General features: G+C 40.4%; 13 protein-coding genes, 1 long non-coding RNA gene, 207 other non-coding genes and 1 pseudogene across 237 annotated transcripts in view; 211 read left to right on the top strand and 11 right to left on the bottom strand.

Moving 5' to 3' along the window:
• Window positions 1–30718: 30718 nt before the first annotated feature.
• On the bottom strand, window positions 30719–32747 carry LOC130433160 (uncharacterized). The gene is made up of 4 exons (XR_008908543.1): window positions 32534–32747; window positions 31486–32431; window positions 31124–31254; window positions 30719–30932 (listed from the first exon to the last, which is right to left on the bottom strand). It is a non-coding gene; the product is annotated as an uncharacterized LOC130433160 (long non-coding RNA).
• A 2559-nt stretch (window positions 32748–35306) lies between these two features.
• On the top strand, window positions 35307–137811 carry si:dkey-22o22.2 (neural-cadherin). Its single transcript, XM_056763533.1, has 33 exons — window positions 35307–36088; window positions 84571–84759; window positions 87894–88119; window positions 89607–89811; window positions 92226–92337; window positions 96617–96866; window positions 97720–97862; window positions 98868–99040; window positions 102654–102822; window positions 103036–103206; window positions 104221–104393; window positions 105986–106153; window positions 113086–113335; window positions 114451–114578; window positions 115354–115540; window positions 116577–116720; window positions 121325–121608; window positions 121841–123458; window positions 124662–124755; window positions 127081–127265; window positions 127870–128105; window positions 129328–129605; window positions 129712–129926; window positions 131295–131422; window positions 131778–131905; window positions 132116–132239; window positions 132721–132901; window positions 132986–133152; window positions 133231–133495; window positions 134300–134480; window positions 134580–134833; window positions 135326–135483; window positions 135760–137811. The coding sequence occupies exons 1-33, from the start codon at window positions 35407–35409 to the stop codon at window positions 136255–136257; spliced, it is 8364 nt and encodes a 2787-aa protein (XP_056619511.1). The 5' UTR covers window positions 35307–35406; the 3' UTR covers window positions 136258–137811.
• Window positions 137812–139634: 1823 nt separating this feature from the next.
• Window positions 139635–144853, bottom strand: ccne2 (cyclin E2). Its single transcript, XM_056762664.1, has 11 exons — window positions 144050–144853; window positions 143074–143115; window positions 142905–142983; window positions 142770–142817; window positions 142141–142286; window positions 141857–141992; window positions 141605–141751; window positions 141255–141485; window positions 141062–141173; window positions 140812–140969; window positions 139635–140724 (listed from the first exon to the last, which is right to left on the bottom strand). The coding sequence occupies exons 2-11, from the start codon at window positions 143085–143087 to the stop codon at window positions 140617–140619; spliced, it is 1179 nt and encodes a 392-aa protein (XP_056618642.1). The 5' UTR covers window positions 143088–143115; window positions 144050–144853; the 3' UTR covers window positions 139635–140616.
• A 569-nt stretch (window positions 144854–145422) lies between these two features.
• On the bottom strand, window positions 145423–152939 carry tp53inp1 (tumor protein p53 inducible nuclear protein 1). The gene is made up of 4 exons (XM_056762857.1): window positions 152708–152939; window positions 149707–150021; window positions 147826–148174; window positions 145423–147692 (listed from the first exon to the last, which is right to left on the bottom strand). Exons 2-4 carry the CDS (start codon window positions 149825–149827, stop codon window positions 147440–147442), a joined length of 723 nt encoding a protein of 240 aa, XP_056618835.1. The 5' UTR covers window positions 149828–150021; window positions 152708–152939; the 3' UTR covers window positions 145423–147439.
• A 3204-nt stretch (window positions 152940–156143) lies between these two features.
• On the bottom strand, window positions 156144–175776 carry nagpa (N-acetylglucosamine-1-phosphodiester alpha-N-acetylglucosaminidase). The gene is made up of 11 exons (XM_056762273.1): window positions 175607–175776; window positions 169808–170290; window positions 166641–166780; window positions 166344–166452; window positions 165314–165442; window positions 165012–165214; window positions 163706–163753; window positions 163359–163487; window positions 162932–163063; window positions 160281–160362; window positions 156144–159607 (listed from the first exon to the last, which is right to left on the bottom strand). Exons 1-11 carry the CDS (start codon window positions 175693–175695, stop codon window positions 159385–159387), a joined length of 1767 nt encoding a protein of 588 aa, XP_056618251.1. The 5' UTR covers window positions 175696–175776; the 3' UTR covers window positions 156144–159384.
• Window positions 175777–176133: 357 nt separating this feature from the next.
• Window positions 176134–181952, top strand: ndufaf6 (NADH:ubiquinone oxidoreductase complex assembly factor 6). Of its 2 annotated transcripts, none has more exons than XM_056762989.1 (9): window positions 176134–176339; window positions 176802–176901; window positions 177077–177199; window positions 177298–177354; window positions 177497–177599; window positions 178755–178888; window positions 180515–180616; window positions 180730–180786; window positions 181631–181952. In XM_056762989.1, the coding sequence occupies exons 1-9, from the start codon at window positions 176179–176181 to the stop codon at window positions 181757–181759; spliced, it is 966 nt and encodes a 321-aa protein (XP_056618967.1). In that variant the 5' UTR covers window positions 176134–176178; the 3' UTR covers window positions 181760–181952. The 2 variants fall into 2 exon arrangements, with proteins under 2 accessions (XP_056618967.1, XP_056618968.1); XM_056762990.1 differs by having other exon boundaries at window positions 176305–176339; window positions 176802–176905.
• Window positions 181953–189968: 8016 nt separating this feature from the next.
• On the bottom strand, window positions 189969–191027 carry LOC130432731 (beta-2 adrenergic receptor). The gene has a single exon (XM_056762224.1). It carries the CDS (start codon window positions 191025–191027, stop codon window positions 189969–189971), a length of 1059 nt encoding a protein of 352 aa, XP_056618202.1.
• Window positions 191028–192456: 1429 nt separating this feature from the next.
• On the top strand, window positions 192457–214303 carry plekhf2 (pleckstrin homology domain containing, family F (with FYVE domain) member 2). Its single transcript, XM_056762868.1, has 2 exons — window positions 192457–192729; window positions 211251–214303. The coding sequence occupies exon 2, from the start codon at window positions 211262–211264 to the stop codon at window positions 212003–212005; it is 744 nt and encodes a 247-aa protein (XP_056618846.1). The 5' UTR covers window positions 192457–192729; window positions 211251–211261; the 3' UTR covers window positions 212006–214303.
• Window positions 214304–226524: 12221 nt separating this feature from the next.
• Window positions 226525–238738, top strand: LOC130433419 (T-cell differentiation antigen CD6-like). 6 transcript variants are annotated; one of them, XM_056763279.1, is made up of 17 exons: window positions 226525–226658; window positions 229465–229524; window positions 231360–231644; window positions 231736–232047; window positions 232714–232776; window positions 232896–233030; window positions 234426–234494; window positions 234963–235097; window positions 236207–236293; window positions 236497–236583; window positions 236690–236776; window positions 237375–237443; window positions 237661–237741; window positions 237849–237950; window positions 238029–238091; window positions 238316–238426; window positions 238588–238738. In XM_056763279.1, the coding sequence occupies exons 1-17, from the start codon at window positions 226607–226609 to the stop codon at window positions 238731–238733; spliced, it is 1944 nt and encodes a 647-aa protein (XP_056619257.1). In that variant the 5' UTR covers window positions 226525–226606; the 3' UTR covers window positions 238734–238738. The 6 variants fall into 6 exon arrangements, with proteins under 6 accessions (XP_056619257.1, XP_056619253.1, XP_056619256.1 ...); XM_056763275.1 differs by having other exon boundaries at window positions 234426–234542; window positions 236693–236776; XM_056763278.1 differs by having other exon boundaries at window positions 234426–234542; window positions 237852–237950.
• A 617-nt stretch (window positions 238739–239355) lies between these two features.
• cfap418 (cilia and flagella associated protein 418) lies at window positions 239356–243631 on the bottom strand. Its single transcript, XM_056763281.1, has 6 exons — window positions 243341–243631; window positions 242947–243037; window positions 242721–242779; window positions 242501–242566; window positions 242204–242299; window positions 239356–239524 (listed from the first exon to the last, which is right to left on the bottom strand). The coding sequence occupies exons 1-6, from the start codon at window positions 243478–243480 to the stop codon at window positions 239365–239367; spliced, it is 612 nt and encodes a 203-aa protein (XP_056619259.1). The 5' UTR covers window positions 243481–243631; the 3' UTR covers window positions 239356–239364.
• Window positions 243632–243676: 45 nt separating this feature from the next.
• trnas-aga (transfer RNA serine (anticodon AGA)) lies at window positions 243677–243758 on the bottom strand. The gene has a single exon. It is a non-coding gene; the product is annotated as a tRNA-Ser (tRNA).
• A 2959-nt stretch (window positions 243759–246717) lies between these two features.
• trnae-cuc (transfer RNA glutamic acid (anticodon CUC)) lies at window positions 246718–246789 on the bottom strand. Its single transcript has one exon. It is a non-coding gene; the product is annotated as a tRNA-Glu (tRNA).
• Window positions 246790–246928: 139 nt separating this feature from the next.
• On the bottom strand, window positions 246929–248473 carry mettl6 (methyltransferase 6, methylcytidine). Its single transcript, XM_056762815.1, has 5 exons — window positions 247915–248473; window positions 247702–247836; window positions 247425–247595; window positions 247194–247335; window positions 246929–247103 (listed from the first exon to the last, which is right to left on the bottom strand). The coding sequence occupies exons 1-5, from the start codon at window positions 248179–248181 to the stop codon at window positions 246943–246945; spliced, it is 876 nt and encodes a 291-aa protein (XP_056618793.1). The 5' UTR covers window positions 248182–248473; the 3' UTR covers window positions 246929–246942.
• Window positions 248474–251094: 2621 nt separating this feature from the next.
• trnas-gcu (transfer RNA serine (anticodon GCU)) lies at window positions 251095–251176 on the top strand. Its single transcript has one exon. It is a non-coding gene; the product is annotated as a tRNA-Ser (tRNA).
• Window positions 251177–251974: 798 nt separating this feature from the next.
• Window positions 251975–252056, top strand: trnas-gcu (transfer RNA serine (anticodon GCU)). Its single transcript has one exon. It is a non-coding gene; the product is annotated as a tRNA-Ser (tRNA).
• A 122-nt stretch (window positions 252057–252178) lies between these two features.
• Window positions 252179–252260, top strand: trnas-gcu (transfer RNA serine (anticodon GCU)). The gene has a single exon. It is a non-coding gene; the product is annotated as a tRNA-Ser (tRNA).
• Window positions 252261–253058: 798 nt separating this feature from the next.
• trnas-gcu (transfer RNA serine (anticodon GCU)) lies at window positions 253059–253140 on the top strand. Its single transcript has one exon. It is a non-coding gene; the product is annotated as a tRNA-Ser (tRNA).
• Window positions 253141–253271: 131 nt separating this feature from the next.
• On the top strand, window positions 253272–253353 carry trnas-gcu (transfer RNA serine (anticodon GCU)). Its single transcript has one exon. It is a non-coding gene; the product is annotated as a tRNA-Ser (tRNA).
• Window positions 253354–254345: 992 nt separating this feature from the next.
• On the top strand, window positions 254346–254427 carry trnas-gcu (transfer RNA serine (anticodon GCU)). Its single transcript has one exon. It is a non-coding gene; the product is annotated as a tRNA-Ser (tRNA).
• A 789-nt stretch (window positions 254428–255216) lies between these two features.
• trnas-gcu (transfer RNA serine (anticodon GCU)) lies at window positions 255217–255298 on the top strand. The gene has a single exon. It is a non-coding gene; the product is annotated as a tRNA-Ser (tRNA).
• Window positions 255299–256096: 798 nt separating this feature from the next.
• trnas-gcu (transfer RNA serine (anticodon GCU)) lies at window positions 256097–256178 on the top strand. The gene has a single exon. It is a non-coding gene; the product is annotated as a tRNA-Ser (tRNA).
• Window positions 256179–256309: 131 nt separating this feature from the next.
• Window positions 256310–256391, top strand: trnas-gcu (transfer RNA serine (anticodon GCU)). The gene has a single exon. It is a non-coding gene; the product is annotated as a tRNA-Ser (tRNA).
• Window positions 256392–257180: 789 nt separating this feature from the next.
• On the top strand, window positions 257181–257262 carry trnas-gcu (transfer RNA serine (anticodon GCU)). Its single transcript has one exon. It is a non-coding gene; the product is annotated as a tRNA-Ser (tRNA).
• A 131-nt stretch (window positions 257263–257393) lies between these two features.
• trnas-gcu (transfer RNA serine (anticodon GCU)) lies at window positions 257394–257475 on the top strand. Its single transcript has one exon. It is a non-coding gene; the product is annotated as a tRNA-Ser (tRNA).
• Window positions 257476–258273: 798 nt separating this feature from the next.
• trnas-gcu (transfer RNA serine (anticodon GCU)) lies at window positions 258274–258355 on the top strand. The gene has a single exon. It is a non-coding gene; the product is annotated as a tRNA-Ser (tRNA).
• Window positions 258356–260436: 2081 nt separating this feature from the next.
• Window positions 260437–260518, top strand: trnas-gcu (transfer RNA serine (anticodon GCU)). Its single transcript has one exon. It is a non-coding gene; the product is annotated as a tRNA-Ser (tRNA).
• A 798-nt stretch (window positions 260519–261316) lies between these two features.
• Window positions 261317–261398, top strand: trnas-gcu (transfer RNA serine (anticodon GCU)). Its single transcript has one exon. It is a non-coding gene; the product is annotated as a tRNA-Ser (tRNA).
• Window positions 261399–261520: 122 nt separating this feature from the next.
• trnas-gcu (transfer RNA serine (anticodon GCU)) lies at window positions 261521–261602 on the top strand. Its single transcript has one exon. It is a non-coding gene; the product is annotated as a tRNA-Ser (tRNA).
• A 798-nt stretch (window positions 261603–262400) lies between these two features.
• On the top strand, window positions 262401–262482 carry trnas-gcu (transfer RNA serine (anticodon GCU)). Its single transcript has one exon. It is a non-coding gene; the product is annotated as a tRNA-Ser (tRNA).
• A 798-nt stretch (window positions 262483–263280) lies between these two features.
• Window positions 263281–263362, top strand: trnas-gcu (transfer RNA serine (anticodon GCU)). The gene has a single exon. It is a non-coding gene; the product is annotated as a tRNA-Ser (tRNA).
• A 131-nt stretch (window positions 263363–263493) lies between these two features.
• Window positions 263494–263575, top strand: trnas-gcu (transfer RNA serine (anticodon GCU)). Its single transcript has one exon. It is a non-coding gene; the product is annotated as a tRNA-Ser (tRNA).
• Window positions 263576–264373: 798 nt separating this feature from the next.
• On the top strand, window positions 264374–264455 carry trnas-gcu (transfer RNA serine (anticodon GCU)). The gene has a single exon. It is a non-coding gene; the product is annotated as a tRNA-Ser (tRNA).
• A 131-nt stretch (window positions 264456–264586) lies between these two features.
• On the top strand, window positions 264587–264668 carry trnas-gcu (transfer RNA serine (anticodon GCU)). The gene has a single exon. It is a non-coding gene; the product is annotated as a tRNA-Ser (tRNA).
• Window positions 264669–265466: 798 nt separating this feature from the next.
• Window positions 265467–265548, top strand: trnas-gcu (transfer RNA serine (anticodon GCU)). Its single transcript has one exon. It is a non-coding gene; the product is annotated as a tRNA-Ser (tRNA).
• Window positions 265549–266550: 1002 nt separating this feature from the next.
• trnas-gcu (transfer RNA serine (anticodon GCU)) lies at window positions 266551–266632 on the top strand. The gene has a single exon. It is a non-coding gene; the product is annotated as a tRNA-Ser (tRNA).
• Window positions 266633–267430: 798 nt separating this feature from the next.
• trnas-gcu (transfer RNA serine (anticodon GCU)) lies at window positions 267431–267512 on the top strand. The gene has a single exon. It is a non-coding gene; the product is annotated as a tRNA-Ser (tRNA).
• Window positions 267513–267634: 122 nt separating this feature from the next.
• trnas-gcu (transfer RNA serine (anticodon GCU)) lies at window positions 267635–267716 on the top strand. The gene has a single exon. It is a non-coding gene; the product is annotated as a tRNA-Ser (tRNA).
• A 798-nt stretch (window positions 267717–268514) lies between these two features.
• Window positions 268515–268596, top strand: trnas-gcu (transfer RNA serine (anticodon GCU)). The gene has a single exon. It is a non-coding gene; the product is annotated as a tRNA-Ser (tRNA).
• Window positions 268597–269394: 798 nt separating this feature from the next.
• On the top strand, window positions 269395–269476 carry trnas-gcu (transfer RNA serine (anticodon GCU)). Its single transcript has one exon. It is a non-coding gene; the product is annotated as a tRNA-Ser (tRNA).
• Window positions 269477–269607: 131 nt separating this feature from the next.
• On the top strand, window positions 269608–269689 carry trnas-gcu (transfer RNA serine (anticodon GCU)). Its single transcript has one exon. It is a non-coding gene; the product is annotated as a tRNA-Ser (tRNA).
• A 798-nt stretch (window positions 269690–270487) lies between these two features.
• On the top strand, window positions 270488–270569 carry trnas-gcu (transfer RNA serine (anticodon GCU)). Its single transcript has one exon. It is a non-coding gene; the product is annotated as a tRNA-Ser (tRNA).
• A 1882-nt stretch (window positions 270570–272451) lies between these two features.
• Window positions 272452–272533, top strand: trnas-gcu (transfer RNA serine (anticodon GCU)). The gene has a single exon. It is a non-coding gene; the product is annotated as a tRNA-Ser (tRNA).
• Window positions 272534–272664: 131 nt separating this feature from the next.
• On the top strand, window positions 272665–272746 carry trnas-gcu (transfer RNA serine (anticodon GCU)). The gene has a single exon. It is a non-coding gene; the product is annotated as a tRNA-Ser (tRNA).
• Window positions 272747–273544: 798 nt separating this feature from the next.
• On the top strand, window positions 273545–273626 carry trnas-gcu (transfer RNA serine (anticodon GCU)). The gene has a single exon. It is a non-coding gene; the product is annotated as a tRNA-Ser (tRNA).
• A 131-nt stretch (window positions 273627–273757) lies between these two features.
• On the top strand, window positions 273758–273839 carry trnas-gcu (transfer RNA serine (anticodon GCU)). Its single transcript has one exon. It is a non-coding gene; the product is annotated as a tRNA-Ser (tRNA).
• Window positions 273840–273970: 131 nt separating this feature from the next.
• trnas-gcu (transfer RNA serine (anticodon GCU)) lies at window positions 273971–274052 on the top strand. The gene has a single exon. It is a non-coding gene; the product is annotated as a tRNA-Ser (tRNA).
• A 798-nt stretch (window positions 274053–274850) lies between these two features.
• trnas-gcu (transfer RNA serine (anticodon GCU)) lies at window positions 274851–274932 on the top strand. Its single transcript has one exon. It is a non-coding gene; the product is annotated as a tRNA-Ser (tRNA).
• A 798-nt stretch (window positions 274933–275730) lies between these two features.
• trnas-gcu (transfer RNA serine (anticodon GCU)) lies at window positions 275731–275812 on the top strand. Its single transcript has one exon. It is a non-coding gene; the product is annotated as a tRNA-Ser (tRNA).
• Window positions 275813–276610: 798 nt separating this feature from the next.
• On the top strand, window positions 276611–276692 carry trnas-gcu (transfer RNA serine (anticodon GCU)). Its single transcript has one exon. It is a non-coding gene; the product is annotated as a tRNA-Ser (tRNA).
• Window positions 276693–277490: 798 nt separating this feature from the next.
• trnas-gcu (transfer RNA serine (anticodon GCU)) lies at window positions 277491–277572 on the top strand. The gene has a single exon. It is a non-coding gene; the product is annotated as a tRNA-Ser (tRNA).
• Window positions 277573–278370: 798 nt separating this feature from the next.
• On the top strand, window positions 278371–278452 carry trnas-gcu (transfer RNA serine (anticodon GCU)). Its single transcript has one exon. It is a non-coding gene; the product is annotated as a tRNA-Ser (tRNA).
• A 798-nt stretch (window positions 278453–279250) lies between these two features.
• trnas-gcu (transfer RNA serine (anticodon GCU)) lies at window positions 279251–279332 on the top strand. Its single transcript has one exon. It is a non-coding gene; the product is annotated as a tRNA-Ser (tRNA).
• Window positions 279333–280130: 798 nt separating this feature from the next.
• On the top strand, window positions 280131–280212 carry trnas-gcu (transfer RNA serine (anticodon GCU)). Its single transcript has one exon. It is a non-coding gene; the product is annotated as a tRNA-Ser (tRNA).
• Window positions 280213–280343: 131 nt separating this feature from the next.
• trnas-gcu (transfer RNA serine (anticodon GCU)) lies at window positions 280344–280425 on the top strand. The gene has a single exon. It is a non-coding gene; the product is annotated as a tRNA-Ser (tRNA).
• Window positions 280426–280556: 131 nt separating this feature from the next.
• Window positions 280557–280638, top strand: trnas-gcu (transfer RNA serine (anticodon GCU)). Its single transcript has one exon. It is a non-coding gene; the product is annotated as a tRNA-Ser (tRNA).
• A 789-nt stretch (window positions 280639–281427) lies between these two features.
• trnas-gcu (transfer RNA serine (anticodon GCU)) lies at window positions 281428–281509 on the top strand. The gene has a single exon. It is a non-coding gene; the product is annotated as a tRNA-Ser (tRNA).
• Window positions 281510–282307: 798 nt separating this feature from the next.
• Window positions 282308–282389, top strand: trnas-gcu (transfer RNA serine (anticodon GCU)). Its single transcript has one exon. It is a non-coding gene; the product is annotated as a tRNA-Ser (tRNA).
• Window positions 282390–283187: 798 nt separating this feature from the next.
• Window positions 283188–283269, top strand: trnas-gcu (transfer RNA serine (anticodon GCU)). The gene has a single exon. It is a non-coding gene; the product is annotated as a tRNA-Ser (tRNA).
• Window positions 283270–284067: 798 nt separating this feature from the next.
• Window positions 284068–284149, top strand: trnas-gcu (transfer RNA serine (anticodon GCU)). The gene has a single exon. It is a non-coding gene; the product is annotated as a tRNA-Ser (tRNA).
• Window positions 284150–284947: 798 nt separating this feature from the next.
• On the top strand, window positions 284948–285029 carry trnas-gcu (transfer RNA serine (anticodon GCU)). The gene has a single exon. It is a non-coding gene; the product is annotated as a tRNA-Ser (tRNA).
• A 798-nt stretch (window positions 285030–285827) lies between these two features.
• trnas-gcu (transfer RNA serine (anticodon GCU)) lies at window positions 285828–285909 on the top strand. The gene has a single exon. It is a non-coding gene; the product is annotated as a tRNA-Ser (tRNA).
• A 789-nt stretch (window positions 285910–286698) lies between these two features.
• On the top strand, window positions 286699–286780 carry trnas-gcu (transfer RNA serine (anticodon GCU)). The gene has a single exon. It is a non-coding gene; the product is annotated as a tRNA-Ser (tRNA).
• A 798-nt stretch (window positions 286781–287578) lies between these two features.
• Window positions 287579–287660, top strand: trnas-gcu (transfer RNA serine (anticodon GCU)). The gene has a single exon. It is a non-coding gene; the product is annotated as a tRNA-Ser (tRNA).
• Window positions 287661–288458: 798 nt separating this feature from the next.
• trnas-gcu (transfer RNA serine (anticodon GCU)) lies at window positions 288459–288540 on the top strand. The gene has a single exon. It is a non-coding gene; the product is annotated as a tRNA-Ser (tRNA).
• A 798-nt stretch (window positions 288541–289338) lies between these two features.
• trnas-gcu (transfer RNA serine (anticodon GCU)) lies at window positions 289339–289420 on the top strand. The gene has a single exon. It is a non-coding gene; the product is annotated as a tRNA-Ser (tRNA).
• Window positions 289421–290218: 798 nt separating this feature from the next.
• Window positions 290219–290300, top strand: trnas-gcu (transfer RNA serine (anticodon GCU)). Its single transcript has one exon. It is a non-coding gene; the product is annotated as a tRNA-Ser (tRNA).
• A 797-nt stretch (window positions 290301–291097) lies between these two features.
• Window positions 291098–291179, top strand: trnas-gcu (transfer RNA serine (anticodon GCU)). Its single transcript has one exon. It is a non-coding gene; the product is annotated as a tRNA-Ser (tRNA).
• Window positions 291180–291977: 798 nt separating this feature from the next.
• On the top strand, window positions 291978–292059 carry trnas-gcu (transfer RNA serine (anticodon GCU)). Its single transcript has one exon. It is a non-coding gene; the product is annotated as a tRNA-Ser (tRNA).
• Window positions 292060–292857: 798 nt separating this feature from the next.
• On the top strand, window positions 292858–292939 carry trnas-gcu (transfer RNA serine (anticodon GCU)). Its single transcript has one exon. It is a non-coding gene; the product is annotated as a tRNA-Ser (tRNA).
• A 798-nt stretch (window positions 292940–293737) lies between these two features.
• On the top strand, window positions 293738–293819 carry trnas-gcu (transfer RNA serine (anticodon GCU)). Its single transcript has one exon. It is a non-coding gene; the product is annotated as a tRNA-Ser (tRNA).
• A 798-nt stretch (window positions 293820–294617) lies between these two features.
• Window positions 294618–294699, top strand: trnas-gcu (transfer RNA serine (anticodon GCU)). The gene has a single exon. It is a non-coding gene; the product is annotated as a tRNA-Ser (tRNA).
• Window positions 294700–295497: 798 nt separating this feature from the next.
• trnas-gcu (transfer RNA serine (anticodon GCU)) lies at window positions 295498–295579 on the top strand. Its single transcript has one exon. It is a non-coding gene; the product is annotated as a tRNA-Ser (tRNA).
• Window positions 295580–297257: 1678 nt separating this feature from the next.
• On the top strand, window positions 297258–297339 carry trnas-gcu (transfer RNA serine (anticodon GCU)). Its single transcript has one exon. It is a non-coding gene; the product is annotated as a tRNA-Ser (tRNA).
• Window positions 297340–299017: 1678 nt separating this feature from the next.
• On the top strand, window positions 299018–299099 carry trnas-gcu (transfer RNA serine (anticodon GCU)). Its single transcript has one exon. It is a non-coding gene; the product is annotated as a tRNA-Ser (tRNA).
• Window positions 299100–299897: 798 nt separating this feature from the next.
• trnas-gcu (transfer RNA serine (anticodon GCU)) lies at window positions 299898–299979 on the top strand. The gene has a single exon. It is a non-coding gene; the product is annotated as a tRNA-Ser (tRNA).
• Window positions 299980–300768: 789 nt separating this feature from the next.
• On the top strand, window positions 300769–300850 carry trnas-gcu (transfer RNA serine (anticodon GCU)). The gene has a single exon. It is a non-coding gene; the product is annotated as a tRNA-Ser (tRNA).
• Window positions 300851–302528: 1678 nt separating this feature from the next.
• Window positions 302529–302610, top strand: trnas-gcu (transfer RNA serine (anticodon GCU)). The gene has a single exon. It is a non-coding gene; the product is annotated as a tRNA-Ser (tRNA).
• A 131-nt stretch (window positions 302611–302741) lies between these two features.
• trnas-gcu (transfer RNA serine (anticodon GCU)) lies at window positions 302742–302823 on the top strand. Its single transcript has one exon. It is a non-coding gene; the product is annotated as a tRNA-Ser (tRNA).
• A 798-nt stretch (window positions 302824–303621) lies between these two features.
• Window positions 303622–303703, top strand: trnas-gcu (transfer RNA serine (anticodon GCU)). Its single transcript has one exon. It is a non-coding gene; the product is annotated as a tRNA-Ser (tRNA).
• A 131-nt stretch (window positions 303704–303834) lies between these two features.
• Window positions 303835–303916, top strand: trnas-gcu (transfer RNA serine (anticodon GCU)). Its single transcript has one exon. It is a non-coding gene; the product is annotated as a tRNA-Ser (tRNA).
• Window positions 303917–304714: 798 nt separating this feature from the next.
• On the top strand, window positions 304715–304796 carry trnas-gcu (transfer RNA serine (anticodon GCU)). Its single transcript has one exon. It is a non-coding gene; the product is annotated as a tRNA-Ser (tRNA).
• Window positions 304797–304927: 131 nt separating this feature from the next.
• Window positions 304928–305009, top strand: trnas-gcu (transfer RNA serine (anticodon GCU)). Its single transcript has one exon. It is a non-coding gene; the product is annotated as a tRNA-Ser (tRNA).
• A 798-nt stretch (window positions 305010–305807) lies between these two features.
• Window positions 305808–305889, top strand: trnas-gcu (transfer RNA serine (anticodon GCU)). The gene has a single exon. It is a non-coding gene; the product is annotated as a tRNA-Ser (tRNA).
• A 798-nt stretch (window positions 305890–306687) lies between these two features.
• Window positions 306688–306769, top strand: trnas-gcu (transfer RNA serine (anticodon GCU)). The gene has a single exon. It is a non-coding gene; the product is annotated as a tRNA-Ser (tRNA).
• A 798-nt stretch (window positions 306770–307567) lies between these two features.
• On the top strand, window positions 307568–307649 carry trnas-gcu (transfer RNA serine (anticodon GCU)). Its single transcript has one exon. It is a non-coding gene; the product is annotated as a tRNA-Ser (tRNA).
• Window positions 307650–308660: 1011 nt separating this feature from the next.
• trnas-gcu (transfer RNA serine (anticodon GCU)) lies at window positions 308661–308742 on the top strand. The gene has a single exon. It is a non-coding gene; the product is annotated as a tRNA-Ser (tRNA).
• Window positions 308743–308873: 131 nt separating this feature from the next.
• On the top strand, window positions 308874–308955 carry trnas-gcu (transfer RNA serine (anticodon GCU)). Its single transcript has one exon. It is a non-coding gene; the product is annotated as a tRNA-Ser (tRNA).
• Window positions 308956–309752: 797 nt separating this feature from the next.
• trnas-gcu (transfer RNA serine (anticodon GCU)) lies at window positions 309753–309834 on the top strand. The gene has a single exon. It is a non-coding gene; the product is annotated as a tRNA-Ser (tRNA).
• Window positions 309835–310845: 1011 nt separating this feature from the next.
• trnas-gcu (transfer RNA serine (anticodon GCU)) lies at window positions 310846–310927 on the top strand. Its single transcript has one exon. It is a non-coding gene; the product is annotated as a tRNA-Ser (tRNA).
• A 1011-nt stretch (window positions 310928–311938) lies between these two features.
• Window positions 311939–312020, top strand: trnas-gcu (transfer RNA serine (anticodon GCU)). Its single transcript has one exon. It is a non-coding gene; the product is annotated as a tRNA-Ser (tRNA).
• Window positions 312021–312151: 131 nt separating this feature from the next.
• Window positions 312152–312233, top strand: trnas-gcu (transfer RNA serine (anticodon GCU)). The gene has a single exon. It is a non-coding gene; the product is annotated as a tRNA-Ser (tRNA).
• Window positions 312234–313031: 798 nt separating this feature from the next.
• Window positions 313032–313113, top strand: trnas-gcu (transfer RNA serine (anticodon GCU)). The gene has a single exon. It is a non-coding gene; the product is annotated as a tRNA-Ser (tRNA).
• Window positions 313114–314124: 1011 nt separating this feature from the next.
• Window positions 314125–314206, top strand: trnas-gcu (transfer RNA serine (anticodon GCU)). Its single transcript has one exon. It is a non-coding gene; the product is annotated as a tRNA-Ser (tRNA).
• Window positions 314207–314337: 131 nt separating this feature from the next.
• On the top strand, window positions 314338–314419 carry trnas-gcu (transfer RNA serine (anticodon GCU)). Its single transcript has one exon. It is a non-coding gene; the product is annotated as a tRNA-Ser (tRNA).
• A 798-nt stretch (window positions 314420–315217) lies between these two features.
• On the top strand, window positions 315218–315299 carry trnas-gcu (transfer RNA serine (anticodon GCU)). The gene has a single exon. It is a non-coding gene; the product is annotated as a tRNA-Ser (tRNA).
• A 797-nt stretch (window positions 315300–316096) lies between these two features.
• trnas-gcu (transfer RNA serine (anticodon GCU)) lies at window positions 316097–316178 on the top strand. The gene has a single exon. It is a non-coding gene; the product is annotated as a tRNA-Ser (tRNA).
• A 1011-nt stretch (window positions 316179–317189) lies between these two features.
• On the top strand, window positions 317190–317271 carry trnas-gcu (transfer RNA serine (anticodon GCU)). The gene has a single exon. It is a non-coding gene; the product is annotated as a tRNA-Ser (tRNA).
• Window positions 317272–318282: 1011 nt separating this feature from the next.
• trnas-gcu (transfer RNA serine (anticodon GCU)) lies at window positions 318283–318364 on the top strand. The gene has a single exon. It is a non-coding gene; the product is annotated as a tRNA-Ser (tRNA).
• Window positions 318365–318495: 131 nt separating this feature from the next.
• On the top strand, window positions 318496–318577 carry trnas-gcu (transfer RNA serine (anticodon GCU)). Its single transcript has one exon. It is a non-coding gene; the product is annotated as a tRNA-Ser (tRNA).
• Window positions 318578–319375: 798 nt separating this feature from the next.
• On the top strand, window positions 319376–319457 carry trnas-gcu (transfer RNA serine (anticodon GCU)). The gene has a single exon. It is a non-coding gene; the product is annotated as a tRNA-Ser (tRNA).
• A 798-nt stretch (window positions 319458–320255) lies between these two features.
• On the top strand, window positions 320256–320337 carry trnas-gcu (transfer RNA serine (anticodon GCU)). The gene has a single exon. It is a non-coding gene; the product is annotated as a tRNA-Ser (tRNA).
• A 797-nt stretch (window positions 320338–321134) lies between these two features.
• On the top strand, window positions 321135–321216 carry trnas-gcu (transfer RNA serine (anticodon GCU)). The gene has a single exon. It is a non-coding gene; the product is annotated as a tRNA-Ser (tRNA).
• Window positions 321217–322227: 1011 nt separating this feature from the next.
• Window positions 322228–322309, top strand: trnas-gcu (transfer RNA serine (anticodon GCU)). Its single transcript has one exon. It is a non-coding gene; the product is annotated as a tRNA-Ser (tRNA).
• Window positions 322310–323320: 1011 nt separating this feature from the next.
• trnas-gcu (transfer RNA serine (anticodon GCU)) lies at window positions 323321–323402 on the top strand. The gene has a single exon. It is a non-coding gene; the product is annotated as a tRNA-Ser (tRNA).
• A 131-nt stretch (window positions 323403–323533) lies between these two features.
• Window positions 323534–323615, top strand: trnas-gcu (transfer RNA serine (anticodon GCU)). The gene has a single exon. It is a non-coding gene; the product is annotated as a tRNA-Ser (tRNA).
• Window positions 323616–324413: 798 nt separating this feature from the next.
• On the top strand, window positions 324414–324495 carry trnas-gcu (transfer RNA serine (anticodon GCU)). The gene has a single exon. It is a non-coding gene; the product is annotated as a tRNA-Ser (tRNA).
• Window positions 324496–325292: 797 nt separating this feature from the next.
• trnas-gcu (transfer RNA serine (anticodon GCU)) lies at window positions 325293–325374 on the top strand. Its single transcript has one exon. It is a non-coding gene; the product is annotated as a tRNA-Ser (tRNA).
• A 131-nt stretch (window positions 325375–325505) lies between these two features.
• trnas-gcu (transfer RNA serine (anticodon GCU)) lies at window positions 325506–325587 on the top strand. Its single transcript has one exon. It is a non-coding gene; the product is annotated as a tRNA-Ser (tRNA).
• A 798-nt stretch (window positions 325588–326385) lies between these two features.
• On the top strand, window positions 326386–326467 carry trnas-gcu (transfer RNA serine (anticodon GCU)). Its single transcript has one exon. It is a non-coding gene; the product is annotated as a tRNA-Ser (tRNA).
• A 798-nt stretch (window positions 326468–327265) lies between these two features.
• On the top strand, window positions 327266–327347 carry trnas-gcu (transfer RNA serine (anticodon GCU)). The gene has a single exon. It is a non-coding gene; the product is annotated as a tRNA-Ser (tRNA).
• Window positions 327348–328145: 798 nt separating this feature from the next.
• Window positions 328146–328227, top strand: trnas-gcu (transfer RNA serine (anticodon GCU)). The gene has a single exon. It is a non-coding gene; the product is annotated as a tRNA-Ser (tRNA).
• Window positions 328228–329238: 1011 nt separating this feature from the next.
• On the top strand, window positions 329239–329320 carry trnas-gcu (transfer RNA serine (anticodon GCU)). Its single transcript has one exon. It is a non-coding gene; the product is annotated as a tRNA-Ser (tRNA).
• A 798-nt stretch (window positions 329321–330118) lies between these two features.
• Window positions 330119–330200, top strand: trnas-gcu (transfer RNA serine (anticodon GCU)). The gene has a single exon. It is a non-coding gene; the product is annotated as a tRNA-Ser (tRNA).
• A 798-nt stretch (window positions 330201–330998) lies between these two features.
• Window positions 330999–331080, top strand: trnas-gcu (transfer RNA serine (anticodon GCU)). Its single transcript has one exon. It is a non-coding gene; the product is annotated as a tRNA-Ser (tRNA).
• Window positions 331081–332091: 1011 nt separating this feature from the next.
• Window positions 332092–332173, top strand: trnas-gcu (transfer RNA serine (anticodon GCU)). Its single transcript has one exon. It is a non-coding gene; the product is annotated as a tRNA-Ser (tRNA).
• Window positions 332174–332304: 131 nt separating this feature from the next.
• On the top strand, window positions 332305–332386 carry trnas-gcu (transfer RNA serine (anticodon GCU)). Its single transcript has one exon. It is a non-coding gene; the product is annotated as a tRNA-Ser (tRNA).
• A 798-nt stretch (window positions 332387–333184) lies between these two features.
• trnas-gcu (transfer RNA serine (anticodon GCU)) lies at window positions 333185–333266 on the top strand. Its single transcript has one exon. It is a non-coding gene; the product is annotated as a tRNA-Ser (tRNA).
• A 798-nt stretch (window positions 333267–334064) lies between these two features.
• On the top strand, window positions 334065–334146 carry trnas-gcu (transfer RNA serine (anticodon GCU)). Its single transcript has one exon. It is a non-coding gene; the product is annotated as a tRNA-Ser (tRNA).
• Window positions 334147–334943: 797 nt separating this feature from the next.
• trnas-gcu (transfer RNA serine (anticodon GCU)) lies at window positions 334944–335025 on the top strand. The gene has a single exon. It is a non-coding gene; the product is annotated as a tRNA-Ser (tRNA).
• Window positions 335026–338131: 3106 nt separating this feature from the next.
• trnas-gcu (transfer RNA serine (anticodon GCU)) lies at window positions 338132–338213 on the top strand. Its single transcript has one exon. It is a non-coding gene; the product is annotated as a tRNA-Ser (tRNA).
• A 131-nt stretch (window positions 338214–338344) lies between these two features.
• trnas-gcu (transfer RNA serine (anticodon GCU)) lies at window positions 338345–338426 on the top strand. The gene has a single exon. It is a non-coding gene; the product is annotated as a tRNA-Ser (tRNA).
• Window positions 338427–339224: 798 nt separating this feature from the next.
• Window positions 339225–339306, top strand: trnas-gcu (transfer RNA serine (anticodon GCU)). Its single transcript has one exon. It is a non-coding gene; the product is annotated as a tRNA-Ser (tRNA).
• Window positions 339307–340104: 798 nt separating this feature from the next.
• Window positions 340105–340186, top strand: trnas-gcu (transfer RNA serine (anticodon GCU)). The gene has a single exon. It is a non-coding gene; the product is annotated as a tRNA-Ser (tRNA).
• Window positions 340187–340975: 789 nt separating this feature from the next.
• On the top strand, window positions 340976–341057 carry trnan-guu (transfer RNA asparagine (anticodon GUU)). Its single transcript has one exon. It is a non-coding gene; the product is annotated as a tRNA-Asn (tRNA).
• Window positions 341058–341855: 798 nt separating this feature from the next.
• On the top strand, window positions 341856–341937 carry trnas-gcu (transfer RNA serine (anticodon GCU)). The gene has a single exon. It is a non-coding gene; the product is annotated as a tRNA-Ser (tRNA).
• A 1011-nt stretch (window positions 341938–342948) lies between these two features.
• trnas-gcu (transfer RNA serine (anticodon GCU)) lies at window positions 342949–343030 on the top strand. The gene has a single exon. It is a non-coding gene; the product is annotated as a tRNA-Ser (tRNA).
• Window positions 343031–343161: 131 nt separating this feature from the next.
• trnas-gcu (transfer RNA serine (anticodon GCU)) lies at window positions 343162–343243 on the top strand. Its single transcript has one exon. It is a non-coding gene; the product is annotated as a tRNA-Ser (tRNA).
• A 798-nt stretch (window positions 343244–344041) lies between these two features.
• On the top strand, window positions 344042–344123 carry trnas-gcu (transfer RNA serine (anticodon GCU)). The gene has a single exon. It is a non-coding gene; the product is annotated as a tRNA-Ser (tRNA).
• Window positions 344124–345134: 1011 nt separating this feature from the next.
• trnas-gcu (transfer RNA serine (anticodon GCU)) lies at window positions 345135–345216 on the top strand. The gene has a single exon. It is a non-coding gene; the product is annotated as a tRNA-Ser (tRNA).
• Window positions 345217–346653: 1437 nt separating this feature from the next.
• On the top strand, window positions 346654–346735 carry trnas-gcu (transfer RNA serine (anticodon GCU)). Its single transcript has one exon. It is a non-coding gene; the product is annotated as a tRNA-Ser (tRNA).
• Window positions 346736–347533: 798 nt separating this feature from the next.
• Window positions 347534–347615, top strand: trnas-gcu (transfer RNA serine (anticodon GCU)). The gene has a single exon. It is a non-coding gene; the product is annotated as a tRNA-Ser (tRNA).
• Window positions 347616–348413: 798 nt separating this feature from the next.
• trnas-gcu (transfer RNA serine (anticodon GCU)) lies at window positions 348414–348495 on the top strand. The gene has a single exon. It is a non-coding gene; the product is annotated as a tRNA-Ser (tRNA).
• Window positions 348496–349505: 1010 nt separating this feature from the next.
• trnas-gcu (transfer RNA serine (anticodon GCU)) lies at window positions 349506–349587 on the top strand. Its single transcript has one exon. It is a non-coding gene; the product is annotated as a tRNA-Ser (tRNA).
• Window positions 349588–350385: 798 nt separating this feature from the next.
• On the top strand, window positions 350386–350467 carry trnas-gcu (transfer RNA serine (anticodon GCU)). Its single transcript has one exon. It is a non-coding gene; the product is annotated as a tRNA-Ser (tRNA).
• A 131-nt stretch (window positions 350468–350598) lies between these two features.
• On the top strand, window positions 350599–350680 carry trnas-gcu (transfer RNA serine (anticodon GCU)). Its single transcript has one exon. It is a non-coding gene; the product is annotated as a tRNA-Ser (tRNA).
• A 992-nt stretch (window positions 350681–351672) lies between these two features.
• Window positions 351673–351754, top strand: trnas-gcu (transfer RNA serine (anticodon GCU)). Its single transcript has one exon. It is a non-coding gene; the product is annotated as a tRNA-Ser (tRNA).
• A 121-nt stretch (window positions 351755–351875) lies between these two features.
• Window positions 351876–351957, top strand: trnas-gcu (transfer RNA serine (anticodon GCU)). The gene has a single exon. It is a non-coding gene; the product is annotated as a tRNA-Ser (tRNA).
• Window positions 351958–356848: 4891 nt separating this feature from the next.
• On the top strand, window positions 356849–356930 carry trnas-gcu (transfer RNA serine (anticodon GCU)). The gene has a single exon. It is a non-coding gene; the product is annotated as a tRNA-Ser (tRNA).
• A 786-nt stretch (window positions 356931–357716) lies between these two features.
• On the top strand, window positions 357717–357798 carry trnas-gcu (transfer RNA serine (anticodon GCU)). Its single transcript has one exon. It is a non-coding gene; the product is annotated as a tRNA-Ser (tRNA).
• Window positions 357799–359225: 1427 nt separating this feature from the next.
• Window positions 359226–359307, top strand: trnas-gcu (transfer RNA serine (anticodon GCU)). Its single transcript has one exon. It is a non-coding gene; the product is annotated as a tRNA-Ser (tRNA).
• A 3169-nt stretch (window positions 359308–362476) lies between these two features.
• On the top strand, window positions 362477–362558 carry trnas-gcu (transfer RNA serine (anticodon GCU)). The gene has a single exon. It is a non-coding gene; the product is annotated as a tRNA-Ser (tRNA).
• A 786-nt stretch (window positions 362559–363344) lies between these two features.
• Window positions 363345–363426, top strand: trnas-gcu (transfer RNA serine (anticodon GCU)). Its single transcript has one exon. It is a non-coding gene; the product is annotated as a tRNA-Ser (tRNA).
• Window positions 363427–363547: 121 nt separating this feature from the next.
• On the top strand, window positions 363548–363629 carry trnas-gcu (transfer RNA serine (anticodon GCU)). The gene has a single exon. It is a non-coding gene; the product is annotated as a tRNA-Ser (tRNA).
• A 121-nt stretch (window positions 363630–363750) lies between these two features.
• Window positions 363751–363832, top strand: trnas-gcu (transfer RNA serine (anticodon GCU)). The gene has a single exon. It is a non-coding gene; the product is annotated as a tRNA-Ser (tRNA).
• Window positions 363833–364843: 1011 nt separating this feature from the next.
• trnas-gcu (transfer RNA serine (anticodon GCU)) lies at window positions 364844–364925 on the top strand. Its single transcript has one exon. It is a non-coding gene; the product is annotated as a tRNA-Ser (tRNA).
• A 122-nt stretch (window positions 364926–365047) lies between these two features.
• Window positions 365048–365129, top strand: trnas-gcu (transfer RNA serine (anticodon GCU)). The gene has a single exon. It is a non-coding gene; the product is annotated as a tRNA-Ser (tRNA).
• Window positions 365130–365927: 798 nt separating this feature from the next.
• On the top strand, window positions 365928–366009 carry trnas-gcu (transfer RNA serine (anticodon GCU)). Its single transcript has one exon. It is a non-coding gene; the product is annotated as a tRNA-Ser (tRNA).
• Window positions 366010–367002: 993 nt separating this feature from the next.
• Window positions 367003–367084, top strand: trnas-gcu (transfer RNA serine (anticodon GCU)). The gene has a single exon. It is a non-coding gene; the product is annotated as a tRNA-Ser (tRNA).
• A 798-nt stretch (window positions 367085–367882) lies between these two features.
• On the top strand, window positions 367883–367964 carry trnas-gcu (transfer RNA serine (anticodon GCU)). The gene has a single exon. It is a non-coding gene; the product is annotated as a tRNA-Ser (tRNA).
• Window positions 367965–368095: 131 nt separating this feature from the next.
• trnas-gcu (transfer RNA serine (anticodon GCU)) lies at window positions 368096–368177 on the top strand. The gene has a single exon. It is a non-coding gene; the product is annotated as a tRNA-Ser (tRNA).
• A 122-nt stretch (window positions 368178–368299) lies between these two features.
• On the top strand, window positions 368300–368381 carry trnas-gcu (transfer RNA serine (anticodon GCU)). Its single transcript has one exon. It is a non-coding gene; the product is annotated as a tRNA-Ser (tRNA).
• Window positions 368382–369179: 798 nt separating this feature from the next.
• On the top strand, window positions 369180–369261 carry trnas-gcu (transfer RNA serine (anticodon GCU)). Its single transcript has one exon. It is a non-coding gene; the product is annotated as a tRNA-Ser (tRNA).
• Window positions 369262–370059: 798 nt separating this feature from the next.
• Window positions 370060–370141, top strand: trnas-gcu (transfer RNA serine (anticodon GCU)). The gene has a single exon. It is a non-coding gene; the product is annotated as a tRNA-Ser (tRNA).
• Window positions 370142–370939: 798 nt separating this feature from the next.
• Window positions 370940–371021, top strand: trnas-gcu (transfer RNA serine (anticodon GCU)). The gene has a single exon. It is a non-coding gene; the product is annotated as a tRNA-Ser (tRNA).
• Window positions 371022–372023: 1002 nt separating this feature from the next.
• On the top strand, window positions 372024–372105 carry trnas-gcu (transfer RNA serine (anticodon GCU)). Its single transcript has one exon. It is a non-coding gene; the product is annotated as a tRNA-Ser (tRNA).
• A 798-nt stretch (window positions 372106–372903) lies between these two features.
• On the top strand, window positions 372904–372985 carry trnas-gcu (transfer RNA serine (anticodon GCU)). Its single transcript has one exon. It is a non-coding gene; the product is annotated as a tRNA-Ser (tRNA).
• Window positions 372986–373116: 131 nt separating this feature from the next.
• trnas-gcu (transfer RNA serine (anticodon GCU)) lies at window positions 373117–373198 on the top strand. Its single transcript has one exon. It is a non-coding gene; the product is annotated as a tRNA-Ser (tRNA).
• Window positions 373199–373320: 122 nt separating this feature from the next.
• Window positions 373321–373402, top strand: trnas-gcu (transfer RNA serine (anticodon GCU)). Its single transcript has one exon. It is a non-coding gene; the product is annotated as a tRNA-Ser (tRNA).
• Window positions 373403–374200: 798 nt separating this feature from the next.
• Window positions 374201–374282, top strand: trnas-gcu (transfer RNA serine (anticodon GCU)). Its single transcript has one exon. It is a non-coding gene; the product is annotated as a tRNA-Ser (tRNA).
• A 798-nt stretch (window positions 374283–375080) lies between these two features.
• Window positions 375081–375162, top strand: trnas-gcu (transfer RNA serine (anticodon GCU)). The gene has a single exon. It is a non-coding gene; the product is annotated as a tRNA-Ser (tRNA).
• A 798-nt stretch (window positions 375163–375960) lies between these two features.
• trnas-gcu (transfer RNA serine (anticodon GCU)) lies at window positions 375961–376042 on the top strand. The gene has a single exon. It is a non-coding gene; the product is annotated as a tRNA-Ser (tRNA).
• A 130-nt stretch (window positions 376043–376172) lies between these two features.
• Window positions 376173–376254, top strand: trnas-gcu (transfer RNA serine (anticodon GCU)). The gene has a single exon. It is a non-coding gene; the product is annotated as a tRNA-Ser (tRNA).
• A 122-nt stretch (window positions 376255–376376) lies between these two features.
• Window positions 376377–376458, top strand: trnas-gcu (transfer RNA serine (anticodon GCU)). The gene has a single exon. It is a non-coding gene; the product is annotated as a tRNA-Ser (tRNA).
• Window positions 376459–377256: 798 nt separating this feature from the next.
• Window positions 377257–377338, top strand: trnas-gcu (transfer RNA serine (anticodon GCU)). Its single transcript has one exon. It is a non-coding gene; the product is annotated as a tRNA-Ser (tRNA).
• Window positions 377339–378136: 798 nt separating this feature from the next.
• Window positions 378137–378218, top strand: trnas-gcu (transfer RNA serine (anticodon GCU)). The gene has a single exon. It is a non-coding gene; the product is annotated as a tRNA-Ser (tRNA).
• A 335-nt stretch (window positions 378219–378553) lies between these two features.
• Window positions 378554–378635, top strand: trnas-gcu (transfer RNA serine (anticodon GCU)). Its single transcript has one exon. It is a non-coding gene; the product is annotated as a tRNA-Ser (tRNA).
• A 1678-nt stretch (window positions 378636–380313) lies between these two features.
• trnas-gcu (transfer RNA serine (anticodon GCU)) lies at window positions 380314–380395 on the top strand. Its single transcript has one exon. It is a non-coding gene; the product is annotated as a tRNA-Ser (tRNA).
• A 131-nt stretch (window positions 380396–380526) lies between these two features.
• trnas-gcu (transfer RNA serine (anticodon GCU)) lies at window positions 380527–380608 on the top strand. Its single transcript has one exon. It is a non-coding gene; the product is annotated as a tRNA-Ser (tRNA).
• A 122-nt stretch (window positions 380609–380730) lies between these two features.
• Window positions 380731–380812, top strand: trnas-gcu (transfer RNA serine (anticodon GCU)). Its single transcript has one exon. It is a non-coding gene; the product is annotated as a tRNA-Ser (tRNA).
• A 779-nt stretch (window positions 380813–381591) lies between these two features.
• trnas-gcu (transfer RNA serine (anticodon GCU)) lies at window positions 381592–381673 on the top strand. The gene has a single exon. It is a non-coding gene; the product is annotated as a tRNA-Ser (tRNA).
• A 131-nt stretch (window positions 381674–381804) lies between these two features.
• On the top strand, window positions 381805–381886 carry trnas-gcu (transfer RNA serine (anticodon GCU)). Its single transcript has one exon. It is a non-coding gene; the product is annotated as a tRNA-Ser (tRNA).
• Window positions 381887–382008: 122 nt separating this feature from the next.
• On the top strand, window positions 382009–382090 carry trnas-gcu (transfer RNA serine (anticodon GCU)). The gene has a single exon. It is a non-coding gene; the product is annotated as a tRNA-Ser (tRNA).
• Window positions 382091–382888: 798 nt separating this feature from the next.
• On the top strand, window positions 382889–382970 carry trnas-gcu (transfer RNA serine (anticodon GCU)). The gene has a single exon. It is a non-coding gene; the product is annotated as a tRNA-Ser (tRNA).
• Window positions 382971–383768: 798 nt separating this feature from the next.
• trnas-gcu (transfer RNA serine (anticodon GCU)) lies at window positions 383769–383850 on the top strand. The gene has a single exon. It is a non-coding gene; the product is annotated as a tRNA-Ser (tRNA).
• A 131-nt stretch (window positions 383851–383981) lies between these two features.
• On the top strand, window positions 383982–384063 carry trnas-gcu (transfer RNA serine (anticodon GCU)). The gene has a single exon. It is a non-coding gene; the product is annotated as a tRNA-Ser (tRNA).
• A 122-nt stretch (window positions 384064–384185) lies between these two features.
• Window positions 384186–384267, top strand: trnas-gcu (transfer RNA serine (anticodon GCU)). The gene has a single exon. It is a non-coding gene; the product is annotated as a tRNA-Ser (tRNA).
• Window positions 384268–385065: 798 nt separating this feature from the next.
• Window positions 385066–385147, top strand: trnas-gcu (transfer RNA serine (anticodon GCU)). The gene has a single exon. It is a non-coding gene; the product is annotated as a tRNA-Ser (tRNA).
• A 798-nt stretch (window positions 385148–385945) lies between these two features.
• Window positions 385946–386027, top strand: trnas-gcu (transfer RNA serine (anticodon GCU)). The gene has a single exon. It is a non-coding gene; the product is annotated as a tRNA-Ser (tRNA).
• A 1011-nt stretch (window positions 386028–387038) lies between these two features.
• Window positions 387039–387120, top strand: trnas-gcu (transfer RNA serine (anticodon GCU)). Its single transcript has one exon. It is a non-coding gene; the product is annotated as a tRNA-Ser (tRNA).
• A 131-nt stretch (window positions 387121–387251) lies between these two features.
• Window positions 387252–387333, top strand: trnas-gcu (transfer RNA serine (anticodon GCU)). The gene has a single exon. It is a non-coding gene; the product is annotated as a tRNA-Ser (tRNA).
• Window positions 387334–387464: 131 nt separating this feature from the next.
• Window positions 387465–387546, top strand: trnas-gcu (transfer RNA serine (anticodon GCU)). Its single transcript has one exon. It is a non-coding gene; the product is annotated as a tRNA-Ser (tRNA).
• A 131-nt stretch (window positions 387547–387677) lies between these two features.
• Window positions 387678–387759, top strand: trnas-gcu (transfer RNA serine (anticodon GCU)). The gene has a single exon. It is a non-coding gene; the product is annotated as a tRNA-Ser (tRNA).
• A 1011-nt stretch (window positions 387760–388770) lies between these two features.
• Window positions 388771–388852, top strand: trnas-gcu (transfer RNA serine (anticodon GCU)). The gene has a single exon. It is a non-coding gene; the product is annotated as a tRNA-Ser (tRNA).
• Window positions 388853–388983: 131 nt separating this feature from the next.
• On the top strand, window positions 388984–389065 carry trnas-gcu (transfer RNA serine (anticodon GCU)). The gene has a single exon. It is a non-coding gene; the product is annotated as a tRNA-Ser (tRNA).
• Window positions 389066–389196: 131 nt separating this feature from the next.
• On the top strand, window positions 389197–389278 carry trnas-gcu (transfer RNA serine (anticodon GCU)). Its single transcript has one exon. It is a non-coding gene; the product is annotated as a tRNA-Ser (tRNA).
• Window positions 389279–390076: 798 nt separating this feature from the next.
• On the top strand, window positions 390077–390158 carry trnas-gcu (transfer RNA serine (anticodon GCU)). The gene has a single exon. It is a non-coding gene; the product is annotated as a tRNA-Ser (tRNA).
• Window positions 390159–390947: 789 nt separating this feature from the next.
• On the top strand, window positions 390948–391029 carry trnas-gcu (transfer RNA serine (anticodon GCU)). The gene has a single exon. It is a non-coding gene; the product is annotated as a tRNA-Ser (tRNA).
• Window positions 391030–391818: 789 nt separating this feature from the next.
• Window positions 391819–391900, top strand: trnas-gcu (transfer RNA serine (anticodon GCU)). The gene has a single exon. It is a non-coding gene; the product is annotated as a tRNA-Ser (tRNA).
• A 122-nt stretch (window positions 391901–392022) lies between these two features.
• trnas-gcu (transfer RNA serine (anticodon GCU)) lies at window positions 392023–392104 on the top strand. Its single transcript has one exon. It is a non-coding gene; the product is annotated as a tRNA-Ser (tRNA).
• Window positions 392105–392899: 795 nt separating this feature from the next.
• On the top strand, window positions 392900–392981 carry trnas-gcu (transfer RNA serine (anticodon GCU)). Its single transcript has one exon. It is a non-coding gene; the product is annotated as a tRNA-Ser (tRNA).
• A 1024-nt stretch (window positions 392982–394005) lies between these two features.
• trnas-gcu (transfer RNA serine (anticodon GCU)) lies at window positions 394006–394087 on the top strand. Its single transcript has one exon. It is a non-coding gene; the product is annotated as a tRNA-Ser (tRNA).
• A 131-nt stretch (window positions 394088–394218) lies between these two features.
• trnas-gcu (transfer RNA serine (anticodon GCU)) lies at window positions 394219–394300 on the top strand. The gene has a single exon. It is a non-coding gene; the product is annotated as a tRNA-Ser (tRNA).
• A 1011-nt stretch (window positions 394301–395311) lies between these two features.
• On the top strand, window positions 395312–395393 carry trnas-gcu (transfer RNA serine (anticodon GCU)). The gene has a single exon. It is a non-coding gene; the product is annotated as a tRNA-Ser (tRNA).
• A 789-nt stretch (window positions 395394–396182) lies between these two features.
• trnas-gcu (transfer RNA serine (anticodon GCU)) lies at window positions 396183–396264 on the top strand. The gene has a single exon. It is a non-coding gene; the product is annotated as a tRNA-Ser (tRNA).
• A 122-nt stretch (window positions 396265–396386) lies between these two features.
• On the top strand, window positions 396387–396468 carry trnas-gcu (transfer RNA serine (anticodon GCU)). Its single transcript has one exon. It is a non-coding gene; the product is annotated as a tRNA-Ser (tRNA).
• A 795-nt stretch (window positions 396469–397263) lies between these two features.
• On the top strand, window positions 397264–397345 carry trnas-gcu (transfer RNA serine (anticodon GCU)). Its single transcript has one exon. It is a non-coding gene; the product is annotated as a tRNA-Ser (tRNA).
• Window positions 397346–397467: 122 nt separating this feature from the next.
• On the top strand, window positions 397468–397549 carry trnas-gcu (transfer RNA serine (anticodon GCU)). Its single transcript has one exon. It is a non-coding gene; the product is annotated as a tRNA-Ser (tRNA).
• Window positions 397550–398344: 795 nt separating this feature from the next.
• On the top strand, window positions 398345–398426 carry trnas-gcu (transfer RNA serine (anticodon GCU)). The gene has a single exon. It is a non-coding gene; the product is annotated as a tRNA-Ser (tRNA).
• Window positions 398427–398557: 131 nt separating this feature from the next.
• Window positions 398558–398639, top strand: trnas-gcu (transfer RNA serine (anticodon GCU)). Its single transcript has one exon. It is a non-coding gene; the product is annotated as a tRNA-Ser (tRNA).
• A 1011-nt stretch (window positions 398640–399650) lies between these two features.
• On the top strand, window positions 399651–399732 carry trnas-gcu (transfer RNA serine (anticodon GCU)). The gene has a single exon. It is a non-coding gene; the product is annotated as a tRNA-Ser (tRNA).
• Window positions 399733–399854: 122 nt separating this feature from the next.
• trnas-gcu (transfer RNA serine (anticodon GCU)) lies at window positions 399855–399936 on the top strand. Its single transcript has one exon. It is a non-coding gene; the product is annotated as a tRNA-Ser (tRNA).
• Window positions 399937–400731: 795 nt separating this feature from the next.
• On the top strand, window positions 400732–400813 carry trnas-gcu (transfer RNA serine (anticodon GCU)). The gene has a single exon. It is a non-coding gene; the product is annotated as a tRNA-Ser (tRNA).
• A 131-nt stretch (window positions 400814–400944) lies between these two features.
• Window positions 400945–401026, top strand: trnas-gcu (transfer RNA serine (anticodon GCU)). Its single transcript has one exon. It is a non-coding gene; the product is annotated as a tRNA-Ser (tRNA).
• Window positions 401027–402037: 1011 nt separating this feature from the next.
• trnas-gcu (transfer RNA serine (anticodon GCU)) lies at window positions 402038–402119 on the top strand. Its single transcript has one exon. It is a non-coding gene; the product is annotated as a tRNA-Ser (tRNA).
• A 131-nt stretch (window positions 402120–402250) lies between these two features.
• trnas-gcu (transfer RNA serine (anticodon GCU)) lies at window positions 402251–402332 on the top strand. The gene has a single exon. It is a non-coding gene; the product is annotated as a tRNA-Ser (tRNA).
• Window positions 402333–402463: 131 nt separating this feature from the next.
• On the top strand, window positions 402464–402545 carry trnas-gcu (transfer RNA serine (anticodon GCU)). Its single transcript has one exon. It is a non-coding gene; the product is annotated as a tRNA-Ser (tRNA).
• A 1678-nt stretch (window positions 402546–404223) lies between these two features.
• On the top strand, window positions 404224–404305 carry trnas-gcu (transfer RNA serine (anticodon GCU)). The gene has a single exon. It is a non-coding gene; the product is annotated as a tRNA-Ser (tRNA).
• A 131-nt stretch (window positions 404306–404436) lies between these two features.
• On the top strand, window positions 404437–404518 carry trnas-gcu (transfer RNA serine (anticodon GCU)). The gene has a single exon. It is a non-coding gene; the product is annotated as a tRNA-Ser (tRNA).
• A 131-nt stretch (window positions 404519–404649) lies between these two features.
• On the top strand, window positions 404650–404731 carry trnas-gcu (transfer RNA serine (anticodon GCU)). The gene has a single exon. It is a non-coding gene; the product is annotated as a tRNA-Ser (tRNA).
• A 1678-nt stretch (window positions 404732–406409) lies between these two features.
• On the top strand, window positions 406410–406491 carry trnas-gcu (transfer RNA serine (anticodon GCU)). Its single transcript has one exon. It is a non-coding gene; the product is annotated as a tRNA-Ser (tRNA).
• Window positions 406492–406613: 122 nt separating this feature from the next.
• Window positions 406614–406695, top strand: trnas-gcu (transfer RNA serine (anticodon GCU)). Its single transcript has one exon. It is a non-coding gene; the product is annotated as a tRNA-Ser (tRNA).
• Window positions 406696–406817: 122 nt separating this feature from the next.
• Window positions 406818–406899, top strand: trnas-gcu (transfer RNA serine (anticodon GCU)). The gene has a single exon. It is a non-coding gene; the product is annotated as a tRNA-Ser (tRNA).
• A 798-nt stretch (window positions 406900–407697) lies between these two features.
• On the top strand, window positions 407698–407779 carry trnas-gcu (transfer RNA serine (anticodon GCU)). Its single transcript has one exon. It is a non-coding gene; the product is annotated as a tRNA-Ser (tRNA).
• Window positions 407780–408555: 776 nt separating this feature from the next.
• trnas-gcu (transfer RNA serine (anticodon GCU)) lies at window positions 408556–408637 on the top strand. The gene has a single exon. It is a non-coding gene; the product is annotated as a tRNA-Ser (tRNA).
• Window positions 408638–408768: 131 nt separating this feature from the next.
• Window positions 408769–408850, top strand: trnas-gcu (transfer RNA serine (anticodon GCU)). Its single transcript has one exon. It is a non-coding gene; the product is annotated as a tRNA-Ser (tRNA).
• Window positions 408851–409648: 798 nt separating this feature from the next.
• trnas-gcu (transfer RNA serine (anticodon GCU)) lies at window positions 409649–409730 on the top strand. The gene has a single exon. It is a non-coding gene; the product is annotated as a tRNA-Ser (tRNA).
• Window positions 409731–410732: 1002 nt separating this feature from the next.
• On the top strand, window positions 410733–410814 carry trnas-gcu (transfer RNA serine (anticodon GCU)). The gene has a single exon. It is a non-coding gene; the product is annotated as a tRNA-Ser (tRNA).
• Window positions 410815–413753: 2939 nt separating this feature from the next.
• trnas-gcu (transfer RNA serine (anticodon GCU)) lies at window positions 413754–413835 on the top strand. The gene has a single exon. It is a non-coding gene; the product is annotated as a tRNA-Ser (tRNA).
• Window positions 413836–419984: 6149 nt separating this feature from the next.
• LOC130432294 (uncharacterized) lies at window positions 419985–448452 on the bottom strand. 8 transcript variants are annotated; one of them, XR_008908454.1, is made up of 14 exons: window positions 448252–448452; window positions 446602–446659; window positions 445992–446037; window positions 441278–441367; window positions 441093–441207; window positions 439475–439612; window positions 437652–437711; window positions 437494–437529; window positions 437347–437382; window positions 437220–437273; window positions 436874–436927; window positions 436309–436511; window positions 420605–420887; window positions 419985–420520 (listed from the first exon to the last, which is right to left on the bottom strand). XR_008908454.1 is itself a non-coding variant. In XM_056761595.1 (14 exons), the coding sequence occupies exons 5-14, from the start codon at window positions 441365–441367 to the stop codon at window positions 435205–435207; spliced, it is 999 nt and encodes a 332-aa protein (XP_056617573.1). In that variant the 5' UTR covers window positions 445992–446037; window positions 446602–446659; window positions 446806–446832; window positions 448252–448452; the 3' UTR covers window positions 434504–435204. The 8 variants fall into 8 exon arrangements, 7 of the variants coding, with proteins under 7 accessions (XP_056617573.1, XP_056617574.1, XP_056617572.1 ...); XM_056761595.1 differs by lacking the exons at window positions 419985–420520; window positions 420605–420887 and adding exons at window positions 434504–435417; window positions 446806–446832; XM_056761596.1 differs by lacking the exons at window positions 419985–420520; window positions 420605–420887 and adding exons at window positions 434504–435417; window positions 442162–444279.
• Window positions 448453–453800: 5348 nt separating this feature from the next.
• znf407 (zinc finger protein 407) lies at window positions 453801–494453 on the top strand. Its single transcript, XM_056762746.1, has 9 exons — window positions 453801–453879; window positions 457332–460253; window positions 462747–462861; window positions 473212–473286; window positions 481412–481578; window positions 485366–485449; window positions 485534–485654; window positions 492116–492294; window positions 492893–494453. The coding sequence occupies exons 2-9, from the start codon at window positions 457391–457393 to the stop codon at window positions 493732–493734; spliced, it is 4446 nt and encodes a 1481-aa protein (XP_056618724.1). The 5' UTR covers window positions 453801–453879; window positions 457332–457390; the 3' UTR covers window positions 493735–494453.
• Window positions 494454–512789: 18336 nt separating this feature from the next.
• On the top strand, window positions 512790–513609 carry LOC130432729 (ankyrin repeat and SAM domain-containing protein 4B-like; annotated as a pseudogene).
• A 1151-nt stretch (window positions 513610–514760) lies between these two features.
• LOC130433293 (5-hydroxytryptamine receptor 3A-like) overlaps window positions 514761–518226 on the bottom strand; it is an 8025-nt gene continuing 4559 nt past the window's right edge. For all 4 annotated transcript variants that reach the window (XM_056763088.1, XM_056763086.1, XM_056763085.1 and 1 more), the window contains 3 exons: window positions 517477–517687; window positions 517070–517204; window positions 514761–515139 (listed from right to left, as the gene is read on the bottom strand). In XM_056763088.1, coding sequence (XP_056619066.1) covers window positions 514976–515139; window positions 517070–517204; window positions 517477–517687 — 510 coding nt within the window. In that variant the 3' untranslated portion in view covers window positions 514761–514975. The remainder of the gene's footprint in view (window positions 515140–517069; window positions 517205–517476; window positions 517688–518226) is intronic.

Here is a 518226-nt window from a genome sequence, read left to right as displayed (position 1 = left end):
ACGCTGCTAATCATATTTACATAAAAAATGCTATTTTATACCGTTGCTTGGCTGATAGAGAGAGAACAAGAGAGAGGGCAGGTTTAACACAGGTCATCCTCGGCCTCAGCCAAGTGCTCGGCAATGTGTCCTCTTTCACTAAAGATTTGTCTTGTTTGGAAGTTGAAGCTACAAGGATGGATACTAAATTTGCTGTGATTTATGAGTTGTTTGATGTCTCGCTGGAAGTGACGAGTGTGTGTGATATTGCGAGGCCTTGTGTTTGACTGGTGGTGTTTACAGTGCTGTCCCTGGCGAGTGAATTCTGAGGCCTGCGTTGAGTACACATAAATAACCTTCCCCGTATCTGGCATCATCTCAAAACAAGCCTCAATCAGCACTATCAATAATCTTAACAGATAGGCTCAAGGTGTCTTGCATTCACTACAAAGCAGCAAGTCTTTTGCAAGGACCCTCGTTTAAGGCCAAGTGTTTTTATTTATGTGCTTGGACTTGCTGTCACAAGATGCATGGGTAACCAGCCATCGGCCAGCTAATAACCAACTTACAGGCTCCTAAAAAAAAGCCAGACCGAATCTTACATCTTACTTTTTCCTTTTAATCAACTATTTGGATGACATCATAGACATCATGAGTGCTTCTCTGTGAACCTGTATGTCTCAGATGCACAGCCGTGACCTAGAGGTGTCGCACAAATACGTCCCCAAAAGACCCTACTATTTTTAGGATGCACAGATGCTTCACACGATGGGAACCAGAACACTTATTAACCTCCACTAAATTACTTCACATGATAATTTTGTAGACCTCACAACAAATCTATACTAATAGCAAAAGCTAGCTTTCACAGTCAGATGTCACATCTCCCTTGGCATCTTTCAGGCCAACAAAAACTTAAAAAAGTTTGTTTATTATGTAAATGAATATATCCAAATTCTAATGGTTTTAATTATAATTAATTAAATTAAATTAAATCAATACAATTCCCATTACAACTACGAAATCTATATGATGGGATTGTCCTTTTTGGGAACCTGTTCCTCATATGTGTGCATGAATCATTACACTGCATGGCTCACACCAAACGCAAATTAAGCGTTTTGCGCTAGTAAATTACATACAAAGTCGATGCAAGACTCGTGGCAGGCGGTGCGAACGCGCAAAGGTCAAACATATTTGTCAGATCGCGTCACTCACGTGAAAATAACAAACTATTCCTATGTTAACAGATACTTTTAATGTTTTAATTCTACTAAATCACTGGTAACGTTAATGTTTCAATCTTAAATAATACTTTTCATGTTACTAAATCATACTTCACTTCCGCTGAAAAATCCAAGTTCCGAGGTACCTTGAATGCAGCACAATAACCAAATGCCAAATCTGTGGTACTGTTGCATCTCTCTTTCTTTTATAGTTTTCTGTTTGTGGCATAAGTTTAATGAAACGTACCTTCATTTCAAGTGTGACGTATATGTCTAGAAAGCCTACTTTACGTTGTTATGTTATGTTTACGAGGGTAACCCTTCCCCATACAAAAATCCAATGTTTTTACAACCGGTTTTCCTGTAATGTCAACAGAAGCTAAGCAAAGCTCTCTTCCACCTTAGAGATGTTGCCAAATTACGAAATATTTTATGTGTTGCTGACGCAGAAAAGCTTATTCATGCATTTGTGACCTCACGGCTTGACTATTGTAATGCTCTACTTAGTGGTTGTCCTAAATCTTCAATAAACAAACTAAAGTTAGATCAGAATGCAGCTGCCAGAGTTCTTACCAGGTCAAGAAAATTCGATCACATAACCCCAGTTTTATCATTGCTTCACTGGCTACCCATTAAGTATCGTATTGATTTTAAAATTATTTTAATTACTTACAAAGCCTTAAGCGGTTTAGCCCCTACATACTTAACAGAGCTTATCACATTTCAACCCATCACGCTCTCTAAGATCTCAAACCTCCAGACTTTTGATAACACCTAGTATAACTAAATCCACCAAACAGGGTCCAGCTTTCTCCTACGTAGCACCTAAACTATGGAATGGCCTTCCTGGTACTATTCGAGGGTCAGACACACTCTCCCAATTTAAATCTAGATTAAAGACAAATCTTTTCAGCCAAGCCTTCACATAATGCATAGTTAATGAACAGCAGCTACGCTAATTATTCTCTTTCTGCCTCCGCCTCGGGATGGCCATCGTTGGTTGTGGTTTGGGGGATTTTATTTGTTGGGGCTGTGTGGGTCTGGTTTGGTCTTTTGTGGTCGATGTCGGACAACAGAGGAATAAAGTTGGAACATACTATTTTCCCTGGTTGTTCCTCTGTTTTCTGGTGTCGATCGTGGAGTCGGACCTACACGGTTTCTGCGAGTGGGACTGTAATAAGGTTCAAATAAAGGAAGGACGAAGGCGGGAAACAATAAACATTTAAATAAAGTTTTAATCAAATGAAGTCAAAAGTAAAAAGACAGCCGGCAGGCCCTCACTACAAAACAAACTACAACAAAACCACTGAAGTAAAATGCTGGCAGCCAATTCACGGTCGACTGCCGGCCAAAAGAACATGCATACAAACGTAAAAGACATAAACATGTTCGGGCCCGGTCCTCTCTCGTCAACAGTCCCGTCACTCTTAGGCTCCCAATCTCCTCCGTGAGATGCGCCTCACGGCTCTCGTCCCGTCTTCCTGACCACAGGGACTTTCTTGGTCGCGGATGGTGGGCTCAACCTCAGCCTCGTGGATGTTTGCTCTGTGGTTTTTGGTTTGGGTCACTGAGTGCAGCTATGACACATCAGAGGGGATCTGGTCCTCCCGGCTGAGCGTGGTTTCTCCCGAGTTTTTTTTTCTCCATTAATCAATCATTGTAGTTTGGGTGCCTCGCCACAGCAGGGCAGTGTTGGCATGCTCACCGGGAGTCTGCATTTATTTATTCATTAGATATTATTTATTAGAATGATCTTGCTTGTTCTATAAACACCATGCACTGTGCTGTGTTTTACCTTTGTGTTTTCCTGTTTGCTCCTTTGTGAAAATCGCTATATAAATAAACTTGAATTGAATTTTGAATGTTATGTCTGTTTTGATATCTTGTCTTTACACAGTAAGATGCATTTTTATCTATGCATTTACTATAGTTATTTTCCCTTCTATCCATGACCCACAAACGACGTGTGACCTGTTTGGGTTGAGGTTCACTTGTTGAGAACTCTTGTTTTGTTTAGCAGATGCTTTTATTAGTTTAAATCAGTACTAGGCCTTAGATAAATTCGGATATTTAAGTAAATTAAATTGAAAAAAAATTCTTTAAAAAAAACATTTCTGGGCTCCACCTTGAGACAATAGAATCATACTGAGATATTTCAGTGCAAGTTGTTTTCGATCCTCTAACATTTAAGCTAGTCTAGGACTAGGCTTAAGCCCTGTCTGGGAAACCGCCAGTTAAAGTATATATTAGCAAGTGTGATCCATGGGATCAAACCCACGACCTTGCATGCCAACTCAATGCACTACCAAGAGAGCTACGTGAACGTTAATTTATCACAAATTATCAAATCATAAAAGTTCCCTTCCATCTCTATCCAACCTTCCAGAAGATATCAGTATGACAACATCTGGCCCTGATTTCCAGTGGCCCCTGACAGGCTTGTAACAAACATTCATGAGTTATGCTTGTATAAAAGAATGGGATGTAATCCATCCAGTAGAGGTCAGGATTCACAGTGCTTGCCAAGGCGAACTGCCGCTGCCTGCTGATTGCGCCATTCGAAGGTCAGGTGGGACAACGCTTGAACGTGGCTGAGATGAATGACTCGCGCATCTCCAACAATGACACAAACCATTCAAGGTACACGCTTGGATATTTTTAGCGACTTTAAACACAGTGCACAAATCACACTAATGGCAGGACAGATAGTTTGAAAAATGTGGTTTCTGAAGTTAAGTAGATAATTCTGCAGTACTGCAAAATTATGGTAGTATCCAGACCAGCCTTAACAGGGGCGAGAGGGTTTGGGGTGTCTGTTTGTCTGACCAATGAAGGATGGGGGAGTGGAGGTAATTATCTGTAAACCTGTTTAAAAAGGATTTCATGTTTAATAATACAGAAATACTTTTCTTTGCCACACGGGGGAGACAAAGGCACAGTCTGTTTGGGAGTCCTGCCACTAACCCTTCTTCATCCTCATTAAAGCCTTTTTATCTCTGAACCAGTGATTACAAACTTTTGTAGCACATTTGCCACCTCACTCGCCTTGATTAAGGCAGAAGAACAACAATAAAAATACACAAATTTGCCATGACTCATATTGGGTTTTAAAAGAGCAGTCCCCCCAATTAAATTTTATCACCATTTATTTACTGTTTATCACAATAAAAAAAATCAAAACATGTTATTTCAGTTTATCCAATAATGCCTTGAATAACGATGTACTTTAGCCGTTTTAAGTTCACTCACAGGATCTATTCCAGCGTTGAGTCTAAAAGGGATGAACCCAACGATGTACTGTTCTCTGTTTCTGCTTGGCTTTGGAGCAGATTTGGGTCAGTGCTGAGGTAAGAGGGAAACCCCTCACAACTGCTTTTTTCCCGTACGTCGGCTCAGCTTTACAGCAAACTCAGCACAGGCAACATCAGTAACATGCCTAGAGCTAACGTCTCGTATTATGATCTATAATCTGCTGAAGTGCAAAAACAAAGAAATTTGAAAATAACAACATAGTCTAGGTAGGAAGTTGCTGTGAGTTGTGTACTATGTAATCCCATGTAATGATAATTCATTTTTAATGTGATTGTACGAACATGGTGGCATGTTGATAGTAATTATAGTGAATAGTGAAGCCCCTTGCTTATGTCAGGCAAACCTTCCTGTGAACACGCATGGCTGTTACCTTTTGGTTTGTGTATTAACCATTTCAGTCCCTTTTCATCCAGAGCTACACTTATCTGCGCTTATTTTCCGCATTTTCATCTTTCTGTCAATCTGCATTTCGCCCCTCCTCAGAGACACGTCCACCTGTGTTGGCAGGAGGCCAGTAGTGCATGAAAATGTTTATTCTACCTCAGTCGGGTTTCGAGAACAATGATGTGGGAGTGCATAGAAAGCTAGATGGGCGAAATAAACTGGTCCTGCTCAGGCAGCAGAAAATCTGTCATTGCCTTCGTGGTGAAATGGGAAGCTTGAGCCGAATGCTGATCTGCTATACCTCTCCAACCTGAAATCCTTTGCTCTCTTACTTTTGCACTCATTTTGCTTTCTGTTCATGACGTTTAATGGCAGAGAGCCACTGTTGGGCACTAAAATGTGCTGGATGAAGAATGAGATCATGGATGGACACTACAAGAAGAGACAAAGCTTGGCATCATTCGATTTTTTACTTTAATGCTGTCGAGGAACTGAAGTGTGTGTTTTTCAGATGATTGTGAATCATAATTGCAGACATGTACATTTATATGAGATTAAAGCCAATCATATCTTATACATCTATAGCATCACTGGCTAATTTTATTGAGTTAAATTAATTCTCATTTACATTACATTTACATTTAGTCATTTAGCAGACGCTTTTATCCAAAGCGACTTACAAGTGGGGTAGATAATGGAAGCAATTAGGACAGCATAAGTACAACAAAAGCATAAGTGCAATCAAAAAGAAGACTAGTCTCATATAGCCTAACACAGTATACGGAACCATTCATTCATACATTTTTTTTTTTTTTTTTTTAGAGTAGAGAAGAAAAGAGTAGAGAAGAAAAGAGTCAGAACAGATCAGTCAGATGTTGGCGGAAGAGATGTGTTTTCAGGCGTTTCTTAAAGATGGCTACAGAATCTGCAGATCTTGTAGCAGTGGGCAGATCATTCCACATAGGTGGAACAGATCCGGAGAAGGTGCGCGAGAGAAATTTTTTACCTTTATGGGATGGCACCACAAGACGTCATTCGTTTGCAGAGCGTAGGGATCTGGCGGGTACATATGTCCGCATTAGCGATTTAAGATAAGGTGGTGCCGAACCAGTAGTGGTCTTGTAGGCCAGGAGCAGAGTCTTGAATTTGATGCGAGCGACTACGGGAAGCCAATGTAGCTTAATGAGTAGAGGAGTGACGTGTGCTCTCTTTGGTTCATTAAAGATAACTCTTGCCGCAGCATTCTGGATCATCTGTAGAGGTTTGGTTGTGCAAGCTGGAAGTCCTCCCAGTAGTGCATTGCAGTAGTCCAGTCTGGCCAGGACAAGAGCCTGGACAAGGATTTGTGTAGCATGCTCTGATAGGAAGGGTCTAATTTTCCTGATATTGTAGAGGATGAATCTACAGGACCGGGCGGTGCTGGCAACTTGATCCGTGAAGTTGAGCTGATCATCGATCACCACTCCCAGGTTTCTTGCTTTTCTGGAAGGTGTGATGGTTGATGAGCCCAGTTGAATGGAAATGTTGTGATGAGTCTTCGTGTCAGCCGGGATTACAAGCAGTTCTGTTTTTGGAAGGTTAAGCTGCAGGTGATGGGCGTTCATCCAGAGCGAGATGTCGGCTAGGCAAGCTGAGATGCGTGCAGAGACAGTCGGATCGTCAGGGCGAAAAGACATGTAGAGTTGAGTATCATCCGCATAGCAGTGATAGGAAAAGCCATGTTTCCTAATGACAGAGCCAAGGGATGTCATGTATACAGAGAATAGCAACGGACCAAGCACTGAGCCCTGAGGCACACCTGTGTCGAGATGATGGGACTCCGACACCTCACCTCTCCAAGATACTCTAAAGGACCTACCCGAGAGGTAAGACCTGAACCATTGTAGCACCATTCCAGAGTCCCCCATTGCCTTGAGGGTGGACAGGAGGACGTGATGGTTAACGGTGTCAAAGGCGGCAGATAGATCTAGTAGGATAAGAACAGATGAGTTAGAGGAGGCTCTTTCCAGTCTCAGGGCTTCAATAACAGAGAGCAGCGCAGTCTCAGTGGAATGACCACTCTTGAACCCAGACTGGTTGCTGTCCAGGAGGTTGTTCTGGGTGAGGAAAGATGAGAGCTGGTTAAAAACAACACGTTCTAGAGTTTTAGCAGCGAAGGGGAGTAGGGATACTGGTCTATAGTTTTCTAACAGTGCAGGATTAAGAGTAGGCTTCTTTAGTAGTGGGGTAATACGGGCCTCTTTGAAGAGTGTAGGAAATGTGCCAGTGGTGAGAGACAAGTTGATAATGTGAGTCAGAGAGGGAACAACCGATGGAGAGATGGCCTGGAGGAGATGGGTGGGGATGGGATCTAGAGGGCAGGTAGTCGGGTGTTTGGAAGAAATTACCTTGGAAACTGCCTCTTCCGATAGGAGAGAGAACGAGGGGAACAAGCATTTGTCAGGGGATTGACTGTGGTCAAGAGGCGGTCGCGCAGAGAATTGATTGCTGATGGTGCTCGTTTTCTTTACAAAGAACGATGCGAAATCGTCAGCTGTTAAGTCTGATGGAGGTGAGGGGGAAGGCGGGCAGAGGAGAGCAGAAAAGGTTTTAAAGAGAGTATGAGGGTCAGGAGAGTTGTTGATTTTAGTGTGGTAGTATTGGGTTTTCGCAGAGGAGACATCCGCAGAGAAGGAAGAGAGAATAGACTGGTAGAGAGAGAGGTCAGTGGGTTCTTTTGATTTGCGGCACTTTCTCTCAGCAGACCTGAGAGATGTGCGATGCTCACGGAGAACATCATATAACCAGGGGGCAGAAGGAGATGCACGAGATGGTCTAGATCTAAGAGGGCATAAGATGTCTAAGCAGGAGGTTAGTGTGGAGCAAAGGGTGTTGGTGGCAGTGTTAGCATCAAGGAGAGAGAACTGTTTAGCGGGTGGGAGAGTACCAGAGACTGCAGAGGATAAGCGGGAGGGAGAGAGTGATCGTAGGTTGCATCGGAATGTGACCAGTGGGGAGGCATGTGAAGTGTCTGGAGAAGTTAAGTCGAGATCAAGAGTGATGAGGAAATGATCCGACGTGTGCAGTGGGGTTACCTGAGAGTGATGGGTGAAGCAATAGCGTGTGTAGATGAGATCAAGTTGATTACCAGATTTATGGGTTGCTGAAGTGGGGACTCGCTTGAGGTCAAACGATGCAGTCAGGTTGTTGAAGTCAGCAGCCTGTGGTTTTTCCAGGTGGTTGTTGAAGTCACCAAATACCACCAGAGGAGTACCATCCTCGGGGAATGATGACAGAAGTGTGTCCAATTCCTCCAAGAAGAGTCCAAGGTGCCCTGGGGGACGATATATAACTACAACATGCGTTTTAACAGGGTAGATGACAGTGACAGCATGAAACTCAAAGGCGGTGTTGTTGCATGAGGGTGCAAGCTGTTTGAAATTCCAGTCATTAGGAATAAGTAGACCAGTTCCTCCGCCCCTCCCTGATATGCGTGGGCTGTGGGAGAAAGTGCAATTATTGGAGAGTGCAGCCGGTGTGGCAGTGTCCTCGGGTTTGATCCAGGTTTCAGTAAGTGCTAAAATAGAAAGACTCGAATGTTTGGCAATAGCTGTGATGAAATCTGCCTTGTTTACAGCAGATTGGCAGTTCCATAAACCAATAGGAAAGGTAATAGAGGAAGTGCTGGATGCTGAAAGAGTACGCAGGTTGCTAGCATTAGCCATGCGTGGCCTTCTGCGAGTAACCGTTTGTGTACGAGATGTAATGACAGTGTGGATTTGGAAACACATAGTAAAAAAAAAGGAAGGAATGTACAAGACAAATAAAGATAATAGATAAGTGCAATAGTCGAAGTGCAAACAGTAATACTCAAGTGCCTTGTCGGTGTCGTTGCTCGGTGGAGTCGCACAGGTAGAGTCGATGGTCTTTACTCTCTTCGGTCTTTAGTCGATCAGGTAGAGTCGATGGTCTTTACTCTCTTCGGTCTTCACGCGATGAGGGCTGCACGCGACCATAGTCTTACTTATATACCCGTTTTAGTCTAGCACTTGAATTCAGCAGGACACGCCTTCCAAAATCTCCCAATAATACGCCAATTAAACGCGACTGTTAACACGTGACTCAGCGTGACTCACCGGACGCACACAATGGAAACGAAACTCCGCTAGATTTGATAAGACACTCACAATAATCAATTAAACTTATGAGACTTTCAGATAATTCTCAAACTGCAACAAACTGCTTCTCCCTTCTCAGTCATTTCTCAGTCAGGAATGACTCTGGCATAACTCAGAGCACCCAAAATCGTGGCTGCATTATTAAAACCTTTTTCTATCTCTTTACTCCTCTGCCACCCTCTCATTCTTCTTTCTGCTCCGTTTCGCTGTGTTCTCCCCATTTCAAAACAACACATTGTCTTTGATCAGTCCTGCATAGTCAATGCGGCCTCCTCATTTCTGTGCCCGGATTCGTCAGACTGGTGGCAGATATGAGGGGCAGAGGAATTACAGTCGAATCATTACTGCTCCATTTCATCATTTCCAAGCTTTTTTCGCTATACAAGACTGTGAGTTTCGCAGCTTAAACAGCTTTCATACGCTCCTCGAGACAAAACCGCACATATCGCCACCCCTGATCTGGTCTTAACAGTGCAGAATGTTATTTTGCCAATCAGTTTTTTGGTCTTGTTTTAAAAAAAATCATTAAAAATCATAATTGAGATCTTTATAGAAGTTTTCAGAGAACAGGTTTAAGATTAAAGTTTACTAGGCAAGTAAGTGCAAACTTTAGTAACTCTTGTTAAATTTGGTAAATGTTTACAACAATAAAACTAATTTCAGAGATATTTTTAAGTGTTAATTTATCCAAAAATGAAAATTTGTTCCCCTCATGATTCTTTCTTTCTCCATGATATGAATCTAAATGTTGACTAAGGTTGTCAGTCCCTGACGTCTTGCCATCTTGGAATTATAAGGTTTTATCTAAATTCTGAGCAGTTTTTACATTCCATTTTACTTTACTTTTTGTTTTCTAAAAAAGTAGAACATTTAAAATGTACACAACATAAAGAAAAAACAAAATAATCAGAATATGTGAGTCATTTAATTTTCACCTTATGATTTCAAGGTGAAAAATTCTTTTGAATTTCACAGAATGAAGAAAATAAAACAGCTTTTGGACAGCATGAGGTCAAGTAAAAAATGAAAGAATGTTAATTTTTGGGTGAACTTCTGCATTACTTTCCAACATCGACACATCCTGTAAACTAGAAAAACAAAAAAACACTAACTCTCTCTCTTTCTCTCAACAGGTATTGGTCTGGCTTTTTCTGAAACTAGTAACTTTGTATTAGCACCTATTGTATTATTGCTCCTGTATGACAAATCGCTTATTACTCCCTGATCTCTGTAAGTTGCTCTGGATAAAAGCGTCTGCTAAGTGACTAAATGTAAACGTAAATGTAGATACATGTACTTGAGAACTTATTGTATATGTAATTATCTGTAAAACAAGTAAGAAAATGATTTTTTGCAATGATGTGAGATAAAGAAGCCATGATTAGAAGCAGGCAGATAGCATCCATCATGTGCCAACAAAAGCCTTGTCATCTTTCACCTCCTCAAACCAAACAAACTAGTGGCAGTAGCAAGCATAAGATGCAGGCAGACGGATAACTACCAAAACAGCAAACAATATTAAAGATGTAGCTCGTAAGAGACACGTAACCCCTCTGGTACCCGACATCCAAATGAGATCCACTGCTTTTTAAAATGTGGAGAGAATAACCAAACCCAGAGAGGTCACATGAATAATGAAATGGGTGGAAATTGTGTATGTGTGTGCGTGCGGTCGGCTTCCTTTGTCATTTTAGCAGGCAAGGTCACACTTTCAGATCTGGGCGCGCGCTGCCAGCCACGGCAATCTTAGACTGCGGCTCCTCCTTATTATGCACCTCAGCTGCGTTTCCCCTTACGTATAAAATGCATTTTTTTAAGCATTGCTAAAACATCTGCCTCTCTATCTGTCATGAGCTGTAGATGCCATTAGAGAATTACAGTCCCCACTCTCCTTATTATACAGACTTCTGCCATGTATCCATGCGCACACCAAGGTGAAACAGATAGCACAGCACAGAACGTTGCTTTATCTCCTGCATTAAAATTGCGGAATTTAGGGCTCCACATAATTCCTGCTGCTGTTAATGTCTTTAGAGTGAGACTAGTGAAGTGTCACTTCTCACACCAGGTGTTATATTTATTCGGACTGATTCAAACACTGTTCACACACGTGCTGGGACAGTAGTTCATAGCTGTACATGAGGAAAGAGTGCCCAAGTAAATAAGCAATCTGTCCATTTATTTCTGATTATCGCTGGTGTCATTCTGAAATCTTGTATCTCCATATTTTATTTTTATAAATTAAAATTATAAATCACTTGGTATTGATGACATCTAACCAATAAAAAGTATTAAAATGTGCTTGGTCAAGACAGTAATTAATAAAAGTACAGTGTTTTTTTCCATTTCCTGTAAACAGTGAATCTGTACATCCAAGGTTACTGAAGGACAGCGGCATTATTCTATTTGGGACAAGATGTAACTTGCACAAGGCCACCTTAACTCTACAGCTTTGTGAAGATGCTTTCAGTTAAATAAAGTTTGGTCATATTATACAAATAATAAATCATCAACAAGCAAAAAAATGGGTGGACATACTGTAAGTGACTATTTGTCACGGTTTTGCCCTATCTTGGTTGATTTATTCCTGGTCTTGAGGCAGAACCGAAACAGAATCCTTTGTTTCTTGTGGGGAGAGATGTTTTTTGACCTTTTGGGCTTCCATACTCTCCCCGAGTCGCGTCATCGTTCCTACCCTCCGGTTTCCTAGTTTGTGTTAATTAGCTTCCATTGAGTGTTTACCCCCTGCACCTGTTCACTCTTAGTTTACTCCCTATAAAGAGTCCTCTTGTTTCATTGTCCTGTGCGCGTTTATTGTAAACTGTACCTTGTCTGTTTGCTATACGTTTACCTTGCCCGTGTCTCACCTTGCCCTGTATGCATTTTGCTGTCTGGATGTTCCTTGTTCCTGGTTCGTGTTCCTCTTGTCTTGTCTTGTCTTGTAAGTTTAGTTTAGTGTTTGTTCCTAGTGTTTGCTTTTGTAGTTTAGTCAGTCTTTGTTCTTGTCTTTATTTATACATATATATTCCTGTCCTGTTTGCCCCCTCGTGGGTTTTTGTTTTGTCATTTTATAGTCTCGTTATTTGTTAATAAATCAGTGTTAACCCCTCAACCTTCTGTGTCTGCCATCTGCCTGCCTGCACTTGGGTTCTGCTCACACCGCCCGTGACACTATTGTTGTAGATTAGGTTCATTTTATATAGATTTTAGATTGCGAAAGTTAAGATATTTAACTAGGTAAAATTATCACACTTTCTGTTTATTCTTTTATTTTAAGAAATGTCTCTGCGGTTTCGTGTCCATACAATACAATTCAATGGGAACAATTAGGGTTTGGTTACCAACATTCTTTAAAAGATCTTTTCATACTGATTTGGAATTTACATGTATGCATATGTCAGACACTTTTATCCAAAGAGACTTGCATTGCTTTATGCTATACATTTGTATCAAGTATGTGCAAACCCTGGGATTGAACCCATGACCTTGGCGTTTCCATCCTCTAACCACTGAGCTACAGAAATGACAAGAGTTGAGTAAATGATCAAATTTTTAGGTAAACTATCTCTTCGTGCAACTAGTTCGGATGTTTCTTAAATCAGAAGTGTGGCTACTGACTGCATTAGCATCCCATTACTGTGCGAGAACTCTTGGAAATGGCCAACTATCCTAATGCCTTAAACTCATGTGTGTTGCCCTTAGCGTGTTTGTGTAAAATTTTAAGTCATACAGTAGGTGGTTTAAGGCGTGTGATCCCAAGGGAGCGTAAAGAAAGCTGATTTAGCATCTTTCCTTCAGATTATCCAAAGTGAGGAGACGCCACTTAACAGCTATAGAAGGAACTCAGCCTTTGCATGTATTGAAATCCTCTCTGACGCCAGTCCGGCACTGCCGGTTGAGGGTGTGATGGGGTGCCAGCAAGGCAGTCGGGGATTTTCTTCGAGCTTAGAGCAGAAACGAGCAGAGTTTAAAAACCAGCAAAGCTTGAGGATCATGGATGTAGTAATAATGGGATTAGAGTGTGCGTTGGAGATCCATCTCATGGAAAGCAGATCTCCACTAAGCGGCATTCCTTGACAGATGTTTTCAGTTCTTTTTCTCTCTAAGGAGAGATGAGGTTTGAGAAAGAGAGTGTGAGGAGCAGGTCTGATGTTCACAGGAAGCTCATGCAGGGCTGTCAGCGGAGATTTGTGTTGAGTGAAGTCCTTTTGTTTCAGAGGTTTGTGGTGAGTCCAGGCGTCCCTCTGATGATAACAAGCTATTGAGGAGGCAATTCCCAAACTGACTCTCTTCTTATATTACATATGTTCTTTTTATCTTTCTGTGGGATATCTGAGCAACATCGCACCACCTTCCCATGCCCTGGCAGGTCTGTGTGTGTGCTTACCTTTACAGGTCAATACAAAATAGACATTGATTGACATTCATTTTTTTATAAAAGTCCTTCTGAGTTTCAATTCAAAATAGTCTTTCTATCGCCTTCTAAGGGGCAATTCACTAAGGGCACTTTCTTGTGTTCTGCTGCACTGTATTTTCAAATTTGTTATTTTCTGTAAACAAGATATAGTATTTGTATCAGTGTTTCCCAATTTGTTTCCTGTAATCTACATTTTGAAGACTATTGTTGATCAGACTTTTTTTGTAGAATTTAGCCTATATACCAAGTAGACAGCTCAAAAGGTTTTGTGCCAGAGCTGATGTTTTCATGTGTCATTTTCTATTCATTTACAATTTATTTTTTATTGACTGATTTAAATCCATTTCAAGATGTAGGGAATTATGTTTTTTTAGCATTTTTTGCTCGTTTTCTTCAGAACTTCCAAATACATAAAAAACGAATTAATCATACAATATGAATGAAGGGAAAGTATAGATTAAACATAATTATTCATAAGAAGCTCCCAGCACTGCCCCAAACAGACTCGAAACAAACAATAACACATGCTGTCTCCTCGCAGACCCACATCACTTAATAAAAACATAAAAAGAGTGAAAGGAAAAATAAATCAAAGATCAAAATCTTCTTGTCAAAAAGAAGATGAAAGTAAATCAATAGGCATAATGTGGACTTTAGAGTTTAATTTTATCCAGCCTGAGACCTTCCTGTCTTGTTCGTTCTAAAGAACAGAGGTGTTTTCTATAAAATTGCACAGAAAAGATTTAATGGATAACCCCAAATGTTTCTCATAAACTGAGAGAACAACAAATGATTTTTGCTTAAGTCTCCTGCTTCTCATATTTTTAAAGACAAAGCCATAATCGCACATGTTTCTTTTAAGGAGTTATTTTAGGAGAGAGCTTGATGATGCTCTGCAATTATGCAACAGTCTACAACCGGAGGCAGACAACTCAATATGAAACACAATGTGGTACAATGGTATGTGGAAACCCCTTTCGAATGAACACATTTGGCAATTCCAGTCACTTTTTATCATATTATAAAGTAGAGAATTGTGTTTATGGAATTTGAAATCACAAATTGTATTGTATGGTTCAATAAGATTGGCTTTACAAAAACTTGAGTAATTCCCAAAGAGTGGACAGAAGCGAGCTAAGTTTGTGAGATTGTCTTTGCGATTTTGCTGCATCCACTCACAGAAATAAAGTTTTGATAAATTTACGGTAGGAAATTTACAAAATATACTAATGGAACATCAGTACTTGATATCAATTTTCTTTGCCATCAAAGAAAAATCAATAATTTTGACCAGTACAATATTTGTTGGCTACTGCTACAAATATACAGTTACTACTTCTGACTGGTTTTATGGTCCACGGTCACAAATGTTCTTCAATGTTTCTTTGGCTCTGGTTAGGATGTTTTCTGATGAGCTTGAGTCAAGTATGTTAAATTGGTCCAATGTTGCGTTCGAACACACGGGTCATTAAAAACAACCTCTCAGGCCACATGACAGCAGGCTCACACAAATTAAGCGGCTGTGAGATTAGAGCGAAAACACATGGGAATGTTTATAAGAAGATACAGGGTCCCATAAAGCATATGTTCATTAATGGTGCTTTTTCATCTCTTTTCCTCTAAAATTGAGTATCTCTCAGTAAGGCCCATTAAAAAACAAGCTAATGGTTATTATACTGCTCCCACATTATCAGCCCCTGTTAGTTTTTTTTGTTTATCTTGTTCCACTGTATTGAGTACATGTTTTATAGAAATGCACCCGATTAAATTGCCAATTCATTCCTCATAATTCTTCGGCGAGAATTAAATTGCTTTTAGAATAATTATGGGGCTGTGTGTTTGGAAGTGTCTTTGCAACAATTCATGTCTACGGAGTGGTTGTTCCTGCTTGCTTGCTTGCTGTAGAGCATCTTTAAGGGTCCACATACATTGCTGGGGTCTGCATAGGGTATTAACAAGAGAGTTTTCATCCATTATCCTTCTTTATATTCTGAACCAGTTTACAGAACCCCCACTTGCAACAACCATTTGGTCCGTAAGATCTGACGATATTTGTGTTTGAGTTTTGTTGTGGGTGGGAGATAAAGTGGTTTTGCATTCGGTCCAGTATGTTAGCAGAGAAGAAATCTTTGGGATATGACTGCTGTGTGATCTATATAAGAAGTTATAAGGGTTTTTGCCTTTTACTCACTCCAAGCTGATGAAATATTTTTTGGTGTATGACACTTCCACTGCCTCTTTCATTTTAAACTCTGTGTTGTTATCTACAAGCTGTGTCCCTGCTTTCCGTATAAAACTTAACTAACTCAAAGATCTGGGGAGCTAGATGTGTATCTCTCTCAAGCAGAGGTCTTGCCAGGTCTCTGCTCCTCTCCAGCTCTAACATGAGATGTCAATTGGAAGATAAATATGGCAGATTCACAGCAGCTTCACGCCAAGCTCTTGACTTTGGTGGCAAATGCATTTGTTTTTCCCTCCGCTTGCTTTCCTTCTCTCTCTCCCAGGGCACACCAGCTGAGCGAGTCTGCACATCAAATATTAAGCCAAGCTCATGTTGATATTCATCACTTCTTTCGTAGCTCATGCTTTCTTAACCTTTGCGGTGTTAAATGTGCTCATTTGTGACGGTTTGTGGAAATCGCTCAGAAATCTGGTATCGGTGTGATACGAGATAAGAAGCAGCGATAATCGCATCCCAGTGCCCGTGGCATCTCTCAAATCACGAGGGAGGTGGATTTGTGTCTGGTTGCTTGGAAACAGTCGTCTGAAACGGAGCTTGGAGAATGGGGTGGCATTGTAAAGCCGAGATGGAAGAGATTGGCAAGATGTTGAATGCTTTCAGCCATCAGCAAGATTGCTGCAGGGAGAATGACAATATTTTGCTTCCTCACACCTTTTGTGTTTTCGAGTTTGTTGCGTTGTGGCTGTATAGAACACACACAGAGGAAAGAGAGATGGCTTTCTGCTAGCATGTTGTTTAAAATTGAATTTCGTCTGCACCAGGAGCAATGTCCTTGTTGGTGCATGCGCATTGGATAGCATTCATAAGAATTGAAATTCTGTACCATAATGTTTTTTTAATTTTTAGGTTGTACCCCAAATTCCAACATTTTAAGTAGACATACAGTCGGTCTTTTAATTATTTTTCAAAACTTGCTCTACGTATTTACAGTATGTATTTCTTGGAATGCTTTTACACTAAAGCATCTTGTAATCAAGGTGTGTCCGAAGACTTAAACCCTTTGACTTTGGTATTGATTTATCCAGCTGATCTATAGGAACTATAGCATTATATCACAAAACAGAAAACGTGGTTTGGTTACTTAGTAAATTGCACAGCCATCACATGTTATTGCCTACTTGTAAATTTAAGTAAGTGAAAAACATGATGAGAGAGGTGCTGCGTGTGGGTGAACGTGTGTCTCACCCTGTGGCCTGGAAAAGCATTTTCACTCCATTGAATCCACTGTGACAACAGGTATTAGGCTATGATTTGCCACTGAGCTTAATGGAGCTTGAAGAAAGTGGCCCTGAGCTGCTCTCGTATATGTTCATCCCATCACATCACAGGAGAGATTGTGAGGGCTGGTGTCACCTTGATATCAATGACCTGCCACTTTGCATGGTGGATTTAGGTCTTTGGGAAACAGTAATGCCTCATATCCAGACATGAACGCAAGTCTGTATTGTCCCATAGCATGTAGGTTCTGTTTCTCTCTGTTAATTTCTTGTTCCTTTGGTTGTTTGTCCGTCCTTGATCGCATTATGTGTATTTTATGTTGCTTCACTGTGTAGAATGAATGAAAGAAAGAAAGAAAGTTAAACGAACAGTTCACCCAAGAATGAAAATTCTGCCTTCATTTACTCACCCCCAAGTTGTTCCAAATCTTTATGAATTTCTTGGTTCAAATAGACACAGACATAGACATTTATGTAGGGAGAATGTAGAGAAGTTCTGGGTCACTTTTGACAACCATTGTAAGTTTTTTGAAATTTAAAAGAAGTTTTGTTGTAATGGAGTGATCTAAAAGATAAGATTCTTTGATACAAAGCAAGGAGAGAAGTTTTAACATTTATTAACTCTTAAATTAACTTAATTTATTAACTTAAATTTATTAACATTTATTTATTAGTACTCAAAGAAAACTTCGATATCCTAACAGTATACAAATTACCAGTTACTTTGTAACCAGTGTACATTCATAAACCAAAAATGAACTACAAGTATTGAAATGGTAAACTATCAGTGTACTGAACCTATATTTTCACTTGTAGTATAGTTTCATTACACAAAAATGTAGGATAGTTTTTAACTAATTGTGTCCTTAAAGCTGTTATGTACTCTTCTATTGTTACACTTTAAGTATATTTACAATTAAACTTTTAGGAACTAAAACGTGGGCAAGTTTATTCTCAAGTAATATTGAAAAAGTACACTTACGTCTTAAGCATACTTATATCAATGTACAAGCACTACTAGTAGATTGATATTAGTACGCTTACTGCTAAATAAAGATGTTTTTAATAGAAAAACTTACACTTAACTTAAAGTATACTTATTTTTTTGTAAGGGTTTATCGCCATTTCAAGCTTCAGATGAAAGAAAATAGGTGTAGATGATGACAAAACTGTCCTATTTGAGCAGGTCAGTTGAAGAGTTGAAGAGGTCAAAGCTGTTGTTGTGTTATGATTGGGATGCAATCTGTGACACCATTGATCTCCCCAATGGTTAGAAAGCCTCCATATGCTGTGCAATTGTCAGAGAACCGTTGGTTGACTGTCAATACCTTCACAGGCTGGACTGTGAAGTCCCCCAGAGACTGTTCTGTAAGTCATTACCCATCAGCCCAGAGCACATATGCTTTCTGCTTCAACTGGTTAAAGGTTAACAGTGGTTTCTCATATCATTCTGTCTCCTGTGTGGGTTTGTAAAGGCGGAGGTGTTACCAGAGCCTTTTGTCTTTAACCGTCAAAGACACATTTTCCATTATACTCTACTGAGACGGTGACCGGTGCTGTCTACGCCCCACCCATTCCAGTCAAGCTCCATCCAAAGCTGTCATTTTAAAAATGATAGCCCATTTTTGTCCAATTTCAGCCCCATTTTTACTGAGTGGAAGCTTTTATGTGTTATGATGAGGAGATTTTACTGATAGACAGATCTGACAGCTCGGACTCTGGGTCCTTACACGCGCACAGTGGCATGTTTACCTTGGAAACAAACTGACCTCTGAAGACATATCATGTGTCTGGAAGTTATACAACCTGCATAAACACATCTCATGACGCTGTCAAACATGTCGTTTGAAACATTTAACATATATGTGTAATGGGAGTTTTCAAAAGGAGGATTCATAGAGACTCTGGCCTGGCAGTGATTGAGACGGTGAAGGAGATCGACTACTCACCAGATGTTATTCATTTTTGCTGTGTGGGACAGTGCACTCGAAAAATTTCGTAATTCCAGGTTTTGCATCCATACAATGGAAATCAATGAGGTCCAGTGTTGTTTGGTTATCCAATTTCAAAAAAATCTTCTTTTGTCTTCACAGAAAACTGAAAGTCATCTCATTAAGTGAACAAGTGATTAAGCATGTAAAAGAAGGCCCGGATGGTCTTTTTTATGAATTAATAATTCCGAAAATCCTTTTCTTCCACTCCGTTTGTCTAGGTGTCAGACTTAATGACTAGCTTAAAAAAGATATGCCTGCTGCGGACGTCTCCCCAGATGAACGATCATCGTCAGCGCTGTGACCTAAGTCTCATAAAATTGCTTTCACCCTCCCCACTGCGTTCGCCATCCGCACATGATGTTTTGAACTCGAACCATTTTGCTAGCTGTATTCAAGCATGAACTTCAATTTTCTTTTCATAAAGGGATTACACAGCCACTATTGTTGCTTTTCACCGCACGTACCTTTAGCTTATGAAGCGCAATTGCATTCAGATTTCCTGGCATGGTCCCCTGATGAGATTCTGGCCCCTGGTTCCATTCTGTTTAGATACTTGAATAGGTGAAAATTAATAAAAGGAGGAACTTCTGTGCAATTTGAATGGTATTAATGAGATGTATAGTGCCTGTAAGACTTTTTCTATGCAATTACTCTTAAAGTCTCAAGCATAAAAATTCTTTATCAAAATACTGTTTTAAAGTGGTCCATATGATGCATGTTTTGTGTAAGAAACTGAAATTTAATTTATTAGATAATGAGATAATGTCCCCCTCCTGGGCTGAATTACTCTGTTTTATGAATATATTATTCACTCTGCTAAAAGATTTGACGCAAAAAATTATTTGTAGTAATTGCATTGACACAAACATGGAAGTTTTCAGAATTGTATTCGGTGAGTGGGCAAGTGTATGGGTTGTGTGTCTGTGTTTCTGTGCGCAACTGTTTGTGTTTGCTGATTGTGTGCCTGTTTTTCGTTTAAGTGCGCTGTGTGAGTGTATGTTTGTGCATGCGAGCGCATGTCTTTCTGCCTCATGTGAGTTTGTGTACACTGTATATTTTGTGTGTCTTGTGTGACACACACTTTGCTCTTGATACCTTTTCTATTTTATAAATGAAATGTATTGCTTATAGTTACCATGTTTTCATGTACAGCTGTTTGTAACAAGGAAAATGGTAAAAGGGTTATATGAAATTTAAATAAAAGTTGGGTTGAGAATCAACCTCCTGTTCCACAGGAGAAAGTAAATCATTGAATCTTAGAATGCCATGCGGGTGAGTGAATGATGACAGAATTTTCATTTGTGGGTGAATGATCAATTTAATGGCTATGCTTCTTGCTTTTCACACGAGCATTTAATGCATGATTAAACATTCAGAGCTGTGTTTGGGTAAGTCTGAGTGTTCTCCATAAATTCCGATGGAGGACCTAATATCAGCCATAAGCTATTTTCACACCCGACACCTATATGTACATTTGTGATGTATTACCCCATCATCATGCTAAGTGCTGAAAGGACGGAGACTGAGTCAACCACTTGGACTCATCCGCATTTAAACACTGCCAGCTGTGCTTCTTGAGATGGGTGACCTGAGTCTTCTATCAGTGGCCTCTAAGTGGTGGGATATGCTCCACTGCACCAACTCACTGCCTCCAATTTTGGATTATCTAACTTCAAAACAATTTTCTCACTTATAAATCTTCAAAGGTCATGAAAGGGCCATTGAGTGCAGCAAATTGCTGCATAATTTTTATGGGGTTTAGTCTAGGCAATGGATCAAATGAATAGGCAGTGGCCACAGTTTATCTTTTACTTCAACATTTCTCTTTTTATTTCTTATCTTTTAATTTTTTACTGTCTCTTTTCTTCGCCCTGCTCTTTTTTTCTCGCCTCTTCATCTCTTCTCATCTCATTATCTTCTCATCTCTGCTCTAACTGCTCATCTCCTATCAGCTTTGTTCATCTCATTCTCTTCTCTTCTCATCTCTGCTCTGCTCTCATTTTTGTCCATCTTATTTACTTCTCATCTTATGTCTGCTCATCTCATCATTCTCTTCTCAAATCTGCTCAGCAAATCTCATCTCTGTTCACCTCATTCCCTTCTCATCTCTGCTTATCTAATTCTCTGCTCATCTCATTCTCTTCTCATCTCTGCTCATCTCATCTCTGTTCATCTCATTCTCTTCTCATCTCATCTCTGTTCCCCTCATTCCCTTCACATCTCTGTTTATCTGATTCTCTGCTCATCTGATTCTCTGCTCATTTCATCTCTGTTCATCTCATTCTCTTCTCATCTCATCTCTGTTCATCTCATTATCTTCTCATCTCATCTCTGTTCCCCTCATTCCCTTCTCATCTCTGTTTATCTCATTCTCTGCTCATCTCATTCTCTTCTCATCTCTGTTCATCTCATTCTCTGCTCATCTCATCTCTGTTCACCTCATTCCCTTCTCATCTCTGCTAATCTCATTCTCATCTCACCTCTACTCACTAGGCTTATCTCCTTTGCTCATCTCATTCTCTTCTTCTTCTCTCTCTAATGATTAGGCCAGAGGTGTCCGCTGGAGGCCAAAAGATCAACATGCATACCATTGCAACAACGTAACTTTGGAATAACAAGCTGAAGGCCTGTCATAGACATCTCCACTCGAAATGAACTTTTTGCGCCTGTGTGTGTGTATGCGTGGGGGCCCCTTCCTAAATGTCAACTGATGTTTCACATTAAGGCCCCCCCAGTCCTCTGTCCAAACTGTCACATGGCAATCTGAGTGCAATCAGGCCCAGTGAAGGCCACATGTTCTCCTTGAGCACCAGCACAGTACTTGTCTGTCTGTTTCAGGTACACGCTGACAGCCAAAAACACCGCCTGATTAGCCTTCCACCTCCAAAAGACTGTCTTTACCTTAGGGCCAAATAATGGTAGGCCTTGGGAATAATTACACCGAATGAGTGAGAGACGCCAGCACTGAGCTTTAATGTCTCTGTCCTTCATTACCATTTTTTTCCACTAACACTCTCCCGGTCCACAGCCATTCAATCTCATTGGCTTTAATGGAACTCAGCGGAACCGTCAGTCAAGTGGGTTGCCAGGTGCCAGGAGTCAGATGAAGTCGGCTTCTCGGTGCAGGGAAGCGAGGAGGAGGAGGAGGACAGTTATTGTTTGTTTACTTTCCGATGGCATGCATTTAGATGGATTTATTCCGTGAGCTGGCCACAGGCTAGAGGTGATTTACAGGACTATTCCCAGACTCCCTCATCTGGAGTCTGACTGACAAACAGGGAGCGACGTTAACTTTAATGCTACTTAAGCCTGGTGGTTTTATGAATATAAACCTTCTTCCCTCCTCTCGGGCTTAATAAAGCACTAGTGAGCACGCTGTGGTAGTGAGACTTACTGGACTCTGCTTAGGGTTGAATGAATGGATTTTTGGCATCTTTTTTATCGTTTGTCTGGGGATGACTGGTTTACAGATGTTGGTCTTTTTTATAGAAAGGTCACTGTCTACCAAGGCAATCAGCAACCTTTCTATTCAGTTATTCAGATCTGAATAGATCTTGGGGGTTCTGGTTGCAATGGTGGGCCAAGTTCATGATTAGCAGGCTGAGACCGGTTCCTGTGGATCTGGGCTGCTCCAGGATTTAAAGGAACAATTCACCCCAAAATGAAAATTTTGTCCTCATTTATTCACCCTGATGTCATTTCACACCTGTATGACTTTCTTTCCTCTGCAGAACACACACAAAATATATAAAACAAAAATATAAAACAAACAACATTGGGCCCCATTGACTTACATCGTAGGGACACAAAACCCCAGACATTTTTCAAAATATCTTGTTTTGTGTTCCACATGTTCAAATGCTCTAACCCAATGGTAGTCTTTGTGACTATTGACTCTAATCTTCTTCTGATCTAATATGCTTTGCAGCAAAGCCCACTTTGTACATCACCACTATAACAACATATTAAAACTCTGAGTAAATGTTTTGCATTTGTTCTTTTGTGCTTATCGGTGTTCCTGCATTAATGTGTTTTTATTCTTCTGATACGTTGTTGGCATTATATCCTCTTGAGAGGGGTTTTGTTTTTTTCCTCATAAACAATATCATAATCAAGGGAAGATAAGGACTCACAAGCCGAGCCGCATTAAAACAAAAAATACAGAACCCAATAGATAAAGGTGAAGCGTGTGCAGGTTTCCCTTTGATCATGTTTGAGAACAGTCAGGTGCTCTGTTTTTGTTGCAGATGTAAACAGGAGACAATAGCACCATGAAAAAAGGGTCAGAGAGCACGTGTCTGCGGGAGACATGCGATAGGAATGAGTCACACAAAAGCGTGTTTGTGGATGTCGCGGCAACAATGCGAACGAGTTGAGTGTATTCAGGGGGATGTTTGGATGCACAGAGATGGTTTGTTTGTGAAACGCAGACTACATGCACACTGCAGACACCAAACCTTTTACAACTGCACTTTCTGTTAGGATTTAAAACATATAGTAACAAGGATTTATGGAAACACTTTACAGTAAGGTTGTATTTGTTAACATTATTAAATGCATTTGCTAACATTAAGTAACAATGAATAATACTTCAAAAGCATTTATTTATCTTAGTACATATTAATTTTAGCATTTAGTAATACATTTTTTAATCTTTTTTTAAACATTTGTTAATGCACCTTGAACAACCCTGAAAAGTTGCATTGACAATAACTAATATAATCAAGTATAGCACCACGTTTTATCTGTGTTGTACATTTGAAATTTTACTTGCAAAGCAGTAAATGGTTTTCAATGTGAAATAAACGATTTATAATAAACCTTGTTGCACCCAAACACATTTTTTGGAAAATTTTGTTTTACAAAGTCCTGGTTCTGTAGATTGGAGAAAACTTTATGTTGTCCTTTAGTAGGATACATACAAGAACTTCCTCGTTTCAACTGAAGACACTTCGGTTTCATTTATTAGCCATGACATCATTTCTGCTTCAGATCGTAAAACCACCAGTAAATCTTTGTCGGCTCTTCACAAAGACTCGCAACAAGGTTTTCATCAATCTTTGCGTTTGTATAATAAGCTCTGTTCAAAAATGTATTGAGCTGCCTTCCTGGACGGCATCTTAAGAAATCTCAGGCATCCTTCAGCCATAAAAGCAGTTTCATAGTTATGCTGCCTACCAATATAACTAATCTGGCCAAAATTTGAGCAGTTATCCTTCAGTATAAGTATCCTTATTTTAACTATTTATTTTACATTTTTAATAGATTGGAATATTTCTGCTCATTTAAAACCCATACAAAAATAAGGCTAATATAAATTGAAAACCTTACGTGATTTTTATGTTTGTCTTTTGCGATTATTTTAGTATTACATAACAAGCTTATCAACATGTGGTGATGCCAGACTTAATTGGAATCAACAGAGTAAAACCTCTCAGTTATCATAACATATTTTAAACTGATAGTTCACCAATAAATGAAACTTTATTCATTACTCACCAAAGTTGCTCCACAGCCGTGAGACCATTGTTTACAAATTAAGTGTGATGAGGTCTGAGAGATTTCTGACCTCCCATAGACAGGTTCCAATGTACACTTAAAGCACAGAAAGTTCATAAGTTGCTTCCTGTATAAAGCGTTTCAATCAATCAATAGCCTACATTGAAGTTTTTATAATTTTTAGGGTGTTTCTTTAGATGCTACCTCTTTTTACAATAGAAAGCATGGAAGCTGTAGATTTAGGAACACTTTGTGTTTTTCTAAAAAACAGCTGAAAAAGTTTTCAAGTGAGAATAAATCAAGCTGGGAAAAACAGCTTGCGTGCCAAGCTACAGGTACAACAGATGATCATTTGTCTCAGATGATACACCCTGTCACAAACGCTTATGCATTAACTGGTTTCAAGGGGGCTTCTAAATGGAGCGGACAGAATTAGAATGCGCTCTCATTGATTGCAATCACAGGGGCTGGGGGGAGATCGCTGTCATTCTAAGTGGAGGAGACACCGGGGAGAATGGTTTGGAGGTGGGTGAGTGGTTCAGGGGAGAGCTGGATGTGTGTGGCACGGGGAGAAAAACAACACTGATTCTTCATAAGACGTGAGGCAGGGCGTTGATGGCAAAGCTGGCGGAGGGCTGATTGTGTGATTTACGTGGCTGGCGGCCAGTGTGATGGGGATGCATGCTGGGTACAGGTGGCACGTTCAGGCTGCACTCATGAAAGCGACCTCTGCTGGCCACTTGTGGAAAATGTTATTGCTCTTAGCTCAGAAGTCTTATTGAAGTTCTAAGTTAGGTTTAATATAGGTTTAATAAACTAAGACATAAATTATTTTTGTAGAAGTAAACCATTTTTAACGAAAAGAAAATGAGCTTAACTCTTTAAAAGGCTACAGAAGAACCCGTTTTGAGCTGAATTATTCCAAAAGGAACCTTTACTGTTCAGTGTCTCAAAAGATTCTTTGTTGTGCAAAGTGTTCTTTAGACACTAAACCATTGCAATGTTTTTTGCTACCAATTTTCCAGTAATATCAGTCATACTGTAGTAAGAGCCGGTTTAAGGTAATTGTTGATTTGGTTAAATGTAACCAAATCAGCAGTTCATTTAAGTAGTATTAGGTTTGCCAGATTTCATCTTTACAGAGAAGTGATAGTCTGAGAATGGTGTTGGGTCCCATTTGATGCTGATTGTGGTAAAAGGAATGCTGCTGTCACAGGCGGAGAGCTGCTGTGTAAATCTGATGAGAGATGCTGAGAGGTAAGGACACATGCTGTAGGACAGGACGAGAATAATGTTCAACCACACAAGATTGATGAGCTGTCTCTCTTCTAGCAATTGCATAGGTCACCCTAGAAAAACAGCGTCACTCTCTCTCGTGCCATTACCCTGCTTAGTTTTCTCTGCTAAACATCAGCTTTCTTACAAACATGTCTACACATTGCGCTACACAGAGGTCATATGTTTGATTTCCAGAGAATGCATATAATTGTAAAAACATGTACAGTGAGATTTGTGGTGTCACAGTATCCCATTGTTGACAATAACTGTGATATTAAAATCCATGATCATGAACACATAGCATTCATAAATAATTCAGCATCTGTTTAAAGTTTTGCCTTAAGTGCCTATCCTTACATTATGTGTGATTGTGATTTTGACACCCACATTTATACACCAGAATAGCTACTTATTTGCGCCATTAAAATGTTGCTTGGATATTTGGGTATCACAAAAGGATTCTAACTTACTACCTGCAAATAGTGAGCCACTTTTAACTTGCATGTTATAAATGCTTAATGAATGTATTTATTCCCAAAATAAGCTGTCAGACTGGATAATGTAGGGTGTTATGTTGTTTTTTCTTATTATTGTATATTTCATATCTTATGTCACTTTTCAAACCATGTTGCTTACTTGACTATATTCCGAAGAGATGTCCTCCAGAATGCCTTCAGATTATGATGCTTATCCAAAGCAGTTTTGTTTGCTTACCAAGATAAAATCATCAAACTTTTGATCACTATATAACACTCGAAAGCACACAGCACAACATTTTATTAATGGTTCAATTAATGATTCAAAAAAGATATAAGGAATAAAGAACAAACAAATGTTACGAATAGTGGCCTTTTATATGGCAACTTGACATGGGAGGAACGCCACCCGATCTACTGACAGACGTCACAGCACCTTGATGACTGAAATCAATGCCATTTTCTCATACATTGGATAAAAGTCAGGCATTAAAAAATAGTTGCGATTGTATGAGGTCGTTGGACACTGGTGTGTGCCGGTTTTGACACAGCACTGTTAAATAGTTAAATAAACAATGGCACAAACCAGCGTCTCATGTGCATTTCCGGTTAAAGAACATGTTTCTTAATGTGATAACTAAAACCAACAGACTGATGAAAATGTGGGACATTTTCTCAATATCAGACGTGCGGGACAAGGGGTGAAAATGCTGTATGATACAACCAGGGCCGGACTGCGACACACAGTCTCTCTAAATTAAATGTATTATATAGCATGACATAATATTTAAACAAAGTCCAAAGCAGCTATCTCCTTTACTTCTCACTCGTAACTGTACTCTGACTGCAAAACTCTTTCAACTTAAAAGGCCAGCAGATTATGCAAGGCATCGCTGCTTTCAGCAACTTTATCAATAATGTGTCAATTCCAACAAGTACTGTATATTCCTCTCAGTTGACAGGCTACTTGTGTCTCGGAAAATGTCAACATAAATTTGTAGCCCAGTCCAATGATATGGTAGCGTATCTGAGGAGGTTGTATTTAGACAGCAGGATATAGCTAGATATTGCACAATTTTTGCAAGTTGAACGCACGCTGCTTGCTCCAAGCCCTCACCATCGCCTGAAAGGTTTGCATCTTCTCCTGAGAGCTCCATCACTGTCTTTACACTATAGCTGTCCAAAGTTGACATCTTCAGCCTTTCCCAGTGTGTTGCAATGTTTCCACATCACAACAGTTTATAATTAAGATAGAAAATATGAAGATTCAAACTCAACAATGGTAAGAAAACCGAGAAGCTTCATGCTGCAATGCATACTGGGAGTCATGAATGACTTTTGTACTATGATGTTACCCAGCATGAAGTTTTCATTCTGCTGGTTGTCACCATTGTTGAGTTCAATACACTGATTCTTGATGTCTGCGTGTTTCTCAACACTCTCCTAAGACTTAATAGCAAATACTTGTTAAAGAAATCCGTCAAAAAATAGAAATAAGCCCAACACTTCTCTGCCTCATGCTTTAAATTATTTAAAACTGATAACCAGACAAAATTCAACATGAGATCAGTGGATCACTGGCAAGCCAATATTCTCAGAGTTGGTTCACTCCAGGTCTTGCCGTAACAATTGTGATTCATAGACCAACAATGACAGCAGGCATTGTAAAACTATAGTATCTAAAAGTTAAGAGTGAAGTGTCCAGCTAAAGCAAACACTCATCACTATAATGGTGACTAAATAAAATTGATTTACATTGAGCCCACATATTACTTACACTGTCACAGTATGATCCTCGCGTGACCTCATGTGTTGACTGGGTAAGCACTATGTTATTAAAAGTTTGTTTTAAATCTGTGGACCCAGGCCGGGCTACCGCTAATATTTTCTAGCTCTAGTTCATGCTTAAAAAACTACTGGCCTGCACTTGAAGCCCTGAACAAATCAGTCATTTTACAATAGTTTGTTGGTTCTTCTTGCAGTAATTTGCTTTAACGTGCCCTTTCCCTTTCTGCTCTACCTTGCCGATTTCTCTCCATGTTGTCTGCTTACCGCTTTGGCGGATGATGGGTGGAGATTACGTAAATCAAACCGTAGAGTAACTTTCCAGTCAAAACTAACAAAAAATGTTTGGTTTAATTCTAATTTTGTATCATTATCTATGTAATTCATTTCAATGTAAAATAAGTAATGACTTTTTAGTACATTGGCTGGGGAGTAATATAGAATAAATAATTATTAAAAAAGGCTGGCAGCAGGCCAAACCAGTCGCCAGGCCACCGGGATTCCTCCCGGTTCTCCCGACAGGCAGTCCGGGCCTGGGCACGATTTAAAGTGGGAGGGGTGGTCACCCTACAGCAGTGGTAAACTTTCTTGCGGAGTTTAGCCCCAACTCTGATATATAACACCTGAACAAGCTAATCAGCGTCTTTAGGAATAGATGCGTTTACGTTAATGCGGCGCTGCGCAAATCTATCAGTTTATGAGATTTAAGTACCGCGATAGTGATTCAAGTGCAGATTGCTCGGTACAGATTTGAATCACTCTCACGGTACTTTAATGGCAAACAATCTGCGCATCTTAACTTTAAATTGAACGCATCTGTTCCTGAAGTCACTGATTAGCCTCTTCAGGTGTTTTATCAGAGTTGGGGCTAAACTCAGCAGGAAAATGGAACTCGTGGGCCAGAGTAGAGAACCACTGCCCTACAGTCACCCGTCTGACAGCCTATTTCGCATACAACATCAAGCTAGCAATGAATCTGCTTTCAAATCATATAAATAAAAATATATACATTCATTAAGCATTTATAACAAGTGAGTTAAAAAAGGCTCACTATTTGGCAGGTATAATCCCCCTTTTTATTTATGCAGTTATAACTGATTTATAATGCACTCATAAATGACTTGTTAATCATTAATGAACACATTTATAAATGCTTTATGAAGGGAATCTAATGTGTTACCGATATGTGTTTACTTTCATATGGCTGTGAATGGAGAAAAGTGCTTTTAACCACAAAAGGTATGATACTGTTGTTACAAAATATCATTTACTAACTCTAGTGTTGTTCCAAACCTGTGTCACTTGATTCTTCCACATGTTGAAAACAAAGGGAGATGTGATGCAGAAAGCTACCACCAATAGCCTTTGCCCCCATTGACTTTCGTTCTATGATTAAAAAGCAGTGTACATTTTTCAACATTTGTCTTTTTGTTTTCCACCACAGAATGTAAGTAGGTTTCAAAAGACTTGATGCTGAGAATACAACTTTCACTGGGAAGTATTTTAAAACAGGGAATTTGAACAAAATGATCATGAAACTCAAAATGAGCCAACTTGAGGTTTAAAATATAACTGTGTAATGAGCTCACGACCGCAAAGCAGAGAGCAACACATATACAATAACGATGCACAAAGCCCTAGGAAGAAAAGCAGGAGATGCATCCAGAAATGACAGAGAAGTGCTGGTAGGAGGACAGCGTGACAGCGAGAAGAAGCTCTGCAGGCTCTGATTTAGGATGTTATCTCTGGAGTTGCGAGCACGGGCCCAGGGAGCGTCCCACACGCCTGCCTGTCTGTCAGTGAGCATATGAAGAGCCAGTCAGCCATCTGATACAGCCGACAGGAGAACAGAGAGCGATTCTCTGCACACACAGAGGAGATGGACGAGCGGGGCTCCTCCGACTGTTGAATAATTCTTTCTCTGTCTGTGATGCGAGGGGGGCGGAGGAAGAGAAATCCACCTGGCATTCATTTGACTGTCAGTTAGATTAAAGAGAGAAGCAGGTGAGAGCAAAGGAGGAAAAGCAAAGCAAAGAGAGAGAGTGTACAGTTAGAAATGAGAGGAAAATAAGGCAATGATGACGAGAGAGAGAATTCCTGTCAGTTCGGGTGACCTTTGACGGAGAAACTCAAGGTTTGCGAGATTGCGGTCTTTCTTTATTCCTGTCACTTTTTCCACAGAGAGGCATGCCAAAATATGATGAAAGACTGGCGCGAGTGACTGTGACACGACATTCGACACCGTCAACTCGAAACCCATTCTGCTGTCACACACACACGGCCTCTTGGGGTAAATTGCTGTAATTTGTGTTATGCTTCTCAAGAGAAGTGAAGAGGAGGAGGAGGTGGGCTGCTGCGGGGGCTTTCATGCTTAAACAAGTCTATTTGACTTTAGAGAAATGTGCAGGTGATTTCTTCAATCCATTTAAAGCATGCGCGTGTCTTTCAGCGAGGGTTACACTGTAAAAAAAATCCTGTAAAATTTACAGTAAACTACTGGCAGCAGGGTTGCCAGCCAGTTACTGTAAAATGTACAGCCACAGTACTGTAATTTAATTTACAGCCATTTACTGTAATTGCAGAATACAGGAAAAACTGTAATTTTGAATAGTAACAGTATAATGCTGTATTTTTTACAGCAAATTGCTTGATTTTAATTTACTTTATTTAGAAGAAATACATAAATCACTGTATATCCAGTATGTTTTGCATACTGGATATACAGTATTTTTTTTTTTTTAATTGATACAAAAATACATTACAGACAAATTGTGTACGTTGTTGTACATGAAATAATTTTATTCAGTAACAACTTCATAGTATCCAACATGGCTCTTTAAACATTCATGTTTAAACAACACGTTAACCAACATTACCATCATGAAACAACATTGCAAAACAAGGCCAAAGTGAGTCTGTAAAACGGTCCACATCTTGATCCATCAGAGCACAACAAGTAGCTGGAACTATGGAAACGAAACAAGAGAATAATGTTAGATATTCAATTTATAGTCAGAGAAAAACAGAGGACAACATATACAGTCAGAGAATAATAAAATGATGTAATTCAATGATGAGATCTGTGTGTGTGTGTGTGTGTGTGTGTGTGTGTGTGTGTGTGTGTGTGTGCCTGTGTGTGTGTGTGTGTGCTTCTTACTTTTCATCGATTACACTGAATATTCATCATTGTGTTTAGAAGAGCGGCGACATGTGGGTTCACTGCAACCTGTTTCTTCTGTATCCTGGCATTTTAGATGACGCTTCTTGTTCCACTCTCTGGATTAATATCTACAAAGAGTCAGGAAAAACTAAATGTTATATATTAAATGTGCAAAATATATTATATTAAAACACATGAATTAAATCATCAGCTTGCTAGTGTTAAATAGGGGAGACTTCTAAATAATTTGCCCCAAAAAAATGCATCTCTCGTTGAGAAATATTGTTTTAAAGGTCTTAACAGGTATATAACATAAACATATCTATAAAAAGCAGGTAAGGAAGTTGTTCAATTAATACCTTTCATTGGACTCAAAGATACACGCTTGCCCCATCCTGGTACTCAAGATTGAATATGTAACATGCTATGAACAGAGTGGGAAGGCCAGACATGAAGCTGTGCTGAGCACCGTCACACACAACCTAACCTTCAGTAGTCAGCATCCAGTGGCCTGCATGGCAAAGTGTGTCCTAAAACAAACAATTATACATGTGACAATAGTAATAGTTAATAGTGACTATACAATTATCTTTAAGCATTTTACATTTAAACTACATTTTAGTATAAGTGACTCTACAAACAAACTCTAAGCAAATTAAACAGAGTAACTTACACTTAAAACCGTACTTATACAGAAATGTAATCCAACTAACGTTAGGGATGTCACGGTCAAGAAATTGTCACACTAGTATTTTGTAACGGGTCTCACTCCCACCCTCCAACGGTCCTATTTGGGAGACAGGCCTGCTATACAATGAGGGTGTCGCTAACGTCTTTTGCTCAAGCTCTCAGCTGGCCTCCGATACATAAACTGTATATCTAGATGGTTACGTACATTAATCACTTTACCGGGCTATCCTCCGTGAACATCGACTTACCTCAAGCTATGGTGACTCATTTTAATTTGGGCGCTCGATTTAACGGATGACTGCATTTGCAAATTTGAATTACACCACAAAATAATCACGAGCGAGTGTGGTATCCCAACTGTCGAAGCATGTAACTTTTACCGAGTCTACGGCGGGCGCGATGTTCAACATTAAAAAAACAACCGTCAACTTACTAATACAATGAACTGTAGCTCGTCACATACGCCTTCACTCCTGGTGTGAACAAAAACTCTAAATAACATGAACAACTTCTGTCCTCAGGTGCTATAGCGACGGAGAATGTTTGAAATCTTACCGCGACGGCGCTGCTGAAACCCCGCAAGACTCCTTCGGTCCCCGCGGATGGAGGTTGAATCTGGGTTTACCAATATGAAACGCGAATTTAGATACCTCTATATAAAGTTACCAGCATGATAGTTACCAAATATGGAAAAAAAATACGTAATAAGTTACTTACCACAGGTGTGAATCATTCATTTTGAGCACTACCCCAATCTCGACTGTTGAAGATCATCCCGCCATTGTAGATTTGAAATTTACAGCAATATTCTGTACATTGAGTTAATCCGTCACGTGACTCCAGAATGCATTGCACTTTACAGCAATATTCTGTATTATTTAAAATACAGTCAGCTTCTGTAAAATAACGCTGTAGTTTTTACAGCAATTCGTTACAGTGTACGCTACTTATTTCTTTCGAAATGAAGCGAACAAATTTCAAAGAAGGAAGTGAGATTTACTGTAGGTTGTGGTGGCCATAACTTATAGTCATGCTCATAAGTTTAATTATGAAACGGTGCTTTGGACTTTATTCTGATTGGTTAATCGCACATGTATATATTTCTGTATAGTCACCATTGGCTGTAGCAGATCGTATCTTGTATATTTTGCAATGTTGGAATGATTACGGTCGAGTTTTGACATGGTGAAGCTCCGGATGGGAAAAGAGAAAAATATTCCCATGTGTGGATCTGTCCTCATCTTGGCAGTGTGTTCTTTCATCACGATAAAGGTTTGGTGCACATCTGAGCACAATATGAACACATGCATAACACCAAATAATTACTCAACGCCGTTCTGACAAGGGACATTGACACAACAGTGTTCCTTTCGGTAAACAAAAGACTCGATAAGTTCTTATCTCCCCAGAGCAGCGATTAACTACAAATGACCTCAGAATGAGAACAATTTTCTTTGTGCCCACTTACTGACTCTCAGACATGCCCAGATGCTCACCTACCCTAAAAGTGCACAGTATGGTTACAGATGCAAGCAGAGCCTCAGGGGAAAAAAAAAGTAATGAATCCCCACCACAGAGTCCATAATGGCACTCATATCTGTTAATTTCATTTCCATTTGAAAAGCGGTTGGATTTGAAAAACATTGTTACATGTCAAGAGAACAAGACTGGATTCAAGCCAATCCTATTCACATCCTCACCTAGAAAATACAGACAATGAGTAAGCAGTATGTACCCATCATGCATTTCTAAAATGGTAATTTCTGCTAATCCTAATTACAATATGAAAAGGCATGAAAACAATTATATGTGGATTAATAAGAAAACAATTATTTTTAGGGGTGTGCAATTGTGAATCGACCATGTGCATTAATTTACATACATGATAAAAAACTGCCTGGCTTTTCTCCAGCTCGGCACGGTAGCATCAACGGTCACGGGCTGTTTGATGTCACAGGCTGATTTGTTTTGATTTTACCTTTAAGTGCTTGTCCATTCCCAGAAGAACAATTTATAGCTCACAATGAAACATACTGTCCTGATCTTTACAGAGGGAAATTAACCCTCCTGAAAGTGATATGTTAAAGTCAGCATGAAATAAAAAAATGATCATTCTAATTGCGAATGATCATTCTAAACAAAGTGGTAAAGTACTTACTTTAAATTATCTATCCGTGCACATCATTTTTTTTAATTCATTTGTACTTGTAATCTTTAATAAAAACCGTTAACATCATCCCCCTATCGAAACGACCTCTCTTCACTTAATGTCATTAGGAATGGCGAATTAAAATTCTGTCATCATTTACCAACCTTCTTGTCATTTAAAATCTGTATGTTTTCTTCAACACAAAACAAAAAAGAAGCTCTTTTGATAAACCCGAAACAGTAGTGGCACCCATTCACTTCTATTGTATGAACACAAAAACAATGCAAGTGAATTGGTGCCAGTTAACAACATTCTTTAAATAGTGTTTTTTTGTATTGCGCCTCATACATCTTGAAATTAAAAGAGGGTGAGTAAATGAATGACAGATTTTTGAAGTGCAATCACTGACGTATGATCGTTAAGCATATAGATATGTAAAGATCCGAATAGAATGTTATTAGAAATGTTTTTTTCATATTATTATTATTTTACTTTTAATGGCAGACATTTCAGGGCATAGTTTGAGACAATGTCTTCTGAAAGTTAAATGGTAACTCATATGAGATATCTCACCTTTTGCATGCTTTCTATTTACATGATTGCGATAAAAAAGAAAAAAAGCAAGGTAATAAGGAGATCTTTGTGAGACGATACACAAACGCAGCTTTTTCTGTCTTTCAGTTACCCAGCATGCACTTTGGTTTTCAAATGTGGTGTTTAGCAGGAATTCATGTGATCATTCATGAATATTGAAATCTGGGAGGACGGGGGAGGTATGAGAAGGCTCTTGGTCGAATAAATGATAAGTGATTTGCATCAGTCTGGGGAATTTGAATGAAGCATCATTATGTCTCAAGCCTCAACTCAGTCACTTCTACTTAATTTCAAAACTGAAAGGTTCCTCTAAACAAAACCATGAGTTAGAAGAGTGCAATTTACGCACATCTAAAGTTTAACAAGTTTTTCAAAATAATATTGTACAGATTCACAAAAAAAATGATTTTGATACAAAAAACATATTTTAAATTCTGCTCACATGTGATCATGGATTTTACACAAAACAATATTGTGATAACTGATAGGAACTGTATCATTTTGAAGGTGGTAATCAAGGAACTCAACAAGTTGTCTTGTGTCTTCGCTGCTGAAAGAACTGGTATTTAGATTAGGTAGGCGGGCATTAACACCCAGCCAAACCTCTTCGTCGATGTTATTGGCTGAACCTTCATAGGCGGGGTCTAGGGTACCACATGGAGCCTAGAGATGCTGTGTATCAGTGGATGAGGGAATGAGAAAGAGTAAGGTTGAACGATGCCGATCACGAGGCCGTACTGAATTGAATCTAACATTGAAAACTTTCTTGCTTCTTCTCTTTAATATTGGTTCATAAGGGATCAAACTTTTTAAGGACAAGTAATACAGTGACAGAATAAATGGAATCATGAGGGCAGAGTTACGGGGTACGAGATTTGGCCGATCAAATTATTCATTTCTTTTAGTAACACTGTTTTTCATTTCTGCTAACATCGTGAATTCTACTATTTTATATGGACAAATCGAGGAAAACGCACCGGCCGGAACGTTGGTCACTGGATTACCATTTGGAGACAAATGCCAAGATTCCAAAATACCAGAACTAAAACCAACTTTAACAGGGAAGTTCTCCTCGGATTTTTCGATTGAATATCTGGAGAACACTGGATTCGTTTTAAAAACCACCAAAAGTTTTGACGGGGAATTCCAATCGCGCTATACAGTGAGCGCGCGCCTGTCGGGTTGCAAGAACGCGAATGAGAACGTGACGATTATAATTAATATAGTCCCTAAGAACGACAGCTCACTACAATTAAAATTAAAAAACGAAATGAAAGATGGCCATACCCAAGGGAGGAAGCCAAGAGCCGTCTCTGAACAATTGACATACACCGTTACGGTGTCTGAGAATGTGAAAGTCGGAGACTTGATCTTTACGGTACCGGAGCAGAGGTTCGAGAAAAAGTGGTTCGATGTGCTTTCGGAGGGAAACTCTCCGGTTCAGATGGAGAGAGAGTCGGGGCGCGTGTACCTAGCGCACCGTTTGGTAAAAACCGCCGAGGTCATGGTTAAGATCCACAACATGAGAGGTAACACATGCAGCCTTTTGCTTCACATCCCATTATAAATGTGTGTTGTATACAAATGAACTTTTTCACGCATTTGCATGAAAGGAAAGAATTACATTACTCATTTTGGAAGGATACCTTCAGATTCTAGCAAAACAATTTTAACACCTAATTCTTATCAGTGCGCTGATCATATTAACCAAAGCCACCAGATATCGTATTGAAGGGATTGTTTTTTAAAAGCACAAAATTAGACAGTATCAGCCCCTCAATCTTACAGAATAACGGGTAGGCTGTACCGATCCTCTCAGATCCTCAATCTCCTGGAATTGATCCTGCGCTTCATAGAACGCACACTACTTAGATAAAAAGAAAGAACATAACTTATGGATAGTAAATGAAAAATGTTTTATGTATCATCCGCAGTCTACTGTGAAAGAATAAACATTGATAATATTCAATACAACTCCTTATCAAAAGCCAAGATTTTTTTTGAGGGTAAAGGTGTTTATTGACGGTTTCATCTTAACAACATTAAATATAAATAGTTATTTTATTAGACACTAGTTAACCGGAAGTTAACTGAGGGTCAGGCACGCGCCCGTCTGATGAAACGTATTGATGTATTTTACGATTATTATACACAGGATTTTCATTCTTTGTATGTACATTTCAAAAGTATACAATTGTATATTTTTATATTCTGTAGCTCTAATCAGCTCTAATCTATTCTTGTTTTTTGTTTGTCAAGTGAGGCTAGAGTTCCAACTTTGTTTTAAAGTTTTATTTTTCTTAATTGTGAGATGTTTGCATTCAGCAGTTTGATAATTTTGTAACCAATATTGGCATATAGAAAACAACCGAGTTGGATAATGGATGGGTGGATGTTAACATATGTGACAGTTAAGTTTTGATTATTCCCAAATAAAGCCACATTGATATGTCTCTCTCTGTAATACAATAACCAGTGAGGTAATGTACAGTACTTTACCGGATAACCATGGTGAATTATTTGGAAATTAATATGTTACGACATGTTGGCTATACTGAAATGAGGTCACCTGGTATCATCAAGTAACTGGGTTTAAGTGAACGTAAATGTTATGGAGAAAGTCTTCTCAATATGGCTCAGAGTTTGGGTAAAGTGGTTTAGGTCATGCAGGGCTGATTTTGCTAATCAGAGCTCTCAAAGCAAATCTTCTTTCTGCTGTTTGTTTGGGGTAATTACTGATATTTTTTCACCTGGAAGTCACATGCGGTCTCAGATATCTGCACCGGGGCAGGATGTGGAGTTTACATTGGGGGAAGCAAATGTTTGTTTTTGCAAGTGAGGGTCCAGTCCATCACCCGAATGCAAGGAGGTTTCCGATTCTGATTGAGGTCATCTCAGTGATTGTTTAACAAAGTGAATTCAGAGATCAAATGAATATTCTTCTTGACATGTTTACTGAAATTGTCTGGCTTTTCCTCTTTTTCCTCTGAAAGAGTGTGCATTGGGATTCCCTTAGAAATCTATGAGGAATTTGTTGTCTGATCCAATGATCTTCCATCTCCTGATTGCAGAATTAGGATAATTGAACTTGGGATGAGAGCTTGTTACAATGCTTTAGTGAACTGGACAGATGTTGCCTTTTAAATGAAATGAAAACCTGTCTCACACTTACGAATCTGCAGCGTCTGCCTAACACAAGTCTGGTTAACAAAACCCAGAACACACCCTTCCATTCGATTATGCCTCTCTTTCATTTGTGACTCTTTAAAACACACTGGAGTGTCATCTTAACAATTCTGCGAGAATTCGGCACAATAGGAACGTTGTCCTGTCGGCAGCAGAAGAGCTTTGTTTAACTCATTATCAGAGGCAGTTTGAAGGACTGTCTAACTCCCAACATTTGTATGGTGAAGTCAAGCCAATGCAAGGTCTTCTGGGAGACAATTATTTTTGAATCCATTGTTTAGCCTCATGCTAACACAGTCAGTTTGAGTGTTGTTTGTTTTGTCTTGTGAGTTTTGGATAAGAACGTCCCATCTGTGTTAATAGTGCAGTCACATTACTAGCCCCTGTACTGTTTTGTATCTCTCAGGTAATAATTGCACAGTTGGGACACATGTAGACCCACTGATGTTTTTGTAAACACAGTCAACTTTTTTCTTTATGCAGGATTTGTTCATTTGCAGTTTTTCTTTGGTCTTTCGTAAAGGGTTAGTTCACATAAAGATAACTCTTACATCATTTAGTTATTTGCATGCCGTTCAAAACCTCTATATGATTTTATGAATGTAATATGTCTCAGTGAGTCTCAGTGTGTCCTTAAGTCAATGGGGTCCCAAACTGTTTGGTAACAAAAATAAACCTTCTTTTGTGTTTGGCATATGAAAGTGATATAGGTTATTTTTTGGAGGTTGAACTACCCCTATAAATGATCTTTAATTTAGCCTGTTTATTTCCACAAAGTGCTTTTTTATTTAACTTCCTTCTAGACATTCCCCGGGCATCAAACCCACAACTTTGCCATTGCTAGCACCTTGTGTATATGGACCTTTTTTGTGATATGCCAGCAGCATGTCTGTTATATTATTAGCTTGTCACATTTGTATTAACGCAGTGGATGAGAGACACCAGCACGCTTGACTCACTCCAGTGTCACTTGCCATTTAATCAGGAAGCCATTCATTGAGCAGAGAGGATTAACAGTTTGTCCTGCACAATTAGCATTAGCATTACTATGCAGTGCACATAGTCGCGACCATGGGGCAGCTTTCTAATCCTCATATAGACCATTCCCGTGGTGGCTTCTTTGGCTTGGTAAACACTGATAATTGCTTGCAGGCCGTACACATAGATCTTAAGGATCCTTTGCACCCAAATTTAGAAAAATCCTCACAAAGAATAAAACTTAGAAATCTTCTAGAGTCATCCTCAGGAACTTGTGTGGAGCAGCAATGGCCCAAGAAAGGAAGCAAGGTTTAATTGTTGGATGTTAAACAAAACAAGAGCAGCCATTAACCTTTTAAATGAGGGCAGATGTTATTCACTTGCAGTGCCCTTTGAATCCATATGATTTTTTGGTATGTTAATGAGAGAACTGTGTCATGTAGCTCCATACATCTTGTTTGTTTTACCCTATAATATATATTTTGCCTATATATTTATGACTCTCTTTTTTCAGTTACATGAGATGGTTGATTTAACACAGTTGTTTTACACAGTAGATTCAAAATGTTTAATTTTAAACCTTATAAACCCTAAAAATTAAACCTTGTTTTAATCCTACAACAAAAGGAATTAATAATATTAACTACAAAAGGTGTTATGTAAATACAATCCCCAAAAATTAACTACTATCTTTGCACTCAAGCTGCTGTGTGGGGCCACTAGCGGTGAGTTTGAGAATTGCAGCCAATCAAAATTATTTGCACGTGCCTCTCCCGAACTTTGTAAATAAAATATAAATCGTACCTAAAGCTATCAAACAACAGTTTTCATTTACATTGCTTAAGTTGGATTAGTTTACCGGTCCAGCAGAAAGCAGGCAACTTCAGCATCGCTTTGAAAGCATGTGTCTTTCATCAGCGCCTTCCATCTGGGAATAGCTACACCGATGTTTATCCTGGATTTCTGCCGTCGTCTGTTCCTACTTCGTATGGTAACATTATGATGTGCACTTCACACACTGATTTAGGGCTGCAACTAACGGTTATTTTGATAATCGAAACCGATCGATAGTTGGACGATTATTTCCCCGGATTAATTGGATAAAAATGTAATTATTATTTTATCATATTTATTTTAATTTATATTTATAATTTTATAATATAATATTATTATATTATTATTATTAAAAGTAAATAGATATGGGAAAAGTATACACAACTGAACTCAATAACCTTGTGAACGTCTCCATAATTAACACACCTGGTGATTTGATTCAGGTGTGTCATATTAGAAGCAATTGATAATAATCTCTCCCAAACGTGGCATGAAAAGTGAGATTATTAGTCATTCAAATGTAGTGAAGAACAGGAAATAGTAAACAGAAAAAGTAATAATAAATACAAATACTTAAAAAGTGTACATATTCCTCAAGTTTATGTACATCATTAATTCCCACCTCTGAACTAAATAAATCACCAACAGTTTTTATCTTATTTTGTACTTTGCAGAGTGCAAACGCCACAAATTGGGTTTTACAAATAAAAATCTTATTTTTTTCATATAAAACACCTCTTCCCTTTAAACTTTAAAACTGCGCAGTTTGAAGAGGTGCATGCGAAACACCTCGCGCTGAACGGAGAGACACGTGTGACTTTAACTGCGCAGTTTGTGCTGCATAGAGAGACCCATCCACGGAGAAACACGTATGACTTTTAAACAGCGCTCCTCGCGCTGCACGGAGTAAACGGTCATTTTAAAAGGGAAGAAGACGCGCTTGATTTATAACTGCGCAGCTCGCAAGTGCCGTCACAGACTAAGTAATAGATTTCATTATCGATTAGTTGTTGCAGTCCTACTCTGACGTCTCTTGTGCACAATACGCATGGTCCTCGATTTGACCAAAATTTACAAAGAGCGATCTTCGCTCCGAATACGCCAGACGACGACTAATAGTTACTAGTAAGCTACTCCGTGATACAAACATCACGGTTCATTACTTAATGTCTTTATAAATCTCTGAAGACATAGTTTTGTATATTATATTGTACAAATGTAAACACATCTTTTCCGTTTCCGGTATGAGTAATCTGTGCGCATTTGGCTGCCGCTTCATACCGGGCTGTTTGTTTGTTTTGTCTTTTTTAAACTGTTTGCAATAGGTCTTACTTCAACTGGACAATTTAATGTGCTGAGGTGGTGTGCCACGGTACAGTCTGTCGCTTGTTGTAGTGTTTCATCCGGTCTACCTTAACCCGCTGGCCTGCCTTCCTGGCGTTGGTTATTGTGTGGCGCGGATGGAGTGTCTGGGTCCCTGGCGGGAGTTCTTTCTCTTGTCGTTTGGGATCTGCGCTGCTCTGCGTGTTCCCGTAGGCCACTCGCTGGACTCTGTTATGTTCGACTTGATGTACAATTTGACGCAGGATGTTCAGTGTGTCGAACTATGAGGGACTACTTTGGTTGCTAAATTTTTGTTTTACTGTTCCTGCTTCAATGACTTATTTGTGTTTTAAATCAAGTACCATGTTTATTTGTGATGTTTGATATACATATAGTGTATGGTTTCTTCTATTATGTCATTTCAAACCTGTATGACTTTCTTTCTTTCTTCTGCAGAACACAAAATATGATATTTTGAGGAATTTTGGTAACCAAACAACATTGGACCTCATTGACTTACATTGTATGGATGCAAAACTGTACAGAGATTTCTCAAAATATCATCTTTTGTGTTCCACAGAAAACAAGTCATATACAGGTTTTGAACGACATGAGGATGAATAAATGATGATAAGTGAAGACTAGCCTGTGTATTTTCCGTCCATATTCCTACAGTTATTGGATATTGTCACCCTTGCTAACCTCACTGATGTCAATATTTAAACAAATCTTTAAAGAGGACATGGAGTTTAACAGCATACAGCAGGAGGTAGGAGTTGACGGTGCAGTTTAGTGGCTTCCCTTCAGCTACGGTTGCTCTTCTCCCTGCTGTCGTGTGATTTGTGGGTGTAATTAGGTGCTGCTTTCCCCACATGCACTTTATGTTCGGACGACTGCCTGTCCAACTACTCCTTAGCCCATCTTGGGCTGTGTGCATGCCCAGGTCAGGGAGATGTCAGCTCCTATTAGGATACTAGGGAGGGTACAGTATGCAGACCTTGTGCTCACTGACATCTAAGGACAGGTGGAGAGTATTGGGCCAATAATATAATTATTTAAATGTGTTTGTGTTTAGTCTGTATGTGTCAGATAGTTATCTACTTGTATTTATTGCTTAACTGTTATTTTAAATTTAATACAATTATTTAAAATAAAATTTTAATATAAATGTATATTGAGTATAAACAAATTATAGAAATTGTTATATTTCTAGCCATTCAGTCCTAAGCCTGGTGCGTGAGTCAGATGAAACCATCTATAGTAATAAAATTGCATTAAATTGACTTGCCTGTAAACATGTTGACAGCTTCAAGCTGCAATCCATAACAAAAATCAGTTATTAAGTCCATAAAAAAATTAATGTTCAAAACTCTTCCCTTCCTTAACCTGATTCACAACAGTAAGCTTATGATAATGATTTGTGCTGTCGGGTAAAATTTAGGGCTGAATTGCAATTAATCGCATCAAGAATAAAGGTTTAGTTTACAAAATATGCGTATTTTAATGTGCACATTAACCTTCTATTTATAAACACATACAAATACATGCATATATTTATAATTTCAACTATTTGTAAATAGAAATAAATCCATCTTAATAATAAAAATATATATATATATATACATTAGTGGTGGGCCGTTAACGGCGTTAACGCAGTGAGACTATTATCGCGCGTTAAAAAAAATTGTCGCCGTTAATCTATTCTCAAAGTTGGGTTGGGAGCTGGGTCTATACTACGCAAGCTATGATGACTTTCACCTTGATATTTTAGCGCGGATGTATACCAGCTTAACTGCACTGTACGGAGCGAGAACGAGATTTTTCAACTCGCGTGATTCGCGTCATTCGCGGAAGCGGAAGCAGAAGCCGCCTCATCATCTCATAACCAGGGCTTCATTCGCGCGATTCGCGCAGCAAGTAGGTCTATTTGCTCTTTGCATTAACATATAAATCACTCGCGCTTGACACGCCATTCGCGTTTGGTCTGAACACAATATAACGTTACTGTGAAATTACCGCATCAAACGTGACGTGCTAACATGGATGTAGCTATGAAGCCGCCGGGTTTGCTTCAGGGAATATTAATTTTAAAAAAGCTTCCCAATGGAAACATCGACAAGACTAAGGTTGTTTGCACCTTGTGCAATGCGGAATTGGTTTAAAAAAAACACTTTCTCTCAACAGGTAGTGGTCTAGCTTTAGTTAAAATCAGTAACTTTGTATTGAGATCTAATGTATTATGGCTCCTGTATGACATATCGCTTGTTGCTCCCTCACTCTTTGTAAGTCGCTTTGGATAAAAGCGTCTGCTAAATGACTAAATGTAAATGTACTGTAGGAGCTCTTCCAGTCTCAAGTACCACCTAAACGCAAATCATCCCTTAGCTAATGCGGAAGTAAACACAAGTTCATTTTCCATCCATCCATTTTCTACCGCTTATCCGAACTAACTCGGGTCACGGGGAGCCTGCGCCTATCTCAGGAGTCACAAGTTCATTTTATTGAACATAATTTAATTTTCATCACCAATTATCATAGTAGAACAGCTTTCTCAAGCAGTTTGTGATGCATTTTGGAAACAGGAGATGAGCCCCTGGTCTAATGCGCCACCTGGCTTTAGACACCCGTTCTCAAAGACTTACTTTTAGTCATTATTTGGGTAGCACACATTCTGAATTCCTTCGGCAGAATTCAAATGAGCCATTTTAATCTAGATTAATCTAGATTAATCTTGGAATTAATCTAGATTAATCTAGATTAAAAAAATTAATCTATGCCCACCACTAATATACATACACACATGTATGTGTTTATATATACAAAATGAATATGCACATTACAAAGATATATATATATTATGTGAAAGAAAACTACTTTTCTGAATGCGATAAATCACGATTGATTATTTGACAGCCCTAGACTACAATTCAAAGGAATTGTCATTTTCATGTCATTTGACTTAAAGGTACATTCTGTAGAAATTTCCGCTAGGGGGCGCACAATCAAAACAACAACAATCGCGTAGCTTGATGACGCTGTGTAGAAGCGTGGAATGATGGGATATGTTGTCTTCAACTCCACCGCTGATAGTACTGCGGATACATCAATCAGACGGGAACGTCTGATAAATGTTGCGTTTGATGAAATCATTTTGTTTCATTATAATGAATTAGACCTGAGTAATGTAAGGCTTAAAAATAAATTGTTAGTCATAGATGTTACAGTAATTCGATGTCCAATTCGATGGTGTGATAACACTGCGCAGATTTAAATGTACAAATCAATCATATTAAAAGTTATTTTGAACGTACCCACATAGTTTGCAATAATGCTAGACGGACCGATGGTACAAACTACTTCTGCATCTGTCTACGACAGTTTCACGCGGTTGCTACGTCAGTAAAGGCGGTAACAAAGGGTAACCCATGATGCCATTGAAAGGCGACCATACGGCCCCGTTCCACTCTTAAGAGTGGCCATTTTCTCCGAATTTAAAAGCATTTGGAAACATTTGAGATATTGTAAGTACTCAGCTGAAAAAAATATATAATATTGGCCTAGTGGTTTTTGGATATTTTACTGCAAAATTCTTACAAACTTTACCTTTAAGTCCACGAAAGAGTAATATGTAGTATACTGCAATTTAATGTTCCAACTGAGAGGCAATATAGAAGCAAAAGTTTTAAACATTTAACCAGAAGGTTGCTGCTTTGATTCCCACAAGAACCATCGCCATTGCCTTTAAACAGGCCTGTTAACCCCAAGTTTGTTTCCATAAAAGGCTCACAGTCCTATTCTGCTGTGATATCGTTTCACCAGCACTGCTTTTCTAAATTGGGTTAAATTTAACAAAAAATGATCATTTGTACCTTGCATAGCAAAGTGTATTTGAATGACAAATGATAGATAATGGAGTGTTATATGTTGAAGCCTTATAAAATGAAACAGGAATGTTCCAGACAGTTATGATGGCAGCCCTTGGCAGGTTATTAGACATGTCACTCATTAGTCATCTGAAGAGATGCTCACTTATGCATGCTGTCAGTTTGAGGAGGTTTGTTTACTGCTAGTGGCCCATCAATTACCTCTTCATTACGTCTGCACTGACAATAAATCCACAAGCAAACAATGGCTTGCACTTTCCTCCCCTGCCAGATGTCATTTTACGCAGAATTCAATATAAAATATAAAACAATGACCTGTCGTTAGATTATACTTTACTTCAAGTTACTTTAACAAATCTTCTTGGGTTCCTTGCCCTTAAATGTCATATTCAGACAGCAGAAGAAATGCAAAAGCTCGGGGGCATCGCAGACCACCCGTTTCTCACCCGTTCGTTCGGTTCGTACAATTAGTCCTTTCCCATCTGCGCTGGGTAGCCTAAGGACTTGACCATGATCCTTGCTCACGCACTTTAGAAAGGACCATTATAGCAATGTGCACAGGAGATTTCACCCTGCTCTGAGTTATTCTGAACACCACACAGTGTATGTGTGTGTCTCTGCATATGAGGTGTTGTTTGAGACAAAGCGGTTTTAATTGTGCGTTTCAACGCATGCTTTTGCAAGTGAGCGTGTGTGTTTGTGTGGGGGTTCGTAAAAGTTCAAAGACTGCTGCGGGATATAGTGTTGTGAGGAAGCCAAAGCTTTACAGAATTATCTTTTTTGGTTGTAAATGACGCCCTAAAGAACTGTCTGGGTCAGTTTGACTTAGTGTAACTGATGGCCGTGTTTGTGTTCTTGCCAAGCATACAGTATGTTTATTTGGATATTGGAATATGAGACCACAGGTGAAAAAGTCAAGACTGTCGGTTTTTGTCAAGTCTGCTCCTGGAAGACACTTTCAGTCTCACTTTTATTTTAAAGGAGTGCTGCAACGATGTGTCATGCGTTGTGACTTCTTTACAATTTAAAACATGCTGTCTTCTCATGCTTAAGATGGTCAACTTGTCAAAAAAAGAGTTGGGCGTATTACGTAGTATTTCTGTGCTCGATACACTCCCCCAGCAGTCTAACAAGTTTCGGAAAGTTTTTTTCGAACATATAAAACTGTTTCGTTACAATTTTTCAGTTTGCAGTACAGAACAATTCATATCTCTCCCTTTCCCAGCTTAGCTGTTTTGATCTCTCTCTGTCCAAATCCTGTCCTCTTGGTTAATTGAACTTCAGTCCGGCTGTTCTATAATAGTTTATTGACAGGAAATGCAGAGTGGCCCAGAGCCATGACATTTTTAATGATTCATTAGGACAAGGTCATCAGAACTGCACCAAGCTTCTGCCGCACAGGGGCTTTCATTTCAGCCCCTGTTTTTGATCTTAATTGTTAAATTGGTCACGCTGACTTAGATTTATTTTAATTCTTGCCGAAGAACACCGTCACCCCCCTTTTTGGAAATCACTCACTTTCACGGCAAAAGGAAATTGCTCTTGAAACGCATTCAATTTAAACCTTCCGCCACGGGAATTCAGTGGCAAATTTATTTATCAAAGCTGACGATCGCTGTTCCGGCCTGATTGAACTCATATCAGTCAGCCTGGAAACAAACAAAGAGATAAAAAATCCCATTCGACCAATGAGCGGTTTTGATTCGTCTTTCAATCTAGCTGAACACGTTTCCATTAAGAGATCAATGAGGACGAAGTGTTCCCTTTTGTGTGGAAAGTCCAGCCACTGGAAAGAATTGCACAATGCTCATCGTTGTGTAATAGCCCTCGGAAATTTAAGGTGAGAGCTTCTTCTGTGATTGTCTCTACCTGACACAGCTTGTCAAATTATTTTTTTCATGGAATTTAAAGTAGGATTTCCCAACCCTGGGGTTTGTAATTTAGGTCAAAGGATTCAGTCCACCCAAAAAGGTGGGGAATACCTCAATGTAGATGAAAGTTAAGAGGTGGGATCTCCGTTATTCCACATGCTAAAGTTGATTTGGTTTGAATGCATATAAACATTGTTTGACACTTGAAAATAGTTTCTAACCCATTTGTGCACCAAGCATTTCAATTGTGACATCAGCATCTTTTCTTCCTCTATTGTCTTCCTTTGTAATGAGGAAATGAGAGCTCACAAAAGCTCTGACACTTAATAATTATGTGAACTCTTTACGGCAAACATCTCTCTCTTCTTCCAGAGTTTGTCTCTGTCTGCTGAATATTGCCAACTGTCTTATGCCACTGCAAGTGTAAACAGGGATAAAAAGGCGCACTGGTGTGCATTGTTTGGCAGAAACACACCTAATTAGATCGTTGGATATGTGCAAGTGTGTATTTGTTCTTGAAAGCCGGTGGCACCATCACAATCTGTATTCCTGTCTTACTTACAGTGACCCAAATACACAGAATGTTGTGAATGAGCACCTGGGCCACAACTGGAGGCACACCTGTGCTCTGTCGAGCCCAACACGAGTTGTCCCTGGCCTGGTGAATAAAACTAGTGGGAGAAAGGGGTACGGCTGTCAGAGGAGAAAAGATGGTTTTGATGTACAGCGAGCCAGACAGGGGTGGGGAACATATCAACATGTGTTCCCAGCTTCAGAACTATGATGGAAAATCAATATTATGTAAGCGCTGAGTTTAAAACCTCTCCAGTGTTGCTATCGATTTCATATGGGGCCATGGCACCTTCCTAGATGATAATTTGCATATTGCTGTGCAGCTCCCCATTTTGAAATGCCAACTTCAAAGAGTGCTAATAAACCGAGAGAAAAGAGCGACTCGTTTAAAGATTAAAAGAGCTGTAGAAATCAATTAAGCAAACATGCAAGGTTTTTCATGTTTGTGTGCGGCAGGAAATCATCAAACAAATGTTTTGAATTTCACTTTGATTGGAGGTTGCCGGAGACCTCTGGCTAAAGTTGTCTCAAGAAAAAAACAAATACCTGGTAGTGCTGCCCCCTGGAAATGACTTGTCTAATTATAACTCTCAAAATACTTTTATTCAGTTTGGTGTGACAGTTTTGTGACATTGAGTTGCTGTACATGGGGGAAACATAAAGACATTTTAGTAGAAATGATTTTTTATGAGGAAATAAATGTTATTTAATGATAATATTTTAGTGGCTGGTGCTATTTTGGCAAATGAATGTCATTATAGGACTGTGAGAAGTAGATGTTTGATTTTCTTCACCCCTACATAAAACATGTACCTGGTTAAGAGAAAACAGAAATGGTCGTCAGGATACAGTCTTGTGAGAGTACAGTACTTTACTGTTTCTTTACACTTCATCCTCTGAGGTCCAGCAGGTCAGTGTTGATGGAAGCTGAAACAATCATCACTGCGTGAAATTAGTTTGGGTAATTTATCTCTGACATTCCCGTTATTTAACAACATAAGAGCAGTTAACCCCATAGTCCCCTTTTAAAAAACACCTCTTTTTCTAATGGCTTTGTTGGACTTAAGCTTGAACTGCAAAACAAGTGATATTCGGTGTAAAAGAGGTCATGTGACATTAGATTTTTAAGGATGCTCTGTGTTCTATAAAAATGGGCATTTATACAGTAAATGATTTTGTGACTTTGGTTTAAACAAATAGTTCATTGCTCTTCTCTCTTGTGTCGTCCAGTATGTCTTTCTTCTGTAAAACCCAAAAGGAGATGTTTTGAAAAACATACTCTGTATGACTTGCTCCATATTGTGATTTTTTTTGTAACCATGCAATTTACCTCAAATCTCTTCAGCACCTTTGCATATTTCAACTTGCCATCACATTGTAAGCAATGATATGGCAACAAAAGCACAGCTGTAATGTTTTTATTGCTTTATTGCTTTTTTAAAGCTTTTGATTACTTTGTTGTACAGCATTGAGTTCAGAGAATTTTTTGTAGAATATTGAATTCCATAGACGAAAGTGCGTTATATTGGTATGAAACAACATGATGCTGTGTGAATCGTTACAAATGTTTATTTTTTTGTGAACTATTTCTTTAAGTTTGACAGGCAAAAGCCCTTCTTTCTTTCCTTTATGTCCTTATTTTTTTTGTTTTCTACTTCAGTCTATTCTTAGATTTACTTATCTTTATACTTTACTTAGTCAGATCTGATTAAGCCGATCATATTTTCATTTCATGAGTGTAGTTTTGTGCTTTTATGCTCCCTTACTAAATCACACAGCGTAAAACTTGAAATGCCACTTTGGAAGAAAACAGATGTTTCTCCGATCATCTCTCTGAAAAAGAGTGCTAACAACAGCGTCCTGCTCCCGTCACCTCATGAAATCTGCCCAGATCTGACAGAAAGAGCAGCCCTAACAAGAACATTATGCCTGCCTGGTCAGCATGCTGACATTGTATGTGCACCCATTCTTCAGCACGTCCCGCGGAGCCAGATTGCTCAGTCGGATGTGATTGGAAACATGAAAGCTGTATTGTGTTGCCCTGAGCCATATCAGATTCAAAGCCGAGTCCAAACCACATTCTTCACTCGTACTGGTAAAAACACACACAAATGCTTCTCCGGAAACCAGGGCATCATGTCCATGAGGCATTTCCGGATCTATAGGCAAATGCTGTGCAACATAAGGCTGTTCATTATTCCATTGTGTCGTCCTGCTGGTTTTGGCCGCTTAATTTCTCTTTTTGATGCTCTAACATCATTTTATAGTCCGGCACCTTAGTGGATCTAATGAATTATTACAAGTTTTCCTCTCATGTACTATTTATGATCTTAAACAACCTTTTCCAGTTTTCAACTGTATAGCTTACCTTCTACCAAAAAACCCAAAGCCAATGTCCCTCAGTTTCGATTCGGTCTTTTTTTTATGCCAGAGGATCCCGTATGCACCGATTTTGCAGTGAGCAGATGTGATTTCAAAGATTAATGGCGGTAACTACAGGGGTCTGTTTTGTGTGAGTCTTGCAGGCTATTTAAGACGCCTGCTCACCACACAGGGTATTAATGCTTCAGCTGCGGCTTGTGGAGTTGTTGTTGATTTATGAACACGCAGAAGAAACTCAGTTAAACAGAAGGTTTCTTTAATGATCAGACTATGTGAAGTTTTAACCCTCTTTCTTCCACGCTCAGTACATCACAAAGGGGGCTGTCTTCACCTGAGATTTACAGAAGTTCACTTTGAACTGTGCATTCTTTGTTAGGGTTAGGCTATTGATTCCTTTAAGTGTTAGTTGTACAACAGGTTACATTAAGGGAAAGGAGAACAAAAGATCACATAAGATAAAGTCCTACCTCTGTGGCCAAAAGTGATGTCCAACGTTGGACATCTTCACTCTTTATTCAAATATTTTATTTAATAAATATTTAAAATGTTGTCTGCTTGTTGCATTGGTGTCTTTGGAGTGTAAACTGATGATCAGCTCTGACAAGAATTTAAGGAGGGTTGGCAAAACATTCACGTAACACTTGAGGACACTTGTGTGCTTGGAAGTTAAATCTAAGATACAAATTTCCCTGGTTTATCTTCTTTAATAAACTTTTCCATTGAGGGAAATGTCATTAGAAGAAAGGAAAGTGAGGGGCAGTAGTCTTAAATATTGTCAATTGCACATACACATTAACTGACATTGACATATTAAAGTCACCCATTATCTTGTGAGAAATACTACCATACTCTGTATATATCAGTCTACAAGCACTTTTAAGGAATAAGATGTTTTTTGAAAGCATTTGAAAGTGTTCAGTTTCTGTACCGCAATCTTATCAGTTTATCAGTGCTGGTGAAATCACTAAATCTGTTGCCTTTGGGTCTCTCTAGAATTTATGTCTTCCATCAAAGGCCTTTTTATCTTCAGCTGCACATTTCAGTTATTGAAAAACAGTTGTCATCGTTCGCTTGTGCTTTAGAATTAACGGAAGCATTTGTCATTAATAATACATGTGTTAGAATGAGACAGCATCTCAGGGATTCTTCACTTCAGTGATGCATCATGGGGGTCTTGTTGTTTGTTTGTTTTCAGTTCACCCGAGAGAGACCTGGCACACTTTCTTTTTTGTCATTATTTTTTATGCTTTACGGTTTATTAGTTAAGTAAGAGGAGCGTGTTGCAGGTTTTTTGTTCTGCCTGCTCAGTGACTTTCCCGATGTGGCTTCTTTTAGGTACTGTTTGGTTCTGGAGGGGAGTGTGCCACTGGGTATCAGAGATGCAATGGGTCATTCTTCCTGGAGGGGAAATCTGAAACATATCTGTAGCTCTTTTAAGTGATACAGTATTGGAAAATGAAAACATTAAGACACTTGAAATTAGATTGTACTTATCGATTTTAAAGGGACAGTTCACCAAAAAATGAGATTTCTGTCATTTTGATTGTTCCAAACCTGTATAAATAACTTTTTTTTCTGCTGAACACAAAGGAAGACATTTGGAAGGATGTCAGTAAGCAAACAGATCTCACCCCCCATTCACTCCAATAGTATGGAAAATAAATACAATTGGAGTCAATGGGGGTTGGGTTCTGTTTGGTTACTGGCATTCTTCCAAATATCTTCATTTGTCATTTTTTGGTAAACTATCCCTTTAATATTTGTGATGTCGGAATAAGGATTGAAATGGATACTGACTGAATCCATTATTTTTAGTGTATCCTCCACTGCATCATTGGGATTTTCTCTTTTTTTTAATTGCATATTTTTTGGTTATCTTGTAAATGAAACACAATCCCAAATAGCTATTTTACAAGGTGGCTAATTCATAAAAATTCGAACAATCTTAAACGTATGTTTTAATAAGATTTGCGTTCGCGCCAGTGATGTCAGGTTTTAGGTGCTGGGGCTCTCCTATTACTTTTTTCAAATAATTGTATGTTTTTGTATGATTCACATCGTACAAATTCATAGGAATTAGCCACCTCGTAAACTAGTTACAATTTCCAGTGAGATCAGGTTGATAAATTAAATATTGTGTATTGTATATTTTTTGTATTTTACTGTTTTATTATTGTCGATTCCTTTACCTCTGCCCCATCATTCTAGTCAGGAAAAATAAGATTTTAATTAAAGCACATGACAATATCTTTCTAAAGCAGACAATAAGAAAGTTTGGTGATGTCTCACCTATATTCTCTCAGGTTTAGCACATCAGCTGCTGTTCAGAGGTGTGGATAGTTTGAGAATGCAATGTTTGGAGTATTTTAGGAAGGTGAGGACGGAGTTAAAAATGTTGTGCGGTGTGTCCTCGGTGGAACGTTGTGTGATTAAAATGTGTGTTCTAGTAATTAGGTGGTAGACTGTAAAACCCAACACAGCTCTCAGCTTAAAGAACCCCTCCCCCAAATCCACACGCACAAACACATCCTGTATAAATGTAATGTTTGTATGTGACATGATGCGCATCTGTGTAATCTTGTGTGTGTACCCCAGACTCCTTCCACCCACTCCACAAAAACACACGAACACCCCGAGGGGTTATAAGCTTTGCCCTGTTTAAGCAGAGTGTGCCTGTGTTTGCCCCTGCTGTGTGCACTGATGTGGATGCGTAAATTGTGCTGCGCATCACACATTTGTGTTGTTTTTTCTGGAATCGGGGGGAAGAGCAAAAGAACAAAGAAGTGATGGCATGCTGAAGTCAGAAATATCTGCTACACTTTTCCACCCCGAAAACACATCATACCACAACGTGATGATGATAAAAGCCATCCCACTGGTCTGATGATGGCAGTGATGTTATTTTTATTTTAAGTATATTTTTTCCAAGAATGGTACAGAATTGTGTCTTTCTTGAATTGTTTACACTTGTTTTTTGTCATTATGTGATCTGATCTCAAGACAGGAGACACTTTATAGAAACAGTTCACCCCCAAAAATCTGTATTTATTTATACACCCTAAACACAAACACTTTTGTTGAACACAAAAGAAGATATTTTGGAGAATGAAACTGCTCAGGGACCATTTTGACTACTATTGTTATGTTTCCTACTATGGCAGTTTCCTAACTGTTTGGTTACAAGCATTCTTCCAAATACCTTTCTCTGTGTTCATTAGAACAAAGAAATGTACACAGATTTGGAACAACTCAAGTGTAAGCAAATGATGATTTCTATTTTTGGGTCAACTGTCCCTTTAATACCAAGTGCAAGCAATACACCTGGTATTCACATGGTCTGTCTGAACCCTATTCACACCTGTATTTAAAGCTATGCACCTGTGATTGGATTATCCGTGACAGATTTAAATACCAGGTGTAAAAGAGGCTTAAATCCGGCACACGTGTGCCACATTTAGATGCACAACTGCAAAAGCAGAAACTCAAAGTTTCTCAAGGTGCATTTCAATGCAGATGCAACTCAAAGGAGACCTTATATTTTAAACAACTCTCCCTGCATCCAAACACTTTCCTTTAATTACTCCACAGAAGTGAATTCTCAGGTTGCAATGGTGCCTTAATTGAGTATGAAATTGCCACCGTGTATTTGGGGCTGTTATCTTGGTCGAGCTTAAGCTGAACACACATATTTGCAAAGAGTAACAAGTCCAACCTTTGAAGTTTTGCTCCCAGCGAATGTGAGGGACTTCTTTGATGTTTTCGGCCGGGAGAGTCCTGACTAAGAAACAGAGAGAGAGAGATAGAGACTTATTTTTAGAGAATTCAAAGAAATTCATACCACCAATTTATTTGTCATAGCTTGTCCACGCTGTCCCTCATTCTCAACTTTGTCATAAATTTAAGTTCAATAAGTATTCAATTGCGGAGGTACTTGTGATCACAGTAGCATGAGATGGAGGTTCCCAGGCCTGATTTTTGCACAGGTGAACTCTTGAACTGGAAAATTTAACTCCCGCCGTGTTCAGCTTCTCACATCGGGTGAGAGGGCTTCACAGATCTCCCCACTCAAAACACGGTAATATTGTTTTTTCTCCTCTCAAGTTTTCCCATTAGATTCTCTTTATTCTCAGACTGTTTTGATAATAAATGGATATCCTCAGGGGCAGTGGGGTGCTGAGGTGTAGACATGTTTGAGAAAGCGAGAGATTTGTTCAGTTGAGCTTGAATGAACAGTTGCAATGTGCACACAGGGTTGGAAATTAACACTAGACAAATACAGTTAAAAATTGTCTTGGCCTATTTTGGGTGCTTGGTGTAAAATATAAAATCATATGTGCTCATTAAACTGACGTGCAGAATAAAAAGTTCCTCCAGTCTCTCAGTCCCTGATGGCTTAACAGAAAGTGGATGTGTGGGCAGGTGCGGGACATTGTTGTGCGGCATGTGTGCAGGGCCTTGCAGTGTGGTGTGGGCTCTACCCAACTCATAATTCTCCTTTTGTTCACTTCCCAAAGACTCAAAGTCCCCGTTTCCCACAGCACACTATGTCGTTTGTTTGTATCTGGAACAGCACCTGCATGAGTGTTTGTGTGTTAAACCAACATCAGAAATCCTACTGTTCAGCAGCGGTTTGGTTTAGGAAGGTTTATTTTTTGGAATGAGAAGGTTGTACGACCTCATGATATTCACTTTTTAGGTATTATAACTGTCTGTTTCTCGTTGCTTATGGTTAATCGTTCAGTTTCAGTACTGATTCCACAATGGCTCCCACTGTAATTACGGTTCTAACTTTTTTATTTTAATCTTTACATTTTTAAAGGAAAGTATAGAGCACAGGATATTACACCGGTCAGTTGAAACCTGGGTCTCTGTAACTCAATGCCTCTTGTGGAGCACTTTGGAAGACTTGAACAATGCTGGTCAAACGCTAATCGAGAAGAACTTCCTGTTTCAGTTTTTTTAAACTTTACAAACACTTAAACAAAGTACAACCAACAGAACATTTACAATCCAATCAAAATGTTAAACGAATATCTTTAACTTTTTTATTATATATCTTGGCTGTCCTTCCGAAACCCTGGAATGTCCCAATTTGATGTTTTTCAGAAAATGATTGAATCTGTGTTATCAACAAAGTTGATAAGCACTTTTTCAGACTACTTTATTTGTTATACATTTGCAAAACCCAGTGAAAAATATAAAGGGTGAGTAATAATAATGATTTATGGCAAAAATGTTAAATCACAAGCCCTGAAATTTTGAGATATGAAATAAACGAGGATGAAACATCTGTCCGTGTTTAATGTGCACATCCGTCAGTGAAATGGTACGCTATATCATATAAAACATTTAAATAAACATCAGGAAATACTGAAAACTTAAATAATATCAGAAAGTGAATTATTAAATAAAAAAGCTTTTGTTTCATTTGAATATTTTTTTAAACCAGGCCAATGAAATTGCGCCAATGAAATTGTTTGCGAATAATTACTGTATTAATGTATAATCTTTTAAATAAATCCATCCACAACTTAAGGCTATAAATATCAATCCTTATCACAACTGTCTTTAATATTTCACTTATATTTTTCACAGTGTTTGATGTGCACTATACTGCCGGTGGCAGTTCATCACCGCCATGGCACTTTACCATCGCGATGGTGCAGTTGTCACGGCCCACGGCCCACGGCCACCATCACAGGCCTAATATTAAATAAATAAAACTGAAACCGGAAGTGCTTCTGTACCAGTGCTTACATCTTGCGAAGTGGTCTATAAATCTAAGGCACTAGAAGTGATTACTATTTCTCACACCTTTGAAATTCAGAACATGCCATTCCCTTTTTCAAGAATGGGTGCTATTTTTTATGTGAAGCTTCATAGAAAATGTTTGTCCTCTGTGTCCTAGCGAGACTCAGTGAGGGTTTGGACATACTGTCGGGTTGGCCTTCCCATGGGGCACTGTTTACGACAGAGTTGCGTCCAAAACAGATGAAGGGCCGATTTCCCTCGCTGAAGTCCATCTGGTCTCTCCAGTCCTGTGATGGGGAGAAGATGAGGCTTTAGTGAGCCCTCCCTGGGTCTCAGCCCGGGAATCCAGCTGTCTTCATCTGGGCTGTATGGAGTCTGTCCAGAGTCTGGTAGACTAGGGAATCCTTCCCCAAAACTTTCACTAAGCTCACCTCACTTTTATACCCATAATTACCTTTGAAATTTAGCTGTGGCTATATCAATATTTACTACATTTTTATGGCAAATATACTAAAGAGTTAAAATTTCTGTTATTAACATTTCTATGAATAGTCCATCCCCTCCTGTCCAATTTCTCTCCCTCTAAATCCAACATTTTATCTTTCTTCATGCCCTGGTTGTACCTGGGATCATGGTTTGTGCAATGTATAGCGGCGTGTAGATGCTTTCCTCTTGTTGCGACAGAGCACACAACAACACAATCACACATCTGCATGTCTTAGAGCTTGTAGTGTCCAAAGAGCTGCCAGATCAAAAATCTTCCCCGCACCTCTAAAAGCGTTCCAAAATCCCCGTCACAACAGAGAGAACGGGAGCCCTGGAGCGCCCCCATCCCAAAACCTGCCGAACAACTCGCTGCCAGTGTCAACCTGTGACAGCTGCCATCTCTCATCTGCTTCTCACCGAACGTGTCTACTCAGACAGTTTTAGGTCTGGGAGGCTCCATCTTTTAACATCATCCCCTACTGATTCTGCAATCTCACTGCAAACTTTGTATCTCTTTACCAGTTTCTTATGGGTTTTGTGGTGAACTGTAAGTTATGTGGCTTCACCTAAATGATTATTTATTTTTTGGGGTCCCCGAAGGTATTCCTTACATTTGATCTTTCCCAGGTTTATTGAATAGCTTTAACCTGTTTGACTTCTTGGACTACAATGGTGACAAAATCACCATAAAAACACATGTCTAATACATGCATGGGCGACTTATAACACACCAAAGACACTGTAAAAACTTGTATTCGCGCCATTTGACCCCTTTAAACTTACGTTTTATTTTTAATTAATGTACCTTAAAAAAATCATCAAAATGTACTATTTGATGCTATTGAAGTAGGCAGCACACTAGGCAACAAAGGCTGATTTGAACTGATGTAAACCTGTGTTTTTATAACGAGGGGGCAAGAAGATTTTTTTTCTTTTGAGAAATCTGAGCAACTCCGAGAGAATGAGCAGCTGCACCGCTGTGTGTTTTTATGTGTATGTTGACTTTATGTGTGTCTTCGTGTGTAAGGTATATCCCCACTGGCCACAGTTGCCTGCCTGAGCATGTGTGCTGGGTGGTTGCACTTCCTTGATGACAAAGAGACACGCTTTGACCAAATACAGAGCCTCTCTTGCTGCTGGATACGCTGATCGCATTACAGTATATACTCAATGCCCACAGCATTTATATTCACACACACACAAGGCACACAATTGTACATATTGTTAGTGGGAAAAAAATGACTATTGACCCCGTGCAGTAAACTAACACGAAAAATATCTCTCTTTTAACCCACTGATTTCCATTTATTTACTTTCACATTAAATCACTCATGTCACTCGTGCCAAAACCTGTCAATTATCTTTATCTTGTTCTTCATTCCGCGAGATAATACAGTGGAACCCTTTTTCAATGCATATCAAAATAACCCCGAAGAAAATTAAATTCCTTATTCCAGGCAGTTTATTTCATCTGTAATTATAAAGAGTGAAAAGACATTCCGGCTGAGCGGGTAAACATTCTCTCCCGGCTTCATTAAATTACACCGTGTTGCCAGCCGATCTCATTCCTTCCTACTTTTCTCGCTTGTTGTTTTACATGCCGTACCGCACTTGACTGCTCCTGAAACAGGGAGGATAATGTAAAAGGAGAGACGCTTGTTCTTCAAAGAGGGTCTGTATCAGCACCCGAGCCAGGAGTCGACGGGGTCACCTGACTGTTTGTTAAGCAAAGCACTTTACAGGCAGCCTGAGAATGTGTGAATTAAATCCTCCATGTCGCTCAGAGGTACGAATCCACCGTTACTGCGTCCCGTCACAAACGGAACAGTTTTTTTTTATTTAAAGTCCTGAATTTCAGGAGTTGGCACAAGCTTCCTCCATCTCAGATTCCTCTCATACCGTTGTTGTCGTCAGCACTTTAAGGAACACGCATTTATCATGATCGTTCTCCTTTTAGTCTGCTCTTGTTTTCAGAGTTTGCCATTTCGACTTCTATTACGCGCCGAGCTGTGCTAATTGATGTCATATTTCACTCTGACATTTGTTTGCATCCTGTTCGTCCTGTGCGTTCTCTTTCTCTCAAAGATTTAAATTGTGTATTTTCCCTCTGTCAGCTGTTTCCCGCAGGTCTGTGCTTCACAAGCAAATTCACCTCCTGTTTTTCCGGGACACTTTATATGGTTTGCGCATAATGTGGATCTAGACAATTTCAATAGCTTATAAAAGTTATGATTCTGAAAGCCACCACCTATTCTGGTTAGGCATTGGCCTTTATCTGGTGGTATGTTATCTGGTGATGTTGTGGTCCACGCCTGGCCATGAACCCCACGGTGCGATGGTAGTCGAAATAACTGGGTCTGAGACGGCAAACGATAGGCCCAAATCTTTGCTGACAGGTAGACATAAAAACCCCCGAGGGTGAGACAGGGCAAGGTGGGTTGTGCTCCGCGTGAGTTCCGATCTGGGTTGTCAGGTGATCGGTAACCGGCGTCGCCCTCCTTTCGCATGACCTGCCGTCCCTCGAGGGGGCCATCGTGCTGAAACACTGTGTTGGGGTTAATGGATTTAGGTCTCGCTGATTCTAGAAGCGGAAATGTTATCACCTGGGTTGCGCTGAGGTGCTCCGACAGCCACGCTGCCCTGGATATAACCATTGAGCATGTCGTAAATATAGAAAGGAAAACTGTTGAGACAGGACGGAGATTGAAACGGATAAAGAAAGAAACTCTTGTCCCGGACAAGCGTTCCAACGGTACAAGGACACCCAAACGTTGGCTGTAAACAGACATCTAGTGCCAAGTGGCAATCAGCTTATTTAATAATGTTGGCGCATACCTCGTCTCTTAAAATATGGATGCAGGGGATAAAAATAGGAGCACAAAGAATGAAGAAATATAAAAATCAGTAAATTCTTTAACCTAGCCACGTTTCCATAGATTTGTGTAAAACTAGAAATAAAATAGAAACAAATTAGAAGATTGGTAATAAGAGTATGTAGCATTTATAAAAAAATAGGGCTATCAACGATTAATTGTGATTAATTGCATCCAGAATAAAAGTTTGTGTTTACATAATATATGTATGTGTACTGTGCATATTCATTTTCTATAAATAAACACAAAAATATACACGTACATGTTTATATATTTAGACGTTTTTTAGATGTATTTTAGTGGTGGGCCGTTAACGGCGTTAACGTGCTGCGTTAACGTGAGACTCTGATCGCGCGATAAAAAAAATGTTGCCGTTAATCTATTTTCAAAGTTGGGTTGGGAGCTGGGTCTATACTACGCAAGCTATGATGACTTTCACCTTGATATTTTAGCATGGATGCATACCTAGTTTAATTGCACTGTACCGGGCGAGAACGAGATTTTTCAACTCGCGTGATTCGCATAATTCGCGTCATTCGCGCCGCCTCATCATCTCATGACCAGGGCTTCATTCGCGCGATTCGCGCCGCAAGTAGGTGTATCGCGTCTTTGCATTGACTTAACATGTAAATCACTCACTTTTGACGCGCCATTCGCAATGTTACTGTGAAATTACCACATCAAACGTGACGTGTTAACATGGATGCAGCTTTGAAGCCGCTGGGTTGCTTCAGGGAAAATTTTATTTTTAAGAAGCTTCCCAATGGAAACATCGACAAGACTAAGGTTGTTTGCACCTTGTGCAATGCGGAATTGGTTTAAAAAAAAAAACTTTCTCTCAACAGGAAGTGGTCTAGCTTTAGTTGAAACCAGTAAATTTGTTTTGGCACCTAATGTATTATGGCTCCTGTATGACATATCGCTTGTTGCTCCCTAACTCTTTGTAAGTTGCTTTGGATAAAAGCGTCTGCTAAATGACTAAATGTAAATGTAAATGTACTGTAGGAGCTCTTCCAGTCTCAAGTGCCACCTAAACGCAAAGCATCCCTTAGCTAATGCGGAAGTAAACACAAGTACATCTTATTGAACATAATTTATTTTCATCACCAATTATCAAAGTAGAACAGCTTTCTCAAGCAGTTTGTGATGCATTTTGGAAACAGGAGATGAGCCCCTGGTCTAATGCGCCACCTGGCTTGAGACACCCATTCTCAAAGACTTACTTTTAGTCATTATTTGGGTAGCACACATATTCTGAATGCCATTGGCAGAATTCAAATGAGCCATTTTAATCTAGATTAATCTAGATTAATTCCAAAATTAGATTAAGTAGATTAACTAGATTAAAAATAAATAATCTATGCCCACCAGTAATGTATTTATTTATATTTACCAATGTTTATACATTTTTATATTTTTCTTAAATATGTACATGTATGTATATGCGTTTATAAATAGCACAGACATATATGATGTAAACACAAACTTTTATTCTGGATGCGATTAATCGTTTGACAGCCCTATAAAAAATACACTTGTATTTCTAATATAATCTGTTTTGGGATACATCTGATGAGAATTGATTGATTTTATATTGGAACACTTAATAATATTGCAAATTTGAGCACAGTTTGTGACGTTGCTCAGTTCCCCTTTAAAACATCGAGGACCATTTAACATTCAATCTATTCTGCGGTGACTTTTTTAAAATATCTTTTTTGTGTTCTGCGGAAGGAAGAAAGTCATAAATGTTAAAAAAGACAAGAGGATGAGTAAATTATGACAGAATTTTCATTTTTGGGTGAACTATCAATTAAATAAAAGTTTCCACATACCTATTATGTCCCATTGTTGTCTAGAAGGAACATTTCAAACACTTCAAGTATTCAACATTCTTTCTTATGATATGAAATGTCTCGGCCGAATTGTTCAGTAACCCTAGCAATCTGCTCCGGAACTCTAGTCACCAAGAACACAAATCATATTAGGAACGTGAGAGCGGTATTCAGAGAAGTCCATTTTCCAGGCTCGGTAAACTGAAGCACCATACACACTGCAGGTGCTGGCAGCCAGGATGAAACATACACAGGCTTTGTTCAAAGAGCTAAACAAACCGAGGTTTGAAGCTGTCATCAGAACAGTGTGGTTAAATTAAAGCTGTTTCTCCACAGAATTGATTCTGATGATGAATCTGCTGTAAAGCCATCGTAGCTGGGAGCCAAAGTATATGAGATGAGAAGTGAAGAGTAACCTAAATCCTGCTCTTTTTTTCAGTTTGAATGGGAAAGTGTCTTGATTTAAAGTGAATGTGAATATGTGAGTGATATACTTTTGTTAGTGATGCTTGCTAAGGCAAACTTACTTTTTAAAGAGATCAGTCTAACAATGTTTGTCTGGTACATCATCAAATCACCAAAAACTCCTCAAGACTTTCATTTTAAGAAGAACCCCAAGTTGTATAGGGACTATAATATTATAGAGACATGTGGGTGGGCTCTTTTCACTAATAAACATACTGGCATAGTTGTGGCCAATGTTGCACAGCTCTCACATTTCCTTCAGAAAACATTAAAAAGTGTTGTGTTGAAAGGCAGTATTTAATAGGTCAGTTCATGTTATGACAGTTGTGTATGGTTAATTCTGAGTGTTCTGGTGAGCTAATTTGGAGTGAGCCATTGAGTTTATTGGTGTCAATGTTTGTGAACTGTGGAAGGATGCTGACAGATCAAAGTCACTGTATGTTTGTTATTACATTACATTTAGTCATTTAGCAGACGCTTTAATCCAAAGCGACTCACAGAGAGTTATTAGCAGTAACCTTTTAATTCCATGTTTTTTTCCATAGAGAATAGACTTAGGTAAAGGTAAAGACAGCATACCATTGTATATCTCTGTTGAAGTTAGTGTCATTTCAGCATAAAGCGGCAATCTATAACTTTTTTTGTTAAAAACAAACAAACATCCTAAAAAAAACAGTGTTTATAGCTCTCCTTTCTCGCCCTGATTTATAATGGTAATCTTATAATAGTGATGTTTGAGTTCAGCTGTCAGGTATCATTTTGTTGGGAAATTATGTAATTTTACAACCCACGCCATTTGATGTCATATGACAGCCCACATAAAGATACTTTGGTTAAGTAATCTATAATTTACTTTTTATAAATATTGATGCATATAGACGTAAAGGTTATGGATTGTAATTTTAATTAAAAAACAAGAACGATGGTTTGGAAATGTGAACCACACAAATATGCCGAGCAGCGATGTTCAATGTGAAGATCCCATGAATCATTGCAATTGACGTAATCGAGTCAAACTCCCTCTCAAACAACTTAAAATACACAATCTTTTTAGCAGGTTTTCAAATACTTTTTTACTTCATATCAAAGTTTGCAATATTCATGCAATGTGATTCATCTTGGAGGTGGCTGGTTTGGGTTACGTCTTAGAACTTTTTTATTGAAGATTTTTTCTTTTCTTGTGAAATTGAATGTAAAAAATACTTTTGTAACCCACGCTGGTGTAAGAGTGGATGTTCTCTTAACCGCATGGAAATGTGTGGGGCAGATCTGATCTATGTGAGGGCACTTCTGTGTCGTCCGCCTAGCAAACTGTCTTTAGCATTAATCAGTGGAAACTGGAGGCTTTGATCAAGCAAAACGTTCTGTTCAGAGAGACAAGCTCACATTTATGACCATTCTTCTTACAGTGATTCATTTTTCACATAGGGCTCACATGGCTGTCCTTCCCTACTTTCAGACTCTTGCCCCAGTTTACAACTTGTGTATGTGTGTGTTTAGCTCAGTCGTTAAGGGCAAAAAAGCACAGTTCATGTTAGGCTGGTGTGTTTGGCACAGTTATTGTTTGAGGACATGAGTACACAATGCATTTTGGAAGGATGTGTTGGTGTGTGTGTTTTAAGGGGGTGATGGAGGGCCAGTTCTCTCTTTCCCTTGAACAGTGGCTTATCTCGCAGTATAGAGGCGTCTGGAGTCTTCCACGTGCTCTGAACTTGAAGCCAGCTGGCGTGGTCGCTGTGCTGCTTGGAGAGACTGCTGAGGCAGAACTTACAGAAAACCTCGGTCACACTTGCATCTCTCTTTTTTACACATACATTAAGGCCTAACAGTCCCTTCGGCTTCCATGCTGTTTATGCCACTTCCTATGATGCACAGCAGGGCATCTGCACACACTAGAGTGTTGGGAGAAAAAGAAACGGAGAGACAGAGTGTAAGAGGTCAGATGTCCTTTGGCTATGTCTTACCCAATCTGCTTCTCAGATTTAAAATATTTGTCACAAAACATAACCACAAGCATATTTAAACACAGACAGATGACACGGTTTTGTTATTTTTTCATGAGGACTTTTTTATCTCTGTTCATTTTATAATTTGATATCCTAACCATAAACCTAGAGCTTTATAAATGTAAAAAGATTATATTAACATTGTTTGAAAAAAACGTAGACTAAAATAATTAAATTAAATTTAAATAAATAATATATTTTATAATATTATATTATTAAAATAACTATATATATTAAGATTTTATATATTTATTAAAATTTTATATTTTATGTTAATATTAACGTTATTAAAATGTTATTGATGAAAAATGGGGAGAGTTTCGCACCACTTGTAGGGCTATGTCTGGTGAAAAAAAAACTCTGGCAAGAGGACAGTATTTTTTACAAAGGTTTACTTAAACTCAATATGAACACAGAAACCCTCCAGCATACCACCTCAAATAGACAAAGACAGTGCTTATGTTTTTAGATTCTTATTTTAAAGGAAGATCATCCATCTTTCTTCAACGGACAGATTTAGGACAGCAGTCAATCAGAAATCCCCCAAACTTGCTACAGACCCACGGTACAGAAGTGAAATAAAATCGAAACAGATGCGCCGGAAGGTGCACCGTTGGAAAGCATTAACCTCTCTCTTAAGCTCATGCGTACAGATATACAGCTGGGCTTCTGCTTTAAGATCACAGAGTCAAAGACAAGGCAAAGTCCAAGATGTGTGCCTGATCCAATCCTCATACACACACATCATTCGTAGACAGACAGTTGCCGCCTGTGTCCCACTGGGGGACTTTAACAACATGTGAACTTTATTAGAGAGCACCGTCCGAATTATCAAAGTCCATTTAAATCAGTGTTTGTTATCTGAGAGCGGTCAACGAACAAAGAGAGATCAGGACTAGGGCCGTGCCCTCGGGGTGAAGACAAAATGTGTGCGTGTGTCAGGAAGTTAAAGCCAGGTGTGCTGTAGTGTTGGATGTTTAGTTTAGAATTCTTGCACAGTAGTGAGTGTGGTCAGTCGACTGATCCAATGAGAAAACCAAAAGGGTTCATTTAAATGAAATCCGACCGCCACTACTGTCGCTACAGCGATTTGAATAAACAAACAAGCCTGACGAGCTCTTTCTGCTTCTGTTCCAAAACATAATGAGCTATCCAGATAGCATTGTTGGGCATCATTGGCACTTATCATCAATGATATGAGCAATTAAAGGGACACTTTACCCAAAAATGAAAATTCTGTCTTCATTTACTCACCCTTGAGTTGTTCCAAATCTGAATACATTTATTTGTTCTGATGAACACAGAGAGACACATTTGGAAGAATGCTTGTAACCAGACAGATGTTGCCCCCCATGGACTACCATAGTAGTAAACATTTCAAGAACTGTTTGGTGTCCTACATTCCTCAAAATGTCTTCTTTCGTGTTTATTTTTTCATACTATGGGATTAAATGGGGGGCAAAACCTGTATGGTTATAAACATTCTTCCAAATATCTTTCTCTGTGTTCATCAGAACATAGAAATATGTACGGGTTTTGAAAAACTCGAAGGTGAGTACATGACGACAGAATAATACTTTTTGGTTAAAGTATCCCGTTAATAGAGTTCAATGTTCTTACAAACCTATATTTTTGTGTGCTTTATTTTATATTTATAGTTTATGCCTTTGCCAAACATTTCTATCCAAAGCATCCTCTGGTGCATCAACGGCATACATTTTATCATGGAATAGAATCCATACAGTAATAATTCCTTAGTCTAATAAAACATCAAACTTTTTAGTTTTTAGCAATAAATTCTGGGTCTGAATTCATGTTCAAGTTGCATGAGTAGCAAGCAGTGTTTGGTTTGTTTGCCAAGCAGTATGTAGTGTCCCAAATCAGTTGTATTATTTAATGTCAAGTACTTGGTACATCATCTGTAAAATTGACTTCTATTCACTTTGAAAATAGAAGTGCTTCACAATGCCATAGAAGCACCATTTTGGCTAAATGTTTTCCTTTAATTTGTTTTTTAGTTTATATGAAAGTAAGAAAATGTTCCTATAGGAATAATTCCCAAATGGTTTAAGAATATGGCATGTGCAATCTACAAAATGTTGGGTTATAGATTATCCTATGCTGGGTTGTTTAAACCAGTATTGGGTCAATAATTAAATTTTCTGGGTTTAGTTAACTCAAAAGTTGGGTTTGTCAATTTTTTTTAGAGTGCATTGCTGTTAACCTTTCAAACCCCTTTTTTTAAGAGTGTACTGTTATTAAAAGCAGCAAAACAAACAAGTGTCTGTTGCCTCTAAAACATGCCTAGCAAAAGTCAGCAACCCCTGTTATCCACGGCAGCATGTGTCATTGAAACGCAGGGATTTATGATTGCATGTTTAATTGATTTAATACAGAAAATTAGTGAGGAAAGCAGCTTACGCTCTTCCGCTGTCTGCTCTGGGTTGGGGGGGATGGGGGGTTGGTTAAATAAACAAACGCTGTCCCAAATAATTACAGATGCTGTTTGGTAACACACCCCTACCCCAACCTTCTTCCAGTGCCAATTAAACACAGGCCTGAAATACCAGGCCTTGTAACAGGATTAACTTAGTATGTTTAAGAGATAGCGGAAATAATTAGTCTTATTGCTGATAACAGTAATCAGGTTAACAACCATGTCTCATTATGGGCAACCGTCCTAGTATTCTCTCTTTTTTGCCCTTCCCTTTAACCCTTGACTTTCTCTGATGGAGTTTGTGTAGTGTTGTAATGTTTTGGAGGATCTAGTGACAGAAATGCAATGTAATATACATACCTATGTCTTCGTTTTTATTCCTATAGAATGAGCTGTTTCTATCTACATACACCATGAGTCCCCTTACTTGGAATTCGCCATGGGGACAAACTGCTCTACAATTTTGTAAATACGTTATCTCCTTTGGCAAAGAAGCTAAAACGTGATGACATCTTACTCCTGTGTCAGCCACAGTAGTGCTACGAAAGGGAGGAGGGGTAAAGCGAGCCTTTGGTTGCAATTCACAACCTTACCACCAGATGCCGCTAAAATCTCCATCTTTCTCCTTTAAGGTCTGAAGCATTTTGTAACTTCAACAACAATTCCCTTAAAAATATACACGATTGACATGGAAACCGATCAATCATATTTTTGTTATTTTAATCATTTAGGGGTGGGACTTTCAGAGATATTATTTAATAATGTTTAATATCAAAATAATAAATATAAACATTTATATTTAAATAGGCTAAATAGTAAACTCTAACCAACTCATGGTCCTTTCCCCGACTCCATCGCCTCTCTCTCATCCACTTCGTTTGCTGTGGCAAAAAGAAAAAAAGGTAATATTAAATATTTTATAAAATATATATAAATACAAAAGTAACATGCACAAGCAAATTTTAGCCACACCTCTTACTTTATGCTTAGATCAATAAGCTTAGACAAGCATAAGCTTAGACAAGCATTCTGCCTTAAATTAGATAAAATATTTCTCCAAGTGACTGTTAAATTGATCTTTTCAGCAATGCTCATCTAAAGAAAAAAGCCGTCTGCGAGTGCCACTATTAAATGTAATCAGGACAGACGATTCTAATCTATTCTCGTCTGTTTCAGACATTGATGCGTGTGAAACCAAATAATATCGAGCAGCGGAACATCAGTAAACAAACTGTCAAAGCAGAAAAGGCACGTAGTGAGATAATCATTTTAATATATTCTAGCAGGAAAAATCGAACAAGCAGGAAGGCATAAGATGAAAACGTTGTCTAATTTGAGTTGAAATGAATTTAATCTGGGGTTCCTTCAAGGGGTGCGTTGATGGTGCTTCAACAGGATGAGAGCAAATTCAATCAAATCTCTATAATCCGGTTTGCCTGGGTGAGGTTGGCACCTCTGGGATCTGCTTTGAAAATCTCTTGCCCGTCAGTGTGCCACACAGCTGGTCTGCATGGAGCCACAGCAGATGGCAATGTAAGTGTTTGCCTTCACGGATTACACATGTGCCTGTAACATGTAAGGTCATTTAAAAACAGGGCTTTTCTGCACTTTTGATGAATTCATTAAAATAAGCAGATGAAGCTGATTTATTTCTGTTTTTGCACCTTGTTTCATCCGGTTTAATGATTGCCACACAGACTCCGACTTTTTACCGTTTCCATGGGCACTTCTGGCTCTATGGAGTTGTGTTTTTTTCTGGAAATCATTATGATTATTCTTTTACATAATATAATTTAAATAATATTATTTTATTAATTATATTACCCTTTGTTGGCTCAGTGGTTAGCACGTTCGCCTCACACCTCCAGGGTTGGGGGTTCGATTCCCGCTTCCGACTTGTGTGTGTGGAGTTTGCATGTTCTCCCCGTGCCTCGGGGGTTTCCTCAGGGTACTCCGGTTTCCTCCCCTGGTCCAAAGACATGCATGGTAGGTTGATTGGCATCTCTGGAAAAAAATGTCCGTAGGGTGTGAGTGCGTGAGTGAATGAGTGAGTGTGTGTGCCCTGCGATGGGTTGGCACTCCATCCAGGGTGTATCCTGCCTTGATGCCCGATGACTCCTGAGATAGGCGCAGGCTCCCCGTGACCCGAGGTAGTTCGGATAAGCGGTAGAAAATGGAATGGAATGGAATATTACCCTTTGTCAATTAGATTTTTCCCTGCTCGTATTCGTGACAGGTCATCCAAAAATGAAAATTCTGTCATCATTTACTCACCCTCGTGTCATTTTAAACCTGTATGACTTTCTTCAGCAGAACACAAAAGAAGATATTTTGAAAAGAGTTGGTAACCGAACAGCACAGGCATCCATTCACTATTATTGTATGGACACAGAACCCATGCAAGTAAAGGGGTGCCAGTTATCAAAGTTCTTTAAAATATCTAACAGGTTTGAAATGAGACGAGGGTGAATAAATGATGACAGAATTTTTTGTTTTGGGTGAAGTATAACTTTAAGTCTCCAACTGCTTAACTGAACATCATCGCCTTATCTTCCTATTTTCCCTCCTTTCTGCTGTCTTTATCTCAAGCATCATTGTTCTGAAGTTCTCAGAAGAGACCCAGACAGCCATTCTCCCCTAGACATCACTCAATCTTTAGTTGAGAAACAGGCGTGAAGCTGAGGGTTAACATCCATGACTGGGGGTTGAGACGTCCGCTGTGTCTGAGCTGGCTCCACAGACTGACAGGAGCAGCATAAAACCCTTCACCTTTCTTCTCCTGTCCTGCTCAGGGGCAAACCAGGAGGGCAACAGAATGACTCTAATAGACAGTGACAACCCTCTGTCTCTTTCTGCCCTGTGAACTAGCTGGTTATCAGCTGAACTGGAGAACAGCAGGTCACTTAAACTCCAAATCAGTTTTTTCTCTCACCATCTCTAGTAGGCCTACTAGTTTCTTCTTCATGGTCATTACCTGAAGCCTATGTAATCTCAGCATCAGTGTCAAAAAATGCTGATGGTGTTTCGAGTCAGCCTCACTTAGCTTTGCTTCAGCGGCGATGCTTTCCTCAATATCGATAACAGCAACACAAAAAAGGTTTTGCCCTCTGTTTAATTAAAAGAATTAAAGACCTTGTTTCTACTTTGTAGCTGTGCAGGCAAGATCAATCCTCACCTGAATTGTTTCTGGGCGCTGACTAATTGTTTCATGCGGTAATGGCCGGATCAAAGGGTCTCCGCCTTAATTGGTGGAACAGAGAATGAGACGGATAGCTGCATTAGAGGAAACACAAGCAATAGTAGTCATCAGGCTGGTAAGAAAATGATAAGACGTTAGCAGTCTAAACAAGGCAAAGGTTTATTCTATGTTTTATAGACCATGTTTCGTGGTTGAGTATTCTGTGAAATACTTCAGAGTACCATATAACTGTCATGATACAATATACTCCCATTACACTGTCAAGGGTCACCTACACTTTTTACATATTTTTATATTTTAAAGTAAAGGTGAATTTATTAAAACTATGGATTTACACAAATGTAATATGGGAATTATGTTACCTTCTTGAGGTCGAACCCTTATATTTAAACTGTATTGAATAACCTATTCTGGTATCGTATTTGCTTTTTTCATTACTTTGTCAAACTCATCAATTTTAAATACTTTCATCTGTTTGCATGGTTATAAATTTTGTCTACAAAACTGATTTTAGAGATTAAGCCATACACCTTCAGAACAAGATCTGGAGGGACAGGAAAAACATTTCACTCAAGTGATCCTTAACTATTGAACAGTAGTGTGTGAAGAATAAATGACAATAAATGCTGAATTATTAATACTTAAGACAAAATAATGTGATTTTATAGACTTATAAGCACTTACAGCCATGCAGTTATAGAGAAATATACCAATCTTTAGATGGTTTTTGAGCTATAAACCAGTGTCATGAGAAATTCAGCCCCATGTGAATTGTGTCCGTTAAGGACCCAATCTAGTTGGTAATTGTAATGCCTGATCACAAAGTTCTTATCTCGATATGTTGTTGTATGGCTAACCGACGCTGCGTTAGCTTCTACCGAGCTAAATATGCTGTGTAAAATAAAAGCATTAAAATGATATGTTAAAATTTAAGTTTACAAAAAACAAATGAGCATATAGGCTTGATGTAACAAAGACACCAGTATTTCTGGGTCAACGTCTGCTTAACAAAAAGCATCACTTTTGATATTTAAAAATGACCATGGTTTTATTATAGTAAATAACTAGAACAGTAAGAACGAGTTTGTTTTTATTTCACTACCCATAGCCTCATTTATGTATATGAAGCATTTAGTGAAAAAGACAATAATGATAATTTTAACAAAGTACTAGTGACATAAATCGTAATGTAATTATGTTAGAATTGCGATCAGGCGCTAAAATGAGTACCCAATAGAAGTTATTTTAGGCAACAGAATCACGCAGAGTCCTAAAGGGGACCGATTTTGAGAGGAGACTCGATTTGTCGAAACACTCCGTGTATAGTGTTTTAGTTTAGTGTTATCCTAAAAGTGTAAACAACCTTGTTAGAAATAATAAGTTTGCTAAGATGAATTGATCGATGTATATTTGAGACTATGAAACTAGAAAGATGTTTGCATTCTCGCTCTCTTTTCTCTGTCTCTGCTTTACATGTTTGAAGCGCTATTGATCCCTCCTGCAATCACGACAGAGAAACACTTGGCGTGTTCATTATTGAACCCACCAACCCCTGAAAAGCAGACTGAGTGTGTTTAATGAAAGGAAACAAAGGCAGACGGGTGCAGAGCACACTTGCCAATCACCATATTGTGTGATAAATAAGCAGCGAGAGGAAGAGAGAGCGTCGAGCAGAGTTAGCTCATCAGAGCCGGTCCGCGGGGCGAAAGTGGCTGATGCAAGCCCAGTGGTTGCTTTTGAAATGCTCCTCAGGCCAGACCTGGACCCCAGGCTGAAGTGGAAGTTTTGCCCTTAGTTAGTGAAGAAACATTCCGTCTACGACACACGGACTGTTGAATCACTCGCTCTCGCTGATGGTTTTCGCTATTATTCATAGCTTGTTGTGCTGCCAGTACTCCCAAAGGCAAACGCACATCAATCCTAACTAATCCAGCTCTCTGTAGAATGAAGATAAATAACACGCTGCTCTCTCGCTCCTCTTTAATACATGTTAAATGAAGTGTGCCATCTGGAAGTTTTTCTCACGCAAAAGTTGAAGGCCTTATGTTTTAATTTTGCAAATACATGTAGTTTAATTGACTTTGAGCTGTTTTATTTTGTTTAAGCAAAGAAATGTATATATATATATATATATATATCGGTCAATAATCGGTATCAGTCACAAACAGTTTTTCACATTATCTACCGATTTAAATTAAAAAAACGCCAGTATATCCTACCAATCGAAAGACGATAGGAAAAAGCAAGGAAATTTTTGGTCTGTCTAGAGAAAATGTTAAGAAACATCAGCAATTTGATGTTCAATATTAATAATAATTATTTAAAAAAAACAACACTCAGAAATTTGATAATTTATCAATATTAATTGAATCTTCGGAAACGGTATCGCCAGATATCACTTTAATAATAACTCTGTATCGATGGAGATTAGAAATGTATTATCAGTGCATTACTAACATTTTGCCATGAAGTAGAATCAGGTTTGTAAACTGATATGGCCTCTATGAGAATTTTTCATATTTTAAGGGATTTATTATGGTGATGAAGTTTTTGAAGAATTATTTAGAGTACAGACGGCAGTCTATTTAATCACTGTGTCAGTTTTTGTTAGGACTCATGTGTCCTTGATGGAGGTGGTCAATATTAATAGGACAAATTAAAGAACTTAAGAGAGCTTTTAATAGTCTCGTTGCAGGGACCTGGAGACCTCTTCAAGATCATAACACACACACGCTTAAACAGTTGTGTTAATAACTACATTTTGTTTGTGCAAAATGTGTGTTGTATTTTTTTAAAGCACGGCATTGAGGTGAATACATTAGCTTGCTTCATAGTGGAAACTATGGACTAGATGACACATTTAATGTGATGTGAATAAAAACAAAACTGTGAGATTATGAGTTGAGTGTGTGGAATATTTGGTAATAGATCAATCAGTTGATGGCTGGCTTCACGTTGTGCAGAAATGTAGGCAGAGTACGTATTTACAATTGGCCAGAACGTTGAATGAACAACCCACAATGTTTTAAAAATTCACTATGACTCAGAAGCTGTTGAATGCCCTGTTATTGCCATGTGCATTTCAACAACAAAAAAATTCTGAACACCCCAAGTTTATTGACAGTACATATCTGTCCTATTAAAAATTGAAACAAAATATAATTCCTCTTTGTATCTTTATTTCCCTATATTTGTTAAAGTGAAATCAGTGATTTTTGTACTCTTTGCTTACAGAGTTTGTAGGTTTTGTGTGCGTTTGTACGCGTGTGATCTTGCACTGAGTCATATTCATGAGCTGGATGAGATCGATCTCACGACATAGCAGCAGGTTCTGGTTAGATTACACACTGTAATGGGCTCCTCACCCACGTTTATGTTCCCGTCACGCTGAGACAATGACTCTAGGTGTTAAATCATTGATTCTAAAGGTTTAATTGCAAATTAGATGCTTGTTTACTGGGATATTTGTCATGCTTAGGTGTTTAAAGGTCCAGTGTATGAAATGTAAAGGCATCTAGATAGAGGTTGCGAATTGCGAAGCACTACGGTAGCTGACACAGAACAAAGATGTCGTCATATTTTAGATTCTTTGTAGACGGCCCTAATGTATTTATGAAATGCGTTATTCTAAGTTAATAAAAAAGGCTAAGAAAGACGTTTCATTATATAAGTTCTTTATACACATCTAAAGACATAGTTATGTATATTATTTTGCATAAACTGAAAAGGCATACAAAATCTTAAACGCATTCATTAAATAAATTAAATGTATTGTCATTGATTAAAAGAACACTGGCAACATATTTAACTTTTGTAATATAATGTAACTTTAAAGATTGACAGAGCGAAATAATATAAGGCAGTACTGGATTTTATCAATCACATCTTTTGATTGATGTGAAATGTGTTTCACTATGATTTTAGTGGTTAATGTTACTTTTTTCCACCTACATTCATTAAAAAGTTGTTAAAGATGTATAATTTTCTTTCCTGAAATCATTTAGTGCATCGTTCACAGGGAGACCTGAGCCATATAGACGGTTTCAGCGGCAGCAACATAAACAAATGTTATGTAGCCCAAACTTAACTTCCGGTAGACTACCGCAAAGAATCTTTAACTGTTGAGTAATTTTAATTTAATTTAATATAATTCATATACAATCAAATATTCATATAAATTAATATTCGTATAAATTGAATATAAAATGTATTGTTATACTATAACCAAACACAGACCCTAAGTTAACTTTGGACCAGGCGCCTGCGTCCGATGAAACTGGCTATATTTAAAAAATTAAGATTATGTTTTCATGTCGACTTTTTTAAGGAGACGGGCAGGTTTGAAATGGGCAGTGAAGGAGACAGCATCTGACAGAATAGTTAAACCCTTTTGTACTTCACTCAGCATCAAGTGATGGTGTGTGAATGTGAGATGTTTACTTGTTTTTCCTCTGAAATCACTGGTCTTTACCTCTCTCCTCCACTGAATTCCATATGACCTCTGTAACACATCCATTCTCTTCAGCGAGGTTTCAGCACCATCTTTATCATTTAAGACTATCCTGACAACTTTCTAAAGCCTTTGTTTTCAATCACAACCAGTTTCCCTGTAGTGCCTCCGAATTTCACAGGCTAGACAGCTTCAGTCGGAACGTGAGAGTAAAAGCGAGCAGAGGAGTAAGGTAAACAACTTTATCACTGGAAATCCGATTGGCGAGCTGGTGTGAGTGGTTGGTTCTTATCAAGCTGCCTTCCAGCAGCGAGATCCTTTAAACAAGCGAGGGAGACTCTGGCTTACGATTAGAGCCTCGCCACAACCTGAATTTCATAAAGCTTTGCCAGATATCAAAAAAGAAAAAAGAAGAGTGCTGTTGAAAAACAGCGGAGAGGAGGCATGGGGAGCAGAGAAGAGGTGGCGGGGTAGATAGACTATCGGTGGAGGCTTCCTTAATATCACGTTAGATCCCAGAGTAAGAACCCAACACCGGCATCTAATCCATTTCTGTCTCCACAGACTCCTACCTTGAAGTCTCACTGCTCGTACTCTTTGAGAGAGTATGTGACACGATGGTGTGGGAATAAGACGAACTATTGAAATTTAGCTTATTTTTTACCCACAGTTCTTTCTCCTGGCAGGACGCAAGCCAAGCAAGATTAGGGCAGATTTACAGATTCTCACAGTCATTGTTAGGTTTCCCATCATACATTTTTCCCATTCAGTCTTTTTGAAATCACTAGCCCTCCCTAAACCCACAAACAGCTTAGCGTTCTCTACTTAGACGATTTTGGTGGCCATTTATACAAACAAAGGAACAAATCTTCCACTTTGATCGGCGAGCCATATCTTTGCTCTGCGAGAGTGCGGATTCAACTGCGCACTGAGCCGTGTTGTGTGTTTTTGTGTGTGTGTTTTGTCAAGAGGTACTGTGGGTAGTCTCGCAGTCAGATGGCCTGAGAGGAAGGGGCAACCCTGAACCTAATTTGCGCCACAGCTGTAGGCGCCTCGTCTTTCATGTCGCCAAAACACAGGCGGTTCTGCTTTCTCTTCATCTCCTCATGTTTGAAAACATTGGCATTCATGTGTCTGTGTGTGTCTGTATTTTGTGGGCCAGCCCAGCGGGTCTGCCCGGGTCCCATCCTGCTCCTCTTCACAGAACTACTTGAGTGGAAAATTTGGCAGTGGAGGGGGGATTTCACCTGAATGGGACATGGGAATCTCGGCGGTGGAGCTCAGCGGTCCCCCGCGTAGACTCCAGGGCCCAAATGAATGGCTGCAAGCGTTTCAGGGTTCGGCTCAAGCATACCAGCGTTCCTCGACCTGTTCCAGCACCCCACATCTCCATTCATTCTCAAAAGAGGTTAACAATGAACACAAGCACATTTAGACTTGCGGAAATGAGCGTAGCTTAAAAGCTCTTATTTTGGTTTCTGGGAAGAATGAAGAAATTGAGGTAATTATCTGTCTTTATTGCTTGCTTCAAAATGAAATGATGTATTGATGCAAGTCATACGCCCTGCACGTTGTGCTTTTATTGTCGTTGTACGTTATGCATAAATGGCAGAGAGATCCAGTTTGTTTGTTATTATCCGTTTGGAGCATCATAAATCTAGCCTGACATATGATACACTAATGAATAATGAAGAGAAAATCTCTTTCTCTCACGCTCTCTCTCTTCTCTTGTTGTCTGTGGAGAGGCTGAGGTTTGAGATGCACATTTTGACAAAGAACAGCAATTATGCTCCTCATTTGCATGACTTAACATGCATTTGCATGTGTTTGCGCAGGACGCTTTGTGTAAGGCCTGTGTTAAACACGCCAGAACGTGGAGCCGTTAATGAGCTTTAGTCTGAGACTAACGGACGACGGCGCAGCTGGACGTTTAATGAAGCTCGGCCTGGATGAGACTCCAGCCAATGCAGTGAACGATGGACAGACAGACAGACAGACAGAGATGTTTGGATGATAAACAGAGACTAAGAAAGAGTCAATCTGCTCCTGACCAAACAACATTGGCGCCCATTGACTTCAAATGTTTGGCCACAAAACCATTTCTCAAAACATCTTAATTTATGTTCCACAGCAGAAAGAGTCATATGTTCAAACTCTCATGCAGACTGTATGTTAAGACAACCTTACCTGCAGATGGCCAATAATGTCTTACATAATTCACTATATATTTGGGAATTCCCACTGTCCAGTTGGTCCAAAACACAGCAGATAGATGTACAGTACATGTTATTTTAAGCAGTCCTGCTTTCTTTGTCCATCTAATATCTACATGTTGATACCACATATACACACTGCAATTTAGCACCTCTGATTGTGTCTTTTTAAAGAAATTTCCTGGCATAAATCATAAATATGATATGAGCCCCCACATCAATATTTCAGAGTTTTATTTTTTAATGCCGAACAAAAGTTCTTAGATATTCATAATTTAAATGACAGTTTCCATGTCTCAGATTGGTCTATTTCCACAGAGCTTATGAAATGTGGATCGAAGACGCTTGCTTGATGATGAAAACCACATCGAAAATAGTCTTCATACAGGGACCCGTTATTGTAAATGTGAGGACTGGTGAATTATTGAGACTATATCCTAAGGGCGTGATGTGAAAAATGGGGACTACTATACGATAACGTTCTCATCTCTTTCTCTGTCTCTGTTTTTCATATGTCTCTCTTTGAGGTAGTTTTATGGGGCTTAAAAAATGTAGCTGGATTATTACGAGCGGTTTGGAATATTAAGATCACTGTGATCTGTTTATTCTTGTCCTCTCTCTCACTTTATCTTTGACGTTTATTGCTTAAGTCGAGCAGTTACCTTCTCCACACCTGTCTCACATTACAACAAAAGAATGAAGCTCCCTGAACACATTGATTTATTTGTCTGAATAAGCTGTAGATGCTAAGCGCCGTGCCAACAGGAGTATTTAGGAGCATTTTACGGGACTATTTCACACAGCGCTTACTGAATCTGAGGTCTTAATGGCAGGTTTGTTGAATCCTCATACTTTCTCATAAACCATACTGTAGATAAATCCCAGGGGAATACTTTATTGCTCAAAGGTTGCTCATTCAAAGCTCCGAAAGTTTAATGCTTTACATGTTCTTGAGAAGAAATGAAAACACACAAACATAAGACAAATAAATAAAGAGTCACTTCAGATTTAAATTTAGTCTCAGTTTTGTCTTAAATGTTAGACAAAAGAAATAATCAACATAAGACAGACTATTGTAGGCATGTAGGAATGATCTTATTTTGACATTTCAGTTCCGTGAGAGTAAAAATATGATACTTTAAAACGGATAGTTTACCCAAAAATGACAATTATTTAATCTCCTTCTAAACCTAACTTTCTTTCTTCTGCTGAACACAAAAGAAGATATTTTGAAGAACGATAGTAACAAAACAACATTGGAGCCCATTGACTTTTATTTGAATGACACAGGAGACATTTCTCCAAATATCTTCTTCTGTGTTCAATAACGGTTTTGAAAGACATGAAGGTGAATAAATGATGACAGAAATTCCTTTAATATGACTTCAGTCATGTTCTAGGAGACCTTATTGTGGGATAGCCCTTTTTAGGAGTCATTTAGAGCTTATCTTGCATTGTCAAAAAGATAAAGACGTTTGGCTCGCTAAACCCCAGCAGTTACTGGGGTCGTAGCGAACAGATTGACTCATTTAGTGTGACTTTTCCCACATGGTCACAGCTAAACAGTACAGTCTATTCTAATGAAGTAACCGAAAGAGCGCATAGAACAGAAAAATGTGTATCTGTAAAGTCACAGTTAGTTGTATTGAGACAGAGAAGCGTGGGGATTTCAGAGGTGGTATGGATCCTGACGTACTTCTGACATCAATTTCGAAATGTTTCCCATGGTCCCCTCTTCAATAAAGCCTCTTAGTTTCCACCAAGGAAATTGAGTGTCTGAGTTTCAGTGGCGGCTTCGAAGGGAAAACTCTGCTTGGAGTTTGTCCACCTCACAACCCAACCGATCGATTTAATTCCTCACAGTTAGAGGCAGAGTGGAAAGATGGATCCTGGATCAGGGTTCTCTTGGATCCACTGAGCTCCTCAGCTTTCAATCTAAGCTGTAATGGCACTGTGTGGGAAAAGACACTTTGAGAGAAACCAAATTCAGAAAATGAGACATTTGAGGTAACATTTGGTCTCTACAAGCCAAATCTTCTCTTTCTCTGTGTCAACTATTGAATGAACTTGACATACACATGAAAATGCTTTTTGGATTTTACATACATTTACATTAAGTTTTCTGGTTTGCTCAGCAATAATAATTTGTACAGTGATTATTTTTATGTCACCAAATATGCGATGAACTTGCATCACAGCCTCATCTCAAGATTTTCCTTGCCAGTATATACCACGGTGGGGTGGAAGGTGACAAGAGAAAAGGAAACACAGAGCCATTCTGGTGCCCTTTAATGACTCCAGCTCTGAGTTGAAGCAGATCAGAGCTAATGAGACGCCCTGATATAACAGCTTCACTCCATCCAGGAGAGTGAAAGAGAGATTGTGTCATTGGCAGCCTTCCTTTGAGAGGGCTGAGCTGGCGCTTATCACGGCCATTATCTCGCCTTAGGACTCAGCCGCCGGACCCTCACACACACACAGAGTCTCTAATTGAGTTTCTGTGTTGTGCTGAGTAGTGGGTCTGATTCACACACCAGTGGTCAGAGAGACCTTGCTTTCTGTGACTGTTTCAAAGCCTTTTTCTGTCTTACAAATTGTATTTTTTTCTCGCTAAGGTCAGACAATCTCAATTCTAGAATTTCCTGGTTATGGACTCTAATCTTCTGCAGTTCAATACTGTGGTGGATAAACCAGGTCATATCGGATTTAACGATGTAACTGCATTCAGAAAATGTACATATGGTTCTCAATTTTGCATTTTTGCAGAGCAGCTTTACAGAAAATATGTTTTAGAATTGCATATTGGCCATACGTATGTGTTCATTTATGGCCATATATCAGATCTTAGGAAAAAGTAGTCATAGACATTACATATATGATAGATTTTGTGTGTGTATGTGCGTGTGCGTATGGTGCGCATGTGTTAATACATGAATAGATGAATTGAAATATTTTGATTTAAAAATAAATGTTTGTGTTTATATAGTATATGGATAGGTGTGGTTTATATAAATAGACAAACATACCTCTATGTATTTAATAAGTATGTGTAATGTATATTTATATTTATACACAATAAATAAATAAATATAAACACACGCACACACGTATATATATATACAATAGATTATTTTATTTTATAGCATTGTGGACAGTGGTACACGGGGTATTATTTACAATTTATATAAAATGTATCATCTGTTTGAACATGCTTCTCAGGTCTATTGGTCTGATATCATCAAGAAAAAGTTTGTTAGACAGAAGAAAACATTCAGTTTTTGTTAAGAAAGCGTGCACGGATTAATTGATGACCAGGGATGTGTAGAAGGAAATTGAAGTACATTTTAATTTGACATTGACATCATACTGGTTTTAGCTGGATTTGCTCCAGCCGGACCTAAAAACATTTGATGCAATTATAACTAAAAAGGGTTTTACAACCTAGTGTTCCACAGAAAGGACAATTGATTGTAGGCCAGTGTGTGTGTGTATGTGTTTGTGTTTGTGTTTCTGTGTGTTTGTGGCTTAGCGTAGTGTTGTGCCACTTCTGCTGTCCACAAACAGCCTCAGGGCTTTCAATCAGAGCTCTGCCGCTAAAATGAAAAGGAAATAAACAGCAAGAGGAGAAGAGAGAGAGAGAGAGAGAGAGAGAGAGAAGCAAAGCAAGAGAGAGAAAACACATCACTAAGATGGAGGATATATCTCTTAGCTGTGTTGTTGTATTTATCTGAGTGGTTTCTGTCCTCTGTGTAACAGCTCTACTCTCATTTTGAAAGTCTGTTTTTTCTTTTTTCCCCAGCGTAGTATTGCTTGTATTTTAGATGACAGTGTATGAAATAAACAACATGCCAAGCTTTGATATAGCATCGAAGAGAATAGAGCAGTTGCATTTGTTAGCAGGAGACAATGACTGTGTGTGTGCAAGAACATCCCACACAGATGTTGGTTTGAAATCAACAGAACAGAGGAAACATAATTATATGTGTTTAGTCCCTCATCTCTCTCTCCCTCTCTCCCTCTCTCCCTCTCTCTCTCTCTCTCTCTCTCTCCCTCTCTCCCTCTCTCTCTCTCTCTCTCTCTGCATGCTCTCATCAGCAGTGAAAAATGGGCTTAATTAACCTGCAGGGACCTTTGTGAATGTGCATGATGTGTGTAAGTAGGTGTGGGGACCTCAACCTTAATGCACACCAACTCATGGGGACTTGTGTCACCGTGGGGACCAAAATTGAGCGGTAAGGTTAGGGGATAAAATATACAGTTTGTACAGTATAAAAATCATTACGCCCATGGACTGTCCCCACGGAGAAAATAAACCACACACGTGTGTGTGTATTATATGTTTCCTTTTGAACAACTGTGTCTTAATGGGAGTGTAGGAGTGATCATTAAAAATGTAGCGTTTTCTGTGAATTTCTCATTTCAAAGGGCTTGAGTGTTGCTTTAGGCACTATAGGTCACATCTTTTAAATTGGCTTGAAAATTAAATTAGCATCTGTGTATTGAAGATGACAGCGAGATCTGTGTGTGTATAGATTTGCCTACATTTCTGTGGGTCAAATAAAAATATTTTAGTAATATAGTAAAACCTAGTGAGGACATTTTTGGAGTTTTTGTCATTAGGGTAATAAATTGAGTCTCATCAATTAAGTTATGTTAACAAGTGTGTGTGGGTCAGATTTAGGGATAGAATTGTGTGTGTAATGTGTGTCTTATGACTTTAAAAGTGGGCTACAATGTGAGATTATTAATTAGCATTCGTTGCGCTTTGACTCGGCTAATACACCCCCCACCGTCAACACGCACAGAGTACAATAATGCCCTGTCTGTCTTTCACACTGCCCTCTGTCACTGCCTACAGATTAGTATGCACACCTACAGTCTGTCTATCTTTGTATGTATGTTTGTGTATGTTAGGTTTAGTAAGCTAGTTTTTTCAGCCATGTCACTCACCTTCATCCTCACGTCTCTGTCACCAACATCTATAAGAGAGAATTGTCAGGAAGTGCATTTCTTTAGGTTTTAGTATTGTACCCTCCTATTGGGGAAGTTTCTTTTAAAAAGTAGTGTTTGCTCGTTACTTGTTACTTCTTAAAAAGTAATCCATTACTTTACTTAGTAGGTGAACACAAAACACATAAATACATAACTCCTTCATTAAACAGGCTACACGGTAATTGGCTATTGCTATAGTGCAAATTGTTTGCAATAGGCTAGGACAACATGTTGAAAGACTCAAAATGGCCCATATAAGTTACCGTTGGTTGCTCCGCCACGCTTGACATGATGACTGACTGCTCTCAGCATGCTATTGCTAGTACCAGCTTTAGTGTGGAATGAGAGCCTGCGACTATTGTGCAAGCGCGCAGCTGAGGCAGTGTCGCTGTCAAATCTGTCCCTGGGAAAATTAACGTTCTGCCCAAATGAAAAAAGGAGCTACGTTTCATTACCATATTTTCAGTAGTAACGCGTTACACTACTTTTTACCCGGAAAAGTAGTTACGTTACGCGCGTTACACACAACACTGTGCACTTTATACTAATGTGAACAAGAGATGCACAGATACTAAATATCTCCACCTATACCAATAGCAGATTATTCAGAGTGATATCTGCCAATACAGATTCTGAAGATTAAATTGATATTTCTTTATATATTGGCCCGGATCATCAGCTGTTTTTAAACTATCAACCGATACCGATTATTGGCCGATATATCGGTGCATCTCCACTGTAAACAGATTCTGAGAAATACATGAAATTTCTTATAAAATGAATGTAACTTGAACAGAAAAACCTTTTCTGATTTGCTATATCTAGGAGTTGTTTTAAAACACGTTGATAAATTTCAATGTGGAGTTCAAAAGAGAGGTTGATTGAGAAAGAGAGACAAAGGCCCTGATTTGAAAACTTAATTACACCCCTGGAAAATCATGTCATCAGAGCAACAATGAGATATACATCGCTGAGGGTTTAATTGAGCATGAAAATAGCTCTCTTTTTAGTCTACGACACCACAACTGCAGGACCAGCAAAGAGGTGGCAATTTCGTGCTGTTTAGATGTCACAGAGACTTGACCGTACCCTACCAAGCGAAGACTTGACTCAGGGAGACACCTGCACCATCCCAGTCACCATGACAACTCACCCAACACTATCATTCACTCAGACACCTGTCAGCTTTTCACAACACTCCTGCATGCTTGCGTGTAATTCCAGATCATCCGGTTAGGAGGTCCTGTAGAGATGTACCTTGCAGGGGGGAGCTTTGAGGAGATCCCACAGGAAGTGAAGGAAGATGTGTGGTTGGTCTCCTCTTAGGGTCAGATGTCCAGATGATGTAGTGGATCACTGGAAAGACATTTATTTTATGACATGTAAAAGGTTTTAATATTGTGTGTTTAGAATGTGTTCTTGTTTTTGTCATTGGTGTGCTGATGGTGATTTAGCATTGATTCTTCACTTTGAATCTTATTTTTCCCGTTTTCCAATGCCTCAGATGCAGACAAATACGTTAACAAAAGAAGGAGCTGCACATGTTCCATGCGGCTGACGGCCATTAAAGTCCCTTTGAAACGAATATATTTTCTTCATTCTGCAAGGCTGTTGTTGTATCCACTCGCCAAATTGCAACAAATTTGGGTGAAAACAACACAAACACTGCATGCACCAGTTTCGCCCTCTTTTCCTCTTCTTTCCTTTTGTTAAACTATATACATAAAAATCCATGAAATCTTTTGTATTTTTATTCAAATGAGTACAGAGCTTTGGCTGGACGTGGATGAAATTCACCAGTTATTTATACACAGAGATTTTTTTATCTGAAGCTTTGCTTTACCACCATTCTGGCTTAGCCTGGATAAGTGAGGTGTAAACAAACATTTGAAGGCCCAATTTTTTCAGCTTTATTCGCAAACTGCAAAGGCCAAATGGTTGATTAGTGAAAGTTTCATTGTGGGTTTTTTTGCACAGAAATAGAAAGAGGATCCAATATTGTTTGGAAGCCCAGTCATTGGAAAGTATAGCAAGGCCTCATTCATCCAATTCCAGAGGGCCTTGTTGTTTCCATCATTGTTGAAAGCTAGTTCTCTCTTATTCTTACCATCTGAGGAATATTTATCTTTCTTCAGGATGTGTCGATACTGTGACAGCTGTTTGAAGGACTGTGTAAGAGAAGCCTTTGTTGGAAGCCCCAGGATTCCTTAGGCGTTCCTTGAACTGCCCTCTCTCGGCTGGAGGTTTGTTGACTGAGTCTGTGGGCCATTAGCCTCTGAGGTGTGGGTATTAGCTGCTGGGGTTCGATCCACATCTGTTCGGTCTTCGGGGCACTCCGATGGTGGTCTGCATGTAGAGCTCCATGTGAGGTCACTTCTGAGGTCTGTGTGTCCGTGTGGAGTCTGTGGATGTATAGAGGCACAGAAATATGGGAAACCCGTATAGTTCACAAACAGTATTGAACAGGGCTGGAGTGTCTATCTGCCCTTGCACGCCACAGGAAGTCACCCACCTTTGACTTGTCTGTCAATCCTTATTTGGTTAAAAATCTTAACACAGCTTTATACTCACATGCAACAAAAATCCCTGTACATTTGTGCCCTGTACAATGGTCTAGAGTAAAACTACACTATTTTTACATATTACATAGTTTACATTTCCTGTAAATAAATTAAATTGACATTTCCTTGCAGCTTTATTGTTTAGATTTAAAGGGATTGTCCCCCCCTCCAAAAAAACCCTGTATATGACTGTGTATAAACAAAAGAAGATATTTATAGAAATGTCTTCGAGTTTTTGTATCCATTCATTGGAAGTCAGATCTGTTAAGTTACTGACATTCTTCCAAATATCTTCCTTTGTATTTAGTACCATTTTGGCACTTAAAGGAAAACTTTAAACAGTTACTATTTAACGTGTGTAAAATCCAAACGTTGTTGATAATCATGGTTTTTATTATTACGGTCATTTTCATTACCAGAATCCTATAACACACCTAATCCCTTACAACAGAATATTTTCTTGCTTAAGTAATTCAGAGAGACGTATCCATTATGTTTACTAAGCACCGCTACAGCCTTTCTCCTCTTATTTAAATACATTTATTCATGTGTTTAGCATACATCATGTTCGGTTCAGTCATGTATCCCACTGATCATTTATCCGAATTACCATCAAACTTCAGAGAATCACACAGCGGCCAGCGGACAACCGCAGAATTTGATTACACCAACACCAACTTTGACAGAATTTGCATTGATTTGCATAGAGTATGTCACTTTGAGTTTACTTTAACATGTGCCATCATCTGAGGAGTTTTTTGTTGGTCTGTTGGTTTATTTGCACTGGTGATGGTGTGGTCAGGGAGAAAAGCCTCACGGTTTTGTCTATTTGACTGTCTGCACGACTCATAAATGGAAACACAGCTCAACATGCTCTTTAATCGCTGCCAGAGATATAAAGACCTGGAAACAAAAATCCAAGGCTTTCACTGATACCCAAACCTCCAACCCCTGTATCTCTTTTGCTATCTCAATTCTTTTGTCTTTTCATTGCTTCTCTCTGGATCATTCTCTCTTGACATCCTCCAAAGCGTGGCTATGAAAAGACAGGAAGTTAGGGTAGCGGTACTCGGCTCCCTCTTGACAGGCTGCTTAGAAGTGAAGTTTCTTCTCATGCTCGGTCTTGTCTCACTGTTGCGTGAGATGTCAAAACAACACAATCCAAGTCTGGAGACAAAAAAACAGTGAATTAAAACGATCCGCAGCCCTCCACCCCAAAAAAAGATATTTCTGTTACGTTAAGACCCTTCTTTCTGCGTCTGATGTTCAGATGCCATCTGAGGGAGCTGATCGTCTCTCTGACAGCAGACTTCCTCAGGACCTACGGGGAGTTTCAGAGATGACGTGCTCAGCGGAAATGTCATTTCTCTCTTGTAGTTTAGCGTCCTCGGGCTGAATGACAGTCTGAAGACGAGGGGCGCCACTGAACTCAGAGTGGCTGAAGGCTTTCTGTAATGCTCCTGCTCTTTTGGCTGGTGTTGGCTGGATACTGTATTTGCAACACTTTGGTACACCTGGAAGATGTGTTTTTATTCATTTTCTGAGATTTAATAGCACTATAAATGTCATCCAAAAGTGTAGTTTATTATGAGAGAAAAACTCCTATTTGTTTTAACCTACTTTTCTTAGTTTTATGATTTTCATGTCTGTTTCAGAACACAAATGTCTATGAGAAGATGAACACAACATATTTGTCTTTTCTCTCTATGTAGGTGAAGAATGGTACCTGTGCAGACTGACTCTGATGCCTCCCAACCTCTCAAATCTACAGTGGGCTATGTTCCCCTACCCCTACCTCGCGGCCATCGGTCCAGACACCGGTCCCGGCTATGTGGTTTACAAGCTCGTGGCCCGAAGTGGCGATGGTTTGATGGGATCAGCTCACTTCCTGTTGGTTGATGGTGGGTATAATGGGCCTAGCCTTTAAGCATCTGTCATACTGCTACCTCCTGCCAATCGTGTCATTGGAAAACTGTCAATGCAATCAGGCCGCTGGTTAAAACTCTGCCCTAGTTTAGATGGTAGGGGAATTAGACTCGCCTCTCACACGCAAACATGCATTACATGATCAATAATGTTGACGTGTCACATTGTTAGTCTCGCATAGCCAGACCTCATCCGGAACTGAAGGTCTGGAACATTTCACCACTTTCTTTGGCCAATGCACCCCCAAGAGGTCATATGCTTGACAGGTAAAGCAACCAATCATCGTTTTATGCCGCATCATGTTTATGAAATGTCCCTGCAGTAACAAACCGGTGTACATTCATATGATATGACTCCCTACATATCAGCTCCTGATAGAAAGTGCCCACTATTAAATGATTTCTCAAGGTCTTCTTTTGATGATCATCTGAAATTAAACTTGCAAAAAGGAGGGAGTAATAACAAAGCAACTATAACATATTTTATAGTTAAACTTGAATATTTGATATTTTGTAGAAAGAACTTGAAAGATCATAATGGATGCCGTACACGCACCTTTATTTTGCCAAAGCAATAAAAAGATTAGCACTGATGTCTTTGCCACAGGCAATTGTTTAAAATTAAAATGGAAATCGCATACAACACTAAACTGCTAATATGATTCTTGCCGTTTTCATAGTTATCACTCACCATTGAAGCGATTTCATTTAGTGCACAGAGACTAACAAAGGTTAAAATCATTTTAAATATGGTTTACGCTCAAGAGGACTGTGGGAGTCACACATCAAATTAGTCAGAAGCAACAGACCAGAAGGACTTTAATCATTCGGCTTTGATCTGTTTTACTGTATGAGTGATCTGTGTAAATTTGTGTGTGCGGAGAGATGCTTAGAACAGGTGTATTGCTAAGCTTTTATTGTACCTCCAGGACATCTTCAGAAACATCATAACATCTCATAATGGCAAGTCATTCATCATTTGATATGTTGTGACATTACAAAATGACTTCACTGCTCCATAAGGATTTAGACTCTGCTATAAATATGCCATCTCCGGTGATATTACGGTGAGACGTTTATAAACTTCAGCAGTATGTGCCACTATCTGCAGTAGTGTTTATCAGTAAATGTTTTTTTGGTTTGTCCTTCATTTGAGTGTCATTTATTGTCAGCTAGACTAGATTTGCATTCAAGAAGCATAGCAGCATAATAATAAAGCACAAGTCAGAGTTTTTGGCCCTGGTGGATACAGTAAAAAGAAATAATACTAAAATATACTGTATTTACTGTTCCACAAATAACAAAATAAAGCAGACTAACTGCTGTTCAGTTTACAAATAGGACAGTATTAATATTCTTTCAATATCTGAGAGATTTTCTAAACAAATCTATCATGTACCATGTGTTTTTTAAGGACCCTAAGGACGATAACTTTAAATATAAAGGTTGACATATTGTTCTGATAAAATTATAGATAGAATTATATTTTTGCAGTTACTTTCAGAACTTTTTTTGATGTTCGATAAAAGATAAAAGTATGGGCTTGCACATTCAAAATGTGATACTGCAGTGCATGAGCTAAAAATATGCATAATATTGTCATTCGTTGATGTAGACGTTAATTTAGTCACCATTGTATAGTTTGCTTTATACATTTACATTTAGTCACTTAGCAGACGCTTTTATCCAAAGCGACTTACAGAGAGTTCAGGGAGCAATAAGGGATCTATCATATAGTAGCATAAGTGGTATTAATGGGCCTTAAAGTGGAGGTAACATGCTATTTCATGCATTCTTGGCTTCTCAAGCTTAACAGGTGTAACTTGTCAAAAAACGAGTTGAACATATGATGTATATTTCTGTTATTTATGCCATCGATTCCCGTTTCGTAACAAGGTTTCTTAGTCCCTTATTGGACAATTCTCCCGAAAAGCATGCCCACGTGTCATCCAGCGAGCGAAAAACCATGCCCACGGGCGAGCGTGAGAAAGAGCACGCCCTTCAAATCCGCTTAACTCGGCTGACGGAAGTTTACTGTGTTTGTTTGCTCACTGCATTTCGGTGATGAATGTTATATAAATCGTGAATATAACTCTGGATTTGGAGATCGTCTGAAACTAATAGATGGAGCGGTGAGTCAAACTAAGTCATATGTATTCTTGGCAATCGGAGTGTAAGTGCATTATGTTAACACAAATTTATAGTGAATCAATAGTTATGCAGGGATTATACGTTGATGTATTGTGTGCTGGTGCTGCTGTAGTTCCACCCACCTGCATGCATCCAGAATCTATCTTTGAAGATACGAAGTATGCAATACTACTGTACAGGTACTCAAGATTTATATGAGATTGGCAGAAACTGTGTGTGTTACCTCATCTTAAAAGGAATAGTTCACTCAAAAATCGATTGTATGAATACAAAACCACTGAGACATTTCTCAAAATATTGTTTGTGTTCTACAGACTAAAGAGTTACAAGAGAGTGAATAGATAATGACTGAATTTTTATTTTTAGGTGAACTTAAATTTTTATAACCCTGTGCCAGTTTGCGAGACTCATAGGAACAAATCCATGAAAGATTGTTACATTATTTTCGAGACTGGTTTAAAAGTTGAATCAAATAAAAGTACTATGATTGGTATTCCTGTCACCCTGTCCAAGGGGGTCGATCTTTGGCAGACAAAGACAGAATGGATCAGAAGCTCTGTCGAAAGCAGATGAGCGTTCCATCAGCTGCGAGATGTTGAGGCAGAGCGGGTACAGCTGGGACATCAGCTCCGCCTCAGCAGCTGTGATCTTCATCCACCTCTTCTTCCTCGGTTCCCAAATATCGACACGCTTAGGGGGACAGCGGTTAAAATGAGTTCTTGTCTCAATGTTGTCCTGAAGGAGCAACAGAGGGGAGCTTATTGCCCACGCGCACACAGATGGCAGAAGGGTTCCTCACCCCTAATATGTTTAAAAACACTTCGAGGCTTGTGTGACTTTGTAATGTTGTTGCACTTTTAGCCGAACTTTACAACAGTTGCTCTTTTAATCTGTGGTTATAACCAAGTGCCACGTCACTGGAGTTTCTCCAAAAGACACGGCAATTTTTTTTGTGACAGGTGGGGAGGATTCTTTTGAGGTTGACAGAATCACAGGAGAAGTGAGGACCACAGGCCGACCCTTAACCCCTAGTAAGGAGTACACGTTAACCATTCAGGCCGTGGACTTGCAGGGCAGGAAGGGACAGCACGCCTCTGTCTTCATACTGGCTGGCTTCCGGCCCCCTCAGTTCACCAACACCACCTACACGATCTACGTCCCAGAAGGCACTGGGGTGGGCCAAGCGTAAGTACCGAAAGTTACAGTACATGTCAGCAAGCACGTTACGAGACAAGATTCAGAATTTGCTGCTCATTAGATGCCATTGTGTAAACATGGCCAACGCTGAAGATGTATGTGTCATCTGTTGCATAAAACAATTTGCCCTGGAGGATCAGCGGAGGTTGGGGTGAGGGTGGTGAGGTGCAGTGGGAATGGAGGGGGTTGTGGCATAGAAGGGGAGCACAGATGCATCATTTTGTCCCCAGGCTCTGAATTTGAAAGCGTGTTCAAATTCAAATATTTATTAAAAGAAACTTCTGGATAAACATGAAGAGAAGAGTCTGAACCTACCCCCTCCGGCTTTGGCACAAAACAGAGTAGAATAATCTGAGTGAACAGAGGACCACTAATCATTATAAGACTGGAGAGAGACATACTGTTATAAAATGTAAGACACTGTGAGATGACATAGAAATGACATGGCGACATTAAGTTATATAACAGATATGATTTTCAAGTTGTAAATGTGCTTTGTTAGAACTGCTTGGCTGCCTTCTGAACTGAAATCTTAGAAGGTTTATAATTGTGATGCTCTACGTAGACAGCAACTCAAGTACGCAAATAATATTTCTTATGTGAGTGTTTCTTATGTGAGCACAGGAGACAATCTATTCTGTAGAGCTTGACATTAACAAAGTGATACTCAAATTCAAACAAAATCTATAGGTACGTTTATTTATGTAAATTATCTGTTTTTCATTCTTTTTCACAAAGGAGTTGTTAAATCTGTGGCATTTGATTCTGTTTTTTAGCATTTTGATTGTTTAGATCTGTTTTAAAAATATAGGAAATGTGTACAATAATTTCCTCAAAAGTAAAATCTAAGAATTGTCCCTTTGCGCTCTCCTTCACTGTTTTACTGGTCATAGTGGCTAATAATATCACTATTTATATCGTATTTAATTTATACTTAATATACTTTATATTAGTATTTTATTGCGTAATAAGTTTATTTAATGATTTATTGAATTTTTGTGTATGTTAATTTGTTTAAAAGGTTATGTAACCAAGTTTCCTCTACTGATAACTTAACCCCAAATAATACTGGCTGGACATGATTTTAACTTCCTAGCTAATGTAATTGACTTATTTTCCTTGCTTGTTATCAGAAATAAACTACAGGGATTCTATTCTTAGCCCATGTGTACAGGAAGTTAAGTTTGTGCCACAAAGCGTGTATGCACAGTAATGTTTGTTTATGTTTGAGCTGTGAAACATCTTTTGAAACCTTTGTCATCAAAGCATACATGTGACTGCTTTAAAATATGACCAGAACAAGGTGTCTTATAAGACATAATAATTAGCTGGATATGTTTTAGAAAAGTCTTTCTGTGATGGTCTGTGCTGCTTTCACACAGGATTTAATTTTTTCTAATGCAAAGTGCATTTATCAAATCTTGTCCAGTGTTTTGATTCTGTGTCCTTTGTGTGCATGTGTGTGATGTCTATAGGGTGGCATTGGTCCAGGCTATCTCATTCCAGAGAAAGACCCTGTCCTATATGCTGTTGGTGAATCCAGGCAACCTGTTCAGTATAAACCAGGAAAGTGGCGCCCTCAGCTTGACTCGTAGCGTGGACTATGAGAGCGGGCAACATCTTCACCACCTGCAAGTCAGAGCCTCTGAACCAGACACAGGCCTAAGCAACATGGCTGAGGTACACATACACACATGCAATGTTGGTTTATCGTGTTTTATGGGGACTTTCCATAGATGTAATGACTTTTTACTGTACAAACGGTATATTATATACCCTGACATGAAAAAAAAATTAATTAATAGCATAAGCTGTTTTTTTTTCTTAACCAAAAATGTCCCCACAATTGCTGATATTACTATCCTTGTGGGGACATTTGGTCAGAGACAGACAAACGTACACATATCAGCAGAAAATCTGAAATGAGAGTGCATGTGGTGCTGAGGTCATTGAACATGCCACAGTGTTTGTTTGCATGTACTGTATATTACGGTGATGAAACAAAGGTAAAAACAGCTGACTGAGTTGTGATATATTTTTATCCATCCTGTTGTTGCTATTAGTGGTGTAAATGCAGTCAGCTGGGTGTTAGTGTGTCGCTGACATTGTTGTTGTTCAGTGTTGATGTTCTTTGTTTGGCAGAAGATCCTCCACATTAATTGAGTCCCCTTGATGGACTTGGCTGGGAAACAATGATGTGTAGCTGTGCCTGTGCCAGCAGCCGTCACACACTCACTCTCACACACACACACACACACACACACACACACACACACACACACAAATTGGAGATGTTTGAGTCACTGGCCCCTGCCAAACAATTACACCATCTGTGGAGATGACTGCTTTAGTATAATCGAAAAAGGGACAAAAACAGATGAGAAGAGATGAAATGAGACAGGATTAGACAAGACTATTTAAGGCATGACAAATGAGACTAAAATGAGAAAAGACTAGAAGATAAAGAATGCAAATAAAGAGAGAAAAGATGAGACCAAGGAGGATGAGGCTAGAGGAGGGGATAGGGAAAAAAATTACGCAAGATTAAAAACAACTATTTAAGACTAGAAAAAATAAAACTAGTATAGATAAAACGAGGAGAGACGAGTTAAGACAAATTGAGATATATTGAGACTAGAAAAGAGAAAAGGAAGAAAAAAGGTGAGACTAGAAAATCATGCCTTAAATGGATTAAAAAGATCAGACAAAAAATACATAAGAGAAAAGGTGTGATGATAAAATAAGACTAAAAGAGAGAAAGAAGAGAATGACAAGAAATGAGACTAGATAAGATGACACTAGATAAGATAAGAGAACACTAGATAAGATAAGACAGAATTAGAATAGAGGAGAGAAAGAGAGGGGAACAACAAGAAGTGAGACTAGATCAAGTGAGACCGAAAAGAGATAAAAAGATGAGACAAGGGAGGATGGGAGAAAAATAAGAGAAAAAGCAAGGAGACTAGAAGAGAGACAAAGAAGAGATAAAAAAGATTAAAGGCTGTTTTGGAGTAGATGTAATGAAGCTCCTACAGTATAAATGAGAAAAAATAAATGAGAGATTGTACTGGAAAATGAGACTGGAAGAGAGGAAAGAAAATTTCAGACAAGAGCTGTGACTAAGAGAAAAAAGGTAAGACAAGATAAAAGGAGACCATAAGAGAGAATAGGAAGAGACATAATAAGCTAAGACTAGAAGAGAAGAGACAAACTGCAATAAGATGAAATGAGAAAAGACAAGAACAGAGGAGTAAACATCTGCCGCTCAGCATGAGGAAATGATTTAATACAGATGAAACTCTTCGTCTCTGAAAGACTCCTGCTGCATTTGCTGTTAGCATTAATGCTCCTCCAGCAGCAGAATTCAAACTCATTACCGCCATATTCAACCTTCAGCATTATAAAGCAAACATTGAAGTTTCCATTCAGCGGACTGATCCTTAGAAATGAGTAAGCCACAAAGACACACAGGCTTCAGACTTGTATGGTCATCTATGTATGTTTTGTGGAAGAAGAAACTTTTCTAGGCTTTTGGCAGTGCTGTTCCTCTGAGATAAGCCGTGCTGTGGGATTCAACCCTCACCATGACTAACGTCCCCACTGAGAATATGCTTCCTGGTCTCCCTCACTCAGTTCAGTCAAAGTCAAATCCTGTGCCAGTATTTTGTCTGAATGCTCAGAAATCGCTGCAGAGGACAGCCTGAATGTAGATAGAGCCATAAGCTATATCATCAAAGCTTTAGTTGAGATCATACACATTCACATTGAGGCTGTCTGTGGTTTGTGTGTGCGTGTGTGTGTGTGTGTGTGTGTGCGTGTGTGTGTGTGTGTGTGTGCGTCTGTGTGTGTGGGGTGGTTGATCCATTTGCATTCAGTGGCTACATCTTTTCTGTTTTCTCCTTTTTTCACACTATTTCTTTTAAATGCCTATATTCAACTTTTATAAAATTATAAATCTGTGTTTTATCCCATGAACTGGTTTATGTGGCTATACTGTAGCTGTTAGATCATAATAGCCATGTTACTAGTAAAAATGCCAATGCTTATCCATGTTTTAACATCGGCCTCTCTCCCTCCATCCATATGTTTTTCAGGTGGTGGTACACATCACAGATGAAAATGATTGCACGCCAGAGTTTATGCACTCCATTTACAGTCGAGACAATGTCCCTGAGACCACTCCTCCTGGTACATCACTGCTACAAGGTGAGTGAGTCAATGTCTCTCAGTAGCAATTTATGAATTTACAGTAACATCAATGACATACAAAAGTCCAGAAAAACTACCTTTTAAACGCTTTCATGGTCAGTGTATCTGTCTCCCCCCCTTTCTCTATATCTCTTTCAATGTGTCTGTCTCGCTCTCTCTATGTTTTTGATGTCTGTCTGTATTCACCTCTCGTTTTCTCGCTTTCTTTATCCATTTATGTCTGTCTGTCTCACTCTCTATCTGTCTTTTTTATCATTCGTTCTCTGTCTGTCTTTAAAGATCCATGTATGTCGTTTGCTTTATTTTTAATTGTTCTGTCTGTCTGTCTACATTTCTATCTTTTGCTCTCGTTTTAAGTCTGTTTGTCTGTACATAGCCATTTGTGTCTTTTGCTCTCTTTTTTAGTCTATCTGTCTGTCTGTCTCTCTGTCTGTCTTTCTGTATTGATTTCTGTCTTTTGAGTCTGTCTGTCTGTCTGTCTGTCTGTCTGTACATATCCATTTCTGTCTGTTGCTCTCTTTTTTAGTCTGTCTGTATCCATTTCTGTCTTTTGCTCTCTTTTTTAGTCTGGCTGTCTGTCTGTATATATATCCATTTCTGTCTCTTGTCTGTATGTATCCATCTCAGTGTCTTTATCTGCTTTTCTGTGTCTGTCTCACTCATTCTCTATCTTTTTCCCTGTCTGTCCACCTCTGTCTCTTTCTCTCTTTATCAGTCTATCCTAGCTTCCGCCTCAGTCTCGTTTGTCTGTATGTTTTCACCTCTGTCTCTGTCCTTCTTTACAAGTTTGTCTCACTATCTGTCAGTCTCTCTCTCTCTCTCTGTCTCTCTCTCTCTCTATGTCTTTTTGTTTCCTCTTCTGTGTCTTTCTCTCTTTATCAGTCTATCTTAGTTTCTGTCTTGCTCTCCCTGTCTGTTTGCTTTTATCCTCCAGCAGTACTGCTCTTGAGGCAGGTGCCGTTGCTGGTTGCTCTGCGGAGGCGAGCGCCTCTTCATCTCAGTCCTGTAATTATGAAATAATTCATTATGGCAGTGCTTTCTGGGTGGTAAATGGATTGTAATCAAAGCCAGCTCAGTGGCTCCCAGGCAGAGAGGCTTTTATGCCTCTCTCTGTTTCTCCCTCTGATCTCTTCATCATGACATCCCTTGCCAAGCCCTTCTCCTTCAAGAGACCATCAATCCGACATACAGAGACTTTGTGGGCTCTGTAACTGCAGGTCGGAGGTCATGACCCTGCAGTAGATTTGGGATCTCCACCGTGGAGAGTTGGGTAGGTTATGACCTCCTGCGTGTTCTACAGATAATCTCGTCTGACAGAGGTAGGCAGCACAAAGAGGAAGAGGCGTGGCCAACCTCCTCCGCTAAACTCGATCGTTAATGGGATGGGATCTGTTTATCTCCCACAACCGGCTCCATCTGTGATGTCATTGCTGTAATTGAAGGTGTTTTAGGGGCCTTTTAAAGAAAACACAAATGAGACGTTGTGTAATGCGTTCATTAATTGAAAAAATATTCATTAGGACTAATTGGTGGTAGCCTACTTGGTTAGGCATGCGTGGATATTAGTGTTACTCGTACTTATCATAAGGGTTTTAAAAATGTGCAAAAGATATTACTTTTCTAAATGATCCGAATACATTTTTTCTTTTCGATATGATAGTGTTTCAAATGATGAATGTTCAGTTTTTTATGTGAACTATTCCTCTCACGATCTTCTACTTATCTCAGCATTAAAACTAGCTAATCAACTTTGTGCTCAGAGCCTGGAAAATTCTTCTCGGTCGGATCTCATCAGTTCCTAATTTGAAGCCCTATGATGCCCTAGCTCTACCCACCATTTCAAAGAACTCCTCGCCTTCTCCATAACATTTCAGTGATTAACCATCCTTAATTTGGCCTTTGTTGGACACAAGCCTATGACTAGAATAAAGACAAAATAAGAACAGAATAGGGAACAGAAGTGAATAAGCTCTGTCAGACTGCACACTTTGTGAGGCAGACGCCCACTCCCTTTATGCAGTTCAATTATGTTTACATATTACGTGCTGTTTTTATTCGCGTCTGTTTCGCTTTTTGCCGTATCCAAACAGAACAGTTTCTGCCTCTGATTCCAGTTGGGTCTTCTGTTTTTAGCGTGCGCCACATAACAACTCTCTTTTTTGTTCGTGCCTGTTTGTCTTCTTTCTCTCTTGCTCGCATTCTCTCTTTCTCTCACTCTCAACATGGAAAAGCAGCAGGTTCACACAAACACCAGCTGGGCCTGTTATTTGCTTATCAAATGCATTCTGTTGCGAGTGGAAAAAAAGAACATAAATACAGAGCAATCGTCGGGTGCGTGGAGCCGAGCAGAAGGAAGAGAAGATTATTATTGTTGTTTACCTTAAAACGGGATTACACTGTAAATTGGCTGCCGACTTTTAATAGGCCCTAGCAGGAAAAGAAACGCAGCGCGCGCTCCAATTATCGCACGGGAAAGTTCTCGGAGAGGATTTAGCGTGCCGCGAAGCAGCGCACTTAAAGCTCGTCCGACCTTAGCCCGCCTACCTACAGGCTTCCCTTTCTGTCTCCCAAGCTGCCTAACTGGTATGTTTAATTTAGCTGCGGTCTCTCGTCCGCATGCATTAAATATGGTAATAGGTAGCCCTAAGAGACGGTGTGTTAGGGCTTGTATTTTTAATGAACCTTCTGTTTGAATTCGGGCCTTGTGCTTGTTTGTACATCTGCAAGCCGCTGACACCCACCCTCACCCGCTCGCCTCCCACAGTCGCAACAATTCAAAGCGGAGAGAGAAAAAGTGAATTCTGCTCCACGTTGCTATGTCCATGAGTATTTGCCTTGGAGATTAGGGCCGTCATGTGCTTGTAGTAAATGAGTGTGCTGGCTGGCTGGGTGTGATGACAGCTTGCCTGCAGTGTAATGATACAGGACCCTGACTTTGGCCCAGGGCCTAATGACAGAAAAGCCTTCCTCCACTTTTACTTTTGATCTGCTCCAGTCAACAGCAGCTTTGCGCCGTGCCACCAACAGATGGGCACTTTAATTGATCAAATATAGAGTTGGCCTCAGCTACATAGTTTTAATTAATATTGGCTCTATTAATGCAACAGCGTACCTAATTTAAAAACACTTACTGTTGACGGCAGCAACAACTAAACAAGATGGTTTCATCATTAGTGTTGCGCTACAGTATGCCCTAACTGTCACAAATTTTATATCTTAATTTTTTTTTTGCAGGAACAAGATAACCTCTAACTTTATTAATGTTAACTATATTTTGCATGTAAACATACATTTCTTTGTTAATATAGTACACTCTTAAAATGCTGGGTTATTTTTCAAACAAGCATTCGATCAAAAAGCGACGAGCCCAAGCATTTGGGTAAAATGAACACAGAAAATGTTTACTTTTGACCCGGCAATGGGTTAAAACACCCCAGCATTTTGGGTTGAAACAACTCAACATAAGCCAGTGGGTTGGGTTTGTCCTTTTTGACCAGCATTTCTTCTCTGATGCCTTTATTTTGTTAGGAACACCATACTATTACTCTGTTTGACCCCCTTTCGCCTTCAGAACTGCCTCAATTTTACGTGGCATTGATTCAACAAGGTGCTGAAAGCATTCTTTAGAAATGTTGGCCCATATTGATAGGATAGCACCTTGCAGTTGAGGGAGATTTGTGGGATGCACGAAGCTCCCGTTCCACCACATCCCAGAGATGCTCTATTGGGTTGAGATCTTATGACTGTTGGGGCCATTCTAGTACAGATAAACTCATTGTCATGTTCAAGAAACCAATTTGAAATGATTCAAGCTTTGTGACATGGTGCATTATCCTGCTGGAAGTAGCCATCAGAGGATGGGTACATGGTGGTCATAAAGGGATGGACATGGTCAGAAACAATGCTCAGGTAAGCCGTGGCATTTAAACGATACCCAATTGGCACTAAGGGGCCTAAAGTGTGCCAAGAAAACATCCCCCACACCATTACACCACCACCACCTTGAACAGGTGTTCCTAATAATCCTATAGGTGAGTGTAGAGTGTTCCTAATACCGGAACGTTCCAGGTCTAATGAGAACACAGCTGTCAGAGATATACACATGATGAAAAACCAATATAAGTTTTCAGTGTCTGACCCACAGCAGATCTCCGCCAAGGTTGTCGTTGCAGTAATTTACCGCTGTGTTATTGCTAGCAGTTCCCCTTAGTCAACATGACCTGATGGTTAACAGTTATTTGTTGCCTTTTTTCTCTCCCCCTCTCTCTCCATCTAGTTCTGGCGAGAGACTGTGATACAGGCCTGAATGCTGAACTTTCTTACTTCATCCAGAGCGTTGACTTTGACATCTCATCTCATGGAGTGGTGAGCCCCAGTCAGAGGCTGGATTACGAGAGACCTAATCACATGTACGAGTGTGTAGTGGTGGCTGTAGACAAGGGAACCGCCCCTCGCACTGGAACCGCCTCCATTCGCATCCGCATGGCCAACGTGAATGATGAAGCCCCTGTATTCTCTCAGACAATGTATGATTATTTTCATATACAGTACAGTTTTTCACATTACTTTTTTAACATTGCTTTCTAAAATGCTTGATTCTGATTGGTCACTTGCTAAATTCTATGGTCAGATGCTCAAATGCCTTTTAGTTTTACCCTTGATAGGGCCTATTTCTTTCTATATAATAATTTCTACTTAAATATTATTAATTTCATATGTAGATTTCTTTCTTTCTTTCTTTATTTAATAGCCATGTAAAATGATGGTGAATATCTTTTGGGTCTGGGGTCATTTTGAGACCGGCAAGATACATCAACCCCTACATATTTCACTATTTTACTCTTCTTTTTAGTTTTTTTAGTTTTTCTTTATATTATTCTTCAGCAGTCTCTAAGTGCCAAAGCATGTACTGATGTGTGTTTTACACACTGCAGTTGTAAGAGTCACAATGGGAGTTCAGGAGAACAGAAACAAGAGTCACGCTTTGTGCTACATGTATTAGAAGATTAGAACATGTATGACATTTATTGAACGTAGCCAGAAGGAAATATGTACATTTGGTCAGATTAATAAGAAAGACAAGACTGACAGGACAACTACTGAATTGTGTGTATAATGTAAATCTACAAATTCACACACAGTAAAAATGTTTCTGTAGCTGCTAATGCATTAATGTATCATCACCATCTCTCTTGATGGAAAGTTTAAAGGAACACATACTGTAAAGGAACTGTTGTGTTTATTAAGGGATTCCCTCTGAATATTCCTGGTACATCGATTCTGTGGATGTTGGTCTGTGCCGTGGGATACGGTTCAGAGGCTGTGCACAGGAAGCTAATGTTGAGTCTGATCAGTCTCTCACTCATCCTCTTTCTTTAGCTATAAAACCTTTCTTTCGGAGGATGCCGGCCCAGAGACACTGGTAGCTATTGTTCACGCCAAGGACCCCGATGGAGACGGCGTGACGTATGCCATCACCGGCGGTAATGAAGACAGTAACTTTGAACTGGACAACCAGAAGGGTGAGTTACAGCAAATCAATCGTAACAAACACTCATGTTTGCAAACTTTAAGGACTGAGATTCAAAAATGGGTTGCTGTGGTAACATGGTCCAGACAGGATTTTGTTAGCTCGTGATTTCGTGTGTGCACTTGTGTGTGAATTTTATGTATGTTTTTTCAGGCCTGCTTGTGTGCTTTCTGTCTCAAGGTTACATTTGTCCGCAGCATTTGGTTTGTTTACCAGCACATTTTTGCCTGAGAGCTGCAAAACAGCAGTGTGCTAAACCTCTCTTTTCTTATCAGCCCCTCCGCACGACTCTGCCACCACCCAACCCATTACAGGCCAGCGGAAAGAGATGGCTCATGGCTTTAGCATTTATAGTCTGTGCGGAGTTGTCACTTCAAAGATGTATCGGTATTTTATTTAGTCAGAACAGTTATTTAGTGAATGTGCAACCGTTAGAAGTCCATTGCACAGAGATAATGCACGGAAATAATTCATTCAGTATTTTTTGTGGTTGTTGATGTGTGAGAGAAGAAAAACAATCGGTAACACTTTACGATAAGGTTGTATTTGTTAACATAATTAAATGAATTAACTAACATGAACTAACAATGAGCAATACAGTTTTGTAACATGTATTAATCTTTGTTAGTTAGTTTATGCTTTCCTGTAGCTCAGTGGTAAGAGCATTGCGTTAACAATGCAAGGTTGTGGGTTCGATCCCAGTTGATTGCAAATACCTATGTAAAATGTATAGGATAAAGCAATGTAAGTCGCTTTGGATAAAAGCGTCTGCCAAATGCCTAAAAATGTAAAAAAAAAAAAATGTATAAGTAAATGCCGAAATGATCATGAACTAAGTTTAATCAATTATGTAGAAGTATTATTCATTACTACTAAATGTTAGCTGTTGGATTAGCTAATTGTTAACAATTACAACCTTATTGTAAAGGGTTATGCATGAACAGGATTTACATTGACTTTAAGCAGTCCAATGCTCTTTTGTTAAACTCTTTGACAGGGATAATCAAACTGCGTCGCAGCCCTCCACCTAAACTGCGCGGACCTCAGTACGTTCTGAACGTCACGGCAACCGATGACAACGCAGCTGGTGGGCCACTTCCTCTCAGCAGCTCCGCGCAGATCATCGTTGGCATCAATGACATCAATAATAACAAGCCTGTGTTTGATGATGTGAGTCCATCATGATTCCAAGAGGGATTGTATTGCTTAGATGTTTCTCTATTTAAGCTCGGGAAACTTTTTCGAATATTTTATGAGGTGGCTAATTTGTAAGAAAAACATACAATTTTCATCATACGTATTCATTCAAATTAGCCAGCTCTTAAAATAGTTCAAAAGTGCCAATTTTTATTCTTATTGTGGATATGTATAGTTTTTTCTTTGAGTTATGGTTTCAACTTTGTCTTTTAAGAAATTAAAATTCACACCATTAGAGGCCATTGGAATGGTTTTACTAGATGAGATATCCAATATTCTGAGAGTCTCTGAGCACACCAAATCAGTGGACAGTCAAAAGAAACTTAACCAAAAGTTCCAACAAGAGCAGATCCCAGTTTGCAGATGTAGATATGAGCATGATGCACTCATTAAATCTGCCTAGCGTGAAGTGCCTCGGGCTCTTAATACTGGTGACACTTTGAACACCTCACTAATGACAGTGTTTAAAGAGTCTGAGGAGAAGAAAAGTAAAGAATGATGGATAAGAGCTCATATGCTGCGAAATGAGAAAGTGGAAGACTTACCGTAATGAAATAACATGTGCAAATGAAACACAGCGCTGAAGAGACGGAGTGAAACAGAAGCGTGAGCTGAGAGAGAGAAAGAGACAGCTGCCAGCAGGAGATCTAAAGGCTCTCAGAGGTCTCCAGAGGAAGAAGTTCTCCGTGTAGGCCGCTGGGCTCTGTGAGAGTGTAGGAGGCAGAACCGAGCACCATAGGCTCTTCTTCTGCTGCCGCCGCCACATCCTCTGCTGCTGTCCATGAATATTTCAATTACTCGCGTGCATCAGGGATGCATATGAAATAGAAGAGCTAAGTGAGCCCCGGGGGCAACATCTGGCCCTGCTCCTTCCCCACACTCTCTGTCTCTGTGTTTGCCTGACCTTCTGACCAAAAGTTAGACATTCTCATCCCTTTGAGCATCAGAACTGCATGTAGAGCCCTGATGGGATAAATCCTCATAAAATCAGGTTAAGTTCATATTTTAACGCCAAAATCAGAGGAATCGGATCAGAACTGCAGTATATTTTGCCTAAAATCAAGGCTGTGAGATGTTCGGCATTGTGACATCCTTTTCCTTTTCAATTACAGACTTTTCAGTTTTTTATTTTATTATTATTATTACAAAGATTCTGTTAGAGTATAGCAATTGTACTGGGCTTCCAAGCCATTGATCTCTATTTGTTTTTTTTCTATATTCTGTATATTTTGGTTAGTGTTATTCATTTTATTGTTATTCGGCAAATCATTATCATTTTTTTTAAATCAATACAACTAAATTATTTTAAATCATATTATCATATTAACTAACAGACAACACACTGTATGGTTAATATTTGTTATTTATTAAATCAATTTATGAAAAAGGAAAAAATGTACGAAAAATTGAAATCTATGACATAAGTAAAAAACGTGTTTATCTTGAATAAATATAAAGACATTTTTTAAACATTAAAAATGGGTCTCGCAGACCTGACACAAGGGTTGAATAACAGCCATGTTATGTAAATATAATCATGAAATATATATATAATATTATTGATACCTTCTTCATTACAATAATGTAATTGATCTTCGAATAGGCTTCGTTTTCTTGATTCAAAATATTATAATTTCTCTTAAAGGGATATTTCTCAAAAAAAGGAAATTGTCCTCATTTATTCACTCTAATGCCATTCCAAACCTGTATGACTTTATTTCTTCTGGAGAACACAAAAGATGGAACTTTAAATTACTTTTTTGTTTTTTAGGTTAACTATCCCTTTAACAGCTATGTTTTTGGCATGTTTGTGACGTTTATCTTATAATTCTCTTTTATGGCCCCTCTGCCTCTCTAATATTTAGTGGATTTCAAACCCCCTTTCTGCTTTGTAGTGGTTGTTGACACTTCTAATTGCACCACGGATTACAGCAGTAGACTGTCTGTTCTTGTCTTTTCCCTTGCTAAACTGAGAAATCCTCTGTAAGCCCCTCAGAAGAGCGAATGTGTGTGTGTGTGTCGAAACACAATGAGAGGTGTGGAGAGTGTACCGTGGTGAGAATTCTCTTCAGACGCAGGGAGGAGAGCTAATTCCAGCTTTTAGCCCCGGTATCGATCTAGTCACTTGATTAATCGCCTTAAGTTGACATTTGGCTCCCTCGTGGGTACCGCTCACCAGGACGCCCGCCTGATGCCTGCTCTGTAATGAGAGGATGATGAGAGAGGGAGAGCTGAGGAACATAGAGGTGGAAGCCTCATTATGAGCCCATGTGCTCCTATAATAGAGCGGAGGGACCTTAAAAGAGGAATTTATAAACACTTTGGGCCCTATTTTAACGATCTGAAACGCAAGTGTCAAAGCGCGAAGCAAGTAACTTTGTGGGCGGGTCTCGGCGCTGTTGCTATTTTCCCGGCGGGATAAATGGCTCTTGCGCCCGGCGCAAATCTAAAATGGGTTGGTCTGAAGTAGCTTCATTATTCATAGGTGTGGTTTGGGCCTAACGTGAAATAAACCAATCAGAGCGTCATCCAACATTCCCTTTAAAAGCGGGTGCGCAAGTTCCATTATGGATTGCTATTATTATGGCGTATTTACCAGGCGCAAAAATATGAGCAATCTCAACTCAACTGGTAAGTTGAAGACTAAGGTTTTTAATGTACTTACATTATGGTAAAGGTGATTTCACAGTCTTTTTTTTCAGTCTTTCAGTTTTTCAGTCGATTTTTTTTCCTGGTTCTTGACGGACAAACCAATTTGTCAGATGTCCTTATATACATATATGTCTTATTGCCACTATTGGGCAAACAGGTCTGATCCTTTATTACTACAATTAGCCTGAATAATTTGTAAGCTAGATTTATGCCTATTTTTTCACATCTTCGTGGCACACCACAATGAATTCCGTCATCTCATGTGTTAATATTTTTTTAGTGTAACAATTTATGATTTGCAAAAATAACTGTTGCATCTGTGTAGATTACAGGAGCAAAGTGTATGCGCGTTGTGCACGCTATACATTATGGTCAAGCATGCGCCCTTAAAATAGCATAATGAACAACGCGCAACGCGCCACTGACTTTAGACTAGGGTTTTTCTGGTCAGTGGCGCAATTGTTTAATGGAACAGCAAAATAGCACCAGGGATTGTTTGTGCCGGAACACGCCTCCTTTTTTGCGCTGAACCTCCCAGGGAGCGCAAGTTCATTCACTAGTTTAGCGACGTGCTTCTGTGGAGGGAAAAGCGCGCTTTGCGCGGGTGCAAAATAGGAATGACACATGCGTCGGTGTACAAAGTCAATTGCGCTGGGTGCAAGATAGGGCCCTTTGTCATAAATACAGCTTTTGTTCTGTTTTTCTTTTCTTTTCTTGCTCTATCTCTTTCTCCTGTGTCTCTCTCTCTCAGTTTTTTTAAAGTTTAGACATATCCACATATTCTGTTAAATGTTCTACATTTTAGAAATTTGTTTCCAAAAATATGTCCAAAATACAAATGGGAGCACAGAAATTATTACAACCCTATATGTTAAACGAGAACCATCTGTCAAATTTTATTTCTTAACTCTTGTTGGCTTTCGTTTTTTTTAAGTGCCATGACTACAGCGTGAATGCATTGGTTCTGGAGAATCAGCCCCCTGGCACTTTCGTTCTGCGTGTGCAGGCACACGACGCCGACACCGGGGTCAACGGGGAGGTCAAGTATGGGATCATGCAGAGAGACGGCGCCTCACCAGGGTTCACAATCAACCCCGACACAGGTCCACACTAAGACTCACTAGATCACTCTTCAATACACTGAACTGATGCAACCAAAAATGCTTTCACATTCATGAAACACAAGCAGAACAAACTTTGTTTTAAAAATATATATTTTTGAGTTTCTTTTTAATAATGAGTTTCATTTAAATGTCTTTATTAATTTAATAAATCAGTTGCATAAATTTAAGAATCGAATTGTATGTGTTTTGCAGGTGTGATCAGTACAGTGGTAACTTTTGATCGTGAGAGACAAAGAGAGTATTCCCTGTCAGTATCCGCCACAGATCAAGCTCAAGAACCCCTCATCGGCATTTGCCAGATTACCGTCCTCATCGCTGACCAAAACGACAATGACCCAAAGTTTGAAAACAGCCGCTATCAATGTAAGAAACACTCTTTGTAACTCTTGTTAAAGACCCCATCAAACTGATATTGCTAGATGTTTCAACTACTTGGAAGTCAACTGCAGGTGGTATGAGTGTAGGGGCATCTTATTCTAGAGAGCATTTGATTGGACACAAATAGTGCAATATGAGCCATCAGTATTTTCGAGAATATAGTCAAATGTAAATATCTGCTAGAAGTGAATTTTGTCACTGTAAAAGTACTCTAGCATATAGACTCAAAGTAAATATGTGAAGTAAAAACCACAAACCTTTCATTTTAGTTTCATTGGGGTCTAATTTATTTGTAGTTTTATTTATTATTCAATCCTAAAGATGATGTTCTCTTTTGATGTAATTCCTGAAGATGAAGCCTGTTTTAGCCTGTTTATGTAGAATTTGTATGAGAGAGAGAATTCTACATCACTTTCTTAGCATTGTTCATCCTCTAGTTGCCATACGCCATTGTAGATTTAGGATATGTTCTTGTGTTCATTAGCACATTTATATATGGTTTTAGTCGTATTCTTTAAACATTTATACATGGACCTTTAACATTGCACTTAGGAGCTGTAAGGATTTTGCAAGCTTAGCATATTCCAAAGTCCAGGATTCCTGAGCATAGTCAATACACATAAAACCTCAATATTAAAAATGCATAACAGTCTGAGCTAGGTGAGCTTTAATGCGATTTTATAAACGCATCACTAATCATTTTAGAATCGGGTGCAGTCTTGGAAAGCTTGCTGCAACAGTGAGAAATCTGCTGAAAGCCTCATGTTTGTTTATGACATTCGCAAATGTGAGTTCAATAAGTTTAATGTCTGAATTTCTTTTCATTGCTTTAAATGCGCTACCGAGACAGCTCATTAAGAATTAAACAGAGAGATTGAAGCATTTCTGGGATGCGCATCGTTGCTCTTTCACTGCATGTAGATTTTAATAGCAGCAGGCATTTCTTGTTATTTGTGTTTGTTGATGCCCACGTTAACGTGTTAACCCTTTCTATGCCAGACTTTCTGCGAGAGGATACACCGGTGGGCACCAGCTTCCTGAGGGCGGCCGCTCACGATGATGATCAGGGGACCAATGCGGCAATCACCTACTCACTCTCACGACAGAACCCAGCTTACTTTCACATCAACCCCAGCACTGGTTGGATCTACGTCAGCCATCCCATCTCACAGGTAGAAATGACCACAAACCCACTTTTGCACTTTTTCCTTTTAAAATTTGACAGTTTTATAAGGTTTATTTTAAAACATGGACTTGACCCAAACCTAAAATAAAAACACAAGCTTCATGTTTATATATTTAGTTTTACATAATAAACCTGGTAAGGACCACTCTGCTTACCAAGCAATTTTGGCATTTTTTCATAAAAAAATCGAAACCATTTTTAAAAGGGCACATTTATATTGTCTTGTTTTATGAAAGATAATCTGCAAATGGAGTAAGAAAAAAATCTTGAGTACTTAAAAAGATAAAACTAAGTCTTGATTAAGGTACTTAAAAAGTTAAATACAAGATTCTTTTTCTTTCCCCATTTGCAGATTTTTTGTTTGTTTTATATGTAAATCTTATGGTGTTTTTCCTATCATTCTTTTTTTGATTTTTTTATATCTCCTGCATTACCATCTTTATTTTTAACTTCAGGTCAATGTTTATGTGTACCTGTGTATTTGTGCATTGTTTGGTTTGGCCAGAAATGCCACTGCTTTCACTTTTTATACCCACGTGTGGCTGTCTGTCTCATTTCTGTGCTGGATTTATAAGCCTCGAGCAGGTTGGGGGTTGATTTGACATTAAAAACGTTCTATGCACATACAGAGGTAAAAACAGGCTTCAATGAAGTCTCCTGGTCTTGTTAGCATGAGCCACTCAAATTTGGTGCATTCTGTTTATAGAGCCATTAGTTAGGACAGACTTCAGATAAAGCACCAGGCAGGGGTTTATTAATGCAGACTTCAAATCCAGGTCTGCCAGGCTTTTAACATGTTTTCTTCGCTCTCAGCAGTGATGGATTCGGATGCATTTAGCCGCAGTCCTTTTAATTTTTCCCAGAAACCAATCATGGCCACATTTGTCTCTCAGAATAATTCTCCCCTAACAGGTCATTAAGATGTCTGTGGACCTGGCTCGGTCCAACCCGTGTTTTTCATTAGCCACTCCAGTCACCCTTCTTGACATGTGCCAGAGTGGATCCCTTTTAGAAAAACTCAAAATGTCACCCACGCTAAACTCACCTGTCTTCAAAAAGACAACTTAAACTGGACCCCTGCTGTTACCTATTGGTGCCTTCTCTCATCCGCTGTCTGTTTCTCTCTGCCGCTCTCTCTCTCTCTTCTCTGACTGACCTGAAAAAGCAAAACACATTAAGCCAGGTGGGAAAAGTTTTAGTGCTTACTCAATCATAGCAATGCTTTTCCATCATTAAGTGAACAGGAGTCATCTGAATGAATGCAGTAAAATCTTTTTCTTTTCGAGAACCATCTGGTCTTAAAAAGAGAATTATTGTAATTCATAGACAAATTGTAAAGTAACATAGACCTACACATGCAATGCAAAAGGACAGTCTAAGCTCTATGTGCTATAGTGGACGCCAAATGTCTACTGAATAATGAAGAGCATTTCTTTAAGTGGAAATCTCAGGGGTGTGTCTTATCTCTGATTCCTGTCGTCACAAAAATGACAACCTGTATTATTAAGTGTGAGCTGATATGATAATGTATTAAAAGCCCCTGAGCTGGATTATATCACCTATCTGTTGTTCTGACAGACGTCACGGATCAGCCAGCAGATCATCGCTACAGACGGAGGCAATCGGAGTAGCTCGGTGGACCTCACTGTCATCATCACCAACGTGCACAACCAGCCCCCGCAGTGGGAACAAGCCGAATATTGGGTCACAATCCCAGAGAACACGCCACGCGACACCAAGATAGTGGTGAGATATATAGGAAACAACATTTCTTCAATCGTAAAAAAATGAAATTTTCAGCAATTGTTTTATTTCATATTAAGAAATATTTTTTTGGGTATTTCCTTCGATGGTGTTCTACATGGTGTTTTACATTTTGGTAGTGCTGTTGATAAACAAAGGTAGAGCGTTGAGGTTTCTTATCGTTGGTACTTGTCACATCTTATTCAGCCTTCGCCTTGTTTTCCATCTCGGCTTGTTTCATTCGCTGTCACATTTTACATTCGTCTGGTACCTTGTACCCACACAGATCAGCATCCACAAACAACCTCATCTGTCCAGCAAACTCGAGCAGACTGCCTGTCTGAACGTTCTCTTCTAATTCATTCAAAAGGGGCAAAAAGGCCGGCCCTCTGAGCCCGTTTTCATCTCATACAGCAGATTTATTGGTAAAGCGTGCCAGGAGGAGTTCTGCTAGGGTTGCTGCGTTTCCCTGACATCAGCGGCTTTCTATGGCTGCTGCCAGCTATTCTGCAATCCATATGAATTTTCACGTCTGTATTAGTGGCTCAAACTGTGGCAGGCCTTCTCTTCACCTTGCCACGGGATGTAAAATAGGCTTAGGTGAAATGTTTGATCTTCAAATTCCTGAATTTCCAGATGGCTTGTAAGGGTGGTGTTATCGACATGGTTTTAAATGTGAGGAATGCTTCGCTAGTCATTTTTCTTTACCTGTTTGCAAAGAGCTGAAGGGTTTACACTGTATTTGGTGGGAAAACACACTTGTAGTTATAAGCTGACTACTGTACTGCCTACCTAGACAACGTTTGAAGGCATTGTAGGCTGACTTCTGAAATGAAGTCTGCTCTGAAAGGAAAAGAAAAAACATGCTGTTTTATAGGGTTTTAAAAAAAAATTGTTAATAGGGAGATCACAGAATGCTTTGCAACGAACTTCATTCAGAAGTGAGGAGTACTAGCAGATAATTTAAATGGGCAGTTCCCCCTGAAAATAAAAAATCTGCATGTACTCACCCTCAAGTTGTTCCAAATCTTTATAAACTTCTTTGTTCTGATGAACACAAAGTAAGATATTTGGAAGAATGCTTGCAACCAAACAGTTCTTGGCCTCTACTGACTACTGTTGTAGGAAGAATTACGATGTTTGTCACTAGTGCCCCAGAACTGGTAAAGCATTTTTTCAATTGTCCCATGTGTTTGTATGGTGTGTGTGAATAATCATTAACAGGCTGATTTGAGTGGGAATTCAGTTTTATAAAAGGTAGAAAAGCAGGTCACTGTGTTTTGAAACCGAGTTATAATTTACACACATCTACAATCTGCTTGAAACCTTTGGTTACACGTATTCAAGATTAAAAGAAAAAAAAGAACTTTTTTCTAAAAGATTAAAAGAAAAAGAACTAAAATGGTTTATATTTGGCCAGGAGTTTTCTAGCAGTTTTTAAAGCTTTGTCATAGCATTTATCTCCAGACAAAATCTTCTCCACCAGGAGCTTCTGTTAGAATTCCTGTCGAAGAAATTGAACACTGTTTCAATTTCTGATTTCAATTTCAAACACTGTTTGAAAATTGTTTTTATCTCTTGACTCGACTTGCCTCCACCACGACTCACTTTACACAATTATTAATATTTAAGATGCTTAACCCACAATTTCCTCACTTACATTAATAACGTTAATGTTGCTTTTTCTCTAACCTATACTCTATTATTTACACACTTTTTTTCAACTTTTTTAACATTTCATCTTATTTTCTTTACAGAATGACCTTTCTGAGTCTTTCAGTGTTAGGTTTTCTTGTGTAGTTTCAAGACATTTTCCCTTACTTGTCTTTCAGGAGTGATTTCCAACATGACCGCATTGCAGCATGTTTTTATGACAGCCACCAAATAAGAGCCACCGCAAGGCATCTCCGATCAGCTTATTTTTTTCTGACGCCATTGCTGTATAATGAGCTGATTTCTAATTATTGCTAATTTCATGGCACCTCAGGCTGTGCTCATTTTGCTAGGAGTGCCATTACCCATCTTATCATCCTAACATGGAGGATTGCCCTGTTTTTGAAAAGCACAGATCTCACAAGCTACTTTTTAACAATCGTTTTTTATGGTTTCTTGTAGCTAAATGAGCTAAATCACGTTGGTAGCAACACCAAAGTTATGGGTTTGACTCCTAGAGACTCCTGCTTTGTACAAAAGGAGTAGTTCACCTTCAAAATTAAAATTCTGTCTTCATTTACTCACCCTCTTGTCATTTCAAACCTCTACAACTTTCTGTCTTCAGCAGAAAACAAAGGAATATATTTTTAAGAATGTTGTTGACAGGCCCCCATTCACTTGCATGGTTACAATTGAAGTGGTGGGGCTGTGCTTACCAACATTTTTCAAAATATCTTCTGTTGTGTTGTGGATACATACAGGTTTGAAATGACAAGAAGGTGATTAAATGATGACAGTGAACTAGTCCTTTAAGTGAGTCAATTACATAAATCTAAATTACAACTAATCTTTTCGAATTTTTTATCAGTTTACAGTAACCACTTGGCCTCTGTTAGAACATGGGATGAGATTATGGCCTGGTTTACAACTGTTTCCTGTTCAAGTTTGGTGTTTTATGTGAAGAACTAGCCAACTGAAAATGAGTATGGCAAATGTTACGTTTCTGTTTTTTGATACTCACCACGGAGTCACTTTAAAAAATCCTAGGTTATTTCCAGTGGTAAGAGCATTGCGTTAACAATGTAAGGTTGTGGGTTCGATCCCAGGGGATTGTATATGCCCAAGTATAAATGTATAGGATAATACAATGTAAGTCGCTTTGGAAAAAAGCGTCTGCCAAATGCATAAATGTAAATTTACAACCTGAGTGTTGAGACGAACCCAACCAATGAGTTGTTGGGTCGTTTCAACCCATTGTTGGGTCGTTTCAACCCATCGTTGGGTCAAATATAAAAAGTTTCTGGGTTAATTTAACTCCCAACACTGAGGGTTGAAAATAACCTAGCATTTTTAAAGTGATGCTGGCTTGCTGGTTTCCTCAGACAAGACAGTCTTGGACCTCCTACTTCAGAATGACCCTCAAAGAAGAACCCATAAGTGTTTATTATTTTGGTCCACCAACAAGTAAACCGCACCAAACTACCCCAATCGTGTTTTCCAGGTCCAGCATGGCATTTCATCAGAGAATGAATTAGACAAGCTTTATTTTTGACTTTTAGTCTCAGCTGTTAATGTTTATAGCCCTGTAGATGCATATTTGTGTGTGTGTATGAACTGAGTTCACCGGTATGGCGGTCCTGCGGGCACAGTGTCAGAGCGGATCCGAGTCCCTGCCCACTCTTATAGCTCTGCTAATGGAAGATGTACCTGGAGGTCACCTTCAATGTCTCCTCACTCAGAAAACATGATAAGTGTTTTTCCTATGGGCTTTTTACCCTCACTCCAACTGGATCCACCAGTGAGACTTTTCATATTCAACCACTCCAGACATTTTCAACCGCTTTCTCACCACATCTGCCATACATTACATCTCCTTTGGACAAAATGAATGAATGTAAATGTAGTCATGGGGTTTCCGAATGCGTCTCGAGCACTGTCTTTGTTAACAGAATGCACCTTTGCAGCTGAACAAGTAACCTCACGTCTTCTCTCGTTCGCTTTCTTTCTTTGTCTTCCCACCCTCTGACGCCCACACCAATGCCCAAACCCTAACCCTGATGTTCCTGCTAATATGACTTGGAAAACAAAGCACTTTACAACAATTAAAGTCGATCTATCTTTCTCTTCAACACTCCCACCACTTCCTCAAAGTACAGTATGAACTCCCCGATCTGGAATAACCGGCGGTTCAAATGCGTTCTGTGCATTTGGAGCCGTCATGCTAATTCATCCTCAGAACTCTAAATACAAATTAGGCTTGTTAAACAGTATAATGCATTCATTAGCAACACTGAGTAGCCTTGTTGTGCGTCGAGTGCTCCTGTTCATCCCTCGCTTGCTCGCTCCCTCCCTCTCGCTGTCCGTCACCCCCCCCACGCTTTTCTTCTTCATCTATCCGTCTATCTGTCTTTCTGTCTACCTAATTAAAAATTGAAATATCAGTCAGCTCATTGTGGTATTATCTCAAGGAATGCTAATTAACACATTTTCAAAAGCAGTAATTGCAACCTTGAGGATGTAATTTAAAGGGTCTTGTTCACGTGCATGGATAATGAGAACGCAATTCTCTTCAAGCCTGAGAGACACATGCTAATAAAAACTCGGGGGAAGATTAAACTGGTTGCGATGCACAAGTTGGCCAATTTTGGATTTTGTTCTATAGGGTCACCTTGTGAATTATGAATAGTTGATAGTCTATAATAGTCACGTACTGTATGGTTTTAATCAACATCATGGGGTGATGATAAAATATGGGCTGGGAAGTTTAGGGTTGCAAGACTGAAGAATTAATTTGCATAACATATAACTCTGTTTCTAAATGTCAAAAATCATGTTTTTAATTGTGTTATCGTGGTTTTATTGTGTAAGTTACCTGTATGAGTTGAGTTATTATTACTTAATCAAAATAACCCAACTGGAGTTTGAGTGATATTACTTGCAATGCACAATTTAAAAAAAAAGATTGTTGCAAATTAAATTTATTATACCCTATTTGCACCAAGAACAAGTACACTATAAAGAAAAGGTTTTAAAATCCATCTAAATTTGAGAGAAACTAAAATCCATATTACAAGTTGGGATCACTTTTAAGATTTTTTACCAGCTGATAAATGTTAAAACATTAACAGCCAATTAAATTCCCTTTGAATTTAAAGGGCTTACACATTTAAAATGTAAAACTGCAGCGTGCAAGATTAGAAATATCATACATTGTCATCCATTGGTCTGGACAAAGACTGTCGCAATATACTGGTATTGAAAAAACTGAACTAGTGAAAAGACTATTGACTTTTATTTAGCACCTGTTTAATGTTTGTCTAAACACCCACAGTGGCTACAAATTCTCTCTCTTTTTTTGAGTTTGAGTGTGATTTATTGGCTCCCCCAAAAAACTAAATTTAAGATAAATTTGACTTTTCAATAAACATTTCAATATATATTGTGAAAATATTGTAATATTGATAATATCATGTTTTCTTTTTATTAAAAATCTGATCATGACTGCCCTAGTGAGGACACAAATAAACCCTTATTCTTAGTTTTGACATGAGCTTTAATGTTCTTTAATGTGAGTACATTCTGCAAAAAGCGCAAATATACATCAAGGAAGTTAGTGGAGAGCTGTCAAAGTGACTGTGGCAACTGAGGTGACTGAATTGATCATTTCTGCTGGGGGACACGGAAAGGACAGTCATCCCATTCCATAAAAGCAGGAAGCAAAGCCACAGAGCTTTTAAGGTGCATGTTTTCCATGTTGCGGTGGACAGGAATGCTCTCAGAATGGCTGGCTGGGCCCATGTTTCCTCTCCCTCTTTAGGTGTCTTTGTCTCTCCTCTATCTTTTTCCATCCACTATAATTTGCTTTTTTATCTTTGACGGACACATTTTATGTGTGCTGTACTCTACTGGACTACCATAAATGGTTTAGGACTTGTTCTTTGACAGTCACTCTTGACTACTTTGGCCTTGCTGCCATTGGCTGTATTGTCAGTGGAATGTTTTGTTTGCTTTACAATGTCATTTGGTTGATGGTGTTTTGGATTAAAAGGCGTTAAAAGGCTTTGACTTCACAGACAAGTTCCAGCTGTAATATTGGATTTTCCGAGCCCAAATCGGCTGCATGTCCTGTATCCAAGTCAAATGCTGTTGGCCGAACACCAAATGAATGTTGTCTTTCAGGATGTGGCAGTAGAGTTCCAGGATGGCTTGCCTTTGCTTTCACAAAATGGGAACAGTAACAGCTTGTTCTACACAGGGTTGAACCATCAACCGACCATCGAGTCTAAATAACCATCATGGCCCGAGTCTTCGTACAGACAGTTCAAGTTTCCTGTTGTTTTTCTTCAGTATGTGTGATCTTCTGGTGTGTAATTGAATAAGACGTAAATGTTATTCAGTGGAAAGCAGGTCAGGAAAGTACTACTCCAGAAAGTTACTCCATAAGTGTCAATACCAGTTCAATAGGAAATTGGATGGATTATTAGATGACCCGTGTCTAATGTATTCAAACGCCGGAGTCAGCAGCCGGCTGACCATCGGTTTCGCTGATTTCAAATGCCCTCTAACACAAATAAGGCTAGTTTGGAAAGAGCTGTGCACGTCTTGATCTAATTCATGTCTCTTAATGCTTCTTGAGGGGATAAAAGAAAATATCTTATAACTTATTATAGCACATTCAAGCAGTTTTTACCCAATTACCCCCCCCCCACACACACACAAAAACCTCAAAGACACATCCACTACCTGAAAATTTTTTCTACATTTTAAGAAACTGGGGTTAGAAAACTAGCTTTAAATTACAGAATGTTAATTCACATTACTACAGGCTGAATGTTAGTTTTTTTGTTAATTGATGACATTGTTTTTCTCTCTCAGCAATATTTTTTTTCTAAACTAAAATTACTGTGTTTGTTGACTTACTTTATGCTTATTTAACCTGCTTTTCTTTTTCAGCTGTAATCATCAGACTTTATTTAACCCTTTCTCTCCAACCACTGATTATATAAAAACAGCTTTTTACAATAAATTTCCAATGAAAATTTGGCCCTTCCCATTCTGCATTTTCTCATATTCTGTTTGACTCTGATTTGTATCACATGCTGTAAAAAATATGTGTAGTTTCCTATTTCGTGTTGAGAATGTTTCAATACATATTGTATGTTTATATTATAGATAAAATATATATTAGTAATAATGTAAATTAATACACATTTTATTTTAATTTAAATTTGAGTTGTAAAACATGAAACAATATTCACCAAGCTTTTCTTTTTCCCAAACAGACAATAAAGGCAACCTCTCCTCTTGGTGACCCGAGGGTGACTTATAACCTAGAGGAGGGTCAGGTTCCTGAGACCAATATGCCTGTGCGCTTTTACATCAAACCGAACAGGAGAGATGGTTCTGCATCCATCCTGGTGGCAGAGAATCTGGATTACGAGACGACACGTTTCTTTACGCTACGGGTTCGCGTTCAGAATGTGGCGGCTGTACCCCTAGCATCCTTCACAACTGTTTATGTTAACATCACAGGTGAGACACATCATCATCTTCTGTGAATTACTGTTGATTAACCAACCGAAAACCATTTGCATGTATGAAGAACATGCAATGCCACGGTTGTTGGTGTAAGCAAGAAAGAAAAGAGACCAAAAATGTATAGAAATGATGACACAATGATAGAAGTCGTTGTTGACACCCCTCACTAGTGCGCTACAAATATGCCATGACAACCATTTCCATGCTGCCTTTCATTAACAGCATTTTAAAAATCAGCATTTCATAGCAGCTCGGTTTGCGAGGAACCCGGCAGTGTCTGATATGATTCACTGATTGTGTCTGAGGAGCTGACACTAATGTTTTTTCCTTTCTTCATAGCTCATTTAGCCTGTGCTGTGCATTTGTACACAACAGTGTTCTCTACTGTCACCGAGCGCATGTGGAAATTTAAAGAGCTGATGAGTGTATGACGTGTGCGTGCGTGTGTGTGTAATAGGAACGGTGAAGAGACTTGGCAGCGAGGAACGACACTTGAGACCACATCAGCTTTAATTAAAGGGAAAATGGAGATGGAAATAGTGGAAAAGGGAGACAAAAACCCATGAAAATCTAGTTATATATATATAACCAATATACTGATTTAAGTCAACACTTAACCAGGGCAATAAGTACGTTAAATCTATGCATTAAATGTGCACTCTTAAAAATGAAACATGAGAGGAAAACATCTTGAAACTAGTGTATCGTCGCTATCCTTCCAAAACCTCGGATGTTTACATTTTTTAGGAAATGGAAAAAACACTTGACTGTTTTAAAATGATTTAATATTGTGTTCACAAGCACTTTTTAATAAGTTTTTTGGCTAGATATTCACAAAACTTGGTGACACAAACATAAAGGGTAAATCATTATTATGAAATATGGTGTTAAAAGGTTTTAGAAGGAAAGCAGCGATATTATAAATAATACCAAAAATGAAGTCTGTTTTAACATAAGCTCTAGAAACATATTTTGTTTGCAGATGCCATTTAGTTTTATATTGTCTTATTTAATCCAATAAAATTGAAGTTTTATCACACACAAAATGTGTGTCCATATGCATTCATTAACTGATTGCTCTCTTTCTCTTCATCCTCGGCTGTGTTTAGATGTGAATGACAACGTTCCTTTCTTCATGTCGTCCACATACGAGGCAACAGTGCCTGAGGGGGCTGAGATCGGCACATCAGTGGCACAGGTCTCGGCCACAGATTTGGACTCTGGTCTCCATGGCATGGTGAGCATGGTTACCATCACTTCACTAGTATATCATAGCTGTTTAACAGCATTGGTTGTGTTTGTGGATGGGATGCGATGTTTTTATTGGTCAAACAGCTTCATCAGTAAGGCCATGCTGATTGACCAACTTAATTTTGCTGGTGTGTGATAGCTCACCCAAAAATTTAGATTATTTCATCATTTACTCACCCTCTTGTCATTTCAAACCAATGACTTTCTATCTTCCACAGAACAAAAAAAAGAAAATAATTTGAAGAAAGTTGGTAACCGAACAGCACTGGACCCCATTGACTTCCATTGTATGAACACAAAACCAATGCAAGTGAATGGGGTCCAGTTGACAAAAAAAATCAAAATATCTTCTTTTGTGTTCTGCGGAAGAAAGACAGTCATAGAGGTTTGAAACGACAGGAGGGTGAGTAAATGATGACAAAAAAATATATTTGGTTGAGCAATCACTTTAACCACCACTAAACCAAAACTTACCACGCAACTAGCTTTCCTGATGCTCAGTTGAAAGAGCATTGCGTTAACATCATAAGGTTGTGGGTTCGATCCCAGGGGATTACACATACCTAAGTATAAATGTATAGGTTACTGCAATGTAAGTCGCTTTGGGTGAAATCGTTTGCCAAATGCATAAATGTAAATATATCCAACCTGTAGCGTCATAAAAATGTATGCAAGTCTACGCTGTTTTAAGACTAATTTTTTTATCTTATTGTTGAATCTTTTTCTAAATTGCACCTTGTTTGACATGTTTTCCTACACAGATTAACTACATCATCCTTAAAGACCAAAGTGGCGACTCACAGTTCTTTAGCATTAATTCCTACACGGGCATCATCCACACCCGGGCAACCTTCGACCGTGAGCAGAAAAGTTCCTACTTGATCGAGGTCCAGTCTCAGGACAGCTCCGAGTCTGCCCGACCCAGTCAGCAGGGCCAGCCTAACACAGGTGAATGATTTATCATCCAGGTCTTCTTAACCCCTTGATCTAGTGGTTTTGCAGCTATCACAGCAGGCGAACCAGCCTCAGAGATTAGCTCCATTCATTAAGCCTTCAATAAGTCATTCATAACGAACAACTAATGGCATCCCAGAGGGTTTGTGTAATATAGGCCACATATACTGTAAAATCAGTGAAGTCATGTCACATGAGAAAACATAACAGTACACCGTGAATTACATTACCACAATAACGAACATCTTCAGGTACCTTCTCTCTGTCCGCCACTGTCCCGCTGCCTGCACATCGCACATGAGCGCGCTGATGACATATAATGTCTGCTTGAACAGGGTGCGCAGTGGGATGCAATATACACTGACTGAAAATGTACACAACGTATCATTGCCCTCGGACCGAGGGCAGTAATTGGTCCAAAGTTTTTTGACCCTACGCCTTTCACAGAAGATATATAATTATAAAAATACCAATGTTTCGTATAACCTATTGATTGCTATCAGGATGTTAAAAGACTTCCAACCAGCAAGACAAAAAACTTTCTAGACAAGATTGCTTACTCAGCCTTTACAAAGTCATTAAGTTGTTTATCACAGTTTTTTTATGATGATTTCATACATCATAATTTCTGAGTAAATCATTTTTTGAAGCCTGCACATATTATGCATTATAATGAAAATAGTGTGCTAAACGTTGCATAAATGGCATAGTTTTAAAAAAATGTGACAATTCTTTGTTAAGTAATTTTTTTGCTTTACACATTTTAAAATGATGCATGACATTTGATGTTAATTTGATGCAAAATAATGAAAAAAGACATACTAAGAAAAAGATGAATAAAAGGATATTCCAAATACAAACAAAACATAAATTAAATAATTAAATATTCGATTAAATAAGGATTTAATTAAAATATAAAATCTTTTAAATTGATTATTTTTTATTATAGCAGTAGTTGCAATTTTTCATACAGAAGTCACTTTTGGCACAAAATATCACAGTCTTGCATGAATTTCATGTCAACACACAGACACGGCCTACTTGAGGATTTTCGTCACCGATGTGAACGACAACGCTCCAGCGTTCTCTCAACCCGTGTACGAGATCAGCGTGGAGGAAGATAAGGAAGTGGGCTTTGTGGTCATCACCGTTACAGCCAACGATGACGACGAAGGTAATTCACGTCGCACACAGACAATCTTATTCTACACTCAGCTTCGTTGGTGGCTTTTGATTTTCTGTTTTGTTTGTACCTCAACTTTTTTTGACAGCCCACTGATATTTTTGACAGAAATGGAGTAGGAAGTGTTGAAAAAAGAAATCGTGAAATATATCTAGGTGGAAAATTGCGTCTTTTTGTGCTGAGCTTGTTAGCAAATCTCTGCGGTGAATGTGGGAGTAACTGTTTCGGTCGCCTATTTGATGTTTGCCTCTTTGATTTGTTTGCTCTTTGTTGTCTTATAGAAAATTATTAAATAAGTATCAGGCTCTCTTTAATGATAGAGATAATCCCTCGTGTAAAAGATTTTGCAACGAGATGTGTGAGATCTGAGTGCCCAGACGAATAACGGTTGGGATTTTTAAGTGGATCGTAATATGCAGCTCTGGCCTTTTGAACATAAAACTGAAATGACAAAGCAGCATTTTATAGTAACAAAACTCTCAGGGGCATTACATGTGGCTTAAGCGGTGAATAAATGAGAATGGAAATAACACATGTGTTTAACATGAACTATCTGTCAAACAAAGCATTAAAAAAAACTTATGTAAAATAACTAGTTTTCCTACAAATGTAATCTCTTTTGTAATTTTCTTTAAGTTATTAAATTAAGCTGATGTTTAGTTTTATCAGAAATTTTGCATGAAAAGTCATGAAAAAGCCAGATGAAAAAAATCAGCCAAAGAAAAATTATTTAACTTATGCGATTACCTCATTTTACAGTAGTCAGCCGGTATGATTTGTCCCTCTAATGTAATATGTCCAATAACATGTGTACGAGCAATGCTGACTGTCTACTTTATTTTAATGCTATGCAGTGTTTGACCACTTAAATTATAGTTGGCTGTTTACTTAATGATTTTTTTATGTATTTAAAGATCGGTATATCCTTCAGACAATCTCAGTTCTTGCCTCGGCCGCACAATGCACATGAATGCATGAACAGCTATGCATTGACTTCAGTTGGCAGTTAAATTAGCATATTTTCGGTTTACTGAGTAACTTCAACAAATTGATTTTGTTAGTCTAGATTAGCTGTTGGAACATTCCCTAGAGGAAAATTGCTCACACGTCAGAATTGCATAAAAGTTGTTTCATTTACGTGTTGGTGTTTTCTCAATGTTTGTCCTAAAAGTCTGTAAAAAATCTAATAGACACAAGGGAGACAACTGTTGACAGTAAGAGATATAAAGCTAAGGTACCATAACTTAGATTATTTAGTTTTGGAAGATTTTGATGAGAAATCTCTTATTTCTCCTGGTTCATGTCTCAAGACAATTATGTGAGTGGCAGGAGTGATAGTTCATCCAAACATGAATTCTGTCATCATTATTCACCCTCATGTCATTTCAAACCTGTATGACTTTTTAAAACCAAGGCAAGTCAATGCGTTCCCCCGTTGTTCGGTAAGCAGCATTCTTCAAAACACCTTCTTTTGTGTTCTGCAAAAGAGAGAAAGTCATACTGGTTTGAAATGACAAGAGAGCGAGTAAATTATTCATTTTCATTTTTGGGTGAACTATCCCTTTAAAGGGGTGATTTTATCTAGTTTAACACACATGTAATAGACACATTTTGTGGACCCCTATGATTTATGTGAAGTTTCAGCTCAAAAAACACCACAGAACTTTTAATATACCATGCGCTACATGCCCACTTTTGCATGTGAGGTGAAACGCGCTGTTTTGGTGTGTGTCTCTTTAAATGCAAGAGAGCTACTAGTCTCCGCCCCCTTTTCAGCATAAAACGTGCTGTGAGCATGTGCTTCCGGCGACAAAACAATAAAGTATGGTCACATAGAGCGAACAAGAAACGAGGTTTCGTCTTTGAACACCAAACACATTGTTTCCGATAAGCACAACGGTTTCCCCCGGGGCCATTCGCGAAGACCCTCCGGTCCCTGTTTGTCTGGTCACGACCATTAGGGAGAGAGAACCGCGTCATGTGTTTACAAACTATACACACAGTTTTCTGAAGTGAAGATACTCGAGACAAACGCATCGCTATTTCTCTAAGCCAAATTAATGTTACACAGGACAATCCCGCCGCATGTTTACAAGTCACAGACATTGCATTCTAATAGTGAACAGACAAACCTGTCATAGTGACATTTTATCTACTTTTAAGTTGCCGCAGGTCCCTGGGTTCTAACTTAAACAATTCCTGTACTTACAATGTCTTTATTTGCAGCTTTGCCTCGCTCAGTGTGGAAGATTTCCATTGAAAACTAAATAAATCCATCGCTCTCTTGTCTCCCGTGAGTCTGTGAACATTGTTCTGTGCAGCCAACAACACAACAGTTTGTAAGCTTTGCTACTTTTGCCATGGTGTTGTAACTTCACACATGTGAAAACAACAATGGTGGTGGAGCGATGGTTGGACACGTTCAGAACAAGGGGCGGAAATATTATAATAAGAACGACATTTTACATCATTAAGCTAGCGATTTCTGAAGCGCTCGTTTTCTCAAAGGCTTGCAGAGATAGGCTCACATAAAAAAAGTTAATGATTTGTTTTGTTTTCCACGTTTTCTGAGTTGGCGGATGAACAAGAGACCCGATTTTAGGATTTAAACATGGAAAAAGTCTGTTTTTTTAAAGTAAATATCTCTTAGATATTAGATATTTTTTGTGTAGGTCAAAACATTACAGGTTTCTTTTAACATCCTCAGAGTTATTCCTTTAAATCTGAGGGCGACAGGCTTGAACAAATCAGCTGTCTTTCTAATGTCATGTGACAGGCTGCCGCTCGCCTACCCTCTAATTTCTCGTCCTGTCTCTAGAACATTCTGGGCTGTCACTTCCACATGTCTCAGTGACATGGCTCCCCACCTGATCCCTCTCTGATTTACATCAGGGCATGGTGACTTGGCTAATCCGTCAATATAGACAAACGGGCAGGAGCGCGAGGCTCTGGCCGCAATACGGTTTCGGCCCTTACATATGCATGACAAATTACGTGTGGCGTGGAGCCGTGTCAACAAGCAGACTGTGGTGAAGGAGACAGGGGCATTGAGATGGAGCCGCGCGGGCATCTGATAGCTCATTAACGATGAGATGGTAGAAGCGCCGTGGAGGTGAGCTGGGTGACTTGACCTGCCATGGCTGGATGGGCGTCCAGAGTCGGGCGACAGCTAATATCTCACGACTGTCATGAAATGAAATGCAAATCCGAACTTGATGTTCCTACGTCCCCTCCTTGCTTTAGAAGGCACAATGAATGAGATCGCCATTAAAATGCAATATTTCATAATATGCTGGGGATGAAAATGGGGTGTAGGAATAATTAGGAGCTGATTTGTGGGAGAAGAGGAATTTTATGGTCCTGTTAAGTGTTTCCTAAAGCTGATTAGCAGTGTCCTCTTTGAGCTGTTCATTAAACTCAAGAGTGATTTCAAAGATGAAATATGTAAAACATGCTAAACTTTCTTCATGCTGAATGAGCACAAGGTCTCCTGGACTTTGGAGCCGTCTTTCATTCGCTATTTTTGATAGCAGGGCCCCGCAAATGCAATGAGGACCACAATGCCTAAACTATTTTTCATGTATAAGGATGCATATATACTGTTTGAAAAATAACAATTATAACCTCTGCTACAAGAGTTTGGTTTGGGTCAGTGCTGGATCTTTGAGGGGAAGCCATATGGCTAGGCTGGTCATTTAGAAAGCCGCTTCTGGAGAAATCGTCAGGTCTTCCCTTAGCGAGTGTCACGGCACATCGCACTTCACAACCGTGGCAGCTAGCCAGGATGAGCACGACACGTTCTAATGAAATCCACACACATCACGCCCAGATGGTGTTTGTCTCAAAAAATCTGATCCAGAGTGGTGAATAGAGCAGGAGAGAAGCTATTGCCATGCCATCTCCTCCAACAGTGAACCAGAGGTTGACAGATTTAGTTGTGGTCGTAGTGATGGCTGTTTTAGAAGTCAACAATAAGCCTCAAGTATGCCTACATCAACGCCAGACCAACACCATCAACACCAGAGTGTGTTTTTAACAAATTTTGTAGAAGATATCATTTAGCATTAATATACAAATGGTTATTTTTATCACTTGATTGTAGAGTAAAATACCAATCCTAGAAATAATATACTAGTATTTTTGGTGAAGTAAAGTGGCTTTAGTTCCTTTTGAGCAATATAAAACATGTTGTTTTGTAACTGCGTTTAGTTTGGCCAAGACATCTGATGTGTAGTTAATTATATCAGTACATGTGTTTCCTGCTAATCGAACCCGTGATCTTGCTATTTCTAGCACCATTCTTTGCCAGTTAAGAGATTGACAAAACATACCTTTCTCTCTTTAAATTGTGTGAAAATGAGATAAGTGTAAGTATCGTCTGTACGCTATAAAAAACCGCCTGCATGTGACATTTTTTATGTTTATGTATGCTGATTCAAATATTTAAGCACAATCGTATTGTGCGTTTGGGCTTTCCTGGCCTTTATGTAATCCTCATCAAGTGAGCACAGATTAATGCTGACATTCTATTGATCCAGCTCAGCCGAGTTTAACACTACCTAGAATGCTAACGCATCCCAAACCCCCCCAAACAGGTGCCAACGCCAAGCTGCGCTACCAAATTACCTCGGGGAACACCATGGGCGCCTTCGATGTGGAGCCAGAGGTCGGCACCATCTTTATTGCCCAGCGGCTGGACTACGAGCAGGTGCAGAGATATGAGTTACGGCTGGTCGCGTCGGATGGAAAATGGGAAAACCAGACGATGGTTGTGATCAATGTCATCAACCAGAACGATGAGGCGCCTATTTTCACTCAGACCGAGTACCAAACCAGTGTCACAGAAGAACTGACAGATCTTCCAGTCTTTGTACTTGAGGTGATTGGTTATGCAGTCTTGATTCAGAGGTTCCTGGCACACGGTTACATTAACTGTTAGTGCGTATAAAAAAGACTTCCAAGGCTTTGCTGAACATACCGTAAATGACAAGGGAGGACTAACTGCATACCTTTGCTGTGACTATTAACTTTTAATTGCCTCATATGTTCTGCCATGATTTTGTTGAGCTCAAATACGCAAGCTTATTTTGACCAATCTGTCGTTCTTTCAGGTCTCAGCCACAGATCCTGATCAAGAGGCGGACCAGAGTGCAGTGCGGTATTCTCTACATGGACAGGGTGCCGATAGCGAATTTACCATAGATGAGTTGAACGGCAGGATCTATGCCCAACGCCGTTTAGACCGCGAGGTTCGTTCGGCCTGGCAGTTCCTTGTCCTGGCTACGGATGAGAACGGGTCTGGTCTAACCGGGTTCGCTGATGTACTAGTGGATGTGCAGGATATCAACGACAACGCACCTGTCTTCCTGTGTTCTACCGATAACTGCTTTTTAGGTCACGTGCCTGAGAACTCCCCAGCCGACACTCCCATAATGGAGATGCGGGCCACCGACCTAGATGACCCGAAAGCTGGCAAGAACGCTATCCTCACCTACAGAATTGTGCAAAACGTGCGCAACGAGATCAACCTAAACCTTTTTTCCATCAATCCAGCTACAGGGACTATTTATACTGTCCTGCGCTCTTTGGACAGGGAAGTGGTGGACCGATATCTTGTTGTTGTGGAAGCTCAGGATGGGGGAGGTCTTTCGGGAACGGGAACAGCCACCATTGTAATTTCTGATGTCAATGATCATCCTCCAGTGTTCACCCAGAAGGTCTACATGGCGTCTATGCCGGAAAACTTGGACATCAACAGCGAGGTAGTGGTAGTGGCTGCAACAGATGGAGATGAGGGTGAAAATTCGGCGATGACTTTCAGCATCATTGGGGGCGATGAAGATCGCAAGTTCTTTATAGAAACTGACAAGGTTAACCGACGTGGTGTGGTGAGGCTGAAAAAGAAGATAGACTTTGAGAAACCACATGAACGCACCTTCAATCTGACAGTGAAAGTAGAAGACGCTGACTTTTTTAGCCTGGCTTTCTGCATCATCCAAGTGGAAGACTCTAATGACCATGCACCAGTTTTCTTCCCACAGTTCTACGAGGCCGGATCCATGTTTGAAGATGTTCCCATTGGCACCATTGTGGCGCAGGTGACCGCCATGGATATGGACTCTGGCCAAAATGGGAGGTTCATATACAGCATCACCCCAGAATCCGACCCCTTCCAGCAGTTCTTGGTGGATAAGGGTGGTTGGGTCGTAGTTGCAGACTCTTTGGACCGGGAGAAGGTGTCCCAACACAGAATCATGGTTATGGCAACAGACATGGGCAGCCCTGCTCTGACCGGCTCTGCTATTGTGCTGGTAACCGTGCAGGACGTTAATGACAACGGGCCAGAGTTCGAAGCTCCCTATCGGCCCATTGTGTGGGAGAACACTGCCGCACCAGAGATCGTTCACATGAATGACACTTCAGTTCTGCTTAATGCCATTGATAAAGACACCTCGTCTAACGGAGGGCCTTTTTCTATCCGTCTACTGATGCTGACCTCTGACGTTACTAATTTTAATTTGACTGACCTGCGAAATGGTAGCGCCAAGATTACCGCTCTTCGCACCTTTGACCGGGAGAAGCAGAAACAGTATCTTCTTCCCATCCTGATGATTGACAGCGGCTCTCCACCAATGAGTTCCACAAGTACACTCACGGTCATAATCGGAGATAAGAATGACCATCCTCATGCAGCAGGACACAGCGAGTTTATAGTGTACAGAGTGCAAGGTATGCTCATGCTATTTACATACAAGATACTTTGTAATAAATTAAGAATACTTAATTATTTCATGTTAGGGGTCACTTGATCTTGCTTGATGAGAATTACTTAAATGGAGATTTTTTTGTGCAAACATATTAATTTCTTTAAAAGGGGTCATATGGCGCGAAGACGTGTTTTTTGGTGTCGTTGGTGTGTTATAAGTTGCCCATGCATGTATTAGACACGTAAAATGGCAAAAATGAAAGAGTCGAAAGAAAAGATGTATTCTATCTAAAAGCGAATGCTCACCCAGACCTGCCTGAAACGATTTGTGTAAACACACCCACAAAAAACTACGTCAATTCGTGGTGAGATTTGACTTAGACCGCCAAAATGTATACGCAAGTAAGGTGGGCATACCTGTCAGTACAATTGCTTTGGAACCTGATGTTCCAAATTCTAATGGATTTTGCAAAAAAATAGATGTTTGCAAACTGAAATATTTATTTTTTATAATATTTTATTTCTAAATCTATGCTTTGTGTAGTAACAACATAATTATAATAAGTTATATTTTCATAGTTTTGACTGTTATTCTAAAATTGGCAAAACATATGAATATATATGAGTAAGTGACCCTAAGCTTTTACATTTTCATTTTTCATTTTACATTGCATTATACGACACATTAGGTAAGTTATGTGTAAGTTAACTTTTGAAGAATACTTAAAATAACAAAATCCGTGTTATCACAATAATACATTTCCAGAAAATATATAAAATTTTACACCATCTGTCACTTAAACATTTTGGGAAATATTTTATTTTTACTTGATATATTTTAAGCGATTTTCTCTTTTCTGTGCTGGAACTGTATTAACCTTGTAATAGGAATTTGTCACATAACGTAAACATGGCACGATGCAAACAATTTACATGAATCCAGGTTAAGAGGCATATAAACAGGAGCCATTTTAAAAGATGTTGATTTCATGACTAACAGGATTACAGCGTTTCATTTTGCCTTTTGGAGAAATGGCAATGCTGCATCTTCCCCCCACTGCTCTGTTTAAGTGGGACCATATGTGCCAATGAGATGCTCTGCTGTTTTGTTTATCTCTTTAACGATACGTCTCTTCCACCCCCACATGCACACATTCATCGCCCTAGGTATTGCGCAGACTGGATGGAGGTCGCTGTTCTCTAACCTAATTATGTATTTTCCCCAGGTATGCTCCCCACCACGGTGCTCGGACAGGTTCAATCCCCTGACCTTGATGATTGGAGCGAAAAGACGTACAAGTTTGAAGGCAAACCCCCCAGGTGCTTTGATGTTCTATTGAAGTTTGATTCAAACTCAACTGTGTCAACTCACTCTTACAAGCAAAGAAAAAAGAACAAAAGTGAGCAAAGATGAAGAACGAGGCTGCACGGAGCGCTGCATATTAGCGCGCCAACAGCTTTCCTGTCACTCGCTTTTTAATACCTCATCAAACATGGGATTCAAAATTCACTCTGAAGTGAGATGAGAAAAATGATGTTGGCTACAGGTTCTCTCTAATGAAGTGTGTGTTAGGCTTTGTTCACACTTGTAGGCAGATCCGATTTTGTTTTTAAATTGCATTTTGATGACTGACAGACCTGCAAGTGATGAAATGTGATTTCAGTGTAGTCCGTATTATTTCCATAGCAATACTAAACTTTCTTACTTGAAGGGACAGTTACCCAAAAAAATTTTATTCTGATATAATTGTATAAATTTCTTTGTTCTTAAGAAACACAGAGAAAGATATTTGTAAATAGTAAATAGTAAATAGTTCTTGGCTACCGTTTACAACCAAATAAAAAAACTGCCCCAGAACGTTCTGCTTTCCTACATTCTTTAAAACATCTTCTTTGCGTTCAACAGAACAAAGATATTTTCCTACTATGGTAGTCAATGGTGGCTAAGAACCGTTTGTTACAAGCATTCTTCCAAATATATTTTTCTGTGTTCATCAGAAAAAAGAAGTTAAACAGATTTGGAACATCCTGAGGGTGAGTAAATAAAGACAGAATTTTATTTTTGGGTGAACTGTCCCTTTGACAACTGAGAGTTGTGACGTAAATGTCTTGCAGAAGTTTGCCCCAACTGATCTTTTGAGAATTCGTAACTATTTAACTTGTGGTTAATGTGTATAAATTTGTAAGATGTGAATCATATAAAAACGTACAAATAAGATCGTACAAATGCGTATGAATTAGCTAACTCGTAAAATAGTTACAAATTCCCGAGAGATTGAGTTGGTTTGTCTGAATAAAGCCCTTGTGATATCCTGCGTACGAAATTGTCTACTACGATACTATACCGTATGCAAAAAGAGAAATGAGTAATATGTTCGAAACCTCAATATGCAGGAATAGTATATGGAATATTCAAATTAATTGTTTCTTCCGAGATTTCAGAGTATGCATTGGGCACCCTTTTAGACACTTTTATTACGTATTAAGTTAATAAGTTGAAAATATTTTAAACTGTGAACCTATACAGCTCTTTTTTAGTGTTAAGGTTAGGGATATTGATATTGGTACAAAAAATACATTTTGTTTGTTTGCAGTTCATGGGTGAACGTCAAAGCTAAAGAACAATTGTGCTAATATTCAAATGCTAATACTTATGCTAATACAACAAATGCCAACTCAATTTAGTCCTGAGTTCACTTACAGTCCAATATTAAGTTCCATTGGAAAGCTGTGGCCCAAAATGTGTTGCGAAGGATTTGCTCCCATTAATTTGGATAATTAACACATTATTACATTAGCAGTTTGATTCTAGCTAGCCTGACACATCTCCTGGAACCGAGAGCATGGCTTCAATCCAAGCCCTTTATCATTCGCTTACTTGACGGTTAAATACCTCATTTGGCAGCAGAGCTGAAGGTCACCGTTGAGGTGGAACTCTTTTCCTGTTATGCGAACATGATTGAATCTAATTTGAGCAACGGCTAATGTGAGTTTAGCGACCTTGGTGCTCAACATCTGAAGTTTTCTACATGCCAAACATAGCATCGGTACAAACGCCTTTTCAAAGAGTCATAAACCGGTGTTCTTGTTAATTGACATGTCAACCCCATTGACAATTTATTTTCCTGCAAACACACTACAAGAAAGTAGTTTTAGTTGCAGTTAAATCTTTTGGTCTCTTTTCGAAATGTTCAAATGCAACAACAAAAAAATTAATTAGTTCCATTAGTCTTACCATTTAGTAACAACTGTGACCTAGAGAGAGAGAGACTGATTATGCATCGCTGTGTCTGGGATGTCTCGTATCCGGAGCAGCGGTAGTGTCCCTGTCATGGTCATCACATTTAGAGTCACAGACAGGAGTTGACATAAGTGCTATTGCTGATATACTGTATACACAGCCATTAATAATACAGCAGAGTCATTTTACTCCATCAGTACAGCACACGGTGCTGATGCCCTCTCATGTGTGATGATCTAGGAATGAACCTGGAAATTACTCTCTGAGTCATGGTTTTCTCTCTAGTTTCTTGTTTGAAGTAGTTGTTGTACTTCCAAATGCATTTTACATCTTTTCAGTTTTTTGTTGTTAAGTAGAGATCAAAATCTGATTTTGTTTTGGTCTTATTTTGTTTATCCACACAGGCAGTTTAGTGTGAACCACAACACGGGTCAGTTGAGTATCAGAGAGGGCACACCAGCTGGATTCTACAGCTTGCAGGTGAGGGTGGCAGATAAGAGCTGGCCTGATGTCACCTCCTCAGCTGAGGTCACGGTGATGGAGCTGGATGAGGAAACGCTAAGGAACGCTGGCTCTCTTAGACTAGCCAGTGAGTATTTTCCCTTATAAAACCATTCAGTTCTTTAAGATACCGTTCACCCAAAAAGAAAAGTTCTGTCATTAATTCACCCTCATGTTGTTTAAAACCTCGATAAGACTCTATCTTCTGTGAAACACAAAAGAAGATATTTAGAAAAATGTCTCAGTGGTTTTTTGTATATACAATGGTAGTCTATGGGTGCCAGTGTTGTTCTTCAAAATATCTTCTTTTGTGTTCTGCAGAAGAAAGTCACACAGATTTAGAATAACATGATAGTGATTAAAAACTAAAAGATGAACTTCTTCTCTTTAAAATAGACCTCCTCTATATATCATTTATTAAAAAATATTTAATGCTTTAAATCAATTAATGATTGATCACTATCATAAAATACTTTCATGCACTATATATACATACCATACGTTTAAAAACTTCCTCTGTAATCAAACAATGTATGTTCTCATGTTTCTGACATTAGCATGCTATATTACACGCCCACTTTTACACATTCATGGCCCTTCTGTGTTTAGCAGCTTTGGTCAAGGGCATAGTCAAGCAAAAAGATGAAAGGACAGAATCACAATGAACTGCTTTGTGTGTGTGTTTTGTACAGACCTGAGTGCAAATGAGTTTTTCCAGGCGTCTGGGAATAAGGAGAGCAGATACATGCGTCTCAGACATCTCTTATCTGAGCTCCTTCAGACAGACCTGGGAAATGTAGATGTCTTCAGCGTGGCCAACGGCAGCCAGTCGGCACAGCATCACCTCAGCGTGTGGTTCGCCGCTCATGGCTCCCCATACTATAAACCTGAGAAACTCCACGCCTATGTGGCCATGCACAAAGCTAAGGTGACAAAGGCACACACTCGCACTTTGACCCGTATCAACATCCTCTCTGTTACTCACACAGACACAGACATGGTGGTTATGAATCGCACACCTGCATTTATAGTCACACTGTGCTGGAGTCTATGAATATTTCATTTCTGTGTAAGGAATGATATGGTGGGCTGCTGCTCTCGGCAAGCAGGGAGGCCGGAAAGAGGGAAATAAAAAACATGTTACTCTCTGTGCAGAATCTAGCAGTCTGTAAATCAGGTGTAGGAGTGAGGGCTCTTCACAGCCCAGTGTGGTGCTGATGGTCTCACAGAGCTTGTGTTGGTACACTACATGAGAAACTGTTTGACAACTTAAGAGCGCCACTGAGGGATGTGAAGCACTCCACTTGAGATTGAATTCAGTCATTTTGTAGAAAACATAAACACACATTGAGTAACAAACACATACAACAATAGAAGCAACATTATAATGATTGAATGCATTTGTAGGTTTTCTCACATGCTTTAGTCCTTTAAGATACAAGTGTCTGGTCAGGTGATGAATTTAAACCCAGATGTGATTATTTAAATATGAGTATTAATGTTTTCATGATTCTGACACTAACAATAAAAAACAGTTGTAAAAATGGTATCTCATGATTGATATATTTATTAATTAAAAATTATATTTCATACAGAAATGTAATGTTGACTATTAAGATAATGATAAGCAAAATATCAGTGCAAGTAGTAAAATAAGGTACAATTTAATTAAGCACAAATAATTGAACTTTATAATAATAAAATATAATTCATGAATCTTTTATAAAATAACAGTTAAATGAAATTAATTAATTAAAATAAATAAAACAGATCAATACATAAAATTTTATTAATAAATAAGCAAATGTAACAAAACTAATGAAGTATATTTAATGAAGTGAATAATTAAGAACAAAGACTATTTATTTAATGAAGCAAATAATTTAGAAACAAAGACTATTTAATTACTAACTTTTAAAAAATACTTCACACAAAAATCCTATAAATATTAACTAGTAAGATAATAATAAGTAAAGTAATAAAGTAAATAAAATAAAATAAAAATATATAATTAAATTGAATTTTATAACAATAATATAAATACAGACAAACAGTTCTGAAAAATAAATCGTCAAATGTAACCAAAATGAATAAATGATTGAAGTTTAATTAATGTGAATCATTAAAAAGAATCCTTCTGTCTCTATCAGTTGGAGTCGGCTCTGGGTGGGACCATTCTACAGGTCGGGGTGGATGAGTGCACCTATACAGACTGCAGTCAGACCGGAGGCTGTTCCAGCAAGGTCACATTCAGCAAATCCCCTACGACACTAAACAGTGGAAATGTCTCTCTTGTTTCGGTTTCGGCCAAAGCGAACGCACAGTGTGGCTGTCTCGGCCGAGAAAGTGTACACCTGCAGTGTTCCTCATACCTGCGTAACCCCTGTCTGAACGGAGGTACCTGTTTGAACACTGATCTGGGCTACAGGTAAAACAGTTTAGAGCTCATTTCTGTGCTGCACATTTTTCTGTATAATAAAAGAATCACTGTGTGTTGGTCATTTAGTAAGGAAAAATCTCTTGCTGTTTTGCAGGTGTAAGTGTCCCCCCATGTTTGATGGACCGGAATGTCAGCAAACCAAACATAGTTTCTTAGGCAATGGTTATGCTTGGTTTCCTCCCATAACGCCTTGCTTTCAGAGCCATATTTCTCTGGAGTTCATCACAGAAGTGGCCAATGGACTGCTGTTTTACAATGGACCAATGGGAGCAGCTCAGCCAGGAGAAAGAGAGGATTTCATCGCACTGGGTAAGTCTTGCAAGATGATATTTGACAGCAAAAGCCTTCACTGTTTCTGATATTCTTCAGGAAAAATGACATCTTTTAAATTTTTAGTTGAATTATTCCTTTAAGATGTTCTCTGCTACTAAGCGCAGTCTAAAGAGAGTCATTAATGATAGGTATTTTAAATTGTCGTGGTCAGCAGTGTTGAGCGTGGGGTTTGGGTCAGCATTGATCAGGACCCCAGGTCAACATTGAAGGTCACATTTTCCACCTGCCCTATGCTGTATTATGCAACTGGTGATATGATTTCAGGGAACAACCCCCCTGCGGCCTTGCATAAGCTTGCATCATCAGTTTGGGTCGTGTTTTTATTGAACTGGGGCCAAAACCCTCCACTGCAGTGACAGCAATTTGAGACTGACCACGGATTGATAACGAATAAGCATTTTTTGCTGTCTGGGTCAAAACGATCCAGAGGGGGCATAAAACAGCATTAGTTTCTTATTCCACTTATTCTGTGTGACCATATGCTGCACCTTGAAAATGTATTATTGGTTTAGTAGGTTATTTCTGAATCAATATCATGGAATAATTATTCAATTCTTTATATAATTTATGAAAAACATATATAATTTAAAATAAAACATACTTCGTTTTATATAATTTATGAAAAATATATTATATTTAAATAATACATACTTCGTTACATTGTTTTCTAATTTCTTTACTATTTGCACTAAACTGTGTTCTTTGTAAAGCTGCTTTGCAACAAAGTAAAATTGCTATAAATATTAGTCAGTAAGAAAATGATAAGTAAAGTAATCGTGCAAGTAGTTTTTGCTACTTTTACAGGAATGTAGATGAGATTAGCATGTCATACATAAATTAGTAAATCAGCAAATTAAATGACTTATTTCTGAGTTATTTCCAAAGGAAAGCAAAGCAAAGCAAAGTAAATAAAATTTACAGGCATGTAATCAGATCAGATCAACATAAAAAAACATAAATGAGAAAATCAGCAAATTTACTTACTCATTCCTGGAACCTGTGATTATTCTACTTGACAAATAAAGTGCTAGAAATAAATTAGAATTTAATTTTGGTATAGAAATATGAAAATTATGGTAATGATAAACAGACAGGCCTATAAAGTGTTAGAACGGTAGAGCATGGCATTAGCAATGCAATGGTTGTGGGTTCAATTCGCTTGTTTTGTTGATTGTGAATATCTGGTTTGAATACACAGTACATTTCTCTGTAAAATGCAAAAATGTAACAAAATTGAATTTTAAAGATAATAACATAGATACAATATAGTAATCCACCGTTATTACATCTGTTGACACCCACATCAATACTCCCTGTCTTCTTCTCTTCTGTCTCTTTAATCAGAGCTGAAAAATGGAATGCCCTTGCTGAGTGTGAATCATGGTTCGGGGACGCTCACGTTGCAGCTGCCCGCAAGATCCACCGTCGCTGACCGGCGCTGGCATCATCTCGACATCATCAGTGACGGCAAGGTACGGCGAAACTCAGATTATAAACAGAGAGGGATGATAGAGGGTCTTAGAGGTCACATAAACACGATAAGACGACGGGCTGTGGCCAATCCCAGCTGAATTTTAGTTTGCCTTCATAATGTTCTCAACTTCACCTCAATTTCACTGAGATATGAAGCTTTCAGACAGTCCAGATCATAACATACCTCTGAGGTTCACAGGGGTTAAGCAGCTTGTGATCTTCGTGGCCTTGTGGGATTTGGGTCCAAAATATTCCATTACAAAAGTTGACCTGGCATGCGCTTGTATGTGATGTAACATATTGCCCTTGAGTAAAATTATTGGTGTGTGTGTGTGTGTGTGTGTCTATGAGCAGACCGTGCAGATGATTCTGGATCACTGCTCTGGTGCCGTGATGAGCGAGGTGGAAGGTCTGGGAGTGGGGATGTTGGAGATGGATCAATCGGTGTGCAAGGCCTCAGGAGAGACTCCAGGCGGCGAGAGGTGAAGGACATGAAACTGATATTTTATCTTGTTATATCTATATAAAAAATCATTATTCTTTGTTTTATGCTGGTACAGATTAGTTCATGGCTGGTTAAACTCATTTAAAGTCACCTGTATATCAGCATACACAACACAATGTATTCTGATGACTTGAAGTAAATAGCATTGAGGATGTGGTGTGACCTAATTTGTGCATCTCCTATGCAGGTTTTTTGATGTCTACCAACCTCTCCAGCTGGGCGGGGTTAAAGAGACCCATCCATTCCGTAGGTCACACTCCCCTTACAAGGGCTTTGTAGGATGTGTAAGAAACCTGATCGTGGACAGTCAGGTAAATCTAGTGAAAGGATAATTCACCCAAAAGACAAATTATGTCATTTATTCACCCTCATGTTATTCAAAGCCCGCATTTTTATGTGGAACTCAAAACAAGATATTTTTAGAAATGTCTCAGTGGTTTTGTGTCCCTTCAATGAAGGTTAATGGGGGGCAGTGTTGTTTGTTTATCTACGTTCTTCAAAATACCATCATTTGTGTTCTGCTGAAGAAAGAGAGTCATACAGGTTTAAAATGACATGAGGGTGATTAAATAATAAAATAATTTTAACTTAGGCTGAACTATCCCTTTAAAGTGTACATATAAACTTCATGGCTGTGGTTCAGACTGGATATGCTTTGGGTTACAATCCCCTGTCTTTGTTTGGACATAGCAGAGATCCAGCCGAGCCACTTTCTGACAGCGAGTCAATACAGGTCAATGAGATTCAACATAGTGCTGACTCGGGTCTCTCCATGTGTCTGTTTTCTGTCAGGTGTATGACCTCAGCAGCCCGGCAGAGAGCGAGAACACCACCCCAGGATGTAGGATAACAGACGGCGTATGTCTGACAGCTGGAGGGCCCTCATGTGGCGTCCACGGGAAGTGCTTGGGGGAATGGGGCTCCTTTAGCTGCGACTGCCATTCTGGATACAGCGGACACAAATGTGATAAAGGTGAGACAGCACTTCCCAATATTTGAGAACATCATGATATGTTGAACAGTTGAATGGTCCATCTGACTTGGTTTTGCGTAACAGCTCTTCCTGAGTGGTCCTTTGAGAAGGACAGTGTTCTTAGGTACCAGCTGAGAGGCGGTGGAAGTCCACGGAAAACTCAAGCTCATCTACTTCTCAGAACACGTTCCTCCGCAGGAATCCTGCTCAGCATGTCCTCCCGAGACTCCAATGAGTTTATTATCCTGGAAGTAAGTGATAAACATACATAAAACTGTAACATTTGAAAACGAAAGCACAATGTCATGTACTAACATTTTGTCTAACAGATAATTGATGGATGTCTCAGTGTGCGCTGTAATCTTGGAGACGGTGCTCACGCTTTGGAACTCAAAGGCCAGCGTGTGAACCATGGGCAGTGGGTCCTAGTCAGCCTTCATCGCCATGACAACATCTTCATTCTTCGACTGGAGCAGGGCGGAGGTTCACGAGAGGTCACAGGAGTCCTTGGACAGAAGAAAGATATAGTGGTGCATCCCTCCAGCGTGTTTTTGGGAAACAGCGGCACTCCAAACGCTCATGGAGACTTTCAAGGTGGGGCTCTTCTCTATTACTGATGTGACCTCTAGTCGGTTCCTATTCTCTGCTTTATTTTCTAACAAATATGATTTGTTCTTTTATTATGCTATTGTTTACATCTATCTGTACCTTTTAATCTTTTATCACTTTAATGGTCACCCTTTTTTTATCGGATGATTAAAGCATAGTATTTGACAGTACTTAGTACTTCAAAAACATTTATCACTTGTGTTTTTGTTACTCACCAATGTTCGTGTGTCTGGTGGATCCCACAGCATTATTCATTTTTTTACAGTTTTTACAGCCATAGCAAACATGTTTGATGACTTATTATTAGTTGCTTATAAGCAAGTAATTTACATTTGCATATATGGGTAATTTTTGTTGTTTGTTGTTTGTTGTAAAAAAAACTAAGGAAACAATTTTTTTTTAATATATATAAATTCCCGAGGCATGTTTTAGGAAACATTGGAAATTGGTACCACAGCCCAGAACGCCACACAAAGCTTAAAAATATTTATATCTAAAGTAACACTTTTACATTAATTTGGAAATAAATGTGAAATTAGACAAATGTACCGGAGTTAAATTCCTACCACATGATGCTAGCCTGGACGTTGTGGATTGATGGCTTGGATGAATGTGGATTGATTTTTATGTCAAAAGAGTTCAATATTCCTCATTTTATCTTATTAATAATTATTACACTTTTGTAAGCAGAATAAATTAATCATTGGTGATAGAAAATACAAGCTCCACAAAAAACACTATGTGAATGAGCACAAATGACATATTATTATTATGTTTATTACGCGGCAGGCTGTATGCGGGATGTGAGACTAAACGGTCACTCTCTACCGCTGGATGGTCAGGGCACAGAGTTCAGTACGGTACTGGAGCGCCGTGGTGTCTTGCCCGGCTGTCACTCTGATGCCTGCAGTGCCAAACCCTGCCTGAGCCCGCTATACTGTGTCGACCTGTGGAGAAAACATGATTGCAGGTCAGAACACTCTTACACGCTCTATACTATGATTATGATTTAAATACAGCTTTTTTAGATTACGTAACGGGGACTGCAATGTTCTTTCCATCTTCTCAGGTGTCCAGCCAATCAGGTTGCTGTGATGGATGAGGTCGCGGGCTTTTTGCATTGTGCCCCCTCCCCCTGCGGCCCCACCACATGCCGTAACGGTGGCACCTGTCTGCCCCACACCACCAAGAGCTACCAGTGCCGCTGTCCTGAGGGTTTCAGGGGTCAGTGGTGTGAGATCGGCCAGGTCAAATCTCTTCGGCTTGCCGCTCTCAGTCCAAGCTCCATCCTGGCAATCAGCATGTGCCTGCTCGTCTTTTTCGGTAATTATTGTGTACATGTGTTCAAGAAAGAAAGCACATGCATGTTAGACACTGAGACAGGAAGAGGTTAGAATGAGGAGGTAGGTCAGGTGAGTCTGCGTGTGCACTACTGACAGGTAACAATGCCATGACAGCCTGGCAGTGCCCTCCAGGTCTCTGCTGGTACTGACACTCCGTCAGCGACATCAAAGGCAGACACACAAATCCTTTTTAAGGCATTAGCGCATGCAAGCGGGGAGAAATCACTCATCGAGCAAGGCGAGAGAGAGAAAAGTGCTGCCAGATAATGGGATTGGTCGGGCTTGTGGTGGAGGAGAGATGCCTTCTGAGAAATTTGGCAGCAGAAACGTGGGTTATTTTGGGATTGATCTGCCTTTAATTAAATAGAGGCGTTGGGCCATCCATAATCAGACGAGTCCAGTAGATGATGGAAGAAACGGATCCGATAAACATCCTCAAGCTCCCTTGTGTCTGTCTTTATTTCATCCACAGGTGTGCTCGTGGCAGTGACAGTATGGAATCAGAAGGGCAGTCGGAATAAGTTTCGCAAGCGAGGCGTGTACCACATCCCGGCAGAGCAGGAGAGCTGGGAGGACATCCGGGAGAACATCCTCAACTACAACGAGGAAGGAGGAGGAGAGCAGGACCAGGTATTCCATTTACACACAAGGCCAAGGGGAGATATTGATTTCCTTTCACCAACACTCAAGTCAGTGGAATGACTTCCATCAGCGGGTACATGTTTCCGGCATGTCCCTCTAGGTGGCACCATTGAATACTTTGCTGCTAATGCAATACTCCACCAAGTGATATAAATCACAATTCAGATTTCTTAGCATTAGCAGAGCAGTTGTGAAAAACACAACTCAAAAATAAAAGCCATGCAAAAATGTAAAACTTCAACCCATTTTCTTTTGTTCCACTAGAACGCCTATGACATCACTGAGCTGAAGAGGCCGCTGTGTTCCAGTCTCTCTCAGTCGTCCTCCTGCACCACCGCACCTCTCATCAAGTCCTCTCAGGGCTCCCAGGAGGAGGTCCACCCCTGCGGGAACATCGCCAACGGAGCCGCCCTACCCTACCACCACAGTGCCAACTGCCCCGCCCACTGCTCAATGGACTTCAAGAGCTACGTGTCACGCATCATCTGGGAGGCCGACAACGACAGCGTGTCCTTCCCCATGGACACCTACAACGTGTACTGCATCGAGGGAACGGGCTCCACAGCGGGAAGCCTCAGCTCTCTGGGATCGGCCATCTCAGAGGAGGACTTTAGCTATGACTCCCTACAGCAATGGGGAGCAAAGTTTGAAAGGCTGAGCGAGCTTTACCGTAGGCCGGATATGGCCATACCCTATATGGATACGATGCCATGCCAAAGCCAGGATCTTTCTACCATCCAGGTCCAGGAACAGCATCAATAACCCGACCCTTCAATCCTAGAGTTAGTTTTGCGTGTTTTTGTTGATAGGGAACAAATGGAACTCTACAGAAATGTGTCCGGTTTCTGATCATTTGTGGTGCATTCACAAAGCTTTAAAGAGCAACTTGAGTGGAAGATTGGATTTGCTTTATTTATTGAGTGTGTCTAAGAGAACTATTAAATGAACTTATATTTATTTTTGCTCTGAGATGATACGGAACAAAGCCAGTGAGCCACCACGTGTCCTGTCACCATGAAGAACATGGTACGCGTTCATGTCACTTACATATTTCAGAAAGGACGCGAGTAATGCTGCAGTCCATTTAATTCAGAAATGTAAAGCTTCCATCCAAACCAATGGAGTTGTACACAGATAATGATAAGCAATCACTTTCAATCCAATTATCAAAATCAAACAAAATTTTACAAATGAAAAACATTCATATAACATAACACGTTTGGAAAATGTTTGCATAGAAAGATGTGTAAAACAAAGTTGGGAGTCTTAAACCTTTAAAGCAAATACTGACAGAACCAGTTTTTTTATTGCTGGTCTGTTTGTTTACACCATTTAATTGCTAATGTAAATCATAGATGTTGAATGTGAATATCTCACATCAGAAATCTAAATGGAACACAGCATTATTCTGTGTGGTGATCAGGATGTAATGTTTTGTAAATCTACACCAAAACACATCGGTTGTATTTGGACCCAGCTGCACTTGTGATAAATGGCCACTTCTGAATTTTACCTCTGAAGCATAAATTTGCCAAAAGAGGGCTAAGACACCGAAAGATTTCATAGGTGACTGATGTGCCAATAAATCAAAAATCCGCTCATGCAACGAGAGCATAAGTTATATTACCTTCTAGTGGCATTGGATTTTTTACTCATGAAAATTCATTACATAGGTGTTTTTTCTTTCCTTTCTTGTATTAATGTGAAGGACATTGTTTGTGATCCCATCCCAGATCCTGGTGTGCTGAAACATGGTGACATCGTTGTATGTGTCATGGGAAACACCGAATGAATGTATCGTGTTAAATCAAAATATCCCTGTTATGAATCCACTGTGTCAAAATTTGATTTTAAAGCCGAAAAAGTCGGCAGCGCAAAACAATCACAAAAATACTTATAAATATTTTAAAATTGCAATATGCTTACAAAAGATCTGTATAGTTCTATTTTTATTGATGTGAAATTAAGAATATTAGTCTGCCGATGTGCAGAACATATTTTCTAAGAGTCGTAAGAGGTTTCCCTTGTGTTTTCAAGGTAAACCTCTCTAATCTCTGTCAATTGCATACAATTCATGTCAACCTTATGTTCGTTGTAAGTTGCGGCACCTATAGTGAAATAAATTGGGCTCAAGCTCACATGGCCACTGCATTTTCCAGATGCTGATTTGAGAGCATCAAGCAAGGTCAGTTCATGCAGTTTGTAAACAAGAGCATGAGGCCATTGCCACAGTGGCTTATGGTGACACTAAATCTTCCATGCACCATCACAGCGTTGTGCTGCTTATTGTAATGACTTAATGAACATTTATTTACTTAATACTTTTTTAAGGGACCTAAGATCTGATATTCCTTTTTGTATATGAATTTTAATAAATGAAATGTTTTCCTTGAGCCATTGTTCGTGATTTTTTTTTAACTATAAGACATGATTTCTTCCGTGTTGTTTTACTGTCACCCAGTGGTGGCTTGCTGTAATTGCAGTTGTGTATCTTCCCATGCATTTAATATCTAAATTGTTGTAAATTCCCAATTCTTCGGTGGGTATTTTAACCACGCCTCTTCCTCTAGTCTGCACCAATCAGATGAATTTAGTAATTATTGCAAGCAGCTGATTCATAGTTGGGAGATTATAAAACCCATTGTTCTGTATCAACCAGCAGAGATAATGTTGCTGAAGTTGCAAATGCCATGTGGCTTCAAAGAATTTCGCCTATCCTCTTTTCTTTCCTTATGTCTATCTAAATTGAGTTTTATTAAGGGTTGTGAAGCCACAACCGAATTAAGTTCTGTTAAAGGCTCCATAGAACCAAAATGGTAAATTGTTTTTTTTTTCATGTTTTTGGGCCGTCAATATGATGTAAAAAGGTATCTTAGGAAGTTTGAACGGAATCTATCTTTTTTCTTGTTTCAATGGAAAATACATCAACGCAAGACATTGATTTGCTGCTCAGTATACAACTGAATTTACAGATTTTGAATGCATTTCTTCGATCATTTAGGATAAAGACTAAATTTAATCTAACATCATAGTGCATATAGGGCACATCACAATGCGTCAGTATGAAGGACACATCATTAAAACTAAAGGCACGCATAAAGGTAGTTGAGTCTGGAGTGCTCTTTTTGTTTGGGGGTTCTTGTAGGGGGGTTGTGAGTTCAGGGTGAGGAGGTGCTAAAGAGGGAGCAATCGTTCCCAGAACTACTCAACAATAACTCGCACAACAGGGTCATTGTAATGAGAGTCTATGGTTTACGTGCCAGTCGCATGTCTGGTAGACACCTCCATGCAGAGAGGCCGTTGCATTAACATATAGACTGCCTCTTTGAATAACTTTATAAAAGAAACTTTATTACTCATCAATATGGACAGAGCAGGCTTTTTATTAAAACATACAGCTCAGTAGCTTCAGCAAATTCTTATCAAATATAATCCACACATTGTATAATAAACAAAGTTTTGTTTGTTGTTTACATGAATGTTGCAGTAAAACAACAATTGTTTTTCCTGGCAGGTTTATTTGTTAGAATGACACCTAACCGCTATCATTAGGCCATTATTGTGCTTCAGTTTGGTGCTGTTCCTATCACTACACCAAAAGGCACAGCTTACCTCCTCCCCCTTCATAGACTACTTGCATGGCCTAAAATGGCCACCCATTAGTGCGGGTGAAAATCTGTACCGATTATCGTTAACTCTGTACATACTCAGGACACTGAGTTCTGTAAATGTTATAAGGTGAAAAGACATTTATTTGAGGTTATTTTGTCATCTAATGCCATGACATTTATAATTCACCCGGTTTAACAGACAAGACTTAAGGGTGGTCCCAGACTAAAATGAATGTGTGACCGGTCTTAACTGAACATAATTTGCCCAGAAATGTCTTAATATAGATGTCATTTTTTTGTTTCAAGATGCACACCAGTAATGTTTTCTTCAAAGGCATTTTTGCAAAAACTAAATTAAGTAAATTCGACTAAGGTTTAGTCCTCGTTTCATCTAAGCAGTGTCTGTGAAACCAGGCCTCATACTTTAAGTGAGGTTTACAGGTCAAAATAGTTTTCCGGCCTAGAAATAAATTCTTATTCTCATATCAGTGAACACAAGTTTGAACATAAAAACTGTCAGAAAACATCCTCATTTCACTTTTAATATTTTCACATTCCAACACTTAGGACATTGCTATTTGTAAGCATATACATCTTATGTACAATTCATTATTTTACAGTGTTTTTATTTGTTCAGTGTATTTTACAAACACTGGCTCTTAAATCCAGAAGTAAAAAAATTGAAATCAAGCTATGCTACACAATAAACATACAGCATTAAATTCATAAATAAGAAGCACCTCAAATTCATTAAATATGCCTTTGGCATTGAGGAATTTAGAAATTGCAATTCAAATATTAAGTCTAAAAATCTACCAATAGTAAAATAAATATGCAAATTTAATTGAAAATGTTCAGTTTGGTTAAACTTCAGAGTGGGTGAAAACAGTCAAGTCTTTCAGGAATGTCTATGAAAATGAAGTAGCGTGGGAACGAATCAAAGAAGATTTAAAAAAAGCAAACATTCGCCATAACCGACTCGACATACAGGGTTTTCCTGTACAACAAGCATGTTTGACCAAGCACCAAGTTATTGGCAAAGTAGATTCAGAACAGTTTCACAACACATTCATAATACAATTAAATCAAATTAACAAAACATAAACTGTAACATTTGTTGTATGTAGGAGCAGCATTTGTGTAGACAACCCTTTAACTTGCAACGTGGCAAAATGCACTTTTTTTAAGTGCAAGAACGTTGCACTTTCCTTATTCTAGATTAATACATGGATTACTATCCATTCTTTGATGGCAGGCACTTTGAGTACTTCAAATACTGCTTTGAGAAACCATCTCAGAGGACTCTTCCTTTAACTTCACAGGTCTGGAAAGTCTGTGACCTACAGCTTCTCAGTCGTCTGTCGCTTTTTCACATACACCTCCCAAAAACAACTGTACAAAACCCAGCTGTGGAATGAATTGAGGTACCGCACACAGCTCTCTGGGTGTCATGGACTGGGAGGCCTTAGTGACAAAACAGTATGTAAGTGAGGACAGGTTCCAATACCGATCACACATTAGGAGGCTTTTCTGTGCTTTTAGGTGGGGTCAATAATCCCCCTATAGCCAATGGAGACATTCGATCCAAACTGTCCTGTTGCCGGTCATGTGCTTCACTCTGCAAAGCCAATTAAAATGGCATTAAACTTTAAAATCTTTATTAAACCCAACTGTGGAGATGATGAACACATGACAGAATACTCACCAGCATGGACAGGTAGTCCACATGGGTCTGTATATTATGACGGTCTTCTGTCGTCACCTTTTTGAAGTCTTTCAACTGCGGTCCGGGCCACTCACGCACAGTCTTCACAAATGGATTCATCCACCGAACGCAGTTTGATATACTCTCCCACGTCAACCCTGGTGAGCAAGAAGAGGTTATAATCGGGTCGGATTCCTTAAAAATCATACAGATTAAAAAAATAGTGTATATTACATCCCAGATCACTTACCTGATACCTTATAGACTGTTTCAAATGAGGTAAAGTGACAAAACGCTGCAGCAGCTAAAACTCCATACTGGTAGTCCAAACAATTAATGTCCAAAATACAAAGATCCAACAACTGTGATGAAAAATTCAACAGTTAGAAAATGTTAAGAGCTAACAACTCCTTTCTATTAAGAACCATCTTAAGAAGATTCACCTGTGTGATCTGAATGAAAGTTTCCTGAGAGAACTGAGGAACAAGGAAATCAGCGTCATCCTGTAGAGAGTAAACTTGAGTGTAGAGCTTCAACCATGAGATGACCGTCTCTGGACAGAGGTCCCATTTTAATGCCTTCAACATTACAAGCTCTTTTGCTAGAATCTCCTCCTCATTGCACGCCCCGTCAGTCACATAAGCAAACTCTTGGAGTTTTGGAGGATAAATTTCCTGTAAGAATCAGAAAAACATTTATGAGAGTTACAAACATGAAGACATTGTGAACTTTTCCAGTCCAATTTTATTCATACTGTAACTGCACATAAATAAAGTCGTAAGAGTTTAACTACCTCCATCTTGGAGGCTATGAAGAGTGAGGTTATGCCAATGAGCTGTAGCTGATCCTTGCCGATGTCATTCTGAGTAAGCATGTAGCGATCAAAGATGTCCTGAGCCAAGTAAAATGTCTCCCGGTGGAGCGTGTACACCTCGCTGACCTGAGCAAAGCAGATTTATACACCATAAAATCAGCGGTGTATGGACAATGTTGATGGTTTATTAAGTATATCATCATAAAGTAAAGAAAATTATGGAACACTAACCTCCATGAGCCAGTCAAGAAGAATTGACCTCATTTTGGGCTGCATGGATGGATGTTGCTGGATGAAACCCTTGTCATGTACGTACTTCAGCTCCTTGTTCAGCATCTTGATCCACACATCATCTGAACTGGCCCAGCTGTCAGGACAAACCACATGTGAGCCATTAAAAAAAGGTCAAATAAGAAATGGCATTGAAAGGTGTTGCCAAAAGCATTTTATAGGAATAATCCAGAATTCTTACAATTTAAAAATCTACACATTACTAACATTGCATCAGTCCCTACCTGAGGTTTGGCAGTGGTGAAGGTTTTACAAAGAGGTTTTTGAACTGGAAGCGTTTAAAACCAGAAGGATTATTGGTCTCTTGAAGCTCCTTCTGAGGCGTTTCGATTAAGACACTGGGGCTTATGTCACCTTCAGAACACCGGTTCTAGAAAAAGAAAAAAGTCTGTTAATAAAGGATAACTCATTAAATAAATTAAATAAGTACCTTATGAATAGTGTACACAATGATCACTGAATAGAAACTCATGAGCAGCTATGATACTATACATTAAATACATATTTTATACACTTTTATGATCTTATGGTGAATAAGGCATGAAACAGTCAATAGAGTTAAAGGAAATGTTCACCAACAAAACACTGCCTACAATTTTCCAGGCAAATAAGCAAAGCATAAGAGATTTTCGCGGGCTGATGGATAAAGGGCATAAACGCGGGAGGTTCGTGGCGCGCAGCGCGCTCTGATTAACCCAATGACACAATTACTGCGCATGCCCGAACTACTGAATAATAAACACCACTGCTCGAAATAAACAATTGTTTTCAAGCACTTTCTGCACAAAAAACAGCCTGACTCTGTAATACTGACTGAAAATTATCTTTACGTGGAGTAGACGCATTAACGCACCTGAATTTCATAGTGCTGTTTCTTGGCTGTAGGGATCCTTCTATTGCACTGTTGAAAATTAGTATATGAGGTTAAATATGAGCGCAAACTATTGTAAATATTTCACGTTTTAATTTGAGTGAAATAAGGACTCACCTCTCCCTTCCTTTTCCGTTGAACTTTGTTGTTCTGTTCGGGTTTGTTTTGATTACTTTCTTGTAATGTGTTACGATCACTAAGTCACAGAAACAAAAAAATAAATATATTACCATTTATGAAAGGTGATCTTAAATTAAACATTGAGTTTTTCTTTCCAGATTCTTACCTGCGTTTTGACATTTTCTAAACAATTTGGGGATATTTTCGCCTGTAAAGAAGAAGCACATAAGGTTTAAGGTACATTGCAGCGAATTTATATTTAGGGAAAAAAAGTCGAATGGACTTCCACTTATGCTATCAAGCAAAAGTATTTCTAAGTTAAATTAATGCATTAAGAAAAGCATTTAAGAAAAATGCTTGCAACAAAGCTAAAGCTTATGCTTAGATCCCTCTAACGTTAACTATGCTAGGGGGAAGTATGACCAGAAATAAATCTGCACATTAGACAATTAAACCTAAATGATTAAAATAACAAATCCAGAGGCATTAACGTGAATGTAAATTCTACTGAAGCAGTATTATTATCCAGTGTTAGTTAAGTAAAACCAGAAATACATGATCCAGTTCTGTAGGTACATGAAAGGACAGTCCGCGCCAATTTACATGAAGCGGGAGACTACAGCTGCCCCCACAAAACCCCCATTTAAGCACGTACAAAGCTTATTTAACAACCAGTTTAACAAAAATACGTCTTGGCACACATCGCTTAAGTGTATACATCCAACAACACTTTTCTTAGTATCGCTTATTTTCTTTATTTCTCAGAGTAGTTTGCCAAGAGATGTCCACGTACATACAAAGATCTAATCTGGCGCCTAGCAAAACTGGCTAAGTTTCAGCAACATCCCAGCCATTAAGGTGAAATTAACATAAAATATTAGACTTATTCCATTTACAAGAAGTATCAAATGTGGTTTCCGTGTAACTAAAGTTTTCGAAAAAGCTGTTTTAAGACCTTTTAAGGGTGTCTTCCTATGTCGTAGCTGGCTGGCTAAAATGGCAACATAGTTGCTTTTCAAGCCGAAAAGCAACACGAAATAACAACAACATAACAATTTAACTAGTTAAGGACAAAAGTATACATCATTAAAATCAATATCTTAAAATTAAAGTTGAATAAAAAGAGAAGTAAGCGTCCTTACCGCAGTGTTGAGTGCGAATGAATGAATAGCTGGCGCCAAGCTATATAAAGTCCATCTGCCTGCTGCCACTGCGCATGCGTCGTGCCCCTTTCAGCCTTAAAATGACTCCAAACTTTGATTTTACATCAAGCTTTTAGACTCAAATAATAAAAGGGCCATGTGTGTGGATTGTCTACATTCAGCTGCATGGATTTCGAAAGGACAAGTCTAATAGCTTCCACTAAACCTGAAGGAAAGTTGACTGTTTTCAGACCGGCTGATTGCCGCGTCGACATTTGGTTGAAATATTTAAAAAAAGAGCGCTTTCCTGATTTCCCGGTTAAAAAAATCCGGGGCTCAAGGACCTTAAGCATCACATGCGGTTATGCCATAATGTAAGTTTATACATTTGATGTATTTACAAGGAGTTTTTCGACTCTTCCGATACAGTTCCTAGCTTTGACAGCGTCTAGTAGGCGGAGCTTTGGAAGTCTCTGGCCAATCAGCGTTACTTAAAGAGAAACAACGTGGTCTTGTAAACAAACCCACGAGAGAGGAGAGAATCAATTCTGACAGCGCCAATACAAGATTTAAGCGATAATATAACAGTTTATTCGACTAGTTTGTTTTTTGTACATAAAAATGAGAACGTTTAAACGAGTTTCTAAAACCGTTAGAAATAATGAACATGTCTGCACAACATATAAAAATACATTTAATTCTAAGTATTAAAAATATGTCATGAACTAAGCATGACAACAGCAGGCACTGTCCATCCAACGGAGATGTCTTTGAATGCTTTTAAGTAAAACTGCGAAAGTGGCGTGAAAGTAAAGCAAATTCGGTAAACCGTCATTTGTAAGCTAGTCTGCTTGTCTTTGTATGCTAGTCTACGTCACATCCGGGATGTATTGTCTGCTAAGATGTTACCAAAGAGTATGTTACGTCCAACTTCTTATCGATTTACCATACACATTTTTTATTTACTTTAAATATTTCAAATATCCCCAAATATTTTAAATATCACACAAAGATGTTTCGAATTGCATTATTTGAAAATCATTTAAATTTTTGCTTGGACAAAATGTCAATTAGCCTACTACCCGTCAGCATCCGTGAGTTTAATAGTGGGACAAGGTGGAAGTTAAAAATCTACATTATCAAAACTTATACCCACACTGTTACTATAATTATTTGTCTTGAACTATTCCTGTCCTAGGAACATTCAGAGATTAGCTGGTTTAAATTACCATTAGGCATTGGTTCAAGGGAAATCTTTTAATATAGTTTAGTGAGGTGATTAAATGACACATGCCAGAATAAACAGCCCTGCAAATCTATGCACTCCACAAAATGCATAGTTTAGTTTTTTAATAATAGAAAAAACACATGAGCATGTATTAAAACATTTATTGAGAGTATACATACCGACAAATAGTTGGTTTTGAAGACATATGAAATGGCCAATTTATTTGCAAATTATACTATGCATATAAAACAGTTTGTATGTGACATGTATTCAAAACATATCAGTTCAAGAAACAGATAAATAAACAATGCTAAAACCTTACACTTTTGGAAAAGTGCAGTATTATTCCAGTAAATTAAAAATCAACCAAAGCACATTCTAAAACATAGCAATGCCACCGAGAATAAAATCTTCACACGTTGAACAAAGAAAATGTTTTGCTACATTTTGTGTAAAAAATTGACAGAGCAAGTGGCTCACAGAGACGAGATAATCCTCTGTGCATAGTCAATTACATTTGTTTGTGTCCCTTTGGACAAATTTCAAGTTCTTCACGGATGCATTGTCATACTGTTCACCTGGAAGGCACATGATCCCCAAATGCAATTCAAGGCAAAATAAATCCCTGTAATGAATACCAAACATCAGGCACCTACTGACATAGGGAAAGAGGGCCTGGCTTGTATTACCCATGGAAAATTAATAGAACTTTAAAATCCCTTTCATTCCCTTCATCCACAGAGTAAATACCAGGATGTTCTAGCCAACACATACTACAGCAAGCAGAAAAAGAGAAAACCCTTAAATCTTTGAATGTCCTCCTGCTTTCCATACACAGGTACACATGACACACTGACCGTGATAACTGAGTCAGATGTCTTGAGTTGCACACACATGTTATATGCATTCTTCTGAATTTCAGTGTTACCGAGTCCTGTTGCATTAATTTAGGGGAAACATTTACCTTGGCAGTGTCACCAGAAATTAAGAATAAAGAATGACAAACATAAAATACACATTTTTTTAAAAGTTTGTTGCTACTTCAAATACAACTTATAACTAGTCAGATAAAACATGGGCATATAACAAAAAGTGTCACTACACTGAGAAAAATAAAATGTTAACAGTTTCACTCCGTCGTCAAAGGTTTTAACAGTCTTTTAAGAGAGATTTCATTTTTCACAGTCCTCACAGGATGAGCAACATTTCGCTTTCATTCAAATTGTGAAACACATATTTTTGTTAAAGATTTACGTGAATTACAAATGTTTCCACAAGGTGACATACACATAAACAAAGTTAGAGGTTCTCCAGTATGTACAAAGACTATTTACCATCTGCAATTTTAATCTGCATTTTAGCAAAGGTGAACAGTGATGACCCTGAGACATGTGCTGCAGATATGCAAATATGGAAAATAACATTACAACACACTTTTTTTCGTTTTGTTTTTCCTTTGTTGGAAAACTAGCACTACACAGTCATACATCGAATCAGTCACTAAAATAGGGAAAACTGCTGCTTACATACATATCGATGCAGATAACGTACACTCTTATCAACTTCATACTGATATGTAATATACTCTATATTTTTTCGTTTTAAAATATTTTGGAAGTTTTTTTTAAATATATTTAACATATTTTAAAATCTACTACAGAAACAAGGCGTTTAGTGATAATAAACCTAGTATATTTTACAAATGTTTTTTTAAAGAGAGAGAGAAAAAAAGGAAGAAAGTACTGTTCTAGAGTCACAGGCAGGATCCTTCCCGACCACAAAGTGCTGCTAACACTTCAGTCACTCATGTGAACCGAGTGTGGCTTTAATGTGACACACTGTGTCTCTAATACAGCTAAGGGGAGGGAGATGGTGAAAGGCCAAAAACATGTCAAGCTGTCTGTACCAAAACACCATGTTCAGTCTAACAACTAAGGGAACCTCCTGTGACGGTAACACAGTTCAATGCTCATGACACACCAGACCGAACATAAAAGATGTTCAGAAAGGTAATTCATGACACAGACACATTCAGGTTACGTGGAACCTGCCGTGAAGTAAAGTGACCTATGGCATTGATTCTAAAGGACTCCAATCCTTCTGGCGAAAGACTGATTCTCCCAGCGTGAAGGGGAGGACGGGGGAGTGCGGAAGTGATCATATCAGTAGTTGTACTGCCTCTGTCCCGGCTGGTGAACGAAGCCTACGGTGGCTTTAGCCTGTCTTGCACCGCCATCGCGCAGCAGGTTGAGCCGACGGAGGGCGTTGCGGGACAGTTGCTGACGCTCAACGTTTTCTCGGATGCGTTTGGCCAAACGAACGTTCTTGCCCTGCTCCAGGAAGCCTGCGTGGGCAGAAACCAAGGCGGCTGCGTAGCAGCTAGAGGGGCGATTTGGTCTGCGCTGAACTTCAGACCTACAAAGTAAAACAGATCAAACTCTCTTAATCACTATTCAACAATAATTGTATTTTTAAAGAATAAATGAAAACTTTACAATTATTTTTAGTGTACTTCAGTATACTATTAAGAGAATATGCCTTGCTCTACCTTAAAATTGATTTCTCACGAGTCCCGTCCTTAGCGGGCCGTTGACGTGGGCTGTGGAAGGCATACACAGACATGCTGGGGTGTTCGATCAGCAGGTTCTCCAGCGGACTCGTCTCCAATAGAATCGGAGCGCTGCCCCCAGCCATGAAGCACGGCGGAGGGGTGATAAACCAGCTCTCTTCTAACCCACACGCTGCCTCCAAACGCATAAAGCTATTGTCCTCCGCGTCAGTGTCTGCCGAGTCCAGAGATAAGCAGGAGGAGCAGCGCACAGTAGCGTCGGTAGGAGCAACATCATCTGTGCACACTTCCACTAGATCATCGTCGCATGCGCTGGAGCAGGTCTTCGCTACAGGTACAGAATAAAGATAATGAGATATATCAATTTAGGTCAAGAAGTGAAGATTAATTACTGGTATTACACTTTTAGATCACTGCTGTCCTTCTAAAACCTTGTATCTCCATATTTCATGATTTTTATTTTTACAAGTCAACCATAATGTTTGTCACTGGGTTTAGCAAATATTGAACCAATAATAAAAAATATTGAAAAGTACTTGACAACTCTGACAACACAATGTATAATAATTTAAAATGTACACTGTTTTTTTCATTTCCCGATCAACATTGAATTTGGACATGCGAGGCTTTGAAAGGAAACCGGCGATATGTAACCGAACCTTCACTGTTTGTATCAAATCACGTGGTTTGCCGAGGTGAAACATTTCTAACCGATTTTGCTCGGAAGATGACAAGAAGTGTTAAAAAACAACCGTAATTCATTAAAATAGTCAAAGTTTAATGTGGAAACTATCTGAAGACAAAATTATTATAAGAAACAGATATATTTAAGAATTATTAGAAAACGTTGCATAAAAGAAAAACATGCCACTGGTTCTATTGAAAACGAGTCCCGTGTTTAGACAGATGAACCCAAGAGCAAATATTTTTGTTCTATTCATATTCTTCATGGATTCTGGCAGGTAACCAAAAATGGTGTAAACAGCTGGCTTTTTGGGCAGAGCATTTAAAGTGTTGTATTTTCAGTTCCCACTAGAGGGCAGTATGACTGAACATTCTTTCCACCCATACATGAAGTCAGAGTCAGAACCAGAACATTTAGGGGACTTTGGGTCCTTTAAATATTAAGAAAAGTTGTTGATCAATTTTGTTTTTTTTTCTATTAGCTTATTAATAAAAAAAAATATTAGTTTACATTCCTGCTTAAATTTACCAAACATTGATTAAGCTCATGTGCAAAACCCAACATTGCAATGAAAATATTATCACAACAGCTTCGTATTTGCATTAAACCTTATACAAAAACGTACTTGTCACTAGACAAGTTCAACACCCAAAACACCAATGTTATGTTACACACAGAACTTCCTGTGGACAGAGCCACACCTTGTTTATCTACAGTTCTGTCAGATGACATCAAACATTTTCTGAATTTAGCTGGTTAAGAAGGCTCTTAACCCTCTTACTGAACTCTTCAATGTCCAGGACAAGCCTGTTAACCTCTAATTCTCTCAACATCATAGGAAACTGTTGTATGCTGTTGTATCACCTTCAGTCAAGCTAAACGCAGGAATAACAAGAGAAATGGCATTCACTCCCCTGCTGTCTAGCTCAGCCTTCAGGCAACGATTAATGTTTGTAATTGGTGCTTGTCCAAGACCTACTCATGCAGCGGTAATTTAATCTGTCCTATTTTTACAGCAGACCTCATTGCAAACACTTTTGTCTGACAGGCTAAGAGCCTTCTCGCCCAAAAACGTGAATGTCTATCACCAAAAGATGAACTGGGCCAACCAGACATAAAATCCATATTTCATTTTAATGAATGATAAGGAAAAAGGAACCAAAAAGATTTCTCACCTAGATAATCAACAAGGATCCATTCATCATCCTCCTCCTTCTCATTAAAGTCTGGATCTTCAGAACATCTGCTGCCCTCCAGGGAGTCTCCAAACAAGACGCTGGTGAACCTCTGGAACATGATGGCGTTCCGGGGAGAGGCTGGACGGTCCTGCTGGCGGTAGGCAAAGGCCAGGCTTTTTGGTCATCAGCTGCAAGAGCTGTTCACTGAGATCTTGGTAAAGGCACTGAAGTGCATTAGTTAATAATTTTCAGTTGAGAAACACCTGTTGATGTGCAGCCATAGCTCTTGGTGGTTGTGCAAAAACAAAGGCCCTGGAGGAGGAGAGAGAAGAACGCTGTAACATGGACAAAGTCTGAAATTATCATCATCTCATTATATCAGAGATAAATTGTCACAGATTAAAGTTGTTAAGTAAATCACTTTTGTGATATGAAACATCATAGACATTAAGAAGCTGAGCACAATTTTGACAAAATGATTTTCTAGTGATGAGCAAGTCAGGGTTTCTAATGATAAGTCATCAAATGCAAGCTTTCAATAACATTGAAGACCCAACAGGAACATCAGGGCTTGAAATGAAAAAAATGTAAGAATCTGTCTATGTCACCAAGCAAATTTGTGAACTACTGGAAATGTATTGCTTCCACTGAAGAACACAAGATTATTCCCAGATCATGGCGGTAACATGAAGCACCAGATTTTACACACAATCGTGGAGTCCATACCAGCCCAACTACAGACAGTCAATATACAAAAGGTGGACAAAACTTTGCTCCTAAAGTGCAACGTTTTATTAGTTTAGCTCAAACAGTCATGTTGATAATGGACAAAAAAAAACTTCTTCACTGGATTTGGACCACAGATCAGCCAAAAGAAAGCAGTCTAATAGGTCTCAGCTGTCACAGGTACTGCCCGTGTTTCTCACCCACTAAGCTGATGCCTATGAAAACTGATCTTTGAACAGATCCACCCCACCTCGTTAGCACCATGTCACATAAGGGTACACTTATCTGTTGTTTAGCCTGTGACAACACAGACAGACAGCTGTGAAATGAAGAACTGCAAGCTGTTTTCACCTCTATGCTTCACTAAGACAATACTACCAATTCTTCCACCTGCTCATATTGTCATGACAGCATTGTCTATTTAGGGGGCTGGGCACAAATTATGGGTTAACATACCGGACCCCAAATAGAGGATTAAGCAGACTTTCAGATAAGCACAATTGAGGAGTCATTTGTGTTAAAGATAATGCCAGCATTATGCATCCCAGAGGCAACGTTTTTTATCAATAGACACAAATTAGACAGAACTGAGAACTTCATTTATCAACCATGTCCCAGATGTTTCCAATGTCCTGAAATGAGTTTGGTGAAAATGTGTACAGCTGTCAAAAATATATTGATCGCATCCGAAAAAATTTGAGGCAGGAGCCCATAGCAAGTCTTCATTTGTACTCCACTGTTGTCAGGGGGGGAAAGGAATGAAAATGAAGTGTCCTGATTTGTATGTGCTTTCATAAGAAACGTGTTTTGAAACGTTTTAAAAGATGGGACGTTCAATATCATGCATAAATACCTATAGGCCTGTATCTACAATACGAGGTGCTGGGGGAAGAGGAAAATCCATTTTAAAGTCCCCGTGAACCGGAAGTTGAGATCCTTCTTGCTTCCGTATTCTGACACATTTCCGAGTGAAAAGGAATCTCAAAGGAGAAAGGTAGTGGGCGTGGCTTGCGTTTTTCTCTGCGAATTGATTGGATGTGTTAAAACAGCTGTTGCGTTGATTTTGAAATGACCAGCAGCAGACTGACAGTTGAAGGGGAGGAGTTAATGGATGCTCCGGCCAAGCCGTCTAGTTTACGTCAGTTGAGATGGATAGTCATTTCAGGGCGGAAGTGCATTTTCAGATTTTAATTGAAGATTACGGAGTGCATGGATTTTTTAAATAAAATGACCCACAGTGATAAGCTATTTACTATAAACGCTGCAATATTTCATGAAAAAAATAAGAATTGTCGTTTTTTATTGGAATATTGAAAAAAAAAAAAAAAGAAAATGCAGGCTATACGTGCTGTTTATGCACATGACACGACAGTGGATCAGTAATCGCCGAGATGAACGACGGAATTTAAGCAGAATTTAAATTTTATTCAGGTTATTCCGCAACATCCTTGCGGAGGGAGAGATTTACATCGTCGCTCTTCGTAGGCCCAACCAATTGACCTATCTCAGTGTTTGTTTTACGTCGAATTCAGATACAAATTTGAGATTATCGTTCCAATATTTCCCACAGAGCATATATGAAAAAGAACCTGACCTGGAATGCAGCAAAGCAAGATACTTGATTACACAGTAATGACTCACCACACATAGGCTATTTATTCGCGGTAAACATAAAACCTACTTTTCATTAAAATGAACCCCTTATGACTAAAAATTAAATTAATTTATACAGATTGTTATATTTTTATAAACATCATTAAACAAATAATATAACAATATAACAAATCACAAGTAGTAATGAATGCTGGGAAAACGCATCATTCGGCTATTAACATAATTGCACAGGTGTGGAATACACGAAAGCTATATTTGTAGTCATATAAGATGGTTTCTAGACCTGTACACACAGACTGGCCGACAGACGGATGATTGGTGAAACCCTACACCCACCGACAGGGCGGACTGCAAACCCAAACGCTTTAAACGGGCAGTGCTGAACAAAGCTTAATCCGTGAAATCCAAACATGCTCAAATTGCAGAAACAACTAACACATTTCAGTTCGCATTGCATGCACAAGTGCCATATGCAGAAACGGCACATTTCACGAAAGATGCATTTTTTGTTCAACGTTAAACCTTTGTTGAAAACACACAGTTTTTGATTATTTTGTCAAAACATGTTTGGTATTGGCTAGAGGCGCAAGCATTTCCATAACGTAATTAACGTTAAACGAAGCGTCAATCGATCAGCAACAAAGAGCTTTTAACTCACCTGCGTCAAAAAAGTGATGTAAACAGGAAGAAGGTTGGCTTCAAGAACAAAAACAGATCACTTCAAGTGTTTGAGGTAGAGAATTTGTCGTATGAAATAAAAAAATATATAAATACAATTCTTCTCGGAAGAAATTTAAAGTTTGAGGACCCTTTATTTCGGAGTTTCGTTGTCGGTTGTTTCGCGTTTCTTCTCCGAGGTCTCAACTGCTCCCTTTGTTATTGTTGTGGAAAATTAACAGCTGATCGGGCGTTACGCAGCAGAGGACGGCCCACGGGCGGGTTTTGGGGGGATCTTCTCAGCCAATGAAACGACGCCTCTGACTGTGACTGACTGTCACCAACGCACGTGACCACGTCCCGGGAAAGGCAAGACCGGGCATGGCGCTCCATGTTAAGGAGCGTCATATAATATTAATGAGTTCGTTAATACAACGTTTTTAAATAAACTTTGACTTGATTTTTGTTTAAATAATTGTATTGTTGCTTTAATTTGCTTTTAGTTTGACAGTACAAAAACAAGGTAGGCATGCTTAAAACTGGACGTTATTGTAAATTGTAAACCATTCATTTTACACAGGAAAGAATAAAAGATAGTAGTATATCCAGAACAACATTAAAATGCCTGGAAGCTTATTTTTAAAAAGTGCAACAATGTTTTTAAATATTTTTAAAAATATTATAGTTAAACGTGTAGTTAATGTATAAATAAATATATTAATTTGTAATCTATTCAGTTAATTAATCGGAATCCATCTTAACAAAACTTTAAAAGCTGATATGACAATGAACCTTTATACTGTCTTCATTACAAATATAGCTATAGGGTGAACCCTCACAAAAAGTGACACGTAAATAAATTCAGTTATTTTATTTACAAAAAAATGGCACATAAAATATATTTAAATATGAGTTGTAAATCCAGTCCTGAAGGCAATCAATCGCTTGGGTTAGTAGGAAATAAAACAGTTAAGTAGTCACCATACAACAATATTTTCCAGCAGTATGCGGAGACTGAAGTATTCCTGAGCGCTGTTTAATAAAACATTTTTTTATTGAAGTGGCATCTTGAAGTAAAGGTATATTTTTAGGCCTTTCTGGGTAAAAATGTCCAGAACAAAAGAGTGAAATCTGCCCTATTGAGGATTTAGGTCACCAGATTTTGGGAACAAAGCACTCCACCCCCTCACCTCCTCTCAGATGAATGTATTTGAGAATCTTGTTTTGTTAAGAGAGGCCTGGGCTAAACAACCCATTTTCTCACCTATTAAAACTTATAGTGACAAAAGGACTTACACAGCAAATCTAGACAGACATGACATGTTCAGCAGATATTGCATTATCAATAATATTCAGCATGATTCACCTGCTAATTCATCCCACCACCTGTCATGAAAAAAAATATAATTATTATCTGTGTACCTCTGAAAATAATGCATTGAAAATTAACTGATCAATATGTAATTAGGACACATTATTACCTTTTTTAACATCTTTAACATCTTGCTCCACCCATCTCAATTTTGTTCAGTTTATTTAGTTTAATTAGTTTCAATGTATACATTTTAAAAATCTTTATAGGCTAATCTTCATTTAAAAATTTATAAGTTACCTGGACCAAGTTATACATAAACAAACATTATTAAAAATGTAGTGTAACATTATATTTCTGTGTAGGCCTATATCTAAATAGATTCCTTAAGAATGTATATTTGTGCACTAAATTAGAAATTATTTCTGTCCTGTAATCTTTAAACTTTTCACTGCGATTGAAAGAGCCTGAATTTTCTTTTTTCTAGAGGTTTGTCGCTGACACTTCCCTTTCTAAACTGTCCATTTCCATTGTCTCAGGACTGGTCACTCTGGTGTACAGGAGACGCAGTCTTCCTGCTAAATAAATACGTCCCTCCCTGTGTATTTTCCCACTCCAGGATGACGTGAGAGTGAATCAGCGTTCTCATGCTCTGTCATCGTGTTTTCCTCCTCCTCTGGACTTTTCCTTATTTATCCTCCAAAACAAGGCCGCACCTGCTCACTGTAGTTAAACCATGAAGATAAGCTATAACCCACCCTGACCTCAATAGGCCTTGTGACAAAAGTTGCATCGGACACGTCAATTCACTGACTGATTAAAATGGGTCAAAAAGGGATTTTGTTTCCTATTTGAAAATCTTGGTCGTTGTTTAAAAACACATAATGTCTGGATAGTTGCTTGTTGCATTTATGCAATATGACATGCGTAACAGATCATGTTCATCTTCTGTCCTGTTTCTTTAAACGAAGTAAAGTTTATATTATCACATACAAAAATTCCCTATTTCCACCAGAATCTTATCTGAAGAGATCACAATCTATTGTGTGCACTGATTTTTATCAAACAGAACAAAAACAGAACATATTGTTCATTAGAACATTCCTAACATTACATATTATGCACCACACTGTAAACCGCACTGACGTCCACTGCACTGTGAAGTAATTCTGTCAATGTTTATATGTACCAAACGTGTTGTGCAATAGTCAGATAGATCCCATATCTTATGTGGCACAAACAAAAACGAGGCACAAAAGCACAGTTGGTCCAATGGCATGTGTTGTGTTACAGACACGGAAGTGTGATTCTAGTTAAAGCATAATCTCATGATTTTATTTCTATTATTTACTTTTCTTTTCCCAGTAGAGGCCAAAAGTCCGATAAGTAAAAAAAGTTGTTCTATGCTGAATCTAAAGCATAACTTGAATTTCAGAAATTCTTTATTAGTTGGTATATTGCATTTTCGATTTAAGAATAGCATGAACTGCCTGTCTGTGTAAGATGTTGTTTGAGACCTGTCCAAAATGCATTTTATGTGCGTCAGAACCAATAAAAGTGTACTAAAATTATATAAAAGAGTGCGTTGAATTTTTTGAATACGTGTTTGAGATGTTAATACATACAAAGGACTGTGTTTGGATGGTCAGTGATCAAGGAGACAAAAATTATCAGAAGAAGCTGACATCTGGGCAGATGATTGCATCATGTGAAGATGACAAAGAGGTAGGCTTGTCTATATGAGTAAGAGAGCCACCAGGCATTACATCCTCTCAGTCAGTAATACAGGTTCTACGGCTATAGGGCAGTCTGTTGTTTTGAGTACTAAAGTAATGATGAGCTAAAAACATAGGATGTTGTAGCAATCTTGTACATGTACCAAAGATCTAAAAATATATGCACACCACACACAAGCTGGGGCCTGGAAAAAATATTTGTAGTGTCACATTATAAATCTTTTCACATTATAAAAATAAGATATTAACCAACACGAAAAAAGTAATAAACCATGAAATAGTGCACTTACACATCAATAGGCCTTATGGTGGACATAATGCAAACCTGTGATAGTAAAACTGCAGGGGTCAAAAAATAACCAAATAAAGAAGCAAGCGGTAAGAAAAAACAATGTTCAAAGATATTTATTTAATTATAGAAATACAATGTATTTAAAAAATCTTTTTTACATTCTCTTTAATCTGGCAAATTTTTTCTCATCTGGGCTCAACCAATAAATGTTTGTCAAAATATGCATGGAAGTTTAGGGTATAGTACAAGGAAAATACTCTTTGCGATAGTTTGATTTGGCATGACATTTAAATTTAGCTAACAATCTTGCGTTAAAATGAAATAAAAATGTATTATATATAGAAGCACTTTAATCAGATGTGTTGATAAACTGCATGCACTTAGTTTAATGTAACTTAGCCCAACATTTGAATCCATTATCTTCAGGAACCATCTGTTCTGTGAAACACATTTGTTGTATTGAACACGCCTTTTCTATTGGACACACCGTTAAATTATCTTGAAAAAAGACAAGTCATTAATTTCCATTTGCCATAATAATAAAACACTGTCATTAGCTTTCCTGTAGCTTAGTGGTAAGAGCATTGCGTTAACAACGCAAGGTTGTGGGTTCAATCCCAGGGGATTGCAAATACCTATGAAAAATGTATAGGATAAAAGGAATGTAAGTGGATAAAAGCATCTGCCAAATGCCTAAATGAAAATGTAAATGTGATCAAAACTATACAACAATCTTTGTATTGATCAAACAGACACTAAATTTGAATCACTGACCCATTGTTATTCAGATGGAAAGCAAGGGTCCTCTGTAGAAGATTTGACATAAAAATGATATATACATCACATAACATTTCATAGAAGCATTCTCATAGATTATATTATGTAGGCATGTGGTCTTCAACTTTCTCTAGGATCTAAAAGGACTTCTGTCATTGATTGCGGATGAACTCAGGATCATAAGCAGAGCCAAACTACACTCAAGTACTCCTAAACTGACTAATTAAATGAGCAGGCCAAGCATACATGCTGTTTCCAGGTTGTAACTCCCCTTAATTTCAAGTCAACCTGACAAGCAGCAAACAATTTAAATTAAAGTGATCCATAAGAAAATAAGGCTGACTAACACGGATTTCCATGATTACCATAATTAGCCACATTCAATTAACGCACAACAAATCGAATGTACCGTTCAGCTTGTCGCATAACAAAAGCAACACGATCAATTGCTCAAAATTTGTGGCGAGATAACCTCCACCACACTTATTAGCATCAGGGCCAGCGCGAAGCAAAGAAGCACCCTCTCTAACCCCTGCAGCATCTATTTTCTGGATTTCATTGAAATAACAAACACATAAAAAAATTGAATTGAGGTTTTTGTGTCCGGCTGTTTTACACTTACGGCTCAGAGGTAATTCGCAGAGGATCATATGCAAAACAGGCAGTGAGCCAGGTGGAAGTTAATAAACAGTCAAATGTATCAAGCTGTAGACAAACACCTTTTGTTATGTCTTCAGTATAACTCAGTAACCAAAAACAAACACATTTTAGTTGGATTTCACAAAAACATGTTCAAGATAAATTTCACCCAAAAATGAAAAGGAAAAGAAATATATTGGATTATACAATGTAGTCAAATACTTTTTTCTATAAATCACCTTACATTGAAAAGCGGAACAATCTTCCATCATGAAAAATCAATATTTTTTAAAATTATGATTTCTAAAACATTTCCTTAAAGGGACAGATGACCCCAAAAAAATATGTGCTTACACTTATTTTTCAATGCCCGTGTTACAGTGTAATTAAACATTCACTCATGAGTAATACAAATTAACCACACGTACTTACTATAGGGTTAGGATTAGTTACATGAAATTAATTTATAGTAAATACATGTCACATGCGTAACAAGAGCACCGTAAAATAAGTCTTACCAAATTTCCTTTTTGTCACTATTTTGACATTATTTACAGAAATTGGCTTCATGGGGTTCAAAACGTAAAAGATATTTTGAGAAATGTGGTTTTGTGTCCATACAAGGGAAGTCAATGGGGGTAAGTGTGAACTACCCCTTAATGTTATGACAACGCACAAAACAGTGCATTTTCTATGCAAATTTTTCATGAATATATTTTTATTTTGGACCTGTACATTCATGTCTGACAAGTTTCTTAATATTCACTGCAACCCCCTGTATGTTTTTACTCACATAACCTCTTTAAACCACCTCTTCAAACATCAGAGACGAGCCAAAAATCTTTTTTATGATGTCAAACAGGAAACCGCAGGGGAACCAACTGTAAAACCGTCTCAAATAAATGTTCCTCTTCCATAATATGTCATGTTGCAGAGCTAAAACAGAACCATACTACTCAAATCTCACCCCAAAATCTGGATTTACTGCTTTAAAACTTGTGACACTGAAAAACTCAAAATCTCTGCAGAATGAGAAAACAATCCAGGCCTGGATTATTTATAACATCTGATTTAAAGTGTGTGGGACAACATGCAAAACAGAGAAGCGCCATGATAAGACAGGCAAGGGCTGGCAAAGCTTATACAGAAACAAAAGGGACGATGTTGGAAAACCGAATGACCTCTGGTGAAAAAAGGAAAAAACCTAATTCGATAAAACGTTTCAAAATAGCAGTTTGGCAAGTTCATGCAGGAAGGATTTCGCAGAAAATGGGTTCATAGTTCAAAACTAGTCTGATCCCATGGCAACGGGTGGAACCCATAAACTGAATAAAAAGGCTTTGTCGTGATATTGCTATTTATCTTGGTTATCTTAATGAAAGGTTTTATTGAGGTCAATGATATAATACTTTCAGCATGGTTTGAATCATGAATTACATAAGAAACTAATCCTTGTATTGTGACCAGCTGCTATAAAATCAAAGTACAAACCTCAAACAAACAAATGCATGATTCAGTCGGACTGGACAACCAGGGCACTTGGCATGTGTGAACAGGGCTGGCTCAAGGTTATAGGCTCAGCTGGGGTGAATGTGGAATCTGTGGAGTCGGGTGGACATCTGTTTGGAGTCTAACGCCCATTTCATTCCCTCATTTTCAGTTAGATGTCCCGCTCCAACTACGACGAGAGCTTTCCAAAAGCTCATCGATTCACAGCAAGAATAAACAAACCCTTTATCCTCCTCTCCTAGAAGAAAAAGTGCCTGTGCTAATGTAGATGGGGCCCATGACACAGTGCCTACATCTCTCTGCCAGTCAGTGTCTTGAAATTGCCCAGCCAGGTGTAGTTATTGAGGCATTCTGGCCTCTGGTGATTGGCACAGTGGTGTGAACCCGTGCACACATTCGCACGCACTTTGCCATTACGAGGAGTCCGAGTCTTCTGCTTGAAATATATTTTTCCCAGGCTTTGTCCTCTGACCTCTGCCACGCTCTGCGGCCCCGTTGATCTCTCCCAATGGCAAGTAGGAGTAGCCCTCCCTTTTTCCGCCCGTTTTGCATTTTCTGCACGTCTGGATTAGGTTACCGGCGAGGCTGGCCAGCAGCGACATTGCCAGGATAGCGCAGACAACCAACCAGCTTTGTCTGCACACACACAAACAAAACACTCCCAGGGTGAGGAGTTGCAATTTGACCTCTGACTCCACCGCCGCTGCCCACAAATCACTTGACTGTAGCCATGGTAACATCATACAATCCCTTACTTGCATTTGAAAGGCTGAGCTGACTAATAAATTCATCTCTGCCACTCCACTGCGGCAGAGTTGTTTACCAGTACAGTGAGGGCACTCAGTTCAGACGGGTTCTACTAAACACGGGTCTGGAATTTGTCAGAGTGCATTTCCATGGCGATAATCAAGTTACTTGGATGCACACATATGGACAGGTTTAAATGAGAAGCTGTTCGAGATAATATCTTTTTTATGTTATCAGAGCTCTTGGTAAAGTGTAAAGCTATGGAGACTATGGCATTAAAATACACTTCAAGATGTTATGGTGCCGATGTATTCGTGTGGTGATTTAGCATTTACAGTGAGGTCAGTGGCACCGGTCAACCAACATGGATTTATAATGACCAATATTTACCCAAAGGTAAATTTACTGTATATATTTAAAACTTAGAGACAAAGTATGTCTTCTTTTCCACCAACTATCTATTTGTTAATATATGGACCGAAATAAAATGCATTCATAATATTTACCCAAAATATACAAAAAATATAAACAAGCTATATTGGTCTAAGTTTAGAGCACTTACTCAGATAAATAGGGTCTGGGAGTTTTACTTTCCTCTACATGCCTCCATTCCCTCCACAACTGGGTAGCCAAACAGTGACCAGCTGAAATGTTGTGGAAAAAAAACAATCAAATCAAATCTCTTGTTAGGACAATAATTCTTTAACAGACATTTATTACTGTAATCTGGACATAGGTCCAAACCCAGAACATACAGACCCTTGAAAAAGTATTCATACCCCTTCATTTTATTGCCATTTTGTTATGTTGCTGCCCTATCTTAAACTACTTTATATTAAAGAAAAATTACATTAATCCAAACTCCACGCACAATAATGACAACAATAATTGCTTGTTGATGTTTCTACACGACAACAAGTGGAGCTTACCTGCATATTCAATTGAATAAGTATGATTTGGAGCGGCATATACCTCTCAATAAAAGGTGTAACAGCTAAAAATGCATATCAAAGTAAAAAAAAGACATAAGGTTAAATTAACTGCCAGTAGAGCTCAGGGGAAGACATCTGAAAAAAATCTGCTGTATTGAAGTTTCACAGAAGCATGTAGCCATTAATCCTTAATGAAAGAGGTCTGGAACCACCAGATCTCTTACTTGAGCTGACCTCCTGCCCAAACTGATACATCAATGGAGAAGGGTCTTTGTTATTGCTGTGACCAAGAAGCTGATGATCACTCTGTTTGAGCTCTATTGGTCATATATGTAAATGGTAGGAACTTGCAGAAGAACACATCACTGCAAGACTCGTCTTTGCTCAGTGAAGACACATGAAAACTTGAAATATGCAAAAACGTACATTTCAAACTTTCAGAAATCAGATTCTCTGTTCTGATGAATCTCAGTTTCATGCATCATGTCTGGAGAAAACCAGACTCTGCTCAACACCTGTACAATACTGTCTCAACAGTAAAGTTTGGTGAAAATAGCATCATGATGCGGGGGGTGTTTTTCAGCAGCAGGGACTTGGGCATTTGTCACAGTAGAAGAAAAGGTAAATGGCACAAAATACAGAGAACCTAGCCCAGAACATTCAGAACCTGAGACAGGGCAGAAGGTTCATTCTTCAACATGACAATGATCCTAAGCACACAGCTAAAACAATGCGAGAGTGGCTTATTGACAACTCTGTCAATGTCCTTGAGTGGCCCAGCTAGTGCTTGGGCTTGAACCCAACTGAACATCTCTGTATGAGCCTAAAAATGTCTGTCTACTGATTATCTCCATCATACCTGATAGATTTTGAAAGGATCTGAGAAGAAGAATGGCGAAATTCAGATGTGAAAAGCTTGTCACATCATACCCAAAAAGATTTGAGACGGTAAAGGTGCTTAAACCAACTACTGAGTTAAGGGTATGAATACTTATGCAATGTCCTTATTTTAGTTTTTTATTTATAATAGATTTGCAAAGTTCTAAGTCGATGACTTAACATTATTGTAGAGTGTAGATTAATGTAAAATAAATCATTTAAAATAGTTCAAGATAAGGCCACAACATAACAAAATGTGAATAAAATGAGGGGGATGAATACCTTTGCAAGGCACTGTACATCTGTTACTGCATGCGGAGCTAGAATATGCATTTTTTTTTCACTTACGATGTTTATTATGATTTCACACCAAAAACAATTTTGTCTTTTATGACAGCATCAGTATTCAGGGGTTATTAACGGATTCGGGTTTACCAACTTGGGATTCTAACAACCCACTAAATTTCTGACTCAGAATTTAATTTGAGTTCATCAAAATAATTGTTTGAGATCACACAAGCAAGCATGTGTCATAAAGCAATTTATCATATTGACATAGACAGCCTCATTATTGTGGGAAATAAGAACTGGGGGTGGATAAAATTGACTCCGCTCAGTTAATAACCTCCTGAATAAGCTGTCTTTGTCAGTATAATGAAATGATTTGATGTTTTTAGTGTGATTGCCAAAGTCAGCAAACACATCATCATCATGTGTCCATTACCGTGTCCACAGTTTCTTACTGGGGGGGAGGACACTATACACATACTAAATGATACAACTACACACACAGGCTTTTGGAGTTTACTACAATCTCTGCAAAGAAGCTTAAGAAAGCATCTTCTCAACTTAAACGACAGAGGTCAAAAAGTTGGAATGGACAGAGCCGCCTGTTTCTTTTTCCTGGTGCTGACACAGATAACCAGGTCTGTCTAATCATAAAAATAAGGGCTACTAGGTTGATCGATGATCCACGAGGTCTGTTTTCTAGAAAGCAGCTGTCGATGTAGGCTGTGAAATGATTTTCATTTGATATCACCATAGAGAGGCTGGTAACACGACAATGCGAAAACCATTCCACCCAAATCACAACACTGGAAAACTCAACACAAAACCTTAGTGGAAAAAAGCAGCTTCGATAAACCCACAAACAAAACATGTTCCAGCTAATATATGTGTCATGATCCACATCACAAAAGGACAGCCAGACACCAGCGTGCGCGCACACACACACACAGTAAGGGTAGTAAGCAAATGAGGAATGCAGATAGCGAGAGCTATAAGTGAAGTGAGTTATGTGCTGAGGAAGTGTGAACACTAAAATGAACTATAGAGACATCAAACATGGAATCTGTTGTTTACATGTCGTGTGAGTGCTAATGGGGGGTATATTGTACTGAACCTCTGTGCAGGCTGATGTTTCTCTCTCCCTCATATGTAGTATTACAGCTCCCAGTAACAGAGTCACACGGGCACATGTTATCACACTGGCACGGCTGCTCACAGTTCAGCCCATAGAAGCCTAAAGGACACTCTGGGGTGTGACAGAGAAAGCAGAAGCAACACAAATTTAGAAATATTATAATATTATCTCGTATTACCATTTCTGTAGTAAGCCTCTATAGTATGCTGAATGTCTTTTATGCATGCACTGTATCCGAATGGTTAACTAAATGTTCTTAAAATGCCCACATATATGTTTTGTGCATTTTCTTTCCCTTTACCAAAAAAATGTACCTGCTAATATTTTTCAATAAATTAAAGCATTCAGATAAAAAACATGTTTGTGTAAAAGATGTGTTAGGTGTTTGTGAGATATGACTTCATACCTTGGTTACAGGAATCTCCATGGAAACCAGAACGACAGGTGCACCGTCCGTGAACCGGATCACACAAGCCCCCCTTTGTACATGTGCATGATTGATTGCATCCATCGCCATAGAAACCCGACTCACATTCTGTACAGATACAGACAGATCATTTTTACAAACATATTGGTTTGAGCATAAATTCAGTGTAATTAAAACCACAGACTGCAATAACATGTTGTAATCTCTAGTGATATAACACAAGCACTAATGTAACAATGTAATGGACTGAACACATTAAATAAGGCAGTCTGTGCTTTACTAAAGATCAAACTTGTATCAGCCATGTGGACATGTACTGCAATTACCTTGGCTACAGTTTAAACCCCTCCATCCAGAATCACAAACACACCCATCTGACCGAAAGAGAGGGATAATATAAGATATGGGGTTATCAAAAAACCTATATACAATCTATTTTGTTTTCTTTGTTAAATAAAAAATAACTAACCACAAAGTAGTAGTATTTGTGGACAATAGGGATACAACAATACAGCTTACCAACGGTTCAATACAAACCTCGGTTTTTCGCCCATGGTTTTCAGTTCGGTTCTGATGGCTTCGGCACATTAAAGTGCTTTTTCATTGTTTTATGTGACAGGAACAGTAAAAACTTAAGTTTTACTTAATTTCTCTTTATTTTACTTGACTTATTTTATTATCTTAATAAAAATCAACTTGTACAAATTCCTGTTGTATTGAGTAAATGTAAAGATTTACACTGGGACGTGCAAGTAAAATAAGCATCTTCCGGAAAACCGCAATTTACAATTTACAATTCACTTACCGTGGAGGTCGTACCGAACGGTTCAATATTTTATTGAGTATTGTGGCATCGCTAGTGTACAATGACATTCATACAAAGTAATGGATGTACAGGCACTTAAAGCAGAGGCCTTTTAAGGCTCCTTTGTAGATTAGAGATGATTCTGGGACATTTTTGCATGTTTCTGAGTAACATATCTCAGAAACATCTGTGATGTACACTCAACTAAAGGATTATTAGGAACACCTGTTCAATTTCTCATTAAAGCAATTATGGTGGTGGTGTAATGGTGTGGGGGATGTTTTCTTGGCACACTTTAGGCCCCTTAATGCCAGTTGGGCATCGTTTAAATGCCACGGCCTACCTGAGTATTGTTTCTGACCATGTCCATCCCTTTATGACCACCATGTACCCATCCTCTGATGGCTACTTCCAGCAGGATAATGCACCATGTCACGAAGCTTGAATCATTTCAAATTGGTTTCTTGAACATGACAATGAGTTCACTGTACTAAAATGGCCCCCACAGTCATCAGATCTCAACCCAATAGAGCATCTTTGGGATGTGGTGGAACGGGAGCTTCGTGCATCCCACAAATCTCCATCAACTGCAAGATGCTATCTTATCAATATGGGCCAACATTTCTAAAGAATGCTTTCAGCACCTTGTTGAATCAATGCCACGTAGAATTAAGGCAGTTCTGAAGGCGAAAGGGGGTCAAACACAGTATTATTATTGTGTTCCTAATAATCCTTTAGGTGAGTTTACATCAAATTCACAAATCAAAATCTGTCATTATTTTCCATATATAGAGAAAAGTATTATAGAGAGCAACATAATGACTCACTCTCAGTGCAGATCCCGTGATCGCCACATTCTGGGCTCTGGCATGTGAGATTGGCACATCCAGGTCTGCTCCAGCCCTGCTGGCACTCGCACTGACCATCTAGGCAGCGTCCATGCCCGCTGCAGTCCTCTGGCTGGCACAGCTTCTCATGAACACACAGCACAGTGGATACGGTCCGTGGACAGCGCCACATAGTATCTGGACTGGATTTTGTAAAAAATTATGTTGATCAAACTAGAACCCAGCGCAGAGAGTGATATGCTATATATTTTGCATATGTTGAGGTAAATGCATGTACACACCAGTGATCTGAGGGGTAACTTGCCAGGGATCCATTGAGGATGTAGGTGGCCGAGCCACCTCCATCCAGATTGATGGCGTTGATGACACCCTGATCCTTTAGAAACTTTGCCACTTGCCAGAGATTCATTCTGCAAAGACCTAACTTTAGTAAACACAAGATGAACTGTTCGTGCACACCAGCTACTGCTTTCAAGTGTTTTCACATATCAATGAAAGCAGGATCTGCTTAGAAAAGAGTTGTGTTATGACATACATGTTCTTAATACCAATACACCCAGATTATTAACATAAATCAAGCTACAAAAACTTGATTTGAAAATCTTGATATCAGATCCATAAGCAGAAAGAACAGGATGGAGTATTCATTTGACTAATTTTCGAAGATTTAGTAAAAAATGTCTGCTTAATGATGTAAAATATGGTTAGACATGTACTCTAGCATGTGCTAAGCTTGCTAAGTTAGTTTTCCTTTTCTACTCTGCCACTACACAGATGTCTGCCTATCATCACAACCATCATTTACATATCGCTGCTGTCATTCTGAAATCTCTCCATATTAAAAGTCACTCTTCATGTTTGTCACTGGGTTTAGCAAATATCTAACCAATACGATCATTTAAAATGCTTGTCAACTTTGACAACACACTATTTATTACTCTAAAAATTACTGTTTTTTCCATTTCCTGAAAAAAAAAATGGACAGCCGATGTTCTGAAAGGACAGCGCGATATGAAAGTTAAAAAAGGTACAGTAGTCTGGGGTTCAGAGAGGGTGGAAAATAGTAATAAAATGTAAGTAAGTCTGTTAAGACTTAAATGTAACAAGAGTGTTAAACAAGGACTTTAATCATTACAATACAATTTATTCCTGTCTGCTGTTCTTTCCTTCTCTTCTTAAGCAATAATTCTTGCAATGCTTATTCTAGGACATTAACCGCTTTAAAAAACATGTACACAGTGTGTGGAGGAGGAAATCAATGTTTAAAGCGATAAACATCTCTGATCAACTAAGGTTCAACGTCCATCTTACCCTCTGTTATCCGTCTGACCATCGACGTGGAAGAGAATGAGCTTTCCCTCTTTATCGTGACCCACCGCAGTGCGGGCCGACACCACGTCCACAAAGTACTGAAATTTTCCTGAAACATTGATTACCGAATCAATCTCCCTTATGTGTTTATTTGTGGATGTCAATAATATGATGAATCTGTAGTATATGAACTGCAGTTGAATATATGCACAGTAGGTTCTGACATAGTGTTTGGATCAAACAAACTAAACAAATAGGCTTATAATAAAAACACAATTTAATGTGTTGAAATCTTACCGGTCTCCTGAGTTTTGTCACACTCTGCCTGGATGCTTTCATTGATGTAGATCTCACCGGCTCTCAGAAGCCACACCACCCCACTGATCAACTGTACGAAGGGGTTGACCTGGTCCATAACATCTTCCTCAGACAGATACCTACAAACAGAAGAAATAAAACCCAAATCAAGACAAATATTTAGTGGGAGGAATGTAAAACTGGCTGGTGTTTCCTGGTAGTTCATGATGAGTTGCTGGGCTTGCATCTGAAAGGTGGTATTATACACAAAAGAAATCTTTTTTTTTTTTACACTGAATAAATTTAAGCCACAGCCTTTGGGGAATTTTTTTAACGGAACTGGGGCTGGGTTAACAAAACTCTTAACTTCCTTATGTTTCCTTAAATACAAATTTAAGATAAAATTCTTAAGACCACTCTTTTTTCCTAAAGATCGATTTACAAAGCATATGCCTTTCATATTCTTCTATTGAAAATGAAGATGTTCTTAAAAATATAAGAGAACTTCTTAAGGAACATTATTACGCACTTACTATTATTTATTTTAAGAACAATCTTATATTTGGTCTTTATGGAAAACTTAATCTCAAAAAATATTATTTTTATTTTGTTATTATTGTTCATGAACTGACCTTTTTATTTTTTTATACCTTTGTATGAGGTCTACTTATGACATTCGCATGGTTTTAACATTCAAAAACATCCAAATCAATAAGTAATAGGCTATTTTCTACCCGGGTTTTATAATTCAAATTCAATATCTTTTTTTAATCTTTGGACCAGTGATTTTTGTTCTCGGACAAGTGAATGACAAATTCAAATTCAAATCACGCTTCAAAATATAGACCATATAACAGAGAACTATATAACTAGAATATACACTAGTCTATATCGCTTTAGAATATAAACTTTAAAAAAGGTGCTACAAAAGGTTCTTCACAGCAATGTCACAGAAGAATCATTTACTTAAAAGGTTCTTATGAGAACATTTCATTTTTTTCTGATTTTCTATACATTTTCCTCTTAAAAAACAAAAAGGTTCTTTGGATTCTAAAGGTTCTTTATGGAACAATTTAGCTGAAAAGGTTCTTCTATGGCATTGCGAAGCACCTTTTTTTAAGAGTGTACAATAAATGAACTCAAACTCACAATTATGACAACTTACTGCATGTATTAACTTAAATACTGATTTTAAATCTTCGATTCAAAGTCTATTCAATGTCCTGTACCTAATTTTGGATATACGCATTAAAGATAAATGAGAAATTAGCATGAAGATAATAAAAGGAGTACAGATATAAACTCCCAGTTCAAGCACACACACAAACTGCCGTGTTACTGGTTGACCATGTTTATTATACTCCACTGACTACAATTACGCGGTTTTCTTCAATACCCTACACCTCATCCAGGTGAATGTCCAAACAGACTATGTAAACACCTTATCTAACAGTGAAACTTTCCGGGCAATAGCCAACAACGTCATAATGAATGATATATTTAGACAGCCTGAGTACAACGAGTTCCAAACCACTGCCTGTTATGAAGAGCACTGTTGCGTTACACAACATTGCAGTGTTTTTTTAAGGTTTCTATTTTAGGAAACAGATGTTCTTGGAGCTCTACGTTCCCACGGCTTACCTCCATCCAAATTCTGCACCCATATTTAGGTTGAGGTTTGTTGTGTTGACTGCTACAGAAGCAAAGGCAACAGCTTTGAAATTATTTTGAATTTTGAAGTTATTACACTAAATAGGTCTTCAGTTGGACTGAACTTAATGTGTAAGTGTTTATTTGCAGATTGGAATTTTTCAGAAGTTAAGCTAACATCAGAGGGAGTGCCCTAATGTGTCTCAGTAAATTAAAGGGGACACTTTCTACAATCTGTAGTACTTTATTTGACTTCGAATATTGGTTTAAGAAACCGAGTCATATTTCTATGTTTTGTTGGCAATGGGTGAGCACAGTACAATTGTGCAGCTGTATATTTCTTTTATAAATGTGATCAAACTAAAGACTCTATGGATATTTGAAGGGGGCCATACTATTCTGTAAGTACTCAAGATAAACAAGAGATTTGCAGAAACTGTCTGAGTTATGGCCACTTTAGCTGACCTATTTGATGTTTCACTTATTTCTGCATTTTAAACTCTCCTTCTGAAACCTCAGACAAGAACTTTGAAATACTGATTTGCAAACCCAGTGACAAATATAAAAGGCGACTAATAATGATTTATGGCAATAAAAAAAAAAAAAAAATCACATAATATGGAGATACAAGGTTTCTAAAGAACAGCAGCAACATGTAGGATTGGCTAAACTGCTAAATACTAAGTTTGTGTTGATATGACATACAACATAGGTTGTATGTTAAAGGAACACTGCAGCATCCACAGTGTTATAACGCAACGCCTGAAATTAGTCCCAAGATAGGTAAGTTGTATATGTTGACTGAAGTTAGCCTATTTCCACATTAACTGCATAACCTGCTGCGACCATGTTACAGCAGGAAACTTCCTTGATTATCACAGCAGAATGGGAGTATAGTATAGCCTCGAAAATCGCAACTTTTATTTTCCACCTCTCTTAATACACGATATAACTACTGAGGAGTCAACTTTTAAATAGGAAAAATATTGAAACTCTTTGGTCATGATTGAACGCGATGCTACTGGTCTAATTGGATTCATGATCTATTCTAAGCTATGCTAAAAGTGATATTGCCAGACCCGTAGACTGGCACAATACATTCCAAAATGGTAAAACTCAATTTATTAACTCTTGGGGAGCTGGAAAATGAGCATATTTCCAAAAAAAGTGGAGTGTTCATTTAATATGCTAATGATGACTACAAACATAACATTTTCTGACTTGACTGAGTCAACTAAAGTGATGCAACTAAACATCTAAAATAGATTTAAAAATACAAGCAAGTAAGGTCAAGAAATCAGCATTTTTACTTTTGGATGAACTGTCCCATCAAATGTTCACCCCGATGTAATTATAGCCAGTTCAAAAGTACACATCCAACCACTCTAGATCAAATTTCAATGTTTACAAGTTTCTCAACACAGACACTCTGAGACACAGAGACACAGACACAGAGACTGTGTGGTAATGCAAATCAATGCAACACTCAGGGGAAAGACTGCAGACTGTGGCCTTACCCAAACACTAGGGTTCCATCCTTTCTTATACCAAACTGGGCATTTTGAACTCCACCACTGTTCCTCACCAGTTTCCCATCACTCACAACATTGCCTAAGCACACTCCAGTGTTAGTTTGAAAAAAGCCTCCATTCTGAGCAACAAGGCACTTTTTAGTTTTGGCAGTAACCTCCACAAGCTCTTTGTGGTTCTGCTCGCACCCTCCAGGACCCCCTGGCTCCAGAATGGACACAGTTCTTAGAGGGTCATGAACCACTGTGATGTGGCCACTTTTCCATCCGGCAGTGCCAGTGTCATCTGAAATGCTGGAGACGAATATCTTGGACTCAACCACTGGGGATTTAGAGTGATTGCTTGTTGCCCAGGTTTCGTGGGTTACGTTGCCATGAGCAATGGGTTGACAGTCCCTCACATGGCGATGGGAGTGTGATGGGCCGTGGGATTTGGTGTAAGGCAACAACAGGTCTTCATCCAAAGAGTTTCTGTAAAGAAAACATGGAAAGTTGATATGATAAAATTATATAGAGTAGTGATGCACGACATGGGATTTTGCCAATATCTGATATGCCGATAATTTCCACCTCAATTAAGCCGATACCGATATATGCTGTATATTCACCAGGGCGTTTCTACGCAGCTAATACCGCCAGGTGCTGGACAGCTTCTTTTCAACCAAGGTGCTCTGGTTGCAAATATAAGCTGCATGGGAAAAAAACAAGCACCAGCAATGAACCAGTAGAAAAAAACAAGGGGGCATAGCCCGGTCACTTCAGTGACTGTCCCTTCTCACATTTTGAAATAAGGATAAACTAAATAATTTAAAAAACGTTTGGAAAATGAATTTGGTGCATATTAATTAAAGAAGCAACAAGTGCAGAGGTTTAAGAGATCACAGACTTGCTTAAGCAATGGTGTCTTTGAAATGGAGACTACAAAATGGCAGAGTGCACAGACGGAAAGCAACCGTGAGCTCAAGTTCACAGTCTACTCCCGATGGACGATGGGCAGGATTTAACTTTATTTTTACTCCGTTTTTTAGTAAAAAAAAGTTAATCAAATAGGTAGTGCGTGGCTTACGTGTGCAGAGATGTAATTCTTTGCTCACTCGGTTAATGTGCGAATGTGTTGCTTTTACAACTCCGCAATTACTATTCGAATATTAAAAATGTGATTATAATATTCTTATTTTTAAGATCTCCTAAATCTTTGTTCACTCAGATTGCAAGCTAGTCTAATTATTTTAAATTTACACACCGGATGCCCGGATCACGTGTTATGCTCGGCTCCATCACCATATTAAAATGTTTCAAAACTTTTGAGCCACATTACTTATATTAGGTATAAAAAATACTAACGTAATATTAAATGATTAACAATAATTAATTTACTACCATAACTTGTTCGTAGCGGTTGTTAAATTCATATTCGTTATTGAACAACTTGAAACATGAAAATGTAGGCTACATTTCACTGCAACTAATGTTAATGAATTTGGCCTTAACATAGGGCTGGCACCTTTTTCTATACCTAAAAGCCTGAGATTTCCTTCTAGAAGTTCAACTAGGGTCGTCGCCTTCAAGTTACATCCTGTAATGAAATTTGCACGCCTGCCATTTTTGTCTATTTTAAAGTGCGCTGTGATTCCATAACTTAGTTGAAATAAAAAGGCCTACCTTATTTATTAATGCAAACGCTATGTAAAGCTAAGTAAGACAAATACATTTTTTTTTATATGTGGTGCTGATAAGGAAATTTCTACAGCACTATAATTGCTCTGTCTTTGTTGCGGGGTATATTTTAGGATCTTAACAGTCGGCTTGGAGGTATCAAGCCCGTTGACTTTATTTATTATCAACATTACAACCAATAAAGCCAGATATTTTTGTCAGATCTGGGTTTTGTTACCGGGAGTTAGAGAAGATCAGCATGGTTTCTCCGTTGTCGGCTTTAACTGTCGGCTTGTTCAACAGACTTTTACCAGAGTAAAATAGACCTACCCTATATTCTTGTTGTTCTTATCAAGAACATGTAAAACAAAATAAACAATATTGCTATATAACACAGAATGTCAATATACTCACTGTACGTTGCGTTTTGTTCATTTTGTTATGTATGTTTTCTTTTTGCATTATCCCACTAAGCGTAGGTTTAAATGCAGTTTTGTCTATATTTTCTACATTTAAAAAAACTATACACAGGATATAATATTAATGTGTTGTGAACATTTAATGGTAATTATAAGCTTGATGTGAAATTGTGAAAAATGTACGTCATTATTAACTTAATTTAAATAAACAAATATTAGAATATTCATTTTTCATGAGCTTGAATATTAAATTATTGAAAAATGCCCATCCCTAATTTAAACCCTGCCCTCCATATAATACACCACCGAAATGCTCGCTGTAGTACAAACACGCAAAGTGACGCAAACGCATATAAGTTAAAACCGCTTCCTATCGGCGAGGCATATCAGTGTTATTTTTTGTTATCGGGGCGATGCCGATAATTAATTTATAAGCCATTATCTGCCGATAATATCTGCCTGCCGATAATATCGTGCATCCCTAATTTAGAGCATTGTGTGGAACAGACACTTTTATCTAAAGCAATTCATTCAATCTATACATTTTTAATGGGTATGTGTGTTTCCTGGAGATCAAACCAATAAACTTTTACAGTAACATGAAGATGTGGCTGTGTTTCGCAACAAAAGCACATTTTCATGAGCTCATATCTCTTTTAAAGACACCTGTTGTTTTGAATATTTCTCAGTTTGACCTGAAGACATGCTTATTTGAAATAAAAAGTAAAAATCAATTGAGGACCAGCAGATGTTTAGCTCAACATGCTTGGTTGTGCAATCCTTGTTAAGTTTGAGATAAGTGGCACTGCTATCCTTACACATCATGCAAACTTAATATGCAAACTGGTTGTAGATTGAAACATAGCTAGTGTTTGTATGCAAAGCCTAATTAAATCCCAACATCAGCCTGTGGAAATAACAGAAGCAAAATAAACTTTACATTTATAGTTCTATTTATAAGATCCATATTGAGAGGGTTCCTTGCAGAGGGTTATTGTTGGAACCAATGCGTGACACAAGAAGACGCTTTCAAAGCGCGCCTGTTTCTGAACAGGTTTCTCTCCCTTAACTTTATTTGGTTAAGCAAACATAGTTCTCCCAAAATTACCGCCATTAGCTGAGAGTTGCACAGCCTGTGTTTTCTGATTGGATAATCTCTGTGAGTGGCGAAAAGATTCTCGAAAACTTAAAAGTAATGCTGTGTTTGAAACTGCTCCCTCATTCCCTCCTTCACTATTCCCTATATATCGAATTTTAGTCCACTATATGGGGAAGAAGTGAATGAAAATTAGTGAGAGGCCGTTTCTCAATATGCATTCTTCAGTGGTCTAGTGTCCTCGTGTTCTTGCTCTACATCATTAATAACCGTCAAAGTCTAGTTCCCATTCTCAAGAACACAAGAACATATCAATATCTCGTTATATCAAGGATGCATCGTATGCAGGCTTGTGCGCCTACAGAATCCGCTTGTCATCAACATAACGATTGGCTTTCACCTGTGTGGCTTTCTGGATTGTTTAATAAAAAACTCAAATTCATTTACACTTTATTTGTGATGTTTATTGTATTAGTTAAAAATAAAGAGAACAAAACAACCGTCACATGTATTTGCAAGCATGCTTATTAATCACATTTAATACAATTATTTTTTTATATTTAAAATAAAACACTACTGTTCATCTCATTCAATAAATCTGAATATTCTTTAGAAGTATAAAATAACTGTCAACAAGAACAAACATGACAAAGCTGATTCTTTATTTTTTAAAGATTTATTTTTGGTGTTTGGCCTTTATTTGACAGACATTATTTTTGGAAAGGACAGGAAGCTAAGTGGATGAGAGAGGGGTCAGGGAAAGGACCCAATATAGTACAATACATATAAATAACGAGTGGTTTCAGCCACAGCCCAGCCCTGCGTTCCAATCCGCATACTATCCGTCATTAATTGTATTCAAAAGTAGAATTAGTATGTCCAGAATCGTAGTATGTTGAAAATATTATTCCAAAGATTCCTGGATGGTCTACTACTTCCGGTAGGAATTCAAAGTGCTGAACAAGGCACACTCTAATGGTTGATATTACCCAGAACTCACCACGAGTAGGCGGAGATTGGTGTCACTCCAATGCATTAATAAATGATGTAACTCATGAGTCACTAAATTAACAAATTTAAGTATTCATTAAACATTACATACAAAATTATTAATAATTAATGGAAAGAAGGGCTTTGTTTTGATGTGTATGACAGTTATTGGCCACAATGTTGTCTAGACAACAATGGCCACTTCCACTTACTGTTAGTATGCCCAAGTGTGTGCAATCTCTTTTGTCATGCACTCAAAAGTACTTACTATTCCAACACAAATAAGGAACCTACTATTATGGCATGGCATAAGTAGGCGAATTGGAACGCAGGGTGAGTCTTTTAAAACAGAGGACACGAGCTGTGTCTGAATTCTCCCCCATCTCCTATTTAGTGCACTATATAAGATGTCGACCACTTTGTAGTGTTGTCCTTATTCTGAGTGAACAACCCATTCCAAACATTCTTTCATTACTTTTTACCCACAATGCATTCTGATTTTAAGTGTACATCCAATGTACACTCGTTCACTCAATATTTCCCATGATACACTGCGAATAACCGTCTGATTAGAATCTGCTGGTGGAAAGTGAACGTTAATGTAATCAGGGGCATGTTCAAGCTCAAACCAGTGCGCAACGGTGAACGACACGTTTCCTAGAATTTGCAACGATGTGGTACAGGATTTGAGATACGTTTTCTCTTGTTTGGTGGACGAGTCAAAATTGTGAGCCCAATCAGCAGCAACATGTGTATAACCCACGCGGTATTAAAGAGACAGTACGCACAATGGTCCATGTAAAGCTGTTTAAATGTGTCCCCTGCTGCTCGGTATACGCAACAATTGAAGATATTAGAAGAGATTATTTAGCAGTACTCAAAAGTTTTTATACCGATTTCATCAGGATTCGAAAATTATTCAAAAAGAACACAAAGAATGGCCATCTCAGATGCCATAGTTCAACTCTTGCGTCATCAAAACAAGGTGTTCAACCGCACCACCGTTTCCGTTTAAAAATGGTTTTGCAACGTTTTTTTCGGGGTTGAACGCAGCCCAGGTTAATGCCACGAATTCACGTTTATACTTTGTTCTTGTTGACAGTTATTTTCTACTTTGTGAGACTTAACAGATTAAATGAATGTATAGGCAGTTGTTCGTTATTTTAAATATATAAAATACTTGTATTAAACGTAATAAAATAAACGTGGCAACCAGTGGTTTTGTTCTCTTTATTAAAAACTAATACAAAAACATGACGAATAAAGTAAAAATGAAAATGTTCAACCATTTTATTAAACAATCCATAAAGCCACATTGCATTAAACGCGTTGTGACGAATGTCCGAAATTCAGACGCAGCAAATGTTACGTATTATGGTCATATCCTTAAATTCCTGCAAACCCGGAAATGACTTCACGTTTGTCGTTTAATGTATTAAGCTAACTGAGATGTTAGGGTCGAGACAGGTAAATACGATATATTAGAATAAATAAGTAATAAACACAGTTAGGTTACCATATTTACAAGCTGCTAAGCAGGTCTGCATGCCTGACGTTAAATAACACGATACACCTTTAAGAGTGTTAATCAGTTACTCAAGACTACACTAAAGAAGACGTGCTTACCGGATGTCTTTGCACTGGGACAAACCACATTCTCGTAAACATAAAACAAATAAAAAAATAAGTTCGAAATTCACGGACGATGTGGCCATAGATATATTCAAAAGTGGATGAAAAAGAACAGCTATCCTCTTCAGTGGAAGGACTTCCTAATGTGCCTTGTCATATGATGTGAATCACGTGGTTACGCCAGCTGAGTCTCGTAGGAATTTGTAATGTAATGTTAGTTACATAAAATGTTAAATGTTTGTTTCAAGGTTAGGATTCTTTTTGAGGGATCTAAAATAATTTCGCCCTGCTGTACTACCATAAACCATTCAAAGTAAATGACATTGTATACACAGAAATGAAACATTTTAGGACAAAGATATTTTATTTTATTATAATTTATAATTTTAACGCCACAGAACTAATCTAGCTCACTCACTCATAAACTTAATAAAATATGTATGCAGACGTGTTGTTAAGGCAGAACGTAAAGCAGAAGTTTTTGTGTACAGGGGAATCTATAATATGACGCACACGCGAGGAAAGGGAGGTAACAGTTGAAGGGTACTTGATGTGCAAGGTTTGTTATGGCATCGAGTGTAAACATTAAAAATGGACTTTTTAAATCCCTTCAGTTAAAGATTCCCAGTTTCATACGTATACAGAGGCCAACAGAGATCAAATGCCGTAGAGCGTTAACAAATTCGACAAGTCAACACAATGAAAAACACTGTTTTGATATTGTAAGGTAGGTTATGATTTTTTTTAAGTTTAACCTAGTTAGAGTAGCATTAACGTTACCCATAAACAACAAAGAGAGGCAATGGTTTCCAACCCTGTTTTATAACGTTTTGTTTTTTAAACGTAGGCTATAACGTTAGACAGGGTCGCCTGCACTTAAAGTATATGTCATCTTAACCAATGGAAAGACAGCATGCTTTATTATATTTTATTTTACAAAAAAGGCAAAAAACGTGAACGCAAAATCTGGTTCAGATCTGTCATAGCACCTGAACATGCTCTTTTCCATTTGTCTTAAAAACAGTATGTTAACATGCACCAGCTCACAGACATGTTATGAATCAACTACCTATATAAAGTGTTTCCCTACGTAAATGTTAGTCTCTTTTAAGGTTCTGTTCATTTTTATTAGTTTGTTAATGACCCATATATACGACCAAGTAAATAACATTAGTAATCTCTTTTGTAGGAAGAGGGACTATGATGGATTTCTGTGCTCACTACTTCTACCTGATGCTGCTCGACGCTCTTCATTGGCACTTAGGGCCTTTAATGTAGAACTGGCACAGGCAGGTATTCTAACAAATAACAAACCTAATCAAACTCTCACCTTAATTTCATTTTTAAGATAACTGCTTCTTTGCAATTTCTAGTAATAAATCTGATTGTTATCTGTATCTTTGTGATTGTTTATAGATATGTGTGTGAGTATATATATAACCATATTTACATGTTGACTTTTAGATAAAGGACTCCGTCTCCCAGAAAACCATCGGTTTAATACGGATGCAGTTCTGGAAGAGCGCTGTGGAGGATATTTACAGAGATGACCCTCCAGCCCACCCCATCAGTGCAGAACTATGGAGGGTGGGTTTTACAAGAGCAAACATACTTTATGGAGATTTTGCTAGGGGTTTATTTGCTAAAACAATTTTTACAATGACATATCTGTTATCTGTTACCAGGCAGTAAGGAAACACACATTAACAAAGAGGTGGATGTTAAGAATTATTAATGAAAGAGTAAGTAATGAATGAATTCTCTTCTAACGTGAGTACTCAAAAGTTATTAAATAGACATGAAAGTGAATAAAGATGAATGAGGTGGTGAATGAGATTTTGCATATTATTGGTTGGTAAAACATGTTCTTGGTGTTCTGAACAGGAGAAAGACATTGAGGACAGAGCATACAGGAACCTTCAAGAGTTAGAGGCATATGGAGAGAACACACAGTCCTCTCTTCTCTACCTGCTGCTGGAGACTCTTGGTGAAACTCTTGATCTTCCACCAAAATATTCCGTAGTTGCATAAATCTTCTTTTAGTGTTATGGATAAGTGTTTAGTGTACTGCCACCGGGGACACTTAGTTCTGAACATATAGCGGCGGTTTCCCAGACAGGGTTTAAGCGTAGTCCCAGACTAATTTAAATGTGAGAGGTGTCTTAATCGAAAACAACTTGCACTGACTTATCTTTAAATAGATCAGTGCGATTGTATCGTCTCAAGATGCCCACCAGTAATATTTCTTGTAAAGTATGTTTTTGAAAGGAATTTAAATATGCTAAATTAACCAAGGACTATTCCTGATTTAAAAGAATCCCTGTCCAGGAAACTGCCCCATAGGGACATTAACATGTAAAAAATAATAATAAATTTGCTAATGTATTCATGTTTTTGATGTTGCAAAGGTTTTGCTCGTTTTACCCTTAAACTTGTTTTTTTAAAACTTCAAAATTAAAGTGTTTTTAATACACATCATAATCCATAATTTCCAAAAGGAAATTGTGTCCAGTGCTTCCATTTCATCTGTATTAATGCTCACGGAAGAAGTTCTACTGATGTTTTTCATTTTAATATATGCATATGAACTATCTGTCAAAATTTGAGACATAAACATTGCCTGACTTGATTAAATCATCAGCAGTGATAACAAATTGTATTTTTCATTCTCTTTTTTTAATGCCGTAACTGTAGGAAAGGAAAAATATGAGGTTTGCAGAGAATCGCTGACCTAAGCATCAAATGCATGTGTGTGAACCTTCAAAGTTCATCTCAAATAATAACTCTTTTTGCATTCTCACAGTGAAACTCACTTTGAGAAAAGAAAACTGTTTTTTCTATTTGTTCCTCATATGTGCAAATTGTTGGTGGCAACTCTGAATGTTAAGCTTTTTAATTGTATTCTCAGTTGTGCCAGGCATTTCCCTATATGCAAGAAAAAACTTGCATATACCTCCTGATGAGCAGGGTCAACAAATCTGTTTCAGGATGCTATTGTTATGCAGGGTTATAGGGGGTAATCATGGGTTTGTTGAAAATCAAAATTAGTTTGGAGAAGGCTTTTGACAAATGAACTAACCGTTCCATTGGAGTTCAAAACCGATTTAATAAACATGTTTGCTTTGTGTGATTGATTATGTAGGTGTAAGAAACGTCCATGCAGACCACGCCGCCAGTCACATTGGTAAAGCCCAGGGGATCCTGACCTGCCTCAGGGCCACTCCCTATAACAGCAGAAGGCGCAAGGTCTATCTGCCTATGGACATCTGCATGCTGGTGAGAACTGTAATTCTCCTTTAACTTTGGAAATTCATAACAGTTTGCAGCCAATATTGACACCTCAAAATATAGTTAAAATGAGGATTGTTTGAGACGTGTTTATCAAACAGTGATGTTGTCCCCTCTACCCTGCTGCTTATCAGCAATTGTTTGGAAAAATAGGTACCCTCTCCAACGTTGCCATTGGTTGTGGGAAAAGCTGACTTGTCAAAGTCTTACTCATGTATCTCTGCAGTTAGACGTTTATAATTGAAGTCCAGTATAAGTACCTTTTTGCATGTTTTCATTCAGTGTTCTTTCTGTGATCATTTTCCTGCCTATAAAACTTAATCTGGAATATAACTTTTCATAAAAAAATACTCTCCACTTACACTGGTTCTGTCGGACTTTCAACACTGATTTCTTTGTTAATAATTCAGCCCAACAAATCACCATTACTAGCATAGCTCAACTAGCAACATAAACCCAGTCTGTGTCCATAAACTACCACGGTTTAAAAGATGTCATTATTTTTGACATTCTGCTTGTTTCTACTAGTAGCACAGAAATGACACACTGCGTTTTCAAATACAACATGCACAACATTCCCATCTCTATAATCTGTGCATCTGGCTACAATCCATGGACGTTCTGAATTATAGGACCTGTACTGTACAAGTGACATATGGCAGCCAGCATATATGTAGGTGAACTTGGTGAAGCTGTTCAGTGCCGCTAAACCCAAACCCAAATGCTTTGTTTAAACCATCTGTTCCAGTGGCAGAACAAATGCAGTACCATTAGAATCTGAATTAAAAGAGCTTGCCTTTAGTAGTGTAACAAAAGAAAATGATACTATCTATTTTTTTATCAACAACAGTCTAGCTATGGTGTCAGTTAGAACTGAAAAGTTGAATGAGGAATGGTGAATGAGATTTTGCATATTATTGGTTGATGAAACATGTTCTTGGTGTTCTGAACAGGAGAAAGACATCGAGGACAAGAGCGTACAGGACTAACTTTGTATTAGCACCTATTGTATTATTGCTCCTGTATGACATAATGCTTATTGCTCCCTGAACTGTCTGTATGTTGCTCTGGAAAATAGCAGTCTGTTAAATTCCTAATTGTAAATTTAAGAACAGCACTTTGTTTTTGTGCTGCATGACAGCTGATGCACCAGGAGGGGGCACTATTGTTGCACCATAATTTAGGTCTGTCAATGGTGTCTGATATGAATAATGTTTACCAGGACTGATTAAACTATTATTAGTTATTATTTATGTATTATTAATACTCTATAGCTTGGCTAATTATTTAAATAGTCATTGTTTAAGTTTACTTTATAAAAAAACATCCTATCTTAGATCAAGGCAATAGCAGAGTGCAAAAGCTTTTGTTTGAGAACCAAATAGCTTTATAAATAACAGATGTTAGTTGTTTCAGCATTATGTGTTTATTGATAGCTTGCTGTTGTGGATCATCCTGCATGCATGTGGCTCATCTTTATTTTCCTTATTATTTTAAGTTCTTCTATTAAGTTGTTTTTATGAGGTGAAGATCAAATTCTTGTATGAAACATTTTTTTTTCCGTTTGGCCCTGTATTCTTCTATCTTTGTTATTATTCTTAATTTTTCTTTCAGCATGGCGCCTCTCAAGAGGACTTTATCCGAGACAGCAGAGAGCAAAACATCAGGGATGTTGCATATGACATTGCCAGCCAAGCTCACGTTCACCTCCAACATGTATGCACACTATGCTGTCCTAAGCTCTCACTTCAGTATCTTTGCTCAGAAAGTACATGTCGAATGTTCTCTATTTTCAATTTGCATAATTTCACTCATCACGTGTTTTATAGGCTAGGTCCTTCAACATGAACGTTCCACGTGCAGCCATGCCTGCCTTCCTGCAAACAGTGAGTAATTTAGTCTCTTCTACCATCTCTCTCCCCCTGTATTTCACTGATGTAATGTGACATTATCCTTATTCTGAACCAAGAGAGGTGGAGACTAATGTACTCACATGACTTTTGTTCCCTGGGGGCACAGCAACCAACACATGCCCTGATTACTCAATCTTAAGCCTTTTTTACAGTCTATTCTCTTAAAGGAAGCCTGCCTCATGCAAGCTGAGGCAATAGTTTATAGCATGTCATGGAGCAAGGCAGAGGGAGGTACCTTAACTATAATTTTCAGTCCAATGGCATGATTGCCAAAGCATTAATGTTTGGATCTGGAAGTAAAACACTGATCAGCTGAAAGAGCATCGCACTAGCGTTGACAACGTCATAGGTTCAAATCCCGGGAAAAACATGCACTAAAAGAAGGTTGGGTATTTAATGCACCAAAAGTTGCTTTGGATAAAAGCGTATGCTGCGTTAATTTAAATTTAATTTCTGTTTTTACCTTTTAGTTTTTATTTCTATTACTATCCTGCTACAGGTTGTACAAGATCACTCCACTTTCTTTGGCTGGTGTTAGACTTAACTGTATGGTTTGACATTTGAATTTTTTGGATTCATAAGTGTGTTTTTTGGGACCTTCTGAATTAGTACCTTTTAATGTCACAATTGACCTTTTAAATGCACTGAGAAAGGTTGTTTTAAGATACTTTATAAACCATTTTGTCCTTATAGTTGATCACTTAAACCATTTTTTAAGTTATATAAACAATGCACATTCCTCCAGGTTTGAAGTACCCAAATGGACAAATGACTTTACAGCCATTTGAATAAGGTCAATTCTTGTTTTTTGTTTCAGGTTGTTTTGGAGGATTATCTGCACCGAGTGAGAAAAGCAGATTTTGATGTGTTCCACCCCAGCCTACAGAAAAGAAATCCATTGCTTCCATTTCATCTGTATTTACGTTCATGGAAGAAGACCTACTGATGTGTTTCATATCCAGATTAGCTCTCTGTCCAAACTTGAGACATAAACATTGGCTGACGTGATTAAATCATCAGCAGTGCTAAAAAAGGTTTCCCTTTTTTAATGCCGTTACTCTAGACGAAGGAAAATTTCATAAAAATAAATTCTGTGCGCAAAGAATCACAGAACTAAACATTAAATATATTAAATGTAACTTGTGTGGTTCAAAGTTATTCAAAAATAATAACTCTCAATTTAACAGTGAAACTTATTTTGAGAAAAGAGAACAATTCGTTTGTTCATGCTGCAGAAAAAAACAAGAGACCATTTCATGTACTGTGTATTATTTATATGTATGTGTTTAGGTGAAATTTTTTGTTTTTACGTTCATTGAACTACACACAATATTTATCTGGAGTGGAATGGCCACAATACATCTAGTAATTCTGATTTGTAAAGAAAATTTGGAATGGTCTCTTGTTTTTTTCCGTGGCTGTATGTGCATAGTGTTTGTGGCAAGAAATGAATAACAATCAAAAAAAATTGACAACTCTGAATGTGGAATGTGTTTTAATGTATTCAGTTATCAAAGGCATTTGCCTATTGGCAACAGTTTTTACATATTTTAGTTGAGAAAAGACTTTCATGAACCTCCTGATGAGCAGGGTCAACAATTCTATTTCAGAGTGGGGGCAATTCCTATTTTAGGGGGGCAATCGTTAGTTTGTTTAATCATAAAAATTCCAGCCGCCTACTGGCAAAAAAACTTATCTGAGCAACAAGAAAGCAGGTGCTGGCTGCTATAGTGAGCATTTAAATGCAAATTTCATCTTGTGGTTCAGGCAGGCGTGTGGTGAACTTGCCGGTTGCCACACACCTTCATTTAATCCTTTTTGATAGTTATTGTAAAAAGAATTAGCATAAGACCATCATATGATCTTACTTATTTGTAATTTCTCATTAAAATGTATTTGGAGTTAATATAAATTCTAATTATAACTCTCATATTAGGGTTCTATTAAATAATTGAGAGTGAAGCTGGGTTTTAGCCTTTCAAATGTTAATGTAAATACAATGGAATATATACATGCGTTACATCCGATTTTCAGGGGAAGAACCCTATGCAGTTTCCTGTTGGGGAGAATTAAAGCAGAGAGAAATGGGAAACTTGAGTAAATAGTTACATTTAGCAGATGCTGTTCATATAGAAGTGCTATTCTACTGTATTTTAAATGATACTTTCATAAGTTTACATTTCGTTATAACATTCAAATACTGTAGAGCGCCGCTTCTATATAACACTGGGGTGTGCCGCAATGTATCAAATAATAAATTTAACTATTTTCACCAATTTCTCTCTGCTTTTACAGTTCGATCCGTTTTTGAAACGTTTCACGTACACACGACAGCGTTATCAGAAGGATCTGCATTCGCATGCATCCGGCAAAACGAGAAACGATGTATGCATTCCAGGCCAGTGAATGGGGCTGTTTTGCTATAAAGAAACCCTGCTTGCTCACATCTGCATACACTGTTTTAATCTAAGAGGTCTTTAAAAACACTTTGTCGGTGTGTTTGTGTGTTTATAGTATTGTGGATATAAATAATATGTCTCCACTGTTCGTTGTAAATCTACTTTTTGTATGTCACGCGCAGTGATGCCGGTAACGCGTTTCTTAGTAACGCGTTAGTCTAATTTGACCACATTTTTCAGTAACGAGTAATCTAACGCGTTACTTTTCCCAAACCATTAATCAGATTAAAGTTATTTATCCAAGTCACTGTCCGTTACTATTTTGTCATTTTCCTTAGTAAAAAAATATATTTTTTGCTTTCTTCTTGCGTCTCAGGGAGTGTAGTCACGTAACATTATGCGACAAGTCACGTTTTCAGCACGAGGACAATTCACGTGTAATAGCCCATACCACACAGCGACACAAACGTAATCCACAATGAATGGAGGGAGGAGAGAGATGCGCGTTTCCAGCTGGAAATACTGTCACGAGTTTGTGTCCGCTAGATGACAATATTAAGGTTCGTTGTACTCTCTGTGCTCGCGTTAAAGTGCTATCTAGCTACAAAAACACTACGTCAAATTTGAAGAAACAATTGGAGTCAAAGTAAATTCCAATCTACAGATTAAGTCCCGCCAGGTGTTGCGAAGCAGAGAGCAGCAGGTCCCCCACCACCAGAACAACAAATGCTGGACTTTTTCCATTTTTCATCAGGCGCTAATTTGCAGTAATTTAAAAGAAATGCGGTAGAGACGGTCTATCTCTTAAAGCAGAAATGGAGGCAAAAAAGATCCGAGAGAAATGTAAAAATGGAGAATTAAAAAGAAAAAAAATGTAGAAAAGAAAAGTACCGTGTGGGAGCGTTTTAGCGAAGTGGTAAACAAGAATGAATTAAGTACTGGGTATGTAATATGCAACGACTGTGAGACAGGTGCATTATGTGTGTTTTAAATCGAAATATTAGATTTCAGTATTTATAGACAAAAAGGTGCTAGACAATTTACGGAGTAATTTAAATGACGATCGGGTCTGATGCGGATATCTATATCAGAGAAAATTATACGTGCGGGCGGGCGACGGGTGGATAATTTATTCGAAACAGCGGATGCGAATGCTTCCCTTAAACACGGTTGACTCGCTCTCGTTTCGTGCGTTTTACACCTGTTTTGTAAAACCACTCCTTGCTGCTCTAATGCTGTGAACAACAGGTTCAATGTTCACAAAGAAATTAATAGTTACATTTATAAATAATGTAGATTATAAATAGTATGCTTTGCCATTATTAAAGTGTAAACAGTTAAATATGTCAGGTCAAGAAAGACTGATTTGACCGTTAAGTAAAATCAAGAAAATCAGTCTTCTGACCGTTAAGTGAAATCAAGAAAATCAGTCTTTATATTATTTTTAACATTTTTAAGGAAGCAGTCTTTAAATTCAACTTAAAATGTCAGGAGATACATTGTTGACATCACTGTTAAAAATACACTTCCAATAAAGTGAGTGTTGGCAAAACCATGTTGAAGCAGTGGGGGTGTTGGCAGCAGCTGCTGAATGTAACTGATAAAGTAACGAGTATTCTAATTTAGTTACCTTTAAAATCCAGTAATCTGTACAGTAACTAAATTACTTTTTAGAGGTGTAATCAGTAATCAGATTACTTCTTCAGAGTAACTGTGGCAACACCGGTCACGCGTCACAAACATGCAGCATTGAGGCCGCCATTATTGTTTGGGGAATAGCACATGCCTACAAACTGAACACGTAATACACATGCGTATAATGTCATCGTTTATGGAAAACGCCGCCTTCAAAGTAAAAAAAATGCACTTTGAGACCCGTTTTCAAAAGATTGCGTTTTCTGTCCTCCAAAATGCAGTTTTCGTGTAAATGAACAGCCAAAACGCATATAACGTGTTCAGTTTTTAGTTGTTAACGGTCTTGTGTAAACGACCTCTATGCCATCCGATACTGCGTAGGGTTCTTCCCTTGAAATGCGGAAGTCACGCGTGCATAGAGCCCATTGTTTTTTAACTTTGTGGTTGTTTCTGAATGTATAAGTTCTATGGCAATTTGTAACAAGACCATTGAAATTCTCCCATTCTGTGAGAATAATAAAAAAATTGGGTGACTAGAAAGTCTGTGGGATAGAAAATGCTTTTTTTTAAATGCCATGCTGCAAGTAGAGAATCTTCAGGTTAAAAAAAATCCTTTAAATGGGTTTACCAATAAATTCAATATCTTGTGATTGGCCGTTATTTCTCACAATGCAATTCTAATAAGAACATTTAAGGCTTAAATTTGTTCTCAATTCTCAGTCAGCAGAGGGTCAGGGATTAAAGACTGGCCTAGAGGAATGGAGACACATTACAAGTAATTACCATCTTGAAAACCTGAAACAGGTCAGGGTCTGACTAAATCTTTCTTTCATTTTTCAAAAGGGAGCAGAGATGCTATGAAAGGAGACCTTGGGCTGTCGTCCTACTTTGCATGATTGCTTATCACTCTGTGGTTCCTATCTTTTTGTTCTATAGGCTACTTTTCCTTCAAGTATTTTTTTATTGTGATGTGTAAAGATTTATATCAATACGAAAAGGCCCAAGAGATACACTTTTTTGTCTGAGATATTGTTCATGTTGATAATTATACCTTTCATTTATTTAGCGTTTTCTGGCCGGTGGAGATTGGTGACATTTTAAAAACACATTTCTGGACCTCTTCACATAACATTTTCACATTCAGATAATGATCAAACGTCTCATTTGCCAGGATGGATTAAAGGTTGCACAAGAAAGGGTGAAATAGATCAATATTTCTATTATATTTAAGTGTTAGTTATCTGGCCACCGTCGTTCATTAACACTGTATTCATTCTATCAAAAAAAGGATTTACACTTGTAAATGCCAAACCTTTCAATAGAGGAGTTACAGTTCTTTTCAGACATTAAATTACTTCACTAAGCTCCAGCAGCTGGTTAAGGTAGAAGCGTATTTGATTGTGTGAACATTCTTCTTTCTGCTCAATGCGCCACAAATGCAAAGCATGAAAAGAGGAAAAATTATAATTAGCGTGTGAGGTCATAAGTTCTTCTCTGCAAACTGAATTCTACAGAATCATAGCATATTTGGACAAAGGATCCGTGCAACACTTGTTCTATAGCGCTACATTTTCTTGCTATGGCAATTGCATTTAATTTACAGTTTGAACATGGTTTCTTGTTTGGTGAGCACTTTATGTTGATATCTATGTGTCTGGTTTGCCTGTATGTATACTTCTCATGTTCTTACCTTGTCAAAAGTATTTCAATACCCAAGCATTGTAAACAGTGTTAATAAGAAAAAAACTGCTTTGCTTTTCTTTGACATTTATCATAATAGAACATAGAATAAGATTTTTCTCAAAAGCCTCAGCACTTTCCTTAAACATTCATGCATTTTAAACAATTTGTTTGCTGTAGTCATAGAGTTGATATTATAGCCGATCAGCCCAATGAAATCGAGTATACATTGATGTCCCCATTTGATTAATTTTAAATCTGCAGTATAAACTCAAATAGAATAGCAACAAAGAAATGTGAAAAATAAAAGATGCATTTTTTTCCATTCATTTTTACTCAAATAAAACCTTTAATTTGTTACAGAATTCCTCCATGAATTTCCGAGCCAGTGTTTATTATCCACTATATATGTTTTGTTCCCCCAGCTACTGTATTCTATTAGATTGATGGCATATGAAGCAATTAAATGCATTTTATCCCTAACATCCCGGATACAGGCGGCCGAAATGAGCTTTCTCCGCAGGGTGGCTGGGCGATCCCTTAGAGATAGGGTGAGAAGCTCGGTCACTCGGGAGGAGCTCAGAGTAGATCCGCTACTCCTCCACATCGAGAGGGGCCAGCTGAGGTGGCTCGGGCATCTTTTCCGGATGCCCCCTGGACGCCTTCCCGGTAAGGTGTTCCGGGCATGTCCCACCGGGAGAAGACCCCGGGGAAGACCTAGGACACGCTGGAGGGACTATGTCTCCCGGCTGGCCTGGGAACGCCTCGGTGTCCCCCCAGAAGAGCTGGAGGAAGTGGCTAGGGAGAGGGAAGTCTGGGCATCCCTGCTTAGACTGCTGCCCCCGCGACCCGGCCCCGGATAAGCGGTAGAAAATGGATGGATGGATGGATTATCCCTAACATCTCTGCCAGGTGTAATGAGGGGTATTGTGTCTGTGATCTACTGTCCTGACATTTAGCTGTCATTGCTCATTTCCGCATGGATTCCATCAAAGCAATTTTCTTCAAGCAGTGAAAAGAAGCAGTAAAAGAGTTTATTGATTGTACAAGAGCAGTTTTGAAATATGACAAAAATTACAAACGTGCTGAAGTTCTTCATTTGTCATTGCACCACTTGTTGTGTAGTTTTATATGTATTATTTTCAAATTAAGTTTGTTTCATTTTCTTTTAAGAAAATGCTCCATTTTTATGTATGGGTGATTAAAAGCAAAACGATGTCACAAAATAAACAATACCAACCCCCATGCATGTTTGCGACTTTCACATGTAAAATGCTACAAGCAAAGACAAATTCATGCAATGCGACTTTCCTCCCAGTACATTGTGCAAGTTTGGCAGAGGCAATAAATACCAGGTCATATTTTTAAGGATTTCAGAAAGACATCCATCATTATGAACTCATCTATCTTACTATCTAATTGTTGGTTTGGATAGAGCTGTTTTGAAATATGTAAAAGGACAACCAGGAACAAAGCGGCGCTCAAATGAACTTCATTTCCTTTGTACTGAGATATCTGGAAGAATGCTATACAGTTATTGGCCAGACTTCCATAGTGGATTTTTTTGTAAATATCTTTGTTTAGTTGAATAAAAAAGAAGATATTTTGAAGAATGTAGAACAGCCAACAGTTCTGGGGCACCTTTGAGTACCATTGTAGTTTTCCAACTATGTTTGGTTAAAAGCACTTTAGATAGTACTCTGTCATTTGAAAGCCATGTCGCCAACACCTGTAAAATTGCATTTTTCCATTTTAAGAATATATCTAAATTACGTCATATGCTGTCACTGTCAGATGCAGAGAAATTAATTCATGCATTCATGACATCAAGACTAGATTACTGTAATGCACTTCTAGGTGGTTGCCCTGCGGGCCTATTACAAAAACTGCAGCTGGTTCAAAACGCGGCAGCTCGAGTTCTTACACGTACAAAAAAGTATGAGCATATAACCCCGGTTCTGTCAACCTTGCACTGGTTACCTATAAAGCATCGCATTAACTTTAAGATCATGCTTATTACCTATAAAGCCCTACATGGTCTAGCGCTGCAGAATTTGAATGAACTTCTATTGTATTACAGACCTCCACGTACATTACGCTCTCAGGCGTCCTGTCAGTTGGTAATACCTAGAATTTCAAAATCGAGTGCAGGTGGTAGATCCTTTTCTTATCTAGCGCCTAAACTTTGGAATATTCTTCCCTGCACGGTCCGGGAGGCAGACACACTCTGTCAGTTTAAATCTAGACTAAAGACTCATCTTTTTAATCTTGCATACACTATACCTCCATAATATTAATCCTCAGAGGATTTAGGCTGCATTATTTAGATCAACCGGAACCAGGAACACATCCAACAACAAATGATGTACTTGTTGCATCAAAGAGTGCAGAACAGTACTCTACTCTCAGCCAGTCTTGTCTCTTTGTTCCAAGGTTACCGCAGGATGCAGTTCATGCCCAGACCTGATGGCAGAGCTGAGAATGGGAAGCGGTGACCTGAAAAGAGCTAAGAGGATAGAGCTGGATAAAGGACGCGACAACTTTGTTTTTCCTACAACATTTAAAATGCTATTAGATTGTTAATGATAATCTTAAATCCTTAATTTTTATATTTTATTAAGCCTTGTTGTGCAAGCACTGTTGAGCTTGTGCAGAGGCAGCAGCTTTTGCCATAGGGGAACTGGAATCCCCTGGTTGGGCCCGGGTTCCCCTGAGGTTTTTTTCTCGATGGGAGTTTTGGGTTCCTCACCACCGTTTGCATACTGTTTTGCACTGGCCGGGGGGCTGCTTTCGAATTCATACTTGTATTCAATGTGTCTCATGTACAGCTGCTTTGTAACAATGAAAATTGTAAAAAGCGCTATATAAATAAAGTTGAGTTGAGAGTTGAGTTAAAAGCATTATTCCAAATATATTTAGAAATTTATGCAGATTTGGGATAAGGTGAGTAGATGATGACATCATTTTTATTTGGGGGTGAACAGTCCCTTTACGTAATGTTGCTTTATAGTTCTTCTGTAAGAGATAAAACCAAAACCCCATGTACTGGTCTTCTTCATAAACATGTGACTGAGGAAAGAGTTTGCAGGAGAGATTCAATTTGACGTGAGAGTTGTAAGGCCCATATGAGCTGGTTAAAAGTATGTGTGGAAAGCTGAATAAAACCTTTTTTTATGTATTTAAAATATTAATCATATATGTATAATAGATATAGATAAACCGTTTGGCAATATTTGAGCAATTCAAGAATTTTGAAGAGTTTGAGATTCATCAATAAAGCAAAACTGAACACAAAAATAATGAACACAGCCAAATCTGTGAAAAACAAAACAGTTAGACAAACACCCTAAAATCCCATATCCCAAAATACACTTAACCTCAGACTCATCAAAGTACACCAGAAAATAAATGCCTTGGTCAGCTACATACCATAAGCTAAATTCAAGGTTTGCGCGCGTGTTCCCTGATTGTGTTTGTTCTCTCAGTGTTCTCACACTCCGTTGGTTTAGGCGCATTATTCAGCTTTGCACAAACAATTAGTTGATAAGCGCAGTTTCTGAACTTCTGGTCCCTAACGCCATATATAATAACATTACAGCAGCTATTTGTCGTCAAAATCCAAAAAGCAAAAAATGAAAATTCGCACCATTCGTTTCCGAAAACGTTTCCGACAACAAACACGGCGATGGGGGTGAAAGAAGCCGTGAAAGCAAGTGTCAGAGTCCCTATGGTTCTGGCAGCCTTGATGTCTGAGAAGGTAGGTTTCGTTACGCCTTGAGTCTCTGTTTCGGCGAGATGCTGTCTTCTTTTAGAATGCTGGCGAATTGTGGTAAGCGATATGATATTGATGACAACTGTACTTCCGAGTAGAGTGAAATCGAAGGCAGGAAAGAGTAAGAGAATGTTCCAAGCCTGGGAAGGGAAGTCGGTGCTTCCCAATGCGTAATTGCACATTCTGCTGCAAGGATTGTACTCCAATGCAATTTTATTGGTGAAAACCATCGGCGACGTTGCCAGGAAAAAGCTCCCAATCCAAGAAATGGCGATCAGTATGCATGTTCTTTTTTTTGTAATGACGGACTCTTTGTGCAGTGGCTTTAAAACGGCGATGCTCCTTTCAATGGTCAAAAGGAAAATGGTTGTAATGGAAACTAAAGTACACCCCGCAAACACAGGCCCTATCAAACTGCAGGGATGAAAAGTTGCCTTCTGTGAATTGCGCACCATCCACTCCGGTGCCGACTTCTGGATCATGAGAGATATTTCTGCGTAAACGGATACGGGTACCACAAAAATTCCCACTGCCAGATCTGCCACTGCCAATGATGCTTTTAAATAGCCCTGCGGAGTGTGGAAATGCTTGGTTCCGAAGACAACGGCTAATGTTAGAGCGTTTCCAAAAAGAATGGCTAGCATCAGTAATACCATGAAGACTACTGTAAGTATCTTATTTGTCGTGGTACAGCAACACACACTACAGTTTGCTAGCTCATCTGGCATCCTTGGTCAGCTGCACTTAGAATCTCTTGTCAGTAGCACAATGATATTTCTCTCCTGCGCTCTGAGGCAAGGCACGGCATCCTGTGCATAGGTCTCTGAAAAGAATCACCCCTGCCAAGAAAAATCAAATAGAGTATTGCTGGTGAGTGGCAAAAACCCTTTCTGTAAAAAAGCTTACAAAATTACGCATGGAAATGCCAGAAAATAAAAGTTACTTGCCAAACCAATTACTAGTTATTGATACAGTGGCTGAATCGTGATGATTGTATCATATAGACATACCTTAATTAAAGAATACATTTTCCAATTTGTCGGCGTCTCTTAGCACGGCAGGGAATATATTCCGTGCCAGTCTGGAAAACGGATATTCTGCGAGATCCTTTAGCAAAATGATGCCACAATTCAAAAGCAGCCTCATCGAATCAATACATAACTCTTCAATAGAACTGCATTTGGAGAAATTGTCCTGTGCAAGTGTCTTTCATTCGGGTGAGTGTGCTGTTAAATTGCGCTTGTGAGGAACAGGGTGCGCGCTGGCAGTGATGCCAGTCTGACGCGCGCACAGCTGCTGGATTTCCCCATGGCTACTGTTTGCTTGATCTATTTACTATGGATGCCCCCATTGGAAGATATTAAATGATTAATATCAACCAGTGGGTAAGTTTTAGACCAATTCAACTCTTACAAGAAGCAAACTGTTGCTTTGCAAAAAGCGCGTATGGCAACTCACATTTAAGACAGTGAGAACCATATATTAAATGGATAGTAATAGATAAAAAAACCAGTATTGTTAACAATGTATTTTACAAAAACATCGGCTGATCGGCATACGGGTGTTCTTACGGGCAAGCATCTGAGTGCACTAGAGAAAAACGATTTTCTGTTAAACTAAATTGTGATGTTCAGAAATAAATCTAATGTGTGATCTCTAAAACTAATTTCCGTTTCTCTCTAAAAACAAATATTTTTAAAACTGACATCCTCTGCATATGTAAGAAATAGAGTTAATGATCTTATAATAGATCGCCTGTGGTGGTGATGAATGTTTTCTTAACAATAGACAAAACACCGACTGCCCATCAACAGTTTCAGACATCAAACAGTTTTGTATTTTTGTGGTATCACAGTGTGACAGAACTGATCACTTAATAACTATTGCTTAAAGTTGTAATACTAGCCATTGATCCTTAACATGTTGCCAAAACCCAACAGACGCAAAAACGCTTTTCAACGACTGTATATAGTCCAGTTTATCAGTCAGTTGGGGGCGGGGCTGCTTTTACTATTCAACCCCTTCATTTATTTGACTATGATAAGTTACTCCCATAACTTTGGCACGTGCTTGTTCAGTATCTGCGGCTCATCCCTACAAACATGTTTACAACAGTAAAGAAAATCGAAAAAGACTGAACGAACAATACACTGCGTTACAGACATGGATCAGTGCTGTTGATCTAGATTAGTCCTGCCCATTCTCCCATACTAGCCCCGACCCGCAGTCACGCCGGTGACGCGTACATTCCCTGCTCCAGCCCACAGCCATATTGAAACTACTCTTTCCTACTTTGGTGGCCCGGGAAGGAAGCCGAGGGAGTTTCTACGGACGTTTTTTAATTCGGAGTTTAACGTATATATTTTGCGCAAGGAAAAAACACCGGTGGTTGTTGCTTCGCTTTAACGATTGTTGGTCGGTTGCGTTGAGGTAAGCGCGTTAAGTGTCTGTTTATTTACTTAACGTTACTAATCTAGTTGCCGTTGTGTCAGGCAAAACGAGACAGTTGTGGCAACGTTTGCCACTGAACTATTGATCTGGTTTGTTTATATAGTCTACTGTTATTTAATCGGCTACATTAGTATCAGTAAAATAGGTCCGAATAACATTTAGTTAAAATGCATTTATCATTTAAAGTAAGAGGACCGCCCGTGTCGTCAAATGATCTCGTTAGCATTTAGCATGCTAGCGTAAGGGGAAACTTTGTCATGAATATCGTAAAACTAACTTGACAGCATGTGGGGTGAGCTATCTAGGCATATTTCTCCAACGTTTCAAATAAGTCAATGTCTAATCCTTCGATAACTCCTCTCGGTCATCGAAAATATCAAGTCTGCTTGTTTAAGTTAACGTTAGTTGTTGAGCGATACAGTCACAAAAGTTTACAAAGTTAGCGAGGATGGTGTGTTTTTACTATTTTAATTTTAGAGAACGTTGTGTGAGTTTGTGTTTCAAGTGTTATCACTCTTCGGTTTGCACATCTGTGTGACAGCTAATTTGGTGGTCTGTGAAGTCATACAGCGGATTACCGAAACTTGAACTTTGAAAACCAACCAGTCCTGTTTTTAAACATAACAGCACGATGCCAGTCAAACTATAAAAGGAAAATTGAGGAGCAGCTTTGTCACCTTTTTATTCATATATATATATTTTATGATATGTTTATTTCCACATGAAGTAAAGAGATGGTATTTTAAATTAAGAAAGAGATGGTATTTTAATATTAAGAACGATGAACCAAGAGTCTTAAGGAAGTAGTTCAATGCTGTCCTGTACTTTTGCAGTAAAGTAGGTGGTGGTAAAAGTAGCCTAATGTTACTTCTGCTTCCTCTACTAGCCTATGTTTTGGTAACGTTACATTATTATAGATGTGCATGTTGACTCTAATTTTCTTAAATAACATCACAGTTTTGTCAAATTAAATCCCGAGAGGATTTGTTTGTTTTCACTTCTGTATGGAGCGTAGATCTGAGATGTAAGAGTTCTTTAAATCGCACCTGCACTTCTTAAAGCTATGCAAGTCGTTTTTTCTTTCTTTTTGAATCTGTTTTTGTGAACAATGATACATTCATAGATGCATTCAAGTTTGAATGAATAAAACAAATCTTTCAACGGATTTCGACCTGACTGTGCGTCAGTGTAAGAGAGACCTTGCAAAATACTCTTATATTTTCAGAATGAGAGAAACAGATGTTCTTTTGGTACATTCCTTCCTCTCTACCTTGTTCCTTATCGTTCATTGCTGCTGCTCGGCCAACCGTGCTATTCCGAGACCCAGCCTAGTGGTAAAGCTCACAGGGGATACAATCTCTTTTCCTTTTGGCAATAAAATAAACGTAAGAATTCTATCAAAATGTATCATTTCTTTCAGCTGCAAATCTTTGGCAATTTGAAGAATTATAGATGAGGGTTTCTGTTCTTCCTAAATTGATGATGAGTCGACCATTCTCAACGTATCTTATAGAGCATGATAATATGATTTTGTACATCCATCAACCAGAAGCAACCAGTGCTTATGATAGACTGTCACAGTTGACAAAGTATGGCCTTATTGAAATTGTGCTGATTCAGTCATGTATAAATAATAATAAATAATAAATAAATAAATAATAAAAACTGACATTTGGTCAATCTGCAGCCCTTTGTGGATAGTACCTCGAGGGGTACTTAGATCTGGGCACTAGGGGTGTGACGAGATCATACATTTAGTCATTTGGCAGACGCTTTTATCCAAAGCGACTTACAGTGCACTTATTACAGGGACAATCCCCCTGGAGCAACATGGAGTAAAGTGTCTTGCTCAAGGACACACTGGTGGTGGCTGCTGGGATCAAACCAGCAACCTTTGATTTACCAGTTCAGTGGTTTAACCCACTAGACCACCATCTCCATATATAGACCACCATCTCCATATATACAAAAAGCTTGCCTTTTAAACTGTGAATTCAACTGAAAAAATATATATAAAAATAGCACAGCTGAACCAAGTGGAAAGGGACGCACTTTATATGCTGTCAGATAAAATTTATAAATATATATAATCCTGTGTATTTATACCACAAGATAAGAGAAGATCCATGCTAAATGGAATGGGGCACAATAATTGTTTTACCTTGATTATTTTGTCAAATTTGACAATTACAATTAGTTTTCTATTAATTGCACAGCCCTACAAGGAACACAATTTCCCTACGCATATGACACAATGGAGTGCCGGGCTCAAAATTGCGACCATTTTAGTCGCATATGCTTCCAAAATTTTACATGTGCAACCTCAAAATATATTTGAGAGCATTTGTGTGAGTGCAAATTTTGTTGTGGTGCAACCTGTTTTCATTACTGTACAGAACACGCTAATAACTGCACAAAGTATGTGAATGCTGTGAGCTACAGAGACCGGCCAGGCCATTCATAGACAAAGGGATTTTTCATCGTGCGTTGCTACCATTTTCTATGTAAACACGGGCTAGACGGACAGGTTTCAACCTTTGCATGCGTCTGCAGCGTTTTCGTGCATAAGCACTAGTGTTTACGGTGGTTCCCGCTGCCAGCAGCGCTTTGGGAGAGCGCATCGTGCGGCAGAACAGCATCTGGGCTGGCTGTACCACAAGTACAGTAAAGCAATTGCAAGTTCACATTACTTTATTTTAATTCATTTACATCTGTATCTACTACAAATGTGCAATGTCAGCAGTTGTTTTAACTGTTTCTCTGAAGGCTACGAGGGTTCAGTCAGTGGAGGGAGGAGGACTGACAGTGTGACATGATCGCCACCTCTGCTAACACCAGCACTATGCAAAAGCTAATAGAAAAACAACCACAGCTCTACGAAAAGCTTTGCCTGTTAAAGCGGCCCTGCAACGATGTGTCTTGCATTCTGACTTCTTTACCATGTTAAACATGCTGTCTTCTCATGCTTAACATGGTCAACTTGTTAAAAAACGAGTTGGGCATATTACATAGTATTTCTATGCTCGATACACTTCCCCAACAATCATACAGGTTTTGGAAAAAAAAATTAGAACAAATAAAACTGTTTCGTAACAACTTCGCTTAGTCCCTTATTGGACAATTCTCCTGGAAAAGCATGCGGCACGGCCACAGGAGAGCAGGTGGAGCATGCACAGACGTCACTTTAACTTGTAAGCATGAGAGAGAGAGAGCATACGTTCGCAAAGTTCAGGTGTTTGTTTGTTCACTGCATTTGGATGATGAATGTTATATAAACGGTGGATTTGGTGATCATTTGAAACATATTATTGAGCCGTCCCAGTAGAGCTGCACGATTCTGGATAAATTGAGGATCCCGATTCTTTTGTTTCAAATAGAGATTGCGATTCTGAATGATGACTAAAAGTAATACATAATTTACTAGATGTTCTGACGAAAAAATTGTTTATTAAGGTTTGTAATATGTAGGACTTTACATTAAAATTATTACGTATTTCATGGTTTACCTACAGTAACTATGGAGAGAAATGTTTAACCACAAATTCCATAAGTAAACTAAACTCAACTCAACTTTATTTATATAGCGCTTTTTACAATTTTCATTGTTACAAATAGGGCTGCAACAACGAATCGATAAAATCGATAAAAATCGATTAGTAAAAAAGTTGTCAACGAATTTCATTATCGATTCGTTGTGTCGCGCGACGCGGAGACGTTTGGTTATTAAAAAAAACTTTATTTGAGCGCGGAGCGAAGTAAACACACTCGGTCTCTCTCGCGCACTGATGCTAGCAGAGTTCGGCGCCTCATATACAGGGCGGAGCAAAAATAAAAAAACGAGCGGAGGAAAGATACATGACGGAGCCAGAGAAATCCCCGCGACCCAAGTCATCATAGGTGCGGGAGCATTTCACACTAAATTAACAGAAAAACTGTGTTAACTACAAAATATGCAAACGCGACATGGCGGGAGCAACGCGGCAATGATCCAGCACCTGAAACGCAAACATGTTGGAGTCTTTGATGAGGAGGAAGGGAGTTCAACAGCAGGTTCAGTCATTACAGAATCCTACTTTTGTTCCGTTTCGAAGTGAAGAACGTAATGTCCCCGGTGCGGATGTTTACTCGTTATCCAGATTGACAAGCATCACAAGTTAGCATTAGCTCGTTAATAACAGTATAATCAGGGGTGGTGTAGTTACTTTGCGCTTTGCATTGTAAGACTAAAGACACGTTTTTATTCACTCACCTTTTTTGGACCATTCATTTATCAATCTGTTGTCATGTATAGCTACACTGCAAAACTTCCTTGGTAATTTTGTCTAATTTCCAGTCCAAATATCTAAAAAATCTTAAATCAAGATTACTAGACAAGAAAATTGATTGATGCTTAAAACTTCTGTTTGAAATTAGATCTCATTAAGATTATTTTTGTACCCCATTGGCAGATAATTTTTCTTGCTTTAAGCAAACAATCACTTAATTTGAGGTGTTTTTTCAGAAAACAAGAGATAATTTCTTATGCTTTTTCATGTGTCTAGTACATGTTTCTTGATATAAGAATTTTTTTTTAAATTTGGACTGACAACAGGACAAAACTACTAAGTTAGAAAAGCAATTTTTGCAGTGTATATTCTGTGCTTTCTCCCATATAGGTTATTATTGACAAATATATTTGTGTGTGTTGTACTTTTTAATTTAATTTTAAAGTTCTTTTATAGCTCTTGGTCATCTTAAGCTTTGTTAAAATGTGGTGTATAAATGAAGCTTGCACTTACTACAATGATGGTAATAATTGAATGAATAAGCTTCAAGTGAATTTGAGAGAGAGTGTGTGTGTGTGTCAGTGTTTGTCAGTGTGTGCGTCTGCAAAAGTGTGTGCGTCTGCGAGTGTGTGATCTGCGAGTGTCTGTCTGCAGTGTAGTGTAGAAAACAAGTTCTTACTTTCAAACAAATCCTGTTAAGTTTTCTGATTTGTATTGTTCTTTAGTTTTTATAAATTATTTATTGTTCTGGCAGCACAGGTGGCACTTTTATTTAAAAAAAGTCTGTATATTTGGCAGATGTAAAGCATACATGTGTATGTTTTTTGTGTTAGTCCATTTTTATTTGATTTTATTATTATTATAACAGCTCAGGGATGTTCAAGGAGCAACATGCTTGTGCACTAGTTCTGTTTTTGAATAAAGGGTTGGAAAAGAATGCTTTTCTTGGTTTTTGTTTTTATCCGATTCATCGATTAATCGAAAAAATTATTTACAGATTAATCGATTATTAAAATAATCGTTAGTTGCAGCCCTAGTTACAAAGCAGCTGTACATGAGACACATTGAATACAAGTATGAATTCGAAAGCAGCCCCCCCCCGGCCAGGCAGATAGTGCAAAACAATATGCAAACGGTGGTGAGGAACCCAAAACTCCCATCGAGAAAAAAAACCTCAGGGAACCCAGGCCCAACCAGGGGATTCCAGTTCCCCTCTGGCAAAAGCTGCAAAAAAAGCTAAAGGTTTTTGCATTTTTTTACTTTAAATGCAAAAGTTTAACTCCCTTAAAATTATAAATGCATTGAAGTAACTTGTATAGGAAATATGTCTCAGTAAAACAATTTCATAAGGTTACACTTTTTTATGTTATACCTTTGCCTCATATATACAGACCGCTTGAAGGGGTCTTTACAGAAAGACACTACTGATAAACATAACAACGCAGAATTCTCACCTGTATACAGTTTAAAATAATCTGAAAACATGAAATGATGGGCAACTTGACGAAAAGCGCACTTTCTATATTAGCGTTAATAGCGAATAGGCGCTCTGATGACGTGTTTTACCATAATGACGGATATAAGTGCTCACTCGGATTTGTCCATGCTACAAATTACAATCGTTAGTTTCGTTACTTACATGTCCAGTTAAGTTGTGATGCATAATCAGAACAATGTATCACAATCCTGAAAGACACTCATAAGAACAGTTTTGTTGTCAGGCTTTATTTACATTATATGTTGGTCTGTTATTTGGTGTGAGATTAATTTGGGCAGAGTAGGAGCTTGCAAACTTGCGTGTGAGTTGGCAGCTCTCTGCATTAAACCCAGTAACGTTACTTCTGTTATCATTTGACACAGAAATAATGATAGTGTGTGTTTTGAAAAGACTCTTTGTGACGTTGTTACCTACCTTTATAATAATAATTTTACTTCTGCGGCAGCAACAGCAAATATTGAAGCGTTAAGATTTTAGTCCGAGGTGTAAGTTAATAGACACACGAGAATCGTTGATTTACATTAATGAGATCGCGTGGGTGTTCGAATCGAGATCAGGATCTTTTAACGATTAATCGTGCAGCTCTACGTCCCAGCGCTAAAAGATGCCAGACATGAACCGCATGTGGTGAGTGAAACTGATGTCTGTGTTTTGTTGACAATGGGTGCCCACGTGCTTTGGTTCAGTTTGGAGTTCTGTACAAACCCTGTTTGCTTTTGACTGCTTGGTTTGATTCCAGAGGGAGTTCTTGGCGCTGTAAACACTTGACTCTCATTTAATTCATGTAGCGTTGATTTGAAGTGGATTGGTTTTAGCACATCGACTTAACCAAGTAGCTGGAATTAGTTATTGGCCTGATACCTAATGCATTTTAGTTAAATGCCAGTACATGCTGGGCTAGGTTCCAATCCACTCCAGTAAATAATGATTAAGTTGAACACAACAGGAAGAGAATTTTTAGCCTCAAGTCTTCTGAACTTGTGGTGAAGTCAGAAATAATGTGCAGCTTACTACCACGTGGGGTTGTTCAAGCTAGGGCACAGAGTATACAGGTTTATTGTGGGGAGTAATTTGCAAGTTTTTGGAAAAAAAAATTCAATGTCAAGACATTTGTTTACAGGATGTGCTAAATTGTTTATTAATGCTGGAATAACCTGCTGACCTGCACTGTAGGATGTAAAGTCAATGTATATATGTATTTCTATTCAAGTTGTATTTCCTTGCATCTGTGAGGAAAACATCAAAACCACAATCTTATCTCATTACCAGTGGGTTATTTAGGTGTGCAGATGTGACAGGATGCAGGGTTTGACGAGTATACCGTATTTTTGCATGTTTAATTTTGTGGCCTCCAAAGCTTTACTTCGAAATATGGATGCTCATATTGACCATTTAACCATTAAAGGTACAGTTTGTAACAATTTAACTGTTAATATAAAAACTGCTAGGCCAATGTTATATAAAAATTTTTTTGTTCAGTACTTACAACATCTCAAATGTTTCCAACTACTTGTAAATTGTGAGTAAATAGCCATCTTAAACAGTGACACATGGTCAGGCAGTCGCACTTCAATGGCGTCATGTCCGAGTTTCCATTTTTTTATTACTGGATTTACTGACATAGAAACATGCTAAATGTGATTTCTCATTCCTGTCTGATTGATTGCCATAAGCGGTGGAGTTGAAGACAACAGATCCCATCATTCCTTGCTCCTTCACAGTGTCATCAAGCTACGCCATTGTTGCTGTTTTAATTATTAGTCCTCTAGTGGGGAAATTATACAAATTGGCGCTTTAACCAATAGGACAAATATTAACCGATTAATGCTATCAGTTAAACGATTATTTTTGTGAAAGAAAAATATGGTATACATGTGATAACCCACAGAGCGTGCAGATGCGTGCGATCAGGTGTATATGCCCTAGGAAAGGTTTTCGAGACGGATTAAGATCCGATCACACAAACCATTTGGTGAAACGCAACAAGTGTAATTCATCTGATTGTTGAGGCCACATTTATCAGGGCTTTACTCCTCCTAACAGAGTGCACTGGCAGCCTCGCTCGAGGTTAAGTTTGTTGTTTTAAATGTAGACGGGCAACAATCGCGCTCACAACGCGCTGTGACATTCTGTTTCATTCACGGTGTGTCTACACTACATCGAAATTAAGCTCAGAAAACCAAAGCTAATAGGAGACCTACTGCAAGGGAATTTCGGTGCTAGCAATCAATTTATTTACATAAACTTATCTTAAGATGCTAAGTATCGGCAGCCTCCCATGCGCTTTGGAAAGGAAGAGAAAATGGCGCGACCCGTGGTTTCCCTGCTTTCTTTAGACATAACGTAAAAATATGAATGTGAAAATGAATAAGTAATAAATAATGTTTGTATTTTACGTGGCCATAGCAGATTGGATTTACATCTGTTTAGCTAATACACATTTATGTGTCATAGTACCCTCTTGGATATTAATCCCGGCTGGTGGAAAGCAAATGAAACGCACTTCCCAAGACGTTATCTCTGCATTCTCGGGACATCCGTGCCATCTGAAAGGGTGTTTTCTGCCGCGGGTCTACCTGTCAGCCGGCTCCAGACTGTCACCACATCACGTAAACATGTTACTTTATTAAAAACTCCAAGCCTTGGATTGAGGTAGACCTGCCATTATTATTTGATGAAAAAACTTTCTGACGAAAAAAACGTATATAATAAATTATATTAAAACAGGTGCGACCTGTTTTCATTACTGTACAGAACATGCTAATAACTGCACATAGTATGTGCATGCTGTGAGCTAAAGTGACCGGCCTGGCAATTCATAGTCAAGGGATTTTCCAGGTGCCTTGCAACCATTTTTCTTAGTAAACACCGCATAGACGGACAGGTTTCAACATTCGCATGCGTCTGCAGTGTTTTGCGCATAGGCACTGGTGTTAACAGTGACAAACCGGTTCTTCTGTGTTTTTGTTTTGTCATAATTTGTATATTATTTAAGCAATTTTTTTTGCCAGTTTATTTTATGTTTTGGATTTATATTATTTATTTTAGTACCAGCTCTCATGTCTACCTAAACACCTTCTGCACATCTTCATTTGCTGCATTGCGAGTCGGGCTGGTACAATTGATCATGCAATCATTATGCTCAGTTTCTCAATGAACTACGGTAAAATGCCGCCACATCCGAAAGCCAGAGGGCGCTCTCAAACTTTTCTGGTAACAAAAACGTTAAACCATAAATGTAACATTATGGCGATAATATGACCTGTACTTTTAATGGATGTTGTTGACCTCAACCTGTTTTATGTGGCAAGTGCAGTACTGACTAGGGATGTTGCGGTGATGGAATTATCGCACCAGTTTATCGACATATTAAAACACCGGGGGTGGGGAGCTTGCTATGGGGTGCCCTGCGCATGACACATTCTACTTTCATTTTTTAAAATAGCGGGAATTCGGAAGCGCCAATTGCTTTAGTTAATGGTGGGTGGGTTCAATATCTTTCTTAATAAAAACACACAAAACTATAAAAAACACATTTGCTTCTTTTAAACACAGACCTTACTAAACAAATAATCATGGCACACAATGTGGAATAAATAAATAAATAAGAAGGGAATAAGAAACGAAAAACATTTGTTAAATAAATAAGGAACGAATAAGAAAGGAATATGCAACGTAAAACGTTTATGTTAAATAAATGGCAAAGCACCGGCCTTTGAAAATTAGAACAAAAAGAAAATTAAACCTTATCCGACTCTTGACAAAAGTGTTGTGCCATGTTCTGTGCCAGAAAAGCCTCTTTTCAGCACTTCACTCTTCTCTGATGATGAATAAAATCTGACTATTGCTGCTGATCTTGCGCTGAATGTATGGTGTTTGACTAAACGAAGTGATTTTGACATAAAAACTAAAAATGACGGTGTGGGTCAGTGCCGCGGTGGACAAGTGATGTAGTCTGTAGGCGGGTGGACACAGTGTATCAAAGATGACACCGACTATCGCAACAAGCCTAGTACTGACCACACAAAACTGAATAAATATGATGATACTGCTGTTTGATTATGTAATGCATTTAAATGTAAATGTAAACGTAAATGTAATGCAGTGTATTTAACTCTCAGTTGGCAAATGCTCAGATGAATATGGAAACTTGGAAACATATCATTTATTAAACATCAGGGCAAACTGAACCTTCAGTTCTTCTCTCATCTCTATGCTGTAAGCCTTTTGCATCTTTTTCTAGTGTCCTCATTCCTCATTTTGAAAAGGTATGGTGTATGCTAGAAATTTACCATTTAGATTTTATTTTCTAAGTGCACACTATGAGAGAATTTACTAGGGGATTTTTTTGACCTTTTAAATATGTTATATATTTTGGTACTTTCAAAGGGCATTTTGCCCTAAACACTGGTTAAATTCTAACCCTGTACGGACTCATGAGTACATAGCAAACTCTTTCTTTCATAGGATATTTACAGCTCATTTGTGTAACAGCTGTGACTTGCCACAAAGGTGCAAAGCACTTTTAGAAGTCAGCGAATGTGAGATCAGAGAATGGATATATTTCTACTACAAGTAATTTGTTTTTCAGTTGATTGGCGTGTCGGACAGCTTGCGCTCTTCTCCTGCAGATGGACTGTTATATTGCTTAGCTTCCGAAGGGCCAGGTGCTGGCTGTTAGACCTGCAGTGTGTTCAGTGTTATGCAGAGAAAGAGCAGTCTGGTCTGCACCTGCTGCTTCTCTCCCACCTGCAGCTGCCTCTGATCTCTCATTCAAAGTGCTGAAAAAGTCAAAGCACATTTAGCAGCTGATGTTTTGCAGAGCAACTGTGTGAAATATTGGAAGAAAGCATGACACCTACCATATTTGTGTTATAAACAACTGATTGCAAAGGATGGTTTAGAATAACCATTCTTGTTAATAGTGTGTGTTAATTATTGGCTATATTGCCTTTAATTTGAGTAGATTCAACATATCGTCGCTGTCGGGTCGATATTTGTGTCCAAATTTTTTCAATTTCATATTTTTCACAAATGAATGCTATTGGTCTGTCCCCATGTGGGTCTGTTATTTTTTACAAATTATTAACCAATCTAAAGTGTTGTAAATAGCTTGAGAGCAAATCTCTTAACTCCATTGGACACTTCGTAACTCCCCCTCTTCTTCACTCCATGGGAGCCTCTCGGGATTACGTTTCCTGATTAAAAGTCGGATAACTCTTGTCTGTTTTTTAAACAATAACAAGTGAAAATAGTTAGGTTAGATACATTTGAGTAGGCCTGTTTTGTTAAAAATCGATACCTATAATGCTTCGTTGCAGAAGGAAGCCCGTGAGCCACAAAGGTAAATTTGCGAGCAGATTAGGCTAATTTTAGCCTTGTAGACCGCATAGTCAATCGTTTTTTGTATTGCATCACTAGTTCTTAAACCTTTAAAATAGAGTTTAAGAATTTGGATGTTACCACAGTCCTTAGCTTTGGTTAACTATTGAAGCCTTTTCTCTTGTCAAGAGTCTCCACGTGACCGCTGACTTTATCTGCGTGCAGATTGATTTCAGCCTAGATTAGACATCCTAGTCAGTTTATCATTTTGTTTTGATATTGCATTAATCATAGCTCTAACGTTTAAAATAGAGTTTAGGAAGATGTTTGTAACCACGATCATTAGCTTTCTTCAGCTCTTAAAGCCTTCTTATCACATTCTTATCAATGACAGCGTAATCTCGTATCTCCCTGCTCCCAAATCATAAAGACATGGGGGCTCACCATTGAAATGAAAGATATTGCCTCGCTTTGTCGTTGGGTGTGGCTGGAGATGAGAAACGCACAGTAACTGAAAATGATTGATCATCCAGAGTAGATGACGATGGGTATCCAAGGTGATCTTCCTCCCTGCCTTTGCAAAAATATACTAAAGATATTGACTACTGTAAAACAATGGTAAACCCTAGTATTTGTAGTAAATCCACAGTTACCACACATTTATTGCTTAATATACAGGTACTTTTGTTTAACAATAACAATCAATCTGCCAAAAAAACATCAACACCAATTTATGAGCATTCTGTTCAATTTCTGCTTGCAGAATGGTAAAAGTGCTTTTGAAGGTTTGAGAGCTGGGGGACACAGAGGTTCAGTGCTTTAGTAAATCATACTGAATAGTCTAATTATGAAGACTATTGAATTATGCTACATTCAATAAGAAAGTATTTTCCACAGCTCATAACAGTTGACATCTTATAAAGCGATTTGATCGGTCTGAAACGTAATGTTATTTACAACGTTAAGTTTTGGAAATCCACAGCCACAGGCAGGTCTTGTTCCAATAAACGTCTTCTGCCCTTGTAAGTAACTGCAGGAAGGATACTAGGGCTGGGCGATTTGTCGACTTTAAAACCCGATGTCCGATAATATCAGGTGTGTTTGACTTCATGCAACATTGGAGAGGAGGAAGTAATTCAGGGACATTCAGCTATTCATGCTCCTCATTTTACCTCAACCTGCTTGCCAAGTTCTTTTAAACGTCGGAATTTTAAGGATGTTTTGTGTTAAATTTCACCTATATCAAGCCAGGCATGCTATTTTGACACGCGTGCACACTCACAAACCAGTGTTGCAGAGACTTCTTTCATCAGGTAAAAAGCGTAGATAAACCATAGCTTTTATGCAGAAAATGTTGCCGGTACAGCCCTGTGAGATTTTGATTTGCCAACCCAGCTCTTTCTATTGGTGTATCTGTACAACGACCGTTGTAATGCTGAAAAATGCACCCCTGCCAGATTATGCACCCCCTTATCCCCAGAATGGTTAGTTTTTGAAGCGGGTGCTTATTCTGGCAGTAGTGCATTTTTCGGCACAGCACCGGCAGAAAACAGCAGCCCATTTAACTAACCGAACAAAACAGCGTTACCAAAATTCCGTCACTGTTACTGACTGCCTCGGCATATGAACATGACATTCACGTTAAAACCTACATCGCATGATAATCTTATAACGTGCATTTTCCATTATTATCGTTTATCGTCTGCTTTCTGTATGTTCTAATCGGCATCCGTTTTTTTTGCAAAACATCAGCGATATACGATAACATTGTCACATCGCCCAGCCCTAAAGGGACACAATGTGAACTGTTGTTTAATATAGGGTAAAATCGATGTTGTTTTTATTACTGCATTTACGAAAACAGCTGGTCATCTCTCCCCTGATCTTGCATTTCAGAGGATCTGCCCTTCTATGCCCATGGGGTGCATGAGTTGGTTGGAATTCAGCCGAAAATAGCCATATCTATGACAATAGCGTTCAGTTTCTAGCACAGAGCAATTCATTCGCTTTATAAAAAAAACAGTTTAACGTCAAGGGGCAAGGATTATTTATATGCTGCATGTATTATCGTATTTTACTTTTATTTATTTGACTTTAAATAATTCAACCATCTTTATAAATATCTTCTTGAATAAAAATGCCACCCACATCTTGGAAGTAGGCTACTGGGGGTGAGTAAATTAACAGCAATTTAATTTTTGTGTAATATAATGCATTAAGGAATATAAAATAAAAATGACAATGTCCCTTTTAATTAAATGCAATGAAATGGCACAATAACTGGATGCAATATTTGTTTGCATGTTTTAATATATGACCTATAAGTAACAGCAACAAAAACGGTATTAAAGGAACAAAATGCAATAAATAACAGGAATACAAACTAACAGAAGAAAATATGATATGGTAAAAAATCTGGCCAACATCCTATGTTTACTTTTGGAATCTTGCCGGCAAAGAAAAGTAGTTGAAAGACCCCTGGTGTATTGGTTTATCTGTTGTGTTTTGAGGGCTATAGTGTCTTTAATGGACTTCCTGGCACGTTATCTCCATTGTGAGTTTATCACAATTAAAATACATTAATAAGTATTAATTATTGTTAACCTAGCATTAAACGTCCATAATCCAATATAGTATTTCATTTGGGGGTATTCCGTGCCATTTTAAACAGTTCGCTGAATAAATAGTCATTGAATGATGTGCATTGCTTTTCTCACTGACACCCGGCCCTGATGTGTAATTAATATTTGTTTACGTCTCTATTGAGATGGAAAATGTGTCTGGTCTTGTTTGACTGTTTGTATCATGAGTGAGAGGGCTATGATGTCTGGCAAAGTTTCTAAATGTGCCAAAGTGTTCATCATTGACCTTTATGTCAAAGAGAGCGGATCTTCCCACGAGGCAGTTGAAAAGGTGCTGTGTACTTCTCTTTTAAACCAAAGAAAGGCTGGGGAAGCCTATGGAAATAGTGGGTGTTTAGAACACTACATATTACACATTTTGTCCAAGTTATGTTATTCATAGTGTATAAAAAGACACAGGCTTCGAACATGCCACAAGACTCAAGGGAAAAACATTGATCTAAGAGTTTAATAATAAAACTTTTTGGCCAAAGCTTTGCCTTCATTTTACGGTATGTGACCTCTGGTTTTTAGCGTTCAAGTACATTATTTATGTAACCAAACATTGGGATGTTTGATTAATGTTTGATGTCTTGATTAAATCAATTATTTTGATTATAAAATTGTTGATTGACTTTTATAGATTAGTAATCTGTTGGATAGAAGTAAAATGTTGTGTCTTGTGTTTACAACAGTTTAACACTTATTTAAGGAAAAAATTAACTATGATGCAGTTGATTTTAGTTAATTACAATATTGAAATTATTTTTTCATGGTTATATATTGGTAGGAGTATACATGAGTTGTTGAATGGCCGAAACTCCTATTGCCTGATTCTGTTAGCAAAATCCGTTGTTCACTTGCTCACTTATAAAAGAAAAATGATCATATAGATCATGTTTTGATCATCTTTTAATTAAATTAGTAGGATCAAAAACCACATACATTATGGCATACTCACAAGTTTATTCATGTATTTATCAGAAATCTTTGATTATGCAACAGATATTATAAACTATTGTTTTTTTATGCGGTATACCTATTGCAAAACACCTATATTAATAAACTGATAATAATAATCTGTAGCAAATAGATCGGTGCATCTCTAGTTTTCAGTAAATGGAAGGCTGTGTTTTGGACTAAAACAGCTAACACATATAGCGTCCACTCAGCCAGTAGTAGTTTGCACTGAAAATGAAAATACTGGAGTATACTTGACCTTAATAAACCTTTAGTGAATTTCCATCGTAACATACAATTTAAATACAAATACAGGTTGTGGGAAACCCCTGTAGACATTTTCATTTAATGATAGAGGAGGAAGTAATTCAGGAACGTTCAGCTATGTATGCCCCTCATTTTACCTCAACCTGCTTGAAAAGTTCTTTTGTACGTCTGTATTTTAAGAATGTTTGGTGTTAAAGTTCACCTTTATCAAACGCTATTTTGACCTTAGGTGGATTTTATTATACCTGCAACCTTGTATGCCGTGCTGTAAAGAGCAAATTCCTTTTACAATGTTAAGAGCATGAGAATGTTCTTGCTTTTACTTTTGGTTCTTAAGATGAACAAAAGTGGCCTTGCAACTTCACAGTTTTAGCTTTTGTGCTTTATAAAAACCTACTAGCCAATCATTCTGTAGCTTTGCCAAGCATCAAGCCTAGTGTAGCCTTCACCTTTGCTACATTAGTAGAAAACAAATGTTGTTTCAAGTAGGGATGAGCAAAAATATTGATACAGCAAACTATCACAATTTTTTTTTGTTAAGTATATTTATATAGGCCTATGTCTTTTTAAATCATGTAGGGCTACAAACGGCCATTGTCCCAAAAGCGAGAGCCTGCGTGGCATTTTTGAAAATGTATTAAAAAACTATTGCAATATGAATCGTATTGTAATATATTGTATTGTAGGGGTGGGAATCGTCTGGTCCCTCACGATTCGATTCTGAATTGACTTTTGATGTAGGAATTAGGATTTGTAAGATTTAAGATGTCATCGTTTCACGTTTGCTTCAGATTAATGTTGGTACTTTGGCTTCTACTCTTAGTACTGTCACATATTGTATTTCAATACAACATAGTGCCAAGTAAACCCATTCCAATTGACATATTCTGCTGTGAAACATTAAAAAAAGTACATCATCGAAGTTAAACGCGACTCATTAATGCTGTATGTCACTTCCACGTATTGCCACATCGTATGACAAAACCATCATACACATACATTAAAAGAACGCTGATTTTAACAATATAAGTGTATTAGTCCTGTGCATAGCACCCAGCACATCCCTCTGGCTAACAAACTGTTCATTACTGAGAAGCTGTTTCTCCCTGTCACTGCCTCACTGCACAGGGCAGATGGAGAGAAAGACCTTCCTAAAAAATTATTTAGTTTATCTTGCAGTTTAGTCCTACAGGGCTAAATGTATTTGCTTTTCTCTCTTTCTCTACTACTCCTTTATGCTCCGCTGTGTTGTGACTTGTGAGGTGTGCACTCTGTAAAAGGTCTGTGTTCTGCACCGCAGTTGATTTCCACCTTATTTGTTCCAAAGACATGCGTTATTATATTTAGTTACAATTTTAATTTAATTTGTGAATCAATTTGAATCGCTAGAAGATTGAAATGATATTCATTGTGAATCAATTTTTTTCTCCCCTATTGCATTGTGAACCATCTATCTTGATATGTATCATATCGTAAGGCCCTTTCCAATACTACGTTAAGGTTAAGTTCAAAGTAGAAGGAGGGATTTTTGTTTCATCTTTGATATAGTTATTATAACAACAATTGTTTTATGTATATAGGTTTTGCTTTAACCAGTATTAGTAAGGCTATCATGAATAATGTTGATTGATGATAATAAAAAATAATTTTTGCAGATGAGATCACATGGAGACGACAAGTGGTGATCATTTCTACATAAGTGAATATGGGCCTGTATGAGTAACGTCCTGTGTGGGCATGTTTTCTCACGGGCAGCAGGTCATATTAGATGAATGTGTGATTTGGGCGTGAAGTTTTAAACAGACATGCAAGCTTGTTGTTTTAACGTCTAGCCCAAGGTGTAGGATGTATTAAATGTCATTTTGTTTACTCTCCTGGTGAGGGGACTTGGTTTTGTATGCCTAATTATTAGACTACAGTATAATTTCATTTACACAGGAGTGGGGTTTGCCTTATCCCTGACACAATGGAAACAGAAATACGGCCACTGTGGCTTTCAGATCTCCAATTCTTCCCCCAGATGACCTGAGATTCTCCACTTACAGCTGCTTCGAATCGTGTCATACACAGTCAGTGGGAAGCCGGGACCCTGAACAGTCAGATTACTTCTATATCACACAGAGGAAGTGATGCGAAATTAGCAAAGATTTACATTGTTACGTGCAGATGCAAAAGCACTGCAATGTGAAACTTTAAGAACATTTGTGTATCTGCTTGCCAAGCCGTCTTTGTGCAAAGCTGTGGATTACATCATTTGTTTTGAATGAATAAACAAGAGGTGACAGTAGAGGGTAACACAGAAGTTTATTTTTAGGACCTGCTTATTAGATGAATCTGTAGCATCATGGGATGTGTGTTTACAATGTGTGTAACTGGGAAGGTCTTAACGTTGTTTTACGTCCAGCACAGGTGCTCCTGAAGAGACAAACAGATGGGATGTAATGTGAGAATGATCAGATCTTGTTGTTCTACCATGAATAGATAATGTATCTCTCTCTTTCTCTCTCGCCCTTTCTAGCATTGTGAGAGAGCTGATACTAACAACAACTAGGGCTGGACAATATACCTGAAAAATGATACGCCGCAGTATATAGCTCAATATTTTTGTATCTGTTCTATGGCTGCTCGATTGTGACAGGTTTTAATCATGATCATTATGATTATTCGTTGACTTCTTAATTGAAAGCAGCAATGTGGAGATTTTAGTGATATCTAGTGGTGAGGTTGCAAATTGCAACCAATGGCTAACTCCCCGCCTCCCCTCTCCCTATCAAAGCACTACGGCTGCCCTCAAAGGACAAAGATGTCATTATGTTTTCGCTTCTTTGCCGAAGGAGATAATGTGTTTCTAAAGAGCAGTTTGTCCGTTAAACTGTAAATAATGTTCAATAATGTAGTAAATAAAAATCAATTACATTTAAGATAAATGATCAAATATGCTGTGCACCACTACAACTTACTAAAAACTTCTAAACGTACGTTCAAAATTTTGGTTCAACATATCTGATTAAACTGCCCTGCGATGGGTTGGCACTCCATCCAGGGTGTATCCTGCCTTGATGCCCGATGACTCCTGAGATAGGCGCAGGCTCCCCGTGACCCGAGGTAGTTCGGATAAAGCGGTAGAAAATGGATGGATGGATATCTGATTAAACATGACACTGCCTTGAACCATTTTAAGAAAAGAGTCTGCTGTGGATTTATAACACAAAAAGAAATATCCCTGTGAAACAGAATGTGGCATAATAATTATTTTACTTAGACAAATTTAAATTAGACAAAATTAAAATTGAAACAGTCACCCCTAAATTCTGTTCAGAGACAACTTAAAAACGTCAATAAAAAAGTTTACATATTTGCTTACTGTTCATTAATTAAATTAAGTTAAGAATTTAAATGATTTCTTGTAACTTTCAACTCTGAAAGGCACAAAGCATCAGTTCAGATTTTTCCACTTCTCTAAAAGCCTTTGTGATAAACCATAAGTTCTCATGTTTTGTTAAACCATTAAAATTATTTCTTCTATTTTATCTTGTTAATAAATAATACATTTTTCTCTCTTCCCAGGCGTTTGCAAGATGGTTGACCGCTTGGCGAACAGTGAAGCCAACTCCAAACGCATAGCAGTTGTGGAAGCCTGTTTCGGCACAGCAGGCCAGCCGCTGGTCATCCCGGGTCGAGTGCTCATCGGCGAGGGCGTCCTCACAAAACTGTGCCGCAAAAAGCCCAAAGCCCGGCAGTTCTTCCTCTTCAATGACATCCTGGTGTACGGCAACATCGTCATCCAGAAGAAGAAATACAACAAGCAGCACATCATCCCTCTGGAGAGCGTCACTATAGGCACTGTAGACGACGAGGGCGACCTGCGGAACGGCTGGCTCATTAAAACGCCCACCAAATCATTTGCCGTCTACGCTGCCACGGCTACGGAGAAGTCGGAATGGATGAGCCACATCAGCAAATGTGTCTCGGATCTGCTGGAGAAGAGCGGGAAATCTCCAACCGGGGAGCACGCCGCTGTCTGGGTGCCCGACTCCGAGGCGACCATATGCATGCGCTGCCATAAGGTGAAGTTCACCCCCGTCAGCAGACGGCACCACTGCAGGAAATGTGGCTTTGTTGTGTGCGGCCCCTGTTCGGAAAAGAAGTTCCTGCTGCCCAGTCAGTCTTCCAAACCGGTTCGCGTCTGCGAGTACTGTTACAAACAGCTCTCCACTGGCGCCACCCTGCCCCCCTGCTCGGACTCCTACGGCCGATCCGGTTCAGAGTTCTCCTCTAATAACCTCTCTGATGACGAAGATGAGGATGACAGCAGTGATTAAGATTTACTTTCAGGATTATAGACCATCCATGAATTACGTCCCATTGTTTTAGTCTCTACGTTTCTTTCAGGGTTTAAATTTACATTACAACTATTTTATTCTTGTGGCAACACTCTTTAAGCAACACAACTTACTCTAATGAATTAAAGACCCTGTGTAAAAGAACAAATGTTTGATGGGAATTGTTGTAAGTTCCTGCGTGTTTTCTGAACACTATTTGCACTACTTGCATACTCACAAGTAGTTTTTTTACAGTGTCACGTCTGAATGGCGCCTCTCATTCTTAATAATTTAACCTCTTATATATATATATCTTAAGTTTTTTTCTTTAGATATATTCCTTTCAACCTTCTTTCCTCTTTACTCAAATTCTCTTTTTGCGGTCACAACTGTTTTTTCATGCTTCTTTGCTGCTACAGTATCTGCTAAAGAGGGGAATGCTGGGTAATCTGATTGTAGGCTATTCACAGGAATCCTCTCCCTGCTATAACCCTCAGGCGAAGCCACGTAGATTTTCAACCGATTCAGTTGTTGTACACTGAATACAGAAGCGTAGTTTTGCAACAGGTAAAATTGTTTTAAACAAGGAGCTGCATTTAATGCTTTGAATAACCAACCACTAGCAAACCATGCAAGTATGTTTTAAGAGAAAAGTTTTCAGAAGAAATTCTTGGTTGACTGTTTCTCGTAATTGCAGGTGACAAATTAGATGGAAGCTTTTTTTTTAAAGCTTGCACATGTGTATATAGTGCTGTTGGATAGGAAGTCTATTGGAGAATTCACCTGACAAGGCTGTTGCCGCCTCAGTGCCTTTTTAATGATTTATTCTCAGGAAGTGCATCCTGGTAAAGACACTTTTGAGGCTACAGTTTATAACATTTTGTGGACTGATGTTTTACAGTACTGTGCATCATTCAATGGCGCATTCACATTTAGCACCGTATCCTGCTTCACAGCACATCAGTCAGAAATATTAGCTCAGTAATTGGACTGCCCAGGTTTGTAGGTTTTTGGGATGGCACCGAAGATCTTGCGATGCATTGCTTAACTTCCGGATTCGGCTGTGACAAACTGAAATGCATTTTAGCATACAGCCCAAAGGAACTTCGGCGACAGAAGAACCGTCCATTTTCCTCACCGTCTCATTAGAGTCTTTGTGTTAGTGACATCACGTGCCGGGGCATGGCGGTCAGTGCTACACATTTTGAATGGGAATTGAAAGCATTATAAGGAAGCGACTAATATACAGCCTACTTTTGTTTTTACTGACTGTTTCACATGCACTAACCGCTGTCCAGAGTGACATTTGTTAAAAGACTGCTCGGAGACATAACCGAGTATATTCCTGCCAGGTTTACTGTTTGTATTTTTCACAAGAGAAGCTGTAGGATAAAAACCAGCGATATTTCTTGAGATACTTGTGTCTAAGAACTGAATACTTGATCACATGTGAAGATGTCAGATTAACAAAACTAACATTGTAAAGGGACATTTAATAAAACTAGACTCAGAGTTCTGACAGCAATCCTTATCATATGCAATAACAGATACATATTGAGTATTTTTTTGCTTTTTGTAGATTGCGAGTGGGATTTAGCAATAGGTTTACAGTGATTGATCTTATCTTGCTTTTGGAATCTATCAGTAGATTTGCAGATTAGTTATGGAACAATTTTAATTGTTTTCATCTTTCCAAGTGTAACCTGATGGTATTCTGAGATGATTTCTTTGTTTTAATTATGTCGTTATATTCTAAGATTGTTTAATGTTGCTTATATTGTAAACTTTGTACAGTTTTTATATATTTCTTCTTATTTGGGCCTGCAGCTGCTTTTTGTTTTAATAATTTTTCTGTGTGGTTCATGTGTGTTTCCTGAACACTGGATCAGTAACCAGCACTTTACTATCTCTGCAAACCACAAGAGAGGGGCGGGGCCTGAGTAGAATGTGGGCGGGGAATATTACATGTCTTCACACATAGAATCTGGCTGCAATGACGAGTGAATAGATAGTTCTTTTATTCCCTTATTCAGTTTGCCATTATGGCGTAATGGGTTATATGTAAAGTAAAAAGACAGAATCAGCGTTTACTTTTAACTTGACTTTTTGATTTTTTTACGATTTTTCAAGTTTTATGTAATTTATGATTCCCTAATTTTTTTAACCGATTTTCCTGTTTTCTTGTCCATGTTGCCATTTTAATTCTCCTCTAATAATTTGAAAGGGTTAAGAACTGAATGTAATCCGTCATATCATTATTAGATACTAATTTAAAGGAAAATATATGCATTGCTTAAACTCTTGTGTCTTGTCTTCAGTAATATCATATCCTGCACTAGAAGATCCAGTAGTTGTGGGATGGAGAAAGTTTTAATATTACAAGATGTTACACTTCTCTGATCAGGACCAAACCAAATGCTTAAATGCTTGAGTATATCCTCTCAAAGCGTGATTGCTAATCTGTTATTTACATCTCAGTCTATTTGGGTAAATCCCCACAACGTGATGTTACACTCAGAAATGCTGGGTCTTTGTTACCCAACTATGGACTGAAATAACCTTAGCGTAGGGTCATTTTTAACCCAACGTGTATATTTTACCCATCCATGGGATAAAAAGAACCCAGAGTTTTCAGATAGCGCATGTAGTATTATAGTTAGGGAATTTATACATTAAACTCATTGTTTTTATGTCATTTCTGGTCCGGCATGGTTGTGGGGTTAAATATTTGACACAGAGATAATAAAAACTTTGGCATACAACTCTTGGCTTTAATATCACAGTGTCATCTGCCCTTAAACTTAACTCTTAATCTAGAATAATCAGTTTTAGAGTTGTTAGACACTTACTATTTGAAACTAAATCTCTTAGAACAAAGGTCAAGCCTGAAAACACGCATATCCATCTAGACGAAAGCGAAGCATAGAATTAACACGTTGCATAATCCCTTGTCTGCACTGACTACTTTGGTCATGTGTTGCTAAATACCTGTCAACTGTGATTTGACATTTAGAGGTGTGAGGCCCCTAATCCTTCTCAAGTCTGGAAATGTAACATACTGCAAAGAATATAAAATACATACATAGAAAGTTCACAAAAATAAGAAAATTATGTCATAATTTTCTCGCCCTCTTGTCATTTCAGACCTGAATGACTTTCGCTGTGTGCAGAACACAAAATAAGACAATTTTGATGAATGTTTGGATTGGAACAATAGTAGTACTTCCCATTCACTTGCATTGGTTTTGTGTCTATTCAATAGAAATGATTGGGTACTGCCATTGTTTGATAAAACATTCTTCAATTTCTCTTTTGTGCTCTGCTGAAGAAAGAGATACAGGTTTGAAATTACACATTTTCAATTTTTGGTGATCTATCCCTTAAATTGTGGTTATTTTTCGAACAGTCTCTATCTACCTTATAGTTTTACAAAGTATATGCAAATATGCTTTTTAAATATTTAAAAAGACATATAGATTTATTTTTGCACATCTGTCCATTGTCATGACTCAAGTTTTTTTTATGCGTGTTAATACTATAGTCCAACTCATCCACTTATAACACCATCTACAACTTCAAAAACATGCACACAGTGACAATGTTGAATGGTAGATTGTGTACACCAGGATATATTTAAACCATCGTTTAGATTTTTTTAAGAGCTGTATGTGGTTGTGAAGGGCAAGGGAACAAATAACAGCCCAAAAAAACATGACTTTAACCATCACTTGATGGCTTCTGCATGTTCTCAATTGTTAAGGTTAACACATCTCTTTATCCCTAATTAACGTGACTAAATGAGTTGTGAATAAAGTAGCTGAAGAGTGCCCCCTGTTGGTACCAAGACCGTTGTGTATTTCTGTATCACATACAAAGCATTGAGCGCCATGCATATGCACTTATTAAGAAAAAATTCCAAACATGGACAATCTTATGCATTGAGCCAGTTGATATCCGTATTTATTCAAAGCTGTCATGGAGTAACCAAACGGGTAAAATTCTAGTCTGAGAAAGCAGCAAGAACATACACAGTCTGTATTGAAAGAAGTGTAACCATGTGCTTTAAAGTCTAATTACTACAGGCAGTACACCCACACATTGCATCTCTGTCTGTGCCTCTGTTTTCTCTCTTTAGAAATGCGCTGGATGTGCTTTTTCCCTCGTGCCTGATAACATTAAGCATGCGAGTGGGTGGAAGATCTTTTCTCCATTTCTTAACACCCGTCATTACTATTAAATACTTCATGACCACACAATATAGAAGAGATTGAGCTGTCTTGTTTGACCCCAGCAACAGGCTGAAGTTGTAAAAAGAGGAAGCTCATATAGCGCTCATAAATATGCTATTTCTGTTTATATGTATATATGTGTTACACAATTGAAGCACTTTGCAGATTTATCATTTTAATTTGTCTTGTAGATTCTCTGCGTGTTGGAATATAAATATTACTTAAATGGATATTCAGCCCAATCAAATTGTGACATCCTTTATTCACCTGTCAGTCAAAAACTGCTTGAATTTCTTTTGAGTCCATACTGTAGCAGTCAAGGGGTCTAGTGTAGTTTGGTTACCAAAATTCTTCAAAATAAATTATTTTGTGTTTTGCAGAAGAAAGTCAAAGTTTTAAAATAATGAGACGGTAACAATTTTTGGGCATCCAAACTATCCATATTATAATAATAACTTATTATATTTTAAACATATATAGGGGGAGACGTGGATGGTTGATATATGGATCAGTTGTAACACTTCCAATCTCTCCAATCAGAAACTAGTTACAAATCAACTGATTCACTTCACACATGCTTAGTTTAGTCCTTATTCCACACGTGAGAAATTAGAGCCCTGTGGCAGACACCGCAGATGTTAGAGGGGAAAAACTTATTTGAGGTAAGAAAATACGTTTTTTTTCTTAACTTGTTTTTGTGAAGGCAAAACCTGATTTGTTGTTAAACTAATCAAAGTTAAATTATGTTATCTGTGTGTCTGTTTAGATTTATTTCATACAAGTTGTTGATGCTAACGTGTTGGCTTTTATCTGTAAGGTGAGCTAATTCATAGGTACAAGACTCAAAAACACAAACAATGTTCAAGTGGTCATGTTTATTTCAATGTGGTAATTACTATGACAGAGTAACAAACTTACAGAAACAATGTTAGCTATTCAGTTTTATAAGGATGATGCTAATGTAACACACACTAACCCACACAAATAGTGTTTAATTGTTAAAGCTGATGCACATTTGCACATTTTATTCAGTTTTGTAACACACACGCACACGCAGTTATACTGAAAAGTCAGTGTTGAATAAAAAGCTTTAATATCCTTTTTTTGTAATAATCCTTTTTTCATTGTTACATATCGCCCCGATGGATATTATAATGTTACATCTCAGACCATAGGGTGAGTGGTAACATTTCACTCCTCTTGTATAAAACTAAACCATGCTTGGCTGTTATTTGCGGAAGATAACAGCCATGTCATTCATGTCTGGATCTTTCTGCGTCCACCCAAAAACGCGTCACAATTATGAACAGTATAGGTGTGTATAATATGATTAAATATTGATACAATTCAACAACCATAGATCATATTAAATAAATAATTATATGTAATTTCTAGCCTTGCCCTATACAGCTTAACGCAATATACATAACTTATATATACATTTTATACACCATGTCCTCTCATTCACCATAGCAATTGCTTTGAGTTATTCTCTCTCTCATGAAGTTGCCATGTTTTGAATGACCTAACACAATTTTAAATCAAGTAGAATCCACTGAAACCTGTGGATAATGTTGAGGAAATTGCTTTTCCTCAAGTAAATTACATTGACTATCACATTGTGGCAGTGCCCTGTTGTGCAGGTTTTTTAAGTTAATAGAGAAACGAATTCTGCTATAGAATAATGAGTTTGCTTCAAGGCTTGATGCATGTCATCTTATCAAATATAACTTGAGTTGTGTGACACAAATAGAATTTACAAAAATCTGAAGGTGTTTTACAGATGTTACACTTAGACTTTGACTTCACCGTCATTGACCTGCACTATCTTTCCATTTTTATCTTGAACTTTGAACTTAAAACCAATAACGCTTTTTGAATATATATTGATAACTAATGCTTTGATTTATTTTATACATATCTTGGCATTGAATGTTAACAATAAGGCATCTGTAGTTAAGATTTTTCTTTAAGAGGTTTATAGTGATTATATTAAAACTGTATTAGGCATTAGTTTAATTAGGATTTTTAAGTTGTTTTTAAAAACATACTTTACATAAAAAAACATTGCTGGTGTGCATCTTGAGATAAATATCCCACTGATATATTTTAACTTGAGATATGTCAGTGCAAATTGTTTTTAACATTTTAAGAGACACTTCACCCAATAATTAAAACTACTTTATCATTTACTCACCTTCAAGTTGTTCCAAATCTATATACATTTTCTGTTCTGGTGAAAAAAGTAATATATTTGGTAAAAAAAACTCATATCCAGACAGATTTTGCCCCCAATTGACTACCATATGGTAGGCAGAGGGGTAGTCAAAAGCAGAATTTATTTATCGTGCTCTCGTGTAGTTACGATTACATGCTACTAGAGTGGTTTCTCTTCAGGCTACAACATGCAAGACCTGCAACTGTTTGTTAGAAGAATTATGTTGAAGTACAGTAGAATGTCAAAGAATTAAAATCGTTTTTAATGGTTTACATTACCAACACACGTTTCTGCACAAAAGGATGTGCCTGTTACAAACACGTTTTTCATAAAGGCCTTTAGCTTGTTATGTTTAAATCAGATGTACTCTTAAAAGACATGAAATGTTCACGATAATTCTCTCATAGCAGTTTAAAAAAACAGAAAAATAATTCTTCCTAGACAGGGACAGTCTCATACAGGGTTGCCAAGGGAACCACATGTCGTAGAAACAGGTTTTATCAAACAAGTAAATAGCATTAGTCTGAATGCTATAAAGTAGGACTTGAAAATGCTATGCCCTTGACATCAAGTGCCCGTGAATGAAGAAACAATCACTGTGTTTCACAGTTGTTCTTCAGCACATGAGACACGAGGAGGAATGAAACAATAATTATAGCTAAATGGAGCACATTAACAACACAGTCAAAACAGAGGTAATCCAATTATAGTGAGTGTAGACAGCTTTGATTATGTGCGACTGTGTAGTAATTGCTGTTTTGCTTTTTCCCAGTGGTGGACTGGCCATCTTGAGAACCTGAAGTTTCCCAAAGTGGGCCGCTGCTCAATGTGGGCTGGCCAACTGTTAGGATATCAAGAAATCTCATATTATTTTATTTTGCCCACTTGCTATTGTGATTTCTGCTCCCTTGCCTAGAAGCGGTAAAAGCGCTCGTCAATGTAAGAAGGTTGACCAATCAAACAAGGTTTACAGATTCTTGCCAATCAAATCAAAGAGGCCAAGCAGAACTTAAGCCAATCAAACTGAAGTAGACAGACGATTCAGCCAATTAAATTGAAGAAGACAGAACCTCCGCTGGTGGGTGCTAACAGAAACCATGTGCGAATTCAGTTTTAATGATGACTGTGTAGTAGTGAGATGGGGCAAGGAAAACATTACAAACCCAACTGTTTAACAATAAAGAAGATAATGGTTAGATTTTAGAGATGCAAAATACTTAACTTTTGTGGATTCTGCTGTTTTAAATAAAAACTTAGATGTGCATTCGACCTAACATGTCTAAAAACACAACCAATAGCATACCGTTTAGCATTCAATGCATAAGATAAGACTGTGTGTATATCATGGATTTAATTAACATTGAAGAATTCAATAGATTGCAGAACTATCATCGCAGGAAACGTAATGACTATTTTTATTGAATGTACAGGGCAGCATTTACCGAAACCTTCTTAATGGTACGTCATTCTCAAGTTATACCTTAAGCTATACCTTATTGTTAATACGTGTTTTCCGAAACCTTCTTAGTAAAGTGTACCTCCTGTAAGTCATACTTTCGTAAGGTTGGTCAGGACCACTCTTAGCTATACCTTGTCGCCTTTGATGGTTCAAACCGCTATGCGATAAGTTTTTCTACATCTTAGTTTAATATCAAATATCAAATTTAATATAATAATTTAATATAAAATTCTATTTAGTATTTAATTTACATTTTTACTTGAACTGAAGTTAGTGTTTTTAATTACAGTTTATAATCCCATGGCACATCAGCTGGCATAGTCTATATAAAGGGAATGAATATTATGGGGAGTTTGGTCAAACTATGGCAGCGAGACAGCGAAACGTTGTCTTAAATCAAAGACGGCGCCTTCAGCGGAGCCAGTTAGTGTATTTGCACAATTTCATCAGAAAACTTTTTAGTCCCCTGAATACCCTTGGCAGGAGAGAAAATTCTGCACAAATTTAGACTGCCACGGGAGCAAATTCTGCAGCTCTCGCATCTTGTTGGCCTAACTTTGTCGAGACAAACTCGATGGAGCTACTCCCCCAGCCCCGAAAATCAGCTGCTTCGTTTTTTTGCCTTGGGGAGTTTTCTGGAGGTGTTTGGGCATGAATATTGGCGGAGAAAGACATCATTGTGGTGGTGCGTTCACTCAGTGACAAACATCCTGCGCCATTATACCACCGATTACATATCTATGGCTTTCGCCAGGCACGATGTGATGGAGGCATGCATCCAGACTTCCATGCCATGCGGGTGTCCCGCGAGTGATCTGGATGGTACACTTGTCCCAAATGAGTGATTTACACCAATAATGTGAATCAACACAGATCGTGGTGATCATTAACACACAATGGCAAACTATGAGAATATAAATGACCCTTTCAAGAACAAGCAGAGCCAAATAGCATGTTAATGTAGCTGGTTAACGCAGAAACGTATATGGCCGTTAGGGTTCTGGATCACACACTTGCACACATATTTCATACTTTATTTATACTATTTCAGTGAGCCCTGGTTAATGCAATTTCTACTATTTCTAAAGGGTTTCTTTATAATATTTTCTTTTCTAAATACTTTACTCACTCTATAACAGAAGGTAAAGCGAACAATTGATTCTCAAGGCATCGATATCAACCTAACGTTGCACTTAAGAAGGTTGACCTTAAGTAACGTCAAAAGGTATAGTTCAGGGAACACGCCTAGAAAAGCTATAACTTGAGTCTTCGTAGCGCACTTAGAGATATCAGAGCTATCGGGAAATGCAGCCCAGTTTTATAAAGCTTAATAAAGCTATGTTATTAAGCCCAAAGAGTGAATGTTTACTCTCATTTCTTCTCGGTTTACAATCCTAAATGTTCACTTTTGTTTAGACTTGTACTTTATACCTGATGTAAAACAATATTTTTTAGCGAAGTCTAGTCACACCTTTTTGGAAGCATTTTAGTAAATTCTCTTGTTTAGGAAATTATTCATAACTAGGTCTCAAGTCTCAAAACAGGGTAAAACTTGAATCTTTGACTCAGGTGTGTTACATGTCATGGTCAGTAAGAGTCATTTACAAACAGTTCAAATACATTTCCCTACATTAGACTTCATGTTAAGGCTTTTATGTAATTCTGATATCTATTTGTTGTCCATTTGTTTCTAAATTCTGGTGTTATAGAATGGTTTGTCCATCAATAAGCTTGTATGTTATGTTGAGAGTCCGGTGTTGTGGGCTGCTCCTGGTGAAGACACAACCAAACCTCTACAGATGATCCAGAATGCTGCGGCAAGAGTTATCTTTAATGAACCAAAGAGAGCACACGTCACTCCTCTACTCATTAAGCTACATTGGCTTCCCGTAGTCGCTCGCATCAAATTCAAGACTCTGCTCCTGGCCTACAAGACCACTACTGGTTCGGCACCACCTTATCTTAAATCGCTAATGCGGACATATGTACCCGCCAGATCCCTACGCTCTGCAAACGAATGACGTCTTGTGGTGCCATCCCATAAAGGTAAAAAATCTCTCTCGCGCACCTTCTCCGGATCTGTTCCACCTATGTGGAATGATCTGCCCACTGCTACAAGATCTGCAGATTCTGTAGCCATCTTTAAGAAACGCCTGAAAACACATCTCTTCCGCCAACATCTGACTGATCTGTTCTGACTCTTTTCTTCTCTACTCTTTTCTTCTCTACTCTTAAAAAAAAAAAAAAGTATGAATGAATGGTTCCGTATACTGTGTTAGGCTATATGAGACTAGTCTTCTTTTTGATTGCACTTATGCTGTCATAATTGCTTCCATTATCTACCCCACTTGTAAGTCGCTTTGGATAAAAGCGTCTGCTAAATGACTAAATGTAAATGTAAAATGAAGAAGTCGCGGTCCACTTTTTAGTCCCAAGTCTGGTGATATTATTTTAAAGACTTGGGTGAAAGAAAATATTGTTATAATCCCAGAAAAGATACAATACATTTAACACAGGTAACAGCATTATTATTTGTAACAATAAGCATTTGAAACTGACTGCAAGAATGTGTAAATGTACTTACCACTCAAAACCTTACAGGCACTTCAAAAGCTGTTTAAAACTCTGAGTGTGACAACTAGCCCCAGTCTCTCCACAGCTGACTGAAGGAGAACAATGAAGTGAGTTTGTTTATGATGACTCAAGCCATTTGCTAAAAGGATGCTAGATTCTTGATGCTGGACACACTTACTGCCAAGAAGTACTTGTTTTTGTGCAGTGTAAACCTTGAAACATCATCAGGCTGTTTATGTCGGAGTAGAGACACCTACATGCCTTGTCATGAACCAGAGAGCACATTTTTAGTGAAGTGACATAATGAGAGAAATTGTCTAAATGAGCATCTTCTGAAAATTCATGTTATTATTGAAACAGAGATGAATACATGCAGAACAATAACAAACTGTGAAAAGAACCTCTTGAATAAAAATCATTAAAGTAAGATTTTTTCAAGACTATTTTTGTGTGTAGCCTCAATGAAAAAGAGAGCACAAAATATTTGATGTTTTTACCAAATGAAAAGCATTGAAATGAGGGTAAAAATAGGCTTGACATCTCATCCTTCAAATATTCATTGAGGGTCTTTCTTGCACTGGTGTATGAATGGAGTATTATGATTCATTTTTAATGGACGCTTTTGTGCTGCTCATTTCTATGGCTGGTAGAGTTTGGGCAACGTTTGAGAAATCTCAAGGGCTTTTTGTCCCTGCTATATGTTCATGCTTGTCATGTCAAGATAATTAATAATATGCTTTTTTACAGACTTGGTTAAATACTAAAATCTGTAGAGATCTGTTTATTAATAAAAATCTGTGTTCATGCTTGCAGTGGATAACCAGAACTAAAGAATTGAGGTTTAAATAACACAAAACAATGTCTTATTGATTTGATGTTACTCTGTGGCTAATTGTTCTTTATTGTATTGTATATTAGATTTTATGTATGGTAATTAACATATTTTTTTTATATTTTAAAATGTTTTCATAGGCTGCATACAGCATGTGGCTCATGCACATCTAGTTTAGATTTTTTGTAGTTTGATGTTTTTAATCATTTATTCAAGGGACACATTTGAAACCATTTGTCTGCCCAATGATTTAGTGCAGCATTTGTTTTTGAAATACTCACAAAATAACTTACAATGTCTGCAAATCAGTATGTCATTTAATAAATTTCACACCTGACAGCAATTCGTTGTAATTCTATTTGAAGATGGTTTCTATTTTCCCCAGTGTCTGTTTTAATTTAAAGCAGGTGTAACACACAGGGTTCCTGCAAATCTCATATTAATCTTGAGTACCTATAGAGTAGTATTGCATACTTCGTATCTTCGAAGAGTATTTTGTTTGATCACATCTATAAAAGATAGATACAGCTTTACGATGTATCCGAAATCATGCGGCGCGTGCGGGTGGGAGTTGTAGGCTGAACTAAAGCACATTGTTAACAAAACACAGACATCAGTTTGACCCACTGCATGCGGTTCATGTCCGGTGTTGTGCCTAATTTGCACCCCCGCCAGATTACGACTCCCCTCATAGATTTTGATAGGGATTCGCTAATCCTAGCCCCTCCCCCAACCCTAACACCTAATGTTATGGGGAATTGGGGAATCGTAATCTGGCAGGGAGTCCAAATTCGGCACCACACCGGCATCTTTTAGCGCTTGGATGGCTCCATATATCAGTTGCAAACTATCTCCAAATCCAGCGTTATATCCACAGTTTATATAACATTCATCACCCAAATGCTGTGAACAAACAAGCACCTGAATTTGCCGAACGTATGCTCCCTCTCTCTCTCTGACTCTCTCTCTCTCTCCTGCTTACAAGTGAAAGTGACGTCTGCGCATGCTCCTTCTCCTGCTCTCCTGTTCCGAAACCTGTACGATCGCTGGGGGAGTGTATCGATCACAGAAATACTACGTTATATACCTAACTAATTTTTTGACAGGTTGACCATGTTAAGCATGATAAGACAGCACATTTAACATTGTAAAGAAGTCTGAATGCATGACACATCGTTGCAGGGTTGATCTAAGCAATTTCGGCGGCATGCAGATTTTGATGCAGATTTTAGATTCATTACACTGTTACCAGAATTCTGTACAATACTTCCAATTACTTAATTATTTGTGCACCCAAGCAACTGCAGTGTTGTTTCTATGCTGTTGATATACTTTAATCAGTGCTTATCTGCATACTACCACAAGAGGGAGATCATTGTGCCATATCTAAAATCTAACTTTGAAATCGGAAATGAGAAAGTAGAACTTCATTTTAAATAATTGATTCTGCTCACTGGAAACCCAATCTTAATTATCTTTCCCCAGATTAACTTCAACTCTCTGTTTATATTTCATTTTTGGATGTCGTGTTTCTATCAGCGTTTAAGCTCACTGCTGTGACTACTCTGTCAGTGACAGGAAAATAATGATTTTCTGGTAAATACCCAGCTGTGTAAATGTAGGCAGTCACACCTGTCTATCCACAGCACAAATGCACTCTTATGTCTGTCTCATCTATGAGAATGGAAGACACAATAGGTTTTCTCGAGAAACCTTCATGCAGGGACGGACTGGCAATCTGGTGCTCCGGGCGTTTTCCCACTGGGCTACTATCTTTGGGGCCGGAACGGGCGCTTTGGCCGCTCATACGCACATATCATTAATGCGAATGCATGCAAGGCGAATGCAAAAGAAACTATATGTCCAAAGATGTCATGAACGATGCCCTATAGTACATTTGGAGCAACCATTTCATGTATGTTATGCTCAATGGGATAGTTCACCCAAAAATAAACATTCTATCCTCGTTTACTTGGATAAAAGCGTCTGCCAAATAAATAAATGTAATGTAAATCTAAATAATACTTTGATTTGCGCAATTAGTTACTTTTTGTTTTGCCCATCACTGCATGAATATTACTCCCATTTACATTGATTTGGTATCTACACTTGATTTCTACACTGTAAAGCCCTTTCTGTAAAAGTGAGCATTTAGGAATGTAAACCGACAAGAGATGAGAGAAAACTGTGTATTCAATTAAAAAATTGACCAAAAGTAGTCATTTCATTACCTTTGATAATAGTTCTGCAATCTATTGAATTCTTTAATGTTAATTAAATCCACCATACACACAGTCTTATCTTATGACTTGAATGCTAAACGGTATGCTATCGGTTGTGTTTTCAGGCATGTTAAGTTGAATGCACATTACACATCTTACATTATGTGACAAACCACCTAGGTTTTCATTTACTTTCATTTCAAACCTGTATGACCTTTTCTGCAGAACAAAAAGTTTTTTGAAGAAAGTTGGTTACCAAACAACATCGGCCCCCATTGACTTCCATTGTATGGTCACAAACCCCTGAGACATTTCTCAAAATATCTTCATAATCATCATGTGCAGGTTTCCAGCAACATAAGGTTGAATTAAATATGACAAAATGTTTATTTTGGAATAAACTATTCCTTTAAGCATTTTCAAACAAGCAGATTTTTGGTAGGCAGCTCAGATCTTTTACCACTAAGACACACCACCCCATGATGTCTAGTTCATTTTATTGATAAAAAACTGCATTAGATCTGCGGTGTTTGTGAGAATGTGAAGCATTTGCTTCTAACCTATAGTGAGATACATACAGTTTTAGCAGCAATTCGTTCTCTGAAATTTAGCAGAAATTGCAAACAATGATTGAAGATGAAAAACAACGATTACTTTACAGAGACCACTGTATAGTATTCATGTATTCTTTTAACTTCAAGACGAACTCCTAATCGATTCTACACAGATTAAGCATTTTACTTCATTACTCTTCTTCTACGTTTAGAATGAACATGAAGGGATATAAAAACTGATTCTAAACTCTAAAACTCAGACAATTCTTTTCAAATTGGCCCAGTTCACTTAATATTAAACCAAAAGCGATCATGTAAAACAGCAACCTTGCCTTTGACCTGTGACGATAGCAAAATAAGGGCGTGTATTTGTGGTGCCGGGTGCATGTGTGAGGATGATGCTCGAATTCGCCCCATAGTGGAAACCACAGGGAGCTACTGCACAAACTAAAAGCTGCATGTTCATGGTCATGAGCAGAGATCTAACTGCCTTCTGAGACTTTTGATTGAGAGATGTCACCATTGCTGCTGTTTACTGTTCTACAGACTTTGTCTTTGTTTCAAGGTAAAATAGTCCTGATGGATGATTGGGTAGAAAGAAAGGTTTTAGTTCAGACAGCGTGGACTCATCTGTGGTCTGTTATACTTTCTATATTTTTGGTTTTGTCTAATATTGTAAAACAAAGCGGTTACTCTGTGATTAAACTTGAGCAAAGAAGTTGCAAACTTCTTAAATTGTAATGGAATAGTACTGAAAAAGAAAATCACTATCTTGGAAAATCAACAGCTTACTTTTATCAAAAGAATGCTTTGTGTAAGACGCTTTGAGGTTCTAAATTTAAATAATGGAGCACGATGCATTTCTTTCTCAAAAAAATTACAAATGAATGAAAGTACACAGACAGTTTTACTAAAGAGTTGTTTGAAATGCAATCAGAGATTGAATTTGCTTGCACTCAACTGCGTTGTTAAACTGCATCCAGACTGCAAGCAGGCACATTATTGTATTTCTGTTAATACTATTTGAGATTTTGTGATATCTTTACACTGTCAAAATAAAACAAATCATATTGATAAATTAAGATAATGTACATTTTAAACAGAGTTAATTTTGAAGGTTGACAATGTTATGGTATTATCATGCCAAGCAGGCATTTAAGACAGAGCTCAACATTTTTATCTCCAGTATTAGAAAAAGTTGCATGCTGTATTTTTGTGCTACAAGGATTGCAGAATTTGTAGCACGTTAATTTTCACTACACTGAACATTTATCACAAATACAACAAGACTACATATATGCCGTTGTAAGAAAAAAAATCTGTTTAATAGAGAAAAATACAATTATTATCAACTTAGTGTTCATCTTCAACATCTAAGCAGCATGTTGTACATGCCCTGTGAGATGTACATAATCCAAAATACTAGATTGATTTATTTTTTTGTTTTTCTTAAATGAACTAAAAATGAGGCCCAATAAACACAAGTCATGTGTCAAATGTGATAAAAATTGTATTTTGGGATTTACTTGGTACATGTGAAATGCAAAAATATACAAGTCGCAAGAGCAATTATATTTCTGAATTAATTTCATAGTGTAACTAAGGCCATCCGAACCTTCATTGACACCGACTTCAATTTGAAGTAGATGGACTCATTCAGGGCATGCGGCCATCAACTGCGCGATAAGCAGATGTTTAAGTTGATCTATTTCAGCCCAGCAGTCTCTTTATTAATAGTCATCCAGTAGTAAATATCACATAATTTAGCTATATATATTTTTAACATAGGTAACACATAACTATAGTACTGTACATGACCAAAAATCCATAGATATGTAACACTCTATTAACCGTACAAAGAATAATGCAGGGTACATTAATACAAATATTCTCATATTGACAAAATAAGGTTTGCGTTTGTAAACGTAACTAAATTTAACTTTGTAAATCAACGCAATCCTAACTGATGCTTTGATTTTTATGTTGAACTAAGACAGCTTTTCTCTGTACCTAACTGCAAACTGTTTTTTTTTTCAATTGAGTATTGTTATTGAAGACTGACACATTAAAAGGGCTGCAGATCTTCACGCTTTTGCAAACAGATCTCACATAAGATCTTAAATTGCTAGGCTCCGGGCCATTTCTAAAACATACAGAGTATAAAGAGGCAATGAAAGGTGTAGCAAATGTGAATTTTAATATGTACGTTTTACTCACATGGAAGTGTTTTGAGGTATAATTCACCCAAAATATGAGAATCTGACATTGACTCTCATTGTTTCAACCTCTCTTTGAAACAAAAAAAGCATTCAGCAAACTTCAAGATGTGTTTATTTAAAGAAAAACAAGATGATAATTATAGAAAATAAACTTTGAGTTGAATGATTGATAAATATATTTCATTGATGTTTTAATAAGATATTTCGGTTGATGTCACAGAAAAAAAATATATATTCAAGGAAACAAATTCACTATCAGTGATGACAATATTTAGATAATGATTATTAAAGAAAATGTGGCTTAATTAATTTCTAAACCTTTTTGCCCAGTTTCGTAAAGGCTAGTTCCATACTAAAATGAATGCTTAAAGTGATACTTCACCCAAAAATGGAAATTCTGTCATCATTTACTCACCTTTTGAGTTGTTCCAAATGTGTATAAATTTTTTGTTCTGATGAACACAGAGAAAGACATTTGGAACAATGCTTACAACCGAACAGATCTTAACACCCATTGACTACCATAGTAGGAAAAATTACTTTATCGTTTTTTTTGTTCTGTTAAATACAAAAAAAAGTTATTTTGAAGAATGAAGGACAGTAAAACAGTTCTGGGGCACTTTTGACTACCATTGATTTTTACTACTATGGTAGTCAATGTGTATTGAGATCTGTTTGGTTATAAGCAGTATTCCAAATATCTTACTCTGTGTTCATCAGAACAAATACATTTATACACATTTGGAATAACTTGAAGGTGAGTAAATTATGACAGATTTTTCAATTTTGGGTGAAGTATCCCTTTAAGCGGTCTAAACTGAAAACAGCTAGACCTTGCATATTTTAAAATATGTCAGCACGGTTGTTTCGTCTCAAGATGCACACAAGTAATGTTTTCTTTTCCAAGGCATTTTTATAAAAGCAATATAAATATACTAATTAAACAAAGGCATGTTCCTGGCCTAAGTATTGTCTGTAAATAGGGCCAAAGTGAATTATTTAGAATTTAGTGACGTTTAAATATCGTCTTGTGCACCCCATAAAGCAAATGACACATAGACTCTAGAACAATTCATTCATAATAAACAAGGTAGTGAACAGATTCGTCCAAATGTAAAACCCATAATTTCTATCTTTTCTTTATCTTGCCAGGATTCAATATTACGAATGACCTTCATCATAAGAATGTGAAGCCTGAAGATCACTCAACCAGTAAGTAACTCAATTAATACTGTCACTCAAAAAAGACCCCGACTGATCAATGTTTATATGAATTGTATCTTTACATCTCATGGCGACCAAAAAAACATAATGTTACCACTCCAGAGACAACCAGATCATAGAGATTTCATTACATGGTAAAATTCTATTAAAATGACTGGCTAAGATGTGACTTCAAAAAATGATGCAAACGTTGAAAACACACTTTAGACATTATTCTCAAAAAGTTATTAAAATATGGAAATTTGGCACTTCGATGGTGATGCATATCCATGCTGCTTCTATAAACTATAACAGAGCTGTCAGTGGTAAACAGAGCTGGGTAGATTACTTGGGAATTGTTATCCGTTATCACAGACTACATGGCAAAAATTTTAATCAGTAACGTAATCCCTTAGATTACACATTTTTTGTAATGTAATCAGACTACATTTTTATAACATTTAGATTACATTTGTTTACATGTGTCTGTTTTATCTTTACCTCTTTTGTCTATGTGCCCACTTTTCTGATAAAATTTTAAAATATTTAAATGATATTAAATTTAATTATATTAAATGATAAAAGTACAAGAAGTTAGTCAAATGCCTTTATATTTAATGACTGCATTACAACAGCACATGTAGTTACAATAAAAATGGTTAAAGAATATAGATCATTACAGTGTAGATATCAAGTGTAGATACCAAATCAATGTAAATGGGTGTAATATTCTTGCAGTGATGGGCAAAACAATAAGTAACTAATCGCACAAATCATGGTATTATAAACATTAACATTACATTTATTTATTTGTCAGACACTTTTATCCAAAGCGACTTACATAGGAGAACATATAACATTTCGTCAACATGCTAAAACAGTACCAATAGTTTACAAGGCCATGTTAAAAGGAGGATAACAGTTGAAGAAAGCAAGGGAGAGAATGAACAACAGGGAAGAATTTATTTATAGACACAAGACAAAGATGTTGCAGTTCGAGCGGAGTCTTATTGTTGGTTCTTATTCTGGTTGGCGGAGTCTTATTGATTATGATGATCAAAGCTATTCTTGAAAAAAACATAGCAAACAAAAATGCTTGTAAACAAAAACATGTTAGCATCGCCATCAAGGGTTGGCTTAAGAGTTTAAGGTTTACAAAAAAAGTTATATGAAATTTAATCTGTAACCGTAAAATAAAAACTGTACACTGATAAAAGGTTTTAAAAAAATATTGTGTAATTCAATTAGAAGTACTTGATTTTTGGAATCTGATTACGTAATCCAGATAACAAGTAATCAGTTACTACCCAGCGCTGGTGGTACATCATACAAGCAACCCGTCACCCTGTTTAGAGGTCAAACCAAAGCAAGCCCTTTAGACAAATTCATAGTTCCACAAGCCCCGCACAAAGACAAAATGTGAATTTCATGATCTTAAACCACACAGTATCATAAACTTTCTAAAAAAAGTTCATTCTCCAGTGTCCTCCATGCTACAGTATAACATTTCCACAGGAAGTGACTCACGGGATGTGGCTGTGTTGCAGTGTACTGCTACAAAGTTTTGCAACATAAAACAATGCCCCACGGGTTAGATATTCACTTTGTTGTCTAAACAAAAGTGTATCGACTGTTATACATTAATTCTCATTTAAAACAGAATTGAAAGTCTCGAGTATCATCAGCAAAAAGATACAATGTTGGAAATGGTTCATATTGTTACAGTCCATGAAAATAAAAACATATATATTAATGACAATCAACTTCCAAGAATTGTAGGAACCGTTTGTAAATGAGTCAATGAGATATTTTATGAATTTAATTTTTCTCTTTCTGAACTTTAGTAGACCTCTCCGTACTAATTCTGTCCCACGGCTGCTCTGGTGTTCTAAGGACCCATCGCAAAAACATCACAGTGGATGTGACCCTCAACCTGCTGGATGCTCAGGAGCAGAAAGATCTTGCAAACCAAATATGCAAAAACCTTCATTGTGGTCGAGAACATGTTATGAACAAAACAGTTAGCAGTGGTGTTTGTCTTGCGGATTGCATTCTTAAAGAGTCAAAGCTGCACAATTGCACTACAGCTGCAGAAGATGACTGCACAAATGCAATAGAAGTCATCTGCGGTGAGTCATCTAAGATCTTAGGCCAGGATTCAGTCTTCTCACTTTTGTTTCATTGCTTGTGATTTGATTGGCTGATACCTCTGTTCTACAGAGCATCAAGCCGCCCGATTGGCCGGAGGACAGGATCGCTGTGTTGGACGGGTGGAGTTGCTGCACAATGGGCAGTGGGGCACTGTATGTGATGATGAATTTGACAACCGAAGTGGAGTTGTAGTTTGTGCCCAACTGGGTTGTGGCAGCATCACAAAATCAGGCTTAAATTTTGGAGCTGGGAGAGGGCCCATCCACATCAGCAAGATGAAATGCAATGGCACAGAGAGGAACCTATGGGAGTGCAGTGTGAACAACACCACTCCCACAGACTTCTGTGGACATAAGGAAGATAGTGGAATTGTGTGTTCAGGTACCAAACACACATGACATTTATATGATTTGTCTAGACACCAAATTTTTATGCCAAATACATTACAAACTAAACTTCCTGTGGTTGAGGTGTTGGTTGGTGACCTCTTGACGTGGAGTGATAATTTGTTTTCAGGTCCCGGTGTGAGGTAATTCAGGTCAGGTGTAATGTTTTGGGGTTGGTGGGGAATAATTTCCATTTCAGTCGGTTTAAAAATAGAACAAATGTGAGCAGGACAGGGTTGCTACTTTAAAATGTCAAAGCACAAATATTCAATAATGCTAACGCTTTCAAATACTAACTTATTCATATTTTTTCCAGAGTTTAGAAAAATAGTAATATTTTCAAAACTTTGGAATACACAAATGAAACTATGAGAATTTAAATTCAGACAAATTTCAGACATATACCTTTAGAATAAAAAAGAGTGAGAAACAATTCACTCAAGTGCTTTAAAACTTTTGACCAGCATGTTTGTTAAAAGTCAGTTTGTGCAAGTTACTTTCTGAAAAATCCTGATTGACATGTATTTGGTTATAATCCCTTAGTAGTAATCCTTTGATGTATCCAGTTATTTAATTTCACTTTATTTTTAAATATTAATACCTTTTTTCCAAATATATGCATGTATTTTCAATTAATATATTTATTTCATATTCACGACAGAGAGCACAATGCCTACACCCACACCCACACCAAGCAACACAACCAATTTGACATGGACTGCAGGTGAAAAATTATTATAAACTTGAACGAATATATATTTTTAAATGATTAAAACTGGTAGCATGGTTAAATAAGCACTTGCGATTCTAAAAGCCTTTTGTGGATTTCTCTGCTTTTTTCAGAGTCAAGCACAGTTGCGGCAACAAAAGACAACAGTGGAGTTTCACCAGCAGTTGTTGGCTGCTTCATCTTATCTCTTGCTCTGCTGCTCTTTATTCTGTCAAATGCTGCTGTCTGTGTGCTTTATAAAAGAAAGGGCAAGTACAAACATCTTCCTTTGCTTTGTTTATTTTACATTCTTCGGCACGTTTGTGTCACTCACTGTGACCTTTATATGCACATAGTGCAGTTCAAATTTATCACTAAAACATGATGATAATATTGTTTTCAACAAGTAAATGTGAAGTCTGATTACTCATATAAGGTACGAACAATGTAAAGTACTTGATAAATAGGAATGTAAATTGTATTGATAACACTGTACAATAAGGTTATATTTGTTAGCCATTATCCATTGCTTAAATTAACATGAAGTAAAATGGGACAAAATATTTTTTTCAGAATTTATTAAACTATGATAATGTTAGTTAATGTCACTCCAGTTTTCATGATATTTTGTATTGGATTTAAAATGAACTTGAACTAAGATACATAAATGCTGTAAACGTATTGCTTGTTGTGAGGTTCCTATTAGCATATAAATTAAAGGGATAGTTCATCAAAAAGTTTAAATTCTGTCATCACTTACTCACGCTCATGTTATTGCATACCTGTATAAATTATTTTGTTGTGATGAACACAAAGAAATTTATTTGGAAGAATGTTGGTCATTTTCAGTTCTGGGACATCATTGACTAACATAGTAGGAAGAATTAAATGGTAGTCAAAGGTGCCCTAGAACTTTTTGTTTTCATAAACTCTTCAAAATATCTCATTATGTGTTCAACAGAACAAATAAATACAATCATACAGTCACAGAAGTGAAAATTTCTAACATGCTTCCAAATATCTTTCTCTGTTTTCATTGGAACAAAGAAATCTATACAGGTTTGAAACAACCTGAGGGTGAGTAAGTGATGACAGTTTTTCAAATTTTTGGATGAACTAACCTTTTAACTCATTTTAAATAATAAAACCCTATTGTAAAGTGTTACCGTTGCATCTAGCAATGACACATCAGAAGCAGGGAATGACGTTTGAAAAGCTTAAGTTGAAGGTGGAACATTAAATGAAAACTATTATAAATATTATTAAATTAATCATAAATGAAACTGATTCAAAACTGAATTGTGTCCAAATTGCATTTCATCAATTATTAAATAATCATACAGTTGTCAGAAGAAACATTTTCACCCTTTCTCATCACCAAACCATGAATGCATACATAATGCACTATACTTACAGTATGATGCTGTGTTGTATTAAATTCAAAGTAATCGTCTAACTCCTCTTATGATTTCTAGACAGCACAGTGTGCGTGCAATACATTCCATTCAGATAACAGGAAACGTTTCCTACGACATGAATAAAATTCAACCACTTGCCTCCATTTAAATGTGACCAATTACTAGGACTAAAAAATATATCTTAAAACAGGATTAGTGCTGCATGAGAAAATTTAAGCTATTTTTGTTCATCCTCTATGCTAACAGCATGTCAAATTCGGCAACATCAAAGTGATTTCCCGGCAGGCACAGAGTACCAGACAAATGCATTGACAGGTATCTACAACCCGAGAATTAACACAGCTCCTGAAGCATTTCCATACGGTTCGTAGTCCCAAGGTTTTATTACCATGGTCTGAGACCACGTTGAAAATCTGGGATTTAAGAACATGTATAACCCCGAAAATGATTATAGAACGTTTTCTTATATTTATTTCAGCGATTCATATTTATTATGATATTAAATGCATTCAGTGAAGTATCAAGTATTGCAGGGATGATATGGATCATCAGGACTTGACTTTTGAAGTTCATTCCATGTTGTGTTAGTACAACAAAATGGAAGCATATGACATTTTCAGTGGTCTCAGACCACACAAAATGGTTTTCTATAAGTGTTTAGTGTATTATTATTATTGCATTTTAAAGTAAACTTCAGGAAACCATTATTTTAATGTTGTAATCTAATGTTGTAATGGTCATACGCATTTGTTGTCTCATGAATGGAACATTTGTACTCCTTAGAAAGTCTCGGTTCAAGACAGAACTCAAACTATGGGCATGGATTTGACAGAACAGCCAATCGAGCTGCACAAGGATCTTCCTCTGATTCAGACTATGAACATCACAACATTGATCGAGCACAACTTTACCCAACAGGTGAGGCTTTAGCTCAAGATACGGCTATAAGGCAACAAAATTCATATCAGCCAACACATATATGGTCCATTTCAGAAGACGCAAAAGTTTAAAAGTTTGGGGCCACCTACTTGATTATTTTTTCACATTTTTACAACATCACATTTAGATTTGTTAGCTCATTTTATGTATATAAAGCTTATTTGAAACATGTAAGCATGTGACTATAAATAAAAAATGTTTTTAAGATCATGAGAAACATTCTAGTTCAGCAAGTCTAAACTTTTGACCGAAAGTGTGTATACAATATAATTCAGTATGTTATGACAACCCAGTCTCAAGGCAGTTTGTGGTTTAGGCTCGAAATTCGGAATCTGTTGATTCGTGTTCATGGACATGAATTTCCTCCTTTTTATCGTGTCAGTCAGAAAACTCACTAGCATGACTTTCAATACACAGACCGCGTGTGTATGTACATATATATTTTTATAACCTGATATCAAAAGAAGTCATACATATTTCAGGAGGTTGCTAACCAACCCGAAATTCACTAAAATTCCTTAAAACACGAGTTTCACAAGGTGGCAAAGCAATGGAAAATGATAAAGGATTTTTGTCCATGAACACAAATAGATTACAGTTCTTGACAATGTCACAAATTCCCTTGAGACGGTGTTGGTTATGAAATTTAATGCAATCATAAAATTTAGCTTAGTATAAATAAACAAATTTAAGTAATTTAGACAGTATTTAGTGATTATACCATTTATGTTGTTTTTACTTATTTTATAATTAAGACTGTAAATTTTATATTTAATAATAAATCCTCCCAAAGAATGTTATGTCCAAAATAAATACCAGACAATGCTAGATTTTAGTTGAAATGGTTAAACTATTATTTAGTAGATCATAAGTTGTACTAAACATGCTTACAAGTGACTTCCTGGGGATGGAAGCAGTTTCCAATGTAGACTGCAGAGTACTGGCATGTACAAGATGTACACAGAACTAAATAATTAAAAAGAGTTTCCTATTATGTCATTGTTGACTCATCCCAGGGTCTGCATTACATGGTAAACAGCGATCTCTGTAAAAAATCTAAATAATAGGCTCTGAATTGTTTGTTCTAGCACTGAACATGAATGACTCAATCAGTACATCATCTGGGGAAGGCTATCAAAACACACATATCAACATGGACACCATGCACTTGTCAGGTATGAACAAATAAAGTAATAATTGTGTTTGTGAGATAGCTTGATTTTATATTTATACATACAGAAAATAGATCCAAAACAACTTACAGTTCATTCCAGGTAAACCTTTACTCAGTATATGAGTTCCTTGAGAATGAAATCAGTCACACTATTTTATCAGAATCAATATATTTCCACATTGAATACCCTTTTTTTTTCTACAGTTGATAAACTCCCAACTCATCTTGATAAGTGTCTTTTTGCACCATTGGCTTTTGGAGACACCGACTTACCTGCCACACCAACTCAAGGTGTAACTCTTATTTAACTGCTATACTCTAAAAAAATATCCTCTAAGGATAAATGGTACTTTTTAGTGTGAGGTTAAAATGAATGTAAATTTTGCTCTATATGCAGCAGTCGATATAAATGATTCAAGCAGTACGTCTTCAGGAGAGTTCTGTGAAAGCACAAAGAGTGACATGGACAACGTTATCAAAACAAGTGTGTATAGATGTGTGTTGGGTTCGTGAAATGTACAAATATGTGTTTTTCTGTGTCTTTGGTGTGTTATAAGTTGCCCATGTGTGTATTAAGCATGTAAAATTGAAAACATGTAATTGTCTGAAAACAAATAGATTTAATCTAAAAGCAAACGCTCACCCAGACCTACCTGAAACGATTTTTATAACCAGGCCCCTACAAATCTATGTCAGTTCGTGGTATGATTTGACCGAGACCGCCCAAATGTATATGCAAGTAAGATGAGCGTACCTGTCAGCACAATTGCTTTGGAACCTGATGTTCCAAATATGGTAAGAGGTGTTACATTTGCGTCACATGCCTGCAGTATTTGACCAATCGCTATGCACTGGTTAACTGGCCAATCATAACACACCTTGAGCAATGAGCTTTGTAAAAAATTTGCACGTTTCAGAGAAAGCGGGGAAAAGAGGACATACAAACATGCAAAGTATGTGGAAAATACTGTGTTTTTTAACCCTAAATCGTGTATACACATTGTATTACATCTAAAACAAACGATAATATTCGTCGTGTCATATGACCCCTTTAATATTTTCTTTCTTTTTTTGTCTTGAAGCTGAGGATGCTTCACTTCAGGAAAATTCACTATTTTCAACCATGTCTTGCAATAACCAGCACTTACAAGGTGAAACCACTGCTATCAAACCTAATTTTACAGTGTCCCTGAAGTAAAAACATATACTCGCACTCATAAAATTTCAAACCTTTATACAGCCATAGTCACCACTAAAATGTATAACACAGTTTAACATGATATACTTTAGCTTCTGAAAACCCATCTTTAAAGGTATCTTTCAGCTTAGAAATACATTTTAGATGTATTAATTCTATTTTCTCTTTAGCAAAAAATATGAATGATTCGGACAGTACGTCTTCTGGAGAGGTCTATCAAAACACAGAGTTGGACAATGATCTCATATCTGGTTGGTTGAACGACTTAACATTACATAGAGGCTTGAAAAAATATTTTTGCTGAACACTTGGTGGATTCATCCAGTCAGCTTAACTGTCAGACATCCGTTTTCTCTAGAAGATGAGGAAAGCCCATCACTTCCTCAGCAGTCACTCCAGACACCTCACGATGCTCAGATGACAGGAAACACTGTTGTTTACAGCGGCTTCCACACACAAGGTACTTCTTGCATTTTACAATGGGACAATATTGACAATTTAGTAGTCTATCTAGAATAAAAAGTTTGTTTTTTTTTAGCGGCAGATGGGAATGATTCAGACAGCACATCTTCAGGAGAGTGCTATCAAAACATAGAGTTTGGTATGTTCACATGAATTTGAGGTCCTTTTTCCCCTGCGTGATTTGAAAATGAAAAAAGCATATTATGCTTTGTACAAAGATAATATGGTTAATGAGTATATAATGTTTATTTTGTGTCTTAAATGTTATGACTTACCACTTGAATGTATTTTTTAAACTGCGTTATTTAAATCAAGGAACTTAAACTTTTACCTACAATGAGGTACCTTCTGGTTTTCTGTTAGAAGGTAAGGAAAGCCCATCACCTGAAGCATTTGTAGATTACAACAGCTCGCAGATGACAGGAAGTGCTGTCGGTAACCAAGGCCCTCATATACCTAGACAACTCAGTCAAGGTACCACTTGCACTTCCATCATGTGACTTTTCTAAGCTTGAAGATCTCCCTCTTCTTAAACCTCAACTCTTTTGAACTCAGATCAGACAGTGAACAATTGGAAGTAGAGCAAAAAAAGTAACAAACAAAGCATAATTAAACCTATTTTGTTTTGTTTTTAGAAACAGATAATGCCAGCACGTCATCTGACAATTCGTATGTGAATGTTCCAGCAAGAAATCAGAATGATGATGGATTTTCTCCAGCAAGAGAAAAAGAAGTTCAGTCCTCTTCAGACAATGACTATGATGAGCCTGAAAACTGGTGAAAACATGAAAACTGGCACTGGGTGTCACAAATACTTTAAACAACATTTGAAAAAGATATATATTCTTTCTGTGGACAATGTGCATTTATAATTAAATGAAAACAACAATGTGTACCAAAAACATCAACTTGGAATGTAACGGGCACTTGCAATACCTGAGAGGACTTTTCCAAAACGACTAATTATTGATTATCCAATCTACATTAAACACTTTAAAATCATTGATCTACCATTTTTGCATACAATATCGCAGGAGGAATCATTTTCGCAATATCACTTGTACAAAACATGTACGTTTAGGAATACGTGTGCCTCAAATCACTAAAGTCATAATTTTGTACTTTTCTAAACACAATTGAATGTTGAATATTTACACATTGCATTGGCTTGATATAATACCAAGCAGCCACTGTGCTTTATCCATCAGTGGCAAACTGCAGCATGTAAACTAACTACACAAAAACAAAACAAACACAGAAGCTGAAACAATTGAAAGAACACATTTTCCCCATCAAACTCGGTTTTGTAAATGTCCAGCATTATCTTTAGTAAGGAGGAAAGCACATATCACTTCTGTCTGGAGGATAACAATCAAGACTTGGAGATGAAGAAGAGTTCATGGGTATTAAGCTCATGCTTTGTGTTTGCCACAGACCCACTTGAGTCGGTGTTGAGCTCTCAGGTCTGAGAGTGTGTGGGCAGTGTGCCAGCTACACTGGCAGGCATAGGCTCGCCCACCCTTTCTCCTCTTAAGTTTAGCTCTTAATTTGTGATAGTCCGGCATGTTATTCCTAAAGATGGGAAGAAAAAGACATGTTGTGAGGATTTGAATATATATATGCATGTGTGCAGATCGTGAATCTCCAATTAGTGAATCTCATCCTCTGTACAGTTGTGTTCAAAATTATTCAACCCCCAATGCTGTAAATGGTTTTAGGGTATTTAGTGTACATTTGTAATTGTATTCAGAATGAAACCCTACAAGGACTTCTTAAAGAACCATATGCAACTAAAATGACATCAATTAGTTTTGTAATACAGTAGTAAATGTTTCTTTTGTGAATTCTTCATTGACATAATTATTCAACCCCTTAAAGACTACCACTCTGAAGAACAGAGGTTCAATGAAGTGTTTTCAATCAGGTATTGAAAACACCTGTGGATATCAGGGAGCAGCAATAAAGCCTAATAAGCACCAATTAGGCAGCTTTAAAATGACTGTGATACTCAGCTCCTTCTAGACATTTACTGGTGTGGTTACAAACATGGTGAGGTCAAGATAATGGTCCAGGAAGACAAGAGAACAAGTGATTACTCTTCACAGGAAGGGCAATGGCTATAAGAAGATTGCAAAGATGTTAAACATACCAAGAGACACCATAGGAAGCATCATTCGCAAATTCAAGGCAAAGGGCACTGTTGAAACGCTACCTGGTCGTGGCAGAAAGAAGATGCTGACTTCGACTGCTGTGCGCTACCTGAAGCGTAGAGTGGAGAAAAGTCCCTGTGTGACTGCTGAGGAACTGAGAAAAGATTTGTCAGATGTGGGTACTGAAGTTTCTGCTCAGACAATACGGCGCACCCTGCGTAATGAAGGCCTCCATGCCAGAACTCCCAGGCGCACCCCCTTGCTGTCCCCAAAGAATAAGAAGAGTCGACTGCAGTATGCCAAAAGTCATGTGGACAAACCACAGAAGTTTTGGGATAGTGTTCTGTGGACTAATGAAAAAAAATTAGAACTGTTTGGGCCCATGGATCAACGCTATGTTTGGAGGAGGAAGAACAAGGCAAGAACACCTTGCCTACTGTGAAGCATGGCGGGGGGTCAATCATGCTTTGGGGCTGTTTTGCTTCTGCAGGTACTGGGAAGCTTCAGCGTGTGCAAGGTACCATGAATTCTCTTCAGTACCAGGAGATATTGGATGACAATGTGATGCAGTCCGTCACAAACCTGAGGCTTGGAAGACGTTGGACCTTTCAACAGGACAATGATCCCAAGCATACCTCCAAGTCCAGTAGAGCATGGTTGCAGATTAAAGGCTGGAACATTTTGAAGTGGCCATCGCAGTCACCAGACTTAAATCCGATTGAGAACCTCTGGTGGGACTTAAAAAAAGCAGTTGCAGTGCGCAAGCCTAAGAATGTGACTGAACTGGAGGCTTTTGCCCATGATGAATGGGCGAAGATACCCGTAGATCGCTGCAAGCACTTGTGTCAAGCTATGCTTCACGTTTAAAAGCTGTTATAACTGAAAAAGGATGTTGTACTAAGTACTAAGATTGAATGTCACTTGGGGGTTGAATAAAACTGATAATGATGTGAGCTCAGAAAAGACATTTGTGGTTATTTCATTATAAATGTTATGTTATATTTGTCTGACCTACACGTGCCTCTTTGATTTAATTGTAAGCAGGATGACTGAATGATCATAATCAATGTCAAACCAACCAAAACAATCAATTTCAGTGGGGGTTGAATAATTTTGAACACAACTGTATATTCACATGCAAATCTACAAAAACAAATAAAAAAACTTAGAAATTATGTGATTGTTCTTTGATTTCAAATTGCTGCTGGCTTTTTTTAACTAAAGGAGACATGTGGGTATTTGACAAATTTTTTCAGCTTTTTTTAGCCACACAGGAAAGTTGTACCTGCTTGTGTCACAAAAGCTTACTACAACAAAGTCACGAATGTTGACAATGAAACAAAAACACATCTGCAGTTCAATGCTGCAATAAAGGAAATAAAAAACACTTTATTGACAAACTAAAGTATGTGTATCACAAGACGCATTAAAGAGGCATGTTGTGGTAATAAAACTGCCAGCCCCTGCTTGTGGTGATATAAAATGTCACTCAAATTTGAAGAGATTACATTTTCTTTTTTAAAGTTTGTGAGCAAAGCAAACAATTAAAAGCAAACACAACTTTGATCGCATGTAGAGACTGTTTCCTTGTCAAGTTATAACCATGTGCTATCCTTATTAAAGTTTAACAGCATCAAAATTGATCTTCAAAACCCAAATCGACTTTAACTTAACAGCTCGACTGCACCAGAGCATGTAGAAAAAGTGCATACTGGCGTTAATACAAAAGAGAGCAACATAGAACACTGCAAAATGATTAATTGTCATTTTGATGCTACAATTGAGCAAAAGACTGCAAGACAATGAAGAATATATATTTATGAAGTCACTTTATTTAGGCACTTCATTGAAGTGTACATTTAAAGTGCAACATGATAGGCACAACCTAAGCCTCATAAACGGACACTTTAATATTGAGATAAAAACACAGAACAAGTTATTATTGATAAGAAAGTATGAGAACACGAATGAACTGATCACAAATAAATAACTTACTCCATCTGTTGTAATGGGAATCAGCTTGTCCTGAGTAACGTGGATCAATGCTGCCCCCTTCTGATTAGAAGTTCTAACCTCGTGCTATGTTTGTAAGATGGCTCACCTTAAAAACAAATAATCGCAGGATGGGTCCCACTCCTGGTCGTCAAACATGGCCACTCGAAAGTCACATGATGTACATCTTAACTGGTTGCAGGCCCTTTTAAAACAAGAAACAACAAAATGTTTTAAAAGGATTTAATGCTTATAATAGGAATTATATTGGTTTGAATACAAACTCTGACAGTCTCGCTGGATCTCTACTGTCTGTCACCCACAGTTTAGAACAACAAGTGATGACAGAACTTTCCTTTTCAGGTAAAATTAAGTCCAGGCAAGATAGATCTTGATGTAACTCTACCTCTGAGAAACACTAGTTCCAACACCATGCTGTAAAGAGCTTCCACCAAGAAACACAGGACAACATCTGTGCAGAAAGGGACAATAAGAATCAGTTATTATTGGCACATATTATATCTTAATTTGATTAAGATTTCACCTACATACCCCCTTCCTACAGGCCTGTTTGGATTTTTGAGGTAAAAAATTTAATTTTACATAGCAGAATTAAATGTACTTACTTTTTGGACACTGTCTGGGAACATGCATCACCTGTGAAAGTCTTTGTAGCAATGGGTTCCTGTCAGTTCATTAGAGATATTGTAGATTATTAGACTATTAGAATATGAGTAGTGTAAACAACAATACTGCATGATTTTTAACGATTTAATACATATTTTATTGGATACCATATGAAGCTCATTCGTTTTTAGCATGTTGTATTTAAATGATGTGTTCATGACTTGCATATGAGTTTATGGGCTGATAATCGTCCTCCAGTATTTCCTGCAGCATAGCAGTAATATCATCATTTTCAGTCCCTTTGCTTTCTTGTTTTCTGGGGATAAAAAGGTAAATTCACTTAAGGAGAACGTTCTGTATCTTTGAGATTATATGATGGATAAAGCATCATGAAGGCAAACGTGAACTGATACTGGTGTGTTAGCATATGTGCAAAGCGTTCATGTTAAACTGTTCATCATACATTTTTTTACTTGAAAGATGCGAACCGTTGGTACAGAAATAAAACATCAAAAGTGATCAGCTGTGACGGTTTTCATAAGGTTTTAGTAAACGATTAACGTTAGTCAAAGATACGATAGCTAAGTTGGTTCATGTGCTAACGTTGCTAGTCTGTTACCTTGACTGTTTCTTGTCCTGGGGACTCGTACAGCTGTGCTCCGTTTGTTTTAAATGATAAGCACTCTGTTTTGATTTCGATGTGCTGCTGCAAAATTTAGATTCGACTTCATCAAGTAAATCGTCCAAATCGTCCGCCATGATTTCCGGAACAGGACGCCACTCCTGTCGCTATAGAAACGTTGGATAATTTCCTTCCTGTTCGCTTGGATAGGTTACGTTCCTTCAGTTACATTTTACCTAATCAACTTTCATGTCACAAAGTAACGTTGAACAAAATGTTTGTAATAAATTATTGCAAAATTTTGTAACTAATAAAATAATTTAAAAAACACAACGTTGTCGGCAGGATTCGAACCTGCGCGGGGAGACCCCAATGGATTTCTAGTCCATCGCCTTAACCACTCGGCCACGACAACTCACGCTTAGATGTTTCGGAAGAAGCAAGAAGACTGAAAAACAGGACACATTATTTCTGGAATAACATAAATTGTTTTTACATTTTCTTAACCATATATACCGAAAGGGCCAATAAAATTAATGGCGGGATAGATAATTTGGAATTATACAAATTTTAGCCTTCTACCAATGAAATCATGATTCCCACGGTTCCACCATCCATGTATCGCCGTTCAAAGCCACGCCTACTCCAAAATACATGAACCAGAAGCTCTTGGATCAACTAAAGGTGTCATGAAATGGCCTAGTTTATTGTTTTATTAACTTGTAGATGGTCTACTGGTGACGTTCGCGTGGTTTTTACAATCAAAAACATTAAAACCAATAAGTAATAGGCAGGGCTGTACTGTGAAGAAAAATAGGCCTCATACGTTAGCGGGAAAACTCCCGGAATGCCAGATGGCCAGTTCACCCCTGCTAATAGGCTATTTTATTAAGAGGGCGGCTCGATGAACGCTATGTTAGGTAAACCGCATCGAAGACTTGGAAGTAAACGCCAACAGCTATGATTGGAATGCATTTTCCGTAGTAAACTTAGTTAGAGCCTTCTGTGAATTTGGTTAGAGACGTGGGGTTAGGTAACAGACATGGCCGATTCGCACGGGATTAAGACCACTGACAACCACTGCAATTATTACAAATGACTAGAGGTCACCAGGTAATACTAATTCCGTGCAAATAGGGCTCAGGGCATATCACGCGACCTCTAGCAATACAATAGTGACGCATAGTACGGATATGTTTTACTCACAAAAGATTGCTGCGCCATTCTTATCGGATCCAATTATGATGGCACAGCCCTGCTTTTTAATTGTAGTCTCTATGCAAATCCAGCGTGGACATGTACGTGCCTTGTTCACAAAGGAATCTGCGGTAATTTTTTACCCACGTGAGCTGGCACCCATTACTAATGTCGGAATCCGAAGGAAGGTTATGCAGCTACTGAGTTCCCACAACCAGGCACTGCACAATATTTTGCGATCTTTAAGGGAATGTTTATTGCTTGCTCGCTCAATCTGGCTCAGTGCAACTTGTGTTACTTCAGTACTGTCATGCGCGAACCAGGGTCTAGAAAAGTACAGTAGTCGTTGATATTCTTCTGTGGAGGCGTCATAGGTCCATTCCAAGACCTGGCGTTTGCTGGACCTGGTGTCAATTACTGCTGCAATTTCAGTAACATGGGCGTTTTCAGTTCTGACACTTACATGATGTTTGCTTGAATACGACTCCTTCTTATTGTGGCGGGGTAAGAGAGGACACAGACACAAGACAGCTGAAACTCAGAACCCCGGAGGGAGATTTATTAACAAACATGTTCGAAGTGCAGGTGAATATCCCCGGCGTGCCGAGCTTCCTTGTTTGTGCTCGTGTGATTCATGGCAAAAGAAGTCCATTTGCTGTTGAAGCAGAGAGAACACAGTATTAATCAGGGAGAGCAAGCTCGTTGAGTGTTGCAGTTTCAGTACCCCTGCCACACTATATAACAAAAACACGGGTTAAAATTGATGTCTTAATTCATCACTCCTTTAAATCATGTCTCATGTTTTGTGAGAACATGTTACAATACAAAGTAAATAACGTTACTACGATGGCAAAAAACCCTTATGTAAACAACCGCTTCAAAACAGGATTAGATATACAACATAGTTCCCGTTAAATGCTGTGTATAACAATGCGATACATAAAGATCCACAAACTACGTCAACATAATCAAAACACATCAAAATCGAATCGTAAAGGTGTCATTCAAAGATGATGGCATCTTGACTGCCGTAACGTTAGTTGCTCACAGCGTTTATATTCACTCCTGTTTTGGCCAGGATTTTCCAATTTTTCACACCCATCTCTTGTTGAAACCTCCGGAACAAAATCGCAGACTGACCGAGCTGTAAACCCCTTCAAACCGACCGAACTGCATTCACGAATGGAATTCTGCTTTCACCTCATTTCTGATTAGACTTTTTTAGTCGTGGCCGTTTTTAACATGGAACCACAAACTCCAATGATAAATAAATGGAGAAAAAAACCTGTGGAGAAACCAGTCTCAGCCGGAAGGGGCCAGTTCGCCTCTGACGTGTCACAGCTGCACTCATTTACTTTGATTAATGTTACTATGTAAATGTTTATGAAGAATAGGTAGAGTTTACTTGTTTTGATTTAGGAAGTTCTCAGCTCATGCTTAACATGATCAACTTGTCAAAGAACGAGTTGGGCGTATTACGTAGTATGTCTGTGCTCGATACACTCCCCTAGTGATCGTACAGGTTTGGGAAGGTTTTTTCGAACATATAAAACTGCAACAACTTTTCTTAATCTCTTATTGGACAATCTCCCGGAAAAGCATGCAGCACGGCCACAGGAGAGGGAGCATGCGCAGTCGTCACTTTCACTTGTAAAAGGAGAGAGCATACGTTTGCGAAGTTCAGGTATTAGTTTGTTCACTGCATTTGGGTGATGAATGTTATATGGACGGTGGATATAACCCTGGATTTGGAGATCGGTCGAACCTGATATATGGAGCCACCCCAGCGCAAAAAGATGCCAGACATGAACCGCATGTGGTGAGTGAAACTCATGTCTGTGTTTTGTTGACAAATGGTGCGCACATGGTTTGATTCAGCCTACCCGCACATGCTGTATGTTTTCGGAAACACTCTATAAATTGTATCTATCTTTATAAATGTGTTCAAACTATATACTCTTCGAAGATGCAAAGTATGTAATACTACTCTATAGGTACTCAAGATTAATATGAGATTGACAGAAACCCTGTGTGTTACGCCTGCTTTAAATAATATAAATGTGTACAATGTATCGTTATTTGGTAAATAGTTCTCCCACAGTGATACCTTATAACACCATTTCCGATATTTCAAGATCTCATCTTCTTCGACTTTCTAGTTCACTGTAAAAGTCTAGTTCCCTGACCGGGAATCGAACCCGGGCCGCGGCGGTGAGAGCGCCGAATCCTAACCACTAGACCACCAGGGAAGCTGAACGTCAACAATAAACTCAACAAGATGTCCTCCAGTATTACAATACTGAGGAAATAACTCCGGTAATTAAAAAATTTCACTTTTATTATGAAACAGTAAATACAAGCATTAAAAAAAATCTAATATAAATGGTATATATAAAGACTTTTTATTGTCTTATAGATTCTGAAGGCACAGGTTTACAAAATTTACTCTGCAGGAACACTCGGGGAACACAAAGTCCCTCTTTTTTATTCACCGTTTCCCTCAGCACATACTCATTCATAGATGCCTCAAATCCTGCCTGCTGGAATAAACTGCCCAGGTGCTCTAAAAGAAAAACAGAAAACATGAATTATTATTAAAGCATTAATTAAAAGCAGTAAACCATCCAGATGTTAAAATGACAGCTTAACTGACCTCTAGAGAAGAAAAAGGAACGAGTCCCATCCTGCCTCACATAGAAATTCTCACCCAGTTTATTGCCAGACTTGAACCTCAGCATTGCATGATCATACAGTCCATAGTCCCGGAAGAGGACTACACCTCCTGGTTTTAATACCTGAGTTCACATATTAAATGGAAATTAAAAGAGCATTAACATAACATAAACCATGGGAAAACAACATACAAATTACAACCAAGCATTACCCTAAAAATATTTTCTATGGATTGGCGCATCTTGTCAGGGTGAATTGCAGACAAGACGAATATTAAAGTAGCCACATCCACCGTCTCTGCTTGTATGGTGGTCTGCAGATCATCCTTAGTCAGGTCACATTGAAAAGCAAGGCATCGCTTTGGGGAATACAAAGAATTTTGCTGCAACAACAGTAAAAATAAACATGTTAATATATGTTTTAAATTCCGATTATTTGACAAAAGTGGGTTTTGATGTGAGATTAAACAAAGGTTTGTAAGCATTTACCTTCACAAACTCAACAGCACGTGAAGAGAAGTCACAGGCATATATGAAGATGTTAAGATCCTCTTCCAAAAGTGGAAAAATGCAGTTTCCAACTCCACAACCAGCTTCCAACAACTTAAATGTCTGCCCATCAGACTGAAAGAATAAAAAAACGAACAGATTAAAGCAAATTAAAGACTGAAGTTTCATTACAGTACATACATTCTTACTTACCAGTCTGCAGTTTTTTAATTCATCAAACTCTCTGGTAGTCCAGTGCCTGTCTTTGAAAAAGTTAGTTGTATTCCTTTTATAAAACAAGTCCCAATTTTTCTGAGCATCTGTTTCGAGTTTCTTCTGCTTGAAGTCTGACACTACGGCTGTGTCGGTCTTGAGTTTCTCCATCTCTTCTGGTGTCAGTGTCCTTTCGTTTAGATTAGTGGAGTGATTAAGAAAACAGTCGCTGGATTTAACATTGTACAACTCACCCGTCACTGACATGTTTGTTTTAGCCCCTCCTCGTTTTTATTTAAGGAAGACAACAAGTTAAAACCTTAGGTGTAACTTACACGTTATACGAAAATAAAAGTCACTGCAAGTTAAGCTGTAAAACACGTTCTATTAAACTAAATGGCGCATAATAAAACACCTTGAAGACTTACGGCACCTTAATGTATGAAAACCACGCTTATTAGCCTTCATAATAAAATATTAGGCGTAAAATACTGTGGACGCGATATTTATATGATATAAGGCACCCAGTCGGTATGAAAACATCACGGTTTGCATTCGGCCTCGAATCTATCTTCTTTGTGCTGATGTTAATGCGAACGCAATCCCCTTTACCGCCAACTACTGGATTGGAAGATAAACTTCATTGACGATTTTGTTGACCATCTAGTAAAAAACCTCAAGCATCAAAGAATATAGCCTATTAATTATTAAATACTTTGATTGTAATAAATGACTGGCCTCTGCACCAACACCATAATTCGGACAGTATTTTAAGCAAATAGCTCACGATATTAATAAATTAGCGAGATGACTATGGAGCTCATGTTAAATTATAGTCTATGTATATCTTACTGTCCTTATATTTTCCAAAATTAAAATAGCAATTTTTTTTCATCACGGAATAGTGTCATGTATCACAAAACGTATACAGATCTATTGGTTTGACACTACAAACAAATACAAACACGGTACTGTTTATTTGACATACAGGTGATTTTGATTTCTGGTCAAATCACATGGCTTCAGGAAAAGCACAGATCTTGTTTATATAGACAGGCAAATCAACACTTTGTTCTGAGAAGAAACGTTAATAAAATGTTGACCTGACAAGAGCAGAGATGATATAGCTTGATAAAGGAAGCGGCAACTTGTCACGATGTTTCTACAACACTTCAAATGCTATTAGATTGTGAATGATAATCTTAAATCTATAACTTACCTTATTAGTAAGTTTATTTATTTTTTATTAAGCCTTGTTGTGAAAGCACTGTTGAGCTTGTGCAGAGGCAGCAGCTTTTGCCAGAGGGGAACTGGAATCCCCTGGTTGGGCTTGGGTTCTCCTAAAGTTTTTTTTCTCGATTGGAGTTTTGGGTTCCTCGCCACCGTTTGCATATTGTTTTGCACTATTTGCCTGGCCGGGGGGGGGGGGGGGGGGGGGGTGCTTTAGAATTTAGAAGCTGGACATATTTAAATTTAATATTTGACCCTGTGGTTCTGTCTCCTTTATCTCAAATGTGTGCTTTCACTGTGCTTGTGTGCGAGTGTGTTTGCGTGTGTGCGTCTACGTCAATGTGTGTAAGTATGTATGCATATTGTGTGTGTGAAACATTTGTATGTCTGTCTTTTGATGTTTTCACCTTTTTCTTGTTTTTACAGGTATATGCCTTTAGTTGCTCTTCTTGTATTCAATATGTCTCATGTACAGCTGCTTTATATCAATGAAAATTGTAAAAAGCGCTGTATAAATAAAGCTGAGTTGAGTTGAGTATAACGTTAGGTTGTTCGCTTTGTCATAGATAAGAAAGGCTTAAACTATGACATCCTAACACCACTAGCAGTCAAATCGATTAAAAGTTTTCTATCTTGAACTTGTCAAGAAGTTGTCATTTTGGAGATGCAGAATATCTGAAGGTTGCCAAGTCATTGCACATTTAAAAGTTTATCTAACTGTGCATGCACAGACTAAAATGTCCTCCTTGGGATATGGCAACCCTGATGATTATTTGAGATGGTTTGAAAATGCAATATTGAAGAGGTTTCAAACCCCTGGATTTCAGCGTCAAATGGCAGCACTGTGCGTGCTCTCGGATTCTCTCAAAAAGACGAGGTGGCCGAGTGGTTAAGGCGATGGACTGCTAATCCATTGTGCTCTGCACGCGTGTGTTCGAATCCTCGTCGTCAGTTGGTTTGTCAGAGTTGTCTGTTCAGGATGGAAGTGTCTGCTCGATTGGCTCGATCATGTTTGAATGGTGCCTTAGTCAAGTTTTGAAAGGCTGTAATTATCTCATCGTTTAGCCTCTTTAAAAAAAGACGAGGTGGCCGAGTGGTTAAGGCGGTGGACTGCTAATCTGTTGTGCTCTGCACGCGTGGGTTCGAATCCCATCCTCGTCGTTAGTTGCTTTGTCAGAGTTGTCTGTTCAGGATGGAAGTGTCTGCTCGATCATGTTCGAATGGTGCCTTAGTCAAGTTTTGAAAGGCTGTAATCATCTCATCGTTTGGCCTCTTTACCTGCAAAGATGTCCTCCTAACCCTTTGTGGTGTTTGCACTGCAGCTATGAATCCCATCCTCGTCGTTTGGTACTTAAAAACAGGTGTCTGTCGAAAACACTAGCTAGTCCACGATTGTCTTACCGTCCACGTGTTCAACATCCCTTTAAAATCAACGGCAGATATCCTCAAATCTTTTCCTGGACGACCATTACCCTGCTCAGTTTAGCTCCAACTCTAATCAAACCAACTCAAGCAAGCTAATCAAGGTCTTCAGGATCACTAGAAAGGTCAGGGTAGGAGCTAAACTCTGCGGGTCTTGCCACTTCAGAAAAAGATTAAAGGGATAGCCCTATCTATAACGTTAGGTTGATCGCTTTGTCATGGATGAGAAAGGCTTTAAACTTTGACATCCTAACACCACTAGCAGTCAAATCGATTAAAAGTTTTCTATCTTGAACTTGTCAAGAAGTTCTCATTTTGGAGATGTAGAATATCTAAAGGTAGCCAAGTCATTGCACATTTAAAAGTTTATCTAACTGTGCATGCACGGACTAAAATGTCCTCCTTGGGATATGGCAACCCTGATGATTATTTGAGATGGTTTGAAAATGCAATATTGAAGAGGTTTCAAACCCCTGGATTTAAGCGTCAAATGGCAGCACTGTGCGTGCTCTCGTATTCTCTCAAAAAGACGAGGTGGCCGAGTGGTTAAGGCGATGGACTGCTAATCCATTGTGCTCTGCACGCGTGGGTTCGAATCCCATCCTCGTCGTTAGTTGCTTTGTCAGAGTTGTCTGTTCAGGATGGAAGTGTCTGCTCGATTGGCTCGATCATGTTCGAATGGTGCCTTAGTCAAGTTTTGAAAGGCTGTAATCATCTCATCGTTTGGCCTCTTTACCTGCAAAGATGTCCTCCTAACCCTTTGTGGTGTTTGCACTGCAGCTATGAATCCCATCCTCGTCGTTTGGTACTTAAAAACAGGTGTCTGTCGAAAACACTTGCTAGTCCACGATTGTCTTACCGTCCACGTGTTCAACATCCCTTTACAATCAACGGCAGATATCCTCAAATCTTTTCCTGGACGACCATAACCCTGCTCAGTTTAGCTCCAACTCTAATCAAACCAACTCAAGCAAGCTAATCAAGGTCTTCAGGATCACTAGAAAGGTCAGGGTAGGAGCTAAACTCTGCGGGTCTTGCCACTTCAGAAAAAGATTAAAGGGATACCCCTATCTATAACGTTAGGTTGATCGCTTTGTCATGGATGAGAAAGGCTTTAAACTTTGACATCCTAACACCACTAGCAGTCAAATCGATTAAAAGTTTTCTATCTTGAACTTGTCAAGAAGTTGTCATTTTGGATGTGCAGAATATCTAAAGGTAGCCAAGTCATTGCACATTTAAAAGTTTATCTAACTGTGCATGCACGGACTAAAATGTCCTCCTTGGGATATGGCAACCCTGATGATTATTTGAGATGGTTTGAAAATGTAATATTGAAGAGGTTTCATACCCCTGGATTTAAGCGTCAAATGGCAGCACTGTGCGTGATCTCGGATTCTCTCAAAACGACGAGGTGGCCGAGTGGTTAAGGCGATGGACTGCTAATCCATTGTGCTCTGCACGCGTGGGTTCGAATCCTATCCTCGTCGTTAGTTGCTTTGTCAGAGTTGTCTGTTCAGGATGGAAGTGTCTGCTCGATCTTGTTCGAATGGTGCCTTAGTTAAGTTTTGAAAGGCTGTAATCATCTCATCGTTTAGCCTCTTTAAAAAAAGACGAGGTGGCCGAGTGGTTAAGGCGATGGACTGCTAATCCATTGTGCTCTGCACGCGTGGGTTCGAATCCCATCCTCGTCGTTAGTTGCTTTGTCAGAGTTGTCTGTTCAGGATGGAAGTGTCTGCTCGATTGGCTCGATCATGTTCGAATGGTGCCTTAGTCAAGTTTTGAAAGGCTGTAATCATCTCATCGTTTGGCCTCTTTACCTGCAAAGATGTCCTCCTAACCCTTTGTGGTGTTTGCACTGCAGCTATGAATCCCATCCTCGTCGTTTGGTACTTAAAAACAGGTGTCTGTCGAAAACACTAGCTAGTCCACGATTGTCTTACCGTCCACGTGTTCAACATCCCTTTACAATCAACGGCAGATATCCTCAAATCTTTTCCTGGACGACCATTACCCTGCTCAGTTTAGCTCCAACTCTAATCAAACCAACTCAAGCAAGCTAATCAAGGTCTTCAGGATCACTAGAAAGGTCAGGGTAGGAGCTAAACTCTGCGGGTCTCGCCACTTCAGAAAAAGATTAAAGGGATTCCCCTATCTATGACGTTAGGTTGATCGCTTTGTCATGGATGAGAAAGGCTTTAAACTTTGACATCCTAACACCACTAGCAGTCAAATCGATTAAAAGTTTTCTATCTTGAACTTGTCAAGAAGTTCTCATTTTGGAGATGCAGAATATCTAAAGGTAGCCAAGTCATTGCACATTTAAAAGTTTATCTAACTGTGCATGCACGGACTAAAATGTCCTCCTTGGGATATGGCAACCCTGATGATTATTTGAGATGGTTTGAAAATGTAATATTGATGAGGTTTCAAACCCCTGGATTTAAGCGTCAAATGGCAGCACTGTGCGTGCTCTCGGATTCTCTCAAAACGACGAGGTGGCCGAGTGGTTAAGGCGATGGACTGCTAATCCATTGTGCTCTGCACGCGTGGGTTCGAATCCCATCCTCGTCGTTAGTTGCTTTGTCAGAGTTGTCTGTTCAGGATGGAAGTGTCTGCTCGATTGGCTCGATCATGTTCGAATGGTGCCTTAGTTAAGTTTTGAAAGGCTGTAATCATCTCATCGTTTAGCCTCTTTAAAAAAAGACGAGGTGGCCGAGTGGTTAAGGCGATGGACTGCTAATCCATTGTGCTCTGCACGCGTGGGTTCGAATCCCATCCTTGTCGTTAGTTGCTTTGTCAGAGTTGTCTGTTCAGGATGGAAGTGTCTGCTCGATCATATTCGAATGGTGCCTTAGTCAAGTTTTGAAAGGCTGTAATCATCTCATCGTTTGGCCTCTTTACCTGCAAAGATGTCCTCCTAACCCTTTGTGGTGTTTGCACTGCAGCTATGAATCCCATCCTCGTCGTTTGGTACTTAAAAACAGGTGTCTGTCGAAAACACTAGCTAGTCCACGATTGTCTTACCGTCCACGTGTTCAACATCCCTTTACAATCAACGGCAGATATCCTCAAATCTTTTCCTGGACGACCATTACCCTGCTCAGTTTAGCTCCAACTCTAATCAAACCAACTCAAGCAAGCTAATCAAGGTCTTCAGGATCACTAGAAAGGTCAGGGTAGGAGCTAAACTCTGCGGGTCTCGCCACTTCAGAAAAAGATTAAAGGGATTCCCCTATCTATGACGTTAGGTTGATCGCTTTGTCATGGATGAGAAAGGCTTTAAACTTTGACATCCTAACACCACTAGCAGTCAAATCGATTAAAAGTTTTCTATCTTGAACTTGTCAAGAAGTTCTCATTTTGGAGATGCAGAATATCTAAAGGTAGCCAAGTCATTGCACATTTAAAAGTTTATCTAACTGTGCATGCACGGACTAAAATGTCCTCCTTGGGATATGGCAACCCTGATGATTATTTGAGATGGTTTGAAAATGTAATATTGATGAGGTTTCAAACCCCTGGATTTAAGCGTCAAATGGCAGCACTGTGCGTGCTCTCGGATTCTCTCAAAACGACGAGGTGGCCGAGTGGTTAAGGCGATGGACTGCTAATCCATTGTGCTCTGCACGCGTGGGTTCGAATCCATCCTCGTCGTTAGTTGCTTTGTCAGAGTTGTCTGTTCAGGATGGAAGTGTCTGCTCGATCATGTTCGAATGGTGCCTTAGTTAAGTTTTGAAAGGCTGTAATCATCTCATCGTTTAGCCTCTTTAAAAAAAGACGAGGTGGCCGAGTGGTTAAGGCGATGGACTGCTAATCCATTGTGCTCTGCACGCGTGGGTTCGAATCCCATCCTCGTCGTTAGTTGCTTTGTCAGAGTTGTCTGTTCAGGATGGAAGTGTCTGCTCGATCATATTCGAATGGTGCCTTAGTCAAGTTTTGAAAGGCTGTAATCATCTCATCGTTTGGCCTCTTTACCTGCAAAGATGTCCTCCTAACCCTTTGTGGTGTTTGCACTGCAGCTATGAATCCCATCCTCGTCGTTTGGTACTTAAAAACAGGTGTCTGTCGAAAACACTAGCTAGTCCACGATTGTCTTACCGTCCACGTGTTCAACATCCCTTTAAAATCAACGGCAGATATCCTCAAATCTTTTCCTGGACGACCATTACCCTGCTCAGTTTAGCTCCAACTCTAATCAAACCAACTCAAGCAAGCTAATCAAGGTCTTCAGGATCACTAGAAAGGTCAGGGTAGGAGCTAAACTCTGCGGGTCTTGCCACTTCAGAAAAAGATTAAAGGGATAGCCCTATCTATAACGTTAGGTTGATCGCTTTGTCATGGATGAGAAAGGCTTTAAACTTTGACATCCTAACACCACTAGCAGTCAAATCGATTAAAAGTTTTCTATCTTGAACTTGTCAAGAAGTTCTCATTTTGGAGATGTAGAATATCTAAAGGTAGCCAAGTCATTGCACATTTAAAAGTTTATCTATCTGTGCATGCACGGACTAAAATGTCCTCCTTGGGATATGGCAACCCTGATGATTATTTGAGATGGTTTGAAAATGCAATATTGAAGAGGTTTCAAACCCCTGGATTTAAGCGTCAAATGGCAGCACTGTGCGTGCTCTCGTATTCTCTCAAAAAGACGAGGTGGCCGAGTGGTTAAGGCGATGGACTGCTAATCCATTGTGCTCTGCACGCGTGGGTTCGAATCCCATCCTCGTCGTTAGTTGCTTTGTCAGAGTTGTCTGTTCAGGATGGAAGTGTCTGCTCGATTGGCTCGATCATGTTCGAATGGTGCCTTAGTCAAGTTTTGAAAGGCTGTAATCATCTCATCGTTTGGCCTCTTTACCTGCAAAGATGTCCTCCTAACCCTTTGTGGTGTTTGCACTGCAGCTATGAATCCCATCCTCGTCGTTTGGTACTTAAAAACAGGTGTCTGTCGAAAACACTAGCTAGTCCACGATTGTCTTACCGTCCACGTGTTCAACATCCCTTTACAATCAACGGCAGATATCCTCAAATCTTTTCCTGGACGACCATTACCCTGCTCAGTTTAGCTCCAACTCTAATCAAACCAACTCAAGCAAGCTAATCAAGGTCTTCAGGATCACTAGAAAGGTCAGGGTAGGAGCTAAACTCTGCGGGTCTCGCCACTTCAGAAAAAGATTAAAGGGATTCCCCTATCTATGACGTTAGGTTGATCGCTTTGTCATGGATGAGAAAGGCTTTAAACTTTGACATCCTAACACCACTAGCAGTCAAATCGATTAAAAGTTTTCTATCTTGAACTTGTCAAGAAGTTCTCATTTTGGAGATGCAGAATATCTAAAGGTAGCCAAGTCATTGCACATTTAAAAGTTTATCTAACTGTGCATGCACGGACTAAAATGTCCTCCTTGGGATATGGCAACCCTGATGATTATTTGAGATGGTTTGAAAATGTAATATTGATGAGGTTTCAAACCCCTGGATTTAAGCGTCAAATGGCAGCACTGTGCGTGCTCTCGGATTCTCTCAAAACGACGAGGTGGCCGAGTGGTTAAGGCGATGGACTGCTAATCCATTGTGCTCTGCACGCGTGGGTTCGAATCCCATCCTCGTCGTTAGTTGCTTTGTCAGAGTTGTCTGTTCAGGATGGAAGTGTCTGCTCGATTGGCTCGATCATGTTCGAATGGTGCCTTAGTTAAGTTTTGAAAGGCTGTAATCATCTCATCGTTTAGCCTCTTTAAAAAAAGACGAGGTGGCCGAGTGGTTAAGGCGATGGACTGCTAATCCATTGTGCTCTGCACGCGTGGGTTCGAATCCCATCCTTGTCGTTAGTTGCTTTGTCAGAGTTGTCTGTTCAGGATGGAAGTGTCTGCTCGATCATATTCGAATGGTGCCTTAGTCAAGTTTTGAAAGGCTGTAATCATCTCATCGTTTGGCCTCTTTACCTGCAAAGATGTCCTCCTAACCCTTTGTGGTGTTTGCACTGCAGCTATGAATCCCATCCTCGTCGTTTGGTACTTAAAAACAGGTGTCTGTCGAAAACACTAGCTAGTCCACGATTGTCTTACCGTCCACGTGTTCAACATCCCTTTACAATCAACGGCAGATATCCTCAAATCTTTTCCTGGACGACCATTACCCTGCTCAGTTTAGCTCCAACTCTAATCAAACCAACTCAAGCAAGCTAATCAAGGTCTTCAGGATCACTAGAAAGGTCAGGGTAGGAGCTAAACTCTGCGGGTCTCGCCACTTCAGAAAAAGATTAAAGGGATTCCCCTATCTATGACGTTAGGTTGATCGCTTTGTCATGGATGAGAAAGGCTTTAAACTTTGACATCCTAACACCACTAGCAGTCAAATCGATTAAAAGTTTTCTATCTTGAACTTGTCAAGAAGTTCTCATTTTGGAGATGCAGAATATCTAAAGGTAGCCAAGTCATTGCACATTTAAAAGTTTATCTAACTGTGCATGCACGGACTAAAATGTCCTCCTTGGGATATGGCAACCCTGATGATTATTTGAGATGGTTTGAAAATGTAATATTGATGAGGTTTCAAACCCCTGGATTTAAGCGTCAAATGGCAGCACTGTGCGTGCTCTCGGATTCTCTCAAAACGACGAGGTGGCCGAGTGGTTAAGGCGATGGACTGCTAATCCATTGTGCTCTGCACGCGTGGGTTCGAATCCCATCCTCGTCGTTAGTTGCTTTGTCAGAGTTGTCTGTTCAGGATGGAAGTGTCTGCTCGATTGGCTCGATCATGTTCGAATGGTGCCTTAGTTAAGTTTTGAAAGGCTGTAATCATCTCATCGTTTAGCCTCTTTAAAAAAAGACGAGGTGGCCGAGTGGTTAAGGCGATGGACTGCTAATCCATTGTGCTCTGCACGCGTGGGTTCGAATCCCATCCTCGTCGTTAGTTGCTTTGTCAGAGTTGTCTGTTCAGGATGGAAGTGTCTGCTCGATTGGCTCGATCATGTTCGAATGGTGCCTTAGTCAAGTTTTGAAAGGCTGTAATCATCTCATCGTTTGGCCTCTTTACCTGCAAAGATGTCCTCCTAACCCTTTGTGGTGTTTGCACTGCAGCTATGAATCCCATCCTCGTCGTTTGGTACTTAAAAACAGGTGTCTGTCGAAAACACTAGCTAGTCCACGATTGTCTTACCGTCCACGTGTTCAACATCCCTTTACAATCAACGCCAGATATCCTCAAATCTTTTCCTGGACGACCATTACCCTGCTCAGTTTAGCTCCAACTCTAATCAAACCAACTCAAGCAAGCTAATCAAGGTCTTCAGGATCACTAGAAAGGTCAGGGTAGGAGCTAAACTCTGCGGGTCTTGCCACTTCAGAAAAAGATTAAAGGGATACCCCTATCTATGACTTTAGGTTGATCGCTTTGTCATGGATGAGAAAGGCTTTAAACTTTGACATCCTAACACCACTAGCAGTCAAATCGATTAAAAGTTTTCTATCTTGAACTTGTCAAGAAGTTCTCATTTTGGAGATGCAGAATATCTAAAGGTAGCCAAGTCATTGCACATTTAAAAGTTTATCTAACTGTGCATGCACGGACTAAAATGTCCTCCTTGGGATATGGCAACCCTGATGATTATTTGAGATGGTTTGAAAATGTAATATTGAAGAGGTTTCAAACCCCTGGATTTAAGCGTCAAATGGCAGCACTGTGCGTGCTCTCGGATTCTCTCAAAACGACGAGGTGGCCGAGTGGTTAAGGCGATGGACTGCTAATCCATTGTGCTCTGCACGCGTGGGTTCGAATCCCATCCTCGTCGTTAGTTGCTTTGTCAGAGTTGTCTGTTCAGGATGGAAGTGTCTGCTCGATTGGCTCGATCATGTTCGAATGGTGCCTTAGTTAAGTTTTGAAAGGCTGTAATCATCTCATCGTTTAGCCTCTTTAAAAAAAGACGAGGTGGCCGAGTCGTTAAGGCGATGGACTGCTAATCCATTGTGCTCTGCACGCGTGGGTTCGATTCCCATCCTTGTCGTTAGTTGCTTTGTCAGAGTTGTCTGTTCAGGATGGAAGTGTCTGCTCGATCATATTCGAATGGTGCCTTAGTCAAGTTTTGAAAGGCTGTAATCATCTCATCGTTTGGCCTCTTTACCTGCAAAGATGTCCTCCTAACCCTTTGTGGTGTTTGCACTGCAGCTATGAATCCCATCCTCGTCGTTTGGTACTTAAAAACAGGTGTCTGTCGAAAACACTAGCTAGTCCACGATTGTCTTACCGTCCACGTGTTCAACATCCCTTTAAAATCAACGGCAGATATCCTCAAATCTTTTCCTGGACGACCATTACCCTGCTCAGTTTAGCTCCAACTCTAATCAAACCAACTCAAGCAAGCTAATCAAGGTCTTCAGGATCACTAGAAAGGTCAGGGTAGGAGCTAAACTCTGCGGGTCTTGCCACTTCAGAAAAAGATTAAAGGGATAGCCCTATCTATAACGTTAGGTTGATCGCTTTGTCATGGATGAGAAAGGCTTTAAACTTTGACATCCTAACACCACTAGCAGTCAAATCGATTAAAAGTTTTCTATCTTGAACTTGTCAAGAAGTTGTCATTTTGGAGATGCAGAATATCTGAAGGTTGCCAAGTCATTGCACATTTAAAAGTTTATCTAACTGTGCATGCACAGACTAAAATGTCCTCCTTGGGATATGGCAACCCTGATGATTATTTGAGATGGTTTGAAAATGCAATATTGAAGAGGTTTCAAACCCCTGGATTTCAGCGTCAAATGGCAGCACTGTGCGTGCTCTCGGATTCTCTCAAAAAGACGAGGTGGCCGAGTGGTTAAGGCGATGGACTGCTAATCCATTGTGCTCTGCACGCGTGTGTTCGAATCCTCGTCGTCAGTTGGTTTGTCAGAGTTGTCTGTTCAGGATGGAAGTGTCTGCTCGATTGGCTCGATCATGTTTGAATGGTGCCTTAGTCAAGTTTTGAAAGGCTGTAATTATCTCATCGTTTAGCCTCTTTAAAAAAAGACGAGGTGGCCGAGTGGTTAAGGCGGTGGACTGCTAATCTGTTGTGCTCTGCACGCGTGGGTTCGAATCCCATCCTCGTCGTTAGTTGCTTTGTCAGAGTTGTCTGTTCAGGATGGAAGTGTCTGCTCGATCATGTTCGAATGGTGCCTTAGTCAAGTTTTGAAAGGCTGTAATCATCTCATCGTTTGGCCTCTTTACCTGCAAAGATGTCCTCCTAACCCTTTGTGGTGTTTGCACTGCAGCTATGAATCCCATCCTCGTCGTTTGGTACTTAAAAACAGGTGTCTGTCGAAAACACTAGCTAGTCCACGATTGTCTTACCGTCCACGTGTTCAACATCCCTTTAAAATCAACGGCAGATATCCTCAAATCTTTTCCTGGACGACCATTACCCTGCTCAGTTTAGCTCCAACTCTAATCAAACCAACTCAAGCAAGCTAATCAAGGTCTTCAGGATCACTAGAAAGGTCAGGGTAGGAGCTAAACTCTGCGGGTCTTGCCACTTCAGAAAAAGATTAAAGGGATAGCCCTATCTATAACGTTAGGTTGATCGCTTTGTCATGGATGAGAAAGGCTTTAAACTTTGACATCCTAACACCACTAGCAGTCAAATCGATTAAAAGTTTTCTATCTTGAACTTGTCAAGAAGTTCTCATTTTGGAGATGTAGAATATCTAAAGGTAGCCAAGTCATTGCACATTTAAAAGTTTATCTAACTGTGCATGCACGGACTAAAATGTCCTCCTTGGGATATGGCAACCCTGATGATTATTTGAGATGGTTTGAAAATGCAATATTGAAGAGGTTTCAAACCCCTGGATTTAAGCGTCAAATGGCAGCACTGTGCGTGCTCTCGTATTCTCTCAAAAAGACGAGGTGGCCGAGTGGTTAAGGCGATGGACTGCTAATCCATTGTGCTCTGCACGCGTGGGTTCGAATCCCATCCTCGTCGTTAGTTGCTTTGTCAGAGTTGTCTGTTCAGGATGGAAGTGTCTGCTCGATTGGCTCGATCATGTTCGAATGGTGCCTTAGTCAAGTTTTGAAAGGCTGTAATCATCTCATCGTTTGGCCTCTTTACCTGCAAAGATGTCCTCCTAACCCTTTGTGGTGTTTGCACTGCAGCTATGAATCCCATCCTCGTCGTTTGGTACTTAAAAACAGGTGTCTGTCGAAAACACTTGCTAGTCCACGATTGTCTTACCGTCCACGTGTTCAACATCCCTTTACAATCAACGGCAGATATCCTCAAATCTTTTCCTGGACGACCATAACCCTGCTCAGTTTAGCTCCAACTCTAATCAAACCAACTCAAGCAAGCTAATCAAGGTCTTCAGGATCACTAGAAAGGTCAGGGTAGGAGCTAAACTCTGCGGGTCTTGCCACTTCAGAAAAAGATTAAAGGGATACCCCTATCTATAACGTTAGGTTGATCGCTTTGTCATGGATGAGAAAGGCTTTAAACTTTGACATCCTAACACCACTAGCAGTCAAATCGATTAAAAGTTTTCTATCTTGAACTTGTCAAGAAGTTGTCATTTTGGATGTGCAGAATATCTAAAGGTAGCCAAGTCATTGCACATTTAAAAGTTTATCTAACTGTGCATGCACGGACTAAAATGTCCTCCTTGGGATATGGCAACCCTGATGATTATTTGAGATGGTTTGAAAATGTAATATTGAAGAGGTTTCATACCCCTGGATTTAAGCGTCAAATGGCAGCACTGTGCGTGATCTCGGATTCTCTCAAAACGACGAGGTGGCCGAGTGGTTAAGGCGATGGACTGCTAATCCATTGTGCTCTGCACGCGTGGGTTCGAATCCCATCCTCGTCGTTAGTTGCTTTGTCAGAGTTGTCTGTTCAGGATGGAAGTGTCTGCTCGATCTTGTTCGAATGGTGCCTTAGTTAAGTTTTGAAAGGCTGTAATCATCTCATCGTTTAGCCTCTTTAAAAAAAGACGAGGTGGCCGAGTGGTTAAGGCGATGGACTGCTAATCCATTGTGCTCTGCACGCGTGGGTTCGAATCCCATCCTCGTCGTTAGTTGCTTTGTCAGAGTTGTCTGTTCAGGATGGAAGTGTCTGCTCGATTGGCTCGATCATGTTCGAATGGTGCCTTAGTCAAGTTTTGAAAGGCTGTAATCATCTCATCGTTTGGCCTCTTTACCTGCAAAGATGTCCTCCTAACCCTTTGTGGTGTTTGCACTGCAGCTATGAATCCCATCCTCGTCGTTTGGTACTTAAAAACAGGTGTCTGTCGAAAACACTAGCTAGTCCACGATTGTCTTACCGTCCACGTGTTCAACATCCCTTTAAAATCAACGGCAGATATCCTCAAATCTTTTCCTGGACGACCATTACCCTGCTCAGTTTAGCTCCAACTCTAATCAAACCAACTCAAGCAAGCTAATCAAGGTCTTCAGGATCACTAGAAAGGTCAGGGTAGGAGCTAAACTCTGCGGGTCTTGCCACTTCAGAAAAAGATTAAAGGGATAGCCCTATCTATAACGTTAGGTTGATCGCTTTGTCATGGATGAGAAAGGCTTTAAACTTTGACATCCTAACACCACTAGCAGTCAAATCGATTAAAAGTTTTCTATCTTGAACTTGTCAAGAAGTTCTCATTTTGGAGATGTAGAATATCTAAAGGTAGCCAAGTCATTGCACATTTAAAAGTTTATCTATCTGTGCATGCACGGACTAAAATGTCCTCCTTGGGATATGGCAACCCTGATGATTATTTGAGATGGTTTGAAAATGCAATATTGAAGAGGTTTCAAACCCCTGGATTTAAGCGTCAAATGGCAGCACTGTGCGTGCTCTCGTATTCTCTCAAAAAGACGAGGTGGCCGAGTGGTTAAGGCGATGGACTGCTAATCCATTGTGCTCTGCACGCGTGGGTTCGAATCCCATCCTCGTCGTTAGTTGCTTTGTCAGAGTTGTCTGTTCAGGATGGAAGTGTCTGCTCGATTGGCTCGATCATGTTCGAATGGTGCCTTAGTCAAGTTTTGAAAGGCTGTAATCATCTCATCGTTTGGCCTCTTTACCTGCAAAGATGTCCTCCTAACCCTTTGTGGTGTTTGCACTGCAGCTATGAATCCCATCCTCGTCGTTTGGTACTTAAAAACAGGTGTCTGTCGAAAACACTAGCTAGTCCACGATTGTCTTACCGTCCACGTGTTCAACATCCCTTTACAATCAACGGCAGATATCCTCAAATCTTTTCCTGGACGACCATTACCCTGCTCAGTTTAGCTCCAACTCTAATCAAACCAACTCAAGCAAGCTAATCAAGGTCTTCAGGATCACTAGAAAGGTCAGGGTAGGAGCTAAACTCTGCGGGTCTCGCCACTTCAGAAAAAGATTAAAGGGATTCCCCTATCTATGACGTTAGGTTGATCGCTTTGTCATGGATGAGAAAGGCTTTAAACTTTGACATCCTAACACCACTAGCAGTCAAATCGATTAAAAGTTTTCTATCTTGAACTTGTCAAGAAGTTCTCATTTTGGAGATGCAGAATATCTAAAGGTAGCCAAGTCATTGCACATTTAAAAGTTTATCTAACTGTGCATGCACGGACTAAAATGTCCTCCTTGGGATATGGCAACCCTGATGATTATTTGAGATGGTTTGAAAATGTAATATTGATGAGGTTTCAAACCCCTGGATTTAAGCGTCAAATGGCAGCACTGTGCGTGCTCTCGGATTCTCTCAAAACGACGAGGTGGCCGAGTGGTTAAGGCGATGGACTGCTAATCCATTGTGCTCTGCACGCGTGGGTTCGAATCCCATCCTCGTCGTTAGTTGCTTTGTCAGAGTTGTCTGTTCAGGATGGAAGTGTCTGCTCGATTGGCTCGATCATGTTCGAATGGTGCCTTAGTTAAGTTTTGAAAGGCTGTAATCATCTCATCGTTTAGCCTCTTTAAAAAAAGACGAGGTGGCCGAGTGGTTAAGGCGATGGACTGCTAATCCATTGTGCTCTGCACGCGTGGGTTCGAATCCCATCCTCGTCGTTAGTTGCTTTGTCAGAGTTGTCTGTTCAGGATGGAAGTGTCTGCTCGATTGGCTCGATCATGTTCGAATGGTGCCTTAGTCAAGTTTTGAAAGGCTGTAATCATCTCATCGTTTGGCCTCTTTACCTGCAAAGATGTCCTCCTAACCCTTTGTGGTGTTTGCACTGCAGCTATGAATCCCATCCTCGTCGTTTGGTACTTAAAAACAGGTGTCTGTCGAAAACACTAGCTAGTCCACGATTGTCTTACCGTCCACGTGTTCAACATCCCTTTACAATCAACGGCAGATATCCTCAAATCTTTTCCTGGACGACCATTACCCTGCTCAGTTTAGCTCCAACTCTAATCAAACCAACTCAAGCAAGCTAATCAAGGTCTTCAGGATCACTAGAAAGGTCAGGGTAGGAGCTAAACTCTGCGGGTCTCGCCACTTCAGAAAAAGATTAAAGGGATTCCCCTATCTATGACGTTAGGTTGATCGCTTTGTCATGGATGAGAAAGGCTTTAAACTTTGACATCCTAACACCACTAGCAGTCAAATCGATTAAAAGTTTTCTATCTTGAACTTGTCAAGAAGTTCTCATTTTGGAGATGCAGAATATCTAAAGGTAGCCAAGTCATTGCACATTTAAAAGTTTATCTAACTGTGCATGCACGGACTAAAATGTCCTCCTTGGGATATGGCAACCCTGATGATTATTTGAGATGGTTTGAAAATGTAATATTGATGAGGTTTCAAACCCCTGGATTTAAGCGTCAAATGGCAGCACTGTGCGTGCTCTCGGATTCTCTCAAAACGACGAGGTGGCCGAGTGGTTAAGGCGATGGACTGCTAATCCATTGTGCTCTGCACGCGTGGGTTCGAATCCCATCCTCGTCGTTAGTTGCTTTGTCAGAGTTGTCTGTTCAGGATGGAAGTGTCTGCTCGATTGGCTCGATCATGTTCGAATGGTGCCTTAGTTAAGTTTTGAAAGGCTGTAATCATCTCATCGTTTAGCCTCTTTAAAAAAAGACGAGGTGGCCGAGTGGTTAAGGCGATGGACTGCTAATCCATTGTGCTCTGCACGCGTGGGTTCGAATCCCATCCTCGTCGTTAGTTGCTTTGTCAGAGTTGTCTGTTCAGGATGGAAGTGTCTGCTCGATTGGCTCGATCATGTTCGAATGGTGCCTTAGTCAAGTTTTGAAAGGCTGTAATCATCTCATCGTTTGGCCTCTTTACCTGCAAAGATGTCCTCCTAACCCTTTGTGGTGTTTGCACTGCAGCTATGAATCCCATCCTCGTCGTTTGGTACTTAAAAACAGGTGTCTGTCGAAAACACTAGCTAGTCCACGATTGTCTTACCGTCCACGTGTTCAACATCCCTTTACAATCAACGCCAGATATCCTCAAATCTTTTCCTGGACGACCATTACCCTGCTCAGTTTAGCTCCAACTCTAATCAAACCAACTCAAGCAAGCTAATCAAGGTCTTCAGGATCACTAGAAAGGTCAGGGTAGGAGCTAAACTCTGCGGGTCTTGCCACTTCAGAAAAAGATTAAAGGGATACCCCTATCTATGACTTTAGGTTGATCGCTTTGTCATGGATGAGAAAGGCTTTAAACTTTGACATCCTAACACCACTAGCAGTCAAATCGATTAAAAGTTTTCTATCTTGAACTTGTCAAGAAGTTCTCATTTTGGAGATGCAGAATATCTAAAGGTAGCCAAGTCATTGCACATTTAAAAGTTTATCTAACTGTGCATGCACGGACTAAAATGTCCTCCTTGGGATATGGCAACCCTGATGATTATTTGAGATGGTTTGAAAATGTAATATTGAAGAGGTTTCAAACCCCTGGATTTAAGCGTCAAATGGCAGCACTGTGCGTGCTCTCGGATTCTCTCAAAACGACGAGGTGGCCGAGTGGTTAAGGCGATGGACTGCTAATCCATTGTGCTCTGCACGCGTGGGTTCGAATCCCATCCTCGTCGTTAGTTGCTTTGTCAGAGTTGTCTGTTCAGGATGGAAGTGTCTGCTCGATTGGCTCGATCATGTTCGAATGGTGCCTTAGTTAAGTTTTGAAAGGCTGTAATCATCTCATCGTTTAGCCTCTTTAAAAAAAGACGAGGTGGCCGAGTCGTTAAGGCGATGGACTGCTAATCCATTGTGCTCTGCACGCGTGGGTTCGATTCCCATCCTTGTCGTTAGTTGCTTTGTCAGAGTTGTCTGTTCAGGATGGAAGTGTCTGCTCGATCATATTCGAATGGTGCCTTAGTCAAGTTTTGAAAGGCTGTAATCATCTCATCGTTTGGCCTCTTTACCTGCAAAGATGTCCTCCTAACCCTTTGTGGTGTTTGCACTGCAGCTATGAATCCCATCCTCGTCGTTTGGTACTTAAAAACAGGTGTCTGTCGAAAACACTAGCTAGTCCACGATTGTCTTACCGTCCACGTGTTCAACATCCCTTTAAAATCAACGGCAGATATCCTCAAATCTTTTCCTGGACGACCATTACCCTGCTCAGTTTAGCTCCAACTCTAATCAAACCAACTCAAGCAAGCTAATCAAGGTCTTCAGGATCACTAGAAAGGTCAGGGTAGGAGCTAAACTCTGCGGGTCTTGCCACTTCAGAAAAAGATTAAAGGGATAGCCCTATCTATAACGTTAGGTTGATCGCTTTGTCATGGATGAGAAAGGCTTTAAACTTTGACATCCTAACACCACTAGCAGTCAAATCGATTAAAAGTTTTCTATCTTGAACTTGTCAAGAAGTTCTCATTTTGGAGATGTAGAATATCTAAAGGTAGCCAAGTCATTGCACATTTAAAAGTTTATCTAACTGTGCATGCACGGACTAAAATGTCCTCCTTGGGATATGGCAACCCTGATGATTATTTGAGATGGTTTGAAAATGCAATATTGAAGAGGTTTCAAACCCCTGGATTTAAGCGTCAAATGGCAGCACTGTGCGTGCTCTCGTATTCTCTCAAAAAGACGAGGTGGCCGAGTGGTTAAGGCGATGGACTGCTAATCCATTGTGCTCTGCACGCGTGGGTTCGAATCCCATCCTCGTCGTTAGTTGCTTTGTCAGAGTTGTCTGTTCAGGATGGAAGTGTCTGCTCGATTGGCTCGATCATGTTCGAATGGTGCCTTAGTCAAGTTTTGAAAGGCTGTAATCATCTCATCGTTTGGCCTCTTTACCTGCAAAGATGTCCTCCTAACCCTTTGTGGTGTTTGCACTGCAGCTATGAATCCCATCCTCGTCGTTTGGTACTTAAAAACAGGTGTCTGTCGAAAACACTTGCTAGTCCACGATTGTCTTACCGTCCACGTGTTCAACATCCCTTTACAATCAACGGCAGATATCCTCAAATCTTTTCCTGGACGACCATAACCCTGCTCAGTTTAGCTCCAACTCTAATCAAACCAACTCAAGCAAGCTAATCAAGGTCTTCAGGATCACTAGAAAGGTCAGGGTAGGAGCTAAACTCTGCGGGTCTTGCCACTTCAGAAAAAGATTAAAGGGATACCCCTATCTATAACGTTAGGTTGATCGCTTTGTCATGGATGAGAAAGGCTTTAAACTTTGACATCCTAACACCACTAGCAGTCAAATCGATTAAAAGTTTTCTATCTTGAACTTGTCAAGAAGTTGTCATTTTGGATGTGCAGAATATCTAAAGGTAGCCAAGTCATTGCACATTTAAAAGTTTATCTAACTGTGCATGCACGGACTAAAATGTCCTCCTTGGGATATGGCAACCCTGATGATTATTTGAGATGGTTTGAAAATGTAATATTGAAGAGGTTTCATACCCCTGGATTTAAGCGTCAAATGGCAGCACTGTGCGTGATCTCGGATTCTCTCAAAACGACGAGGTGGCCGAGTGGTTAAGGCGATGGACTGCTAATCCATTGTGCTCTGCACGCGTGGGTTCGAATCCCATCCTCGTCGTTAGTTGCTTTGTCAGAGTTGTCTGTTCAGGATGGAAGTGTCTGCTCGATCTTGTTCGAATGGTGCCTTAGTTAAGTTTTGAAAGGCTGTAATCATCTCATCGTTTAGCCTCTTTAAAAAAAGACGAGGTGGCCGAGTGGTTAAGGCGATGGACTGCTAATCCATTGTGCTCTGCACGCGTGGGTTCGAATCCCATCCTCGTCGTTAGTTGCTTTGTCAGAGTTGTCTGTTCAGGATGGAAGTGTCTGCTCGATTGGCTCGATCATGTTCGAATGGTGCCTTAGTCAAGTTTTGAAAGGCTGTAATCATCTCATCGTTTGGCCTCTTTACCTGCAAAGATGTCCTCCTAACCCTTTGTGGTGTTTGCACTGCAGCTATGAATCCCATCCTCGTCGTTTGGTACTTAAAAACAGGTGTCTGTCGAAAACACTAGCTAGTCCACGATTGTCTTACCGTCCACGTGTTCAACATCCCTTTAAAATCAACGGCAGATATCCTCAAATCTTTTCCTGGACGACCATTACCCTGCTCAGTTTAGCTCCAACTCTAATCAAACCAACTCAAGCAAGCTAATCAAGGTCTTCAGGATCACTAGAAAGGTCAGGGTAGGAGCTAAACTCTGCGGGTCTTGCCACTTCAGAAAAAGATTAAAGGGATAGCCCTATCTATAACGTTAGGTTGATCGCTTTGTCATGGATGAGAAAGGCTTTAAACTTTGACATCCTAACACCACTAGCAGTCAAATCGATTAAAAGTTTTCTATCTTGAACTTGTCAAGAAGTTCTCATTTTGGAGATGTAGAATATCTAAAGGTAGCCAAGTCATTGCACATTTAAAAGTTTATCTATCTGTGCATGCACGGACTAAAATGTCCTCCTTGGGATATGGCAACCCTGATGATTATTTGAGATGGTTTGAAAATGCAATATTGAAGAGGTTTCAAACCCCTGGATTTAAGCGTCAAATGGCAGCACTGTGCGTGCTCTCGTATTCTCTCAAAAAGACGAGGTGGCCGAGTGGTTAAGGCGATGGACTGCTAATCCATTGTGCTCTGCACGCGTGGGTTCGAATCCCATCCTCGTCGTTAGTTGCTTTGTCAGAGTTGTCTGTTCAGGATGGAAGTGTCTGCTCGATTGGCTCGATCATGTTCGAATGGTGCCTTAGTCAAGTTTTGAAAGGCTGTAATCATCTCATCGTTTGGCCTCTTTACCTGCAAAGATGTCCTCCTAACCCTTTGTGGTGTTTGCACTGCAGCTATGAATCCCATCCTCGTCGTTTGGTACTTAAAAACAGGTGTCTGTCGAAAACACTAGCTAGTCCACGATTGTCTTACCGTCCACGTGTTCAACATCCCTTTACAATCAACGGCAGATATCCTCAAATCTTTTCCTGGACGACCATTACCCTGCTCAGTTTAGCTCCAACTCTAATCAAACCAACTCAAGCAAGCTAATCAAGGTCTTCAGGATCACTAGAAAGGTCAGGGTAGGAGCTAAACTCTGCGGGTCTCGCCACTTCAGAAAAAGATTAAAGGGATTCCCCTATCTATGACGTTAGGTTGATCGCTTTGTCATGGATGAGAAAGGCTTTAAACTTTGACATCCTAACACCACTAGCAGTCAAATCGATTAAAAGTTTTCTATCTTGAACTTGTCAAGAAGTTCTCATTTTGGAGATGCAGAATATCTAAAGGTAGCCAAGTCATTGCACATTTAAAAGTTTATCTAACTGTGCATGCACGGACTAAAATGTCCTCCTTGGGATATGGCAACCCTGATGATTATTTGAGATGGTTTGAAAATGTAATATTGATGAGGTTTCAAACCCCTGGATTTAAGCGTCAAATGGCAGCACTGTGCGTGCTCTCGGATTCTCTCAAAACGACGAGGTGGCCGAGTGGTTAAGGCGATGGACTGCTAATCCATTGTGCTCTGCACGCGTGGGTTCGAATCCCATCCTCGTCGTTAGTTGCTTTGTCAGAGTTGTCTGTTCAGGATGGAAGTGTCTGCTCGATTGGCTCGATCATGTTCGAATGGTGCCTTAGTTAAGTTTTGAAAGGCTGTAATCATCTCATCGTTTAGCCTCTTTAAAAAAAGACGAGGTGGCCGAGTGGTTAAGGCGATGGACTGCTAATCCATTGTGCTCTGCACGCGTGGGTTCGAATCCCATCCTCGTCGTTAGTTGCTTTGTCAGAGTTGTCTGTTCAGGATGGAAGTGTCTGCTCGATTGGCTCGATCATGTTCGAATGGTGCCTTAGTCAAGTTTTGAAAGGCTGTAATCATCTCATCGTTTGGCCTCTTTACCTGCAAAGATGTCCTCCTAACCCTTTGTGGTGTTTGCACTGCAGCTATGAATCCCATCCTCGTCGTTTGGTACTTAAAAACAGGTGTCTGTCGAAAACACTAGCTAGTCCACGATTGTCTTACCGTCCACGTGTTCAACATCCCTTTACAATCAACGCCAGATATCCTCAAATCTTTTCCTGGACGACCATTACCCTGCTCAGTTTAGCTCCAACTCTAATCAAACCAACTCAAGCAAGCTAATCAAGGTCTTCAGGATCACTAGAAAGGTCAGGGTAGGAGCTAAACTCTGCGGGTCTTGCCACTTCAGAAAAAGATTAAAGGGATACCCCTATCTATGACTTTAGGTTGATCGCTTTGTCATGGATGAGAAAGGCTTTAAACTTTGACATCCTAACACCACTAGCAGTCAAATCGATTAAAAGTTTTCTATCTTGAACTTGTCAAGAAGTTCTCATTTTGGAGATGCAGAATATCTAAAGGTAGCCAAGTCATTGCACATTTAAAAGTTTATCTAACTGTGCATGCACGGACTAAAATGTCCTCCTTGGGATATGGCAACCCTGATGATTATTTGAGATGGTTTGAAAATGTAATATTGAAGAGGTTTCAAACCCCTGGATTTAAGCGTCAAATGGCAGCACTGTGCGTGCTCTCGGATTCTCTCAAAACGACGAGGTGGCCGAGTGGTTAAGGCGATGGACTGCTAATCCATTGTGCTCTGCACGCGTGGGTTCGAATCCCATCCTCGTCGTTAGTTGCTTTGTCAGAGTTGTCTGTTCAGGATGGAAGTGTCTGCTCGATTGGCTCGATCATGTTCGAATGGTGCCTTAGTTAAGTTTTGAAAGGCTGTAATCATCTCATCGTTTAGCCTCTTTAAAAAAAGACGAGGTGGCCGAGTCGTTAAGGCGATGGACTGCTAATCCATTGTGCTCTGCACGCGTGGGTTCGATTCCCATCCTTGTCGTTAGTTGCTTTGTCAGAGTTGTCTGTTCAGGATGGAAGTGTCTGCTCGATCATATTCGAATGGTGCCTTAGTCAAGTTTTGAAAGGCTGTAATCATCTCATCGTTTGGCCTCTTTACCTGCAAAGATGTCCTCCTAACCCTTTGTGGTGTTTGCACTGCAGCTATGAATCCCATCCTCGTCGTTTGGTACTTAAAAACAGGTGTCTGTCGAAAACACTAGCTAGTCCACGATTGTCTTACCGTCCACGTGTTCAACATCCCTTTAAAATCAACGGCAGATATCCTCAAATCTTTTCCTGGACGACCATTACCCTGCTCAGTTTAGCTCCAACTCTAATCAAACCAACTCAAGCAAGCTAATCAAGGTCTTCAGGATCACTAGAAAGGTCAGGGTAGGAGCTAAACTCTGCGGGTCTTGCCACTTCAGAAAAAGATTAAAGGGATAGCCCTATCTATAACGTTAGGTTGATCGCTTTGTCATGGATGAGAAAGGCTTTAAACTTTGACATCCTAACACCACTAGCAGTCAAATCGATTAAAAGTTTTCTATCTTGAACTTGTCAAGAAGTTCTCATTTTGGAGATGTAGAATATCTAAAGGTAGCCAAGTCATTGCACATTTAAAAGTTTATCTATCTGTGCATGCACGGACTAAAATGTCCTCCTTGGGATATGGCAACCCTGATGATTATTTGAGATGGTTTGAAAATGCAATATTGAAGAGGTTTCAAACCCCTGGATTTAAGCGTCAAATGGCAGCACTGTGCGTGCTCTCGTATTCTCTCAAAAAGACGAGGTGGCCGAGTGGTTAAGGCGATGGACTGCTAATCCATTGTGCTCTGCACGCGCGGGTTCGAATCCCATCCTCGTCGTTAGTTGCTTTGTCAGAGTTGTCTGTTCAGGATGGAAGTGTCTGCTCGATTGGCTCGATCATGTTCGAATGGTGCCTTAGTCAAGTTTTGAAAGGCTGTAATCATCTCATCGTTTGGCCTCTTTACCTTCAAAGATGTCCTCCTAACCCTTTGTGGTGTTTGCACTGCAGCTATGAATCCCATCCTCGTCGTTTGGTACTTAAAAACAGGTGTCTGTCGAAAACACTAGCTAGTCCACGATTGTCTTACCGTCCACGTGTTCAACATCCCTTTACAATCAACGGCAGATATCCTCAAATCTTTTCCTGGACGACCATTACCCTGCTCAGTTTAGCTCCAACTCTAATCAAACCAACTCAAGCAAGCTAATCAAGGTCTTCAGGATCACTAGAAAGGTCAGGGTAGGAGCTAAACTCTGCGGGTCTCGCCACTTCAGAAAAAGATTAAAGGGATTCCCCTATCTATGACGTTAGGTTGATCGCTTTGTCATGGATGAGAAAGGCTTTAAACTTTGACATCCTAACACCACTAGCAGTCAAATCGATTAAAAGTTTTCTATCTTGAACTTGTCAAGAAGTTCTCATTTTGGAGATGCAGAATATCTAAAGGTAGCCAAGTCATTGCACATTTAAAAGTTTATCTAACTGTGCATGCACGGACTAAAATGTCCTCCTTGGGATATGGCAACCCTGATGATTATTTGAGATGGTTTGAAAATGTAATATTGATGAGGTTTCAAACCCCTGGATTTAAGCGTCAAATGGCAGCACTGTGCGTGCTCTCGGATTCTCTCAAAACGACGAGGTGGCCGAGTGGTTAAGGCGATGGACTGCTAATCCATTGTGCTCTGCACGCGTGGGTTCGAATCCCATCCTCGTCGTTAGTTGCTTTGTCAGAGTTGTCTGTTCAGGATGGAAGTGTCTGCTCGATTGGCTCGATCATGTTCGAATGGTGCCTTAGTTAAGTTTTGAAAGGCTGTAATCATCTCATCGTTTAGCCTCTTTAAAAAAAGACGAGGTGGCCGAGTGGTTAAGGCGATGGACTGCTAATCCATTGTGCTCTGCACGCGTGGGTTCGAATCCCATCCTCGTCGTTAGTTGCTTTGTCAGAGTTGTCTGTTCAGGATGGAAGTGTCTGCTCGATTGGCTCGATCATGTTCGAATGGTGCCTTAGTCAAGTTTTGAAAGGCTGTAATCATCTCATCGTTTGGCCTCTTTACCTGCAAAGATGTCCTCCTAACCCTTTGTGGTGTTTGCACTGCAGCTATGAATCCCATCCTCGTCGTTTGGTACTTAAAAACAGGTGTCTGTCGAAAACACTAGCTAGTCCACGATTGTCTTACCGTCCACGTGTTCAACATCCCTTTAAAATCAACGGCAGATATCCTCAAATCTTTTCCTGGACGACCATTACCCTGCTCAGTTTAGCTCCAACTCTAATCAAACCAACTCAAGCAAGCTAATCAAGGTCTTCAGGATCACTAGAAAGGTCAGGGTAGGAGCTAAACTCTGCGGGTCTTGCCACTTCAGAAAAAGATTAAAGGGATAGCCCTATCTATAACGTTAGGTTGACCGCTTTGTCATGGATGAGAAAGGCTTTAAACTTTGGCATCCTAACACCACTAGCAGTCAAATCGATTAAAAGTTTTCTATCTTGAACTTGTCAAGAAGTTCTCATTTTGGAGATGTAGAATATCTAAAGGTAGCCAAGTCATTGCACATTTAAAAGTTTATCTAACTGTGCATGCACGGACTAAAATGTCCTCCTTGGGATATGGCAACCCTGATGATTATTTGAGATGGTTTGAAAATGCAATATTGAAGAGGTTTCAAACCCCTGGATTTAAGCGTCAAATGGCAGCACTGTGCGTGCTCTCGTATTCTCTCAAAAAGACGAGGTGGCCGAGTGGTTAAGGCGATGGACTGCTAATCCATTGTGCTCTGCACGCGTGGGTTCGAATCCCATCCTCGTCGTTAGTTGCTTTGTCAGAGTTGTCTGTTCAGGATGGAAGTGTCTGCTCGATTGGCTCGATCATGTTCGAATGGTGCCTTAGTTAAGTTTTGAAAGGCTGTAATCATCTCATCGTTTAGCCTCTTTAAAGAAAGACGAGGTGGCCGAGTGGTTAAGGCGATGGACTGCTAATCCATTGTGCTCTGCACGCGTGGGTTCGAATCCCATCCTCGTCGTTAGTTGCTTTGACTGAGTTGTCTGTTCAGGATGGAAGTTTCTGCTCGATTGGCTCGATCATGTTTGAATGGTGCCTTAGTCAAGTTTTGAAAGGCTGTAATCATCTCATCGTTTAGCCTCTTTAAAAAAAGACGAGGTGGCCGAGTGGTTAAGGCGATGGACTGCTAATCCATTGTGCTCTGCACGCGTGGGTTCGAATCCCATCCTCGTCGTTAGTTGCTTTGTCAGAGTTGTCTGTTCAGGATGGAAGTGTCTGCTCGATTGGCTCGATCATGTTCGAATGGTGCCTTAGTCAAGTTTTGAAAGGCTGTAATCATCTCATCGTTTGGCCTCTTTACCTGCAAAGATGTCCTCCTAACCCTTTGTGGTGTTTGCACTGCAGCTATGAATCCCATCCTCGTCGTTTGGTACTTAAAAACAGGTGTCTGTCGAAAACACTAGCTAGTCCACGATTGTCTTACCGTCCACGTGTTCAACATCCCTTTACAATCAACGGCAGATATCCTCAAATCTTTTCCTGGACGACCATTACCCTGCTCAGTTTAGCTCCAACTCTAATCAAACCAACTCAAGCAAGCTTATCAAGGTCTTCAGGATCACTAGAAAGGTCAGGGTAGGAGCTAAACTCTGCGGGTCTTGCCACTTCAGAAAAAGATTAAAGGGATAGCCCTATCTATAACGTTAGGTTGATCGCTTTGTCATGGATGAGAAAGGCTTTAAACTTTGACATCCTAACACCACTAGCAGTCAAATCGATTAAAAGTTTTCTATCTTGAACTTGTCAAGAAGTTCTCATTTTGGAGATGTAGAATATCTAAAGGTAGCCAAGTCATTGCACATTTAAAAGTTTATCTAACTGTGCATGCACGGACTAAAATGTCCTCCTTGGGATATGGCAACCCTGATGATTATTTGAGATGGTTTGAAAATGTAATATTGAAGAGGTTTCAAACCCCTGGATTTAAGCGTCAAATGGCAGCACTGTGCGTGCTCTCAGATTCTCTCAAAAAGACGAGGTGGCCGAGTGGTTAAGGCGATGGACTGCTAATCCATTGTGCTCTGCACGCGTGGGTTCGAATCCCATCCTCGTCGTTAGTTGCTTTGTCAGAGTTGTCTGTTCAGGATGGAAGTGTCTCCTCGATTGGCTCGATCATGTTCGAATGGTGCCTTAGTCAAGTTTTGAAAGGCTGTAATCATCTCATCGTTTGGCCTCTTTACCTGCAAAGATGTCCTCCTAACCCTTTGTGGTGTTTGCACTGCAGCTATGAATCCCATCCTCGTCGTTTGGTACTTAAAAACAGGTGTCTGTCGAAAACACTAGCTAGTCCACGATTGTCTTACCGTCCACGTGTTCAACATCCCTTTACAATCAACGGCAGATATCCTCAAATCTTTTCCTGGACGACCATTACCCTGCTCAGTTTAGCTCCAACTCTAATCAAACCAACTCAAGCAAGCTTATCAAGGTCTTCAGGATCACTAGAAAGGTCAGGGTAGGAGCTAAACTCTGCGGGTCTTGCCACTTCAGAAAAAGATTAAAGGGATAGCCCTATCTATAACGTTAGGTTGATCGCTTTGTCATGGATGAGAAAGGCTTTAAACTTTGACATCCTAACACCACTAGCAGTCAAATCGATTAAAAGTTTTCTATCTTGAACTTGTCAAGAAGTTCTCATTTTGGAGATGTAGAATATCTAAAGGTAGCCAAGTCATTGCACATTTAAAAGTTTATCTAACTGTGCATGCACGGACTAAAATGTCCTCCTTGGGATATGGCAACCCTGATGATTATTTGAGATGGTTTGAAAATGTAATATTGAAGAGGTTTCAAACCCCTGGATTTAAGCGTCAAATGGCAGCACTGTGCGTGCTCTCGGATTCTCTCAAAAAGACGAGGTGGCCGAGTGGTTAAGGCGATGGACTGCTAATCCATTGTGCTCTGCACGCGTGGGTTCGAATCCCATCCTCGTCGTTAGTTGCTTTGTCAGAGTTGTCTGTTCAGGATGGAAGTGTCTGCTCGATTGGCTCGATCATGTTCGAATGGTGCCTTAGTCAAGTTTTGAAAGGCTGTAATCATCTCATCGTTTGGCCTCTTTACCTGCAAAGATGTCCTCCTAACCCTTTGTGGTGTTTGCACTGCAGCTATGAATCCCATCCTCGTCGTTTGGTACTTAAAAACAGGTGTCTGTCGAAAACACTAGCTAGTCCACGATTGTCTTACCGTCCACGTGTTCAACATCCCTTTACAATCAACGGCAGATATCCTCAAATCTTTTCCTGGACGACCATTACCCTGCTCAGTTTAGCTCCAACTCTAATCAAACCAACTCAAGCAAGCTAATCAAGGTCTTCAGGATCACTAGAAAGGTCAGGGTAGGAGCTAAACTCTGCGGGTCTTGCCACTTCAGAAAAAGATTAAAGGGATTCCCCTATCTATGACGTTAGGTTGATCGCTTTGTCATGGATGAGAAAGGCTTTAAACTTTGACATCCTAACACCACTAGCAGTCAAATCGATTAAAAGTTTTCTATCTTGAACTTGTCAAGAAGTTCTCATTTTGGAGATGTAGAATATCTAAAGGTAGCCAAGTCATTGCACATTTAAAAGTTTATCTAACTGTGCATGCACGGACTAAAATGTCCTCCTTGGGATATGGCAACCCTGATGATTATTTGAGATGGTTTGAAAATGTAATATTGAAGAGGTTTCAAACCCCTGGATTTAAGCGTCAAATGGCAGCACTGTGCGTGCTCTCGGATTCTCTCAAAAAGACGAGGTGGCCGAGTGGTTAAGGCGATGGACTGCTAATCCATTGTGCTCTGCACGCGTGGGTTCGAATCCCATCCTCGTCGTTAGTTGCTTTGTCAGAGTTGTCTGTTCAGGATGGAAGTGTCTGCTCGATTGGCTCGATCATGTTCGAATGGTGCCTTAGTCAAGTTTTGAAAGGCTGTAATCATCTCATCGTTTGGCCTCTTTACCTGCAAAGATGTCCTCCTAACCCTTTGTGGTGTTTGCACTGCAGCTATGAATCCCATCCTCGTCGTTTGGTACTTAAAAACAGGTGTCTGTCGAAAACACTAGCTAGTCCACGATTGTCTTACCGTCCACGTGTTCAACATCCCTTTACAATCAACGGCAGATATCCTCAAATCTTTTCCTGGACGACCATTACCCTGCTCAGTTTAGCTCCAACTCTAATCAAACCAACTCAAGCAAGCTAATCAAGGTCTTCAGGATCACTAGAAAGGTCAGGGTAGGAGCTAAACTCTGCGGGTCTTGCCACTTCAGAAAAAGATTAAAGGGATTCCCCTATCTATGACGTTAGGTTGATCGCTTTGTCATGGATGAGAAAGGCTTTAAACTTTGACATCCTAACACCACTAGCAGTCAAATCGATTAAAAGTTTTCTATCTTGAACTTGTCAAGAAGTTCTCATTTTGGAGATGCAGAATATCTAAAGGTAGCCAAGTCATTGCACATTTAAAAGTTTATCTAACTGTGCATGCACGGACTAAAATGTCCTCCTTGGGATATGGCAACCCTGATGATTATTTGAGATGGTTTGAAAATGTAATATTGAAGAGGTTTCAAACCCCTGGATTTAAGCGTCAAATGGCAGCACTGTGCGTGCTCTCGGATTCTCTCAAAAAGACGAGGTGGCCGAGTGGTTAAGGCGATGGACTGCTAATCCATTGTGCTCTGCACGCGTGGGTTCGAATCCCATCCTCGTCGTTAGTTGCTTTGTCAGAGTTGTCTGTTCAGGATGGAAGTGTCTGCTCGATTGGCTCGATCATGTTCGAATGGTGCCTTAGTCAAGTTTTGAAAGGCTGTAATCATCTCATCGTTTGGCCTCTTTACCTGCAAAGATGTCCTCCTAACCCTTTGTGGTGTTTGCACTGCAGCTATGAATCCCATCCTCGTCGTTTGGTACTTAAAAACAGGTGTCTGTCGAAAACACTAGCTAGTCCACGATTGTCTTACCGTCCACGTGTTCAACATCCCTTTACAATCAACGGCAGATATCCTCAAATCTTTTCCTGGACGACCATTACCCTGCTCAGTTTAGCTCCAACTCTAATCAAACCAACTCAAGCAAGCTTATCAAGGTCTTCAGGATCACTAGAAAGGTCAGGGTAGGAGCTAAACTCTGCGGGTCTTGCCACTTCAGAAAAAGATTAAAGGGATAGCCCTATCTATAACGTTAGGTTGATCGCTTTGTCATGGATGAGAAAGGCTTTAAACTTTGACATCCTAACACCACTAGCAGTCAAATCGATTAAAAGTTTTCTATCTTGAACTTGTCAAGAAGTTCTCATTTTGGAGATGTAGAATATCTAAAGGTAGCCAAGTCATTGCACATTTAAAAGTTTATCTAACTGTGCATGCACGGACTAAAATGTCCTCCTTGGGATATGGCAACCCTGATGATTATTTGAGATGGTTTGAAAATGTAATATTGAAGAGGTTTCAAACCCCTGGATTTAAGCGTCAAATGGCAGCACTGTGCGTGCTCTCGGATTCTCTCAAAAAGACGAGGTGGCCGAGTGGTTAAGGCGATGGACTGCTAATCCATTGTGCTCTGCACGCGTGGGTTCGAATCCCATCCTCGTCGTTAGTTGCTTTGTCAGAGTTGTCTGTTCAGGATGGAAGTGTCTGCTCGATTGGCTCGATCATGTTCGAATGGTGCCTTAGTCAAGTTTTGAAAGGCTGTAATCATCTCATCGTTTGGCCTCTTTACCTGCAAAGATGTCCTCCTAACCCTTTGTGGTGTTTGCACTGCAGCTATGAATCCCATCCTCGTCGTTTGGTACTTAAAAACAGGTGTCTGTCGAAAACACTAGCTAGTCCACGATTGTCTTACCGTCCACGTGTTCAACATCCCTTTACAATCAACGGCAGATATCCTCAAATCTTTTCCTGGACGACCATTACCCTGCTCAGTTTAGCTCCAACTCTAATCAAACCAACTCAAGCAAGCAAATCAAGGTCTTCAGGATCACTAGAAAGGTCAGGGTAGGAGCTAAACTCTGCGGGTCTTGCCACTTCAGAAAAAGATTAAAGGGATAGCCCTATCTATAACGTTAGGTTGATCGCTTTGTCATGGATGAGAAAGGCTTTAAACTTTGACATCCTAACACCACTAGCAGTCAAATCGATTAAAAGTTTTCTATCTTGAACTTGTCAAGAAGTTCTCATTTTGGAGATGTAGAATATCTAAAGGTAGCCAAGTCATTGCACATTTAAAAGTTTATCTAACTGTGCATGCACGGACTAAAATGTCCTCCTTTGGATATGGCAACCCTGATGATTATTTGAGATGGTTTGAAAATGCAATATTGAAGAGGCTTCAAACCCCTGGATTTAAGCGTCAAATGGCAGCACTGTGCGTGCTCTCGTATTCTCTCAAAAAGACGAGGTGGCCGAGTGGTTAAGGCGATGGACTGCTAATCCATTGTGCTCTGCACGCGTGGGTTCGAATCCCATCCTCGTCGTTAGTTGCTTTGTCAGAGTTGTCTGTTCAGGATGGAAGTGTCTGCTCGATTGGCTCGATCATTTTCGAATGGTGCCTTAGTCAAGTTTTGAAAGGCTGTAATCATCTCATCGTTTGGCCTCTTTACCTGCAAAGATGTCCTCCTAACCCTTTGTGGTGTTTGCACTGCAGCTATGAATCCCATCCTCGTCGTTTGGTACTTAAAAACAGGTGTCTGTCGAAAACACTAGCTAGTCCACGATTGTCTTACCGTCCACGTGTTCAACATCCCTTTACAATCAACGGCAGATATCCTCAAATCTTTTCCTGGACGACCATTACCCTGCTCAGTTTAGCTCCAACTCTAATCAAACCAACTCAAGCAAGCTAATCAAGGTCTTCAGGATCACTAGAAAGGTCAGGGTAGGAGCTAAACTCTGCGGGTCTCGCCACTTTAGAAAAAGATTAAAGGGATTCCCCTATCTATGACGTTAGGTTGATCGCTTTGTCATGGATGAGAAAGGCTTTAAACTTTGACATCCTAACACCACTAGCAGTCAAATCGATTAAAACTTTTCTATCTTGAACTTGTCAAGAAGTTCTCATTTTGGAGATGCAGAATATCTAAAGGTAGCCAAGTCATTGCACATTTAAAAGTTTATCTAACTGTGCATGCACGGACTAAAATGTCCTCCTTGGGATATGGCAACCCTGATGATTATTTGAGATGGTTTGAAAATGTAATATTGAAGAGGTTTCAAACCCCTGGATTTAAGCGTCAAATGGCAGCACTGTGCGTGCTCTCGGATTCTCTCAAAAAGACGAGGTGGCCGAGTGGTTAAGGCGATGGACTGCTAATCCATTGTGCTCTGCACGCGTGGGTTCGAATCCCATCCTCGTCGTTAGTTGCTTTGACTGAGTTGTCTGTTCAGGATGGAAGTTTCTGCTCGATTGGCTCGATCATGTTTGAATGGTGCCTTAGTCAAGTTTTGAAAGGCTGTAATCATCTCATCGTTTAGCCTCTTTAAAAAAAGACGAGGTGGCCGAGTGGTTAAGGCGATGGACTGCTAATCCATTGTGCTCTGCACGCGTGGGTTCGAATCCCATCCTCGTCGTTAGTTGCTTTGACTGAGTTGTCTGTTCAGGATGGAAGTTTCTGCTCGATTGGCTCGATCATGTTTGAATGGTGCCTTAGTCAAGTTTTGAAAGGCTGTAATCATCTCATCGTTTAGCCTCTTTAAAAAAAGACGAGGTGGCCGAGTGGTTAAGGCGATGGACTGCTAATCCATTGTGCTCTGCACGCGTGGGTTCGAATCCCATCCTCGTCGTTAGTTGCTTTGTCAGAGTTGTCTGTTCAGGATGGAAGTGTCTGCTCGATCATGTTCGAATGGTGCCTTAGTCAAGTTTTGAAAGGCTGTAATCATCTCATCGTTCGGCCTCTTTACCTGCAAAGATGTCCTCCTAACCCTTTGTGGTGTTTGCACTGCAGCTATGAATCCCATCCTCGTCGTTTGGTACTTAAAAACAGGTGTCTGTCGAAAACACTAGCTAGTCCACGATTGTCTTACCGTCCACGTGTTCAACATCCCTTTACAATCAACGGCAGATATCCTCAAATCTTTTCCTGGACGACCATTACCCTGCTCAGTTTAGCTCCAACTCTAATCAAACCAACTCAAGCAAGCTAATCAAGGTCTTCAGGATCACTAGAAAGGTCAGGGTAGGAGCTAAACTCTGCGGGTCTTGCCACTTCAGAAAAAGATTAAAGGGATTCCCCTATCTATGACGTTAGGTTGATCGCTTTGTCATGGATGAGAAAGGCTTTAAACTTTGACATCCTAACACCACTAGCAGTCAAATCGATTCAAAGTTTTCTATCTTGAACTTGTCAAGAAGTTCTCATTTTGGAGATGCAGAATATCTAAAGGTAGCCAAGTCATTGCACATTTAAAAGTTTATCTAACTGTGCATGCACGGACTAAAATGTCCTCCTTGGGATATGGCAACCCTGATGATTATTTGAGATGGTTTGAAAATGTAATATTGAAGAGGTTTCAAACCCCTGGATTTAAGCGTCAAATGGCAGCACTGTGCGTGCTCTCGGATTCTCTCAAAAAGACGAGGTGGCCGAGTGGTTAAGGCGATGGACTGCTAATCCATTGTGCTCTGCACGCGTGGGTTCGAATCCCATCCTCGTCGTTAGTTGCTTTGTCAGAGTTGTCTGTTCAGGATGGAAGTGTCTGCTCGATTGGCTCGATCATGTTCGATTGGTGCCTTAGTCAAGTTTTGAAAGGCTGTAATCATCTCATCGTTTGGCCTCTTTACCTGCAAAGATGTCCTCCTAACCCTTTGTGGTGTTTGCACTGCAGCTATGAATCCCATCCTCGTCGTTTGGTACTTAAAAACAGGTGTCTGTCGAAAACACTAGCTAGTCCACGATTGTCTTACCGTCCACGTGTTCAACATCCCTTTACAATCAACGGCAGATATCCTCAAATCTTTTCCTGGACGACCATTACCCTGCTCAGTTTAGCTCCAACTCTAATCAAACCAACTCAAGCAAGCTAATCAAGGTCTTCAGGATCACTAGAAAGGTCAGGGTAGGAGCTAAACTCTGCGGGTCTTGCCACTTCAGAAAAAGATTAAAGGGATAGCCCTATCTATAACGTTAGGTTGATCGCTTTGTCATGGATGAGAAAGGCTTTAAACTTTGACATCCTAACACCACTAGCAGTCAAATCGATTAAAAGTTTTCTATCTTGAACTTGTCAAGAAGTTCTCATTTTGGAGATGTAGAATATCTAAAGGTAGCCAAGTCATTGCACATTTAAAAGTTTATCTAACTGTGCATGCACGGACTAAAATGTCCTCCTTGGGATATGGCAACCCTGATGATTATTTGAGATGGTTTGAAAATGCAATATTGAAGAGGTTTCAAACCCCTGGATTTAAGCGTCAAATGGCAGCACTGTGCGTGCTCTCGTATTCTCTCAAAAAGACGAGGTGGCCGAGTGGTTAAGGCGATGGACTGCTAATCCATTGTGCTCTGCACGCGTGGGTTCGAATCCCATCCTCGTCGTTAGTTGCTTTGTCAGAGTTGTCTGTTCAGGATGGAAGTGTCTGCTCGATTGGCTCGATCATGTTCGAATGGTCCCTTAGTCAAGTTTTGAAAGGCTGTAATCATCTCATCGTTTGGCCTCTTTACCTGCAAAGATGTCCTCCTAACCCTTTGTGGTGTTTGCACTGCAGCTATGAATCCCATCCTCGTCGTTTGGTACTTAAAAACAGGTGTCTGTCGAAAACACTAGCTAGTCCACGATTGTCTTACCGTCCACGTGTTCAACATCCCTTTACAATCAACGGCAGATATCCTCAAATCTTTTCCTGGACGACCATTACCCTGCTCAGTTTAGCTCCAACTCTAATCAAACCAACTCAAGCAAGCTAATCAAGGTCTTCAGGATCACTAGAAAGGTCAGGGTAGGAGCTAAACTCTGCGGGTCTTGCCACTTCAGAAAAAGATTAAAGGGATAGCCCTATCTATAACGTTAGGTTGATCGCTTTGTCATGGATGAGAAAGGCTTTAAATTTTGACATCCTAACACCACTAGCAGTCAAATCGATTAAAAGTTTTCTATCTTGAACTTGTCAAGAAGTTCTCATTTTGGAGATGTAGAATATCTAAAGGTAGCCAAGTCATTGCACATTTAAAAGTTTATCTAACTGTGCATGCACGGACTAAAATGTCCTCCTTGGGATATGGCAACCCTGATGATTATTTGAGATGGTTTGAAAATGCAATATTGAAGAGGTTTCAAACCCCTGGATTTAAGCGTCAAATGGCAGGACTGTGCGTGCTCTCGTATTCTCTCAAAAAGACGAGGTGGCCGAGTGGTTAAGGCGATGGACTGCTAATCCATTGTGCTCTGCACGCGTGGGTTCGAATCCCATCCTCGTCGTTAGTTGCTTTGTCAGAGTTGTCTGTTCAGGATGGAAGTGTCTGCTCGATTGGCTCGATCATGTTCGAATGGTGCCTTAGTCAAGTTTTGAAAGGCTGTAATCATCTCATCGTTTGGCCTCTTTACCTGCAAAGATGTCCTCCTAACCCTTTGTGGTGTTTGCACTGCAGCTATGAATCCCATCCTCGTCGTTTGGTACTTAAAAACAGGTGTCTGTCGAAAACACTAGCTAGTCCACGATTGTCTTACCGTCCACGTGTTCAACATCCCTTTACAATCAACGGCAGATATCCTCAAATCTTTTCCTGGACGACCATTACCCTGCTCAGTTTAGCTCCAACTCTAATCAAACCAACTCAAGCAAGCTAATCAAGGTCTTCAGGATCACTAGAAAGGTCAGGGTAGGAGCTAAACTCTGCGGGTCTTGCCACTTCAGAAAAAGATTAAAGGGATTCCCCTATCTATGACGTTAGGTTGATCGCTTTGTCATGGATGAGAAAGGCTTTAAACTTTGACATCCTAACACCACTAGCAGTCAAATCGATTCAAAGTTTTCTATCTTGAACTTGTCAAGAAGTTCTCATTTTGGAGATGCAGAATATCTAAAGGTAGCCAAGTCATTGCACATTTAAAAGTTTATCTAACTGTGCATGCACGTACTAAAATGTCCTCCTTGGGATATGGCAACCCTGATGATTATTTGAGATGGTTTGAAAATGTAATATTGAAGAGGTTTCAAACCCCTGGATTTAAGCGTCAAATGGCAGCACTGTGCGTGCTCTCGGATTCTCTCAAAAAGACGAGGTGGCCGAGTGGTTAAGGCGATGGACTGCTAATCCATTGTGCTCTGCACGCGTGGGTTCGAATCCCATCCTCGTCGTTAGTTGCTTTGTCAGAGTTGTCTGTTCAGGATGGAAGTGTCTGCTCGATTGGCTCGATCATGTTCGAATGGTGCCTTAGTCAAGTTTTGAAAGGCTGTAATCATCTCATCGTTTGGCCTCTTTACCTGCAAAGATGTCCTCCTAACCCTTTGTGGTGTTTGCACTGCAGCTATGAATCCCATCCTCGTCGTTTGGTACTTAAAAACAGGTGTCTGTCGAAAACACTAGCTAGTCCACGATTGTCTTACCGTCCATGTGTTCAACATCCCTTTACAATCAACAGCAGATATCCTCAAATCTTTTCCTGGACGACCATTACCCTGCTCAGTTTAGCTCCAACTCTAATCAAACCAACTCAAGCAAGCTAATCAAGGTCTTCAGGATCACTAGAAAGGTCAGGGTAGGAGCTAAACTCTGCGGGTCTTGCCACTTCAGAAAAAGATTAAAGGGATACCCCTATCTATGACGTTAGGTTGATCGCTTTGTCATGGATGAGAAAGGCTTTAAACTTTGACATCCTAACACCACTAGCAGTCAAATCGATTAAAAGTTTTCTATCTTGAACTTGTCAAGAAGTTCTCATTTTGGAGATGCAGAATATCTAAAGGTAGCCAAGTCATTGCACATTTAAAAGTTTATCTAACTGTGCATGCACAGACTAAAATGTCCTCCTTGGGATATGGCAACCCTGATGATTATTTGAGATGGTTTGAAAATGTAATATTGAAGAGGTTTCAAACCCCTGGATTTAAGCGTCAAATGGCAGCACTGTGCGTGCTCTCGGATTCTCTCAAAAAGACGAGGTGGCCGAGTGGTTAAGGCGATGGACTGCTAATCCATTGTGCTCTGCACGCGTGGGTTCGAATCCCATCCTCGTCGTTAGTTGCTTTGTCAGAGTTGTCTGTTCAGGATGGAAGTGTCTGCTCGATTGGCTCGATCATGTTCGAATGGTGCCTTAGTCAAGTTTTGAAAGGCTGTAATCATCTCATCGTTTGGCCTCTTTACCTGCAAAGATGTCCTCCTAACCCTTTGTGGTGTTTGCACTGCAGCTATGAATCCCATCCTCGTCGTTTGGTACTTAAAAACAGGTGTCTGTCGAAAACACTAGCTAGTCCACGATTGTCTTACCGTCCACGTGTTCAACATCCCTTTACAATCAACGGCAGATATCCTCAAATCTTTTCCTGGACGACCATTACCCTGCTCAGTTTAGCTCCAACTCTAATCAAACCAACTCAAGCAAGCTAATCAAGGTCTTCAGGATCACTAGAAAGGTCAGGGTAGGAGCTAAACTCTGCGGGTCTTGCCACTTCAGAAAAAGATTAAAGGGATAGCCCTATCTATAACGTTAGGTTGATCGCTTTGTCATGGATGAGAAAGGCTTTAAACTTTGACATCCTAACACCACTAGCAGTCAAATCGATTAAAAGTTTTCTATCTTGAACTTGTCAAGAAGTTCTCATTTTGGAGATGTAGAATATCTAAAGGTAGCCAAGTCATTGCACATTTAAAAGTTTATCTAACTGTGCATGCACGGACTAAAATGTCCTCCTTGGGATATGGCAACCCTGATGATTATTTGAGATGGTTTGAAAATGCAATATTGAAGAGGTTTCAAACCCCTGGATTTAAGCGTCAAATGGCAGCACTGTGCGTGCTCTCGTGTTCTCTCAAAAAGACGAGGTGGCCGAGTGGTTAAGGCGATGGACTGCTAATCCATTGTGCTCTGCACGCGTGGGTTCGAATCCCATCCTCGTCGTTAGTTGCTTTGTCAGAGTTGTCTGTTCAGTATGGAAGTGTCTGCTCGATCATGTTCGAATGGTGCCTTAGTCAAGTTTTGAAAGGCTGTAATCATCTCATCGTTTGGCCTCTTTACCTGCAAAGATGTCCTCCTAACCCTTTGTGGTGTTTGCACTGCAGCTATGAATCCCATCCTCGTCGTTTGGTACTTAAAAACAGGTGTCTGTCGAAAACACTAGCTAGTCCACGATTGTCTTACCGTCCACGTGTTCAACATCCCTTTACAATCAACGGCAGATATCCTCAAATCTTTTCCTGGACGACCATTACCCTGCTCAGTTTAGCTCCAACTCTAATCAAACCAACTCAAGCAAGCTAATCAAGGTCTTCAGGATCACTAGAAAGGTCAGGGTAGGAGCTAAACTCTGCGGGTCTTGCCACTTCAGAAAAAGATTAAAGGGATAGCCCTATCTATAACGTTAGGTTGATCGCTTTGTCATGGATGAGAAAGGCTTTAAACTTTGACATCCTAACACCACTAGCAGTCAAATCGATTAAAAGTTTTCTATCTTGAACTTGTCAAGAAGTTCTCATTTTGGAGATGTAGAATATCTAAAGGTAGCCAAGTCATTGCACATTTAAAAGTTTATCTAACTGTGCATGCACGGACTAAAATGTCCTCCTTGGGATATGGCAACCCTGATGATTATTTGAGATGGTTTGAAAATGCAATATTGAAGAGGTTTCAAACCCCTGGATTTAAGCGTCAAATGGCAGCACTGTGCGTGCTCTCGTATTCTCTCAAAAAGACGAGGTGGCCGAGTGGTTAAGGCGATGGACTGCTAATCCATTGTGCTCTGCACGCGTGGGTTCGAATCCCATCCTCGTCGTTAGTTGCTTTGTCAGAGTTGTCTGTTCAGGATGGAAGTGTCTGCTCGATTGGCTCGATCATGTTCGAATGGTCCCTTAGTCAAGTTTTGAAAGGCTGTAATCATCTCATCGTTTGGCCTCTTTACCTGCAAAGATGTCCTCCTAACCCTTTGTGGTGTTTGCACTGCAGCTATGAATCCCATCCTCGTCGTTTGGTACTTAAAAACAGGTGTCTGTCGAAAACACTAGCTAGTCCACGATTGTCTTACCGTCCACGTGTTCAACATCCCTTTACAATCAACGGCAGATATCCTCAAATCTTTTCCTGGACGACCATTACCCTGCTCAGTTTAGCTCCAACTCTAATCAAACCAACTCAAGCAAGCTAATCAAGGTCTTCAGGATCACTAGAAAGGTCAGGGTAGGAGCTAAACTCTGCGGGTCTTGCCACTTCAGAAAAAGATTAAAGGGATAGCCCTATCTATAACGTTAGGTTGATCGCTTTGTCATGGATGAGAAAGGCTTTAAACTTTGACATCCTAACACCACTAGCAGTCAAATCGATTAAAAGTTTTCTATCTTGAACTTGTCAAGAAGTTCTCATTTTGGAGATGTAGAATATCTAAAGGTAGCCAAGTCATTGCACATTTAAAAGTTTATCTAACTGTGCATGCACGGACTAAAATGTCCTCCTTGGGATATGGCAACCCTGATGATTATTTGAGATGGTTTGAAAATGCAATATTGAAGAGGTTTCAAACCCCTGGATTTAAGCGTCAAATGGCAGGACTGTGCGTGCTCTCGTATTCTCTCAAAAAGACGAGGTGGCCGAGTGGTTAAGGCGATGGACTGCTAATCCATTGTGCTCTGCACGCGTGGGTTCGAATCCCATCCTCGTCGTTAGTTGCTTTGTCAGAGTTGTCTGTTCAGGATGGAAGTGTCTGCTCGATTGGCTCGATCATGTTCGAATGGTGCCTTAGTCAAGTTTTGAAAGGCTGTAATCATCTCATCGTTTGGCCTCTTTACCTGCAAAGATGTCCTCCTAACCCTTTGTGGTGTTTGCACTGCAGCTATGAATCCCATCCTCGTCGTTTGGTACTTAAAAACAGGTGTCTGTCGAAAACACTAGCTAGTCCACGATTGTCTTACCGTCCACGTGTTCAACATCCCTTTACAATCAACGGCAGATATCCTCAAATCTTTTCCTGGACGACCATTACCCTGCTCAGTTTAGCTCCAACTCTAATCAAACCAACTCAAGCAAGGTAATCAAGGTCTTCAGGATCACTAGAAAGGTCAGGGTAGGAGCTAAACTCTGCGGGTCTTGCCACTTCAGAAAAAGATTAAAGGGATTCCCCTATCTATGACGTTAGGTTGATCGCTTTGTCATGGATGAGAAAGGCTTTAAACTTTGACATCCTAACACCACTAGCAGTCAAATCGATTCAAAGTTTTCTATCTTGAACTTGTCAAGAAGTTCTCATTTTGGAGATGCAGAATATCTAAAGGTAGCCAAGTCATTGCACATTTAAAAGTTTATCTAACTGTGCATGCACGTACTAAAATGTCCTCCTTGGGATATGGCAACCCTGATGATTATTTGAGATGGTTTGAAAATGTAATATTGAAGAGGTTTCAAACCCCTGGATTTAAGCGTCAAATGGCAGCACTGTGCGTGCTCTCGGATTCTCTCAAAAAGACGAGGTGGCCGAGTGGTTAAGGCGATGGACTGCTAATCCATTGTGCTCTGCACGCGTGGGTTCGAATCCCATCCTCGTCGTTAGTTGCTTTGTCAGAGTTGTCTGTTCAGGATGGAAGTGTCTGCTCGATTGGCTCGATCATGTTCGAATGGTGCCTTAGTCAAGTTTTGAAAGGCTGTAATCATCTCATCGTTCGGCCTCTTTACCTGCAAAGATGTCCTCCTAACCCTTTGTGGTGTTTGCACTGCAGCTATGAATCCCATCCTCGTCGTTTGGTACTTAAAAACAGGTGTCTGTCGAAAACACTAGCTAGTCCACGATTGTCTTACCGTCCACGTGTTCAACATCCCTTTACAATCAACGGCAGATATCCTCAAATCTTTTCCTGGACGACCATTACCCTGCTCAGTTTAGCTCCAACTCTAATCAAACCAACTCAAGCAAGCTAATCAAGGTCTTCAGGATCACTAGAAAGGTCAGGGTAGGAGCTAAACTCTGCGGGTCTTGCCACTTCAGAAAAAGATTAAAGGGATTCCCCTATCTATGACGTTAGGTTGATCGCTTTGTCATGGATGAGAAAGGCTTTAAACTTTGACATCCTAACACCACTAGCAGTCAAATCGATTAAAAGTTTTCTATCTTGAACTTGTCAAGAAGTTCTCATTTTGGAGATGCAGAATATCTAAAGGTAGCCAAGTCATTGCACATTTAAAAGTTTATCTAACTGTGCATGCACGGACTAAAATGTCCTCCTTGGGATATGGCAACCCTGATGATTATTTGAGATGGTTTGAAAATGTAATATTGAAGAGGTTTCAAACCCCTGGATTTAAGCGTCAAATGGCAGCACTGTGCGTGCTCTCGGATTCTCTCAAAAAGACGAGGTGGCCGAGTGGTTAAGGCGATGGACTGCTAATCCATTGTGCTCTGCACGCGTGGGTTCGAATCCCATCCTCGTCGTTAGTTGCTTTGTCAGAGTTGTCTGTTCAGGATGGAAGTGTCTGCTCGATTGGCTCGATCATGTTCGAATGGTGCCTTAGTCAAGTTTTGAAAGGCTGTAATCATCTCATCGTTTGGCCTCTTTACCTGCAAAGATGTCCTCCTAACCCTTTGTGGTGTTTGCACTGCAGCTATGAATCCCATCCTCGTCGTTTGGTACTTAAAAACAGGTGTCTGTCGAAAACACTAGCTAGTCCACGATTGTCTTACCGTCCACGTGTTCAACATCCCTTTACAATCAACGGCAGATATCCTCAAATCTTTTCCTGGACGACCATTACCCTGCTCAGTTTAGCTCCAACTCTAATCAAACCAACTCAAGCAAGCTAATCAAGGTCTTCAGGATCACTAGAAAGGTCAGGGTAGGAGCTAAACTCTGCGGGTCTTGCCACTTCAGAAAAAGATTAAAGGGATAGCCCTATCTATAACGTTAGGTTGATCGCTTTGTCATGGATGAGAAAGGCTTTAAACTTTGACATCCTAACACCACTAGCAGTCAAATCGATTAAAAGTTTTCTATCTTGAACTTGTCAAGAAGTTCTCATTTTGGAGATGTAGAATATCTAAAGGTAGCCAAGTCATTGCACATTTAAAAGTTTATCTAACTGTGCATGCACGGACTAAAATGTCCTCCTTGGGATATGGCAACCCTGATGATTATTTGAGATGGTTTGAAAATGCAATATTGAAGAGGTTTCAAACCCCTGGATTTAAGCGTCAAATGGCAGCACTGTGCGTGCTCTCGTGTTCTCTCAAAAAGACGAGGTGGCCGAGTGGTTAAGGCGATGGACTGCTAATCCATTGTGCTCTGCACGCGTGGGTTCGAATCCCATCCTCGTCGTTAGTTGCTTTGTCAGAGTTGTCTGTTCAGTATGGAAGTGTCTGCTCGATTGCTCGATCATGTTCGAATGGTGCCTTAGTCAAGTTTTGAAAGGCTGTAATCATCTCATCGTTTGGCCTCTTTACCTGCAAAGATGTCCTCCTAACCCTTTGTGGTGTTTGCACTGCAGCTATGAATCCCATCCTCGTCGTTTGGTACTTAAAAACAGGTGTCTGTCGAAAACACTAGCTAGTCCACGATTGTCTTACCGTCCACGTGTTCAACATCCCTTTACAATCAACGGCAGATATCCTCAAATCTTTTCCTGGACGACCATTACCCTGCTCAGTTTAGCTCCAACTCTAATCAAACCAACTCAAGCAAGCTAATCAAGGTCTTCAGGATCACTAGAAAGGTCAGGGTAGGAGCTAAACTCTGCGGGTCTTGCCACTTCAGAAAAAGATTAAAGGGATAGCCCTATCTATAACGTTAGGTTGATCGCTTTGTCATGGATGAGAAAGGCTTTAAACTTTGACATCCTAACACCACTAGCAGTCAAATCGATTAAAAGTTTTCTATCTTGAACTTGTCAAGAAGTTCTCATTTTGGAGATGTAGAATATCTAAAGGTAGCCAAGTCATTGCACATTTAAAAGTTTATCTAACTGTGCATGCACGGACTAAAATGTCCTCCTTGGGATATGGCAACCCTGATGATTATTTGAGATGGTTTGAAAATGCAATATTGAAGAGGTTTCAAACCCCTGGATTTAAGCGTCAAATGGCAGCACTGTGCGTGCTCTCGTATTCTCTCAAAAAGACGAGGTGGCCGAGTGGTTAAGGCGATGGACTGCTAATCCATTGTGCTCTGCACGCGTGGGTTCGAATCCCATCCTCGTCGTTAGTTGCTTTGTCAGAGTTGTCTGTTCAGGATGGAAGTGTCTGCTCGATTGGCTCGATCATGTTCGAATGGTCCCTTAGTCAAGTTTTGAAAGGCTGTAATCATCTCATCGTTTGGCCTCTTTACCTGCAAAGATGTCCTCCTAACCCTTTGTGGTGTTTGCACTGCAGCTATGAATCCCATCCTCGTCGTTTGGTACTTAAAAACAGGTGTCTGTCGAAAACACTAGCTAGTCCACGATTGTCTTACCGTCCACGTGTTCAACATCCCTTTACAATCAACGGCAGATATCCTCAAATCTTTTCCTGGACGACCATTACCCTGCTCAGTTTAGCTCCAACTCTAATCAAACCAACTCAAGCAAGCTAATCAAGGTCTTCAGGATCACTAGAAAGGTCAGGGTAGGAGCTAAACTCTGCGGGTCTTGCCACTTCAGAAAAAGATTAAAGGGATAGCCCTATCTATAACGTTAGGTTGATCGCTTTGTCATGGATGAGAAAGGCTTTAAACTTTGACATCCTAACACCACTAGCAGTCAAATCGATTAAAAGTTTTCTATCTTGAACTTGTCAAGAAGTTCTCATTTTGGAGATGTAGAATATCTAAAGGTAGCCAAGTCATTGCACATTTAAAAGTTTATCTAACTGTGCATGCACGGACTAAAATGTCCTCCTTGGGATATGGCAACCCTGATGATTATTTGAGATGGTTTGAAAATGCAATATTGAAGAGGTTTCAAACCCCTGGATTTAAGCGTCAAATGGCAGGACTGTGCGTGCTCTCGTATTCTCTCAAAAAGACGAGGTGGCCGAGTGGTTAAGGCGATGGACTGCTAATCCATTGTGCTCTGCACGCGTGGGTTCGAATCCCATCCTCGTCGTTAGTTGCTTTGTCAGAGTTGTCTGTTCAGGATGGAAGTGTCTGCTCGATTGGCTCGATCATGTTCGAATGGTGCCTTAGTCAAGTTTTGAAAGGCTGTAATCATCTCATCGTTTGGCCTCTTTACCTGCAAAGATGTCCTCCTAACCCTTTGTGGTGTTTGCACTGCAGCTATGAATCCCATCCTCGTCGTTTGGTACTTAAAAACAGGTGTCTGTCGAAAACACTAGCTAGTCCACGATTGTCTTACCGTCCACGTGTTCAACATCCCTTTACAATCAACGGCAGATATCCTCAAATCTTTTCCTGGACGACCATTACCCTGCTCAGTTTAGCTCCAACTCTAATCAAACCAACTCAAGCAAGCTAATCAAGGTCTTCAGGATCACTAGAAAGGTCAGGGTAGGAGCTAAACTCTGCGGGTCTTGCCACTTCAGAAAAAGATTAAAGGGATTCCCCTATCTATGACGTTAGGTTGATCGCTTTGTCATGGATGAGAAAGGCTTTAAACTTTGACATCCTAACACCACTAGCAGTCAAATCGATTCAAAGTTTTCTATCTTGAACTTGTCAAGAAGTTCTCATTTTGGAGATGCAGAATATCTAAAGGTAGCCAAGTCATTGCACATTTAAAAGTTTATCTAACTGTGCATGCACGTACTAAAATGTCCTCCTTGGGATATGGCAACCCTGATGATTATTTGAGATGGTTTGAAAATGTAATATTGAAGAGGTTTCAAACCCCTGGATTTAAGCGTCAAATGGCAGCACTGTGCGTGCTCTCGGATTCTCTCAAAAAGACGAGGTGGCCGAGTGGTTAAGGCGATGGACTGCTAATCCATTGTGCTCTGCACGCGTGGGTTCGAATCCCATCCTCGTCGTTAGTTGCTTTGTCAGAGTTGTCTGTTCAGGATGGAAGTGTCTGCTCGATTGGCTCGATCATGTTCGAATGGTGCCTTAGTCAAGTTTTGAAAGGCTGTAATCATCTCATCGTTCGGCCTCTTTACCTGCAAAGATGTCCTCCTAACCCTTTGTGGTGTTTGCACTGCAGCTATGAATCCCATCCTCGTCGTTTGGTACTTAAAAACAGGTGTCTGTCGAAAACACTAGCTAGTCCACGATTGTCTTACCGTCCACGTGTTCAACATCCCTTTACAATCAACGGCAGATATCCTCAAATCTTTTCCTGGACGACCATTACCCTGCTCAGTTTAGCTCCAACTCTAATCAAACCAACTCAAGCAAGCTAATCAAGGTCTTCAGGATCACTAGAAAGGTCAGGGTAGGAGCTAAACTCTGCGGGTCTTGCCACTTCAGAAAAAGATTAAAGGGATTCCCCTATCTATGACGTTAGGTTGATCGCTTTGTCATGGATGAGAAAGGCTTTAAACTTTGACATCCTAACACCACTAGCAGTCAAATCGATTCAAAGTTTTCTATCTTGAACTTGTCAAGAAGTTCTCATTTTGGAGATGCAGAATATCTAAAGGTAGCCAAGTCATTGCACATTTAAAAGTTTATCTAACTGTGCATGCACGGACTAAAATGTCCTCCTTGGGATATGGCAACCCTGATGATTATTTGAGATGGTTTGAAAATGTAATATTGAAGAGGTTTCAAACCCCTGGATTTAAGCGTCAAATGGCAGCACTGTGCGTGCTCTCGGATTCTCTCAAAAAGACGAGGTGGCCGAGTGGTTAAGGCGATGGACTGCTAATCCATTGTGCTCTGCACGCGTGGGTTCGAATCCCATCCTCGTCGTTAGTTGCTTTGTCAGAGTTGTCTGTTCAGGATGGAAGTGTCTGCTCGATTGGCTCGATCATGTTCGAATGGTGCCTTAGTCAAGTTTTGAAAGGCTGTAATCATCTCATCGTTTGGCCTCTTTACCTGCAAAGATGTCCTCCTAACCCTTTGTGGTGTTTGCACTGCAGCTATGAATCCCATCCTCGTCGTTTGGTACTTAAAAACAGGTGTCTGTCGAAAACACTAGCTAGTCCACGATTGTCTTACCGTCCACGTGTTCAACATCCCTTTACAATCAACGGCAGATATCCTCAAATCTTTTCCTGGACGACCATTACCCTGCTCAGTTTAGCTCCAACTCTAATCAAACCAACTCAAGCAAGCTAATCAAGGTCTTCAGGATCACTAGAAAGGTCAGGGTAGGAGCTAAACTCTGCGGGTCTTGCCACTTCAGAAAAAGATTAAAGGGATAGCCCTATCTATAACGTTAGGTTGATCGCTTTGTCATGGATGAGAAAGGCTTTAAACTTTGACATCCTAACACCACTAGCAGTCAAATCGATTAAAAGTTTTCTATCTTGAACTTGTCAAGAAGTTCTCATTTTGGAGATGTAGAATATCTAAAGGTAGCCAAGTCATTGCACATTTAAAAGTTTATCTAACTGTGCATGCACGGACTAAAATGTCCTCCTTGGGATATGGCAACCCTGATGATTATTTGAGATGGTTTGAAAATGCAATATTGAAGAGGTTTCAAACCCCTGGATTTAAGCGTCAAATGGCAGCACTGTGCGTGCTCTCGTATTCTCTCAAAAAGACGAGGTGGCCGAGTGGTTAAGGCGATGGACTGCTAATCCATTGTGCTCTGCACGCGTGGGTTCGAATCCCATCCTCGTCGTTAGTTGCTTTGTCAGAGTTGTCTGTTCAGGATGGAAGTGTCTGCTCGATTGGCTCGATCATGTTCGAATGGTCCCTTAGTCAAGTTTTGAAAGGCTGTAATCATCTCATCGTTTGGCCTCTTTACCTGCAAAGATGTCCTCCTAACCCTTTGTGGTGTTTGCACTGCAGCTATGAATCCCATCCTCGTCGTTTGGTACTTAAAAACAGGTGTCTGTCGAAAACACTAGCTAGTCCACGATTGTCTTACCGTCCACGTGTTCAACATCCCTTTACAATCAACGGCAGATATCCTCAAATCTTTTCCTGGACGACCATTACCCTGCTCAGTTTAGCTCCAACTCTAATCAAACCAACTCAAGCAAGCTAATCAAGGTCTTCAGGATCACTAGAAAGGTCAGGGTAGGAGCTAAACTCTGCGGGTCTTGCCACTTCAGAAAAAGATTAAAGGGATAGCCCTATCTATAACGTTAGGTTGATCGCTTTGTCATGGATGAGAAAGGCTTTAAATTTTGACATCCTAACACCACTAGCAGTCAAATCGATTAAAAGTTTTCTATCTTGAACTTGTCAAGAAGTTCTCATTTTGGAGATGTAGAATATCTAAAGGTAGCCAAGTCATTGCACATTTAAAAGTTTATCTAACTGTGCATGCACGGACTAAAATGTCCTCCTTGGGATATGGCAACCCTGATGATTATTTGAGATGGTTTGAAAATGCAATATTGAAGAGGTTTCAAACCCCTGGATTTAAGCGTCAAATGGCAGGACTGTGCGTGCTCTCGTATTCTCTCAAAAAGACGAGGTGGCCGAGTGGTTAAGGCGATGGACTGCTAATCCATTGTGCTCTGCACGCGTGGGTTCGAATCCCATCCTCGTCGTTAGTTGCTTTGTCAGAGTTGTCTGTTCAGGATGGAAGTGTCTGCTCGATTGGCTCGATCATGTTCGAATGGTGCCTTAGTCAAGTTTTGAAAGGCTGTAATCATCTCATCGTTTGGCCTCTTTACCTGCAAAGATGTCCTCCTAACCCTTTGTGGTGTTTGCACTGCAGCTATGAATCCCATCCTCGTCGTTTGGTACTTAAAAACAGGTGTCTGTCGAAAACACTAGCTAGTCCACGATTGTCTTACCGTCCACGTGTTCAACATCCCTTTACAATCAACGGCAGATATCCTCAAATCTTTTCCTGGACGACCATTACCCTGCTCAGTTTAGCTCCAACTCTAATCAAACCAACTCAAGCAAGCTAATCAAGGTCTTCAGGATCACTTGAAAGGTCAGGGTAGGAGCTAAACTCTGCGGGTCTTGCCACTTCAGAAAAAGATTAAAGGGATTCCCCTATCTATGACGTTAGGTTGATCGCTTTGTCATGGATGAGAAAGGCTTTAAACTTTGACATCCTAACACCACTAGCAGTCAAATCGATTCAAAGTTTTCTATCTTGAACTTGTCAAGAAGTTCTCATTTTGGAGATGCAGAATATCTAAAGGTAGCCAAGTCATTGCACATTTAAAAGTTTATCTAACTGTGCATGCACGTACTAAAATGTCCTCCTTGGGATATGGCAACCCTGATGATTATTTGAGATGGTTTGAAAATGTAATATTGAAGAGGTTTCAAACCCCTGGATTTAAGCGTCAAATGGCAGCACTGTGCGTGCTCTCGGATTCTCTCAAAAAGACGATGTGGCCGAGTGGTTAAGGCGATGGACTGCTAATCCATTGTGCTCTGCACGCGTGGGTTCGAATCCCATCCTCGTCGTTAGTTGCTTTGTCAGAGTTGTCTGTTCAGGATGGAAGTGTCTGCTCGATTGGCTCGATCATGTTCGAATGGTGCCTTAGTCAAGTTTTGAAAGGCTGTAATCATCTCATCGTTTGGCCTCTTTACCTGCAAAGATGTCCTCCTAACCCTTTGTGGTGTTTGCACTGCAGCTATGAATCCCATCCTCGTCGTTTGGTACTTAAAAACAGGTGTCTGTCGAAAACACTAGCTAGTCCACGATTGTCTTACCGTCCATGTGTTCAACATCCCTTTACAATCAACAGCAGATATCCTCAAATCTTTTCCTGGACGACCATTACCCTGCTCAGTTTAGCTCCAACTCTAATCAAACCAACTCAAGCAAGCTAATCAAGGTCTTCAGGATCACTAGAAAGGTCAGGGTAGGAGCTAAACTCTGCGGGTCTTGCCACTTCAGAAAAAGATTAAAGGGATACCCCTATCTATGACGTTAGGTTGATCGCTTTGTCATGGATGAGAAAGGCTTTAAACTTTGACATCCTAACACCACTAGCAGTCAAATCGATTAAAAGTTTTCTATCTTGAACTTGTCAAGAAGTTCTCATTTTGGAGATGCAGAATATCTAAAGGTAGCCAAGTCATTGCACATTTAAAAGTTTATCTAACTGTGCATGCACAGACTAAAATGTCCTCCTTGGGATATGGCAACCCTGATGATTATTTGAGATGGTTTGAAAATGTAATATTGAAGAGGTTTCAAACCCCTGGATTTAAGCGTCAAATGGCAGCACTGTGCGTGCTCTCGGATTCTCTCAAAAAGACGAGGTGGCCGAGTGGTTAAGGCGATGGACTGCTAATCCATTGTGCTCTGCACGCGTGGGTTCGAATCCCATCCTCGTCGTTAGTTGCTTTGTCAGAGTTGTCTGTTCAGGATGGAAGTGTCTGCTCGATTGGCTCGATCATGTTCGAATGGTCCCTTAGTCAAGTTTTGAAAGGCTGTAATCATCTCATCGTTTGGCCTCTTTACCTGCAAAGATGTCCTCCTAACCCTTTGTGGTGTTTGCACTGCAGCTATGAATCCCATCCTCGTCGTTTGGTACTTAAAAACAGGTGTCTGTCGAAAACACTAGCTAGTCCACGATTGTCTTACCGTCCACGTGTTCAACATCCCTTTACAATCAACGGCAGATATCCTCAAATCTTTTCCTGGACGACCATTACCCTGCTCAGTTTAGCTCCAACTCTAATCAAACCAACTCAAGCAAGCTAATCAAGGTCTTCAGGATCACTAGAAAGGTCAGGGTAGGAGCTAAACTCTGCGGGTCTTGCCACTTCAGAAAAAGATTAAAGGGATAGCCCTATCTATAACGTTAGGTTGATCGCTTTGTCATGGATGAGAAAGGCTTTAAACTTTGACATCCTAACACCACTAGCAGTCAAATCGATTCAAAGTTTTCTATCTTGAACTTGTCAAGAAGTTCTCATTTTGGAGATGCAGAATATCTAAAGGTAGCCAAGTCATTGCACATTTAAAAGTTTATCTAACTGTGCATGCACGTACTAAAATGTCCTCCTTGGGATATGGCAACCCTGATGATTATTTGAGATGGTTTGAAAATGTAATATTGAAGAGGTTTCAAACCCCTGGATTTAAGCGTCAAATGGCAGCACTGTGCGTGCTCTCGGATTCTCTCAAAAAGACGATGTGGCCGAGTGGTTAAGGCGATGGACTGCTAATCCATTGTGCTCTGCACGCGTGGGTTCGAATCCCATCCTCGTCGTTAGTTGCTTTGTCAGAGTTGTCTGTTCAGGATGGAAGTGTCTGCTCGATTGGCTCGATCATGTTCGAATGGTGCCTTAGTCAAGTTTTGAAAGGCTGTAATCATCTCATCGTTTGGCCTCTTTACCTGCAAAGATGTCCTCCTAACCCTTTGTGGTGTTTGCACTGCAGCTATGAATCCCATCCTCGTCGTTTGGTACTTAAAAACAGGTGTCTGTCGAAAACACTAGCTAGTCCACGATTGTCTTACCGTCCATGTGTTCAACATCCCTTTACAATCAACAGCAGATATCCTCAAATCTTTTCCTGGACGACCATTACCCTGCTCAGTTTAGCTCCAACTCTAATCAAACCAACTCAAGCAAGCTAATCAAGGTCTTCAGGATCACTAGAAAGGTCAGGGTAGGAGCTAAACTCTGCGGGTCTTGCCACTTCAGAAAAAGATTAAAGGGATACCCCTATCTATGACGTTAGGTTGATCGCTTTGTCATGGATGAGAAAGGCTTTAAACTTTGACATCCTAACACCACTAGCAGTCAAATCGATTAAAAGTTTTCTATCTTGAACTTGTCAAGAAGTTCTCATTTTGGAGATGCAGAATATCTAAAGGTAGCCAAGTCATTGCACATTTAAAAGTTTATCTAACTGTGCATGCACAGACTAAAATGTCCTCCTTGGGATATGGCAACCCTGATGATTATTTGAGATGGTTTGAAAATGTAATATTGAAGAGGTTTCAAACCCCTGGATTTAAGCGTCAAATGGCAGCACTGTGCGTGCTCTCGGATTCTCTCAAAAAGACGAGGTGGCCGAGTGGTTAAGGCGATGGACTGCTAATCCATTGTGCTCTGCACGCGTGGGTTCGAATCCCATCCTCGTCGTTAGTTGCTTTGTCAGAGTTGTCTGTTCAGGATGGAAGTGTCTGCTCGATTGGCTCGATCATGTTCGAATGGTGCCTTAGTCAAGTTTTGAAAGGCTGTAATCATCTCATCGTTTGGCCTCTTTACCTGCAAAGATGTCCTCCTAACCCTTTGTGGTGTTTGCACTGCAGCTATGAATCCCATCCTCGTCGTTTGGTACTTAAAAACAGGTGTCTGTCGAAAACACTAGCTAGTCCACGATTGTCTTACCGTCCACGTGTTCAACATCCCTTTACAATCAACGGCAGATATCCTCAAATCTTTTCCTGGACGACCATTACCCTGCTCAGTTTAGCTCCAACTCTAATCAAACCAACTCAAGCAAGCTAATCAAGGTCTTCAGGATCACTAGAAAGGTCAGGGTAGGAGCTAAACTCTGCGGGTCTTGCCACTTCAGAAAAAGATTAAAGGGATAGCCCTATCTATAACGTTAGGTTGATCGCTTTGTCATGGATGAGAAAGGCTTTAAACTTTGACATCCTAACACCACTAGCAGTCAAATCGATTAAAAGTTTTCTATCTTGAACTTGTCAAGAAGTTCTCATTTTGGAGATGTAGAATATCTAAAGGTAGCCAAGTCATTGCACATTTAAAAGTTTATCTAACTGTGCATGCACGGACTAAAATGTCCTCCTTGGGATATGGCAACCCTGATGATTATTTGAGATGGTTTGAAAATGCAATATTGAAGAGGTTTCAAACCCCTGGATTTAAGCGTCAAATGGCAGCACTGTGCGTGCTCTCGTGTTCTCTCAAAAAGACGAGGTGGCCGAGTGGTTAAGGCGATGGACTGCTAATCCATTGTGCTCTGCACGCGTGGGTTCGAATCCCATCCTCGTCGTTAGTTGCTTTGTCAGAGTTGTCTGTTCAGTATGGAAGTGTCTGCTCGATCATGTTCGAATGGTGCCTTAGTCAAGTTTTGAAAGGCTGTAATCATCTCATCGTTTGGCCTCTTTACCTGCAAAGATGTCCTCCTAACCCTTTGTGGTGTTTGCACTGCAGCTATGAATCCCATCCTCGTCGTTTGGTACTTAAAAACAGGTGTCTGTCGAAAACACTAGCTAGTCCACGATTGTCTTACCGTCCACGTGTTCAACATCCCTTTACAATCAACGGCAGATATCCTCAAATCTTTTCCTGGACGACCATTACCCTGCTCAGTTTAGCTCCAACTCTAATCAAACCAACTCAAGCAAGCTAATCAAGGTCTTCAGGATCACTAGAAAGGTCAGGGTAGGAGCTAAACTCTGCGGGTCTTGCCACTTCAGAAAAAGATTAAAGGGATAGCCCTATCTATAACGTTAGGTTGATCGCTTTGTCATGGATGAGAAAGGCTTTAAACTTTGACATCCTAACACCACTAGCAGTCAAATCGATTAAAAGTTTTCTATCTTGAACTTGTCAAGAAGTTCTCATTTTGGAGATGTAGAATATCTAAAGGTAGCCAAGTCATTGCACATTTAAAAGTTTATCTAACTGTGCATGCACGGACTAAAATGTCCTCCTTGGGATATGGCAACCCTGATGATTATTTGAGATGGTTTGAAAATGCAATATTGAAGAGGTTTCAAACCCCTGGATTTAAGCGTCAAATGGCAGCACTGTGCGTGCTCTCGTGTTCTCTCAAAAAGACGAGGTGGCCGAGTGGTTAAGGCGATGGACTGCTAATCCATTGTGCTCTGCACGCGTGGGTTCGAATCCCATCCTCGTCGTTAGTTGCTTTGTCAGAGTTGTCTGTTCAGGATGGAAGTGTCTGCTCGATTGGCTCGATCATGTTCGAATGGTGCCTTAGTCAAGTTTTGAAAGGCTGTAATCATCTCATCGTTTGGCCTCTTTACCTGCAAAGATGTCCTCCTAACCCTTTGTGGTGTTTGCACTGCAGCTATGAATCCCATCCTCGTCGTTTGGTACTTAAAAACAGGTGTCTGTCGAAAACACTAGCTAGTCCACGATTGTCTTACCGTCCACGTGTTCAACATCCCTTTACAATCAACGGCAGATATCCTCAAATCTTTTCCTGGACGACCATTACCCTGCTCAGTTTAGCTCCAACTCTAATCAAACCAACTCAAGCAAGCTAATCAAGGTCTTCAGGATCACTAGAAAGGTCAGGGTAGGAGCTAAACTCTGCGGGTCTTGCCACTTCAGAAAAAGATTAAAGGGATAGCCCTATCTATAACGTTAGGTTGATCGCTTTGTCATGGATGAGAAAGGCTTTAAACTTTGACATCCTAACACCACTAGCAGTCAAATCGATTAAAAGTTTTCTATCTTGAACTTGTCAAGAAGTTCTCATTTTGGAGATGTAGAATATCTAAAGGTAGCCAAGTCATTGCACATTTAAAAGTTTATCTAACTGTGCATGCACGGACTAAAATGTCCTCCTTTGGATATGGCAACCCTGATGATTATTTGAGATGGTTTGAAAATGCAATATTGAAGAGGTTTCAAACCCCTGGATTTAAACGTCAAATGGCAGCAATGTGCGTGCTCTCGTATTCTCTCAAAAAGACGAGGTGGCCGAGTGGTTAAGGCGATGGACAGCTAATCCATTGTGCTCTGCACGCGTGGGTTCGAATCCCATCCTCGTCGTTAGTTGCTTTGACAGAGTTGTCTGTTCAGGATGGAAGTGTCTGCTCGATTGGCTCGATCATGTTCGAATGGTGCCTTAGTCAAGTTTTGAAAGGCTGTAATCATCTCATCGTTTGGCCTCTTTACCTGCAAAGATGTCCTCCTAACCCTTTGTGGTGTTTGCACTGCAGCTATGAATCCCATCCTCGTCGTTTGGTACTTAAAAACAGGTGTCTGTCGAAAACACTAGCTAGTCCACGATTGTCTTACCGTCCACGTGTTCAACATCCCTTTACAATCAACGGCAGATATCCTCAAATCTTTTCCTGGACGACCATTACCCTGCTCAGTTTAGCTCCAACTCTAATCAAACCAACTCAAGCAAGCTAATCAAGGTCTTCAGGATCACTAGAAAGGTCAGGGTAGGAGCTAAACTCTGCGGGTCTTGCCACTTCAGAAAAAGATTAAAGGGATACCCCTATCTATGACGTTAGGTTGATCGCTTTGTCATGGATGAGAAAGGCTTTAAACTTTGACATCCTAACACCACTAGCAGTCAAATCGATTAAAAGTTTTCTATCTTGAACTTGTCAAGAAGTTCTCATTTTGGAGATGCAGAATATCTAAAGGTAGCCAAGTCATTGCACATTTAAAAGTTTATCTAACTGTGCATGCACGGACTAAAATGTCCTCCTTGGGATATGGCAACCCTGATGATTATTTGAGATGGTTTGAAAATGTAATATTGAAGAGGTTTCAAACCCCTGGATTTAAGCGTCAAATGGCAGCACTGTGCGTGCTCTCGGATTCTCTCAAAAAGACGAGGTGGCCGAGTGGTTAAGGCGATGGACTGCTAATCTATTGTGCTCTGCACGCGTGGGTTCGAATCCCATCCTCGTCGTTAGTTGCTTTGACTGAGTTGTCTGTTCAGGATGGAAGTTTCTGCTCGATTGGCTCGATCATGTTTGAATGCTGCCTTAGTCAAGTTTTGAAAGGCTGTAATCATCTCATCGTTTAGCCTCTTTATAAAAAGACGAGGTGGCTGAGTGGTTAAGGCGATGGACTGCTAATCCATTGTGCTCTGCACGCGTGGGTTCGAATCCCATCCTCGTCGTTAGTTGCTTTGACAGAGTTGTCTGTTCAGGATGGAAGTGTCTGCTCGATTGGCTCGATCATGTTCGAATGGTGCCTTAGTCAAGTTTTGAAAGGCTGTAATCATCTCATCGTTTGGCCTCTTTACCTGCAAAGATGTCCTCCTAACCCTTTGTGGTGTTTGCACTGCAGCTATGAATCCCATCCTCGTCGTTTGGTACTTAAAAACAGGTGTCTGTCGAAAACACTAGCTAGTCCACGATTGTCTTACCGTCCACGTGTTCAACATCCCTTTACAATCAACGGCAGATATCCTCAAATCTTTTCCTGGACGACCATTACCCTGCTCAGTTTAGCTCCAACTCTAATCAAACCAACTCAAGCAAGCTAATCAAGGTCTTCAGGATCACTAGAAAGGTCAGGGTAGGAGCTAAACTCTGCGGGTCTTGCCACTTCAGAAAAAGATTAAAGGGATACCCCTATCTATGACGTTAGGTTGATCGCTTTGTCATGGATGAGAAAGGCTTTAAACTTTGACATCCTAACACCACTAGCAGTCAAATCGATTAAAAGTTTTCTATCTTGAACTTGTCAAGAAGTTCTCATTTTGGAGATGCAGAATATCTAAAGGTAGCCAAGTCATTGCACATTTAAAAGTTTATCTAACTGTGCATGCACGGACTAAAATGTCCTCCTTGGGATATGGCAACCCTGATGATTATTTGAGATGGTTTGAAAATGTAATATTGAAGAGGTTTCAAACCCCTGGATTTAAGCGTCAAATGGCAGCACTGTGCGTGCTCTCGGATTCTCTCAAAAAGACGAGGTGGCCGAGTGGTTAAGGCGATGGACTGCTAATCTATTGTGCTCTGCACGCGTGGGTTCGAATCCCATCCTCGTCGTTAGTTGCTTTGACTGAGTTGTCTGTTCAGGATGGAAGTTTCTGCTCGATTGGCTCGATCATGTTTGAATGCTGCCTTAGTCAAGTTTTGAAAGGCTGTAATCATCTCATCGTTTAGCCTCTTTATAAAAAGACGAGGTGGCTGAGTGGTTAAGGCGATGGACTGCTAATCCATTGTGCTCTGCACGCGTGGGTTCGAATCCCATCCTCGTCGTTAGTTGCTTTGTCAGAGTTGTCTGTTCAGGATGGAAGTGTCTGCTCGATTGGCTCGATCATGTTCGAATGGTGCCTTAGTCAAGTTTTGAAAGGCTGTAATCATCTCATCGTTTGGCCTCTTTACCTGCAAAGATGTCCTCCTAACCCTTTGTGGTGTTTGCACTGCAGCTATGAATCCCATCCTCGTCGTTTGGTACTTAAAAACAGGTGTCTGTCGAAAACACTAGCTAGTCCACGATTGTCTTACCGTCCACGTGTTCAACATCCCTTTACAATCAACGGCAGATATCCTCAAATCTTTTCCTGGACGACCATTACCCTGCTCAGTTTAGCTCCAACTCTAATCAAACCAACTCAAGCAAGCTAATCAAGGTCTTCAGGATCACTAGAAAGGTCAGGGTAGGAGCTAAACTCTGCGGGTCTTGCCACTTCAGAAAAAGATTAAAGGGATACCCCTATCTATGACGTTAGGTTGATCGCTTTGTCATGGATGAGAAAGGCTTTAAACTTTGACATCCTAACACCACTAGCAGTCAAATCGATTAAAAGTTTTCTATCTTGAACTTGTCAAGAAGTTCTCATTTTGGAGATGCAGAATATCTAAAGGTAGCCAAGTCATTGCACATTTAAAAGTTTATCTAACTGTGCATGCACGGACTAAAATGTCCTCCTTGGGATATGGCAACCCTGATGATTATTTGAGATGGTTTGAAAATGTAATATTGAAGAGGTTTCAAACCCCTGGATTTAAGCGTCAAATGGCAGCACTGTGCGTGCTCTCGGATTCTCTCAAAAAGACGAGGTGGCCGAGTGGTTAAGGCGATGGACTGCTAATCTATTGTGCTCTGCACGCGTGGGTTCGAATCCCATCCTCGTCGTTAGTTGCTTTGACTGAGTTGTCTGTTCAGGATGGAAGTTTCTGCTCGATTGGCTCGATCATGTTTGAATGCTGCCTTAGTCAAGTTTTGAAAGGCTGTAATCATCTCATCGTTTAGCCTCTTTATAAAAAGACGAGGTGGCTGAGTGGTTAAGGCGATGGACTGCTAATCCATTGTGCTCTGCACGCGTGGGTTCGAATCCCATCCTCGTCGTTAGTTGCTTTGTCAGAGTTGTCTGTTCAGGATGGAAGTGTCTGCTCGATTGGCTCGATCATGTTCGAATGGTGCCTTAGTCAAGTTTTGAAAGGCTGTAATCATCTCATCGTTTGGCCTCTTTACCTGCAAAGATGTCCTCCTAACCCTTTGTGGTGTTTGCACTGCAGCTATGAATCCCATCCTCGTCGTTTGGTACTTAAAAACAGGTGTCTGTCGAAAACACTAGCTAGTCCACGATTGTCTTACCGTCCACGTGTTCAACATCCCTTTACAATCAACGGCAGATATCCTCAAATCTTTTCCTGGACGACATTTACCCTGCTCAGTTTAGCTCCAACTCTAATCAAACCAACTCAAGCAAGCTAATCAAGGTCTTCAGGATCACTAGAAAGGTCAGGGTAGGAGCTAAACTCTGCGGGTCTTGCCACTTCAGAAAAAGATTAAAGGGATTCCCCTATCTATGACGTTAGGTTGATCGCTTTGTCATGGATGAGAAAGGCTTTAAACTTTGACATCCTAACACCACTAGCAGTCAAATCGATTCAAAGTTTTCTATCTTGAACTTGTCAAGAAGTTCTCATTTTGGAGATGCAGAATATCTAAAGGTAGCCAAGTCATTGCACATTTAAAAGTTTATCTAACTGTGCATGCACGTACTAAAATGTCCTCCTTGGGATATGGCAACCCTGATGATTATTTGAGATGGTTTGAAAATGTAATATTGAAGAGGTTTCAAACCCCTGGATTTAAGCGTCAAATGGCAGCACTGTGCGTGCTCTCGGATTCTCTCAAAAAGACGAGGTGGCCGAGTGGTTAAGGCGATGGACTGCTAATCCATTGTGCTCTGCACGCGTGGGTTCGAATCCCATCCTCGTCGTTAGTTGCTTTGTCAGAGTTGTCTGTTCAGGATGGAAGTGTCTGCTCGATTGGCTCGATCATGTTCGAATGGTGCCTTAGTCAAGTTTTGAAAGGCTGTAATCATCTCATCGTTTGGCCTCTTTACCTGCAAAGATGTCCTCCTAACCCTTTGTGGTGTTTGCACTGCAGCTATGAATCCCATCCTCGTCGTTTGGTACTTAAAAACAGGTGTCTGTCGAAAACACTAGCTAGTCCACGATTGTCTTACCGTCCATGTGTTCAACATCCCTTTACAATCAACAGCAGATATCCTCAAATCTTTTCCTGGACGACCATTACCCTGCTCAGTTTAGCTCCAACTCTAATCAAACCAACTCAAGCAAGCTAATCAAGGTCTTCAGGATCACTAGAAAGGTCAGGGTAGGAGCTAAACTCTGCGGGTCTTGCCACTTCAGAAAAAGATTAAAGGGATACCCCTATCTATGACGTTAGGTTGATCGCTTTGTCATGGATGAGAAAGGCTTTAAACTTTGACATCCTAACACCACTAGCAGTCAAATCGATTAAAAGTTTTCTATCTTGAACTTGTCAAGAAGTTCTCATTTTGGAGATGCAGAATATCTAAAGGTAGCCAAGTCATTGCACATTTAAAAGTTTATCTAACTGTGCATGCACAGACTAAAATGTCCTCCTTGGGATATGGCAACCCTGATGATTATTTGAGATGGTTTGAAAATGTAATATTGAAGAGGTTTCAAACCCCTGGATTTAAGCGTCAAATGGCAGCACTGTGCGTGCTCTCGGATTCTCTCAAAAAGACGAGGTGGCCGAGTGGTTAAGGCGATGGACTGCTAATCCATTGTGCTCTGCACGCGTGGGTTCGAATCCCATCCTCGTCGTTAGTTGCTTTGTCAGAGTTGTCTGTTCAGGATGGAAGTGTCTGCTCGAGTGGCTCGATCATGTTCGAATGGTGCCTTAGTCAAGTTTTGAAAGGCTGTAATCATCTCATCGTTTGGCCTCTTTACCTGCAAAGATGTCCTCCTAACCCTTTGTGGTGTTTGCACTGCAGCTATGAATCCCATCCTCGTCGTTTGGTACTTAAAAACAGGTGTCTGTCGAAAACACTAGCTAGTCCACGATTGTCTTACCGTCCACGTGTTCAACATCCCTTTACAATCAACGGCAGATATCCTCAAATCTTTTCCTGGACGACCATTACCCTGCTCAGTTTAGCTCCAACTCTAATCAAACCAACTCAAGCAAGCTAATCAAGGTCTTCAGGATCACTAGAAAGGTCAGGGTAGGAGCTAAACTCTGCGGGTCTTGCCACTTCAGAAAAAGATTAAAGGGATAGCCCTATCTATAACGTTAGGTTGATCGCTTTGTCATGGATGAGAAAGGCTTTAAACTTTGACATCCTAACACCACTAGCAGTCAAATCGATTAAAAGTTTTCTATCTTGAACTTGTCAAGAAGTTCTCATTTTGGAGATGTAGAATATCTAAAGGTAGCCAAGTCATTGCACATTTAAAAGTTTATCTAACTGTGCATGCACGGACTAAAATGTCCTCCTTGGGATATGGCAACCCTGATGATTATTTGAGATGGTTTGAAAATGTAATATTGAAGAGGTTTCAAACCCCTGGATTTAAGCGTCAAATGGCAGCACTGTGCGTGCTCTCGGTTTCTCTCAAAAAGACGAGGTGGCCGAGTGGTTAAGGCGATGGACTGCTAATCCATTGTGCTCTGCACGCGTGGGTTCGAATCCCATCCTCGTCGTTAGTTGCTTTGACTGAGTTGTCTGTTCAGGATGGAAGTTTCTGCTCGATTGGCTCGATCATGTTTGAATGGTGCCTTAGTCAAGTTTTGAAAGGCTTTAATCATCTCATCGTTTAGCCTCTTTATAAAAAGACGAGGTGGCCGAGTGGTTAAGGGGATGGACTGCTAATCCATTGTGCTCTGCACGTGTGGGTTCGAATCCCATCCTCGTCGTTAGTTGCTTTGTCAGAGTTGTCTGTTCAGGATGGAAGTGTCTGCTCGATTGGCTCGATCATGTTCGAATGGTGCCTTAGTCAAGTTTTGAAAGGCTGTAATCATCTCATCGTTTGGCCTCTTTACCTGCAAAGATGTCCTCCTATCCCTTTGTGGTGTTTGAACTGCAGCTATGAATCCCATCCTCGTCGTTTGGTACTTAAAAACAGGTGTCTGTCGAAAACACTAGCTAGTCCACGATTGTCTTACCGTCCACGTGTTCAACATCCCTTTACAATCAACGGCAGATATCCTCAAATCTTTTCCTGGACGACCATTACCCTGCTCAGTTTAGCTCCAACTCTAATCAAACCAACTCAAGCAATCTAATCAAGGTCTTCAGGATCACTAGAAAGGTCAGGGTAGGAGCTAAACTCTGCGGGTCTTGCCACTTCAGAAAAAGATTAAAGGGATTCCCCTATCTATGACGTTAGGTTGATCGCTTTGTCATGGATGAGAAAGGCTTTAAACTTTGACATCCTAACACCACTAGCAGTCAAATCGATTAAAAGTTTTCTATCTTGACCTTGTCAAGAAGTTCTCATTTTGGAGATGCAGAATATCTAAAGGTAGCCAAGTCATTGCACATTTAAAAGTTTATCTAACTGTCCATGCACGGACTAAAATGTCCTCCTTGGGATATGGCAACCCTGATGATTATTTGAGATGGTTTGAAAATGTAATATTGAAGAGGTTTCAAACCCCTGGATTTAAGCGTCAAATGGCAGCACTGTGCGTTCTCTCGGATTCTCTCAAAACGACGAGGTGGCCGAGTGGTTAAGGCGATGGACTGCTAATCCATTGTGCTCTGCACGCGTGGGTTCGAATCCCATCCTCGTCGTTAGTTGCTTTGTCAGAGTTGTCTGTTCAGGATGGAAGTGTCTGCTTGATTGGCTCGATCATGTTCGAATGGTGCCTTAGTTAAGTTTTGAAAGGCTGTAATCATCTCATCGTTTAGCCTATTTAAAAAAAGACGAGGTGGCCGAGTGGTTAAGGCGATGGACTGCTAATCCATTGTGCTCTGCACGCGTGGGTTCGAATCCCATCCTCGTCGTTAGTTGCTTTGTCAGAGTTGTCTGTTCAGGATGGAAGTGTCTGCTCAATTGGCTCGATCATGTTCGAATGGTGCCTTAGTCAAGTTTTGAAAGGCTGTAATCATCTCATCGTTTGGCCTCTTTACCTGCAAAGATGTCCTCCTAACCCTTTGTGGTGTTTGCACTGCAGCTATGAATCCCATCCTCGTCATTTGGTACTTAAAAACAGGTGTCTGTCGAAAACACTTGCTAGTCCACGATTGTCTTACCGTCCACGTGTTCAACATCCCTTTACAATCAACGGCAGATATCCTCAAATCTTTTCCTGGACGACCATTACCCTGCTCAGTTTAGCTCCAACTCTAATCAAACCAACTCAAGCAAGCTAATCATGGTCTTCAGGATCACTAGAAAGGTCAGGGTAGGAGCTAAACTCTGCGGGTCTTGCCACGTCAGAAAAAGATTAAAGGGATACCCCTATCTATGACGTTAGGTTGATCGCTTTGTCATGGATGAGAAAGGCTTTAAACTTTGACATCCTAACACCACTAGCAGTCAAATCGATTAAAAGTTTTCTATCTTGAACTTGTCAAGAAGTTCTCATTTTGGAGATGCAGAATATCTAAAGGTAGCCAAGTCATTGCACATTTAAAAGTTTATCTAACTGTGCATGCACGGACTAAAATGTCCTCCTTGGGATATGGCAACCCTGATGATTATTTGAGTGGTTTGAAAATGTAATATTGAAGAGGTTTCAAACCCCTGGATTTAAGCGTCAAATGGCAGCACTGTGCGTGCTCTCGGATACTCTCAAAAAGACGAGGTGGCCGAGTGGTTAAGGCGATGGACTGCTAATCCATTGTGCTCTGCACGCGTGGGTTCGAATCCCATCCTCGTCGTTAGTTGCTTTGACTGAGTTGTCTGTTCAGGATGGAAGTTTCTGCTCGATTGGCTCGATCATGTTTGAATGCTGCCTTAGTCAAGTTTTGAAAGGCTGTAATCATCTCATCGTTTAGCCTCTTTATAAAAAAGACGAGTTGGCCGAGTGGTTAAGGCGATGGACTGCTAATCCATTGTGCTCTGCACGCGTGGGTTCGAATCCCATCCTCGTCGTTAGTTGCTTTGTCAGAGTTGTCTGTTCAGGATGGAAGTGTCTGCTCGATTGGCTTGATCATGTTCGAATGGTGCCTTAGTCAAGTTTTGAAAGGCTGTAATCATCTCATCGTTTGGCCTCTTTACCTGCAAAGATGTCCTCCTAACCCTTTTTGGTGTTTGCACTGCAGCTATGAATCCCATCCTCGTCGTTTGGTACTTAAAAACAGGTGTCTGTCGAAAACACTAGCTAGTCCACGATTGTCTTACCGTCCACGTGTTCAACATCCCTTTACAATCAACGGCAGATATCCTCAAATCTTTTCCTGGACGACCATTACCCTGCTCAGTTTAGCTCCAACTCTAATCAAACCAACTCAAGCAAGCTAATCAAGGTCTTCAGGATCACTAGAAAGGTCAGGGTAGGAGCTAAACTCTGCGGGTCTTGCCACTTCAGAAAAAGATTAAAGGGATACCCCTATCTATGACGTTAGGTTGATCGCTTTGTCATGGATGAGAAAGGCTTTAAACTTTGACATCCTAACACCACTAGCAGTCAAATCGATTAAAAGTTTTCTATCTTGAACTAGTCAAGAAGTTCTCATTTTGGAGATGCAGAATATCTAAAGGTAGCCAAGTCATTGCACATTTAAAAGTTTATCTAACTGTGCATGCACGCACTAAAATGTCCTCCTTGGGATATGGCAACCCTGATGATTATTTGAGTGGTTTGAAAATGTAATATTGAAGAGGTTTCAAACCCCTGGATTTAAGCGTCAAATGGCAGCACTGTGCGTGCTCTCGGATACTCTCAAAAAGACGAGGTGGCCGAGTGGTTAAGGCGATGGACTGCTAATCCATTGTGCTCTGCACGCGTGGGTTCGAATCCCATCCTCGTCGTTAGTTGCTTTGACTGAGTTGTCTGTTCAGGATGGAAGTTTCTGCTCGATTGGCTCGATCATGTTTGAATGCTGCCTTAGTCAAGTTTTGAAAGGCTGTAATCATCTCATCGTTTAGCCTCTTTATAAAAAAGACGAGTTGGCCGAGTGGTTAAGGCGATGGACTGCTAATCCATTGTGCTCTGCACGCGTGGGTTCGAATCCCATCCTCGTCGTTAGTTGCTTTGTCAGAGTTGTCTGTTCAGGATGGAAGTGTCTGCTCGATTGGCTTGATCATGTTCGAATGGTGCCTTAGTCAAGTTTTGAAAGGCTGTAATCATCTCATCGTTTGGCCTCTTTACCTGCAAAGATGTCCTCCTAACCCTTTTTGGTGTTTGCACTGCAGCTATGAATCCCATCCTCGTCGTTTGGTACTTAAAAACAGGTGTCTGTCGAAAACACTAGCTAGTCCACGATTGTCTTACCGTCCACGTGTTCAACATCCCTTTACAATCAACGGCAGATATCCTCAAATCTTTTCCTGGACGACCATTACCCTGCTCAGTTTAGCTCCAACTCTAATCAAACCAACTCAAGCAAGCTAATCAAGGTCTTCAGGATCACTAGAAAGGTCAGGGTAGGAGCTAAACTCTGCGGGTCTTGCCACTTCAGAAAAAGATTAAAGGGATACCCCTATCTATGACGTTAGGTTGATCGCTTTGTCATGGATGAGAAAGGCTTTAAACTTTGACATCCTAACACCACTAGCAGTCAAATCGATTAAAAGTTTTCTATCTTGAACTAGTCAAGAAGTTCTCATTTTGGAGATGCAGAATATCTAAAGGTAGCCAAGTCATTGCACATTTAAAAGTTTATCTAACTGTGCATGCACGCACTAAAATGTCCTCCTTGGGATATGGCAACCCTGATGATTATTTGAGTGGTTTGAAAATGTAATATTGAAGAGGTTTCAAACCCCTGGATTTAAGCGTCAAATGGCAGCACTGTGCGTGCTCTCGGATACTCTCAAAAAGACGAGGTGGCCGAGTGGTTAAGGCGATGGACTGCTAATCCATTGTGCTCTGCACGCGTGGGTTCGAATCCCATCCTCGTCGTTAGTTGCTTTGACTGAGTTGTCTGTTCAGGATGGAAGTTTCTGCTCGATTGGCTCGATCATGTTTGAATGCTGCCTTAGTCAAGTTTTGAAAGGCTGTAATCATCTCATCGTTTAGCCTCTTTATAAAAAGACGAGGTGGCTGAGTGGTTAAGGCGATGGACTGCTAATCCATTGTGCTCTGCACGCGTGGGTTCGAATCCCATCCTCGTCGTTAGTTGCTTTGTCAGAGTTGTCTGTTCAGGATGGAAGTGTCTGCTCGATTGGCTCGATCATGTTCGAATGGTGCCTTAGTCAAGTTTTGAAAGGCTGTAATCATCTCATCGTTTGGCCTCTTTACCTGCAAAGATGTCCTCCTAACCCTTTGTGGTGTTTGCACTGCAGCTATGAATCCCATCCTCGTCGTTTGGTACTTAAAAACAGGTGTCTGTCGAAAACACTAGCTAGTCCACGATTGTCTTACCGTCCACGTGTTCAACATCCCTTTACAATCAACGGCAGATATCCTCAAATCTTTTCCTGGACGACCATTACCCTGCTCAGTTTAGCTCCAACTCTAATCAAACCAACTCAAGCAAGCTAATCAAGGTCTTCAGGATCACTAGAAAGGTCAGGGTAGGAGCTAAACTCTGCGGGTCTTGCCACTTCAGAAAAAGATTAAAGGGATAGCCCTATCTATAACGTTAGGTTGATCGCTTTGTCATGGATGAGAAAGGCTTTAAACTTTGACATCCTAACACCACTAGCAGTCAAATCGATTAAAAGTTTTCTATCTTGAACTTGTCAAGAAGTTCTCATTTTGGAGATGTAGAATATCTAAAGGTAGCCAAGTCATTGCACATTTAAAAGTTTATCTAACTGTGCATGCACGGACTAAAATGTCCTCCTTGGGATATGGCAACCCTGATGATTATTTGAGATGGTTTGAAAATGTAATATTGAAGAGGTTTCAAACCCCTGGATTTAAGCGTCAAATGGCAGCACTGTGCGTGCTCTCGGTTTCTCTCAAAAAGACGAGGTGGCCGAGTGGTTAAGGCGATGGACTGCTAATCCATTGTGCTCTGCACGCGTGGGTTCGAATCCCATCCTCGTCGTTAGTTGCTTTGACTGAGTTGTCTGTTCAGGATGGAAGTTTCTGCTCGATTGGCTCGATCATGTTTGAATGGTGCCTTAGTCAAGTTTTGAAAGGCTTTAATCATCTCATCGTTTAGCCTCTTTATAAAAAGACGAGGTGGCCGAGTGGTTAAGGGGATGGACTGCTAATCCATTGTGCTCTGCACGTGTGGGTTCGAATCCCATCCTCGTCGTTAGTTGCTTTGTCAGAGTTGTCTGTTCAGGATGGAAGTGTCTGCTCGATTGGCTCGATCATGTTCGAATGGTGCCTTAGTCAAGTTTTGAAAGGCTGTAATCATCTCATCGTTTGGCCTCTTTACCTGCAAAGATGTCCTCCTATCCCTTTGTGGTGTTTGAACTGCAGCTATGAATCCCATCCTCGTCGTTTGGTACTTAAAAACAGGTGTCTGTCGAAAACACTAGCTAGTCCACGATTGTCTTACCGTCCACGTGTTCAACATCCCTTTACAATCAACGGCAGATATCCTCAAATCTTTTCCTGGACGACCATTACCCTGCTCAGTTTAGCTCCAACTCTAATCAAACCAACTCAAGCAATCTAATCAAGGTCTTCAGGATCACTAGAAAGGTCAGGGTAGGAGCTAAACTCTGCGGGTCTTGCCACTTCAGAAAAAGATTAAAGGGATTCCCCTATCTATGACGTTAGGTTGATCGCTTTGTCATGGATGAGAAAGGCTTTAAACTTTGACATCCTAACACCACTAGCAGTCAAATCGATTAAAAGTTTTCTATCTTGACCTTGTCAAGAAGTTCTCATTTTGGAGATGCAGAATATCTAAAGGTAGCCAAGTCATTGCACATTTAAAAGTTTATCTAACTGTCCATGCACGGACTAAAATGTCCTCCTTGGGATATGGCAACCCTGATGATTATTTGAGATGGTTTGAAAATGTAATATTGAAGAGGTTTCAAACCCCTGGATTTAAGCGTCAAATGGCAGCACTGTGCGTTCTCTCGGATTCTCTCAAAACGACGAGGTGGCCGAGTGGTTAAGGCGATGGACTGCTAATCCATTGTGCTCTGCACGCGTGGGTTCGAATCCCATCCTCGTCGTTAGTTGCTTTGTCAGAGTTGTCTGTTCAGGATGGAAGTGTCTGCTTGATTGGCTCGATCATGTTCGAATGGTGCCTTAGTTAAGTTTTGAAAGGCTGTAATCATCTCATCGTTTAGCCTATTTAAAAAAAGACGAGGTGGCCGAGTGGTTAAGGCGATGGACTGCTAATCCATTGTGCTCTGCACGCGTGGGTTCGAATCCCATCCTCGTCGTTAGTTGCTTTGTCAGAGTTGTCTGTTCAGGATGGAAGTTTCTGCTCTATTGGCTCGATCATGTTCGAATGGTGCCTTAGTCAAGTTTTGAAAGGCTGTAATCATCTCATCGTTTGGCCTCTTTACCTGCAAAGATGTCCTCCTAACCCTTTGTGGTGTTTGCACTGCAGCTATGAATCCCATCCTCGTCGTTTGGTACTTAAAAACAGGTGTCTGTCGAAAACACTTGCTAGTCCACGATTGTCTTACCGTCCACGTGTTCAACATCCCTTTACAATCAACGGCAGATATCCTCAAATCTTTTCCTGGACGACCATTACCCTGCTCAGTTTAGCTCCAACTCTAATCAAACCAACTCAAGCAAGCTAATCAAGGTCTTCAGGATCACTAGAAAGGTCAGCGAAGAAGCTAAACTCTGCGGGTCTTGCCACTTCAGAAAAAGATTAAAGGGATACCCCTATCTATAACGTTAGGTTGATCGCTTTGTCATGGATGAGAAAGGCTTTAAACTTTGACATCCTAACACCACTAGCAGTCAAATCGATTAAAAGTTTTCTATCTTGAACTTGTCAAGAAGTTGTCATTTTGGAGATGCAGAATATCTAAAGGTAGCCAAGTCATTGCACATTTAAAAGTTTATCTAACTGTGCATGCACGGACTAAAATGTCCTCCTTGGGATATGGCAACCCTGATGATTATTTGAGATGGTTTGAAAATGTAATATTGAAGAGGTTTCAAACCCCTGGATTTAAGCGTCAAATGGCAGCACTGTGCGTGCTCTCGGATTCTCTCAAAAAGACGAGGTGGCCGAGTGGTTAAGGCGATGGACTGCTAATCCATTGTGCTCTGCACGCGTGGGTTCGAATCCCATCCTCGTCGTTAGTTGCTTTGTCAGAGTTGTCTGTTCAGGATGGAAGTGTCTGCTCGATTGGCTCGATCATGTTCGAATGGTGCCTTTGTGAAGTTTTGAAAGGCTGTAATCATCTCATCGTTTGGCCTCTTTACCTGCAAAGATGTCCTCCTAACCCTTTGTGGTGTTTGCACTGCAGCTATGAATCCCATCCTCGTCATTTGGTACTTAAAAACAGGTGTCTGTCGAAAACACTTGCTAGTCCACGATTGTCTTACCGTCCACGTGTTCAACATCCCTTTACAATCAACGGCAGATATCCTCAAATCTTTTCCTGGACGACCATTACCCTGCTCAGTTTAGCTCCAACTCTAATCAAACCAACTCAAGCAAGCTAATCATGGTCTTCAGGATCACTAGAAAGGTCAGGGTAGGAGCTAAACTCTGCGGGTCTTGCCACTTCAGAAAAAGATTAAAGGGATACCCCTATCTATGACGTTAGGTTGATCGCTTTGTCATGGATGAGAAAGGCTTTAAACTTTGACATCCTAACACCACTAGCAGTCAAATCGATTAAAAGTTTTCTATCTTGAACTTGTCAAGAAGTTCTCATTTTGGAGATGCAGAATATCTAAAGGTAGCCAAGTCATTGCACATTTAAAAGTTTATCTAACTGTGCATGCACGGACTAAAATGTCCTCCTTGGGATATGGCAACCCTGATGATTATTTGAGTGGTTTGAAAATGTAATATTGAAGAGGTTTCAAACCCCTGGATTTAAGCGTCAAATGGCAGCACTGTGCGTGCTCTCGGATACTCTCAAAAAGACGAGGTGGCCGAGTGGTTAAGGCGATGGACTGCTAATCCATTGTGCTCTGCACGCGTGGGTTCGAATCCCATCCTCGTCGTTAGTTGCTTTGACTGAGTTGTCTGTTCAGGATGGAAGTTTCTGCTCGATTGGCTCGATCATGTTTGAATGCTGCCTTAGTCAAGTTTTGAAAGGCTGTAATCATCTCATCGTTTAGCCTCTTTATAAAAAAGACGAGTTGGCCGAGTGGTTAAGGCGATGGACTGCTAATCCATTGTGCTCTGCACGCGTGGGTTCGAATCCCATCCTCGTCGTTAGTTGCTTTGTCAGAGTTGTCTGTTCAGGATGGAAGTGTCTGCTCGATTGGCTTGATCATGTTCGAATGGTGCCTTAGTCAAGTTTTGAAAGGCTGTAATCATCTCATCGTTTGGCCTCTTTACCTGCAAAGATGTCCTCCTAACCCTTTTTGGTGTTTGCACTGCAGCTATGAATCCCATCCTCGTCGTTTGGTACTTAAAAACAGGTGTCTGTCGAAAACACTAGCTAGTCCACGATTGTCTTACCGTCCACGTGTTCAACATCCCTTTACAATCAACGGCAGATATCCTCAAATCTTTTCCTGGACGACCATTACCCTGCTCAGTTTAGCTCCAACTCTAATCAAACCAACTCAAGCAAGCTAATCAAGGTCTTCAGGATCACTAGAAAGGTCAGGGTAGGAGCTAAACTCTGCGGGTCTTGCCACTTCAGAAAAAGATTAAAGGGATACCCCTATCTATGACGTTAGGTTGATCGCTTTGTCATGGATGAGAAAGGCTTTAAACTTTGACATCCTAACACCACTAGCAGTCAAATCGATTAAAAGTTTTCTATCTTGAACTAGTCAAGAAGTTCTCATTTTGGAGATGCAGAATATCTAAAGGTAGCCAAGTCATTGCACATTTAAAAGTTTATCTAACTGTGCATGCACGCACTAAAATGTCCTCCTTGGGATATGGCAACCCTGATGATTATTTGAGTGGTTTGAAAATGTAATATTGAAGAGGTTTCAAACCCCTGGATTTAAGCGTCAAATGGCAGCACTGTGCGTGCTCTCGGATACTCTCAAAAAGACGAGGTGGCCGAGTGGTTAAGGCGATGGACTGCTAATCCATTGTGCTCTGCACGCGTGGGTTCGAATCCCATCCTCGTCGTTAGTTGCTTTGACTGAGTTGTCTGTTCAGGATGGAAGTTTCTGCTCGATTGGCTCGATCATGTTTGAATGCTGCCTTAGTCAAGTTTTGAAAGGCTGTAATCATCTCATCGTTTAGCCTCTTTATAAAAAGACGAGGTGGCTGAGTGGTTAAGGGGATGGACTGCTAATCCATTGTGCTCTGCACGTGTGGGTTCGAATCCCATCCTCGTCGTTAGTTGCTTTGTCAGAGTTGTCTGTTCAGGATGGAAGTGTCTGCTCGATTGGCTCGATCATGTTCGAATGGTGCCTTAGTCAAGTTTTGAAAGGCTGTAATCATCTCATCGTTTGGCCTCTTTACCTGCAAAGATGTCCTCCTATCCCTTTGTGGTGTTTGAACTGCAGCTATGAATCCCATCCTCGTCGTTTGGTACTTAAAAACAGGTGTCTGTCGAAAACACTAGCTAGTCCACGATTGTCTTACCGTCCACGTGTTCAACATCCCTTTACAATCAACGGCAGATATCCTCAAATCTTTTCCTGGACGACCATTACCCTGCTCAGTTTAGCTCCAACTCTAATCAAACCAACTCAAGCAATCTAATCAAGGTCTTCAGGATCACTAGAAAGGTCAGGGTAGGAGCTAAACTCTGCGGGTCTTGCCACTTCAGAAAAAGATTAAAGGGATTCCCCTATCTATGACGTTAGGTTGATCGCTTTGTCATGGATGAGAAAGGCTTTAAACTTTGACATCCTAACACCACTAGCAGTCAAATCGATTAAAAGTTTTCTATCTTGACCTTGTCAAGAAGTTCTCATTTTGGAGATGCAGAATATCTAAAGGTAGCCAAGTCATTGCACATTTAAAAGTTTATCTAACTGTCCATGCACGGACTAAAATGTCCTCCTTGGGATATGGCAACCCTGATGATTATTTGAGATGGTTTGAAAATGTAATATTGAAGAGGTTTCAAACCCCTGGATTTAAGCGTCAAATGGCAGCACTGTGCGTTCTCTCGGATTCTCTCAAAACGACGAGGTGGCCGAGTGGTTAAGGCGATGGACTGCTAATCCATTGTGCTCTGCACGCGTGGGTTCGAATCCCATCCTCGTCGTTAGTTGCTTTGTCAGAGTTGTCTGTTCAGGATGGAAGTGTCTGCTTGATTGGCTCGATCATGTTCGAATGGTGCCTTAGTTAAGTTTTGAAAGGCTGTAATCATCTCATCGTTTAGCCTATTTAAAAAAAGACGAGGTGGCCGAGTGGTTAAGGCGATGGACTGCTAATCCATTGTGCTCTGCACGCGTGGGTTCGAATCCCATCCTCGTCGTTAGTTGCTTTGTCAGAGTTGTCTGTTCAGGATGGAAGTGTCTGCTCAATTGGCTCGATCATGTTCGAATGGTGCCTTAGTCAAGTTTTGAAAGGCTGTAATCATCTCATCGTTTGGCCTCTTTACCTGCAAAGATGTCCTCCTAACCCTTTGTGGTGTTTGCACTGCAGCTATGAATCCCATCCTCGTCGTTTGGTACTTAAAAACAGGTGTCTGTCGAAAACACTTGCTAGTCCACGATTGTCTTACCGTCCACGTGTTCAACATCCCTTTACAATCAACGGCAGATATCCTCAAATCTTTTTATGGACGACCATTACCCTGCTCAGTTTAGCTCCAACTCTAATCAAACCAACTCAAGCAAGCTAATCAAGGTCTTCAGGATCACTAGAAAGGTCAGGGTAGGAGCTAAACTCTGCGGGTCTTGCCACTTCAGAAAAAGATTAAAGGGATACCCCTATCTATGACGTTAGGTTGATCGCTTTGTCATGGATGAGAAAGGCTTTAAACTTTGACATCCTAACACCACTAGCAGTCAAATCGATTAAAAGTTTTCTATCTTGAACTTGTCAAGAAGTTCTCATTTTGGAGATGCAGAATATCTAAAGGTAGCCAAGTCATTGCACATTTAAAAGTTTATCTAACTGTGCATGCACGGACTAAAATGTCCTCCTTGGGATATGGCAACCCTGATGATTATTTGAGATGGTTTGAAAATGTAATATTGAAGAGGTTTCAAACCCCTGGATTTAAGCGTCAAATGGCAGCACTGTGCGTGCTCTCGGTTTCTCTCAAAAAGACGAGGTGGCCGAGTGGTTAAGGCGATGGACTGCTAATCCATTGTGCTCTGCACGCGTGGGTTCGAATCCCATCCTCGTCGTTAGTTGCTTTGTCAGAGTTGTCTGTTCAGGATGGAAGTTTCTGCTCGATTGGCTCGATCATGTTCGAATGGTGCCTTAGTCAAGTTTTGAAAGGCTGTAATCATCTCATCGTTTGGCCTCTTTACCTGCAAAGATGTCCTCCTAACCCTTTGTGGTGTTTGCACTGCAGCTATGAATCCCATCCTCGTCGTTTGGTACTTAAAAACAGGTGTCTGTCGAAAACACTTGCTAGTCCACGATTGTCTTACCGTCCACGTGTTCAACATCCCTTTACAATCAACGGCAGATATCCTCAAATCTTTTCCTGGACGACCATTACCCTGCTCAGTTTAGCTCCAACTCTAATCAAACCAACTCAAGCAAGCTAATCAAGGTCTTCAGGATCACTAGAAAGGTCAGCGAAGAAGCTAAACTCTGCGGGTCTTGCCACTTCAGAAAAAGATTAAAGGGATACCCCTATCTATAACGTTAGGTTGATCGCTTTGTCATGGATGAGAAAGGCTTTAAACTTTGACATCCTAACACCACTAGCAGTCAAATCGATTAAAAGTTTTCTATCTTGAACTTGTCAAGAAGTTGTCATTTTGGAGATGCAGAATATCTAAAGGTAGCCAAGTCATTGCACATTTAAAAGTTTATCTAACTGTGCATGCACGGACTAAAATGTCCTCCTTGGGATATGGCAACCCTGATGATTATTTGAGATGGTTTGAAAATGTAATATTGAAGAGGTTTCAAACCCCTGGATTTAAGCGTCAAATGGCAGCACTGTGCGTGCTCTCGGATTCTCTCAAAAAGACGAGGTGGCCGAGTGGTTAAGGCGATGGACTGCTAATCCATTGTGCTCTGCACGCGTGGGTTCGAATCCCATCCTCGTCGTTAGTTGCTTTGTCAGAGTTGTCTGTTCAGGATGGAAGTGTCTGCTCGATTGGCTCGATCATGTTCGAATGGTGCCTTTGTGAAGTTTTGAAAGGCTGTAATCATCTCATCGTTTGGCCTCTTTACCTGCAAAGATGTCCTCCTAACCCTTTGTGGTGTTTGCACTGCAGCTATGAATCCCATCCTCGTCATTTGGTACTTAAAAACAGGTGTCTGTCGAAAACACTTGCTAGTCCACGATTGTCTTACCGTCCACGTGTTCAACATCCCTTTACAATCAACGGCAGATATCCTCAAATCTTTTCCTGGACGACCATTACCCTGCTCAGTTTAGCTCCAACTCTAATCAAACCAACTCAAGCAAGCTAATCATGGTCTTCAGGATCACTAGAAAGGTCAGGGTAGGAGCTAAACTCTGCGGGTCTTGCCACTTCAGAAAAAGATTAAAGGGATACCCCTATCTATGACGTTAGGTTGATCGCTTTGTCATGGATGAGAAAGGCTTTAAACTTTGACATCCTAACACCACTAGCAGTCAAATCGATTAAAAGTTTTCTATCTTGAACTTGTCAAGAAGTTCTCATTTTGGAGATGCAGAATATCTAAAGGTAGCCAAGTCATTGCACATTTAAAAGTTTATCTAACTGTGCATGCACGGACTAAAATGTCCTCCTTGGGATATGGCAACCCTGATGATTATTTGAGTGGTTTGAAAATGTAATATTGAAGAGGTTTCAAACCCCTGGATTTAAGCGTCAAATGGCAGCACTGTGCGTGCTCTCGGATACTCTCAAAAAGACGAGGTGGCCGAGTGGTTAAGGCGATGGACTGCTAATCCATTGTGCTCTGCACGCGTGGGTTCGAATCCCATCCTCGTCGTTAGTTGCTTTGACTGAGTTGTCTGTTCAGGATGGAAGTTTCTGCTCGATTGGCTCGATCATGTTTGAATGCTGCCTTAGTCAAGTTTTGAAAGGCTGTAATCATCTCATCGTTTAGCCTCTTTATAAAAAAGACGAGTTGGCCGAGTGGTTAAGGCGATGGACTGCTAATCCATTGTGCTCTGCACGCGTGGGTTCGAATCCCATCCTCGTCGTTAGTTGCTTTGTCAGAGTTGTCTGTTCAGGATGGAAGTGTCTGCTCGATTGGCTTGATCATGTTCGAATGGTGCCTTAGTCAAGTTTTGAAAGGCTGTAATCATCTCATCGTTTGGCCTCTTTACCTGCAAAGATGTCCTCCTAACCCTTTTTGGTGTTTGCACTGCAGCTATTAATCCCATCCTCGTCGTTTGGTACTTAAAAACAGGTGTCTGTCGAAAACACTAGCTAGTCCACGATTGTCTTACCGTCCACGTGTTCAACATCCCTTTACAATCAACGGCAGATATCCTCAAATCTTTTCCTGGACGACCATTACCCTGCTCAGTTTAGCTCCAACTCTAATCAAACCAACTCAAGCAAGCTAATCAAGGTCTTCAGGATCACTAGAAAGGTCAGGGTAGGAGCTAAACTCTGCGGGTCTTGCCACTTCAGAAAAAGATTAAAGGGATACCCCTATCTATGACGTTAGGTTGATCGCTTTGTCATGGATGAGAAAGGCTTTAAACTTTGACATCCTAACACCACTAGCAGTCAAATCGATTAAAAGTTTTCTATCTTGAACTAGTCAAGAAGTTCTCATTTTGGAGATGCAGAATATCTAAAGGTAGCCAAGTCATTGCACATTTAAAAGTTTATCTAACTGTGCATGCACGCACTAAAACGTCCTCCTTGGGATATGGCAACCCTGATGATTATTTGAGTGGTTTGAAAATGTAATATTGAAGAGGTTTCAAACCCCTGGATTTAAGCGTCAAATGGCAGCACTGTGCGTGCTCTCGGATACTCTCAAAAAGACGAGGTGGCCGAGTGGTTAAGGCGATGGACTGCTAATCCATTGTGCTCTGCACGCGTGGGTTCGAATCCCATCCTCGTCGTTAGTTGCTTTGACTGAGTTGTCTGTTCAGGATGGAAGTTTCTGCTCGATTGCCTCGATCATGTTTGAATGCTGCCTTAGTCAAGTTTTGAAAGGCTGTAATCATCTCATCGTTTAGCCTCTTTATAAAAAGACGAGGTGGCTGAGTGGTTAAGGCGATGGACTGCTAATCCATTGTGCTCTTCACGCGTGGGTTCGAATCCCATCCTCGTCGTTAGTTGCTTTGTCAGAGTTGTCTGTTCAGGATGGAAGTGTCTGCTCGATTGGCTCGATCATGTTCGAATGGTGCCTTAGTCAAGTTTTGAAAGGCTGTAATCATCTCATCGTTTGGCCTCTTTACCTGCAAAGATGTCCTCCTAACCCTTTGTGGTGTTTGCACTGCAGCTATGAATCCCATCCTCGTCGTTTGGTACTTAAAAACAGGTGTCTGTCGAAAACACTAGCTAGTCCACGATTGTCTTACCGTCCACGTGTTCAACATCCCTTTACAATCAACGGCAGATATCCTCAAATCTTTTCCTGGACGACCATTACCCTGCTCAGTTTAGCTCCAACTCTAATCAAACCAACTCAAGCAAGCTAATCAAGGTCTTCAGGATCACTAGAAAGGTCAGGGTAGGAGCTAAACTCTGCGGGTCTTGCCACTTCAGAAAAAGATTAAAGGGATACCCCTATCTATGACGTTAGGTTGATCGCTTTGTCATGGATGAGAAAGGCTTTAAACTTTGACATCCTAACACCACTAGCAGTCAAATCGATTAAAAGTTTTCTATCTTGAACTTGTCAAGAAGTTCTCATTTTGGAGATGCAGAATATCTAAAGGTAGCCAAGTCATTGCACATTTAAAAGTTTATCTAACTGTGCATGCACGGACTAAAATGTCCTCCTTGGGATATGGCAACCCTGATGATTATTTGAGATGGTTTGAAAATGTAATATTGAAGAGGTTTCAAACCCCTGGATTTAAGCGTCAAATGGCAGCACTGTGCGTGCTCTCGGATTCTCTCAAAAAGACGAGGTGGCCGAGTGGTTAAGGCGATGGACTGCTAATCTATTGTGCTCTGCACGCGTGGGTTCGAATCCCATCCTCGTCGTTAGTTGCTTTGACTGAGTTGTCTGTTCAGGATGGAAGTTTCTGCTCGATTGGCTCGATCATGTTTGAATGCTGCCTTAGTCAAGTTTTGAAAGGCTGTAATCATCTCATCGTTTAGCCTCTTTATAAAAAGACGAGGTGGCTGAGTGGTTAAGGCGATGGACTGCTAATCCATTGTGCTCTGCACGCGTGGGTTCGAATCCCATCCTCGTCGTTAGTTGCTTTGTCAGAGTTGTCTGTTCAGGATGGAAGTGTCTGCTCGATTGGCTCGATCATGTTCGAATGGTGCCTTAGTCAAGTTTTGAAAGGCTGTAATCATCTCATCGTTTGGCCTCTTTACCTGCAAAGATGTCCTCCTAACCCTTTGTGGTGTTTGCACTGCAGCTATGAATCCCATCCTCGTCGTTTGGTACTTAAAAACAGGTGTCTGTCGAAAACACTAGCTAGTCCACGATTGTCTTACCGTCCACGTGTTCAACATCCCTTTACAATCAACGGCAGATATCCTCAAATCTTTTCCTGGACGACCATTACCCTGCTCAGTTTAGCTCCAACTCTAATCAAACCAACTCAAGCAAGCTAATCAAGGTCTTCAGGATCACTAGAAAGGTCAGGGTAGGAGCTAAACTCTGCGGGTCTTGCCACTTCAGAAAAAGATTAAAGGGATTCCCCTATCTATGACGTTAGGTTGATCGCTTTGTCATGGATGAGAAAGGCTTTAAACTTTGACATCCTAACACCACTAGCAGTCAAATCGATTCAAAGTTTTCTATCTTGAACTTGTCAAGAAGTTCTCATTTTGGAGATGCAGAATATCTAAAGGTAGCCAAGTCATTGCACATTTAAAAGTTTATCTAACTGTGCATGCACGTACTAAAATGTCCTCCTTGGGATATGGCAACCCTGATGATTATTTGAGATGGTTTGAAAATGTAATATTGAAGAGGTTTCAAACCCCTGGATTTAAGCGTCAAATGGCAGCACTGTGCGTGCTCTCGGATTCTCTCAAAAAGACGAGGTGGCCGAGTGGTTAAGGCGATGGACTGCTAATCCATTGTGCTCTGCACGCGTGGGTTCGAATCCCATCCTCGTCGTTAGTTGCTTTGTCAGAGTTGTCTGTTCAGGATGGAAGTGTCTGCTCGATTGGCTCGATCATGTTCGAATGGTGCCTTAGTCAAGTTTTGAAAGGCTGTAATCATCTCATCGTTTGGCCTCTTTACCTGCAAAGATGTCCTCCTAACCCTTTGTGGTGTTTGCACTGCAGCTATGAATCCCATCCTCGTCGTTTGGTACTTAAAAACAGGTGTCTGTCGAAAACACTAGCTAGTCCACGATTGTCTTACCGTCCACGTGTTCAACATCCCTTTACAATCAACGGCAGATATCCTCAAATCTTTTCCTGGACGACCATTACCCTGCTCAGTTTAGCTCCAACTCTAATCAAACCAACTCAAGCAAGCTAATCAAGGTCTTCAGGATCACTAGAAAGGTCAGGGTAGGAGCTAAACTCTGCGGGTCTTGCCACTTCAGAAAAAGATTAAAGGGATACCCCTATCTATGACGTTAGGTTGATCGCTTTGTCATGGATGAGAAAGGCTTTAAACTTTGACATCCTAACACCACTAGCAGTCAAATCGATTAAAAGTTTTCTATCTTGAACTAGTCAAGAAGTTCTCATTTTGGAGATGCAGAATATCTAAAGGTAGCCAAGTCATTGCACATTTAAAAGTTTATCTAACTGTGCATGCACGCACTAAAACGTCCTCCTTGGGATATGGCAACCCTGATGATTATTTGAGTGGTTTGAAAATGTAATATTGAAGAGGTTTCAAACCCCTGGATTTAAGCGTCAAATGGCAGCACTGTGCGTGCTCTCAGATACTCTCAAAAAGACGAGGTGGCCGAGTGGTTAAGGCGATGGACTGCTAATCCATTGTGCTCTGCACGCGTGGGTTCGAATCCCATCCTCGTCGTTAGTTGCTTTGACTGAGTTGTCTGTTCAGGATGGAAGTTTCTGCTCGATTGCCTCGATCATGTTTGAATGCTGCCTTAGTCAAGTTTTGAAAGGCTGTAATCATCTCATCGTTTAGCCTCTTTATAAAAAGACGAGGTGGCTGAGTGGTTAAGGCGATGGACTGCTAATCCATTGTGCTCTGCACGCGTGGGTTCGAATCCCATCCTCGTCGTTAGTTGCTTTGTCAGAGTTGTCTGTTCAGGATGGAAGTGTCTGCTCGATTGGCTCGATCATGTTCGAATGGTGCCTTAGTCAAGTTTTGAAAGGCTGTAATCATCTCATCGTTTGGCCTCTTTACCTGCAAAGATGTCCTCCTAACCCTTTGTGGTGTTTGCACTGCAGCTATGAATCCCATCCTCGTCGTTTGGTACTTAAAAACAGGTGTCTGTCGAAAACACTAGCTAGTCCACGATTGTCTTACCGTCCACGTGTTCAACATCCCTTTACAATCAACGGCAGATATCCTCAAATCTTTTCCTGGACGACCATTACCCTGCTCAGTTTAGCTCCAACTCTAATCAAACCAACTCAAGCAAGCTAATCAAGGTCTTCAGGATCACTAGAAAGGTCAGGGTAGGAGCTAAACTCTGCGGGTCTTGCCACTTCAGAAAAAGATTAAAGGGATTCCCCTATCTATGACGTTAGGTTGATCGCTTTGTCATGGATGAGAAAGGCTTTAAACTTTGACATCCTAACACCACTAGCAGTCAAATCGATTCAAAGTTTTCTATCTTGAACTTGTCAAGAAGTTCTCATTTTGGAGATGCAGAATATCTAAAGGTAGCCAAGTCATTGCACATTTAAAAGTTTATCTAACTGTGCATGCACGTACTAAAATGTCCTCCTTGGGATATGGCAACCCTGATGATTATTTGAGATGGTTTGAAAATGTAATATTGAAGAGGTTTCAAACCCCTGGATTTAAGCGTCAAATGGCAGCACTGTGCGTGCTCTCGGATTCTCTCAAAAAGACGAGGTGGCCGAGTGGTTAAGGCGATGGACTGCTAATCCATTGTGCTCTGCACGCGTGGGTTCGAATCCCATCCTCGTCGTTAGTTGCTTTGTCAGAGTTGTCTGTTCAGGATGGAAGTGTCTGCTCGATTGGCTCGATCATGTTCGAATGGTGCCTTAGTCAAGTTTTGAAAGGCTGTAATCATCTCATCGTTTGGCCTCTTTACCTGCAAAGATGTCCTCCTAACCCTTTGTGGTGTTTGCACTGCAGCTATGAATCCCATCCTCGTCGTTTGGTACTTAAAAACAGGTGTCTGTCGAAAACACTAGCTAGTCCACGATTGTCTTACCGTCCATGTGTTCAACATCCCTTTACAATCAACAGCAGATATCCTCAAATCTTTTCCTGGACGACCATTACCCTGCTCAGTTTAGCTCCAACTCTAATCAAACCAACTCAAGCAAGCTAATCAAGGTCTTCAGGATCACTAGAAAGGTCAGGGTAGGAGCTAAACTCTGCGGGTCTTGCCACTTCAGAAAAAGATTAAAGGGATACCCCTATCTATGACGTTAGGTTGATCGCTTTGTCATGGATGAGAAAGGCTTTAAACTTTGACATCCTAACACCACTAGCAGTCAAATCGATTAAAAGTTTTCTATCTTGAACTTGTCAAGAAGTTCTCATTTTGGAGATGCAGAATATCTAAAGGTAGCCAAGTCATTGCACATTTAAAAGTTTATCTAACTGTGCATGCACAGACTAAAATGTCCTCCTTGGGATATGGCAACCCTGATGATTATTTGAGATGGTTTGAAAATGTAATATTGAAGAGGTTTCAAACCCCTGGATTTAAGCGTCAAATGGCAGCACTGTGCGTGCTCTCGGATTCTCTCAAAAAGACGAGGTGGCCGAGTGGTTAAGGCGATGGACTGCTAATCCATTGTGCTCTGCACGCGTGGGTTCGAATCCCATCCTCGTCGTTAGTTGCTTTGTACGAGTTGTCTGTTCAGGATGGAAGTGTCTGCTCGAGTGGCTCGATCATGTTCGAATGGTGCCTTAGTCAAGTTTTGAAAGGCTGTAATCATCTCATCGTTTGGCCTCTTTACCTGCAAAGATGTCCTCCTAACCCTTTGTGGTGTTTGCACTGCAGCTATGAATCCCATCCTCGTCGTTTGGTACTTAAAAACAGGTGTCTGTCGAAAACACTAGCTAGTCCACGATTGTCTTACCGTCCACGTGTTCAACATCCCTTTACAATCAACGGCAGATATCCTCAAATCTTTTCCTGGACGACCATTACCCTGCTCAGTTTAGCTCCAACTCTAATCAAACCAACTCAAGCAAGCTAATCAAGGTCTTCAGGATCACTAGAAAGGTCAGGGTAGGAGCTAAACTCTGCGGGTCTTGCCACTTCAGAAAAAGATTAAAGGGATAGCCCTATCTATAACGTTAGGTTGATCGCTTTGTCATGGATGAGAAAGGCTTTAAACTTTGACATCCTAACACCACTAGCAGTCAAATCGATTAAAAGTTTTCTATCTTGAACTTGTCAAGAAGTTCTCATTTTGGAGATGTAGAATATCTAAAGGTAGCCAAGTCATTGCACATTTAAAAGTTTATCTAACTGTGCATGCACGGACTAAAATGTCCTCCTTGGGATATGGCAACCCTGATGATTATTTGAGATGGTTTGAAAATGTAATATTGAAGAGGTTTCAAACCCCTGGATTTAAGCGTCAAATGGCAGCACTGTGCGTGCTCTCGGTTTCTCTCAAAAAGACGAGGTGGCCGAGTGGTTAAGGCGATGGACTGCTAATCCATTGTGCTCTGCACGCGTGGGTTCGAATCCCATCCTCGTCGTTAGTTGCTTTGACTGAGTTGTCTGTTCAGGATGGAAGTTTCTGCTCGATTGGCTCGATCATGTTTGAATGGTGCCTTAGTCAAGTTTTGAAAGGCTTTAATCATCTCATCGTTTAGCCTCTTTATAAAAAGACGAGGTGGCCGAGTGGTTAAGGGGATGGACTGCTAATCCATTGTGCTCTGCACGTGTGGGTTCGAATCCCATCCTCGTCGTTAGTTGCTTTGTCAGAGTTGTCTGTTCAGGATGGAAGTGTCTGCTCGATTGGCTCGATCATGTTCGAATGGTGCCTTAGTCAAGTTTTGAAAGGCTGTAATCATCTCATCGTTTGGCCTCTTTACCTGCAAAGATGTCCTCCTATCCCTTTGTGGTGTTTGAACTGCAGCTATGAATCCCATCCTCGTCGTTTGGTACTTAAAAACAGGTGTCTGTCGAAAACACTAGCTAGTCCACGATTGTCTTACCGTCCACGTGTTCAACATCCCTTTACAATCAACGGCAGATATCCTCAAATCTTTTCCTGGACGACCATTACCCTGCTCAGTTTAGCTCCAACTCTAATCAAACCAACTCAAGCAATCTAATCAAGGTCTTCAGGATCACTAGAAAGGTCAGGGTAGGAGCTAAACTCTGCGGGTCTTGCCACTTCAGAAAAAGATTAAAGGGATTCCCCTATCTATGACGTTAGGTTGATCGCTTTGTCATGGATGAGAAAGGCTTTAAACTTTGACATCCTAACACCACTAGCAGTCAAATCGATTCAAAGTTTTCTATCTTGAACTTGTCAAGAAGTTCTCATTTTGGAGATGCAGAATATCTAAAGGTAGCCAAGTCATTGCACATTTAAAAGTTTATCTAACTGTGCATGCACGTACTAAAATGTCCTCCTTGGGATATGGCAACCCTGATGATTATTTGAGATGGTTTGAAAATGTAATATTGAAGAGGTTTCAAACCCCTGGATTTAAGCGTCAAATGGCAGCACTGTGCGTGCTCTCGGATTCTCTCAAAAAGACGAGGTGGCCGAGTGGTTAAGGCGATGGACTGCTAATCCATTGTGCTCTGCACGCGTGGGTTCGAATCCCATCCTCGTCGTTAGTTGCTTTGTCAGAGTTGTCTGTTCAGGATGGAAGTGTCTGCTCGATTGGCTCGATCATGTTCGAATGGTGCCTTAGTCAAGTTTTGAAAGGCTGTAATCATCTCATCGTTTGGCCTCTTTACCTGCAAAGATGTCCTCCTAACCCTTTGTGGTGTTTGCACTGCAGCTATGAATCCCATCCTCGTCGTTTGGTACTTAAAAACAGGTGTCTGTCGAAAACACTAGCTAGTCCACGATTGTCTTACCGTCCATGTGTTCAACATCCCTTTACAATCAACAGCAGATATCCTCAAATCTTTTCCTGGACGACCATTACCCTGCTCAGTTTAGCTCCAACTCTAATCAAACCAACTCAAGCAAGCTAATCAAGGTCTTCAGGATCACTAGAAAGGTCAGGGTAGGAGCTAAACTCTGCGGGTCTTGCCACTTCAGAAAAAGATTAAAGGGATACCCCTATCTATGACGTTAGGTTGATCGCTTTGTCATGGATGAGAAAGGCTTTAAACTTTGACATCCTAACACCACTAGCAGTCAAATCGATTAAAAGTTTTCTATCTTGAACTTGTCAAGAAGTTCTCATTTTGGAGATGCAGAATATCTAAAGGTAGCCAAGTCATTGCACATTTAAAAGTTTATCTAACTGTGCATGCACAGACTAAAATGTCCTCCTTGGGATATGGCAACCCTGATGATTATTTGAGATGGTTTGAAAATGTAATATTGAAGAGGTTTCAAACCCCTGGATTTAAGCGTCAAATGGCAGCACTGTGCGTGCTCTCGGATTCTCTCAAAAAGACGAGGTGGCCGAGTGGTTAAGGCGATGGACTGCTAATCCATTGTGCTCTGCACGCGTGGGTTCGAATCCCATCCTCGTCGTTAGTTGCTTTGTCAGAGTTGTCTGTTCAGGATGGAAGTGTCTGCTCGAGTGGCTCGATCATGTTCGAATGGTGCCTTAGTCAAGTTTTGAAAGGCTGTAATCATCTCATCGTTTGGCCTCTTTACCTGCAAAGATGTCCTCCTAACCCTTTGTGGTGTTTGCACTGCAGCTATGAATCCCATCCTCGTCGTTTGGTACTTAAAAACAGGTGTCTGTCGAAAACACTAGCTAGTCCACGATTGTCTTACCGTCCACGTGTTCAACATCCCTTTACAATCAACGGCAGATATCCTCAAATCTTTTCCTGGACGACCATTACCCTGCTCAGTTTAGCTCCAACTCTAATCAAACCAACTCAAGCAAGCTAATCAAGGTCTTCAGGATCACTAGAAAGGTCAGGGTAGGAGCTAAACTCTGCGGGTCTTGCCACTTCAGAAAAAGATTAAAGGGATAGCCCTATCTATAACGTTAGGTTGATCGCTTTGTCATGGATGAGAAAGGCTTTAAACTTTGACATCCTAACACCACTAGCAGTCAAATCGATTAAAAGTTTTCTATCTTGAACTTGTCAAGAAGTTCTCATTTTGGAGATGTAGAATATCTAAAGGTAGCCAAGTCATTGCACATTTAAAAGTTTATCTAACTGTGCATGCACGGACTAAAATGTCCTCCTTGGGATATGGCAACCCTGATGATTATTTGAGATGGTTTGAAAATGTAATATTGAAGAGGTTTCAAACCCCTGGATTTAAGCGTCAAATGGCAGCACTGTGCGTGCTCTCGGTTTCTCTCAAAAAGACGAGGTGGCCGAGTGGTTAAGGCGATGGACTGCTAATCCATTGTGCTCTGCACGCGTGGGTTCGAATCCCATCCTCGTCGTTAGTTGCTTTGACTGAGTTGTCTGTTCAGGATGGAAGTTTCTGCTCGATTGGCTCGATCATGTTTGAATGGTGCCTTAGTCAAGTTTTGAAAGGCTTTAATCATCTCATCGTTTAGCCTCTTTATAAAAAGACGAGGTGGCCGAGTGGTTAAGGGGATGGACTGCTAATCCATTGTGCTCTGCACGTGTGGGTTCGAATCCCATCCTCGTCGTTAGTTGCTTTGTCAGAGTTGTCTGTTCAGGATGGAAGTGTCTGCTCGATTGGCTCGATCATGTTCGAATGGTGCCTTAGTCAAGTTTTGAAAGGCTGTAATCATCTCATCGTTTGGCCTCTTTACCTGCAAAGATGTCCTCCTATCCCTTTGTGGTGTTTGAACTGCAGCTATGAATCCCATCCTCGTCGTTTGGTACTTAAAAACAGGTGTCTGTCGAAAACACTAGCTAGTCCACGATTGTCTTACCGTCCACGTGTTCAACATCCCTTTACAATCAACGGCAGATATCCTCAAATCTTTTCCTGGACGACCATTACCCTGCTCAGTTTAGCTCCAACTCTAATCAAACCAACTCAAGCAATCTAATCAAGGTCTTCAGGATCACTAGAAAGGTCAGGGTAGGAGCTAAACTCTGCGGGTCTTGCCACTTCAGAAAAAGATTAAAGGGATTCCCCTATCTATGACGTTAGGTTGATCGCTTTGTCATGGATGAGAAAGGCTTTAAACTTTGACATCCTAACACCACTAGCAGTCAAATCGATTAAAAGTTTTCTATCTTGACCTTGTCAAGAAGTTCTCATTTTGGAGATGCAGAATATCTAAAGGTAGCCAAGTCATTGCACATTTAAAAGTTTATCTAACTGTCCATGCACGGACTAAAATGTCCTCCTTGGGATATGGCAACCCTGATGATTATTTGAGATGGTTTGAAAATGTAATATTGAAGAGGTTTCAAACCCCTGGATTTAAGCGTCAAATGGCAGCACTGTGCGTTCTCTCGGATTCTCTCAAAACGACGAGGTGGCCGAGTGGTTAAGGCGATGGACTGCTAATCCATTGTGCTCTGCACGCGTGGGTTCGAATCCCATCCTCGTCGTTAGTTGCTTTGTCAGAGTTGTCTGTTCAGGATGGAAGTGTCTGCTTGATTGGCTCGATCATGTTCGAATGGTGCCTTAGTTAAGTTTTGAAAGGCTGTAATCATCTCATCGTTTAGCCTATTTAAAAAAAGACGAGGTGGCCGAGTGGTTAAGGCGATGGACTGCTAATCCATTGTGCTCTGCACGCGTGGGTTCGAATCCCATCCTCGTCGTTAGTTGCTTTGTCAGAGTTGTCTGTTCAGGATGGAAGTGTCTGCTCAATTGGCTCGATCATGTTCGAATGGTGCCTTAGTCAAGTTTTGAAAGGCTGTAATCATCTCATCGTTTGGCCTCTTTACCTGCAAAGATGTCCTCCTAACCCTTTGTGGTGTTTGCACTGCAGCTATGAATCCCATCCTCGTCGTTTGGTACTTAAAAACAGGTGTCTGTCGAAAACACTTGCTAGTCCACGATTGTCTTACCGTCCACGTGTTCAACATCCCTTTACAATCAACGGCAGATATCCTCAAATCTTTTCCTGGACGACCATTACCCTGCTCAGTTTAGCTCCAACTCTAATCAAACCAACTCAAGCAAGCTAATCAAGGTCTTCAGGATCACTAGAAAGGTCAGGGTAGGAGCTAAACTCTGCGGGTCTTGCCACTTCAGAAAAAGATTAAAGGGATACCCCTATCTATGACGTTAGGTTGATCGCTTTGTCATGGATGAGAAAGGCTTTAAACTTTGACATCCTAACACCACTAGCAGTCAAATCGATTAAAAGTTTTCTATCTTGAACTTGTCAAGAAGTTCTCATTTTGGAGATGCAGAATATCTAAAGGTAGCCAAGTCATTGCACATTTAAAAGTTTATCTAACTGTGCATGCACGGACTAAAATGTCCTCCTTGGGATATGGCAACCCTGATGATTATTTGAGATGGTTTGAAAATGTAATATTGAAGAGGTTTCAAACCCCTGGATTTAAGCGTCAAATGGCAGCACTGTGCGTGCTCTCGGTTTCTCTCAAAAAGACGAGGTGGCCGAGTGGTTAAGGCGATGGACTGCTAATCCATTGTGCTCTGCACGCGTGGGTTCGAATCCCATCCTCGTCGTTAGTTGCTTTGTCAGAGTTGTCTGTTCAGGATGGAAGTTTCTGCTCGATTGGCTCGATCATGTTCGAATGGTGCCTTAGTCAAGTTTTGAAAGGCTGTAATCATCTCATCGTTTGGCCTCTTTACCTGCAAAGATGTCCTCCTAACCCTTTGTGGTGTTTGCACTGCAGCTATGAATCCCATCCTCGTCGTTTGGTACTTAAAAACAGGTGTCTGTCGAAAACACTTGCTAGTCCACGATTGTCTTACCGTCCACGTGTTCAACATCCCTTTACAATCAACGGCAGATATCCTCAAATCTTTTCCTGGACGACCATTACCCTGCTCAGTTTAGCTCCAACTCTAATCAAACCAACTCAAGCAAGCTAATCAAGGTCTTCAGGATCACTAGAAAGGTCAGCGAAGAAGCTAAACTCTGCGGGTCTTGCCACTTCAGAAAAAGATTAAAGGGATACCCCTATCTATAACGTTAGGTTGATCGCTTTGTCATGGATGAGAAAGGCTTTAAACTTTGACATCCTAACACCACTAGCAGTCAAATCGATTAAAAGTTTTCTATCTTGAACTTGTCAAGAAGTTGTCATTTTGGAGATGCAGAATATCTAAAGGTAGCCAAGTCATTGCACATTTAAAAGTTTATCTAACTGTGCATGCACGGACTAAAATGTCCTCCTTGGGATATGGCAACCCTGATGATTATTTGAGATGGTTTGAAAATGTAATATTGAAGAGGTTTCAAACCCCTGGATTTAAGCGTCAAATGGCAGCACTGTGCGTGCTCTCGGATTCTCTCAAAAAGACGAGGTGGCCGAGTGGTTAAGGCGATGGACTGCTAATCCATTGTGCTCTGCACGCGTGGGTTCGAATCCCATCCTCGTCGTTAGTTGCTTTGTCAGAGTTGTCTGTTCAGGATGGAAGTGTCTGCTCGATTGGCTCGATCATGTTCGAATGGTGCCTTTGTGAAGTTTTGAAAGGCTGTAATCATCTCATCGTTTGGCCTCTTTACCTGCAAAGATGTCCTCCTAACCCTTTGTGGTGTTTGCACTGCAGCTATGAATCCCATCCTCGTCATTTGGTACTTAAAAACAGGTGTCTGTCGAAAACACTTGCTAGTCCACGATTGTCTTACCGTCCACGTGTTCAACATCCCTTTACAATCAACGGCAGATATCCTCAAATCTTTTCCTGGACGACCATTACCCTGCTCAGTTTAGCTCCAACTCTAATCAAACCAACTCAAGCAAGCTAATCATGGTCTTCAGGATCACTAGAAAGGTCAGGGTAGGAGCTAAACTCTGCGGGTCTTGCCACTTCAGAAAAAGATTAAAGGGATACCCCTATCTATGACGTTAGGTTGATCGCTTTGTCATGGATGAGAAAGGCTTTAAACTTTGACATCCTAACACCACTAGCAGTCAAATCGATTAAAAGTTTTCTATCTTGAACTTGTCAAGAAGTTCTCATTTTGGAGATGCAGAATATCTAAAGGTAGCCAAGTCATTGCACATTTAAAAGTTTATCTAACTGTGCATGCACGGACTAAAATGTCCTCCTTGGGATATGGCAACCCTGATGATTATTTGAGTGGTTTGAAAATGTAATATTGAAGAGGTTTCAAACCCCTGGATTTAAGCGTCAAATGGCAGCACTGTGCGTGCTCTCGGATACTCTCAAAAAGACGAGGTGGCCGAGTGGTTAAGGCGATGGACTGCTAATCCATTGTGCTCTGCACGCGTGGGTTCGAATCCCATCCTCGTCGTTAGTTGCTTTGACTGAGTTGTCTGTTCAGGATGGAAGTTTCTGCTCGATTGGCTCGATCATGTTTGAATGCTGCCTTAGTCAAGTTTTGAAAGGCTGTAATCATCTCATCGTTTAGCCTCTTTATAAAAAAGACGAGTTGGCCGAGTGGTTAAGGCGATGGACTGCTAATCCATTGTGCTCTGCACGCGTGGGTTCTAATCCCATCCTCGTCGTTAGTTGCTTTGTCAGAGTTGTCTGTTCAGGATGGAAGTGTCTGCTCGATTGGCTTGATCATGTTCGAATGGTGCCTTAGTCAAGTTTTGAAAGGCTGTAATCATCTCATCGTTTGGCCTCTTTACCTGCAAAGATGTCCTCCTAACCCTTTTTGGTGTTTGCACTGCAGCTATGAATCCCATCCTCGTCGTTTGGTACTTAAAAACAGGTGTCTGTCGAAAACACTAGCTAGTCCACGATTGTCTTACCGTCCACGTGTTCAACATCCCTTTACAATCAACGGCAGATATCCTCAAATCTTTTCCTGGACGACCATTACCCTGCTCAGTTTAGCTCCAACTCTAATCAAACCAACTCAAGCAAGCTAATCAAGGTCTTCAGGATCAACTCAACTCAACTCAACTTTATTTATATAGCGCTTTTTACAATTTTCATTGTTACAAAGCAGCTGTACATGAGACACATTTAATACAAGTATGAATTCTAAAGCAGCCCCCCCGGCCAGGCAGATAGTGCAAAACAATATGCAAACGGTGGTGAGGAACCCAAAACTCCCATCGAGAAAAAAAACCTCAGGGGAACCCAGGCCCAACCAGGGGATTCCAGTTCCCCTCTGGCAAAAGCTGCTGCCTCTGCACAAGCTCATCAGTGCTTGCACAACAAGGCTTAATAAAAATATAAAAATTTAAGATTATCATTAACAATCTAATAGCATTTGAAATGTTGTAGAAAAAAACAAAGTTGTCGCGTCCTTTATCCAGCTCTATCCTCTTAGCACTTGTCAGGTCACCGCTTCCCATTCTCAGCTCTGCCATCAGGTCTGGGCATGAACTGCATCCTGCGGTAACCTTGGAACAAAGAGACAAGACTGGCTGAGAGTAGAGTACTGTTCTGCACTCTTTGATGCAACAAGTACATCATTTGTTGTTGGATGTGTTCCTGGTTCCGGTTGATCTAAATAATGCAGCCTAAATCCTCTGAGGATTAATATTATGGAGGTGTAGTGTATGCAAGATTAAAAAGATGAGTCTTTAGTCTAGATTTAAACTGACAGAGTGTGTCTGCCTCCCGGACCGTGCAGGGAAGAATATTCCAAAGTTTAGGCGCTAGATAAGAAAAGGATCTACCACCTGCACTTGATTTTGAAATTCTAGGTATTACCAACTGACAGGACCCCTTAGAGCGTAATGTACGTGGTGGTCTGTAATACAATAGAAGTTCATTCAAATACTGCGGCGCTAGACCATGTAGGGCTTTATAGGTAATAAGCAAGATCTTAAAGTTAATGCGATGCTTTATAGGTAACCAGTGCAAGGTTGACAGAACCGGGGTTATATGCTCATACTTTTTTGTACGTGTAAGAACTCGAGCTGCCGCGTTTTGAACCAGTTGCAGTTTTTGTAATAGGCCCGCAGGGCAACCACCTAGAAGTGCATTACAGTAATCTAGTCTTGATGTCATGAATGCATGAATTAATTTCTCTGCATCTGACAGTGACAGCATATGACGTAATTTAGATATATTCTTAAGATGGAAAAATGCAATTTTACAGGTGTTTGCGACATGGCTTTCAAATGAGAGAGTACTGTCAAATACAACGCCAAGATTCTTAGCTGATGACGAGGATTTTATGGAGCATCCGTCAATCGTTAAGCAGTATTCTTGGTTGTTACGCATAGCAGTTTTCGGTCCAGTAAGTAACAATTCTGTTTTGTCCGAGTTTAGTAGTAAAAAATTGTTACTCATCCACATTTTTAAGTCAACTATGCAATCCTTTATTCGATGAAACTGCTGGGTTTCATGAGGCATCGAGGAAATATAAAGTTGAGTATCATCAGCATAACAGTGAAAGCTAATTCCGTGTCGCTTTATTATATCTCCTAGAGGTAGCATGTATAATGCGAAGAGCAGGGGTCCCAAGACTGAGCCCTGTGGTACACCGTACTGGACTTGTGATTTGCGGGACACCTCATTGTTTATTGCTACAAATTGAAAACGGTCGGATAAATAAGACTTAAACCATTTCAATGCTATTCCGTTAATGCCGACGTAATTTTCGAGTCTATGTAGAAGTATGCTGTGGTCAATGGTGTCAAATGCAGCACTGAGGTCTAGCAGCACCAATAACGAAATACAGCCACGGTCAGACGCTAAAAGCAGATCATTTGTAACTCTGATCAAAGCAGTCTCTGTACTGTGACATGCTCGAAATCCAGACTGGAATTCATCATTAATGTCATTCCTTTGGAGGAAGGAGCATAATTGGGTTGAAACTACTTTTTCCAGAACTTTAGATATAAAAGGTAAATTCGATATAGGCCTGTAATTCCCTAGTTCTTTAGGGTCGAGTTTGGGTTTTTTTAAAAGAGGCCTTATAACAGCCACCTTAAATGCTTTAGGCACATGTCCTAATGTCAGAGATGAGTTAATAATACTAAGAAGAGGATCTATAATTTCGGGGAGCATAGAAAGGTCTGATCACTAGAAAGGTCAGGGTAGGAGCTAAACTCTGCGGGTCTTGCCACTTCAGAAAAAGATTAAAGGGATACCCCTATCTATGACGTTAGGTTGATCGCTTTGTCATGGATGAGAAAGGCTTTAAACTTTGACATCCTAACACCACTAGCAGTCAAATCGATTAAAAGTTTTCTATCTTGAACTAGTCAAGAAGTTCTCATTTTGGAGATGCAGAATATCTAAAGGTAGCCAAGTCATTGCACATTTAAAAGTTTATCTAACTGTGCATGCACGCACTAAAATGTCCTCCTTGGGATATGGCAACCCTGATGATTATTTGAGTGGTTTGAAAATGTAATATTGAAGAGGTTTCAAACCCCTGGATTTAAGCGTCAAATGGCAGCACTGTGCGTGCTCTCGGATACTCTCAAAAAGACGAGGTGGCCGAGTGGTTAAGGCGATGGACTGCTAATCCATTGTGCTCTGCACGCGTGGGTTCGAATCCCATCCTCGTCGTTAGTTGCTTTGACTGAGTTGTCTGTTCAGGATGGAAGTTTCTGCTCGATTGGCTCGATCATGTTTGAATGCTGCCTTAGTCAAGTTTTGAAAGGCTGTAATCATCTCATCGTTTAGCCTCTTTATAAAAAGACGAGGTGGCTGAGTGGTTAAGGCGATGGACTGCTAATCCATTGTGCTCTGCACGCGTGGGTTCGAATCCCATCCTCGTCGTTAGTTGCTTTGTCAGAGTTGTCTGTTCAGGATGGAAGTGTCTGCTCGATTGGCTTGATCATGTTCGAATGGTGCCTTAGTCAAGTTTTGAAAGGCTGTAATCATCTCATCGTTTGGCCTCTTTACCTGCAAAGATGTCCTCCTAACCCTTTTTGGTGTTTGCACTGCAGCTATGAATCCCATCCTCGTCGTTTGGTACTTAAAAACAGGTGTCTGTCGAAAACACTAGCTAGTCCACGATTGTCTTACCGTCCACGTGTTCAACATCCCTTTACAATCAACGGCAGATATCCTCAAATCTTTTCCTGGACGACCATTACCCTGCTCAGTTTAGCTCCAACTCTAATCAAACCAGCTCAAGCAAGCTAATCAAGGTCTTCAGGATCACTAGAAAGGTCAGGGTAGGAGCTAAACTCTGCGGGTCTTGCCACTTCAGAAAAAGATTAAAGGGATACCCCTATCTATGACGTTAGGTTGATCGCTTTGTCATGGATGAGAAAGGCTTTAAACTTTGACATCCTAACACCACTAGCAGTCAAATCGATTAAAAGTTTTCTATCTTGAACTTGTCAAGAAGTTCTCATTTTGGAGATGCAGAATATCTAAAGGTAGCCAAGTCATTGCACATTTAAAAGTTTATCTAACTGTGCATGCACGGACTAAAATGTCCTCCTTGGGATATGGCAACCCTGATGATTATTTGAGATGGTTTGAAAATGTAATATTGAAGAGGTTTCAAACCCCTGGATTTAAGCGTCAAATGGCAGCACTCTGCGTGCTCTCGGTTTCTCTCAAAAAGACGAGGTGGCCGAGTGGTTAAGGCGATGGACTGCTAATCCATTGTGCTCTGCACGCGTGGGTTCGAATCCCATCCTCGTCGTTAGTTGCTTTGTCAGAGTTGTCTGTTCAGGATGGAAGTGTCTGCTCGATTGGCTCGATCATGTTCGAATGGTGCCTTAGTCAAGTTTTGAAAGGCTGTAATCATCTCATCGTTTGGTCTCTTTACCTGCAAAGATGTCCTCCTAACCCTTTGTGGTGTTTGCACTGCAGCTATGAATCCCATCCTCGTCGTTTGGTACTTAAAAACAGGTGTCTGTCGAAAACACTTGACAGTCCACGATTGTCTTACCGTCCACGTGTTCAACATCCCTTTACAATCAACGGCAGATATCCTCAAATCTTTTCCTGGACGACCATTACCCTGCTCAGTTTAGCTCCAACTCTAATCAAACCAACTCAAGCAAGCTAATCAAGGTCTTCAGGATCACTAGAAAGGTCAGGGTAGAAGCTAAACTCTGCGGGTCTTGCCACTTCAGAAAAAGATTAAAGGGATACCCCTATCTATAACGTTAGGTTGATCGCTTTGTCATGGATGAGAAAGGCTTTAAACTTTGACATCCTAACACCACTAGCAGTCAAATCGATTAAAAGTTTTCTATCTTGAACTTGTCAAGAAGTTGTCATTTTGGAGATGCAGAATATCTAAAGGTAGCCAAGTCATTGCACATTTAAAAGTTTATCTAACTGTGCATGCACGGACTAAAATGTCCTCCTTGGGATATGGCAACCCTGATGATTATTTGAGATGGTTTGAAAATGTAATATTGAAGAGGTTTCAAACCCCTGGATTTAAGCGTCAAATGGCAGCACTGTGCGTGCTCTCGGATTCTCTCAAAAAGACGAGGTGGCCGAGTGGTTAAGGCGATGGACTGCTAATCCATTGTGCTCTGCACGCGTGGGTTCGAATCCCATCCTCGTCGTTAGTTGCGTTGTCTGTTCAGGATGGAAGTGTCTGCTCGATTGGCTCGATCATGTTCGAATGGTGCCTTAGTTAAGTTTTGAAAGGCTGTAATCATCTCATCGTTTGGCCTCTTTACCTGCAAAGATGTCCTCCTAACCCTTTGTGGTGTTTGCACTGCAGCTATGAATCCCATCCTCGTCGTTTGGTACTTAAAAACAGGTGTCTGTCGAAAACACTAGCTAGTCCACGATTGTCTTACCGTCCATGTGTTCAACATCCCTTTACAATCAACAGCAGATATCCTCAAATCTTTTCCTGGACGACCATTACCCTGCTCAGTTTAGCTCCAACTCTAATCAAACCAACTCAAGCAAGCTAATCAAGGTCTTCAGGATCACTAGAAAGGTCAGGGTAGGAGCTAAACTCTGCGGGTCTTGCCACTTCAGAAAAAGATTAAAGGGATACCCCTATCTATGACGTTAGGTTGATCGCTTTGTCATGGATGAGAAAGGCTTTAAACTTTGACATCCTAACACCACTAGCAGTCAAATCGATTAAAAGTTTTCTATCTTGAACTTGTCAAGAAGTTCTCATTTTGGAGATGCAGAATATCTAAAGGTAGCCAAGTCATTGCACATTTAAAAGTTTATCTAACTGTGCATGCACAGACTAAAATGTCCTCCTTGGGATATGGCAACCCTGATGATTATTTGAGATGGTTTGAAAATGTAATATTGAAGAGGTTTCAAACCCCTGGATTTAAGCGTCAAATGGCAGCACTGTGCGTGCTCTCGGATTCTCTCAAAAAGACGAGGTGGCCGAGTGGTTAAGGCGATGGACTGTTAATCCATTGTGCTCTGCACGCGTGGGTTCGAATCCCATCCTCATCGTTAGTTGCTTTGTCAGAGTTGTCTGTTCAGGATGGAAGTGTCTGCTCGAGTGGCTCGATCATGTTCGAATGGTGCCTTAGTCAAGTTTTGAAAGGCTGTAATCATCTCATCGTTTGGCCTCTTTACCTGCAAAGATGTCCTCCTAACCCTTTGTGGTGTTTGCACTGCAGCTATGAATCCCATCCTCGTCGTTTGGTACTTAAAAACAGGTGTCTGTCGAAAACACTAGCTAGTCCACGATTGTCTTACCGTCCACGTGTTCAACATCCCTTTACAATCAACGGCAGATATCCTCAAATCTTTTCCTGGACGACCATTACCCTGCTCAGTTTAGCTCCAACTCTAATCAAACCAACTCAAGCAAGCTAATCAAGGTCTTCAGGATCACTAGAAAGGTCAGGGTAGGAGCTAAACTCTGCGGGTCTTGCCACTTCAGAAAAAGATTAAAGGGATAGCCCTATCTATAACGTTAGGTTGATCGCTTTGTCATGGATGAGAAAGGCTTTAAACTTTGACATCCTAACACCACTAGCAGTCAAATCGATTAAAAGTTTTCTATCTTGAACTTGTCAAGAAGTTCTCATTTTGGAGATGTAGAATATCTAAAGGTAGCCAAGTCATTGCACATTTAAAAGTTTATCTAACTGTGCATGCACGGACTAAAATGTCCTCCTTGGGATATGGCAACCCTGATGATTATTTGAGATGGTTTGAAAATGTAATATTGAAGAGGTTTCAAACCCCTGGATTTAAGCGTCAAATGGCAGCACTGTGCGTGCTCTCGGTTTCTCTCAAAAAGACGAGGTGGCCGAGTGGTTAAGGCGATGGACTGCTAATCCATTGTGCTCTGCACGCGTGGGTTCGAATCCCATCCTCGTCGTTAGTTGCTTTGACTGAGTTGTCTGTTCAGGATGGAAGTTTCTGCTCGATTGGCTCGATCATGTTTGAATGGTGCCTTAGTCAAGTTTTGAAAGGCTTTAATCATCTCATCGTTTAGCCTCTTTATAAAAAGACGAGGTGGCCGAGTGGTTAAGGGGATGGACTGCTAATCCATTGTGCTCTGCACGTGTGGGTTCGAATCCCATCCTCGTCGTTAGTTGCTTTGTCAGAGTTGTCTGTTCAGGATGGAAGTGTCTGCTCGATTGGCTCGATCATGTTCGAATGGTGCCTTAGTCAAGTTTTGAAAGGCTGTAATCATCTCATCGTTTGGCCTCTTTACCTGCAAAGATGTCCTCCTATCCCTTTGTGGTGTTTGAACTGCAGCTATGAATCCCATCCTCGTCGTTTGGTACTTAAAAACAGGTGTCTGTCGAAAACACTAGCTAGTCCACGATTGTCTTACCGTCCACGTGTTCAACATCCCTTTACAATCAACGGCAGATATCCTCAAATCTTTTCCTGGACGACCATTACCCTGCTCAGTTTAGCTCCAACTCTAATCAAACCAACTCAAGCAATCTAATCAAGGTCTTCAGGATCACTAGAAAGGTCAGGGTAGGAGCTAAACTCTGCGGGTCTTGCCACTTCAGAAAAAGATTAAAGGGATTCCCCTATCTATGACGTTAGGTTGATCGCTTTGTCATGGATGAGAAAGGCTTTAAACTTTGACATCCTAACACCACTAGCAGTCAAATCGATTAAAAGTTTTCTATCTTGACCTTGTCAAGAAGTTCTCATTTTGGAGATGCAGAATATCTAAAGGTAGCCAAGTCATTGCACATTTAAAAGTTTATCTAACTGTCCATGCACGGACTAAAATGTCCTCCTTGGGATATGGCAACCCTGATGATTATTTGAGATGGTTTGAAAATGTAATATTGAAGAGGTTTCAAACCCCTGGATTTAAGCGTCAAATGGCAGCACTGTGCGTTCTCTCGGATTCTCTCAAAACGACGAGGTGGCCGAGTGGTTAAGGCGATGGACTGCTAATCCATTGTGCTCTGCACGCGTGGGTTCGAATCCCATCCTCGTCGTTAGTTGCTTTGTCAGAGTTGTCTGTTCAGGATGGAAGTGTCTGCTTGATTGGCTCGATCATGTTCGAATGGTGCCTTAGTTAAGTTTTGAAAGGCTGTAATCATCTCATCGTTTAGCCTATTTAAAAAAAGACGAGGTGGCCGAGTGGTTAAGGCGATGGACTGCTAATCCATTGTGCTCTGCACGCGTGGGTTCGAATCCCATCCTCGTCGTTAGTTGCTTTGTCAGAGTTGTCTGTTCAGGATGGAAGTGTCTGCTCAATTGGCTCGATCATGTTCGAATGGTGCCTTAGTCAAGTTTTGAAAGGCTGTAATCATCTCATCGTTTGGCCTCTTTACCTGCAAAGATGTCCTCCTAACCCTTTGTGGTGTTTGCACTGCAGCTATGAATCCCATCCTCGTCGTTTGGTACTTAAAAACAGGTGTCTGTCGAAAACACTTGCTAGTCCACGATTGTCTTACCGTCCACGTGTTCAACATCCCTTTACAATCAACGGCAGATATCCTCAAATCTTTTCCTGGACGACCATTACCCTGCTCAGTTTAGCTCCAACTCTAATCAAACCAACTCAAGCAAGCTAATCAAGGTCTTCAGGATCACTAGAAAGGTCAGGGTAGGAGCTAAACTCTGCGGGTCTTGCCACTTCAGAAAAAGATTAAAGGGATACCCCTATCTATGACGTTAGGTTGATCGCTTTGTCATGGATGAGAAAGGCTTTAAACTTTGACATCCTAACACCACTAGCAGTCAAATCGATTAAAAGTTTTCTATCTTGAACTTGTCAAGAAGTTCTCATTTTGGAGATGCAGAATATCTAAAGGTAGCCAAGTCATTGCACATTTAAAAGTTTATCTAACTGTGCATGCACGGACTAAAATGTCCTCCTTGGGATATGGCAACCCTGATGATTATTTGAGATGGTTTGAAAATGTAATATTGAAGAGGTTTCAAACCCCTGGATTTAAGCGTCAAATGGCAGCACAGTGCGTGCTCTCGGTTTATCTCAAAAAGACGAGGTGGCCGAGTGGTTAAGGCGATGGACTGCTAATCCATTGTGCTCTGCACGCGTGGGTTCGAATCCCATCCTCGTCGTTAGTTGCTTTGTCAGAGTTGACTGTTCAGGATGGAAGTGTCTGCTCGATTGGCTCGATCATGTTCGAATGGTGCCTTAGTCAAGTTTTGAAAGGCTGTAATCATCTCATCGTTTAGCCTCTTTAAAAAAAGACGAGTTGGCCGAGTGGTTAAGGCGATGGACTGCTAATCCATTGTGCTCTGCACGCGTGGGTTCGAATCCCATCCTCGTCGTTAGTTGCTTTGTCAGAGTTGTCTGTTCAGGATGGAAGTGTCTGCTCGATTGGCTCGATCATGTTCGAATGGTGCCTTAGTTAAGTTTTGAAAGGCTGTAATCATCTCATCGTTTGGCCTCTTTACCTGCAAAGATGTCCTCCTAACCCTTTGTGGTGTTTGCACTGCAGCTATGAATCCCATCCTCGTCATTTGGTACTTAAAAACAGGTGTCTGTCGAAAACACTTGCTAGTCCACGATTGTCTTACCGTCCACGTGTTCAACATCCCTTTACAATCAACGGCAGATATCCTCAAATCTTTTCCTGGACGACCATTACCCTGCTCAGTTTAGCTCCAACTCTAATCAAACCAACTCAAGCAAGCTAATCAAGGTCTTCAGGATCACTAGAAAGGTCAGGGTAGGAGCTAAACTCTGCGGGTCTTGCCACTTCAGAAAAAGATTAAAGGGATAGCCCTATCTATAACGTTAGGTTGATCGCTTTGTCATGGATGAGAAAGGCTTTAAACTTTGACATCCTAACACCACTAGCAGTCAAATCGATTAAAAGTTTTCTATCTTGAACTTGTCAAGAAGTTGTCATTTTGGAGATGCAGAATATCTAAAGGTAGCCAAGTCATTGCACATTTAAAAGTTTATCTAACTGTGCATGCACGGACTAAAATGTCCTCCTTGGGATATGGCAACCCTGATGATTATTTGAGATGGTTTGAAAATGTAATATTGAAGAGGTTTCAAACCCCTGGATTTAAGCGTCAAATGGCAGCACTGTGCGTGCTCTCGGATTCTCTCAAAATGACGAGGTGGCCGAGTGGTTAAGGCGATGGACTGCTAATCCATTGTGCTCTGCACGCGTGGGTTCGAATCCCATCCTCGTCGTTAGTTGCTTTGTCAGAGTTGTCTGTTCAGGATGGAAGTGTCTGCTCGATTGGCTCGATCATGTTCGAATGGTACCTTAGTTAAGTTTTGAAAGGCTGTAATGATCTCATCGTTTAGCCTCTTTAAAAAAAAGACGAGTTGGCCGAGTGGTTAAGGCGATGGACTGCTAATCCATTGTGCTCTGCACGCGTGGGTTCGAATCCCATCCTCGTCGTTAGTTGCTTTGTCAGAGTTGTCTGTTCAGGATGGAAGTGTCTGCTCGATTGGCTCGATCATGTTCGAATGGTGCCTTAGTCAAGTTTTGAAAGGCTGTAATCATCTCATCGTTTAGCCTCTTTAAAAAAAGACGAGTTGGCCGAGTGGTTAAGGCGATGGACTGCTAATCCATTGTGCTCTGCACGCGTGGGTTCGAATCCCATCCTCGTCGTTAGTTGCTTTGTCAGAGTTGTCTGTTCAGGATGGAAGTGTCTGCTCGATTGGCTCGATCATGTTCGAATGGTGCCTTAGTCAAGTTTTGAAAGGCTGTAATCATCTCATCGTTTGGCCTCTTTACCTGCAAAGATGTCCTCCTAACCCTTTGTGGTGTTTGCACTGCAGCTATGAATCCCATCCTCGTCGTTTGGTACTTAAAAACAGGTGTCTGTCGAAAACACTTGCTAGTCCACGATTGTCTTACCGTCCACGTGTTCAACATCCCTTTACAATCAACGGCAGATATCCTCAAATCTTTTCCTGGACGACCATTACCCTGCTCAGTTTAGCTCCAACTCTAATCAAACCAACTCAAGCAAGCTAATCAAGGTCTTCAGGATCACTAGAAAGGTCAGGGTAGGAGCTAAACTCTGCGGGTCTTGCCACTTCAGAAAAAGATTAAAGGGATACCCCTATCTATAACGTTAGGTTGATCGCTTTGTCATGGATGAGAAAGGCTTTAAACTTTGACATCCTAACACCACTAGCAGTCAAATCGATTAAAAGTTTTCTATCTTGGACTTGTCAAGAAGTTGTCATTTTGGAGATGCAGAATATCTAAAGGTAGCCAAGTCATTGCACATTTAAAAGTTTATCTAACTGTGCATGCACGGACTAAAATGTCCTCCTTGGGATATGGCAACCCTGTGATTATTTGAGATGGTTTGAAAATGTAATATTGAAGAGGTTTCAAACCCCTGGATTTAAGCGTCAAATGGCAGCACTGTGCGTGCTCTCGGATTCTCTCAAAACGACGAGGTGGGCGAGTGGTTAAGGCGATGGACTGCTAATCCATTGTGCTCTGCACGCGTGGGTTCGAATCCCATCCTCGTCGTTAGTTGCTTTGACTGAGTTGTCTGTTCAGGATGGAAGTTTCTGCTCGATTGGCTCGATGATGTTTGAATGGTGCCTTAGTCAAGTTTTGAAAGGCTGTAATCATCTCATCGTTTAGCCTCTTTAAAAAAAGACGAGGTGGCCGAGTGGTTAAGGCGATGGACTGCTAATCCATTGTGCTCTGCACGCGTGGGTTCGAATCCCATCCTCGTCGTTAGTTGCTTTGTCAGAGTTGTCTGTTCAGGATGGAAGTGTCTGCTCGATTGGCTCGATCATGTTCGAATGGTGCCTTAGTCAAGTTTTGAAAGGCTGTAATCATCTCATCGTTTGGCCTCTTTACCTGCAAAGATGTCCTCCTAACCCTTTGTGGTGTTTGCACTGCAGCTATGAATCCCATCCTCGTCGTTTGGTACTTAAAAACAGGTGTCTGTCGAAAACACTTGCTAGTCCACGATTGTCTTACCGTCCACGTGTTCAACATCCCTTTACAATCAACGGCAGATATCCTCAAATCTTTTCCTGGACGACCATTACCCTGCTCAGTTTAGCTCCAACTCTAATCAAACCAACTCAAGCAAGCTCATCAAGGTCTTCAGGATCACTAGAAAGGTCAGGGTAGAAGCTAAACTCTGCGGGTCTTGCCACTTCAGAAAAAGATTAAAGGGATACCCCTATCTATAACGTTAGGTTGATCGCTTTGTCATGGATGAGAAAGGCTTTAAACTTTGACATCCTAACACCACTAGCAGTCAAATCGATTAAAAGTTTTCTATCTTGAACTTGTCAAGAAGTTGTCATTTTGGAGATGCAGAATATCTAAAGGTAGCCAAGTCATTGCACATTTAAAAGTTTATCTAACTGTGCATGCACGGACTAAAATGTCCTCCTTGGGATATGGCAACCCTGATGATTATTTGAGATGGTTTGAAAATGTAATATTGAAGAGGTTTCAAACCCCTGGATTTAAGCGTCAAATGGCAGCACTGTGCGTGCTCTCGGATTCTCTCAAAAAGACGAGGTGGCCGAGTGGTTAAGGCGATGGACTGCTAATCCATTGTGCTCTGCACGCATGGGTTCGAATCCCATCCTCGTCGTTAGTTGCTTTGTCAGAGTTGTCTGTTCAGGATGGAAGTGTCTGCTCGATTGGCTCGTTCATGTTCGAATGGTGCCTTAGTTAAGTTTTGAAAGGCTGTAATCATCTCATCGTTTGGCCTCTTTACCTGCAAAGATGTCCTCCTAGCCCTTTGTGGTGTTTGCACTGCAGCTATGAATCCCATCCTCGTCGTTTGGTACTTAAAAACAGGTGTCTGTCGAAAACACTTGCTAGTCCACGATTGTCTTACCGTCCACGTGTTCAACATCCCTTTACAATCAACGGCAGATATCCTCAAATCTTTTCCTGGACGACCATTACCCTGCTCAGTTTAGCTCCAACTCTAATCAAACCAACTCAAGCAAGCTAATCAAGGTCTTCAGGATCACTAGAAAGGTCAGGGTAGGAGCTAAACTCTGCGGGTCTTGCCACTTCAGAAAAAGATTAAAGGGATACCCCTATCTATAACGTTAGGTTGATCGCTTTGTCATGGATGAGAAAGGCTTTAAACTTTGACATCCTAACACCACTAGCAGTCAAATCGATTAAAAGTTTTCTTTCTTGAACTTGTCAAGAAGTTGTCATTTTGGAGATGCAGAATATCTAAAGGTAGCCAAGTCATTGCACATTTAAAAGTTTATCTAACTGTGCATGCACGGACTAAAATGTCCTCCTTGGGATATGGCAACCCTGATGATTATTTGAGATGGTTTGAAAATGTAATATTGAAGAGGTTTCAAACCCCTGGATTTAAGCGTCAAATGGCAGCACTGTGCGTGCTCTCGGATTCTCTCAAAAAGACGAGGTGGCCGAGTGGTTAAGGCGATGGACTGCTAATCCATTGTGCTCTGCACGCGTGGGTTCGAATCCCATCCTCGTCGTTAGTTGCTTTGACTGAGTTGTCTGTTCAGGATGGAAGTTTCTGCTCGATTGGCTCGATCATGTTTGAATGGTGCCTTAGTCAAGTTTTGAAAGGCTGTAATCATCTCATCGTTTAGCCTCTTTACCTGCAAAGATGTCCTCCTAACCCTTTGTGGTGTTTGCACTGCAGCTATGAATCCCATCCTCGTCGTTTGGTACTTAAAAACAGGTGTCTGTCGAAAACACTTGCTAGTCCACGATTGTCTTACCGTCCACGTGTTCAACATCCCTTTACAATCAACGGCAGATATCCTCAAATCTTTTCCTGGACGACCATTACCCTGCTCAGTTTAGCTCCAACTCTAATCAAACCAACTCAAGCAAGCTAATCAAGGTCTTCAGGATCACTAGAAAGGTCAGGGTAGGAGCTAAACTCTGCGGGTCTTGCCACTTCAGAAAAAGATTAAAGGGATACCCCTATCTATAACGTTAGGTTGATCGCTTTGTCATGGATGAGAAAGGCTTTAAACTTTGACATCCTAACACCACTAGCAGTCAAATCGATTAAAAGTTTTCTATCTTGGACTTGTCAAGAAGTTGTCATTTTGGAGATGCAGAATATCTAAAGGTAGCCAAGTCATTGCACATTTAAAAGTTTATCTAACTGTGCATGCACGGACTAAAATGTCCTCCTTGGGATATGGCAACCCTGTGATTATTTGAGATGGTTTGAAAATGTAATATTGAAGAGGTTTCAAACCCCTGGATTTAAGCGTCAAATGGCAGCACTGTGCGTGCTCTCGGATTCTCTCAAAACGACGAGGTGGGCGAGTGGTTAAGGCGATGGACTGCTAATCCATTGTGCTCTGCACGCGTGGGTTCGAATCCCATCCTCGTCGTTAGTTGCTTTGACTGAGTTGTCTGTTCAGGATGGAAGTTTCTGCTCGATTGGCTCGATGATGTTTGAATGGTGCCTTAGTCAAGTTTTGAAAGGCTGTAATCATCTCATCGTTTAGCCTCTTTAAAAAAAGACGAGGTGGCCGAGTGGTTAAGGCGATGGACTGCTAATCCATTGTGCTCTGCACGCGTGGGTTCGAATCCCATCCTCGTCGTTAGTTGCTTTGTCAGAGTTGTCTGTTCAGGATGGAAGTGTCTGCTCGATTGGCTCGATCATGTTCGAATGGTGCCTTAGTCAAGTTTTGAAAGGCTGTAATCATCTCATCGTTTGGCCTCTTTACCTGCAAAGATGTCCTCCTAACCCTTTGTGGTGTTTGCACTGCAGCTATGAATCCCATCCTCGTCGTTTGGTACTTAAAAACAGGTGTCTGTCGAAAACACTTGCTAGTCCACGATTGTCTTACCGTCCACGTGTTCAACATCCCTTTACAATCAACGGCAGATATCCTCAAATCTTTTCCTGGACGACCATTACCCTGCTCAGTTTAGCTCCAACTCTAATCAAACCAACTCAAGCAAGCTCATCAAGGTCTTCAGGATCACTAGAAAGGTCAGGGTAGAAGCTAAACTCTGCGGGTCTTGCCACTTCAGAAAAAGATTAAAGGGATACCCCTATCTATAACGTTAGGTTGATCGCTTTGTCATGGATGAGAAAGGCTTTAAACTTTGACATCCTAACACCACTAGCAGTCAAATCGATTAAAAGTTTTCTATCTTGAACTTGTCAAGAAGTTGTCATTTTGGAGATGCAGAATATCTAAAGGTAGCCAAGTCATTGCACATTTAAAAGTTTATCTAACTGTGCATGCACGGACTAAAATGTCCTCCTTGGGATATGGCAACCCTGATGATTATTTGAGATGGTTTGAAAATGTAATATTGAAGAGGTTTCAAACCCCTGGATTTAAGCGTCAAATGGCAGCACTGTGCGTGCTCTCGGAGTCTCTCAAAAAGACGAGGTGGCCGAGTGGTTAAGGCGATGGACTGCTAATCCATTGTGCTCTGCACGCGTGGGTTCGAATCCCATCCTCGTCGTTAATTGCTTTGACTGAGTTGTCTGTTCAGGATGGAAGTTTCTGCTCGATTGGCTCGATCATGTTTGAATGGTGCCTTAGTCAAATTTTGAAAGGCTGTAATCATCTCATCGTTTAGCCTCTTCAAAAAAAGACGAGGTGGCCGAGTGGTTAAGGCGATGGACTGCTAATCCATTGTGCTCTGCACGCGTGGGTTCGAATCCCATCCTCGTCGTTAGTTGCTTTGTCAGAGTTGTCTGTTCAGGATGGAAGATTGGCTCGATCATGTTTGAATGGTGCCTTAGTCAAGTTTTGAAAGGCTGTAATCATCTCATCGTTTGGCCTCTTTACCTGCAAAGATGTCCTCCTAACCCTTTGTGGTGTTTGCACTGCAGCTATGAATCCCATCCTCGTCGTTTGGTACTTAAAAACAGGTGTCTGTCGAAAACACTAGCTAGTCCACGATTGTCTTACCGTCCACGTGTTCAACATCCCTTTACAATCAACGGCAGATATCCTCAAATCTTTTCCTGGACGACCATTACCTTGCTCAGTTTAGCTCCAACTCTAATCAAACCAACTCAAGCAAGCTAATCAAGGTCTTCAGGATCACTAGAAAGGTCAGGGTAGGAGCTAAACTCTGCGGGTCTTGCCACTTCAGAAAAAGATTAAAGGGATACCCCTATCCATTACGTTAGGTTGATCGCTTTGTCATGGATGAGAAAGGCTTTAAACTTTGACATCCTAACACCACTAGCAGTCAAATCGATTAAAAGTTTTCTATCTTGAACTTGTCAAGAAGTTGTCATTTTGGAGATGCAGAATATCTAAAGGTAGCCAAGTCATTGCACATTTAAAAGTTTATCTAACTGTGCATGCACGGACTAAAATGTCCTCCTTGGGATATGGCAACCCTGATGATAATCTGAGATGGTTTGAAAATGCAATATTGAAGAGGTTTCAAACCCCTGGATTTAAGCGTCAAATGGCAGCACTGTGCGTGCTCTCGGATTCTCTCAAAAAGACCAGGTGGCCGAGTGGTTAAGGCGATGGACTGCTAATCCATTGTGATCTGCACGCGTGGGTTCGAATCCCATCCTCGTCGTTAGTTGCTTTGACTGAGTTGTCTGTTCAGGATGGAAGTATTGGCTCGATCATGTTTGAATGGTGCCTTAGTCAAATTTTGAAAGGCTGTAATCATCTCATCGTTTAGCCTCTTCAAAAAAAGACGAGGTGGCCGAGTGGTTAAGGCGATGGACTGCTAATCCATTGTGCTCTGCACGCGTGGGTTCGAATCCCATCCTCGTCGTTAATTGCTTTGACTGAGTTGTCTGTTCAGGATGGAAGATTGGCTCGATCATGTTTGAATGGTGCCTTAGTCAAATTTTGAAAGGCTGTAATCATCTCATCGTTTAGCCTCTTTAAAAAAAGACGAGGTGGCCGAGTGGTTAAGGCGATGGACTGCTAATCCATTGTGCTCTGCACGCGTGGGTTCGAATCCCATCCTCGTCGTTAGTTGCTTTGACTGAGTTGTCTGTTCAGGATAGAAGTTTCTGCTCGATTGGCTCGATCATGTTTGAATGGTGCCTTAGTCAAGTTTTGAAAGGCTGTAATCATCTCATCGTTTAGCCTCTTTAAAAAAAGACGAGGTGGCCGAGTGGTTAAGGCGATGGACTGCTAATCCATTGTGCTCTGCACGCGTGGGTTCGAATCCCATCCACGTCGTTAGTTGCTTTGACTGAGTTGTCTGTTCAGGATGGAAGTTTCTGCTCGATTGGCTCGATCATGTTTGAATGGTGCCTTAGTCAAGTTTTGAAAGGCTGTAATCATCTCATCGTTTAGCCTCTTTAAAAAAAGACGAGGTGGCCGAGTGGTTAAGGCGATGCACTGCTAATCCATTGTGCTCTGCACGCGTGGGTTCGAATCCCATCCTCGTCGTTAGTTGCTTTGTCAGAGTTGTCTGTTCAGGATGGAAGTGTCTGCTCGATTGGCTCGTTCATGTTCGAATGGTGCCTTAGTCAAGTTTTGAAAGGCTGTAATCATCTCATCGTTTGGCCTCTTTACCTGCAAAGATGTCCTCCTAGCCCTTTGTGGTGTTTGCACTGCAGCTATGAATCCCATCCTCGTCGTTTGGTACTTAAAAACAGGTGTCTGTCGAAAACACTTGCTAGTCCACGATTGTCTTACCGTCCACGTGTTCAACATCCCTTTACAATCAACGGCAGATATCCTCAAATCTTTTCCTGGACGACCATTACCCTGCTCAGTTTAGCTCCAACTCTAATCAAACCAACTCAAGCAAGCTAATCAAGGTCTTCAGGATCACTAGAAAGGTCAGGGTAGGAGCTAAACTCTGCGGGTCTTGCTACTTCAGAAAAAGATTAAAGGGATACCCCTATCTATAACGTTAGGTTGATCGCTTTGTCATGGATGAGAAAGGCTTTAAACTTTGACATCCTAACACCACTAGCAGTCAAATCGATTAAAAGTTTTCTATCTTGAACTTGTCAAGAAGTTGTCATTTTGGAGATGCAGAATATCTAAAGGTAGCCAAGTCATTGCACATTTAAAAGTTTATCTAACTGTGCATGCACGGACTAAAATGTCCTCCTTGGGATATGGCAACCCTGATGATTATTTGAGATGGTTTGAAAATGTAATATTGAAGAGGTTTCAAACCCCTGGATTTAAGCGTCAAATGGCAGCACTGTGCGTGCTCTCGGATTCTCTCAAAAAGACGAGGTGGCCGAGTGGTTAAGGCGATGGACTGCTAATCCATTGTGCTCTGCACGTGTGGGTTCGAATCCCATCCACGTCGTTAGTTGCTTTGACTGAGTTGTCTGTTCATGATGGAAGTTTCTGCTCGATTGGCTCGATCATGTTTGAATGGTGCCTTAGTCAAGTTTTGAAAGGCTGTAATCATCTCATCGTTTAGCCTCTTCAAAAAAAGACGAGGTGGCCGAGTGGTTAAGGCGATGGACTGCTAATCCTTTGTGCTCTGCACGCGTGGGTTCGAATCCCATCCTCGTCGTTAATTGCTTTGACTGAGTTGTCTGTTCAGGATGGAAGATTGGCTCGATCATGTTTGAATGGTGCCTTAGTCAAATTTTGAAAGGCTGTAATCATCTCATCGTTTAGCCTCTTTAAAAAAAGACGAGGTGGCCGAGTGGTTAAGGCGATAGACTGCTAATCCATTGTGCTCTGCACGCGTGGGTTCGAATCCCATCCTCGTCGTTAGTTGCTTTGTCAGAGTTGTCTGTTCAGGATGGAAGTGTCTGCTCGATCATGTTCGAATGGTGCCTTAGTCAAGTTTTGAAAGGCTGTAATCATCTCATCGTTTGGCCTCTTTACCTGCAAAGATGTCCTCCTAACCCTTTGTGGTGTTTGCACTGCAGCTATGAATCCCATCCTCGTCGTTTGGTACTTAAAAACAGGTGTCTGTCGAAAACACTAGCTAGTCCACGATTGTCTTACCGTCCACGTGTTCAACATCCCTTTACAATCAACGGCAGATATCCTCAAATCTTTTCCTGGACGACCATTACCTTGCTCAGTTTAGCTCCAACTCTAATCAAACCAACTCAAGCAAGCTAATCAAGGTCTTCAGGATCACTAGAAAGGTCAGGGTAGGAGCTAAACTCTGCGGGTCTTGCCACTTCAGAAAAAGATTAAAGGGATACCCCTATCCATTACGTTAGGTTGATCGCTTTGTCATGGATGAGAAAGGCTTTAAACTTTGACATCCTAACACCACTAGCAGTCAAATCGATTAAAAGTTTTCTATCTTGAACTTGTCAAGAAGTTGTCATTTTGGAGATGCAGAATATCTAAAGGTAGCCAAGTCATTGCACATTTAAAAGTTTATCTAACTGTGCATGCACGGACTAAAATGTCCTCCTTGGGATATGGCAACCCTGATGATTATTTGAGATGGTTTGAAAATGCAATATTGAAGAGGTTTCAAACCCCTGGATTTAAGCGTCAAATGGCAGCACTGTGCGTGCTCTCGGATTCTCTCAAAAAGACCAGGTGGCCGAGTGGTTAAGGCGATGGACTGCTAATCCATTGTGCTCTGCACGCGTGGGTTCGAATCCCATCCTCGTCGTTATTTGCGTTGTCTGTTCAGGATGGAAGTGTCTGCTCGATTGGCTCGATCATGTTCGAATGGTGCCTTAGTCAAGTTTTGAAAGGCTGTAATCATCTCATCGTTTGGCCTCTTTACCTGCAAAGATGTCCTCCTAACCCTTTGTGGTGTTTGCACTGCAGCTATGAATCCCATCCTCGTCGTTTGGTACTTAAAAACAGGTGTCTGTCGAAAACACTAGCTAGTCCACGATTGTCTTACCGTCCACGTGTTCAACATCCCTTTACAATCAACGGCAGATATCCTCAAATCTTTTCCTGGACGACCATTACCCTGCTCAGTTTAGCTCCAACTCTAATCAAACCAACTCAAGCAAGCTAATCAAGGTCTTCAGGATCTATAGAAAGGTCAGGGTAGGAGCTAAACTCTGCGGGTCTTGCCACTTCAGAAAAAGATTAAAGGGATACCCCTATCTATGACGTTAGGTTGATCGCTTTGTCATGGATGAGAAAGGCTTTAAACTTTGACATCCTAACACCACTAGCAGTCAAATCGATTAAAAGTTTTCTATCTTGAACTTGTCAAGAAGTTGTCATTTTGGAGATGCAGAATATCTAAAGGTAGCCAAGTCATTGCACATTTAAAAGTTTATCTAACTGTGCATGCACGGACTAAAATGTCCTCCTTGGGATATGGCAACCCTGATGATTATTTGAGATGGTTTGAAAATGTAATATTGAAGAGGTTTCAAACCCCTGGATTTAAGCGTCAAATGGCAGCACTCTGCGTGCTCTCGGATTCTCTCAAAAAGACGAGGTGGCCGAGTGGTTAAGGCGATGGACTGCTAATCCATTGTGCTCTGCACGCGTGGGTTCGAATCCCATCCACGTCGTTAGTTGCTTTGACTGAGTTGTCTGTTCAGGATGGAAGTTTCTGCTCGATTGGCTCGATCATGTTTGAATGGTGCCTTAGTCAAGTTTTGAAAGGCTGTAATCATCTCATCGTTTAGCCTCTTTAAAAAAAGACGAGGTGGCCGAGTGGTTAAGGCGATGCACTGCTAATCCATTGTGCTCTGCACGCGTGGGTTCGAATCCCATTCTCGTCGTTAGTTGCTTTGTCAGAGTTGTCTGTTCAGGATGGAAGTGTCTGCTCGATTGGCTCGTTCATGTTCGAATGGTGCCTTAGTCAAGTTTTGAAAGGCTGTAATCATCTCATCGTTTGGCCTCTTTACCTGCAAAGATGTCCTCCTAGCCCTTTGTGGTGTTTGCACTGCAGCTATGAATCCCATCCTCGTCGTTTGGTACTTAAAAACAGGTGTCTGTCGAAAACACTTGCTAGTCCACGATTGTCTTACCGTCCACGTGTTCAACATCCCTTTACAATCAACGGCAGATATCCTCAAATCTTTTCCTGGACGACCATTACCCTGCTCAGTTTAGCTCCAACTCTAATCAAACCAACTCAAGCAAGCTAATCAAGGTCTTCAGGATCACTAGAAAGGTCAGGGTAGGAGCTAAACTCTGCGGGTCTTGCTACTTCAGAAAAAGATTAAAGGGATACCCCTATCTATAACGTTAGGTTGATCGCTTTGTCATGGATGAGAAAGGCTTTAAACTTTGACATCCTAACACCACTAGCAGTCAAATCGATTAAAAGTTTTCTATCTTGAACTTGTCAAGAAGTTGTCATTTTGGAGATGCAGAATATCTAAAGGTAGCCAAGTCATTGCACATTTAAAAGTTTATCTAACTGTGCATGCACGGACTAAAATGTCCTCCTTGGGATATGGCAACCCTGATGATTATTTGAGATGGTTTGAAAATGTAATATTGAAGAGGTTTCAAACCCCTGGATTTAAGCGTCAAATGGCAGCACTGTGCGTGCTCTCGGATTCTCTCAAAAAGACGAGGTGGCCGAGTGGTTAAGGCGATGGACTGCTAATCCATTGTGCTCTGCACGTGTGGGTTCGAATCCCATCCACGTCGTTAGTTGCTTTGACTGAGTTGTCTGTTCATGATGGAAGTTTCTGCTCGATTGGCTCGATCATGTTTGAATGGTGCCTTAGTCAAGTTTTGAAAGGCTGTAATCATCTCATCGTTTAGCCTCTTCAAAAAAAGACGAGGTGGCCGAGTGGTTAAGGCGATGGACTGCTAATCCTTTGTGCTCTGCACGCGTGGGTTCGAATCCCATCCTCGTCGTTAATTGCTTTGACTGAGTTGTCTGTTCAGGATGGAAGATTGGCTCGATCATGTTTGAATGGTGCCTTAGTCAAATTTTGAAAGGCTGTAATCATCTCATCGTTTAGCCTCTTTAAAAAAAGACGAGGTGGCCGAGTGGTTAAGGCGATGGACTGCTAATCCATTGTGCTCTGCACGCGTGGGTTCGAATCCCATCCTCGTCGTTAGTTGCTTTGTCAGAGTTGTCTGTTCAGGATGGAAGTGTCTGCTCGATCATGTTCGAATGGTGCCTTAGTCAAGTTTTGAAAGGCTGTAATCATCTCATCGTTTGGCCTCTTTACCTGCAAAGATGTCCTCCTAACCCTTTGTGGTGTTTGCACTGCAGCTATGAATCCCATCGTCGTTTGGTACTTAAAAACAGGTGTCTGTCGAAAACACTAGCTAGTCCACGATTGTCTTACCGTCCACGTGTTCAACATCCCTTTACAATCAACGGCAGATATCCTCAAATCTTTTCCTGGACGACCATTACCCTGCTCAGTTTAGCTCCAACTCTAATCAAACCAACTCAAGCAAGCTAATCAAGGTCTTCAGGATCACTAGAAAGGTCAGGGTAGGATCTAAACTCTGCGGGTCTTGCCACTTCAGAAAAAGATTAAAGGGATACCCCTATCTATAACGTTAGGTTGATCGCTTTGTCATGGATGAGAAAGGCTTTAAACTTTGACATCCTAACACCACTAGCAGTCAAATCGATTAAAAGTTTTCTATCTTGAACTTGTCAAGAAGTTGTCATTTTGGAGATGCAGAATATCTAAAGGTAGCCAAGTCATTGCACATTTAAAAGTTTATCTAACTGTGCATGCACGGACTAAAATGTCCTCCTTGGGATATGGCAACCCTGATGATTATTTGAGATGGTTTGAAAATGTAATATTGAAGAGGTTTCAAACCCCTGGATTTAAGCGTCAAATGGCAGCACTGTGCGTGCTCTCGGAGTCTCTCAAAAAGACGAGGTGGCCGAGTGGTTAAGGCGATGGACTGCTAATCCATTGTGCTCTGCACGCGTGGGTTCGAATCCCATCCTCGTCGTTAATTGCTTTGACTGAGTTGTCTGTTCAGGATGGAAGTTTCTGCTCGATTGGCTCGATCATGTTTGAATGGTGCCTTAGTCAAGTTTTGAAAGGCTGTAATCATCTCATCGTTTAGCCTCTTTAAAAAAAGACGAGGTGGCCGAGTGGTTAAGGCGATGCACTGCTAATCCATTGTGCTCTGCACGCGTGGGTTCGAATCCCATCCTCGTCGTTAGTTGCTTTGTCAGAGTTGTCTGTTCAGGATGGAAGTGTCTGCTCGATTGGCTCGTTCATGTTCGAATGGTGCCTTAGTCAAGTTTTGAAAGGCTGTAATCATCTCATCGTTTGGCCTCTTTACCTGCAAAGATGTCCTCCTAGCCCTTTGTGGTGTTTGCACTGCAGCTATGAATCCCATCCTCGTCGTTTGGTACTTAAAAACAGGTGTCTGTCGAAAACACTTGCTAGTCCACGATTGTCTTACCGTCCACGTGTTCAACATCCCTTTACAATCAACGGCAGATATCCTCAAATCTTTTCCTGGACGACCATTACCCTGCTCAGTTTAGCTCCAACTCTAATCAAACCAACTCAAGCAAGCTAATCAAGGTCTTCAGGATCACTAGAAAGGTCAGGGTAGGAGCTAAACTCTGCGGGTCTTGCTACTTCAGAAAAAGATTAAAGGGATACCCCTATCTATAACGTTAGGTTGATCGCTTTGTCATGGATGAGAAAGGCTTTAAACTTTGACATCCTAACACCACTAGCAGTCAAATCGATTAAAAGTTTTCTATCTTGAACTTGTCAAGAAGTTGTCATTTTGGAGATGCAGAATATCTAAAGGTAGCCAAGTCATTGCACATTTAAAAGTTTATCTAACTGTGCATGCACGGACTAAAATGTCCTCCTTGGGATATGGCAACCCTGATGATTATTTGAGATGGTTTGAAAATGTAATATTGAAGAGGTTTCAAACCCCTGGATTTAAGCGTCAAATGGCAGCACTGTGCGTGCTCTCGGATTCTCTCAAAAAGACGAGGTGGCCGAGTGGTTAAGGCGATGGACTGCTAATCCATTGTGCTCTGCACGTGTGGGTTCGAATCCCATCCACGTCGTTAGTTGCTTTGACTGAGTTGTCTGTTCATGATGGAAGTTTCTGCTCGATTGGCTCGATCATGTTTGAATGGTGCCTTAGTCAAGTTTTGAAAGGCTGTAATCATCTCATCGTTTAGCCTCTTCAAAAAAAGACGAGGTGGCCGAGTGGTTAAGGCGATGGACTGCTAATCCTTTGTGCTCTGCACGCGTGGGTTCGAATCCCATCCTCGTCGTTAATTGCTTTGACTGAGTTGTCTGTTCAGGATGGAAGATTGGCTCGATCATGTTTGAATGGTGCCTTAGTCAAATTTTGAAAGGCTGTAATCATCTCATCGTTTAGCCTCTTTAAAAAAAGACGAGGTGGCCGAGTGGTTAAGGCGATGGACTGCTAATCCATTGTGCTCTGCACGCGTGGGTTCGAATCCCATCCTCGTCGTTAGTTGCTTTGTCAGAGTTGTCTGTTCAGGATGGAAGTGTCTGCTCGATCATGTTCGAATGGTGCCTTAGTCAAGTTTTGAAAGGCTGTAATCATCTCATCGTTTGGCCTCTTTACCTGCAAAGATGTCCTCCTAACCCTTTGTGGTGTTTGCACTGCAGCTATGAATCCCATCCTCGTCGTTTGGTACTTAAAAACAGGTGTCTGTCGAAAACACTAGCTAGTCCACGATTGTCTTACCGTCCACGTGTTCAACATCCCTTTACAATCAACGGCAGATATCCTCAAATCTTTTCCTGGACGACCATTACCTTGCTCAGTTTAGCTCCAACTCTAATCAAACCAACTCAAGCAAGCTAATCAAGGTCTTCAGGATCACTAGAAAGGTCAGGGTAGGAGCTAAACTCTGCGGGTCTTGCCACTTCAGAAAAAGATTAAAGGGATACCCCTATCCATTACGTTAGGTTGATCGCTTTGTCATGGATGAGAAAGGCTTTAAACTTTGACATCCTAACACCACTAGCAGTCAAATCGATTAAAAGTTTTCTATCTTGAACTTGTCAAGAAGTTGTCATTTTGGAGATGCAGAATATCTAAAGGTAGCCAAGTCATTGCACATTTAAAAGTTTATCTAACTGTGCATGCACGGACTAAAATGTCCTCCTTGGGATATGGCAACCCTGATGATTATTTGAGATGGTTTGAAAATGCAATATTGAAGAGGTTTCAAACCCCTGGATTTAAGCGTCAAATGGCAGCACTGTGCGTGCTCTCGGATTCTCTCAAAAAGACCAGGTGGCCGAGTGGTTAAGGCGATGGACTGCTAATCCATTGTGCTCTGCACGCGTGGGTTCGAATCCCATCCTCGTCGTTATTTGCGTTGTCTGTTCAGGATGGAAGTGTCTGCTCGATTGGCTTGATCATGTTCGAATGGTGCCTTAGTCAAGTTTTGAAAGGCTGTAATCATCTCATCGTTTGGCCTCTTTACCTGCAAAGATGTCCTCCTAACCCTTTGTGGTGTTTGCACTGCAGCTATGAATCCCATCCTCGTCGTTTGGTACTTAAAAACAGGTGTCTGTCGAAAACACTAGCTAGTCCACGATTGTCTTACCGTCCACGTGTTCAACATCCCTTTACAATCAACGGCAGATATCCTCAAATCTTTTCCTGGACGACCATTACCCTGCTCAGTTTAGCTCCAACTCTAATCAAACCAACTCAAGCAAGCTAATCAAGGTCTTCAGGATCTATAGAAAGGTCAGGGTAGGAGCTAAACTCTGCGGGTCTTGCCACTTCAGAAAAAGATTAAAGGGATACCCCTATCTATGACGTTAGGTTGATCGCTTTGTCATGGATGAGAAAGGCTTTAAACTTTGACATCCTAACACCACTAGCAGTCAAATCGATTAAAAGTTTTCTATCTTGAACTTGTCAAGAAGTTGTCATTTTGGAGATGCAGAATATCTAAAGGTAGCCAAGTCATTGCACATTTAAAAGTTTATCTAACTGTGCATGCACGGACTAAAATGTCCTCCTTGGGATATGGCAACCCTGATGATTATTTGAGATGGTTTGAAAATGTAATATTGAAGAGGTTTCAAACCCCTGGATTTAAGCGTCAAATGGCAGCACTCTGCGTGCTCTCGGATTCTCTCAAAAAGACGAGGTGGCCGAGTGGTTAAGGCGATGGACTGCTAATCCATTGTGCTCTGCACGCGTGGGTTCGAATCCCATCCACGTCGTTAGTTGCTTTGACTGAGTTGTCTGTTCAGGATGGAAGTTTCTGCTCGATTGGCTCGATCATGTTTGAATGGTGCCTTAGTCAAGTTTTGAAAGGCTGTAATCATCTCATCGTTTAGCCTCTTTAAAAAAAGACGAGGTGGCCGAGTGGTTAAGGCGATGCACTGCTAATCCATTGTGCTCTGCACGCGTGGGTTCGAATCCCATTCTCGTCGTTAGTTGCTTTGTCAGAGTTGTCTGTTCAGGATGGAAGTGTCTGCTCGATTGGCTCGTTCATGTTCGAATGGTGCCTTAGTCAAGTTTTGAAAGGCTGTAATCATCTCATCGTTTGGCCTCTTTACCTGCAAAGATGTCCTCCTAGCCCTTTGTGGTGTTTGCACTGCAGCTATGAATCCCATCCTCGTCGTTTGGTACTTAAAAACAGGTGTCTGTCGAAAACACTTGCTAGTCCACGATTGTCTTACCGTCCACGTGTTCAACATCCCTTTACAATCAACGGCAGATATCCTCAAATCTTTTCCTGGACGACCATTACCCTGCTCAGTTTAGCTCCAACTCTAATCAAACCAACTCAAGCAAGCTAATCAAGGTCTTCAGGATCACTAGAAAGGTCAGGGTAGGAGCTAAACTCTGCGGGTCTTGCTACTTCAGAAAAAGATTAAAGGGATACCCCTATCTATAACGTTAGGTTGATCGCTTTGTCATGGATGAGAAAGGCTTTAAACTTTGACATCCTAACACCACTAGCAGTCAAATCGATTAAAAGTTTTCTATCTTGAACTTGTCAAGAAGTTGTCATTTTGGAGATGCAGAATATCTAAAGGTAGCCAAGTCATTGCACATTTAAAAGTTTATCTAACTGTGCATGCACGGACTAAAATGTCCTCCTTGGGATATGGCAACCCTGATGATTATTTGAGATGGTTTGAAAATGTAATATTGAAGAGGTTTCAAACCCCTGGATTTAAGCGTCAAATGGCAGCACTGTGCGTGCTCTCGGATTCTCTCAAAAAGACGAGGTGGCCGAGTGGTTAAGGCGATGGACTGCTAATCCATTGTGCTCTGCACGTGTGGGTTCGAATCCCATCCACGTCGTTAGTTGCTTTGACTGAGTTGTCTGTTCATGATGGAAGTTTCTGCTCGATTGGCTCGATCATGTTTGAATGGTGCCTTAGTCAAGTTTTGAAAGGCTGTAATCATCTCATCGTTTAGCCTCTTCAAAAAAAGACGAGGTGGCCGAGTGGTTAAGGCGATGGACTGCTAATCCTTTGTGCTCTGCACGCGTGGGTTCGAATCCCATCCTCGTCGTTAATTGCTTTGACTGAGTTGTCTGTTCAGGATGGAAGATTGGCTCGATCATGTTTGAATGGTGCCTTAGTCAAATTTTGAAAGGCTGTAATCATCTCATCGTTTAGCCTCTTTAAAAAAAGACGAGGTGGCCGAGTGGTTAAGGCGATGGACTGCTAATCCATTGTGCTCTGCACGCGTGGGTTCGAATCCCATCCTCGTCGTTAGTTGCTTTGTCAGAGTTGTCTGTTCAGGATGGAAGTGTCTGCTCGATCATGTTCGAATGGTGCCTTAGTCAAGTTTTGAAAGGCTGTAATCATCTCATCGTTTGGCCTCTTTACCTGCAAAGATGTCCTCCTAACCCTTTGTGGTGTTTGCACTGCAGCTATGAATCCCATCGTCGTTTGGTACTTAAAAACAGGTGTCTGTCGAAAACACTAGCTAGTCCACGATTGTCTTACCGTCCACGTGTTCAACATCCCTTTACAATCAACGGCAGATATCCTCAAATCTTTTCCTGGACGACCATTACCCTGCTCAGTTTAGCTCCAACTCTAATCAAACCAACTCAAGCAAGCTAATCAAGGTCTTCAGGATCACTAGAAAGGTCAGGGTAGGATCTAAACTCTGCGGGTCTTGCCACTTCAGAAAAAGATTAAAGGGATACCCCTATCTATAACGTTAGGTTGATCGCTTTGTCATGGATGAGAAAGGCTTTAAACTTTGACATCCTAACACCACTAGCAGTCAAATCGATTAAAAGTTTTCTATCTTGAACTTGTCAAGAAGTTGTCATTTTGGAGATGCAGAATATCTAAAGGTAGCCAAGTCATTGCACATTTAAAAGTTTATCTAACTGTGCATGCACGGACTAAAATGTCCTCCTTGGGATATGGCAACCCTGATGATTATTTGAGATGGTTTGAAAATGTAATATTGAAGAGGTTTCAAACCCCTGGATTTAAGCGTCAAATGGCAGCACTGTGCGTGCTCTCGGAGTCTCTCAAAAAGACGAGGTGGCCGAGTGGTTAAGGCGATGGACTGCTAATCCATTGTGCTCTGCACGCGTGGGTTCGAATCCCATCCTCGTCGTTAATTGCTTTGACTGAGTTGTCTGTTCAGGATGGAAGATTGGCTCGATCATGTTTGAATGGTGCCTTAGTCAAATTTTGAAAGGCTGTAATCATCTCATCGTTTAGCCTCTTCAAAAAAAGACGAGGTGGCCGAGTGGTTAAGGCGATGGACTGCTAATCCATTGTGCTCTGCACGCGTGGGTTCGAATCCCATCCTCGTCGTTAATTGCTTTGACTGAGTTGTCTGTTCAGGATGGAAGATTTGCTCGATCATGTTTGAATGGTGCCTTAGTCAAATTTTGAAAGGCTGTAATCATCTCATCGTTTAGCCTCTTTAAAAAAAGACGAGGTGGCCGAGTGGTTAAGGCGATGGACTGCTAATCCATTGTGCTCTGCACGCGTGGGTTCGAATCCCATCCTCGTCGTTAGTTGCTTTGACTGAGTTGTCTGTTCAGGATGGAAGTTTCTGCTCGATTGGCTCGATCATGTTTGAATGGTGCCTTAGTCAAATTTTGAAAGGCTGTAATCATCTCATCGTTTAGCCTCTTTAAAAAAAGACGAGGTGGCCGAGTGGTTAAGGCGATGGACTGCTAATCCATTATGCTCTGCACGCGTGGGTTCGAATCCCATCCTCGTCGTTAGTTGCTTTGTCAGAGTTGTCTGTTCAGGATGGAAGTGTCTGCTCGATTGGCTCGATCATGTTCGAATGGTGCCTTAGTCAAGTTTTGAAAGGCTGTAATCATCTCATCGTTTGGCCTCTATACCTGCAAAGATGTCCCCCTAACCCTTTGTGGTGTTTGCACTGCAGCTATGAATCCCATCCTCGTCGTTTGGTACTTAAAAACAGGTGTCTGTCGAAAACACTTGCTAGTCAACGATTGTCTTACCGTCCACGTGTTCAACATCCCTTTACAATCAACGGCAGATATCCTCAAATCTTTTCCTGGACGACCATTACCCTGCTCAGTTTAGCTCCAACTCTAATCAAACCAACTCAAGCAAGCTAATCAAGGTCTTCAGGATCACTAGAAAGGTCAGGGTAGGAGCTAAACTCTGCGGGTCTTGCCACTTCAGAAAAAGATTAAAGGGATACCCCTATCTATTACGTTAGGTTGATCGCTTTGTCATGGATGAGAAAGGCTTTAAACTTTGACATCCTAACACCACTAGCAGTCAAATCGATTAAAAGTTTTCTATCTTAAACTTGTCAAGAAGTTGTCATTTTGGAGATGCAGAATATCTAAAGGTAGCCAAGTCATTGCACATTTAAAAGTTTATCTAACTGTGCATGCACGGACTAAAATGTCCTCCTTGGGATATGGCAACCCTGACGATTATTTGAAATGGTTTGAAAATGTAATATTGAAGAGGTTTCAAACCCCTGGATTTAAGCGTCAAATGGCAGCACTGTGCGTGCTCTCGGATTCTCTAGAAAAGACGAGGTGGCCGAGTGGTTAAGGCGATGGACTGCTAATCCATTGTGCTCTGCACGCGTGGGTTCGAATCCCATCCTCGTCGTTAGTTGCTTTGACTGAGTTGTCTGTTCAGGATGGAAGTTTTGGCTCGATCATGTTTGAATGGTGCCTTAGTCAAATTTTGAAAGGCTGTAATCATCTCATCGTTTAGCCTCTTTAAAAAAAGACGAGGTGGCCGAGTGGTTAAGGCGATGGACTGCTAATCCATTGTGCTCTGCACGCGTGGGTTCGAATCCCATCCTCGTCGTTAGTTGCTTTGTCAGAGTTGTCTGTTCAGGATGGAAGTGTCTGCTCGATTGGCTCGATCATGTTCGAATGGTGCCTTAGTCAAGTTTTGAAAGGCTGTAATCATCTCATCGTTTGGCCTCTTTACCTGCAAAGATGTCCTCCTAACCCTTTGTGGTGTTTGCACTGCAGCTATGAATCCCATCCTCGTCGTTTGGTACTTAAAAACAGGTGTCTGTCGAAAACACTAGCTAGTCCACGATTGTCTTACCGTCCACGTGTTCAACATCCCTTTACAATCAACGGCAGATATCCTCAAATCTTTTCCTGGACGACCATTACCCTGCTCAGTTTAGCTCCAACTCTAATCAAACCAACTCAAGCAAGCTAATCAAGGTCTTCAGGATCACTAGAAAGGTCAGGGTAGGAGCTAAACTCTGCGGGTCTTGCCACTTCAGAAAAAGATTAAAGGGATACCCCTATCTATAACGTTAGGTTGATCGCTTTGTCATGGATGAGAAAGGCTTTAAACTTTGACATCCTAACACCACTAGCAGTCAAATCGATTAAAAGTTTTCTATCTTAAACTTGTCAAGAAGTTGTCATTTTGGAGATGCAGAATATCTTAAGGTAGCCAAGTCATTGCACATTTAAAAGTTTATCTAACTGTGCATGCACGGACTAAAATGTCCTCCTTGGGATATGGCAACCCTGATGATTATTTGAGATGGTTTGAAAATGTAATATTGAAGAGGTTTCAAACCCCTGGATTTAAGCGTCAAATGGCAGCACTGTGCGTGCTCTCGGATTCTCTCAAAAAGACGAGGTGGCCGAGTGGTTAAGGCGATGGACTGCTAATCCATTGTGCTCTGCACGCGTGGGTTCGAATCCCATCCTCGTCGTTAGTTGCTTTGTCAGAGTTGTCTGTTCAGGATGGAAGTGTCTGCTCGATCATGTTCGAATGGTGCCTTAGTCAAGTTTTGAAAGGCTGTAATCATCTCATCGTTTGGCCTCTTTACCTGCAAAGATGTCCTCCTAACCCTTTGTGGTGTTTGCACTGCAGCTATGAATCCCATCCTCGTCGTTTGGTACTTAAAAACAGGTGTCTGTCGAAAACACTTGCTAGTCCACGATTGTCTTACCGTCCACGTGTTCAACATCCCTTTACAATCAACGGCAGATATCCTCAAATCTTTTCCTGGACAACCATTTCCCTGCTCAGTTTAGCTCCAACTCTAATCAAACCAACTCAAGCAAGCTAATCAAGGTCTTCAGGATCACTAGAAAGGTCAGGGTAGGAGCTAAACTCTGCGGGTCTTGCCACTTCAGAAAAAGATTAAAGGGATACCCCTATCTATTACGTTAGGTTGATCGCTTTGTCATGGATGAGAAAGGCTTTAAACTTTGACATCCTAACACCACTAGCAGTCAAATCGATTAAAAGTTTTCTATCTTAAACTTGTCAAGAAGTTGTCATTTTGGAGATGCAGAATATGTAAAGGTAGCCAAGTCATTGCACATTTAAAAGTTTATCTAACTGTGCATGCACGGACTAAAATGTCCTCCTTGGGATATGGCAACCCTGATGATTATTTGAGATGGTTTGAAAATGTAATATTGAAGAGGTTTCAAACCCCTGGATTTAAGCTTCAAATGGCAGCACTGTGCGTGCTCTCAGATTCTCTCAAAAAGACGAGGTGGCCGAGTGGTTAAGGCGATGGACTGCTCATCTATTGTGCTCTGCACGCGTGGGTTCGAATCCCATCCTCGTCGTTAGTTGCTTTGTCAGAGTTGTCTGTTCAGGATGGAAGTGTCTGCTCGATCATGTTTGAATGGTGCCTTAGTCAAATTTTGAAAGGCTGTAATCATCTCATCGTTTAGCCTCTTTAAAAAAAGACGAGGTGGCCGAGTGGTTAAGGCGATGGACTGCTAATCCATTGTGCTCTGCACGCGTGGGTTCGAATCCCATCCTCGTCGTTAGTTGCTTTGTCAGAGTTGTCTGTTCAGGATGGAAGTGTCTGCTCGATTGGCTCGATAATGTTCGAATGGTGCCTTAGTCAAGTTTTGAAAGGCTGTAATCATCTCATCGTTTGGCCTCTTTACCTGCAAAGATGTCCTCCTAACCCTTTGTGGTGTTTGCACTGCAGCTATGAATCCCATCCTCGTCGTTTGGTACTTAAAAACAGGTGTCTGTCGAAAACACTAGCTAGTCCACGATTGTCTTACCGTCCACGTGTTCAACATCCCTTTACAATCAACGGCAGATATCCTCAAATCTTTTCCTGGACGACCATTACCCTGCTCAGTTTAGCTCCAACTCTAATCAAACCAACTCAAGCAAGATAATCAAGGTCTTCAGGATCACTAGAAAGGTCAGGGTAGGAGCTAAACTCTGCGGGTCTTGCCACTTCAGAAAAAGATTAAAGGGATACCCCTATCTATAACGTTAGGTTGATCGCTTTGTCATGGATGAGAAAGGCTTTAAACTTTGACATCCTAACACCACTAGCAGTCAAATCGATTAAAAGTTTTCTATCTTAAACTTGTCAAGAAGTTGTCATTTTGGAGATGCAGAATATCTTAAGGTAGCCAAGTCATTGCACATTTAAAAGTTTATCTAACTGTGCATGCACGGACTAAAATGTCCTCCTTGGGATATGGCAACCCTGATGATTATTTGAGATGGTTTGAAAATGTAATATTGAAGAGGTTTCAAACCCCTGGATTTAAGCGTCAAATGGCAGCACTGTGCGTGCTCTCGGATTCTCTCAAAAAGACGAGGTGGCCGAGTGGTTAAGGCGATGGACTGCTCATCCATTGTGCTCTGCACGCGTGGGTTCGAATCCCATCCTCGTCGTTAATTGCTTTGACTGAGTTGTCTGTTCAGGATGGAAGTTTCTGCTCGATTGGCTCGATCATGTTTGAATGGTGCCTTAGTCAAATTTTGAAAGGCTGTAATCATCTCATCGTTTAGCCTCTTCAAAAAAAGACGAGGTGGCCGAGTGGTTAAGGCGATGGACTGCTAATCCATTGTGCTCTGCACGCGTGGGTTCGAATCCCATCCTCGTCGTTAGTTGCTTTGACTGAGTTGTCTGTTCAGGATGGAAGTTTTGGCTCGATCATGTTTGAATGGTGCCTTAGTCAAATTTTGAAAGGCTGTAATCATCTCATCGTTTAGCCTCTTTAAAAAAAGACGAGGTGGTCGAGTGGTTAAGGCGATGGACTGCTAATCCATTGTGCTCTGCACGCGTGGGTTCGAATCCCATCCTCGTCGTTAGTTGCTTTGTCAGAGTTGTCTGTTCAGGATGGAAGTGTCTGCTCGATTGGCTCGATCATGTTCGAATGGTGCCTTAGTCAAGCTTTGAAAGGCTGTAATCATCTCATCGTTTGGCCTCTATACCTGCAAAGATGTCCCCCTAACCCTTTGTGGTGTTTGCACTGCAGCTATGAATCCCATCCTCGTCGTTTGGTACTTAAAAACAGGTGTCTGTCGAAAACACTTGCTAGTCCACGATTGTCTTACCGTCCACGTGTTCAACATCCCTTTACAATCAATGGCAGATATCCTCAAATCTTTTCCTGGACGACCATTACCCTGCTCAGTTTAGCTCCAACTCTAATCAAACCAACTCAAGCAAGCTAATCAAGGTCTTCAGGATCACTAGAAAGGTCAGGGAAGGAGCTAAACTCTGCAGGTCTTGCCACTTCAGAAATAGATTAAAGGGATACCCCTATCTATAACGTTAGGTTGATCGCTTTGTCATGGATGAGAAAGGCTTTAAACTTTGACATCCTAACACCACTAGCAGTCAAATCGATTAAAAGTTTTCTATCTTAAACTTGTCAAGAAGTTGTCATTTTGGAGATGCAGAATATCTAAAGGTAGCCAAGTAAATGCACATTTAAAAGTTTATCTAACTGTGCATGCACGGACTAAAATGTCCTCCTTGGGATATGGCAACCCTGATGATTATTTGAGATGGTTTGAAAATGTAATATTGAAGAGGTTTCAAACCCCTGGATTTAAGCGTCAAATGGCAGCACTGTGCGTGCTCTCGGATTCTCTCAAAAAGACGAGGTGGCCGAGTGGTTAAGGCGATGGACTGCTAATCCATTGTGCTCTGCACGCGTGGGTTCGAATCCCATCCTCGTCGTTAGTTGCTTTGTCAGAGTTGTCTGTTCAGGATGGAAGTGTCTGCTCGATTGGCTCGATCATGTTCGAATGGTGCCTTAGTCAAGTTTTGAAAGGCTGTAATCATCTCATTGTTTGGCCTCTTTACCTGCAAAGATGTCCTCCTAACCCTTTGTGGTGTTTGCACTGCAGCTATGAATCCCATCCTCGTCGTTTGGTACTTAAAAACAGGTGTCTGTCGAAAACACTTGCTAGTCCACGATTGTCTTACCGTCCACGTGTTCAACATCCCTTTACAATCAACGGCAGATATCCTCAAATCTTTTCCTGGACGACCATTTCCCTGCTCAGTTTAGCTCCAACTCTAATCAAACCAACTCAAGCAAGCTAATCAAGGTCTTCAGGATCACTAGAAAGGTCAGGGTAGGAGCTAAACTCTGCGGGTCTTGCCACTTCAGAAAAAGATTAAAGGGATACCCCTATCTATTACGTTAGGTTGATCGCTTTGTCATGGATGAGAAAGGCTTTAAACTTTGACATCCTAACACCACTAGCAGTCAAATCGATTAAAAGTTTTCTATCTTAAACTTGTCAAGAAGTTGTCATTTTGGAGATGCAGAATATCTAAAGGTAGCCAAGTCATTGCACATTTAAAAGTTTATCTAACTGTGCATGCACGGACTAAAATGTCCTCCTTGGGATATGGCAACCCTGATGATTATTTGAGATGGTTTGAAAATGTAATATTGAAGAGGTTTCATACCCCTGGATTTAAGCGTCAAATGGCAGCACTGTGCGTGCTCTCGGATTCTCTCAAAAAGACGAGGTGGCCGAGTGGTTAAGGCGATGGACTGCTAATCCATTGTGCTCTGCACGTGTGGGTTCGAATCCCATCCTCGTCGTTAGTTGCTTTGTCAGAGTTGTCTGTTCAGGATGGAAGTGTCTGCTCGATTGGCTCGATCATGTTCGAATGGTGCCTTAGTCAAGTTTTGAAAGGCTGTAATCATCTCATCGTTTGGCCTCTTTACCTGCAAAGATGTCCTCCTAACCCTTTGTGGTGTTTGCACTGCAGCTATGAATCCCATCCTCGTCGTTTGGTACTTAAAAACAGGTGTCTGTCGAAAACACTTGCTAGTCCACGATTGTCTTACCGTCCACGTGTTCAACATCCCTTTACAATCAACGGCAGATATCCTCAAATCTTTTCCTGGACGACCATTTCCCTGCTCAGTTTAGCTCCAACTCTAATCAAACCAACTCAAGCAAGCTAATCAAGGTCTTCAGGATCACTAGAAAGGTCAGGGTAGGAGCTAAACTCTGCGGGTCTTGCCACTTCAGAAAAAGATTAAAGGGATACCCCTATCTATTACGTTAGGTTGATCGCTTTGTCATGGATGAGAAAGGCTTTAAACTTTGACATCCTAACACCACTAGCAGTCAAATCGATTAAAAGTTTTCTATCTTAAACTTGTCAAGAAGTTGTCATTTTGGAGATGCAGAATATCTAAAGGTAGCCAAGTCATTGCACATTTAAAAGTTTATCTAACTGTGCATGCACGGACTAAAATGTCCTCCTTGGGATATGGCAACCCTGATGATTATTTGAGATGGTTTGAAAATGTAATATTGAAGAGGTTTCATACCCCTGGATTTAAGCGTCAAATGGCAGCACTGTGCGTGCTCTCGGATTCTCTCAAAAAGACGAGGTGGCCGAGTGGTTAAGGCGATGGACTGCTAATCCATTGTGCTCTGCACGTGTGGGTTCGAATCCCATCCTCGTCGTTAGTTGCTTTGTCAGAGTTGTCTGTTCAGGATGGAAGTGTCTGCTCGATTGGCTCGATCATGTTCGAATGGTGCCTTAGTCAAGTTTTGAAAGGCTGTAATCATCTCATCGTTTGGCCTCTTTACCTGCAAAGATGTCCTCCTAACCCTTTGTGGTGTTTGCACTGCAGCTATGAATCCCATCCTCGTCGTTTGGTACTTAAAAACAGGTGTCTGTCGAAAACACTTGCTAGTCCACGATTGTCTTACCGTCCACGTGTTCAACATCCCTTTACAATCAACGGCAGATATCCTCAAATCTTTTCCTGGACGACCATTTCCCTGCTCAGTTTAGCTCCAACTCTAATCAAACCAACTCAAGCAAGCTAATCAAGGTCTTCAGGATCACTAGAAAGGTCAGGGTAGGAGCTAAACTCTGCGGGTCTTGCCACTTCAGAAAAAGATTAAAGGGATACCCCTATCTATTACGTTAGGTTGATCGCTTTGTCATGGATGAGAAAGGCTTTAAACTTTGACATCCTAACACCACTAGCAGTCAAATCGATTAAAAGTTTTCTATCTTAAACTTGTCAAGAAGTTGTCATTTTGGAGATGCAGAATATGTAAAGGTAGCCAAGTCATTGCACATTTAAAAGTTTATCTAACTGTGCATGCACGGACTAAAATGTCCTCCTTGGGATATGGCAACCCTGATGATTATTTGAGATGGTTTGAAAATGTAATATTGAAGAGGTTTCAAACCCCTGGATTTAAGCTTCAAATGGCAGCACTGTGCGTGCTCTCAGATTCTCTCAAAAAGACGAGGTGGCCGAGTGGTTAAGGCGATGGACTGCTCATCTATTGTGCTCTGCACGCGTGGGTTCGAATCCCATCCTCGTCGTTAGTTGCTTTGTCAGAGTTGTCTGTTCAGGATGGAAGTGTCTGCTCGATCATGTTTGAATGGTGCCTTAGTCAAATTTTGAAAGGCTGTAATCATCTCATCGTTTAGCCTCTTTAAAAAAAGACGAGGTGGCCGAGTGGTTAAGGCGATGGACTGCTAATCCATTGTGCTCTGCACGCGTGGGTTCGAATCCCATCCTCGTCGTTAGTTGCTTTGTCAGAGTTGTCTGTTCAGGATGGAAGTGTCTGCTCGATTGGCTCGATAATGTTCGAATGGTGCCTTAGTCAAGTTTTGAAAGGCTGTAATCATCTCATCGTTTGGCCTCTTTACCTGCAAAGATGTCCTCCTAACCCTTTGTGGTGTTTGCACTGCAGCTATGAATCCCATCCTCGTCGTTTGGTACTTAAAAACAGGTGTCTGTCGAAAACACTAGCTAGTCCACGATTGTCTTACCGTCCACGTGTTCAACATCCCTTTACAATCAACGGCAGATATCCTCAAATCTTTTCCTGGACGACCATTACCCTGCTCAGTTTAGCTCCAACTCTAATCAAACCAACTCAAGCAAGATAATCAAGGTCTTCAGGATCACTAGAAAGGTCAGGGTAGGAGCTAAACTCTGCGGGTCTTGCCACTTCAGAAAAAGATTAAAGGGATACCCCTATCTATAACGTTAGGTTGATCGCTTTGTCATGGATGAGAAAGGCTTTAAACTTTGACATCCTAACACCACTAGCAGTCAAATCGATTAAAAGTTTTCTATCTTAAACTTGTCAAGAAGTTGTCATTTTGGAGATGCAGAATATCTTAAGGTAGCCAAGTCATTGCACATTTAAAAGTTTATCTAACTGTGCATGCACGGACTAAAATGTCCTCCTTGGGATATGGCAACCCTGATGATTATTTGAGATGGTTTGAAAATGTAATATTGAAGAGGTTTCAAACCCCTGGATTTAAGCGTCAAATGGCAGCACTGTGCGTGCTCTCGGATTCTCTCAAAAAGACGAGGTGGCCGAGTGGTTAAGGCGATGGACTGCTCATCCATTGTGCTCTGCACGCGTGGGTTCGAATCCCATCCTCGTCGTTAATTGCTTTGACTGAGTTGTCTGTTCAGGATGGAAGTTTCTGCTCGATTGGCTCGATCATGTTTGAATGGTGCCTTAGTCAAATTTTGAAAGGCTGTAATCATCTCATCGTTTAGCCTCTTCAAAAAAAGACGAGGTGGCCGAGTGGTTAAGGCGATGGACTGCTAATCCATTGTGCTCTGCACGCGTGGGTTCGAATCCCATCCTCGTCGTTAGTTGCTTTGACTGAGTTGTCTGTTCAGGATGGAAGTTTTGGCTCGATCATGTTTGAATGGTGCCTTAGTCAAATTTTGAAAGGCTGTAATCATCTCATCGTTTAGCCTCTTTAAAAAAAGACGAGGTGGTCGAGTGGTTAAGGCGATGGACTGCTAATCCATTGTGCTCTGCACGCGTGGGTTCGAATCCCATCCTCGTCGTTAGTTGCTTTGTCAGAGTTGTCTGTTCAGGATGGAAGTGTCTGCTCGATTGGCTCGATCATGTTCGAATGGTACCTTAGTCAAGCTTTGAAAGGCTGTAATCATCTCATCGTTTGGCCTCTATACCTGCAAAGATGTCCCCCTAACCCTTTGTGGTGTTTGCACTGCAGCTATGAATCCCATCCTCGTCGTTTGGTACTTAAAAACAGGTGTCTGTCGAAAACACTTGCTAGTCCACGATTGTCTTACCGTCCACGTGTTCAACATCCCTTTACAATCAATGGCAGATATCCTCAAATCTTTTCCTGGACGACCATTACCCTGCTCAGTTTAGCTCCAACTCTAATCAAACCAACTCAAGCAAGCTAATCAAGGTCTTCAGGATCACTAGAAAGGTCAGGGAAGGAGCTAAACTCTGCAGGTCTTGCCACTTCAGAAATAGATTAAAGGGATACCCCTATCTATAACGTTAGGTTGATCGCTTTGTCATGGATGAGAAAGGCTTTAAACTTTGACATCCTAACACCACTAGCAGTCAAATCGATTAAAAGTTTTCTATCTTAAACTTGTCAAGAAGTTGTCATTTTGGAGATGCAGAATATCTAAAGGTAGCCAAGTAAATGCACATTTAAAAGTTTATCTAACTGTGCATGCACGGACTAAAATGTCCTCCTTGGGATATGGCAACCCTGATGATTATTTGAGATGGTTTGAAAATGTAATATTGAAGAGGTTTCAAACCCCTGGATTTAAGCGTCAAATGGCAGCACTGTGCGTGCTCTCGGATTCTCTCAAAAAGACGAGGTGGCCGAGTGGTTAAGGCGATGGACTGCTAATCCATTGTGCTCTGCACGCGTGGGTTCGAATCCCATCCTCGTCGTTAGTTGCTTTGTCAGAGTTGTCTGTTCAGGATGGAAGTGTCTGCTCGATTGGCTCGATCATGTTCGAATGGTGCCTTAGTCAAGTTTTGAAAGGCTGTAATCATCTCATTGTTTGGCCTCTTTACCTGCAAAGATGTCCTCCTAACCCTTTGTGGTGTTTGCACTGCAGCTATGAATCCCATCCTCGTCGTTTGGTACTTAAAAACAGGTGTCTGTCGAAAACACTTGCTAGTCCACGATTGTCTTACCGTCCACGTGTTCAACATCCCTTTACAATCAACGGCAGATATCCTCAAATCTTTTCCTGGACGACCATTTCCCTGCTCAGTTTAGCTCCAACTCTAATCAAACCAACTCAAGCAAGCTAATCAAGGTCTTCAGGATCACTAGAAAGGTCAGGGTAGGAGCTAAACTCTGCGGGTCTTGCCACTTCAGAAAAAGATTAAAGGGATACCCCTATCTATTACGTTAGGTTGATCGCTTTGTCATGGATGAGAAAGGCTTTAAACTTTGACATCCTAACACCACTAGCAGTCAAATCGATTAAAAGTTTTCTATCTTAAACTTGTCAAGAAGTTGTCATTTTGGAGATGCAGAATATCTAAAGGTAGCCAAGTCATTGCACATTTAAAAGTTTATCTAACTGTGCATGCACGGACTAAAATGTCCTCCTTGGGATATGGCAACCCTGATGATTATTTGAGATGGTTTGAAAATGTAATATTGAAGAGGTTTCAAACCCCTGGATTTAAGCGTCAAATGGCAGCACTGTGCGTGCTCTCGGATTCTCTCAAAAAGACGAGGTGGCCGAGTGGTTAAGGCGATGGACTGCTAATCCATTGTGCTCTGCACGCGTGGGTTCGAATCCCATCCTCGTCGTTAGTTGCTTTGTCAGAGTTGTCTGTTCAGGATGGAAGTGTCTGCTCGATTGGCTCGATCATGTTCGAATGGTGCCTTAGTCAAGTTTTGAAAGGCTGTAATCATCTCATCGTTTGGCCTCTTTACCTGCAAAGATGTCCTCCTAACCCTTTGTGGTGTTTGCACTGCAGCTATGAATCCCATCCTCGTCGTTTGGTACTTAAAAACAGGTGTCTGTCGAAAACACTTGCTAGTCCACGATTGTCTTACCGTCCACGTGTTCAACATCCCTTTACAATCAACGGCAGATATCCTCAAATCTTTTCCTGGACGACCATTTCCCTGCTCAGTTTAGCTCCAACTCTAATCAAACCAACTCAAGCAAGCTAATCAAGGTCTTCAGGATCACTAGAAAGGTCAGGGTAGGAGCTAAACTCTGCGGGTCTTGCCACTTCAGAAAAAGATTAAAGGGATACCCCTATCTATTACGTTAGGTTGATCGCTTTGTCATGGATGAGAAAGGCTTTAAACTTTGACATCCTAACACCACTAGCAGTCAAATCGATTAAAAGTTTTCTATCTTAAACTTGTCAAGAAGTTGTCATTTTGGAGATGCAGAATATGTAAAGGTAGCCAAGTCATTGCACATTTAAAAGTTTATCTAACTGTGCATGCACGTACTAAAATGTCCTCCTTGGGATATGGCAACCCTGATGATTATTTGAGATGGTTTGAAAATGTAATATTGAAGAGGTTTCAAACCCCTGGATTTAAGCTTCAAATGGCAGCACTGTGCGTGCTCTCGGATTCTCTCAAAAAGACGAGGTGGCCGAGTGGTTAAGGCGATGGACTGCTCATCCATTGTGCTCTGCACGCGTGGGTTCGAATCCCATCCTCGTCGTTAATTGCTTTGACTGAGTTGTCTGTTCAGGATGGAAGTTTCTGCTCGATTGGCTCGATCATGTTTGAATGGTGCCTTAGTCAAATTTTGAAAGGCTGTAATCATCTCATCGTTTAGCCTCTCAAAAAAAGACGAGGTGGCCGAGTGGTTAAGACGATGGACTGCTAATCCATTGTGCTCTGCACGCGTGGGTTCGAATCCCATCCTCGTCGTTAGTTGCTTTGACTGAGTTGTCTGTTCAGGATGGAAGTTTTGGCTCGATCATGTTTGAATGGTGCCTTAGTCAAATTTTGAAAGGCTGTAATCATCTCATCGTTTAGCCTCTTTAAAAAAAGACGAGGTGGTCGAGTGGTTAAGGCGATGGACTGCTAATCCATTGTGCTCTGCACGCGTGGGTTCGAATCCCATCCTCGTCGTTAGTTGCTTTGTCAGAGTTGTCTGTTCAGGATGGAAGTGTCTGCTCGATTGGCTCGATCATGTTCGAATGGTGCCTTAGTCAAGCTTTGAAAGGCTGTAATCATCTCATCGTTTGGCCTCTATACCTGCAAAGATGTCCCCCTAACCCTTTGTGGTGTTTGCACTGCAGCTATGAATCCCATCCTCGTCGTTTGGTACTTAAAAACAGGTGTCTGTCGAAAACACTTGCTAGTCCACGATTGTCTTACCGTCCACGTGTTCAACATCCCTTTACAATCAATGGCAGATATCCTCAAATCTTTTCCTGGACGACCATTACCCTGCTCAGTTTAGCTCCAACTCTAATCAAACCAACTCAAGCAAGCTAATCAAGGTCTTCAGGATCACTAGAAAGGTCAGGGTAGGAGCTAAACTCTGCAGGTCTTGCCACTTCAGAAATAGATTAAAGGGATACCCCTATCTATAACGTTAGGTTGATCGCTTTGTCATGGATGAGAAAGGCTTTAAACTTTGACATCCTAACACCACTAGCAGTCAAATCGATTAAAAGTTTTCTATCTTAAACTTGTCAAGAAGTTGTCATTTTGGAGATGCAGAATATCTAAAGGTAGCCAAGTAAATGCACATTTAAAAGTTTATCTAACTGTGCATGCACGGACTAAAATGTCCTCCTTGGGATATGGCAACCCTGATGATTATTTGAGATGGTTTGAAAATGTAATATTGAAGAGGTTTCAAACCCCTGGATTTAAGCGTCAAATGGCAGCACTGTGCGTGCTCTCGGATTCTCTCAAAAAGACGAGGTGGCCGAGTGGTTAAGGCGATGGACTGCTAATCCATTGTGCTCTGCACGCGTGGGTTCGAATCCCATCCTCGTCGTTAGTTGCTTTGTCAGAGTTGTCTGTTCAGGATGGAAGTGTCTGCTCGATTGGCTCGATCATGTTCGAATGGTGCCTTAGTCAAGTTTTGAAAGGCTGTAATCATCTCATCGTTTGGCCTCTTTACCTGCAAAGATGTCCTCCTAACCCTTTGTGGTGTTTGCACTGCAGCTATGAATCCCATCCTCGTCGTTTGGTACTTAAAAACAGGTGTCTGTCGAAAACACTTGCTAGTCCACGATTGTCTTACCGTCCACGTGTTCAACATCCCTTTACAATCAACGGCAGATATCCTCAAATCTTTTCCTGGACGACCATTTCCCTGCTCAGTTTAGCTCCAACTCTAATCAAACCAACTCAAGCAAGCTAATCAAGGTCTTCAGGATCACTAGAAAGGTCAGGGTAGGAGCTAAACTCTGCGGGTCTTGCCACTTCAGAAAAAGATTAAAGGGATACCCCTATCTATTACGTTAGGTTGATCGCTTTGTCATGGATGAGAAAGGCTTTAAACTTTGACATCCTAACACCACTAGCAGTCAAATCGATTAAAAGTTTTCTATCTTAAACTTGTCAAGAAGTTGTCATTTTGGAGATGCAGAATATCTAAAGGTAGCCAAGTCATTGCACATTTAAAAGTTTATCTAACTGTGCATGCACGGACTAAAATGTCCTCCTTGGGATATGGCAACCCTGATGATTATTTGAGATGGTTTGAAAATGTAATATTGAAGAGGTTTCAAACCCCTGGATTTAAGCTTCAAATGGCAGCACTGTGCGTGCTCTCGGATTCTCTCAAAAAGACGAGGTGGCCGAGTGGTTAAGGCGATGGACTGCTCATCCATTGTGCTCTGCACGCGTGGGTTCGAATCCCATCCTCGTCGTTAATTGCTTTGACTGAGTTGTCTGTTCAGGATGGAAGTTTCTGCTCGATTGGCTCGATCATGTTTGAATGGTGCCTTAGTCAAATTTTGAAAGGCTGTAATCATCTCATCGTTTAGCCTCTTCAAAAAAAGAAGAGGTGGCCGAGTGGTTAAGGCGATGGACTGCTAATCCATTGTGCTCTGCACGCGTGGGTTCGAATCCCATCCTCGTCGTTAGTTGCTTTGACTGAGTTGTCTGTTCAGGATGGAAGTTTTGGCTCGATCATGTTTGAATGGTGCCTTAGTCAAATTTTGAAAGGCTGTAATCATCTCATCGTTTAGCCTCTTTAAAAAAAGACGAGGTGGTCGAGTGGTTAAGGCGATGGACTGCTAATCCATTGTGCTCTGCACGCGTGGGTTCGAATCCCATCCTCGTCGTTAGTTGCTTTGTCAGAGTTGTCTGTTCAGGATGGAAGTGTCTGCTCGATTGGCTCGATCATGTTCGAATGGTGCCTTAGTCAAGCTTTGAAAGGCTGTAATCATCTCATCGTTTGGCCTCTATACCTGCAAAGATGTCCCCCTAACCCTTTGTGGTGTTTGCACTGCAGCTATGAATCCCATCCTCGTCGTTTGGTACTTAAAAACAGGTGTCTGTCGAAAACACTTGCTAGTCCACGATTGTCTTACCGTCCACGTGTTCAACATCCCTTTACAATCAATGGCAGATATCCTCAAATCTTTTCCTGGACGACCATTACCCTGCTCAGTTTAGCTCCAACTCTAATCAAACCAACTCAAGCAAGCTAATCAAGGTCTTCAGGATCACTAGAAAGGTCAGGGTAGGAGCTAAACTCTGCAGGTCTTGCCACTTCAGAAATAGATTAAAGGGATACCCCTATCTATAACGTTAGGTTGATCGCTTTGTCATGGATGAGAAAGGCTTTAAACTTTGACATCCTAACACCACTAGCAGTCAAATCGATTAAAAGTTTTCTATCTTAAACTTGTCAAGAAGTTGTCATTTTGGAGATGCAGAATATCTAAAGGTAGCCAAGTAAATGCACATTTAAAAGTTTATCTAACTGTGCATGCACGGACTAAAATGTCCTCCTTGGGATATGGCAACCCTGATGATTATTTGAGATGGTTTGAAAATGTAATATTGAAGAGGTTTCAAACCCCTGGATTTAAGCGTCAAATGGCAGCACTGTGCGTGCTCTCGGATTCTCTCAAAAAGACGAGGTGGCCGAGTGGTTAAGGCGATGGACTGCTAATCCATTGTGCTCTGCACGCGTGGGTTCGAATCCAATCCTCGTCGTTAGTTGCTTTGTCAGAGTTGTCTGTTCAGGATGGAAGTGTCTGCTCGATTGGCTCGATCATGTTCGAATGGTGCCTTAGTCAAGTTTTGAAAGGCTGTAATCATCTCATCGTTTGGCCTCTTTACCTGCAAAGATGTCCTCCTAACCCTTTGTGGTGTTTGCACTGCAGCTATGAATCCCATCCTCGTCGTTTGGTACTTAAAAACAGGTGTCTGTCGAAAACACTTGCTAGTCCACGATTGTCTTACCGTCCACGTGTTCAACATCCCTTTACAATCAACGGCAGATATCCTCAAATCTTTTCCTGGACGACCATTTCCCTGCTCAGTTTAGCTCCAACTCTAATCAAACCAACTCAAGCAAGCTAATCAAGGTCTTCAGGATCACTAGAAAGGTCAGGGTAGGAGCTAAACTCTGCGGGTCTTGCCACTTCAGAAAAAGATTAAAGGGATACCCCTATCTATTACGTTAGGTTGATCGCTTTGTCATGGATGAGAAAGGCTTTAAACTTTGACATCCTAACACCACTAGCAGTCAAATCGATTAAAAGTTTTCTATCTTAAACTTGTCAAGAAGTTGTCATTTTGGAGATGCAGAATATCTAAAGGTAGCCAAGTCATTGCACATTTAAAAGTTTATCTAACTGTGCATGCACGGACTAAAATGTCCTCCTTGGGATATGGCAACCCTGATGATTATTTGAGATGGTTTGAAAATGTAATATTGAAGAGGTTTCAAACCCCTGGATTTAAGCTTCAAATGGCAGCACTGTGCGTGCTCTCGGATTCTCTCAAAAAGACGAGGTGGCCGAGTGGTTAAGGCGATGGACTGCTCATCCATTGTGCTCTGCACGCGTGGGTTCGAATCCCATCCTCGTCGTTAATTGCTTTGACTGAGTTGTCTGTTCAGGATGGAAGTTTCTGCTCGATTGGCTCGATCATGTTTGAATGGTGCCTTAGTCAAATTTTGAAAGGCTGTAATCATCTCATCGTTTAGCCTCTTCAAAAAAAGACGAGGTGGCCGAGTGGTTAAGGCGATGGACTGCTAATCCATTGTGCTCTGCACGCGTGGGTTCGAATCCCATCCTCGTCGTTAGTTGCTTTGACTGAGTTGTCTGTTCAGGATGGAAGTTTTGGCTCGATCATGTTTGAATGGTGCCTTAGTCAAATTTTGAAAGGCTGTAATCATCTCATCGTTTAGCCTCTTTAAAAAAAGACGAGGTGGTCGAGTGGTTAAGGCGATGGACTGCTAATCCATTGTGCTCTGCACGCGTGGGTTCGAATCCCATCCTCGTCGTTAGTTGCTTTGTCAGAGTTGTCTGCTCGATTGGCTCGATCATGTTCGAATGGTGCCTTAGTCAAGCTTTGAAAGGCTGTAATCATCTCATCGTTTGGCCTCTATACCTGCAAAGATGTCCCCCTAACCCTTTGTGGTGTTTGCACTGCAGCTATGAATCCCATCCTCGTCGTTTGGTACTTAAAAACAGGTGTCTGTCGAAAACACTTGCTAGTCCACGATTGTCTTACCGTCCACGTGTTCAACATCCCTTTACAATCAATGGCAGATATCCTCAAATCTTTTCCTGGACGACCATTACCCTGCTCAGTTTAGCTCCAACTCTAATCAAACCAACTCAAGCAAGCTAATCAAGGTCTTCAGGATCACTAGAAAGGTCAGGGTAGGAGCTAAACTCTGCAGGTCTTGCCACTTCAGAAATAGATTAAAGGGATACCCCTATCTATAACGTTAGGTTGATCGCTTTGTCATGGATGAGAAAGGCTTTAAACTTTGACATCCTAACACCACTAGCAGTCAAATCGATTAAAAGTTTTCTATCTTAAACTTGTCAAGAAGTTGTCATTTTGGAGATGCAGAATATCTAAAGGTAGCCAAGTAAATGCACATTTAAAAGTTTATCTAACTGTGCATGCACGGACTAAAATGTCCTCCTTGGGATATGGCAACCCTGATGATTATTTGAGATGGTTTGAAAATGTAATATTGAAGAGGTTTCAAACCCCTGGATTTAAGCTTCAAATGGCAGCACTGTGCGTGCTCTCGGATTCTCTCAAAAAGACGAGGTGGCCGAGTGGTTAAGGCGATGGACTGCTCATCCATTGTGCTCTGCACGCGTGGGTTCGAATCCCATCCTCGTCGTTAATTGCTTTGACTGAGTTGTCTGTTCAGGATGGAAGTTTCTGCTCGATTGGCTCGATCATGTTTGAATGGTGCCTTAGTCAAATTTTGAAAGGCTGTAATCATCTCATCGTTTAGCCTCTTCAAAAAAAGACGAGGTGGCCGAGTGGTTAAGGCGATGGACTGCTAATCCATTGTGCTCTGCACGCGTGGGTTCGAATCCCATCCTCGTCGTTAGTTGCTTTGACTGAGTTGTCTGTTCAGGATGGAAGTTTTGGCTCGATCATGTTTGAATGGTGCCTTAGTCAAATTTTGAAAGGCTGTAATCATCTCATCGTTTAGCCTCTTTAAAAAAAGACGAGGTGGTCGAGTGGTTAAGGCGATGGACTGCTAATCCATTGTGCTCTGCACGCGTGGGTTCGAATCCCATCCTCGTCGTTAGTTGCTTTGTCAGAGTTGTCTGTTCAGGATGGAAGTGTCTGCTCGATTGGCTCGATCATGTTCGAATGGTGCCTTAGTCAAGCTTTGAAAGGCTGTAATCATCTCATCGTTTGGCCTCTATACCTGCAAAGATGTCCCCCTAACCCTTTGTGGTGTTTGCACTGCAGCTATGAATCCCATCCTCGTCGTTTGGTACTTAAAAACAGGTGTCTGTCGAAAACACTTGCTAGTCCACGATTGTCTTACCGTCCACGTGTTCAACATCCCTTTACAATCAATGGCAGATATCCTCAAATCTTTTCCTGGACGACCATTACCCTGCTCAGTTTAGCTCCAACTCTAATCAAACCAACTCAAGCAAGCTAATCAAGGTCTTCAGGATCACTAGAAAGGTCAGGGTAGGAGCTAAACTCTGCAGGTCTTGCCACTTCAGAAATAGATTAAAGGGATACCCCTATCTATAACGTTAGGTTGATCGCTTTGTCATGGATGAGAAAGGCTTTAAACTTTGACATCCTAACACCACTAGCAGTCAAATCGATTAAAAGTTTTCTATCTTAAACTTGTCAAGAAGTTGTCATTTTGGAGATGCAGAATATCTAAAGGTAGCCAAGTAAATGCATATTTAAAAGTTTATCTAACTGTGCATGCACGGACTAAAATGTCCTCCTTGGGATATGGCAACCCTGATGATTATTTGAGATGGTTTGAAAATGTAATATTGAAGAGGTTTCAAACCCCTGGATTTAAGCGTCAAATGGCAGCACTGTGCGTGCTCTCGGATTCTCTCAAAAAGACGAGGTGGCCGAGTGGTTAAGGCGATGGACTGCTAATCCATTGTGCTCTGCACGCGTGGGTTCGAATCCCATCCTCGTCGTTAGTTGCTTTGTCAGAGTTGTCTGTTCAGGATGGAAGTGTCTGCTCGATTGGCTCGATCATGTTCGAATGGTGCCTTAGTCAAGTTTTGAAAGGCTGTAATCATCTCATCGTTTGGCCTCTTTACCTACAAAGATGTCCTCCTAACCCTTTGTGGTGTTTGCACTGCAGCTATGAATCCCATCCTCGTCGTTTGGTACTTAAAAACAGGTGTCTGTCGAAAACACTTGCTAGTCCACGATTGTCTTACCGTCCACGTGTTCAACATCCCTTTACAATCAACGGCAGATATCCTCAAATCTTTTCCTGGACGACCATTTCCCTGCTCAGTTTAGCTCCAACTCTAATCAAACCAACTCAAGCAAGCTAATCAAGGTCTTCAGGATCACTAGAAAGGTCAGGGTAGGAGCTAAACTCTGCGGGTCTTGCCACTTCATAAAAAGATTAAAGGGATACCCCTATCTATTACGTTAGGTTGATCGCTTTGTCATGGATGAGAAAGGCTTTAAACTTTGACATCCTAACACCACTAGCAGTCAAATCGATTAAAAGTTTTCTATCTTAAACTTGTCAAGAAGTTGTCATTTTGGAGATGCAGAATATCTAAAGGTAGCCAAGTCATTGCACATTTAAAAGTTTATCTAACTGTGCATGCACGGACTAAAATGTCCTCCTTGGGATATGGCAACCCTGATGATTATTTGAGATGGTTTGAAAATGTAATATTGAAGAGGTTTCAAACCCCTGGATTTAAGCTTCAAATGGCAGCACTGTGCGTGCTCTCGGATTCTCTCAAAAAGACGAGGTGGCCGAGTGGTTAAGGCGATGGACTGCTCATCCATTGTGCTCTGCACGCGTGGGTTCGAATCCCATCCTCGTCGTTAATTGCTTTGACTGAGTTGTCTGTTCAGGATGGAAGTTTCTGCTCGATTGGCTCGATCATGTTTGAATGGTGCCTTAGTCAAATTTTGAAAGGCTGTAATCATCTCATCGTTTAGCCTCTTCAAAAAAAGACGAGGTGGCCGAGTGGTTAAGGCGATGGACTGCTAATCCATTGTTCTCTGCACGCGTGGGTTCGAATCCCATCCTCGTCGTTAGTTGCTTTGACTGAGTTGTCTGTTCAGGATGGAAGTTTTGGCTCGATCATGTTTGAATGGTGCCTTAGTCAAATTTTGAAAGGCTGTAATCATCTCATCGTTTAGCCTCTTTAAAAAAAGACGAGGTGGTCGAGTGGTAAAGGCGATGGACTGCTAATCCATTGTGCTCTGCACGCGTGGGTTCGAATCCCATCCTCGTCGTTAGTTGCTTTGTCAGAGTTGTCTGTTCAGGATGGAAGTGTCTGCTCGATTGGCTCGATCATGTTCGAATGGTGCCTTAGTCAAGCTTTGAAAGGCTGTAATCATCTCATCGTTTGGCCTCTATACCTGCAAAGATGTCCCCCTAACCCTTTGTGGTGTTTGCACTGCAGCTATGAATCCCATCCTCGTCGTTTGGTACTTAAAAACAGGTGTCTGTCGAAAACACTTGCTAGTCCACGATTGTCTTACCGTCCACGTGTTCAACATCCCTTTACAATCAATGGCAGATATCCTCAAATCTTTTCCTGGACGACCATTACCCTGCTCAGTTTAGCTCCAACTCTAATCAAACCAACTCAAGCAAGCTAATCAAGGTCTTCAGGATCACTAGAAAGGTCAGGGTAGGAGCTAAACTCTGCAGGTCTTGCCACTTCAGAAATAGATTAAAGGGATACCCCTATCTATAACGTTAGGTTGATCGCTTTGTCATGGATGAGAAAGGCTTTAAACTTTGACATCCTAACACCACTAGCAGTCAAATCGATTAAAAGTTTTCTATCTTAAACTTGTCAAGAAGTTGTCATTTTGGAGATGCAGAATATCTAAAGGTAGCCAAGTAAATGCACATTTAAAAGTTTATCTAACTGTGCATGCACGGACTAAAATGTCCTCCTTGGGATATGGCAACCCTGATGATTATTTGAGATGGTTTGAAAATGTAATATTGAAGAGGTTTCAAACCCCTGGATTTAAGCGTCAAATGGCAGAACTGTGCGTGCTCTCGGATTCTCTCAAAAAGACGAGGTGGCCGAGTGGTTAAGGCGATGGACTGCTAATCCATTGTGCTCTGCACGCGTGGGTTCGAATCCCATCCTCGTCGTTAGTTGCTTTGTCAGAGTTGTCTGTTCAGGATGGAAGTGTCTGCTCGATTGGCTCGATCATGTTCGAATGGTGCCTTAGTCAAGTTTTGAAAGGCTGTAATCATCTCATCGTTTGGCCTCTTTACCTGCAAAGATGTCCTCCTAACCCTTTGTGGTGTTTGCACTGCAGCTATGAATCCCATCCTCGTCGTTTGGTACTTAAAAACAGGTGTCTGTCGAAAACACTTGCTAGTCCACGATTGTCTTACCGTCCACGTGTTCAACATCCCTTTACAATCAACGGCAGATATCCTCAAATCTTTTCCTGGACGACCATTTCCCTGCTCAGTTTAGCTCCAACTCTAATCAAACCAACTCAAGCAAGCTAATCAAGGTCTTCAGGATCACTAGAAAGGTCAGGGTAGGAGCTAAACTCTGCGGGTCTTGCCACTTCAGAAAAAGATTAAAGGGATACCCCTATCTATTACGTTAGGTTGATCGCTTTGTCATGGATGAGAAAGGCTTTAAACTTTGACATCCTAACACCACTAGCAGTCAAATCGATTAAAAGTTTTCTATCTTAAACTTGTCAAGAAGTTGTCATTTGTGAGATGCAGAATATCTAAAGGTAGCCAAGTCATTGCACATTTAAAAGTTTATCTAACTGTGCATGCACGGACTAAAATGTCCTCCTTGGGATATGGCAACCCTGATGATTATTTGAGATGGTTTGAAAATGTAATATTGAAGAGGTTTCAAACCCCTGGATTTAAGCTTCAAATGGCAGCACTGTGCGTGCTCTCGGATTCTCTCAAAAAGACGAGGTGGCCGAGTGGTTAAGGCGATGGACTGCTAATCCATTGTGCTCTGCACGCGTGGGTTCGAATCCCATCCTCGTCGTTAATTGCTTTGACTGAGTTGTCTGTTCAGGATGGAAGTTTCTGCTCGATTGGCTCGATCATGTTTGAATGGTGCCTTAGTCAAATTTTGAAAGGCTGTAATCATCTCATCGTTTAGCCTCTTTAAAAAAGGACGAGGTGGCCGAGTGGTTAAGGCGATGGACTGCTAATCCATTGTGCTCTGCACGCGTAGGTTCGAATCCCATCCTCGTCGTTAGTTGCTTTGTCAGAGTTGTCTGTTCAGGATGGAAGTGTCTGCTCGATTGGCTCGTTCATGTTCGAATGGTGCCTTAGTCAAGTTTTGAAAGGCTGTGATCATCTCATCGTTTGGCCTCTTTACCTGCAAAGATGTCCTCCTAGCCCTTTGTGGTGTTTGCACTGCAGCTATGAATCCCATCCTCGTCGTTTGGTACTTAAAAACAGGTGTCTGTCGAAAACACTAGCTAGTCCACGATTGTCTTACCGTCCACGTGTTCAACATCCCTTTACAATCAACGGCAGATATCCTCAAATCTTTTCCTGGACGACCATTACCCTGCTCAGTTTAGCTCCAACTCTAATCAAACCAACTCAAGCAAGCTAATCAAGGTCTTCAGGATCACTAGAAAGGTCAGGGTAGGAGCTAAACTCTGCGGGTCTTGCCACTTCAGAAAAAGATTAAAGGGATACCCCTATCTATGACGTTAGGTTGATCGCTTTGTCATGGATGAGAAAGGCTTTAAACTTTGACATCCTAACACCACTAGCAGTCAAATCGATTAAAAGTTTTCTATCTTGAACTTGTCAAGAAGTTGTCATTTTGGAGATGCAGAATATCTAAAGGTAGCCAAGTCATTGCACATTTAAAAGTTTATCTAACTGTGCATGCACGGACTAAAATGTCCTCCTTGGGATATGGCAACCCTGATGATTATTTGAGATGGTTTGAAAATGTAATATTGAAGAGGTTTCAAACCCCTGGATTTAAGCGTCAAATGGCAGCACTGTGCGTGCTCTCGGATTCTCTCAAAAAGACGAGGTGGCCGAGTGGTTAAGGCGATGGACTGCTAATCCATTGTGCTCTGCACGCGTGGGTTCGAATCCCATCCTCGTCGTTAGTTGCTTTGACTGAGTTGTCTGTTCAGGATGGAAGTTTCTGCTCGATTGGCTCGATCATGTTTGAATGGTGCCTTAGTCAAATTTTGAAAGGCTGTAATCATCTCATCGTTTAGCCTCTTTAAAAAAAGACGAGGTGGCCGAGTGGTTAAGGCGATGGACTGCTAATCCATTGTGCTATGCACGCGTGGGTTCGAATCCCATCCTCGTCGTTAGTTGCTTTGACTGAGTTGTCTGTTCAGGATGGAAGTTTCTGCTCGATTGGCTCGATCATGTTCGAATGGTGCCTTAGTCAAGTTTTGAAAGGCTGTAATCATCTCATCGTTTAGCCTCTTTAAAAAAAGACGAGGTGGCCGAGTGGTTAAGGCGATGGACTGCTAATCCATTGTGCTCTGCACGCGTGGGTTCGAATCCCATCCTCGTCGTTAATTGCTTTGACTGAGTTGACTGTTCAGGATGGAAGTTTCTGCTCGATTGGCTCGATCATGTTTGAATGGTGCCTTAGTCAAATTTTGAAAGGCTGTAATCATCTCATCGTTTAGCCTCTTTAAAAAAAGACGAGGTGGCCGAGTGGTTAAGGCGATGGACTGCTAATCCATTGTGCTCTGCACGCGTGGGTTCGAATCCCATCCTCGTCGTTAATTGCTTTGACTGAGTTGTCTGTTCAGGATGGAAGTTTCTGCTCGATTGGCTCGATCATGTTTGAATGGTGCCTTAGTCAAATTTTGAAAGGCTGTAATCATCTCATCGTTTAGCCTCTTTAAAAAAGGACGAGGTGGCCGAGTGGTTAAGGCGATGGACTGCTAATCCATTGTGCTCTGCACGCGTAGGTTCGAATCCCATCCTCGTCGTTAGTTGCTTTGTCAGAGTTGTCTGTTCAGGATGGAAGTGTCTGCTCGATTGGCTCGTTCATGTTCGAATGGTGCCTTAGTCAAGTTTTGAAAGGCTGTGATCATCTCATCGTTTGGCCTCTTTACCTGCAAAGATGTCCTCCTAGCCCTTTGTGGTGTTTGCACTGCAGCTATGAATCCCATCCTCGTCGTTTGGTACTTAAAAACAGGTGTCTGTCGAAATCACTTGCTAGTCCACGATTGTCTTACCGTCCACGTGTTCAACATCCCTTTACAATCAACGGCAGATATCCTCAAATCTTTTCCTGGACGACCATTACCCTGCTCAGTTTAGCTCCAACTCTAATCAAACCAACTCAAGCAAGCTAATCAAGGTCTTCAGGATCACTAGAAAGGTCAGGGTAGGAGCTAAACTCTGCGGGTCTTGCCACTTCAGAAAAAGATTAAAGGGATACCCCTATCTATAACGTTAGGTTGATCGCTTTGTCATGGATGAGAAAGGCTTTAAACTTTGACATCCTAACACCACTAGCAGTCAAATCGATTAAAAGTTTTCTATCTTGAACTTGTCAAGAAGTTGTCATTTTGGAGATGCAGAATATCTAAAGGTAGCCAAGTCATTGCACATTTAAAAGTTTATCTAACTGTGCATGCACGGACTAAAATGTCCTCCTTGGGATATGGCAACCCTGATGATTATTTGAGATGGTTTGAAAATGTAATATTGAAGAGGTTTCAAACCCCTGGATTTAAGCGTCAAATGGCAGCACTGTGCGTGCTCTCGGATTCTCTCAAAAAGACGAGGTGGCCGAGTGGTTAAGGCGATGGACTGCTAATCCATTGTGCTCTGCACGCGTGGGTTCGAATCCCATCCTCGTCGTTAATTGCTTTGACTGAGTTGTCTGTTCAGGATGGAAGTTTCTGCTCGATTGGCTCGATCATGTTTGAATGGTGCCTTAGTCAAATTTTGAAAGGCTGTAATCATCTCATCGTTTAGCCTCCTTAAAAAAAGACGAGGTGGCCGAGTGGTTAAGGCGATGGACTGCTAATCCATTGTGCTCTGCACGCGTGGGTTCGAATCCCATCCTCGTCGTTAATTGCTTTGACTGAGTTGTCTGTTCAGGATGGAAGTTTCTGCTCGATTGGCTCGATCATGTTTGAATGGTGCCTTAGTCAAATTTTGAAAGGCTGTAATCATCTCATCGTTTAGCCTCTTTAAAAAAAGACGAGGTGGCCGAGTGGTTAAGGCGATGGACTGCTAATCCATTGTGCTCTGCACGCGTGGGTTCGAATCCCATCCTCGTCGTTAGTTGCTTTGTCAGAGTTGTCTGTTCAGGATGGAAGTGTCTGCTCGATTGGCTCGTTCATGTTCGAATGGTGCCTTAGTCAAGTTTTGAAAGGCTGTGATCATCTCATCGTTTGGCCTCTTTACCTACAAAGATGTCCTCCTAGCCCTTTGTGGTGTTTGCACTGCAGCTATGAATCCCATCCTCGTCGTTTGGTACTTAAAAACAGGTGTCTGTCGAAAACACTTGCTAGTCCACGATTGTCTTACCGTCCACGTGTTCAACATCCCTTTACAATCAACGGCAGATATCCTCAAATCTTTTCCTGGACGACCATTACCCTGCTCAGTTTAGCTCCAACTCTAATCAAACCAACTCAAGCAAGCTAATCAAGGTCTTCAGGATCACTAGAAAGGTCAGGGTAGGAGCTAAACTCTGCGGGTCTTGCCACTTCAGAAAAAGATTAAAGGGATATCCCTATCTATGACGTTAGGTTGATCGCTTTGTCATGGATGAGAAAGGCTTTAAACTTTGACATCCTAACACCACTAGCAGTCAAATCGATTAAAAGTTTTCTATCTTGAACTTGTCAAGAAGTTCTCATTTTGGAGATGCAGAATATCTAAAGGTAGCCAAGTCATTGCACATTTAAAAGTTTATCTAACTGTGCATGCACGGACTAAAATGTCCTCCTTGGGATATGGCAACCCTGATGATTATTTGAGATGGTTTGAAAATGTAATATTGAAGAGGTTTCAAACCCCTGGATTTAAGCGTCAAATGGCAGCACTGTGCGTGCTCTCGGATTCTCTCAAAAAGACGAGGTGGCCGAGTGGTTAAGGCGATGGACTGCTAATCCATTGTGCTCTGCACGCGTGGGTTCGAATCCCATCCTTGTCGTTAGTTGCGTTGTCTGTTCAGGATGGAAGTGTCTGCTCGATTGGCTCGTTCATGTTCGAATGGTGCCTTAGTCAAGTTTTGAAAGGCTGTCATCATCTCATCGTTTGGCCTCTTTACCTGCAAAGATGTCCTCCTAGCCCTTTGTGGTGTTTGCACTGCAGCTATGAATCCCATCCTCGTCGTTTGGTACTTAAAAACAGGTGTCTGTCGAAAACACTTGCTAGTCCACGATTGTCTTACCGTCCACGTGTTCAACATCCCTTTACAATCAACGGCAGATATCCTCAAATCTTTTCCTGGACGACCATTACCCTGCTCAGTTTAGCTCCAACTCTAATCAAACCAACTCAAGCAAGCTAATCAAGGTCTTCAGGATCACTAGAAAGGTCAGGGTAGGAGCTAAACTCTGCGGGTCTTGCCACTTCAGAAAAAGATTAAAGGGATACCCCTATCTATGACGTTAGGTTGATCGCTTTGTCATGGATGAGAAAGGCTTTAAACTTTGACATCCTAACACCACTAGCAGTCAAATCGATTAAAAGTTTTCTATCTTGAACTTGTCAAGAAGTTCTCATTTTGGAGATGCAGAATATCTAAAGGTAGCCAAGTCATTGCACATTTAAAAGTTTATCTAACTGTGCATGCACGGACTAAAATGTCCTCCTTGGGATATGGCAACCCTGATGATTATTTGAGATGGTTTGAAAATGTAATATTGAAGAGGTTTCAAACCCCTGGATTTAAGCGTCAAATGGCAGCACTGTGCGTGCTCTCGGATTCTCTCAAAAAGACGAGGTGGCCGAGTGGTTAAGGCGATGGACTGCTAATCCATTGTGCTCTGCACGCGTGGGTTCGAATCCCATCCTTGTCGTTAGTTGCGTTGTCTGTTCAGGATGGAAGTGTCTGCTCGATTGGCTCGTTCATGTTCGAATGGTGCCTTAGTCAAGTTTTGAAAGGCTGTAATCATCTCATCGTTTGGCCTCTTTACCTGCAAAGATGTCCTCCTAGCCCTTTGTGGTGTTTGCACTGCAGCTATGAATCCCATCCTCGTCGTTTGGTACTTAAAAACAGGTGTCTGTCGAAAACACTTGCTAGTCCACGATTGTCTTACCGTCCACGTGTTCAACATCCCTTTACAATCAACGGCAGATATCCTCAAATCTTTTCCTGGACGACCATTTCCCTGCTCAGTTTAGCTCCAACTCTAATCAAACCAACTCAAGCAAGCTAATCAAGGTCTTCAGGATCACTAGAAAGGTCAGGGTAGGAGCTAAACTCTGCGGGTCTTGCCACTTCAGAAAAAGATTAAAGGGATACCCCTATCTATTACGTTAGGTTGATCGCTTTGTCATGGATGAGAAAGGCTTTAAACTTTGACATCCTAACACCACTAGCAGTCAAATCGATTAAAAGTTTTCTATCTTAAACTTGTCAAGAAGTTGTCATTTTGGAGATGCAGAATATCTAAAGGTAGCCAAGTCATTGCACATTTAAAAGTTTATCTAACTGTGCATGCACGGACTAAAATGTCCTCCTTGGGAAATGGCAACCCTGATGATTATTTGAGATGGTTTGAAAATGTAATATTGAAGAGGTTTCAAACCCCTGGATTTAAGCGTCAAATGGCAGCACTGTGCGTGCTCTCGGATTCTCTCAAAAAGACGAGGTGGCCGAGTGGTTAAGGCGATGGACTGCTAATCCATTGTGCTCTGCACGCGTGGGTTCGAATCCCATCTTCGTCGTTAGTTGCTTTGACTGAGTTGTCTGTTCAGGATGGAAGTTTTGGCTCGATCATGTTTGAATGGTGCCTTAGTCAAATTTTGAAAGGCTGTAATCATCTCATCGTTTAGCCTCTTTAAAAAAAGACGAGGTGGCCGAGTGGTTAAGGCGATGGACTGCTAATCCATTGTGCTCTGCACGCGTGGGTTCGAATCCCATCCTCGTCGTTAGTTGCTTTGTCAGAGTTGTCTGTTCAGGATGGAAGTGTCTGCTCGATTGGCTCGATCATGTTCGAATGGTGCCTTAGTCAAGTTTTGAAAGGCTGTAATCATCTCATCGTTTGGCCTCTTTACCTGCAAAGATGTCCTCCTAACCCTTTGTGGTGTTTGCACTGCAGCTATGAATCCCATCGTCGTTTGGTACTTAAAAACAGGTGTCTGTCGAAAACACTTGCTAGTCCACGATTGTCTTACCGTCCACGTGTTCAACATCCCTTTACAATCAACGGCAGATATCCTCAAATCTTTTCCTGGACGACCATTTCCCTGCTCAGTTTAGCTCCAACTCTAATCAAACCAACTCAAGCAAGCTAATCAAGGTCTTCAGGATCACTAGAAAGGTCAGGGTAGGAGCTAAACTCTGCGGGTCTTGCCACTTCAGTAAAAGATTAAAGGGATACCCCTATCTATTACGTTAGGTTGATCGCTTTGTCATGGATGAGAAAGGCTTTAAACTTTGACATCCTAACACCACTAGCAGTCAAATCGATTAAAAGTTTTCTATCTTAAACTTGTCAAGAAGTTGTCATTTTGGAGATGCAGAATATCTAAAGGTAGCCAAGTCATTGCACATTTAAAAGTTTATCTAACTGTGCATGCACGGACTAAAATGTCATCCTTGGGATATGGCAACCCTGATGATTATTTGAGATGGTTTGAAAATGTAATATTGAAGAGGTTTCAAACCCCTGGATTTAAGCTTCAAATGGCAGCACTGTGCGTGGTCTCTGATTCTCTCAAAAAGACGAGGTGGCCGAGTGGTTAAGGCGATGGACTGCTAATCCATTGTGCTCTGCACGCGTGGGTTCGAATCCCATCCTCGTCGTTAATTGCTTTGACTGAGTTGTCTGTTCAGGATGGAAGTTTCTGCTCGATTGGCTCGATCATGTTTGAATGGTGCCTTAGTCAAATTTTGAAAGGCTGTAATCATCTCATCGTTTAGCCTCTTTAAAAAAAGACGAGGTGGCCGAGTGGTTAAGGCGATGGACTGCTAATCCATTGTGCTCTGCACGCGTGGGTTCGCATCCCATCCTCGTCGTTAATTGCTTTGACTGAGTTGTCTGTTCAGGATGGAAGTTTCTGCTCGATTGGCTCGATCATGTTTGAATGGTGCCTTAGTCAAATTTTGAAAGGCTGTAATCATCTCATCGTTTAGCCTCTTTAAAAAAAGACGAGGTGGCCGAGTGGTTAAGGCGATGGACTGCTAATCCATTGTGCTCTGCACGCGTAGGTTCGAATCCCATCCTCGTCGTTAGTTGCTTTGTCAGAGTTGTCTGTTCAGGATGGAAGTGTCTGCTCGATTGGCTCGTTCATGTTCGAATGGTGCCTTAGTCAAGTTTTGAAAGGCTGTGATCATCTGGACGACCATTACCCTGCTCAGTTTAGCTCCAACTCTAATCAAACCAACTCAAGCAAGCTAATCAAGGTCTTCAGGATCACTAGAAAGGTCAGGGTAGGAGCTAAACTCTGCGGGTCTTGCCACTTCAGAAAAAGATTAAAGGGATACCCCTATCTATGACGTTAGGTTGATCGCTTTGTCATGGATGAGAAAGGCTTTAAACTTTGACATCCTAACACCACTAGCAGTCAAATCGATTAAAAGTTTTCTATCTTGAACTTGTCAAGAAGTTCTCATTTTGGAGATGCAGAATATCTAAAGGTAGCCAAGTCATTGCACATTTAAAAGTTTATCTAACTGTGCATGCACGGACTAAAATGTCCTCCTTGGGAAATGGCAACCCTGATGATTATTTGAGATGGTTTGAAAATGTAATATTGAAGAGGTTTCAAACCCCTGGATTTAAGCTTCAAATGGCAGCACTGTGCGTGCTCTCTGATTCTCTCAAAAAGACGAGGTGGCCGAGTGGTTAAGGCGATGGACTGCTAATCCATTGTGCTCTGCACGCGTGGGTTCGAATCCCATCCTCGTCGTTAATTGCTTTGACTGAGTTGTCTGTTCAGGATGGAAGTTTCTGCTCGATTGGCTCGATCATGTTTGAATGGTGCCTTAGTCAAATTTTGAAAGGCTGTAATCATCTCATCGTTTAGCCTCTTTAAAAAAAGACGAGGTGGCCGAGTGGTTAAGGCGATGGACTGCTAATCCATTGTGCTCTGCACGCGTGGGTTCGAATCCCATCCTCGTCGTTAATTGCTTTGACTGAGTTGTCTGTTCAGGATGGAAGTTTCTGCTCGATTGGCTCGATCATGTTTGAATGGTGCCTTAGTCAAATTTTGAAAGGCTGTAATCATCTCATCGTTTAGCCTCTTTAAAAAAAGACGAGGTGGCCGAGTGGTTAAGGCGATGGACTGCTAATCCATTGTGCTCTGCACGCGTAGGTTCGAATCCCATCCTCGTCGTTAGTTGCTTTGTCAGAGTTGTCTGTTCAGGATGGAAGTGTCTGCTCGATTGGCTCGTTCATGTTCGAATGGTGCCTTAGTCAAGTTTTGAAAGGCTGTGATCATCTCATCGTTTGGCCTCTTTACCTGCAAAGATGTCCTCCTAGCCCTTTGTGGTGTTTGCACTGCAGCTATGAATCCCATCCTCGTCGTTTGGTACTTAAAAACAGGTGTCTGTCGAAATCACTTGCTAGTCCACGATTGTCTTACCGTCCACGTGTTCAACATCCCTTTACAATCAACGGCAGATATCCTCAAATCTTTTCCTGGACGACCATTACCCTGCTCAGTTTAGCTCCAACTCTAATCAAACCAACTCAAGCAAGCTAATCAAGGTCTTCAGGATCACTAGAAAGGTCAGGGTAGGAGCTAAACTCTGCGGGTCTTGCCACTTCAGAAAAAGATTAAAGGGATACCCCTATCTATAACGTTAGGTTGATCGCTTTGTCATGGATGAGAAAGGCTTTAAACTTTGACATCCTAACACCACTAGCAGTCAAATCGATTAAAAGTTTTCTATCTTGAACTTGTCAAGAAGTTGTCATTTTGGAGATGCAGAATATCTAAAGGTAGCCAAGTCATTGCACATTTAAAAGTTTATCTAACTGTGCATGCACGGACTAAAATGTCCTCCTTGGGATATGGCAACCCTGATGATTATTTGAGATGGTTTGAAAATGTAATATTGAAGAGGTTTCAAACCCCTGGATTTAAGCGTCAAATGGCAGCACTGTGCGTGCTCTCGGATTCTCTCAAAAAGACGAGGTGGCCGAGTGGTTAAGGCGATGGACTGCTAATCCATTGTGCTCTACACGCGTGGGTTCGAATCCCATCCTCGTCGTTAGTTGCGTTGTCTGTTCAGGATGGAAGTGTCTGCTCGATTGGCTCGATCATGTTCGAATGGTGCCTTAGTCAAGTTTTGAAAGGCTGTAATCATCTCATCGTTTGGCCTCTTTACCTGCAAAGATGTCCTCCTAACCCTTTGTGGTGTTTGCACTGCAGCTATGAATCCCATCCTCGTCGTTTGGTACTTAAAAACAGGTGTCTGTCGAAAACACTAGCTAGTCCACGATTGTCTTACCGTCCACGTGTTCAACATCCCTTTACAATCAACGGCAGATATCCTCAAATCTTTTCCTGGACGACCATTACCCTGCTCAGTTTAGCTCCAACTCTAATCAAACCAACTCAAGCAAGCTAATCAAGGTCTTCAGGATCACTAGAAAGGTCAGGGTAGGAGCTAAACTCTGCGGGTCTTGCCACTTCAGAAAAAGATTAAAGGGATACCCCTATCTATTACGTTAGGTTGATCGCTTTGTCATGGATGAGAAAGGCTTTAAACTTTGACATCCTAACACCACTAGCAGTCAAATCGATTAAAAGTTTTCTATCTTAAACTTGTCAAGAAGTTGTCATTTTGGAGATGCAGAATATCTAAAGGTAGCCAAGTCATTGCACATTTAAAAGTTTATCTAACTGTGCATGCACGGACTAAAATGTCCTCCTTGGGAAATGGCAACCCTGATGATTATTTGAGATGGTTTGAAAATGTAATATTGAAGAGGTTTCAAACCCCTGGATTTAAGCGTCAAATGGCAGCACTGTGCGTGCTCTCGGATTCTCTCAAAAAGACGAGGTGGCCGAGTGGTTAAGGCGATGGACTGCTAATCCATTGTGCTCTGCACGCGTGGGTTCGAATCCCATCTTCGTCGTTAGTTGCTTTGACTGAGTTGTCTGTTCAGGATGGAAGTTTTGGCTCGATCATGTTTGAATGGTGCCTTAGTCAAATTTTGAAAGGCTGTAATCATCTCATCGTTTAGCCTCTTTAAAAAAAGACGAGGTGGCCGAGTGGTTAAGGCGATGGACTGCTAATCCATTGTGCTCTGCACGCGTGGGTTCGAATCCCATCCTCGTCGTTAGTTGCTTTGTCAGAGTTGTCTGTTCAGGATGGAAGTGTCTGCTCGATTGGCTCGATCATGTTCGAATGGTGCCTTAGTCAAGTTTTGAAAGGCTGTAATCATCTCATCGTTTGGCCTCTTTACCTGCAAAGATGTCCTCCTAACCCTTTGTGGTGTTTGCACTGCAGCTATGAATCCCATCGTCGTTTGGTACTTAAAAACAGGTGTCTGTCGAAAACACTTGCTAGTCCACGATTGTCTTACCGTCCACGTGTTCAACATCCCTTTACAATCAACGGCAGATATCCTCAAATCTTTTCCTGGACGACCATTTCCCTGCTCAGTTTAGCTCCAACTCTAATCAAACCAACTCAAGCAAGCTAATCAAGGTCTTCAGGATCACTAGAAAGGTCAGGGTAGGAGCTAAACTCTGCGGGTCTTGCCACTTCAGAAAAAGATTAAAGGGATACCCCTATCTATTACGTTAGGTTAATCGCTTTGTCATGGATGAGAAAGGCTTTAAACTTTGACATCCTAACACCACTAGCAGTCAAATCGATTAAAAGTTTTCTATCTTAAACTTGTCAAGAAGTTGTCATTTTGGAGATGCAGAATATCTAAAGGTAGCCAAGTCATTGCACATTTAAAAGTTTATCTAACTGTGCATGCACGGACTAAAATGTCCTCCTTGGGAAATGGCAACCCTGATGATTATTTGAGATGGTTTGAAAATGTAATATTGAAGAGGTTTCAAACCCCTGGATTTAAGCGTCAAATGGCAGCACTGTGCGTGCTCTCGGATTCTCTCAAAAAGACGAGGTGGCCGAGTGGTTAAGGCGATGGACTGCTAATCCATTGTGCTCTGCACGCGTGGGTTCGAATCCCATCTTCGTCGTTAGTTGCTTTGACTGAGTTGTCTGTTCAGGATGGAAGTTTTGGCTCGATCATGTTTGAATGGTGCCTTAGTCAAATTTTGAAAGGCTGTAATCATCTCATCGTTTAGCCTCTTTAAAAAAAGACGAGGTGGCCGAGTGGTTAAGGCGATGGACTGCTAATCCATTGTGCTCTGCACGCGTGGGTTCGAATCCCATCCTCGTCGTTAGTTGCTTTGTCAGAGTTGTCTGTTCAGGATGGAAGTGTCTGCTTGATTGGCTCGATCATGTTCGAATGGTGCCTTAGTCAAGTTTTGAAAGGCTGTAATCATCTCATCGTTTGGCCTCTTTACCTGCAAAGATGTCCTCCTAACCCTTTGTGGTGTTTGCACTGCAGCTATGAATCCCATCGTCGTTTGGTACTTAAAAAGAGGTGTCTGTCGAAAACACTTGCTAGTCCACGATTGTCTTACCGTCCACGTGTTCAACATCCCTTTACAATCAACGGCAGATATCCTCAAATCTTTTCCTGGACGACCATTTCCCTGCTCAGTTTAGCTCCAACTCTAATCAAACCAACTCAAGCAAGCTAATCAAGGTCTTCAGGATCACTAGAAAGGTCAGGGTAGGAGCTAAACTCTGCGGGTCTTGCCACTTCAGAAAAAGATTAAAGGGATACCCCTATCTATTACGTTAGGTTGATCGCTTTGTCATGGATGAGAAAGGCTTTAAACTTTGACATCCTAACACCACTAGCAGTCAAATCGATTAAAAGTTTTCTATCTTAAACTTGTCAAGAAGTTGTCATTTTGGAGATGCAGAATATCTAAAGGTAGCCAAGTCATTGCACATTTAAAAGTTTATCTAACTGTGCATGCACGGACTAAAATGTCCTCCTTGGGATATGGCAACCCTGATGATTATTTGAGATGGTTTGAAAATGTAATATTGAAGAGGTTTCAAACCCCTGGATTTAAGCTTCAAATGGCAGCACTGTGCGTGCTCTCGGATTCTCTCAAAAAGACGAGGTGGCCGAGTGGTTAAGGCGATGGACTGCTAATCCATTGTGCTCTGCACGCGTGGGTTCGAATCCCATCCTCGTCGTTAATTGCTTTGACTGAGTTGACTGTTCAGGATGGAAGTTTCTGCTCGATTGGCTCGATCATGTTTGAATGGTGCCTTAGTCAAATTTTGAAAGGCTGTAATCATCTCATCGTTTAGCCTCTTTAAAAAAAGACGAGGTGGCCGAGTGGTTAAGGCGATGGACTGCTAATCCATTGTGCTCTGCACGCGTGGGTTCGAATCCCATCCTCGTCGTTAATTGCTTTGACTGAGTTGTCTGTTCAGGATGGAAGTTTCTGCTCGATTGGCTCGATCATGTTTGAATGGTGCCTTAGTCAAATTTTGAAAGGCTGTAATCATCTCATCGTTTAGCCTCTTTAAAAAAGGACGAGGTGGCCGAGTGGTTAAGGCGATGGACTGCTAATCCATTGTGCTCTGCACGCGTAGGTTCGAATCCCATCCTCGTCGTTAGTTGCTTTGTCAGAGTTGTCTGTTCAGGATGGAAGTGTCTGCTCGATTGGCTCGTTCATGTTCGAATGGTGCCTTAGTCAAGTTTTGAAAGCCTGTGATCATCTCATCGTTTGGCCTCTTTACCTGCAAAGATGTCCTCCTAGCCCTTTGTGGTGTTTGCACTGCAGCTATGAATCCCATCCTCGTCGTTTGGTACTTAAAAACAGGTGTCTGTCGAAATCACTTGCTAGTCCACGATTGTCTTACCGTCCACGTGTTCAACATCCCTTTACAATCAACGGCAGATATCCTCAAATCTTTTCCTGGACGACCATTACCCTGCTCAGTTTAGCTCCAACTCTAATCAAACCAACTCAAGCAAGCTAATCAAGGTCTTCAGGATCACTAGAAAGGTCAGGGTAGGAGCTAAACTCTGCGGGTCTTGCCACTTCAGAAAAAGATTAAAGGGATACCCCTATCTATAACGTTAGGTTGATCGCTTTGTCATGGATGAGAAAGGCTTTAAACTTTGACATCCTAACACCACTAGCAGTCAAATCGATTAAAAGTTTTCTATCTTGAACTTGTCAAGAAGTTGTCATTTTGGAGATGCAGAATATCTAAAGGTAGCCAAGTCATTGCACATTTAAAAGTTTATCTAACTGTGCATGCACGGACTAAAATGTCCTCCTTGGGATATGGCAACCCTGATGATTATTTGAGATGGTTTGAAAATGTAATATTGAAGAGGTTTCAAACCCCTGGATTTAAGCGTCAAATGGCAGCACTGTGCGTGCTCTCGGATTCTCTCAAAAAGACGAGGTGGCCGAGTGGTTAAGGCGATGGACTGCTAATCCATTGTGCTCTGCACGCGTGGGTTCGAATCCCATCTTCGTCGTTAGTTGCTTTGACTGAGTTGTCTGTTCAGGATGGAAGTTTTGGCTCGATCATGTTTGAATGGTGCCTTAGTCAAATTTTGAAAGGCTGTAATCATCTCATCGTTTAGCCTCTTTAAAAAAAGACGAGGTGGCCGAGTGGTTAAGGCGATGGACTGCTAATCCATTGTGCTCTGCACGCGTGGGTTCGAATCCCATCCTCGTCGTTAGTTGCTTTGTCAGAGTTGTCTGTTCAGGATGGAAGTGTCTGCTTGATTGGCTCGATCATGTTCGAATGGTGCCTTAGTCAAGTTTTGAAAGGCTGTAATCATCTCATCGTTTGGCCTCTTTACCTGCAAAGATGTCCTCCTAACCCTTTGTGGTGTTTGCACTGCAGCTATGAATCCCATCGTCGTTTGGTACTTAAAAAGAGGTGTCTGTCGAAAACACTTGCTAGTCCACGATTGTCTTACCGTCCACGTGTTCAACATCCCTTTACAATCAACGGCAGATATCCTCAAATCTTTTCCTGGACGACCATTTCCCTGCTCAGTTTAGCTCCAACTCTAATCAAACCAACTCAAGCAAGCTAATCAAGGTCTTCAGGATCACTAGAAAGGTCAGGGTAGGAGCTAAACTCTGCGGGTCTTGCCACTTCAGAAAAAGATTAAAGGGATACCCCTATCTATTACGTTAGGTTGATCGCTTTGTCATGGATGAGAAAGGCTTTAAACTTTGACATCCTAACACCACTAGCAGTCAAATCGATTAAAAGTTTTCTATCTTAAACTTGTCAAGAAGTTGTCATTTTGGAGATGCAGAATATCTAAAGGTAGCCAAGTCATTGCACATTTAAAAGTTTATCTAACTGTGCATGCACGGACTAAAATGTCCTCCTTGGGATATGGCAACCCTGATGATTATTTGAGATGGTTTGAAAATGTAATATTGAAGAGGTTTCAAACCCCTGGATTTAAGCTTCAAATGGCAGCACTGTGCGTGCTCTCGGATTCTCTCAAAAAGACGAGGTGGCCGAGTGGTTAAGGCGATGGACTGCTAATCCATTGTGCTCTGCACGCGTGGGTTCGAATCCCATCCTCGTCGTTAATTGCTTTGACTGAGTTGACTGTTCAGGATGGAAGTTTCTGCTCGATTGGCTCGATCATGTTTGAATGGTGCCTTAGTCAAATTTTGAAAGGCTGTAATCATCTCATCGTTTAGCCTCTTTAAAAAAAGACGAGGTGGCCGAGTGGTTAAGGCGATGGACTGCTAATCCATTGTGCTCTGCACGCGTGGGTTCGAATCCCATCCTCGTCGTTAATTGCTTTGACTGAGTTGTCTGTTCAGGATGGAAGTTTCTGCTCGATTGGCTCGATCATGTTTGAATGGTGCCTTAGTCAAATTTTGAAAGGCTGTAATCATCTCATCGTTTAGCCTCTTTAAAAAAGGACGAGGTGGCCGAGTGGTTAAGGCGATGGACTGCTAATCCATTGTGCTCTGCACGCGTAGGTTCGAATCCCATCCTCGTCGTTAGTTGCTTTGTCAGAGTTGTCTGTTCAGGATGGAAGTGTCTGCTCGATTGGCTCGTTCATGTTCGAATGGTGCCTTAGTCAAGTTTTGAAAGGCTGTGATCATCTCATCGTTTGGCCTCTTTACCTGCAAAGATGTCCTCCTAGCCCTTTGTGGTGTTTGCACTGCAGCTATGAATCCCATCCTCGTCGTTTGGTACTTAAAAACAGGTGTCTGTCGAAATCACTTGCTAGTCCACGATTGTCTTACCGTCCACGTGTTCAACATCCCTTTACAATCAACGGCAGATATCCTCAAATCTTTTCCTGGACGACCATTACCCTGCTCAGTTTAGCTCCAACTCTAATCAAACCAACTCAAGCAAGCTAATCAAGGTCTTCAGGATCACTAGAAAGGTCAGGGTAGGAGCTAAACTCTGCGGGTCTTGCCACTTCAGAAAAAGATTAAAGGGATACCCCTATCTATAACGTTAGGTTGATCGCTTTGTCATGGATGAGAAAGGCTTTAAACTTTGACATCCTAACACCACTAGCAGTCAAATCGATTAAAAGTTTTCTATCTTGAACTTGTCAAGAAGTTGTCATTTTGGAGATGCAGAATATCTAAAGGTAGCCAAGTCATTGCACATTTAAAAGTTTATCTAACTGTGCATGCACGGACTAAAATGTCCTCCTTGGGATATGGCAACCCTGATGATTATTTGAGATGGTTTGAAAATGTAATATTGAAGAGGTTTCAAACCCCTGGATTTAAGCGTCAAATGGCAGCACTGTGCGTGCTCTCGGATTCTCTCAAAAAGACGAGGTGGCCGAGTGGTTAAGGCGATGGACTGCTAATCCATTGTGCTCTGCACGCGTGGGTTCGAATCCCATCCTCGTCGTTAATTGCTTTGACTGAGTTGTCTGTTCAGGATGGAAGTTTCTGCTCGATTGGCTCGATCATGTTTGAATGGTGCCTTAGTCAAATTTTGAAAGGCTGTAATCATCTCATCGTTTAGCCTCTTTAAAAAAAGACGAGGTGGCCGAGTGGTTAAGGCGATGGACTGCTAATCCATTGTGCTCTGCACGCGTGGGTTCGAATCCCATCCTCGTCGTTAATTGCTTTGACTGAGTTGTCTGTTCAGGATGGAAGTTTCTGCTCGATTGGCTCGATCATGTTTGAATGGTGCCTTAGTCAAATTTTGAAAGGCTGTAATCATCTCATCGTTTAGCCTCTTTAAAAAAAGACGAGGTGGCCGAGTGGTTAAGGCGATGGACTGCTAATCCATTGTGCTCTGCACGCGTGGGTTCGAATCCCATCCTCGTCGTTAGTTGCTTTGTCAGAGTTGTCTGTTCAAGATGGAAGTGTCTGCTCGATTGGCTCGATCATGTTCGAATGGTGCCTTAGTCAAGTTTTGAAAGGCTGTAATCATCTCATCGTTTGGCCTCTTTACCTGCAAAGATGTCCTCCTAACCCTTTGTGGTGTTTGCACTGCAGCTATGAATCCCATCCTCGTCGTTTGGTACTTAAAAACAGGTGTCTGTCGAAAACACTTGCTAGTCCACGATTGTCTTACCGTCCACGTGTTCAACATCCCTTTACAATCAACGGCAGATATCCTCAAATCTTTTCCTGGACGACCATTACCCTGCTCAGTTTAGCTCCAACTCTAATCAAACCAACTCAAGCAAGCTAATCAAGGTCTTCAGGATCACTAGAAAGGTCAGGGTAGGAGCTAAACTCTGCGGGTCTTGCCACTTCAGAAAAAGATTAAAGGGATACCCCTATCTATTACGTTAGGTTGATCGCTTTGTCATGGATGACAAAGGCTTTAAACTTTGACATCCTAACACCACTAGCAGTCAAATCGATTAAAAGTTTTCTATCTTAAACTTGTCAAGAAGTTGTCATTTTGGAGATGCAGAATATCTAAAGGTAGCCAAGTCATTGCACATTTAAAAGTTTATCTAACTGTGCATGCACGGACTAAAATGTCCTCCTTGGGATATGGCAACCCTGATGATTATTTGAGATGGTTTGAAAATGTAATATTGAAGAGGTTTCAAACCCCTGGATTGAAGCGTCAAATGGCAGCACTGTGCGTGCTCTCGGATTCTCTCAAAAAGACGAGGAGGCCGAGTGGTTAAGGCGATGGACTGCTAATCCATTGTGCTCTGCACGCGTGGGTTCGAATCCCATCCTCGTCGTTAGTTGCTTTGACTGAGTTGTCTGTTCAGGATGGAAGTTTCTGCTCGATTGGCTCGATCATGTTTGAATGGTGCCTTAGTCAAATTTTGAAAGGCTGTAATCATCTCATCGTTTGGCCTCTTTACCTGCAAAGATGTCCTCCTAACCCTTTGTGGTGTTTGCACTGCAGCTATGAATCCCATCCTCGTCGTTTGGTACTTAAAAACAGGTGTCTGTCGAAAACACTAGCTAGTCCACGATTGTCTTACCGTCCACGTGTTCAACATCCCTTTACAATCAACGGCAGATATCCTCAAATCTTTTCCTGGACGACCATTACCCTGCTCAGTTTAGCTCCAACTCTAATCAAACCAACTCAAGCAAGCTAATCAAGGTCTTCAGGATCACTAGAAAGGTCAGGGTAGGAGCTAAACTCTGCGGGTCTTGCCACTTCAGAAAAAGATTAAAGGGATACCCCTATCTATTACGTTAGGTTGATCGCTTTGTCATGGATGAGAAAGGCTTTAAACTTTGACATCCTAACACCACTAGCAGTCAAATCGATTAAAAGTTTTCTATCTTAAACTTGTCAAGAAGTTGTCATTTTGGAGATGCAGAATATCTAAAGGTAGCCAAGTCATTGCACATTTAAAAGTTTATCTAACTGTGCATGCACGGACTAAAATGTCCTCCTTGGGATATGGCAACCCTGATGATTATTTGAGATGGTTTGAAAATGTAATATTGAAGAGGTTTCAAACCCCTGGATTTAAGCTTCAAATGGCAGCACTGTGCGTGCTCTCGGATTCTCTCAAAAAGACGAGGTGGCCGAGTGGTTAAGGCGATGGACTGCTAATCCATTGTGCTCTGCACGCGTGGGTTCGAATCCCATCCTCGTCGTTAATTGCTTTGACTGAGTTGTCTGTTCAGGATGGAAGTTTCTGCTCGATTGGCTCGATCATGTTTGAATGGTGCCTTAGTCAAATTTTGAAAGGCTGTAATCATCTCATCGTTTAGCCTCTTTAAAAAAAGACGAGGTGGCCGAGTGGTTAAGGCGATGGACTGCTAATCCATTGTGCTCTGCACGCGTGGGTTCGAATCCCATCCTCGTCGTTAATTGCTTTGACTGAGTTGTCTGTTCAGGATGGAAGTTTCTGCTCGATTGGCTCGATCATGTTTGAATGGTGCCTTAGTCAAATTTTGAAAGGCTGTAATCATCTCATCGTTTAGCCTCTTTAAAAAAAGACGAGGTGGCCGAGTGGTTAAGGCGATGGACTGCTAATCCATTGTGCTCTGCACGCGTGGGTTCGAATCCCATCCTCGTCGTTAGTTGCTTTGTCAGAGTTGTCTGTTCAAGATGGAAGTGTCTGCTCGATTGGCTCGATCATGTTCGAATGGTGCCTTAGTCAAGTTTTGAAAGGCTGTAATCATCTCATCGTTTGGCCTCTTTACCTGCAAAGATGTCCTCCTAACCCTTTGTGGTGTTTGCACTGCAGCTATGAATCCCATCCTCGTCGTTTGGTACTTAAAAACAGGTGTCTGTCGAAAACACTTGCTAGTCCACGATTGTCTTACCGTCCACGTGTTCAACATCCCTTTACAATCAACGGCAGATATCCTCAAATCTTTTCCTGGACGACCATTACCCTGCTCAGTTTAGCTCCAACTCTAATCAAACCAACTCAAGCAAGCTAATCAAGGTCTTCAGGATCACTAGAAAGGTCAGGGTAGGAGCTAAACTCTGCGGGTCTTGCCACTTCAGAAAAAGATTAAAGGGATACCCCTATCTATTACGTTAGGTTGATCGCTTTGTCATGGATGACAAAGGCTTTAAACTTTGACATCCTAACACCACTAGCAGTCAAATCGATTAAAAGTTTTCTATCTTAAACTTGTCAAGAAGTTGTCATTTTGGAGATGCAGAATATCTAAAGGTAGCCAAGTCATTGCACATTTAAAAGTTTATCTAACTGTGCATGCACGGACTAAAATGTCCTCCTTGGGATATGGCAACCCTGATGATTATTTGAGATGGTTTGAAAATGTAATATTGAAGAGGTTTCAAACCCCTGGATTGAAGCGTCAAATGGCAGCACTGTGCGTGCTCTCGGATTCTCTCAAAAAGACGAGGAGGCCGAGTGGTTAAGGCGATGGACTGCTAATCCATTGTGCTCTGCACGCGTGGGTTCGAATCCCATCCTCGTCGTTAGTTGCTTTGACTGAGTTGTCTGTTCAGGATGGAAGTTTCTGCTCGATTGGCTCGATCATGTTTGAATGGTGCCTTAGTCAAATTTTGAAAGGCTGTAATCATCTCATCGTTTGGCCTCTTTACCTGCAAAGATGTCCTCCTAACCCTTTGTGGTGTTTGCACTGCAGCTATGAATCCCATCCTCGTCGTTTGGTACTTAAAAACAGGTGTCTGTCGAAAACACTAGCTAGTCCACGATTGTCTTACCGTCCACGTGTTCAACATCCCTTTACAATCAACGGCAGATATCCTCAAATCTTTTCCTGGACGACCATTACCCTGCTCAGTTTAGCTCCAACTCTAATCAAACCAACTCAAGCAAGCTAATCAAGGTCTTCAGGATCACTAGAAAGGTCAGGGTAGGAGCTAAACTCTGCGGGTCTTGCCACTTCAGAAAAAGATTAAAGGGATACCCCTATCTATAACGTTAGGTTGATCGCTTTGTCATGGATGAGAAAGGCTTTAAACTTTGACATCCTAACACCACTAGCAGTCAAATCGATTAAAAGTTTTCTATCTTGAACTTGTCAAGAAGTTGTCATTTTGGAGATGCAGAATATCTAAAGGTAGCCAAGTCATTGCACATTTAAAAGTTTATCTAACTGTGCATGCACGGACTAAAATGTCCTCCTTGGGATATGGCAACCCTGATGATTATTTGAGATGGTTTGAAAATGTAATATTGAAGAGGTTTCAAACCCCTGGATTTAAGCGTCAAATGGCAGCACTGTGCGTGCTCTCGGATTCTCTCAAAAAGACGAGGTGGCCGAGTGGTTAAGGTGATGGACTGCTAATCCATTGTGCTCTGCACGCGTGGGTTCGAATCCCATCCTCGTCGTTAGTTGCTTTGTCAGAGTTGTCTGTTCAGGATGGAAGTGTCTGCTCGATCATGTTTGAATGGTGCCTTAGTCAAGTTATGAAAGGCTGTAATCATCTCATCGTTTAGCCTCTTTAAAAAAAGACGAGGTGGCCGAGTGGTTAAGGCGATGGACTGCTAATCCATTGTGCTCTGCACGCGTGGGTTCGAATCCCATCCTCGTCGTTAGTTGCTTTGACTGAGTTGTCTGTTCAGGTTGGAAGTTTCTGCTCGATCATGTTTGAATGGTGCCTTAGTCAAGTTATGAAAGGCTGTAATCATCTCATCGTTTAGCCTCTTTAAAAAAAGACGAGGTGGCCGAGTGGTTAAGGCGATGGACTGCTAATCCATTGTGCTCTGCACGCGTGGGTTCGAATCCCATCCTCGTCGTTAGTTGCTTTGTCAGAGTTGTCTGTTCAGGATGGAAGTGTCTGCTCGATTGGCTCGATCATGTTCGAATGGTGCCTTAGTCAAGTTTTGAAAGGCTGTAATCATCTCATCGTTTGGCCTCTTTACCTGCAAAGATGTCCTCCTAACCCTTTGTGGTGTTTGCACTGCAGCTATGAATCCCATCCTCGTCGTTTGGTACTTAAAAACAGGTGTCTGTCGAAAACACTTGCTAGTCCACGATTGTCTTACCGTCCACGTGTTCAACATCCCTTTACAATCAACGGCAGATATCCTCAAATCTATTCCTGGACGACCATTACCCTGCTCAGTTTAGCTCCAACTCTAATCAAACCAACTCAAGCAAGCTAATCAAGGTCTTCAGGATCACTAGAAAGGTCAGGGTAGGAGCTAAACTCTGCGGGTCTTGCCACTTCAGAAAAAGATTAAAGGGATACCCCTATCTATTACGTTAGGTTGATCGCTTTGTCATGGATGAGAAAGGCTTTAAACTTTGACATCCTAACACCACTAGCAGTCAAATCGATTAAAAGTTTTCTATCTTAAACTTATCAAGAAGTTGTCATTTTGGAGATGCAGAATATCTAAAGGTAGCCAAGTCATTGCACATTTAAAAGTTTATCTAACTGTGCATGCACGGACTAAAATGTCCTCCTTGGGATATGGCAACCCTGATGATTATTTGAGATGGTTTGAAAATGTAATATTGAAGAGGTTTCAAACCCCTGGATTTAAGCGTCAAATGGCAGCACTGTGCGTGCTCTCAGATTCTCTCAAAAAGACGAGGTGGCCGAGTGGTTAAGGCGATGGACTGCTAATCCATTGTGCTCTGCACGCGTGGGTTCGAATCCCATCCTCGTCGTTAGTTGCTTTGACTGAGTTGTCTGTTCAGGATGGAAGTTTCTGCTCGATTGGCTCGATCATGTTTGAATGGTGCCTTAGTCAAATTTTGAAAGGCTGTAATCATCTCAAAGATGTCCTCCTAACCCTTTGTGGTGTTTGCACTGCAGCTATGAATCCCATCCTCGTCGTTTGGTACTTAAAAACAGGTGTCTGTCGAAAACACTAGCTAGTCCACGATTGTCTTACCGTCCACGTGTTCAACATCCCTTTACAATCAACGGCAGATATCCTCAAATCTTTTCCTGGACGACCATTACCCTGCTCAGTTTAGCTCCAACTCTAATCAAACCAACTCAAGCAAGCTAATCAAGGTCTTCAGGATCACTAGAAAGGTCAGGGTAGGAGCTAAACTCTGCGGGTCTTGCCACTTCAGAAAAAGATTAAAGGGATACCCCTATCTATAACGTTAGGTTGATCGCTTTGTCATGGATGAGAAAGGCTTTAAACTTTGACATCCTAACACCACTAGCAGTCAAATCGATTAAAAGTTTTCTATCTTGAACTTGTCAAGAAGTTGTCATTTTGGAGATGCAGAATATCTAAAGGTAGCCAAGTCATTGCACATTTAAAAGTTTATCTAACTGTGCATGCACGGACTAAAATGTCCTCCTTGGGATATGGCAACCCTGATGATTATTTGAGATGGTTTGAAAATGTAATATTGAAGAGGTTTCAAACCCCTGGATTTAAGCGTCAAATGGCAGCACTGTGCGTGCTCTCGGATTCTCTCAAAAAGACGAGGTGGCCGAGTGGTTAAGGCGATGGACTGCTAATCCATTGTGCTCTGCACGCGTGGGTTCGAATCCCATCCTCGTCGTTAGTTGCTTTGACTGAGTTGTCTGTTCAGGATGGAAGTTTCTGCTCGATTGGCTCGATCATGTTTGAATGGTGCCTTAGTCAAATTTTGAAAGGCTGTAATCATCTCATCGTTTAGCCTCTTTAAAAAAAGACGAGGTGGCCGAGTGGTTAAGGCGATGGACTGCTAATCCATTGTGCTCTGCACGCGTGGGTTCGAATCCCATCCTCGTCGTTAGTTGCTTTGTCAGAGTTGTCTGTTCAGGATGGAAGTGTCTGCTCGATTGGCTCGATCATGTTCGAATGGTGCCTTAGTCAAGTTTTGAAAGGCTGTAATCATCTCATCGTTTGGCCTCTTTACCTGCAAAGATGTCCTCCTAACCCTTTGTGGTGTTTGCACTGCAGCTATGAATCCCATCCTCGTCGTTTGGTACTTAAAAACAGGTGTCTGTCGAAAACACTTGCTAGTCCACGATTGTCTTACCGTCCACGTGTTCAACATCCCTTTACAATCAACGGCAGATATCCTCAAATCTTTTCCTGGACGACCATTACCCTGCTCAGTTTAGCTCCAACTCTAATCAAACCAACTCAAGCAAGCTAATCAAGGTCTTCAGGATCACTAGAAAGGTCAGGGTAGGAGCTAAACTCTGCGGGTCTTGCCACTTCAGAAAAAGATTAAAGGGATACCCCTATCTATTACGTTAGGTTGATCGCTTTGTCATGGATGAGAAAGGCTTTAAACTTTGACATCCTAACACCACTAGCAGTCAAATCGATTAAAAGTTTTCTATCTTAAACTTGTCAAGAAGTTGTCATTTTGGAGATGCAGAATATCTAAAGGTAGCCAAGTCATTGCACATTTAAAAGTTTATCTAACTGTGCATGCACGGACTAAAATGTCCTCCTTGGGATATGGCAACCCTGATGATTATTTGAGATGGTTTGAAAATGTAATATTGAAGAGGTTTCAAACCCCTGGATTTAAGCGTCAAATGGCAGCACTGTGCGTGCTCTCGGATTCTCTCAAAAAGACGAGGTGGCCGAGTGGTTAAGGCGATGGACTGCTAATCCATTGTGCTCTGCACGCGTGGGTTCGAATCCCATCCTCGTCGTTAGTTGTTTTGTCAGAGTTGTCTGTTCAAGATGGAAGTGTCTGCTCGATTGGCTCGATCATGTTCGAATGGTGCCTTAGTCAAGTTTTGAAAGGCTGTAATCATCTCATCGTTTGGCCTCTTTACCTGCAAAGATGTCCTCCTAACCCTTTGTGGTGTTTGCACTGCAGCTATGAATCCCATCCTCGTCGTTTGGTACTTAAAAACAGGTGTCTGTCGAAAACACTTGCTAGTCCACGATTGTCTTACCGTCCACGTGTTCAACATCCCTTTACAATCAACGGCAGATATCCTCAAATCTTTTCCTGGACGACCATTACCCTGCTCAGTTTAGCTCCAACTCTAATCAAACCAACTCAAGCAAGCTAATCAAGGTCTTCAGGATCACTAGAAAGGTCAGGGTAGGAGCTAAACTCTGCGGGTCTTGCCACTTCAGAAAAAGATTAAAGGGATACCCCTATCTATAACGTTAGGTTGATCGCTTTGTCATGGATGAGAAAGGCTTTAAACTTTGACATCCTAACACCACTAGCAGTCAAATCGATTAAAAGTTTTCTATCTTGAACTTGTCAAGAAGTTGTCATTTTGGAGATGCAGAATATCTAAAGGTAGCCAAGTCATTGCACATTTCAAAGTTTATCTAACTGTGCATGCACGGACTAAAATGTCCTCCTTGGGATATGGCAACCCTGATGATTATTTGAGATGGTTTGAAAATGTAATATTGAAGAGGTTTCAAACCCCTGGATTTAAGCGTCAAATGGCAGCACTGTGCGTGCTCTCGGATTCTCTCAAAAAGACGAGGTGGCCGAGTGGTTAAGGCGATGGACTGCTAATCCATTGTGCTCTGCATGCGTGGGTTCGTATCCCATCCTCGTCGTTAGTTGCTTTGACTGAGTTGTCTGTTCAGGTTGGAAGTTTCTGCTCGATCATGTTTGAATGGTGCCTTAGTCAAGTTATGAAAGGCTGTAATCATCTCATCGTTTAGCCTCTTTAAAAAAAGACGAGGTGGCCGAGTGGTTAAGGCGATGGACTGCTAATCCATTGTGCTCTGCACGCGTGGGTTCGAATCCCATCCTCGTCGTTAGTTGCTTTGACTGAGTTGTCTGTTCAGGATTGAAGTTTCTGCTCGATTGGCTTGATCATGTTTGAATGGTGCCTTAGTCAAATTGTGAAAGGCTGTAATCATCTCATCGTTTCGCCTCTTTAAAAAAAGACGAGGTTGTCGAGTGGTTAAGGCGATGGACTGCTAATCCATTGTTCTCTGCACGCGTGGGTTCGAATCCCATCCTCGTCGTTAGTTGCTTTGTCAGAGTTGTCTGTTCAGGATGGAAGTGTCTGCTCGATTGGCTCGATCATGTTCGAATGGTGCCTTAGTCAAGTTTTGAAAGGCTGTAATCATCTCATCGTTTGGCCTCTTTAAAAAAAGACGAGGTGGCCGAGTGGTTAATGGGAATGGACTGCTAATCTATTGTGCTCTGCACGCGTGGGTTCGAATCCCATCCTTGTCGTTAGTTGCTTAGACTGAGTTGTCTGTTCAGGATGGAAGTTTCTGCTCGATCATGTTCGGGTGGTGCCTTAGTCAAGTTTTGAAAGGCTGTAATCATCTCATCGTTTTGCCTCTTTAAAAAAAGACGAGGTGGCCGAATGGTTAAGGCGATGGACTGCTAATCCATTGTGCTCTGCACCCGTGGGTTCGAATCCCATCCTTGTCGTTAGGTGCTTTGTCAGAGTTGTCTGTTCAGGATGGAAGTGTCTGCTCGATTGGCTCGATCATGTTCGAATGGTGCCTTAGTCAAGTTTTGAAAGGCTGTAATCATCTCATCGTTTGGCCTCTTTACCTGCAAAGATGTCCTCCTAACCCTTTGTGGTGTTTGCACTGCAGCTATGAATCCCATCCTCGTCGTTTGGTACTTAAAAACAGGTGTCTGTCGAAAACACTAGCTAGTCCACGATTGTCTTACCGTCCACGTATTCAACATCCCTTTACAATCAACGGCAGATATCCTCAAATCTTTTCCTGGACGACCATTATCCTGCTCAGTTTAGCTCCAACTCTAATCAAACCAACTCAAGCAAGCTAATCAAGGTCTTCAGGATCACTAGAAATGTCAGGGTAGAAGCTAAACTCTGCGGGTGCTGCCACTTCAGAAAAAGATTAAAGGGATACCCCTATCTATAACGTTAGGTTGATCGCTTTGTCATGGATGAGAAAGGCTTTAAACTTTGACATCCTAACACCACTAGCAGTCAAATCGATTAAAAGTTTTCTATCTTGAACTTGTCAAGAAGTTGTCATTTTGGAGATGCAGAATATCTAAAGGTAGCCAAGTCATTGCACATTTAAAAGTTTATCTAACTGTGCATGCACGGACTAAAATGTCCTCCTTGGGATATGGCAACCCTGATGATTATTTGAGATGGTTTGAAAATGTAATTTTGAAGAGGTTTCAAACCCCTGGATTTCAGCATCAAATGGCAGCACTGTGCGTGCTCTCGGATTCTCTCAAAAAGACGAGGTGGCCGAGTGGTTAAGGCGATGGACTGCTAATCTATTGTGCTCTGCACGCGTAGGTCCGAATCCCATCCTCGTCGTTAGTTGCTTTGACCGAGTTGTCTGTTCAGGATGGAAGGATTGGCTCGATCATGTTCGAATGGTGCCTTAGTCAAGTTTTGAAAGGCTGTAATCATCTCATCGTTTGGCCTCTTTAAAAAAAGACGAGGTGGCCGAGTGGTTAAAGCGATGGACTGCTAATCTATTGTGCTCTGCACGGGTGGCTTCGAATCCCATCCTCGTCGTTAGTTGCTTTGACCGAGTTGTCTGTTCAGGATGGAAGTTTCTTCTCGATTGTCTCGATCATGTTCGAATGGTCCCTTAGTCAAGTTTTGAAAGGCTGTAATCATCTCATCGTTTGGCCTCTTTAAAAAAAGACGAGGTGGCCGAGTGGTTAAGGCGATGGACTGCTAATCCATTGTGCTCTGCACGCGTGGGTTCGAATCCCGACCTCGTCGTTAGTTGCTTTGACCGAGTCGTCTGTTCAGGATGGAAGTTTCTTCTCGATTGGCTCGATAATGTTCGAATGGTCCCTTAGTCAAGTTTTGAACGACTGTAATCATCTCATCGTTTGGCCTCTTTAAAAAAAGACGAGGTGGCCGAGTGGTTAAGGGAATGGACTGCTAATCCATTGTGCTCTGCACGCGTGGGTTCAAATCCCATCCTTGTCGTTAGTTGCTTTGTCAGAGTTGTCTGTTCAGGATGGAAGTTTCTTCTCGATTGGCTCGATCATGTTCGACTGGTCCCATAGTCAAGTTTTGAAAGGCTGTAATCATCTCATCGTTTGGCCTCTTTACCTGCAAAGATGTCCTCCTAACCCTTTGTGGTGTTTGCACTGCAGCTATGATTCCCATCCTCGTCGTTTGGTACTTTATCACAAGTGTCTGTCGAAAACACCAGCTTGTCCACGATTGGCTTACCACCCACGTGTTCAATATTCCTTTACAATCAACGGCAGATATCCTCAAATCTTTTCCTGGACGACTAATACCCTGCACAGCTTAGCTTCAACTCTAATCAAACCAACTCAAGCAAGCTAATCAAGGTCTTCAGGATCACAAGAAAGGTCAGGGTAGGAGCTAAACTCTGCCGAGTCTTGCCACTTCAGAAAAAGACTAAAGGGATACCCCTATCTATAACGTTAGGTTGATCGCTTTGTCATGGATGAGAAAGGCTTTAAACTTTGACATCCTAACACCACTAGCAGTCAAATCGATTAAAAGTTTTCTATCTTGAACTTGTCAAGAAGTTGTCATTTTGGAGATGCAGAATATCTGAAGGTAGCCAAGTCATTGCACATTTAAAAATGTATCTAACTGTGCATGCACGGACTAAAATGTCCTCCTTGGGATATGGCAACCCTGATGATTATTTGAGATGGTTTGAAAATGCAATATTGAAGAGGTTTCAAACCCCTGGATTTAAGCGTCAAATTGCAGCACTGTGCGTGCTCTCGGATTCCTCAAAAAGACGAGGTGGCCGAGTGGTTAAGGCGATGGACTGCTAATCCATTGTGCTCTGCTCGCGTGGGTTCGAATCCCATCCTCGTCGTTAGTTGCTTTGACAGAGTTGTCTGTTCAGGATGGAAGTTTCTTCACGGTTTGCTCGATCATGTTCGAATGGTCCCTTAGTCATGTTTTGAAAGGCTGTAATCATCTCATCGTTTGGCCTCTTTACCCGCAAAGATGTCCTGCTAACCCTTTGTGGTGTTTGGGCTGCAGCTTTGAATCCCATCCTCGTCGTTTGGTACTTTATCACAGGTGTCTGTCGAAAACACCAGCTAGTCCACGATTGGCTTACCGCCCACGTGTTCAATATTCCTTTACAATCAACGGCAGATATCCTCAAATCTTTTCCTGGATGGCAAATACCCTGCACAGTTTAGCTCCAACTCTAATCAAACCCACTCAAGCAAGCTAATCAAGGTCTTCAGGATCACTAGAAAGGTCCGGGTAGGAGCTAAACTCTGCCGGGTCTTGCAACTTCAGAAAAAGATTAAAGGGATACCCCTATCTATAACGTTAGGTTGATCGCTTTGTCATGGATGAGAAAGGCTTTAAACTTTGACATCCTAACACCACTAGCAGTCAAATCGATTAAAAGTTTTGTATCCTGAACTTGTCAAGAAGTTGTCATTTTGGAGATGCAGAATATCAAAAGTTAGCCAAGTCATTGCACATTTAAAAGTCACTTTATCTGTGCATGCACAGACTGAATTGTCCTCTTTGGAATATGGCATCCCTGATGATTATTTGAGATGGTTTGAAAATGTAATATTGAAGATATTTCGAAGCTAACCCATGGATTTAAGCGTCAAATGGCAGCACAGAGCTAGCTCTTGGACTCTATTGAAAAGAAGAGGTGGCCGAGTGGGTAAGGCGATGGGCTGCTAATCCTTTGTGCTCTGCTCGCGTGGGGTCAAATCCCATCCTCGTGGTTAGCTGCGTTAACAGATAATACTGTTCAGGTTGCAAGTTTGTTCACGGTTGTCTTAATCAGGTGCGATCGATTACTTTTTTTATTCTTTGCTGTAATCATCTCATCGTTTAGCCTCTTGACATGTAAAAATTTCCTGTTAATCATTTGTGGTGTGTGCGCTGCAGTTTTGATTCCCATCATCATCGTTTGTTACTTTAACACCGGTGTCTGTCGAAAACACCAGCTAATCCACGATTGGATAGCCGCCCACATGTTCAATGTTCCTTTTACAATCACAGCATATATTCTCAAATCTTTCCCTAGAGGGCCAATACCATGCACAGTATTGCTCTAACTCCAATCAAACCCACCCAAGCAAGCTAATCAAGGTCTTCTGGATCACTTGAAAGGTCAGGGTAGGAGCTAAACTCTGCCGGGTCTTGGCACTCCAGAAAAAGATTTAAGGGAAACCCTTATCTATAACATTAGGTTTTTCACTTTGTCATGGATGAGAAAGGCTTAAAGCTTTGACATCCTACAACCCATAGCAGTCAAACGATTAAATGTTTGTTATCTTGAACTTGTCAAGAAGTTGTCATTTTGGAAATGCAGAATATCAAAAGGTAGCCAAGTCATTGCACATTTAAAAGTCTCTTTAACTGTGCATGCATGGACTAGTACGTCCTCCTTGGAATATGGCACCCCTGATGATTATTTGAGATGGTTTGAAAATGCTATTTAGAAGAAAATCAATGTAATGAAAGAAAACAAAACAAAACAAATCAAAGTGAGACAATGAATTATTCACATCAGTTACACTTGGAAGGAGAGGGCCAGTTCAAAGTTAGATTTTTTTGTAAATCCACTGCACAGACCGATGGGCAAATAAGAACATAATATGACAACGTCAGTACAGTGCTAACGATTCGAACTGTACGCAATGGTTCAGTTATTTGGACACATTTAAATGCATGAAAGGTCGTAAACCACAAAAACCACAGAGAGATGGCACACTTTGTACATCCCAGATGTATTTTTTCCCCTGTTTTTCATTTGGGAATTCACTATTTCGTTTTTGTTTAATGAGGGAGTATCCGTGTTATTAAAGGGGTCATTTGATGTGGCTAATACGAATAGTATGTTTGCTTTAAATGTAATACAATGTGTATACCGTAATTTCCGGACTATTGAGCGCACCTGAATATAAGCCGCACCCACTGAATTTTAAAAAAAATATTATATTGAACATAAATAAGCCGCACATGTCTATAAGCCGCAGGTGCCTACCGGTACATTGAAACAAATGAACTTTACACAGGCTTTAACGAAACACGGCTTGTAACAAAAATAAATGGTCTTTAACGAAACACGGCTTGTAACAAAAATAAATTGGCTTTAACCAAAACCGGCTTGTCACAAAAAAATATAAAAATTAGCAGTAAACAGTAGCCTACCACGAAAGTTATTGGTCACTATCTTCCTCCTCCTGTGCACTGAAACCACTGAAGTCATCTCCTTCGGTGTCGGAGTTGAATATCCTCAGAATTGCTTCATCCGATATTGGATCGTTTTCATTGTCGCTCTCGTCACTTTCATCCGGAGGCAAATCCCCCGCTGAGCCCTCTTCAACACGCAGCAGCCCAGCCTTTCGAAACCCGCTGATTATAGTGGATTTTTTGACAATGCTCCACGCTGTCAGGATCCACTGGCAGACTTGACCATAAGTTGCTCTTCGCATGCGGCCCGTTTTAGTGAAGGATTTCTCCCCACTTGTCATCCAAGCCTCCCACTGAACACGGAGCGCCACCTTAAATGCACGATTTACACTGATGTCGAGTGGCTGCAAATACTTTGTTGTGCCTCCAGGAATCACAGCTGGAATTGAGTTTGTCCTCTTGATGGCTTCTTTCACCGAATCTGTTATGTGGGCCCTCATGCTGTCCAAAACGAGCAATGCCTTGTTCCTGTGAAAGAATCCTCCCGGTCGCTTGCCGTAACACTCCGTATGCCATTCATGCATTAGGCTTTCCGTCATCCATCCTTTCTTGTTGACTTTCACAACAATTCCTCTCGGGAATTTTTCTTTCGGCATCGTCGTGCGTTTAAAAATCACCATCGGTGGAAGCTTTTCTCCCGATGCCGTGCAGCTCAGAACACAGGTGAAATGCGTTTTTTCATGCCCAGTTGTTTTCAGTGTGACGGATGATTCGCCTTTCCTGTTGACAGTCCGAGTGAGAGGCAGGTCAAACGTCAGAGGAACCTCGTCCATATTTATGATGTCGTGCGGGCCGATGGAATGCTCCGCTATCTTTGCATCAGTGAATTTGCGGAAGTTTGAAACTTTTTCCTCGTAGTCGGGAGGGAGCTGCTGACATAGACTCGTCCGTACCCTGATGGACAGGCCTTTACGTCTCATAAATCTGAGACACCACGATGGTCCACCTCTAAAATCCTCAAACTTCATTGCGGTGGCGATTGTTTTGGCTTTCAGTCGGATCTGCACAGTTGAAACACCTCGGCCGTCTGCTCTCTGTGTGTTGACCCAGTCTTCGAGCTCATTTTCTAGTTCGGGCCATCTGCTTTTCTTTCCTCTGAAAGCTTTAGTTGTCTTTTTGCACTGAGTCAATTCCTCACGCTGCCGTTTCCAACGTCTTATCATCGACTCATTAAGACCAAGCTCCCGTGCAGCAGCTCTATTTCCTTTTCCAACAGCCAGATCAATCGCTTTCAACTTGAAAGCTGCATCATATGCATTTCTCCGTGTCTTTGCCATGATGAGGGTGACAAAATGACTACCCGAAATCAGAATGACGGGAAGTTTGAGCGCGCTCGATTTAATCTAAATAGTAAACAAAAAAGTTGTTTGATCTTAACCCGTTCGGCAATTTCATTTGTCTAATGAAAGCTTCATTCCGCCCAAAAACTGAGCACGTCACAGAATGTTTAAAAAAAAAAAAAAATTGAAAGCGGGAAAAATCCTTATATTAGCCGCATCATTGTTTAAGCCGCGAGGTTCAAAGCGTGGGAAAAAAGTTGCGGCTTATAGTCCGGAAATTACGGTACACGATTTAAGATTAAACAACGCTGTATTTTCCTGATATTTTACAAAGTTCATCGCTCTGAAAAGCAAGGTGTGCTTTGATTGGCCAGTTCACTAGTTGGTAGTAATTGGTCGAATACTGCATGTAAATGTAAAACCTCTTACATTTTCGGAACATCAGGGTTCCAAAACTACTGACAGGTGATAAAATGACATTGCTGCACCGCCGACAGTACAATGTCATTTACAAGATTTACTTGCGTTTAGATTTGGGTCGTTTTAGTCAAATCCAGTTATGAACTGACAGAGATTCTCCGGGGTGTGGTTGGACTAGGCATTTCAGGTAGGTCTGGGTGAGCATTCGCTTCTAGACAAAATACATCTTTTGTACCAACACTTGAATTTTTAGCAATTTTACATGTTTAATACATGCATGGGCAACTTATAACACACCAAAAACCAATAAAAACACATATTTCCGGCGAATCACCCCTTTATGCTTAGTTTTCCAAGCGGCTGCCACTTTAGTTGCATCCTTTGTTATTCCTCAAGATCTCTCTCGGCCAGCTTGGATCTGAGGTCAAAAATGGCGTTGGATGAGTACATTCTAATGTGGCAGAGCAGTGGGAGATGGAGTAAAGCAAATTTCTGATGAAAAGGATCGACTACGTCACCCTGGGATTCACCCCAGGGAACAATACACATCCTCACTATTACTTGAAGGGCACAGGTTGGGTTCTACTAAGATAAAAGAGCAAGAGACGTGGGTACAAGAATATAAAGTTAATATACTCATCCATTAAATAAAAACATGAGCATTAAAGAGCATAAAAATTGGACCTTATTAGGACATGAATAAGCCAATAGATATAAAAGTCATTCTGTTGTAGGTTGCGTAGACAATGTTCAGAAAGATTTACAAAATAAACAAAAATAAGCAAAGTGTGATCGGAGTAGTCGTGACTGCAGCCGATTTACCGACGGCATATTTTCTTTTGTAACAGTCACTACAAAGCTAGGCAGAATGACAGGTCAGCCAGTCTGTTAATGGTGAGTCTGTGTCTCATTTGTGTGCCATATTACAGTTTTTACAATCATTTTGGCACTAATTTCAGAACCTTGAAGCCATTTTTCAAAACTCTGGATACAAAACTCACAACCAATGATCAAAATGTACATTTTTCAAATCTCTTAACAGTTTTTTCAATTGCTTGGATACAAAACACATGAAACTAAGATCATTTGTTCATTTAAAAAAAATCACCGGTTCAATATGACACAACTTAACATCAAAGTATTACTATTTCAAAATGCAACTCACACATTACATCTGAGTTGAGTGTGTATTCATTTCATTACAAAGAGAAAACTATCAATTGATTTAACTGCTTAAAATAATAAGTAACTGTTGCATTACTCTTGAAGCAAAGCTTTTATAGAAGTTGATGAACAATTGAGTCCATGTTTAGATTCTGACAGTTTCAGGATAGATCATTTGACACCAATTACCACAGAATATGACCCAGATGGACTGCATTATCTATGGAAGTCATATTTCATTCTTTATCAGATATAGTTTCTATGGGCCCATGTACCTCTTTTACAGAAAACATTTTCATATTCAACATAAGTGTATGCAAGATGTCACTTTTACGTAATTGCTTTTGTGGTTTTACTGTAATGAGTTAGAGCAATGACTACTCATTACTGCTGATTGATTTCACATATATAAGTAAGATGGTATCTTACAGTTTTTCTCGATTGCTTAAACACATTTGCCCACTCTGACATCACATTTTCAAAACAGTTAACACACAAGATAAAACTGAAGCTCAATGGCCAAAATGACTCATTTTGTTAGCAAAATGCTCTAACACTCACAAAACATTAAAAACATGCAACAGAAGCAAATATTTCCATCAAACACCACAACTTGTGGTCAGATGTATTTATTCTTTCAATCAATCATTACACGATGGACAACAAAATACAGCCATCAATATGACATATGATACTTCACAAACTCAAATGGAAACTGGAAAAAAAGGCTACCAAAGGAAACTTATGGGTGGAAATACCTTTAAAAAAATATATATATATAAATTTTATCTTTCACATTTAGTCCATTCGTTCTTGACGATTATGCCACAGGTTCTCATCAACATCGCATTGAATGTTTTCCCTTGCAATGCACCGAGGGAAATACCTCCTTGCATGGCGTATCCATCCCTGGCAGTCCTCTGCACCCACTGCCAGGCAACCAGCATTCATTGCCTCCAGGAGGGGCATCTGCTCATATGGCTGGTGATCATACACCTTCCACCTCCAAGCAGAGAAGAACTCCTTGATTGGGTTCAGAAAAGGCGAGTATGCAGGGAGGAATTGCATCATGATACGAGGCTGTGCTGCAAACCATTCATTCACAAGGCGAGAGTGGTGGAAAGCAACATTGTCCCAAATTATGACATAAAGACTCATGCCAGGCCTCAACAGCCCTCTCTCTTCGGGTGGAATCAATATGTCTTTCAATGCATCAAGAAATGTGATGAGGCGTTCTGTATTGTATGGGCCAATAGTTGGCATGTGGCAAAGGACCCCATCATTGGAGATGGCAGCACACATGGTGATATTGGCACCCCTCTGACCTGGCACTGTGACAGTGGCCCTCTCCCCAATGATGTTCCTCCCGCGTCGTCTCACTTTACAGAGGTTGAAGCCGGCTTCATCCACAAAAATGAATTTGTGATGTGCCCCTTCAGCTTCAAACTCCATTATTCTCTAACAAAAATAGCAAATTCATAAAGCAAATTATTCCAGTCGCATGTAACTATGTAAGAAGGTATTACAATAAAAAATCTGTACCTGCACATACTGGAATCGTGCCTCCTTTACGATGTCAGAGTTTCTTTCAAATGGAACTCTGTACAGCTGCTTCATTCTGACATGGTTTCGTTTAAGGACTCGATCTATAGTTGCCAAACTCACACGGTTTATATTTCTAAACGCTCCCTGATCTGCAATTACTGCTGCCTGGATTTCACGCAGTCTGATTGCATTGTTTGCCACTACCATATCTACAATGGCAGACTCCTGTTCAATATCAAATATCCTTCCTCTGCCACCAGTGTGTGGTAATGTGTGGATTCTATAAAGTAAAAGCAAAAAGCATGTCAAAATTGACTTTACTGTATGACATTCACATAAATGGGATGGATAAAACATCTGCATTACTGTAGACACGGTTTGTTCTGCTAACAGGGCAATGCAGTAAAGCTGAAATACACAGTGGTATACATTACAGTAACACTGTGAATTACCTGTTCTCATTCCGAAAAAGCCTGACAATAGATGCCACAGTGCTCAGAGTCAGAATGGGCTGGACACTTTGTCCAGCCTCTCTAAAGGACAAGCCATGATTGATGACATGGTCAATAATTGTTGCCCGAATTTCATTTGAAACTTGAGCTCGATTTTGTCCTCTTGCTGCCGCAGCTCCTCCACCACACACACAAGCTCCTCTTCCTCGGGCCCCTCTGCCATGGCCTCTTACTCTCCTTCCGTGCCTATGGCCTCTTTGATCCATGCTTGCAAATAGCAATACATAGGTGGCATCTTTTGTAGAGGGATGAGGATTGAAGAGTTGTGCAAACAAGTTTCACACAGGTGCATTGGAGATTCATAATTATGCAAGTAACTTCTATCAGCTGTGAATAGATGTTTTCCTTTTGTTCAACACAGTGAATCAAGTGGAGTTTGGGATCTTTCAATGAGATCTGTCGTGACTGTTTTGACAAAGGGTGTGAAAAATGTGTGAAACAAATGAAAAAGTGTTAAGGCATTTGAAAGAGAAGACTTCTGCTGTGCTAAGAATGTGATGATGAAGATCAAGTGGATCGCAGTTTCACTGAGCGTGTCTTATCAAATGAGTATAACTGTAGTAGCCTACTCAACATAGTGAGGACATGGAGCCAAAAGTGGAAGGTGAAAGGCTAGGATTCCATGGTGGTGAAAGGAATAGAAGGGGACAACCACCCGTTTTGAGAGGTGGCTCGGGCTTAGTCATAGAGGAGGGCTTAGGCCTCACCAGAGAGGTCACCTGGGGCCTCGTTTGAGAGGTGTGGGTGAACGTGGTAGAGGACAAGACTGCAGACCTAGACACCGGCAGCAACAGCAAAGGGTGTCGAATGAAATCAGAGCTATGGTAGTATACTACGTCATAAATCATGGCATGACAATGAGTGCAGCAGCTACAATGTTTCAACCAAACCTCAGAAGATCATCTGTGGCCTCAATCATCAGAACTTTCCGCAATGAAACCAGGGAAAGTCTTCAGAATCCACTAAACTTTACGCTACTTGAAACTGTTACAGTGAAGTAGTGTGTACAGCATGGTAGTGTGTACCACAGAGTATAATGTGCTTTCTGTAAATTTGTTCTTACTGTGACTTTCTCCCTGCAGAATAGAGACTAGGCCAAATAAGGGAGGCAGAAGCAAAATTCTGACTGACCAAAAAGAGCAGGCTGTGGTCAATATGGTTCGGGTCAGAAATGATATTTGCCTTAGAGTAATTCGGCAGCACATCTTGGACAATAACGACATATTCAGCCATAAGTTTGCTGACTATTGTGCAGCTATATCAGAAGATGGAGTGGTTGGACACAGACCTCGTGTTGGGTCATATAATGCAGCTCTCCTTGATGAGCTAAATCAGGTCTGTAGAGCTGATGGTGTGACCTACGTAATAGCTTGGGATAATGTTCAGTTTCATCATGCTCGGATGGTACAAGCATGGTTTCAGGCCCATCCACAATTTCTCACCCTGTATTTACCTCCATACTCCCCTTTCCTTAATCCAATTGAGGAGTTTTTCTCCACATGGAGGTGGAAGGTCTATGATAGGAACCCTCACTAACAAGTCACTCTTCTCCAGGCGATGGATGATGCATGCAATGACATCACAGCGGAACAGTGTTAGGCCTGGATTCACCATGCCAGAAGATTTTTTCCAAGATATTTAGCGAATGAAAACATCCATTGTGATGTAGATGAGAACCTGTGGCCAAATCCACAAGACCGGGTTGATGGAAACGTAGATGCATAGTGCAGACAGGAACACTTCAGTTTACAGCAAACTGTATTTTTTATTTATTTATTCCAAGTTGATCATTTGGAAAGCGTATGTTGTGATTTAGTTCATCAATAAATTACAGATTACAGTATTTCAATGATACCTGTCAGCAGGCAGACACGGGACATGGAGATCAGTACTATGACAAGGGAGTTTATTGAAATACCAAAACAGAATATGGGAACAGCACACACTGGGTAGACAAGGGGCTTGGGCTATGAGAGTCTATGAGACTTATCTGATGTAGGAGTAGATTGTTAAGTCCACTGGAGCAGACCGGAAACAGGAGAGCCAGGAGCCGACGGCACACAAAGTCCTTGGTGAATCCTCAGGAGACAATGTGGTAGGGTATAATCTCGTACTAGGTTTGAGACCAGACAGTGAGTGAACCGGGGAAGTGTGACTTTATGGTGTGTGGTTGGTGATTGGTGGCAGGTGTGTGATCAGTACTCAGGTGAGTGAGATCTGTTGATTGCAGTGGGTGAAGCTGGTGGAGTCGGTGTTGGCCCTCCTCCAGGGGCGGCTCCTGACGCCCGCTAACGGGGGCGGCCTCGGCCTCTGGGTGCAGGACGATCTGGATGAGCTCTGTGAAAGTCCGTCAGTAAAGAAGGGTCGAGGATGTCATCTCGTTGAACCCAGGATCTTTCTTCAGGCCCATATCCTTCCCAGTCTATCAGGTACTCGAGTCGGCCGCCCCGTCGCCTGGAATCCAGAATGGCCTCCACCAAGTAGATTAGGGTTTCCTCCATCACCTCTGGAGGAGGAGTTATGGGTGGCGCCTCTTGTTCTGTGGAGGATGGAGACACGGGTTTTAGGAGTGAGACATGAAATGAAGGGTGAATGCGGTACCTCGGGGGAAGCTGGAGCCGGTAGGTGACGTCATTTATCTGCTTCTCGATGGGGAAGGGACCTATGTAGCGGGGACTCAGCTTACGGCAGGGTTGACGGAGATGCATATACCGAGTGGAAAGCCAGACTCGATCCCCTGGATGATAGACCGGGGTAGGGAATCGTCGGGCATCTGCAAACTGCTTGTGTTTCCGTACAGCATGCTGCAGGTGGATATGGAGTCCCACACTCTCGCTCGCTCTAAACCAGTGGTCAATAGCTGGCACTTCCGATGGTTCCTCAGTCCAGGGGAACAATGGGGGTTTGTAACCGAGTACACACTGGAATGGGGTGAGACCCGTGGTGTTCTGTTTTAGGGAGTTCTGTGCGTACTCTGCCCACGGAAGAAAGCGGTTCCAGCTGGTTTGATTGTCGTGACAGTAGGTCCTCAGATATCTCCCCATCTCCTGTATCTTCCGCTCAGTCTGGCCGTTGGTTCGAGGGTGATAACCAGAAGAGAGCTTGACTGCTACTTGGAGGAATTTGAAGAAGGCCTTCCACACACGATTTCTTCCGGGATCCCAAAGTTGCGGATTACATGTTGGAAAAGGGCGTCAGCAGTTTCTAGAGCGGTAGGTAGACCCCGCAAGGGAATGAGCCTGCAGGCCTTGGAGAAACGGTCCACGGTTACAAGTATGCAGGTGAAACCGTCTGATTTGGGTAAGTCTGTGACAAAATCGACCCAGATGTGGGACCAGGGTCTACGTGGAATAGGAAGGGGTACCAGTTTGCCAGCAGGAAGTAGACATGGTGTGCGGGAGATGGCGCAAACTGAGCATCCTTCCACGAATTGGGAGACATCCCTGGCCATACTGAGCCACCAGTAACGAGCCTGGAGGAACGAGAGGGTACGCTGGCTGCCTGGGTGTCCAGAGCCCGGGGAAGCATGCGCTGAGCCCAGAAGGTCCCTACTTAGGTTGGTTGGAACGTAAACCTTGCCCTCAGAGCCTCCCGGCGGAGCGGGTTCGGTAACTGTGGCAGTCTGTATTTGGTCATTCAGGTCCCATTGGATCGGGCTGACAAGTATGGCTGGAGGGAGGATGGGTTCTGGTGTGGGGGGTTCCTCGGGAGCATGGATTCTGGAAAGGGAATCTGCTTTTATGTTCTTGTCTCTGGGCCTATAGGTGATGGTGAAGTGGAAACGGGTGAAGAAGAGAGCCCTTCGGGCTTGGCGCGGGTTCAGTCTCTTGGCAGTACAAAGGTATTCCAGGTTCAAATGGTCGGTGATGACAGAGAAAGGGTGATTAGCTCCCTCCAGCCAATGCCTCCACTCATCCAGTGCTAACTTTATCGCTAGCAGCTCCCGGTTGCCGATGTCATAATTATTTTCCGCCAGGGACAGCTTCTTGGAGAAGGCACAAGGATGGAGCTGAGGAGGATCTCCGTGGCGTTGGGATAGCACCGCTCCCGCGCCGGTAGTAGAGGAGTCTACTTCCACTACGAAGGGGAGATCTGGGTTTGGATGAGTGAGCACGGGAGCAGTGACGAAGGCTCTCTTTAACTCTTCGAATGCAGCTCGAGCTTCGGGGTTCCAAGACAGCGACTTGGGTTTACGACGGAGCAGGGAGGTGAGAGGACATGAAACTGAAGCTCTTAATGAATCTGCGATAGAAGTTCGAAAACCCCATGAAACGTTGAAGTTCCTTTACTCTTTGAGGAAGTGGCCAGTTTTGGATGGCTTGGATCTTTCCCTGGTCCATATGAATGCCCTCTGCGCTGATGATGTACCCGAGGAACTGGACCGTGGGGCGATGGAACTCACACTTCTCAAGCTTCAGATAGAGCTGATGTTTCCTGAGCTGTTGGAGGACCTGTATGACGTAGTGGCGATGTTCAGCCAAGTCTCGGGAGTAAATGAGGATATCATCTATGTAGACGATCACGAAGCGATGGAGATACTCCTGGAATATTTCGTTCATGAAGCCCTGGAAGACGGCTGGGGCATTGGACAGTCCGTAAGGCATCACCAGGTATTCGTAGTGGCCCGAAGGGGTGATGAACGCCGTCTTCCATTCGTCCCCCTCACGGATTCGAACGAGGTTGTAGGCACACCGCAGATCCAGTATGGTGAAAATGTGAGCACCACGGAGTTCCTCAAGGGCAGCAGGGACCAAGGGAAGAGGATAGGGGACAGTTTGGCTGTTGAGGGTCCGGTAGTCGATGCAGGGCCGCAAGCCACCATCCTTTTTATCCACGAAGAAGAAGCTTGAGGCCACGGGTGAGGTAGAAGATCGAATGAAGTTCTGGCATAGAGCCTCTTCGATGTAATCCTCTAATGCCTTGCGCTCTGGGATGGACAGAGGATACACACGTCCCTTAGGCGGCGTAGCTTCAGGCAGCAGGTCAATGGCACAGTCCCATGGCCGATGAGGTGGTAGGAGGGTGGCTGCCTGTTTGCTGAAAACATCCTGGAACTCCACATAGTCAGATGGCATGTGGAGATCTGACGGTGGATCAGGACTCTCCACACGGGTGGAGTGTACTTGGACGGAGAAGTGACTAACCGGAGGTTTGGGAACCGAGGAGATACACTGTCGAAGGCAGGTTGGACTCCACCGCAGAATCTCGCTGGACTCCCATCTGACTTCCGGAGAGTGTTGGGCGAGCCATGGGCGTCCCAGGATGACGTCTACGTTGGGTCCCTCCAACACCAGGAAGGAGATCTGTTCTCTGTGCAAGCAACCGATACTTAGGGTGATGGGTGGTGATTGATATTTTACTCTGCCTCGTCCAGGCGGCTTTCCCTGGATGGTTTCTACCTTTAATTCTGCATGAGGTACTAACCGTAACTCCAGTCGTTTTAATAACGACAGGGAGATGAAGTTGCCTGAGGAGCCCAAGTCGAGGAGTGCCCGTCCTGAAACAACCGAATGGGGAGTGAGTAATTGAATTTCTAGAAGGGTTAACTTAGAAATGGCAGGAGAACCGGGAATGGTACTCACTACAAGATGTGGCGGGCAAATAGGGCATGCCTTGATCTGGTGCCCAGAGGCCCCGCAATACAGACACCAACCCTGGGTCATACGAAGTGCTCGTTCCTGGGGAGAGAGTCTGTGGGTATAAACATGCATGGGCTCAGGAACTGAAGGATAGGCTTTGGGTGAGAACGGTGAGCGAGGTGATTCGTCTAGTTGGCATGCGGTGAGTAACTGAGCAATTTTCACAGTTTTCTGCATGAAGTTCTCAAGCCCCATGCTGTTATCGTAGATGACTACCCTTTTACGGAGTTGGGAATTCAAACCTTGGCGATAAGCTCTCATCAGTGCAGCCTCATTCCATCCGCTAGCAGCCGCTAGCGTGCGGAAATGTAGAGTGTAGTCACTCGCCGAAGAATTTCCTTGACGTAGGCGGAAGAGCTGGTCGGAGACAACCAGGTCCCCGGTACTGAGACCGAACACCTCCTGGAAGTTGGAAAAAGAGTTAATCAGGGGGGATAGTGAGCTCCAAAGGGTTTGAGCCCAGAGCAACGCTCTTCCAGAGAGGAGGGAAATGAGAAATGCCACTTTAGCTCGTTCGGTGGTAAAATTTTGCAAGTGCATCTCGATGTATTGGGAAACTTGAAGCAGAAAACCACTACATCCTGCCGCCTCACCCGAATAGCTGGGGGGAAGGCCCATGGGACTGCCAGAGGCAGATTGTTGGTGAGGATCCGGAGACAAAGCTGCACGTATGGAATATCCGTAGGGGAAGCAGATTGCTCCATCTCCAGATGGTTTTATGGTCTGGTCTTCTGTCAGCAGGCAGACACGGGACACGGAGATCAGTACTATGACAAGGGAGTTTATTGAAATACCAAAACAGAATATGGGAACAGCACACACTGGGTAGACAAGGGGCTTGAGCTATGAGAGTCTATGAGTCTTATCTGATGTAGGAGTAGTTTGTTAAGTCCACTGGAGCAGACGGGAAACAGGAGAGCCAGGAGCCGAATGCGCACACACAAAGGTAGAGTGGAGTCCAAAGCCCTTGGTGAATCCTCAGCAGACAATGTGTTAGGGTATAAGCTCGTAGTAGGTTTGAGACCAGACACTGAGTGAACCGGGGAAGTGTGACTTTATGGTGTGTGGTTGGTGATTGGTGGCAGGTGTCTGATCCGTACTAAGGTGAGTGAGATCTGTTGATTGCAGTGGGTGAAGCTGGTGGAGTCTGTGTTGGCTCTCTGACAATACCACTGTGTCTGTACTATTCTCTCTAGTCTACAGTAAATTAATGAAACCTGAATCACATGTTTTTGTAAAACTATATTTAATGACTGTACTAACAAATACACAGTGAAACTATGGGTATCTTGTGTATGGGTGATCTAAAGTAATGTTCCCATGCTATTTCATAATAAATTAGTATTTTGAAACAATCCTTCTGCAAATGCAAGGTCTCTTTAAAGATATGAACGCAATATTCAAAGTTTTGAACACTGGACAGCCTGTGTTACAAATAATGACTGTTTTGAGTTTTGTGTCTAGAATTTTGAAAAATGACACGAAGGTTCTGTTATTAGTGCAAAAACGATTGTAAAAAACTGAAAAAAACAATATAACTGCATAGTTAGATGAATAGGTCCTGACTTAATGCTACTTTTATCTGTATCTTACTAATACAAGGCCTTTTAATGACATTCTACTGAAGTAAGCCAACATTCTTACAAATTCTGTTTCAAATATAATAAATCTTCTTTTCAATTTGGTCCTTCCTTATTTCACGATTCATAAATACTTTACATTCCTATGGAGCAAAAATAGGGTCAAATATCTTTGCAACTTTAGTGGCAGATGCATGCACCTCACACACAATTGACTCAAATAAATAATTCACAACCGGCATTCACTCAGAGAAATGCATATGGCCCCTTTAAGGAGGTGGAGCCTTTATGGTTGTTGTTCCGTGTTGTTAGATTCTTAGTCAGTCTTCTGATTAAAGGTGCTGCGTTAGCAGCGGTTGTCATATGCTGTTTCCGCGTGTTTATTTTGTTAGCACAAGTGCTACATTGGTGACCCCGAGTCGGGGGTCACCAACTACTAACGCACAATGTCGACGAACGCTGTCTCGCTAAAGCTGCCGGAGTTTTGGGAACAACAAGCGCTTGTTTGGTTCGCCCAAGCCGAGGCTCAGTTCGCTTTACGAGAGATAACCGCGGACGACACGAAATACTACTATGTGGTTGCAGCCCTCAACAGTTCCACAGCCGCACGAGCGATCAGCATCCTGGAAAATCCCCCGGAAACACGTAAATACGCTGCACTGAAGACGTACCTTTTAAAGACTTTCAGTTTATCAGAGACCGAAAGAGCACGTCGTTTGCTCTCGCTGCCGGGGCTCGGTGATTCCCGTCCGTCCGAGTTGATGGATCATATGCTAGCACTGTTAGGTGAGCATAAGCCATGTTTCCTGTTTAAAGAGTTGTTCCTGCAACAGTTGCCACAGAACGTTCGCACCTCACTCGCAAACAGTACGGTGGCTGACTACAGAGAGCTGGCACAGCTAGCAGACGAATATCACACAGCTTCGCGCAAATGTGGGCCTAATGACTCGGTAGCTACGTCTGTGTATCCTGTAACGAGAGCTGCAGCGCGTGGTCCTGACGAACGGCCGTCATTTACTGCACGGCAGCCAGCCGATCAAGGATTTTGTTTTTTTCACGCCCGTTTTGGCGCAAAAGCTAAAAGGTGTCGTACACCTTGCACGTTCAGTGCGAGTCTGGGCACGCCAACAGTCAGCAGTGTAGTGGCACATAACGCTGAATATCTCCTATTCATCACTGACTCTCTATCGGGACGACATTTCTTGTGTGACACGGGGGCTCAAGTTAGCGTGCTTCCTGCTTCACCGGTGGACACACGATCAGGTGAAACTGGCTCACCTCTCGAAGCGGCCAACCAAGGCAAAATTAAAACATATGGAAAACGGCTAGTCCCACAGTGTTTCAATGGACAACGTTTTACGTGGGAGTTTGTTTTAGCATAGGTGAGCAGGCCCCTCCTGGTCGCAGATTTTTTGCTCTCATGGACTGTTGGTTGATGTAAAGAACTGTTGCTTAGTCACTGCGGAAGGTTTCAATGTGTTACCTTGTTCACAAAGCACTTTTGCCACGACCACGCTGTCTAGCGCATTGACCGGAAAGTGTGAGTTTGCTCGAATACTCAACAACTTTCCCAATCTCACTAAACCCACTTTCTCATCTACTTCGGCCAGCCATGGGGTCGTACACCATATTTCTACGTCCGGACCACCAGTGCATGCCCGAGCCCGACGTTTGCATCCTGAAAACATGGCAGTGGCTCAGGCGGAGTTCACTAACATGAAAAACGTGGGAATAGTGTGACGCTCCAACAGTCCTTGGGCTTCACCCCTACATATAGTCCCCAAAACTGATGGGGGATTATCGTCGGCAAAATGATGTTACTGCACCTGATCGATACCCGGTTCCTCATATTCAGGATTTTTCAGCCCGCCTAGCTGGGTCAACCATCTTCTCCAAAGTGGATTTGGTGCGAGGCTACCATCAGGTGCCAGTGTTCCACGAAGACATTCCGAAAACAGCTGTGATAACGCCGTTTGGGCTTTTTGAGTTTTTACGGATGCCTTTTGGTCTCAAGAATGCGGCACAAACTTTTCAGCGCATGATGGATTTTATCTTACGGGATTTTGACTTTATATTTGTGTACTTGGATGACATCCTGATCGCCAGCAACTCCACATCCGAACATCTGACTCATCTACGCTTGCTTTTCACCCGACTCAGTCAACACGAGTTAATAATTAACCCTGCCAAGTGTCAGTTTGGCCTGCGGGCTATCGACTTTCTTGGTCATCGAGTAACAGACATGGGGGCATTCCCCCTACCAAACAAAGTCGATGCCATCGAACATTTTCCTGTGCCCCACACTATCAAAGCGCTGCAGGAATTTCTAGGGATGGTGAATTTTTATCACCGTTTCATTCCTTGTGCCGCTGAGCTCATGCGACCTTTGTACAGGGCCCTAAAAGGGCACGGCAAGAATAAGCTGATCACTTGGTCAGAGGAGATGACCCAGTCTTTGTGGACACTAAGCGAGCTCTAACACAAGCTACCTTGCTATCTCATCCGATTCCTGGCGCTCCTATCGCTATCTCCACCGATGCCTCAGACTGGGCAGAAGGCGCAGTGCACAAACAGCTTGTAGGAGGTGTTTGGCAGCCCCTTGCATTTTTCAGCCGTCAGCTACGTCCGAATGAGACAAAGTACAGCACGTTTGACAGAGAGTTGCTGGCCCTATACCTAGCTGTCAGACATTTTCGTTTCTTTCTTGAGGGCCGTGCATTTACAGCGTTTGTGGACCACAAACCCTTGGTTCATGCAATGGCCAAAGTTTCCGAGCCTTGGTCGACCCGCCAACAACGTCATTTGGCTTTCGTTTCTGAGTTCACGACGGATATCCAGCACATTGACGGAAAAAGCAACGTTGTGGCGGATTGCCTTTCGAGATCTACAGTGCAGGCAGTGCATTTAGGAATGGACTTTGTCCGTTTGGCAGCAGACCAACATTCTGACCCCGAAGTACAGGCATTCAGGACAGCTGACTCGAGTCTGAAAATCGCTGATGTCCGTTTTACTGAGGCAGGAGTGACCCTGATGTGTGACGTCTCATGCGGCCATCCTCGCCCTATCCTCCCCATGCAGTGGAGACGTAAGGTTTTCGATACGGTCCACTGTTTGTCACACCCTGGGCGGAAAGCTTCGCAGACTCTGGTCTCATCCAAATATGTGTGGCATGGATTGAAAAAAGATGTTCGAGATTGGGTTGCTGCCTGTGTGGAGTGCCAGCGGGCTAAAGTACAAAGGCACCTCAAAGCACCTTCGGAGACATTTGAGGTACCAGAGCGTCGATTTGAGCATGTCAACATCGACCTGGTGGGTCCATTGCCGCCCTCCCGGGGGTTTACTCACCTTCTAACCATGGTGGATCGGACCACCAGGTGGCCAGAGGCAGTTCCATTGACCTCAACTACAACAGCGAATGTTGCACGGGTTTTCATTGACAATTGGGTTGCACGTTTTGGCACACCTGCAGACATGTCTTCGGACCGTGGGTCGCAGTTTACGTCAGAATTATGGTCGGAGGTGGCCCGCATTCTGGGAGTGCAGCTCCATCGAACTACGGCATTCCACCCACAGGCCAATGGGCTGTGTGAACGTTTTCACCGCTCTCTTAAGACTGCTTTGAGGGCCAGTTTAACGGACGACAGATGGGTTGAACGACTGCCCTGGGTCCTTCTGGGCCTGCGGACGGCTCCTAAGGATGATCTGCAAACCTCTTCGGCAGAACTGGTGTATTTTCAGACACTGCGTATCCCAGGCGATTTCATTCCATCCTGTACTACACCCTGGAACCCTTCCGTTGGACGGTCTGTCCTTGTTGATAAGATCAAAGTTTTTCAGCCTGTGCCTACTTCACAGCACGGTATGGGGGCAGTCATGGATAGCCCGGGACCTATCTACAGCTGATTTAGTGTTCATTCGTTGTGACGCGCGCCGACACTCCTTGCGTCCTCCATATGATGGGCTGTTTCGTGTACTGGAGTCTGGTGAGAAGACTTTCCTAGTTGACATTGGAGGTCGCACGGAACGAGTTACAATCGACCGACTGAAGCCTACTCATGGAGCACGAGGTTGTCCGCTGATTCCTGCACGGGCACCCAAGCGGGGTCGGCCATCCACTCACAAGAGTACTACCTTCAGGGAGGCATCCCTGCCCACTCAAGCTGTGCCACCGGTTGCCGAGCCACATCTTTTCACACGCTCAGGCCGACATGTTCAGAGAGAGAAATAATCAAGATCAGCAAAGTAAAAATTCAGCAGCAATCATTTTGAGTTTCAGCCAGTCGCTCCCTTGCGACACTGATTTTTCTTTGCTCTTCACTTTTCTTTGCGCCTCGCTTTGTGTCCCTGATTTGATGTGGGGGAGGAGAAAGAGATTGGGGCGTGTACAAGCGACCTGAACCTGCCTCCCCTTACGTTTAAAGTAGTCCCCGCTCCAGACTGTAGCGAGATGAAGTCATGTATGTTGACGTCCTGCATGCTTTAGATAAGTGGTCAAGCAATCGTAATTGCGCATGTGTGTCCTGTTTACCTTACGAGGTGATGTTTTAACAAGTCGTTAATAGAGTAAGTGCGTCTTAGTGCAAGGTGCAAGTAACGTGGGTTACTAAATAGTGCAAGTGCAAGGCAAGTTTATTTATGTAGCACATTTGATACACAAGGGCAATTCAAAGTGCTTTACATAAAATGATTGACAAAGAGAAATAAGACGTATCTTTAAAATGCAAATTATTTAAGATCACAAATAACATTAAAAGAAAGAATAAAACGGCAATAAAATTGATTAAAAATGTAAGAAAAAGGGAAGAACAATCGAATAATTAATTAGAAATAGAAGTGCAGTTGATGTAAACCAGCAGTACTCAGGTTGTGAATGCACAGCTAAACAATACTAATGATAAAAACTTAAAAAAAAAAAAAAAACTCAGATATTTTCAAGCCTTAATTTGTTTAAGGGCTCTTTTATAAAAATAATTAAAAAAAACATGCCATTTCAAATGTAAACCCGTATCACAAACTAACGTTTTTTTAATGACATCCTCTCTGACTATGACAAAGACAGCCCTGTTATAAAGATAAATATGCTCAATCGCTTAGTGACATTGAAATTGAATCCATCCCCGTGTTGTTTGAACAGATTCTTAATTTTTACTTTCGAAGATGCAATTTTTTGCTTAATACCCAATTTTATTTGCAAAACTTATGTTTTGTTTGCAAATATTTGTTTTCTGTTGCTAATATATTTGACGCTATTTTGACTCCATACATTCCTATATGTTTAGGTTTTGAACACTGTAGTCTTACAAATTAAGCTATTAATGTTGCTTCCTTATTAAAGATTTGTTTACATTAAATGTTCTGTTGAGATCAAAATTAGAGAACAGTAACAATGTGACAAAGCAACATGAAACTAGGCTAACCAAATTTTGGTAAAGTTGCAGTTGCCCAAAATAAGTAGAAATTGTAGAGGCTCTCGTTTTGAATGACACGATTACTTCATAACACTGCTCCGATTCGATTCGGTTTCTTAGACGTTATACATATAATGTTATTTTATACATGAGACCAATACGTGTACATGAATATGTTATTTGGAGAAAGATGCAAATAAATAAAAATTTCTATCGTGATTCTGAAAATGGTTATGACTTTCTGCATTAAGTGGTTAAACTATTTTATTAGGTCAATTTAAATAATGGATGAATTTAATTTTGCTATAATGATTAAATATAGTTGTAGACTTGGTATCGAAATCAGTTTCCAGAGGGCCAGTGTCCAGTTTAGGTCCAACCACACCTTGGAAGTTTAGGTAACACTTGATTTTACAGCCTTTGTTACACATCACTAAGAAAGTTATTTAGGTGATTTAAGAGTTCCAACGAAACAGCACAGTTTTATCATTTATGGCAAATGTCCTAGCAAAACTGAGTCGAATTTAAATAAATTGTAGGCTAATACCAATAGATTTGGCACACACCAGGTCAAAACCAATACCTGTAGAAAATGTATATAACTTTTTTATTTCTTTACTTGATTGACATTGAGACAGAAAGCTTTAAGATCTGTATGCAATGATCTAATATAATGTTAGACAATAGATTTTTCATCAACAATTAACAATAATGAATGTACACATAACAGATCACAATTTAGGCACTATTTTGCCGATCTATATGGTATGTATGTCGCACTCGCATTTACGAATCTACTTTGGATGATACAGACAAGAGGTGTCAAACTCAATTCCTGGCGGGCCGCAGTTCTGCACGGTTTAACTCAAAACAGCTCTAAACTACACCTGCTTGGAAGTTTCTAGTAATCCTGAAGATGTTGTTTAGCTGAATAAGGTGTGTTTGATAAGGATTGGAGCTAAAATGTGCAGAGCTGCGGGCCTCCAGGAACTGAGTTTGACACCTGTGGATATACGCATAGTCTGAAGTCCATGGCGCAGGTGTATTTAGGGCATGGTTAACCTTTTACAATGTAATCCTTTTATTTATTTTATTTGGCATGTTTGTATGCTTCTTCCTTGTGTGTGCAGAAGAGTGTTGCATGTTGTGGCCTTTATCTCTCTTAATAACTTTTTTAACAGCGAGCAGCCTGCACTTTATTTTCTATTTCCTTAATGTTTTGAAACCGAACCACAAAGTGCTTTGCTTACGATGGACATGCATCCTTTGAATAAGGAAACATTTAGGAAGGTGCACCACAACAAAACGTACAAATAAAGGACATTTTAGATTACCATTCCCTGGAGTTCTCGATCACTAATTTGTAGTATCATCAGGCTGGTGTGCACAAAGGAACAATCTGTGTTGAGTCATCTGTGCGTCTAATAACTCAGTTAAATTAATTTAGCTAAATGATTTTTAACCAATATGAACAAGAGAGGATTCAGGTAAACTGATGAAAGAACACACACTTATTATAATATTGCAAATTCTGAGGCTTTGAAAGGCGAGTTTGCCTTTCCTCCCCTTTAGGCTGTAGGCACTCAACACTTCAGTCGAGGCCACTTTACGCATCATTTTGCGGACAGCGGCACCTTCATCAGCTCCGCCAAGAGACCGTAGGTAGTTCAACTGGAACAACAACAACAAAATAAAAACAACACTTTGCCACCTTAGAATTATAATATGTGCATTTTGAGCTGTTCTGAGATATTGAGTTACAAAGTTTTAGACATTCATAGCAAAGATGGGAAACAAATCTCTAGGGCCCGGTTTTTCAAAAGGTTTAATCCGGATAAAATCATCAAAATATCAAAATAATCTCAAAATTGTAATTTGGGTTTTTGGAACAGGTTGAATGCAGACAAATTCCCCCCAAAATCCCTTTACGCTTGGAATCATAAGGTTCTATCTGGCAAAACATTCATAAAACAATTTCTAAACAGTTTTCTCATAACTTTAGTTTATTTTAGGTTTACAAAATAAATAAGAATCCAAATTCTCGAAAGAATCTGTCGAGATTTGTTTTACAAGTGACATCGTAATTATGACTGTGTCCGGCCATGTCATTTGTCATTGTCTTCTTAAGAGAAAGATATTCTTAAGAAAATATTTTTAACAGTCGCAAAATGTACACAATTTGGGATGTATAAAAATCAGATAATATGTGAATAACTCAATTGTGACGGAAATGCCAGACTTTATAATTTCAATGAAGACTATCCGATAATTAATTAATTGTAAACAAATTTCAACTGTTTAAAAGCGATTTATATATTTACAGTACATTTCTTTTACAGTGCATTTGGCAGACTTGTATGCTGTGATAATTCATTTGCACGGTATAACTATTTAAAAATACTGAAGAGCAGAATTGTTTACATTGCTCTGAAATCACAGTATCTTATATATTAGAAACATATTTGGAATACTGTAGTTATTTAGAAGACTGTCAAATTTCTAATTGTAAAGTAAATGTATTTAATGTTCAAATAGTCACATTTAAATTGCTGTATTTATTACCATCTTTGTCCTTTTGTCGCCGTTTTCCAGCATTTTGTCCAACTGTGCGAAATCCTCTAATGTTTGGCAGGGTCCATCAAGGATATCCTCATCTGCCATGTTACTAGGAGCCAGAGCAGCCAATACTGTGCGTTGCATTGCAAGGATGTCCTGTTGGTTTTCAACCAGCTCCTGTAATTTCTGCAGGACTTTTGTGCGATAGTCTGTGGACAAAGTATATAAGAAAATACTGTAGGTTTTAAAGTTGAGCTATTTTGCATTTGAAAATTAAAATTTGATTAGATGACTTTTTCAAATTCTGAAAGTACATGTTTGATTCATTTAACTATAAAATATACATATTTTCATTTGGCAGATGCTTTTATCCAAAGCGACTAATATTGAGAAAAAACAACAAGAGATTTGTCAAAGCAATATTCATAAGAAGTGCCAGTAATACAAAGTTTCAGATACAACATGCCAATGGAACCACCTGAGGGTCAGAGGTCCTGTCCTTAACTATAATCTAATAGAATCCTGTTTGAACCCGTATGGATGTTTGCCTCAAACAACTACTTAAGCTTACTTTTTGTGGCCTCCTCAGTTGGGTTCTGTGGCTCATTCAAGAGAAGATCTGATACTGTTGTGGAATGAAGACAAAATGTTATATGTGATAGAAAAGCAGGCTTACGTTTCAAACTACAATGCAAATTAAAAGTTTGATTTCAATGTTTTATTTTACTCCGATTTCAATCTTTAATATGGCATTAAACTGTCAATATCAACAATTTAAATTGAATGTTTTCACAAAATGTTATTTATATTATGTAGAATTGTTTTTATGTAATAAACATCTAACAATACTTTAACTGGGTTTTCACAGGCACATAAAACTAGTTATAATTGTAACTCAGTGAAAATTTGTTACACACCTTGATGGAGCGGTGACATATTTGTCAGTGAGCACTCCGGCAATGATTCATCTGCTTTAGGAAATGTGTTATTTTAGATAGAGCTGGTATGGATAAACATCGAAAATATTTAAAGACGTCTTCTTACAGAATAAATCTGGTGATCTTGTCTTTTGTTGTCTTTCTGTGGATGAGACGGAAAACACATCAACCCAAATTTATTTTAAAAGATATCTTACATTTTGATACACACAGTAAATGCACATATATGCATAAATATCTATACTTTTCTAACCCATGTCTTGTGGGAATGTTTTAGGCAATGGCTGATCTGAAAGTAGGTGTAAAACAGACAATTAAAAGACATCCATAGGTTGCTTTTGATTTTTAACACTTTTGAAAGACAAAAAGATAATTCAATAGATTATTGATGTGACTCATGTAACAACTTACATTTGGGTGGAACAGGTTTTGATATTTTATTTTTCTTTATTGGAGTATCTCTGCTGTCATCTAAAGAACAAATTAGTATATATATGACCAATTCTAGTTCATAGAGTCATGAAAGACGAACACATAAGTCAAACCATTCAAAAATCTAAATTAAACATAAAAAAGCCTTACAAAAAGTAAAATGCTGAAGAATGTGATGCAATGTTCAAAGATTTAATCTTTTGTCTGGGTAAAATATGCAGGGTTAATGTAGATCTGGAATAAGAGCCCAAGTGGGCGTTTCTGAAAACTGTTATCTTATTGCGCCAGGCGCATCGTCTAAAGGGTTTTCTCTATTTTCTTAAATAATCATGTTTTGGGCAAAACGTGCAGTAAACCAATCAGAGGATCATCTCTCATTCCATTTAAGAGACGATTTTTGTTCGCGCCATAGCGGATTTTGCCGGGACAAAGATTGGACGCTTCTCCAGAGAGGAAACGCATCTGCTCGTAGACGTGGTCAAATAGCACACGCATACTATCTACAGAACAATTTTGATTTTTTTATCGTTATTTGCACAATAATCATATTTTTTTTTACATTGTAGTCCATTTATTTTTAATACTTAAATAACAAAACAAATATTGAGCCATTGACTTTAGATCAGGTTTGAGTAAGTCTATGGCGCAGTCTATTTTCAGTTACTCAAAATAGCAACCCCCAATAATGCACCTGAACACACCTCTTTTTAGACCAACACGCCCACGGCCGCACAAATAGGCGCAAATGCATTTGCTGTTTAAACAATACGCATGGACAGTAAAATAAGAACTGAGGGTGTACAATAGGGCCCCTGCTGATGTTTACTGGTGACAATCATCATGTTCATTTGGTCAAACCAATCTTGTGATACTACTGCTCGAAATCCAACAGTATTATGACAATAAAATATTCCAAAGAATAAAAAAGACATTATCGACGAAACAATTAATCTGTATATCATTTAGACACAAGGAATCAGCACATCAGAAAATCATGAAAAATTGTTAAAATGTATTTATGCCAAAATTCATGTTATGGCGAGATTAAAAATGTACAGCACTTGCTTTGGAGCATAAACTGTGCAACTTGTTGAACTTTGTGAATTTTGCTGTGTGATGTTCAGAGTTATGTTTACCTGAAGAGGTTGTTGATTGTCACCATTGTTAAGGTTATCATAAATTTTGATGTCTATGTGTTTCTCAATGCATATAATATAACAAGTCTTTTTCCTTGTTCTGCTGACAGCTTTAACAGTATGAATAATAATAATAAACTTTATTTTATATAGCGCCTGTAAAACTTGCATCTCAAAGCACTTCACAGAAACATATAGATAAAATACAAAAAAGAAAAGTTAAAACAAGCGTACATTGGAGTAAAGAAACAAATAATAATCACTTGAATGCCTTAAAAAATAAGTTTTAAGTGAAGATTTAAAAATATTAAAAGAGTCAGCATGTCTGAACTCAGTGGGAAGAGAATTTCAGAGTTTGGGAGCAAAAGAGGAAAAAGCCCTGTTACTCATAGAACGTAAACGTGTTGAAGGAACAATTAAAAGTGTTGCAGCGACCGTTAATGGTAAGACTTAAAAAGTATTCAATTTTCCTTGCCATCTTGTCCTCATCTCATGTTAAGAAATATTCTTACTTTTATACTAGGCTGCATTTACTAGAGACCCTAGGTGTCAGGTTTGTAGTCATGAAAATAGGACATAAGCAATTAAAATACTGTAATTATAAATTTACGAAAGTATTTGTAAAAAGTGTAAAAAGTATTTATCATACATAATTTAAACACTTACCATCTGAGGTGATATCATTTTCCGAGTGAAATCTGCTTGGCTTTTTGTGTGGCCTCTTTTTAATGGATGTGTCCTCGGTTTCAATATTGGACGTCTCTGTGGCTCGCTGGGATTTCTGGAGGGCTTTTTCAAATGAGTCTGAAAAAATATAGCTTGTTGTAAAATACTACATTTATTAAAGTAATTTAGCAATAACCAGAAAAATCATTAACAACATGGTAGGACAATACCATGCAGGCTGAAAAAAAAACAATTACTCTCCAGGTAATAAATAATTGTCATTACACATTCATTCCTGTAGCTCAGTGGTAAGCACATTGCATTGGCACTGCAAGTTTGTGGGTTTGATCCCAGGGGATTGCACACATCTAGAAACAATTGAATAAAATAATGCTATGTAAGTTGCTTTGATTAAAATATTATGCTGACATTTTTTATCTGACTTTTTGAATTGGTTTTAGGTGATGGTGGTGTTATTGCAAATCCAGAATGTTTTTTATGCACTTCAGATATCTTTTTGTTGTTTGTTTATTACAGATTTAGGGAGTTTGTATATGATTGCACAGTTTGTTGTAGACAACCACTTGGCATCCAAACTTTAAATAGACTGAATAGACTGGTAATTTTGTGCCCAAATTAACAACCCAGCCGGCACAAGATTTCATCCCTTAAAAAACAAATTAAAGTGTGATTGAATACTATAATGAAATGTATAGAATACGTAAGCAATAAGGTACATGTAAGCACACAGAAAATGACCACAGGGGACAACAGAAAAGTGCAAGGATGTATATTAACAGGAATGTCAGTGAAGAACAGCCAATGTGGATGCCATGGGGACTGATGACATAGCCAAGGAACAATGGTGGTACGGTGGAATTCACATTTCTCCAATTTCCGGAGCTTGTTTACAGTAGGACCTGTGTCACCTGACGGTGATGTTCAGCCAGATTCCAGGAATATATGTGGATGTCATTAAATGTGGATGATCACAAAATGGTGGAGACATTCTCGGAAAACCTCATCCATGAAGCCCAGAGGGTGCGCTGGACAACCCAAACGTAGTTCATCCATGGCTGCTGGCACGAGTGGAAGTGGATAGGGATATTTGACAGTTTGTGAATTGTTGGTCGGGAAATCGATACAGTGTCTTAATCCTCCATCTTTCTTTCAAACTGAAAAAAGAAAGAAACTGAATGCGGCTGGGGAAGTGTATAGTCAAATGAAACCCTGACGGAGAGACTCCTCTATGTACTCCACCATTAGGTAGTTTAGATACAGCCAGCAGGTCAATTGAGCAGTTCTATTGTCAGTGTGGTGGGAGCCTCAAGGGACTTGCTTGCTGAACACATCCTGAAATGAGCGGTATTCTGGAGGGATAGATGGCATCTCCGCAGGTTCTAGACATAACACTGGTAAGGAATAGGGATAGGTTCTGATAACAGGGAGGTGAAACTGATGTGAAGCTCAAGGGTGCTTTGGAAGACTAAATTGTATAATTATAGTAGGTTAATTGGTGATCCCTACAACACCATCGTTATAAGGCAATGCACATTAAATCAACAACCTTAAAATAATATCTATAAAATTATTTTAGTGGTAGGACTATATCATTGACCTGTTTGTAGCCAAATCTTCTTAATGGGGTGCCGCCTCCACTTTTGCTTGTCAGGCATTGCATTCTTTTTTACCAACTTCCTTGTGTTGGTAAATGTCCAGTAACAGAATGTTCCCTGTAAAAAGGTTACATTTCAGTATTGTAAGTTAATTTTTCATTAAGGTTTTTTGAAGACAAATGCATACTTCGGCGGCTTCCTCCAACCACGTGGTTGGGACAATTTCTATAGAATTGTCATCGGCAAATTCCACAACCGCAAAAGTTTTTTTCTCCATCTGTTGAGAGACAAATAAATACATCAATAACATTATGTCTTTCTTACATATTGTCAATATTAAAGTTACATTTTCAAAACTGTGCACACAGTCAGGGAAACAGAAGTCTCTGTTGACTAGATTGTGAATAATTTTTCATTGGTTTCACAAAAAATGCATCCATGTTCCACATCTTCCAAAATTCTATTCGTACTTTGCCACATGCAAAGACACTTTTCCCTCATTTTTCAGCACATTTATTAAATGCTTCAACAGTTGATTAAAAAAAGATTGAAAACATATTCTAAACATAGCAAATTGCGATTTCAGCTGGAAGCCCTATGCAGTATGTCTTTGTTTACGCTCATCACCGTGTTTAAGTGAAAGAGATTTGCAAAAATGGCTTTGTTGATTATTTTGTTTGGAAATATGGAGACGATTGAGGGGGAAATGAGCAGTAGAAAATGGAGTGAAAGACCAAGAGCAGCGACCTCTTATATGATAAGGGTCACAGTAAGTAACCATGTTGAAAACCATTGGTCTCTCTTAGAGAGAGGCTGGTCTAAGGGGCAACCAAATCTGCACAGTTCTCTAGATGCATCAATAGTATGAATTTTCCGAAACTACATATTACCGTAAGAGATTAACTGTTTGGCCAAGATCCACGATGGGAATGTAAACTGTATGAAGAGTTTTGACAACATGGCTTCAAAGCTTGTTAGCAATAAAAAACTGGAAAGATGATTACATAACTAACTATGTGCAGGTACATTATCTCAGCAACTTGTAGATGCTTTATTTCTTTTTGGGCCTACCTTATTGCCATGATGAATTTTGTATCATTTGATAGAAATTGTTAGCCTGGTTTGCCATGATGGATGCCATGATAAATTTTGTATCATTAGATGGAAATTGTTAGCCAGGTTTGCCATGATGGAATTTAAATATTATGCAAGATGGACAAAAAAACAATCTCCTGGTTTTTTTCCAGCAATATGGCAGGTCTTGTCAACTGTTGTTCTGGTACAAGTTTCACTCTGCATTGTCTTGACTGGACTTTGAAACAGCCAATTATTCGTGAGTCACATGGGTCCATAAAAAGTGGTTCACATTTTTCGAATACTTTGCACAATACCACAGGGGAGCCAGACTCATCTGACTCAACCCTCTCTTGAATGGCCTCACAACATTTTCCCTCGCCAAGAATGAAGCCATTGTTTGGTCTTGACAATTTGCACTTTGCGGCCACCACAGATTGAGTCTGTGGAGAGACTGAAATCTCCATCAAGCGCTTGGCCACTTGAACAAGTGGTTGTTTTCCTGACCTCACGAGTCGCTTGATTTTTCCAAGAAAATTCTCAAATGGGAATGCGCTGCAAGCATCAAGACTCCCAAAATGAATTGCTTCTGCAGGTAGGTGTATCATTGAATGGATGTTATACACCATGAATTGCTCGCCATAAAGGTCTTTTGTTTTTGCGACAAAGTAAGTCATCAGATCAGTGCTGTACTTGTTGTGGTTGACTGCCAAGCTGGGTGAAAGGAGAAGGCTCAAGGCAACACTGAATGCCATGAAGTGGTCGTACAGCTGGTCAGACAGTATTATCTTTAGCACAATCTTGCCAGTGTACACAGCAAACTGACGCAGTTCAGTTGCCTTCCACCTGTCTATGTCCTCTAGACCCCTTGGTTTTCTGGGAAAACAGCTTGGAATAGCTTTCCTGAGTGACAGAAGTCTTTGGGTCACTTCTTTTATTTGAACAGCAGACATTCGCGCCTTTCTATCTCCTCTTATCCACTCTGTGATGAGTTTTCTCATAACACCCAAACAGGCTTGGTGCATGTAATCAATTGGGAATTGTGCTATCATGTCCATCGGCAGCCTTAAAAAAGGAGACACTGGAATGGACTCATTTTGCTCCCGTCTGATCATTTCAGCACAATGTGTTTCGTCACTACGTAGGATGAGGTTGTCCACCTTTGGGTAGGTCACTCTACCAGAAACCCATCTGCCCTTCTGTGTGCATTTGTCACACCCATAATAGCCAGAATATTGCTTGATCTTTTTTACCATCGCTCTTGCTGGTGCATCACAGACAACACATCTAATTTTTAATTGTTTTCCCTCTTAGCCATTGTCAAGGAGTTCCTGAACATCTATCAAAGCTTGTTCAACAAAATCCAGATTTGTTGGTTTGGAAGGGCCAAGTGTCAGTGTTACTGGAAAGACTCTGGTGGGTGTCAGATGAATAGCACAGAGAATTGGCCAAAGATGTGCCCTGCTGCTTTTGAAAAGAGGCAGTCCATCTATGTTAAAGGATATTTCCAGTGTTCTTATTTGTTCAGTAATCTCCTTTGGGTAGTGCTTTAGCTGCTCAATTAGGCTCTCTCTCAAGTTTAAGTGAACACACTGCATCCCTGACATTGTCAATGTTTTGATTTGTCTTGGGGTTCTGAGCAAGGTTCTTGCTGTTGACGGCAGTACTGGGTGTCCATGTTTCTGAAGTCCTCTCAGAAGGTCATCAATTGCATTATGTGTTATGAGGTGTTTCACACTCCACTCCTGCAGAAACATTGTAAGTGAGGCTGGGGGCATTTCCACATCTTCAGTCCCTGAACTACAGTTTGCCTCACTGACTGCATCAATCCCACTCTTCTGTCCTGAGCTGCAGTTTCCTTCGATGACCCCGTATTCCACACCCTCATGCCATGGACTGCAGTTTTGCTCACTGCCTTCATTCTCTACACACTCAAAAGCACTTTGCATGTCAGCGTCATAGTCATTTCTTTCCATCATGTTGATCGGATCTTGTCCGTGTTGAAATGTATTTGGATTGCATTGTAATTGTTCTTCGACAATCCTTTCAGCCAGTGACCTTCGGGCACATTTCCACTGCCTTGTGTATCGCTGCCTCCTGGATTTGGAGTCCATGCTACAGTAAATTAAAAATATTTGATTTCATGTCAAATATTGTTCGGAAATATTTCGCAATTTTGAGTATAATGAGAATACACTATATGGCCAAAAGTATGTGGTCACATGATTAATGAATATTTGGTTTATTTATAATCTCTCTCCTCTCATCTGCTCTGTAAGTTTGGGCAATACACTCTGTCTTCTTTTACACTCAGGAAACCATTCATGTAGATCTTTCTATTGGCCTGCTTTATGCATGGTTATGCTAAACTGTTTTTTTAATCTCCACTCACAATTTAAAAATAATAGAGTAAATCTACAGTTTGCCATAACTAGAAAGATCCACAGCTGCAGGAAAAAACAAGAAGCCATTCCAAAATTATTTTCAGATTTTCTAAATTTACTATTTATAGATATGTGTTTCAGTAATATAATCGTTTTTGTTTCATTCGGTGAACTAGTGACACCACAGTGTTCCCTGACAGCAAGCAACCAATGAGTAAAACACTGTTGATTTGTCAATATTAATTACATCGAATCAGTTATCACCGAAATTACACTGTCACTTTTGCTCCTGCAATTACAGTTGATTTTTTTTACAATTGCAACAAACCATCATTATTGTTATCAGTTTTTGCTGGTTTTTAAATTATTTTAATGTTAGGGTTTGTTCGGCTATCCATGTCTCTTGAAAACATATGTTGTGCCAGCAACGAACAGTAGGTGACGCTATGCACATAGGATGTTATGCGCAAAAAAACAACAACGAAGAAGAGGCCTCCAACACACCCACAAGTCAGTGTTTTGACGCGTGGGGTGACAGCTCCTGGGTTCCAGTGGGTTTCGGATATAAGTTGACTGGTGACAGGTGAGCATTTTCTGCGTTCTTATTTTAATGTACGTTACTGTAAATGCTGTAGTGTTTTTAGAGGTCGGATTTATTATTAGTTAGCCTATGTGTCGATGGTGAACTAAAAAAGTAACATTAAAAATACCTTAAAGTGCAGCCGTTTTATAAATGTAACATACATTCGGAAAGTGTAGCTGCTTTAAGAAGAAAAAACCTAAATTGCCATGTTGCCAGCACGTTGTTACGATCAGCATTGCAAAAGTACATCCATACACATGAGCCCGCGTCCACTTCCTGTAAACTGTGGTAATGTTAGATTTTTGTTTTTCCAATTGATTGCTTCATAATTAACTTAGAACTTCGTTATTCAAACATTGTTCTCTTACGAAAATTGACGATGGTTTTACTATGGTTACAGTAGTAAAAAAATGATCACAAAATAACCATGGTTTTGAAAACCATTTTTTTTGTAAAACCCCTAGTAAATGATGGTTACTGTTGTAAAACCATGGTTTTGCCCTAAGTAATCATTGCACCAAAAAAACATGGTTACTACACTTGTACCACAAAAAAACTATGGTTAATTTTCGTAAGGGTTATTATCCGTATAGTGTTGTAGCCTCACTCGCTATAAATGCTGTAAATTGATGTATAATCGATCACATCACTTTCTGCATCACTGGTCTTTTGCTCAATATTAAATACCATTCCTAAGGCTACAAAAATCTAAAAGGATAAAAACAACCTTTTTTGTGTCATAGTCTTTGGACATAGCCTTTTTCAAACAGTTATCCCATCACAAATGTAACCAGGATGACTACATGAATGATAAAAAATAATAAGAGCACATTTAAGTGAACCCGAAGAATAGTATTTACCTTGAAATAAAAAGTGTCCGAAAATTGTGGAGACAACAGTGAAGATCTAAAAAATATAAGAGTAGATAAAATATTACTTGCAATTGTTAACATGACAGTACAGTCTTTGGCAAATGTTGCATTTGTGCTGCAAATTAGAATAAGATTTTTTAATGTAATATGTGATCAAATTAAGAATTAATCTAAATTAAATAAATTTAAGGACACACGTGTCTGACAGCTAGATTAGTCTGTAAAATTGAGATGTGAGCTTTAGAGGCATTCAAAATTATTATTTTCATATTGTCATGAATATGCAAAAGCTAAACACAATATGACACCGTTTTCTGATTGGCAATAAAAGAAGCTAGTATTGTTATCCAGAATCACATCAAGATCAGAAACAAATAGGGTGTTTGCACCTGACATCACGTGACTGAGTTTCTGTATTGTGAAATGCAGAAGAAGGGTAGGGAGGCCTCTTCTGCATAATCCACAATCAAAAACTCAAAATTTTGATGTAGAATGTTTAAATATAAAGAATTATGTCTATATCACCGATGACTAACAGGCTTTATAACATTGAACCCAAATACCGAGGAGGTATCTGACAGTCAAAATGTATACTTACAAAGCCAAAGATGCTCTGGTAGGGGCTCTTAAAAGAGCCTTTGTGTCTTGTTTAGCTGCTGTTGACAAAAAAAAGGCAGAAAAAGAGCAAACATGACTGGGTTTCAACAGACATCTCACATTTAGTGTCATCAGTGACCTTTGACTCAATGCTATGTAAATGGCAAATATTAAATGCACATTGACATTTGTATTTATCACTTACATTACAATATTTTGATACCAAGTGAGTCTGGAAAAGAAGATAATAATTATTTGAACAGTATAAATTTAATAAAGGCTCCGGTTTAGTTTTTTGTTGTATTTTGCTGCAAAATCCAAACCCGGGTTGGTTATACTTTCCAAATTGTTCTATAGATTCCAATGAAGGATTTTTTTAGACCAGTGTGGTGAATATTTTACAGGTCTTTAAAATGATAAATATTCAAATGGGGACAAAAAACATAAACAAAAAAACATGTTCATTTTACACAGTGCCTGTTTGGTTTCTTCAGTTTAAACTTAAATAGCATAGTTAAATGTCTATGATCTATGTGATACACATAATTCTTTTTTTAAGTAAATATATGACGAAGTTATCAGTAAATCTTGCAACATGTAATATGCTTATAACGTGCTATGAAACCTGCGAAAATACATTCTAGACTCGAGGTCGTCATTACTTGGATGTATGTAGCCAAATATATACGAGTCGTGGTGGAAGAGGGAGGCACCCCCTTGTCTCGTCCGTTCTAAAGTCTGCCGCCAGGTGCCAGTGAAGGGCGACTGGATTTGCACACACACAAACGCGGTCTGAGCGCCCTCGAATATGTAATTGTTCATAATGGTATTTTGATGGCAACCATTTATAAGGTTTGTATTGTGGGGTTTTTCAGCAGGGGTGTGCGAAAGAAAATGAAAAATGCTTGCTCGCGCATGATTATAATGTACTCATATTCCTACTACACTACACTACTTCTACAAAATAATCGGTGACCGAATTCATTGTTTCTTTATGGGCACACAGCTTAATGAGTTTAATCTGTTTTTCGTTCTAGGTGCACTCGTCAACGTGTCTGAGGGAGGCAGCTCGCGAGCTCATAGCCAAGTCTGTGAGACGACCAACCTTTTAACTACAAAACGAGAATGTTCATACAAAATTATTTAAATAACGTTATCGTTTCAGACAACACTTTGAAACAAAACGGCTTCTCGCGATCCAAGCTGACCATTTTTACTTTATTCATAGTGTTAATGTTAAATGTCAAATAAAGCGGGCCTGTGTTTGAATTAAAACTGGCCGATTTTACCTCAGGATAAAGTATGATGAGTCAGATTCCTCATTCCTCAGACTTCTGACAGGAGTTTAACGTTGTGTATTTTCGTTTTTTTATCAATTTACATTTATATGATAATGCCTTTTATCAGTGTGTCATTTACCTTAAGGCAAAAAAAAGAAAGGTAATTAAAATAATAATTGTACATCATTGGTAACCACTTCAAAATAAATTCCTCTGACTGTCCTTAAAGACGAAAACGATTTAAACTACTTTCTTTAAGTAAATACTGTATTTTATTTACTTTCTATTCACATTATTTTATTTACTTTCCATTCACATTCGTAGTCGGCTTTTACTTTAAGTAATTTAATGACTGGTTAAGTAAAAAGTACCTCAGGAAAGCTGACAGTACGCGGTCCGTCCACTCAGAATGGAATCCGGCTGTGCGCGTGCGTGGTGGGCCCAGACCTCAGCTTATATGACCGCAGTCAGGCTCGCGGGCCTGACGCGCGACTATGTAACTCTACTATATACAGCAGTTCATTTTTTTTCTTTCAGTTAAAAAAAATCTATGTACATTAATATAATAAATGCCTTCTATCCACGTGCCATTAAATGCCAAAAAGTGATTAAAATAATGATTACAATAAAATGCATTATTGGGGAACTTGTCTTGAACTGGTTTCTCTAATGTGCCTGAGTAAAATAAATAACTAGATTTTATTAATAGTTTGATTACATTTACAAATATCCTGTCATCTTATAATTTAAGTAATTTACATCAGAAAATTACTGTATGGTGTCAAATCAGAATGGAATTGTTAAAATAGCAATACAAAAATGATTAAGTGTGCAGTACTGAGAGTAGCCTATACCAGTAGAAAGACTGGGAAACATTTTTTGCGTAGGATTTTTAACACATTTTTATTATTTTTCCTTCTTTTTTCAGAAAAGTGGATGCATGTCTCTTTGTTCAACAAGTAAATGGCGATTCATGTGAGTCACCTAAGCTATATGAAAGAGAAGCGCTGCACACAAATCTGTTGAATGTGTATGACAACATGTTGCAGCATCTGGTATTTTTAGAGGTAAGAAAGACGTGTTTATTTGTGGAAATTGTTGGTTTTACAACAACCCAACCCTGTCACTAGAGTAGTATTTACATATTTATTCATTTTTAAATGTATTACCTTAAATTGTTCAATATTTGAATAAATGAGATTGTAAACGTCTTACCTATTTCCCCATTTTCTTTTCTAGTCGAATGACTTGTCCAGCTCAGCCTTCTCTTCAACAGCCTCACATTTTCTTGCCCAAAAATGCTGAGTGACCTGTAGCACTGATCTTGACCATTCTGACAAGCACACCCTAAGTGGTAAGAATTGGTAACCATCTCCTCCACAGCGACCCTGTGTCCCGGTTTCTCCCCGTGTTTGCCCGAGGACTCCATTACCCACGGTCCTCCACGCTCCCGAATCTGTTTCGTGTCTGCAATCCCTACACCTGTCAACAGTCCCCTCACCACCCATGAACTATATATTCTGTACCTGTGTGTTCTGTCAGTGTAGCCTTTCACCTGTCAGTGACACCTCAAATTTTAGAAGAGTATTGGTGAAGAGCCATGATGACAATATTTTGGGAAATAACTGCAGCTGCTTAAAATGTCGACATTTTCATATCAATCACTGGGATGTCGGATTCATGTTAGAACATCAGCTTCATGGGGTTATTTTTAAAAGAATAGGTTCAAAACAATATTTGAATCATTTAAGCAATCCCTGTATGTCTTAACCCAACAATTTTTGTATTTGAATACAAAATATGACATTTAATACTGAAATCTATCTATGTGTTATTATTTGTAGCTTGACCAGCCAAAATGCATATGATACATAAAGTATAAGATTTGATTATTTTAAGGAGTAAATTTACATTTTTGGCTTTTGTCTTTGTCTTTTTTGTTTAGGAGCTACTGTAGGGTTGACAATCTTCCAAAAAAAGCATATCACAATTTCTATTAAAAACCATATATAATATGTTGCGTTCTTTCTGATTCTAAAATTTAGACATATGTACAGTGTTTGCACAATTCATGACATTGATTTAACCATTGTGACACTGCAACAACATGCAGAATGCATGGTTCCTGGGTCCTTTATCACAATGATATCATAGGTTTGTATAAGAATAACGCTTGTTATTACTATTAATAAAAAATGATCTTTTATTTTATTTAAATATTAACTTTTATTATTACAGTATTATAGTTTTTGCATTGTTATAAAATTCTTTCATTTGGTAATTTCTCATTTCATTTGATAATCATTTGTTTTTTTTATGGCTAGTTTAGGAAGACAAAGTGATTTAAAGCCTTAAAAAAATGTTTTACCAGGATCCAAAATCCCATTGAGACTTCACATTCTCTTTTTCCGGGGGTCAAGACAGTGGCACACAAAGTTTCACACAAAACAAGACACATAGTACTCAGTACCAAAAACAAGTAAATCAAGATAAACACTTAAGACTTGGTTTTAAAGGAATCTTTTAAAACAGAATACAAAATACATTTAAAAGTGCATGAGGATAGAAAGGACACCAATTTAAATACCCTTTGCAAATCATTACATGCCCAATGGGCATAAAATGAAAATCACATTTACCAAATTCTGAGGACACGTTTGGATTTTTTTAAGTTGAAATACGATTGAGATGCAATAACTATTTGTGTACAAGGTTAAAAGATTAGATTAGCTAATTTGCCCAGACTTGTCTAAGAAATAAATATATGAACTTTCCTCCTAAAATTTAAATATGAGCATGACACAGATTCATGTAATATTCAATGATCAGAGCGTGAATCTGCACCACACACAAAAAGTAATGCCGCACGGTAGACAATATCCAATTTCCTTAATACGGAAGAGGCTGCATACATGTAAACAGTGTCCCCATAATCTATAGACAAAACCTCTCTATAAATGTCTTTCTCTCCTCATAATTAGTGCAGCTTTTCAAACGATAAAGAAACCTCAGTTCGGGTTTGAGTTTTCTCAACAAATTATGAATGTTTACATTAAAACCCAATTTCTCATCATTCAATATACCTATATATTTATAGGAGCCAACTATTTCAATATGTTTACCATCTAGAGTTGAGGTTACCACATCTGGTTCCTTACATTTATATTAACGCATTCTGCCAATTAAATTGGATTATCCTACACATTTATACATAGGTATGTGCTATCCCCTGGGATCGAACCCTCAACCTTGCGTTGTTAACGTAATACTCTTATCACTGATTTGTATTGATTAAAACCAAATTCATCTATAACAGTGAGCATTGAATAACATAAAATGGATTTTGTAAGTTCATTAATGCTTAGTTTACAGAAGATGCTGCTAACTGTATCATCAGCGTATACATGTATATTAGCTGAATCCACTCCAAAGACTAAATCAGACATGAAACACAGATACGAGACACAGACGGGTCTTTTCCCATATGTCTTGCCTGACTGCCTAATGTTTATTTTTCAGTGAGGGGAATACAGTAATGTTCTGCATCTTTTCCTGTGACATAGCTTTTCAACTATTCTGCTGTCCAGAAATTCATGCCGTCTCAAAATGATCTGTGTACATCATGGATATTATACAGTTTATTATTTGGTCCCCACTGTGCATTACTGATACAGGGCAGTACTTGGTACTATGTAGCCTATGTACTGTTACATTTTATTCCACTCTACAATAACTTGATTTAAAGGAATTTGTATCAGCACTGTAACTTTCTCAATTATTGGTAAAAACAATAAACATGTTATGCTTGCACATGTGGCTAATAAACCTTTGTGAAGTGATTTCTGCTTAAGTCCTGTCCTTTTTATAGTACTTGTAACTGTTTGAAACTGATTGATTTCTACACATTACCTGATGATTCAGTTGGCTTCCTGAATTCAGTTTTGGGTACGTGCTCAAACAAACATTGTGTGAGCGTCCCCTACTGTCTGAAAACGGTAATCTGATAAAAGATCATAGTGTTATGCTTTAATGCGTTTAACCATTAGGTTATTTTTATTTAACCAAAAGGGAACCTGCAGAGAACGTTCCCATAAGGTTATTTTTATGTAACCAAACGAGAACCTGTAGAGAACGTTCCCGTTAGATTATTTTTAGGTTATTTTTATGTAACCAATCGAGAACCTGCAGAGAACGTTCCCATTAGGTTATTTTTAGGTTATTTTTATGTAACCAAACGAGAACCTGCAGAGAACGTTCCCATTAGGTTATTTTTAGGTTATTTTTATGTAACCAAACGAGAACCTGTAGAGAACGTTCCCGTTAGGTTATTTTTAGGTTATTTTTATGTAACCAAACGAGAACCTGTAGAGAATGTTCCCATTAGGTTATTTTTAGGTTATTTAAATAAAACCAAAAAATAACTTGCAGGGAACGTTCTCTAAAGGTTCTCTTTTGGTTCCCAAAAAAAATAACCAAATGGGAACCATATGGGAACGTTAGGGGAACGTTCTGTGTTTGTTGGGCCTATAGTATGGACATTAAATATATAATTAGACTGTAACACAAGACGCTACATTTATTGTAACCAAAGTTTTCTTGTAATTGTTTGTGTGCACATATTTGGTCAAGTGTTGTGTTTCTTTAAATCTAATGTCGTGTTCGTGTGATTATTAGGTTTAGGTGTTAGGGTATGGTTATGGGGATAGAATATTTCATAAGCTTGATTTTAAATCAATTGAAGTCTGGTACGTCCCCATTAGTATAGCAATACAAACGTATGTGTGTGTGTTCTATATTGTCCACAATGAAATGCACAGTGTGGTATTTGTACTAAATTGTACTCTTTATCAATCCCTTCAAGAAAGCCAGATATTTTGAGAAACTAGAAATAAACAGTTAAAATTTTGTAATTTGTAATGTTAAACCATTGTATCTGGGATTTTATATATGAGACACTGATTTGAGCCTGTGAGAAACTTCATCAATTGACTTAGTCATTAGCTGTAATATTTCAGACTTCACTGTAAATCTCCCTCTCTAGCTGTCAATTATATTTTTCAAAATTACTCAAACATGGCATACAATATATCACAAGTAGTGTTCATTATGTACTTTTTATTGTACATGTGTCATGTTTTTATGTGTATAATCAATCCTTATACAATAATAAATTAAGACATTCTATGCCACTTCATTTTTATTTATCAGAATTTGTGAACCTGAAACCAGTTATTCAGACTTATTCAGGCGTATACCAAAATGTATCAACCGAACCACATGTATATAGCGCATAGATCATACAGTGAAGCATAATTCATAATGCGTCACTGACATCTACTGGACATTAGTACACATGGCACAATTAAGTGGTGACGAAGTAGTTACTTTGCCGTCTGGGAATTATTAAAATAGTACGAAAATATTAAGTAACTGTGCCGTTCTTGGTTATCTTGCAACGTTAGACGGAAATGACGTCGTTATGAATAAGTCATTTAATGGTAAATAATTTACCTGACTAGGATGTGCAATTTACGTTACCAGTAGGTCACTTAATTACAAAAATACTACGAATATAGTACGTAACGTGACCATTTTTGGTTATCCTGTAACGTCTGGAGTTCGTCCATGCGACGTCATGAATTGGTCATTTAATGGTAATGAAAATACGTTCACTGTACGTGCTAGCTACGTTGCCAGCTGGTAAGTCATGCAATAACAAAAAAAACTGTATTGATTAGGTAAAATTCTTGTTAAACATATGTAGGCCAATATTTTATGCGCAAATTTAGCGTTGCCTCTGATGACGTTGCAGGGCATTCCGTGCCCAGGGAGTAGGGAGCAGTGAACACTGCGTAAATGGGACAGCTTGTCTCCTCCGGAGAACCCAGCATTCGAAATCAGACACATCTTGGATGTGACGTCAAAGCCAAGAGACTACGGCGCGCCATTTGTGACCAGAGCGGAAAGTGCGGAGTGAGACAGTAGGAGAAACGTCTCAGGTAATGACTTTCAAACAAAACTTTTTTGACAATATAAATACAGATCTGATGTTTAATATTATGACATATACATTTGAACTGTGTTGTTGTCTGTGAGTGGCGTCCAAAATAAAGCATTTGTATGTCGATTTCGATGCGCTTTTTGGGCCTCTGTGCTGCCGTCGTTTCTAGCTTTGTAGCAAAACAGACACACACCCAAACTGTGTTTCTATTGGACGAACGCGAGAAATAAGCCTTTTAATTGGACGAAAGTCACGTCAGTCAAATAAAAGCACACGGTAATAGGAAGTAAATAGGATCAACCTTACCACCGACGGGTTTTCCAAGAAAAATAATAAATATGGCCAAAATAGTGGATTAAAAATCCGTTCTTTTCTCCATTTTTGCGAAGTTGAAGGTTTAGTAAAACTCAGTAGACATTTGGACACGTAACGTTACTGTGTAAGCTAACTAACGTAGCTGATATTGTGATTTCACCCAAAATGTTTGGATATATAAGTGAGCTATTGATGTTAGATGAACGCTAACGTTACTCTATTAGCCTTTTTGTATGTTGTTAGTATTTTTTATATTCTGTATACATGCTATTCAAAAGTAAAGAGACTCTTAAACTATTAATGTTTTTACAAGCTAACGTGCAAAAATAGTTTGTTGAACATTTTAATTTTGAGTTATGCATGAAAAGTCATAATTTGTTGGGCTTGTTTGGATTATTTTAGTTCTTTGAAACTTTTGTTTCACTTGTAAATTCATAGACATTGATGTCACGTTTACATGCATATACACGTACTATAAATCTGATGTACTAATGATAGAACTGTGTACCCTGATGAAAGAAAAAGAAACCAAAATAGAAATTCGAATGGCTTCCATTACAATACTATTATGTACTATTTCCATTAAAACCATTAAAAAGTCCTTTTTATAATGTGTTTTGGGTATTATGATGCTGGCATCATTTTTTTACCCCCTCTAAGATGGCTTCAAGTTTCAGGTGAAAATTGTCATTTTTACCTCACTCTATAAATAATGCATATACTCTACTTGTGTGTGTGTTTTTCTAGTACTGGTGTATATACATGTTGGAATGTTACATGAGCCTTCCAAATTTTATACATTTACAAGAAACATAGCACAAGGGCTGCTTTATTAGGATTTTGTAGGTGATGCTATAGACACATTTTGCCACTCTTCATTTTGAAACCCATATCAGATGTAAACATGTATGACTTTCATGAATTTTCGAACATGTTTAGGCTCTCAAATATGTGATTTATTTTGAAGATTAACAAACGGACTAATTCCTCACATTTTCAATGCTCATGCCAAAATTAAGAACATCCCTTTATCCAAATTTCCCTATAACTCAGAGAAATATATTATCTTATAAATAAGCTATTCAGAGCAATTTATGTGCCTCAACCTGATCATTTCAACAGTAACTCCGTGCCAAAAGGATACTGTCATGGTTATGTTTAGTGCAGTTATTTTGATGTAAGGAAGAAAGTTTCATTTCTAGTTTCAACCTATTTTTTCAGACAATCCTCTTTAAAAGAAATTAAGTACCAGATATTTGAAAAATGACCCAGGTCACACATTTAGTTTTTGATGCCTGGAAATATGCACTGTATATTTTAACAGTTTTCTCATGAAGCCACATTTAGATCCCCATATCTCTTGTACTGAACCAAATAGGGCATTAGAAATTTAGTTTCCAAAAGACAAGTTGGTTAAGTTCAAGATTCTAAAAGGAACACAAAAATGCCCTTTCTTCATTTTTGAGCTGTCATCATTTACCTAAAATGTATCAAGGATTCCAAAAATTAACCGATTTTACAAATAGATATATCAATCTCTGTGGCATGTAATATCTTGGATATCATCTACTAATCTACATCTCCTGATGTTTGTCTTGCTTATGTATTTCTATAATAATTTATGCCCAAACGCAGAGGATGCCAACCCGACGAACCAGTGAAACCTCAGACCTCCTTTCTTCTATTGATATTCTTGACTGCTTCCCCCTGCATAAGGCATCGGAAATTGGGCAATTCAACTGTGTTGAAATAGTGGGATTCTAACAACTAGTCCTTTTAAGTGAATCTGATTTCATATATTTGGAATAAAACACCACAGTTTATCTCATTCATTTAATCTGAATATTCTTTAAAAGTAGAAAATAACTGTCAACAAGAACAATCTTAAGTGTATATAATCATCATACATTCGTGGCATTAAGGAGCTGTGTCCACCGAGACGCAGTTACGCAGCTGAAAAACGGCAGGAGCTCGGATGAAAACGCCCATTGCAGGCGCAGTGTTCTGCTCAAACGCTGCCGCGATCGTTGGAAAAACGCATAGCACCAGCGCTGGGCGGGGGAAAAAAAGTCAACTGCTGGCTTTTTTTAAAAGCACGCGTTACCTTAGAAAACAATTGAAAAAACACGCCGGCCGCAGCGTAAACACGGTCAGTGTCCCCCAGCAGATTCTAATTAAGCATCCGTCTTGTGTTGTATCATGGGCAATATTACTTCATCAGATGTATACTCAAAATCAGATTGCATTTTGGATAAAAAAAGATTGAACAAATGTAGGGAATGAAGTAGTTCAATCAGTTTTCGAACACCACTACAAAATGGCTTACAACCAATATAGTGCAAAATATAGGAGATTAAAGGTTTCGGACACAATTATGAAGTGTATCTCCGGAGTTGCTCTGATGTTTTTTTTCACAAGCATTTATCTGTTTGAATAAAGCTATCCTCATACACACAAATTCAAGCGTCTTCCCTACGACCCATCAAAATAAAAGTCCAATTAACCAGAACACTCGTAGTGTGTTCTACTGTAGTGTACTATAGTATTTGCTATAGAGAATTGTAGTGCCTAGGGCTGCCCTTGACTAAAGATGTTCCTCGTTGACTAGTAGGCCTTCACTTCAACAATTAGTCGAATAATCACACATTTATGATAGGAACATAATTACTTGCATGTATATATATATATTTTTTTATTCCAAAATTATTGCGAATTGCCACTTCAAGAATAAAACGGTTAAAAAAAAAACAATCCATCTTTACACGTTGTTTGTGTGCTTCGTCCGTTTTGAAGATGTGCCCGTGGAGACTTACCGTGCATAGACAGGTGCAAGTATGAACGAGCTTTTAGAGACAAAGGCTGTGCGCACATAGTTTAAACAGCTTATCCATTAAGAATGTTTTGAAGTTGTGCTGTTTTGGTAGATGCACAGAGTGGTGTGGAATCATGCATCAAAGTAAAAAGTATTAAAAGACACCGGCTGCGCGAGTCACATATTACTCCAGGACCCCATTTCGTAACCCATCAATACACATGTTAATGTTATAAGTTTAAGTTAACATTTTATAATAATGATAATAGTAATCATGACAAAAAGTATTGTAATATTTTATGAGGATTGCTTTTGTTTTTCAGCATTCTCATGGATCTTTGAAATAAAGCCACCTGGTTCTTCATCAAAAACACGCAGCAAAATGGACAATCTAAAGCGGAAATTAAGATCTGGAAAAGAGATTTCACAGGACAAGAACCAAGCAACCAGCAATATTAAGATAGAAAATGTTCCATATTCACCTAAACGGAATAAAGCTTCAAAAGATCTAGAAGAGGACGAAGAAAGCGAACAAGTTCTGACCAGCATATCAGAGGACCAGAGGTCTATTTTGACACGTTCTAATGAACACAACTCTTCAGAAATAACTGAGCTTTTGGTTTGTTCACATTGCAGTTTTTTAGCAAAAACTCAAACTGCACTGAAAATTCACTCAAAAAGGAAACATTCTCATGGGATAGATTTAAACATGGAATGTGTCCCTGAAGAAAGTCCTGACACAATGACAGCACCTGAAAAGAGCTTTGTGCAAAAGAAAGGGTTACAGGTAAAACAACTTTCAGAGCCACAAATGGAAAGTGCTTCAATGTCTCTGTCAGAGGAAGTGAACACTGATAAACGATCGGATGGAAGCGTAGTTTTAACAGACAGTAAACATACACAGTCTTTTGCTGTTGGTACCTCTAAGGATGAACGAACCAGTCCCACTAAGATGCTTCTGCAAATTGTAGATCCCATTTCACGTAGAGGTGATGCACAAGCAGGTTGCAGTTTTCACATTGAAAATAAGTTGAAGAGTAAAGAATGTGATGAAATAAATGGACGTAATGAAAATCACAGCGTTGTGTATGCATGTTCGTACTGTGGACATGAATTCAGAGACGAACCTAGTTTGGAAACACACATCAAGAGTATACACACTAAAGAAATTAGTTACCTCTGCAATGTCTGCAGCTATTCTTGCGTTGCGAATAGTGATTATGAAAAGCACTGCCTGAGCAATAAGCACAAAAAAAAGATGTTAGAGCAACAAGAGTCGTCAAAAGCAGAGGAGGCAATGCCTCCAGAATCGGTTCGGTCTCCATCACCAACACATACGCCAACACTGTCTGCAGGAAGTGCGTCACAGCATCAGTGTGAAATGTGCACCTTCACAGCCGACAGCACAGTTATGTTAGCTCAACATATCAAAATGAATCATCCGGTAGAGCACCGTTTTCACTGTAGGGCATGTCATTACTACACCAACACAACAGAATCTATGGAAATCCACCTGTCTGAGGAAGCCCACCAGGAGCTGGCCAAAGAGCAAAACATTAGCCCTCTGTTTAAAGACTGTGTCGAAAAAATCATTGTGATTTTCTCCGATGATCAAGAAGAGGATGCAGAAATAGTTCAAAAACAGTGTGTGGAGGTTAATATATCAGTAGAGCCATCGGAGAAAGTAAGAAAAGACTCCTGCAAGCAGAAGCGAGGTAGACCAAAGACATCTAATGTGACTGTTTGTAGCCATTGTGGACTTGTAGCTTCCAATGCAACCAACCTCAGCGTGCATATACGACGCAAGCACAGTCGGATGTACAGCTTTGTTTGTAAGCTATGCAACTACTACTGTGTGACCAAAGGAGATATGGACCGCCACTGTGAAACCAAAAAGCACATCAACAAAACGCAAGCAGCCGAAGGTAAAGGCATCGGAGTAGTTCCACTAGACAATGAACAGCTGGGTCAAGCAAAGGAAAATGAGACCGAGCTAGTTGACAAAGTAGCAGAAATTGGGACAACCATCAATGACATGAATGCAAATCACTCCGGCGTACCTTCTAACAAAAGCAAGCATCACGTGGCAAATTCTTGCTCTCAGTGTGACTTTGTTGCTCACTCTGCACTGTCTCTTGCTCTCCATGTGCGACGTAAGCACACAAAAGATTTTGAGTTTGTCTGTGTTGCGTGCGCCTACTACACTGTTACTCGCAGAGAGATGTTTCGGCATGCAGCAACAGAAAAACACAAGCAGAAACGTCAGAGCTATCTGGAGAGAAAAAAAAGTGCATCTGATCTCACTTCAGGGAGTATCGAGCACACTTGTGATGAGGAAGAGACACGCGCAGGATCAGACCCAAACTCTGACAGTTCTGATCCAACAGCTGTGGACACCACAACTACAAAGCCTTTAAAAGTTGATGATGAAACTTTCGAGACTGCTTTTGAGATCACCTCCAACGAGGTCAAAGAATCAACAACGGAGTCAGCCATGTCTGATACAGTCCAGCCAATGACAGCAGAGAAATATGCAGCACTGGGTGGGGTCGGGGAGGAATGCATGCTTGATGAGGACAAAATGACTGACTCGGGAGATTTTGGTGCCTCTAAGGAAAAACAAATTGACAAAAATATTCCAATTGATGTCTGCATTTTTACCTTAAAAGCCTTAGCAGAGCATGTGCAGGGGTCACCTGAAGGAGACCAGACTAAAGAAGCATCACAACAGCAGGATGCCAGAAAGCCCAAAACACTGGTTGGATCTGAGACAAAGACCATCATGCCAAACCCACAGATTCGCTGCGAGGACTGTGGATTTTTGGCAGACGGCTTAAGTGGCCTAAATGTCCATATCTCCATGAAGCATCCATCCAAGGAGAAGCATTTCCATTGCCTGCTCTGTGGAAAGTCTTTCTACACTGAAAGTAACCTGCAACAGCACTTGAGCAGCGCAACACACATGCGCAACGAGCAGGGAAGCGTTGAAGATCTTCCAGAAGGAGGCGCTAGTTTTAAATGTGTCAGGTGCAATGAGCCATGCCAAACAGAGCAGGACCTGTTTGTGCACATCAAAGAGAAACATGAGGAAATGCTTAAAGAAGTGAACAAATATGTGCTGGAGGACACCGAGCAAATCAATCGAGAGCGTCAGGAGAACCAGGGCAATGTGTGCAAGTACTGTGGCAAAGTCTGCAAGAGCAGCAACTCAATGGCGTTCCTAGCTCATGTTCGCACACATACAGGTACACCTCCCTCTATCAATACCAAAACTTTGCAGTATGTATGTATGTATGTGCCATTCTCTTTTCCTGATGTCAAATAAAAAATGATTATTTGCAATCCATATCATATTGTAAATAGGGATTGAGTATAAAAGGGACACTGTACATCCAGACCGTTGTCATCGCAAAATAAACCCTAACCCAAAATCAATAGTTTTGGTATAAAACAGAAAAGGTTGTTTGTTATAGAGTCCCTATTGACAGATTTTAAATGACAGTTAAGCCCTTAGACCAAACAGGTAAGGCTTCACTATCGTGATTTATTTTTAAAGTTTTTGTTTTCATTTAGTCTGAACAAAAGCGACAGACATATTACTTGTTCAGATAACATTTTTGGATAAATGACCAGCGTCGTATCCTACATTGAGTTCCCCGAGGTCCGGTCCTCGGTAGTTTTACTAATAAGTCGTGAAACAATTGCCTAGGACAAACTATATTAAGTGATACTTCACCCAAAAAGGAAAATTCTGTAATCATTTACTCGCCTTCAAGTTGTCCCAAATGTGTATACATTTCTTTGTTCTGATGAATACAGAGAAAGTGATGACAGAATATTAATTTTTGGGTGAACTGCTGCCAATATTGTAGAAAACCCCCTAGATAACTGATCTCAGATCTAGTCTACCTCAGCTGTCTAACAGCTTGTGCTGCCCCCCTACAGTCGACTATTTGTTATTCGATTAGAAGGCAATTATCTGAACAAATTTTAATTAGTCGATTGACGCAGCTTATCATTTCAAAAGCATATACATGGCACGTTATTTGCTTTACATAGCTAGCTCAACTACAATACCGTTAACTTGGATAAAGAGATGCTATTATAAGCATATGAAGAGTTTGGTTCCAAAATGAGATAATTCCGTTTTTAAAATGTTTAAAAAATCATGTTTTTTTATTGTGCATTAAAATTCATATCAATCAAACTGCAATTGGTTTGTTTTGATTTAAGCCATAATAACTTATACAGCTAACTAACACAACAAAACATTATAAAAAAAATGGAGTTGTCTCATTTTGGAACCAAACTTTTCATATTTAAATGTTTCTTTGTCCAAGGGTGGAATAGTAACATGGTGCTTTCCTGTAGCTCGGTGATAAGAGCATTGCGTTAACAACGCAAGGTTGTGGGTTTGATCCCAGGGGATTGCACATACCTGTGTATAAATGTATAGGAATTTGCAATGTAAGTCGCTTCGGATAAAACCGTCTGCCAAATGCATAAATGTTAATGTAAATGTAAAAAATGAGGAATGCAATCTTATGTTTGCCAGATCTGTTAAGCACATGCTCCATCCCTTCCATGTCTCCGCCATCAGTGCGCTTCTAAAGGCAGCCACATTGGCATCATTGTGTGCGGGACACAGAGCTCCGTTTTCCTGACAAGGTCAAACTTGAGTTCCTGCAACATTTCAAAATGTTAAATGATGCTTAGCAATACCAAATTCAGTATACACCTTAATATAGAGTATTATGTAAAGATATTCAGAAGAGCCTAGAACGTGAACGGAAAGCGCATCAAAAAAGGATCACAGGACAATGCTTAAGCGCTTTGCATTCATATTCTTGGCTTCTACTTTTCTTAACATAAATACGCTTTATTATATGTTGTATACCAAACATTTTGTGTTTTGGGATGTCACAGGAACATGAGTTTGTTCGCATTCTCAGGAAAACTGAGCTCCTGATGTAGGAGATGTGGAAAGCGAAGTCAGGGAAGTTAAGATAATGGACTATATTGTTGTACTGCTTTATATTTTTTTTAGTTGTTTATATGATATTGATATTGAATGTATTTTTTTGTTCACATATTTTGCGTTTTTATGTGTTAAGGCTTGATTATTATTGATATATTACTGATATCAAGAAAATACTTTTTTGGTCTGATCCAGAGAAAAAAGGTTTTGTTGTGTATTCGTAGGCCTTTTTATTGTTTGCACAGAAAACAGTTTTCTGTTTGGTTTGATTGCCTAAAATGTATATTTATTCAATCTCTTTTTTTAAATTTCAGTAGTTGTATAGTGAAATATTATCTCCCGATTTAGTACAGAAATAAGTTATAAGCATTGTGAAACGTGAAACAGATAACACTGGATTCTGTTTACCCGGGGTTTAGAATAACCAGGGGTTAATATCCACTCCAGTACAGTCCACTTAAATTTGTCCACTCCTTTACTTAATGCAATCTTCTTTGCTAATTCTACATACAAACACAATTTTAATATATTGTAGTATTTAAATTCTGTTCATGATTATGTTTCAGTGTTTGTTGTATTTACAACAAAAAATGTGACTTCTAGCTAATGGCAAGGCAAGGCATGGTTTATTTTAAACATGACTCTCTTACTTCATAGAGAATGAGCATTGATGTGTTCATCTTAAAAATTGATGGTTATGGTGGTACTTAGTGGTCATAGGGCCTCAGCAACTAATGTTCTTATTGTTTGGCCTCTACAGGATCCAAACCATTCATGTGCAAGATATGTAACTTTGCCACCGCTCAGCTAGGTGATGCCCGCAACCACGTCAAGAGGCACCTGGGCATGAGAGAGTACAAGTGTCACATCTGTGGGTGAGTTGCATGTTTCTTCAAAAAGAGACTTCAGAAGGTGTCTCAGCACAATGTTAATAAAGGGGCCATTCCCCGTGATGCCAATATTCAAACTTTAGTTAGTGTGTAATGTTGCTGTAAGAGCATACACAATATCTGCTAAATGATAAAGCTCAAAGTTCAATGCCAAGCGAGATATTGTCTTTAACATAATTTGCTTTTCAAGGATTAGAGAAGGGCTGGAATCGGACTACAGCCCTTTATATATGATGTCACTATTCAGACTTTTTGAAAAACCTCTGCCCAAAGAAATTCCTTAGAAAAGAGGAAGAGCCGCTGGAGTAGTGTTTGGTTATCAGAGATTGTAAACATTTGACTGTGCTGTGCTCTTAATTACTTTCACTTTCATCACTGTCCTAAAGCTGGTAATAAGAATTCACCTACACATATTCTTAGATAACTAACGGTCAAATAACAGCTTCCATGACTTAAACATCGGCTGCGAAAGCTGTTCTATGTAATACACTGATATAGGTGTGCTCATACCTCTAAAACACTTCTATGAAACATCCTTTAAAGTCCTGTTTGCAAATGTCTGTTTGTGTTATTATCCAACTTGGGTCCAATATAAAAAGGGAATAATAACACTTCTGTTATTAGTGTTAATTAATATAACTGGTCTGACCCAATCGATCAGGTGTTATTTCCCTTGCCATAGTAGGAAAAACATTGCGATCTCTAACAAAGATTGACGTTTGCACATGCACTAGCAGACCTCCGTTACACTTCGATCAATCCGCATCTGTATAAAGGGGTCGTTTGACGAGAATATTATTGTTTGCTTTAAATGTAATACAATGTGTATACACGATTTAAGGTTAAAAAACGCTGTATTTTCCACATACCGTGCATGTATCTCTTCTTTCCTCCGCCTCTCTGAAACATGCAGATTTTTTACAAAGCTCATGACACTAAAAAGCGAGGTGTTCTATGATTGGCCAGTTTACTAGTGCGTAGTGATTGTTCTAATACTTCACGGAAATGTAACACCTCTTACCATTTTCGGAACATCAGGCTGCGATGGTACAATGAGATTTACAAGACCGCCCACCTTACTTGCGTTTAGATTTGTGCCGTCTTAGTCAAACTGTGTTAAGAACTGACGTAGATTTGCCAGGGTGTGGTTACACAAGGCATTTCAGGCAGGTCTAGGTGAGCATTCGCTTCTAGATAAAATACATCTGTAATACGTCTCAAGATATGAAAGGAAGGAGGCGGGAACCGGCAAACATTTAAACATTTAATAAGGTAAACAGTAAACAGCCGGCGGCCCCTCACGGACGACCGCCGGCGAACAAAACATAAATACAAAACACAAGAACATAAATATAAACTTAACATATGTTCAGGCCCGGTCCACTCTCTTCGACGGTCCGGTCGCTCGTTCCTTTTATATGCTCCCAATCTCCTACGTGATTCGAGCCCGTTGTGCGCACAGCTGGCGCTAATTCACAATTACTCACCGGACTCGAACCACGGTCTCGCCCCGCCTACTCTACTACATACCCCCATCACCCCTCACAGGCCGGGGGTACCCATGCGACTGTGCAAGCTCCCTCCCCCTCCCTCGGGGGGGTGGGGTGGGGGGTATGCAGCGACGAGACGTGATAACGGAGACGGGAGCCCTCGGAGCGACCGGAAAGAGAGAGGGGAAAGAGGAAAAAAAAAATTATAGTCCGGTTCCCTGACATGCTGCCGCTCGTTCCTCAACCAGCCGGAGTACTCTCTTTCGCGGTGCCTTGCGGGGGCCCTGGGGCTTCGGTGGACGGCTCGACCGTCCGCCCCCTGGCGGCACCAATGTAATAAGATTCAGACATGGAAGGAAGGAGACTGAAACCGGCAAACATTTAAACATTTAATAACAGAAATAATAACAGCCTGCGGCCCCTCACGGCCGACCGCCGGCAAACAAAACATAAATACAAAACACAAGAACATAAATATAAACTTAACATATGTTCGGGCACGGTCCTCTCTCTTCGACGGTCCGGTCGCTCGTTCCTTTTATATGCTCCCTATCTCCTACGTGATTCGAGCCACGGTCTCGCCCCGCCTACTCTACTACAACATCTTTTGTTCCAACACTTACATTTTGCAATTTTACGTGTCTAATACATTGATGGGAAACTTACAACACACCAAAGACAAAGAAAGACATGCATTTCCGTCGAATCACCCCTTTAACTGATGAAATAAAGTCGACACCATTGTTACTGTTTATTGCTAAAAGCTAACGCTTATAAATACACATGCACTGAGAGGGGGACCGACCAATCACAACAGCCTGAAAAGAGGTAGCTCACTGATATGGTGTGGGTGGGACATCTTCAATTCAATTCAAGTTTATTTATATAGCGCTTTTCACATTGTGCATTGTTCCAAAGCAGCTTTACAGGAGCAAACAGGAAAAACGGAAAAACACAAAGGTAAAACAAAGCACAAAGCATGGTGTTTATAGAGCAAGCAAGATCATTCTAATAAATAATATCTAATTAGTAAATAAAGGCAGTCTCTATCTTGTGGCTCAAGTATTCCTTTAGTTTAACGATTTTTCCCCACCTACTAGAAGTATACTTTAGTGTTTACTGTAGTAAGCTGGAATGAATTTCAGTTCTGCTACTATACCTTATTAGGTTAGTTAATTTTTTATCTGGTTCTGGGTAATTGTTTTATATGATAAATGTTACACTACGGTTTTGTGAGGCACGATATGCTTATGTGTGTCCTGCATATAGCGGAATGATGATAAAGCTCCCTTTAACCTGAACTGTAGATAATCATAGTAATTGTTACACTTTGTTAATCTATACTTAAATTTGTCACTTTGAGTGATTACATGTATTTTTCCTCAAAATTATAACTTGTTTACATTATGCGATGTTTTTTTAGGTTGTGTACATTGTTTACTTCAAATACATATTTTTTATTTTGTTTAGTGATATGTGTATGCACCATGGGTCTGAGAGTAACGCAATTTCAATCCTCTATATGTATGTATTGTACACGTGGAAGAATTGACAATAAAGCAGATTTTGACTTTGACTAAAGATACATAGGTTACATCCGAGAGATTTCCAGGCCTCCTCATAAACATAATGGTTATAGTTGTTTCAAGGTCCAGAAAAGTACTAAAGACATTGTTAAATTGTTCCATCCGCTCCTAGTGGCACAATTGAATTTTTTGAAACGACGACAATACTTTGTGTGAAAAACAAACCAAAATACAGACTTTAATCGATGTATTCTTGTCAGTATATGGTGGGCGTTCACAAGATCACTTCGACGCATGCGCATTCGGTTGGGCAAAAAAGTCAAGTCTTCCTCAAGAAGGAAGGGCGTTTGCGCATGCATCAAAGTGCTCTCGTGAATGAGTCATGGGTGTGTTTTGGGCAAAACATGGCGTGTAGGGGATTCAATGAGGAACATTAATATTTAAAGACTATTTGTAATCAGGCTCAAGGTATATGGAAGAAAGGAGGGGGTGGGGTCGGCTCGGGCTGGAAGACGAGAATCTTTTATTCTGTTCCGTTTAACACAAATGTAGCGCCAATGCGCTTAAAAATACTCATTAACTCAACATGTCCAATATCACACTGCTTTTCCGGAGCTCTGTCCATGAGAATCCTTTCAGCTCCTTTGGTAGCATTGGTTGTGTCTTCCAGCCAGTCTCGTTCTTGATCTCGCCTGAATCCTGCCAGCCTTTAAGCAGTCTCCTCACCAATCACTGTAATGAGACGCAGGTGTTCTTAATCTGCAATCGACCTACTTGCTTACCGTCTTTCCCGTGTCTCTCCTCCCCTTTGCATACGTCACTAATCTGCGCCCCCCATGCCACATACCCCCACCGCCCGACTCAGGCCAAGGCCCCATCCGGCCTGCAGCCTCTCCCCTCCTCCTGGAGAGAAAGCCGGCCACGGCCATCTGAGACCCCGTTCTGTGGCTCACCTGAAACTTAATGGGTTGTAACGCCAGATTCCAACGGGTGATCCGCGCGTTGGTATCTTTCCTGCGGTGGAACCACTGGAGGGGAGCATGGTCCGAATGGAGCGTGAATTCGCGCCCCAGGAGATAATAGTGGACTGTGAGTATGGCTCACCTGATCACCAGGCACTCTTTTTCCCGACGGCTCTTTGGGACGACTAACTGTGTTGTATCCTTTGATTGAGTGTCTCGGGTCACTCGATACAACCTGTCTTTTAAAATGGCAAAATACGGATAGACAAGCGATTGTGCAGGGTGGAGACGCTGTCCGTCGATGGTACGAACCTGGTCAAATGCATGTTTGAGCCAATCATCGTGAGACTGCTCCAGGGAAAAATCATTGCACTGAGAGAGATTTTGCCTCTCTACGGCACTCAGTTCCCCTGAGTCAGTCGCCCGAGGTCCTGGCTCAGCCTTTGCCTCCCCTAGGAAACATCCCCACATAGTTTACCCAAAAACACAGAAAACATTGGCCAATTCGTCCCCAAACTTACCGGATGTTTGAGGTGCGGGCTAATCGCCACCTCCACGCTTTTCACCCCTAAATTGTATGGGCATCGCCACTAAGGGATAGTTCACCACGTCCCCGTGTACACACCGTACCTTCACCGCGGGCTCTTATCCTTTGCCACGGACCAAATCAGGCGTTGGTGGATGGAGGTCTGGTTACAACCTGAATCCACCAAGGCCTGATATGTATTCCACTTTATACTCACAGGTATTTGATACAGGCCGGCTGATTGCAAATGCAGTTAGAAATAGCACGATTGCAAAATGCCAATAGACCAGAAGGAGCATCACAGTTTGATGTTTCACAGAATCTTCCTTTGTTGCCTAAATTTGATGAGTCCGATCCAGATACATACTTCACTTTATTTGAGCGTATTGCGGAAGCTAGAGCTTGGTCAGATTTGGACATGACTATGTTGTTGCAATGTGTACCTACAGGTAAAATACGTGAGGCTTTTTCATCACTGAGTGTAGTCGACAGTAAAGTTTATGGTAAAGTTAAATCAGCAGTTCTGAAGGTCTACGAGCTTGTGCCGGAGGCATATCGTCAACGTTTTCGTTTTAGGAAAAAGCGAGATTCACAAACCTATTCTGAGTTTGTTTGTGATTTGACTTCTGCATTTAATCGTTGGTGTACAGCTTCTGAAGTTAGCACTTTTGAGGGTCTGTTTAACTTGATTGTGTTAGAACAGTTAAAAAATTCTGTGTCTGACCAGGTTGCTACATACATCAATGAACGTAAAGTTAAGTCTCCAAGTGATGCAGCAGATCTTGCATATGAGTACAGGCTAACACAAAAAAGCCATTTTGAGTCAAACAGTGACATGCACCATAGAAATAATTGTACTCCTAGGAATAGTAGGACATCTTTTTCTGGAGCGTTTTTCCAAAGGACTCCGCAGAAGTTTGGTTCTGGGGGACCTAAAGCACCAGTTTATGTTAATACCTGTCGCTACTGTTTAGTTGAAGGACATTGGAAGAAAGATTGTCCTCTACTGAAATCAAAAAAGTTTGGTCAAGTTAAGCCTGCTGTGATGGCAGCTCCTGTTACATCCTCTGACCACCGGGGTGAGCTCTTTCAGTCACTGGTTGAGTTTGGTTCTCAGTCTTCTTACTGTGATTTTTCGGCCTTCATTTCAGATGGTGTAGTGTCCCTGGTAGATGGCAACCAAAATGTTCCAATTAAGATCATAAGAGACACGGGAGCTCTAGGTTCGTTTATTCTGGAATCTGTTTTGCCGTTCTCTAAGGAGTCTGATACTGGCAGTTGTGCAATGGTATGCGGCATGGGCTTAGCTCCATTCTCTTCTCCTTTGCATGAAGTTGCCTTTAAATGTGGTCTGGTAGAGGGTGATGTAGCTGTTGGGGTTCGACCCCAATTGACAGTAGAGGGAGTCCACATGATTTTGGGGAATGACTTGGCGGGTAGGAAGGTGTGGGCAGATGGCAAAATAAACATCTTTAAGAAGCAACCTTCTGTGCCCCCTGCAAAGGTATTTCCAGATTGCAGTTGTGTGTCTCCTGATGTATTTCCAGTTTGTGCTGTTACCCGCGCTGCCTCTCGTAAGGAGGCTGCGAGTTAACCAGAAAGTCTTGAGTTGCCAGTTAAACTCCAGACAGAGAAGTTGACTAGTTCTAGAGATTCATTGATGGCTGAGCAAAAGGCAGATACTACCCTGGTTGATCTGTTTGATAAAGTTGTTCCTGATTCAGTGGTGAGGAACATTGCTCAGTGTTATTTTCTTCTTGATGGGCTGTTGGTCCGGAAATGGGTTCGACACTGTGATCGGGGTCTAGGAGAACCGATTTTTCAAATAGTTGTACCTACTACCTTGCGAAATAAAGTGTTGCAAACTTCACATGGTAATGTGGCAGGTCATATGGGTGTTCGCAAAACTTATGATCGCATACTTCGTTATTTTTTTTGGCCACGGTTAAAGCGGGATGTAGCTCAGTTTATTAAAACTTGTCATACGTGTCAGAGCACAAGCAAGCCAAACCAAGTTGTAAAGCCAGCACCTTTGTATCCAATACCAGCCATAGGGCAACCTTTTGAGCATCTTGTTATCGATTGTGTTGGGCCTTTACCACGGTCCAAGTCAGGTCATAGCTACTTATTAACTGTTATGTGTCAAGCAACAAGATATCCGTCAGCTTTTTCCTTGCGTACCATAACTTCAAAATCAGTAGTTAAAGCGTTAACTCAATTTTTTTCAACATTTGGGATTCCAAAAATCATCCAGTCAGATCAGGGATCTAACTTTACCTCCCATTTATTTTCTCAGGTTCTCAAACAGCTTAAAGTTCAACACAACAGGTCTACTGCGTTCCATGCCCAGAGCCAGGGAGCTTTGGAACGGTTTCATCAAACTTTAAAATCCTTGCTTCGTGCATACTGTACAGAACTGTCTGCAGATTGGGAGGAGGGGTTACCTTGGCTGCTATTAGCTGCTCGTGAAGTAGTGCAGGAAAGCACAGGGTTCAGCCCAAATGACTTAGTGTTTGGTCCTAAGGTGCGTGGGCCTTTAGCAGTGCTGCAGGATGGTTGTTTACCTGAGGGACCACCTCGGAACCTTATGGACTATGTCAATGGTTTCAGGCTGAAGTTGTATAGGGCTGGTGAATTGGCGAAAGAAAAACTAGAATGTTCTCAAAAGAAAATTAAATTGAGATATGACGGACAGGCTGAGCTGCGTGAGTTTAGTCCCGGTGATCATGTACTTGCTCTTTTGCCTCTTGTAAGTTCACCTTTTCAGGCAAAATACAGTGGTCCTTTTACTGTGTTGCGCAAAGTGCCAGATTTGAACTATCTTATTGAAACCCCTGGTAATAGGAAGTCCTCTAAATTGTGCCATGTGAACCTGCTAAAAGGTTATCACTCCCGTGATCTAAGAAAAGGTGAAGGCATTCCAGCAGTGAGGTCAGCGTTGACTGCTGCTCCAGTCACTACATCTTGTGGTTTTAACTTTGTGGAGGGGGGAGAAGAGGAGGTAGTTATGTTCTTAGAGGAGGTCTTACTAGGTCGGCTGAAAAACTCCCAGACTTTGCAAAACCTTGAGGTTTTGGTAGATCATTTAGACTCTGAGAAACGTGGGGAATTGGTAGCTCTTATCAGAAACTACCCCGTTTTGTTTTCTGACACCCCATCACAAACCCACTTGATTGAACATGACATAGACATCGGAGATGCTAAGCCTATTAAACAGAGATTTTATCATGTATCTGAGTAGAAGAGACTTCAATTGGAAACAGAGGTGCAGCATATGTTGGACAATGGTATTGCTGAGCCATGTTGTTCAAATTGGGCTTCACCCTGTCTTCTGGTCAAAAAGTCTGATTCCACTTTCAGACCCTGCACTGATTATAGAAAAGTTAACAATGTTACTAAAGCAGACCTTTACCCTCTTCCTAGGGTGGAGGACTGCATTGATCAAGTTGGGTCAGCAAAGTATGTTAGCAAATTTGATCTTTTAACGGGATATTGGCAAGTACCTCTTACCAAAAGAGCTTGTGAGATTGTTCCTTCATAACTTCATCTGGTTTATTCTCTTATACAGTTATGCCCTTCAGCTTGCGGAATGCTCCCGCCACCTTCCAGAGGCTGATGAATCGGGTGGTCTCCGGTCTGGAAGGGTGTGCCGTGTATTTGGACGACGTAGTTGTCTACTCGGACTCCTGGGAGGAGCATGTCCGGAGAGTGCGAGCCCTGTTCAAAAGACTGGTGTGGGCCAGGTTGACTGTCAATTTGGCAAAGTGTGAGTTTGCCAAGGCTACAGTCACATACCTAGGCAAGGTTGTTGGTCAGGGTTTTGTCTGTCCTGTGGAAGCTAAGGTTCAGGCTGTGAAGCATTTCCCACAGCCCTCTACAAAAAAAGAACTGATGCGGTTCCTGGGACTGGCGGGGTACTACCGTGCTTTCTGTAAAAACTTTTCGGTAGTAGTGTCCCCACTGACCAATTTGTTGAAGGCCAAGGCTGAATTTATCTGGTCCACCCAGTGTCAAGAGGCATTTGATGCAGTTAAGGCTCTCTTGTGTTTAGCACCCGTGTTGGCAGCACCAAATTTTGGGAAACCTTTCAAATTGCAGGTAGACGGTCAAATCGGTGCTGGGACTGTACTTCTCCAGGAAAATGATGACAACGTTGAGTGTCCAGTCAGTTTCTTGTCCCGGAAATTTAATAAGTATCAACAAAACTACTCTGTTATTGAGAAGGAGGCTTTAGGGCTCATTTGGGCTTTACAGCACTTTGAAGTCTATGTCGGTTCCGGTTTGACCCATTTAACTATTTTCACTGACCACAACCCACTCGTTTTTCTTAAATCCCTGCAAAATCCCAACGATGCGTTGGGCTTTGTTCTTGCAACCATTCAACCTAGATATTAGACATATTAGTGGCAAGGAAAATATCATTGCTGATGCCCTGTCCCGTGCTCCTTTAACCTAGTACCTATTCTTTCTGCTGACCCCTACTGGTTGTCTACGCCTCTTTCTCTTAAATTGCTCCCTAGGTACCAGGGCTGCCGAGTTTGAGGGGCGAACAGTCAGCCAGGGGACACGATGCGACTGCTAGGAGTTGGGATTGGTATCCTTTTTTTTTTTTGGGGGGGGGAACTTTGGATTGTTTTAAACGTTAGACCAAATATTGGGTTGAGGGTGGGACCCTCATTTTAAGGAGGGGGTGTCACGGCCCCTCCTCTGCTTTGCAGGGGCGGTTCCTCCTGTAGGCAGAGGAGGGCCGTTAGTGATTGGAGCCACCTGGGCTCAGGGTATTTAAACTGCTTCACTAACCACTCTGTTTCTCGCTCTGCTCCTCCAGGTATGATCCTGTTTTGTTTGTTCCTTTGTAGTTTTACTTAGTTTCCACTCAGTCATGTTCACACCCACACAGATTCAAACATCCATGCTCTTTGCATACACTTTACATTATGACATTATCACACCTCATTCCTTTTTCTTTGTTAAAAGTTAATAGTTTGGGTTTACAATAAAGACCTTTTTTTGGCCTATACCTTGTTGTGCGTGTCCCCTCATTTTTGCCACAGGCTATGAGCCGGCCTGTGACAACAATAATAGTCTTTGACATTGTAATCCATTTATTTGTAATATTTGGCGTTATTGTGTGCTGCTGCACGTCCTTCTGTGTGTAATAAGCAGTGCGTATGCGTGTTTCTGACGTGCTCTTTAAACAACATTAAAATATTGCACCGTTGACTTCAGACCAGGTTTCAGTTGGTCAATGGCACAGTCTATTTCAGTTGCCTCAAAATACCAATGCGCCAACAATGCACCTGAACACACCTTGTTTTCTGACCAGCACGCCCATGAGCGCACAAATGGGCACAAATGCATTTGCTTTTTAAACAGCGTGGCACAGTGCGTGAAAAAGAAAACTGCTCGGGCTGAAACTAGCAAAAAACACTTGCTTTGCACCTGGCGCCGCATTGCACCTTGTGTATAATAGACCTCAGTGGCTTAGATGTTAATCACAATGTTTTTTTAGTTGCCAATACATCATGCCCTGAAGTATTTCTTTACAGTATTCGTGAACGGTGTTTCTTATTGGTGCTTGAAAATAAGTGACATACTTGATAATATGAATTCGCACAACGTTTAAACAAGATTTTTTTGTTTTGTTTTTGCAATTTTGAACAAAAGATCAAAAGGTTAAACAATTAAGACATTTTTCACAGCCACAGTGCCAATATTAGTGGAGGGCACTGTACATAACAAGATTCTATGATTAAAAATAACATTTTAGTGTTTATGTATGCTCTGGTTTTTCTAATTCAGTGTTGATGTGCTGTTTAATTGTGTTACAGATGGGCGTTTGTGATGAAAAAACATCTTAACACACATCTGTTGGGGAAACATGGACTGGGCCAACCCAAAGAGAGGTGGGTATTTCAGTCTGTTTTGCATTGTATACATATAAAACAGTTGCAAGATGAACAATAGGGCATATCAAATAATTCCTATGAAATCAGTCAGCACTGAAAGCTATGAGATTAAAATAGATTTTATGATTTTTTTACTTTAACAATTTTCAACATAGGTAGTAATATGCTGCACGATAATAACCCAAGAATAGAGCGTATTACTTAAAAATGTAAGTTGATTATCTGAGCTTATTTTCATTACTACACTGAAAATTGTTTTAATTGACAGTTTTAGCGTAAATTGATTATCTCAAATTATCAATACAAAGTAACATTTTATTAGAAGAAAACATGAAAAAATTAAGCAAGGCAATCGGGTCAGTAATTTGTTGTCTTTGGAAACACTGTTTTAAACATTTTCATAAACAAATCTGCCGTCGTATGGTAAATTGAATGTGCTGCTCCTCTCTGCCACTCACTGCATAGAGTAGATGCCAAGGGAAATTATCCCTGGACCGGGGAAGCGAGACCTCGCGCATGAGTCTCGCAGGGCAGTACTGCTGAAACTTTCCCACTGAATTAAAGCTTTCCAAAAAGATGCTAGGTTTTTCATTTTGCTGTTCTGCGGAACAATAGTCAAGGGGTCGGAAAAGTCACGTAATCTAGTAAAAGATACATATATTAGCAATGAATGGAAAACAGTACTACCCTACTTAATAGTAGCCTTAAAGAAAAAACTGAATAGTCATATGAAAATAAAACACTGGAGTGTTCAATATATGAATGTTAAATATACACTCATTAAAGTCACTCTGTATGCGATAATTTTATCGTTTAAAGTGGCCATAACTCAGACAGTTTCTGCATATCTCATGTTAATCTTGATTACTTACAGAATAGTATCGCACCCTTCAAATATCCGTAGAGGATAGAGTTTGATCACATTCATATAAGACAGATACAGCTGTACGAGTCTGAAAACATACAACTCGTGCGGGGGGTTTGTGTCAGGTTCGGTCAGAAGACGAGGAATCAATTGCGGTACAATAATGTTTAATAATAATAATTTAAACTTAAACACAATACAGACAGGTGATAGTTGTAGCAAGAGAAGCAGGCGGGGTTTCAGCTGATGTCGGTTGACTGCAAGGCCAACTGGGGTAAGGCCCAGTGTACGGCAGCGTCAACCAAGTCGGAGAAGTCTGCAGTGAAGAGGTGGAGACCCACCGGAGGAGTCCACTGGATCTGTGGCCAAGCACACGGAGACACACGACCCGGATGAGCTGGGGTGACGGACACTCCCGGAACCTGGACAGCGCCGGAGGGAGAGTCCTTGGGTGGAAGTCAGGTTCCTGGTAGGCGGCTCTTCCTCGTAGCACTGGTCGAGGGTGGTGAAGGTCTGTCCGGTGAGGCGGTCAAAAGTATTACAAAATAGAAAATAGGGAACAAAAGGTAGGATTTACCGAATCTGAACTGAGGACCAAAAATGTCCTAGGGAGAAAAAGGGAATCCCAGGATACAGTCAACAGGACAGTTACTCAGTCGACAAGACTACAAAAAGCAAGGCTGCTTTAAACAGTGATAATCCACACGACAAGACTAGACTGGAGAATACGAGACGGGACTGTGACCTTAGTCAACGATAGCACAAGGGACAATGAGAAGTGATGGTGATTATAAGGGGGTAAGTAAATGATGGGGTAATGGGAGCGGCAGGTGAAAACAATTAGACGCAGACAGCGAACACGTGGCGCCATATTACGAATCCCACGTGTTCGAACACTCATGCACACAACAAAGCAAACAAGGTAGAGACTAACCCCGGAACCCAACATTACCCCTCCCCCCAGCAGCGCCACCAGGTGTCCTAGGAGGAGGCTCACTTCGGCTCCGATGGAGATCAACGAGCAATCCAAGATGTCCCGGGACAGAACCCAACTCCTCTCCTCTAAGCCATACCCCTCCCAGTCCACTAGATATTGGAAATCCCTACCCCGTCGTTGGACGTCAAGGAGCCTTCGAACAGAATACAAAGGTTACCCGTTCACAAGGCGTGGTGGTGGGGGGAGCGGTCGGTTGCTAGCAGGGTTGAGGAGAAAACAAAACACAGGTTTAACTCGGGAGACATGAAAAACCGGGTGAACCCGACCAAGAGAAGGGGGGAGTTTCAGCTTGACGGCCACCGGATTAACCACCTTGGTGATACGGAAAGGCCCAATGAACCTGGGTGCCAGATTGCAAGATGGCGCCCGGAGGGGTAGGTCCTCGGTGGCTTGCCAAACCTGTTGACCACACACATAGGTAGGGGGCGTGCGATGGCAACGTTGAGGCCAAAGCCGACGGTACCGCAGCCTCGGGTTCATGTGGAGGGAAAAGAGGAGGGTTATTACCAATGGAGCATCAAAAGGGGACAAACCTGAAGCAGCCGACGGAAGGGAGTTATGGGCGTTCTCCGCCCAGGAGAACCGATCCACCACCGTAAGAACCACAGTGTTGCCGCCAGACGGCGGAAGCCCAGTGACAAAGTCTAAAGCAATGTGTGACCATTGGTGGGAGGGAATGGGAAGTGGTTGAAGCAGACCACCAGCAGGGCAATTACTGGACTTGGACTAGGTGCAAGTCGGGCAGGCCAACACAAACTGTCTGACATCGGTGACCCATGACGGCCACCAAAAACTTTGGCGAATGGAAACCTTCGTTCTCCAAATTCCTGGATGGCAGACCAGCTTGGATGAGTGGCCCCACTGAAGGCCTTCAGAACACAGCGCACCCGGAACCCACAACCGACCCACCGGACACCCTCTGGCAATCTCACCCCTCGGCCGGCCTTCTTTACCCGCTGTTCGATTCCCCACACATTGCCCCTGACCACCACCCCAGAGGGGAGAATGGCATCGGTCGAAGGCTTCTCGGTTGAAATCTCAAATAGGCGGGAAAGGGCATCGGGTTTTATGTTCTTTGACCCGGGCCGGAACGAGAGGGTGAAATTGAAATGGCCAAAGAAAAGTGCCCAGCGGGCCTGGTGAGAACTCAACCTCCTGGCCGAACGGACATACTCCAGATTCTTATGATCCGTCCAGACCAGGAAGGGCTGCGCTGCTCTCTCCTACCAATGACGCCACTCGTCCAAAGCTGGCTCGACCGCCAACAACTCTCTGTTACCGATTTCTTAATTACGTTCCGCTGGACTGAGACGATGGGAGAAATAGGCACATGGATGAACCTTCCCATCATGTTCCGACCGCTGAGACAGGATAGCGCCTACCATTGAGGCGTAATGTTGCAACTGCAGTTACAAATGAAAGTCTGTTAAATGCACGCAGCATTTCTTATGAAGATAGCTAACATACTTTTGGAAAGAGCCTCAGGCAGCACGACATTTGACGGAGGTGGCCGCCTCCAATTTCCTCTAACCCTGGTAATGAAAACTGACTTAATCCTGATGGAATCCTTTTTATTGTAAATAATTCAGACCCTTTACTGACAGCCGCCATACCACGCCATTTAATTGATGCAAGGTGTATGAGAATTTATGTGCACAGAGAAGAAAGGCCTGTTACAAAACCATGTTTTTAATAACTAATATCAAAAACATTGTACTATAACATAAAACATTTATTTATACGTTATACTGCAGCAATTGGTTTAAATATTCTTTTTGAAAATCTTGGTAACCTTGGTTTTACTACAGCAGTCAGCAACCATATTTTTTGTTGTTTTAACTTTAAGAAAAACATGTTTTTTGTTTGTTTAACTGTAGGCCTATAATTTTCTTAAGGGATTATCAACGCAGCTGACCAGCATACTTCTTTAAACTAAACAAATGTAGGCCTACTCTAACCCTAACCCTAACGATTAGTGATTTCAGGAACATAAAGCAGCTCATGATGATTATCGCAGAGTTTTTCCACTTGCGTGTTAGGGCACCACCTGCTAGGTGCCAAAAGTAGCTTGTTTGGCTGCAAATGCTCAAATCACTTTTGCACCAAATATAACACATGCAAAATGATAGTGTTTGCAAACTTGTGTCAGAGACTCGTAGCGGCAGATTCAAGCAGTTGTAGTTATGTTCTTGTGTTTGTGCTAGAACAATGTGCAAGAATAAATCCTTTAATTTGTGGGAAAATATTTTACAAGCATTCAACTCCCATTGCATGAATTCACATATTGTTTGCGGATGTGCAAAACTCGTCTGTAAATGCACGTCATTTAGTGTGAGTGTGTGAATGTGTTTTGCACCATATTTACTGCAGCATTTGTAGCAAAAAATGTGAGTGCACAAGTATCTCAGTTTGTGATTTGTAGAATTGGATTTGTGCACTTGCACTGCAGGATTCAAGAAGGTGTAACTGTTGTGTTGTGCTTGCGGGAGAGAAAAAAAATCTACAAGTTTGTTAATTAAAATTTTGAATTCAAATGTACTGATACATGTGTTATGTGTGGCCGACCCCTACAACTACAAACTCCACTCGCACAGGTTTTTTGGAACCAAAAATACCTTCATAGGACCACTCCGTCTATCAGTTTCAAACGATCTGCCAATCCAGAGTAATCCAACATTCATTACCGAAATTCAGTCCACAAACAAACACAGCTGAACTTCACCATCACAGGAGTAACGAGCTGCAGCTGCAGGCCCACAGCGTAGCCAATCTTGATGACAAGCGGGTCTTTCAATTGCTTGTTGGTTGGCGCGTGGACGGGCTATTGCTTTCACCTTGCTTGCTGTGGGTGTGCTTCTTTCTGGGAGAAATACCCAATAAGGGACTTAGAAAAGTTGTTACGAAACGGATTTTCATGTTCGGAAAAAACTTTCCGAAATCAATATGTACGCTGTGGGAATGTATAGATGAAAATAGCATATATAAAAGTTTTTTTCTGTGTTAATTGTTCTTGCCTTAAAATGACTTAGAATGGAGGCAGGGGACTTATTTGCGTATTCATGAGTTAATTTTTTGGTGTGAGCATGGACCACTGATTATAGGTACATATAATGCGATGTGTAACCTCGTGTTGCAGAAGCAGAGCTGAAACAACAGCGATCGTTTCAGTGCCAAGTCTTTGCGCCATCCTCACATATCTATGGCTGTTGAGATGATTGGTTACAGGGTTATGATATTACCATTGTATTTTTATATTTTTACTAAGCCTTGTTGTGCAAGCACTGTTGAGCTTGTGCAGAGGCAGCAGCTTTTGCCAGAGGGGAACTGGAATCCCCTGGTTGGGCCTGGGTTCCCCTGAGTTTTTTTTTCTCGATGGGAGTTTTGGGTTCCTCACCACCGTTTGCATATTGTTTTGCACTATCTGCCTGGCCGGGGGGGGCTGCTTTAGAATTCATACTTGTATTAAATGTGTCTCATGTACAGCTGCTTTGTAACAATGAAAATTGTAAAAAGCGCTATATAAATAAAGTTGAGTTGAGTTGAGTATAAATAATGTTTTATGAACATTCTTTTTAGTTCATAAAAACAGAATGTTGCAAGGAGATTTTACATAAATCCAAATAATGTATACCGAACATTCTGTAGTGGCTATTTTTATGTTGTTGTTTTGCATTTACTGTCGTGATACTGCCCATCTTGTCTTGCTTTTCTTGACCTAGTAGCAGAATCATGACAGAACCTTGTGTTTTATGTGGAGAGAGGCAGAATGATCCTTTTGGCATTCCATATTCTCTCTCCGGTCTCGTCTCCGTTCCTGCCCTCTCGTTTCCTCATTAGTAATTGTTAATGATTTCATGCCACGCACCTGTTCCCTCTTGATTTGATCCCCATACAATGCTCTCGTATTTGCGGTCTTGTGCTGGTTCGTTTTGTATTACTCCATGTCTCATGATCGCTAAGGATATGCTTCCGATCAGTTTTGTAGAAGGAGAGGGTTTTAAAAATCTTATGGAGTTTGTACAGCACGAGTTTACTGTTCTGTCTAGAAAAATGATCACTGCCAGATTGGAGAAACTTTTTCATGACAATAGAAATGGAAGCCTTTTGAGCTACTCATTTATGAAATCGTTCCGGACTGTTTATAAATGCCGTCATTCGGTAAATATGTTTTAACGCGTTTTAAGTCTGGTCTTAAATCTTTATGGCTTTATTTTCCTTGATCAATCACACTGTTTTTTTAGTTGGTATAAATGAGCATGCTCATATTTTACAAGGAAATGTCCTAGCATTATGAACGGTTGATGCTGATCAACGTACTGTTAATAAGTGCCGTCATTCAGTTGTTAATATATTAATGTTTCAGCAGGTTATCTTAATGTATGGCTTGATGTTAGATTGCCTATTCCATAATACATACAGCGGGGAAAATAAGAATTTGACACATCAGCATTTTATCAGCAAGTCTGCATCAGAAGCTGCAAAGCAGCCCAAGGGGATTTCTAAGTGGGCTATTGACACAAAATTTCCACCAGATGTAGCCATCAAGCCAAATATTGAATTCATACAAAGAAATCAGAACATTTAAGTATACAAGTTCAGTCATAATAAATAAAGTGAAATGACAAAGGGAATAAATATTGAACACATGAAGGTAACAAGGTGCAAAATGGCATAGAAAGCCAGGAGATCACCTGAAATCTGTCAGTATTGAGAGAGGAACCCTGCCCCCTATCAGTACTAATTGATATCAGCTGCTTTACTCCTAATTGATGGCCTAATTAATGGCTTTTCATTACCTAGGAGGCACACAGGAAAGACTTCATGATGGGTAACTGTTGTTTCAAAGAAAACTATAAGCAATGCACTGAACCGCCATGGCATCCATGCACGCTCACCACGCAAGACTCCATTGCTGAACAAAAAGCATGTTGAGGCTCGGTAAAAGTTTGCGAAAGATCATTTGGAGAAGCCTGTGGATTATTGGGAGACTATAGTATGGTCAGATGAAAGCAAAATTGAACTTTTTGGCGGTCGTTCTACACACCATGTTTGGAGAAGAAATGGCACTGCCCACCACCCCAAGAGCACCATACCAACAGTTAAGTTTGGGGGTGGAAGCATCATGGTTTGGGGATGCTTTTCAGCAAGGGGTACTGGCAGACTTCATATTATTGAAGGCAGAATGAATGGAGAAATGTACCGGGACATTCTGGATAAAAATCTGCTGCCATCTACCAGAAAGCTGAAAATGAAAAGAGGATGGACATTTCAGCAAGACAATGATCCCAAACACAAGGCCAAGGACACAATGAAGTGGTTTCAAAGAAAGAAAATCAAGCTGCTTGAATGGCCAAGTCAATCACCTGACCTAAATCCCATAGAAAATCCATGGAGGGAACTGAAGATCAAAGTTCATAAAAGAGGCCCAAGGAACCTTCAAGATTTAAAGACCATTTGTGGGGAAGAATGGGCCAGAATCACTCCTGAGCAATGAAGACGACTGGTCTCTCCATACAAGAGGTGTCTAGAAGCTGTAATCACCAACAAAGGCTTTTCTACAAAGTATAAAAAAAAAGTGTGTTCAATACTTATTCCCTGTGTCATTTCACTTTATTTATTATGACTGAACTTGTATACTTAAATGTTCTGATTTCTTTGTATGAATTCAATATTTGGCTTGATGGCTACATCTGGTGGAAATTTTGTGTCAATAGCCCACTTAGAAATCCCCTTACTGATAAAAATGCTGATGTGTCAAATACTTATTTTCCTGGCTGTAAACCAGTGTGCCGTCATACGGATTTAAAGCGTAAATGGTCTCTCTCTCCGTTTATGTGCATGTAATACTGTAAATGCGTGCATGTGGGGGAGGGGTGCAAATTTCGACAAATTTTCAAATAGTTCTCATCGATCTTCGAATATTATTTTTGCTTTAAATGCCCATCCCTACTTGCCAAGTCTTTTGTGTATTTAGTGTAAGTCCTGTCTTAGTCTTATATAGTTTAATTGGTTACCCTGTCTGACTGTTTTGTCCCCCACGTGGGAAGTTTTTGTCCTGTTCTCATGTGTCTACCTCATCAAGGGGGTTTGATTTGTGTTTTGTATTAAAGTATTTTTGTACATCATCTGCACCGGGGTATCTGCACCTGGGTCCTCATTGAAAATCATGACATTTACTAAATAACTTTTGTAGAACTTCTGCCCATGTTAAACAGCAGTGAACATTTTTTTAACATGCAAATGTGTTTTCTTTCTTTCAGGAAGTTTGAGTGCGAGATGTGTGAGCGGAGCTTTAGTGAGAAATGGGCTCTGAATAACCACATGAAGCTGCATATGGGAAACAAACCATTTAAGTGTAGTTGGCCTTCATGCCATTATGCTTTTCTGACTCTGTCTGCAATGAAAGACCATCTCAGAACACACACAGGTTTGTATCCACCCACAACACTCAAGTGCTCATCATCTCAGTATTGGAACAGGTTGTGCTGCTCAATACAAGTATCTCAGCCTGTTGTCAGGAACAAAACAGGAACTTGAGATTTAAGTCTTTAGAATTTATTATTAATCTGCCTCATAAAACATAAATATTCAGTGTTGTGCAAGTTACTTCCAAACTGTAATACATTACAGATCACTTGTTACTGTTATTTAAAAGTTATCCCTTACCTTGCAATATTAGTGTCCCAGAATTGTAATACGTTACATAACTCCAATATTACTTTTGAGTTACTTTCACCAAAATAACTACATAAGTAGAACTTAACATTCTAAAATGACAAATTGTCTTTGTATTTTAGTATTTTCAATTTTGTTTTATTTTATTAGACTTCTGATTTCTTGAATTAACTAGGCTATACACAAATAAATACTAAACATTATTAAGATTATATGCATTTAAATATTTTACAACAATATTACAACATGTAATGAGGTTCAATAAATGGAAGGAAGGAGGCGGGAACCGGCGAACACTTAAATAAAGTTTCAATAAAATAAACAAACAAATACAGGAAGTAAAATGCCAGCAGCCACCTCATGGTCGACTGGCGGCCAAAAGAACTTATACACAAACAAAGTAAAAAGACAGCCGGCAGCACCTCACGGACGACTGCCGGCGAATAAAACAAACCACAACATAAATCCAGGCCTTGTCCTCTGTCCTCAACGCTCCGGTCGCTCGTCCTCATATGCTCCCAGTCTCCTCCGTAATACGAGACCGGTGGGCGCACAGCTGACACTCATTAACATTCACTCACCGGCCTCGACTCACGGTCTCGCCATGCTGACTCCACTACATACCCCCATCGCCCCTAGCAGGCCGGGGCGTACCCCCCCCCCCCGTTTTCTAGGTATTGTATATATGTTTTTTTCTGTTGAACTCAAAAGATTTTTGAGAAGATTTAGGAAAGCAAACAAATATGGGTCACCTTTGACTACCATTATAATCTTTTCTGCTATGGTAGTCAATAATGCCAAAGAATGTTTAGTTGCTAACATTCTACCAAATATCTTTGTGTTCAACCGAATAAAGAAATTTATACAGGTTTGGAACAACTAGAGGGTGAGTAATCCATAACAGAATTTACATTTTTGGGTGTCCCTTTAAAAAAGATCCCATGTGAGCTTGAGGCCACGCATGGAAAAGGTAGAGAAACGTGTTTTCTCTTCGTAAGACATGCAAAAACTTGCCTATGAAATAAGCATGGTTAAATTTATTGCATTTGTATAATGTGTTACATGTTAATGTTTTAGTTGTTTTAGACTGCGTATGGCGCTGCTCAAACGTGATATTTGGCAGCCGGGAAAATCAACTGTTTTACACGTACGCGTGATTTCTTTCATTGTGCAACTCGACGTGCACCTTGCGAAACATTGGCAAAAAAAATATTCGGATGTATTGTCTAATACCACCACTATATTTTTCTCTTTGGTTGAGCGGAGTTCCCCCGTCCCTCCCTGTACTGTAGCCTGCCTGTCAGACACTCGTTCCCCACACTTTTAAAAATGGGTACAGTCCTAGATGTGCCAGGTGTTCATCGGAGTATGAATACGCATTAAGAATCTCATCAATTAACATTTATCCTTAGAATATAAATAAACATTTTGGCGGCCGCAGAACATTTGGAATGCAGGCCTAAAACCTTCAACCCCCGGGGCTCCATACGCGACTCTGGCAACACTAGCGCTAGGGCTTACAGCGAACTGGGTGGGGCAAATAGCGGATCTCGAGCTCAGAGGCTGAAATTATGCCACGAAATACAAAGTTCCACCAGCCACAGGGAGATGGATGACACCACACGCGTCTATATTCACAAACAGGAAATGGAACTTACTTGCGGGATTTATGATTTGTTAATGTCTCACGGGTGAAAACTTTGTTGTAACGCAAGCGTAAGTGAACATGTATAGAGTAAAATATTACTGAAAATTGATTCGTAATACCTTACACACAGCAAAAAGTAAAACGTTAGTGTAATACATTACTTTTGTATCGCATTACTCCCAACACTGTTAACAGCTTCATATCAATCTTGAAGAGGTAAAGGGGAGCTAGTCGAGGACTAGGTTACTACAGTGAGTATGAAGGGACAGCTTGTTAGTTGTACAGCAAAAACATGGTTTCAGTGCTAGTTAGCCAGGTTTAATTCAAATCATATTCTAAAATTATATTTGACTACCCAAAAATTAAATATGTGACCTAGTCTTTAAAAACCAGGCTAAAGTTTCTAATCTACTTATGGCATAATGAGCATCAAAGTTTGAACCAATAATTTAAATTTCAATAAAGTCAATCTTTGACATAACTTTACTAAACAATAGTCATATTTTTGCCCGCATGAAAAAATACTTTACTATACTATAGTATTCACTTATAAAGTATATTATAAATCCTATAATAGATACTATGATCCAAACAGGGTGAAAAATCCATAAAAATAGGGTATGATGTGCAATTATGTTAATAAATCACTATTTTACCGGTACATTTCTTTTTCATTTCTGTTTTTAGATATACAAAATGTAAGTACTATTTTTAATGAAGTAAAACATGTTATAATAAAAACTTTTTTCCAATTTTACTAGCACATTTACTTCAATGTACCAAAGTAAATTATATAATATGTGGTTGATTATAAAACAAATTGAAGGGAGATGTTGTAGTAAAATTTGGGTGTGTTACAACATGTATAAATTAATCAGACTTTTATTTTGACTGGTCGCCACAAAGGGTGTTTGACAGTAGCTTTAATGCAGTTAATAGCTGTAGCTGTGTCCAAGTTCGAAGGCCCGCAACCCTCTAATGTTGCAGACTTAAAAATGAGGACTCGAAAGCACGCAACCTACAGGTCCACGAAGCGAACTGAAATGAGACACTCTAGCATAGCAGGGATTTCCTGATTGCATAACCTGCTGCTCCTGTTGCCTGGTGACAGCAGCGGGAAAACAGCAAAGATGTTTCTGACCTTTTTAAACAATTAGGGAGCCAGACATTTTTTAATTTATTTTAGAGAATATAATGCATTCATGTAGATTAAAACAGCCCAACATTATATCGAATTAACCAATCTTAGAAATGTAAAACCAAATAATGCACCAATACTGTTAACAAACATCATCATATATAATATTATAACATTGACAGGGACCATTTTTGCAAATTACATCCCTTATTTAACTAAAGTTTTGAATTATTATTTAAATATTTCAAAATGTTACAGGCGTATAGTGAATCTCGAGATAGCCGAGGCTGTGAAGGATACATTCGTTCTATCTTTAAAACCTGCGGAAATAAGGTTGCATTTTAAGGCTGTATTTAAAGCAGCCTTCGAATTGGGACGGCCTTACCAGTCTTCAGTCGCTGCTGTGACCAAATCTGTTTTAAAATGCAGCCTTCAAAGCACACAGCCCCCACATCCCAATGCATTATTGTGTTTAATCCACAATATTGGTGCATTATTGGGTTTAACATTTTTTGTTTTCACTTTTGGGGTAAAATAGGGCCAGTCCCACCCATTAGCTGAGTACCCCTTCTAGCTCTGGTGCTAACCCTGGTGGAAAGAAGTATGTGTTTAAGTATGTAGCAATGTGCTACTGTGAGCCACAAGATTTTGTCCTTCTCATAATATAGTAGAATAACTTGAACCTGTAATTAAAAAAAACTGTGCTGCTACCATCACTCTTCTTCCTGTTCTTCATTTTTTTTTCTCTTTCAGGGGAGAAGTCTTTCCTTTGTGATCTCTGTGGGTTTGCCGGTGGGACCCGTCATGCCTTAACCAAACACCGCCGTCAGCACACAGGTACACGCACAGACATCTACAGTTGCATGTGTCTTTTCTAATAAGTGTTTGTCTGGTTTTCATGCATTTGTTTATTTACTGCAGGCGAACGTCCCTTTAAATGTCAACTGTGCAATTTTGCCTCAACTACACAGTCTCACCTGACACGCCACAAGCGTGTGCACACTGGAGAGAAGCCCTACCGCTGTCCCTGGTGTAATTACAGGTAAGAAAGAGTAATCTCAGCTCAGTGTTTTTTTACAATTATGAGTGGAACCTAGGAGAACAAAGCAGTTGTGAGAGCTGCAATCCATATATACTGCACACATATTTCTCTCACCAAAGATAAATTCAAACAAATTTGGAAAAAAGTTAGAGATTATTTCAATAAACTAAATGAGACTTAAAGTTCCTTGCAACACGCAACTGTAGGAATAATTACTCGATACTTTCAAGTTGTTCAATGGCAAATGACCAATGTATAATAAAGGCATTTAAAAGTGACATAGGATTCTAGTTTTAATTCCTTCATTTGTCTTTCACAATCTTGTTTGTATATCAGGCTGTTAAAAGAATCCATTATCCCTGTTGAAAAAACAGCATATGCTGGGTTAGGTATGTTTCGATGCTGGTTTGATCAGCTAAGGACCAGCTTAAACCAGAACATGACCATCTTAAACCAGCACAAACCAGCATCCAAACATACCAAACCAGCATATCCTGTTTTTTCAGCAGGGATCCTAAAGAGCAAAGAACATTTGTGTTTCAACAGCACATCCAGCCTAGGGATGCACCGAACCGATATCAGACTGACGGGTCCCCTTCAAATCCGATCCGTTGCGTTACCCATGTATGTTACTCTAAAGCTTCGAAAAGGGATAACTATCAGGAAATTACCATAAATGTTGTCATGCACTGTATTCGATATCATGTATTTCGATAGCTTTATGCGAGGAATAAACCAATATAGCATAATTAAAAAACTCTGACCTCCGCTGGTGCTGTCATCTCATCCAGCATGCGTTTGTCCGGGAACAGTCAGGACATTACTCGTTCCAATGTTTTCAATATTCTTCATAATCACTAGATAATAGACTCTGGTTTTGTTTAAAATCCATTTTGCCGGAGAACGGAATGTTATTAGATTCAAGCACTGGAAGCGGTCTATGTTATGCGTCATTCATACACAATAACTCATTTTTTTACTTTAGGATGTATGCAATGTACTATGATTTAAACACATAACATATCTCTTATCTTTGTGTTCTAACTGCTTTGAACTTGGGAAGCAAAGATCGCCTGGACATCAGGATCATCACTAGGCGGTATGCTCGTGAGTGAAGCGGGTGCATTAAGGCCTGTTTATACACGAGCCTGGCTCCGCTTCGCCAGCCTCCGCTGAACTCGTGCACAACTCCCCAAATGGACGATACGTTTATACTTGACACATTCGCCGTTGAGATATTCTTTAAAACGACAGGGGGCGCACAAACGAAATCGTCCTGTAATTCCGCAGGAAGTAGAAGAAAAGTAGGAATTTTACCGGAATTACGTCAGATCATTCATAATGGCGTCTTGAGAGCAGCTGCTCGATAAGGAAACATAGGAGATTTTGTGTTGTTGCTACTATCAAAAAAAGGGCGAAAAAGGAGATGGAATGTTTGCCCACTGCATGCCACAAAACGTGGAGATGTAGAATACATCGCTCTTGTGAAGCAGATGCATGTGATGGACGAGGAAATGCATTTCAAACTATTGTTTGTTGATTTAATACATTTTTACATCAAACTTTTTGTTCACTCTTTCATTTCTTTGCATAATGCAGACACATTTCTACATATTGTTGGTTAGGGACTGCTAAATGTACATTGCCATAGATTAACCCATTGGATGTCTTTATGTCATATAAAATGTGAAGATATAAGAACAGTTCCAAAGAGCAATGTTGATAAATATTGTTTTATTCTGAATACAATATAAAACAAACACATTGACCATATAAGATTTCTGTACAGGTGTACCTGTTCAGCCAAAATCTCTACAAAGCTTTCATGTTGACTGCGGCGCCGCGCGAAATGAACTCGCGGCCACCCAAAGCGAACTTCGCGAACACCGCGATGACATCATATTTGGTGCGCGCACCCAGGCGTACTAGCGAATGCGTCGAGTATAACAAGCCCTATAAGCGCATCATTATGCGTCCAATGCGCATGACTTTAAAAAATGTATTAAGCACATCATTTTGTGTCCAGGATGTGCATGAACGAGTTTGGAGACTTTTATACTGTGATAGTTTTGTGTAATAAACAGAGATTTATTTGTAAAACATTTGTAAGTATCGTCTTGGTTACGTATGTAACCTCAGTTCCCTTATGGAGGGAACGAGATGTTGTGTTGAGAACGACAGATGGGGTTCGCCCTTGAGAAGCCTTGATCAACTCTGACTACCATAGAAAAGGCCAATGAAATTTGGCAAATTAAATTTGCATCATTCATTTACCTCTTGTTCTGAAGAGCCTGAGAGCCTCTCACGACTGCAGCAGAATACGATACGTGTTTGTGGCATAAGGGACACAACGTCTCGTTCCCTCCATCAGGGAACTGAGGTTACATACTAGTGGTGGGCCGTTAACGGCGTTAACGTGCTGCGTTAACGTGAGACTCTTATCGCACGATAAAAAAAATGTCGCCGTTAATCTATTATCAATGTTGGGTTGGGAGCTGGGTCTATACTACGCAAGCTATGATGACTTTCACCTTGATATTTTTGCGCGGATGTATACCTAGCTGAATTACACTGTACCAGGCGAGAACGAGATTTTTCAACTCGCGTGATTCGCGCAATTCGCGCCGCCTCATCATCTCATGACCAGGGCTTCATTCGCGCCGCAAGTAGGTCCATCACGTCTTTGCATTGACTTAACATGTAAATCACTCGCACTTGACGCGCCATTCACGTTTGGTCTGAACACAACATAACGTTACAGTGAAATTACCGCATCAAACGTGATGTGCTAACATGGATGCAGCTTTGAAGCCACCGGGTTTGCTTCAGGGAAAATTTCTTTTTAAGAATCTTCCCAATGGAAACATCGACAAGACTAAGGTTGTTTGCACCTTGTGCAATGCGGAATTGGTTTAAAAAAAACCTCTCAACAGGTTGTTGCTCTGTTGTTCTCTCAACAGGTAGTGGTCTGGCTTTAGTTGAAACCAGTAAATTTGTATTGGAACCTAATGTATTATGGCTCCTGTATAACATATCGCTTGTTGCTCCCTAACTCTTTGTAAGTTGCTTTGGATAAAAGCGTCTGCTAAATGACTAAATGTAAATGCACTGTAGGAGCTCTTCCAGTCTCAAGTACCACCTAAACGCAAAGCATCCCTTAGCTAATGCGGAAGTAAATACAAGTACATCTTATTGAACATAATTAATTTTTATCACCAATTATCATAGTAGAACAGCTTTCTCAAGCAGTTTGGGATGCATTTTGGTAATAGGAGATGAGCCCCTGGTCTAATGCGCAACCTGGTTTGAGACACCTGTTCTCAAAGACTTACTTTTAGTCATTATTTGGGTAGCACATATATTCTGAATGCCTTCGGCAGAATTCAAATGAGCCATTTTAATCTAGATTAATCTAGATTAATTCCAAGATTAATTTAGCTCTTAGCTCTCTACTGGCGAAAGGCCGTCCGGCTCGGGTTTACAGACGGTTAGAGCTATCTGTGAGTTCATATGGTATCCCGGCCTAAGGGGGAAGGCTGCTCTGCCCAGCCAGCCCCCAGTGTGTGCTTGTTTAGTGATGGATGGAATGCCTGTTCTTAAACAGTATTTGGGTAAGAAGAGAGGTAGATAGCACACTGACCCAACCTACTGGAGGGTGGAAAGGTGCTTTCGCAGGCATACGCTCCCCCGGATGCCAGTCCTACATGTCGCCACATAGGACATTGGCTGACACCGGGTTTACACGCAGGTTGTTAACCCTTGCGAAGGTGTTTGGGCGTAGCCCAACCCGCAGCTCACAGATGTCTGCTAGGGAGGCGCTTCTGGGGAAGACCAGGGGTTATGGTGCGTCGGAAGCAGGGCGTCATCACCATCCGCCTGCTGTCGGTGTGCCACGCTCTCCTCGGAACTCGACTCTGAAGCCAGTGTTGGAGCGGTCTCATGTGCATGTGCAGCGAGGACGCCATGTGCCCAGGAGCCTCTGAATTGTTTCAGGGGGGCCGCTGTCTGCCTGAAATGATCCAGGCAGTTCAACACCGGCTGGGCACGTACTGCGGACAGTTGCGCCGACATGGTGACAGAGTTGAGTTCCATACCGAGAAAGAGGATGCTCTGGGGAGAGCTTGCCCTTCTCTCGGTTGACCTGGAGTCCCAATCAGTCTAGCTGCCGGAGAACTAGGTCCCTTTGTGTACATAACAGATCTCGCGAGTGTGCCAAGATAGGCCAGTCGTTGAGATAGTTTAGTAGCCGCACACCCTCCTCCCCTCAGGGGATCTTAGTGAAGACCCGTGGAGACAGGGACACACCGAAAGGGAGGATCCTTCAGGTCGATTGCCATGAATCAATCCTGACACTTGATGGATGTCAGGACGCGCCTCTGCGTGAGCATCTTGAACTGCAGCTTGTGAAGATGCTTTGTGCAAGGTACACAGACCTATGGCGAACCCACCGTCTTGGGAACGATGAAGTGCAGGTTGAAACCCACTGAACATCTTGGTTTTGAGGCCTGTTTTGCCAGAAGGGGGGTGACATCTACCCGGAGTATGTAGGCGTCCCTGCCTCTGACAGAGGGAGAGATAATGCCCCGAAACTTGGGAGAGTCTCTGGCGAACTGGATCAAGTAACCAAGACGGACTGTCCTCATTAGCCACCGAGACAGTGTTGGCAGCTCTCGAGCTCCCAGGGACTGTGACAGGGGGACCAAGGGGACGGTCTGCTTCACCATTTCCACGGAGGGTGGTTCGATGGTTGGCAGAGCTAACAATGTCGCGGGGGGAACCCCGGAGGGGCACCGGAGGGAAGGTTGGCTCTGCTTACTTACCTGCCTGGTGGGACAGCTGCATGCACTGTTGGTTTGAGAGTGGTAGCAGCTGTTGTGTGTGTACGACCCTACGCCTCGCCAGGGCATGAGGTCGGGTTTGCCGGGCACAGTCCAGTGGAGTGTGCGATGGGCAAGAAGGAACACCCAGGGGGAACAGAAAAACTATTTCTGAGTAAGTGGGTGCCAGGCCCTGAAAAGGGCCCGGCTTTGGTGACGAGGGAGGACGTCCCGTACCAACCGATCAGAGCAGTGGCTGTGAAGGTCGGGCCCGATGTTGTTCTCCCTGAGGTCTTCCTGTCAGTGCCACTTCTCTTGAGAAGGTTGCTGACGGGGTGGAGGTTTCCCCCTCGACCTCCACTTCCGAGGTGCCGCCTGTGGGTGCACAAGAACCGGAGCCGATGTCGAAGGGGTCCTGGGCTGCTGGGAAGCAGACATCACGGGAGACCAATTCATTGAATTCGTTCTGTTCGAAGTCATGAGCGAAGGCTCTGAAGAACAAAAGGTAAATGAATGCTGCACGCCGGCTTCCTTTTATACCGGACATCCGGGGGCGGAGACCGGCATGCAAATTTCATTTGCCAAATTTCATTAGCCTTTTCTATAGTAGTCAGAGTTGATTGGATCTCAAGGGCGAACCCCATCTGTCGTTCTCGACACAATGTCGAGAGACTGACAGAAAGGGAACTGTGCTTTATGAGACCACATTTTTGTTTTCTATGTTTAATACAGCACTTAATTACATAAAAAAAATCATACTTTTCTACTTTTAAAAGAAAAAATACTTAAGTAAAGGACAGTGGTAGATCGTAATGTACTCATGGATTAAAAGTTTAAGAAACAAAAAAAAATGATGGACTGTAGTGGAGTAAGTATGATGTGCTTCAAACTGTGGGGAAGTTGTTTTTGTCCAAAGTACTCTGATAAAGTACAGATATTTAAAAATGTACTTGAAAGTAAACATGCTTAAGAACTATTCATCTCTACTTTGATTAAGAAAAACAGTGCTAGTATCTGATCAGGTTCGGTATAGGCCAATACGCAGAATATAGGAATCGGACGGATCGGCAAGGAAAAAGTAGTATTGGTGCATCCCTTATTTAGACACAAGGAGTTGAAAGTCAATCCCGTCTCCCTGTTGGTTGTGGCGGCAGGTGCCAGGTGGGTTGCATTCCCCTAGATTTTAGTGTTTCATGTTGTCCTCTGGACTTTCCGAATGTGTGCATCTCATGCTTGGACAAATGCAGCTCAAGATAAAACTTCCTTGACTTTCTTTTTAAAAAGCCAGCGTTGCCCTCTGTTTGTTGCAAAGCAGTTAAATTCAAGTAGATTTCTGTGATTATTTTTACTATTCCCATTTTATCGCTAAAATATGGAGTATACTGAGTATCCTAGAGTATAATGTATTTACAGTTGCAATTAAACTTCTTTATTTTTTAAATTGAGTATAGACTCAGTTGCTGGAAGTTTACATTAGCTAGGTAATGGAATTTGTTCAAACATCATTTATTGTGTTTAAAATGTCAATTAAATTTATATTTGATTTAATATTTACATGCTATTACAAAAATATTTTTTAGCTTTGCGGTTAAAATAAACTGTCACTTCTTTCTATCTGACCCTTTCTGATGTTTTTTTTATCAGATCCAACTGTGCAGAGAACATCCGTAAGCACATCCTTCACACAGGCAAGCATGAGGGAGTGATGATGTATAACTGCCCGTTGTGTAGCTACGGCACCAATGCCCCGATGGACTTTAGAAACCATCTCAAAGAGACCCACCCTGACATTGAAAACCCAGACTTGGCTTATCTTCACGCAGGTATCTTTTTTCTGTTTTGTCTGATATTAATTAACTCATTAATTTCTTCAATGTTTTTTTATTTTCATTTTCTGTCAAGAAAGTGATATCTAAGACTTACATTATGGAACATTTTGTTGAAATAGTCAAAAAGACAACAAATGCAAGATGTGCAACGTCAGCTGTCATACAAGTTTACCAAAAGTCAATTGCATAATAACATATTTCAGGATCAAATTTAAGGCTTTACTGTCAAACAGAAAAAAGACACAAGCACAACAGACATGATGATAGATACTTGTTTAAATGATACCAAAAAAATTGCTGACTATTAATGTTGTTGAATGAGAAATCTTAAAAGATTTATTACATGATGTTGCGCCCCAGTAAAAAGCTCCCATCAGACAAAACGATCACCAACGTCTCGAATGCAATCTTCCAGGACAGCGCGCCCACGACAGGAGTGACACGTTCTTGTTTAGCATGGAACTTAGTTCACTTGCATGCAGCTGACGGGGCACATGCTGTAACATTAAGATTTGTGGTAGCGCCGTCAATGACTTAAGTTGTCAAACCTGTTCACTACCATTGTTTCTTTTCTCCCTCGTGTTTGTGCCAGGTATTGTGTCCAAGTCTTTCGAGTGTCGTCTGAAGGGACAGGGGGCATCCTTTGTGCAAACAGAGGCTGCTTTTGCCCCAGATGAAACCAAACTGGGCTCAGAGACGGTTCAGCAGGTTATCATCATTCAAGGCTACGATGGGGGAGAGGTGGCCATCAATCAGGCCTTGGAAGAGTCTGCTGCAGCCACTCTACAGACCCTCGCTATGTCCGGTCAAATGGCCGAGGTGCTGCACATCACTGAGGATGGGCAGCTCATCAGTTCTGGGCAAGAGATGTCCTCAGTGGAGGCCCAGCTCCGGGAAGGGCAGATCCAGATTCCAGGCACCACCACCCAATATGTGCTTGTGGAGTCATCCGGAGAGACTGTAGGAAAAATCAGACAAGCAGGCGAGTGTGCTCCCACCAGTATGTCAGAGTCTGCTCTGGATGCCTTGCTTTGTGCTGTTACAGAGCTGGGGCAACAGGACAGCGCTGGAGATGGAGATATTACCACCACCACTGTTTCAGAACAGATCCCAGATGAGATTGAAGGTCATCTATCCCAGGCAGAGAGACAGAGTGAAGGGCATGTGTATGAAGAGGTCACCGACTCAGTGGGTGTGATGGCTGAGGTACTGGGTTCTACCCATGAGCCTGCATCAAAGGAAATGCAAGAGGTGCTACAGTTTGCAGCTAGTCAGATAATGATGAGAGAGGGTCTTACACAGGTTGTCGTCAATGACGAAGGGACACATTACATAGTCACGCAGCTTGACGGCTCAACTCTACAAGTGGAGGGAACCATAGAAGACCCATCTGGAGAGGAGACAATTGTGTACTCCAAAATGAGTCCCGAGTGAGGGGAAAGCATGATAGATTGTAGATCATTTTGATACTTTTCTTTTTACTAAAATGATAGCGCACTAGTGTTCTATCCTTCAGAGACTCATCAGGATCATTTCCTGTGACCATTCAAAAGCAAGCTTATTGGGATTCAATGATGTTCTATAAAAAGGCAGAATTTTGCTTGCTGATCCCAGGGTCACACTGGCACAGTTATCAATTTAAAATGCAAAACTCTACTTTTTTTTAGATGACTAACAAAACCTTATTTACCATAAACATTTAGCAAACTTAACATACAATTTCTTAGGGCTTAACGTCTAATTCAATAAAATACTAGCCAACAAAAAGCAAACCTTAAAATAAAAAGTAAATGTATATTCATCACCAAGAATATATAAGAACTTAAATTTGAAAGTACCTACTATTGTTTACAATCAGTTGCTATTTAAGAATTTGACTTGAGTGTTATTGTTGTGATCCGTGTTGAATTGTTTTGCTCATTTTTGGCAGCTGGCATTCATTATTAAAGTAGAGCATTGAATAATGCTGTTTGTCCTCGTTTCTAAAAAAAATGTTGAGGGCAACATTTCTTTGTTTCAAATACACCTCTTATTCAAAGCAAAATACAAGAGTAAAGAAAAGAAAGCGTTGAATCAAGGTGTGTAAATAAAGCATGCATCCAACAAATCGGTGCATAATGTGATAAAGCTATTCACAGTGCTGGTAAAGAGGCTACATTACATCAAGGCATGAAGAACAAAAATTATGCTTGCATGTAGTTCACAATATTTTACACATGGAAATGTCCCAAAGGTCCTAAAGAATGTGTACAATTGTGTATGCACAAACAGATGTTCTCAAATACAATGTGTATTTGAAGGTAGGTGATGAGGAACAAAGCCAAGTTAAATTAGAACTATTCTTCACCTCTTTACAATAAAGAGTTAGCGTGGATAGATAATATGTGGCGTCAATGCAACACATCCAGCAAACTGGAGCAACAAAATATCTGCCAAATTAATAGTTGTGTTCAACTTCATGCGATCTACTGCCGCCTTATAAATTCAATGTATTCTGGTTAAGAAATGTCTCAGACTTTGATATGCTTACACAAGTGTAAGTTTTTATATCATATTTGTTATTCATTGTACATTTTCTCAAAAAAAAACATTTTTATAATTTTCACTTCATTAGCAACAATTAGCAAAAGCTCGCTGAAATTTCAGCATACTGCAGGAAGCACAGGTGTCCAACCTGGTGGACATATATTTAGTTCTCTCCTGCCTGCACCCGGAAGATCTTGCCACTCCATTACAAAAATCCCTTTCGCTGCTGAGCAAACAGTGTTAAAAAAGTTCTAAGTTCGGTGTTCACTACACATCGATTTACATTTATGTATTTTTCCTTTATTGGATACACACATTGTGTAACTAATAACTAACATAAACTACACTTAACACTAAACCACTGATGGGTTCTGTTCACACAGCGCTTTCTTGCAGTCTTGCCATGTTCGTTATTAATAAACGCTTTTATGCTTGTTTGGTCTTACATAAAAATGCCTCGGAACTTAGGTCTTACAGTTTTTTACAATCATTTTTGCACTAATAACAGAACCTTCGTGTCATTTTTCAAAACTCTAGACACAAAACTCAAAACAGCCAATATTTGTAACACAGGCTGTCCAGTGTTCAAAACTTTGCATATTGCGTTCATATCTTTAAAGAGACCTTGCATTTGTAGAAGCATTGTTTCAAAATACTAATTTATTACGAAATAGCATAGGAACATTACTTTAGATCACACAAGATACCAATAGTTTCACTGTATATTTGTTAGTACAATCATTAAATATAGTTTTACAAAATATGTGCCCAGCCAGCAATGACATGTGGGGCCCAGATGAGGGCTTCATGGGCGGCAAATGTGGGCCCCATTATGGGCTTGCACCCGGGATCCACATTGGGGCAAGCCGTGGAAGCCCAGACGTACTAAAAGTGGGACCTGTAAGGGTACTGCATGGGTCTTAATTGGGCAATTCATGTCAGATCCATTTGGGCCCCACCTGCCCAAAGGGGTCCAAAGTGGGCTTTGCAACATGGATCCACATGGGGGCCAGCCGTGGATGCCCAGATGGGCTTTAAATGGGATCTGTAAGAGTCTTATGTGGGTCCTAACCGGGCAATTCATGACAGACCCATTTGGGCACCATCTGCCCAAAGGGGTTTAAAGTGGGTTTGCACCCGGGATCCACATGGGGGCCAGCCATGGATGCCAAGGTGGGTTGTAAGTGGGATCTGTGAGGGTCTTAACCGGGCAATTTGTGTCAGACCCATTTGGGCCCCACCTGCCTAAAGGGGTTTAAAGTGGGCTTGCACCAGGATTCAACCGTGAATGCCCATATGGGCTTAAAGTGGGCTCTGTAAGGATCTTATGTTGGTCCTAACTGGGCAATTCATGCAAGGTAAGCCCAACCATTCATTTAAGGAAACAATCTAAGAAAAATTAAAGACGAAGAATGAATATAAGTACAAGATAAATACAAGACACTTGATGCTTTGAACTGCAAGAAATATATTTATATTTAGACATTTACATTTAGTCATTTGGCAGACGCTTTTATCCAAAGTGACTTACAGTGCACTTATTACAGGGACAATCCCCCTGGAGCAACATGGAGTAAAGTGTCTTGCTCAAGGACACACTGGTGGTAGCTGCTGGGATCGAACCAGCAACCTTTGATTTACCAGTTCAGTGGTTTAACCCACTAGACCACCATCTCACTTGTTCAATTTAATTGAACAACAAAAATTATCTTTAAAAAACAATGTCACAACATAAGGTAAACTAAAAAATATATTTTAAATAAATCTCTGAAAAAAACCCTCCAAAATTACAATACAAAATACACTCATTATATAATACATTGAACAACAAACATAATCTTTAACTATTAAAATTTTACCACGTACCGGTAAATAAATAATTTTTTTTTTTAAATGTCTGAAAAAAAGAAAACAAAACATCTCTCCAAAAAATACATTCAAAACAGTCATGGCGTTTGTGTTGTCGATGTTCTTTTTTCTCTTAGGGCTCTTGCAGCCCTCACATTCATCACGGTAAACTTAAACTCCAAAAATAGAAACAAATATAAGTAACATATACACAGTAACTAATTTGTGTGCACTTCAAATCAGTAACAATGCCTATAAAAATGTGTTGTAAATGTACAAAAAACCTGACAATAAAGAATCAATAAATATGATAAGGGACCGAGAAGCAAAGAACAAGGAACAAAAGCTTTGCACAAAAGGAAACGGGTCTTTGTTTGAACCCAAGAAAAAAATAACTTTACATACTCATAAATTTCTTACAACAAAAATGAAATAATCAAACAGGAAATGAGATCAAAACAGTTAGACAAAAACCAACCAAACAAACAAAAAACTGACCTTACAAATGAACAAAGCAACAGTTTATAAAGGCAAGGATGGGCCCATTACAAATTAAGGGGGGAAACAATTTAACTTTACATACCACATATAACCATACATACATCAAGATCAAAATGAAACAAAGACATATTATAAATAAAGTTAAGGAAAGCCAAATGTAATCAAATATCATTAATGTACAACTAACTAAATCAATTAATAAATCCATTAACGTTCCTTCCTCCCCCGGGCAATCCCAGCGAATAGTATGTCCGGAACCAATAATGCGGAATCAATGATGCTTAGGTTCGGTTCCCGCCCGGACTCTAATCCTCATTACGCCAAGATGCGTCTGCAGCGGACCATGTCCGAAGTTCATCACGGTAAACTGAAACTCCAAAAGTAGAAACAAATATAAGTAACATATACACAGTAACTAATTTTTGTGCACTTCAAATCAGTAACAATGCCTATAAAAATGTGTTGTAAATGTAAACAAACCTGACAATAAAGAATCAACGAATATGATGTTGTGTTTCATGTGGTTACTAAGAGCTATCATACTGAAACAAATGAAAGCTCTAAAGCCAGCGATCGGGTTGGAAGCTGACTGTTGCGCAGCGGCAGACTGGTGCTTTGCACCTTTAGCATGGCTAGATAGCGCTGCTTCTGCCATGTTTGAAATGTCGAATGTTTTATTGGCAAAGTCTACATTTTGCTCGTCCCGGGTCCTGGTCTTTCTCAAGCCATGCATTATACTTTTCAGATTGAAGCCAAACATTATTAATGCGACATTTTCCCGGCATTGTTTATTTTTGCTCAGCTGCAACTGAATTGCCCCACGCAGAGAACTTGTCACGTGATGTGACTGATCGCCCGAACGAAAAAAATATTGCAATTTGAAAACCAATATTATCAATTAAACAAATTCAAGTACACGGATATTTTGAAAAACAAATTTCCATGACTTTTCCAAAACTTTCTGAGTTTATTCATTTTCCAAAACTTTTCCAGGCCTGGAAATTGCCATTTTAAAATTCCATGACTTTAACATCAGATTAAACAGCACAAACCAAAAATACAGACTACTGTACAATCTGCAGTGTTATTTTTATGGCAACATAATATTTCAACTTACCTTAATTTTATGGAAATTCGGCGTTGGTCGGAAGAAAAATGCACTTCACCTCCAAGTCACAGCCAGCTTGCTTTCCGATTCCGAATGGACCGTTAACGTTTTGAGCGCGAAACATGGCCTTTGCATAAAGGCCCCAGAGATGTCCGAACTGCCTGACCAAATAACAATTTAATACAGTAAAATTCGTAAATTAAGGATATGTGAGAGTATTAACAAACGATTTAACTGCTTCGCTGGCTTCATTATGAATGAGCCTAATTATGTGTTGTTGTGCATAACAGGCAGTGGTGGAGAGTACTGAAAATCTGTAGTCAAGTACAATTAAGTGCATTGCTAAAATATTACTCAATTACGAGTAAAAGTACCGGTGTTAGAGAAATACTCAGGTAAAAGTACAGTTTGTAAAAAAAAGACAAAAATATTCAGAGTATTAGTTACTTTTAACCACTGATGTCACCGTCACTTCTCCAGACTAGGGCTGGAAATTGTGTGTTTTCCTTTACCAGAAGTTAACATGCCAACAATCTATTATTCATTAATAATTGATAAGATGCAAAACAAGTGTTTTTCCCTCATTTTTTTCTCATTTAAGTTTTTATTTCCTTATTAAGCAAATGTCTCCGACAGACAAAAAACTAAATTATGAGGAGCCACAACTAATGATTAAATATCCATGAATACATTTTTAACTGGTTAAATTCTTCATTCAGAATGAAAGATCAATAACTTCCTTTTTTTGTTTTGTTTTGTTTTCCGTCCTCACGACCCGGTTTTCATCGGCTTGTTTGCTATCAAATCACCTTACTAGCTACAAAAATGCAGATAAAAGGTTTGGATATGGATCAGTAATCAACTATGATTTTAAAAGTAATTTAGTAGATTACATGGATTAATGAATATTACAAGTAAAAGTACAGGCTTGAAAATCTACTCATAAAAGTACAAGTACCCCAAAAAACTACTTAATTACAGTAATCTGAGTATTTGTAATTAATGACTTCCACCTCTGATACCAGAAACCACACCCCAAGCGGGTCTTGAATCTGGGTATACGGCGTGGTAGATGGATGTGCAAACTGACCAAAAACCAATTGGGTAGCAAAATGGGTCCTATGAGGCATCAGGGAGGGATTTACCCAACATTCTACAGGCAACTATATGTTATAAGCAACTTATGTTAAGTTAGCAAAATATTCATACAATATAAATATTGTAAATATTCAAATGTCAGCAGTAGCAATGCTGTCTCCTTTACACTTATCCCCATAAATCTGTCCCAATCTGGGTCACTGCACCAATGAAAGTGTTTATGTGAATGCTCCATGCACTGTCGGAAGGCTTTCTGCAGCTTTATTCTTTTACTTAAATTGAAAGGGCCTCTGTCCTTACAGGCCTACTTCTTTAACTACCTCAGCCCCTCCCTTTACCGTCTTAAACCATAAACCATGTATATGTCAATGCATCCTGAAGATCTTCAGATAGCCTAACCAAACAGATCTACTGTACCTCTTACAGCCAACACATCAGTCATTGTTGGTGTATGAGCTACACCTTGATAGAAACACATGCTACTCCTTGGTCCAAGGACATCTAACAACACAGAAGTGGCAGACAGATTGATGATGAGGCCTCCTGAAAGTCCTTTTTTTTCTTTTTTCCTCTTGTCCTGTCCAGCATCGAAGCAAGCAGAATGATGCTCTGTCTGCCATGTTGTGACGAGCAGATTTTGCTTTGCCAAGAGGAGCTTGAATGATAAGCTCCCCATATCCTAAGTTAAGCTTATTTTATTTTATTTTTGATGCTTGTTTGTAGATGAGCATTACATAATATTGCTGGACCTGAACCAATCACCCAAACCCATGGCCACTTGGCCCATAAATATGCCATTCAAGACCCATATATGTGTTCCCAGTTCAAACCCATGCCCACTTGGCCCATAAATATGTCATGCAAGACCCATATATGTGTTCCCAGTTCAAACTCATGCCCACTTGGCCCATAAAAATTCAATGCAGGACCCATATGTGCATTCCCAGTTCAAACCCATGCCCACTTGGCCCATAAAAATTCTATGCAGGACCCATATGTGCATTCCCAGTTCAAACCCAAGGCCACTTGGCCCGTAAATATGCCATTCAAGACCCATATATGTGTTCCCAGATGAAACCCATGCCCACTTGGCCCATAAATATGTCATGCAAGACCCATATATGTGTTCCCAGTTCAAACCCATGCCCACTTGGCCCATAAAAATTCAATGCAGGACCCATATGTGCATTCCCAGTTCAAACCCAAGGCCACTTGGCCCGTAAATATGCCATTCAAGACCCATATATGTGTTCCCAGATCAAACCCATGCCCACTTGGCCCATAAATATGTCATGCAAGACCCATATATGTGTTCCCAGTTCAAACCCATGCCCACTTGGCCCATAAAATTTCTATGCAGGGCCCACATGTGCATTCCCAGTTCAAACCCATGCCCACTTGGCCCATAAAAATTCTATGCAGGACCCATATGTGCATTCCCAGATCAAACCCATGCCCACTTGGCCAATAAATATGCCATGCAAGACCCATATATGTATTCCCAGTTCAAACCCATGCCCACTTGGCCCATAAAAATTCTATGCAGGACCCATATGTGCATTCCCAGTTCAAACCCATGCCCACTTGGCCCATAAATATGCCATTCAAGACCCATATATGTGTTCCCAGATCAAACCCATGCCCACTTGGCCCATAAATATGTCATACAAGACCCATATATGTGTTCCAAGTTCAAACTCATGCCCACTTGGCCCATAAAAATTCTATGCAGGACCCATATGTGCATTCCCAGTTCAAACCCATGCCCACTTGGCCCATAAAAATTCTATGCAGGACCCATATGTGCATTCCCAGTTCAAACCCAAGGCCACTTGGCCCGTAAATATGCCATTCAAGACCCATATATGTGTTCCCAGATCAAACCCATGCCCACTTGGCCCATAAATATGTCATGCAAGACCCATATATGTGTTCCCAGTTCAAACCCATGCCCACTTGGCCCATAAAAATTCAATGCAGGACCCATATGTGCATTCCCAGTTCAAACCCATGCCCACTTGGCCCATAAATATGCCATTCAAGACCCATATATGTGTTCCCAGATCAAACCCATGCCCACTTGGCCCATAAATATGTCATACAAGACCCATATATGTGTTCCCAGTTCAAACTCATGCCCACTTGGCCCATAAAAATTCTATGCAGGACCCATATGTGCATTCCCAGTTCAAACCCATGCCCACTTGGCCCATAAATATGCCATGCAAGACCCATATATGTGTTCCCAGATCAAACCCATGCCCACTTGGCCCATGCCTGTCCCTTATGGGGCCAATGTAATCAGCTCATATTGGCTTCCTATGTGGGACTTGTACTACAAAACCTACATGGGACCCGTTGATTTCACCCAGCCAAAGCCCATGCCCACACAGTATCCATGGAACCCGTAGTTAACCCATCTGGGCCCCACGTGTCATTGCTGGCTGGGCTGCTAATAAGCCCAAGGGGGGACAAGGCGTATGTTTCTGAGGGACAATGTGGGACACTGCCTGGCGCGGCGGTGCCCCCACCCCCCGGACAGACTCACTGATAGTGGTTTACCCATTTCTAGCACATACCACCTTACATGGTATATTAATAATGCCCTATTCCCCTAAACATGTGTAATTGCTGATGTATTCTCATGAATAGGCCAGCCAATGTATATTTTTTTTAAATAAAGATTCACAATATTTTGAACATTCAATGAATTGACAAATGCACTTCCACTTACGATTTACTTTAGCTATTTAATTTCCCCAGTCTTTCTTGTACCCACACCTTCTCTTTTTAATTAATGTCTCAGACCAGTGGCGTTGCTAGGCCCTTTTTAGGGGAGCTAAAGCCCCCCTAAAGTTCTAGCTCAGTCCCCCCTAAAATATTGTTTGTAATGTAATCTGTACAAGAATTCGAGATCGCTTTATAGCCCCCTTTAAAACTATTATTATGAAAACGGCGTTAGGCTGCGTTATTTAGCGCATTCTTCAGTTCACACACGTCAGCACATTGGAGTTAACGTCATTAGCGGTAACGTTATAAGGTGTGTTCATTAACATGACATCTGCATTTTTGCCATTCTCTGTTATAAATGCATCTTAATATGATGTGGAAGCGACACAAGACCCTTTCCCATTCACTGTTTAAAAGTGTTATGTGCGTTCACCCCTCGTTAACTATTTGTTAACTTTACCTCAAGCCAAATGAAAGCACTTAACACCAATGACGGCATACCTCGACGATCAAGATGATATTGTACATACCTGTCAAGTATCCCGTTTTGGCCGGGAAAGTCCCGTATTTTACCCTTCTTTCCCAAATGTGTACAATAACTCACTAAAAGAGTAAAGAAAAGTTATGTGAAATGAAAAGAAAAACTGTAAAGGAAAAGCAATATGAAATACAAAGAATGTGGAATGAAAATAAACTGTAAAGACAAGCAATGTTAAATTAACAGAAAATATGCAAATCAGCCTTTAAATAAATGCTCTTCATATATACCCTTTTCTGTTTTCATTTGGGCTATAACACCTGTTTTAAAATGTAAGGGATACTGGAGTTTGGTTGGGGTGGTGGGCGCCGAAAAAATTCCCTTATTTTCAAATCCAAAACTTGACAGGTATGTATTGTAGCGCACAGAAAGTGTCATTAATGATGATGTGCTATAGTTATAGAGAGTTGACGGTAGTTTTGACAGCTACAGAAAGAGGACGGGCAGATAAGAGTTACTGTAGTTCAGCCCGGTGCGGCAGTGTCATTTATTGTTCTGAGTTCTGAGGAAATAAAAGTGCACAGAAGCTCTATGTCGTTTTCAGACGCTTCAGTATTTTTATCATTAATTGAAAACATATTGTGGAGGTAATAGATGAACACACAGTCCTGCAGAGAGAGTCACAGCGCTAGTGCTAAACAGAATGAATGGCAGGGAAACATATTAAGTTATTTTTACTAAATAATGATTCAGCAGTTGATTGTGATATTTATTTTATGGATTTGTGACTGTTGTTGTCAGTTTGAAATATAAATGTTGCACATTGACCGATTAATGTGATATTCATTTGAATAACAATAACTTGTATTTATGCTTTTCTGCATATTCTTTATTTATTTTAGTAACGTATACAATATATGGTTATTAGAGTGTGGCTCTCTCTATATATATATCCTAATTGGAGGCTGAGCCCCCCTAATATTGAAAACCTAGAATCGGCCCTGGCTCAGACTCAGTCTCTTTCTCCATTTTTCAAATTGGAGCGCGCATCTAAAAGTTCCTTATTAGTGTGTGCATGTGCGCGCGCTGTCATGACAACAACAACGGAACAACCTAGTCAGCAGTTCAACTGAGGGGTGGGTGTGGCAACAGTAGCGTGCTGAACTGTCAAGTAATGTTCGTTTGGCTGCCTGGGGCTCGAGGATATAGAGCGACAAACTTTTTTTTGAGCAAGCATTGATTATGCGTGACACGGTCTCAATTTGCGGGACGCATGAATTGGGCTTCAAACGTTGTGCGCGCACGCGCTACGCGGGACGGATGGTCACCCTAAGTGTACAACATTATACAGTCTCTGACATTTGATCTCACACTGCACATGTGGTTTATGAAGTTTTGATATTGTGGTCGCAATACACTGGACAGTTTGTCAAAATGGGCCATAGCTAGAAATGTTTTGGCTCATATTTGTCAGATGATCATAATAGATGATAATAAATTTAAATGTTTTATAAGATAAATGTTTGTATTAAATGTGTGTCTCAACATCAAGTGTCACACACACACCACTTAAAATGTTGACAAACAAACTGCAGACTTCAACTTTAACACGTAAACAATTTGTATTATTTTCATCAAAATCATTTTTTTTTTCTTTTTGACAACAACTTTCTCAGTAAACATTATTGAGCATTCTGAAACCAAACCACGCCGCTACAGTTCAATTCAATTCAATTCGAGTTTATTTATATAGCGCTTTTCACAATGTGCATTGTTCCAAAGCAGCCTTACAGGGGCAAACAGGAAAAACAGAAAAGTTGAAACACAGCACAGTGCATGGTGTTTATAGAACAAGCAAGATCATGCTAATAAATAATATCTAATAAATAGATAAATAAATGTAGTCTCCCGGTGAGCAAGCCAACACTGCCCTGCTGTGGCGAGGAACCCAAACTAACAATGATGAATAATGGAGGGAAAAAAAACTCGGGAGAAACCAGGCTCAGCCTGGACGGCAAGATCCCCTCTGACGTGTCATAGCTGCACTCAGTGACCCCGACCAAAAGCTACCGAGCAAATATCCACGAGGAAGAGGGAGAGCCAACCATCCGCCACCCAGAAGTCCCACTCGCTGAAAACCGTACAGGTTCAACCTGGTCCCACTCCACGATCGACACCAGAAAACAGAGGAGCAATCAGGGAAAATAGTAATGGCATGTTATAACTTTATTCCTCTGTTGTCCGACATCGACCACAAAACAAGGCGAAACCAGACCCACACAGCTCCAACAATTGATTCCCCCCTACCACAACCAACGAGCCTCCCCACTCCCCAGTATTGTAACTTCAACATTAATGTGACAAGTATCAATCCTTGCTCTTGGTTGGGGATGTAGTGGTCTGAGCTGGGATGGTCCGATGGTCGTATTTCTCTTGGGTGGTGGTGGAATTGCCTTAAATGGTGCCGGGATGGTCAGTCAGTCTGCAGCTGTAGCTGGTGTCATGGTTCCACTACCATGTCATGTTTTATTCTTGTCTCAAGTGGAGCCATGGCATTGCCTGATTGTTTCATGTGGGAGAGAGACAGTTTTGGCACTTATTTACCGCCATACTCTCTCTCTAGTCTGCGTCATTGTTCCCTACCCTCCTGTTCCCTAGTTTGTGTTAATTAGCTTTCCTTGATTGTTAACCCCTATCACCTGGTCCCTATTGATTATCCTTTGTCTGTTTCCCCCATATATACCTCTCATGTTTCATTGTCTAGGGCTCGTTCATTGTTTGATGTACGCTGTTGAAAGCTGTCGTGTCTGTGGTACCTATTCATTGTGAGCGTTATCTTGGATGTTACTGTTTCATGTTAAGCTGTTGTTCCTGTTTCCTGTTCCCCGTGTTTAGTAAGTCTAGTTTAGTTTTATGTTAGTGTTGTTCAAGTGTTTGCTTTCCATTAGTCTAGTTAGTCAGTGTTCTCGTCCTTGTTCAAAGATTATTGTTATCCTGTCTTGTTTTCCCCCTCGTGGGTTTTGTTTTGCTGTTTTTGTAGTGTTCTATGTCCTAATAAATTCCTGTTAACCCTTCACCTCCTGTCGTCCTGCCTCTGCCTGCAATTGGGTTCTAACCATGAGTTTTCATGACAGCTGGCGTCATCTCTGGTTGGGGTTGGGCATACAGTATGTCGATCATCTGGACCTGGCGGAATTTCTCCCTACCTCGGGATGGGCATCCCGAGGCGGAGGCAAAAAGAGAATAATTAGCGTAGCTGCTGTTCATTAACTGTGCATTAAGTGAAAGCTTGGCTGAAAAGATTTGTCTTTAATCTAGATTTAAATTGTGAGAGATTGTCTGACCCTTGAATAGTATCAGGAAGGCTATTCCAGAGTTTAGGTGCTACGTATGAGAAAGCTCGACCCCCTTTGGTGGATTTAGTTATTCTATGTGTTATCAAAAGTCCTGAGTTTTGAGATCTTAGAGAGCGTGATGGGTTGTAACGTGATAAAAGCTCTGTTAAGTAATGGCTACACCGTTTAAGGCTTGATAAGTGTAACACTCCTGCCTGTCCCCTGCCTGTGTTTCCATTTGTTTTGCATTGCCTACTGTTTTCACCTGTCCCTCGTCATTGTTAATTATTCCCTTACCTGATTTTGTTTACCCCGAGTGTTTCCCCATGTTTTTAAGCCCTGTGTGTTCCTCAGTTCCTTGTCGGTCATTGTATTGTCAACCTGGTTTTGTGTTCCCTGTTCTCCTCCTCTCGTTTTCTCCTGCTCCCGCGTTCTCCTGCTCCCGCGTTCTCCTACTCCTCGTGTTCTCCTGCTCCCGCGTTCTCCTACTCCTCGTGTTCTCCTGCTCCCGCGTTCTCCTACTCCTCGTATTCTCCTGCTCCCGTGTTCTCCTGCTCCCGTTTTGTAATCATTAAAACCCTTTTGGATATGGATCTACGTGTTTGTGGGGCATCTCCATTCCTCCTCCGTGTCAACCCGTGACAGTAAGTAATTAAAATAATTTTAAAATCAATATGATACTTAATGGGTAGCCAGTGAAGCGATGATAAAACTGGTGTTAGGTGATCATATTTTCTTGACCTGGTTAAAACTCTAGCCGCTGCATTTTGAACTAACTGTAGTTAGTTAACTGATGATACAGGACAACCACTAAGTAGAGCATTACAGTCAGGGGCGCTGTATAGGGGGGAATAGTGACATTTACATTTATACATTTGGCAGACGCTTTTATCATAAGCAACTTACATTGCTTTATCCTATACATTTTACATAGGTTTTTGCAATGCCCTGGGATCAAACCCACAACATTGCATTGTTAATGCAATGCTCTTACCACTGAGCAACAGGAAACCTAGGACAATTCCAAGAGCCCATGACTGACAACCACTAAGTAGAGCATTACAGTACAGTAAACATAAGTAAAAACTAATATATAATTATCAAACCATCATTATTCATCATAAATATTTATATAATAATACAATTAAGGATCTCTTTGTTTTTAAACATAAAAAATCGTCTTAGAATGTTGTAATCAGTATCACCCTTATGAAACAAAGTTAAATTTGTAGATAAAAAAAAAATACCAAATGCAAGAGAAAACACAAGGTAATGCAGGTACATTGTGAAAGTGAACTTTCTGTGTCATGTATGAAGATTGTGTTTTCACTGTTATTCACTGATATTTATGCACTGTGAGTAAAACACATGCCCGACCTCGTCCTTTGCTTTTAGTTTTACTACGGTAAAATGTGTGCTAGAAAATTACATCAAAAGCTGACATCAGGCCTTTATGTCAGTAGTTTAAATGCGCACAATACAAGACAAAAGTTTAAACAGGACTGGACAAAACATTAATATTCCAGTGGCTGATATAAAGTTTTGTTAAATACACACACACAAATACTACACACGCACGCACACACACAAACACTTTTATTTAATCACTTAATCAATTAATTTAAAGACACCTGCCCAAACACAGATATTAAAACTTAATAAGGCAGGTTTATTTACTCAGCTTCGACTTTCAGAGGCATCAGTGAAATATGGAGTCTGTTTGCACAGAACTTAATTAGTCATGAATAAAGGATGTAGAGTATATAAGCATCAGTATGCAGTCTGACTCATCTACAGCAGCGGTCTCCAATCATTTTTAAACCACAGACCGGTTTTGTTTTAAAAATATTTACACGGAACGACCGGTGGGAAAGCAGGGAAGTACATTGAAAGTAATTATCTAGTGAATAAATAACTTATTACATACTGTTTTAATTATTACGTTTTTTTTAATATTCCAACTTCATACAACTTAATAAAACATTAGAAGTCAATTTTATTTTCCATTTATTTGTCAAACTTCTAAAACTACACTGTAAAAAAATTCCCCGTAAATTTACAGTAAAGTACTGGCCGTCGATAAAAAAATGTGGCCGTTAATCTATTCTCAAAGTTGGGATGGGAGCTGGGTCTATTATAATCAAACTATGATGACTTTTACCTTGATCATTTAGCACGGATGTATACCTAGCTTTACACTGTAGGGGGAGAGAACGAGATTTTTCAACTCGCGTGATTGTCCTCATTTGCGCAATTCGCGTCATTCGCGCCTCAAGTAGGTCTATCGCGTCTTTGCATTGACTTAACATTGTAAATCACTTGGTCTGTGTTTGGTCTAAACACAACATAACGTTACTGTGAAATTACCACATCAAACTAACATGGATGCAGCTATGAAGCCGCCGGGTTTGCTTCCCAATGGAAACCTCGACAAGACTAATGTTGTTTGCACCTTGTGCAATGCGGAATTGGTTTACTGGAGGAGTTCTTCCAGTCTCAAGTACCACCTAAATGCAAAGCATCCCTTAGCTAATGCGGAAGTAAACACAAGTACATCTTATTGAACATAATTTAATTTTCATCACCAATTATCATAGTAGAACAGCTTTCTCAAGCAGTTTGTGATGCATTTTGGCAACAGGAGATGAGCCCCTGCTCTAATGCGCCACCTGGCTTTAGAAACCCGTTCTCAAAGACTTACTTTTAGTCATTATTTGGGTAGCACACATATTCTGAATGCCTTCGGAAGAATTCAAATGAGCCATTTTAATCTAGATTAATTTCAATTTTACAGTGAGATTAATCTAGATTAAAGAAATTAATCTATGCCCACCACTTATTATAATTAAGTTAATAAATAATTAAATAACAATATTGAATAATTGGAAAAATCCAAGTATTGTGCTTAATTGATGCTGACAATAAAATCTACTCAAATGCAGCAAAAATAAATACAATGTCAAAAGAGGTGCCAAAAAACGACCAAACTAGCATTTAGAACACAAAAAAAGAACAACAAAAACAAAGTCACACAATACAACAGAAACATAAAAATACAATGGAAAATACGCAACAAATAAAGTCAAACAATAAACTAAAAGCAACACATACTGTAAATAGTTACACAATACTTAGAACACAGCAACAATAAACTGAGCAGTAAATTCATATATTAAGGATTAAATTAAAACAATCTAAAAGATTTAGTGCATAAAAAATATAATAACAGAAACCAATAAACAAACTTAATAAACAAACAAGAGAAATGTAAGGCAAAAAGTATGTTTACAGAGGTGAAAGTATATATTAGTCAAATAAGGTACAACAATACTGTAGAAGATAAAAACAAACTGGTTCAATGGTTCGATTCAATGGTTCGGTTCAATTGCAGACGGGCTCTGGGCTCAACTGTTTTTCCTATCCTGGGTAGCCCGGATGTTACCATGTGAATATTTAACTTGAATTTTTCGATCTGAATTTGAGCAGTCGAATTAGACATATGTTTTCTTTGAAAAGTATTAACTTGAAATTTGAGATCTGAATAAGAGCAATCAAATTTGATCAATCTGAATGTATTTTATCTGAAATAAAATCTGAATTTGTGAGCATTAAATTCAGGTTCTTAAATTGGAAATCAAGAATTTTCATATTTAAATTTCATAGAGGTAAATTTGAAACAAATAAATTCAGATACATGGTTTCCAAAGTAAAATAATTCAAAATCAAGTATTCATAGGCTGTTAAATTTCAAAACATTATGTCTCTTATTTGCTTCCATACGCTTCATTCACCAGACTGTGTCTTCACATCCACTCCACCAAATAATCCACGATAAACTACCCTTAATATTAGGCAAATTACTTTAAATACAAGACCGATTAGAAACATATTATTTTCTCCTGCTCCCGTGTTCTCCTGCTCCCGTGTTTGTCATCATTAAAACCCTTTTAGATATGGATCTACGTGTTTGTGGTTCATCTCCATTCCTCCGTAAATAGGAAAGACAGTAAGTAATTAAAAGATTAAAAACATCATTTTCAAATTGTTACAGATTAAGTTGAAATTGTACAAAAGTACAATGACCTGTTAGAAAAATGTTAAAGAATTAAATAATATACAGTTTTACTTCGTTTTCCTTTTTGGTGGCCTCAGGGAGTCTGTCTTTGACTGGAGATGAGGCTGCTGTTCCACAAGATGTGCTGCTGTCGTGTTCTTTTTTTTTTTTTTTTTTTTACTCTGTCCACAAAATAATTTCAAATATCAAAACACACACATAGCTTTTAAATGAAATTTAATAAACAAACATCACTTTTTACGCAGACTGCAAGCCAACATCCACTTATTTAGTGACAAAAAAGCTGACAATGTTTTCTACAAACAAACTCAATCATGGATAAACTTTGAAAAAAATAGATTGCATATGAACAAAAAAAACAATCGTGTAGGTAGCAAAACCTGTTAGTTTAGATTTAAATAAAAGTTTCAACTTACCGAACTGTATTGAAAATCAACACAAAGGTTGCTTCTGCTGTAGAATTTGAATTACAGACTTCTGGTGTCTTCCAGTGAGAGGAAGCATTCTGGGAAATGAAGTCCTTTTCATAAGTCGTATTTAACGCTGTATTCTCAAATCGACTACAAATTCCAAGATGCATGGCAAACTACATCATCATATCTGCAAAGACGTCAGTCTTGCTCGATTTCATGAAGCACTGCAAATACTGGATCAGTGATTAAAAAGCAGGCGAATCATTCGGCTCTCAATGCTCAAACTATACCATTCAGTCACAAAAAACACCAATACAAATAATATAAAAAAGTAATATAAAATCGTTTATAATGATATAAATGTTTATTTAATACAACATCACATGAATATTTTCCTTCTTAAAATTAGCTCTTGTATTCCTCATTTGATATAAATTGTTTCTGATGTGCCTGCTAAGGGTTTCCTTAATAGTACCATATTATTAGATATTAATATTGTCAGTTTTTTTACTTTTAACTTTGTGGCCAACCAAAACCGACCAAAATCTTAACTGGAATATGTCCTTTTTATGGCAAGACAGCAATTGAAAACAAAACAACTCTATTAATTATTAATGTTGAACAACGTTTAACAAAGAATCAAACAGAACTCCAATCTCCCCCTCACACATGACAAAAATTTACTGTGCCTACTATTCGCGGGAAAAAGGCATTCAAAATGGTGGCAATTACTGTGACCGGGTTTTGTCTGTTTGGTGAGGTAAAATGATCCTGTACGTAAGTATGACAATTTATTATTATATAAGTGGTTAATTGAAATCAATAAACAAACATATAACATGGTTACCGGTCTTGTTTGAGTTCTTAACAATACATAAATCAACAAAGAGAAATTATTTCATTTTCTCAGTCCAGTGTCGTAATAACAGTCTTCTCCAAAATAAGAGTCTCTAGTCACAGATCCTCACTGTGACAGTCTGTTAACCTACAGGATTAAACTGTCTATTGTAATAACTTTGTTTTACTGTTGGAAACTTCCCGTTTAAAAAAAAAAAAATTACATTACGACGGTACACAAAAAGCCATTTACAAACTCAACATATCTCAATTATTGGCAGGCTTGGGCTTGTTTCCCCGCAAAAAATACGGTCCAAACGAGGAGGGATGGGTGACAGTGAGACGCGAAGTGTGTTGCAAATGTCCAGCCTGCTTCGTAACTTTGTTTTTGTTGCTGTCACTACAGAAAACCCTGCTCCGCAAAGAACCGTATGAACTTGGAAAAGGGAGTAAACATTTCAGAGCCTTCGCAACTATGGCTGGATGTTCTGCTTTTAATTTTATCCAGAAGCCTGCAAGGTAGGATGTCTAAAAGGTGTTCTTTAGTCCCCCATCATTTGAGATTTCAATGTGCTGGTGCTCATCATGAACCGACGTGGATGCTTCGTGGGGCATATTTGCAAAAGTATGACAAAACCAATTATTTTCCGATTCTTGGATTCTTGAGCGAGGAAAGTAACGTTCAAACTCTACTGACAGTGAAGCTATGTGGTTACAGATCAGCTGGGAGAGAGATGGATGAGGTGTCTTCTTTCCTAAATCACCAGATAATGTTGGAAACATGTCAAATGTACCCCTTGGCACACACTGTTCCAAAAGCTGCAGTTTAACTTTGAATGCAGATACTTTATCTGCCAACTTAAACACGGTTGTCATTTTCCCCTGAAGGGACAAATTGAGTTCATTTAACAGGTTGAATATGTCACACAGGTATGCAAGTTTACCTATCCATTCGTCGTCACAAAAGTTTGCTGCCAGAGGGGACTTTCTTGCTGAAAGAAATATCTGGATAGGCTCTCTGAACTCGTAAACTCTCGCCAAAAATCTCCCCCTGGAAAGCCACTTGACTTCCGTTTGTAACCAAAGGCGTTTGTGTTCTGCTTCCATTTCTTTGCAAAGCTGTTCAAAAAGATGGGAGTTCAGGGCATTTGCTTTGATGTGGTTAATTATTTTAACAACGTCGTTCAGAACAGAGTGTAGTTCTGGTGACATTTTACGACTAGCCAGCATTTGTAAACTTTGCTTTAAAAATGTCCCCTCTTTGTACATGTAAACGGTCGCTCTTGAAGGGCCAAGGCATGATTAAAATATACAGAGGTGTACAGGGATTTTTAGCACATTCTTGCGACCCGGCAAGGGCTCTGTCATGACCCGGTACCCAGGGGTTAGGGACCTCTGGATATCTGGGGCCAGATCACGAAACTGAGAACACAAAAAAGATATAAGATTCTTCTCAAGATATATTATTGGAAGTTTGTAAGAATGTTCGAGGGAAGTCTGAGGATATACAATAAACATTATTTGTATAATAAGTAGCTTTATGTCCTCTAGGGGTGATCCAGACAAGAGTGACATCTGGGGGAACAGACGCCTACATCACACAGCCGCCAACAGTCACATGCAGATCCTCAGCTTCTTGGTAAAGTTCGGCGCTAATCTCTTCCTTCTGGACAATGATTTCCACACTCCGATGGAGGTCGCCGCCTCTCGAGACCACATGGACAGTATCCGTTTCTAGATGGTGCCGCATCCAAACAGACGAACCAGAATGCCAAAAAGTTAGTGCGTCTGAAGGAGCAGGCCAACAAAGATGCGGAGCGCAGGGTGAAGCAGTGCGAAGGTTTAAAGAAGAAACACCAGAACAAGAAGGATAAGATGTACCGCGACTCCGTCTGTGAAGCCAGTTTAGCCTCTTCAACCACAGGTACCATGAACAGCGTGAACAGAGAACAGTTCTCCAAACTCATTGCGGCAGACACCAATGGCTCTGTCAAAACAACAATCAAGGGAACCCTCCAACGCAAGTTTGGGAAAAAAGACAAGGAGACCGTGAGCAGACAGAGAGATGGCAATGTGATGACGTCTCCATAGAGCAAAATAAAAATTATGAGGATGAAGAGGATGATTTTGAAAATGAAGAAGAGGGGGCAAGTCAGTTAAAGTCTATTTTCGAAAGGCCCGGTCTCGGTCCCGTGTTCAGCCGTGAGCAGCTGGATCTCGACGCTCTCATGCTCTGCTCAGATAATGATCTTAAGAGCATCCGCATCCAACTTGGCCCACGCAAAAAGATTTTGGAAGAAGTGGCTCGCAGGAAGGCAGTCCTGGAGAGTTCTGATGTTGTGAAGGACACTTTCCTTTAATAAAAACATTAATTTCTGAGGTTCACAAACACGAGGAAAGTTTCTCTCTTTTGTGATTCCTTAACAGTTTGGTTGTCGTTGTTTCTGCTTATAGCTATATGTGATTATTTTATTGGCTTTATAAAATAAAATGTAGTGTGCGAACTCAGAAACACGCAGGAATTCTACCCTTGATATATACAAGTAACAGACTTACACCAAAAGTCTTATAAAAATACAAAGTTAATTTATACACAATTTAAAAAATAAGCGTAATTGTATACATACTCAAAGTGAAAACATAAGATATTACTGCTTCAATTCAAGCACTAGGAGTAATGTCACAATCTGGCGCCCCCTGACGAGACAGAGATTAAGAAGAGGGGCTAACACACCAATCACGCCAATAATGTCATATGCAGCAACACCCAATCACACGTGAGATTTACACAGCAAGGGCAAATAGCAAGTTTAAAAATGTACTAGTGTAAACACTTCAACATAAACCCCACAAATGAGGAATAATGATATAACTAAATTAGTTTGATCAGTATAGTAGCCTTAAAACCGACTCACATATCAAACGGTAGAAAAATAAAACCTAGGCGAGCAGCCAATACCTCACTAGACCGATAGAAGTTTAGACAAGCAAAACATCACGATTATATTTTTCTTAAAAGCAGAGTTTCGTCAAACACAGTCAACAGACTCGTCACTCAGGAACCCGCCAACTTTTTTTTATCACATCAGGGTGTTTGTTTAATTAAAAAGAGAATAAAAACATTCCTTTAAAAAACACAAATTGTTAAATTGTAGTTGAAGAGAAAAAAAGCGTGCTTGTTCAATAAAGTTCAACTGCAATGTTTTTAAATAAAATAATTTATTGCTGCTGTTTGCACATGTCACCATAGCAACGTTATTCTTATTTCTATCAACAGACAAATGTAATTGGCTAATTTAACAAGACAATATCATTAACATTGTTGATAAGAATAAGTAAATCCAGAATGTAATGATAATAATAAAAGACAATAAATAAACTATTTAAATAATCATGTATATTAATTATATGATCATGCACCGAAAAAACTACTAAACTTCCAAAACTAGAATTTGGAAATATATATCATTTTCAATAAATTTACACACTGAAAAAAAACTAGCAGGATTTACCTAATAGTTTAAAAGCACTACTTAATACTAAATAAAACAACATTTCATTTTCTAAAGCTTAAATTTCAGTGTTTGTTTACATGTAAAGTCAGTTCATTGATGAGCCTAAGAGAGCATATGTGTATAAGCGAAAAAGAAAATATTTTTTAAATGATCATTTTGAACCATGCAAAAAAGTTATGCCTTGACCATCTTAGGAATGATGTCACACTTGTTATGTCACTGATGCCATGAACCAAGCATAATACATGATTGGTAGAAACACCATAATGGTGATAATGTAAAGAATCACGGCAATAATATCGACTATCCGGGCCGCTCTGGTCCAGTACAGACATCTTCTCTCCGCTGGGTTCTCATCAGAGTTCATAACAGCATCTGTGAAGGGGAAAAAAACTTGGCTCTAGATGAATTCTCTTATTGTTGTTGGCATACATCATCATTAGAGGTCGCAGACTCTCTGCATAGACTGAGGGTATCTAACTGACCTTAATTTGACCTCTAAGAGATAGTTCACGCAAAAAGGAAATTTCTGTCATCATTGGCTCACCTTTGAGTTGTTCCAGATCTGTATAAATGTATTTGTTCTGATGAACACACAGAAAGATATTTAGAAGAATGCTTATAACCAGACAGATTGACTACCATAGTAGGAAAATAGATTCGGAACAACTCGAAGGTGAGTAAATGATGACAGAATTTTCAAGTATCCCTTTAAGAAAACTGTATGGTTGAATTGTTGTTTGGAAACATGTTTCCTGGAGCACTTTGTAATAACCTCAGTCGTTACTAGGGTACCAAGAACAGGTACTTTTTTGGACCAGTACATATGATTTCTGCGATGTATTTTTTATCTGCTTGCTTTGCGTGTTTATAAGTGCAAGAGTGGCATGGTTGCGCTTGTGGAGCGTTCGGCGTCCGCGTTTCACAACGAGGAAGCTTCCATCAAACAGCCCTTTGCGGGAACCCGTCAAAATAAACGTTGTTTATTTGAGTACAAGTTATAAAATTGTTTTTAATAATTCGGCAAGGGAGTATATTCACTTACATTAGTAAATTGAGGTTATGTCCTAGTTAAATTATAAAAATAGTACATATTATTATTATATTACTTGCTTAGAAAATAGTACTTAAATTTATGTAGGCTTAAAATCAGGAAGGAAAAAAGAAATACGGTCTACCAGACAAATTACTATAGTGATGTAAAGTAAATATGTTGAATTACATTATGATGTGCTCCTATGCACATGCTAAGTGCCATAAGTGGTATGCTAAGGAGCACACACACGTTTTGTTATGTGGCATTTTCTGTTTGCTCAGAAGCATTTGTAAATTGTGGTTCTGAAGCTCAGCGGTAATAAAGAAACTTAAAATGTTTCCCACACGAAAATTGGTTTCACTAGTTAAAGCAAAAAAAAGGTTACTGAAGTAAAACAATGGTTATCACAAAATAACCAAAGTTTTGAAAACCATGTTTTTGGTAAAAACCATAGTAAGCAATGGTTACTGTAGCAATCAATGCACCAAAAAAACACGGTTACTACACTTGTACCACAAAAAAACATTGTTAACTTTCATAAGGGTTAAAATCTTTTCACATCATGTGTTTTTGAATCAAATTATAGAGCGTAGTATTACTAGCAGTATTGATAACTACCGGTATCTGTATCGGTATCAATATCGATCAAATCTTAACGGTACCCATCACTAGTCATTACCTTCCAGCATTGGGAATCGAAATTCCAACTATATAGCCATTAAACCATGACTGCCCATGTTAGGCGAAGAATGCCCATGACAGCAAGATACAGCCTGACAAAATACAACTAACAGGATCAAAATCCTAAACAAACATCTTATATACTATGTTAATTTAAATAAGGAAGCTTAAACAGGAAGTGCTTCTGGAACTGTGTTCTGGAAATTATCCATGTGCTATATATTGTGATAAAATTATACATGAATGAACTTGGCAATTTTCTTTGCTTTACCAAAATTGTGAATTAAACAAATATTACTTTAGAAACAGAAGAAATGTTTGTTGTGGTCAAATGTTTAGTACATTTCGCTGCTGTCTTTCTAAAATCTTGTATCTCCACATTTTTGCTGCAAATCATTATTATAAATCACCCTTTATGTTTGTCACAAGGTAACATCTAATCAATAAAATGTATTTAAAACTGCTTGTCAACTTTGACAACACCGTATTTAATTATTTAAAAAGTGCAGCGCTTTTCCATTGCCTGATAAACAGTGAATTTGGACATCCCAGGTCTGGAAAGACAGCGACGATATGTGAAATACTCACCAGTGACAGCAGATGTGGAATCTATGGGTGCTTGTGATCTCAGAATCTGCTCTCCTCTAGCCATTAAAAAATTCACAAGGATGGTCTCTAGAATGCTGATGCCAATGAGAATGAAAATCAAACTGCAATAGACCCCTGCAGTGAAGATACATACTGTTGTTTCAATGTTTAATCACATTTCCTCTGTTCACAATATTCATTTAAATACATTTCTGTCTCGGATAGAAAAGCTAACAGTAGTGAAAGAGGTTGTACAGAGAGTCCATTATTACATATATTACATCCTAGGACATCATGGAACATACTGACATACCTGACACCAACACAAGAGAATCCATGTATATTTAAGTTGTTTTGTTTTCTATAACCATTGTACTTTTTTGTAATGTAGCAAAACGTAGCCTCACCAATCCATGGGACTTCATTGGCGGTAGATGGCAGCTTGTCATTAAGAATGAGCAACAACACAGACATGGACAGCAGCAAAGTGACTTTAAAGCTCAGCTTCTCTCCTCCGCCCGCATCGATGAAGTAAGAGGCCAAATCCAACACAAGAAAGCAAAACACAGGTGATATGAAGGTGATGACGTACAGTAGAGGTCTCCTTTTCAGGGTGATCTGCAAAAACACAAACGGTCTTAAACACTGGTTCCCAACTGTAGCCTGTTAACTGTCACCCGTTCCGTATACGGGACACCTAAGATTGCGTCAATATTGTGCATGAAATTTCTAATCGAATCATGACAAACTGTATATCATTGGAAAGGTCTAAGAGTCTAGAATACAGATTTCTTTGGTGTTTTTTTAAATAGTTTAAATAGCGAGAGTAATTGATTCTTTTTTATAAAGAGTGTCCTTAGATTTTTTATTAAACTTTTGCGACCTGTATTTTTTAAATGTATTTTTTAATCAAAGAAAAACATACACTTTTTTATGTATTTTTACAATAAACCTAGCAACATACCTTTAATCTCATTATTTATTATATGTGTGTGTGATTTTTTTTGTAATATTCAGCTACTTTTCCTTTTTCAAACGAGACCATTCTTAATTCATGAGATTATGAGTTACTGCCATTTTAGTTCCAACATGCGTTTTCATGTGTAGGCTCAAAAAGGGCTCAGACAGTTAGTACCCCATCATCGATACCAAATCAA

This window comes from Triplophysa dalaica, chromosome 12 (genome assembly GCF_015846415.1).
Source record: "Triplophysa dalaica isolate WHDGS20190420 chromosome 12, ASM1584641v1, whole genome shotgun sequence".
NCBI lineage: Eukaryota > Metazoa > Chordata > Actinopteri > Cypriniformes > Nemacheilidae > Triplophysa > Triplophysa dalaica.
The sequence above is the reverse complement of the archived record's forward strand: the minus strand, read 5'-3'. Positions and strand labels throughout refer to the sequence as shown.

Excerpts from the sequence above, each read along its gene's own strand:
- cfap418 (XM_056763281.1), bottom strand. The coding sequence starts at position 243,480 with ATGGCGGACGATTTGGACGATTTACTTGATGAAGTCGAATCTAAATTT. Across the intron at positions 242,567-242,720 it reads TCCCAGACAGTGTCCAAAAA|ATGTTGTCCTGTGTTTCTTG; the intron begins GTAAGTACATTT and ends CTTTCTGCACAG. Across the intron at positions 239,525-242,203 it reads TGCGATTATTTGTTTTTAAG|GAATAACATGCCGGACTATC; the intron begins GTGAGCCATCTT and ends TCCCATCTTTAG.
- LOC130432294 (XM_056761593.1), bottom strand. The coding sequence starts at position 443,420 with ATGGTAAAAAAGATCAAGCAATATTCTGGCTATTATGGGTGTGACAAA.
- tp53inp1 (XM_056762857.1), bottom strand. The coding sequence starts at position 149,827 with ATGTTCCAGAGGTTCACCAGCGTCTTGTTTGGAGACTCCCTGGAGGGC. Across the intron at positions 148,175-149,706 it reads GATCCTTGTTGATTATCTAG|CGAAGACCTGCTCCAGCGCA; the intron begins GTGAGAAATCTT and ends CTGTACCTGTAG. Across the intron at positions 147,693-147,825 it reads CGTGAGAAATCAATTTTAAG|GTCTGAAGTTCAGCGCAGAC; the intron begins GTAGAGCAAGGC and ends TTTACTTTGTAG.
- LOC130432731 (XM_056762224.1), bottom strand. The coding sequence starts at position 191,027 with ATGCCAGATGAGCTAGCAAACTGTAGTGTGTGTTGCTGTACCACGACA.
- nagpa (XM_056762273.1), bottom strand. The coding sequence starts at position 175,695 with ATGGCCACATCGTCCGTGAATTTCGAACTTATTTTTTTATTTGTTTTA. Across the intron at positions 166,453-166,640 it reads TGACAAAACTCAGGAGACCG|GAAAATTTCAGTACTTTGTG; the intron begins GTAAGATTTCAA and ends TCAATGTTTCAG. Across the intron at positions 159,608-160,280 it reads CCCAGACCCTATTTATCTGA|ACAAAGCTGGTTGGTTGTCT; the intron begins GTAAGTGCTCTA and ends GTGTGTGTGCAG.
- ndufaf6 (XM_056762989.1), top strand. The coding sequence starts at position 176,179 with ATGGCATCGAGTGTAAACATTAAAAATGGACTTTTTAAATCCCTTCAG. Across the intron at positions 176,340-176,801 it reads CACTGTTTTGATATTGTAAG|GAAGAGGGACTATGATGGAT; the intron begins GTAGGTTATGAT and ends TCTCTTTTGTAG. Across the intron at positions 180,617-180,729 it reads CTCACGTTCACCTCCAACAT|GCTAGGTCCTTCAACATGAA; the intron begins GTATGCACACTA and ends CGTGTTTTATAG.
- ccne2 (XM_056762664.1), bottom strand. Across the intron at positions 142,818-142,904 it reads AACGGAAAAGGAAGGGAGAG|TGCAATAGAAGGATCCCTAC; the intron begins GTGAGTCCTTAT and ends AATTTTCAACAG. Across the intron at positions 141,486-141,604 it reads TCATAGCCTCCAAGATGGAG|GAAATTTATCCTCCAAAACT; the intron begins GTAGTTAAACTC and ends TGATTCTTACAG.
- si:dkey-22o22.2 (XM_056763533.1), top strand. The coding sequence starts at position 35,407 with ATGAGGGCAGAGTTACGGGGTACGAGATTTGGCCGATCAAATTATTCA. Across the intron at positions 84,760-87,893 it reads TCACTTCCTGTTGGTTGATG|GTGGGGAGGATTCTTTTGAG; the intron begins GTGGGTATAATG and ends TTTTTGTGACAG. Across the intron at positions 103,207-104,220 it reads TGAAAACAGCCGCTATCAAT|ACTTTCTGCGAGAGGATACA; the intron begins GTAAGAAACACT and ends TTTCTATGCCAG.
- plekhf2 (XM_056762868.1), top strand. The coding sequence starts at position 211,262 with ATGGTTGACCGCTTGGCGAACAGTGAAGCCAACTCCAAACGCATAGCA.
- znf407 (XM_056762746.1), top strand. The coding sequence starts at position 457,391 with ATGGACAATCTAAAGCGGAAATTAAGATCTGGAAAAGAGATTTCACAG. Across the intron at positions 473,287-481,411 it reads CTGGGCCAACCCAAAGAGAG|GAAGTTTGAGTGCGAGATGT; the intron begins GTGGGTATTTCA and ends TCTTTCTTTCAG. Across the intron at positions 492,295-492,892 it reads CTTGGCTTATCTTCACGCAG|GTATTGTGTCCAAGTCTTTC; the intron begins GTATCTTTTTTC and ends TGTTTGTGCCAG.
- LOC130433419 (XM_056763274.1), top strand. The coding sequence starts at position 226,607 with ATGTCACCATTGCTGCTGTTTACTGTTCTACAGACTTTGTCTTTGTTT. Across the intron at positions 233,031-234,425 it reads TGTGCTTTATAAAAGAAAGG|CATGTCAAATTCGGCAACAT; the intron begins GCAAGTACAAAC and ends CTATGCTAACAG. Across the intron at positions 236,584-236,689 it reads ACCTGCCACACCAACTCAAG|CAGTCGATATAAATGATTCA; the intron begins GTGTAACTCTTA and ends CTCTATATGCAG.
- mettl6 (XM_056762815.1), bottom strand. The coding sequence starts at position 248,181 with ATGTCAGTGACGGGTGAGTTGTACAATGTTAAATCCAGCGACTGTTTT. Across the intron at positions 247,596-247,701 it reads GTGCTGTTGAGTTTGTGAAG|CAAAATTCTTTGTATTCCCC; the intron begins GTAAATGCTTAC and ends CTGTTGTTGCAG. Across the intron at positions 247,336-247,424 it reads CCATAGAAAATATTTTTAGG|GTATTAAAACCAGGAGGTGT; the intron begins GTAATGCTTGGT and ends ATGTGAACTCAG.